The 576,716-nt window shown below is 40.2% G+C and overlaps 6 protein-coding genes across 15 annotated transcripts; 3 read left to right on the top strand and 3 right to left on the bottom strand.

The window, feature by feature from the left end:
- Positions 1 to 80,723: 80,723 nt before the first annotated feature.
- LOC140194591 (fibroblast growth factor 9-like) lies at positions 80,724 to 85,414 on the bottom strand. The gene is made up of 3 exons (XM_072251815.1): positions 85,141 to 85,414; positions 83,661 to 83,764; positions 80,724 to 81,008 (listed from the first exon to the last, which is right to left on the bottom strand). Exons 1-3 carry the CDS (start codon positions 85,412 to 85,414, stop codon positions 80,763 to 80,765), a joined length of 624 nt encoding a protein of 207 aa, XP_072107916.1. The 3' UTR covers positions 80,724 to 80,762.
- A 23,046-nt stretch (positions 85,415 to 108,460) lies between these two features.
- Positions 108,461 to 287,183, top strand: micu3a (mitochondrial calcium uptake family, member 3a). Of its 4 annotated transcripts, XR_011885347.1 has the most exons (15): positions 108,463 to 108,792; positions 160,334 to 160,487; positions 183,642 to 183,673; positions 194,337 to 194,415; positions 213,468 to 213,515; positions 215,496 to 215,578; positions 230,873 to 230,947; positions 237,737 to 237,835; positions 249,020 to 249,114; positions 250,726 to 250,897; positions 258,029 to 258,137; positions 262,777 to 262,934; positions 279,176 to 279,244; positions 284,838 to 284,961; positions 286,465 to 287,183. XR_011885347.1 is itself a non-coding variant. In XM_072252654.1 (14 exons), the coding sequence occupies exons 1-13, from the start codon at positions 108,517 to 108,519 to the stop codon at positions 270,479 to 270,481; spliced, it is 1,494 nt and encodes a 497-aa protein (XP_072108755.1). In that variant the 5' UTR covers positions 108,462 to 108,516; the 3' UTR covers positions 270,482 to 270,489; positions 278,443 to 278,468. The 4 variants fall into 4 exon arrangements, 3 of the variants coding, with proteins under 3 accessions (XP_072108757.1, XP_072108755.1, XP_072108756.1); XM_072252654.1 differs by lacking the exons at positions 279,176 to 279,244; positions 284,838 to 284,961; positions 286,465 to 287,183 and adding exons at positions 270,368 to 270,489; positions 278,443 to 278,468 and having other exon boundaries at positions 108,462 to 108,792; XM_072252655.1 differs by lacking the exon at positions 286,465 to 287,183 and having other exon boundaries at positions 284,838 to 285,998.
- Positions 287,184 to 302,745: 15,562 nt separating this feature from the next.
- zdhhc2 (zinc finger DHHC-type palmitoyltransferase 2) lies at positions 302,746 to 394,388 on the top strand. Its single transcript, XM_072252653.1, has 13 exons — positions 302,746 to 303,001; positions 319,461 to 319,487; positions 320,770 to 320,864; positions 328,502 to 328,622; positions 330,527 to 330,596; positions 334,528 to 334,560; positions 339,494 to 339,614; positions 354,988 to 355,120; positions 367,894 to 368,020; positions 376,742 to 376,834; positions 377,130 to 377,245; positions 379,581 to 379,655; positions 387,620 to 394,388. Exons 1-12 carry the CDS (start codon positions 302,878 to 302,880, stop codon positions 379,619 to 379,621), a joined length of 1,101 nt encoding a protein of 366 aa, XP_072108754.1. The 5' UTR covers positions 302,746 to 302,877; the 3' UTR covers positions 379,622 to 379,655; positions 387,620 to 394,388.
- A 3,362-nt stretch (positions 394,389 to 397,750) lies between these two features.
- Positions 397,751 to 444,766, bottom strand: LOC140195045 (CCR4-NOT transcription complex subunit 7). 3 transcript variants are annotated; one of them, XM_072252650.1, is made up of 8 exons: positions 444,661 to 444,766; positions 430,861 to 431,083; positions 415,228 to 415,421; positions 413,249 to 413,410; positions 405,420 to 405,564; positions 403,864 to 403,974; positions 403,444 to 403,513; positions 399,867 to 399,946 (listed from the first exon to the last, which is right to left on the bottom strand). In XM_072252650.1, the coding sequence occupies exons 2-7, from the start codon at positions 430,975 to 430,977 to the stop codon at positions 403,445 to 403,447; spliced, it is 798 nt and encodes a 265-aa protein (XP_072108751.1). In that variant the 5' UTR covers positions 430,978 to 431,083; positions 444,661 to 444,766; the 3' UTR covers positions 399,867 to 399,946; position 403,444. The 3 variants fall into 3 exon arrangements, with proteins under 3 accessions (XP_072108750.1, XP_072108753.1, XP_072108751.1); XM_072252649.1 differs by lacking the exon at positions 403,444 to 403,513 and having other exon boundaries at positions 397,751 to 399,946; XM_072252652.1 differs by lacking the exons at positions 403,444 to 403,513; positions 444,661 to 444,766 and adding an exon at positions 421,553 to 421,724 and having other exon boundaries at positions 397,751 to 399,946; positions 430,861 to 430,946.
- A 217-nt stretch (positions 444,767 to 444,983) lies between these two features.
- vps37a (VPS37A subunit of ESCRT-I) lies at positions 444,984 to 485,635 on the top strand. Of its 3 annotated transcripts, none has more exons than XM_072252646.1 (12): positions 444,984 to 445,208; positions 449,358 to 449,432; positions 452,534 to 452,651; positions 453,605 to 453,705; positions 461,638 to 461,839; positions 463,628 to 463,698; positions 476,558 to 476,685; positions 476,772 to 476,830; positions 476,911 to 476,979; positions 478,118 to 478,261; positions 483,214 to 483,291; positions 485,443 to 485,635. In XM_072252646.1, exons 1-11 carry the CDS (start codon positions 445,096 to 445,098, stop codon positions 483,289 to 483,291), a joined length of 1,158 nt encoding a protein of 385 aa, XP_072108747.1. In that variant the 5' UTR covers positions 444,984 to 445,095; the 3' UTR covers positions 485,443 to 485,635. The 3 variants fall into 3 exon arrangements, with proteins under 3 accessions (XP_072108747.1, XP_072108749.1, XP_072108748.1); XM_072252647.1 differs by lacking the exon at positions 444,984 to 445,208 and adding an exon at positions 451,903 to 451,939 and having other exon boundaries at positions 449,387 to 449,432; XM_072252648.1 differs by lacking the exons at positions 452,534 to 452,651; positions 453,605 to 453,705.
- A 1,634-nt stretch (positions 485,636 to 487,269) lies between these two features.
- Positions 487,270 to 567,875, bottom strand: mtmr7b (myotubularin related protein 7b). Of its 3 annotated transcripts, XM_072251812.1 has the most exons (14): positions 567,849 to 567,875; positions 562,475 to 562,597; positions 557,565 to 557,727; positions 554,058 to 554,215; positions 552,703 to 552,831; positions 551,652 to 551,786; positions 535,986 to 536,118; positions 531,630 to 531,739; positions 524,068 to 524,193; positions 520,454 to 520,503; positions 499,496 to 499,696; positions 495,084 to 495,218; positions 492,864 to 492,990; positions 487,270 to 488,041 (listed from the first exon to the last, which is right to left on the bottom strand). In XM_072251812.1, the coding sequence occupies exons 1-14, from the start codon at positions 567,873 to 567,875 to the stop codon at positions 487,682 to 487,684; spliced, it is 1,977 nt and encodes a 658-aa protein (XP_072107913.1). In that variant the 3' UTR covers positions 487,270 to 487,681. The 3 variants fall into 3 exon arrangements, with proteins under 3 accessions (XP_072107913.1, XP_072107915.1, XP_072107914.1); XM_072251814.1 differs by lacking the exons at positions 557,565 to 557,727; positions 562,475 to 562,597; positions 567,849 to 567,875 and adding an exon at positions 490,823 to 490,878 and having other exon boundaries at positions 487,270 to 488,003; positions 495,078 to 495,218; positions 554,058 to 554,161; XM_072251813.1 differs by lacking the exons at positions 557,565 to 557,727; positions 562,475 to 562,597; positions 567,849 to 567,875 and having other exon boundaries at positions 495,078 to 495,218; positions 554,058 to 554,160.
- Positions 567,876 to 576,716: the final 8,841 nt, after the last annotated feature.

The raw sequence follows: 576,716 nt of genomic DNA, 5'->3' as shown, positions 1-576,716 counted from the left end.
GGAGGGCTTTACCCACAATGAACTTGGCTGTTACCAGTAATTTTTGTGGGATTTTCCATTCAGGGGCCATCTTTGATTTGGCCAACGACAATGGTGTCGTCAGCAAGCTTAAATATGGCATTGGAGCTGTGCTTAGCCTCACAGTCATAGTATGAAGTGAGTAGAGCTAACTAATATATCTAGAAACGTGTTGAGGAACCCGCCATTGCTTCTATAAATGCTGTGATCAGTTTCTGGATTACTCTGCACCGCACTGATCTAATAGCAAATGATCTTTGTTTACATTGCTGCACTCTGTGACTTCAAAACCCAGCACTGCAAGTTTTAGTGGAAATAATTTGTTTGGTGCTATCATTTCCTTTTTCATAGTTAAATGTTGTAAAGTGTTTATTAATAAACATTAATGTTTTTAGAACATTAAAGGATGTATTTATGTTTGTCTGGGGGACTGAACATGGGAGGGGTTCTTGGTTGTGTACATGATTTTCTACAGAAATTCTAGACTCCTTTTCTTAACACGCAGGGACTTGGTGTATACTAATTATACCCGTTTTGCCACATCACTCACTAGTGCACTGTATTCTGTGTGGAGAAACACAAGACATATCTCTCAACAGCATATAGTCCATGGTCTGAAAATAAACACAGTGCAAGCCATAGATTTAAGTCTTAAACTGTAAGTTTAAGATAAAATTCCGGGAATAACAAGATCAAATGTGGAGCTAGTGATCTATAGAGTAAAATTCCACATCATGTTAAGGAGATGAATGCTGGATTTGCCTCTTTAAAAAACTCTAATCAGCAGTAATTGCATGCATCACAGTTGAGATAGATGCTTGTGATTACCAAACAGTTCTAGTCCTGTTTGAACTGGAAAGATAACACTATCAGGGAATTGTTCAGAAAAATTTTTAAAAACTGATATTCAAGTATTTTGTGAAAGACACAAGTGATGAAGAAAAGCATCAGAGTTGTGAAGGAGGGATTAGCACAGAAAGGACAGAAGGATAGTGAAAGTGAATGTGTGGTTGCAGACTGCGGGAGGAGAGAGAGCAGAGCACCACGTGTGCCCAGCCCTCCGGTGAAAAATGATATTGTGTTCGTTAAATAGGGGCTGTGGACAATTCTGATTTGATGGAGAGGGAAATGAAAGCACAGAGGAACATCTGAAGACATTTCTGAAACGCTCGTTCGCTGCTGTCGTTACTGCGTGGTTGGGAATCTTCCAGAGGGTAGGCCTCAAAATCCCCGGCTTTGCCTGCTGTTGGCGACCGAGATTGAGGTCAAATCTTTCGGACAGAGATGGCGCTCAGTACTCGACGTCGGAGAGCTGGTTCAGGGGGTCGAAGTTTTCGGATGACTCACAGACGGATTGTGGTCAGGCATGGCAGGGAGAGTTTTTCCTCCTTCTCCCGTCTGCGTGAGATGTGGGACATTTGAGAGACTTTGAACTTTTACTGTGCTCATGGACCTCTTCATCAAGTTATGGTATTGTTGCACTGTTGTAACTATATGTTATAATTATGTGGTTTTGTCAGTTTTTTCAGTCTTGGTCTGTCCTGCGTTCTGTGATATCACACTGGAGGAAATATTGTATCATTTCTTAATGCATGCATTACTAAATGACAATAAAAGAGGACTGCGTGTCTTCATAATCTAATAAAGGATGGTACAGGAGGAAGGGCTTTTGATTTCTAGAACCTTGCCAGGTTTGGGACCAATATCCTTGCAGATGGTTTACTAGTTCTAAAGGATGGGTTTGAACTAATTAGGCAAGATGATGGTAACCTCAAGGAAGCAGAAAAGGGAAATTAAAAAATAACAGTAAGTGAAATAAATAAAAAGAGAAGGGTCAAATATAGTCAAAGCATGAAAAAATGTTATGTAGCCAAAATTGAAGGTGTAATATCTAAATGCTCACAGCATTTACAGAAAATTGAGATCAGTGACAGGAATAGAAGAAATCCATTCAAGGAGAATATTTTGCCTATTCCATGCTGTATCTCTAGATAAATAATATAAAATAGTTTGAGGCATGTGTTGAGTTGATTGGTGTAGACATGAAAATATATGGAAATACTGAAGAAATAACAGATGCATCAGTAATGATCTTTTAAGAATCACTTGATTCTGACATGGTCTCAGAGGACTGGAAGATTGCAAACGTCACTCCACTCTTTACAAAGAGAGGAAGGCAAAAGATGGGAAATTATAGGCCAGTTAGCCTAACCTCAGTGGTTGGGAAAATGTTGGAGTCCATATATTAAGGATGAGATTTTGAGGTACTTGGAGTCTAATGATAAAAATAAGTCAAAGTCATCATGGTTTCTGTGAAGGGGAATCTTGCCTGACAAATCTGTTAGAGTTATTCAAGGAAGTAACAAGCAGGATGGACAAAGGAGAGGCAGTGGATGTCATTTACTTGGATTTTCAGAAGGTGTTTGATAAGGTGCCACACATGAGGCTGCTTAACAAGATAAAATCTTATGGCGTTACAGGAAAGATACTGGCATGAATAGCAGAATGGCTGTCAGGCAGGAGGGGGACAGAGAGTGGGAATAAAAGGCACCTTTTCTGGTTGGCTGCTGGTGACTAGTGGTGTTCCTCAGGGGTCAGTATTGGAACTGTTGCTTTTCACATTGTTTGTCAATGATTTAGATAATGGAATTGATGGCTTTGTGGCAAGGATTGCAGATGATATGAAGATTGGTGGAGGGTTATGTGGTGCTGAGGATGCAATGCAATTGCAGCAGGACTTGGACAAATTGGAAGAATGGGAAAAAGTGGCAGATGGAATACAATGTTGGGAAATGTATGACAATGCATTTTGGTCAAGGAAACAATAGTGCGGCCTATTACCTGAATGGAGAGAAATTCAAATATCAGAGGTGCAAAGGGACTTAGGGGTACTCATGCAAGAATCCCAGAAGGCTGAGTCTGTGGTAAATGCAATGTTGGCATTTATTTCAAGGGGGATAGAATATAAAAGTAAAGAGAAAATGTTGAGCCTTTATAAGACACTAGTCAGAATCAGAATCAGAATCAGAACCAGGTTTTATTATCAACGGCATATGTCGTGAAATTTGTTAACTTAGCAGCAGCAGTTCAATGCAGTACATAATCTAGCAGAGAAAGAAAAGAATAATAAATAAGATAAAACATAATAATAAATAAACAAGTAAATCAATTACGTATAATGAATAGATTTTAAAAATGTGCAAAAACAGAAATACTGTACATTAAAAAAGTGAGGTAGTGTCCAAAGATTCAATGTCCATTTAGGAATCAGATGGCAGAGGGGAAGAAGCTGTTCCTGAATTGCTGAGTGTGTGCCTACAGGCTTCTATATCTCCTACCTGATGGCAAAAGTGAGAAAAGGGCATCCCCTGGGTGCTAGAGGTCCTTAATAATGGACGCTGCCTTTCTGAGACACCCCTCCCTAAAGATGTCCGGGATACTTTGTAGGCTAGTGCCCAAGATGGAGCTGACTAGATTTACAACCCTCTGCAGCTTCTTTTGGTCCTTTGCAGTACCACCTCCATACCAGACAGTGATGCAGCCTGTCAGACTGCTCTCCACGGTACAACTATAGAAGTTTTAGAGTGTATTTGTTGACAGACTTCACTTGGAGTATTGTCGACAGTTTTGGGCCCCATATCTCAGAAAGGATGTGTTGTCATTGGAGAGAGCCCAGAGGAAGTTCACGGGGATGATTCCAGGAATGAAGGAGTTAACATATGAGGAGTGTTTGGCAGATTTGGGCCTGTACTCACTGGAATTTAGAAGAATGTGGGGGTATCTCAGCGAAACCTACCGGATGTTGAAAGGACTACTAGATAGAGGGTGGATGTAGAGAGGATGTTTCCTATAGTGGAGGTATCCTGAACTAGAGCACACAGCCTCAAAATTGAGGGGCAACCCTTTGGAACAGAGGTAAGGAGGAGTTTTTTTAGCCAGGGAGTAGTAAATCTGTGGAATGCTTTGCCACAGACTGTGATGGAGGCCAAGTCCGTGCATATATTTAAGGCGGAAGTTGATCATTTCATGATCGGTCAGGGCATCAAAGCATATGACAAGAAAGCAGGTGTATGGGGTTGAGTGGGATCCGGGATCAGCCATGATGGAATGGAGGAGAAGATTCAATGGGCTGAATGGCCTAATTTTGTTCCTATGTCTTATGGTCTTATGGTCCTACTGTCAAGATGCCATATTTAAATACTGGGATAGAGGGAGAGGTGATTGGGAAAGGACCAAAATTCTGGAAAGATCATCTAATTGTTATTGTGGAAATATGGCAACAGGGTTTAAATGCTCAGAATTTAATGTTTAAGTATATTTCGGGACTTAGTCCTGGGTATGACTCTAAACTGCAACCGGTGATGAGGCTCCGATTGGGGACTTTCAGAGCTTTGGGGAAAGTGGAATTACCCCTTAGTCATTCATTGCTCCCAGGGCCGCTCTGACCCAGAACGGTAGCACCTGCAAGGGTTCCTGCTCAGGATATGAGCAAAGGCCAACGGCAGATCCGGCAGGTTCAGTAACTGAACTTATGACGGAGAAGGCGGATGAGCTAGGACCTCAAATGTCAACGGCTATAGTATGAGCAGATGAACATTTGGGAAGAGAAATGGTGATTTCTTTAGTTCGCCCAACGGTAGGTAATAGCAAACCACCGTTACTATTTGCTAAGAAAACCATGGTCAAACTCACAAAATGTATCACACAACAGCACCAAGAGGATCTTCAAGACAACTCTGAAGATGCTTCATTCAGTAGGATTGATTCTGGGCAGCAGGGGATCCCCGACCTTAATCAAGCTACTGCTCATAAAATTCAAGTAACACAAAAGAAAATTATTGCCACTTGGAATGTAAGAACCCTATATCAAACTGGAAGATTGGACAATGTGATAAATGAAATGGAAAGACTAAAGATTAACATCATAGGAATTAGCGAAGTTCGTCTTATAGGTGCTGAAACATGTCAGATTAGAAATAAAACACTAGTTTATTCTTGTGGAACGTCCTATACTAATGGAGTAGGAATTCTTACGGATAAAAACATGGCAAAAAGTGTTTTAGGACATTGGGCAATATCAGAAAGAATGCTCCTTGTTAGATTCAGAGGGCAACCATTTGATTTAGCAATTATACAGGTATATGCACCAACAACAGATGGAACAAATGAGGATATAGATAAATTCTATGAAGAGATGGACAAGTAAAGAATGGATGCAAATCTCAAGATATTGTTATTGTCATGGGAAATCTAAATGCTAAAGTAGGACAATGTGCTGATGGAAATACCATAGGAAAATTTGGACTAGAGGAAAGAAATGAAAGAGATGAGAAATGGGTAGAATGGTGCAAGATGAATAATCAGGTCATTATGAGTACCTACTTTAAAAACCATCCAAGACGCTTGTGGACCTGGAAAAGTCCAGGTGATAACACTAGAAATCAAATTGACTTTATTACCATAAACCAAAGATTTAGAAACTCAGTGACTCAATGCAAAACATATCCAGGTTCAGACTGTAATAGTGGCCATAACCCAGTAGTATGTCATGTAAAAGTAAAACTTAAAAAACTAAAGAAGCAAAAACTTGAACAATCCCTTGACTACTTGCAATTAAATAAAGAAGAAAACTTAAGACAAAAATTTACAATTGAAGTAAAGAATAGATTTCAAAGTCTTGAAATAGAATCTGTTGAAGATGATAGCAATCATGCAGAAATGAAATTTAACTCTCTAAAGGATGCCTTGGTAGAATCAGCAACGTCAGTAATTCCTAAAAAAGAAAAAAAGCACAAAGAATAAATGGATGACAGATGAAATCAAAAATCTAATGGAAGAAAGGAGACAGAAGAAAGCAAATCCTATAGAATATAAGTCCTTAGATAAAAAAGTTAAAAGTTTATGTCAAAAAGCCTAAGAAGAATGGTTAAACATGGAATGTGAGCAAATAGAAAGAATCCCTATTACTGATCCAAAAAGGTTACATCAACAAATCAAGAATATCACTGGTAAAAAGTTCCTCTGTTCTTCAGGTGGATGTTTGAAAACAAAGGACGGTACCATTATCATGGAAAAAGATAAGATTATGAACAAATGGACTGAGTATATTCAGGAATCGTTTGAAGACAATCGAGGCGAAAAGCCAGAAATTAAGAAAAACATTGAAGGTCCAAGTATTTTAAAATCTGAAGTTCGTAATGCAATAAATAAGATGAAGAAAAGAAAGGCAGCAGGTCCTGATGAATTAGTAATAGAACAAATTATTGCACTTGAAGAATATGGAATTGAAAATCTTAACTGATTTAATCAATGACATTTATGAGACTGGAATAATACCAGAAGAGATGAAAAAATCAGTATTCATCACTCTTCCTAAGAAACCTGGAGCAAAAGAATATGAATTACATAGGACTATAAGTTTAATGAGTCATATCACCAAAATACTTCTAAGAATTTTGATGACAAAAGCTGAAAGTAAGATACAAGCTGAAATAGGCAAAGAGCAATGTGGTTTTGAGAAATACAAAGGTACAAGAAACGCAATATTGATGTTAAGGATACTATCAGAATGAGCTATTCAAGTGCAAAAAGATTGTTTGTTTGTTTTATCGACTACACAAAAGCATTTGATAAAGTGAAGCACAATAAGTTATTTGAAATATTACAGAAAACTCTAGATCTAGATTCGAGAGACCTCTGCCTAATCAGAAATCTGTGCTGGGAAGAAACTGCCGCTGTAAGAATAGATGGAGAAGTGAGTCAGTTTATGAAAATCAAGAGAGATGTTAGACAAGGGTGTGTTTTCTCCCCTGATTTGTTTAATGTGTACAGTGAAACAATATTACAAAAAATAAGAAACATCTTAGGAATCAAAGTTGGCAGTGAAATCTATAATTTCAGATATGCAGATGACACTGTGTTAATTGCAAGTACAGAGGAAGAACTACAAAACTTGAAGAAAGTGCAAAAATGGGTCTATCTATCAATTGCAAAAAGACAGAATGTATGGTGATATCCAAAAAGAAGGAGAATCCTATCTGCAGGCTGAGAATAAACGGGGAAGACATAAAACAACTACAGAACTTTTGCTACTTAGGAAGCTGGGTGACATCAGATGGCAGGTGTGACTTGGACATCAAAAGAAGAATAGGGATGGCAAAAGACACCTTTACGAGAATGAAGAGTATACTGACCAATACCAAACTAGGCATGACAACCCACCTCAGATTACTGAAATGTTAAGTTTATCCAGTTATGTTATGTGGCTCAGAATGTTGGACAATATCTAGTAACGTGAGGAAACGAATTGTAGCAGCAGCGATGTGATTTTTGAGGAGGATGCAAAGAAAATCATGGAAGAAACGAATATCTAATGAGGATGTCGTGAACAGAGCAAACATAAAAAGAGAAATGATGTATGAGATCATGAAAAGGCAACATAACTTCATTGGACATGTGATTAGGAAAGAGGAGTTACAATGCACGGTAATTATGGGAAAGATTGAAGGGAAGAAGGCAAGTGGAAGACAAAGACAAATAATGTTGGAGACAGCAGCCAGAGAACTGGAAATGAATACCAATGAATTGATCCACTTGACCCAAAACAGGAGTGTGTGGGTCATGGCAGTCAAAGCTCAAACTGGCCATGGCACCTGATGATCATGATGATGATATTTAGGGACAACAAATAAAAAGGAGAAAAAGTTATAATGATATTAAAAAGAGAGGAGATTGGTGCTGTGATAAGATATGTTTTTTTTTGTTATACACATCGAGATGTAGAATTATAATCTATTTAGTTGACCTAAGAAAGAGAAAAAGGCAGAAATCAATGGTAGGGTTTTTTAAGCCAATTGTAAGCCAATTTTAAGCCAATTGTTACAATATTAGACATGGAATAAATCAGGAAATTAAAGTTTGCATGCAATAGGGTCAATTCCGTAGTCATGGAACACTGTAACCTAGGTATAAACTGGTCAAGCCACATTATCCATAATAAAGTAGAAGACTATTTTTCTAGAAAATACACCAAATGGTTTTCTCAATCAAAATGTTGAAAAAAAATCTGAGTTATTTTCAATCTCATTCTGAGCATGAACTCAGAGAGGAAGAATATCTTCAGCCAGAGGGTGGTGTATCTGTGGAATTATTTGCTATGGAGGGCTGTGGAGGCCAAGTATTGGTGCATTGAAGATAGACATTTAGGGGCTCATAACTGGTAAGAGGGATTTATGTGAAAACAATGGGTGGAAAAAAAAATCAGCCATGATTGAATGGCAGAGATTCAATGGGCTGAATAGCCTGGTTCTGCTCCTATATGTTATGGTCTTATGGATCTGAAGGAAAAGCTTGAAAAGAAACTTCAAAATATGGAGCTGAAGAGGGTAATAGTGAAAGTCACAATATCTACTGTCTGCCTGAATTTTACCATGTAGTGAAAAGCCTCATGTACAAGTAAGAGCAGACTTTGACCCAAAGAACTAAATAAATAATAAAGAAGGACCACTAACTTTATCTCTCTGACCAGCATTGTCAGAGGTCAACATTTTACAGTAAAAGTCAAAGTGAATATATTATTAAAGTGTGTACAATGTCATCATATACTACCTTTTCATTTTCACGTAGGCATTTACAGAAAAATAAAGATAGACAGTAGAAGTTATAGTAAATTATATATAAATAAAGACTGACAAACAACAAACATGCAAAAGAAGAGAAATTTTGCAAGTAAATAAAAAATACTGAGAACATGAGTTGTAGACTCCTTGAAAGACAGTTGAGGTGAATGAAGTTAAACCATACTGGTTCAGAAGCCCCACAGTTGTAGGGTAATAATTGATTCTGAACCTGCTGATACGGTCTTTAAGGTTTCTGTACCTCCAGCGAGAAGAAAGCATGGCCTAGATGGTGGGGATCCTTGATGATGAATGTGGCTTTCTTGTGGCAGAATTCCTTGTAAATGTGCTCAATGGTGGTGAGCTTAGCCGTATCCACTACTCTCAGTAGACTTTTCTGTTCCCAGGCATTGATGCAGTGCAACCGGTTAGGATACATGATGGCAGAAATGGACAGTGAAGTGTGAAACCATATGAGAAACCGTCACTGTCTGTCTTAAAGCAAACAAGGGTGTGCTCCACCAAAAAGTAAGCAAGACTCACTGTGAATGCAAACCAGCAGTATGAATTGCAAATCCATGACGTAGGTGGGAAAGCTCGTGACTATAACATCCACAAAGCAACAGGAAGAAGCAGAAAGGCTGGCTGAAGTTGAAAGCTGACAAATGCTTCACAAAAGAGAAAGGAAGCCAGTTCAAATAGGACAAGGGAAGTCAAGACCATAAAAAGTTACACCTACAGTGGCACGCAAAAGTTTGGGCCCCCGGTCAAAATTTCTGTTACTGTGAATAGTTAAGTGAGTAGAAAATGAACTGATCTCTAAAAATCATAAGGTTAAAGATGAAACATTCTTTTCAACATTTTAAGCAAGATTAGTGTATTATTTTTGTTATGTACAATGTTAGAGTGAAAAAAAGGAAAGGAGTACCATGCAAAAGTTTGGGCACCCCGTGAGATTTGAGCTCTCAGATAACTTTTACCAAGGTCTCAGACCTTATTTGGCTTGTTAGGGCTATGGTTTGTTCACAATCATCGTTAGGAAAGGCCAGGTCATGCAAATTACCCTGACTCCTCAAACCTTGTCCCAACAATCAACAACAATGAGCTCCTCTAAGCAGCTGCCTAGCACTTTGAAAATTAAAATTAATGATGCCCACAAAGCAGGAGAAGGCTATAAGGAGATAGCAAAGCATTTTCAGGTAGCCGTTTCCTCAGTTCATAATGCAATTAAGAAATGGCAGTTAACAGGAACGGTAGAGTTCAAGTTGAGGTCTGTAAGACCAAGAAAACTTTCCAAGAGAACTGCTCATAGGATTGTTAGAAAGGCAAATCAAAACCCCCATTTGAGTACAAAAGACCTTCAGGAAGATTTAGCAGCCTCTGGAGTGGTGGTGCCCGGTTCTACTGTGCAGCGACACCTGCACAAATATGACCTTCGTGGAAGACCCATCAGAAGAAAACCTTTCCTGCGTCCTCACCACAAAATTCAGCATCAGAAGTTTGCAAAGGAACATCTAAACAAGCTTGATGCATTTTGGAAACAAGTACTGTGGACTAATGAAATTAAAATAGAACTTTTTGGCCGCAATGAGCAAATGTATGTTTGGAGAAAAAGGGGTGCAGAATTTCATGAAAAGAACCCCTCTCCAACTGTTAAGCATGGGGATAAATTGATCATGATTTGGGCAAGTGGCAAGGGGGAACATTTACTGGTAGAGAGAAAAATGAATTAAATTAAATACCAGCAAATTCTGGAAGCAAACATCACACTGTCTGTAAAAAAGCTGAAGATGAAAAGAGGATGGCTTATACAACAGAATAATGAACCTAAACACACCTCAAAATCTATAATGGACTACCTCAAAAGGCACAAGCTGAAGGTTTTGCCATGGCCCTCACAGTCCTCTGACCTAAACATCATCAAAAATCTGTGGATAGACCTCAAAAGAGCAGTGCATGCATGATGGCCCTGGAATCTCACAGAACTAGAAGCCTTTTGCAAGGAAGAATGGGCGAAAGTCCCATAAACAAGAATTGAAAGACTCTTACAACAGGAATACTGCAGATGCTGGAAATTCAAGCAACACACATCAAAGTTGCTGGTGAACGCAGCAGGCCAGGCAGCACCTGTAGGAAGGTGTGCAGTCGACGTTTCAGGCCAAGACCCTTCGTCAGGACTAACTGAAGGAAGAGTGAGTAAGGGATTTGAAAGTTGGAGGGGGAGGGGGAGGTCCAAAATGATAGGAGAAGACTGGAGGGGGAGGGATAGAGCCAAGAGCTGGACAGGTGATAGGTAAAAGGGGATACGAGAAGATCATGGGACAGGAGGTCCGGGAAGAAAGACAAGGGGGCGGGGGGACCCAGAGGATGGGCAAGAGGTATATTCAGAGGGACAGAGGGAGAAAAAGGAGAGTGAGAGAAAGAATGTGTGCATAAAAATAAGTAACAGATGGGGTACGAGGGGGAGGTGGGGCATTAGCGGAAGTTAGAGAAGTCGATGTTCATGCCATCAGGTTGAAGGCTACCCAGGCGGAATATAAGGTGTTGTTCCTCCAACCTGAGTGTGGCTTCATCTTTACAGTAGAGGAGGCCGTGGATAGACATGTCAGAATGGGAATGGGATGTGGAATTAAAATGTGTGGCCACTGAGAGATCCTGCTTTCTCTGGTGGACAGAGCGTAGATGTTCAGCAAAGCGGTCTCCCAGTCTCTTAGCTGGCTACAGAAAGTGTTTACAAGCTGTGATACTTGCCAAAGGGGGTGTTACTAAGTACTGACCATGCAGGGTGCCCAAACTTTTGCTTCAGACCCTTCTCCTTTTTTGTTATTTTGAAACTATAAAAGATGGAAATAAAAAAGTAATCTTGCTTGAAATATTAAAGAAATGTGTCACCTTTAACTTTATGTCTTTTGGAAATCAGGTCATCTTTTACTCGCTTATCTATTCACAGTAACAGAAATTTTGACCAAGGGTGCCCAAACTTTTGTATGCTACTGTATCACTTAGGTGAAAGCATCAAACAGGAAGAAAGATCAGAGAGACTTTCTAGGGCTAATCTAACACATAAATTCTTTTATTGCTTACATGTCAGAACATGTGATAAACCTGACAGAACAACTAGAAGAAGATGCTGAATACCAGTGGTCATCATCCCATGAAAAAAGGTCTTAACAAACTCATGAAGATTGTGTACACTGAAACTAGTCTGTTGTAATACAATAGAAAATAAAATTACATGTCATTGTCCCTATAAAAGGAACGGAAGTAGCAACAACGCAACATGAAATCTAATGACATCTACTTGGAAAACAGTCACATTGGCTAAAACAAAATACAGTAACACAGATGTAGCTGCATAAGCAATTGTACATGAAAGTTCCGGACTTAGCTCTAAAGAAGGTAATTTGAAGTAAATAGTAATCACTATCTTACATAGCAAATCTACAAGAAAAACCTCTGCAGAGAAGTGGCAAGAATGGAAAGGTTATTCTTGAGGCTTTAGAGTTACAATTTCCATCTGAAATACAAGGGAGGAAAAGAAATGTTGCCAACAGATAGACTACCTCATCTGTCACCACACGAAAGGTTTAAGATGACAGACCTAGGTGGGAAAATATACCACTTTGTAAACATGATACCAACAAAGGCGAATAAGAACAGCAAAGAGACGAATGAAGATGAGACGTTACAGATGCTTTCTGAACAAGTGATTCAGGAGTGGCCTGAAAAGATGAAACAAACGCAGTCAGTTACGAGGCATTTTTGGTCAATCAACAATAATGTCCCATTGGTAGACAGTGCATTTTACTCATAGAGATGTGAGGAGAATTACCCTATAAAGGACATTTTCAACCTCTCACTGCTATGAGCGAAAGTTCCTACTTACTTCAAAAAGGCAACAATTATACCAGTGCCTAAGAAGAATAATGTGAGCTGCCTTAATGCCTATCGCTCGGTAACACTCACATCGACAGTAATGAAATGCTTTGAGAGGTTGGTCATGACTAGACTGAACTCCTGCCTGAGCAAGGACCTGGATCCATTGTAATTTTCCTATCACCACAATAGGTCAATGGCAGACACCATCTCAATGGCTCTCCACACGGCTTTAGACCACCTGGACAACACAAGCACCTATGTCAGGATGCTGTTCATCGACTATAGCTCAGCATTTAATACCATCATTCCCACAATTCTGATTGAGAAGTTGCAGAAAATGGGCCTCTGTACCTCCCTCTGCAAATGGATCTTCAACTTCCTAACCAGAAGTCCACAATCTGTGCTCATTGGTGATAACATATCCTCCTCGCTGACGGTCAACACTAGCGCACCTCAGGGGTGTGTGCTTAGCCCACTGCTCTACTCTCTGTATACACATGACTGTGTGGCTAGGCATAGCTCAAATACCATCTATAAATTTGCTGACAATACAACCATTATTGGTAGAATCTTAGGTGGTGACAAGAGGGCGTACAGGAGTGAGATATGCCAACTAGTGGAGTGGTGCCACAGCAACAAACAGGCACTCAACATCAGTAAGATGAAAGAGCTGATTGTGGACTTCAGGAAGGGTAAGATGAAGGAACACATATCAATCCTAATAGACAGATCAGAAGTGGAGAGAGTGAGCAGCTTCAAGTTCCTGGCTGTCAAGATCTCTGAGGATCTAACCTTGTCCCAACATATCAATGTAGTTATAAAGAAGGCAAGATAGCGGCTGTACTTGATTAGGTGTTTGAAGAGATTTGGCATGTCAACAAATACACTCAAAAACTTCTATAGGTGTACCGTGAAAAGCATTCTGACAGGCTACATCACTGTCTGGAATGAGGGGTGGGGGGTGGGGGGCTACTGCATAAGACCAAAAGAAGCTACAGAGGGTTGTAAATTTAGTCAGCTCCATCGTGGGTACTAGCCTACAAATGACATCTTCAGGGAGCGGTGTCTCAGAAAGGCAGCATCCATTATTAAGGACCTGCAGCACTCAGGGCATGACCTTTTCTCACTGTTACCATCAGGTAGGAGGTACAGAAGCCTGAAGGCACACACTCAGTGATTCAGGAACAGCTTCTTCCCCTCTGCCATCCGATTCCCAAAACTCTTGGACACTACCTCACTTTTTTTAATATACAGTATTTCTGTTTTTTGCACTTTTTTAATCTACTCAATATACGTATACTGCTTGATTTACTTATTTATTTATTTAATATTATTATTATTTCATTTATTTTTTTCTATATTATGTATTGCATTGAACTGCTGCTGCTAAGTTAACAAATTTCGCGTCACATGCTGGTGATAATAAAGCTGATTCTGATTCTGACATGAATGTGACAGAAGTATGGAAAAAATAAACTGAGAGCTCGGTCAGTTCTACACTAGAGTAACAGAACTATAGAACTCCATACAAACAGAGATAAAAGTTAGGGGGTACACCCTAGCCATACAATATAGTGGTTTACGATTCTCTTCAGACACAACCAAGAATAGTCTCACATATTTGTAGATATTACTCCAAGTTTCCTTTCATCAAAAGAATGGAATAACTGCGAGCCACACCTGGTTATAAAAATTTGGAATCCTGATAAAGTTGTCAGTTCAAGATCATATGGCATCAAGAGCAAGACAGGTCAGAAATGTGACAAAACACATGGTGAAATGTTCTGATCTGCAGCAGAATGTCTAAAGATAAGCGTACCAGCAACAGCACCAGCACCAGCACCAGCACCTGCAGGAACAGTAATATCAGGTGTGCCTTTTACAAAAGAGGGGCAGATGCCATATCAACAAATACAACAATTTGTTGCATAGAGGGACAATTTCATTTAAATCCTGTTGTTCCGGAGCTGCTCCGGCCTATGGTCAGGCCACACTTAGATCCCCTCCAGTTCGCCTACCAGTCCCGACTAGGAGTTGAGGATGCCATTGTCTACCTGCTGAACCGTGTCTACACCCACCTGGACAAGCCAGCGAGCACTGTGAGGGTCATGTTTTTTGACTTCTCCAGTGCGTGCAACACCATCCACCCTGCTCTGCTGGGGGAGAAGCTGACAGCGATGCAGGTGGATGCTTTCCTGGTGTCATGGATTCTTGATTACCTGACTGGCAGACACAGTACGTGTGCTCGCAACACTGTGTGTCCAACAGAATGATCAGCAGCACTGGGGCTCCACAGGGGACTGTCTTGTCTCCCTTTCTCTTCACCATTTACACCTTGGACTTCAACTGCTGCACAGAGTCTTGTCATCTTCAGAAGTTTTCGGATGACTCTGCCATAGTTGGATGCATCAGCAAGGGAGATGAGGCTGAGTACAGGGCTACGGTAGGAAACTTTGTCACATGGTGTGAGCAGAATTATCTGCAGCTTAATGTGAAAAAGGCTAAGGAGCTGGTGGTAGACCTGAGGAGAGCTAAGGTACCCTGTTTCCATCCAGGGGGTCAGTGTGGACATGGTGGAAGATTACAAATACCTGGGGATACGAATTGACAATAAACTGGACTGGTCAAAGAACACTGAGGCTGTCTACAAGAAGGGTCAGAGCCGTCTCTATTTCCTGAGGAGACTGAGGTCCTTTAACATCTGCCAGACGATGCTGAGGATGTTCTACGAGTCTGTGCTGGCCAGTGCTATCATGTTTGCTGTTGTGTGCTGGGGCAGCAGGCTGAGGGTAGCAGACACCAACAGAATCAACAAACTCATTCATAAGGCCAGTGATGTTGTGGGGATGGAACTGGACTCTCTGACGGTGGTGTCTGAAAAGAGGATGCTGTCTAAGTTGCATGTCATCTTGGACAATGTCTCCCATCCACTACATAATGTACTGGTTGAGCACAGGAGTACATTCAACCAGAGACTCATTCCACCGAGATGCAACACAGAGCATCATAGGAAGTCATTCCTGCCTGTGGCCATCAAACTTTACAACTCCTCCCTTGGAGGGTCAGACACCCTGAGCCAATAGGCTGGTCCTGGACTTATTTCATAACTTACTGGCATAATTACATATTACTATTTAACTATTTATGGGTCTATTACTATTTATTATTTATGGAGCAACTGTAACGAAAACTAATTTCCCCCGGGATCAATAAAGTATGACTATGGCTATGACTATGACTAAATCCATGAAATAGAGATGCAACATCTACCATCTGAGCAATTTTGTTAGTGATGCTTATAGAAAAATACGAGTAATAATACAATTTAAGTTAAATTTTAAATTGGATCATCCAAATCAACTGATTGAGAAAATGAATGGGATACTTCTTTAACAAAGGTATGTGGTATTATTGTAAGAATGAATAGTGACATACAGTATATGTACTATGTGTAAGCATACAGTTTGTTCTTATTATGACCTTTCTTCATTAATGCACCATATCTTGTGTGAAAAACATTCCTTTTGAGTGGACCTCATCATGGTATGAAAATGAAACGGATCTGAGTTTTACAAGAAACAGAGATTTGCAGACACAAGGACATTAAACTGCTCCTTCCTGTTGAAAGAGGAAGAGAGGGAAGAATGGCAATGTGCAGCCACAAGGAGAGGAAGCCTACTCTGGATGTGTTCATTTGAGGATCTCATTTCACTAAACACTACACAAACAGGGAGATGTTGTACTTGAATGCTACAAGGATTTGTTCCCACTTGTTGGGTCATATGAACTCCAGACATCCCACCTCTCCCGGTAGTTCCGGGAGTCTCCCACAAATTAATAGTGGCTCCCTGATGCCCGCAAATTATATACAATGTCCCGGAAATTGATTTTTTTGAGAGCAAGCGTGAGAGCAAGAAAGCAAGCACGAGAGAGCAAGCGCGAGTGACAGCGACCACGAGAGAGTGCGCGCGCGAGAGAGAGAGAGAAAGCAAGCACGAGAGAGAGTGAGAGCGAGAGCAAGAGCGAGAAAGCAAGCGCGAGAGAGTGAGAGCAAGAAAGCAAGCGCAAGAGAGAGAGCGAGAGCGAGAAAACAAGAGCAAGAGAGAGAGCGAGAGCGAGAAAGCAAGCTCAAGAGAGAATGAGAGCGAGAAAGCAAGCGCGAGAGAGCGACCACAAGCGAGAGAGCGTGCGCGCGATAGAGAGAGAGCGAGAGCAAGAGCGAGAGAGTTCCAAAAAATGTCAGAGTGGCAGAGTGTTCCAAAAAAATATATAAAACATACGTCACCCCAGACTACACTAAAGTGTACCCCTGCCTAATAGGGGTCAAAAATAATGACAGTGTTGCTCGCTGCACTGTTTGCAACAGTGACTTTTCTATTGCCCATGGTGGGTTAAGACTGTAAAAGACATGTTGAGGTGAGTTTAACAGGTGTCATTCGTTCATTAGCATAGCTAACGTTATTTAAACTAGCTGGCTAGCTGCTAAGGAGCTACTCTATTGCAGACATCCCACCTCTCCCAGAAGTCTCCCACAAATTGATGGTGCTACCTCCCTGAAATGAGTTTTTGCAGGGTGGGATGTCTGAAACTCTTACAAATAAGTTTTCTAAGGAGGCAATAAAATGTCCTTCCCCATTCAAACCATAACATTATTTTCCCCATAAATCTCTCTTTCCTCTCGTTGCAGTCCAATATTGGCAATAGCATTGTATGGGATCTTCCAACTGGTGAGGGATTTCTCCCAATCACAAGGAGAACCCTTGGCCCACCACCATGGAAGAAAAAGGCAGTTTTCACTTGGGTATTTTAGTACTTGCAAGATAGAAGCAAAGTCACAAGACATACTTTCTTCATAATTATATATATGTGTCACCATATACTACCCTGAGATACACTTTCTTGTGACCACTCACGGTAGATAAAAAAACACAACAGAAACCAAGAGAAACTATACATCAAGACGGAGAAACAACCAATGTGCAAAAAATGACTAACTGGGCAAACACGAAAAGAAAAAAAAATACTTTAATGAGTAAATAAATACTAAATAATGTTGTGAACATACTGAGTTGTCAAGTCCTTGAAAGTGAGTCCATAGGTTGTGGAATCAATTCAGTGCTCAGGTGAGTTAAGTTATCTTCTCTGGTTCAGGAGTCGGATGGTTGAAGGGTAATAACTGTTCCTGAACCTGGTGGTGTGGGACCCAAGGTTTCTTTACCTCCTTCCCAATGGCACCAGTGAGAAGAGAGCATGAACTGATGGTGGTGGTCCTTGATAACCGATGCTGCTTTCTTATACCAGTGCTCCTTGTAGATGTGCTCACTCTGGGGTGTGGGGGGGGTGCATTTCCTGTGAAGAACTGGGCTGTGCCCACTACTTTTTGTAGGTCTTTCAGTTCATGGGCATTGGTATTTCCACACCAGACCGTGATACAACCAGTCAGGATACTCTCCACTGTGCATCTATAGAAGTTTGTCAAAGTTTCAGATGACATACCAAATCTACACAAAGTTTTAGCTGACACGTCAAATCTAAGAAAGTGGAAGAGCTGCCATACCTTCTCTGTATTGGTACATATGTGCTGGTCACAAGATAGATCTTCTTAAATGATAAGGCCAAGGACTTTAAAGTTACTGACTCTCTCCACCTCCCGTTCCCTGATGAGACCTGGTTTATGGTTTCATTCTCCTGTAGTTTATAATCAGATCTTTGGTTTTGCTGATGTTCAGTGAGATGTTGTTGTAGCACCATACAGACAGAATTTTAATCTCCCTCCTATATGCTGATTTATCACCTCCTTTGGTTCAACCAACAACAATGGTGTTGTCAACAAAATTAAATATGGCATTGGAGCTGTGCTTAGCTTCACAGTCATAAGTATAAAGTGAGTAGAGCAGGGGCGTAAGCAAATAGCCTTGTGGTGCACCTGTGCTTGTGGAGGAGATGTTATTGCCAATCCAATCTGACTGGGGTCTGCAAGTGAGGAAATTGAGGATCCAGTTGTACAAGGAGGTAGCTAGACCTAATTCTTGGAGCTTATTGATTAATTTTGAGGGAATGGTGGTGTTGAATGCAGAGCTGTAGTCAATGAAGAGCATCATGGGGCATGCACCCTCATGGTCCAGATGTCCCAGGGTTGAGTGAAGAGCCAATAAAATAGTGTCTGCTGTTGACCTGTGTGAAGCTAGGCAAACTGGAACTGATCCAAGTCACAGAAGAGGTAACATGCATTCTCCTAGCACCATTCTTCTGCTGTTGACAATTTTATTTTCTCTAAATCATAGATGCTGGAACCAAGGAAAACAACATGCCAGGTTCAAATCTGACCTCCACTGCAGTCTACTAATAATTGTGTGTGACTCCCCTCCCCCCTCCCTCCGTGTTCTGATTTCAACCCACTTCACAAAGGTATCATGGTTGTTAGATTGATTGACTTTACTCTAAATTGCTCCCAGTGTGGCGTTCCGGTGGGAATTTTTGTTTTTGGGGTTGGGGAGGGGTAGTGTGTGAACAAGCACAAGTGAGATAACAGATCACAGAGGAATAAATGGGAATAGAAATGCTCTAGGATTTGGCATAGCCTTAGTGGGACAATGGGCCTGCTTCTAAATATTAATGGCAGGTATTGTCTTTCCTATTACTTCTGTAACAATGGATAGCCAATTATTCATCCATGAACTATTAGCTCTTCCCCAGAGAAGGGCAGCAGCTCACAGAACACATCCCAGAGCTCAAAATATGTTAGAATAGAGTGTTAACCGGGACGGCAGAGTTTCAGTCCCTCTGGCAGCAACCTTGCAGAAGGTCTGATCTCTGCAACACAAGTCTGTGTGTCTAGGTGTACTGTGTTTAGATGATGCTGGAAATATTCAGCAGGACAAGCAGCATCTGTAAAGAAAGGAAGATAAATATTGAAGAAGTGGGGAAAACAAAGGGGGTGTCTGTGATGGGTCAGATCAAAATAATTAATTAGTGTCGACTGGGGGGGGGGGGCGGTGAAGATTTGTAATTGCAACCAATCTGTCTGGAGCAGGTATCGGTAGAGAGAAAAACAAGAACCTTCTGAAACTGAGATACAGAGCACAACAGCCGCTGGAAATCTGGAATAAAAGAGAATACTGGGAAGCCCAGCAGAACAGGCAGCAATCATCCAGACAGGAAAACTGAGTAACATCAGAAACGACAAGGAACTGAACAGTAGAAAAAAGTGCATATGCTAGAAACATTTTACAAAGACAAGAAATGCTGAGAATACTCAGCAAGCCTTGTTATCACCAGTGGGGAGAAAATGCACCAAATAACAGCAGAAAATAATGCAAGCACTTAGCAGGTCAGGTAGCATTTGCAGAACAAGGGACAGGCTTAATATTTCAAAGACTTTATAAAGACAATCACAGACAAGTGTGTACCTACAGAATCATTCAGTCTTCCTCAACCAGAAGCCTTGGATGAACCAAGAAATCCACAATCTGCTAAGGGATAGGTCAGCTGTGTGAGACCAAGCAAAGCACAATATGTCCAAGCACACCCATACAGAGTGGCAATTCTGGACCAAACTTGAATCACTGAAGGATGCTCAACAACTGTGGCAGGGCTTGGATGCTATCACCTCCTACAAAGTAAAAGTAAGCGACATATGTGGTAACAAAGTTTTGCTCCCAGATTAGCTTAACGCCATTTATGCTCACTTTGACCATAAAAACATGAACTCCCACACCTTGTGATTTCAATCTCTGAGGCTGACATGAGAGCAGCATTCACGCGGGTGAACCCATGAAAGCAAACAGCCCAGACAGGGTACCTTGTTGGCTAAAGGGATCAGGGGGTATGGAGGGAAGGCAGGTACAGGGTTCTGAGTTGGGTGATCAGCCATGATCATTCTGAATGGCGGTGCAGACTCGAAGGGCCAAATGCCCTACTCCTGCACCTATTTTCTATGTTTCTATGTTTCTGACCGAGTGCTGAATACCAGTGCTATTCAACAGACTGGTGTGTTCACTAATATCTTTAACCTCTTGCATCGGTAGTCTGAGGAAAATCATTACTTCAAGCAGTCTTTAATTATACCAGTGTCCAAGAACAAGGTAACCTGCCTCAATGATTATCATTCAGTAGCACTTATATCCATTACGAAGAAGTGCTTTGAGAAACATATCAACTCTTGCCTGATGAACAACTTAGATCTGCTCCAACTCACATACCTTCACAACAGGCCAATGTTAGATGTCATTTCATTGGCTCTCAACTTAGTTGTGGAACATCTGGACAGTGAAGATGCAAACATCAAACTACAACTCTGCATTCAATACTATAATTCCCTCAAAACTAATCAATAAACACCAAGACCTAGGCCTCAATATCTTCTTGTGCAACTAGACTCTTGAATTTCTCACTTGTAGACCCCACTCAATATGGATTGGCAACAAAATCTCCTCCAAAATCTCCCTCAGGTACATCATAAGGCTATGTGCTTAGCCCCCTGCTCTACTCTCTTTATACTTATGGCTGTGAGGCTAAGTACAGCTCCAATGCCATATGTAAGTTTGGGAACAACACCACTGTTGTGGGCCAAATCAAAGGTGGTGATGAATCATACATTAGAGGAAAATAGAGAATCTGGCGAATGGTGCTGTAACAGCCTCTCACTCGATGTTAGTAAAACCAAAGACCTGATTGTTGACTACAGGAGGAGGAAACCAGAGGTCCTTGAGGCAGTCCTCATCAGAGATTCAGATGTGGAGAAAGTCAGCAACTTTATATTCCTCGACTTGATCACTTCAGAGGATCTGTCCTGGGATCCGGTATGTAACTGCCATTACAAAGAAGGCATGGTAGCACCTCTACTTTTTTAGACATTTGTGCAAGTTCTGCATGTCATCTAAAAATTTAGCTATCTTCTATAGATGCACAATAGAGTGTATCTGACAAGTTGCATCATGGCCTGGTATGGAAACATCAATGTCCTTGAATGGAAAAAACACTACAAAAATAGTGAATACAGCCCAGCCCATCATCAGTAAGTCCCTCCCCACCACTGAGCACATTTATAAGGAGCACAATCGCAAGAAAGCAGCATCTGTCATCAAAGACCCACACCATCCAGGCCATGCTCTCTTATCAGTACTGCCATCAGGAAGGAGGCCTCAAGTCTCACACCACAAGTTCAGGAGCAGTTATAAAAGCAAAAGACCATAAGAAATGGGAGCAGAATTAGGCCATTTGGCCCATCGAGTCTGTTCCACCATTCAATCATGGCTGATTTTTAATTTCCTCCTCCTCAACCACATTTCCCAGCCTTCTCCTCATAACCTTTGAAGCCATATCCAATCAAGAATCTATCAATCTCTGCCTTAAATAAACCCAGTGACCTGGCCTCCACAGCTGCACGTGGCAACAATTTCCACAAATTCACCACTCTCTGGCTAAAGAAATTTCACCGCATCTCTGGTTTGAATGGACACCCCTCTATCCTGAGGCTGTGCCCTCTTGTCCAAGACTCTCCCACCATGGGAAACATCCTTTCCACATCTATTCTATCTAGTCCTTTCAACATTGGAAAAGTTTCAATGAGATCCCTCCTCATCCTTCTGAATTCCAGCGAGAACAGACTCAGAACAATCAAACGTTCCTTGTATGATAACCTTTTCATTCCCAGAATCATCCTTGTGAACCTCCTCTGGACCCTCTCCAATGCCAGCACATCTTTCCTAAGATGAGGACCCTAAACCTGTACACAATACTCAAGGTGAGGCCTCGCCCGTACCTTATATATCTTCAGCATCACATCCCTGCTCTTGTATTGTAGACCTCTTGAAATGAATGCTAACATGGCATTTGCCTTCCTCACCACTGACTCAACCAGCAAGTTAACCTTTAGGGTGTTCTGCACAAGGACTCCCAAGTCCCTTTGCATCTCAGATTTTTGGATTTCCTCCCCGTTTAGAACATAGTCTGCTCATTTATTTCTACTACCCAAGTGCATGACCATGTATTTTCCAACCTTGTATTTCATTTGCCATTTTCTTGCCATTCTTCTAATCTGTCTAAGTCCTTCTGCATCCTACCTCTTGCCCATTCTCCGAATTTGTCTAAGTCCTCATGCAGCTTACCTATTTCCCAACACTACCTGCCCCTCCACCGATCTTCATACCATCTGCAATCTCGTATTTCATCATCTAAATCATATATATACAGCATATAAAGAAGTGGTCCCAACACCGGCCCCTGCAGAACACCACTAACCTCTGGCAGCCAACTAGACAAGGATCCTTTTATTCCCACTCGCTGCCTTCTTTCAATCATCCAATGCTCTAACCACCTTAGTAACTTTACTGTAATACCACGGGCTGTTAACTTGGTAAGCAGCCTCATGTGTGGCACCTTGTCAAAGGCCTTCTGGAAGTCTAAATATACATCCACAGTATTCCCTTTATCTATCCTACTTGTAATCTCCTCAAAGAATTCCAACAGGTTCATCAGGCAGGATTTTCCCTTAAGGAAACTAGGCTGATGTTGTCCTATGTTGTCCTGTTTCACCAAGTACTCCATCACCTCATTCTTAACAATTGACTCTAACATCTTCCCAACCACTGAGGTCAGATTAACTGGTCTATAATTTCATTTCTACTGTCATCCTTCTTGCTTAAAGAGTGGAGTGACATTTGTAATTTTCCAGTCCATGCCAGAGTCCAATAATTTTTGAAAGATCATTTCTAATGCTGCCACAATTTCTAACGCTACCTCTTTCAGAGCCCTGGGGTGCTGTTCATCTAGTCCAGATGATTTATGTACTTTTAGGTCTTTCAGCGTTTTGAGCACCTTCTTTGTAATAGTAACTGCACCCAGTTCTCTTCCTTCACACACTACAACATCTGGCACATTGCTAGTGTCTTCCACGGTGAGGACTGATGTAAAATACTCATTTAGTTCATCTTTCATCTCCTTGTCCCCCGTTATTATTTCTCCTGCCTCATTTTCTAGCTGTCCTATATCCACTCTCATCTCTCTTTTATTTTTTTAATTTACTGTCCACTTTGATATTGTTTGCTTGCTTGCTTTCATATTTCATCTTTTCCTTTCTAAAGATTCTTTTAGTTGCTCTCTGTAGGTTTTTAAAAATATCCCAATCCTCTATCTTCCCACTAATTTTTGCTTTGTTGTATGCCCTCTCTTTTGTTTTTACATTAGTTTTGACTTCTCTTGTCAGCCACAATTGTACTATTTTGCCATTTGAGTATTCCTTCACTTTTGGAATACACATGCCCTGCACATTGCTCATCTTTCCCAGAAATATGTGCCATTGCTGTTCTGCTGACATCCCTGCCAGCAGCTCCTTCCAATTTACTTTGGCCAACTCCTCTCTCATACCAATGTAATTTCCCTTACTCCACTGACATATTGGTACATCAGACTTTACTTTCTCCTTATGAAATTTCAAGATGAACTCAATCATAATCTGATCACTCATTCCTAAGTGTTCTTTTACCTTAAGCTCCCTAGTCGCCTCCAGTTCATTACATAACACCCAATCCAGTACAACTGATCCCCTAGTAGGGTCAATGACAAACTGTTCTAAAAAGCATCTCTTAGGCATTCAACAAACTCGCTCTCTTGAGATCCAGTGCCAACCTCATTTTCCCAAACAACCTGCATGTTAAGATCTCCCATGACTATCATAACATTTCCCTTTTGACACACCTTTTCTATTTCCTGTTGCAATCTGTGGTCCACCTCCCAGCCACTGTTGGAGGCCTATATATAACTGCCATCAGCGTCCTTTTACCCTTGCAATTTCTTAACTCAATCCACAAGGATTCAACATCTCCCAATCCTATGTCACACCTTTCTACTGATTTGATGCCATTCATTACCAGTAGAGCCATGCCTCCCCCTCTACCTACCTTCCTAACCCTCCGATACAACCTCAACCATCAGGCTCCTGAATCAGGGTGGCTAACTTCACTCACCTCAAGAGTGAACTGATTGCACAACCTGTGGACTCACTTTCAAGGACTCTATGACTTGTGCTCTTGATATTTATTACATATTTATTTTGTATTTTTTTTATTTTCTTTTAGTTTAGTATTTGCACAGTTTGTTTCTTTTGTACACTGGTTGTTTGTCCGTCTCTGTCGTGTGTGATCTTTAATTGATTCTATTGTGTTTCTTTATATCTACTGTGAACGCTCACAAGAAATTGAATCTCAGGGTAATTTATTCTGACATATATGTACTTTGATAATAAATTCACTTTGAACTTTTTGAACTGTGAAGTTGAAGATCCATGATTAGATCTCTGACCTGAAATATTAATTCACTCTTGAATTACTATAAATGGCAAGATCCAAGGAATTAGTGAGAAACAGAGTCATCTTGGTGTGAAAGCCCAATGGTGCTTGTCAGCGCGTTGAATAACATGGTGAAAAAGGATTACTTCATTAGTCAGGACTGTAGGGAAGTACAGTGGAGGCTAGCAGAGTAGCGAAGGTGATTTAGCGGAGAGCGATAACTTCAATAATAAACTGCAAAATAGCAGGCCATGAAGAGCCACAAAGCAGGAGAGAACAAATACTTAGCTCGACAAGGCAACAAAGTAATTGAAGGCCAGGAGCAACTGGTTGAAGCTGGCTGTTTCAAAGGAGTGATAAAGGACCGCAGAAGGGCTGGGTTTAAATAGGCTGCAGGTGATGAGTTGGAAACAAGTGGAAGGTGACTCCTGTTAGCTGGATGAAGAGCTAAGGGAACCCCTCCCCCCTAAGGTCAGCCTCCAACAGCCTAGGATGATCTGGAAGGGTCCAATGAAATTCCGCGAGGCGTGATGGCTCCAAGGTGTAATTGGACAGTACACCCCAACCTCGACAATATAAATCCATCAACCAGTGACCTATGTACTCTGGAGCACCTTCCACCATCCTAGGTTCCAGATATGAGGCACCAGTGGGTAAAGTGGTCCTTGGACAGCGGGCTTGAGGCAGGACAAGGGGGAGGTACATGTGATCCTGAGAGATGGTAAGTGACTGGATTGATGAAATGGGTAATCTTAATGGGACTAGTGTAACAGGGCGAGAGCTTGTGGAAGTCAGTGCAAGGGGGAGATCTCGGGTGGACAGCCAGTCATGGTCTCCAGGTGAGAGCAGTCTGGCCAGGTGCTGACAGCAGTTGGCCTGGTGATATTAAGCATGGTTGCTGTAGGATAACCCTCTGTGCTCTCTTCCAAACATTCCGTATCAGCGAACCAGGGTGCTGGAAGATGAGAATGAGACCATTTACTCCTGCGAGGGCTACAGTGGGGGTTGGTAGGCATGAGACACTGAAAAGGGTGACATACCTGTGGCAGAGAAGGTGTGTAGATTGTGGGACAGCTCAGCTCAGAGCAGATACTTCTTCCATGTGGAAGGGTTAGAGATGGCAAAGCACTATAGAAACTTCTTCTGACTGGCCATGATAGCTGGAGAACAAACCCACTGAGATGTGAAGGAGGGACGAGAAGGCTCACCAGAATTGGGAGAAAAATTACATCACCTGGTCTGACACAATGTTCTGGGGAAGCCACGGAGGTGAACTACATGTTGGAGAAGCATGTCCGACATCTCAGCGGCTGATGGAAGTTTTGGAAGTGCAATGAAGTGGGCCACCTTGAAGAACCAGTCCACCACTGTCAGTACCATCAATGTGGCCCCATTAGAAGGTGGCACACCCGTGATGAAATCTATGGTGATGTGCGACTTTGTATGTCGAGGGACCCGCAGGGGCTGTAAGAGCCTTGTGGGCCCATTGAGGGCAGACAATGAACTAACGACGCAGATTTTCAACTTTGGTGTGCCACCAGAACTGTGTAGGGCTGAATTGCACAAGAAGAGAGCACAAGGGTACGTATTCTCATCCGGTCCTTGCTAGGAGAGGATGGTCCCTGCACCCACATCGGATGCGTCCACCTCTACCACAAAAGGTCCGGTGGGGTTTGGATGGCAGAGGACGCTAGTGGTGGTGAAGCATCTCTTGAGCTTCTCAAAAGCATGATCTGCTGCAGGAGACCAGGTTATCCGCGAGGTGGGCGATTTGGTGAAGAAGATGAGATAAGCGGCAATTTGGCTGTAGTTTCCGATGAACCAGAGGTGGAAGCTGGAGAAGCACAAGAAGCACTATACCTGTTTGAGGGAGCACAGTCGAAACAGCACGCACTTCAGGTCTATGGTTATGCCTTGGGGTGAAAGAATATAATCCTGGAAGGAAATGACTGGGGTGTGGAAATGGCATTTCTGCAACTTGCAGTACTGTGGTTTTCGAGAAAATACAGCAGAATTGACCAGAAGTGACATTCATGCTCTTGGGGATCCGTGGAGAAGATGAGGATGTCGTCGAAGTCGACAAACATGTACCTCTGTAGCATGTATCGGAGGATCTCATTGATGAAGGCTCGGAAAACAGCTGGGCCCCTGGAGTGTTTCAAATGAGGAGAGAGAAATGTAGAGGAGGCTTGACCAAAACACAGAACGCTGAAGACAGTTTTGAGTTGAGCAATAACTTTAATAATAAACTGTAAAATAATAAGCCAACAGGGGCTACAAAATAAGAGAGAACAGATATATAACTTGACAAGGCAACAAAGTAACTGAAGGCTAGAAGCAACGTTGAGGCTGGCTAGTTTGAATGAGTGAACAAGGGCTGTGGAAGAGAACTGGGTTTAAAGAGGCTGCAGGTGATGAGTTGGACACGAGTGGCAAATGGCTCATGCTGAAAGAGTAAGGAGATTATGCTCTAAATTTATTAGACATCGGTCAGACCTCAGCTGGCGTACTACGTGTAGTTCTAGTCAGTACACTATATGAAGGATGAGAGAATGCTAGAGCAGGTGCATAGGAGATTCACCAGGACATTGGCTCAGATCGGGCATTTCAGTTATGAGGGGAGACCAGAAAGGGTTGGACTGTTCTCTCTGAAGTGGAGAAAGTTAGCATGGAATATTATTGAGGTATACAAGATTATGATGAGTTTAGATAGGGTAGCCTATAGGATATTTCCCCATATCATAGGTGAGGACAGAGAGTTCGCGTAAGTGTCAGGAGATTTAGAGGAGGCTGTCCTTCACCTGGAGAGTGGTGAGTACTTGGAATGCACTGCTTGAGAAAGTGGTGGAAGCAGATCCCAGCATTTGAAATGCCTGGCAAAGGAGATTGATAGTCTAGGCATTGAAGGCAATGAGCCCCGAGCTGGAAGATGAGACTAATACAGGTAGGTGATGATGCTGCCAGTAAAAATTAATTTAGCACACTTATTCATGTTGGAATAAATAGTGGACATGATATTTAAGTTCTGAGAAATTAAATATCATGCGTACTCCTAAGTGAATAGTTAGACTGTGTACATGCACAAGGTCACAAATCTCATAACTTTTGTGCTAAATTGTGCTAAGCTTAGATAGAATACAAGCAGAACAACAAAACCAGACCAATAAAGCTGTCCTCCGTAATCATAGATCAAGAAAGAGACAAAAAGTTGTCAATTTTGGTTGGTATCCAGTGACCACTGTTGGAAAGGATATGTGCTGGGTTGTTGGACATGGTCAGTATGATGGCTAATGTTGTTTTCACATTTTGGTGGTTTGTCAGTACTCATTGCCTTTGCCTCCAATTAGGAAGTGGAATGGTCTCTTGGGCATTGTACCAGGTTATTTTCCTAAGTTGTTACGGTTGTAGCCGGGAGAATCATTCAGAGGAGACAGTCAACTGAGAAAATTTCATTTTGGCATTTCAAAATAATGTGTATTATTTTTAATTTAACATATTAATTGCTAGTTACTGTTTTGAAATGCCTGCTTCACAATTCTGTATTTTTATTTGCACCACTTTCAAAGGTAATATCAAAAAGATTACAAGCTCTGTTGCAACATGCTTATCCAGCCTGTGTTGCTCAGGTCAGTGCCAATATGACTGGAATTTCTAAACACTTTAAGATACCAAATAACATAGAGTATGCCTGATCAAGAACCAAGAGAAATACCCAGAAGTGCTTTCTCAAAATGCTGCTCAGGAAAATTTCCTTGACATGTAACTCAGCAAAATGACTGTCTGTTGTCTCTGTAGAAGTAGAATTGTCTGGTATAATTGGCAGACTTTAAAGGACCAAAACAAAGAGATGAGGGTCAATGAATTCTCCATGGATGAGTTATCTTCCCCTTTCTGAGGCCCATTTCACTGCCTTGTCAGTTGACAACTCCCAGGGGTACCTGTTCTCCATATCACATCTGCTTCTGCCAAATTAGAACAAAAAACATTTGCTTAGTCCCAGGCAAGACTTAATGGGTCATTGTATAATTCATTGAAACTGCAAATCACAAGCAGCAGAATGGATTATATACGACACTGGGACGGTGATTCATTTAAGGAGAAAAGAGGCTTCATTGGCTATGGGTGACATTGTGTATTATATTGAGTTACAGGTGCCTTAAGAAATAGATAAATGGTATTGAATGTGGACTGTGGACAACTGACACTGGAGCTGAATGGAACTAGAATGACTCAATGCTATTATTCAGCCTGTGAAGGTATACAAGGAGCAGGGAGTATATCGAAACACTAAAATAAAAAGACCACCCAAATGCAAAAAGACTTCAAAGGGCAAGTTACTCCATTAAAGGGAACTATTGTCTTTACCAATTTGTAAAATATTTTAAACATTTAATTCATATAATTAAATGCTTAACCAAATAAATATATTATTACATTGAGAAAAGCTAGATTGAGTTTCTGATAGTGATTTAATTGTTTATTTTTATTGGACTTCATAAACATGATGAAGCATCAATGTACTGCTTATAAGAGTAAAAATGAGAACTTCTTTCAAAGTTTGCTTTTGTTGCTATGGTGCCAAGTTTCCAGATACAGTATTAAGGTTATGCTGAAGTACAACAGCAAAAGAAACCGGAATCCCAATGAAGGATTTTAATCCTGTAGACTGCGACGTTAAATCCTTGCATCAGATAAATGGTTAGAATTCAAATACTTAAGCCAAGCTTGAGAAAAAAAAATCAGTGCAATCACGCAGCTATTTGAAAAGCATAGCTACATTAAAGGAGTAAAAGGTAGATATAGAGTCACTCTAGGTTGCTGTGTATTTTACCATGTAAGCGATCTTCTGTTGAGATTATGGTGGGAGAAGGGAAAGTCACCTTTTTCATAATGAAAGTGGAACATTCATGTTGATTCCAGTATTCTGCACATTGATTTCATTTTGGTATCTTCCTCCACTTCCTTTCCCCTCCATCCTGAAGGCATTAATCCTGTTACAGTATGAACCTAAGATATATTTCTTCATACTGCAACCTCAGCAGTGAGTTTCATCAGACCACTTAGCCGTAGACCATCACAACCAAGCTTCTGTTCACCTATCACAAACCAGAGAAAATCTGCAGATGCTGGAAAGCCAAGCAACACACACAAAAATGCTGGAGGAATTCAGCAGACCAGGCAGCATCTATGGAAAAAGAGACAGTCAATATTTTGGGCCGAGACCCTTCTGCAGGACTGTAGAAAAAAAAAGATAATGAGTAGATTTAAAAGGTGGGTGGAGGGGAGGGAGAAACACAAGGTGATAGGTGAAACTGGAAGGGGGATGGATGAAGTAAAGAGCTAGGAAGTTGATTGGTGAAAGAGATATAGTGCTGGAAAAGGGGCAATCTGATAAGAGAGGACAAAAGGCTATGAAAGAAAGAGAAGGGGAGAGGAGCACCAGAGGGAGGCGATGGGCAGGCAAGGAGATAAGATAAGAGAGGGAGAAGGGGATGGGAAATGGTGAATTGGGAGGGGGGAACATTACTGGAAGTTTGAGAAATCAATATTCATGCCATCTGGTTGGAGGCTACCCAGACAGAATATAGGGTGCTGGTTCTCCAACCTAAGTTGGAGGAACTCATCGCGACAGCGACAGTAGAGGAGGCCATGAATTGACATATCAGAATGAGAATGGGAAGTGGAATTAAAATGGGTGGCCCCTGGGAGATCCTGTTTCTTCTGGTGGACGCATGTCTGCTCTTACCCCATCCTCCCGCCACCCTACCAAGGATAAGGTTCCTCTTGTCCTCACCGACCTCCGCGTCCAGCACATAATTCTCCACAACTTCCGCCATCTCCAAAGGGATTCCACACCAAGCACACCTTTCCCTCCCCCCCACACTTTCAGCTTTCAACAGGAATTGCTCCCTATGTGACTCCTTTGTCCATTCGTCCCTCCCCACAGAACAAGTGCTACAGCTGCCCCTACACCTCCTCCCTCACTATCATTCAGAGTCACAAACAGTCCTTCCAGGTGAGGCGACTCTTCACCTGTGAGTCTGTTGGGGTCATATACTGTGTCCACTGGACCTGGTGTGGCCTCCTATATGTCAGTACGTCCCAACATAGATTGGGAGACCACTTTGCCAAGCACCTAAGGCAAAGCACCAAAGCATTGTCTGCCAGAAAATGCTGGAACTTCCAGTAATGCCCCGAACCCCACTTTCCTTCACCATTCCCCATCCCCTCCCTCTCTCACCTTATCTCCTTGTCAGCCTATCACCTCCCGTGGTGTTCCTCCCTCCCACACTTTTCTTTCTTCCATGGCCTTCTGTCCTCTCCTATCAGACACCCCCTTTTCCAGTCCTGTTTCTCTTTCACCAATCAACTTCCCAGCTCTTTACTTCATCCCTCGCCCTTCAGGTTTCACCTATCACCTTGTGTTTCTCCCTCCCCTCCACCCACGTTTTAAATCTACTCTTCAGCTTTTTTCCTCCAGTCCTACCAAAGGGTCTCAGCCCAAAATGTCGACTGTACTTTTTCCATAGACGCCGCCTGGCCTGCTGAGTTCCCCCAGCATGTTGTATGTGTTGCTTCTGTTCACCTGTCACGGTTCAGTAGTAAGCACCCATAGTGAATAGCATATAGAGGCAGGAACCTGAGTTGTTATTTTATTTCCAATCTGAGGGATGCAGAGACCATTTCTAGTGGCATTCGTTTGAAACACCCACCTAATTTGGTAAAAACTATGAATTGCATCAGTGGCCAATGATATGGAACGCAATGAGTTTCCTATCCATTCAATCCGATCTGAGGAATTTTCTCCAGACATTGTCTACAATACAGCTGTTCATTCCATAAATGTATGAAACATTTTAGAATAGATTTTCAAACTATTTTTCTGGTGTAGCCATGCATTAATGAAACATTCACAGCTTACTTATAACACTAAACCTCAATCCCCTCCAGCACTCTATTCCCAAAAGAATACTATCAGAATCAGTTATTTTTTTCATTTTGAGTTATATAACAAGGGGCAAAATGATCCATTTTTTGGCATTGCATGATTCGATATTGCTAGTAACTTGGTTCAAATGTTACATCGGGACCAGAGTAATGTACATATTTTTACGACTGCATACTTCATTGCAATTGTAGTAATAACTAGTGTGCAAAATGAATGTATTTTCCAATTTATTTAAGAACTATAAATAATTGTTCTGTTTACATTGTAATATCATACTGCTAGAAATTAGTGGAATGACAACACAGAGTACAATTAATTTGCAATATAATTTCAGGTATTATTGCCAAAGAAATTAACAATAAAACAAACATTCAAAAGCGGAATGGAATAAAGTTAAAGTGAACACATGGACAACATTTGATCCAGAATTATCAATTCTGCATAATCACTTTTTGAGGACAACTAGAACACTTAAAAGTGCCCACCTATCATTCCATATTGATGACTGTCTGTGATGTGAATTCCCACCAGAATATACAGAATATTTAAATCAATCAATGTCCAACTGTAATTTAACATCAGCTATTTAGAGGTACATTCACCAGCCTACACCCTCCTTTCTGCATATGCAACTAAACATGAATCTAACAGCAAAAGCACCTCCTGAACTCACCTCAAAGAAAGAAATAAACAAATAGTTAGAAATAATTTGATTGTTGACTTCTTCTAATTGATGTTGCAATATTACAAGGGTGTGTGCCAGCTTTGAACTACGCCCTCTCAGTAGCCAGCGAGGCTGGCTGTTTGGCTGACATACAACAACAATGCTGAACCAGTATGTTTAGGAGGATAAATGCTGAAATTACAACAGAACCGTTACTGCTTCTCTGGGGCACGGCTTCAGCACCCTAGCTGATAGATTGCTGGATTCCAGGCACTACATTCAAGTTCTTTAAACAATATAAAACACACCCCTCATGAGAGCATTCTGAGCTTGTTTAGCAAAAGTCTAATTTTTCTCTGCAACTCAGACAAATGTTGTTTGTTTTGCAATGACAGTTACGTCATTGTAAACATTGATAATGATTGGGTCAAGAGTGCAAATGGGGATGGCCACCAGTCTGGCAAAGAACAGGCTTCAAGCTCTATTCTAGCAAGTCATTCATGATGGCTCTCCATCCAGTTACCTCCAACTCCAATTTGGGCTGTAGACTAGAGACACAAAAGACTGCAAGTGCAACAACGAGCAAATGCATAATTTAAACTTCAATGATATATATATATCATTGGCTTTGCGTATCGCCTGTTGCCGGGGCCGGGATCAAAGCGCTCAGCAGAGATGGTGCTCAGTGCTCGGTGTCGGAGAGCTGGTCGGAGGCTCGGAGTTTTTCGGATAGACTCGGAGTCGGACTGTGGTCGGATGCTTCCAGGATGCTGCATCGGCAAGTTTGCGGTGCTGGAGGTTCACCGTCTGCGTGAGATGATGGGACTTTCGAGAAACTTTTAGACTTTTACCGTTCCATGGTCTGTTCTTATCAAATTACGGTATTGCTTTGCACTGTTGTAACTATATGTTATAATTATGTGGTTTTTGTCAGTTTTTCAGTGGGTTTATCATGTGTTTCTGTGATATCATTCTGGAAAAACATTGTATCATTTCTTAAAGCATGCATTACTAAATGACAATAAAAGAGGACTGTGTGTCCTCATGATCTAATAAAATAATCTAATAAACTTCAATTTTATACACACACACACACACACACACACAGTATGTCACCAAATACTACCCTGAGATTCATTTTCTTGCAGGCATTCATGATAGAACAAATAACTATAATAGAATCACTAAAAACTTATACATAAAACGGACAAGCAACTGATGTTTCAAAAGAAGACAAACTGTGCAAATACAAAATAAATAAATACAACTGAGAACATGATTTGTAGAGTCTTGAAAGTGAGTCCATAGGTTGTGTTCAGTGATCAGATCGGTGCTGAGGTGAGTGACGTTGTCCACACTGGTTCAGGAAGCGGATGATTGAAAAGTAGTCAAATCGAGTCATGGTTATTGTCATTTAACTACAGGTGCCCCCTGCTTTTCGAACGTTCGCTTTATGAAACCTCACTATTACGAAAGACCTACATTAGTACTCTATTTTCGCTTTCTTATGAAAGACCTACATTAGTACCCTGTTTTCGCTTTCAGAAGGTGTTTTCACTGTTACGAAAAAAATTCAGCGCACGAAAAAAATCAGCGCACAATAAAAAGCCGCGCGCGCCCCGAGCAGCCGCTCTCCCCGGATTCCCATAAGACCATAAGACCATAAGACAAAGGATCAGAAGTAGGCCATTCAGCCCATCGAGTCTGCTCCGCCATTTTATCATGAGCTGATCCATTCTCCTATTTAGTCCCACTCCCCCATCTTCTCACCATAACCTTTGATGCTCTGGCTACTCAGATACCTATCAATCTCTGCCTTAAATACACCCAATGAGTTGGTCTCCACTGCTGCCCGTGGCAACAAATTCCATAGATTCACCACCCTCTGACTAAAAAAATTTCTTCGCATTTCTGTTCTGAAAAGGCGCCCTTCAATCCTTAAGTCATGCCCTCTCGTACTAGACTCCCCCATCATGGGATTCAGAATGGCATTCTCGCTAGCATTGCTTTAATACGAGCCTGTGAGCAGTCATTTGCAAGATGAGTTCTATGGTGTTGGAAAAGCCTGAAAGAGCTCGTAAGGGTGTTACACTTAGCGTAAAACTAGGCATAATTAAGCGTTTCGATCGTGGTGAACGAAACAAGGACAAAGTGAGTTTGGCTTGTGGAAGCTGACAAAGGTGATGTTGAAGAGGTTTTGGCATCCCATGACCAAGAACTGATAGATGAAGAGCTGATGCAATTGGAAGAGGAAAGGATAACAATCGAAACTGAATGAGTAATGATAAAGTATGACTTTAATTTTGAAAGGGTACATAGGTTTAGGGGACATTTGCAAGATTCTTTGGGTCCTTACAAAGAACTGTATGATAGAAAAATGCGCGAGGCTCAGCAGTCAAGCAAGCCTTCCACATCAGCCACAGCAGACGACAAACCTCAAACTTCGACATCGAGGCAGGCAGTCATAGGAGAAGATGAGCTGCCTGCTCTAATGGAAACAGACGACGAGATGACACCCCAGTGTCCCACCACCCCAACACCCAGACTGCGGACAGATACTGTACTGATTCGCAGAGAATGCAGCAGTAGTCGGGAGGCACACAGCACATCTTTAAGAAAAAAGCCGAAATAAACATGCTAATTAATTAGGTGCCACCCCACATGCAATTGTCGGCCCAGATCAGAGGCGATGCAATCGGCAATCGGCACTGATCTGGGCCGACAATTACTTGTCAGGCAGCACGTAATTAATTAGCATGTTTATTTCGGCTTTTTTCTTAAAGATGTGCTGGGTGCATTCCGGCTACCGCTGGACCCCTGCATGCCTCGCGGCAATGTATCGGTTGGTGGCCCGGAGGGTGGGGCCACTGCACCACCCAGCCTGCGACGACTCAGTCTAACACACCATCATCTGTGTGCTCTGTGCTGTCCCGATTCCGGTAAGTGATACTACACTGTACATACATTATTTCTACTTTATATCGGCTGTGTATTTTTACGTGTTATTTGGTATGATTTGGCAGCTTCAAAGCTTAAAGGTTACTGGAGAGTGCTTGTGCCGTGTTTTTGCCAACAGCGCTTGCGTGAGATTTTCACTACGGAGAACAGTTCAGTAATGATTGTGGAAAAGTATTTCTACTTTATATAGGCTGTGTATTTATCATATCATTCCTGCTTTTACTATATGTTACTGTTATTTTAGGTTTTATGTGTTATTTGGCATGATTTGGTAGGTTATTTTTGTGTCTGCGAACATTCACAAAATTTTCCCATAAAAGTAAATGGTAATTGCTTCTTCGCTTTACGACATTTCGGCTTACGAACCGTTTCATAGGAACGCTCTACCTTCGGATGGCGGGGGAAACCTGTATATAGATGTATACCGTCAAACGAGACAATGCTTCTCCAAACCAGGGTGTAAAGGACAGTAGTCCACATAACATACATAACACACACTAACTTATGAAAGTAAGGATGAAATCTACAGATGAATTACACATAAATAAACAAAACTACAGTGTATAAATTAAGTATTTTAAGGTACAAAACAACTAAGGGTCCTGGGTATGCAGTGTTCCTGGTAAGTCCTCCTGATGGATGCTAGAGAGACCCCAATGATACTCCTAGCTGTTCTCATGGTCCTTCATGGGGACTTCCATTCCAATGCTTGGCTGCGTCCATACCAGATGGAGATGAACTTATCAGGACACTCTCAATGGTGCCCCTATGAAATGCAGTTAAGACAGGTGGGGGGGGGGATCCTCACTTGCCACAATCTCCTAAGGAAGTGGATGCACTGCTGTGCTTTCTTTTTCAGCGAGATGGTATTAAGGGACTAGGTGAAGTCATCCTTGATGAGAACTCTCAGGAGTAATAACTTTTCCTGAACCAGGTGGTAAAGACATTGGGCTCCTGTACCTCCTTCCCGATGGTACAATGAGAAGGGAGCATAGCCAAGATGGTGGGAGTACTTGAAGATCAATGCTACTTTCTGAAGGAATTCAGTGAGTCAAGTAGCATTGGTGAAAGGAATTGAAAGGTTCACACAATTGATTCAGATATTTCATGGGAACTGGAAGATAGCGGGGAGATAAGCCTACATAAAGAGGTGAGGGAGTGGCTGGAGCAAGAGCTGTCAAATCATAGGCAAATCTAAGTGAGGAAAGGGGAGAAGAGGAGAGAAGGATGAGAAAAAGCAAGAGGATTGAGATAATAGTTGTAGACAATAAAGTGCTGCAGATGATGGAATCTGATAGGAAGGAGTCACGGAATCAAATGAATGTACAGTGGTCAGATGGGAACAGTGGAGAGGGGACCCAACAGAAGTGGGTGAATGATGGCTGATATAATGGGTGGTTTTGACTACTTTGTCGAGCATATTAACATCAGATTATGTACAATTGTGTGAATGTGCCATTGTGAGAAGAACTTGTTGGAGAAAAAATAGAAGTTGCAAGTGTGAAATCATGGGACAGAGTGCCTTCACCCCCACTGTCCCGAAGTGTTTTTGTTCACCAAGTTTCCAGCCTTTGCTGTCTGAAACAAAAGACTAACAAAGGCAAAGATGTGGTGCGGGAATAAGGAAAATGTGCTTGCACTGTTTACCTGCAATTCAGAAGAGTTTGCAGATCAAGATAGAGGTGCAACATGAAAAGAAGGATCAGATTTAAGGTTGAGAGTACAATCCCCTGTGCCTTCGGCCACAATTTTAGTAAGAGGTGTTTCATTGATGACTAGCACCATCTTTCCTATAGGAATTAAGAACTGTTTATAGGTCTTCATGCCTCTCACTGCATGTTGCTAAATAGGGTTTATGTGCCTTGCAAAAGGGAGGTAAGTAAGTCCTGTGCTATGTCTTTTGGCAAAATGTCCGATATTATTGTATAGTTCATCCTGAAACAGGCTGCAGTAGTTAATGCAAGAGTATGTTAGGTATGCACACTGATTGACAGAGATTGTTAAAAGATGGTTGATGAGGCACGGTGAATAGAAGTGCTCTGAGGCAGCTAGTAGGCATTGAAGATGAATATACTGACCCCAAGAGAGGTAATTCAACATCTTTTGCATTTGGCCGCTCAGGGTTTGACTCAGACTACTAAATTCTACAGCTCGCTAATCCAATTGCTACTGTGTTAGTGCCTCAAGGAACTTCTGGTCCTCTCCAGATAAGATTCAAGATTCAAGTACATTTATTATGCAACCTTGAGATTTGCTCACTCATAGGTATCCACAAAGCAAGACACCTGAAAGAACCCAATTAAAGAAAGAAAAGGATAAAAAATTAAATAAAAGACCAACACTCGATGCACAAGAGAAAGAAAAAATATCATGCAAAAATTGAAGCGAACAACAGCATTTCAAACCAAAATTGAGTCCTCAGACCCAAACCCCAGAGCAGCCTGGAGTAGGCCCACAGCCTCACTTATCAGTTCATCATATTAATGGGCACGGAGCACACCGGCTGGGGCAGTCTTCATAGCCTCAGTGCCATGAAGATGAACATCGCAGAAGACAAGTGAAATCAGATCTCAACACCTTCTTTTCAGTCTATCTGGGCTGACGTTTAAACTGACCCAACAGCAGAACAGTAAAAGGCTCCAGCGCACTGGAGAGATGAGTGCAGATTGCGGAGAGTGAGAAATCAGCTCTTACCTCCGATCTGGGCTGGCGCTTAAATTGTCTAAACAGCGAATTGTACCTCACACGAGGACCCAGCTATAGCAAAAGGCTAGACCACATTGCCCAGCAACTTGCACCTGGCCTAGATTTTGTTGCCCAGCTGAAGCTGCTGTCAAGCTCTTCAAATCAGTTCGGCACCCAGAGCAATCCAAGCTCACTCCCGAGCCAGCTGTACGGGCATCAGAATTCCATTTGCAACAGTTCTGCAAAACACCATTTCGCCACTGCTTGCCCCTTCACTGTTTGTGGTGATAACTTAACACTATTTACCTCAGAAAAAATATTTTTAGTGATGTTTTAGTTGGATTTCTCAGCTTTTTGACTACCAGAAGTTGTCGCATGCGTTCGATAGCGCATCCTAACCGGAAGTTAGATAATAACCTGAAGATAATAATTCTCCCTTCTCCTTTGTCCAGCACACTATTCAGAAAACCATTGTGATTTTCTGAACATTGTACTTTCTAAACAATTTTACAGGTTAGCTTCAGTAGTAGTACTTCTGTCAACTTTCTCTCCATCCATATTTTACTCCCTTTTAAAAACTGTATGTAATGTATCAGCTACAATATAACTTGGACTAGCCATTCAGTACGTTGCGCTGCTGCTGAAATCTCCCAGGGAGAAATAGGATTTGCACTGACCAATCACTGCCATTAAAGCTGACAGCTAAAATCAGGATGACACATTGCCTGAATTACTTTGCATGAACATAGGTAAATTGGATTTCTTGATCAACATGCTAATTTTTGAAGTATTTTCAAATTGAGTGCTTGTTTGTTTTGAAGCATGTTGTAATAAGTAGTCCATCAAAAATAATAGTTAATTATTTTTATCTGAAAAATAAATCCTTGAGCACATCATCCATTTAAATTGGTGCCTTTCTCATTACCACAAGCAAAGGAATTGTCTAATCCATTTGAACAACTGTATTAGTTATCTTAGGATTTCTAATACATGACCTTTTCCTTTTATCACGATATTTCATTAATATGACATGGTACATTTTAAATGAATGAGACAATATTTTATTAATGATACAAGCACTCTGCCCTCTAAATGTGACCGATTATCTTGAACAAGTCAAGCTACATTCTTCATACATTCATTAAATGAATTGGGATTTAGAAATTAAAGATGCAGCAGATTTGCTAAAATACTTCAAATGGGATAAGTACTTGGCACAGGGCCGTTTTGCTGCACTAGCTTAATATTCCCCTATTCTATTTTAAAATGGTAAGTCTTCCAATGGAATAAAATATATTTCAGCAAGCATTCAATAAAAGAAAAAAAAACATGCACAGAGTCAAGCTTTTGCTAGCCAATGCACATCCACCATATCATGCCTTTGAAGATGACAAATCTTTAAAATATGGCTCAGAACCTCATAATTAAGGACTTTACCCATCAAAGTGTTATTCATCCAAGGGGCAAACATCAAACTTTGACTGCAAAACATAGTCATGTGCTCTGTTCCTAATCAACTAATTGATTAATTCAGTGTCAGTATTTTTATAGTTTTATACACAGTGGCATTTTTAACAAATAAACAACTAAGTAAATATAATTATATTTTAATCAAATGCTATAATCCATCGTCTATGAGACAATGAAAACTTAATAATAGAATAACCAATTTGCAGTATGTTAAGTGAGCTCTGTAAAGCAGTCAGAGGCTATCATTGCAATAAATATTCTCAGCGTTCCCCTCCCCCACATCTCCTCTTCGCATCCTATTTTTGATTAGGACAGAATCCTTATGGGAAGGAAGAATTCTATTTTCCCTGGAAAACCTGAGCAACGTTTAGGCTTCATGGTCATATCTACAGCAATGCAGGTGTACAAATAATTTTTGGAAGGATTAATTTATTTGGAAGTTCTGTTGCACCTTCTGAAGGTTCATGATTTTCTGAACTTACCACATTGACATAAATGCTTCAGTTAAGATTTTGAGCTCTTGTCCCTCATTTGCTATCTTCTGTCTTAATTAGCACTTTAAGGGCTGCTGTTTTATGTAAGTGCCAGTAAAATCATAAAGTCCAGCTGATTATTAAAGGCTCTTTACATGCTCTTAAACTCTTTAATTTGTAGAAGTACTCCTGATGTTTACTTGACAGTTTAAATTAATGATGATGGTAATGTAAGACACAAAATAACAGTAAATTATGCAACCCGAGATGAATCATTATCACATTTAGTATCTACCCTAATAATCAGATGGTGATTTTCAAATTTATTAGGGGCAGAAAAACTGCCATTAACAAATCAGCCAACCATTATACACTTTGCCTAATTTTATATTGAGGTCAATGGAAAGCAAAATTAAATAAGTTGTATGAAGGGAAGCCAATCTGCTACCACTGTCCTCAGACCCCTGCCAGAAAATGATCAGAATCAGTTAATTGGTTAGTTTTTAAATGCTAGTTTCAAAATGCTGGCCATCAGAGTCTAGCATCTGATGCTAAAAGTGCAAGTGTTGAAAACCTCACTCTTGTTCATTTCTGAATCTTACATGAAGTGCCCAATTTGTTTGCAGAGGTAAAAACTGTAAGATGTACTTAATATTTAATATTTGAGAAAGTAAAATTAGTGAGGGGGGAAGCTCATGTCAAAACAGAGTGTGAAGCAGGACACAACTCGTGGCTGTTGCTACATTAGGAATATCAGTCCTTCATCTCCTTCTTAAGAAGTCAACCAAATTTATTAATCAGCATGGACTAATTACCTAACTCTCGTTCATCATTTCCAATGCCAAATAAAGTACTAATGAGATGTCTTCAGTGTTGGTTCCTTTTTATGCATCCAGAACTTTACACATGTTCTACAATTCATTTTCTATCCAGAAATTATGTTTCTATTGTAGAAATAAAACAGGCACATTATTTAAAAGATATACAACTAGTTAAAAAATAAATATATATCTTGAGGGTAATATTGTCTGCAGCTTCTGTTTAAAGGATGCACCTGAAAGGAAGGGAGGAGCTGGCCTTTGCTGAAATCCAGGTGACAGAGTGCAGGATGTTAGAAGTATACAAGATTTCTTTTGAACCAGAATCTATTTAATAAAGGGGCTGCATGCCATCTTTCATTTGTGTACTGCATAATCTTTCATTTTTATTATAAATCTGAACACCAGATTTTAAAATCACGGAGATCACATCTGTTGTGATGATGAGAAAAGCCCTGTAATTTCCAGTGTTCTCTGATCCTATACTAAAAGACTAAAGTTAAATTCGTCCTCCCTAATCCCCATGTTCCAGCTGCAATACCAACCAAAAATATGCAGATTTACTTCTGACTGTTACAATTAATTTGATCTCCTAATTTCTTGTGAACTTAATTAACACATCAGTTTGCTTTAAAGAAACACTCACTGAAATGTGGCCTGGATCCTGCTCGTAAAGGAGAATGAAAGCACCAAGCATTCACTACATGCAATAAGCACAAGAGATTCTGCTGTTGCAGGAAGTCTTGAACAACACATACAAAATGCTGGAAGAACTCAGCAAGACAGGCAACATCTACAGAGGGGAATAAACAATTAAAATGCTGGAGGAGCTCAGCAAGACAGGCAACATCTATGAAGGGCAATATAAACAGTTGATATTTTGGCCCAAAATGTCGACTGTTTATTCCCCTACATAGATGCTGTCTGACTTGCTGAGTTCCTCCAGCATTTTGTCTGTGTTATTTATCACATGTGGTCTTGTCCATGGACTGTCTGTAGGCTTTTGCCCTGGGATTTATTGTATTTTGAAATCCTCAGCAATCTTTACAGAGAATATCAAGAATGTATATGAGGAACAACATCTGTTTGTGTCCTCCAATCAGACTGAAGATTATTTTCTGATATTTGAAATGCTGCATTACGGTCCACGGGAGTGTATGGGTTTGGGTATAGATAAGCATTGAACATGGGAGCTTGTTGAGAACTGGGAAGTTTGCTCTAACCCACCAAACTATTAATTTCGCTAATTGCATATGTGCAACTAATCAGGAAAAAGGGCTGTTTATTATATATTGATTACTAACGCATTTTGAAAATTTACTTTTCAGATGTTCACAAATACTTGTTAACTTGCTGAGAGGTCTCGTTTTACACTTCCCCTATCATGTCCCGAGTGGCTCTGTTAATATTGGCATCGATTGAGCCTGAGATCAGGACCAAAATGACTAATAGTAGTATCAGCAACCAATCACAGAGCTGTAGCTGCACTGCAATGAAGGAAACTGGCAAGCAGCAATATAGGGTCAAGAGGGAAAGGCTTTGTTTGATTAGTATGTCTGAATATCTCCCAAGGTGCAATTTGTTATATCATTTGGTAGTTGATATATGCATCCTCAGAGAAGTTCTGATGGCTGCTGATGTCCCTAATTAGCTGACATTATCAAGGTCACTGGTACTAAACGGCCACTAGCAAATTTTCTGCTTCCACATCCTACTCAAGTATGCTGCAGGAAATCACAAAGTGGTTGAGCCCATGAGAGGATCAGCAGTTATGGATTGGGTGATGTATAATGAACCAGATATGATTAGGGAGCTTAAGGTAAAAGAACCTTTAGGAAACAGTGATCATAATATGATAAAATTAACCCTGTAATTTGAGTCAGATGTATCAGAATTACAGTGGAGTAAAGTAAAATACAGAGGCATGAGAGAGTAGCTGGCCCAAGTTGATTGGAAGGGGACACTGGCAGGTGTTTGTGTATTTAATATTTCAATAATATGAGTAATGTTGTATATATGTATATATATCGGGTAACATGTTGCGTCCTTTTCAGGCAGTTAGTCCACCTTTGGTCCCCACCTGGCACTCAGCTCTCAACTGTGGCTCCCAGTAGCTGTTTGCATGCATCAGCGGCCACACGCCGGGCAATGGCTTCGACAAGCCAGCTAAACCAGGTGAGGGTAGCCGACGGGTCTCAAACCCTCGGTGAGATAGGGAGTTGCTTATCCCAGCATGTGAAGACAGACTCCAGCGGATTGAGCGAACGAGACCAATGGAAGGTCCAACGATCAAGAAGGTGGTCTCTGCCAGCGTCGTGGAATGCGTAGAGCACGACAAGACACAGAAGATGTCATGGTCATCCACTGCAGCTGGTCCCATCCCCAGCTGTCTCGACTCTTATCTTACCACTGGATCCAGATGGGAATTGGGAAGAGAGAGTGAGGCTGACGCTGCGCAACACTCCTTCACTTAAATCCAAATCAAGTGTTAGTCTCGACATCATCATCATCAACATAATGGTGTCAAGGTCTTCATCAACGACGATGGACGAACAACCAATAAATACAGTTGAAGTCAGAAGTTTACATACACTTAGGTTGAAGTCATTAAAACTCATTGTTTAACCACTCCGCAGATTTCATATTAGCAAACTATAGTTTTGGCAAGTCTTTGAGGACATCTACTTTGTGCATGACATGAGTAATTTTTCCAACAATTGTTTACAGGCAGATTATTTCACTTTTAATTGACTATATCACAATTCCAGTGGGTCAGAAGTTTACAAACAAAATTAAAAGAAGTCAGCCAAGACCTCAGAAAAAAAATTGTGGACCTCCACAAGTCTGGTTCATCCTTGGGAACAATTTCCAAATGCCTGAAAGTACCACGTTCATCTGTACAAACAATAGTACGCAAGTATAAACACCATGGGACCACGCAGCCGTCATACCGCTCAGGAAGGAGACGCATTCTGTCTCCTAGAGATGGACGTACTTTGGCACGAAAAGTGCAAATCAATCCCAGAACAACAGCAAAGGACCTTGTGAGGATGCTGGAGGGAACAGGTAGACAAGTATCTATATCCACAGTAAAACGAGTCCTATATCGACATAACCTGAAAGGCTGCTCAGCAAGGAAGAAGCCACTGCTCCAAAACCGCCATAAAAAAGCCAGACTAGAGTTTGCAAGTGCATATGGGGACAAAGATCTTACTTATTGGAGAAATGTCCTCTAGTCTGATGAAACAAAAATTGAACTGTTTGACCATAATGACCATCGCTATGTTTGGAGGAAAAAGGGTGAGGCTTGCAAGCCGAAGAACACCATCCCATCCATGAAGCCTAGGGGTGGCAGCATCATGTTGTAGGGGTGTTTTGCTGCAAGAGGGACTGCTGCACTTCACAAAATAGATGGCATCACGTGGAAGGAAAATTATGTGGATATATTGAAGCAACATCTTAAGACATCAGCCAGGAAGTTAAAGCTCAGTTGCAAATGGGTCTTCCAAATGGACAATGATCCCAAGCATACCTCCTAGGTTGTGGCAAGATTGCTTAAGGACAACAAAGTCAAGGTATTGGAGTGGCCATCACAAAGCCCTGACCTCAATCCGATAGAAAATTTGTGGGTAGAACTGAAAAAGCCTGTGCAAGCAAAGGGGCCTACAAATCTGACTCAGTTACACCAGTTCTGTCTGGAGGAATGGAACAAAATTCCAGCAACTTACTGTGAGAAGCCTGTGGAAGGCTACCCAAAATGTTTGACCCAAGTTGAACAATTTAAAGGAAATGCTACCAAATACTAACAAAGTGTATGTAAACTTCTGACCCACTGGGAAAGTGATGAAAGAAATAAAAGCTGAAATAATCATTCTCTCTACTATTATTCTGACGACTTACATTCTTAAAATAAAATAGTGATCCTAACTGGCCTAAGATAGGGAATGATTTCTAGGATTAAGTGTCAGGAATTGTGAAAAACTGAGTTTAAATGTATCTGGCTAAGATGTATGTAAACTTCCGACTTCAACTGTATATGTGTGTGTATATATGTATGTGTATATATATATATATATATATATATATATATATATATATAGTTTTATTAAGCATTCTTTTTCATTTAAATAAATAATTACAGGCTAGATGTAAAAAATGTTAATTGCAAACATCATCACGTTACCAGGTGACAAGTGCATGCCTCACTTAAAGTAAACTCGAAGCTACACCCATATTTTAGACTCCCCGCATCTTCATTTGAATTAGTTTCATGCTTTGAAGTTACAAGACATAACATTGCTGATGAGGTATTTTTAAAATGAAACCAACACCTCTACCGACGTGATGGTGGAAAACGTTCCTCATGGCAGACATGAGTTCCTCCGAATAGGAGCAAACTTCCAACCTTCGTTCCCAATACACGGTGGCCCAGGCCAGTCGGAACAGAGATAATGAAGGCCTCCTTTCCACACCCTGAAGGGAACTCGGATGATGTGCTAACATTGGGGAGGGTTCAGAGGAGGTTCACGAGGATGATTCTGGGAATGAAAGGGTTATCATGTGAGCAGCAATTGAAAGCTCTGGGCCTGTACTCACTGGAATTTAGAAGAATGAGGAAGGATCTCATTGAAACCTATCAAATATTGAAAGGCTGAGTTAGAGTGGATGTGAAGAGAATGCTTCCCTTGGTGGAGGAGTCTGGGACCAGAGTGGACAAAATAGAGGAACATCCATGTAGAGCAGGGATCAAGAAGAATTTCTTTAGCCAGTTGAGGGGGAATCTGTGGAAAACTTTGCCACAGGTGGAGGTTAAGTTAGATTTAAGATCATCAGACCATAAGGCATAGGAGCTGAATTAGGCAACTTAGACCATTGAGTCTGCTCCGCCATTCAATCATAGCTGATCCATTTTTCTTCTCCTCAGCCCCACTCCCCGGCCTTCTCCCCATAACCTTTGATGCCATGTCCAATAAGGAACCTATCAAGCTCTACCTTAAATACACCCAATGACCTGGCCTCCACAGCTGCCTGGTAATAAATTCCACAAATTCACCACCCTCTGGGTAAAGAAATTTCTCTGCGTCTCTGTTTTAAATGGACACTCCTCTATCTTGGGGCTGTGCCCTCTTGTCCTTGACTCCCCCACCATGGGAAATATCTTTTCCACATCTACTCTGCCCAGGCCTTCCAATATTCAAAAGGTTTCAATGAAATACCCCTCATTCTTCTAAATTCCAGTGAGGACAGACCCAGAGCTATCAAACATTCCAAATATGGCTTTACATTCCAAATGGAGGTGATTTCTTATATAAATGTCAAAATTAAGACAGTTATTCAATTATGATTGCAAGAAACTGTAACTGACAATAATAGAACATGGAAAATTTGTCTCTATCAGTTTTATCAATATTTATTCTCAGAAGAATTCAGCAAGAATATTAAACAAACCTTGTTGGCAAAAACATTGTTGCTGTTCATACAGTCTCAGTTGTTAGCCAAAGAAAGGAATGGGATTCATGATTGTTGAAATAGTGCATAAAGGGAATTTGTATGATCACTTTGTCCTAATAGCATGTTTCTCTACCTGTTCCATAGCCAGAACTTTATTGGATGACAAGATTGTACATCCACGCAACAACCTTTTAAATTTAGACACTTGATATCACACCAGATATATTTTGCTTGACAGAGAAAATTATAGGCATAGAAGAAAGCCAGAATCAGTCTCCGAACTTTTCCTGTAGTTCCATCATCTCCCTCTTCTTTTCAGTTCTGATTCAATTCCTTGTTGGAAGTTATGATTGGCTGTGCCTCAACTGCCCTGTTAGACAGTGTGATCAGGATGCTAATTAAAGTTTCTCTTTATGTCTTCAATCTTTCCCCCAATAAATACGGTGTTTTGAGAGTTCAGACAGCTGCTAAACCCAGGGACTTTGGGGTAGATCCTGTACCTACCAATGAATGGTTTTGCTTCTTCCTCTTCTTCTACTGCCTCTCTCCCTCTCTCTCCACTCCAGCCCACACCTCCCAAAATGATGGGATTTACAGACATTTGTCCTGTTGTAATGCACGAGTTAGATTAGAAAAAGCTTTTTCTGTGCAGCTGTCATTGAAAGATTTGCACAATATAACAGGAGCACTGCCTACACAGGGCCCATAGTATTATTAAGCATCCCACCCATCCATCCAGCATCCTCTTCAACTTTCTACCATCAGACAGGAGACTATGTTGCATAAAAGCAAGCATGGCCAGGATGAGAAACAGTTTCCTCCCGGAGGCCATTAGGCTTCTAAACTCTAGGCCGCATCGTATTCAGCATGTCACTGGTTAATCCATACTTTCCAATATTTAATATTAGTGCACTTTAGTTTGTTATTTATGTTTGATTCATCTGTAGGTTTTATCTCTACCTTCATAAGTTATCATGTGTTATGTGTTTTGCACCCTGGTTTGAAGAAATGTTGTCTCATTTCTATATACATTATATATGTTATATACAGTACACGTATGTAGTTAAATGATAATAAACCTCACTTGTTACTTGTCACTTGTCACACTGGCCAGTAGAAACAGCTCACTACTATTTGCAAAGTCCAGCCCATTGACGCTGTTGATAGATCACCAGCACCTAAAGAATCCAAACCCATGAATTTAAAAGAAGGAGGTGAGGACGTTTCAAAAGCTTTAGTCATAATTTATCCCAAAGTTCTCTTAAATATGAAATTACCCCTACATATTAGAAAATTGCAAATCCAACTTGAGGAAATTACAGACCTCTTAGTCTAACATCTGTCAAGGGGAGATATTGGAATCTATAATTAAGGACAAAGTGAAATAGCGCTTAGAGAAATTGGAACTAGGTTTGTAAATGGTAGTCATATATAACAATCATTTAAATATTCTTGAGATGTAAGTAAAATAGTAGACAAGAAAATGTCTATTGAAGTAGTTAATATGGAATTCAAGAAGGAATTTAAGAGATTTTTTTATATAAGTTTAAGTTTAATAATGAACCCTAACTATGCAAACTTAGTGACAAACTCCAAAGTGATTTTTATGTGGATGAAAACAGACTGAGCAATACATTTTCCTCCTATTACATAACTTTCTTTTAGCATAATGATGAGCCAAAAATCCTGGCAAGCATGGGAAAATCAGCCCATGAAGCATTGGTGGTTTTACTCATTTTCTGCACAGTGAGAAAACTGTTACAAATCTTTCCAGGTTTACAAAATGGTGCAGTTCAATAATAAAATGGCTGAGAAGAAAAATATCATAGTGTATAAAGCCTGTATCATCAGTACCATATGATACAATAGAGATATATTAATGACTAAGATAACACAATAGAGAGAATATATCAAAGTTTGCTAATGACGCAATATTAGTGGATTAGATTGGGTCGTAATGTTCAAGAATAAGGAAAAAGTCATTGCAAACAGATTATCACTGTCCACAAAATCCAGGGTCCGCAGTCCACAAAAACTACTGGCAGAGAACGAGTTTATTGTAGTCTGTGAATATCAATTCTGATTCAGAACAGAATAAATACAACTATTGTTTAAATGGTGAAAAGTAGGGCTGTCAATCAACTTTAAAAAATCAATTGCTATTAACAATACTGTTTAAAATTAATTGTAAGTTAATCACAGCTTTAATTGCATTGTTAATCAATAATGGAGTATCAAGAATTTACACTTTTTAAATTTGGATTAATTGTGTGATTTTTTAAAAATGTTTTAATATTTTTATATTTTAATTTTTAATGATTTAATTCATTTTTATTGTTCTTGATTGGAGAATGTTTATGTCATGGCAGACTTAGACACATGACTGTTTGGTCACTTTCTGAATATCAAAATCATGCTAAACAAGAGGCTTAAAAATGTTTAATCAATGCAAAGGACAATGAAAGTATGAAATTCTGTCCACAAGTAGATGCAAATACAGCACAGAAATATGCCCTTTGACATACCACATCCATACTGACCATTGTACTTTTCCATACAAATCCTATTTATTTTTATTTGTTTCATTGTCTTCTCTGCTTTGGCAATTGATGTACTTGTCTTGATGCTTCCTAAATGATGTGACAGGACCTGTTTTCACCACTTCCTTGGACAGCATATTCCTGATTCTAACTATCCACTGTGTGAAAAATCTCCCCCTCAGATCCCCTTTAAAAATAAGTAACTTTATTTCAGGCAAACAACAGGAATTCTGCAGATGCTGGAAATTCAAGCAACACACATCAAAGTTGCTGCCTGGCCTGCTGCGTTCACCAGCAACTTTGATGTCTGTAACTTTATTTCAGGAATTACTTTCCGAAGTATGGGTTTAAAGGGATATGAAACCAAGCAGGGATGCAGATTCTGGTACAGATCAGCTTTCTCCAAACCCATTCAATTCAGTTGCCCAGACACATAATCTCAAGATTGTGAGTTGAAATCCCACTACACAAATGCCTGTGGCAAAGTTAATAAAATTAGCATTGATGTTTCCAGTGTTTAATGGAGGAAATTGTACAAGATTCAAGATTAACATCAAGGATTGTCAGCAGAGGTCATGCTGGTCATAATTAAGCAATATCAGCATAAATGTAACACTCACAACACGCTGGAGGAACTCAGCAGGTCGGGCAGCATCCGTGGAAAAGATCGGTCGACGTTTCCACGGATGCTGCCCGACCTGCTGAGTTCCTCCAGCGTGTTGCGAGTGTTGCTTTGACCCCAGCATCTGCAGATTATTTTGTGTCAGCATAAATGTGAAAGTTGATGTCTACATTCATCAAATATGCCTTCAGTAGTGTCTTTCATTCTCCAACCATTAAAATGTCACTTGGATGAAACATGTTTCCAATAGTTTCTTATAATCAAGATAGTGTCATGAACTTCAATCTGTTTGGGAGAAATCAGGTGAGTACAAATAAATTGCCTAGGATTACTTAACTGTTAGAAGGCTGCCAAAAACACAGTGTTGCAAAATTTAGCATGTTTGGCATGGACTGCTGCCCAGAACCATAGCTCTTTACATCTGCATGCCTTGTCCCAGTGATATAATTCAGTGATAGTCTGACTGGGCATTTGCTGTAACTCTCCTTCCAGTTAGAAGTAGGATTAGAAGTTATTTCATTTAGGAAAAGAAGCACCAGTATCCTAGAAACTAATTAAATGTTGGCAAATATGATGAACTGTTAATGTGCTCTAGATTCTTTTCCTGCAACACCTAATGAAGGAAAGGAAGCAGTAGGTTTGGATGGTACATTTCCAAGAAACTCATGTTTTCACTTTTCAATTTCAGTGTTTATAAAGAGTTGTAAAATATATATTTTCTGCTAGTAAGTGACATAAAGAAGAGAATGAAGGCAAGTGGTGAGTATATCGAGCACCTACATCACGGTCTGATGTGGAAACACCAATGCCTTTCAACGGAAAATCCTGCAAAATGTAATGGATTCAGCCTAATACATCATGGGTAAAGACCTCCCCACCACTGAGCACATCCACAGTGAACACTGTCATCGTAAAGCAGCATTCAGCATCGGAGATCCTCACCACCCAACTCATACTCCCTTCTTGCTGCTGCCTTCAGGTAGGAGGTACGAGAGCCTCAGGTCTCTAAACACCAGGTTCAGTAGAAGGTGATAACTACACTCACTTGGCTCGACATTGAAATGTTCCTGCAACCAATTATCTCATTTTCAAGGACTCTTTATCTTATTATTTCATGTTCCTGTTATTTATTGCTATTTTCCTGTATGCCCACATGAAAATGAATATGGTGACATGGATGTACTTCGATAATAAACTTACTTTGAAACCTTGAAGTGACAACAGATATTAGAGGAAGCAACTCTATATACTGAAGCAACTCCAGACATAATAGGATCCTTTCAACTTCCTAATATTCACACACTTTGTAACTTCCTTGCTAACACACTTTTACACCATCTGTAACACGCGATACCTGTTCCTCTCTTGCAAAGATGAAAACGATGGCCACCTTTTAAAGATCTGATCAAAGTAGACTCAGATGGACAAAGCCCTTGGTGAATCTTCAAATACCAGCTGTCATTTTTCAAGTGAGATTCAGCTTCCCATCATCTTACCCTATGGTTCACAATGTATGTTTGTTTTCTTTACATTTTATTTGGTGAATTTTATAACTTAAACAAAAACACATAAAACATTGCAATTGTATTATTATACTGTTTTACATGTCTCTTAACAGAATGAATTTGATGTTTCACTATCAGTTTCAAAAGCTTTTAAATGGCTGTAAAATGCTATGGGCTATTCTGAGATTGTGAATGGTGCCATAGAAATGAAAATTTGTCTTTCATTCCTGCTTTAATGTTGTTTTGTTTCTGGTGGTGGCCTGACTTTGTCCACCACAGTTCCCAAGGAGACATTGGAGTGTGCATAATTAGGCACTCGGCAAGGGCCAATAAGAAGAAGTTAGGTTTAAGCAAAGTGGCTATTGTAGGAGTGGGCATTGTGTGAGTGGGTCAGTTTTAGAGTGGGGAGTTGAGGCTTAGGAGAGGTGTAAGCTGTAGGTAGATTTTATTCATTATTTATTCTTTCTTTCTTTCTTTCTTACTACATATTTGGAGCATTGGGTATACCAGGCAGGATAGTGGAATTCTCCTCTTGCAAAATATGGAAAGGCATGAAGACCTCCAGTGTCCTTGACTACTACACCTGCAAAAAGTGCATCTAGCTGCAGCTTCTAACAGACTATGTAAAGGAGTTGGAGCTAAAATTGGATGAACTCTGGACCATTCAGGAGGCTGAGGGGTTGAAAGACAGGACATACAGGGAAGTAATTACACTCAAGGTGCAGGACACAGGTAACTGTCAGGAGGGGGAAAGGGGATAGGCAGCCAGTAGAAAGTGCCACTGTGGCCATTCCCCTCAACAGGTTCACTACTTTGGATACTGTTGGGAGGATGACCTAGCAGAAGAAAGGCACAGCAATCAATTCTCTGGCACGGTCTGGCTCTGTGTCTCAGAAGGGAAGGGTGGAGAAGAGGCAAGTTGTAGTGATAGGGGATTCATTGGTTAGGAGAACAGAAAGGAGGTTCTGTGGACAAGAACGAGATTCCCAGATACAATATTGCCTCCCAGGTCCCAATGTCAGAGGCATCTCAGATCAAAATGTCTCTGACTTTGGGACTGAGAGGCAACATCACATCTGGGAATCTCGTTCTTAAGTGGGAATGTGAGCAGCCAGAGTTTGTGGTCCACACTGGTACCAATGACATCGGTGGCGGGGGGGGGGGGGGGGGGGGCGGAAATGGGTGATGAGGTCCTGCAAAGTGAGTTCAGGGAATTAGGTGCTATGTTAACTGACAGGACCTCCAGTGTTGTGATCTCAGAATTGCAACATATGCCACATATTACTGAGGCCAGAGAGAGGAAGATCATACAGTTTGACACATGGTTAAGGAGATGGTGAGGAGGGAAGCTTCAGATTTTTGAATCATTGGGCTCTTTTCCAAGGAAGGTGGGACCTGTACAGAAGGAATGGTTTGCACCTCTACTGGAGGGTGACTAATATCCTAGCAGGAAAGTTTACTAGTGCTGCATGGAGGGGGTTAAACTACAGTTGCAGGAGGATGGGAACAGATAGTGGTGTGGTTGTGAAGAAAGATTTGTTAAGCCTACTGTATATACAAATTCAAAATCAAAATGGTCAGCATCGTTCTGAGCCGTGTATATTTTAATGCAAGTATTGTAGATAAGCCAATGAGATTGGGGAATGGGTCAGCATGTGGAATTATGGTTTTGTAGCCAATAGTGAGATCTGGTTGGGGCAGGAACGGTAGCTCAGTGTTCTGGGGTTCCATTGTTTTAGACGTGACAGATTAAATAGGGAAGGGTGGCATTGCTGGTCAGGGGAGTTGTCATGGCAGCGTTCAGACAGGACAGACATTGAATTATCGAATGGTGGAGGAGGTTCGATGGGCTAGATGCCTGTCAAATGATGGGCCTGCTCTTATTTCTTATGTTCAGACCGGAGACCTCGTCTAGTGAGGCCTTATGGGTGGAACTGAGGAACAAGAAGGTATGACCATGCAAATGGAATTATATTATCCCAACAGTCTGTGGGACTTAGAGATTGCAGACTCACAAGAAACATATGGTTCAGATAGCAGGTGACTTTATCATTCCACATATTGACTGGGACTCCTATACTCTAATAGGGCTGAATGGGAAAGAGTTTGTCAGACATGTTTAGGAAAGTCTCCTTAAGTTTCCTACTTGGAAGTAGGTGCAGAGGAGATGTCAGGGGTAAGCTTTTTACACAGAGAATGGTGAGTGCTTGGAATGGGCTGCCGGTGGTGGTGGTGTAGGCGAAAACGATAGGGTCTTATATGTACATAGAGCTCAGAAAAATAGGGGGCTATGGGTAAGCCTAGGTAGCTCTAGGATAAGGATATGTTTGGCACAGCTTTGTGAGCCAAAGGGCCTGTATTGTGCTGTAGCTTTTCTATGTTTCCTAATCAGTACATAAAAGTACCAACTGGAGAGAGTGTGATACTAGATCCCCTATTAGGGAATAACACAGGGCAGGTGACAGATGTTTGTGTATGGAAACACTTTGCATTTGGTGGTCATCATGCCATTAGTTTCAAGGTAATTATTAAAAAAGGATAGGCCTTCTCAGGTTAAGATTCTAAATTGCAGAAAGGCCAATTTTGATGGTATCAGAAAGAATCTGGCAAGTGTGAATTGGAGTAGATTGTTTTCTGGCAAAGCTGTACTTGTGAAGTGGGAGATCTTCAAAGGGATATTTTGAGAGTACCGAGTGTATATTCCTGTCAGATTAAAAGGCAAGGATAACAGGTTTAAGGAATCTTAAGGGCTTCTACAGATGCATTAAGAGCAAAAGGATAGCAAAGGACAAAATTGGACCTCTGGAAGATCAGATCTATGCATGGAGCCAAAAGAGATAGGGGAGATCTTAAAAAGATTTTTTAACTCTGTATTTACTCAGTAGAAGGACACAGAGTCTATAGATGTGAGGCAAAGCAGAAGCAAGGTCATGGACCCTATACAAATTACAGAGGAGAAGGTGTTGGCAGTCTTGAGGCAAATTAAGGTGTATAAATCCCCAGAGTCTGACAAGGTGTTCCCTCAGATCCTGTAGCAGGCTGCTGCAGAAATTGCAGGGGCCCTAGCAGAGCTATTTAAAACCCCTTAGTCAAAGGTGAGGTGTCAGAGGATTGGAAGATGGCTAATGTTGTTGTGTTGTTTAAGAAAGGCTCTAAGAATAAGACAGGAAATTTTAAGCCGGTGAGCCTGACATCAATAGTGGGAAAGTTAATGGAAGGTATTCAAAGGGACTGGAAATATAAATGTTTGGATAGACAGGGTCTGATTACTGAGAGTCAACATGGCTTTGTGTGTGTAAGTCATGTCTACCCAATTTTATAGAGTTTTTTGAGGATGTTGCCAGGAAAGATGTTGAATGCAAGATGGTGGATGTTGTCTGCATAGACTTCACGAAGGCCTTTGACTAGGTCACACATGGAAGGTTGGTCAAGGATGTTCAGTTGCTTGGCATTCAAGATGAGGTAGGAAATTGGATTAGACATCAGTTTCGTGGGAGAAGCCAGAGAGTGGTGGTAGATGAGTGTCTCTCTGACTGAAGGCCTGTGAGTAGTGGTATGCCACAGGGATACCACAGGTATGTCCATTGTTGTTTGTCATCTATATCAATGCTCTGGATGATAATTTGGTAAACTAAATCAACAAATTTGTGGATGGCAAGATTGAGGATGTAGTGGACAGCGAGGATAACTCAAATCTTGCAATGTGATCTGAGCTGGATAAGTGGGCTGAAAAATGGCAGATGGAGACAATTTAATGCAGGTAAGTATGAGGTGTTGCACTTTCGGAGGCCCAGCCAAAGTAAGATTTACACGCAGAAGATTAGGGCACTGAGAAGTTCAGTAGAACAGAGGAATCTGGGAATACAAATTCATAATTCCTTGAAAGTAGTGTCACAGGTGGATAGGGTCATACAGAAATCTTTTGGAACATTGGCCTTCATAAATCAATGCATTGAGTCTAGTTTTGGTCACCTACCTGCAGGAAAGATGTAGGTAAGATTGATAGATTGATAGAATGCAGAGAAAATTTACAAGGATTTTGCCAGGACTTGAGGACCTGAGTTATAGGAAAAGTTTGAATAGGTTAGGACTTTACTCCCTAGAACATAGAAGACTGAGGTGAGATTTGATAGAGGTATATAAAACTATTATATTAGGTAAGACTACAACTAATGGTCATGGGTTAAGGGTGAAAGTTGAAATGTTTAAGGGGAGCATGAAGGAAAACTTCTTCACTCAGATAGTGGTGAGAGTGCAGAATGAGCTGCCAGCACAACTGGCGGATGCAGGGTCAATTTCAACACTTAAGAGAAATGTGGTTAGGTACATGGATGGGAGGGATATGATACAGGTGCAGGTCAATAGGCAGATCAGTGGTTTGGTACAGACTAGATGGGCCGAAAGGCCTGTTTCTGAGCTGTAGTGTTCTATGACTCTATAACTCTATTTCTTTTCAAGCACGTGATTGATTTTCAAAGTGCAACAAATATCCAGTCATAGAAGTTAAATGTAATTCAGTTTAAATGGAAGCTTCAGTCTGTGGGTCACTACTTTAGTAATCAACGATACTTCTCTTCAGATTATCAGATAGCTGTCACTAACTGTTTCACACAACAGTGACATATACTGACAAAGGGCAACAAATGCTGAGTTTCCAGATATCATTATTTATAAAATTTAAAACTGAAAGCCTGCTGAGGCATACACTTTCCCTTTAAACAATATTTCCAGTCCATGCAATTAAGAATGAAGATGAGCCCTTCTCTTAGACCACCCAATCTGTTCCCAGCAGGGAGTTTGTCTCAAGATTCTCTTTCCTATATCAGAGTGTGAAACTGCTATTAGAGGCATGGCCTTGGATAAATCATTAGGTCTAGATGGATTGTCCTCATTGTTCTAAGTCATGACAAATGTTACTTAATAACTTTTAACAGCACAACATCATCTGGTATCCTCCCATGTCTATGACCTCAGTTCAATTCACTATACTCCCACAGAAAGAAAAAAAAATCACTTGCACTTACCACCAACAGAACAATATCATTAGTTAATCTGGACTGTAGAATTGTGACAAAACTGTTCTTACATGCCCGATGACCATGCTTCATGCTACAATTCATTTTGATCAATAAAGTTTATGAAGTGTGTCACTGACAGGCACTTGTAAAGGATCCTCAACACCCTTGAATATTGTAGACTGAATATTATAGTAGACATTCAATCTGCTGATGTAGTGAAGCTATTTGTTGTGGTGATATCTTTCCCCATAGAAAATATTTGAGGTTTAACTCTGTCTTATGATGTTAAATGCTTGTCCAACAAAAAGGACTTCAAATAAGTTTTATGAAGTTTACTTCAACTTTGAAAAACCTAGCTGAATGTTGGTCAGTTATTCAAGGAGATTATCATTTAGTGAAAGAATTAGGCTGCCTATCTTTTCCTTCTTTTTCAGTGTGAAAATGGGCAGTGTCAAATATTAGCTTAAGTTTAATGTCTGTTCTTCTTGGGCCAAATATAACAAAATTAATGAGGTATTTTCTTCACAGCCAAGTATCTCTCCTAAAGTAAGACATACCTTAGAAATGAACACTTTGGCATTTATATGCTTAGTGCTTTGGGACTCAAGCTTCCCAGGAGACACATCACTGAAAAGATAAAAGAGTATGTAGTCTATTTCTTGTTAGATTTTATCCATCCAACCTCCCTACAAATAGATAGACCTAGAATATTTGACACCATAATATCTCTAATATGAAGATGAAGTTAAATAATCTAGCACCAAACAGCATGAGGGAAAAGAAATGGACTGAAAACATTCCCCAAATTTGGCGAAATATAAAAATCTGAAAATGCAGTTGCTGTATACATAAAATGCCTGATTTAACCTTGCTTGCTGAGTTCCTGACATATTCAGTCTAACTTGAATTTCAGGAGAAGCTTAGAAATGGTTAAAGACCATGCAGTGATACTGTATGTTATCCAGACCATCAATAACAATTTTAGTTGAATCTGGCCCAGATTTATCAGTAAAAGCAAGTGACAGTTGTTGAAGCTGCATAATAAAATGTTAACAGACAAACGTATGGAAATCAAAGGATCTTTTTAACTGCCTAAAGAGGTTGCAGCTTTGAAGTTTCTTCTTTTACACTGTTTTGAACTAAATATTTTCTGTAAGCATTAGTTGCTCCTTAGGCCTTCTATTTCTATGACTTTATTCTGGATCCAGAAAGACTTCGAAGACATGATACAACATCAGCCTTTGTACCATTATCCACAAGAAAATACCATATTTAAACTGCACAGGGAACATCTACTTGTAGAAGGTGTTTCTCAATACGTAGATTGAAATAGCAAGTATCTATTGAAATCATACAAAGGAACAGAAAAGGTCAGAGGTAAACATTCTTGGGCAGGTACTGCTGACCTCCCAAACCTTGCCTGTTGGACATTGAGCATGTCAAAATGGACAGTGTTAAATGTAAAAGCAACTACTTTAAAATTGGCAGTGAAGTGAAATAAGCTGCAAATTCATAATCTCTGCTATTACAAACATTACATTGCTTTTTATTCATTGTCAAAATCATGGTATCATTTGCAGGACAGTATTTAGTGTCCATTCCTACCTGCCTTTGGGAAGCTGGTAATGAGCCACCTTATTGAACTGCTGTGATCCTTCTGGTGAAGGTAATTCACAATGCTATTGGCAGGGTGTTCCTAGGTTTAGTACACAGAAAATAGAAAGTATAACTGTACTGCACGGTACGTGATGTTGTAACAACCTTTTAACTTACTACAAGATCAATCAGATGCCTCTGTCCCAGATAGCCCCCCCACTTTTCTTTCATCCATATGCATATCCAAGAGTTTCTTACATGTCTCTAATGTATCTGCTTCTGCCACCATCCCTGACAGTGTGTTCCACACACCCATCACTCTCTGTGTAAAACACATACTTCTGACATACCTCTATACTTCCCTCCAATCACCTTAAAATATTAGCCATTTCTAACCCTCTTGTATTTCTGCCCTGCGAAAAGGCACAGGCTATCCATTCTATCAGTGCCTCTAATCATCATATATTTCGCTATCAAGTCTCCTCTCATCCACCTTCGCTCCAGTAATTTAGACTCATCAGTGATGAAGGACATGCAATATCACTCCCAGATCAGAATTGTGTATGACTTCATAGGGAAACTATTGTGGCAAGGTTCCTGTGTGTCTACTGTAACATCTGTGTAGCACCAGCCTTTATGTGTCTGACTAGTCGTCACACTCTTCAGAGAAAATCTAATTACTCTAGGTGCTAATAGACCATCAGAAGAATCCAGGTATCGGAAGGAGGCAGTGAATAGAAACCACATACTTCTGGAAATAAGGTTTCGTTTGTAAGAAAAAAACAATAGGTACAAAGTATTTACATGAGTACAAACAATTCCAAATTCTACATTCTGTTTAGGTTCCAAATCTTAGATATCAAACCACAACAAATAACTTTTTAATTAGAATCAGTGATATTCATTAGAATAACCTTTGTTACTCCAATTTATCTAACAAATTAGATCTAGTGTTATTCCCTATTTAAAAGTCTGCAGACTAAACTTTCCTTTTTACTTATCCCTAGTTGGTTAGAAAACCAAATATAATTTCTATTCTCAAGTACCATAGCTAACTTCAGATTCAGTTCCAGGCAGTATATTTACAAGTTTAAATTCTAACTGAAATATTTATTGGCAGTTGTTTGGTATTCATATCCCTTTAACCATATATAACCATATAACAATTACAGCACAGAAACAGGCCATCTCGGCCCTTCTAGGCCATGACGAACTCTTACTCTCACCTAGTCCCACCGACTTGCACTCAGCCCATAACCCTCCATTCCTTTCCTGTCCGTATAGCTATCCAATTTAACTTTAAATGACAACATCAAACCTGCCTCAACCACTTCTGCTGGAAGCTCGTTCCACACAGCTACCACTCTCTGAGTAAAGAAGTTCCCCCTCATGTTACCCCTAAACTTTTGCCCTTTAATTCTCAACTCATGTCCTCTTCTTTGAATCTCCCCCACTCTCAGTGGAAAAAGCCTATCCACGTCAGCTCTATCTATCCCCCCTCAACCTTCTACAGTCCAAAGAATAAAGACCCAACTTGTTCAACCCTTCTCTGTAACTTAGGTAACATTCTAGTAAATTTTCTCTGTACTCTCTCTATTTTGTTGACATTTTTCCTATAATTCAGTGACCAAAACTGTACACAATACTCCAAATTTGGCCTTACCAATGCCTTGCACAATTTCAACATTACATTCCAACCCCTATACTGAATGCTCTGATTTATAAAGGCCAGAATACCAAAAGCTTTCTTCACCCCCCTATCCACATGAGATTCCACCTTCAGGGAACTATGCACCATTATTCCTAGATCCCTCTGTTCTACTGCATTCTTCAATGCCCTACCATTTACCATGTATGTACTATTTTGATTAGCCCTACCAAAATGTAGCCCCTCACATTTATCAGCATTAAATTCCATCTGCCATCTTTCAGCCCACTCTTCTAACTGGCCTAAATCTCTCTGCAAGCTTTGAAAACCTACTTCATTATCCACAATTCCACCTATCTTAGTATCATCTGCATACTTACTAACTTACATACTTACTGGCCAACTAGGGGGAATGCCATACTAGATCTAGTACTAGGTAATGAACCGGGTCAGGTCACAGATCTCTCAGTGGGTGAGCATCTGGGGGACAGTGACCACCGCTCCCTGGCCTTTAGCATTATCATGGAAAAGGATAGAATCAGAGAGGACAGGAAAATTTTTAATTGGGGAAGGGCAAATTATGAGGCTATAAGGCTAGAACTTGCGGGTGTGAATTGGGATGATGTTTTTGCAGGGAAATGTACTATGAACATGTGGTCGATGCTTAGAGATCTCTTGCAGGATGTTAGGGATAAATTTGTCCTGGTGATGAAGATAAAGAATGGTAGGGTGAAGGAACCATGGGTGACAAGTGAGGTGGAAAATCTAGTCAGGTGGAAGAAGGCAGCATACATGAGGTTTGGGAAGCAGGGATCAGATGGGTCTATTGAGGAATATAGGGAAGCAAGAAAGGAACTTAAGAAGGGGCTGAGAAGAGCAAGAAGGGGGCATGAGAAGGCCTTGGCAAGTAGGGTAAAGGAAAATCCCAAGGCATTCTTCAATTATGTGAAGTGACTACTGGTGTCCCACAAGGATCTGTTCTGGGACCTCTACTTTTCGTGATTTTTATTAATGACCTGGATGTGGGGGTAGAAGGGTGGGTTGGCAAGTTTGCAGACGACACAAAGGTTGGTGGTGTTGTAGATAGTGTAGAGGATTGTCGAAGATTGCAGAGAGACGTTGATAGGATGCAGAAGTGGGCTGAGAAGTGGCAGATGGAGTTCAACCCGGAGAAGTGTGAGGTGGTACACTTTGGAAGGACAAACTCCAAGGCAGAGTACAAAGTAAATGGCAGGATACTTGGTAGTGTGGAGGAGCAGAGGGATCTTGGGGTACATGTCCACAGATCCCTGAAAGTTGCCTCACAGGTGGATAGGGTAGTTAAGAACGCTTATGGGGTGTTAGCTTTCATAAGTCAAGGGATAGAGTTTAAGAGTCGCGATGTAATGATGCAGCTCTATAGAACTCTGGTTAGGCCACACTTGGAGTACTGTGTCCAGTTCTGGTCGCCTCACTATAGGAAGGATGTGGAAGCATTGGAAAGGGTACAGAGGAGACTTACCAGGATGCTGCCTGGTTTAGAGAGTATGCATTATGATCAGAGATTAAGGGAGCTAGGGCTTTACTCTTTGGAGAGAAGGAGGATGAGAGGAGACATGATAGAGGTGTACAAGATTATAAGAGGAATAGATAGAGTGGATAGCCAGCGCCTCTTTCCCAGGGCACCACTGCTCAATACAAGAGGACATGGCTTTAAGGTAAGGGGTGGGAAGTTCAAGGGGGATATTAGAGGAAGGTTTTTTACTCAGAGAGTGGTTGGTGCGTGGAATGCACTGCCTGAGTCAGTGGTGGAGGCAGATACACTAGTGAAGTTTAAGAGACTACTATATGGAGGAATTTAAGGTGGGGGCTTATATGGGAGGCAGGGTTTGAGGCTCAGCACAACATTGTGGGCCAAAGGGCCTGTACTGTGCTGTACTATTCTATGTTCTATGTTCTATTAATCCAATTTACTACCCCATCATCCAGATCATTAATATATATGACAAACAACATTGGACCCAGTACAGATCCCTGAGGCACACCACTAGTCACCGGCCTCCAACCTGATAAACAGTTACCCAGCACTACTCTCTGGCATCTCCCATCCAGCCACTGCTGAATCCATTTTGCTACTTCAATATTAATACCTAATGATTGAACCTTCCTAACTAATCTTCCATGTGGAACCTTGTCAAAGGCCTTACTGAAGTCCATATAGACAACATTCACCGCTTTACCCTCGTCAACTTTCCAACTTTCCTCTTCAAAAAATTCAATAAGATTTGTCAAACATGACCTTCCACACACAAATCCATGTTGACTGTTCCTAGTCAGACCCTGTCTATCCAGGTAATTATATATACCATCTCTAAGAATACTTTCCATCAATTTACCCACCACTGACTTCAAACTCACAGGCCGATAATTGCTAGGTTTACTCTTAGAACCCTTTTTAAACAATGGAACAAAATGAGCAATACACCAATCCTCTGGCACCATCCCCATTTCTAATGTCATTTGGAATATTTCTGTCAGAGTCCCTGCTATTTCCACACTAACTTCCCTCAAGGTCCTAGGGAATATCCTGTCAGGGCCCAGAGACTTATCCACTTTTATATTCCTTAAAAGCGCCAGTACTTCCTCTTCTTTAATCATCATAGTTTCCATAACTACCCTACTTGTTTCCCTTACCTTACACAATTCAATATCCTTCTCTTTAGTGAATACCAAAGAAAAGAAATTGTTCAAAATCTCCCTCATCTCTTTTGGCTCCGCACATAGCCGTCCACTCTGATTCTTTAAAGGACCAATTTTATCCCTTACTATCCTTTTGCTATTAATATAACTGTAGAAACCCTTTGGATTTATTTTCACCCTACTTGCCAAAGCAACCTCATATCTTCTTTTAGCTTTTCTAATTTCTTTCTTAAGATTCTCTTTACATTCTTCATATTCCTCGAATTCAAATTCAAATTCAAAAATTATATATACACAGTTTAACACCTTTCATGACAGTTCTCCGACATCACTTTTAAACAAAGTAAATCTCATTCAGTAACTTATCAAAGTCTTTGCAAAAATATTCAGTTCTTGCAGAAAATCAAATTCAGAATCTTCTAATAAAAATAAACTTATACATCCAACGGTATTAAATCCTTTGCATCGTTACACATTTCATTCCCGCACTGCTGCTTCATCTTCCGTGGCTCACCATCGTGTTTCTTGGATTCATTGGAATGAAATAGTTTATCATCCACAGAAAGTCAATTCACAAACTTGTACAAAACTTGACCAAATGCCTTGGTACGATGTCGCAGAACTAATTCCCGACTACATGGTAGGTATTTTGGACACTCGTTTCTGCCAATATTGTCTCATTAAAACTGCTGCATGTTGTAGCTGTAGCTTCAATAAATCTTTTTTTGCTATTGTCTCTACTCCAGCGGTTTCACCCTGAGGGTTTCAAATTAGTAGGGTAAAGATACTCACTACTAATTCCACTCTTAACAGTTCATGTCTTCAGCTTCTAATAGTTGCTGCATTTCTCTCCCTGTCCATCCTGCATCGGCCCGCCCCTCCCTCCCATAGCGTTTTGCTTTTCCAAATTTTTTTTTAAAATCAGTAAACCTCGTTTTCATCTCTCCGCAGGTAGAACTTTCTAACGTTCCAGTTTTGGGTTTAATTAACCTGAGTTACCCTACAGTTCATGTCCACCTTAATCGTTGAGGTTGGGGGATTAGGAGATGCTGTCAAGTTAGCCTACAGGAGCAACTGCAAAGTATTTTGCAGATGAGCAAGTTGGAGGGGAGGAATTTTAGAGGTGGCAGGTAATGCCAATTAATTCTCCTGGATGATATCAAGTTTTGTGAGAATTGTTGGTACCGAGCTCTTCTAGGCAAGAGGAGAGTATTCTATCATATTTTTTATTTGTGCCCTGTATAAGGTGAAAGAAACTCTGGCATCAGAAGTGCGCAATTGTCTATCATTATTCACAGCTAAATATGATAGGATTGTGGAGCTTTGATCTGATCCATTGGATGGGAATGTTTTGCTCTGAATATTGCACATTGTTGAAAATGCACTGCAACAACTTAGTTAGTATTTGCCATGGAATATACAAATGTCGACTGGGTCTTTTAGGTGTACATATTAAAGTAGCCACTGAATGTATACTTAATGTGGGATATACAATATATAGTAGTGAAACTTCATAAAGGTTTGGTCAGACTACAATAGGAATATTGTGTGCAATTCTGAAGGAACAATATGCCAGCCCTGGAGAGAATATGGAGGAAGTTCCCAAGAATATCCAGAAATAAAAAGCTTAATGTATGAAGAGACTTTAATGGCTCTGGGCCTGTACTCAACAGAGTTCAAAAGGATGAAGTGGGACCTCATTGAAATTTATCAAATATTGAATATCTTGGATAGAGTGGACATTCATTTGTAGGAGAATCTCGGACCTGACAGCATAGCTCAGAATAAAGGGACATCCGTTTAGACCTGAGACGAGGAGGAATTACTTCACCAGAGGGTGGGGAATCTGTGAATTTCATTGCCACAGAGGGCTGTGGATGCCAAGTTATTGCGTATATTTAAGGCAGAGATTGGTAGGTTTATGATTGGTAAGGGCGTTAAGGGTTATGGGAAGAAAGGGGAAGAATAGGGTTGAGAACAAAGCTCATCCATGATTAGATAGCAGAAGAAGCCCGATGGACCGAATGATCTATCTTGCTCTCAAGTCTTACGGTATTATAGTCTATAATACATAGATTTTGAAGACTGCAAAGCTATCCAAAAAATCAGATAACCAAAAATCTGACTGTTTTTCCCTTCTTCCATTTATTTAATATTGTTTAAGAAAGTGTCCACAATTATAGTTTGGCCCAATGTACCCATGCTGCTTGAGAGATCTCCTATTAAATACTGGACATTATGGGCCTGTCCGAAAAATCCCACCTTCTACAAGTCATGCCTACGGCCTGGATGGGGTTTATTTGCTCCTTCTAATAGTTTCTCATACAAAATCCAGAGAGAGACTGATAAGCAGACTTGCTGCCTGCAAGGCATGAAAGCACCAGCTAAGCAGGTACAAGCTGGAATTACGCAATTACAGAATCATTACAAAACAAGAGACGGCTGTTCAACCTATTAACTCTACTGGTTCCTAGTAATGCAATCGCTTCAGTTACATCTCACAATTTTATTCCATAACCCTGCAGGTTATTTTCTCACTTGTGACTCCAATTTACTTATGAAAGTTTCACCATTTATACAAACAGTAAGCTCCTGATCATATTCACCCTCTACTTATGTACTTTTCTTTACATCTCCCTTATATCTTTTCCTAAAATATTAAATCATTGTCCTTGAACCATTCACTACTGAGAAAACCTTCCCTCTACCATCAGGGAGGAGGTACAAGAACCTGAATATCCACACTCAATGCTCCTAGAACAGCTTCTTCCCCTTGGCCATCAGATCTCTGAATGTTCCATGAACCCATGAACATTAACTCACTATCTGTCTTAAGGTAATTTTTATATCAAATACTGTAGTGCTGCTACAGAACAACAAATTGGATGACCTATGTAAGTGATAATAAACTATTCTGGTCCTGTACATGTCTATCAATTCTCCTCTCGTCCTTCTTTCCTTCATGGTGGTCATTAGTGAAGACAAGTCATGCAAAGAGGTGTGCTTATTAGGCCTGGAGGAAATGCTCCTCTACCATATAAACAGTGCTGTAAGCTCATTTACTTCATGAATCTAGTCTTTCTTTCTCCAATTTATTTACAGGAGTTCCCTCCAAGGTCAATTTGGAAGTTTTAAAACATTTTAGTTCTTGGTCCTACTCCTGGACTTTGAGACTTTCAGATTCAGATTCAAATTCATTTATTTATCACAAGTTCATCAAAACATACACTGAAATGTGGTGTTTGTGCTAACAACCAACACAGCCTAAGGATGTGCAACGCACATCAAAGTTGCTGGTGCACAGCCTAAGGATGTGCTGGAGGTAGCCCACAAATGCCATCACATAATCCAGTGCCAACATTGCATGCCCACAATATTCAGCAGAACAACAGTACAAAATAACAACAAGAAAACAAGCCACTTTTCTCCCTCCTAGCCACCCACCACCCACTCACACATACAGAAAGTCCTCTAAACACCAGACAGGGCCCAGGTCTTTGTAGTTAATTTAAAGGATTCCAACACCCACCGTCATCAACTACAGACACCCCCCCACACACACAGATACACACACACACACACACACACACACACACAAACACAACCCTTCTTCCCCCTAACTTTTAATAGATCAAGTATATAAATACTGCATGGAAACCGAGTGTTGACATCAATAATCCTTTGAGACCAATATAGAATGATGGGCTGGAATCATTTGTAGTTCACTGAAGGCAATGAGCAGAGGCCAGGGTCCTGAATGATCTCATGAGTTGAGAACTCCTGAAAACACAGAAATAAAAGAAAGGCTGCTTCATTCTACTTTGGTTTTACAGGAAGCAGAGACTTAAGATATTTGATTGAGCAAACATACTGTCGGTGACATGATTAGTCCATTTGTGTAGGCCAGGTTGACTGAAATTTCTGATGTCCTCTGAGGTGCTTTGAAAGGAGCATGTGACATAAAGCCTGCTCACAGTTGAACAGCTATGGTGGAAGTTGTTGCCAGAGCAGATTCCACAAAAAGACACAACTGCTGGGTCACAACAGCTGAAATGGTATTTGCAGAAGCCATATTTCCCCAAAGCTTTTCAACAATGCGTGCTCAAAGTCGGAATTATCCAAGGTAAGATTATCCATTGTAGGTACTTCCACTCATTCAACAAATTCTCTCTTCAGTTTTTTTCATCCATTTTCCAAATGTAAGCTGTAAGTATATAGGTCAGACAGAATTCTAATAATGAATAACTGTTGTCAAATATCCTTTAGTACAGATGTACCCACTGAAGCAGAATGTTAAAAAGGACTATAATAATTTCTAAGTTCTAGAGAATCTTCAGTTATGAAAAATATTCCATTGCACAAATATTTTTATATTCATTCAAATTATATGGACTTCAGTTACCCTTTGGTTAACCATCCTTAGTCACCCTTGAGAAGTCATGTAGTGAGCTGCGATCTTGAATTGCTTCAGTCGTTGAGGTGTGGTTATAACCACAATGCTGTTAAGGAGAGAGTTAAGGATCTTGACCCACTGATGGAGAGGGAACAGTGACACATTTCCAACTCAGGATAGTGTGTGGCTAGAAGGGCAACTTCCAGGTGGTGATTGAATATAGAACATAGAACAGTACAGCACAGTACAGGGCCTTCAGTCCACAATGTTGGCCAACACCTAAACCCTGCCTCCCATATAACACCCCACCTTAAATATGTTTTTACTACCCTTGTCCTTCTAGCTAGTAGAGGTTATGGGTTTGGAAAATGCTGTCCAATGAATCCTGGTGGGTTCAAAAGTTGAAATTTCAAAGTAAATTTACTATCAAAGTACATATATCTCACCATATATAACCCTGAGATTCATTTTCTTGCAGGTGTACTCAGTAAATCCAATACCATAATAGAATCAATGAAAGACTGCACCAACGGGATGGACAACCAGTAAGCAAAAGACAACAACTATGCAAATAGAAAAAGTAAGTAAAAATAATTAATATTAATGATAATAATAGCAATTAATTCAAATAGTACAACTATTTTCTAAAGATATAAACATGAACTTTGTACTAGTTAAGAGCGGAACATTAATCATAAAGATAGAGATAGTAGAATATAAAACAGAGCAGCAGGGTACAATACAGCTGATGGATGAATATGAAACATATCAGCATCTGGGTATATCAACAAACAAACCAAGTGGATCATAGTGCGAAAAGTTTCAACAGAATTTACTTGAAGGCTTAAGAAAATCTGCCAGACCTCACCAGTAAAAATATAACAAAGGCAATAAACTCTTGTGCTGTACCAAAATTAATGTATTAATTTGGCATAATATCTTGGTTTGAAACCAACCTTGACAACTTACAAAGAAAAATAAGGACTGAAACGATACATCTTAGAAAACACTCAAACGCATTTAGATTAATGCACTAGGACAGAGGGGGAAGAGAAATAACAAACATTAAAAATGTACACAACAATTAGATAAAATTTCTAAGGATATACTTTCATCTACAAAAACACATTCAGCACTCTGTGCAAGCATATACAATTCTGGTAAGAAGTATACCCTACTAAATTAACTGAAAACACAACCCTGAAAAATGAATAAATTATCACTATTGAAGAAAAAGTTAACCAACTGAAGAACATGACGCTCCATGGAAGATAACTTCGTGATCTGAGAGGACTAGATGTCAACAAGGAAGTGTCAAATGCCTGGCTCAGAGTTGGGCCCTCTTCCCAGAAACAGAAGGGTTCCTTTTGGCAATACAGGACCAGGTGGTTAACACAAAAAAATGATCAAAAATACATAATAAAAGACCCACAAATTCATGACAATAAATGCAGAAAATACCAAGAGAAACCAGAAACAATCCAACATATTATAGGATCCTGCAGCAGTTCAACTCAACCTGATTACTTACACAGGCAGAATCAAGTAGCAAACATTGATCACCAAAATCTTGCTTTAAAATGCAAACTCATAAAAGACACCATACCTTACTATAAAAACAAGCCTGGTCTAGCTTTAGAGTCAGAGTCCTACAAGTTGTATTACAATCGATCCATTATTACAGATAGGGCAAACCATATTAACTTTCTGGATATAATATCACAGGATAAACTTGCAAGAACAACTTACTTAATAGATACAGCCATTCCAAACACATATAATAGGCAGAAATCAATGTGAAAAACACCAGAACTTTGCTGAACTAACATCGAATTGAAAGACTATGGAGCATTAACAGGGTATATATTATCCGAATAGTAATAACTATAAGCCACTTTTGAAAGCCAGGAGCTGGACGTGTTTGTCAGAGGCTATTTGAGGTGTATGCCATTGGCGGCACTTAATCGGTATTGGGAGCTTGCCCCCATTACCATCGCCAGCTATAACAACCTTAAGGAACCCTAAAGATACATGGTAATATTTAATTAATTAATAGATACATGAGATGAAGAATCTGAAAAAGTGAGCCTATAGGTTGGGGGAACATTTCAGTGATGGTTCACATGAAGTCGAGCAAGGTTATCCCCTCTGGTTCAAGAGCCTGATGGTTCAGGGGTAATAGTTGTTCCCAAACCTGGTGGTGTGAGTCCTGAGCACCAGTATCTTCTTCCTGATGGCAGTAGCAAGAAGAGAACATGACCTGGGTGGTGGGGGACCCTGACAATGGATGGTGCTTTCCTGCGGCAATGCTCGCTGTAGACGTGCTCAGTGGTGGGGAGGACTTTACCCGAGATGGATTGAGCCATATCCATGATGATTTATCGGATTTTCCATTCAAGGACATTGGTGTTTTCACACCAGGTTTTAGGTGTCATGCCGAATCTTCACAAGTTCCTAAGGAAGTAAAGGCACTGCAGTGCTTTCATCATAATTCCACTTACGTGTTGGGACCAGGACAGGTCCTCTGAAATGATAACACAGAGGAATTTAAAGTTGCTAACCTTCTCCACCTCTGATTCCCCCAATAAGGACTGGCTCATGGACCTCTGGTTTCCTCCTTTTGAAGTCAATAATCAGCTCCTTGGTCCTGCCAACATTGAACGATAGGTTGTTGTGGCACCACTCAGCCAGATTTTCAATCTCCCTTCAATATGCTGATTCATCACCACCTTTGATTCGACCTCTGTCATCAGCAAACTTAAACATGGTATTAGAGCTTACACACGTTTAATATTCAAACCAATCCCACTCACTAGAAAATATACCCTGCAATCCTTACGAAAGGAGGGAAGAAAAATCATGAGAATAAAATATAAAATGTCATATTAGTGATTCAGCAGAAGTATGACATTAGACCACCCATTGTTGCTGCCAAAGTAACTTCTTAGACAAAAAAAACGTATTCTTTTTGGTAAGCCTGATATTGAAATTCGATCCAAGCGGAAAGTAAAGGAAACAATAATTGAACCAATGGTTTAACAATGCTGCAAACTGCTGGAGTTAGTTCAAGTGATTTGCATTGTCATTAGAACCCAAAGGTTCAATTACTCCCTTACATGTGTCAGTCAATTTTTATTCGTAATAATGTATACAAGCTAATATTTATAGCTCGTTGAAGGTAGGGTGGGTTCAAATTACTTGAACTGTGTCTTCAAGGTGATGTGGTGAAGATGAAAGCTGTCCCAAGTGCCATAGGTGAGAGGATAACAAAGATAAGACTGATGTTGGACGTGAAGGAGTACGGAATCACATAACTCATGCTATCTTGTGTGAGGCTCATTCATCCTCAGGCAGAATTTACACTGATGTTGTCAGTCAGTTTTCTTATATTCCAAGTCAAATAAGAGCAATACTGCTGTGATAAAATAATTAAATGATAGTTAAAAAGTATATCCTTCAGTAATTTGTTAACCTAGTGAAGGGTATTCTGATTTTATTTGTCTGATATTATTGAACTTTCTTGTTATTGTCTAATATTATTGAATTTACATCAAAGCTTGGTTTTGCTCTCAAAATAGCGATTACATCTAGTTACATGCATATGTTGCAAAAGCTTCACCAGGAGAAAGATTTGCTGTAAGAGTGGATATCCAGAATTGATGTTTGAGAATCACTGATTCAGCATATTGACATCTCACTGTCTTTAATAACTCATCACTGAAAAGCGTGTTATATATGAACAATAGTCACTGCAGAGCATTATCATTTTAAAACTTAGCTACCCCTTTAACCGAATGATAAGCATTTATTACTGCCATTTTACCCCACTTGTACTGGAAAATAATGAATTCAAGTGTAGAATCGCTTAAAGGAATGAATGGTTGATGAAGTCATTTTAAAAGCATAGCTTTTAAAACTTTTCTTTTCATTTCTCCTTTGCTTGTCTCTGAATGCAATCAATCTTTTTATTCTCTCATTAGTAGCCATTCAGTGTCTGATTTGACATGGAATTACCTTAACTAATTCACAGTTTTTCCTCAATTTTTGTGCTATTTATTTCACTGTCTTTGTATCTGATTGATTCGCTCTGCCCTTCTTTCGCAGATACCACTTCACTATGATGTTTTCATTTTGGAACTTGCCATTTTTTCCATTGATGCCAAAATCAGTTCTGAAGTGTCAGACTGGCATCAAACCATGGATGGCAGAACTTGCTAAAAATTATATTGGAAAAAACAAAACTTTCATTTTCAGCTACTTTTCCCATATCATTCCTGTTGCTAACAGCACAAACTAAGGACTTGCAAAACCACACATCCATCAATCGTCAAGTCTTTTACCTCCGCCACTACTAAACTCTCAGTTCTGCAAAATTGTTGAACTGCCAATGCTCAATAATATTTTGGAGCAACACACACAAAATGCTGGAGGAACTCAAAGGTTTCAAAGGTACATTTAATGTCAGAGAAATGTATACAATATACATCCTGAAATGATTTTTCTTCACAACCATCCACAAAAACAGAGGAGTGCCCCCAAAGAATGAACAACAGTTAAACATTAGGACCCCAAGGTACACCCCCCCAGCTCCCCTCCCTCCCACACGTAAGTGGTAGCAAGCAACAATCACCCTTAACCCCACTGGCAAAAACAAAGCATTGGCACCCACCACCGAGCACTCGTGCGTGAGCAAGGCAACAGCAAAGACACAGACTTGCAGTACTCCAAAGACTACATTGTTCATCCGGCATTCAGCATACCACAGGCTCTCTCTCTCACTAATAAGGGAGAAAGAGATGTATCTGTTTCACAACGAGAGGGGAGACATAACAAACAACTCGCTGGTTTATGATGTTAAAAGTCAATTGCGTTGCTTCTTCTGAGCTCTGTGCCCAAAGATCTCAGCTCTCTGGACACAGCCTTAGATCTTCCATCTCCCATGACACACTTCTGCTCGGACACCGGCCTCCAGTTTCACCCCCCACTCCCCCCACCGTCTCCAGAGTTTTGAAATATTGGTCCTCCGAAGGCAAGTGCAATTGTTAGGCTAAGCCTTTGACATATCCCCAACATGATTCATCTGTTGTTGGCCCCCAACCAACACATATTCCACTCTTCCCTCCTACCCCTCCTCACAGTCCCCCACCCTGCTCTCATAACTAAACCCCTTCCCCACATGAAACCACCACGGTGGGCTTCACAGCTGAACAGGTGAGAAGACGGTTGAAATATCTCAACCCAAGCAAAGCTGCAGGCCCAGGTGGTGTCAGCACCAAGGTGCTCAAAGCCTGTGCCCCTCAGCTATGTGGAGTACTTCACCATGTGTTCAACCTGAGCCTGAGTCTCCGGAGGGTTCCTGTGCTGTGGAAGACGTCCTGCCTCGTCCCTGTGCCGAAGACACCGCGCCCCAGCGGCCTCAATGATTACACACCGGTGGCATTGAGCTCCCACAACATAAAGACCCTGGAGAGACTTGTTCTGGAGCTGCTCCGGCCTATGGTCAAGCCACACTTAGATCCCCTCCAGTTCCCTACCAGCCCCGACTAGGAGTTGAGGATACCATCGCCTACCCGCTGAACTGTGTCTACGCCCACCTGGACAAGCCAGAGAGCACCGCGAGGGTCATGTTTTTTGACTTCTCCAGTGCGTTCAACACCATCCGCCCTGCTCTGCTGGGGGAGAAGCTGACAGCGATGCAGGTGGATGCTTCCCTGGTGTCATGGATTCTTGATTACCTGACTGGCAGACCACAGTACGTGTGCTTGCAACACTGTGTGTCAGACAGAGTGATCAGCAGCACTGGGGCTCCATAGGGGACTGTCTTGTCTCCCTTTCTCTTCACCATTTACACCTCGGACTTCAACTACTGCACAGAGTCTTGCCATCTTCAGAAGTTTTCTGATGACTCTGCCATAGTTGGATGAATCAGCAAGGGAGATGAGGCTGAGTACAGGGCTACGGTAGGAAACTTTGTCACATGGTGTGAGCATAATTATCTGCAGCTTAATGTGAAAAAGACTAAGGAGCTGGTGGTGAACCTGAGGAGGGCTAAGGCACCAGTAACCCCTGTTTCCATCCAGGGGTTCAGTGTGGACATGGTGGAGGATTACAAATACCTGGGAATATGAATTGACAATAAACTGGACTGGTCAAAGAACACTGAGGCTGTCTACAAGAAGGGTCAGAGCTGTCACTATTTCCTGAGGAGACTGAGGTCCATTAACATCTGCGGGACGATGCTGAGGATGTTCTATGAGTCTGTGGTGGCCAGTGCTATCATGTTTGATGTTGTGTGCTGGGGCAGCAGGCTGAGGGTAGCAGACACCAACAGAATCAACAAACTCATTCGTAAGGCCAGTGACGTTGTGGGGATGGAACTGGACTCTCTGACAGCGGTGTCTGAAAAGAGGATGCTGTCCAAGTTGCATGCCATCTTGGACAATGTCTCCCACCCACTACATAATGTATTGGTTGGGCACAGGAGTACATTCAGCCAGAGACTCATTCCACCGAGATGCAACGCTGAGCGTCATAGGAAGTCATTCCTGCCTGTGGCCATCAAACTTTACAACTCCTCCCTTGGAGGGTCAGACACCCTGAGCCAATAGGCTGGTCCTGGACTTATTTCCTGGCATAATTTACATATTATTATTTAATTATTTATAGTTTTATATTGCTATATCTATACTCTATTCTTGGTTGGTGAAACTGTAACGAAACCCAATTTCCCTCGGGATCAATAAAGTATGACTATGACTATGACGTGCTGAACAATGGCCAGCTGTGAAACCCCAAAAGCAGGTCCCATTCCCACAAAGAACTGTAGTCAGAGTGTACCTCCAGGTCAGGGTCTTCAAATGAACCTTGAAAGGGAAAAATAGAGACATTAAAGATGGAAGTAGAACTGTTTCCGAAGATGCAAGCAAAGGGGTTGCCATTAGGCGCTAATAACCCTCCTAGGACCCGCCTTCACAGTCAACGTTTTGGGCCTGAGTCCTGATGAAGGGTCTCAGCCCAAATCATTGACTATTAATTCATTTCCATGGATGCGCTTGACCTGCTGAGTTCATCTAGCATTTTATGTGTGTTGCTCTGGATTTCCAGCATCTACAGGATCTCTTGTGTTTATCATTAATATTTTATCCATGCTTTGTTGCCTCCAAGTTTAACACTTCAGATGAAGTGCCTAGTCACTAAAGCTATATTAATGCTTTATTCATTGGCTATACTGTGCAATACTGCCTTCTAATTTCCTTTCATAATATCAGTAATAATACTGCACTTATGATCTCTAATGCTGATGTTTCCAATCTTTCATTTGCATCTTTTAACAAATTTTGTTCAAATTTTATTCTGTCCTTTAGAAATCAGAATACAACATTTTTTAAATTAATTGTTTGCTGTTGAAATGATTGCTGCAACAATACATCAGCCCTCTTGGCTCTTGAAAATGTCCACCATGTTGAAAATTCCTTTAGGTCAAACAAAGCATTCAGCCTAGGACTGCCTAAAAGAACAGCACATTACAAAAATTAATTAGAAAGATAGAAAGTTTCAAAGCAGCAGTTCAATGGAAAGTCAATATTTATGTGGACTCCAAATTATCCATTGAAATTAAAATGTATAGTTGTTCCTTCAGTTCTTCAAGTGTGTTAGTCAAATTATACAGTAATCTGTATTTAGAACTTTTATTTATTTTGGGTCACTGTAACTAAATTTCTCCACTACTACACAACTAAGTCATGTGACAAGTTTTACCTTGAATACCCCATGAATTGAATTCTTCTTGGTGAAGAAAGGCTTTCAACATAGTGACCAGAGCATATGGATAATATAAAATGATGTAACATGATGTATAATGTCATATCATTCTCCAGATGAAATCAGAATTCAAAACATACACTTGAGGTATAAATCTCATTCAATGCCATCCTTTTTATAACAGTTTTGAATGCAGAATATACAGAGTACTTAGGATCAAATAACTTTTAAAATCTCCTTTGAGACTTCTGTAATTCTGCACAACAATCCTTTGGAATGGGCAAAATCAGTTTTTTTGTTAGCAACTTAAGCTAGAATTAACTAAATGCTTGAATGATGTTATAATCTATTGAGTATCAGAATCATTATAAAGGAATGCATGCCAATGCTGGAGATTCAATGTATTATTACAGTAATCAGCAGGTAAATGCACAGGAGGCTTTATGGATTTGCTTGTGTCAGTTGCGTAGAAACAAATACCGGCTATACATAAAACATTTTTTCTGACCTTCAAATACCTTTATCTAAGTCTCTTATTTCTAAGTAGTGTGGGTACATTTAAAGAACAGCTATTTCATCTGTTCAACAAAAGAATAATAGGTCTGTCAGAAGCATTCAAAAACTTGCAGTTCTGACAAAGATAAATTATGGAGAGTTTTTGCGACTTGAGATGTGCTATTAAGTGCTCATATTTCATTCTCTGCCTTCGTATATGTACAAGAATGATGTTGCATTATGACCTCTGTCATCCTTCAACAAATGTCATGCTAGAATTATTGGATGAAAATAAACAAACATTAGAATGTCAGAACTGGAGATTTTATCTCCAGTTAAACATCCCACAGGCTGTTCACTACAAGGGATTTGATTGCCATGGAATTTACTTTAAACAGAAGGAAATACTGATAAAAAAACACGAAAAAATAAAAAAAGGATGAAACAAACATTAGCGTTTTATGCTGTGGAGCTTATATCTACAAAAATATGGTTTTGTTTATAGAATCCCCACACATTTTGGGAATCATAATCAATAATATTCACAGTATTTGCCAAATGCGTTTTCACTATATTTTAAATAGTACTGAAAAATATTAAGAAAATATTGGTAAATATGTGCTGTGGAAATTTGTTACTAAATCAAGTGCATTTTAATGATTTTTAATAAATATCACATAATGTATTTTCACTGCAAGTTTAACATCAATGCAGATGTGTCACAGCTTCACACTGCGACCTTAAACTTGTGGAGTATAAATCAGGTGTTAAAGCCCAAACTGAGTCCAAAGCAAGGTAGTATTAGACTTTGACCTCTAGAGAGTATAGAGAGTTGCACTGATATTTGCTCTTCTGACAGGCTGTGTTGAATCTTCCAGATTACACTTACAACGCAATCATACTGTTCCAAATGGAAGTGGAAGTTAAATGCCTTTTCTCTGATGTTACCGTTACTGTGTGAAAACATCTTCAACTACCTTTACTGGAAACAAATTCTCCATCATTCTGGTTTGCAATTTATTTTTTTTGTTTGCAAAAAACTAAAATGGAATAATTCTTCAAATCAATCAATACAAATTGTACCAAAATGTAAATGAAGCCAGATTATACAGTCTCCAGTTTTATTTTATTTATAAATAAATAAATAAATCATTGCAATAGAAGGAAGTTACTTTGCCTATCATCTCCATGCCAGCCAGAAAATGACTATTTGGATTAATCCTATTTCCCAGGTGTGGCTCTTCCAGAAATCATCCATGTATTGTATATATGTGGTAGGTGTTTACTGAGGTCTGCTGCTTGACCACCTTCGATGCAGATTTTATGCTTTGATACAGCATTGGCATTAGAAATATTGTACTAAAATCACTGTGCAGCAAAATTATTGAAAATCTTTTCAAAATTAATATGCGCTGTCCAAAAGCAAGATTGCATTTTCTGATAAAACAAATGGAAAATGAATAGCCCTGTATTTATTTAAGGTCCATGAGAGGCTTCTTCTCTGATTTTATATCAGAGAATCTTTATTTGTATTTAAATGTATTTATATTCAATTTAAAAAACCTTATTTTGTTTTTGTTCGTATGATTGTTGTGGATTGTCACGGCAGACAAATAATGGCAGTAAAAGATAAACAATTCAAAGAGCTGGTGTATTTTTTTATAATCTGTTAGATGATCAATTCAAAGTTCTACTTTTATCTTAAGGCGTTAATCTTTACCAAATATCTCATTATAGTAAAATGTCTAGACTACCAGAATATTTTACCACTCATGAGTTGTCAAGTAGGCCAAAATGAATGCAATAAAATATATTTCTAATGTTCTTATTGAATATGCCCTAATTATATTAAATTCAATCGCATTTAAAAATGTTATTGATAATTTTACCATCATAATTCTAACCTATAGAGAACATTTTCTAATCTTAACATATCAGCACTTATTGGAGGAATGTGTTTGAATCCCACCATAATAGTTGAAGAATTCATATTTGATTAATTAAATCTGGAATTCAAGAGTTAGCATCAATAATTGCTGTGAGAACCCATATAGTCCACTGATGTCCTTCAGGAAAGGGAATCTGCAATCTTTACCTGACCTAAAATATGTCTATAGACCTACAAACATCATATCTAGAATAAAAATTTGGATGGACAATAATTTAAGAATGAAAGTGACCACCACATCTTGTGTACAAAGTTATTCTTTTCTCTTAACATAATGTTTTCTCATCCCCCAAGAAAAGTCTGTCAAACCGTACATATATATATCACCAGCATGTTTTAGCAATAATAAAATTATTCTTATTTTAATTTGCAAAAAGACTACCAAGCTAGCTGAGAAATAAAGTTTTTAATAACCTGCCTCATGCTTAACTACAATAGTGTTAAATGAGTCTAGTATTCACGATAAAATCCATCAATAAATGCATTAAATTAGAGGAATATAACTGACAATTTGATTTGTATGTCTTAATGGTATTATCTAAGTGTACAGGTATTTAAAAACTAAAAAAGTAAGCTGAGATAAATTAGCTACAGTGCAACACTGGAAACGTAGTGCAATAAAGAATATAAAGAGAAGTTTAAAATGAACAGAATAATTAGGTATGATATCATCAACTAGAACACCTGAAATGTTTTTTTCTAAAGTTAGTTTTACTGTTAAGCATTTTCTACTAAATTTGATGTGTATACGCTTATCGTTCATAGCAGGATGCAGCATGTAAAATGAATGAAATTATATTTGTTTAAATACCAATACAATAACCAATAACAGTGTCTCATCATATATTTACAGAAAACAATCATAAAGCCTAGAGTACCAACTGTTACAATGGTCTTATAATTCTTAAATGAATTCTTCCAAAGTTGACAAGTCAGATTTTATATTAACAGGATCTTCAGCACAACCACATAAAACAGCAGATTAATAAAATTATATCAAGTACTGTGGCAATAATAGGTGGCTTGGTGAACATCAATTGAATTTATCTAATCCTTGAATGATGATGGGAACTAATTCTTAAACATGTCCTTCAGTGCAGCCACGATGAAAAGAAATTGAGAAAGTCAATGGGAAAACTGAGATTTTGCAACTTTTTGTGCTCAGCTGAAGAGTTTTTCACCAGAAGCTGATTTTGTCCTTAAAACCGGCCATGCTCATTGGTCAAGATATTCACACCACAGATTTCTACCAATTGGGCATATGTATAAACCTTCCAGGAAGAACTTGCAATTTACCTTCTTTTAACGCATGGGGGAACTGCGAAAAATGGTTAAAATCAATAAAGTTTAGAGTATGTCAATGAAGTTAAAAAATGGTTCTGTACATGTTTGTTTTTTTTAAGTCATCTTCCTCATAGCTGCTAAATTAGACGTTCATCTAAAATTCTTATCCTTTGTAATAAGTCCATTTCAGCCATATAAATAAAGATTCATCAGGTCACCATCCTAAAATATATCGAAGAATATTTTTCACTTAAGCAAAAGAAATAAACAATTACATTCTTAAAAAAATCTCAGACTCATTTCATTCATGAAAGGTTATAAATTAACGATTATGCAAACACTTTTAAACATTAACTTAAAGAGTCACTGCTCTTTAAAAAACCAATACAATTTGCTCATAGACTATTAATGACTGCTATTATGACCAAAATAAAAAACGTTTAGGTGAACCATAAATACATAATAAATCAGTTATGCTAGAAGGGATGTTTTATTCTTCTAAATTAATGAAACATTATAGAATAAATGATGTAGTCCTGCAAAGATATCATTGCATGATTTTGTATGGATTTGGTGCTACAACGTTATGTGCAACTATGCAACTATCAATATGTAAAAAAGAAAAATGTTTTATTGTAATGTGTGTTGTGCTGGTCTCATCTCCTAAATCTGCTTTAAGGTGAGGTATTGCATTGTTTCTAAGCTACCCCAAATGTTCCTTTCCCAAAGGTAAATATACACTTATGGTTACCTTTCAATGATCAACATTGGGATGCATTAGTATATGAGGACGAAGATATTTGGGAAAAGATTATTAAATCATTTAAGACTGTTCCTTCGCATATATTAAGAAGTAGGCAGATGATTCATTGGACATAGAGGTTAGCATAGGTATCATATCTTAAAAATTGGTGTATTTTTTGAATAACATGCTCTTTAAGACCTACGATTTTTCCTGTTAAGCGATATTTCATAATATGTTACCGATTCTATTGGCAATTGACAAGACATGATTAATCAATCCCATGAATGTTCACTTGAAACGTTAAAGTGTACTACACCCATGATCAAATGGAGCAGTATGGTACAATAATATTTCCATGGAATACTGCACTTATTGTCATCACCTGAAAGATCTATAATTCAAAGAGACTGTTAATGCAGTTCATTTCTGAAGATAATTCCTAATAGTCACTTGAAGATGGTGGAGACCAACTCTCATCTGATGTACTTTAAAATATATTCTGAAAACATTGAAGAGATGGACCCAAAGCTATTTCTAAATATTAATACTGTTTATGAACATTAACACAGAAAGATAGTGGCTGTATATTTGCTTCAATCCTCACTCAAGCAAAAGTGGCTTTTATGAATAATATAATTATCAGATATTCTATGTATATATTACATGATTTTGACTTAAAACATATGTAGAACTCTCATCAGTAATTAAGCTATATCCACAAAAAATATTCATATTTGCCCTAGATAGTGAATTTGTGCAAATATGTAAAATGGGCAATAGTGAAATTTACATCTCCTCTTATTTCATTAGACTCAAGAGCAACAATTCTATCTTTAAACTAAAAAATGCTTGTCTTAGAGTAAATAAAAAGTCAGGATACCGATTATTCTCTGTTAATTTATCAAAATTATATTATAAAGCACTTTAATCTCAAAGTTTTCAGTTAGTATTAGATTAGGTTACTGCAGTACCCATTAAAACAATGTCAAAATCTTCACTCCGATATTTGTTTTCACAGTGTGGTTGTCTGAATAGTTGTTAATTGGGATATCCTAAAATACAAAAAACAATAATCATCACTGATACCTAATAGTATTGTATCAAAGTGAAGAGTGATGATCTTAGAGTTATTTCGCATAAGCCATTGAATAACAAAAGAAAAACCCTTTTACAGTTCTCATTGGATGAAAGTTCAACAAAATATTACTGCAAAATAAACTCATTCCATTTGCTTCCAATCAGGTAGCAAATATTACTATGACCTTATTGTAGAAATAAAATCTAATCCCCTAATTATGAGAAAGTGTTGTTCTTTCAAGATTTGTTCTTAAATGAAGAAGACTCTGTGCCTATAAATTGTTTTCAATACTTTAATTCCCTTTTGAACATGTGCTGCATTTAGTACAGAAATGGAAACAGTTCCTTATGAAACAAAAAAGAAACTGATGTTGTCTTACAGTACAGTCAAGAGACAGCTACATTTGTGGATTATAAAAAATGCTTCAAGATAGGGAAATCTATGTTTGTAATATTTCATGGTGTATTGAGAAAATCCTCTGAATTAATATTAGCACAGTTCATTTTGTGTTTCTTTAAATCTTACCTGTACAGTTCTGAGTAAAAATAAACTCTGTTTCATAAATAATTATATAAAATAAATATATGCAATTTGGAATTGTATAAATACATCCATCTAAAAAGACCTGTAAAGGCTCTTGTCCAAGGTTGCCCAAGGCAACGTGAGTATAAGTTCTGAGCAACATTTTTGATGGAGGCCACACTATTGTGCTATAAATTACAGTAACTCATTCATTGTCCTGATACTCTGCAGTAAGAGTGAAAAGTCTAGCAGTAGTCTTCATATTGGATAATAGGTTGACCTTTAGCATTTCTCCATCAAGTCCAAGTGGTGCTTATCCACAGTGATACAAAGGAACATTCTTGTAGCACTACTCTGTCAATGTAACTTCTCAGTGAAAAGGCACCTGCAGCATCATATAGCAAAGTCTACAATCGACACATACCAATTCCCTTTGTCTGCTGCTATTTATAGCATTACTGATGTCCATAAGCTGTGAATGCCTAGCAATAAGATGTAAAGATCCTGAACAGGTGATTACACATCAGAAATGCTTTTCATTTGATGACAGTAAGGCCACCTCCTTTCCAAACCATTCTCTCAACCAGATGTAGCCATGGGAAGCTCATGTTTCTGTGATGAAGAGAGTAAATAATTCTTCGTTTTCTGATGTTGGGTTGTTTCAGCTATAACCTAATAAATCTTTATAGAGTTCAGGTACTTTCTCTGGATTCACAGGTCTTGGCAAAAAATGAGTAAACTTCTGGTGCCTTTTGGATCTGCTCCCATCTCTTGGAGATCCGTCTTTATTGAGTGCAACAAAATATCGCCGCCCCGTGTCACTGTGTTTATATAGGTTGGACGAATATGTGTTATACCAATTTTCTTCAAATTGTTCTCTAAAGATGCACTCAGCTGTCAGCTTTTCCTAAAAGGAAAATAACAGATAATAATGTATCACTTACTGCAACAAAATAGTGGGATAATATTTACATTTATAAACATAAAATAAATTTGATGAGTGTAACTTGTTGAATTTAGTGCTTAGCTAATAACATATCTCAAAATGGGAAAACTATATTTAAACCTATATTTGTTTGCAGGTATGAACAGATTATTTCAGTGAAATTCAGTAAATTTAATCACAGGAGCACACGTGGGCATTCTCCAATTGGAATAGGGGCAGATTGGAAGATGTTTCAGTTGAGATAAGCCACTCCAACAACTACACTACCCATACCCCACAAATACCATAACAATAATGATTAGGCATATTGAGGGTGTATATGTCTGTAATGTGCTCCTTCTTAACATGCTCCTACATAAATGGTCAGATTTTGTCAGATTTCTGAATGGACCATGAATCCAAGAACACTACCTCACTATTTCTGCTCTCTCTTCTTTGCTCTACTTATTGATATATTTCTCTCTCTCTCTCTCTCTCTCTCTCTCTCTCTCTCTCTATATATATATATATATATATATATATATATATATATATATATATAAATTCACAGTTTATAGTATATTTTATGTATTGCACTGTGTTGCTCCCAAATGACAAGTTTTACATCATACGTCAATGAGAATAAACATGGTTCTCATTCTGAAATTTCAACTGTTGCACTTTTGCATCTTCCCTGTCAGGAATATTGGATCACAGGGGTCTAGTTCAGAACAAAATAAGGGTATGTTCATAAGGCAGCTAACCCAATTTGTTGTATTTGTATCTGGATGGCATGAGTCCTAAGAAGATGATAGACCTTTGCACTCAAACTACAGCAGTTCTTGTGTTTGAAACACGAACCCTCCAACAACAAAAAAAACTTGCTAATGAATAACTTTACTTCATATTTCCAGCAGTTGCAGTTTTCTTTTTTGATTTTCTAAAAAACTTTCATAGGTTTACTTTATAAATAATGCAATTATTAATGTAATATTGGTTTATCTGTGTTTGTCTGGCTCTTCACAACCTGACTGTTCATGTGTTTGATCTACTACCTAATAATTAAGCCATTCTCCTAACAAATCTAACCATGATGCTGCAACCACATTTAGTCATCTTTGATAACTTTTTCCAATTTTATTCTTAATTTTTGTAAATTAAGTTGGTACTGAATTATTTAAACAAAATGGTCAATACTTCAATACTTCACTTTAAAAAATCCACATCAATATTATTCCTAGTTGTAAATAGTATTACAAGTATTTTGCTATTTAGACACCACCTGCTGGAACTTCATTCTATTGCAGCAAAAAATGTGGAATGTATAATGTGACTGCTGATAAACCAAAATCTCTATAATGATCCCATTAATCAAGCTAATCTCACATATTTCTTGTGTGGTGTTAATATTATATTGTATTAATCAATTGCTATTACAGTTATAAATTTAATAATATTCATCACTACTTTATGCACTGTTTATCAGCAAGTATACTATTTGAATATGACAATTTTTATGTACATTATCTTATCCATTGTACAAGAATACTTGCAAGAAGAAAAGTGTAAATATAAAATTCAAATATCATTATAACAACACACTTCCTGGATTAATATTTGAGCTGGCTATATTCAACTTAAATGTTACAATTACTGGTCATTAATTCAAAGAAACATGCCAATACTTGCCAATAATTTTCTAAATATAGCACAGATTTTTTTACATGCTGGAGCATTGGTCAGTAACATTGTTTAATCGAAGTCCAAGATCCCTCTATAGTATTAGGATAACTTTGTTTCCAACACTATTTGCGTTTACTATCTCACTAAGTGTGATTGCTTAAGTAGCATTACAGTATTTAGCACTGAAATGTAAAATTTGGACATTTGTGTCCCTTGACAACCAAATTGAAATGCATGTAGTAAATACACTATGTGACATATTCTTAAAATGTCAGATAAATTGTTTCTAGGCATTCATGAAATGGCCCATGAACCAGAACCAGTACCTGGAGGCAATTATTCAAATTGTTCATCCTCAGATTTACCTTTTCTGTGAAATATATCACAAATAAGCAATATTTCCATGCCCTGTTACTCTAAGATTGCCTATACTGAGAAATTCTCAGCAAGCCATGACACACTTCAATAGATATTTAGCAAAACTGGCAGAAAACAAACATCTTATTTTAGTGAAAGTATTTCATTTTCATGCTTTTGACATGTTGGGTAAAAGTGGCACAAGTATAAGCTTTGCACAAGTGAAAAATAATGTCAGCACAATATCATGGGACAAAAGGCCTGTATTGTGCTGCAATGTTCCATGTTCTAATAGCTTAAAAATAATGAAAAGAATATAAAACTTCCCCATTATTTCACTAATACAAATTTTAATTCATAATAATGAAGATGTACACTATAGTGTAAAACCATATGCATTTTACCATAGCTCTCAAACCCTTCCTGGTGTATTTGCATAAATATTACAATATTTCACTATTTATAAATATAACTTTATGGAAACAGAGAGCAGTATAGCCCATCTAAAATATTGTAGATATTGTTAATGTCCACACTCCAATATCAACTTCATTTTCTTTTTCTCTGATATAAGCTTTGGAATTTATTACCTACCGAGCCATATAATTCTCCTTTGTCGTTCATTCCCAGGTACAGTCCACTATCCACTCCTCTAATGCTGACCAGCCCTACAGCTATACTGATGAACTCCAGGATCCCTAAGAGAAAGTGGGAAAAAACGTATTGAAAGTTTGCATTTTCAAAGCCATTTTGCATAAGCTACATATTTAAATGTTCGTGTTAGTTCAACTGTCGCACGTTCCGAATTGCGCATATCAAAACCCCTGTGAAAGTATGGAATTTTGAGTCATCAGAATAATGTGATATTTACTTTTAATTAGACGTGCATTTCGAAGATTAAAGTACCATGCAATATCTAGAATTTCCGCAGGTGCATGCCAGAAGCAGAAAGTACTTTAGCTACTGTCCAATGTTATTTTCCTGATAACAAGGAGGATCGTCCTATTTAGATTATAATTTTTGAACGATTTTAATAAGATGACATTTACCGGAAGAGTATTTGAAATTACCGAATGTCAAATTCTGTCTGCGCCGCTTCTCCAACCAACCATGTTGGCGAAGAGCCAACCTGCAATCGTATCTTTGACATTGGGTACCTACGCATTCAGGGTGGGGAAGCGGGGAGAATCACAACCGCGGGGAGCGACTCTCCGGAGAACTTATCGCGGAGAAACGGTTACAATCTAAAGGTTGGACTATAAGAATCTAGGCTCTGGAGATTGCGTTTTGTGAAAGTCTACAGAGGAGCGGGTATGCAGGAAATCTTATGGCTCGGCACACGTTGTGTAGAGAATTTCATTGAATTCCCTACGATGTTGAAAGTTCCGGCGGTCGAGGATTGTATCGCTGCGTTCGCTGCGGGCAGGCGATTTCATACGCTTTAATAGGGGATCTTACAATTCTGAATTATGTCCATATAGTCTCAAGAAAACCAGTAAATTCTCGCGTACGTTGCAGTAAATAAGTTGTTAAACTCGTTAACAGGAACGCGTGTGCCTCAGGTATTGAATGTGACAAGAAGTGTAATTTATCTTCTGTCTTGACCACATCAATAAGAAGGTGTATAAGGGTCCAATGAAAGGTAGATGTTTAAAAGAACGTCTCGAAATGTTTGATGTCTTGCTGAGTGATGTCTGCGGAGTTTCTCTCTACAGTGTGTTAGAGTTCCCAAAACGTGGTTTAAGTGTCTTACAAATATTTTTAAAGGGGTCCATCTACTTCGTAAGTATCAGAAAATAGGTGCCTCTCAAAAGCAGTTATTGCAATCCTGAAGGAAGAAATGATGCACGAAAGAGAGAACCAAAGGGCACTAATAGCTAAACTTGGGGGATATGGTCCAAGAACCGTAAAATCTTACCGATCCGGAACAACCTATTTCTGACTGTCAGCGGAGGAAAATAGTCTTAATGGCTGTAGGATATTATAGCGTATGTTTCTGAATTTTGGCATATAAGAAGAAAAATATCTATGATATTGGATTGCTTGTTTTATTTTTTAAAGAGGCATTGCCTACCGAATCGGCTGTGGTCTCGTCTGGTCCCCTGCACTGCTCCACCTGGAAGGATCTCCAAATGAAAGCCAGTCCTGCAATAAAGCTGCCTCCTTCGCAAAATCCCCTGCAAGTGCGCTAAGTCCGTGGTGGTGCTGCGAGACAGCCTGCTTTCGGTCTGGGCGAGGTGATCGCTAAGAAGGACCGGCGCGTCCACCGCAGGAAGAAAGAAAGGGGCTGCCACATGTCCACCGTCTAGACCGCCCAAGTAGCTCCCGATTTCGGTTAACGGGGCCATGGCGAGCCGCTGTGCACAATCAAGGAAATAGTCCAAATACTGAAATAGAAAATGACAAAAGAAAAAACAAAACAAAAATGAAGAGATAAGCTTCTGATTATATATTTTTATCTCTGCTTCTCACTCGGTCTTCTTGTTCTATCTGTTTCCTAAAGGCGCCTGGAGTAACATATTCTAGTTTGATGCTGTTATGAAAACGGATCAGGTTAGCCGACTGTTTATACCGTATGTAAATAAGCCCTCGGGGCATATGCTAATAAATCCGTCTTCAGATCTCCAAACTTTTTTTCGTTTACTTTCCTATACCGCAACGCGATCTTACGCAATGTTCAACACACCAGCAAGTACAACTAAAAGACCGGCGAATGTGAACATGAGTTGTGCACAAAATCTCTATTCTAAGATTTGGTGCCGAACAGCTGTGGAAAGCTTTCTCTTCTTACCTTTTGCTCAAGGAAGGAGATATATTCGGCTTATTTCCCTAGTTTAAGACATGGATTTTATATAAACACCGGGCAGTTTGATTTAATGGGTACTGCTTGATGTCTGTGCATTACGTGGAACAGGTGCAAGGTAAGGTAGGAGTGGAGGCGTTACCCGAGACTTGTACCTGCCCAGACACATTAAGGCGTAAATGTGTGAACCACCCCTCCCCCTCCCCTCCCCTCCCACAACGGCAACACCGCCACCACCACAAGATTTTTGGAAGCAAACTTCAACTGCAGATGCTGCATTAACGCTGGAAGAGCGATGTAGGGAAATAAACAACGTTAATCAGTCGAATAAAAATAAAAGCTATGCACCTTCCCTTTTTGAATGGGAACTAGTGAATTTGATTTTGAGCCTCTTCTTATAAGAAAGGTCCAATGAGGTTATTATCAAGATTTAACCACTTACTTATCAGAATAAAATATCGAATAAGAATAAGGACGCGCGTATGAAATTCCACAATGCTCATTTACACGTATCTGAATTAAATCCCAGTCTCAGGTGGTATGAAAACAGAATTATTTATAAGAAAGCGTTTAGCGTGTGTTCTAAATCTAATCAATACAATTCACCAAATTAACGTTCTAGTAGGTTTAGTTTTGGAGTCCTTCAAAACTCAGCAGTGTCTTGTATTTTGTTGGAATCGCCAAGGTTTCACACACATATGTGTGTGTGTGTGTGTAATGTAAAGATATATAATTAAATAATTGTGTTGCTTAATTCATTTGTCAAGAATATTCCACACACAAAAAAGGACGGCAGATGAGAAAGGCTACCTATAAATCAAACTGGCGATGTTCCAGCTAAGGACAGATTTCCAATTTAATTTCATTTTTGTATTAAACAATGCTGATCAATTACCCCAAACAAGTATCAACGATCCTGCAGCAGGTGTCTGTTGCATTATTTCCCTTTGTAAACTATGATGTCATGTGGCGCGACCCGCAAACCGCTATAATTGTAATCTCAAAGCATATCCGTGTCAACATAATAACCTAAATGTTAACACTTCTACTGATCAGCTCTTTGAAAATTTTGTTTGATTCTAGAGTGAAATCAAAGGGAACAGATCAAAGTTTCAAAAAATCCTATATTTAAACATTATCTTCTCGAGGCAAATTTTATGACTCTGACAATAAGACGCAACTGTTGAAGATATGGTGTAAACTATTGTAAACCATTGTACTTTACCAGAGATATCGAATGCCTTTTGGTTAGAAATTCACTGTAGTTCATAGATTATTGTAAAACTGTATTGTTAAATCGATGCTGTTTGCCTATACTAGAAAATCAGTCCGCACATTTTTGTTCTAAGTTAAAATGCCTATATGGAAAGTCACCCTCACCCTGGGGCTGAAATACACAACAGTAATTTCACTACCAGTTTAAATTCTTTCAATTCATATTCTGAGTTCTGAAATCATCATGGAGCTTATGGTAGCCCTGATTCAGCAATTATTACGTGACAGTCACAGTTCTATTCTTTTTAATTAATGAAACTATCTGAGCTTCTTGTTCAAATTTGATCAATTCGAACTAAAATTTCACAAATGCTGCAACATTCTGGTGAATTTCCTTTGCATCCTTTCCAGTGTAATCACATTATTCCTTTAGTATGGTGCCCAGAGTACATACAATACTCCAAATGTGGCTTAACCAAGTTTTATGAAGTTGCACCATGGCTTCAGTGCTCTGATAGTCAATGGCTCACCTAATAAAGATAATGTACCTTCATCGTTATCTTAACCTTCTTTATGCTATTGATAAGGGTCTTTGGATTTGTATTCCAAGATTCCTCTGTTTCTCTATACTTCCTTGGGTCCTAACATTCAATGTATGCATCCTACTCAAAGTGTATCACCTTATCAGGATTGAATTCTATCTGCTTTTTCACTGTCCAGTTTACCAGCTAATTAATTTCATCCTGTATTCTAAGTCAATCCTCTTCAATATCAACAACATCACCAATTTTAGTGTCATTAGCAAATGTAGTAACCACTATTCCTACATTTAGTATAACAAATTATTACTATATATGCAAATAGTAAGGATTCCAGCACCAGACACTGTGGTCCACTATTCATCACAGACTTCCAACCACAAAGTGAAATTGATCATTACTTTCTGTCTTCTATTAACCAAGCCAACTTTGAATCCAGTTTACCTTGGATCCCTTTTGGGCCAGTCTTCCTTAATATAATGCCCATGTAAGCTAAATCAACTGAACTGCCTTCATTTTAATACTAGTGTAACATGCTGTAAGGTTTCACTTCTAGGCGCTAGGCGCTCTGCGAAGCAAGTGTTACTCTTAGTTACATCTTCAAATTATTCAAACACAATCTGCCACCAACAAAGCCATGCTAACTATTCTTGATCAATCCTTGTCTTATGAGCATAGATAAATCCTGTTCCTCCATTTTTTCCAATAAATCACTGGCCAACATTCACTTTGAAATGCAAAGGAGGGGAAGGGAAGGTATTCATTCAGATAGTGCAGGCTGGGATATTTGTTTTTCCTATGAAGTCCATCACCAAGCTTCCATACTAAGGGTAATCTGTGGCAGCCAATTCATGTCTTTCGAACAAGAAACATGCTGCTGGGGGATCTCGCCAGGTCAGGCAGCATCTGCGAAAGGAAAGGTATGATTAGCATTTCAGGTCAAGAATCTGCATCAGTTCCTCCAGGAGCTTGCTTATTGCTCCAGATTCTATCAGCTGCAGTCTCTTGTATCTTCAAGTCTTTGGAATGTGGGAGGAAACTGGAACACCCAAAGGGCTTTCCCACAGACACAGGGAGACCTGGTAACCTCCACAAAATCAAAACCAGCTCACTGAAACAGAAATACCCTCTGCATCACCGTGTTACTCTATGATATAATTAGGGAATGATATAGAACATTAGAGAATACTAGCTTATTTTAAATGAAATAATGAACTTAAATTCTCCAAAAGAATATTCCCACACCTAATTTTCATTAAGAATTATATCAAGTATGATAAGTACTCAAGTACTGACAGAAAAAGCATATTAAAAGGCATAAGATAAATATAGATTTGAAAATAGAATGGCATTTTCAGTTACTCAAATGAAATGTATAAATCTAAATGAAAGATTCCAAATTTGGAAAATAAATTATTTTTATAAATCACCAGCTTCTATAAATAAACCAATTTGTACTAAATGTCTATTCTACAATTCACATGGAAATTATTTGGGAGGGGGGAGGTAATTGAAGAAATTAACCACTGAAATCCATTAAATCAGCCACACACTGTAGATTCCAAATGAATCTTCAGTAGGTGGTTCCTTAATTTATCTTCACATTTGCTTACCTATCAGATGGACTTTTAAGTACTTTGTGAATGTTCTTTCTGTGTGAAGGGTTCTCCTAATGTTTTTCAGTTTAGCACTGGGGCCCAGAGTCTGCACAGGAAACTTGTGCCATGAAAATTAGAGTCATGTCTACTGAATGTAATGAAGACACAGAACTAAACAATTAGATCTAAAGTATGCCCAACTATTAAAATCAATCAGGTTTCACACTTGCATGATGTTGAAAACCTTTTGTTTGTCTCAGCCTCCTTTGAACTTTTGCCATTTGCTTAACATCAAAGCCCTTCACCTTATGAATTTGAAGAAACTAATATAAAAGAAAAAGTACTGTTGTGTCTGCAAAAAAATCTTTATATAAAATACTGTCTATTTCTTTTGTGTTCAGATATGGAGAGTGATACAGAAACCCTGGAAAGGGTTCAGAGGTAGACCACTAGATTAATAACAGTTTTAAAATCTTTGATTATTATAATATATCCAGATGGCTGGATCACATTACTCTAAACAAAAATGTAGGCTTCAACATGACCTCACTGAGTTACTTAAAATGATGAAAGAATCCGAGTATGTTCAGAACACATTGACTTGCATTTACTAGGTCAAATAGAGTCGTAGAGAGATATGGCATGGAAACCAGTCCTTCAGCCCAGTGAATCCACACTGACAATCAACCAATGATTTACACTAATTCTACATTAATCATATTTTTATACTGCATATGATTAACTGGATATGATGGAGTTTGTCAAATGGTTCAGGATGGTTTCATTAATCAACATATACAGGTCCCAACCAGAGAAAGTGCCATACTATAACTCCTGTTAGAGAATGAGACAGGGCAGGTGACAGAAAAGTGTGTAGGAGAACACTTTGGATCTAAGGATCATAATTCCATTAGTTTCAATGTAATTGTGGAGAAGGATGGGAATGGCCCTTGCATTGAGATTCTAAATTAAAGAAAGACCAATTTTGATGGCATGAAAAGGATCTGACTGGTGTGGATTGGGACAGGTTGTGTTTTGATAAAGGGATGCATGGTAAGTGGGAGGGCTACATGAATAAAATATTGAGAGTATAGGGTTTGTATGTTTCTGCTAGAACAAAAGGCAAAGCTAGCAGGTTGAGGGAACCTTGGATTTTGAAGGACATTGAAGCCCTGAAGACGAAGAATGAGGTGCATTGCAGGTATAGGCAGCAAGGAACAAGAGTAAAAGGATAGTAAAAGACAAAATTAGTCCACTTGAAGATCTATGCATGGAGCTGAAGGAGATGAGGAAGATCTTAAATGCATTTTTGCATCTGAATATGGATGTGGGTTTGACTGCAATATTTAAGAGAGGTTTGCATAAATACATCAATGGGAGGGGTATGGAGTACTATGGGCCAGGAGCAGGTCCGTGGGACTAGGCAGAATAACGGTTCTGTATGGTCTAGGTAGTCTGAATGACCTGTTTCTGTGCCATAGTGTTCTATGACATAATGATGTGACAGTAGCATAGTGGTTATCTGAAGTCCAGAGTTTAATTTCCCATGCCATTCTGTAAGGCGTCTGTTTGTCCTCCATGTAGAATGTGTCAGTCTGTCCTCGTGCTCCACTTTCCAAAGATGTACTGGGTAGGTTAAATGATCATTGTAAATTGTCCGGTGATTAGGTTAGAGTTAATTGTATTTTTCAGGGTTGCTATGGACAGCATGGCTCAAAGGGCTGGAAGGGACTATTCTGTGCTGTATTTCTAAATAAATAAACTCTCCACAGGTTCTCCTCACTCCTACATGGCTTCTCCATGGAGAGAGTTAGGAGCAGTAAGTTTCTGGGAGTTCACATAACAGACGATCTCTCCTGGTCCCTCAACAGCACCTCTTGCGTTAAAAAAGCACAGCAGCATTTCCACTTCCTGAGGATAGGCAAGTGAGGCTATCCTCTCCTCTCCATTTTAACAAGTTTTACAAGAGCACATCGAGAGTGTCCAGCTGAGCTGCATCACCATCTGGTACAGGAATTGCAAGCTATCTGACTGCAAGTCCTTACAAAGGATTGCAAGGATTATTGAGAGGATCATCGGGGTCTCCCTTCCACCCATTAGAGATGTTTATCAGGAGCGCTGTGTACACAGGGCCCTTAGCATTGTCAGTGATCCCTCCCATCCGTTCAACAAATCTCTTTGACCACCCTACCATCAGGCAAGTGGTAGCGTAGCAATAGGACAAGAACTGTCGGGATTGGAAACAGCTTCTTCCTGCCAGTCAGAAGAATACTGAACTCCCTGCCACCACATATGAATCTCATCATATGGTTTCATTGTGTATGAAGTGCCAGTAGTGTTATACTGTTTACTTTTTAACTTGTACCATATCTAAGTATTATTATTTGTTAATTTATTAGTAGTAATATTACATAACTTATGTGTTATGTGCGTGAGCTATATGTACTATGCTGCACACCTTGGTCCGGATGAATGTTGCTTCATTTAGCGGTATACAAGTTGTCAGTGTGCTCCTGTCCCCGCTCCTGCTCTACTCCGGCCGCTGTATTACTGAGTACTCTGTCTCTCATCTGTTTCTCATTATTACCTGTTTTGCTGCCACCTATGTCTCACTGTGCTCCACCTATCATCTGCCTCTCTGTTTATTGCTCCGTGTATTTCAGTCCTGTGTTTTCAGCTGTTCATTGCCAGATTGTACCAATGAATTTTCCTGAGCCTTTCCAGCATTTATATTTCTACTCTGTCTGCCTGAATATTGACTTTGCCTGGTTCCTGATTCTGGTTTTTGGATTTCTCTGCCTGAACTTTGATGCTGACTTTGTTGCCCCCACCCCGCCCCCACTTCCGTCGGATTTGCTACTCAGTAAATATCACAGTGCGCACAGTACTTGGTCTGTGATTGGGTCCCTGCTTCAGTGCCCTGACATGTGTACAGTTGAATGAAAATAAACTGAACTTGAAATTCAACCACTTAACTACATACTGGTAATAGTGGCCAGTGGGAGGAAACTCAAATGAAACCCTTGCAGTCACAGAACATGCAGACGAGACTGGAGTTCAAGATTAAACCTGGGTCACTGGTAAGTAAAGGGGCTGGATGCACTTCAGATCTGTCCACTCAGTTTATGCCAGCCATAGCTATTGTATTTGAACGGAACCCTGACTGAAAAGGCGAGTGAAAACACATTTTTATTTTTTCTTCATTAATGTTTTAATTCATTTTCTTCAGTCATATCTGTTGAATTTAATGTTTTAATTTTATTAATAATTTTGATTCTTTAAATGTTTTTCTTCTGCTGTTATAAGGTTTTAAGGTCTGTCTATTTCTACCACCTAGTAATCACTCATAGATTGCTCTGCTTATGGGATAAGCACATCAACAATGCATGGCAGTAAAAATACAACGGGAAGGCTAGTGTTGAGTATCTGGGCTGCACTTGAACTTGAAATGGAACTTGATGGGCTTGTGAAAGAAGAGTGCTGCCAGCAACATTTGGACTACTGCATTGGTTGTTATCATGGGTGACTTTAACTTCCCTAATATTGATCGGCACCTGATTAGTTCCAAGGGTTTAGATGGGGCAGAGTTTGTTAAGTGTGTCCAGGACGGATTCCTGTCACAGTATGTGGACAGGCCGACCAGAGGGAATGCCATATTAGATCTAGTACTAGGTAATGAACTGGGTCAGGTCACAGATCTCTCAGTGGGTGAGCATCTGGGGGACAGTGACCACTGCTCCCTGGCCTTTAACATTATCATGGAAAAGGATAGAATCAGAGAGGACAGGAAAATTTTTTAATTGGGGAAGGGCAAATTATGAGGCCATAAGGCTAGAACTTGCGGGTGTGAATTGGGATGATGTTTTTGCAGGGAAATGTACTATGGACATGTAGTTGACGTTTAGAGATCTCTTCCGGGATGTTAGGGATAAATTTGTCCTGGTGAGGAAGATAAAGAATGGTAGGGTGAAGGAACCATGGGTGACAAGTGAGGTGGAAAATCTAGTCAGGTGGAAGAAGGCAGCATATATGAGGTTTAGGAAGCAATGATCAGATGGGTCTATTGAGGAATATAGGGAAGCAAGAAAGGAGCTTAAGAAGGGGCTGAGAAGAGCAAGAAGGGGGCATGAGAAGGCCTTGTTGAGTAGGGTAAAGGAAAACCCCAAGGCATTCTTCAATTACGTGAAGAAAAAAAGGATGACAGGAGCGAAGGTACAACCGATTAGAGATAAAGGTGGGAAGATGTGCCTGGAGGCTGTGGAAGTGAGTGAGGTCCTCAATGAATACTTCTCTTCGGTATTCACCAATGAGAGGGAACTTGATGGTGCTGAGGACAATATGAGTGAGGTTGATGTTCTGGAGCATGTTGATATTAAGGGAGAGGAGGTGTTGGAGTTGTTAAAATACATTAGGACAGATAAGTCCCCGGGGCCTGACAGAATATTCCCCAGGTTGCTCCACGAGGCGAGAGAAGAGGTTGCTGAGCCTCTGGCTAGGATCTTTATGTCCTCGTTGTCCACGGGAATGGTACCGGAGGATTGGAGGGAGGCGAATGTTGTCCCCTTGTTCAAAAAAGGTAGTAGGTATAGTCCGGGTAATTATAGACCAGTGAGCCTTACGTCTGTGGTGGGAAAGCTGTTGGAAAAGATTCTTAGAGATAGGATCTATAGGCATTTAGAGAATCATGGTCTGATCAGGGACAGTCAGCATGGCTTTCTGAAGGGCAGATCGTGTCTAACAAGCCTGATAGAGTTCTTTGAGGAGGTGACCAGGCATATAGATGAGGGTAGTGCAGTGGATGTGATCTATATGGATTTTAGTAAGGCATTTGACAAGGTTCCACATGGTAGGCTTATTCAGAAAGTCAGAAGGCATAGGATCCAGGGAAGTTTGGCCAGGTGGATTCAGAATTGGCTTGCCTGCAGAAGGCGGAGGGTGGTGGTGGAGGGAGTACATTCAGATTGGAGGATTGTGACTAGTGGTGTCCCACAAGAGTCTGTTCTGGGACCTCTTCTTTTCGTGATTTTTATTAACGACCTGGATGTGGGGGTAGAAGGGTGGGTTGGCAAGTTTGCAGATGACACAAAGGTTGGTGGTGTTGTAGATAGTGTAGAGGATTGTCAAAGATTGCAGAGACACATTGATAGGATGCAGGAGTGGGCTGAGAAGTGGCAGATGGAGTTCAACCTGGAGAAGTGTGAGGTGGTACACTTTGGAAGGACAAACACCAAGGCAGAGTACAAAGTAAATGGCAGGATACTTGGTAGTGTGGAGGAGCAGAGGGATCTTGGGGTACATGTCCACAGATCCCTGAAAGTTGCCTCACAGGTGGATAGGGTGGTTAAGAAAGCTTATGGGGTGTTAGCTTTCGAGGGATAGAGTTTAAGAGTCGCGATGTAATGATGCAGCTCTAGAAAACTCTGGTTAGGCCACACTTGGAGTACTGTGTCCAGTTCTGGTCACCTCACTATAGGAAGGATGTGGAAGCATTGGAAAGGGTACAGAGGAGATTTACCAGGAAGCTGCCTGGTTTAGAGCGTATGCATTATGATCAGAGATTAAGGGAGCTTGGGCTTTACTCTTTGGAGAGAAGGAGGATGAGAGGAGACATGATAGAGGTGTACAAGATAATAAGAGGAATAGATAGAGTGGATAGCCAGCTCCTTTTCCCCAGGGCACCACTGCTCAATACAAGAGGACATGGCTTTAAGATAAGGGGTGGGAAGTTCAAGGATATTAGAGGAAGGTTTTTTTACTCAGAGTGGTTGGTGCGTGGAATGCACTGCCTGAGACAGTGGTGGAGGCAGATACACTAGTGAAGTTTAAGAGACTACTAGACAGGTATATGGAGGAATTTAAGGTGGCGGCTTATATGGGAGGCAGGGTTTGAGGGTTGGCACAACATTGTGGGCCGAAGGGCCTGTACTGTGCTGTACTAGTCTATGTTCTATTACAAGACAGAAATACCCCATTCAGTTCCATAGACCTATCAAGGTTAAATATTTTATCCTCTAAGTGTTTTGTCTGGTTTGACAATTATCCTCTTGTTCCATTTTCAATGTCTTTATCTTTTGCTGTACTTTCTGTATGTTATTTTCCTCAGTAAACAAAATTTTAAAAAAGAATTTAATATTTGTGTTATATCCCTGTATTTACCAAAATTGTTATCCTGTATATAAATTTTTAGTTTCATCCTACTTTTACTATAAATGTAACCTTAGAATACTTCGTTAATATTTAATTTTTATTACAATGCACTTTGGAATAGACCCTTCTGGCTCCTCGAGCTAGGCTGCCCAGCAACCCTAGCCTAATCACAGTACAATTTATTACTGAATAATTTAATTCTGTTTCTTATTTGTTCTTTTTTATTATTTGTTATTTGATCTAGTTTCTAGTTCTTGTTGTGGTCGTGCTTTTTTTGGTACTACTTTTAGATGTTTTTTGAATTAGGGTGGCTTGCAGATAATGTTCACCAAGGTGAACCATACCAAAGTATGCCTTTTGATTTGTATTTTATGATCTGTTTTTGCTCTTATTTTTATTGTTGCCATTTGCATTTTTTGTGTGTTGGGGGCAGGGGGTTTTGATGTTTAATGTTTTCTTTTGAACATGTTGGTTCCATGGTTCTTTGTTTCATAGCTGTCTGTGGGGATGACAAATTTCAGGGTTATATACTGCATACATACTCAGTACTTTGAATCTTTGTCCTTTTGTCATACCTTTCACTTTAGTGTTCTCTTTTACTATAGTTTATATTGTTTTTGCTTCATGGGGTGAGGTGACAAGATTACTTTTGTTTTTAATGGCTTGAATTCCTCTCGTATGTTAGTGAACACCATTGCTACTCTACCACTTTGCTAGTGTGTTTTAGAATATAGAACTTAGAATATTGCAGCACAATACAGGCCCTTTGGACAACAATGTCGTGCTAACCTTTTAACCTAGTCTAAGATCAATCTAACCCTTCCCTCTGACATAGACTTCCATTTTTCTATCATCCATATGCCTAAATAAGTTTCTTAAATGTTCTTCATTTACTTTTCTTAGTTCCATTCTGATTCCTTTATATTTAGATAATTTAACCATTCAATTGTTTGTACCGTGTAACTGATATCCTCTAGTTTTTTTCTATCATAAATCTTGTGTTATTATCACCAGTACATAGGGAGTAGACAGGAACCCAGAAAACGGAGAGTTGAAAAACTTATTTGGCACACTGGCCTTTAGCAGTTAGGGCACTGAGTATTGGTGTTAAGATGTTATGTTACAGTTGCATGATGCTGGTGAGGGTGGATCAATAGTACTGTGTACAGTTTTGGTTACCCTGTAATAGGAAAGACATCAGTTGAAAAGGGTGCAAAGAAGATTATATGAATGCTGCCAGGACTCATGAATTTAAGTTGTAGAAAAAAGGTTGAAACTGAGGAATGACGTAGTAGAGATGTATAAAATCAAGAAGGACATAGATAGCATGAATGCACACAGACTTTATTCCAGGGAAAGGGAATCAAAAGTGGAAGAAATAGGTTTAAAAGGATCTCTAGGGTAACTCAAACACAGAAGATTCTGCAGATGCTGGAAATCCAGAGTAACGCACACAAGATACTGAAGAAACTCAGCCCTTCATCAGGACTGAAGCATCCCAGCCCGAAGCACAGCCGTTTATTCATTTCCATAAATACCGCCTGACCTTTTAGAGTTTGTCTAGCATTTTGTGTGTGCTCCTCAGGTGCAACTTCCTCTCAGAGGGTAAGTACATATTATATAAGCTTCCAGAGGAAGTGTTTAAAGTGGACACAATAACAATATTTAAAAGATGTTTGGACAGATACGTGGATAGGAAGTGTTATGGGCCAAAACGTGGGCAATTGGGACCAGCTTAGATGGATATCTTGGCTGGCACAGACAAGTTGGGCCAAAGAGCCTGTTTCCATTCTGTATTACACTAATGCAATGATATTGTCTTGAAATTTTATTTGAATTAGTTCAACTCCAGATAGTAGATCCAATAGTTCTCCTTCTCATGTTAACTTTTTTTATATGGTAGGTAAGAAAGTGATTGTGCACTTGTTTAAAAATACTGTACCATACCTGCAACATTTTCTTACAAATTTATTTTAGGTGGTTACAAGCACCCACAATTACTTTCCCTTGCTCTTACTCATTTCTAGAAAACATACTTCACAGTCTCTATCTCACTTGTTGATTGCTCCTAAAGATATTTCTTTAGAGCTTGAGGACTTTTGATATACTGGCATCGGGGAAATTTAAATCATTATTTTTAATAATTTATGAAATCACAATTTATAACCAGTTGTCAATTAGCAAAATGACCCAGGTACTTTCCCCAAGCCAACAGGCTTATCAATACCTCTGGCCATTAACACACCCCAGAACACCCTGCATCCCAACCAATTTCCTGTCAGTCACCTTAAAGGTTGAGGGGGGATCTTATTGAAACCTTTTGAATGTTGAAAGGCCTGGACAGTAGATACTTGTGTACCTACACTTAGTGGTCAATTTATTAGTACAGGAGTGGAATCCAGTTTGGTCTTCTGCTGCTGTAGCCCATCCACTTCAAGGTTTTACATGTTGTGCATTCAGAAATGCTCTTCTACACACCACTGTTGTAATGCATGATTGTTTAAGTTGCTGTCGCCTTCCTGTCAGCTTGAATCAGTCTGGCCATTCACATTTGACCTGTCTTGGTAACAGTGTTTTTTTTTGCCCAAAAGAGGGTCACTCATGGAATGTTTTTCACATAATTCTCTCAAGACTGTTGTGTGTATAACTCCCAGATCAGCAGTTTCTGAGACACTCAACCCACTCCATCAAGCGGCAACAAATGTTCCACAGTCAAAATTATTAGATCATATTCCTTCCCCATTCTGATGCTTGGTCTGAACATCAGCTAGACCTCTTGACCATGTCTGCATGCTTTTCTGCATTGAGTTGTTGCCGCATGATTGGCTGATTAGATATTTGCATTAACCAGCAGGTGTACCTAATAAAGTAGCCATTCAGTGTATGTATATAAGATTAGTTTATACTGCACACACAGACTGAATTTATGTATATACAGTCTATGTAAATAAGGTAATCTTGTGTATTTATATTTATTGTGCTTTTATTGTGTATTTATGCATATTATATTTTTATGCAGTATTGAATGTGGAATAACAATCATTTCCCTGTCTTTTCACTTGTGTACTGAAGAATGACACACAATTTTGCATACTGAACCTTGAAAGTATAGTGCTTGCTCCACTTTAAATAATCCTTAACAATTTATGTAGCTGGAACAACAATGAATGAGATTTTCAGATTCACAACAGTGATTTGCGTAGATTCATCCATCCTCTTGGCATCTCATCTATCAGGGTAATCAGCAATCCATATCAACCTTTAATTTTAAATCTAGTTTCTTTTTTGTTTTGACATAATTATCTCCTTTATACTCCTTGTGTATTTAAAGACATAGCTACATCTGATCTTGCATGTAACCAAGCCATGGAAATTAATGTTCCCTGTATTCTGTTACTGGCATGGTTAGAGCATTGGCTGACTGGTAGAAGGCAGCGAATGGGAATAAAAGGATCCTTTTCTGGCTGGCTGCCAGTGACTCGTGGTGTTCCACAGGGGTCAATGTGGGAACTGCTTTTTGTGCAGTATATCAATAATTTGGATGATGGAATAGACAGCTTTGTTGCCAAGTTTGTGGATGATACAAAGGTTGGTGGAGGAGAAGTAGTGTTGAGGAAATGGATAGGATGCAGAAGGATTTAGACAGATTAGGAGAATGGGTAATAGAGTGGCAAATGAAATACAATGTTGGAAAATGCATGGTCTGGCACTTTGGTGGAAGAAATAAATGTGCAGACTATTTTCTAAAGGGGAGAAAATCTAAAAATCTGAGATGCAAAGGAACTTGGGAGTCCTTGTGCAGAACACCCTAAAGGTTAACTTGCAGGTAGAGTTGGTGGTGAGGAAGGCAAATGCAATGTTAGCATCATTTCAAGAGGTCTAGCATGTAAGAGCAGGGATGTGATGCTGAGGCTTTATAAGGTACAGTTGAGGTCTCACCTTGAGTATTGTAAACAGTTTTGAGCTCCTCATCTAAGAAAAGATGTGATGGCATTGGAGAGGGCTCAGAGGAGGTTCATAAGATTGATTGTGGGAATGAAAGGGTTATTATACAAGGAATGTCTGATAGCTCTGGGTCTGTACTCACTGGAATTTAGAAGTCATAGTCATACTTTATTGATCCTGGGGGAAATTGGTTTTTGTTACAGTTGCACCATAAATAATAAATAGTAATAAAACCATAAATAGTTAAATAATAATATGTAAATTGTGCCAGGAAATAAGTCCAGGACCAGCCTATTGGCTCAGGGTGTCTGACCCTCCAAGGGAGGAGTTGTAAAGTTTGATGGCCACAGGCAGGAATGACCTCCTATGACGCTCTGTGTTGCATCTCGGTGGAATGAGTCTCTGGCTGAATGTACTCCTGTGCCAAACCAATACATTATGTAGTGGATGGGAGACATTGTCCAAGATGGCATGCAACTTGGACAGCATCCTCTTTTCAGACACCACCATCAGAGAGTCCAGTTCCATCCCTACAACATCACTGGCCTTACGAATGAGTTTATTTATTCTGTTGGTGTCTGTTACCCTCAGCCTGCTGCCCCAGCACACAACAGCAAACATGATAGCACTGGCCACCACAGACTCGTAAAACATCCTCAGCATCGTCCGGCAGATGTTAAAGGACCTCAGTCTCCTCAGGAAATAGAGACGGCTCTGACCCTTCTTGTAGACAGCCTCAGCGTTCTTTGACCGGTCCAGTTTATTGTCAATTTGTATCCCCAGGTATTTGTTATCCTTCATGTCCACACTGACTCCCTGGATGGGAACAGGGGTCACTGGTACCTTAGCTCTCTTCAGGTCTACCACCAGCTCCTTAGTCTTTTTCACATTAAGCTGCAAATAATTATGCTCACACCATGTGACAAAGTTTCCTACCATATCCCTGTACTCAGCCTCATCTCCCTTGCTGATGCATCCAACTATGGCAGAGTCATCAGAAAACTTCTGAAGATGACAAGACTCTGTGCAGTAGTTGAAGTCCAAGGTGTAAATGAAGAGAAAGGGAGACAAGACAGTCCCCTGTGGAGCCCCAGTGCTGCTGATCACTCTGTCGGACAGAGTTTTCAAGCACATGTACTGTGGTCTGCCAGTCAGGTAATCAAGAATCCATGACACCAGGGAAGCATCCACCTGCATCACTGTCAGTTTCTCCCCCAGCAGAGCAGGGTGGATGGTGTTGAACGCACTGGAGAAGTCAAAAAACATGACCCTCACAGTGCTCGCTGGCTTGTCCAGGTGGGCATAGACACGGTTCAGCAGGTAGACAACGGCATCTTCAACTCCTAGTCGGGGCTGGTTGGCGAACTGGAGGGGAATCTAAGTGTGGCCTGACCATAGGCCGGAGCAGCTCCAGAACAAGTCTCTCCAGGTGTGGGAGGTCAATGCCACCGGTCTGTAGTCATTGAGGCTGCTGGGGCGTGGCTGATGTTGAGGGGGGGGATCTCATTGAAATCTTTTGAATGTTGAAAGGCCTGGACAGGAATGTGGAAAGGATGTTTCCTACGGTGGGGGAGTCAAGAACAAGAGGGCACAACCCCAGGATAGAAGGGTGTCCATTTAAAACAGATGCAGAGAAATTTAAACGCAAACAACAGGAATTCTGCAGATGCTGGAAATTCAAGCAACACACATCAAAGTTGCTGGTGAACGCAGCAGGCCAGGCAGCATCTGTAGGAAGAGGTGCAGTCGACGTCAGGACGAAGGGTCTCGGCCTGAAAGGTCGACTGCACCTCTTCCTACAGATGCTGCCTGGCCTGCTGCGTTCACCAGCAACTTTGATGTGTGTTGCGGAGAAATTTCTTTAGCCAGAGGGTGGTAAAATTGTGGGCGTACTTAAGGCAGAGCTTGATAGGTTCTTGATTAGGCATGGCATCAAAGGTTACAGGGAGAAGGCTGGGGTGTGGGGCTGAGGAGAGGAATGAAGGATCAGCCATGATTGAATGGTGGAGCAGACTCCATAGGCCAAATGTTCTAATCCTGCTCCTATGTCTTATGATCTATTCATTCATAAGCGGATTTTGACTGCAAAACTGGACTTGAGCCTGTCAATTCTATTTCACTTTCCATGTCATGTTTTTTTTCACTTTACACTTTATCTTTTTTCCATAATGCTTTTCTCATGGGATCACCCCTGAGCAGAAGTCAAAGAAAATAATATTGAGCAGGTTTGTGGAATTCCCTTTAATTTAGGTCGGGAAACATTGCCTTCGGTCCTAGCTATAAAGAAAACACTGACAGAAAGTTGGCATTCCCCTGCCAAAGTTTCCTGAAGCTGAGAAAGACCAGTTATCATCCTTCTGTTGCATTGGATACAAATGCTGAGTTCACATCTACATATCCAGTCCACTAATTAAGCTGCATACAATGATCAATGGAACAACATCTGACACTTGACCCTGTTCCTGACCCTATATCATTTTGTCAGCTGATGAAGCCTCATCAAAACTTTTGTTACTTCTGGATCTGAATATTCCGATGCTTTCTTGGCCAAATTCCTATCTTCTACCCTCTGTCAACATTAAAGGCATCCATTAGTCTTGCGAGACCATGGATCTGGCCCTGGAAAGTCTTCACTCTCCAGGGCGCCGGTCTGGGCAAGGTTGTATGGAAGACCAGCAGCTGCCCATGCTGCAAGTTTCCCCTCTCCACGACACCGATGTTGTCCAAGGGAAGGGCATTAGGATCCATACAGCTTGGCACCAGTGTCATCGCAGAGCAATGTGTGATTAAGTGCCTTGCTCAAGGACACAACACATTGCCTCGGCTGGGGCTCGAACTCACGACCTTCAGGTCGCTAGTCCAATGTCTTAACCACTTGGCCACGTGCTCACCTTACATCAACAAGTGTTCATTCAAAATTCTGTTGCCGATAATTTAGCTCATTCTTGGTTTTGTTGACTCATATTGACTGTTCATATTGATCTCAATTTTAAGATCCACTTTCCTTGTTTCAAGTCCCTCCTCGGCCTTGCTTTCATTCATCTACTGTATCTCTTAAAACTTGCTGGATGGATATACAAGCTAGGCATTGTTTCAACTTCCTTGACATCCAGACCATTCCTCCTAAAACACCCTGCCTATTTCTTCCACATTTAAGATTCAATTTTACCAGTGTACTTTGACATTCAAGTGCAGTCTTCACGCCTCAGTTAATCTCACTGAAACTCCAGAATGTTTTGTATGTTTGGATTAATATTGTAAAGAAGTGTTAGCAGAACTGAAATTAACTGTGGGGTAAAAGCAAATGCTGCTTGACAATATTCTTCATGATCTATAACCTTAGTCATTCCTAAGAGTAGGTATTAATTGACTGGTTTGGATTTTCCTTTTTGTAGATAAACTAGAACAAGTTTCAATTTGTAATTTTCGATTTATCCTCTACATTTGTTTAATATAGGATATTTTGAGTCATCAGTACTCAACATAGTAATTCATTTTTATCATTGTATTCACTACACTTGTTTGACATAGGATGTTATTACTCAATACAGTACTCAATTATCATAATTCATTTTTATCATTATTGTCAAAGCAGCTTAAAAACAATTATCTGGTGGTTCTTCCAATTGTTATCTTTCAAGTGCTACAAAATACTTTAAAAGCATGAGAGCTGAAAGAAGGCATGAGCCTACAGCAAAGGTGTGAATGTACGATACTGAAAAGCAACTATAAACTTCTCTGTAAACCAATGAGATGTCAGCATTGATTTTTCCTCATTGGATCCATTGATGGGCAGCACTATATGGTGTGTATGTTGGTGGCTCTGAAAGTTCTGCTGCTTGATAACGGCCATAATGATTACCAGTGATCTCATCAGAAGAATCTGGATGACAAAAATCATTATTTTTGTGCTGATAAACATGCAAAATATTAGTCATAGTCATACTTTATTGATCCCAGGGGAAATTGGTTTTTGTTACAGTTGCACCATAAATAATAAATAGTAATAAAACTATAAATAGTTAAATAGTAATATGTAAATTATGCCAGGAAGTAAGTCCAGGACCAGCCTATTGGCTCAGGGTGTCTGACCCTCCAAGGGAGGAGTTGTAAAGTTTGATGGCCACAGGCAGGAATGACTTCCTATGACGCTCTGTGTCGCACCTCGGTGGAATGAGTCTCTGGCTGAATGTACTCCTGTGCCCAACCAGTACATTATGTAGTGGATGGGAGACATTGTCCAAGACGACATGCAACTTAGACAGCATCCTCTTTTCAGACACCACCGTCAGAGTCCAGTTCCATCCCCACAACATCACTGGCCTTACGAATGAGTTTGTTGATTCTGTTGGTGTCTGCCACCCCCAGCCTGCTGCCCCAGCACACAACAGCAAACATGATAGTACTGGCCACCACAGACTCGTAGAACATCCTCAGCATCGTCCGGCAGATGTTAAAGGATCTCAGTCTCCTCAGGAAATAGAGACGGCTCTGACCCTTCTTGTAGATAGCCGCTGTTCTTTGACCAGTCCAGTTTATTGTCAACTCGTATCCCTAGGTATTTGTAATCTTCCACCATGTCCACACTGACCCCCTGGATGGAAACAAGGGTCACTGGTACCTTAGCTCTCCTCGGGTCTACCACCAGCTCCTTAGTCTTTTTCACATTAAGCTGCGGATAATTCTGCTCACACCATGTGACAAAGTTTCCTACTGTAGCCCTGTACTCAACCTCATCTTCCTTGCTGATGCATCCAACTAAGATGACAAGACTCTGTGCAGTAGTTGAAGTCCAAGGCGTAAATGTGAAGAGAAAGGGAGACAAGACAGTCCCCTGTGGAGCCCCAGTGCTGCTGATCACTCTGTCGGACACACAGTGTTACAAGCACACGTACTGTCGTCTGCCAGTCAGGTAATCAAGAATCCATGACACCAGGGAAGCATCCACCTGCATCACTGTCAGCTTCTCCCCCAGCAGAGCAGGGCAGATGGTGTTGAATGCACTGGAGAAGTGTGTTCAACACCATATTGCTCTCATTTCGACATCTCCACAGAGTCCTTGTGTCACAATGTCAGATTGGGCTGATGGAAGGTTTCTGCTTTGTTTCTTCCTTTTAATGACACTACTTCAAATGACGTTTTGTATTGGGAAATTAAATTGATAAACTGGTTTATTATGGCTGTGTACTGACGTAGCGAAAGACTTGTCATGCATACTTTTTGTATAATTAAATTGATTACAACTGTACATTGATGTAGTACAAGGGACAACGATAATAGTCATAGAATTAAGTGTATGATCATAACAAGGTAGAATGCGTAAAACAGTAAAAGGAAAATCCAAGATTAAGGACGTAATTGTCCATAGTGGATAATGTATCTAAAACAATGCAGCCTCCTCTCTGTAGAGACCCATTGTAAATTGGGGACTGCTTCGTTAAGCATCTCCGCTCCATCCACCAAAAGCGGAACTTCCCAGTAGCCAAACATTTGAATTCCCATACCAACATGTTTGTCCATGACTTCCTCCTGTGCCACAATGAGGCCACACTGACGATGGAGGGGCGACACCTTATAGTCTGGGTAGCCTCCAAACTGATGGCATGAATGTCAATTTCTCCTTCCAGTTTAAAAGAAATAATTCCTTCCCCTTCCCCTCTTCTATTCCTCACTCAGGCCTCTTCCATCTGCCTATCACCTCCCCCAGGGTGACCCCTCTTCTTTCTCCAATGGCCCACTCTCCTCTCCTATCCAATTCCTTCCTCTCCAGCCCTTTATCATTCCCACCCACCTGGCTTCACCTATCACCTTCTAGCTATCCTCCTTCCCCTCCCCCCCCCCATCATTTTATTCTGGCATCTTCTCTCTTCCTTTCCAGTCCTGAAATGCCCACCGATAATTAATTTCCATGGATGCTGCATGATCGGCTGAGTTCCTCCAGCATTTTGTGTGCTGCTTTGGATTTCCAACATCTGCAGGTTTTGTGTTTAAAACAAAATATGATTTGTTACCTATTTATCTAATTCTTTGTAATATATAATTGGTGCAGAATGGCGATTTATTACATAATAATGGTTTCTCTTGAAAAGAAATTGAATGCATATAACTATTTCATTAAAAACAAGCATGCAATGCCAGCTTTCTTGTAATGATTCTGTTCATTTTTCAGTCTAATTACCCTTGTATTTCTCATTGTTTTCCTATCTTTTTTTCTTCTGTTTTGTGTATTTTTGCCTTGTGTTTTAGTTTTCATTTCCTTTTCTAACATTTGTGAAGCCAGCCTCCTTATCTCTGAGTTCTTTGATACCGGAGCTAGGAGGTGTTAGGAGTTGATGCAGTGCACAGATTGACAAAGCTGGAGGATGAGAACAAAGGATTTAAGGCAATAAGAAAGGAAAGAGTTGGGTGCTTGATGTTAAAGATAGTCTGGGTGTAACAAATGTGTCTGGGACAAAGTGTGTAACTTAAAAAGTCAAAGTGGTGGTGGGGGTGTGTAGTTCATCACATTAAGGAATAAAGGGCTTGGCAGAACATGCAGGTGCAGATGAATAACCTGGCAACATTTAAGAAGGTGAATTCAAAGAGTATTCAGGGACGGACAGGTAAAGGTCTTAAATTTCCTAGAGAGCATTTTCAGCACCATTCACCTCTTGGGCAGCACTCAATCTTTTAGTATTTGGTCACTGATTTAAATTGAAAACCCTAACAGCACTTAAAACATACAGTGAATTCTGAATACTTGGGCCATTGGTTAATGACGCAGCCACTTATTTGTGGCAACTCTTAAAGAACAAAAACCAATCAAGAAAATAGCCAAGATTCCCTTCATTCATTTGAAACACTATGCAGTTTAATTGGGATAGGAGACTGTTGCTGGACAGTTTTTAACTAGTGTTGCTTGCATGCACGTCTGTGGCTATTAGACACTATGCCATGCTGAGAGCAAACAATTTTTAAGCAGCATTATTTGCACATTTGTGCTCAAGAAGCAGTGATTTTTGTCACTGATAGTTGGCGAATAATGAACATTAAGACAATACAGAACAGTTTGCTCACTGCAGTTTTAAACATTCAGGATTGCAGATGCCAGAAACAGCCGGGAGCGAAAATGAAATGATTTCACTCCTTCAGGTTAGGCACTACGAAGAATTTAAAGGTATCGACAATCATCTTGAAAGTTACAAATAAAATGAAGATTTGGAAGATGCAATCGTTGGAAGTTAAGTTTTAAGGTAGTCCATTGTCTGCACTAGGTGTCTGTGCTGATTTTGTTCATTTACAGTCAATCAAGAGAATACAGCAGCGTACAGATTAATTCCTCTGTCCATAACTATTGGGAACTAATACAGATTTATAGCACTGTAGTGGTTTTGATAGTTTGCTAATTTGCTCTGTATTTCATTTAAATACATAATTTGTTACTCAGTTAAATGGTAGTTTTTTTGAACTTTTTAATTATTTCCATGAAGGTTTGGCTAATTGGGGCAGCCACTTAATCAGGTCAAAATGTACTGGTGATGTGCCCCAGTTAATCGGAATCTGTTGTGCTATGACCTAGCAGAGTTGGGGAGTACAGTCCAGGGTCCTTAGCCCTGTTTCATTTTAAATCTTATTCAGTCTGCAACAAGACTACAGCAAGAAATAATGAATAATGTTGGAAATTTTCACGGCTTGATTTTATTATTGGATTCTGTATTTTTGCTCATAAGTTAGTTATTTCAATTGTGTGACAATTTGTAGAGAGGTGGAAAGGATTTAACAAATGATTTTATATCAGATTCTAACATACCTTTAACTTTTGCAGGATGTTCCAGTCTGCTCTGTGAATTACTTCTGAAATGTAAACACTTTTAAGTTGCATCTGTGTCATTCATTGACACAGTATCCAGACGCTGAAATAAGATTACAGCCAAATGATTTATTTGCATTATGTCTTAAAAGCTCAGAACAAATGTTATTCTGTTTTTAAACATAAAGGCAACTGCAACTTTAATGTCTATTCACAGAGATGTCACTTCTAACATTGAAATATTCCCTGAACATGAAGTAGGACAAACTTAGAGTCTGTTTTAAAGACTCAGAACAGTGTTTGGTGGGAAAAAAATAAGGAGTGTGATGCGGGACAGAGACAAGGAAATTGGCAGGTGTGCAGCTAGCCAGCAAAATGGATGCAGGTGTGACTGGAGCATGAATCTAGACCAAAGGATGGCGTGAGTAATATCCATACAGCAGTGGTCTTCAATCCCCTTGGTTCTACAAAGTGGTTTGCCATTGCCTGCTTCTGGGAACTGCCTTTTACAAGATGGGTGACCCCCAGCCATTATCAATTCTCTTTCAAAAATTGTCTGCTTGGCTTCAGTGGTGGCATAACCAGGTCTTGCGATATGCACCAGCTCTTCATATGACCATCCTAATGTAATAAGACCATTATTACACTAAGATTAAGCATGCACTATATAAGTGACTGTAAATATTGGCGGCTGGAGCAAAGAAACTGCTGGAAGAACCCGGCATGCTGTGACCCGAAATGCTGCTTTGCCTCCACAATTGCTGCCTGATCTGTTGAGTAGTTTTTTTTTCGCAAACAAATGTTTATTAACAGCATACATGCTGTGAAATTTGTAACAGGCATCGTTTTCACCCTTCAGCGCGAAATACTTTATAACCAAACTAATGTGCGTGAACATCAAACCCAACACTTATTTCAAAGTCGCTGGTGAACGCAGCAGGCCAGGCAGCATCTCTAGGAAGAGGTACAGTCGATGTTTCAGGCCGAGACCCTTCGTAGAGATGCTGCCTGGCCGGCGTTCACCAGCAACTTTGATGTGTGTTGCTTGAATTTCCAGCATCCGCAGAATTCCTCGTGTTTGCGTTTTTAAACAACACTTATTTCAATCGGACTTGCTCCTCGTCCGTTCTCGACAGGACAGTCTTTAAAAACCACCGCAGTGCCTAACGGTCCGCGGAGCCAGAGACGTCTGTTCGGGGCTTATGCACTGAATGCTTCAAACGATCTTGTGATCGATGCATACGAGGACACACCTGGTTCACGCGTGCCTTTTCACCTCCAGTCAGTGCGAGCTGCCGGTGAACTTCGGCAACAGCGCCCAGATCGCACACGTCGGGCGGACCGGTCCGCACCGTTCTCGCGAGAGTTGCCGGTGCTGCTCCGCTGGTTGCCGGTTGCCAACGAGACGCAGCAAATGGCCGCGATGCGGAGATTCCTTTCGCTGCAGCGATTGTACCCCGGGCGCTGGCGAACGGCCGCTTTGAGCAAGCCTGCCTCGAACAGAGGGGCGAGCTCGGCTGCATGGCGACCGGGACCGGGTGGAAGCCGCGGGCTGTGCGTGGCGGCGGTGTGCGGTGCGGCAGCTGCCGCCGCCTCCTGGTGCTACTACGACACGGAGTCGGAGGCTGAGAGCAGCAGGAGATGGGCTCTTCCCCACGGGGGTGTGCGAATACCGGCTGTAAAAGCCAAGGTAGGAGCTGGAGCGGTGTGTGCGGGGCCGGAGACCGGGTTTCCGTGGCTTCGTGGTCGCAGATTGAGAGGGCGAATGACTGCTTTGAGCACCCGGGCTGACATTTCTCATCACGCACTGCAAACAAAAATATTAGTAATATTGGTGTCACTAATTTATAATATCACTTATTTAATCTGTCTTCAGAAGGTGGTTCTTTATGTGTAGTGACAAATGCCTGTGGGATGCTGCACTATTTGTTTCAGACTCCCTCCCACCCTTAGTCTAAGGATGCACCATTTTAAGCTGATCTAGCAGCAGCGTGTGTTTATACAACGCCTCTAATTTAACTAAGTAAAATCTTAACAATAAATTTTACAGGAGTGTTATCAGGTTTTTAAAAAAGTTGATCCCAAGCGTCAGATCAGAATCAGAATCCTTTATTATCGCCAAGTATGTGGACACATACAGGGAATTTGATGCCGGTTTCCCTGAGCTCTCGCTGTACAGAATCAAAAAGCAAACAATGGTACAAATAATCGTGAACTATATACAATGAGGTATACCTGTGTATGTACAGGTGGACTTGGTTTATAATAGACTAAAATTCAAGTGTTCATAAGACTGATGTAAATATTAGAACAGATGACGAAAACGTAGATGTTATATGAGGAATATCAAAAAGATAATTCAAAACAAAATTATACAGATTCAGAGTAGGGCACACCAAATGCTAGAGGAACTTAGCAAGTCAGGTAAAACCTCTAGAGAGTGCCTGACCTGCTGATTTCCTCCAGCAATATGTTTCTGTTATTCAAAACACTGGAACTTTGCAACTGAAAATCAAGCTCCAAACACAAGAAAATCTGCAGATGCTGGAAATCAAAACAACACATACAACATGTTGGAGGAACTCAGCAGGCCAGGCAGCATCTATGGAAAAGAGTGAACAGTTGTTGTTTCAGGCCAAGACCCTTCATCAAGACTGTTTATTCTTTTCACAAAATAATCTGCAGATGCTGGGGTCAAAGCAACACTCACAACACGCTGGAGGAACTCAGCAGGTCGGGCAGCATCTGTTGAAAAGATCGGTCGACGTTTCAGGCCAGAACCCTTCGTCAGGACTGTAGGGGGAAGGGGCAGAGGCCCTATAAAGAAGGTGGGGGGAGGGTGGGAAGGAGAAGGCTGGTAGGTTCCAGGTGAAAAACCAGTAAGGGGAAAGATAAAAGGGTGGGGGAAGGGAGGCAGGGAGGTGATAGGCAGGAAAGGTGAAGAAAGAATAGGGGAAAACACATGGGTAGTAGAAGGAGGCAGAACCAAGAGGGAGGTGGTAGGCAGTTGGGGGAGGGGGCAGAGTGACATAGGGGAAGGGAGGGGGAGGGAATTACCAGAAGTTGGAGAATTCTATGTTCATACCAAGACACACCGAGCTAATCTCCCTTGATCTCCACATACTTGAGGTCCCTCAGAGTACGAGTGAAATTGAAACATAACGGGCCCTTGTGGTTAATTGCCTCCAGTTAAGTAATAACTGGATTTTTATGCCTACACACCAGGTTTTCAAATCCACCCTTCCAAGTATGAACATAGAATTCTCCAACTTCTGGTAATTCCCTCCCCCTCCCTTCCCCTATCCCTATGTCACTCTGCCCCCTCCCCCAGTTGCCTACCACCTCCCTCTTGGTTCTGCCTCCTTCCACTACCCATTGTGTTTTCCCCTATTCTTTCTTCACCTTTCCTGCCTATCATCTCCCTGCCTCCCTTCCCCCATCCCTTCATCTTTCCCTTTACTGGTTTTTCACCTGGAACCTACCAGCCTTCTTCTTCCCACCCTCCCCCCACCTTCTTTATAGGTCCTCTGCCCCTTCCCCCTACAGTCCTGACGAAGGGTTCCAGCCCGAAACGTCGACCCATCTTTTCCATGGATGCTGCCCGACCTGCTGAGTTCCTCCAGCGTGTTGTGAGTGTTGTTTATTCTTTTCTATGGATGCTGCCTGGTCTGCTGAGTTCCTCCAACATGTTGTATGTGCTGCTTTGAAGTTCGAGCTGCTTGAAGACGAAAAGTTAGACACAGGTTATTGAAGATATCATGGATGACTTGGAAAATTAAAGGATGGGGACAGATAATAGAACTTGGAAGGGTGGATTTGAAAACCTGGAGTGTAGGCATAAAAATCCAATTATTACTTAACTGGAGGCAATTAACCACAAGGGCCTGTTATGTTTCAATTTCACTAGTACTCTGAGGGACCTCAAGTTTGTGGAGATCAAGGGAGATTAGCTAGGTGTCTCTTGGAATCGTCAGGTTAAAAGGTAACCAGGCATTATTGTGGGCTTTAGCACCAGAGAAACTGAAGTACAGGCTGAATTAAGTAGCTTTACAGAGACTTGGGTAACAGTCAGAAAACAAAGATACGCCGGTGTTTTCGCATGTTGGCAGGCTGTGATAAGTGGAATGCCCATAGCAATTAGTGTTTACTTAAGACAATAATTAAAAATCTATATCAACGATTTGGCCAAGGGGATGAAATATCTTATTTTCATATTTGCTATTGGTACAATGCTAGGCAGAATTGAATAACGAGAATGAAAAGAAGCTTCCTCTAGGTGATTATTAATCCTTCATGATCAGCGTTTCAAAAATCTTTCCTTCCACTGAGGTTAAATTATTTGAGAAAGTAACATTTGCTACTCTCCAGTCATCTGTCACCGGCATTTTCCTCCTAATTCCATCAAAATCCTTGGATGCTTCCCATTCAGACATTAATCGACTTAAATTCAGCCAACCTTTCTCATACCTCCATGTTACCAGTTTTGGATGTACCTTGTGTTTCAGTTATCTACTCCTTCACTTTCTTGGTGAAAACAGGTAGAGGAGATTTGGGAAAAAAATGAGGTAGTGATCTCATGAAACCTACAAAAAATTTTTACAGGACTCAACTTCATCCGAGGTGCATGTGCTGTTCAGCAGTATCATGGTTAGTACTACCAGGTCTCATGCTGGTTTGTGTCATTATTAAGAAAGCAATGTTGCTTTGAAAAGATAGAAATGAGAGTAAACATGTCTTGCTGGGTTTGCATGCGTACCTACTTATTTACTTGTCAGATTCCATGAGTCATTATTGGAAACAATAAAATAACAGTCGAATAATATCATCTAAAGATAGTGGTAAGTCCCAAGTGAACTCCTGTCCTGACGAAGGGTCGTGGGTGGAAATCTATGCTCTCTGTAGATGCCGCCTGACTTGAGTTTCTCCAGTATTTTGTGTATGTTAAGCTGCTCAATTATTAGGGGCTGTAGAGGCATTAAAGGATAGGTTGGTTTGGAAAGTGGTAACACAAGTGCCATGTTCTGAAGAAAAGATCTGTGGCCTTGGGTAGGTTTTGAGAGTGCTGAGGGAGCTATCCCTTGTGTTCTGGGTATTACCGAAAAAGATTAGTGGGCTTTCTCATATTGTGCCTGTGGGACCTTAATGTGTGCAAATCATTTGTATTGCTAATTAATACAATAGACCTATCCATTCCGTCTATATCCCTCAATTACCCCTCTGTTCCCAAAACCCACCCACTTGTCTCCCCAAAATTACTTGTTCTGTTCAGTTAACTTTATCTCATAAGTTTTATTTATGTTCAAACTAGGATGTTTTGAACCAGTTTAAATTTGCGAACATTTTTGTTGCGGGCTGGAGTATTCTGTGCAAAACACTATTTTGCCAGTAGATTTTTCATGTTTGTGGAAATTAATAGAAGGATGGTAATAATACAGTATTAGAACCTCAAGACAGTGTTTCTGAAGCTTTTTGTCACAGTACCAACAAAGTACAATGGATTCTGGTTAACTGGGACACATTGGGGCCAGTATATTTTGGCCCATTTAGCTGAACTTTCATGGAAATTTTTAAAATGTATTAAAAAAAAAGACAAACCACAGTTTAACTGAGTAACAATTTATATATTTGAATTAAATACTCTACAAATAAGAACACTGCCAATACCACTACAGTTCAAAGTGCAATTTATTACCAAAGTATGTACATAATAGAACCTTGAAATTTGTCTCTTTACAGGCAGCCACAAAACAAAACTGAAAAGAGCCTTTTTAAAAAAAAATACCGATAAACCTTCAATGTACAGAGAGGGGGGGAAACCAGATTGAGTAAACAGTACATAGCATTTAGAACAAAAATGAGTCCTCAGACACAAAGCAGGCCACAGCCTTAGCCTCAGATCAGCGTATAGCAGAATAAGCATTGCAGAGCCCAGAGCAGGCCACAGCCTCAACCTTACCCTAGCAGAGAGTGGAATAAACGTCACTGAGCTGCATGCAAAACCGACCCAACCCTCGCCTCTCTTCTCAACACCCTGCCTTTGCAAGCCATCTGGCCTGTTTAAATCGTCCAAACATCAAGTTGTTCCTCACTGTAAGACTTGGGGGCCCTACTGTATCGATATGCTCTGGGCCAGGACCATGCTGCCCCATTTCAGCTTATCCCAACCTTTTCAGATCATCCTGGCATTCAGATCGATCAAACCTCGCCCTCGGTTTAGGTAGATGGGCTTCGAATATACCTCTCCTCCACTCTGCTTGCCTCAAGTACGCCTCAATCTCGCATTTGTTTGCGGTGATTGTTTACCGTAATACTTCTACAGAAAAAGTGTTATTGATAAAAGTATTTAGTTGTATCCTTGTTTTGTTAACCACCACTAAGTAGTCACTCACTTCACAGTACCATCTATAGAACTGTAATATTTCTTAACATTTATCAATGTAGGAATTCATCTACTGCGTCCTTTTGACTGTAGATGAACAAAACCAGCACAGACACCTAGTGCAAATAATGGACTGCCTTTATACAATGCTTTAAACTATTGTATCCTACAAATCTTAATTTTTTTTGCAATATTCAAGATGATTTTGGATACCAACAAATTTTGTTGTAATTTCTAACTTGTTGAATTAGTGAAATTGTTTCATTTTCGTGCCCAGCCTTTTCCAACATTTCCAATCTTGAATGTTTGAAACTGCTGTGAGCAAAACAAGTCCAAATTGTCATTGCTCATTTCTCACCAACTATCAGTGGTAAAAATCTTTGCTTTTTGAACATAAATACGCATAACTGAGGATATTTCAAAACTGATTGCTTTAAGCATGGTGTGGTGTTTAACGGCCAAACAAGTATATGTGACTGATATTAGTTAGGAGCTATTCGGCAACAGTGTCTTGCTCCAATTACACAGCATACTGTCCAAAGTAAATGAAGGGAATCTTGGCTATTTTCTTGATTTAATTATAGTTCTTTAAGAGTTGTCCCAAATAAGTGGCTCCCCTGATTAACCAATGGCCCAATTAATCAGAATCCACTGTACTGATGTAGACCTCTTTTAAGATCTTGACATTATTTTACATTATTGTGAGTTTACAATGAAATGTAAGTGCACACAATGGGATTTCAGTAAGTAACTCTATTTGGTACAGAAAACAAGAAAAATAAACACTTTGAAAGAAAACTTTGCCAAGAAGTGATCATGTTCGTTATTTTAAAATGTAAGCCCTGTCTCCATTCTTGATTTGAGGGAGAGTGCTTTACTTTCTACACATTTTCTATTCCCAAAGTAAACTTCAGGTGCAATTGTATAATTTATACAAGAGCATAATGGAAGGTCTGATAACAAGAGCAAGCCTTCACACTATTGTTCTACATGTACAAATTAAATGATTTAGTTTTTAAAAACAATTCATTTACTATATCCTGGTGGGATTTCTGTTGTTGCTGTGTCAGTGCAAGCTTACTGTTTAATGCATGATTGTTAGGCAAGGGTACTCGCATCTTTCCAAAGAAAGAACCTGTTTTGGCACTTGGTTTTAGTTAGTGCCTTTGCTGAAAATTCAGTATTCACCAAGGTAAGTGGAGTGCGCGGCAGAAAGTTTTGACTGCAGCTTTGATGAGTTCTGGGTATTGTTTATTGACTTAATGAAGCAGGTAAAGTTTGGTCTATAAATTGTAAGTTCAAGTCCTTGACACTTGACAATTTAAGCAGTTAGCATCTGTGAGGTGTTCATGTCTAGATTTGAGAATGGGTCACATATCAATTGCTTTCCTTTCTGTGAATCAGAGTTAAAGGGGCTCCTGAACTTCTGGAAACTTGGTGAGATGATATTATTTTACTTTGAAGTCTGAGATCAGTGTCTTCATTGTCATCAATAGCCATCAATGCAAAAGACGGAATTATGTCAAATCAATTGCTTTTGACTCTTTCTTGCCCAATAGTCCATGAACCAGGACCCCAAATTTGGGCCACCGGTACCATCTGGGGGGAATAATTCTGATAGTGATTTTTGGCAAGGTGCTAGAAAATATGTGATAACATTGTAGTGGTGGTAGCTTTATAGTCTCATTAGCTTCATAGTCCATGAATGGAGGAAGGCGGAGAACAGAGCAAAGCTACAGGAGAAGATTCTGTTTGCAACTGTGAATAACAAATGTTTCAGAATCACATCTCAAGACAGTGAGGAGGTGTCAGCCTACTTCTCCATGCTGCCCATGCCACAAGAGTGGGATACCAATCAGTAGTGATCTGCTCAGAAAACACAGATGTCTTTATCATGTCTTTAGCATTTTGTGACAAGATTGAGGCCCCGTTGTTCCAGAAGTGTGGCACTAGAACCCGTACAAGACTTGTAGACATCAGGAAGGTTGCTGCCACTGTTGGCATAGAGGTTTGTAAGGCTCTCATTGGGTTGCACGCATATGCAGGATGTGACACTGTAAGCACTTTTGCAGGCAAAGGGAAGACAAGTGCCCTAAAACTTCTGACCAGTAACAGGGAAACTCAGGACACATTCTTAGAGTTGGGTCAGGAATGGGACCTCTCCCCAGAACTGATGGACAAACTGGAGGCATTTACATGTCTCCTGTATGCCCCAAAAGCATCAACCACAAAGGTCACTGAGCTCAGGTATCACCTTTTCTGTGCCAAAAAAGGTGAAATCGAAAGTCATCAACTCCCACTGTACCATATAGCCTACTGTATAACATGAGACTATTTTATGTCGGAGGAACACATTGAGCATGTGCTATTAGGCGTGTATTGATCTGTATGTGCGTTCAGTTCGGATTCCGTAAGTAAAAGCCCCTGTTAACTTAACTCCAGTCTCTAGCACTTTTATTAATGATATTGTTGTGTAAATGGTCACATACACAACAAATTGGCGATGAGGTTAATGAACCTGCATCATATCAGAATGCCGTGTTTTAATTGATAACGGCACTCAGAAGAGGCAGAGTGAGGCCGTGAGTCTGAAAAGAAGTGGGAGTTCAGCCAGAGTCGGGAATGTCGGGAGACAAGAAAGACACAGTCGGAGCCGCGGCGCATCCAGGCGAGACCACAGACGGTGCTGAACCCCAGGGCCGGGGTTTAGAGCAAAAATGAAAGCGTTTCTGAATATTGTGCTGAATTGCACAAATTATCAGAACGTTGTCAATCTGGAGCTGGTTTATCAGACGCATTGAGGGATAGGTTAGTGTGTGGCATGCACTGTGAAACCACATAGAAGAAACTCCTGTGTGAAAAAGACCTTACATTCGAGAAAGCGCTAAACATCTCAATCTCATTAGAAATATCCACACGAGGTGCTTCAGAGATGCAACAAAAATCTCTGGAATATGCTACGAATAAAATGTTACTGCGCAGAAATGAAGGAAAGAAATGTTACCGTTGTGGGAACAGGTCGCATGACCCTGATGGTTTTGGTTTAAAGATAAAGAATGCCGAAACTGTGGCAAACAGGGCCACACTGGCAGAGTATGCAAAGCTAGTAAACAGCAGGAAAAGGGCAAAATACAGAGAAACAAGAAACCCGTGAAAGGAAAATACAACAATGTGCACAAAATGAAAGAAAGCAATTCTGATGAAAATAACTCAGACAAAAGTGAATTGTGTTGTCTGCCACTTCACAGCGTGGAAGAGACAGATGATCGAAGAGTAATATGGATCACTCCACAAGTGGCAGGTGTGAGACTGAAAATGGAGTTGGACCTAGGCTCAGCCTTAACAGTGATATCTGTACGCGACTACAAACAACTGTTTTCACACATACCTCTGAAACGAACTAAACTACTGCTAAAGACTTGCTCAGAACAGAAGGTGCATCCTGAAGGCTAATTTAAAGTGACAGTGACCCATGGAGGTAAAACACAGCAACTGAACCTCCATGTACTGAAAAATGGAGGACCACCGTTGCTGGGACGTGAATGGCTCAGGAAAATCCAGTTGGATTGGCACACCATCAAGGCACTGAATGTGTCAGCAAAGGATGATAGCACAAAGGCTATAACAATAGTCCCTTTTCTTAGGAGGTAACAGGTATGACATCGAACACAAGGGGACCAAGCAACACAGCAACGCAGATGGTTTGTCACGTTTACCTCTGCCCAGTTCCGAGATAACTATGCAAATGGTTCAGCAGAGATCTTTCACACAACAATAGTTGAACAATTACCAGTAGCAAACAGCCTCATTGAAAGGGAAACACGCAATGACCCTATGTTGTCAAAAGTGTATGACATCAAGGCAAAGGGATGGCCAGCACAGGGTAACACACAGTTTCCAGCCTTCACAGCGAGGAAGGAGCAGTTGTCAGTGTGTTGGAGAACACTAATGTGTGGTTCATGAGTTGTGATTCCTCCCAAGTTACGCACCAGACTGCTGGAGGAACTGCACGAGGGACACCTGGGTACCATGAAGATGAAAGGTCTTGCCCGTGCCTATGTGTGGTGGCCAGGAATCGATAAACAAATTGAGGACATGACCAAGAACTGCTCTGGATGTCAAAAGATCCAGAACACACCACCATAAACCCCTCTCCATCTGTGGGAGTGGCCCTCATCACCATGGCAGCGAGTGAACATCGACTTTGCTGGACCATTCATGGACTCTATCTTTTTAATCACCATTGATGCACATTCCAAATGGCCAGAGGTCATCAAAATGAAGACAACCACTTTGGAAAAGCCCATTACAGTGCTGAGGACCATGTTCGCCAGGAATGGCATACCAGAACAAATCTGCACAGACAATGGATGACAATTTGTCTCTGAAGAATTCCAAAGTTTTGTGAAGAACAATGGAATCAAGCACTTTACATTGGCTTCTTACCATCCATCCACAAATGGCTTGGCAGAAAAATTTGTACAGACATTCAAGAAAGCCCTCAAGGCAAGGGACAGCGAAAATCGACCACTACAACACAAGATAGACAGCTTCCTCCTTGCCTTTCGTAATGCAGCACATGCAACCACTAACAAGACTCCAGTGATAATGTTTCTGAACAGGAACCTGAGGTCCTGCATGGATCTTCTCAAACCAAATGTACAGCGTGAGGTAGAGAACAGACAGTTCAAGCACTTGAATGCTAATGTGGGACAGTCAGTTCTTGCATGGGATTACCAGACTGAAAAGTGGCAGCCGGGTATAATTTCCGCCATAGACGGGCCACTGATGTATAGGGTACAGGTGGGAGAGAATGTGTGGAGACGTCATGTGAATCAAATCCTGGAAGCTCAGGTGAAAAACTCAACACTTTGCCCGGACTCTCATGACATAGAAGCTCGTCATGTGGATCAAATCCTGAATGCTCAGGTGGAAAACACAACAACATCTTGCCCTGACTCCTCAGACATAGAAGCAAACACTCCTGATGTGACCACATCAGCCTCGCCCACAGTTAAGCCTGTCAGCAGTGCTGAGGACCCACCTGATGTACCTGTGGAGACTAATTCCTCAAATCAAATGTTGCAGGGCAGATTTTACCTGGAGAGGCAGAGAAGGCCCCCCCCCCACCCCCGAGACTTCAGTTATAATAGTAATTATTATTATGTTACTTTGTTATAATTTCATATTAAGTTACTAATTAAACAGTTGGTGGGTGTTTGTATATTAAGGGTACACACAGTATTTAGTGTAGTGCCTCTTTAAAAAAAACAGATGATACACTTTTTTAAAATAAAAGGGGAGGAGTGTACCATGTAACCTACTGTATAATATGGGACTATTTTATGTCATAGTAACACGTTATTGAGCATGCACTAATAGGCACGTATTGATCTGTATATATGTGTTCAGTTCAGGTTCCATAAGTAAAAGCCCATGTTAACTTAGCTCCAATCTCTAGCGTTTTTTATTAACGGTATTGTTGTGTAAATGGCCACACACACAACACCCACCATGCAAGGACTGCTTAACAAAACATGCACAGCGAGCCAACTACCAGGCTGGTATATGGAGAAGATGTTTGGAGAAGGACCCACAAGTGCCAAGCCCTGTTGGCAGAGGATGGAAGATTGAGAAAGAAGAGGAAGCTGAACAGTTGGTGATGTGGTTTGGATGGAAGGCCAGCCAGCACCCGATGCCGTCCTGGATCTACTGGCCTGTAACTGTCCAAAAAAATGTTCACTCCCAAGATGTATGTGTGTTGCAAATGGCTTCAGGTGTACTAACATGTGTAGATTGGCAGACTGTGAGAACCAGGCATCCACCTCAGAGTGTGGAAAGTTCAGATGAAGATGTGGAAGACTTGGAAAATTATTATGATTATAGGTTATGAAAGTATGGAAAACAAAGTATGGAAAGCAGTCTTTGATTAAATATATTCATGTTACAACCAAATGGGGCCTAGGTTGTAGCCATGTGGAACCCTAAGTTTGAATTATTGTACTGTAATTCTATATGCTATGACAAAAGCTTAAGATTGTTTTGATTTGATACAACAATGTGGAAAATATCATGACGTTGATAAAACTCCAGAAATCTCTCCAAATGAGGTTTTATACCTTGTGGGGGGGGGGGGGTAACATTTTCTGCTATACTGATGTTAATGTGGTGTATATAAATAAGTAATCACTTTTTGTGAATTCCTGAATAAATTCTCTACAAATCCATGTGATTATATGTGTCCTAGGGTTTTTATAGATTTTTCCGAAATAAACAGCAGACAAATATTTTTCTAAAAATGAAATGATTCATTCTACTGAAATTTGGCACTGTACTGAGAGTGCCACCAATGACATAGTCTTCAATGTAGAATTTTATAACAACATTTGATGAAAAGTGCTTGAACTCAACTATCATTGTGACAAATTTCAATGTTGAGGGATCACTGATGACAAAATACCACTAGGTTGAATATATATGTTGTACTTTATATTGGCCACTTTTCAGAAATGCTTATTTTAGGGTAGTGTTATAAAATGCATGATAACACACACAAAGCTACCACTTGTGCAATGCTATCACATATTTTCTAACTCTAGACATGTATACCTGGCCAAAAATCACTGAGCATTATTCCCTTCAGATGGTACCAACCAATCCTACTGGCTCACAGACTACAACTGTGATCTTGTCTCCCACTTCAAATACACAGGATACACTCCTATACATGATTGCTAGATAAGCTCAAATTTAAAGTAAATTTATTATCAAAGTATGTATATGTCACCATATACTACTGTGAGATTCGTCTTCTTGCAGGCTTTCACAGTGGAGCAAAGATATACAATACTGTATATGAAAAACTACCCAAAGGCCAGCAAACAACCAATGTGCAAAAAAAGACGAAAAAATACTGAGGATATGAGTTGCAGAGTCCTTGAAAGTGAGTCTATCGATTCTGAAATCAATTCAGAGTTGAGACTTTTCATGCTGGTTTAGAAGCTTGGTGGTTGAAGGTAATAACTATTCCTGAACCTGGTGATGTGGACGCAAGGCTCTTGAACCTACTTACAGATAGCAGCAGCAAGAAGAAGAGCATGTACAGTGGAAGTATGGATACTGCTTTCTTGCGGTAGGACTCTTGTCAATGTGCTCAATCATAGAGAGGACTTTGCCTGTGATGGATTGGGTTGTATCCACCACCTTTTATAGGCTTTTCTATTCTTAGGCATTGTTGTTTCCACACTAAGCCTTTATGCAGCCAGTTAGGATATTCTCCACTGTACATTTATAGAGCTTTGTCAAAGTTTTAGATGCCATGCCTAATAGATAGATATACTTTATTAATCCCGAGGGAAATTTGGTTTTGTTACAGCCGCACCAACCAAGAATAATGCGTAAATATAGCAATACAAAAACCACCAACAATCAAACAACAAAATGTAAACTATGCCAGATGGAAAATAAGTCCAGGACCAGTCTATTGGCTCAGGGTGTCTGACCCTCCACAGGAGGAGCTGCACGTTCGATGGCCACAGGCAGGAACAACCTCCCGTGCCGCCAGGTGTTGTATCACAGTGGAATGTGGCTGAAGTCCAACAGTAAAAAGTTCAATATCCAGCCTGCAAACATGTTCCTCGATCGTAATATGCCCCGGATTGCACCATCCGTTGTTAACCAGATCAGTAAGCACCGAACTCCTTTACGCTTACTGCTCTCAGTGCGCTTCCGGTCAGCCGGAACGGTATTACCCACCGAACTCCTGTTCTCCATAGGTCTCTGTTGTCTCGACCCGGTCCTCTATCCTCGACTTAATGATCCCCCTCTGCATCCTCTGTGTTTTCCTCCGGATTTCAGCAGGGGTGTCCGCCGCTCTGCTTGCTAAACCAGCCAGCATTGGCTGGTTTCTGGAATACACAATGCGACCTTGCTTCTGTCCCGCGTGTCGGGATGTAACCATTTCCAGCGCTAAAAAAGACCCAAATAAAACTCTCTCTACCAGCATGTTAGAGAGGGTGCAGCTTCGATGTGTTACCGTAAGAAAAAAAATACAAAAAATAACGTAAATTAAAAAGAAGGAAGAAGAAAGTAAGAATAGATCGGAACGGCTGTACCAGGCTGCATGCACGACTGGCGCATGCGCACACTTTGAAGGAAGTAGAGACGTTGTCGTGACTTTGTAGTGGCACTTATGTGCTGGTCCCAGGACAAATTTGTTGGTATCATAATGCCACAAGTCTAAAGTTACTGAACCACTCTACCTCGGAACCCCTAATGAGCAGTGGCTCATGGACCTGTGGTTTCTTCCTCTTGTAGTGAATAATCATTGCTTTGATTTTGCGGATGTTGAGTGAGAGGTTGTTGCTGTGGCACTACGCAACTAGATTTTCAATCTACCTCCTATATACAGCCACCTGTATTCTACCAAAGGAGACTTAATAAATGAAATGTCTTTCCATTCATGACAGTTTATGCACTCAAGTCAGCCAAGGAAGCATTGTGGTGCTTGAGTACCCAGTGTACATAATGAATAGGAATGCCACATTTCTGTATGTCAATCTCTATTGTAAAGAATTAATCTTTGTGCTTGTTGAATATCTTCAGCACCATGGCCTTGAGTTTATCATGCAAATGCAATACAACTGTAGGAATACAATGCACTGAACATGAGATTACAGCCGTGAACAATGTTCCTTCTAATTTTAGTTTATAGCTGCATCAACCAGCTATTGCTCTGAGCAGGAAATTTTTACATGGCCTGAAAACAAGGTACTTAATTTTTTTTGTAATATGCATTCTATGAATACTTAGAATGAAAACAGAGAAATCACATATTTGATTTTATTTATTAATTGAAGGTTATAATGAAACACAGTACAACAAAGAAAATATTTCACGTTTTCTCAACTTTCATTTGTCTATCATCTTGTGTTTCTTCCTCCCTTCCCCTACCACCTTATTCTGACTCCAGTCTTTATTTCTCCAGTCCTCACGAAGGGTCTCAGCCTGAAACGTCGACTGTACTGTTTCCCATAGATGCTGTCCGGTCTGCTGATTTTCCTCTAGCATTTTGTGTGTGTTGCTTGGATTTTCAGCATCTGCAGATTTTCTCTCGTCTGTAAACACTCTCCAGATTAATTTTGCATCCGGATGAAAGATGTATCTTAATACTCAGTCGTCGTCATCATCACGTGCCATGCCCAGTTTGAGCTCTGACTGCCGTGGCCCACACACGTTTTGGGTTAAGTGGAACAATTCATTGGTATTCATTTCCAGTTCTCTGGCTGCCGTCTCCATCATTATTTGTCTTTGTCTTCCTTTTACTTTCTTCCCTTTAATTTTTCCCGTAATTACCGTGCGTTCTAACTCCTCTTTCCTAATCACATGTCCAATGAAGTTACGTTGCCTTTTCATGACCTCAAACATTATTTCTCTTTTTGTGCTTGCTTTGTTCATGACATCCTCGTTAGATATTCGTTTTGTCCATGATATTCTTTGTATCCTCCTCAAAAACCACATCTCTGCTGCTTCAATTCATTTCCTCATGTTATTAGATATTGTCCAACATTCTGAGCCATATAACATAACTGGATAAACGTAACATTTTAGTACTCTGAGGCGAGTTGTCATGCCTAGTTTAGTATTGGTCAGTATACTCCTCATTCTCGTAAAGGTGTCTTTTCCCATCCCTATTCTTTTTTTGATGTCCATGTTGCACCTGCCATCTGATGTCACCCAGCTTCCTAAGTAGCAAAAGTTCTTTATTTGTTTTATGTCTTCCCCGTTTATTCTCAGCCTGCAGATAGGATTCTCCTTCTTTTTGGATATCACCATACACTCAGTCTTTTTGCAATTGATAGATAGACCCATTTTTGCAGTTTCTTCAACAATTATATCAATTAATTTTTGTCGTTCTTCCTCCGTACTTGCAATGAACACTGTCATCCACATATCTGGAGTTATTGATATTTTCACTGCCAACTTTGATTCCCAAGATGTCTCTTATTTTTTGTAATATTGTTTCACTGTACACACTAAGCAAATCAGGGGTGAAAACACACCCTTGTTTAACGCCTCTTGATTTTCGTAAATTGACTCACTTCTCCATCTATTCTTGCGGCAGCAGTTGGTTCCCAGTACAGATTTCTGATTGGGCGGAGGTCTTTCAAATCTAAATCTAGAGTTTCCTGTAATATTTCAAATAACTTAATGTGCTTCACTTTATCAAATGCTTTTGTGTGGTCAATAAAACAAACAAACAAACAAATCTTTTTGGACTTGAATAGCTTGTTCTGATAGTATCCTTAACATCAATATCGCATTTCTTGTACCTTTCTCTTACAGAAAACCACATTGTTCTTTACCTATTTCAGCTTGTATCTTACTTTTAGTTCTTGTCATCAAAATTCTTAGAAGTATCTTGGTGATATGACTCATTAAACTTATGGTCCTATGAAATTCACATTCTTTTGCTCCGCAGATCATCCAAATGTTCCGCTTCTAGTCTATTTCAGGATTTACATTTCATTAACTTCAATGGTATAACAAGCAAGGAGAAGATAGCAGTGCGCCGTGCGCGCGCAGCTCTCCAGTGAAAATGATATCGTCTCAGTTAAATAGGAGCCGTGGACAATTCTGATTTGATGGAGACAGACTTGAAAACACAGAGGAACATCTGGAGAAATTTCTGAAACGCCCGTTCGCTGCTGTTGTTACTGCGCGATCGAGAATCTCCGGAGGGTAGGCCCCAAAATCCCCGGCTTTGCCTGCTGCTGGGGACCGAGATTGAGGTTGAATTGTTCGGATGGAGATGGTGCTGGGCACTCAGTGTGGGAGGGCTGATTGGAGGCTCGAAGTTTTCGGATGACTCAGAGTCGGACTGTGGTCGGGCATGGCAGGGAGAGTTTTCTTCCTTCTCTCGTCTGCGTGAGATGTGGGACTTCCGAGAAACTTTGAACTTTTTACTGTGCCACGGTCTGTTCTTCATCAAGTTATGGTATTGTTGCACTGTTGTAACTATATGTTATAATTATGTGGTTTTGTTAGTTTTTTCAGTCTTGGTCTGTCCTGTGTTTTGTGATATCACACCGGAGGAATAATGTATCATTTCTTAATACATGCATTACTAAATGACAATAAAAAGAGGACTGCGTGTCCTCATAATCTAATCTAATCTAATCTATTTGTAGTCATCATGAGAAGATTGAAATGTTCCAACGATATCAACAAGAATTGACTGTCCTTCAAACTCTTCATTTCCAAGCATGTAGTTCAACATGTCAGTGAATATCTCAACTTAACTAGTCTTAGCTTTCTCATAAATGACAAATTTGAAATCACAGTATTCCTGCAATATTTTTGAGGCAACACTTTCATGGTAGACCATAATAGCAGCTGAATTTTTTTTTTGTCAATTGTACAACATTCGCTTTTCCAAATTCAAAATTAGTTGCACTTGCAATAGCAACAAGGTCAAAAACTTGCCATTCATTTTAAGTGTTGTAGCCTAAAACACCATGACAATGTAAATACGTTGAAGCTCTAAAATGTTTCAAAGTAAAGATTGTGGTAAGTATTATTTAGAAAAGTTATAGATTATATTCATTAACACACAATTACAGTGCTTTTCACAATTATATTAACATCATATAAAATGTTATATAATTTGCATAGCAACAAAGTCTGTGTGCACAGGAGCATTTCAGTTGCTGCGCTGTCATGCACTGTGTACCTTAATGTAGGTGAACTTGGGTGGGGCTTATTAACAGTGGTGACAGGTGATGATTGGTTCTGGCTCAATGGTTTGAGCTGGTATTAGTCCACTTACTGCACCATATATCAGTGGAGAAGATATAAAAGAGCGATATTCACAACACACTGGAGGAGCTCAGCAGGTCGGGCAGCATCCGTGGAAAAGATCTGTCGACGTTTCGGGCCGGAACCCTTCGTCGGGACTGTAGGGGGAAGGGGCAGAGGCCCTATAAGGAAGGTGGGGGGAGGGTGGGAAGGAGAAGGCTGGTAGGTTCCAGGTGGAAAAACCAGTAAGGGGAAAGATAAAGGGGTGGGGGAAGGGAGGCAGGAAGGTGATAGGCAGGAAAGGTGAAGAAAGAATAGGGGAAAACACAATGGGTAGTAGAAGGAGGCGGAACCAAGAGAGAGGTGGTAGGCAGCTGGGGGACGGGGCAGAGTGACATAGGGATAGGGGAAGGGAGAGGATGGGAAATACCAGAAGTTGGAGAATTCTATATTCATACCAAGGGGCTGGAGACTACCTGTACGGTATATGAGGTGTTGCTCCTCCGACCTGAGTTTAGCCTCATCATGGCAGTAGAGGAGGCCATGTATGGACATATCTGAATGGGAGTGGGAAGCAGAGTTAAAGTGGGTGGCTACTGGGAGATCCTGTCTGTTTTGGCAGATGGAGCAGAGGTGCTCGACAAAGCGGTCCCCCAATCTGCGTCGGGTTTGCTCCTCCAGCGTGTTGTGAGTATTGCTTTGACCCCAGCATCTGCAGATTATTTTGTGTTTATGAAAGAGCAGTTGGGAGCTTGTAGATCTTTGGGGCCTCACCAATGGGCTGGTCGTGATGGTACTGTGGATCAAGTGGGAGGTGTGCTACGGTGAGAGGGCCCCACGCCAACTTAGATCAGTGTTTTAATGCTTGTTATTCCATCCTAGTAAACAGAGTTTTGTAGTTCTAAGTAGGTAATTGGAGTCTGTGCCTCTCTGCATCACCCAGTTGAATCTATGAACTTTTTGGTGTAATGTAATACAGTCACATCACAAATCACCCTGACAGTTTTTGCTTTCAATCATTGGGGATTTAGTATCTTCTATAATGTTGAATTCAGTGTAAGACAGTAACATCTGATGAAGAATGTTGCTAATTATTAAGGGTATTACAAAATCTCCATGTAATGTAAATAATTTACATTTAGCAATGCCATGGACAGGTGATGAGACATTTTCATCATACCTGTGTTATTATGGCAATGCATTGGGATAGCAGTCTATCTTGCTTCTCTTGGAAAAATTCCAGACTCTTTTATGTTCATGTGTTTATTATCACTGATGTATTATATGTTGTGAAAATAGTTTTGTGCAGCCATACAGTGCAGGCATGACAAATTACTACAAGTTGCAATGAAAGTAAATAAATAATGCAGAAACGCAATCGAGAGGAATAGGAATAATGAATAATGAGTTCATGGGCTATTCAGAAATCTGATGGCGGAGGGAAGCACCTATTCCTAAAGTGAGTATTGTACTTCAGGCTCCTGTACATCCTCCCTGATAGTAGTAATGAGAAGAGGGCATGTCCTGCTGTAGTTGAAGTCCGTAGGGATTGATGCCACCTGCATGTTTTTGGAGATGTGGGAAGAAACCAGAGCACCCAGAGGAAATCCAGGTGTTCACAGAAGTCCGTGCACACTCCACATAGACAGCACTGAAGACAGCAGCTCTATTAACTGCACCACTATGCTACCACAGGTGTCTGGTAGATGATCTGTCTTGACGTCATCTTGAAACCCATAAAACAGATAGCAGTTTTTAGGCAATAAAAATGCCCTGAATGATATTAAGAGTTGACATATTGGATATAGGAAATTCTCTGGGCCCTGTTGATACTGTGACGAGCACTGGACATGTGCCCTAGTGATAAAATGCCATTGTTTATACTGTAAACAAAGATAGGATAAATCCAATGTGTCATATAACAGTACTATTTGCCTTTTCTTAATTATCAGCAAAGTGATTATTTATTGAACAATAATCTGTTTGCTAGTGCTCAGTTTGAGTTTTGTCAGCTTCCCTCAGCTCCTTTCAACCTTGGTTCAAGTATGCTATAAGAGCTGAATTCCAGAGGTGAGTTGGGAGTGACTGTAGTTGAACAATAAACTTGTTGTTAGTATATTAACCATTGAAAGTTACTAGGTTGTATAGCTTCTCGTCAGAATTTTCCCATAACTTCTCAAGATAGTGAACAATATGGATTATAAATTCTTGTCTTGTCGTCTGGGATCAGTTTTTCTAAACATCAGATTTTGGGTCTCGGATATCATTAAATACACTGCTTTTAATTATTACACTTTATCTATCATAATTTAGATAACGAAAGATTTAGAGGTTAAATCACTGTGGGTACTGGATTTTTTTTTTATCTGTTCTTTCAGAAAAACAAAAAGAAAAGCTAAATATGTCTTGTCACTTGTAAATTAGTCACACAGTTAAGTAAGTTACTCTCCCATTCCCTGCTTTGGTGCTTAGGTTGCAGGAAGATCTTATTAAACATTGCAACTGAAGTCCAGTCCCAACATTACACAAAAGCCTATGACTGGTAATGATTTAACTGTCAATATAGACATTGGAAGCCAGGTAGCATCATTCTGTGTTGTAATGTACATGAGCATTAGTATATCAGTGATGCTTTTAGCAAAGACCAAGTTGGTGCCTTTTGTAATGCTGAATGTTATACTTTAAAAACTGACTTCCTAGTGCTAAACTTGAAAGCAAATGTTTCTACTCTTTGTTATATTTATTTAAATGTTAATGCTGGCTCGAAGGGCTGAATGGCCTACTCCTGCACCTATTGTCTATTGCTGTGGAATTGAAGAAATCTGCCCTTAATTTTATGCTTTTTGCTTTTTCAGTTGCAGCAAGATGAGAACTATTCTTTATTGGAAAGGAGAATTATCTTCATAAAAAGAACAAACATACATTATAGAAGTAATTACCATAATTTGCAAAGAATTTAAGAAGCAATGTGTTGCGTGAAATGGACAAAGCATTGATTAAAAGATTTATCAAAATGACGTGTCTTTTTTTCTGAACATGCTGTATGTATTTTTCATGAAAATCACCTTTTGAATAAATGACCTCATTGGTGTTTCAAGGCAGGAGATTGAATCATTCTGTTATTTTCAGAAAGTTGTTTATTTAGGAAGTGCTCTGAAGGTTTAAATGTGTAAGTGTTGTTTGCATGTGAAAAGCATCTTAGAAGGAATTAATATTTCAATATTTTACCTGACTCATGCAGATTATAAGTAGATATCTATGTTGCTGCCATGGCATTCTTTGAAGTACTGCACAGTCTTCCATCTTTTCCTTTGTCTGTGGTTAATACTTTACTGCAGTTCTACTGCTGCTGTGTGAAGCCCAGGGGAAAAAATGGAGGCAGTAGGGCCAAAAGACTAATGCTGCACTATCCTGCACATACTCTTGGGACAGCAGCATTTCCAGGACAATCCCATCAGAACACTTCATCAGCAGAACATATGAGGCAAGCAGCCTAGAACAAGATATTCTGCCATGTTGTGGTCACTCTTTCCTAAGGAATTTTTACTATAGGATTATTAATTACACAGAGATGACCTCTGAAGTCTTTTCTCCTGCTAAAGCATGTCACTTCTTACAGAAAGGAATGTCACTTTATTACAATTCTTATACTGCCTGTACTACTATCAACTACTGAGATTCTAGCCCCCCAGTAGCACAGGGAGCACTAGAATAGGTGATAGGTAGAACAGTGGAAAAGCATTACGGGTTTCCCCCACCATCTGAAGGTAGAGTGTTCCTGTGAAACGGTTCGTAAGCGGAAATGTAAAGCAAAGAAGCAATTACCATCTATTTATATGGGAAAAATTTGTGAGCGTTCGCAGGCCCAAAAATAACCTACCAAATCATGCCAAATAACAAATAAAACCTAAAATAACAATAACATATAGTAAAAGCAGGAATGATATGATAAATACACATCCTATATAAAGTAGAAATACTTTTCCACAATCATTACTACACTGTTCTCCGTAGCGAAAATCTCATGCAAGCGCTGTGGGCAAAAACACGGCGCAAGCGCTGTCCAGTAACCTTTAAGCGATGAAGCTGCCAAATCATACCAAATAACACGTAAAAATACACAGCCTATATAAAGTAGAAATAATGTATGTACAGTGTAGTATCACTTACTGGAATTGGTTCAGTGCCGAGCACACTGACGATGGTATATTAGGCTGATTCGTTGCAGGTTTGGGTGGTGCAGTGGCCCCCACCCTCCAGGCCGCCGACTGATACATTGCCGCGAAGCATGCAGGGGTACAGCGGTAGCCGGGAGGCACACAGCACACCTTTAAGAAAAAAGCCAAAATAAACATGCTAATTAATTAGGTGCCACCCGGTACGTAATTGTCGGCCCAAATCAGTGCCGATTTCCGATTGCATCGTCTCTGATCTGGGCCGACATTTACGTGTCGGGCAGCATCTAATTAATCAGCTTGTTTATTTCGGCTTTTTTCTTAAAGATGTGCTGTGTGCCTCCCGGCTACTGCTGCATTCTCCGCGAATTGCAGGGTAGTGGGACACTGGAGTGTCATCTTGTCTGTTTCTATTAGAGCAGGCAGCTCATCTTCTCCTATGACCGCCTGACTCGATGTCGAAGGTCGAGGTTCGTCGTCTGCTGTGGCTGATGCGGAAGTCTTGCTTGACTGCTGAGCCTCGCGCATTTTTCTATCATACAGTTCCTTGTAAGAACTCAAACCATCCTGCAAATATCCCCTAAACCTAGGTGCCCTTTCAAAATTAAAGTCATACTTTATCATTGCAGCAAAAATCTCACGCAGTTGCTTCACGTTCAGCTCCTGGACGACTTCACTTTCGGTCTGTTCGCTACTGCAGTCAGTTTCAATTGTTATCCTTTCCTCTTCCAATTGCATCAGCTCTGTGCCAAAACCTCTTCAACATCATGTTCGTCAGCTTCCACAAGCCAAACTCGCTTAGTCCTTACTTCGTTCACCACGATCGAAACGCTTAATTATGTCTAGTTTTACGTTAAGTGTAACACCCTTACGAGCTCTTTTAGGCTTTTCCAGTACCTTAGAACTCATCTTGCAAACGGCTGCTCACAGGCACGTGTTTAAGCAATGCCGGCGAGAATGCCATTCCGAATCCGGGGGAGAGCGGCTGCTCGGGGCGTGCGCTGATTTTCCCTGCGCACTGCTTTTTCTTTGTAACAGTGAAAACACCTGAAAGCGAAAACAGGGTACTAATGTAGGTCTTTCGTAACAGTGAGGTTTCGTAAAGCGAACGTTCGAAGAGCGGGGGACACCTGTACCAAAAAAAGCCAAATTCTTCTTATTTTCTCATTAGAAGAACAAAAAACTATATTGATCTGAATGTTTTGCTTCAAGGTAACAGCAAAAATGAATAGTGCTGTCACTTGGTGATGCCTGTCCTGTGTTAGGATTAGAAACCCATTGACATAATACTCTTGTTGGTTTTAGTGGAAGAACCCAATAAAGCGACATGCATTTCTGCAAGAAGTGTCATGCTTTAACAGGAGATCTCTATGTTATTAATGATCTTACAGTAAAAAATCCATAGGAAAGAATGATCACAACATGGCAGAATATCAAATTTAGTTGGAAATTTTTAAAAAAACTGGGTCTGAAATTAGTGTATATAAATTAATGATTTGAGGACTGTATTGTCTAATGTGGATAGGACAAAGTAAAAACAGCAAAATAAATAGTGACAAAGATTTAAGGAGATATTTTATAAATTTCAGGAAAAATATTTCTGATTGAGGGACTTGCAACATATACTGGGGTGCTCTCTTCAGTTACCTGATGAAGTAACTGTAGTTTTTAGCTAGGCGCAGATGTTGTCAGGGTGTGCCCAACCTTCATGGAGTGTTTGGATCTTTAACCACTATGCTGTCCAGTTGGCAGCTCAGCAGTGGTGGCCAAATCACTGCCTATTTGCTCCTGACTTCCAGCTCAACCCCTCTCATATCCTTCCATATCCAGCAAGAGGCTCTTTCTGCTTCCTCCCCCCTCCTCTGAGCTGCTTGATTTGGGCTCTTTTCATCAAGGTCCAGCACAGACAGCAACCTCCACACCAACCTTGCCGGGAACCCTCTACAGCCAATCTGCATGGGGAATAGCTACGTCTGCCATACTTTGTTCCTGCACGCCTGGATTAAGGGCTGGTATTTCAGGGGCTTCTTCTCATGAGCCTCCTCACATCCTTCCTCCCATGGTACTGTGAACTCCACCAGGATGATTTTCTTGTCTTTGATGGACCCCAGTACGATGTCTAGTCGAAGTGTGGTTTGAACCACCTCCAGGAACTGCAGCTTCCTCCCCACATTGACTCTCTTCTCCCATGATTTGGCAGTTTGCAGCAGATCGGATTTAGGCCTCTTTGGTATGACTGGCGTGGCTCTTTCTTTAATGAAAATAACTGCCCTGTTTGCCTCTCTGCCAACTGGTCTCTTTTCATGCCTCTTTCGCTCCAATGTGTCAGCAAGGGACAGCAGGACCTTGACATAGCAGCACCTATACCGTCCTTGTGTTAAAGCTGGTTTGCACCCTGTCAGTATGTGTGCCAGTGAACCCCGCTGACCACAAAGCTTGCAGTTAGTGTGCTCTCTCAGCCCCCAAGTGTGCAGCTGTGATGGTGTAGGGAGAGTGCCATGCATGGACCGCAGGATGAAAGAAATACAGAAAAGCTCCAGTGTCCAAAGCTCTCCCCAAGTGGTCTTGTGCTTGGGAAGATCCCATTTCATCCAGGTACCCTGTGACTCCAACACCACTGTCTTTGATACCTACCTTTTGTCCTTGCAGTTCCAAACCTCTGCCTGGACTGTGTCACACCTATCCCTTGCACTTGCACTTGCACTCCCCCATCTTTGGAAGTGTGAAGACCTGAGGCCTTGCCGTCCCAGGCAAGGGTTGCTGATGATGTCTCTTAGTTGCAGGGAGCTCACTGCCTGGCACATGGCTGAGTTGCTGGCCCACTTTCAGTCTAATCTTCTTGTGACTCCTGCTTGGTTTATTAGCTTGTCATCGGAGCGTCTCAGTGTTAACACAACTCTATACTTTGCCATCTTGAACTCCTCCACTACCAGTGTCAATGGTAGCTGTTGCTGGCCTGATATTACGTAGAGCCCCACTGAAGAAAAACGTGGTGGGATCCCCAGTCACCTCCGCAGGTGCTTGTTGACTTTCCTCTTGATGCCTTCTGGAGTGGTCATGAGGAACTCGTACACTGTGAAAAGCCAGAGCAGCCTTAGTAGAAGACCATGTTGGTACAGCCATGTCGTAAATTTGGCAGGGAGTCTGGTTTTGTCTATCTTCAGCCATTCTGCAGTCAGCTTTACAGTGTTAGTGATGTTGGCACTGTCTGCCATTGCTGCATTAAACCACTTTCCAAGACACTTTACTGGGTTGTCCTCTATGGATGGAATGGTTTCCTCCATATTTGAAGACTGAACTTGCTAGTAACCTTACCCTTTTTGATTACCATGCATCTGGACTTCTTGGCCTTGAGGTTGTCCAGGTAGCTACATTGTCCAGGGTTTCCAATACCCATCTTGCTTGGACATGGGTTACAGTGGTTACTTTGATGTCATCCCTGAACCCCCTTATAGCAGGCCTTCGGATGCTGGGCTTCATCACTGGACCTCGGATTACATCTGCTGCTGCTGATATGAGGAGGTTCATGCACATGACGAACAAGATGGGGGAGATGGTACAGCCAGTTCGAATCCCTTTTTGGAGGTCTTGCCACCTGGTTGTAAAGTGGGCTGAAGTGAAGCGTAGCTTGAATCTTCCTAGGTAGCTGGTAATTCTGTCCCGTGTTACTGCCAGAATACAGTAGTAGTCCAGGCCAACTTGGGGAGGATGTGGAATTGATTTGTAGGCATTGGCTAGGCCTGATCAGATGACTGTTAGGTCACCTTTCTTCTGCCTAGCCTCGTTGATCATTGGCTGATTATTGAAGTATGTTCAAAGCACCCAGAAAAACTTGGGGGGGGGGGGTGCCACCTTCTGGATGGATGTGTTGAAAGTGATTCTCCATTAAGTAAGAGGTCAGCCTTCTCGCAAGCACTGAGAAGAATATATTGCACTCCACGCTAAGGAGGGACATTGTCTTAAACTGGGTGATTGAAGAGGAATCTTCTTCGTTGGGAACAAAGCAACCATTTTTCTAGCTTGGTGGGGTAGAGCCTTTGATCCAAATCTTCCTCATTATTTCTGGAGGAGTTTTGGGCATTTCATATATGCTTTGCAGGGTATGCCACTTGATCCTGGGGCAGCAGACGACTTTGCTCTGTTGTTGGATGGCCTGGACCTCCTGCCACATTCAGCTCAGTTGCTGGGATTCTTGGTTGGGGGCCTTTTGGATTGAATTCTAGTCCTTGATTCCTACAGAATCCGCTGTGTGCTTCCCACAGAAATTCTTCCATCTCTTGCTTTGAGCTGTTTAGGGTGCCAGATTTTTGCTGACTGAGAAGAGCCCTGGTGAACCTGAATGGGTTTTTAACAAACACTGCTCTCCTCCCTTTCTCCCTTCTTCGCTTTCACAGCTGCTCCACCCTTCTGAGCTTGTGCAGCTGTTCCCACAGTTTTCTGGTTAGATCTTTCACACCTTTTTTTGTCAGATGAACTGTTTTTGAATTGTTTGTTCAGTGTCTTTATCTCGCATCTCAGATGGTGAATCTCCCTTTCGCCCCGTTTGGTTGCCTGTTTGGTTTACGATCCTCTTTCTTCTCCGTTGAACCGAATTGCTCTTTAGCAAATTTTAAAACTATGGTTGTAGACAAGTCCTGCCAATGTAGCTTCCAAGATGCAATCTAGGTTGTCATTGAACTGCTTGCAATATGCATTGTCTGATGATTGAGGCCATCTAATCTTCTCTTTTCTTGATGAATACATTAGGGTGTCAGGGGGGCACTCAGTTTGTCTCTTCTTTGGCTCTGGGGCAGCTCAGGTGTGGAGATATTATTACTTCTACAAATGTGCTACACCATCAATTGAAGTGACTTTATTACTTACATCCTTCATATACATGAGTAAAAATCTTTACATTACATCTCCGTTTAAATGTGCAATGTGCAATTTATAGTAATTTATAATAGTATGTACAACAGGACGGTCAATATAACATAGAAATATGGTTGTGTCAGCATGAATTAAGCAGTCTGTTGGCGTGGTGGAAGAAGCTGTCCTGGAGCTTGTTGGTCCTGGCTTTTATGCTGCGGTTCCATTTCCCAGATGGTAGCAGCTGGAACAGTTTGTGGTTGGGATGGCTGGAGTCCCCAATGATCCTTCGTGCCCTTCTTACACACCTGTCTTTGTAAATCTCCTGATTAGTGGGAAGTTCACATCAACAGATGCGCTCGGCTGTCCACACCACTCTCTACAAAGTCCTATGATTGAGGAAGTACAGTTCCCATACCAGGCAATGATGCAGCCAGTCAGGATGCTCTCAATTGTGCCCCTTTAGAAAGTTCTTAGAATTTGGGGGCCCATACCAAACTTCCTCAACCATCTGAGGTGTAGAAGATGCTGTTGTGCAGTTTTCACCACACAGCTGGTGTATGCAGACCACGTGAGGTCCTTGGTGATGTGGATGCCGAGGAACTTAAAGCTTCTCAACCCCAGATCCATTAATGTCAATAGGGGAAAGCCCGTCTCCATTCCTCCTGTAATCCACAACCAGCTCCTTTGTTTTTGCAATATAGAGGGAGAGGTTATTTTCTTGACACCACTGTGTCAATATGATGACTTCCTCTCTCTAGGCTGCCTCATTATTATTTGAGATTAGGCCAATCAGTGTAGTGTCCTCTGCAAATTTAAAAAGCAGATTGGAGCTGTGGGTCGTGACACTGTCATGGGTATACAGAGAGTAAACGAGGGGACTTAGTACACAGCCCTGAGAGGCACCTGTATTGAGAGTCAGAGGGGCAGAGGTGAAGGAGCCCACTCTTACCACCTGCTATTGATCTGACAGGAAGTCCAGGATCCAGCTACACAGGGCAGGGTCAAGACCGCGGTCACTGAGCTTGTCGAGCCTTGAGGGAATTATGGTGTTGAAGGCTGAACTGTAGTCCAAGAACAGCATTCTCACATAAGCATTCTTCTCCAGATGTGTGAGGACGGTGTGTAGAACTGTGGCTGTCATCTGTCATCTGTCAATCGGTTGTGTCGGTAGGCAAATTGTAAGGGGTCTAATGTGGGTGGCGGCATGCTGCAGATGTAGTCCTTGACCAGCCTCTCAAAACAATTGCTTATTATTAAGGTGAGTGCAACAGGATGCCAGTCATTCAGACATGTTGCCTTGGTCTTTTTGTGTACAGGGACAATGGTGGATGTTTTGAAGCAGGAGGGCACTCTACACTGGGAGAGGGAGAGATTAAAAATGCCTGTAAACATACCTGCCAGTTGTGCTGCGCACACTCGGTGAGTACCCGCCCTGGGATGCCATCCAGTACCGCAGCTTTGCGACTGTCCACTCATTGGAAACACCTGCGTGCATCGGCCTCAGAGATGACCAAGCTGCTGGTCACATCAGCGGCTCTCTTCAGGGGCTCAGTATTGGCGACATCGAATCAAGCATAAAAAAGATTTAGCTTGTCTAGGAGAGAGACAGTGATGGTGTGCAGACCTTGCCATAAGCTGTGTGTATTGTTGGTGACTAATTAAGGGATGATGTCAAATTAAAAGAAAAGTTGGATCATGGTGCAGCTATTAGTAGTAGGCAGCAGAGATTGTGGAGGCAGTGGTTGTAATCTGCCAAAATTCCCTGGATTTGGAAGAGATCCCAGAAGATTGAAATGAAACTATTCAAGAAAGAAGGGAGACAAGAAGCAGGAAATTATAGGCCAGTTCGCCCATGCCTGTCTTCTGAGAATACTGGATTCCATTATTGATTTGTAATATGACATTTAGAAAACTATAAGAACACTGGACCACAAAGATTTTGCTTCCTGAATACTTTTGGGAGCATCTTATAGATTTTGAGCTCTTGATAATGAAAATCACCATGAAATTTGCCTATCGCTCCATTTTTTTTGAAATTGCCCATATTTGTTATTTTGATTTCAATTGACCTGAATTATAAATGATGCCCACAATGTAAGCTGAAAAGTTTTCTATCTTGTCAAGACATGCTTAGGCAGGGCAGATGCTGCATAGCAGGACAGGTTTTAGAAAGGCTATAAAAGCATCACACGCACACTGTACTGTGCATGGCGCTTAGATGTACAGGTTTCCTCTGCCATCCGAAGGTGGAGCATTCCTATGAAACGGTTCGTAAGCCATAATGTCCTAAAGTGAAGAAGCAATTACCATTTATTTATATGGGAAAAATTTGTGAGCGTTCACAGACCCAAAAAAAACCTACCAAATCATGCCAAATAACACATAAAACCTAAAATAACAGTAACATATAGTAAAAGCAGGAATGATATGATAAATACACAGCCTATATAAAGTAGAAATACTTTTCTACAATCATTGCCACACTGTCCAGCGTAGCGAAAATCTCACACAAGCGCTCTCGGCAGAAACACTCTCTCCAGTAACCTTTAAGCTATGAAGCTTCCAAATCATACCAAATAACACAAAAATACACAGCCTATATAAAGTAGAAATAATGTATGTACAGTGTAGTGTCACTTACGGGAATTGGGAAAACAGGGCCGAGCACACTGATGATGGTGTGTTAGGCTGAGTCGTCAGAGTTTGGGATGATGCAGTGGTCTCTAACCTCCTGGCCGCCGACCGATACTGATCCACGAAGCATGCAGTGGTACAGCGGTGGCCGGGACGCACCCAGCACATCTTTAAGAAAAACGCCGAAATGAACAAGCTAATTGATTAGGTGCTGCCCAGCACGTAAACGTCGGCCCAGATCAGAGGCAACGCAATCGGCAATTGCCACTGATCTGGGCCGACATTTACGTGCCGAGCAGCACCTAATTAATTAGCTTGTTTATTTCGGCTTTTTTCTTAAAGATGTGCTAGGTGCGTACTGGCTACCGCTGCATGCTTCATGGCAACGTATCGGTCCGCGGCCCGGAGGTTGGGACCACTGGGGTGGGTGGGACACTGAGGTGTCACCTCATCGTTGTCTGTTTCCATCTGGGCAGGCAGGTCATCTTCTTTTACGTCTGCCTGCCTCGATGTCGAAGGTCGAGGTTTGTCGTCTGCTGTGACTGATGTGGAAGGCTTGAAAAACAACAGTATGCTTGACTGCGTAGCCTCGCGTATTTTTTAATCATACAGTTCTTTGTAAGCACTCAAACCATCCTGCAAATATGCCCTAAACCTAGGTACCCTTTCAAAATTAAAGTCGTACTTTTCTGTAATCATTGCAGCGAAAATCTCACGCAGTTGCTTCACGTTCAGTTCCTGGAGGACTTCACTTTTGGTCCGTTCGCTACTGCATTGGGTTTCGATTGTTATCCTTTCCTCTTCCAATTGCTTCAGCTCTTCATCTATCAGTTCTTGGTCATGGGATGCCAAACCTCTTCAATGTCATCTTCGTCATCTTCCACAAGCCAAACTCACTTTGTCCTTACTTCGTTCACCACGATCAAAACACTTAATTATGTCTAGTTTTACGCTAAGTGTAACACCATTACGAGCTCTTTTAGGCTTTTCTGATACCTTAGAATTCATCTTGCTAACGGCTGTTCACAGGCACATGTTTAAGCAATGCCGGCTAGAATGCAGTTCTGGCGGAGGAGCTTGGCTGCTCGGGGTGCACACTGCCTTTTATCGCGCACTGCCTTGTTTCGTAACAGTGAAAACACCTTCTGTTAGCAAAAACAGGTAACTAATGTAGGTCTTTTGTAACAGCGTGGTTTCGTAAAGCGAACGTTTGAAAAGCAGGGGTCACCTGTATACATGTCCCATTTGCAATAGAGCTTTTGGGTCCAGGATAGGACTGTATAGTCATCAAGGATCTCACCGTTAAAGGAGTGGACGTCGTCATCGGATTTCGATGGACAACCGAAGAAGACACGTATATAATATGTATGTATATACGCATATATGTACATGTGTGTGCATACATATATACGTGTGTATATGGAAACAGCAATGAAGAATCTTTCTACAACTGAGTGCAATGGTATTCCTGAGTCTCTACCTGGAACTTGAATGATTGACAGGAGCAAAAACTGAACTACTGACATGGTGAAAGAAGCCCTGAACACCACCAGAGATGGAGGGCCTTCACTGTTGCCCTAAACACCAGTAGTGTAATGGGTAGTAGAGATTATAAACTTAAGGGAAAAGGATCTGGGATCCTAGTACATGAAAAATGGAAAGTTAGTATGCAGGTACTGCAATTAATTGGGAAAATAAATGAAATGTTGGTCTTGCAAAGTATATGGAGTATGAAAGTAAGGAAGTTTTGATGCAACTTTACAAGGCATGTGTGATTTCCATCAAGACCACAGTGCACAACACTGGTTGTTTCAGAAAGGTTGTGTTTACATTAAGGGCAGCACAGAGAAGGTTTGCTCGTATTAGAGGGATGAAGGACTTGACATTCTGAGAAAGGATGAGCAAATTGGATCTCTATTCATTGGAATTTAGAAGAATGAGAGAAAATGTTGAAGCAAATGAGATTCTAATAGAGATTGACAGTGTGAATGCTGAAATGATGTCTTCTTTATTCAGGTTGTCTAGAACCAAGTTTATCTATAAGGTGATGCCCAGTTTGGACAGATGAAGAGAAAATTGTTTTAGACAGTTGCAAATCTTTGGAATTCTTTGCTACAGAGTCTTGTAGGCAGTATAAGTGAATATGTTCAAGTGGAATTTGAGGTCCTTGGGGAAAGAGTTGGTAAGTGAGATAGATTAGACTCTTCCTTCAGGAGCTGAAACATACCTAGTAGGCCAGATGGCTTCCCCTCGTGTCATGACAATTCTGTGATTCAGATCTAGCACAATTAAACTCTGAAGGAATGTGTTTTCACACTGGCAATTGTTAATTTTCAGTGCCAAAGAAGTTACTTAACATTAATTACAGCACTAAAATTTCAACTGGATATAACAAATATCCTTTTATCCTTGGATATTCAATAACTTCCTCTCTCATAAGTGCCATAGACTTTAGCCATTGCATGTGCTTCTCTGGAAAATGTCTCAGTGAGATGCTAATATTAGCAAAGCTTCTGGAGGAAGACAGCAGAAGTAATAAGTTAACTTAAAGAAAGATGTTTTCTAGTTACACACATAAAAATTGCTGGTGAATGCAGCAGGCCAGGCAGCATCTATAGGAAGAGATACAGTTGATGTTTCGGGCCAAGACCCTTCGTCAGGACTAACTGAAAGAAGAGCTAGTAAGAGATTTGAGAGGGGGAGGGGGAGGGGGAGATCCAAAATGATAGGAGAAGACATAAGGGGAAGGGATGGAGCTAAGAGCTGGACAGTTGATTGGCAAAAGGGATATGAGAGGATCATGGGACAGGAGGTCTAGGGAAAAAAAATGGGGGGGGGGAGAACTCAAAATTTGAAAAATCTGCTGAAAGCAAGATTTTTAAAAAAATTGTTAAATGTCAAACAAACCTTTTATTTGTACCTAAAGCTCTTTTCCTTCTATTCTTCTTAATTTAATTGGAAGTGGCAACTTTTAAAGCAACCAAGTGTATTGATCAGTGTTGCTTAGAATCATTTATGTCATCCTTTTAGCCTTTGCTATATTTGAAGATGCTCAAAACCATGTATAGTTGCAATGTAATTCCTCTCATTTAATAGATTGAGAAAGGAATAAGATTTTGCAATAGTAGTAAGTTAATGGATTTGTTGAATATGCCCACAAGAAAGTGAATCTCAGGATTGTATATGATGAGAAATCTAATATTTTGATATTAAATTTACTTTGAACTTTGAAGTGTGAACATGAGGCAGAAACTTAATTGATTATTATCATGCTTACTTGCCAATGCAAATTTTAAATTCTATGTTCCATTGCTTTGTGTTGTATTCTAATAAATAGATAAAATTATTTATTGGGCATTTCTGGCCTGATTTAACACTTACCCTAAGTGGCAAATGTTATCACTTGATGGACTTGTCCATAGGTGATGAAAGCCTTGTGTTGTATTAAGTAAGATGAAAGATTAAATTGTCTGTTTACTTCCTTGAGGCCCCATACAATTGTTTGACACCTGCTTTCCTTGAGTGGTTGTGAATTCTTTATCTGGAAGCCAATCGTGTTGTCATGGGAAAACAAAATGTAAAAGATCTGAGTAAAAATTTAATGATGTTAGTTCAAGGTAATATGAGACAACATATTGGCAGTGAACCTTGATTTTAGTTAGTACTTAAGATAATGATAGAGAGTACAACCTACTTATAAAGAACATCTATTGCTATGTTTCATTGGAAATCAGTTAAGAATTTGACAGAAGGGAATTGGGGGCGAGGACAGAACACCTTCAAGAACTTGAATTAAAATAAACTTCAAATTCTGAAAGTGTTTTACATTATTTAGTTATAAAATGTAATTCTGTTCTTGTGTGGCCACTTATTTGAGTTTACGATCAGTATGGCTCTGATGGTCATTCGATGCAGATTGTCAGTAGAATGAAATGTTTAAATAATCCCATTGTGATATACATTTCTACTGCTTAAACTAGTGGAGGGAAAAAAAAGTTGGGCTATTTTATACTAATAGAAAGCAATGGGTGTCATGGGTGACTACACTATTCTGTTGAATAAGATGTTAAATCAAGCTCCTGCCTTTTCTACTTGATTCAGGTGGATATTAAAAATTATTCTTCCCACTGATCAAAGATGATGAGCAAATTCACACAATATTTTCATCCTTAATGTCACTAAAATAAAGCATTTAACTTGCTAGTCTTAAAGATATTGAGTCAAAAGGCACCCTTTGTTTTTGTAGCAAATACTGCATTGCAAAGAACTTTAATGCATGTGATTTATTCAGAGATATTTGTGAAGGTTTTATAATTTGTAGCTGCAGAGGGTTTGAATTGATGACCTTTTAGGTGAGATCCTTAATTGCAATATCTTTATGTTGATGCATCAAATATGATACTAAACCACAATATTATTACTAGAATAACTTTAAGGTACATCTGTAGGGAGGAGTGAAAAAGATAGAGAGATGTTGAACTTTGGGAATTGCAGAGCAATGTTGATGAAGTTTCAGGTTGCCAATGACCAAGAATGCAAATGTTGAAAAATCCAAGACTGAAGGAGGTTACCAAAATTGGAAGCAAAGCTAAAAGTATATCAGAATCAGGTTTATTATCACCGGCATGAGTCATGAAATTTGTTAACTTAGCAACAGCAGTTCAATGCAATACATAATATAGAGAAAATGTTAAAAAAATCTATTACAGTATATGTATATTGAATAGATTAAATCGGAAAAAATATATATTTAAAAACTAAGATAGTGTTCATGGGTTCAGTGTCCATTTAGTAGGAATCGGATGGCAAAGGGGAAGAAGCTGTTCCTGAATCACTGAATGTGTGCCTTCAGGCTTCAGTAACTCCTATCTAATGGTAACAATGAGAAAAGAGCATGCCTTGGGTGTTGGAGGCCCTTAATGGACGCTGCCTTTCTGAGACACTGCACCTTGAAGATGTTCAGGGTTTGTTATGTTTTGTAACTTAAGAATGTTAAACTAATTTGTAGAAAGACATGGGAGTCCAAAAAGAGTCTTAACTTCTTGTTTACTTTAAGTGAGGTGTGTGCGTATCAGGGGGTAGTGTGATGACATATGTAATTCGTGTATTTATGCATGTAACCTGTAATGAATTAATTAAACAAACGAGTTTAATCAAAAGTTATAAGATTAATAAAATATTGATGAAATAATAAACACACAACACTCCTCCCTGCTAAGCTGTGAGCTCCAGAGTATATTATATAATACAACCACTGTATACAGACATCCACAGCATAGCAAATTTTAAATTGTCCCAATCAGGCCTAAAGATTTAATCGCTGTGGAAGATTTCTTACTCTAGTGGGATAACATCTTTGCTGACAAAGGGGATCACGCTGTTTGGCAGGTGAGACTTGTGTCTGTGAAACAACCTGAAGTTTTGGGTCTTCTTAGTGGTGGTAGTAGGAGTTGACTCTTTGAGACAGTAGGAAATGGTTCTGACAGCTTTGGACACCTTTCTTCTTCCGCCTTCTTATTCTAGTTTGTGCATCTTGATCATTTAGATGCATTTAGTTCACTGGAGCATTCTTTAATTAATCCTTCTGTTGTTTCCTTTACAGTCTGATCTCTCCTTTTGGTTTCCTCATCCACAACATCCTCTGACAAATCCTGCTATACCTCCATCAACTCTTTTCTTTTTGGCCTTCTATTCATCCAGCTGGGATTTAGTCTTTACATCTAGTGTTACAAGCAGCTTTTTGTCTCTCACTTGAAATTCATGTAATAACTTTAATGCACACAGAGTAGATTCTGGTTCTTTATACTCACAAAAGCCAAATGCTGGCAACTTTCCTGAAGCTTCTTGAATTCTCTTCCAGCTTAAAACCAAGCCACATTTTTCAAGTAACTGTCAGATAAACATATCAGAAGCTTTCTCAAATATGTTGTAGTTGGACCACTGCTTTTGTCACTTTCACGCTTCCTCTGAGCTGCATGGTCCTTCCTTGATCTAATATGCTTTTCAACCAAAGGCAAAAAAATTATTTGTCCTCTGTCTGGCAATGGTTCATGGTGCTTGGCATTGATTTATGGCATCATCCAGTACCTGTCTTAATTCATTTTGTTGGCTTTATTGCGGGTATGTAGCATGCAAATGGTGGATGGATCTCCAATCAAATTGTAGATGTAACAACCAATCACATTCCCATTATGCCGGTCTTCCTACATTTACCATATAAAAGCTCAATGTGACTTGCTGGTTGTTGTACTTCACTATGAATATCATTCCCACAGGAGTTACCTTTTCTCCAGTATAAGTTCTTAGTTGGATATCTGCAGACTTCAGTGTAGTATTTTGGAAATGTTTTTCTAATCATTTTGTGGAATGACTGAAACAGCCAAGCCAGTGTCCAATTCCATTTTAATTAATTTGCCATTCAAGTGTAAGCCATATTGTTTGTCTGTTGTTAGTTTTCACATTGAAAATCTCAAGGCTTTTCAGTTCTGTGTTACTCTAATCTAGCGGTCGCCAACCTTTTTAAGCCCAAGATCCCCTACCTCGGCCTTAGTGAAAGGCAAGATCGACCTACTAAATCGTTTAGTCACAGGCATGCGCACCAGGCAGAAAAGACTGGAAGTAAAACCTCGCAACCCGGAAACAACCTCTCTTTACAAACAGTTTTCCATAGCGGGAGTATTGCTATATTACCATTATCTTAATTAGTATCACTTATTTTTATAATACTCACTTTACAACACCTTTAATTCTGTGTTTCATTATTTAATTTTATTTCAATAAGAAAAATACATGAATAAAAATAGACTGCTGCACTCAGTGTGATGACTGGGGCTGAACACTTCCTGCTGGTTCCCTGAAATTTGGCTCATAACTACAGACAGCCTGCCTGAGACGGTCTGTGAGGTGTCTGTCAGTAAGACAGCTCCTGTACTTAGATTTCATAATTTTTATCTGTTGCAGCAGAGTGCCCTCGCAAACCTCCTGACAGACTGAATATTTGAATGGACAGTTTCCTTTGTTAGACTGAATGTTGAATCTGCCACGTTTTTCAGGTGTTTTGTATTGGTAAGCTGTTACTGAGACACGAGTATAAGTTTCAGAGGTACACAAGATAATGACACCACTGTTTTTTGTTTCCCAGTTATTTACATTTGGGGAATGTTGGAATTTAAAGGGGGAGAAGCGTTGTAATCTGAGCATTATAAAGATAAGTTAATACAAATTAGGATAATGGTAATATAGCAATACTCCAGCTACGGAAAGCTGTTTGTAAAGAGAAGTTGCTTCTAGGTTGCGGGGTTTTACTTCCAGTCTTTTCTACCGCGGTGCATGCGCACTGGGCAGAAAGAACAACCCTGCAACCCGGAAACAATCTCTCTTTACAAACAGCTTTCAATAGCGGGAGTATTGTTATATTACTATTGTCCTAATTAGTATTACTTATTTTTATAATGCTCACATTACAACAGTATTTGTGTATTTATTTTTCATTTTTTTCGGGATCTACTGGGAAAGTCTCAAAGATCGACCGGTTGGCAACCACTACTCTAATCAATCAGATTTTTCATCAACAGCATGCAGATTAGTGCTCTTATTGAAACTGCAATTTGACTTTTCAATCCTTTTCTCTTTCTTGCACATTTCATTTATTTTTTGTCTACCTGATATGCTCTTTGCATATGTCCTGCTTTGTTACATTTTCTGCAAGTTTCTCCTTTGAATCTGCATTGGTCTGGTGTCTTCCACAACTATAACTCAATTTGTTCACCTGGGCTGGTTTCTGTTTAGACGTTGCAATTTTGTTCATGCTCACTTTCATTCCTGATTGCAACTCAATTGCGTCTCTCTCTGCTGTTTCTATTGATACAGCAATTTAAACTGTTCTTTTACATTTAAGCTGTGCTTCAGTTAAGAGCCATTTTTAATGCTTTTTTTGTAAAATTCCACATACTTAACAATCTCTGCATCATCAAGCCCATTGCTGAACTGACAATGCTCAGACAATTTCTTTAATTCAGCCACATATGCTGAAATGGATTCCACTTATGAAACCTAAAGTGTTGGTTGTAAATGTTCCTACATCACTTTCACACTGTTAGCAAAGTTCATTTTGGATGGTTTGGTTGAAGCCATTAAACTTCAAAGCAAACTGTTTATCTTTAAACCCAATGCACTCAGCATTGTTTCTCATTGGCTATTTCATTTGCTTCAAAATACTGTTCAACTGCACAGTATATAAAATCCAGTTATTTGTTGTGTAATCAAACATGTCTTATCTTTCCAATGTAGCCAATCATTTCTGCTCTTTTTTTAAAATAATTGTTATCACCCAGTACTTCCTCTATATGAACCCATGAACTCTTCTGTTTACTAATTTTTTTTAACTCAAGTGTCAGCACATGCTGGGCTGCATTTTTTTAACTCACCATTCCTCGCTGCATTTTTTTTAGTTCGGACATCTCACTGTTCTTCAACGGGTCAATAGCCATCCCAAGCTCATTTTATAAATACATTGTCACTAATGTTATGTTTTGTAACTTCAAAGGAAAACACGGGAGTCCGAAATGTGAGTCAAACTACTCTAGTGAGGTGTGGGCGTATATCGTGATAATGCAATTTGCATATTTATACATATAACCCATAATGATATTTAAATGAACAAGAATGCTTAGCCAAACAGTATATAATAAGATTGTTCAAAAATTATTGAAATACTAAATATACAACACTATTGAAATAGTTTATAATATTTTAATACTCTAGGAAGGAACTGTTTTTATTCATTTTTAACAGCATTTTTAAAGGTTAAGTTTACAATAGGGAAATCAGACATTCCAAGTTGATGTATGGTGATTAATTGAGAAGTCTCAGATTTTAAATTTGATTTTACATTTTATAGGGTAATGCTGTTAACCACAGGTGTGTGACATGATAGCCAAAATGAAATTGCTGCTTCTATTTATATTTAAGCTTTTGAGCTAGTAGATGATTATCAAGTTAGATAATGTCCTGGAAAAAATTGTTCACTATTTGTATGCCAAAATTCTGAAGTTCCCATGATTTTAACAGGAAATTTCTGGACTATTTCAGTGCCAGTTGAATGGTTTAAATCATTTGAGGAGTATATTTTGACATATTCCCTGAATTTGCTTTTAATAGTCTGTTTTTAAGCTGCCTTGAATTGAATTGACTTTATTTCTTATATCCTTAGCATGCATGAGGAGTAGAAATTTTTACGTTACATCTGTCTAAATGTGCAATGTACAATCATAGTAATTTATAATAAATAGAACAGTCAATGAAACATAGAAATACACTCAAATCAGCATGAGTTAATCAGTCTGATGGCCTGGTGGTAGAAGCTGTCCCGGAGCCTGTTGGTCCTGGCTTTTATGCTGCAGTACCGTTTCCTGGATGATAGCAGCTGGAATAGATTGTGGTTGGGGTGACTCGGGGGCCCCCAACGACCCTTCAGGCCCTTTTTTCCACACCTGTCTTTGTAAATGTCCTGAATTGTGAGAAGTTCACAACTACAGATGCACTGGGCTGTCCGCACCACACTCTGCAGAATCCTGCGATTGTGAGGTATAGTTCCCATACCAGGCAATGCTGCAGCCAGTTAGGATGCTGTCAATTGCGCCCCTGTAGAAAGTTCTTAGGACTTGGGGACCCATATCAAACTTCCTGAACCATCTGAGGTATAAGAGGTGCTGTTGTGCCATTTTCACCACACAGCTGGTGTATGCAGACCACATGAGGTCCTCAATGATGTGGATGCTGAGGAACTTAAAGCTGTTTACCCTTGCAGCCCCAGATCCATGCAGTCAATAGGGACTAGCCCGTCTCCATTCCTCCTGTAAACCACAACCAGATCCTTTGTTTTTGCGACAGTGAGGGAGAGATTGTTTTTTTGGCACCTCTGTGTCAGGGAGATGACTTCTTCCCTGTAGGCCACAAATTAGGCCAATCAATGTAGTGTTATCAGCAAATTTAATTAGCAGATTGGAGCTGTGGGTGGTGACACATTTGTGGCTATACAGGGAGTAAAGGAGGGGACTTAGTACACAGCCCTGAGGGGCTCCTGTATTGAGAGTCAGAGGGTTGGAGGTGAGGGAGCCCACACTTACCACCTGCCAGTGATCTGACAGGAAGTCCAGGATGCAGCTGGACAAAGCAAGGTCAATAGACAATAGACATTAGACAGTAGGTGCAGGAGTAGGCCATTTGGCCATTCGAACCAGCACCGCCATTCACTGTGATCATGGCTGATCATCCACTATCAGTATCCAGTTCCTGCCCTATCCCGATAACCTTTGATTCCGCTATCTTTAAGAGCTCTATCCATCTCTTTTTTGAAAGCATCCAGAGACTTGGCCTCCACAGCCTTCTGGGGCAGAGCATTCCATATATCCACCACTCTCTGGGTGAAAAAGTTTTTCCTCAACTCCGTTCTAAATGGCCTACCCCTAATTCTTAAACTGTGGCCTCTGGTTCTGGACTCACCCATCAGCGGGAACATGCTTCCAGCCTGCAGCGTGTCCAATCCCTTAATAATCTTATATGTTTCAATAAGATCCCCTCTCAGCCTTCTAAATTCCAGAGTATATAAGCCCAGTCGCTCCAATCTTTCGACATATGACAGTCCCGCCATCCCGGGAATTAACCTTCTGAACCTGTCAAGGCTGAGGTGTCTGTGCTGCCTGTCTAGCCTGGATGGAATTATGGCGTTGAATGCTAAACTATAGTCCAAGGACAGCATTCTCACAGAAGCACCCTTCTCCAGATGTGTAAGGACGGCAGACAATAGGTGCAGGAGTAGGCCATTTGGCCCTTCGAGCCAGCACCGCCATTCACTGTGATCATGGCTGATCATCCACAATCAGTATCTAGTTCCTGCCTTATCCCCATAACCTTTGATTCCGCTATCTTTAAGAGCTCTATTCATCTCTTTCTTCAAAACATCCAGAGACTTGGCCTCCACTGCTCTCTGGGGCAAAGCATTCCACATATCCACCACTCTCTGGGTGAAAACGTTTTTCCTCAACTCCGTTGTAAGTGGCCTACCCCTTATTCTTAAACTGTGGCCTCTGGTTCTGGACTCACCCATCAACGGGAACATGCTTCCTGCCTCCAGCGTGTCCAATCCCTTAATAATCTTATATGTTTCAATAAGATCCCCTCTCATCCTTCTAAATTCCAGTGTATACAAGCCCGGTCGCTCCAATCTTTCAACATATGACAGTCCCGCCATCCCAGGAATTAACCTTGTAAACCTACGCTGCACTCCCTCGATAGCAAGGATGTCCTTCCTTAAATTTGGAGACCAAAACTGCACACAATACTCCAGGTGTGGTCTCACCAGGGCCTGTACAGCTGCAGAAGGACCTCTTTGTTTCTATACTCAATTCCCCTTGTTATGAAGGCCAGCATGCCATTAGCTTTCTTCACTGCCTGCTGTACCTGCATGCTTGCTTTCAGTGACCGATGTACAAGAACACCTAGATCTCATTGTATTTCCCCTTTTCCTAACTTGATTCCATTTAGATAATAACCTCCCTTCCTGTTCTTGCCACCAAAGTGGATAAACTCACATTTATCCACATTAAACTGCATCTGCCATGCATCCGCCCACTCACCCAGCCTGTCCAAGTCACCCTGCATTCTCATAACATCCTCCTCACATTTCACACTGCCACCCAGCTTTGTGTCATCTGCAAATTTGCTAATGTTACTTTTAATCCCTTCATCTAAATCATTAATGTATATTGTAAACAGCTGCGGTTCCAGCACTGAACCCTGTGGTACCCCACTGGTCACAGCCTGTCATTCCGAAAGGGACCTGTTAATCACTACTCTTTGTTTCCTGTCAGCCTGCCAATTTTCAATCCATGTCAGTACTCTGCCCCCAATACCATGTGCCCTAATTTTGCCCACTAATCTCCTATGTGGGACTTTATCAAAGGCTTTCTGAAAGTCCAGGTACACTACATCCACTGGCTCTCCCCTGTCCATTTTCATAGTTACATCCTCAAAAAATTCCAGAAGGTTAGTCAAGCACGATTTCCTCTTCGTAAATCCATGCTGACTCGGACCTATCCTGTTACTGTTATCCAAATGTGTCATAATTTCATCTTTTATAATTGACTCCAGCATCTTCCCCACCACTGACGTCAGGCTAACTGGTCTATAATTCCCTGTTTTCTCTCTCACTCCTTTCTTGAAAAGTGGGACAACATTAGCCACCCTCCAATCTACAGGAACTGATCCTGAATCTATAGAACATTGGAAAATAATTACCAATGCATCCACGATGTCTAGAACCACCTCCTTAAGTACCCTGGGATGCAGACCATCAGGTCCTGGGGACTTATCAGCCTTCAGACCCATAGAACCATAGAACCATAGAAACTACAGCACAGAAGCAGGCCCTTTGGCCCTTCTTGGCTGTGCCGAACCATTTTCTGCCTAGTCCCACTGACCTGCACACAGACCATATCCCTTCATACACCTCCCATCCATGTATCTGTCCAATTTATTCTTAAATGTTAAAAAAGAACCCGCATTTACCACCTTGCCTGGTAGCTCATTCCATACTCTCACCACTCTCTGTGAAGAAACCCCCCCTAATGTTCCCTTTAAACTTTTCCCCCCTCACCCTTAACCCATGTCCTCTGTTTTTTTTTCTCCCCTTGCCTCAGTGGAAAAAGTCTGCTTGCATTCACTCTATCTATACCCATCATAATTTTATATACCTCTATCAAATCTCCCCTCATTCTTCTACGCTCCAGGGAATAAAGTCCTAACCTATTCAACCTTTCTCTGTAACTGAGTTTCTCAAGTCCCGGCAACATCCTTGTAAACCTTCTCTGCACTCTTTCAGCCTTATTTATATCCTTCCTGTAATTTGGTGACCAAACCTGAACACAATACTCCAGATTCGGCCTCCCCAATCCCTTATACAACCTCATCATAACATTCCAGCTCTTATACTCAATACTTCGATTAATAAAGGCCAATGTACCAAAAGCTCTCTTTGCGACCCTATCTACCTGTGACGACACTTTTAGGGAAGTTTGTATCTGTATTCCCAGATCCCTCTGTTCCACTGCACTCCTCAGTGCCTTAACATTAACCCTGTATGTTCTACGTTGGTTTGTCCTTCCAATGTGCAATACCTCACACTTGTCAGTATTAAACTCCATCTGCCATTTTTCAGCCCATTTTTCCAGCTGGTCCAAGTCCCTCTGCAGGCTCTGAAAACCTTCCTCACTGTCTACTACACCTCCAATCTTTGTATCATCAGCAAACTTGCTGATCCAATTTACCACATTATCATCCAGATCATTGATATAGATGACAAATAACAATGGACCCAGCACTGATCCCTGTGGCACACCACTAGTCACAGGCCTCCACTCAGAGAAGCAATTCTCTACCACCACTCTCTGGTTTCTTCCATCGAGCCAATGTCTAATCCAATTTACCACCTCTCCATGTATACCTAGCGACTGAATTTTCCTAACTAACCTCCCATGTGGGACCTTGTCAAAGGCCTTACTGAAGTCCATGTAGACAATATCCACTGCCTTCCCTTCATCCACTTTCCTGGTAACCTCCTCGAAAAACTCCAACATATTGGTCAAACTTGACCTACCACGCACAAAGCCATGTTGATTCTCCCTAATAAGCCACTGTCTATCCAAATGCTTGTAGATTCTGTCTCTTAGTGCTCCCTCCAATAACTTACCTACTACTGATGTTAAACTCACCGGCCTATAATTTCCCGGATTACTTTTCGATCCTTTTTTAAACAATGGAAGAATATGAGCCACTCTCCAATCCTCCAGCACTTCACCCGTAGACAGCGACATTTTAAATATTTCTGCCAGGGCCCCTGCAATTTCAACACTAGTTTCCTTCAAGGTCCGAGGGAACACTCTGTCAGGTCCTGGGGATTATCCACTTTAATTTTCCTTAAGACAGCAAGCACCTCCTCCTTTTCAATCTGTACAGTTTCCATGGTCTCACTACTTGATTCTCTCAATTCCATAGATTTCATGCCAGCTTCCTTAGTAAATACAGACGCAAAAAACCTATTTAAGATCTTCCCCGTTTCCTTTGGTTCCACACAAAGCCGACCACTCTGATCTTCAAGAGGACCAATTTTATCCCTTACAATCCTTTTGCTCTTAATATACTTGTAAAAGCTCTTTGGATTATCCTTCACTTCGACTACCAAGGCAACCTCATGTCTTCTTTTAGCCCTCCTGATTTCTTTCTTAAGTATTTTCTTGCACTTCTTATACTCCTCAAGCACCTGATTTACCCCCTGTTTCCTATACATTTCATACAACTCCCTCTTCTTCTTTATCAGAGTTGCAATATCCCTTGAGAACCAAGGTTCCTTATTCCTATTCAATTTGCCTTTAATCCTGACAGGAACATACAAACTCTGCATTCTCAAAATTTCCCCTTTGAAGGCTTCCCACCTACCAATCACATCTTTGCCAGAGAACAACCTGTCCCAATCCACGCTTTTTAGATCCTTTCTTATTTCTTCAAATTTGGCCTTCTTCCAGTTCAGAACCTCAATCCTAGGACCAGATCTATCCTTGTCCATGATCAAATTGAAACTAATGGTGTTATGATCACTGGAACCAAAGTGCTCCCCTACACAGACTTCCGTCATTTGCCCTAATTCGTTTCCTAACAGGAGATCCAATATTGCATCCCCTCTAATTGGTCCCTCTATATACTGATTTAGAAAACTTTCCTGAACACATTTTACAAACCCTAAACCATCTAGACCCCTAACAGTATGGGAGTCCCAATCAATGTATGGAAAATTAAAATCCCCTACCACCACAACTTTATGTTTCCTGCAGTTGCCTGCTATCTCTCTGCAGATTTGCTCTTCCAAGTCTCGTTGACTATTGGGTGGTCTGTAATACAATCCCACTAATGTGGCCATACCTTTCCTGTTTCTCAGCTCCACCCATAAGGACTCAGTAGACAAGCCCTCTAATCTGTCCTGCCTGAGCACTGCTGTAATATTTTCCCTAACAAGCAATGCTACTCCCCCACCTTTCATTCCTCTGCCTCGATCACATCTGAAACATCGGAACCCCGGAATATTAAGCTGCCAGTCCTGCCCCTCCTGTAGCCAAGTTTCACTAATTGCTACAACATCATAATTCCATGTGTCAATCCACGCCCTCAACTCATCCCCCTTCCCCGCAATACTCCTAGCATTGAAATATATACACTTCAGAAGATTTTTACCACCACTCACAACCTTTCTATCAGCGGATTTGCTTAAACTTTCAATATCATTTATTTTCACCCCAGCCACACTGTCAGCTCTGGCACTCTGGTTCCCATCCCCCTGCAAATCTAGTTTAAAGCCTCCCCAATAGCACTAACAAACCTCCCTGAAAGGATATTGGTCCCCCAACAGTCTATCCAACACCATTTCCTGCCTAATATAAATTTCCTTCAGTTCATCCATTACCCTAGGACCTTTGGCCACTATTATATCTGGGAGATTGTTTGTGTCTTCCCTAGTGAAGACAGATCTAAAGTACCTGTTCAACTCGTCTGCCATTTCCTTGTTCCCCATAATAAATTTACCCTTTTCTGTCTTCAAGGGCCCAATTTTGGTCTTAACTATTTTTTTCCTTTTCACATACCTAAAGAAGCTTTTACTATACACCTTTATATTCTTGGCTACTTTACCTTCGTACCTCAGTTTTTCTCTGTGTATTGCCTTTTTAGTTATCTTCTGTTGCTCTTTAAAAGTTTCCCAATCCTCCGGCTTCCCATTCATCTATAAAAACGCAAACACGAGGAATTCTGCAGATGCTGGAAATTCAAGCAACACACATCAAAGTTGCTGGTGAATGCAGCAGGCCAGGCAGCATCCCTAGGAAGAGGTACAGTCGACATTTCGGGCTGAGACCCTTCGTCAGGACTGACTGAAAGAAGAGCTAGTAAGAGATTTGGAAGTGGGAGGGGGAGGGGAAGATCCAAAACGATAGGAGAAGACAGGAGGGGGAGAGATGGAGCCAAGAGCTGGACAGTTGATTGGCAAAGGGAATATGAGAGGATCATGGGACAGGAGGCCCAGGGAGAAAGAAAAGGGGGAAGGGGGGGGGAAACCCAGAGGATGGGCAAGGGATATAGTGTGAGGGACAGAGGGAGAAAAAGGAGTGAGAGAGAGAGAGAAAGGAATGTTTGTATATAAATAAATAACAGATGGGGTAGGAGGGGGAGGTGGGGCATTAGCGATAGTTTGAGAAGTCAGTGTTCATGCCATCAGGTTAGAGGCTACCCAGATGGAATATAAGGTGTTGTTCCTCCAACCTGAGTGTGGCTTCATCTTTACAGTAGAGGAGGGCCGTGGATAAACATATCAGAATGGGAATGGGACATGGAATTAAAATGCGTGGCCACTGGGAGATCCTGCTTTCTCTGGCGGACAGAGCATAGGTGTTCAGCGAAACGATCTCCCAGTCTGCGTCGGGTCTTGCCAATATATAGAAGGCCACATCGGGAGCACTGGACGCAGTATATCACCCCAGTCGACTCACAGGTGAAGTGTCACCTCACCTGCAAGGGCTGTCTGGGGCCCTGAATGGTGGTAAGGGAGGAAGTGTAAGGGCATGTGTAGCACTTGTTCCGCTTACAAGGATAAGTGCCAGGAGGGAGATCGGTGGGGAGGGATGGGAGGGGACGAATGGACAAGGGAGTGTCATAGGGAGCGATCCCTGTGGAAAGCAGAGAGAGAGGGGGGGAGGGAAAAATGTGCTTAGTGGTGGGATCCCGTTGGAGGTGGCGGAAGTTATGGAGAATAATATATTGGATCCGGAGGCTGGTGGGGTGGTCGGTGAGGACAAGGGGAATCCTATTCCTAGTGGGGTGGCGGGAGCATGGAGTGAGAGCAGATGTGCATGAAATGGGGGAGATGCGTTTGAAAGCAGAGTTGATGATGGAGGAAGGGAAGCCCCTTTCTTTAAAAAAGGACATCTCCCTCTTCCTGGAATGAAAAGCCTCATCCTGAGAGCAGATGCAGCGGAGACGGAGGAATTGCGAGAAGGGGATGGCATTTTTGCAAGAGACAGGGTGAGAAGAAGAATAGTCCAGATAGCTGTGAGAGTCAGTAGGCTTATAGTAGACATCAGTAGATAAGCTGTCTCCAGAGATAGAGACAGAAAGATCTAGAAAGGGGAGGGAGATGTCGGAAATGGACCAGGTAAACTTGAGGGCAGGGTGAAAGTTGGAGGCAAAGTTGATGAAATCAACGAGCTCAGCATGCGTGCAGGAAGCAGCGCCAATGCAGTCGTCGATGTAGCGAAGGAAAAGTGGGGGACAGATCCCAGAATAGGTTTGGAACATAGATTGTTCCACAAAGCCAACAAAAAGGCAGGCATAGCTAGGACCCATACGGGTGCCCATAGCTACACCTTTAGTTTGGAGGAAGTGGGAGGAACCAAAGGAGAAATTATTAAGAGTAAGGACTAATTCCGCTAGACGAAGCAGAGTCATGGTAGTGGGGAACTGGTTAGGTCTGGAATCCAAAAAGAAGCGGAGAGCTTTAGTCGTAGTCATAGTCATAGTCATACTTTATTGATCCCGGGGGAAATTGGTTTTCGTTACAGTTGCACCATAAGTAATTAGATAGTAATAAAACCATAAACATATAAATAGTAATATGTAAATTATGCCAGGAAATAAGTCCAGGACCAGCCTATTGGCTCAGGGTGTCTGTCCCTCCAAGGGAGGAGTTGTAAAGTTTGATGGTCACAGGCAGGAATGACTTCCTATGACGCTATGTGTTGCATCTCGGTGGAATGAGTCTCTGGCTGAATGTACTCCTGTGCCCAACCAGTACATTATGTAGTGGATGGGAGACATTGTCCAGGATGGCATGTAACTTGGACAGCATCCTCTTTTCAGACACCACCGTCAGAGAGTGCAGTTCCATCCCCACGACATCACTAGCCTTACGAATGAGTTGTTGATTCTGTTGGTGTCTGCTACCCTCAGCCTGCTGCCCCAGCACACAACAGCAAACATGATCGCACTGGCCACCGCAGACTCATAGCACATCCTCAGCATCGTCCGGCAGCTTTGAGACCTTCCTGATGGGGGATGGAAGTATATAGGGACTGGACATCCATGGTGAAAATAGAGCGGTGGGGGCCAGGGAACTTAAAATCATTGAAAAGTTTAAGAGCGTGAGAAGTGTCACGAACATAGGTAGGAAGGGATTGAACAAGGGGGAATAAAACCATGTCGAGGTATGCAGAAATGAGTTCGGTGGGGCAGGAGTAAGCTGAGACAATAGGTCTGCCAGGACAGGCAGGTTTGTGGATCTTGGGCAGCAGGTAGAAACGGGAAGTGCGGAGTGTGGGAACTATAAGGTTGGTAGCAGTGGATGGGAGATCCCCTGAGCGGATAAAGTCAGTGATGGTGTGGGAGACAATGGCCTGGTCCTCCTTTGTGGGGTCACGATCGACGGGTAAATAAGAGGAGGTATCCGTGAGTTGTTGCTGTGCCTCGGCAAGGTAGAGGTCAGTGCGCCAGACTACAACAGCACCCCCGTTATCGGCGGGTTTTACAGTAAGGTTAGGATTAGTGCAGAGAGAGTGGAGAGCAGAGCGTTTGGAAGGAGTAAGGTTGGAATGGGAACAAGGTGCGGTGAAGTCGAAACAGTTGATGTCCTATCGGCAGTTAGCAATAAAGAGATCCAGAGCAGGCAGAAGACCAGAGCTGGGTGCCCATGAAGAGGAGGAGGGTTGAAGATGGGAGAAGGGGTCATCGGTGGGGGTGGGAGAGTCCTTGCCGAAGAAGTAGGCTCGGAGACGGAGTCGGCGGAAGAAGAGTTCCAGGTCATGGCGTACGCGGAACTTGCTGAGATGTGGGCGAAGGGGGACAAAGATGAGGCCCTTACTCAGTCATGGCGTTCTGCCCCAGACAGTTGAAGGTCAGAGGAGATGGTAAAGACCCAGCACAGATGAGAGCTGGGATCAGAGGGGGGAGGGGGAGGCTGGGGGTGTCAGTGGAGAGGGGAGGGTTGGGGTGAGAGGAAGATGGAGCCTCTGAGGGCCCAGGAGCTGACGGTGGGATCTGAGGGAGACGGGATTGCAGAGTGGTGGTGGGGGAAGGGGAGACGGGAGTCACAATAGCAGCACATAAAGACCCGGCCTGGAGTTCAAGGCTGGAGTCGAGTCTCCGTAACTTCCGCCACCTCCAACGGGATATCTTTCCCTCCCCCCCCTGCTTTCTGCAGAGATTGCTCCCTACGCGACTGCCTTGTCATTCGTTCCCCCCCCACCCCCCATCCCTCCCCACCGATCTCTCTCCCGGCACTTATCCTTGTAAGCGGAACAAGTGCTACACATGTCCTTACACTTCCTCCCTCACCACCATTCAGGGCCCCAGACAGTCCTTCCAGGTGAGGCGACACTTCCCCTGTGAGCAGGCTGGGGTGATATACTGCGTCCGGTGCTCCCGATGTGGCCTTTTATATATTGGCAAGACCCGATGCAGACTGGGAGATCATTTCGCTGAACACCTACACTCTGTCCGCCAGAGAAAGCAGGATCTCCCAGTGGCCCCACATTTTAATTCCATGTCCCATTCTCATTCTGATATGTCTATCCACGGCCTCCTCTACTGTAAAGATGAAGCCACACTCAGGTTGGAGGAACAACACCTAATATTCCGTCTGGGTAGCCTCCAACCTGCTGGTATGAACATTGACTTCTCAAGCTTCCGCTAATGCCCCACCTCCCCCTTGTACCCCATCCGTTATTTATTTATATACACACATTCTTTTCCTTCTCTCTCTCTCTCTCCCTCCCTCTGCTTTTTCTCCCTCTGTCCCTCTCACTATACCCCTTGCCCATCCTCTGAGTTTTTCCCCCCTTCTGCTTTTCTTTCCCCCTGGGCCTCCTGTCCCATGATCCTCTCATATCCCTTTCGCCAATCAACTGTGCAGCTCTTAGCTTCATCCCTCCCCCTCCTGTCTTCTCCTATCATTTTGGATCTCCCCCTCTCTCTCCCACTTTCAAATCTCTTACTAGCTCTTCTTTCAGTTAGTCCTGACGAAGGGTCTCGGCCCGAAACGTCGACTGTACCTCTTCCTAGAGATGCTGCCTGGCCTGCTGCATTCACCAGCAACTTTGATGTGTGTTCCCACTCATCTTTGCTATGTTATACTTCTCTTTTATCTTTATACTGTTCTTTACTTCTCTTGTCAGTTACGGCCTCCCCTTACTCCCCTTAGGATCTTTCTTCTTCTTTGGGATGAACTGATCCTGCACCTTCCGCATTATTCCCAGAAATACCTGCCATTGTTGTTCCACTGTCATCCCTGCTAGGGTATTGTTCCATTGAACTTTGGCCAGCTCCTCCCTCATAGCTCCATAGTTCCCTTTGTTCAACTGTAATACTGACACTTATGATTTTCCCTTCTCCCTCTCAATTTGTAGATTAAAGCTTATCATATTATGGTCACTATCTCCTAATGGTTCCTTTACCTCGAGGTCCCTGATCAAATCCGGTTCATTGCACAACACTAAATCTAGAACTGCCTTTTCTCTGGTAGGCTCCAGTACAAGCTGTTCTAAGAATCCATCTCGGAGGGACTCCACAAACTCCCTTTCTTGGGGTCCAGTACCAACGGTATGTAGAGCAGTGGCTATTGCGTCGTTTGTTGATCGGTTGTGTTGGTAGGTGAATTGTAAGGGGTCCAGTTTGGGTGGTAGCACGCTGCAGATGTAGTCCTCGACCAGCCTGTCAAAGCATTTGCTTATTATTGAGGTGAGTGTGACAGGACGCCAGTTGTTTAGGCATGTTACCTTGTACTTTGGACAATGGTGGATGATGTGAAGCAGGAGGGCACTCTACACTGGGAGAGGAAGAGATTAAAAATGTCTGCAAACACACCTGCCATGTGTGCTGTGCACATCCTGAGTACTTGCCCTGGGATGCCGTCTGGTCCCGCAGCCTTGCGACTATCCATTTGTTGGAAACATCTGCATACCTCAGCTTCAAAGATGACCAGGTTGCAGGTTGTAGCAGTGGCTTTCCTTGGAGGCTCAGAGTTAGCAACATCGAACCAAGCGTAAAAGCGATTGAGCTCATCTGGGAGAGAGGCCGCGATGTTGGTGGCACCAGTACATTTGGCTTTGAAGTCTGCAATGGTATGCAACCCTCGCCACAAGTCACATGTGCTATTCGTTGTGAATCTTGACTCAATTTTGTCTCTGTATTGTTGTTTTGCAGCCTTGATAGCTTTGTGCAGATCATAACTGCTTTTCTTGAGCTCCTGCAGATTGCCGGCAGCATAAGTTCTGGGTTGTGTGGTAAGTGCTGCTCGCACGGAACTATTGGTCCAGGGTTTCAGGTTCCGGAAGACCCTGACCGACTTCTGGGGGACAACATCATCAATGCACTTCTGGATGAAGCACGTGACTCCATCCATGAACTCGGAGACATCCTCATCATGGAAGACATTCCAGTTGACGTCATTGAAGCAGTCCTGCAGCATGGAGACCGATTGGTCGGACCAACAGTGGACAGTTTTAACTATGTCCGCCTCTTGTTTCAGCTTCTGCCTGTACGTCGGCAAAAGCAGGATCAATGAGTGATCTGATTTTCCAGTAGCTGGGCAAAGGAGAGCTTTGTAAGCGTTGGAGGGCTGTTGCATGCCATACTCGCATATTACTCTTGATGTTCCTCTTTCCTTCAGGGTCTCCACCACTCTCTGCCACGCCCCTTGTCCCTTCCCCCCACCCCCCACCACACCCGCTCTCTGAATATATTTAATGTGATTGATAGGTCCTTGATCAGTAAGGGCGTTAAAGTTATGGGGAGAATGCAGGGTTGAGAGGGATAATAAATCAGCTATAATAAAATGGTGGAACATACTCTATGAACCAAATAGCTTAATTCTGCTCCTGTGTCTTATGGTGCTCTTATGGTCTTATTCAAGACTTTGGAGAAAACAGTAGAATAGAGATAAAGTAATTGAGTTTTGTTTATGAGACGGGCAATAATATGAGATCTGAATGCAAAAAAATGACAAAGCCTGTCAACAAGCAGGGAAAGGTCATTCAGTTGTTCTGTAGAAACAATTAAAAATTAGAGGTGAATCTATACATGTAAGATGAGACCAGTGGCCCCCCTCACCTATTTAAGATGTCCATAACTTTGCATGACAATTATCTTAATTAAAAAAAAAACAAAATTAATGTGGGAGTAGTCAGGTTAGGCCATACTGGAGAGAGACAAGTAATTAATATTAGGGTTTATTGCCTTAGTTTAGTTGTTTATTTTGATTATGAATGTCATTTACACCAATTATCATTACTAATGCTGCATAGTTGCCTGTTAAAATTGCAGCTACTGGATATCATGCAATGTGATACCATTAACATGAGAAAGGTTAATTGTTCTCCAATATGTGAGCTATTGTTACTGTACAACTTGCAATAAGTTTAAATTAAATGAATGCATCTTAAAAAAAACTTGATATGTAGTCCTCTTTTCAAACACTAATTCTCAGTAATAGTAAATCACTGTAGTTCTTTTATACTCATTGTCTTGAAAGAGCAACCAAGTGATTCATTAATTTTTTATCTGATGACATACGTATGTGAGATGTACTTAAGATGAAAAATATTGATTCTAATATTAGTTTTTTGATAAAATTTGTGTAGTGCATTTCTTAAAAAGCATAAAAAATTAAACTAGGATGGCAAATACAGACATGCAAAAATAATGCATGCTTAGATATTGTATGTTTTGGTAATCAATATGAAAGTCATAAGTGTCATTGTCTTTTTCCAACTTGTAAAATAAATAGATAATTATTCAGTCTTTTAATTGTCAAGTCCTATTTATGTGGTGTGTACAGCAGCAGAGCCAGATGCAGTGGTAATAGACATCCAGCTCATCTCAGACTTTGGTATTTCAGTTGGAAATTGCTGGTCATTGGCACTGTGACTAAAAATGGACAGGGAAAAGAGTTCACTCCTCCCAGATCAACTAGCTAAATCCTTTGAAATTAGGCCACAACACTGGATTAACACTCTCTACATGGTGAATGGTGCAAAGTGAAATCACGTTTGTTTTATTAAACTTCAACTGTTTTCTATTAATCATAAGTTGTTACACAACATTGAGGATTATGTGGGTTTTGAAATGACAGTGTGCTTTTAAATTTTTTCTGTTTCATTTATTAAGAAACATTATGATCAAATTGAATTGAATAGAGTGCCATGAAATTTCACATCTAAGTGACTTAATACATTATGAGTTGCTACTACATAAATATAAATGTCAGTATTCAAAAACATAAGACCAGCATTTAATTTTGTATCTTTCAGAATACAATAGAAGAAATTGACTTTGAAGATGTAGAACTATATGTTTCTTCCCAGGAACAAAGATTTAGACTCTTTACATCGCTGGAATATGAAGGGCAGCTCTTTATGACTCCACAGGACTTCATTGAATCTGTCACAACAGATAAACCAAGAAGTAAGTATATCTGTTCTCTCCAAATGATTTCATATGTAACCATTTTTAAAGCATAGAAAAAGAGCTGCTACTTTGGGAGATGTTAAATGCAGATTTTGAAGAAATGTGAAAACAATGGAACTTAGGAAAGGGGCACTTAATTTGTCCAAATACATATAGACTGGAGGCAGAAATGGTCTTGAGTTAAGAATTTGTAGTTGGAGCTGGAGAAGATGATAAAAGGTAAAGGAAAATAAAGTGTTTCCAGGGAATTTCAATGCTCATTTCTAGAACAGAGCAATACTGGATCTAGTTTTTGAAGATTAAGGTGTAGGACAAAGTGGTCCATTTTAATGCAATAACATATGATGAAAATGATCAGATCAGTCTTTAAACGTTATGTTATAGACCCATGACAATGAAAAACCAAAGATAAAAATATCCAACTAGAAAACTGAAGTGGAGAATGCATTTAGATGATTTTAAGAGAAATTTTGTAATGTTTGACTTGAAACATTGCCTAAGAACACTCCCTATGAAGTTGAATTAAGAGACATCCAAATTTGATGCTCCCAAGATAATGAAAAAATTTAACTTTAAATTAAAATAGGAAAAGAATGTTGGAAGAGCTATCAGGAGTAGAATTCTTATGAAAATCAAGTCAAATGCAGAGTACATAAGAAAATTGAAGAGGGTTTCATGAAGGATTAAAAGCTAGGTAATTTCAAAGGAAACACAAAAATATTTTATAAACTTAGAAAATGATAGATCCAGAATGTAAATTCCATGGACAATGGGTAGGGTCTGTTTCTAGAAATGATGTAGAGATGCCTGGGTGTGTCTGTTTCCGTATTGCAGTTTATGACTACAGCTGTTGACTGTATTAAATCCTCATGCAGATAGCAGTATGGTGCTTGCGTCTACAAATTGGGCTTTTCAAGAGCACAGAATTTGAGTCAATATAGAGAAGCACCTTGCAAAATAAGCAGAACCTACTGAGTATATTCACAAAACCGCAATCTATTTCCAGGGGAATTGAACTGTTGAGATTGCAGTCCTGTGAGTTGGAATAATTATTTTTGGCGTGAATGGCCACCCACTGTGTTGTAATCAGTATGTGTAGTGTATTCAATCTTTCTGTAATATTTGAGTATTATGGAAATATATTGTTAGATTAAGCATTATTTGTTCACATAATTCATTATGGGTAATATATAAGAAGTACGTGAATGATGTACGTCGTTTGCCACCACCGCATGTGTGAGCGTCTCACTAGTAGAAAAAAGAAAGAAAAACTAAGTAGATAAGTATCCCGGCTCCTATGTTTTTCTTTCAATTAGTTTCTTGAGTTACAAAACTTAACAGTGTTAACAAGGAAGTTTTGAAACAAACCCAAGGTAACTACCTACCTGTTGATGTGCAGCACATTTTTCTTCGGAAGGGGAAATAAGCATTCAGGTTATAGTCTAAAAAGACAAAATAATGAATGAAATTAGCAAGCAATGAGTATGGGCATAGGTTCATAAACAGTAAGTACTGGGTGATAATAAAACAAAAACTAGAACTGTCTGGCTACATCGGAAAGATAGGCTCATTCAATTGCACAAGAAATAACTGGATGATGTCTGCTGAACGAATTTGGTATTTTTAAGCAGATGAAATAGCTGATGAAAACAAGTGTTAGTGTTGCTGAGTGCAATGAGTGGAAGAGCTCACATGCACTAGACCAAAGCAGGTTTAAAGTGAAAACTTGCAGAAAATGCAACAAAGTAGGAAATATAAAAAGAGTATGTCGGGTGTACAAAAATAAATGACTGCACAGGGAAGAGAAAAAGATTTAAAAAGTCAAGTTGGAGTTTCAAAAAGAGCATTAATCTGCAAGTTGTTGATGAAAAATCTGGTAATGATGAGATTGACACCGAACTGGGTAGCTTTGAGATTTAAATTGTGAAAGCTAGCAGGAGATGATCAATATGGCTTACACCAGAAGTAAATTGCAAATTAATTAAAATGGAATTGGACACTGACTCAGCTGTTTCAGTCATTTCACAAAATGAGTTTGAACGGTATTTCAAAGATACTGAACTGAAGCCTGCAGATATCCAACTAGGAACATAAGCTGGAGAAAAGATCTTTGCTGTAGAAATGACATTTGTAACAGTGAAATACAACAACCAACAAGCCACATTAGACTTGTAGGTGGTAAAAACAGCAGGACCAGCATTGTGGAGCTGCACTTGGCTGAGGGAACTACAACCTGAATGGAGATTTATCCAACATTTGCCACATCCCCTGAAAACAGTCAATTGAAAGCAAATGAACAATGGTACTGAGTGATGCCACAGCAATGTTCAAAGATGACATTGGAAAACTCAAACATACCAAGAGTAAAATGGAGTTAAATTAAAATGCCACACCCACGTTTAACAAAGCCTCTTCCTATTCCTTATACAATCTATGATAAAGTAGCCAGTAAGCTAGATTTTATGGAGGTCGAAGGAATTCTTTCCAAGGTTGAGTGGAGCCCATAGGCAACATTAGTGGTGCTAGTAGCCAGGAAAAAAATGGGTCTGTCAGGATTTGTGGTGATTTTAAGGTTGCCATTAACCCAGTACTGGAAGTACTGTAGATCACTGCCCTTTGGCCAGGATAGAGGATATCTTTGCAAACCTTTCTGGAGGGATGCACTTCACCAAAGCGGACTTGGATGAGATGTACCTTCAGCTGGAGATGGAAGAAGAGTCCAGTGATTCTCACCATAAGCACTCACAAAGGGCATGATCGCTATAATAGGCTTATTTTTGGAGTAGCATATGCACCTGCACTCTGGCAAAAAGCTACGGACCAGGTGGTACAAAGCTTTTTTCCAAGTACTCAGTGTTACCTGGGTGACATCATTGTTACTAGTAAAGATGACAAGGAACATCTCTAAGATCTTGGGACAGTGTTAAAAACATTAGAAGATTATGGGCTTAGAGCAAGACATAACATGTGAATTCTTTAAACCAAGCATTACTTACTGGGGTTCACACCATTGACACACAAAAATTACACGAGTGTGCTAAGAAAATTCAAGCAGAGGTGAATTCCCTTGGGCAGGGGTCCCCAACCTTTTTCGTACTGCGGACCGGTATCATATTGACAATATTCTTGCGGACCGGCCGACCGGAGGGGCGGGAGGGTTGCCAACGTACCAGAGTAGCAGTCAAATACGTTGCGTTTACCCCGAGAAAGACTACAATGACCATGAAGCCTTGCGCGGGCACCAGTGCGCATGCATAACTTGTGCATGCGTTTACGTGCCGATTTCTTAAAAATTGCTTTTGCCGATTCTGTTGGCGGCGGCGGCGGGGTGTGTTAATCACGACTGGAATATAGGTGATAAGTGGCTAATACACTCAATTTTGTTTCTAAAAGGGTTTAACGAATTTAATATTAAACACACAGCGCATATTTTCCTCGCATGAATATAGCGATAAGACAAATATCAGGGGAGGACAGGGGAGCTTGAAGTGTTGAACGAACTTCCAGTAGAAGTGGTAGAGGCAAGTTCGATATTATCATTTAAAGAAAAATTGGATGGGCATATGGACAGGAAAGGAATGGAGGGTTATGGGCTGAGTGCAGGTCGGTGGGACTAGGTGAAAGTAGCGTTCGGCACAGACTAGAAGGGGCGAGATCACCTGTTTCCATGCCGTAATTGTTACATGGTTATATAAGTCACTTATAATAGCATCATAACATTTTAAGTAACGTTTGGATATCAAACACACAGCGCATATTTTCCTCGTGTGAACATATAAGATCATTGCAATGCACCAATATCGCTGAATCAGTGAGAGCCCTGGGCTTATTTTCCTGCAACAAGTCGTTCCCATCGAGGGGTGATGGGAGACAGCGATACTCGAAGGGAGTTCCTTATGTCCAGTCTATTCCGCAATTTAGTTTTCATTGCATTCATTGCAGATATATGTTGGAAATGGAAGCAACGTTTTCAGTGCTTTCCTGACCATCTCAGGATATTTAGCCTTGACTTTGATCTAGAATGCCGGCAGAGATGTTATGTCAAACATACTTTTCAGCCCGCCGTCATTTGCAAGCTCAAGGAGTTAATCTCCTTCCCGCGCTGACATGGATGACGCGCGGGTAATGACCTCGCGTGCGTTCAAGCTCAACAGTGGGCGTGACAGGGAATGAGGAAGGGTGCAGCTGACTCCTATCGCCAAATCATATCGTTTCCTTGCGGACCGGTAGCGCATGCCTTGCGGCCCAGTGGTTGGGGACCGCTGCCCTCAGGCCAAAGATGTGTCATAGTTGTGGTTCTTTTTAGGATTTGTCAATTCTATAACAGGTTCCTGTCAAACCTGGCTACCGTGCTCCACCCCTTGAACTCATTACTACAGATCAGGAAGAAATAGCAATGGAGATGGCTTTCCAAAAAGGAAAGGAAATGGTGACAACAGACACTGTACATTAACATTAGGATCCATATCATCCAGTGAAGTTTGTCTGTGATGCCTTGCCTTGTGGTACAAGTGCAGTCATGTCGCATGTTATGTGATGTAAATGAATGCCCATAGTCTTTGCATCACTTTCCTTTCCACTGCAGAGAAAAATTACACACAGATTGACAGCGAGGCCTTAAGTCTGCTTTGCAGTGTAAAACATTTCAATCAGTACCTTTATGAGAAAGAGTTTACCCTCATGACTGCTCATCAGCCACTAGTGTCCATTTTGAATCCACAGAAGGGTGTTCCATTGACAGCATCAGCACAAATGTCTTGGAGAACACAATTACAAGATTGAATTCATGAGGATAACTAATCATGGAAATGCTAATAGATTGTCCTGCTTACCCTTGCAAAAGGAAGTACCTACAAAATTTACAAAAGAAGACACTTCTCTTGACATATTCTTCCTAATGCAAATCGAAGATCTCTGTGTTACAGCAGAGATGATCCAAAGGGAAACCAGAAAAGACCCCACACTGTCTCAGATTTACATAGCAACCCAAAATGGCTAGAATGTGCAGCCGAAATTCCATTTTCTCCCTATGTGTACCAACGCTGGGATGAACTTGCCCTTGATGGGAGTTCCTTTATGTGGGGTTTGAGAGTTTCTGTATGATCAAAACTGAGAGCAAAAACGTTGGACGAGCTACATGCCAGTCATCTAGGTGTGGTCAAAATGAAAGTGTTGGCTCCAAGGTTTGTCTGGTGGCCTGGGATAGATTTGGGTATTGAGCAGTTTGCCATGCACTGATCGGGATGCCAGCATGTTCAGAAGATGCTAAAAGCAACATCTCTCCTTCCCTGGGATTGCATTCTTCTGGCAGGGGATTCATGTGGATTTTGCCAAACTATTCATGGGCACAAATTTCTTCGTAGTGGAAAGTGGCCAGAAGCGTTCCCAATATCCTCCAGTACAGCCTCGCACGCTTGATGTGTTGCAAAGGCTCTTCTCAGGGACTTGTGTTCCAGAGCACTTTGTCAGTGACAGTGGACCACAGTTTGTTGCAAAATAATTTCAGTCATTTCTGAAAGTGAATTGAATAGGACATATTTGAGCACCTCCCTAAAGGGGGGAGGAAGGTAAGAGATACTAAGTAGACAAGCATTCAGGCTCCTGTGTTTTTCTTTTGATTAGTTTCTGGAGTTACAAAACATAACAGTAAAAAGAGAAGGAAATACATAGAAACTAGAAGTGATTTGTGATGGTATCTAGTTAACCAAAGAAGAATGATTAGGGAAGGGCAGTCTCAAGGATTGAATGGAGACAAAGAATAGTAAGGAGATCCTTTACAAATTAAAAAAACATGGAGGGAATCAGAATCAGGTTTATAATCACCGGCATGTGACGTGAAATTTGTTAACTTAGCAGCAGCAGTTCAATGCAATACATAATCTAGCACGAGAGAAAAAAATAATAATAAATAAAATAAAACATAATAAATGAACAAGTAAATCAATTACATATATTGAATAGATTTTTAAAAAGTATGCAAAAACAGAAACACTGTATATTAGAAAAAATGTGAGGTAGTGTCCAAAGCTTCAATGTCCATTTAGGAACCAGATGGCAGAGGCGAAGAAGCTGTTCCTGTATCGCTGAGTGTGGGCCTTCAGGCTTCTGTATTTTGGTCCTGTGCAGTAGCCCTACCCCCCCCCCCCCGCCCCACCCCACCCATACCAGACAGTGATGCAGCCTGTCAGAATCCTCTCCACAGTACAACTATAGAAGTTTTTGAGTGTATTTGTTGACATGCCAAAACTCTTCAAACTCTTAATAAAGTATAGCCGCCATGTTGCCTTCTTTATGTTGGGACCAGGTTGGATCCTCAGAGATCTTGACATCCAGGAACTTGAAGCTGCTCACTGTCTCCACTTCTGATTCCTCTGAGGATTTGTATGTGTTCTTTCGTCTTACCCTTCCTGAAGTCCACAATCAGCTATGTATGTGATTTTGACTGGGCCAGAGGAAATAAGGACCTAAGTTGTTAATCACCATCTATACATAATCATAAGGAGAAAGCCAAATTTAGTGGTTGTTTGCAGAAGACCATCAGCATGAGGTATTTTTTAGGTTGGATCCACTGCATCCTTCATATGACTATTTTTGGGATTCATTAGATAATCTGTTATTAATAATTAGATATTATGCAAACTGCATCAAATGAAAGAGTTGCATTTAGTGCTTTTCTTATAAAATTAATCAGTGGGACTCTACAATCTTGAACAAATTTGAGCAGTAAGCATTCAAATATCAAAAGCTTTTCATCTCTGTACATGACAATATGATACCAATACCAATAGTTTAGGATTTAGTACAGAATTTGCAGTTGAAGTTCACTATAATTACTGTAAACCTGACAGCTACTTCTGATAGGTGCATATTTACAACTAAATGCAAACATCCAGAATTGTCCTGCTCCTCTCACAGGTTGTCTTCAGGTTAACACAACACCAAGTCTGTGTCATAGCTTAAATATCAACATTTTCATACTATGTTTATATACTTAATTTATACTATGTTTATATGGGTAGTGGGTAGTGGCTCAATATGTTACTACTACAGGGCGTGACGACCCTGCCTTACACGAATCCTGGGCTCAGCTGGCTCCGGCTGCCAGTACCCGGTATGGGCCCCTATCCAGGGTTACGGATCCCACTACCTTGTGGGTATCTTCGGGAAAAGAGAAGGCTAAGGGTAAACCCTACACAAATCTGGAGTGGAGCCCCTAAGGTGGTTGGATGACATATCATGTCACCTCCCGGCAGCTCCTGCAGCCAAGCTGATGCCAAATGTACTGATTTGCATTCCTTTGGACCACATCCGCGAGGCCAAGAGGGGGATCTTGATGTCTGGGCAGCCCAGGATCTCCATATTCATCGCCCAGATCTACGCCCCGGAACCGGGCTACTTAGACAAATGGAGCCATGAACTTATATACTTAACCATCAGCTGTTTCTATGTTACTTTCCAGAAGGTGTTCAGTAAGAGGCCTCAAAAAAGATATGTCCATAAAATAAGAATGCATGGAATTGGGGGTTAGGTGTTAGTTATTAGTTAGTCAGTAGAAGACAGGGAGCTGAGATAAATGGATGTTTCTTTGGTTAGCAATCAGTGGAGAGCGGAGCGCAGTAGGGGTTGGTGCTGTGCTTGTAACTTTTCACAGTATACGTTAATGATTTGGAAGAGGGGACCAAGTATAACATATCTAAGTTTGTTGATGATACTAAATTGAGAAGAAAAGCAATTTGCAGATATGTGGAGAGTCTGCAGAGAGATAGAGATCGTTTAAGTGAGTGGGCAAAGGTCTAGCACATGGAGTACAATGTTGCTAAACAGATAGATAGATAGATATATTTTATTGATCCCGAGGGAAATTGGGTTGCGAGATTGAAAATGCGAGATCATCTACTTTGGAAGAAAAAGCAGAAGATCAGATTATTATTTAAATGGTGAAATATTGCACATATGGTACAGAGGGAATTGGGAATTTTTCTGTATGAGTCACAAAAGGTTGGTTTCCAGGTGCAGCAGGTTGTCAAGAAGTTAAATAGAATGTTGGCCTTTATTGCAAGAGTGATTCAATTTAAAAACAGGGAGGTTATGCTGCAACTGTACATGGTACCAGTGAGACTGCACCTGGTGTACTAAATGCAACTTTACTTGGTACCAGTGAGACTGCATCTGGCGTACTAAATGCAACTGTACTTCGTACCAATGAGACTGCACCTGGTGTACTGAATGCATTTCTGGTGTTATCACCTGAGGAAAGATATACTTGTTGGCCTTGGAGGCCGTACAGAGGAAGTTCACCAAGTTGATTGCAGAGATGAGGGGTGAGCCTATGAGGACAAATTGAGTTGGCTTGACTATACTCACTGGATGGAATTCAGAAGGTAGACTAAGGAATACTTGTTTTGGAATTCCATAGTCTTGAAAAATTTAATGTCTGATTTTTTTTTTACCATTTTATTGCTTCACACACACACACACACACACACACACACACACACACACACACACACACACACACACACACATATCTCCATCCTAATGTCTGTTTTAATTTTCTGTAAAATGTTTTTGGTAAAATTAGTGTTTTTTGTTTCTTTGTTGTCCATGTGAATTCTTCATTCAGATTTTCCATTCAGTCTTTAACATTTGGACTCTTTCTGGGAGTTCACGTATCTCTTGCAGAACCCACCTCATTGCAAATTGGCTTATAGTAGGGAAAAGCATACCACATAACCTGCTTAACCTATTTTGGGAGGTTTCAACAATGTCATTAGTGAGCAGCATCACCGTGCTACTGATTAAAGATTTAGGTCAGTGTATCCAGGGACCAAGTAATTGCTCAAGCTTTGGTTCTGAGAGTGTTTTTGCAAGAACGAAGGTTATTTTATTATCTTTATTGTGAGTCCACAGAGCATATGTAATAAGCTGGTCTTTTCATTGTCGCACGAAGTCTGTATCTATTGCACTTGCATGTATGTCTATTCCTATTGGACACTAATCTCAGTTTGTTTAGGTTCTTGCAAGGTCCTGACTCTGAAGGTGTGATGCAAGTCTAATGAAATTTATGGCTTTATGTCCTAGTCATAAAAACTGCATATATGTACATAGTAAATCTAATTGTGTGAAGTGCATTGATGATAGGCAATTATAGTCAATGGGTGTATTACTAGTTTATTATCTTGATCCATAAAGAAAGCAATACTTCGGATATGTTACTAATGCAAACACTTTTTGTATTTTTAGTCAAAACCATATGCATAAAATATCCATTTCAATATTGTAATTTCCAGTAAAATCAGGTCCTGAATTTTTAATTTTGTTTTCACTAAGTTCTCTTTATAAAGAGAACTCACACTTGAAAGCATATGTTTAAACAATAAATCTTGGCTCTGGATCATTTTGAATCCTTTTAGATCTTGGCAACGAAGAATCATCTGGACAGATATTATTTGATATGCATTCTTGTTTATTTCTGATTGGTGTATTTTCAATATATTTTTCAAGTCAGATATATAAAGGGAGTCTGACTATTTTTGCATAATTTACTATTTTTTTTGTACTAAACTATGGAATAATTAAGTGATTTCAATTAAATAAAATGTGTAACCTTCAAATTGAGAGTTTAAATAGAATTATTTAAGTAGAAATATTGTTTTCGACAACAATGTTCTGTTGCACACAAGATCATACATCTTTCTGGAGCCTTACACTTCTGGATAGACAAAAAAAATTATCAAATGGAACAGGAGAGGATTTGAAGAAACACTGTAGGATTGCACTTACTAGGCTTGAATTCCCTTGAGTTCAGAGAATTAAGTGATGATGTAATTGAAGCATTCTAGCATTTGTAAATATTTTGATAGGATAAAAAACAATCTGAATCAGGTTTATTCAAAAAATATATATATATGACACCATATAGTACCCTGTGATTCATTTTCTTGCAGGCATTCACAGTGAGTACAAAGAAACACAGTAGATTCAATGAAAACATACATGACAGAAACAGACAAACAACCAATAGGCAAAAGACAACAAGCTGTGCAAATGTAAAAATAATAATAATAATAATATATAAATAAGCAATAAATATGAAGAACACACAAGTTGTGGAGTCCTTAAGAGTGAGTCCATAGATTATGAAATTAGTTCAGTGCTGGGGTGAGTGATATTATTCCTTCTGGTTCAGGAGACTTATGGTTGAGGGATAATAACTGTTCCTGAACTTGGTAAAGTGGAACTTGAGGCTCCTGTACCTCCTTCCTGATGACAGCAGTGAGAAGAGAGCATGGATTGGATGGTGGGGTCCATGATGATTGATTATCACTGACATATGTCATGAAACTTTTTGTTCTGTGGCAGCAGTACAACAGTGCATGATTTAAAAAATTACTATAAATTGCAATTAGAAATACAGTGCCTATAAAGGTATTTCTCTTCTTCCCCCCACCCCATTCTTCCTCACTCTCAAGGCCAAGCACCAGTGGAAACATTTCAAGATGCTTGTGCAACATGATATTTTTAAAAGAATCAGTTTACTTTTAAATACAAGAATCTTGTCACTTAACATCAAAACATTTACTCCAGGGCATTGCAGAGACTTGTTCAACTAGTTCATATGATGAAAATGTGTATTAGGTAGGCTAGTTTCTGCAGCCATTCTTCACCTCCATCTTTAAAGTACTCCTGCAATTCACCTTTCAGCTCAAACACTTATCTGCTAAGCCACCGGTTATCTCGATGTAGTAGGAGATTGGTGTGCTCTGTCCAGGTTTTCACAGTTTCTTTTTAACATTCTTGAGTGAACTGGTCTTAAAGGTACTAAATAACTTGCTTCCCGAATCTTTTTAGTGACTGTGACTTTATTTTCAAGAGCTTTAATCTGTTTATTTTGAGATTCCAATGGCCGTTTAAAATAATCAGCACTTTTACATAGCATATGGTTGTGATTTGTAGTTTAGTGTCTTTTCAATTTTGCTGGAGCCATTGCTACATTTTTAATTTGTTTGCCACAGACTAGGCACAATGGAAAAGGACAACTTGGATCACCAGTTCATGTAAAACCCATTGATAAATAGCTTTCGTTATAAAAATTGGCTTTTTTTGTGTCCATTGTTGGACTAGTGCAGTGAAATGACTCTGAAGATTGTAATTCTTCATCATTAACCTATCATTAACCTTCATCATCGTCCGTAGGTCTAGACCTGGAATCCTCCTCTTCAAAAATTGCTACACTGTACAGTTTTTAGAATGAAAATTTCCCTCCAATTTTCTGCAACACTGGAAGCATGTTCATTCCCATCAGTCAGTTGGCGACGTTTAAGGAGAAGTTGGGGGAGGTAATTCAGGAGGGACTAGCTTGTGTCACACCCCATGTTGGGCGAGTCCATTTAATGCTCGGATAGCCCACTTCATGCTCATCAGCCCACAGTCCTCCCCTCCGTGCAGTACAGCACTCACCAATTATCAATGGCCTCCCCTATCTTGTGTCAAAAACTGAGAACAGACTCAACCAAATAAGCATGGTCCAACTGCGCACTCCCATTACGGGCTGAAAGTGATAGCTCTGTCACTGCCCACCTCTGCAAGTGCTAGCATTGTGCATTGCACGAGGTTGAAAAGACAATGTTTTTTATTAATCACAGTCTTATGGAATCCCAGTTGAGAAATTCTGCCATTGAACCTTCTTCCAGCTGACTTCAGAGTCTCCCACATGCTTTATGGCAAACTCTAGTCGAGATTTCATGTAAGTTTGTTTTCAACAGTGGCTTTCTCTTTGCCACTCTCCCATTGTAAAAAAAAGGACTTTTTTTGTGTCCATTGATGCACTAGTGCAGTGTAATGACTCAGGAGATTGTAATTCTTCATCATTAACCTATCATTAACCTTCATCATTGTCTGTAGGCCTAGACCTAGAATCCTCCTCTTCCATCTTACTCTTCTGCAACTGGTGAGTTATATGCGCAGTTTCTTCCATCTCAGCCACGGAAGCTTGTAACTCCTCCAGAGTTGTCATAGGTCTCTTGGTGGCCTCCCTCACTAGTCACCTTCTTGCAGTCAGTCAGTTTTTGAGGACAGCCTGTTCTAGGCAGTTTTACAACTGTGCCATATTCTTTCCATTTCTTGATGATTGACATAACTGTACTCCAAGGGAGAGTCAGTAACTTGGAAAATTTCTTGTATTCATCTCCTGACTTGTGCTTTTCACAATTATCACTTTATGGATATCTGTTTCCACTTTGAACTTTACACGGGGTCGTTTGGAGTGGTCTTTTGTCTTCATGGTGTAGTTTTTACCAGGATACTGACTCACCAGCAGTTGGACCTTCCAGATACAGTTGTATTTTTACTACAATCAATTGAAACACCTTGACTACACATAGGTCTCCAAAAACAGATCTCTATTTAACTAATAATATGACTTCTAAAACCAATTGGCTGCACCAGTGATGATTTAGTGTATCATACTAAAAGCGATGAATACTTGTGTAATCAATTATTTTGTGTTTTATATTTGTAAATAATTTAGATCACCTTGTGGAGATCTGTTTTCATTTTGACATGAAAGACTCTTTTTCTGTTAATCAGTGTCAAAAAAGCCAAATTAAATCCACTGTGATTCAATGTTGTAAAACAAGAGAACACGAAAATTTCCAATATTTTTAGAGGCAATGTGTATATAAAAATTAAATAAGTGGTTCAAAAAGAGAGCAAAAATAGTAAAAATCTGCAAATGCTGGAAATCCAAGCAGCATACACAAAATGCCAGAGGAATTCAGCAGACAGTCAGCATCTGTGGAAACGAGTATAGTGAGGGAATGCTCGTGTGTACTATTCTGATGGCAGAGGTGAAGAAACTTTGAGTGTGTCTCTTCAAGCTCCTTTACCTCCCTTCTGAAGATAGTAATGAGAAGAGAGCATGTACTGGGTGATGAGTGTTGTTAGTGATGGATGCCACCTTTTTGAGGCATCATCTTTTAAAGATGTCTTCGATGGTGGGGAAACTAGTGCCCATACAAGTGCCCCTGAGTCAACAACCCTCTGCAACTTCTTGATCCTGTGCTATAGATCATCCATGCAAGACGATGATCCAACCAGTTAGAATGCTTTGGTGGTGTCTTCAGCGGCATACCAAATTTCCTTAAATTCTCAATGAAGTATATCCACTGCCTTATTTGTAATCACATCAATATGTTGGGCCCAGGATAGATCTTCAGAGATGTTGACTCCCAAGAATTTGAAGCTGCTCACCCTTTCCATTGCTGACCTCTTGATGAGGACTGGTGTGTGTCCCCACATCTTCCCCTTACTGGTCCAAAATCAGGTTGTTATTCTGACAGGCATTGAGTGCAAGGTTGATGTTGTGACATCATTCAACCAGCTGATCTTTCTCACTCCTGTACGCCTCCTCTTCATTGCCTTTAGATTCTCTCAAAAATAGTTGTGTCATTGTCAAATTTATAGATGGCGTTTGTGCTGTGCTTAGCCACACAGTCATGGGTGTAGACAGAGTAGAGCAGTGGACTAAGTGTGCATTCTTGAGGTGCACTAGTATTGATTGTCAGCAAGAAAGAGATGTTATTTTTGATCCACACTGACTAGTCTCCCAGTAAGGAAGTCAAGGGTACAGTTGCATGGGAAGATACAGAATCCCAGGTTTTGAAGCTTGTTGATTAGTTCTGGGGGAAATATGGTGTTTAAAACAGAGGTGAAATCAATGAACAGCAGCCTGAAATAAGTCTTGCTGATGTCCAAGTCGTCCAAGGTCGAGTGGAAAGCCAGTGAGATTGCTCCACTGTAGACCTATTGTGATGGTAGGCAATTTGAGGTGGCTCCAGGTCCTTGCTTGGGCTGGAGTTAATTTTTGCCATGATCAACTTCAAAGCATTTCATCACAGTAGGTGTGAGTGCAACTGGTGTTAGTCGTTGAGGCAGCACACCCTGCTCTACTTGGGCACCAATAAGATTGATACCCTTTTGAAGTAGGTGGAAACCTTGGACTGCAGCAGTTAGGGATTGAAGATGTGCTGTAGGTTTTCTATGTAACTCCACGCAAATGTCCCTAGACACTTGCCACATTATATAGTGACAGACACTTCCCCACCTGTACTGTGCCCAGTGTTATGCAGTGACAGACCCTTCCCCACCTGTACTGTACCCAGTGTTATACAGTGACAGACCCTGCCCCACCTGTACTGTGCCCAGTATTATACAGTGACAGACCCTTCCCCACCTGTACTGTACCCAGTGTTATACAGTGACAGACCCTGCCCCACCTGTACTGTGCCGTTATACAGTGACAGACCTTTCCTCACCTGTACTGTGCCCAGTGTTATACAGTGACAGACCCTTCCCCACCTGTACTGTACGATAATGTTGTAGAGTCATAGACGTGTGCTCACCAGTAATGTACCCCATAAACACGTCAATGTTCCCTTTCAGTTCACTGCTACAGTGCACCAACGAGCAGAAAAACAATCTTTTGAGGCATTGTACTCCCTCATCAAGCAATTAACTCCTGCCTCTATAACTTAAATGTATTTTCACAGCACCTCTCTATTTCCTGAAGGATAGCACATCGGTTAAAGCAAGCAGAACATGCACATAATCCATTCTCCTTAGAGGTTTTCGATGTTCCTCCAAGGAGCTTTGATGAAAGTTTTAATACTACAGCCGTCATATTGATATCCATGGTGAACACTCACCAGTATAACCAATGCAGCTGAGCTAATGAATGTCACAGTGCTTCAGGCACTTTGGCATGTAGAGGTTTGGGAGTTGAGAGCTAGTGTGAGGTTATTCATTTTGGCAGGAAGAATAGAAAAGCTGAATCTTTTCTGCACTGTCTAGCCAACCATATCCTTCCTAAAGTGTGGCAACCAGAAGTACATACAATACTCCAAATGCACTTCACCAGTAAAGTTTCAACATTATGTCCTAACTTTATAGTCCATGCCCCAACCTATGACAATGATTTTATTTCTTTATTTGAGATATAGCATGGTAACAAGCCCTTCCGGCCCACAAGCCTATGTCGCCCAATTGCATCCATGTGACCCCTTCTCTTTGTGATTTTTATAAGTGACCTGGATGAGGAAGTGGAGGGATGGGTTAGTAAAAGGTTGGCGGTGTTATGGCTAGTGTGGAGGGCTGTCAGAGGTTACAGCAGGACATTGATTGGATGCAAAACTGGGCTGAGAAGTGGTAGATGGAGTTCAACCCAGATAAGTAGGTCAAATATAATGGAAGAATATGATATTAATGGTAAGACTCTTGGCACTGTGAAGGATCAGAGGGATCTTAGGCTCCGAGTCCATAGGACACTCAAAGCTGCTGCGCAGGTTGACTGTGTGGTTAAGAAGGCATACAATGTATTAGCCCTCATCAACCGTGGGATTGAGTTCAAGAGCTGAGAGGTATTGTTACAGCTATATAGTACCCTGGTCAGACCCCATTGGAGTACTGTGCTCAGTTCTGGTCACCTCACTACAGGAGGGATGTGGAAACCATAGAAAGGGTGCAGAGGAGATTTACAAGGATGTTGCCTGGATTGGGGAGCATGCCTTATGAGAATAGGTTGAGTGAACTTGGCCTTTTCTCTTTGGAGTGACATAGGATGAGAGGTGACCTGATAAAGGTGTATAAGATGACGAGAGGCATTGATCATGTGGATAATCAGAGGCTGAAATAGCTAACACGAGAGGGCACAGTTTTAAGGTGATTGGAAGTAGGTACAGAAGAGATGTCAGGGGTAAGTTTTTTTTACACAGTGGTGAGTGCATGGAATGGGCTGCCAGCGACGGTGGTGGAGGCGGATACGATAAGAGTCTTTTAAAAGTCTCTTGGATAGGTACATGGAGCTTAGAAAAATAGAGGGCTATGGGTAACCCTAGGTAATTTCTAAAGTAAATACATGTTCGACACAGCATTGTGGGCCAAAGGGCCTGTATTGTGCTGTAGGCTTTCTATGTTTCTGTGTCCTTGAACACTCACCCCAGTTGATTGCATAGATTTTCAGTGCCCTACGGTTATGTTTTGTAACTCCAAAACATAAAAACTAATTAAAAGGGAAAAAACAGAGAACTGGGAATAACGTGCTGAATTTTACCTTTATTTTAAGTATGGCATGGTGACGTGTTGACGTATGCTATTCACATACTTCATTCATGGAGCCATAATTATTTAAATGAACAAGAATGCTTAATGAAACAATACATTATTGTGCACAAGCCTTAGGCACATATATGTAGGTAGGGCGCCTGAGACCTTTGCACAGTGCTGTAATAGTTTGATGTATTGCACTGTACTACCACAAAAAAATTTCATGGCATATATGAGTGATGATAAACCTGATTCTGATATGGGTCTCTATTGTGGACTGAGAGTGGGAAGGAGGCAGGGAGAAGGGAATCATGGTGGGGAAAAGGGAAAAGGGGAGGGAGCAGGAAGCACCAAGGAGACATTCTGTAATCAAAAACTAAACCAATTGTTTGGAATCAAATGACCTTGACTAGTGTCCGTGCCACACTCCACCCCTGGTCTCCCTTTTCTGCCACCTGTCCCACAATGTGCCACTCCACCCTCTCCATTCCCAACATCCTTTGCTCCTGCCAGATTTACACACTTGCTGTCTGCTCCATATTGACAAATACAGTACTATGCAGAAGTCTTGGGTATTTTGAGAGACTCTTCGATAGGTACATGGAGCTTAGAATAGTAGAGGGCTATGCAGTAGGGTAACTCTAAGCAGTTTCTAGAGTAGGTTACATGGTTGGCGCAACATTGTAGGCCGAAGGGCCTGTAATATGCTGTAGATTTCTATGTTCTATGCTTTGGAGGTTTTCTTACTCTTGTGAGATAATCACTTTCCTGATGATGGGGATCACTCTGCTTTACAGGTGAGACTTATGGATGTGAAACAACATCAAATTTTTTGGCCTCCTCTGTGGTTGTTGTAGGAAGTGGTTCTGACAGCTCTGGATACCTTCATGCGTTGCTCTAAAGAGTGCTATATGAGGTCATTGTTACCCTCAGTCATTAGGCTCTATAATGAGTTAATCTATAGCCGGGGAAGTGAGTACCCCCTCCTGTTAGACTGTTTGAGGTAACTTGTTTTTTATTACTTCCTACTTCTAATATTTGTATATTTGTGCACTTGTAATGCTACTGTGACACAGTAATTTCCTTTGGGATCAATATAGTATCTATCTATCTATTTCTTCTGGACACATTGGCATCCTTAACTGGGATGCCAAGCTTCACTGGGATGATGTGGATCAATATGTGTGAGTACATATTGAGTGTGACGCTAACATTTCATTTACTTTTTGGAAAGCCACCCCTACTTTGTCCATTGCCACTTCTTCCCGATTTGTAGTAATGAGTTCAAGGGATGGAGCACAGTAGTCAGGTTTGGCAGGAACCTGTTATAGTAATTGACAAATCCTAAGAAGTGCTGCAAATCTGATACATCCTTTGGCGCTAGGACATCTAGCACTGCTTGAATTTTCTCAGCACACTTGTGTAATGTTTGTGTGTCAGTGGTGTGACCACAGTAAGTGATACTGGTTTAAAGAGTTAAGATTTGTCACATCATGCTCTGAGTCCATAATCTTCTAATCTTTTAACATTGCCTTGAGATCTTGGAGAGGTTCCTTACCAGTCACAATGATGCCATTCAGGTAATACAGAGTGTCTGGACAGCCTTGCTGCACCTAGTCTATAGCTTTCTGGCAGAGTGCAAATGCAGATGCTACTCCAAAAATAAGAATTATAATGATAAAGCCTTTTGAGTGTTTATGGTGAGAAACAGTCTGGACCCTTCTTCCAATTCCATCTGTAGGCAGGCTTCAACTAAGTCCAGAAAGATTTGCAAAGATATCAGTACCTTCAGTAGTGGGTTGATGGTGACCTTAAAATCATCATACATCCTGAGAGAACCAACCTTCTTGGCTACTGGGACCACTGGTGTTGGCCATGGGCTCCTAGGAAAGAATTCCTTCAGCCTCCAAGTGATGCAGCTCACTGGCTACTTTATCAGAGATGGTGTAAGAAATTGGAACAGGCTTTCTAAGACTTGGTGTGGCATTTTCATTTAATACTATTTTGCCCTTGATATGTTTGAGTTTTCTGATGCCATCCTTGAACACTGCTGTAGCATCATCCATTATCTTCCTTAATTCACTTTTGGTTGACTCTATTACAGGTGATTTGGCATGTAAATGGTGGATGGTTCTCCAATCAAGTTGGAGTTGTCTCATCAAGCACATCCCCACAGTGCTGGCCCTCCTGTTTTTTTTTTTACTGCATACAGGCCCAATATGGCTAGTTGATTACTGTATTTCACTGTAAGAAATATCATTCCCACAGGAATGATCTTTTCTCCAATATATGTTCTTAGCTGGATATCTGCTGGTTGCAGTTCAGTATCTTTGAAATGCCATTCAGACTCATTGCTTGGAATGACTGAAACAGGCAAGCCAGTGTCCAATTAGATTTTATTTAATTGGCTATTCATTTCTGGTTTAAGCCATATTGCTTGTTTATTGTTTGTTTTTCACATTGTAAATCTTAAGGCTACTCAGTCCTGTGTCACTGTAATCATTATCAGATGGTTCATCAACAGAATGTAGATTAGTGCTTTTTGAAACAGCAACTTGACTTTTTATATTTTTCTCTTCCTGTCATGGTCCGGTCCATGAAGTCCGCAGTCCGGTTCATGGTCCGGTCTGTGGACTCAGGACTCCAGGTCTTCCAGCTGTCCCTTGTTTGAGTTAATTATAGTCACCTGATTCCCATCTTTGGGCTTGCAATGTAAGTAGCCTTGGGGTTGAGTGTGGGCTGCTGGTTTGTCTTGTCAGTCCCCCTTGGAGCAACCTACTGATGGAAGTCTAGTGAAACCATTTGTGATCTCTAGGCCTGATTGGAGGACCATCGCTTCATGGAGACTTGTTGCCACTTGTTGGAGTTCTCTTTGCGGTATCGATTTGGCTGTTTCCTGGGCCAGCTGAGTGGCCGTCAGCCACTCTGAGCTAGGTAGGGATCCGGCTGTTTCCATAGCCAGCTGAGGTTGCTGGCTGAACTGAGACTCGAAGCTTCCCCGGAGCAGAGATGGAACTGTCTGTTGTCCTGTGGTGTTTGTCTCTTCTTGTCCTCGCCTCCGTGGGGTAAGTCAGGTTGTTTTGCCATTGCCCTGCGGGGGGACATGCCTTGTCTTTGCCTCTGTTGGGTAAGTCTGGCTGTCCAGCAGGTGGACCTGTCCCACCTTGGTGTGGAGATGAAGTTGAGTCCCGGCTTGTTGTAGGATAAGTCCCGGCTCTATGTCTATGTTCTGTCCTGTCTCATGTTAGTGTTGTGTTAAAGATGAGTCCCGGCCTGTCGAAGGATAAGTCCCGGCTCTATGTTGATGTTCAGTTCCCAGTCTGTCTCTCAGCTCTAGCCTCTGAGTTATCAGCCTCTGCATTTCAAAATGAAGATCATGCAGCCAAGCTCCAAGAACCCAAGCCTTGAAGATCCCGCAGCCAAGCTCCAAGAACCCTAGCCTCGAGGATCCCGCAGCCAAGCTCCAAGAACCCTAGCCTCGAGGATCCCGCAGCCAAGCTCCAAGAACCCTAGCCTCGAGGATCCCGCAGCCAAGCTCCAAGAACCCTAGCCTCGAGGATCCCGCAGCCAAGCTCCAAGAACCCTAGCCTCGAGGATCCCGCAGCCAAGCTCCAAGAACCCTAGCCTCGAGGATCCCGCAGCCAAGCTCCAAGAACCCTAGCCTCGAGGATCCCGCAGCCAAGCTCCAAGAACCCTAGCCTCGAGGATCCCGCAGCCAAGCTCCAAGAACCCTAGCCTCGAGGATCCCGCAGCCAAGCTCCAAGAACCCTAGCCTCGAGGATCCCGCAGCCAAGCTCCAAGAACCCTAGCCTCGAGGATCCCGCAGCCAAGCTCCAAGAACCCTAGCCTCGAGGATCCCGCAGCCAAGCTCCAAGAACCCTAGCCTCGAGGATCCCGCAGCCAAGCTCCAAGAACCCTAGCCTCGAGGATCCCGCAGCCAAGCTCCAAGAACCCTAGCCTCGAGGATCCCGCAGCCAAGCTCCAAGAACCCTAGCCTCGAGGATCTCGCAGCCAAGCTCCAAGAACCCTAGCCTCGAGGATCCCGCAGCCAAGCTCCAAGAACCCTAGCCTCGAGGATCCCGCAGCCAAGCTCCAAGAACCCTAGCCTCGAGGATCCCGCAGCCAAGCTCCAAGAACCCTAGCCTCGAGGATCCCGCAGCCGAGCTCCAAGAACCCTAGCCTCGAGGATCCCGCAGCCAAGCTCCAAGAACCCTAGCCTCGAGGATCCCGCAGCCGAGCTCCAAGAACCCTAGCCTCGAGGATCCCGCAGCCAAGCTCCAAGAACCCTAGCCTCGAGGATCCCGCAGCCAAGCTCCAAGAACCCTAGCCTCGAGGATCCCGCAGCCAAGCTCCAAGAACCCTAGCCTCGAGGATCCCGCAGCCAAGCTCCAAGAACCCTAGCCTCGAGGATCCCGCAGCCAAGCTCCAAGAACCCTAGCCTCGAGGATCCCGCAGCCAAGCTCCAAGAACCCTAGCCTCGAGGATCCCGCAGCCAAGCTCCAAGAACCCTAGCCTCGAGGATCCCACAGCCTCAAGTCCCAAGACCCCAGCCTCAAGTCAAGCTCAAAAACCAAGACCCCAGCCAGCAGCCAAGTCACGTCCTTGCCTGGTTCTGGGGTCTGAGTCCGAGGCAAGACCCAGGTTCTGGGTCCTTGTCCAGTCTTGATCTCGGAGTCCAAGCCTTGTCTCCTAGTCCATGGCTCCTAGTCCTGGTCCTGCTTTCCCTAGCCCAAGTTTGCGTTCTTGTCCCTGCTCCTTGCCTGAATCCTGTCATGTCCTTACTCCAGTCAAGTCTTGTTCCTTGTACTTCAGTGTTCCTAGCACCCCAATGTGACACTTCCCTGTGCAGTCCATTTATTTTAGTTTGCTTGACATGCTATTTGTATGTGTACTTTGTTGCATTTTGTGCAAGTTCCACTTTTAAATCTGAATTGGTTTGGTGTGCGTGAGCCCCTCCCACAGCAGTAGCGCAATTTGTTTGGCCAGGCTGGTTTCTGTTTAGATTTTGCAATTTTATTCAGGATTACTTTCATTCCTGACTGCAACTCAATTTTGAATTTCTCTCTGGTTTCCATTGATCGAACGATTTCAATTGTTCTTTTAACTATTCGTTATGCTTCCATTAGTATCCATTTTTTGAAAGATTCCTTATAAGATTCCACAAATTAAACAATCTCTCATGCATCATTAAGCCCAAGACTGAGCAGACATTGCTCAGACAGTCTCTTCAATTTAACCATGTACATTGAAATAGACTCCTCTTTGTTTTTGATTCTGCTTATGAAACCGAAAGCTTTCAGCAATGAACAATGGTTTTGGCTCTAAATGTTCCTGCATTACATTTACGATATCAGCAGAGCTCATTTTGGTTAGTTTGGCAGAAGCAGTTAGCCTCTTGTGCATCAGTAAGTTTGGAACTTCCACATGAACGTGAAAATTTGAAATATGCTGATCACATTGGGAAAGAGTATTCCTCACTAGACTTTAAGAGCACCTATCTAACAAACTTTTCATATTTTGAAGGTCACTTTTGATACCCATCCCTAACCCAGTCCAATTCACAAATCTCATTTACTTTGCAGAACCTACTCTAAAACCATGTCCAATTGATTTAGTGGTATTTTGCTCGATGTGTTGATGACTGCGGCCTATTTTCCATTAATTTTACATTGTCTAGTTTGTTTTGTTTGTATATATGTTTCATTATCCAAACAAATTTTGTATCTGGTTACATAGGAAATGTTTGGCCTAGGTGCAAATGGGGATTGCATAAGGAGCTCTGACTGTGGGGGTAATGGAAATTACTTAGAACACTTAGGCTGACAACAATGAGCATCCATTTGTGAGAAATAATCCATATTTTTATTTAAAAATGTCTGGAATTTGTTATTGTCAATAGCACAAAATGAAAAGGTGTTTCAATGCACTAGTGTTATGGAATGCTCAGATGCAGATTTGTCCCTTATTCCTGTAAAAACAACACTTTCTCTGCTAACTTCTATCATTCCTCTGTTAAGTCACCCTGCAGTTTTGGAATTCTCTTTCTTGTTTTCAAGACTATAATTTTCATCTTTCTGTCACTGTAATTTATTCTAACTCTACAAATCTGTGACATATCTGCCTTTCCCCAGTTCTAACAATCTCTTCTTTAATCTCAATATTGGTGGCAGCATCTTCTGCTGCGAGACCTCAACTTTTGAGAAATCCTTTCATAAGCTTCTCAGTTTTTTTTAAAATCAAGTTCTTGCGCTCCAGAGTTTTTCAGATAACTTTATTTTTCATAAAGGCCTGCATGGAATAGATCTTTTGGGGAAAGCAAATAGCCTGTATTTTTTTCCCATATTCTTTGTAATGTTAGCCCATAAACAAAAGCTAATATTCTGATTTCTACAAATAGTAAAGAACAGTACTTTCTGGTGTGCTCTTTTGCATGAACAATTTTATTATTTTCTTTAGCTTTTTTTTTCATTTTAACCCGATGTTGCTACTAGAAGAGAGCTCTTTAGCTACAACTGCATGCACCTTAGGAAACCCATACAGTCACAAGGTATTTATGTAAATTCCAAACAGATGACACCCAAGATATTAGCCCAGAACCTGGGTTGAACTCATCTAGTTCCACAATTGTAGAAGATTCCATCTGTCTTCATCCTCCTGTTCTGCTGCACACTTGATATTGATCAATCTACCAGGGTGACCATTCCTTTAATTATAGGTGTGAAATCTGTCTATCAATTACTATAGCCCTTTTACTAATCTAGTTATTTTTACATTCCAATCTTTTATTTTAAAAGATTTTCTACACTCTTCAACAAGTCTCTTAAATATATCCAATTGCTATCTAACTACTGAAAATAAACTATCACATTGTATCTTATAATTCAATATAGTCAAAAAAAAACACTAAATTACCATATGATCTTTTCTGCACAGGTGCTAAAAATAGAATTAATAAACACTGAATTTGTTTTGGATTTTAATATGTGGATATGGTATTACTTCTACAGTTAACAAAAAGTCAAAAAATGACATAGCTGTTTTCTTTTGCAGGTTTTAAGCTGAGAAAATCACTCTCAAGGCAGGTGAGTGCTTATGAAACAATGGGACATATTTTTACTTTGGGCTGAAAATCTCAGGATTAGTGCATAGTGTATTTCACTCCACAACAAAAACTGATCAGGTTCTTTGATTATACAGGATCAGTTTTGTTTTCTAATTCCTTCATCTACTGCTCACCAAATATATGATACTGTTTTGCTTTGCACTGATTCCAGACACAAAAACAGTGAAACTACAAATGTTTTGATCAAAGATACAAAGAACTGTATAACTCTAATTTTTACGAAATAAATCAACTAATTGAATATATCTGCCTATATAATGCATCAAGCTAAAATCCGATTGCCTTTGTCAAAAGATAGGAAAGGGCAAAATACTGTATATCTAAAGTTCTTCTATGCCTATTCAGAAACAGCTATTTACTATATAAATTTAACTGATTTTATAGCATATTTGTGGACATAATTGTGTTGTCACAGAAGCAATAATTGCCAGAAGTTAAGATGAAAATATTTAGTATTTTTGCTTATAATAATAGAATTAATGTTGTATCAGTAGCTCAGTAGAGGGAGGGAACATAATAAAATGTTTTTAAAAAATACATTCACCGCATATGTAAGATGCATACAGATCCTCTTGTGGGATAATAATAGAACTAGGGATCGGACTCTCCAGGAGGCGCTCATGGTGTGAGGTACACTTTGGCTTCGCTCCATTCCCTTTACTTGTTTTAGCTGTAACCACCATTATTTACTTTATCTATACCCACACTAAAGGGTTTATACTACAAAGATATCTTTGAACTTTGATTTTAACTTACTGAAAATACTGACCAGAGGACAAGAAGTTAAAAACGGGAAGGACTCCGGCGGGAACGGGGAAAAAAGATGGCGATCCCAAAGCATCTAAACAAACTCAATTAACTTTTGAAACAATGTCGAAACTTTTAGAGGATTCACTTAACCAAAGATTTGCCGTGTTTGAAGAAGTTTTTGAAGATGATTCAAGATGACGTTAAATCGTTCAGATGCGAAGTTGATCAACAACACATTAGAATTTCAGAGCTAGATGAAGCTGGTTGAAATAGGAACCAAAAAATTGAATCTTTCGAGAAAAACCTAGCTTCGACATCTCAGCAGTTGGAACATTATAAATCAGAGATTATCGATCTTGAAAATCGTTCTCGGCAACAGAATCTGCGAATAATCGGGCTTCCCGAAGATGTTGAGACGGGCGATCCTACTAAATACTTTTCTAAATTGTTAATGAATGTGTTTGGTCCAGGAGTTTTGGGATGCCCCTCCATTGTTAGATCGCGCCCATCGTACATTACACCACAAACTTTCCAAAGAATTTAAACCGAGATCTGTCATTGTCTGATTTCACTATGTTCATATTAAGGAACAAGTAATACGAGTTGCTCGCCGGAAAGGTATGATCGATTTTCAAAGTTTCAGGTTTCACATCGTTGAAGATTTCAGCCCGGAAGTATTGAAGGAATGGATGGCTTTTAAACCACAGGTGTCAGAACTCTATCGTAAGGGCTTCAACTTAGTGTTGCTGTTCCCAGCGTGTCTGAGAATTATTCTGGCAGATAAATCTCATCGTTTCTTTAAAACTCCGGACGAAGCTCAAAGCTTTCTTGACAATCTGTCTCCCTCTGCTAAGAACTAATTAACGCACTGTTCTTTTTAAAAAAAAAACAAAGCTATTATTCAGCTTACAGATTTAGATTTTTATAATTTGAGAGTTTCTGATTTGGTTTTGTAGTGTAGGTATCTTTTGTATTTTTGAATAAAGATATTCTTTTTTTGTTAGTATTTTTCACTTTTAATCTTTTTGCTTTTGAGAGTAATTAAGTAGTAGATTTAGTGTTTGATTTTTCTTTGAAACTTAACTGAAGAAGTATTACGTCTTAAGATGGCGGATTGCTCTCCTTCTCAGAATTTATTTTTTCTTGCTGCGTCATTTCCGATCATTTATATATGAAAATTTAATAATATGAATTGGCGCTAGGTGTCTTTTTTTTGAAATATGAGTAAGAAGAAACTATTTTACGTTTGTACTTGTAATCTTTTCTTTATATTTATAGTAATTGCTGTTTTACTTTTTTGACCACGGGTGGTGTTTTTTAAGAAAAACATATTTCTTTTGGGTTGCCTTCTGGAGAGATGGGGTTAGATTTAGCAGTGGCCACTTTCTGGCTTTTTTCTGAGTTTTTGTGAAAGGGAGTGGTATTTTTGTTCTTATTTTTAACTTAGATTTTTTCTTTAAACAGGCTGACTTGAAACTACCAAAATGTCCGAAATGTTGTGATTTCCGGTTCCTCTGTGATCCTTTCTTCCTCTTCCGGGGTCATGAGTCTATATTCTGGTTAACCCTTTACATACCTTATGCTCAATTTCAGTACTATGGATAAGATTACTAATTTGGTTCTTTGGAATACAGATGGTTTAAACCACCCGATTAAGTGGTAGAAAATTTTTAGAGTATTCCATAGGACGAATGCTTATATTTATACTTTATACTTTATTGTCGCCAGACAATTGGTACTAGAACGTACAGTTATCACAGCGATATTTGATTCTGCGCTTCCCACTCCCTGGATTACAACTATTAAATATTAAAAATAGTTAAAATTAGTAAATATTAAAAATTTAAATTATAAATCATAAATAGAAAACTGGGAAGTAAGGTAGTGCAAAAAAACTGAGAGGCTGGTCCAGATATCTGGAGGGTACGGCCCAGATCCGGGTCAGGATCTGTTCAGCAGTCTTATCACAGTTGGAAAGAAACTGTTCCCAAATCTGGCTGTACAAGTCTTCAAGCTCCTGAGCCTTCTCCCAGAGGGAAGAGGGACGAAAAGTGTGTTGGCTGGGTGGATCGTGTCCTTGATTATCCTGGCAGCACTGGATAATCCACGGACGGAAGATTGGTTTGTGTGATGTGCTGCGCTGTGTTCACGATCTTATGCAGCTTCTTTTGGTCTTGGACAGGGCAACTTCCATACCAGGTTGTGATGCACCCTAGAAGAATGCTTTCTGTGGTGCATCTATAAAAACTAGTGAGGGTTTTAGGGGACAGGCCAAATTTCTTCAATTTTCTCAGGAAGTAAAGGCGCTGGTGGGCCTTCTTGGCAGTGAACTCTGCATGGTTGAACCAAGTCAGGTCATTTGTGATGTCGACCCCGAGGAACATAAAGCATTTGACCTGTTCCATTTGCGCACCACCGATGTAAATTGGGTCGTGCGGTCCGCTACTCCTTCTGAAGTCAACAACAATTCCTTCGTCTTGCTGACGTTGAGGGATAGGTTATTGTCTTCGCACCATGCCACCAGGTTCTTAATTTCACCTCTGTACTCAATCTCATCATTACCCGAGATACGGCCTACAATTGTTGTGGCATCATCAAACTTGTATATTGAGTATGACGGAAACTTGGCTACACAATCATGGGTGTACAGTAATTACAGCAGGGGGCTGAGTACACAGCCTTGTGGGGCACCGGTGCTCAGAGTGATTGTAGAGGAGAGCTTGTCCCCTATTTTTACAGCCTGGATCCTGTCTGTGAGGAAGTTGAAGATCCAGCTGCAGATCTGAGTGCTAAGGCCCAGGTTCCGGAGCTTAGGAATCAGTTTATTTGGAATGATGGTATTAAAGGCAGAGCTGTAGTCAATAAAAAGGAGCCTTACATATGCATCTTTATTCTCCAGGTGTTCTAAGGAGGAATGTAGGGCCAGAGAGATGGCATCTGCTGTTGACCTGTTGCTCTGCTAGGCGAATTGCAAAGTGTCAAGGTTGACCGGTAGGCTGTGGTTGATGCGTGCCATAACCAATCTCTCGAAGCACCTCATAGTAATTGATGTCAGAGCCACAGGTCGATAGTCATTCAGGCATGCCACCTTGCTGTTCCTCAGCACTGGGATTATCGTTGCCTTCTTAAAACACGAGAGGACCTTAGGCTGAAGCAAGGAGCAGTTGAAGATGTCAGCAAATACTCCAGCTAGCTCGCTTGCACAGGCCCGGAGAACCCGTCCCGGGACGCCATTTTTGTATTTTCATACAAGAAACTCGTGTGGAAAAAGGATAATCAGCGTTTTTTAAGGCTTTGGAAGGACCAACAGTACCATTTGAATTCACAGGCCAAAGTAAAAGGCGTTTCTATGTTTATAGACCCTTCAATTTTGTTTGTGTATTATGAGACTACTTCAGATTCAAATGGTAGATTTTTGTTAATTACTAGTTGTTATTTAACAGAAAAGTTGCTATGGTTAATGTTTACGCTCCAAATGTTGATTGTCCTGAATTTTTAAAATATCTCTTTACATCCCTTCCTAATTTAAACGATTATATGCTGATTATGAGTGGAGATTTTAACTGTTGTTTAAATCCCTTGATGGATAGATCTATGTCTAATCAGGCATTCCCAAACAAATCGGCTACTCTTATTAACTCTTTTATGGTTGACTCTGGAATTTCAGAAATTTGGAGATTTCCACATCTCAACGATAAAGAGTTTTCATTCTTTTCACGTGCATATCATTGTTATTCTAAACTTTATTACTTTCTTATTGACTCTCGATTAATTCCACTTGTTACTGACTGCAAATATGACTCCATTGTTGTCTCCGATCATGTGCCATTGAAACTATCTATTAAGTCAATGGATATATCTTCTAGTACTAGACAATGGCGATTTAATACCACTCTGCTCCAGAACTCGGACTTCGTTAATTTCATTGAGAAACAGAGTAATTTTTTCTTCACAACGAATTTTACAGAGGGTATTTCCAGCAGGGTTCTATGGGACACTTTTAAAGCATATATTCGTGGACATATTATTTCATATTATGCTGGACTGAAAAAGTGAACTAATGAGGAAATACTTAAGCTGGTTGACAAGATCAAAGAAATTGACAAGAAATACCCTATCACTCCTAATCAGGAGCCTTTTAAATAGAGAGTCGAACTTCAAATGGGACATAGTCTATTGCTATCATCTTCGATTGAAAATCAATTAATTAAAACTAGGGGTCAATTCTATATACATGGTGATAAAACTGGCAAACTACTGGCTAATCAACTGAAATCGGCTTTGGTTAAACACCAGGTTGTTAAGATTCGTAAAAATGACGGTACTCTGATGGTTGATCATGATGAGATAAACAAATCCTTTCAAGAATTTTATATTTCCTTATACCAATCAGAATTTTCTGATGACTCCACTTTAATGCATGAAGTTTTAAAGAAATTGAATATTGCAAAATTACCGCTTCGTGAACATTTAAAACTGGGTGTACCTATTATGGTAGAAGAAATAAAAAATGCCATTTCTTCGATGAATTCAGGTAAAGCACTTGGTCCAGAGGGTTATACAGTAGAATTTTTAAAATCCTTCTCTACTATACTTTCTCCGTGGTTATGTAGAACCTTTAGGGATGCAGTGTCTATAGGTAAATTACTTCAATCTTTTTATCGAGCTTCTATTTCCCTAATTCTTAAAAAAGATAAGGGTCCTACTGCATGTGCATCTTATAGGCCTATATCTTTGCTGAATGTGGATTCTAAGATTTTTTCTGAAATATTGGCAACGAGATTGGAGAATGTATTACCTCAAATTATTTCTGTTGATCAGACTGGATTTATTAAAAATTGTTACTCCTTCTTTAATATTAGATTAATGAATATTGTTTATACTTCTTTACCTAGAACTCCAGAATGTCATCTTATTGGACACTGAAAAAGCTTTTCATAGAGTCGAATGGACGTATTTGTTTAATACACTTGAGAAATTTAATTTTAGTGCGATATTTTTATCTTGGATTAAATTGACATACCTTACTCCTTTGGCTTTGGTATTTACCAATAATCAAAGATCTCCCTTTTTTTCAGTTATTTCGTGGTACTAGGCAGGGTTGCCCTCTTAGTCCATTATTATTCAATATTGCCCTGGAACCGTTAGCTATTGCTATTCGTGACTCTTCTAATATATTTGGTATTACCCGTGGGAATGAGATACATAAATTATCACTATATGCAGATGATTTACTATTATATATTTCTAACCCTGAGAAATCCATTCTGGCAGTATTATCCTTGCTTGCTCAGTTTAGTAGATTTTCTGGTTACAAATTGAATCTTGGTAAGAGCGAACTTTTTCCATTAAACATGCAGGTTCCCATTTATAGATGTTCACCAGTCAGATTGATTACTAACTATTTTACTTATTTGGGGGTTAAAATTGCTAAGAGACATAAGGACCTATTCAAGCTCAATTTCTTACTGTTAATTAGTCAGGTGAAACAATTGCTTACTAAATGGTCCCCATTGTCTCTATTGTTGATTGGCCGAATCAATGCTATTAAAATTATTATTTTACCTAAATTTTTATATTTATTTCAAGTGGTACCAATTTTTATTCCTAAATCTGCTTTTGATACTATTGATTCTAAGATCTCCTCTTATATATGGCAGAATAAAAAATCCCAGGTTAAGTAAAAAATATTTATAGAAGTCCAAGAAAGATGGTGATTTAGCATTGCTGAATTTAAGATTTTATTACTGGGCAATTAATGTTCGATATTTAATATTTTGGATACAAAATTGGGATATAACTCCAAGTCTACAATGGGTAAACCTTGAAGAATACCCTGTACAAGGGTTTTCATTGGTTTCTATTTTAGGAACTTCACTTCCCTTTGTATTTTCTAAATTGAATAAACAATTGGTTAATCCAATAATTAAACATACATTACGAATATGGTTCCAATTTCGTATATTTTTTGGTTTGAACAAATTCATATTATCAAGCCGTATTATATCTAAATTTTTTTTTTTCCAACCCTTGGTTATGGATCAAGCCTTTTTGATATGGAAAATGAAGGGTATAACATGTTTCCGTGATTTATTTCTGGATAACTGTTTCCTGTCTTTTGAACAGTTATCTAATAAATATAATTTGCCCAGATTCCATTTTTTTAGGTATTTACAAATAAGAAACTTTTTAAATACCATGCTGCCTATGTTTCTGATTTCACACTCTACTGATAACTTGGACAAAATTTTAGGTTTAAATCCTTATCAGAAGGGATTAATAGCAATTATTTATGATACAATTATGAAAATACAGCCAGGTACATTTGATAAATTTAAAATGAATGGGAAAGGGAACTTCAACTTCGCCTACCTACAGAGAAATGGGAAAAAATCTTTCAATTAGCTAGCTCTTCCTCTATATGTGCTAAACATACGCTGATACAATTTAAGGTACTGCATAGGGCTCACGTGTCTAAAGATGAACTAGCTTGTTTTTACTCCCATATAAATCCTATTTGTGACAGATGTCACTCTGAGCTGGCTTCTTTGTCTCATATGTTTTGGTCCTGCCCTCACTTGGAAAAATTTTGGAAAGATATTTTTGATATAATTCAACAGTTTTGCGTTTTGATTTACAACCCCATCCTATTACGTCAATTTTTGGTTTGCCAATGACAGAGCATAGATCTCTATCCTCTTCAGCCTGTCGGATGATCGCATTTGTTACACTAATGGCCAGAAGATCCATTTTATTGAATTGGAAAGAGCCCAACCCCCCCCCCCACTACATTTCAATGGTTTTCCCAAACTATATCACGTTTAAATTTAGAAAAAATCAGAAGTGCCATTTTTGATCCTTTGGTTAAATTTGAAGAGACTTGGAAACAATTTATTCAATGTTTTTGTATGATGTAGTTTGACCTTTTTCGAATCCTTTTTATTAACTTAGAATATATGAATAGAGGAACGGAGCTGATGACATTAATGAATGTATTCGATCTAAAATATTGGTTCAGACTTGTTTTGTTCTGTTTGCCTTTTTTTGGGTTTAGTCATTAGTTTTTTGGGGGGGGGTTCTGTTTTTTTGGGGGGGGCTTCTTTGTAATATCCTTTTCTTTTTATTTTTTTTCCCCATGATTAACTATATCAAGAGTTTGGAAATCTATTACTCTTGTACTATTTGTAGTCTTATTTTTGTATATGTTTAATAACAAAAAGGTAATTCCATTCTCTTTGTATCACTTGTTATTATGTTTATGAACGTGAAAATTAATAAAAAAATTAAAAAAGGAAAAGAAAGAACTAGGGATCACTGTTTAAGAGGAGTTTAACACTGAAGGTAGATAATGTAATTTTTTTTGTGTCAGAAAGTCATGAGTCCTCTGAACTGTTCTTAAAAGGGAGGTGTAACCAAGAGTATTTCATATTTTTATGACAGTTGTGTAGATTCTTAGAAAGCAAGGATATTAAAAATTACTGAAGGCTGTGATGTGGAATTGAGGCTAAAATCAGATTTGCTGCAAATTATGGAAATTACTTAAATGTGAATGTTGTATATCTGCTCCCTATTCATTTATTCATATGTTTGTATATTAAATAACATAACTTAAACCCTTCATATAATTTTGATAAGTGTAAGGTAAAGCGTTTTGGGAAATCAAACAGTGGTGAGACCCATGCAGTAAATAGCACGATGATCAGGAATGTTGGTGAACAGCGGAACCTTTGGGTGCGTGTCTATAGTTCACTGAAAGGAGCAAAATCAGGGAGATAAGACAATACAAAATGTCATAAGGCATGCTCATCTTCATAGGCTATGGTATAGACTAAAGTTACAAAGCACTGGTTCAGCTACTAAGTGTTGTGTCAGTTTTGGCTGTCACATTACAGAAAGGATGTGATTGCGTTGGAGAGTGTGCAGATGGGATTCAACAGAATGTTGTCTGGATTGAAGAACTTATGGGAAAAGATCATATAGACTGGGTCTGTTTTCTCTGGAGTGAAGGAGACTGAGAGGTGACCTGATGGAGACATATAAAATTATAACAGGTATAAGGTAGATCTTTTCCCATGATAAGGGTATCAGAAACAAGAGGGCAAAGATTTAAGGTGAGAAGAAGATATTTTAAAGGGGATTAGAGAGTTTGTTTTACACAGTTGATATTTGAAACTTGCTGCCAGACGAGATGGTGGAGTCAAATGCCGTCACTACATTTAAAAAAACATTTGGACAGGCACTGACATAGAAGAACATTGGGCAAATGGAATGTTGATGGGTATGAAGGTTAGTATGGATGTGGTGAACCAAAGAGTCCATTTTTGTGCTGTGCAAATGTATGACTCTATAGCTCTGTGACTCTATGTTTGTTTACATCTAATACCGTTCAAGATTCCTTCAAAACTACTACAGAAAAATTGCCTGGATAATTAGTGTGCAGCTGCAAAATAAACTTTTGTAATGTAATTTCTCTATTAATGTAACAGCTAGTGGGTCGAATAATTTACTTAAAAAGTATTAATTATATGTACATATTTGGCTTCCTGAGTTCATTTATACCTCTGTTTTTGTCACCTTCAGTTTCAATCACAGTGGATTCCAGTTAACTGGGACAGGCACTTATTTGGGATAACTAAACGAACAAAAACTAATTGAGAAAATAAACCATTTATTTATTTGGAACAAAATACCACTTAGCTGAGACAGGAGACTTGCTGAACAGTTTCTAACTAGCGTTAGATGTGTGCACTTGTGTATCCGTTAGACACTACACCATGCTTAGAGCGAACAGTTTTCAGTAGCGTCAGTTGCATGTGTTTGTCTTCAAAAAGCAGTGATATTTGGCGAGGAATAACCAGTAAGACAATTCAGAACTGTTTTGTTCACCGCAGCTTAAAGCTTTCAGGCTTGGAGATGGCGGAAATGCTGACAGTGAAAATGAAATGATTTCACTACTTCAAGTTAGGAACTACAAAGCATTTGAAGGTATCAGCAATCATCTTGAATGTTACAGTGAAAATGAAGATTTGAAGGATGCAATCAGGGAAAAGATTGTATGAAGTCAGTCCATTATCTGCACTGACTTTGTTCATTTACAGTCAATCAAAAGGTCACAGCAGTATACACTGGATGAATTCCTCCGTTGATAACTATTAGTAACTAATACATAGTTTTATAGTGCTGTCATATTATTGGCAGTGTTCTAATTTGTTCTGCGTTTCATTTAAATACTTAACTTGTTACTCAAATGATAGTTTGTCTTTTTTTATATACCTTTTTAATTTCCTGTGAAACTTTGGCTAATTGGGAGAGCCACTTAATTGGAACAAAATGTACTGGTCCTGATGTATCCCAATTAACTGGATTCCACAGTATTTCAATTATTTCTTGGCTAGTCTGCTTCAGCCATATAACTTCAGCTCATTCAAATTAATGCTGCACGTGTGTAACTCTCATCAGTATGTTTTAATGATCACTTACTCCCCTCTGTGTGTAATTCACCCACCAACATTACACATTACTTATCTCTCCAGTATGCTCTTCCATTGCCCACTTTTGATGCCCTTGCCACCTAAACTCCAACTTCAGTTCCATTTCTCATTCTCCTTCGCTACCTTTAAGACACACCTTAATACTGAAATAAAAATAGAAATGCTCAACAGGTCAGGCCACTTCTATGGGAAAAAAAGTCCTGAACCTAATAGCATACCTCTAACATTCACAAAACTTTATTGATCAATGTTGGATCAGAAAATTGTGATTCAACACCTTCACTAAAATATTTAAGGAGCTATTTGAACTTGCAAATAAATAACTATGAAAAGAGAAATGTTTGAATAATTTTTTCACAAGGAATCACATGTAACTTACAGGATTTAGAAAATATGCTTGCAGAAACTCCTCCAGTATGGAAAGGCTCTTCAAGACTCTTTCGAACTCTGCGTGATAGGGGTGAGTAAAATTCTCTTGATAACTTGTTACCACTTTGTTATTCATTGTGAATGTATGATAATTGAGGTCATAAAGAAGGGATATTTGTGATCAAAAACAAAGAAAAACTGCAAATGCTGGAAAACTGACATTAAAATACAAAATTAATTCCTCTGAAGAAAAATCATTGAACTTAAATGCTAATTGTTCACTCTCCTCACCTTACCAGATGATTATTTCTGGAATTCTATGATTTTATTTATGTGTATGCTCAACAATGTTTAATTGGCTTTGCTCTTTGGGTACCACCAGCCTTTTTATAATTCCATTGAAAATGCATACATTTAAATTAAGCTCCATTTATAATAACAACAACAGTAGGTGCATCAACAGGAGCCTGAAGCAAAGGATTTTTAAGTGGAATACTTGCATTGAGAACTGCTTATACTAGGGAAGTTCATTGTAGCTGAAAGTTTTTTTTTCTTACCTTTTTTTTTCATTTTAATAGTTGGGAGAAAATCTCTGTCACATTTCTAGATTGCATTCCATCAACCAGAATCTTAAGCTGTAAAAGTTTTAAAGTTACTCACACAGTTAGTTTTGCTGAACTTCGAAACTTGATATCACGTTGTCCAACAAAATCACAATTATGTTTATACTTATGTAAAATTATTCCAAGGCTCTGTGAAGACACAACTTGGGAATTGAATACTAAGCCCAGGAAAAATCTAAAAGATAAAACTGAATATTTAGAGGAAGTTTTTAAAGGAGAAGTGAAAGGAAGAAAGGCAGTGGGTCGAGAATGGTGTATCCAGAATTGTGGATACAATGTAAGAAGACTCTGGAAATGATGAAGTGAAAGGGAAGTGGACAAGATGTACTATGTGTAGAGTTTGTTCAGGATGTGGCGAGCCCATGAAGTGTTAGAAGATATGAAAGGTAGAATAGTTGCTTTGGAATAAGGCCATAATAAGATTTGGAGCTTAATGCCCGTAGTGAATCCAAACAGCATCAGTGACCAGGCTTTTGGTGAGTAAATGCCATTTCATAACACTTTCACCAACTTTTTTCATCACTTTTTGATAACTGAAAGTTCGCTAATGGGACAGTAATTAACTGAATTGTATTTGTCATGCTTTTCCTGTGGGCAAGGTATATTTTAGACAATTTTTCCATTTTGCTGAGAAGAGGTCAATATCGTCATTGTGTTGGAGAATCTTGACTGGAGATGAGGTTTGTGCTGGACCTGGAGCATAAGTCTTCAACACCCCAGCTGCAATGTTGTTAAGCTCCATATCCTTTGTAGCCAGTGCGTTTAGATATTATTGCTAACTTGTGAAGTGTTGAAACAATTCAATTTAGTTAAAACCTGGCTTCTGTGAGAGGAATCTCAGGAGACAGAGCTAGATCATCCCATTCAGCACTTCTTACTGATGTTTACAAACTCATCAGTCACTCTTGCTTTTTGTTCTCAGTGTGGATCCTGCATCATTAAGAATAAATATCTCCATGGGGTCTTCTCTCCATGGACATCACCATTCTCTGCTGGATGTTGCAGGTATCCAGAATCTGGATCTGTTCTGTTGTTTATGAAACTAATTAACTTTACCTCTTGCATGTTGTTTATGCTGTCTAATATCAAAACAATCCTGGGCTGTAACTAATAGGTTGGGATTGAACATAGAACAGAACAATAACAAGCACTTAAGCCCTCAATGTTGTGCCAAGCTAATTAAACTAGTAACTAAAAGCCTAACTAAACTAGTCCTTCCTGCCCGTACAAGTTCATATCCCTCCATTCTATGCATATTCATATGACTCTTTAAAAGTTTCTTAAACTTTTGTGGTTGTCGTGGTCGTGTCTCTGGCACTGAGACTGGACCCTCAGCTCAGAAAGGAAGGAGGGAAAAGAGGAGAGCAGTAGTGATAGGGGATTCGATAGTTGGGGGATAGATAAGAGGTTCTTTGGGAGAGAGCAAGAGTCCCGGATGGTCTGTTGCCTCCATGGTGCCAAGGTCCGCAATATCTCGGATCGAGTTCTCGGTATTTGTAGGAGAGGCGATGAGCAGCCAGATGTCGTCCACGTGGGGACCAATGACATAGATTGGAGTAGGGATGAGGTCCTGAAGAAGGAATATAGGGAGTTAGGATAGGAGTTAAAAAGCAGGACCTCAAGGGTGGTAATCTCAGGATTGCTGCCTGTGCCACGAGACAGAGAGGGTAGGACCAGGAAGTTATGGCAGATGAATGCATGGCTGAAGAGTTGGTGCAGGGGGCAGGGGTTCAGATTTCTGGATCACTGAGATCTCTTCTGGGGAAGGTCTGACTTGTACAAAAAGGACGGACTGCACCTGAACTGGAAAGGGACCAACATCCTGGCGGGCAGGTTTGCTAGAGCTGTTGGGGAGGGTTTAACCTAGTTTGGCAGGGGAGTGGAATGAGAATGTGAGTGCAGAGTTTAGGGTAGAAGGACAAGGCCATGATGCTATGTGTTCTGAGTTGGTGAAGAAGGACAGGCTGGGGACAAAGCATAAATGTAGCCAGTTAGAGGGGTTGAAATGTGTCTATTTCGACGCTAGGAGTATTAGGAATAAGGGGGGTGAACTTCAGTACGTGGTACTACGATGTTGTGGCCGTTACTGAACCTTGGCTGGAGGAAGGGCAGGATTGGCTGATGCAGGTATCGGGGTTTAGGGTTTTTAAAAGGAATAGGGTGGGAGGTAGAAAGGTGGGGGGAGTAGCATTACTGGTCAGGGATAGTATCACGGCTATAGAAAGGGAGGACGCTGCAGAGGGAGTGTCCACTGAGTCGGTGTGGGTGGAAGTCAGAAATAGGAAGGGATCAATCACTGTGCTGGGAGTAGTCTGTAGGCCCCCAAATAGCCCTCGGGACACCGAGAAGCAGATAAGCAGGCAGATTTTAGAATGGTGCAGGAAATACAGGGTTGTAGTTATGGGTGATTTCAACTTCCCTCATATTGACTGGCGTCGCCTGACTGCAAGGGGGACAGATGGGGCTGAATTTGTCAAGTGTGTTCAAGAGGGATTCCTGACACAGTATGTGGACCGACCAATGAGAGGAGAGGCCATACTGGATCTAGTTCTGAATAATGAACCTAGTCAGGTGGCAGACCTCTTGGTGGGGGAGCATTTTGGTGAGAGTGACCCCAACTCCCTTAGCTTCAGCATAGCTATGGAAAAGAATAAAAACAGACAAAATGGGAAAGTGCTTAACTGGGGAAGGTCTAACCATGAAGGGATGAGGCAGGAACTAGTGAGAGTGAATTGGAAACAGATGTTCAAGGGTGAAAGCACAGAAGTAATGTGGAGGAAATTTAGGGACCACTTGTGCTGGGTTCAGGATAGGTTTGTCCCACTGAGACAAGGAAAAAAATGGTAGGAAAAGGGGACCGTGGCTGACAAAACACGTGAGGCAACTCGTCAAGAGGAAGAAGGAAGCATATGTTAGATATAAGAAGCAGGAAGCAGGAGGGGCTCATGAGAAATATAGGGTAGCCAGGAAGGATCTTAAGAAAGGACTTAGGAGAGCTCGAAGGGGGCATGAGATTAAGGCCTTGGCATGTAGAATTAAGGAGAACCGCAAGGCGTTCTATGCGTATGTGACGAACAGAAAGATGACAAGAATGAAGGTGGGGCCGCTAAAGGATAAAGAAGGCAACATGTGCCTGGAGGCGGATGAGGTTGGGGAGGTCCTAAATGAATACTTTGCTTCAGTATTCACAAGTGAAAAGGACCTTGATCAGGGTGAGGTCGAAATAGAACAGGCCTGTGTGCAGGACGATGTGGAGATTAAGGAAGAAGTGTTGGATCTCCTTAAAAACATCAAGATCGATAAGTCCCCAGGGTTGGATGTGATGTACCCCAGGTTGCTGTGGGAAGTGAGAAAAGAGATCACTGGAGCAGTCACTATGATCTTTGAATCCTCTTTGGCTGCAGGGGAGGTGCTGGAGGATTGGAGAATGGCAAATGTAGTTCCCTTGTTTAAAAAGGTAATAGGGAGAAACCTGGGAACTATAGACCAGTGAGTCTTACGTCAGTGGTCAGCAAACTATTGGAAAGGATTCTTAAGGATAGGATCTATGAGCATTTGGAGAAGTACAGTCTACTCAAGGATAGTCAACATGGCTTTGTGAAGGGAAGGTCGTGCCTCACGAGCCTAATTGAGTTTCTTGAAGAGGTAACAAAAGAAATTGATGAGGGTAGGACGGTAGATGTGGTCTACATGGATTTTAGCAAGGAATTTGACACGGTCCTCCACGAGAGGCTCATCCATAAGTCATGAGGCATGAGATCCGTGGAACCTTGGCTGTTTGGATAAAAAATTGGCTTACAAGAAGAAAGCAGAGGGTAATAGTGGAAGGAAAGTATTCTGCCTAGAGGTTGGTGACTAGTGGAGTGCCGCAAGGATCTGTCCTGGGACCCCTGCTCTTTGTGATTTTATAAATGACTTGGATGAAGAGGCGGAAGGATGGGTGAGTAAGTTTGCGGATGACACGAAGATTGGAGGAGTTGTGGATGGAGCTGTAGATTCTCGAAGGTTACAAGAGGATATAGACAGGATGCTGAGTTGGGCAGAAAAGTGGCAGATGGAGTTCAATCTGGATAAGTGTGAGGTGATGCATTTTGGAAGGACAAACCAGAAGGCTGAGTACAGGTTTAATGGTCGGTTACTTAAGAGTGTGGATGAACAGAGGGACCTTGGAGTTCAAATCCATACATCCCTCAAGGTCACTGCACAAGTTGATAGGATAGTTATGAAGGTCTGTGGGATGCTAGGCTTCATTAATAGGGGGATTGAGTTCAAGAGTAGAGAGGTCATGTTGCAACTCTACAAATCTCTGGTGAGACCACACTTAAGAGTATTGTGTTCAGTTCTGGTCACCTCATTATAGGAAGGATGTGGAAGCTATGGAGAGGGTGCAGAGGAGATTTACCAGTATGTTGCCTGGATTGGAAAACAAGTCTTATGAGGCAGGGTTAGCAGAGCTGAGACTTTCCTCTTTGGAGTGTAGAAGGATGAGAGGGGACTTGATAGAGGTCTACAAGATTATGAGAGGCATAGATAGGGTGGATAGCCAGTACCTGTTTCCCAGGGCACAAATAGCAAACACCAGAGGGCATATGTACCAAGTTAAGGGAGGGAAGTTTAGGGGAGACATCAGGGTTAAGTTTTATACACAGAGGGTTGTGGGTGCCTAGAATGACTTGCCTGGGATGGTGATGGAGGCTAAAACATTAGGGGTATTTAAGAGCCTCTTGGACGGGCACATGGGTGAAAGAAAAATAGAGGGTTACAGGGTAGTGTGGGTTTAATACTTTAAGGAATATATGGGTCGGCAGAACATCGAGGGCTGAAGGGCCTGTACTGAGCTGCAGTATTCTAGTGTCTAGTGTCTAAACACCCGTATTATATTTGCCTCATTCCAGGCAGCCACCACTCTCTGTTTTTAAAAAAAACTGAAGTGCCATGTACATCTCCTTTGAATTCAACCCCTCTCACCTTAAATATGTACCCTCTCATATTAGACATTTTGATGCTGAGTAAAAGATATTGTCTGTCTATTTATACCTTTCATAATCTTATACCTTCTAATCTAGGAACGTCCTGGTAAAGCACCTCTACATGCTGACATCCTGCACAAAGTTTCCACGTATTCTCTCTTATGTTGTAACCAGAACTGAATGCAACACTCAGGTTCACAAAAATGATTCCAGGATTGAATGCCCTGTCATATGAAAAGCGTTTGATGGCTCTGGGCCTGTTTCAGGAATTCAGAAGAATGAGGAGTGACCTCATTGAACTCTTATCAAATAGGGAACGGTCTTGATAGAGTGGATGTGGAGAGGATGTTTCCTACGGTGGGAGAGTCTAGGACCAGAGGACACAGCCTCAGAATAGAGGAGCGTTATTTTAGAATGGAGATGAGGAGGAATTTCTTTAGCCAGAGAGTGGAATTCTATGCCACAGGTAGCTGTAGAGGCAAAGTCTTTATGTATATTTAAGGCAGAGGTTGATAGATTATTGATTAGACATGGTATGAAGGGATATTGGGAAAAGGCAGGAGGTTGGGGCTGAGAAGAAAATTAGATCAGCCATGATGAAATGGAGCAGATTGGATGGGCTAAATGGCCTAATTCTGCTCCTATATCTTTAGTGTAGATGCTGCCTGACTTGCTGAGTTCTTCCAGCATTTTGTGTGTGTTGCTTTGGATTTCTAGCATCTGCAGACTTTCTTGTTTTCATACTTCGTTAGTGTATTTAATAAGTTATGATTGGTCCCTGGATCACTAGTCTGTTTCTTGATTCCAGAACCAGCATGGGGTATTAGGTCCTTTGGGAGGCTACTGCAGCCTCAACAGCACTTCTCTTGGTTAACACATGCATCTAATATATCGGTGATATCATTGTCCATATCTTGAAATTTTCAACAAATCAAGGAATTATTCTAGATTAGATGTCATAGAAATTGTTTAAAATCTGCGAAGGGTAAAAGTGTTTGAAAAATATTGCTTTTATATGGAGGAAAATTTATCGAATATAAAACATCTTCAGTCTTTATCAAAAGTTCTGTCGTAGCTGGAGACAAATATCTAAAAGTTTTAAATCATTATTTCTACTGAAAAATGGCGTAACCTTCAGGAAATACAACAATAAATTTTGAAAGAATCATAGGATGTATTTTTCCACTTTTACGCAGTTGAGTTTTGCATTAAAGTAGCTTATGGTGTTTTCTATTTTTTTAAGATAAAGTAATACTTGATCCTCAAAAAAGAGTTTTGTGATTTGACATCAGTATTTTGAATTATTGGAACATTTGGAAATGCTTATATTTACTGTACAAGTTTTATCTAAATTTGTAAAAGTAAATTTTTCCAAACAAAAGTGTAGTCTATTGTAATTTCAGGAACATAATCCATCAAGGTAATTGGAAAAATGGTAAAATTACTGTGATTTTCATACCTTTGGTTGGAGTTTGTGATTTTAAAAACCTTAGATTTCCAGAATGTTGCTCATTGTTGAGGGATAAAGCTGCCATTAGAGCTTTGAGGAGTTATTCCAACACTGTGAATACCTGTGATGTAGGTACTTTTCCACACCAAGACCGAATTGCTGTGTTGGAACTGAAACTGAGCACCAGAACTAGGTTGAAACCTGTTAATCCTGGTGTTGAGTTTCAAACCAAAGCAAAATCACTCACAAAGGTATTATGTTGGCCGTCAAACAAACATCATTTTTACGTAGATGGCCTTGTGAAGGCACTCGAGAATGCCTAAGTCTATTTGAGGTCCCTGACTAGCAAGACTTTTTTTATGTTCTTAATTCTATTCACAGTAATCAGTATTAACTGTTAGAATAGCATTGAGTTACAATGTATGTAAGAAAGCTTTTTGTGAGGTGTTGCTGTGGAATTTTTCAACTTAACGACATCTATTTAACCTTCTGTCTTGTCAGTGTCAATTATTTGAACAAGAATTTAAAGGCATTCACAAAGAAACACAACAACACTTTGTAATTCAGTAGGCATTAAGTATTTTCATTTATATAAACATTGATTATACTTGGAGGGAATATAGTCAAAGAGTAGTAATATCACACTCATGACTGGAGGAAAAAAATTTTACATTTGAATCTGCAGGTTCATATATAATCATACAAGACCAAATTTATTGAGAATGTATCTATTACCCAATCTATTTCAAGCTCTTGCATGAATGAATTTTGCACGATTTTAAGGTGTGGTGTCACATGCCATTTGATACCACCCTGCTAGCTCACAGCTTTCATGTTTATGCACATCATATTTCACGAAGACCTATGTGCAAATATTCAGAACTGTGTGACCTCTGCATAAGCAATAAAGTTAGGTTTTAGATTAAATTCCTTCCCATTGTGAGTTATAGAGAAACTCATTAACTTCAACATCTATTTTTTAAAAATTTGTTCAAAAAGTTGATATGTGTTTAATCAATCTTGTGTTCTATCTAGTGATATTAATACAGCTTTGTTACCCATTCTCTACTACTACTACTGCAAAAGGTATAGTTGTACAGTGTTTTAATCTTGAGCAAAAATGTATATTTCAAACAATAATTATCAGTTAATCAACTTGCATTTAGGTCACACAATTATTTACAAAAGGGCAAATAGCACAAAATATTTTTCATTATTGCTTACCAAGTTTTGCTGCACAGGTCAGCTGTTCAACAAATATCAGGTGTTCAATGAGCAATTTACAGTCTATTGAGTTTCAATTGTATAATGCACTCAAACATCCAAGTAATATAAGATACCTTTGCAGTATGATCTTTGTACGTTGATTAATAAACAATGAGTTGCCTGATACCAGCACTTCCAATGGCCTATTTTTTAGAACTATAGACAAGGATAACATTCTTTTCTAAGGTACTCAAAAGGCACTTCACTGGAATGTAATGAAACAAAAATTGACACCAAGCCAAAGGAGACTTCAGAAAGGGTGACCAGAAACTTGGTTGAGGACAAGAGTTTGAGGAATGCTTCAGGGAGTGGTAAAATGAAAAATATGGGGAGGGATTTCAGGAACTTTAAGTCTAGGCAGCTGCATGTTTGGATGACAGTGATGAAGGTGTGAAAGAAATTCTGAGTAGGAGGCACAGAGTCAATGGAGATACTTTTGAGGAGATTATCATAGTAAAACCATAAGACATATGAGCAGAATTAGGCCATTTGTTCCGTCGAGTATGCTCTACCATTCCATCACGGCTGACTTATTATCCCTCTACACTCCATTCTCCTGCCTTCTCCCTGTAAACTTTGATACCAGGCTAATCAAGGGCCTATCAACCTCCGATAACTTGGCCTCCACAGATGTCTGTGGCAATGAATTCCATTGATTTGCCACCCTCTGGCTAGAGAAATTCCCTCTCATTTCTGTTCTAGATGGGCATCCCTCTATTCTAGACACCCCCCCCCCCCAAAAACTATAGGAAAAATTCCTCTCCACATCCACTCTATTTAGGCCTTTCAGTATTCAGTAAGTTGCAATGAGGCATTAAGACTTGTATTAAACATTGCTCATGATTCCAAGTTTACATAATTTATCTCTAAATCTATGTCACATTTACTGTCTCTTATTACCTATTCACATTGCATAGCATCATCAGCTAATTACAAAAAATAGCCATTTCATATTAATACACCCATGAGTATGTGGCTAGGTACAACTCAACAGCATCTATAAATTAACTAATGACGCAAATATTTGACAGAATTTCAGATGTGAACAAGGAGGTTACAAGAGTGAGATAGATCAGCTGGTTGAGTGGTGTTGCAGCAACCTTGTGTTCAATGTCAGTATAACCAAGGAATTGATAGTGGACTTCAGGAAGGGGAAGTGAGGGAACACACACCAGTGCTCATGGAGGGATCAGAAGTGGAAAGGGTGAGCAATTTCAAGTTCCTGGGTGTCAGCATCTTTTGACGATCTATCCTCTTTCCAGTGTATTGATACAATTACAAAAAAGGCACACCTGTGGGTATGTTTCATTAGGAACTTAAGGAAATTTGGTATATCACCAAAGATACTACCAAATTTCTACAGATGTAGCGTAGAGAACATTCCAAATGGTTCTATCACCAGAGGGGCCATTGCTCAGGACTGGAAAAAGCTGCAGAAAATTGTAAACTCATTCAGCTCCATCATGAGCACTAGCCTCCCCTGCATTCAGGACACATTCAGAAGATAATGTCTGAAAAAAGCAGCATTCATCATTGAATTAAATTGACTTCATTTCTTACTTCCTTCTTATACATGAGTAAAAATCTTTACGTTTCTATCTAAATGTGCAATGTGCGATTTATAGTAATTCATAATAAATAGTATGTACAATAGGACGGTCAATATAACATAGAACAGTTGTGTCAGCATGAATTAATCAGTCTGATGGCCTGGTGGAAGAAGCTGTCCCGGAACCTGTTGGTCCTGGCTTTTATACTGCGGTACCGTTTCCCAGATGGTAGCAGCTGTAACAGTTTGTGATTGGTGTGACTTGGGACCCCAATGATCCTTTGGGCCCTTTTCGCACACCTGTCTTTCTAAATGTCCTGAATATTGGGAAGTTCACATCTACAGATGCACTGGGTGGTCCGCATCACTCTGCAGAGTCCTGTGATTAGGGGAAGTACAGTTCCCATACCAGGCAGTGATTAAGAACTCCCATCACCCAGGATATGACTTGTTCTCTTTTCTACCATCAAGGAAGAGGTACAGGAGCCTGAAGAGACAAATGTTTCAAGTACAGCTTCCTCCCCTCCACTGTCAGATTTCTGAATGGACAATGAACCCATTAACACTACCTCAGAATTTTCCTTTTTTCTCTTTTTGCCCCACTTATTTAATTTTGTGTGTGTGTGTGTGTGTGTGTGTGTGTGTGTGTGGAGTAATACATCATCATCATCATTATGTACCATGTCGTATGATGTAGGTGATCATGATCCCATCCATAACCATGACTGTTCTTGGCAAATTTTCTTACAGAAGTGGTTTGCCATTACTTTCTTCTAGGCAGTGTCTTTACAAGATGAATACAATAGAGTATTTTAAGACAGGGGTCTCCAACCATTTTTGCACCACGGTTTAATATTGACAATATTCTTGCGGACCGGCCGACGGGCGGGGGGGGGGGGGGAGGGGGGGGGTGTTCAAGTAGGATTGCCAACTTTCTCACTCCCAAATGAGGGACAAAAGTAGCAGTCAAATACGGGACACTTGTGTTTACCCCAAGAAAGACTACTATGACCATGAAGCCTTGCACGGGCACCTGTGTGCGCATGCGTGTACGTGCTGATTTTTTTTCTACAAATCGGTTTTGGCTTGATTTTCCCGATTCTGTTAAGTGAAACTGCACTGTACATACATTATTTCTACTTTATATAGGCTGTGTATTTATCATATCATTCCTGCTTTTACTATATGTTAGTGTTATTTTAGGTTTTCTGTGTTATTTGGTATGATTTGGTTAGGTTATTTCAAGTTCAACAGTGCGTGACAGGGAATGAGGAAAAGTGCAGCTGACTGATATCGTTTCATATCGCCAAATCATATCATTTCCTCGCAGCCCGGTAGCACATGCTTTGTGGCCCGGTGGTTGGGGACCACTATTTTAAGAGACTCTTATATAGGTACATAGAGCTTAGAAAAATCGGGGACTATGCGTTAAGACAATCCTAGATAGTTTCTAGAGTGGTTACATGGTCAGCACAACATTGTGGGCCAAAGGGCCTGTAATGTGCTGTAGGTTTCTCTGTTTCTAAGATGGATGACCCCGGCTATTATCAATGCTCTTTAGAGATGGTAAGTCAGTGGTTGCATAACCAGTACTTGTGATATGCATCAACTGCTCCCATGGCTTCATGTGACCCTGATTGGGGGGCTAAGCAGGTGCTACATCTTGCCTAAGGGTGACCTACAGGCTAGCAGAGGAAAGGGGTGCCTTACACCTCCTTTGGTAGGAACATAGCTCCACCCCACCACCCATGGAGTAATACAGCTAAATACTCAACTTTGTAGCACAGTATGTGAATCAGAATCGGTTTATTATCACTGTCTTACATGATATGAACTTTGATGTTTTCTGGTCACAGTCCAGTGAAAAGACATAAGATTTACTACAAACTACAAAATAAATAATGTAACGAAATAGGAATAACAAGCTATTGTGTTCATGGATTATTCAGAAATCTGCATTTCATAAATTCTGTGTAATCCAAACAGTAATAATATTGTTATTAGAATGGTTCCATATGGTCATTTACCATGCACTATTCTCTCTATATTGTACTGTAATTTTAATATTGTTTAGAGAAAATAATGTCCTAGATTTTGCATGTCAGGCATTCATTGCTGGATCTCCCTTGCCTCCACATCCTTGAATTTCACCAATAAAAGTCAAACTTTCAGGCTGAAGACATTCTTGATTTGCCCATAAGACCTGCATGGCACTAGGATAAGTGAGGTGGATAGAATAAAAATACAGGTTTCCCCCACTGTCCGAAGGTAGAACGTAACTATGAAATGGTTTGTAAGCTGGAATGTCGTAAAGTGAATAAGCAATTGCCATTTATTAATATGGGAAAAAATTTTGAGCCTTCCCAGACCCAAAAAATAACCTACAAAATCATGCCAAATAACACATAAAACCTAAAATAACAGTAACATATAGTAAAAGCAGAAATGATATGATAAATACACAGCCTATATAAAGTAGAAATACTTTTCTGCAGCACTGTTTAGCGCAGCGAAAATCTCACGGCGGCACTCTTGACGGAAACGCTCTCGGCAGAAACACTCTCTCCAGTAACCTTTAAGCTATGAAGCTGCCAAATCATACAAGATAACACATAAAAATACACAGCCTATATAAAGTAGAAATAATGTATGTACAATGTAGTATCACTTACCGGAATCGGGAAGACTCCAATAAATTGCAGTTTCGTCACAGTTAAACATTTGCTTATACGAATAACCACCTTCTGTAATTATTTTCTTCAGTTCTGCTGGGAACTTTTCGGCAGCTTCAGTATCAGCCAAAGCACTCTCTCCAGTAAACGTTAAACTATGAAGCTGCCTTCGCCTCAGAAACTGATCAAACCACCCATGACTACCTTTAAATTTGACTTTCGCAACACTTTCATCATCATCGTCCAGTGCTATCTGTTTCAGCTTATTAAACAGACTGACTGATTTCTCCTTAAGTATAAGAAAACTTAACAGAACACCACGCTTTGTACACCCATCAATCCACTCAAGCAACAGACTTTCCATTTTATCCATTATTGGATGCCGATTAAGAGAGACCACTTTGCTACGAGCAGAACCAACAGTAACATCGGCAGCTTTCAAAATTCTTTCTCTCTGTGTATAAATAATGCGAATGGTGGACGCAGACAATTTCAACGTGCAGACAATGTCCTTACTTCATTCACCGCGATTGAAATGCTTAATTATGTCTAGTTTTATGCTAAGTGTAACACCCTTACGAGCTCTTTTCGGCTTTTCCGATACCTTCGAATTCATCTTGCTAACAGACGCACAAAATAAATCGAGGTAAAGCACGTGTTTAAGCAATGACTGCTAGAACGCAGTTCCGGGGGAGGAGCTTGGCTGTTCGGGCGTGCACTGCCTTTTTTCGTAACAGTGTTAGTGAAAACAGGTAACCAATATAGGTCTTTCATAACAGCAAGGTGTCGTAAAGCGAACGTTTGGAAAATGGGGGCCACCTGTAAGTCAAATTCACAAATCCAATGATAGTCATAGTCATACTTTATTGATCCCAGGGGAAATTGGTTTTCGTTACAGTTGCACCATAAATAATAAATAGTAATAGAACCATAAATAGTTAAATAGTAATATGTAAATTATGCCAGTAAATTATGAAATAAGTCCAGGACCAGCCTATTGGCTCAGGGTATCTGACCCTCCAAGGGAGGAGTTGTAAAGTTTGATGGCCACAGGCAGGAATGACTTCCTGTGGCGCTCTGTGCTGCATCTCGGTGGAATGAGTCTCTGGCTGAATGTACTCCTGTGCCCACCCAGTACATTATGTAGTGGATGGGAGACATTGACCAAGATGGCATGCAACTTAGACAGCATCCTCTTTTCAGACACCACTGTGAGAGAGTCCAGTTCCATCCCCACAACGTCACTGGCCTTATGAATGAACTTGTTGATTCTGTTGGTGTCTGCTACCCTCAGCCTGCTGCCCCAGCACAAAACAGCAAATATGATAGCACTGGCCACCACAGACTCGTAGAGCATCCTCAGCATCGTACGGCAGATGTTAAAGGACCTCAGTCTCCTCAGGAAATAGAGATGGCTCTGACCCTTCGTCAGCTGCAATGGCTGTATGCTGCCAGACATCAAACCCTCTCCTGGTTTAAACCTGAGCTATTTCTAACATTCAGAAGAATTCCAACAGACATGAAATGACCGTTGAAAGTTTGCATCAAAAAAAACTTAAGATAAATTCGGCATTGCTCTAGCAGCATATAATGAAGGGAAATGTAGCTGTTTTCTTTGTACCTGTAAAATCTCCACTGAAATGCATGGGCTTACAGATCTTGTTATGATGTATTCTGGCATAGAATATCAAACTATTTTTGTAACTTAGAGTAATTTTAAGTGTTTGCACTGTAAGTCAGCAATAATAATCAGAATCAGATTTATTATTGCTGACTTATATGACTTACAGTGCAAAGGCTTAAATTATAAATTACAAAAATTAATAGGAATAATGCGTTAGTCTTCACATGTTAGTGGACAGTTTAGAAATGTGATAGTGGAGGGGATGAAGTTGTTTCTGAATAAATGAGTATGAGTCTTAAGGTTTCTGTAGCTCCCTATGGTGGTAACAAATCCGGATAGCATGGGTCCTTAGTGCTGATTACAGTGTTCGGGAGGAACCAGCTCTTGAAGATGCCCTCAACAATCGGAAGGACTATGTCTAGGTGATCCAATACAATTTCAATAGTTACAATGATGTTGTTTACTAAATACTTTGTGTTGACAGATAGTTCCTTTGAGATACATAGTGTAAGCACACGGTAATTGATAAGACACCTCTGAAGATTCAAATGCCTTTGGGAAAAACTAATTAGCACCAATATTCTTTCTTTCTTTTTCAATATTTTTATTGATTTCTTACATAAAAGAATACAGAGTACAGTAGGATATATAATATATATCGATTACAATATACTGGAATCACAAATATAGTCTCATTACCCCATATCTGTATACATTAAATTTAAACATAATATTGAAAAGAGATACTTTTATTATACAGAAAAATCTAAACCCACTACCAGAAAAAAACAGCTGTTTGGTTAAAAAAAAGAAAAGGAAAGAATCCTTATCATATAATAAAACATATTGTTAGCCAACATCTGTGCTTAATAGCAAATCAAAGATTTTGAAAATAATTCAAAAGAAGTCCCTGCAATGTTAAAAAATCTTGTCTAGGTTCAGAAATTGAACAGCTAATCTTCTCTAAATTTAAACAAGACATAACATCATGTAACCAATGAGTATGAGTAGGCAGAGTGGCATCGTTCCACTTAAGCAACAATGCCCTCCTGGCTATAAGAGAAATAAAGGCCAAACTATGCAAATCATGTGATTTCAAAATAATATCATTTCCTCCAACAATACCAAATAAGGTAGTGAAAGGATTAAGTTTAAAATTTACTTTAAAAAGCACCGAGAAAGTTTGGAATACTTCCTTCCAATATTTTTCAAGACTCGGACAAGTCCAAAACATATGAATTAGTGAAGCTTCTCCATTGTTACATCTAACACAATAAGGAGATATATCTGAATAAAGGCACCAAATATTCTAAAACCTTTTGATGACAGAGAGTCAGAGACCCAAAATTCATGTTTTCAGGGCTGTCTCTGAGTACACAACTATGAAAAGTACTCAAAAACTATGTGACCATGTTTGATATGCTAAGTGACAACATCCATCTGGTCTGCCAATTTGCACTCAAGTCACAATGGTGCCAATAAGCTTAGCCATGTTGCCCGGTTTGATGCAGACCAGTTAACACTATCCCATTGTTTTAACATTTGGCTTTGCTTCTGCAATCCCTTAGTCTGTGCAGCAGTCTGTGCTTCAATTTACTAACTTCAATTTACTGCATGCAACCTACAAAAAAAACTGAAGGCTAATTGTAAGCTTCAACTTACTTACATTTACAGAACTGAAGCCTGGCTCTTGTTTGAATTAATATCTGCTATATTCATAAAACTCCGGAATACTCCCTAACATACTTTCCTTTTGGCCTCTTGACAGAAATCTGCTCCAGGAAGGCTAAGCTTTAAGGACAATCTGATTAAGGGAGGCAGTGAAAATGCCCTTCACTTAATTCCCTCCCCTAATCTATAAGTATGTACATCCGCACTCTTTAACATCCCTAATTGGCTATCTACAAGACACTGCAGAGAAGCCAATAAAACGTTCTGGAAATTTGATCCTCTTCACCCCTTCAATCTCGAATAGCTAAAACTATCAGTAGTGGCTGTCAGTAGTTACTCTTTGGGCAGGTAAGGTAACTTTGGTTCAGGTTCTCAGACAACATTTCACATTCCATGCCGTGACAGAAGATTATCAGAATGATCTTGACAACCAGTCTTTTTGCAGTCAATCTACAGAAGGGTTTGGAATGGTCTCTAATCAAATAGCTGCAAGGAGCGGTGGCACCCCTTCCCAGTCTGTCCTTTTGATCGCTTGGCCAACCACTGAAAGGGTTCAGCTTAATTGTGTTCACTCACCATTCAGCTGGAGCAGCTGCTTTATAACATTGTGTGTAATTTCTTCTCTCTTTCTCCGTTTGCCAAGCCATTGAGGTTGGGGATCTTGATGTCTCTGCCTTAACTTGGATCCCTGCTATTTTGATCTATGTAACTACTCATCTACCTCCAAGAGCCAGCCTTCATTTCAAAGTATAGTTACCGTTATACTTCAAAACGTTATTCCTAATTTGATGATGCTCTCTCTCCTTTATCTTCTACATTTGCATTTCTGTTCTCTTTCATCTGTGGGACTGCTTCCATCAGGTGTGGTCAGATGTGATGCAGCAGGCTAGTGTTCTTCACTTAGATTCTCTGTAATGACACTGTTGTTGCCCTGTGAACAAAGTCACTGGAGAGAAGTATTGCTAGGTATGACATGTCTCTATTGGACAAAATGAGTCACAGCAGGTGTCATACAGAGACACTGCATGACATTTTATATGCTAAAGCACAAAGGACAATTCAGGACAATTCCATACTTGTGATGCTTCCTTTGAACTACACACCACCTTCACACCTTCCTCTTCACATCCACACTACAGCCAACCAAATGACATCCAAATAACAAAGTTAGATCAGCATTGTTTGGTCGTTCAATCCACAGTTCATATTCAAATCTGAAGACTGGTGGCTGAAGTCAGTTGCTGAAGTTATTAGCTCTATGAGTTAACCCCCAAAAACACTCTTAACACTGTTAATGGATGGACTTGATCTCTTGCTCTGTCGGTGAGGACAACAGGAAGGTCAGTCATATTGTGTAACCTGTGTCCAGTCTTTCCACTGGCTGCTTCATCAGGACTGCACACAAATACAGGTGTTTTTTGTCTGGAGTATCCCCTGTGGTCATATCTATCCCCGCATCCAACCTCAAGGGCTCACCCAAACATTGAACAGCACAACCTATGGACCCACTTTTAAGGACTCTTCATCTTGTGTTCTCAATATTTATTTCTTATTTCTTCTTCTCATTATTCTTTTTTGTATTTGTTAATTTGTTGTCTATTGCACATTGGTAGTTTGTCAACCTTGTGTGCATTTTTTTACCGATTTTATTGTGTTTTTTGCATTTACTGTGACTGTCCACAAGATAAAATGAATCCCAGGGTAGTATTAAAAACGCAAACACGAGGAAATCTGCAGATGCTGGAATTTCAAGCAACACACGTAAAAGTTGCTGGTGAACGCAGCAGGCCAGGCAGCATCTATAGGAAGAGGTACGAGATGTTTCAGGCCGAAATGTCGACTGTACCTCTTCCTATAGATGCTGCCTGGCCTGCTGCGTTCACCAACAACTTTTATGTGTGTTGTTCAGGGTATTATATTGTGACATATACTTACTTTGATAACAAATTTACTTTGAACTTTGAACATTACTGAAACTGGATTTTTATTCAAATTCCCTAGTTGCCATGGAGTGATTCAAATTTGTGCCTCCAGATGGGTTACTACATCATTAATTTAAACATTATTCCAGGATACTTTACATGCTGTTAATTGCATAGGATTTTGTGACAGTATACTTTTTACTCTTTTAGCTCACTTCTTGATATTTTTTTCGATCTGGATCTCCACACTGTGCAGCATACATTCCCCCCAGAGACCATGATGTAAGAAAGATATTGACACTTTTTTTTTACATATTTTGGTAAGAATTTGGGAGGTCTACAACCTCTATTGTAATTCAATGAGTGCGCCCTCCAATGAGACTATCCTTTCAAAGAGCTATAAACAATATGGAGAAGGAACCAATTTTCTTTATAAATATTTTCAGCGATTATTAAAACTTTTCCTGCAGTCTATCAAGTATGGCTAGCTCCTCCACTGAAGTATTGTTCATTTGCCTTGCCACATTAATTTCTGCATGCCATTTTGGAACAGAATTGAGAAGCTGCAGCATTTTTAGCTAGTGATTTTCTTTTACCAATACAGCAGTGAAGCAGGATCTGAAAATTTACAGGCCTTTTTAACAGGTATTGTACATCAATCCTGGTATTTAAACAGTAATGGTGGCACTAATGTAAAATTATCAGGTCTTCTTTGTGTTATCTTTGTGGTCTATTTTGTGGTGACTGTTCCAAAATCCTTCTCCCATAGCCTAATTTCAGTCAACCATAGCTAGCTGACAGTTGGTTACAATCTACTATAATAGACAAAAGACCAAATAGTTTCAGGGGCTAGCAATTTGCTTCATGTTTAGTTATTTGTTGCCCATTAGATGCTGTTCTCTTTGTTAGAAGGAAATCTCTTTGTTGTAAAACAAATAAAAACAAAAAAACTGTTCACACTAATTGAGTGATTACATAAGGATGTTTTACACCCTGTTATCAAAACCCAAGGAGCATCTTATCAGCAGTTGAATGTCATTATAGGTATCTCCATTTTATTTGAATTTGTAGCCACTTAGAAGGTCAATTATACTGTTTGTTCTCTATTTTTATATGTTTTAGGGAACAAAAGCAATAGGTTGTAAAGTTAGAAGACTACCTCAACATGTGCACTTTAACATTCAGGTTTAGTGTAAACAGGAAATTTTGTTCTAAAAGTTGATTGTAGTTGTTTCACTTACGATACTAGATGGTTTTGACATATTAGAAAACCATTTGAGTATGCACTGCAGTTCGTACATTCCATGTTTTGTTTTCAAATGTGCTTCTGAATGCTGAAAATCTACAGCTAATTTTTTTGTATATAATAATCAGTTATACCACTGATTTTCTCTAGGTCTGATTGCCTACACTGAATATTTGTTTCTTCTGTGCATATTAACAAGTAAGTACAGAAAATGGCATATTTAATCATTTCAAATGCTAAGCATATTTTAGAACTCTCACATACCAGTAAATTGCATTCCTCAAGATGTTTTGAAACCTTTGAGTCTGAATCACAGCTATTTCAAATCTTGATATAGCTGCATTCATCTTTTTTCTTCTGTTTCAAATTCATTTATTTTCTTTTGTTCTTCTGTTTTGGCCAGTTCTTTTTTTCCTTTGTTCTGGGAAATATTAACATGACTTTGGCTACGTCCACACTACGCCGGATAATTTTGAAAACAAAGCTTTTTCTCTTCGTTTTGACCCTCTGTCCACACTAAAGCGGCGTTTTCCTCCCCCGAAAACGGAGACTTTCAGAAACGATCTCCAGAGTGAATAAATCTGAAAACGCCTAATATCCGTTGTAGTGTGTACGGGGTAAACAGAGAGATTTAAAAACGCTGTCATGACAACACCACAACAACAATGCTTTTTCTGCTTCTGCTTGGTACTGCACAAGCACTGCCATACGGTTGTTATAAAGCACAGTTGGTGTGAATGGCGTGAGAGTTAAATTGTAAAGTGAGCTTTTTTGACTATTTAAAAACGCTGTCATGATGTGCCGGAACAGATTGACGCAGCGCAGCATTTCATTGTTTTCTTAAACGCAACCCCCCACATAACCTAACAATTTCAGAACAGACGGCAACGAGACTGAAGCCAGAAGAGTTAGAAATGTACTCACCAAATACTTTGACCCATAGCTTACTGAATAAATAAGTATACTCACTTTGCCCTGTTTTCTGTCCTTGCTTGTATGGAGGTGGTTTACCTATTTATGCAAGTACTTCTCTGACAATAGATGTGTATCAGCCTAATGTAACATTGTATGGAAATACAAGATAACACTGATGCAGACATGTTTTATACATTTAACAAGGTGCTTTATTAATGCAACAGAGGTAGTCAGTTTTTCAGTGTTCGTTGTCAGCCGGGTCATACTGTCCGTGAACTCCCTGTGGGTTGCCTCCATACGCTCCAGTATTTGTTTTTTTTTTAGTTTTAAGTCCTGCTGCGTGAGAGCCAAGAGCAATTCCTTTTAACTTTTTCTACTCTGTAACTGGACAAACGCGCACGAAGTATACCATTTCCTCTTCGCTTGTTTTCTGTGTGTCCTGCACATGTCCAGTAGAGGAGATTTGCCCAAGTAGCCGTGTTAGTGTGGACAGAGATATTTTGAAAAACGCTTAGTGTGTACACCTGTCATTTTTACTGAAAACCGGCGTTTTCAAAATTATCTGGCGTAGTGTAGACGTACCCTTCGTTCCAGATGAAAAAAGATTAGTTTTTAAATTCAATTTTTGCAATTATTTGATCAAGTTGTTACTAATTATATTCTCATCTGTGTAGTCCCAATTAGCAATAATGAAAATATTCTCAGAAGTGATTAATATAATTTGCATTGCAGCATAGGGTTTGTTTTCAAATTAAAGGTATTAGTAAATTCTGCAGCTTGTTCTTCATGCAATTGAAAACTACTTGAAACTATGCAGCGTGTCTTCTAATAAAACCTTAATGACAGGTGAAATCATTAATAAATCAGGAAATTAGTGTAAACCAAATAACATGCAGCAGAAAGCTGTTTTTCCAAAAACTTGTTTGTAACTTGAGAAAAATTATGTGTCCTTTTACATTTACTTATAGCGAAATATAAACATGTATACTTGCAAGTTTTTTTGAATCAATTTTAAAATCATAAGCAAAGGTGTATTTATTTTAAATTAGTGGTCTATCACACTATTTGAATTTTAAATAATGTGATTGTCTCTTGCATGTTGATAATGTACATATCTTAAATGTTTATTTAGTATTTTAAGTTCTGTATCTATTAAAGTTTTATACTTTGGTTAATCGATGCATCAAAACCAGAAATGAATATTTTGCATTAATTTGTTATTACTATTTTATAACTAATTTATCTTTTTCATGCATGTTGCAGAGCCTCATGCAGGTTTTAAAATAGCTTTCAACATGTTTGATACTGATGGCAATGAAATGGTAGACAAGAAAGAGTTCTTGGTGGTATGTACTTTAAGATGCCTTAATTTTAGTTTATTGTGACTTGTTAAAGAAAATTAATTTAATTTGATGTAATTAAAATCTGCTTTGAAGATAATGTAAGAATCCTTCTGTAACAGCCCTGTACCATGTAAAATGCTATGGTAAATTAATTTAAAGTATCCTGATGCATGAAGAAATAGTCATGTACATATTTTTTTCTTCAGTATCTTTTTTATACTGTGCATATTTGTAAATCGGAGTGAGCACTTATAACACAAAATTGTAGCACTGAATTGAAGTATAATTTGTCACTGTAAGCTTAGATCACAGTTCAAAGTAAAACTTATTATCAAAGTATGTGTACGTCACCGTGTACTACCTTGAGATCCACTTTCTTGTACGCATTCACAATAGAACAGAGAAATACAATGGAGTCAATGAAAAACTAAACAGACTGACAAATAACCAATATGCAAAAGAAGACAAGCTGTGCAAATAATAAATCAACAGGAAAATTAGTAAATAGATAAATGATAGAGAAATAAATATTAAATAAATAAATAAAATCCGGAGAACATGAGTTGTACAGTCAGAGAGTGAAGTTATCCATGTTGATTCAGCAGCCTGATGACTGTAGGGTAATAACTGTTCCTGAACCTGATGATGTGGGACTTAAGCTTTTTATATTTCCTGTCCTATTGTAGCAGTGAGAAGGGAGCTTGGCCTGGATGGTGGGAATTCTTAATGTTATGCTGCTTTCTTATGACATTGATCTTTGTGCAGTAGATGTGTTCAATAGTGGGTGTAGGAGCCAGGCATCTGTTCTCTATATTTGCTAGTATTTTGTGTTGTGCATTTATTATGTTTATTATGGTAACTAGTCACATGAGTATGGACATGGTCAAAGCGAAATTACTATATTATTAGTAAAAGTGAAATTATTATAAATTGTACATTGTACATTTAGATGGAGACGTAACATAAAGATTTTTGCCGCTTATGTATATGAAGGATGTAAGTGATAAAGTCAATTCAATTCAATTCAAAAGGGAATAAGTTACATATCTGTGCCTTGTTTGGAGTAGTTTGTATCTAGAGGCCAACGGAGGTTGCATCTTTTGCTGACTGCTAAATAACACTCAGTTACAATTATCTTACACTTGGGTTTGCTTAATTTTCATTGCTTCAGGACTGTGTTTGCTAATTGCTAATAAAGAATTGAATAATTTTGGAGGCAGCATTATTGGAGTGAGGATATGTCATGTTGGTATAACAAATCTGTAGGGTCACCAGCAGTGGCAAATGTTTTGGTTTTAGTTTGGTTTGGCCAGGACCAACAGGCTCCAGGACAGCTTCTTCCACCAGGTCATCAGACTGATTAATTTATGCTGATACAGTTGTATTTCTATGTTATATTGACTGTCCTGTTGTACATACTATTTATTACAAGTTACTATAAATTGCACATTGCACATTTAGACGAGACATAATGTAAAGATTTTTACTCCTCGTATATGTGAAAGCCGTAAGGAATAAAGTCTATTCAATACAGTGGGGAGTGCTTTCCTTGTGATGTTTTCCTATGTATTCAGTGAACTCTCCCCTCCATCACAAGTTGTATTTTCATACTTATTAAACATGAAGATTATAGAATAGATCTTATTTGTGACATATTTGTTCAGGATTTAAAATTTAAATAGTAATAATAATAATTGTAGGAAATTGAAAATCACCAAATACAAATTTTGGAAGTGCAAGTTTAAGAACAGAAAATTATTTTTAAAAATCTCCAGATTAAGCAACTGTTAATGTTTCAGGTCAAAGCTTTTTAAGGATTCCTTAGCTTTTTCTTTCAAATGAAATACAAATTTTTAGGCCTTTCTTCAGCACTGTAACTGCTCCTGATCCGAATAGGCAGTACTTGATTAGAAAAATGAGAAATGTTCTCATTTCAATGTGCTTCAGCACAAGATTCTGAGAGAGCTTGACAGTGTCGATACTGAAAGGATGTTTCTGTTGGTGAGAAAGCCTAGGGCAGAAGGCATGAGTTGACCACTTTTGTTCTCACTTTTCTTATGCTGTCATTTCTTTTTATGATTCCATTTCATTTGCTTTCTTCAAAATCATAGACTATTCCTTGAACTCTCTCCAACCCTTTTTTGTATTTGAGTTTATCTCTTTCTCCGGTTCCTTTGACAGGCATATACTGTACCTCAGAAATTAATTTTGTGTTTTCACAGATGCAACCTAACCTACTATCCAGTTCTAGTATTTTTGTTCACTTCAGAAATACTCCACCCATTTTGCTTTAATAATATAGTTAATACAGAAAAAAAGGGTACCTTAGTTCATAACAAATAGAAACATCCTGTACTCTGTTGATCAATATTGATTTAACTTTTCAAAAATCATTTAAATGAAAACGCCTAGTGCAGACTGATGAGTCAGAATTTTTAACATCTAACTTAACATTCTGGTCAAATATTCCCTAATAATTGAAATTATTGTATTTTTACCTGAACTATACATAAAAAGGACAAACATTTATTAACGCAACACACATCAAAGTTGCTGGTGAACGCAGCAGGCCAGGCAGCATCTCTAGGAAGAGGTACAGTCGACGTTTCAGGCTGAGACCCTTCATCAGGACTAACTGAAGGAAGAGTTAGTAAGAGATTTGAAAGTGGGAGGGGGAGGAGGAGATCCAAAATGATAGGAGAAGACAGGAGGGGGAGGGATGGAGCGAAGAGCTGGAGAGGTGATTGGCAAAGGGGATATGAGAAGATCATGGGACAGGAGGCCCAGGGAGAAAGACAGGGAAGGGGGAACCCAGAGGATGGGCAAGGGGTATAGTCAGAGGGACAGAGGGAGAAAAAGGAGAGTGAGAGAAAGAATGTGTGTATAAAAATAAATAACGGATGGGGTATGAGGAGGAGGTGGGGCATTAGCGGAAGTTAGAGAAGTCGATGTCATGCCATCAGGTTGGAGGCTACCCAGACGGAATATAAGGTGGTGTTCCTCCAACCTGAGTGTGGCTTCATCTTTACAGTAGACAAGGCCGTGGATAGACATGTCAGAATGGGAATGGGATGTGGAACTCCTCCCACTTCCTCCAAACTAAAGGTGTAGCTATGGGCACCCGCATGGGTCCTAGCTATGCCTGCCTTTTTGTTGGCTTTGTGGAACAATCTATGTTCCGTACCTGTTCTGGTATCTGTCCCCCACTTTTCCTTCGCTACATTGCCGACTGCATTGGCGCTGCTTCCTGCACGCATGCTGAGCTTGTTGACTTTATTAACTTTGCCTCCAACTTTCACCCTGCCCTCAAGTTTACCTGGTCCATTTCCGACACCTCCCTCCCCTTTCTAGATCTTTCTGTCTCTATCTCCGGAGCCAGCTTATCCACTGATGTCTACTATAAGCCTACTGACTCTCACAGCTATCTGGACTATTCCACTTCTCACCCTGCCTCTTGCAAAAATGCCATCCCCTTCTCGCAATTCCTCCGTCTCCGCCACATCTGCTCTCAGGATGAGGCTTTTCATCCCAAGATGAGGGAGATGTCCTCCTTTTTTAAAGAAAGGAGCTTCCTTTCATCCACCATCAACTCTGCTCTCAAACGCATCTCCCCCATTGCACACACATCTGCTCTCACTCCATCCTCCCGCCACCCCACTAGGAATAGGGTTCCCCTGGTCCTCACCTACCACCCCACCAGCCTCCGGGTCCAACATATTATTCTCCGTAACTTCCGCCACCTCCAATGGGATCCCACCACTAAACACATCTTTCCCTCCCCCCCCCTCTGCTTTCCGCAGGGATCGCTCCCTACGCGACTCCCTTGTCCATTCGTCCCCCCCATCCCTCCCCACTGATCTCCCTCCTGGCACTTATCCTTGTAAACGGACCAAGTGTTATACATGCCCTTACACTTCCTCCCTTACCACCATTCAGGGCCCCAGACAGTTCTTCCAGGTGAGGCGACACTTCACCTGTGAGTCGGCTGGGGTGATATACTGCGTCCAGTGCTCCCGATGTGGCCTTCTGTATATTGGCGAGACCCAACGCAGACTGGGAGACCGCTTTGCTGAACACCTACGCTCTGTCTGCCAGAGAAAGCAGGATCTCCCAGTGGCCACACATTTTAATTCCACATCCCATTCCCATTCTGATATGTCTATCCACGGCCTCCTCTATTGTAAAGATGAAGCCACACTCAGGTTGGAGGAACACCACCTTACATTCTGTCTGGGTAGCCTCCAACCTGATAGCATGAACATTGACTTCTCTAACTTCTGCTAATGCCCCACCTCCCCCTCGTATCCCATCCGTTATTTATTTAAATACACACATTCTTTCTCTCTCTCTCTCTCTCTCTCCTTTTTCTCCCTCTGTCCCTCTGACTATACCCCTTGCCCATCGTCTGGGTTCCCCCCTCCCTTGTCTTTCTCCCTGGGCCTCCTGTTCCATGATCCTCTCATATCCCCTTTGCAAATCACCTGTCCAGCTCTTGGCTCCATCCCTCCCCCTCCTGTCTTCTCCTATCGTTTTGGATCTCCTCCTCCACCTTCCACTTTCAGATCTCTTACTAGCTCTTCTTTCAGTTAGTCCTGACGAAGGGTCTCGACCCGAAACATGGACTGTACCTCTTCCTAGAGATGCTGCGTTCACCAGCAACTTTGATGAATGCAATTACATGTTGGTTTGAAAATGAAATACCCTGAATATGTTGCGGAACTATTCCAAATAGAACAGTCAATGTATTAGGTTGTAAATTAATCTTCAAAGCTTTAGAAATTGTAGAAAATAAAGCTTTCCAAAAAGATTTCAATGAGGGACATGATCAGAAAATATGTGACAGAGTAGCTACTTCATTTTTACATCTATCACAATAATTGTCTATATTAGGAAATATTTTGGATAGCCTCTCCTTTGTTAAATAATAACGGTGAACAATTTTAAATTGAATTAAACAATGATTGGCACATATCGAAGAAGAATAACCATTTTCAGAACTCGCAACCAATCTTTGTTAACAAAAGTCATATTAAGTTCTCTCTCCCAATCTTGTTTAATCTTTAGTGAGAGGTTATCTTTCTGTAGTAAAAATAAATTATAAATTCTACCAATGAAACCTCTCACTAAAGGATTCATATTCAAAATAGTATCCAACAAATCAGATTCTTGCATGTATGGAAACGTAGAAAGATGTTTTTGTAGATTGGTCACCAATTATTTTACTTACTTAGGGGTTAAAATTACAAAAAAGCACAAGGATTTATTTAAGGCTAATTTTTTACCTTTAATTTAGGGGTCGCCAACCCGTCGATCGCGATCGACTGGTCAATCTTTGAGACTTTCCCAGTAGATCCCGAAGAAGAATCAAAAATAAATACACAAATACTGTTGTAATGTGAGCATTATGAAAGTAAGTAATACTAATTAGGATAATGGTAATATAGCAATATTTTCACTAAAAAGCTGTTTGTAAAGAGAGATTATTTCCGGGTTGTGGTGGTTTAGTTCCGTTCTTTCTGCCCAGTGCGCATGTGTGTATAGCTCCCCCGCCATGCACCGCGTTTTCAGCATAGCCTGTGCTGCATCAAAGTGACCAATCAGATTAGGTAACAGTACAGACTGTCGCAAACATCAATATACGGCAGTGTCCCCAACCTCCGGGCCGCGAAGCATGCAGGGGTGCAGCGGTAGTCGGGATGAACACAGCACATCTTTAAGAAAAAAAGCCAAAATAAACAAGCTAATTAATTAGGTGGATGTCCGCTCAGATCAGAGGCAACGCAATCGGCACTCACTCTTGATACCCTGATAGCATGGCGGAGCCTCCACGGAAGAAGGCAAAAACATACAAATTCCATCCAGAATAGGAAGAGGAATTTCTGTTTACGTTGGTGAAAGACAAGTGTGTATGCATGTTGTGCCACCAAACACAAGCACTGACTAAAAGAGGGAATCTGGAGTGGCACCGCAACACCAAAAACCAGGAACTTAAAGACACCTGCCCACCAAAGAGCGCAATTCGTGCCTGGAAAGTTGAGGAGCTGAAATCGGGGTTGAAGGCCCAACAATCAAAAATCATGCTGCTCAAAATAAGGCTGCTATTGAAGCATCATTTCGTGTAAGTCACCTTTTGGCTAAACATAAGAAGCCTTTTACAGATGGCGATTTCTTCAAGGAAGCAATGGCCATTACCGCAGAGACTGTTTTTAATGACTTTAAAAACAAAAACGGCATCACAACCGCAATACATAATGTACTGCCTGGCCCTGCAACAGTGACAAGGAGGGTAGAATCACTGTCAGAGGACGTGGATCAACTTGTCACTCTGTGAATATTTTTTCACTACAGTTCGATGAATCCCTGGATGTTATGCAAACAGCTCAGCTTGTTGTACTTGTCAGAATGGCTTTCCAGGATTTTACAACAAAGGAGGACTTGCTCATTCTTTTGCAATTAAAGGAAGGAACGAGAGGTGATGATATTTAGAATGAGTTTAAAAAATGTCCATGAAAATGACATCCCCATTCATAAACTGGTGGCAATTACTACTGATGGGGCCGAGCAATGCGCGGTGTGCACGTTGATTTTATAGCAATAAAAGTCAGTGCCTACTTCGGGTTAACTTATCTATGTGACATTGCATTTTCAGAGATGAAATTTATTAAATCTAAGTACAGGAGCTAACTTACTGACAGACACCTCACTAGGGTTGCCAACTTTCTCACTCGCAAATAACAGACAAAAGTAGCAGTCGAATCCCGGGACATTTGTGTTTACCCCGAGAAAGACTACCATGACCATGAAACCTTGCGCGGGCACCTATGTGCGCATGCGTGATGTGCCGATTTTTTTACCCCACGAATCGGTTTTAGCTTAATTTTCATTATTTCTACTTTATATAGGCTGTGTATTTATCATATCATTCCTGCTTTTACTATATGTTACTGTTATTTTAGGTTTTATGTGTTATTTGGTATGATTTGGTAGGTTATTTTTTTGGGTCTGGGAACACTCAAAATTTTTTTCCATATAAATTAATGAAAATTGCTTCTTCGGCGTAAAGCATTTCAGCACGAAAGGTTTCATAGGAACGTTCTACCTTAGCGGGGGAAATATGGGACAGTTGGCAACCCTACACCTCACAGACTGTCTCAGACTGGCTGTCTGTAGTTATGAGCAAAATTTCAGGGAACTAACAGAAAGTATTCAGCCCCAGTCATCACACTGAGTGCAACCGTCAATTTTTATTCATTTATTTTTCGTGTTGAAATAAAATTAAATAATGAAACTTAGAATTAAAGGTGTTGTAATATTCTTAAAGAAAGACAGCTATAGCCTGTTTGATATGCTAGTTACAGTGTTTTCTTGTTTGAGTTAATTTGAAAGTTTGACAAAAGTATTTTGTGTAATTCAAATACAATTCGCCCAAATAAAAAGCCTCAAATTGGAAGTACAATCTGAGCTGTTTTTTCTCTAAACCATTTAGTAGGTAGATCTTGCCTTTCACTGAGGTCGAGGTAGGGGATCTTGGGCTTAAAAAGGTTGGTGACCACTACTTTAATTGATCAGATTAAGCATCTGTTTACTAAATGGTCACCAATGTCTCTATTATTGATAGGTTGGATCAATGCTATCAGGATGATTATTTTACCTAAATTCTTATATTTATTTCAAGCGGTGCCAATTTTTATTCCTAAATCCTTTTTTGATAATGTTGATTCTAAAATTTCTTCATATATATGGCAGAATAAAAATCCTAGGTTAGGTAATAGATATTTACAGAAGTCTAAAAAGGAGGGTGGTCTGGCATTGCCGAACTTCAGATTTTACTATTGGGCAATTAATATTCGATATTTAAAATTTTAGTCATGGGACTTGAACATAATTTCAAGTCCACATTGGGTAAATCTTGAATGTAAATCTGTACAAGGGTTTTCACTGGGTTCTATCTTAGGGACTTCGCTTCCCTTTGCTCTTTCTAGATTGCATAAACAAATGGATAATCCAATAGTTAAATACACTTTACAAATATGGTTTCAATTTCGAAAATTTTTTGGGTTGAATCAATTTATTCTAGCAAGTCCTATTATATCTTTTTTTTTCAACCCTCTATTATGGATCAAGCCAATTTGGCTTGGAAAACCAAAGGTATATTATGATTTTGTGATATATTTTTGGATAATTGTTTCATGTCCTTTGAACAATTATCTAATAAATATGATTTGCCTAGATCACATTTCTTTAGATATTTAAGGATTAGAAATTTTTAAAATACTGTTCTCCCTACTTTCCCAAATCTATATCCAACAGATATTTTGGAAAAAAATTTAGATTTAAATCCTTTTCAGAAAGGTAGAATAGCAACTATTTATAATATAATTATGAAAATACGTCCAGATGTATCTAATAAAATTAAGAATGATTGGGAAAGGGAACTTAAGCTTACTTTACCTATTGAAAAATGGGAAAAAATTCTTCAATTAGTTAACTCATCCTCTATATGTGCTAAACATGAGTTGATACAGTTCAAAGTAGTACATAGGGCCCACATGTCTAAGGATAAATTAGCTCGTTATTACTCCCATATAAATCCTGTTTGTGATAGATGTCACTCTAAGATAAGTTCTTTAACTCATATGTTTTGGTCATGTCCTTTTTTGAAAAAATACTGGAAAGATATCTTTGATATTATTTCATCTGTTCTGAGTATTGATTTACAACCTCACCCTATTATCGCAATTTTTGGTTTACCAATGATAGAACCAGATCATTTAACCTCTTCAGCTCGTGGGATGATTGCATTTCGTACATTCATGGCTAGAAGATCCATTTTGCTGAATTGGAAAGAGATCAATCCTCCCACCAAATTTCATTAGTTCTCTCAAACTATGTTGTGTTTAAATTTAGAAAAAATTAGAAGTGTCATTTATAATTCTATTAAATTGGAAAAGACTTGTAGGCCATTTATTCAGCACTTCCATATGATGTAATTTGACCTTTTCCAAACCTATTCTATTTCTTTTAAAAATATGCAGAGAGGAGTGGCATCAATGACACTAATGGTTCTTTTTGACGTTATACAACAGCTCGTGTCTTTTTCTTTTCCTTAGTTTAGTTGGATAGCATTGTTAGATTAGTTTTTTGGGTTTTTTTTTCCTTTTTCATGCTATTTCTGGGTTTTTTTGTATATTATATTTGTATTTTGTACAATTTTGGGAGGTTTAATACCTGTGTGCCAAACTGAGTTTATATTTATATATGTTAATTATTAACAATGTAATGCCAATAGCTTTGTATTAATACTATCTTATGTTTAACATTTTGATATTAATAAAAAGTTTGAAAAAGAAAAGAACAAAATGCACAATTTAAAGATAGGTGTAGGTATGTCTGGTTTCGGATTCAGGGTTTTGTTCCATAAGGGAATCAAGAAATGATGTATCTAAAGTAATCTTCAGCATTTAACACTTACCCTTTATCATAGAGTCATACATTAAAAAATGCCAATTCAGTTTTCAGCACTTGCCCCATAAACTTTTAGGCTTTGGCCATTCAAGTGCTCAACTGTATACTTTCTTTGATGTTGTTAGATGCCTGGTTCATTATCCCCTCAAGAAGTGCTTTCCAAATTGTAGTTACCATCTCAATCTAAAAAAAATCTCTTCCTCCAAAATCCATTCAAACGTTTATTCTTTGCCCTCTGGTTTTATAGTTCAATGGGGAAAAGATCTTCTTTTATTATCTGCTTTAGCTATGCCCCTCATAATTTTGTATGCCTCAATTATTCTTAAGGTTAGAAAACTGTGAAGTTTCTCTTCATTGTACCTGTACGTCAACATACTTGTGCACATGACAGTAAATTTGACTGGACTGGACCTGATTCAGTGTCCTCTGCTCCAAGCAAAACAAACCCAAACTTTCCAGGCTCTCTTAAGTGATGCACTCCATCCCAGATATCATTCTTGTGCATCTCATCTGTGCTTTCTTCTGTGCAATTGCAACCTTCCTATAGTGTGTTGACCAGACCTACACATAGTGCTGTAGTTGTGCCTTAACCTTTCAGCTCTTATATTTTGTGCCCCAGCTTGTGAAAATAAGTAACCTGTATGCCTTCTTGACTATACTGCACATTAAATATCCTTGGACTTGTAGACCAAGGTCCCTCACAGATGAACTGTAGTTCCACTAGCCAACATTCAAACTTCAAAGTCCAGTGCATAAACAGGCCAGCTAGAGAAACATCTTGTAGATGAGGTCACCCAGATCGTATAGAACATCTCACAATTCCCTCATGTTACAAGCGATTAAAGTAGTTAATCAACGATTAACATTTTTGTTCAGTGGATGGCAAAATGCATAAAACTTGATGAGGTTGATGTGCTATTTCATATAAGTTAAATCTACAATAGCTCTAAGTAATTGATCACTGAATTTTCTCTACTTTTGCTTGTATTTGAAACATGATTTTTACCAACAGCAGTAATGTTTTCAAATTGTCTTGGTTTTTCTTGCTTTTATTAGTCATTTTGAAACTTGTAAAGGATTTTAATTATTAATTGCAAATAGTTCAGTCATTTTAACATTTAATATTACTGGATACTACTGTAAGTGACAGGGAAGATAAGATGGCATTGCAGAGAAGGAAAACGTGTGAAATGATGGGGGAAGTGGTAGGATTCGACCTTATTAATGTGACTTTACCTATCAAGTACCCATGTCAAGAGTTTGGATGGTGGGGTGGGGGACGAGGGACCATCAGGACATTTTGGGATGAATGGGACCTTGGTTGGCCTATGTTGTCATTCAAGTCTATTTACAAGCTGTTCAGATTGTGAGCAGTTCTCAGGAACAGAATCCTATCATAACCCAAAGGAGAACCTGTATTTGATTCTTGTATTTGTTTTTCTTTAAGCAAATTAACTGTTCTAAGTTGTATTTACAAGTTTAGACTTTGCCTACCACAGTAAGGATTCTTTGTTCTACTTAGTTAAAGAAAAGTTGGCCTAAAAATCCAATCAGTTAACTCTATTTAAGACGTCATTTTTGGAAATAACAAACACAGAAAATTCTGCAAATGTGGAAAATCCAAAGTAACACACACAAAATGCTGGAGGAACTCAACAGGTCAGGCAGCATCTATGGAAATGAATGTCGATATTTCTGGCCAAGGCTCTTCTTCAGAAGTGGAAAGGGAAGGAGAAGATGCCAGAATAAAAAGATGGGGGCAGAGTAAGCAGCATAGCTAAAAAGTGATACATGAAGCCAGGTGTGTAGGAAAGGTAATGGGCTGGAGATGAAGGAATCAGATAGGAGAGGAGAGTGGACCATAGGAGAAAGGGAAAGAGGATGGGACCCAGGGGTAGGTATTAGGCAGATAAGTAGAGATAACGAGACCAGATTGGGGAATAGCAGAGGGGAGGGAGATGGTATTGATATCAACCAAAAGGAGAAATTGATATTCATGCCATCAGGTTGGAATAATAGACATAATATAAGGGATTGTCCTCCACCCAGAGGGTGGCCTCTTTGTGGCTCAGGAGGAGGCCATATACCGACATGTCAGAACGGGAACAGGAATCTGAATTAAAATGTTTGACCACTGGGAAGTTCCACTTTAGGCAGCTGGAATGACAAAGACGTCGTCCAATTTATGACACGTCTTACCAGTATAGAGAAGGCTGCAATGGGAGCACTGGACATAATAGACGACCCTAGCAGATTCACAGATGAAATGTTGCCTCACCTAAAAGGACTGCTCAGGGCCCTGAATGGAGGTGAGGGAGGAGGTGAATGGGCAGGTGTAGCACTTTGGTGGCTTGCAGGGATAAGCGCCAGGAGGCAAGAATGGACAATAGTTGTTTTCCAGAGTACAGAACATCAGTAGTTTCTGGATTATTTTGCCTCACTCTGAAAAGTTAGACCATCTGGACAACACAAACACCTACGTCAGGATGCCATTCATTGACTATAGCTCAGCATTTAATACCAACATTCCCACAATTCTGATTGAGAGGTTGCAGAACCTGGGCCTCTATACCTCCCTCGTAATTGGATCCTCGACTTCCTAACCAGAAGACCACAATCTCTGCAGATTGGTGATAATCCTCGCTGATGGTGAACACTGGCGCACCTCAGGGGTGTATGCTTAGCCCACTGCTCTACTCTCTGTATACCCATGTCTGTGTGGCTAGGTATAGCTCAAATATCATCTATAAATTTGCTGATGATACAACCATTGTTGGTAGAATCTCAGGTGGTGATGAGAGGGTGTACAGGATCAGCCAACTAGTGGAGTGGTGCTGCAGCAACAACCTGGCACTCAACATCATTAATACAGAAGAGCTGATTGTGGACTTGAGGAAGGGTAAGATGAAGGAACACATAACAATCCTCACAGAGGGATCAGAAGTGGAGAGAGTGAGCAGTTTCAAGTTCCTGGGTGTCAAGATCTCTGAGGACCTAACTTGGTCCCAACACATCGATGTAGTTATAAAGAAGGCAAGACTGCAGCTATACTTTATTAGGAGTTTGACGAGACTTGGCATGTCAACAAATACACTCAAAAACTTCTATAGTTGTACGGTGGAGAGCATTCTGACAATCCGCATCACTGTCTGGTATGGAGGGGCTACTGCACAGGACCGAAAGAAGCTGCAGAAGATTGTAAATCTGGTCAGCTCCATTTTGGGCACTAGCCTACAAAGTACCCAGGACATCTTTATTATTATTAAGGACGTCCAGCATCCAGGGCATGCCCTTTTCTTACTGTTACCATCAGGTAGGAGGTACGGAAGCTTGAAGGCACAAACTCAGCAATTCAGGAACAGCTTCCACTCTGTTACCCAATTCCTAAATGGACATTGAATCTTTGGACACTACCTCACTTTTTTCTAATATACAGTGTTTCTGTTTTTGCATACTTTTTAGAAATCTATTCAGTATACGTAATTGATTTACTTGTTCATTTATTATGTTTTATTTATTTATTATTAATTTTTTTCTCTCTGTGCTAGATTATGTATTGCATTGAACTGCTGCTGCTAAGTTAACAAATTTCATGTCACATGCCAGTGATAATAAACCTGATTCTGATTCTGAATTTCTCTAGACACTTTCTATTACAAACTTGCACTCACCAATGAAGTATTTTGTACATCAGACACATGGGGATTGAACAGTATATAATGGTAATTGTAGGAAACTTGAAATTAAAAAAAATTTGTAGAAGTACCCAACAGGTCAGGCAGCATCTGATCCCTTATTTAGAAAAGGATGTACTAGCTTTGGAAGCAGTTTAGACTTGAGAGATGAGAAGGTTCAAGCACGAACAGCCAGAAGAATTAGACTTTTTTTGCATGTTAGAAGAATGATGAATGATCTTATTGAAATATGCTAGATCCTAAAGGAGACATGATACAATAGAAGTTGAGATGTTTCCATATATGAGACAGAGTTACAAGATAAGGTACATTAGGGGTCATTAAAAACCTATAGTTCTTTAGCCCAAGGTTTTGTGACAGTTAGAACATTGGGCATTTTTAAAGAGGAAGTAGATGAATATTTAAATGATTGGGAAAATGAGGGCAGCGGGGATCTGTCACAGGAGGAGTTCAACCCTGGCCAGATCAAGCATGATCATGTTGAAAGGCAGGGCAGGTTTAAGGAGCCAGATGGCCAAATCCCACTACTATTGTGCTCTTGAGTAGAGAGAGAACAAACTTAATGTTTCAGGTTGATGATTTTTATTAGAATGAGGAAAATTTAGGAATCCATGAAGTTCTAAGTTGCAGAGAAGGGGCGGGGTGGAAAGAACAAAAAGAGAGGCTAGTTAATGCTATTAGTGTTGGTACCAGCGAGAGAAGGTGATGAAAGCTTGATCTGTCTACAGGAGAAGAATGGCAGAGGAATGATAAAAAAACAACACAGGAACTGCAGTTGCTGGAAATATGAAGGCAAAACTGGACAATTTTTCTCCTCCCTTTTAGAATTCCAAATGGACATGGGTGACACAGTGGAATTGTTCGTAGAGCTTGCTGCTTTGCAACTCCGGCAGTTCAGGTTGAGTTGCTGATATTTGGTGTGGTCTTTGTGGAGTTTGCTTCGGTTTAACCTGGGTGTTCCAGTTTCCTCCAATATACCAAAGATGTGCACGTTAGTAGTTTAATTGACCATTGTGAAATGCTGCTGATATAGGTTAAGGAGGAGTTGTTGTGAATGTGGGTAGAATTAAAAAAAAGGGATTGGTATAATAGATGCTTAGCCTTGAGTACATACTGTGTGGCCAAAGTTCCATCTCCATGCTTAATGACTCTACCTTAAGGTGAATTCCTGTCTTGGAAGGGCAGATTTCTGATTTACAATTCTGCACTTCTGACTACAGGACTAATGCAGGGTCTCATCCTTCTGCAGGGTCTCATCCTTCTGTCTCCACAGATACTACCTGACCTGTTGAGTTCCTCTAGCAGCTTGTTTTTTTTTTGCTCAAGATTGGAGCATCTGCAGTGTTTTGTATCTCTACTGCAGCTATATTCAAGGATAACTAGCTGTAAGGTACAGACAATGCCTGAAAACCAGTGGTCATAAGAAAGAACGTTCAAGCTCCACACTGCCACAAGAATTCAGCTGACAAGGTTCTCTGCCACAACCTGTATTGTACAATGGAGACTTATCTATTCGTGCACCAACCAAGAGGAGGGAGTATTTCAAGCATTTTCTATTTTCATTATTGGCCATAATGTTACTTGTAAGATTCAAGATCTCCTGTCAAAACCAGAATGTCAGTTTACCTAACTGTTAATGGCTATACCAATTCTTACACACAGTGAGCAAATGCTTTTGTACAAGTATAAATCTAAGGTTGTACAAGTTTTTTAACTCAATATGTGGGTGTATCATCTCTTTTTTTATATATAAAATTAAGTTAAATAATTTACCTGATGCACCCTGACTGGTATTTTACACCCTTTCTTAATCTACCAATCACCTCAGACTTCTCTTTTTACTGGCCATTTTGCCTCTCCACTGTTAAGTCTTGAGTAGGTTTTCCACCCAAAATGTTAATAATTTTTTTCTCCCGCAGATGCTGCTTAACCCACTCAATTCCTCCAACAGATTGTTTACTACTCCAGATACCAGCATCTGCAGTCAATTGCGTCTCCAATTTACTTTCCACCTTGCTTCATTGTGGACAGTTCAGGGTTAAAGGAAGGTTTCACGATGGTGCTTTAAACTTACTGTAAACTTAGTATTGCATGTAAATGTAGATTTAAATGTGAGCTATAAAATATTTTATTTCAGTTACAGGAAATTTTCAGAAAGAAAAATGAGAAAAGAGGAAGAAGAGGTATCGATGAGGAGAAGTCGGCGCAAGTGGTGAGCATGTACTTCTTTCCTAGTTTTGATTGTAATGAAGTTGGCTATATAAAATGACATGAACAGCAGTTTAGTCTTAATAGTATCACTTGTGATGTCAATTACAAACCTTCAAAAATCCTAGCCATGATTGATAATTTGAGTCTTGTATATCAATGATTTTCAGAGATCAGGGCTCCAGAGTAAACGGGGAAATATTAATATTAGACCCAAGACGTCAGTTCTATTCTGCCTGTGTGTTTTAATCTGAGAATATGTTTGTATGACTGACTGCACTTTCTAATTGCTTTATCTTTTCCTTTCCTTTTCTAATTTGCTGACCACAATCTGTAATTTGACACCACACCACATGCCATGTAAGAATCTGCAACTTTTTGGTTATCAATATGCTCCTAATTACAGTGTATGTATTGCTCTTCAATTATATCTGCATGTGAATTTATGCAGGATACCCTTTATGAGTGTAATACTTGAGTATCAAAATATAGCATGCTTCTCGATTAGCAACATCCTGCATCCCAAAGCAGACTTCAAAGTATAGAAAATCTATCTTATAATTATCAAATGTATATGTACATTTTTGAAAATTAAACCTTCAGAGGCTGTGGTAACATGATCAAGCAAAGTCTTCTTTAAAAGATTAATCCAGATTGAATTAGGTAATTGTTGAATTCTAACCATTTCAATTAATTGTTTACCAAAAGGTGTTGTGGTATGTATATACTTCCTTCCTGAGGGCATGTTTAGAATTTAATAATATAAAAATCAATAAAATCATCAGATAACACTGCTAATAGACTAAGTAAATGCTACCGTATTTGTATTAGAAAATGAAAAGAGTATCTGTTGAAGAAGACTAAATTGATCATATAATAGGAAGGTTAAAGAGTTCTCTAATTTCTGGTGCCTGCAAAAAATAATCTGAACTGGGTATTTAATATGTCATTGCATTGATTAGGTAAGAAAGGAAATAGTTTTATATAAGTTTAATGAAAGTAAAAAATTGTATTTTTATTTTTATATATATATATATATATATATATATATATAAATAAAAATACAATTTATATATATATCACTATAAGCATTTTCTGCACATTTTCATTCTCATTTGTCTGTGTACATTGCAGCTGAGCTGATTTTCTTACCCAGATAGTTTTTTGGATGCTTCTGTCATTCTAATTGTTTCTTTTTGGTATTAACCCATATCAAGGCCCTGGTACTTCCATTCCCTACTTCCAGCAGCAATCTGTCTCTGGACTCCAGCCACAGGCCAGCTTATTTTTCTTTCATTCATACAGGACAATCTCAGAAAGAAATTATAGTTACACCCTTATGGTCATCAGATCCTGAGTATGTCATTAAACATTCAGATCACTTAATTCTATTTGAATTTACAAAAGTACATTACTTCAAATTTTTTTCCCATTAGACTTGGTAGATTTAGAGCTTTAGAAACCTGTTCTTAGAGTTATTACCACGTTAATGAAAAATCAGGACCTGTTATTATCTACATTTTACGGCATATGATATTTTATGTGAACAGTGCTTTATACCATGGAGCCCTCAAAATTCTATACGGTACATTCTTTACTACAGAGGCAAAAAGCTTAGAGCAAAGCTTAAAAGCATGGTATGACACTTGGCTGAAAACTAGTCTGTCTGTCATAAGCTGTGTCTCAGTCTTGAATTTTTAGAGATTAAAAACAGTGTTCTCCTCACTTTTCTGGTCTGAGGGCTCTGTTTCCACTGCCCCCTCCCCTTCATCTCAGTGTTTCAGTAGTTAGACTGGTTGGTGACAAACCTTCACTGCAAGCCAACATAAATTCTACTTGCTTTGTGTCATGTGAGATTTCTGTACCTAGCTGTGTAAGGGAAAATAAATGAATATGGCATATATGGCATACAGGTAAAAATGTGCCTAATCAGAGTAAGATGAGTAAGAACTTGCAAGTTCTGTCCAGGGCAAAGAACACAGAGAATACAAAAAATATAGCAGATACCTGGAAAGAGATCACGAAAGAAAATTGAAGAAATGGGGAAAACAGAGGAAAAACTCAGGACAAATAAAGAATTAAAGACAATCCAAAATGACAAAATTAGAATAGAGAATTAATAAAATCCTGTGCATACATGAAATAGAGGATCAAAGAATTAATGAAACAGGTATTATCAGTAACTTCACAACAACCATTTTCCCTCATTTCTAGATTGTTCTTTTTCAAGATTTTACTAAGATACTAAATTTCAATTATTTACTTCCTAAATTTAGTGAACTTTTTGTTGTATGGGGGAAAATGTCTTTACATGACTGCTATTAATAGTGCTACAAGAGTTAGAAGATAAAATTAAAACTCAAGAATATATATTTCCATACTTTTATTTCCTTGGTCTTGTCTCGTACAATTCTGTTCCTTAAATAATAATATTTAGAATACATAATAATAGCGCTGTATTTGAACAGTTCATTTACAGTATTTGTGCAGGAAGAAGAGTGTCTATTTTTAAACAAAATAGAAAGTAACAGTACCAGATTAATTTTGATATAATCTGGTCAATAAAATGTTGAAGTTTGACGAGTTTTATTCTTTGTGTTCTTGAACTTACTTACTCATATATATTGTTGCAATAAATCAATATAGGTAGAACATTACAACATGTTTACAGATCATACCTAGGTTGTGAAAGCATGGCATAAAGTCAACATGTTAGCGTAGTGGTTAACACATTGCTTTACAGTGCCAGCGACCTGGTCCAATTTCCACCACTGGCTGTAAGGAGTTTGTGCATTCTTCCCCATGACTGTGTGGTTTTCCTCTGGGTGCTCCAGTTTCCTTCCATACGTATGGGTTAGTGGGTTAAGTGGTCACATGTGTAATTAGGCAGCACAGGCTTGTTGGGCCGGAAGGGCTTGTCACAGTGCTGTATCTCTTTTAAAAAAAATATACAGCCTATACTTATAACTGAGCATTTAGGAGACAAAGTAGAATTTATTTGCTAGCTGCTGCAAGTCTGCAGGCATTTTCTGCCATGCAGGAACTCAGTTCATGACCACGTTTCTCACTTGCGAACTGTTTCGGTTATAAACGAATCCCAGGAATGGAACCCTTCTGTAAGCTGGGAATGACCTGTAAAGTTATATAAAGAATGCAGACTCCCCTATTCACTACCGTGCAGTATTTCTGGGCTAGTAGACTGTGTCAAGAGGAAGTCCACAGAAATGAGCAAGTTCTTGCACCTCACTACTTAAAGACTGGCTGATCCCTTTTGTAATCCTGCAGAAATGTAGAATCCGACACTTCGAGAAAAATAATATCCTACCACTTAAGTACAATAGACTTGAAATGCAAAAGATTGAATTAAATCCATAAACTTACCTGGGAAAGTATCATTTTTATGAATAATTGCATTTTGCCCTACAATTCATTTTTAAGAACTTGAGAGCATCAGAAATAGCAGCTGCATTAGTCTGTTCTGCTCTTTGGGCTTTTTCTGCCAATCAGATCTTAACTGATCTTGACTTTGACTCCAATTTTCCACTGATGCTCAATTTCTTTGATAACCTTGTCTCAAGTCTATAGTTCTCAGTCTTGTATATATTCAGTGATTGACTGCCCAAAGTTCCCTATGACAGAACATTCCAGAATTCACTACACTAAATAAATATATCTTTGCATGCATCTTGAATAGCATACCTCTTATTCTTGGGTCATGCTACCTAATTTTGGCACAACCAATTTTTAAAGCCATCTTAGATTAGGAAAAGGACAAGGTCATAGAGTCATAGAAAGGTACAGCACAGAAACAGGCCCCAAGGCCCATCTAGTCCATGCCGAACCATTTAAACTGTCTATTCCCATCGACCTGTACTGGGACCATAGCCCTCCATATCACTACCATCCATGTACCTATCCAAACTGCTCTTAAACATTGAAATTAGGTCACATGCACCAATTGTGCTGGCAGCTCATTCCACACTCTCACAACCCTCTGAATGAAGAAGTTTCCCTTCATATTCCCTATAAACTATTCACCTTTCACCCTTAACCCATAACCTCCAGTTGTAGTCCCACCCAACTTCAGTGGAAAAAACCTGCTTGCTTTTTACCTTATCTATACCCTTCTTAATTTTGCATACCTCAATCAAATCTTCACTCAGTTTTCTACGATCCAAGGAATAAAGTCCTAACCTATTTAATCTTTCCTTGTAACTCAGGTCCTCCAGACCGGCAACATCTTTGTAAATTTTCTCTGTAGTCTTTTAACTTTTTTTTACATTTTTCCTGAAGTAAGGTGACCAAAACTGTGCACAATACTCCAAATTAGGGCTCACCAATGTCTCATACAACTTCAGTATAAAATCTCATCTCCTTCAATAGTTTGACTTATGAAGATCAATGTGTCGAAAGCTTTCTTTACAGTTCTATCAACCTGTGATGCTACTTTCAATGAATTATTGACCTGTATTCCCAGATCCCTTTGTTCTACTGTACTCTGTGCCCTACCATTCATTATGTAAGACCTACCCTGTTTGTCCTTCCAAAGCGCAAAGCCCCACACTTATCTGCATTAAATTCCATCTGCCATTTTTCAGCCCATTTTTCCAGTTGGTCCAGATCCTACTGCAAGCCATGATAGTCTTCCTCACTGTTCACTACACCCTTAGTCTTGGTATCATCGCAGATTTGCTGATTCAGTTAACCACTTTATCATCCAGAACATTGATACAGATGACAAACAACAAAGGACCCAACACCACCTCCACTGTAATCTGTATAGAGTCCATGAAGTTGATGATGTTTTGCCTTACTTTGATAGACTATGTAAATACAGATGCAAAAAAAAACATTTTGGATCTCCCCCCATCTCTCTTGGTTCCACACATGGATTACTATTCTGATCTTCCAGAGGACCAATTTTGTCCCTAGCAATCCTTTTGTTCTTAACATATCTGTAGAAACCCTTAGGATTTTCCTTCACCTTGTCTACTAAGGCAACATTGTGTACTCTTTTAGCCCTCGTGATGGCTTTCTTAAGTGTTCTCTTGCATTTCTTCTACTTCATAAGCACCTCATTTGTTCCAACCTGCCCCTACCTGCAATTCACCTCCCTTTTTTTAACCAAGGCCTCAGTATCTCTTGAATACTAAAGTTTCCTACAACTGTTATCATTACCTTTTATTCTAACAGCCTCATACAAGCTTCGTACTCTCAAAATTTTACTTTTGGATGCTTTCTATTGTTGCCAGAAAACAGCCTGTCCCAATCCATACTTGCCAGATCATTCATGACACCATCAAAATTGGCCTTTCTCCAATTTAGAATCTGAACCCAAGGACCAGACCTATCTTTTTGCATGTTTACTTTGAAACTAGATGCGAAGTGTTCCCCTGCACAAATTTGTCACCTGCCCTGTCTCATTCCCTAATAGGAAGTCAAGTACTGCACACTTTCTCTCATTGGGGCTTCTATGTACTGATTAAGAAGACTTTGCTGAACACGTTTGATAAATTCGATCCTATCTATTCCTTATACAGTATGGAAGTCCCAGTCAATACATGGAAAGTAAAAATCACCTACTATAACAACCTTATGTTTCTTGCAACAGTCTACGATCTGTCGACAAATTTGTTCCTCTAAATCCCTTGGACTGTTGGGTGGTCTGTAATATAGCGCTATTAACATGGTCATAGTAATTTAATTCTCTGTTCCACCCAATGCACCTCACTAGATAAGTTCTCCAGTCTGTCCTGACTGAACGCTGCTGTGACATTTTTCTTGACTAGTAGTGCCACCCCTCCTCCTTTAATCCCTCCCACTCTGTCATGTCTAAACCCTGGAGTATTCAGCTGCCACTCCCGTCCCTCCTGAACCAAGTCTCACAATGGCTACAATACCCTTCAAGCTCGTACTCCTCCCTGATGGTAGTAATGAGAATAGGGCATGTCCTGGGTGTTATGGGTCTTTAATGATGGATGCCACCTTTGTCAGGCATCGCCTTTTGAAGATGTCCTTGATGGTGGGGAGGATAGTGCCCATGATGGAACTAGCTGAGCTTACAACCCTCTGTACCTTTTTCCAGTCTTGTGCTTTGGTGCCTGCATACCAGGTGGTGATGTAACCAGTTTGAATGCTCTCCATTGTACATCATTAAACACCTTCTAGAGTCTTTGGTGACATACCAAATCTCCTCAAACTCATAAAAGATGTATAATCACTGGCATGCTTTCTTTGTAATTACACAAATATGTTGGGCCCAGGATAAATCTTCAGAGATGTTGACACCCAGGAATTTGAAACTGCTCACCTTTTCCACTGCTTGACCCATCAATAAGGACTGGTGTGTGTTCTCCCGACTTCACATCCTGAAGTCCACAATTAATACTTTGAGTGAAAGATTGTTGCTGCAACACCACTCAACCAGCTGATTTATCTTTCATTGCTTTACACTTCCCATGAGGCTAGTATAATTATTTTTAGGTCCAGGAAGCAAAACTATACACAGTGTCACACACAAAATGCTGGAGGAACTCAGCAGGCCAGGCAGCATCTATGGAAAAGAGTACAGTCGACATTTCAGGATGAAACCCTTCAGCTGTACACAGTACTCCAGGTTACAAAGAAACAATGTATTTAAATTTTAGGATATGCACTCCTAAAATTCCTTGTTCAATCAAACTGAAGGGAGCAGAATTGCTTAATTTTTTTTAGTGTCTTGTATGGAACTTTCACTATATCTCCTCAGCAATGTTGAACGTTACAACAATTATACCTTTTCATAACTCCGCAGGTGTTAAAAAAAGATTGCCCAGATCATACCACAGATCGAAGTTACTGGGATACATTGAGACGTAACACCAGCCAAGCACTCTTTTCAGATCTTGCTGAGGTACAAAAATAACTGAAAGAGTCCTGAGAGATTTTAGTAATTTATTTGTGTTAATGCATTTTATTTGCAATGTACTTACACTGTCATTTCTGTGGTTTGCAAAACACAAAGGACAGTGTGGTTCTGAAGTTAAGTTCCAAAACTTGAGACTGTGTAGTATAATGGTGATTTTACCAGACTATTAACAAAAATCAAATTCCCACATTAGCAGTTTTGGGATCTGATTTCTTTTAAATCGGGGAATAAATTGTTAGCTTATGTAAAAGATACTTAAATAAAATGATCTTTGAAGAATCACTGGAGTCAGGGAGGGGTCCAGAGAGCTGTAAAATCGTAAATAGAATGCCTCTTTGTTAAGAAGTGATCATGTCTAACAAATCTAGAACTCTCTCTGAAGGTATCAAGGAAGTTAGACAGAAGAATCTGGGTGTATTTACTTGGATTTTCAGAAGGCCTTCAATAAGGTGCCACACACAAGACTGCTAAACAAGATATTGGCATGGAAAGAATAGCTGATTGGCAGAAGGCAAAGTGGATATAAAGGAGTCTTTTTTCAGGATGGCTGCTGGTGACCAGTGGAGTTCCACAGGGGTCAGTGTTGGGACCACAATTTTTCACTTTGTATGTTAATGATCTGCAAGAAGGAAATCATGACATTTTGACCATATTTTTAGATGATTCCATGATACAGTGGCATGCACACCCCTGGTCAAAATTTCTGTTACTGTGAATAGTTAAGTGAGTAGAAGGTGAACTGATCTCCAAAAGTCATAAAGTTAAAGATGAAACTTTCTTTTCAACATCTTAAGCAAGGTTAGTGTATTATTTTTGTTTTGTACAATTTTAGAGTGAAAAAAAGGAAAGGAGCACCATGCAAAAGTTTGGGCACCACAAGAGCGCTCAGATAACTTTTACCAAGGTCTCAGACCTTAATTAGCTTGTTAGGGCTAAGGCTTGTTCACAGTCATCTTTAGGAAAGGCCAGGTGATGTAAATTTCAAAGCTTTATAAATACTCTGACTCCTCAAACCTTGTACCAACAATCAGCAGCAATGGGCTCCTCTAAGCAGCTGATTAGTGCTCTGAAAATTAAAATAAATGATGCCCACAAAGCAGGAGAAGGCTATAAGAAGATAGCAAAGCGTTTTCAGGTAGCCATTTCCTCAGTTCATAATGTAATTAAGAAATGGCAGTTAACGGGAATGGTGGAGGTCAAGTTGAGGTCTGGAAGACCAAGAAAACTTTCGGAGAGAACTGCTCGTAGGATTGCTAGAAAGGCAAATCAAAACCCCCGTTTGACTGCAAAGGACCTTCAGGAAGATTTAGCAGACTCTGGAGTGGTGGTGCACTCTTCTACTATGCAGCAACACCTGCACAAATATGACCTTCATGGAAGAATCATCAAAAGAAAACCTTTCCTGCATCCTCACCACAAAATTCAGCATCAGAAGTTTGCAAAGGAACATCTAAACAAGCCTGATGCATTTTGGAAACAAGTTCTATGGACTGATGAAGTTGAAATAGAACTTCTTGGCCGCAATGAGCAAAGGTATGTTTGGAGAAAAAAGAGTGCAGAATTTCATGAAAAGAACACCTCTCCAACTGTTAAGCACGGGGGTGGATCGATCATGCTTTGGGCTTGTGTTGCAGCCAGTGGCATGGGGAACATTTCACTGGTAGAGGGAAGAATGAATTCAATTAGGTACCAGCAAATTCTGGAAGTAAACATCACACCATCTTGTAAAAAAGCTGAAGATGAAAAGAGGATGGCTTCTACAACAGGATAATGATCCTAAACACACCTCAAAATCCACAGTGGACTACCTGAAGAGGCGCAAGCTGAAGGTTTTGCCATGGCCCTCACAGTCCCCCAACCTAAACATCATAGAAAATCTGTGGATAGACCTCAAAAGAGCAGTGCATGCAAGACGGCCCAAGAACCTCACAGAACTAGAAGCCTTCTGCAAGGAAGAATGGGCGAAAATCCCCCAAACAAGAATTGAAAGACTCTTAGCTGGCTACAGAAAGCGTTTACAAGCTGTGATACTTGCCAAAGGGGGTGTTACTAAGTACTGACCATGCAGGGTACCCAAACTTTTGCTTCAGGCACTTTTCCATTTTTGTTATTTTGTAACTGTAAAAGACGGAAATAAAAAAGTAATCCTGCTTAAAATATTAAAGAAATGTGTCATCTTTAACTTTATGCCTTTGGAAATCAGGTCATCTTTTACTCGCTTAGCTATTCACAGTAACAGAAATTTTGACCGGGGTGCCCAAACTTTTGCATGCCACTGTAGGTAGAGGGACAGTTAGGGATGCAGAGGCAGAGAGTCTGTTGAAGAACATGGGTTAGGAAACCAGGCAGAGAAGTGGCAAATGGAATACACCAGAGGGTAGCGTGAGGTTATGCACTTACTAGGAAGAATAAAGGTGTGGATTATTTTATAAACAGACAGAAAATTCAGAAATTGAAGGTGCAAAGGCATAGGAGTCCTAATTCAAGATACCCAAAAGTTAACTTGCAGGTTGAGTTGGTAGTAAAGAAGGCAAATGTAATATTAGCATTCATTTCAAGAGGACTAGAATACAAAAGTAATGAAGTACTACTGAGGTTTTATATGGCATTGGTCAGATTAAATTTAAAAGATTTTGAGCAATGTTGAAAGATTTGACCGAGAACCTAAGGAAAGGTGTACTCACCCTGGAGAGGGTCCAGAGGAGGTTCACACAAATGATCCTGCGAAAGAAAGGCTTAATGTACAAGGAGAATTTGATGGCCCTGGGCCAGTACTCACTGGAGTTTAGAAGAATGCAGTGTGGAGAGGATCTTATTGAAAACTACCAAATATGAAAGGCCTGGTTAGAGTGGATATGGATAAGATGTTTCCACTAATAGCAGTGTCTAGGATGTAAGGTACAGCCTTAGCAAAAAGATGCCCCTTTCTGAAGGAGTAAGTTCCTTAGACAGAAGATAGTGAATCTGAACCTGCAATTGGAATTTGTTTACGACCGTCACACATACCTAGATCCAGTGAAAACTTGCCCTGCATATCGTCATACAGATCAAATTGTTCTACATCAATGCACAAAGTGCAACTGAGGTAGAACAAGGTTAAGCTATAACAATACAAAATATAGTGTAATAGCTACAGAGAAACCACAGTGCAGGTAAACTATAAGTTATACTATCCTAATGAGGTGGCTTGTGAAATCACAATTCCATTTTATTGCACTAGGGAACCATTTAATATTCTTACAACAGTAGGGTAGAAGCTGTCCCTGAGCCTAGAGGTATGTGCATTCAGGCTTTTGTATTTTCTGTATGATGGAAGAGGAGAGAAAGAGAATGTCTGGGGTGGGTGAGGTTTTTGATTGTGCAGGCTGCTTTATTCAGGCAACAATAAGTTTAGACAGAGTCCACGGAGGGGAGTCTGGTTTACCTGATGTGCTGAGCTGTATTCACAACTCTGCACTTTCTGCAGTGACCTGCAGAGCAGTTGCCAAACCAAGCCCATTATGCATTCAGAGAGGATCGATGGGGAAATGCCAAATTTTTTGAGCCTTCTGAGAAAGTAGAGATATTGGTGTGCTTTCTTAGTCATGACATTCAGGACAAGCTATTGGTGATGTTCACTGCTAGGAATTTGAAGCTCTCAACCTCAACACTGTCGACGTAGACAGGAACGTGCACTGTCCCCCTTCCTGAAGTCAATGACAGTTCTTTTGTTTTGCTGACGTAGACGGAAAGGTTGTTGTCATGTTACCAAGTAGTCCTTCCTGTATTCTGATGCATCATGATTTGAGAAATGGCGCACTACAGTGATATCTGAAAACTTGTAGATGGAATTAGAGCAGAATCTGGCCACATAATTGTGAGCGTAAAGGGAGCAGAGTAAGGGGCAAAGGATGCAACCATATGGAGTAGCAGTGTTTAGAATAGTCATGGTGTAGGTGTTGCTGTCTGTTAGTCAGGAAGTCAAGGATTCAGTTGCAATAGGGGTTGTTGCCATGGAATTTGATAGTCATAGTCATACTTTATTGATCCCGAAGGAAATTGGGTTTAGTTACAGTTGCACCAACCAAGAATAGAGTATAAGTATAGCAATATAAAACCATAAATAATTAAATAATAATATGTAAATTATGCCAGATGGAAATAAGTCCAGGACCAGCCTATTGGCTCAGGGTGTCTGACCCTCCAAGGGAGGAGTTGTAAAGTTTGATGGCCACAGGCAGGAATGACTTCCTGTGACACTCAGTGTTGCATCTCGGTGGAATGAGTCTCTGGCTGAATGTACTCCTGTGCCCAACCAGTACATTATGTAGTGGATGGGAGACATTGTCCAAGATGGCATGCAACTTGGACAATGATCAAGTCATTGGGTGTATTTAAGACCACGGGTGATTAGTTTTTGGTTGGTAAGGGAGTTGAGGGTTATGGGGAGAAAGCAGGAGAATGGGGTTAAGGAAATAAATCAGTCACAAATGCAGAGAGGAGCAGACTCAATGGGCCGAATAGCCTAATTTTGCTCACATATTTTATGGTCTTGTAACAATAGCATTAAAGTCCATTAACTTCCTTCCGGTACAAAACTATTCACTAAAATGACTGATTCTTTCTGAGTTTCCTGTGACGTAGAAACCAGTTTAAACTGCTCAATAGTTCAAGAATGTGGCTCACCACCTCTTTCTCAACTCAGCTAGGAATAACCAATAAATGCAGACTTGTAAGTTGTACCCATATTCACTTTTAAAATAGTGACTTATAAATTGTTAAATTTATGGAGCTTTTTTGGTATGGAGTCAAAATTTTAAAATACTCAAGTATTTGGCTTAAGTATATCAATGTTTAGTAAAATACAGGAAATGAAATTCTATCATTGGATAATGTTTAATGCAATGCATTTAATCTAAAAGTGATCAATGGATACTTTTAGTACTTTGTATCCACAGAACGGTCTTTAGAATGTTGGATCTAGCTGCTTTGGTGGATAGTGAGTAAAACACTCCATCTGCCCATAAAACACTAGAATTCGCATGGTCTGTACTCAATTTGGACTTGGGTTAAAAATGTTCACCTAGTATACAAAACTGTTGTAGTAGACAGATTTCAAAGCAAGTGATTTATATTTAGAGGAACTTGTTAATTAAATTTAGTTATAAATTTATTCATTTATTATTTCCACGGCCTTCCCCATTAGTGTTACATTGGTAATACTCATTCATGAGCTCACTTACATCTCCCTCCGTACCTTATGCATTCCAATTTTTCAGCTACTATCTTACTATTAATATGCTCATAAAGGACAATTGACAGCAGTAATTTAGCCTCAATTTCAATAAACTCGCTTAATTACTCACTCCCTCAGTCAGTATTCAGTAGGTGTACGTGTGGCAGCAATTACAGCCTTGAGTCTGTGTGAATTGAATTAAGTTGACTTTATTACTTACATCTTTCATATACATGAGGAATAAAAATCTTTACATTATGTCTCCATCTAAGTATGCAATTTATAGTAATTTATAATAAATAGTATGCACAACAGGATAGTCAATATAACATAGAAATACAGTTGTGTCAGCATGATGGCCTGGTGGAAGAAGCTGTCCTGGAGCCTGTTGGTCCTGGCTTTTATGCTGCGGGACCGTTTCCCGGATAGTAGCAGCTGGAACAGTTTGTGGTTGGTGTGACTCAGGTCCCCAATGATCCTTTGGGCCCTTTTTACACACCTGCCTTTGTAAGTGTCCTGAATAGTGGGAAGTTCACATCTATAAATGCGCTGGGCTCTCCGCACCACTCTCTGCAGAGTCCTGCGATTGAGGGAAATACAGTTCCCATACCAGGCAGTGATGCAGCCAGTCAGGATGCTCTCAATTGTGCCCCAATAGAAAATTCTTAGGATTTGGGGCCCATATCAAACTTCTTCAACTGTCTGAGATAAAAGAGGCGATAGGTCTCTATATCAGATTTGCACATCTGGATATTGTAATTACAGTTTCCTATTCTTCTTTACAAAACTGCTCAAGTTCTATCAAATTCCATGGGAATTGTGAGTGAACAGCCCTTTTCAAGTCCAGCCACAATTTTTCAATTAGATTGAGGTCTGGACTCTGACTTGGTCAACTTTGTTGTTTTTAAGCCATTCCTGTGTAGCTTTGACTTTATGCTTGGGGTCATTATCTTGTTGGAAAACAAATCTTTTCCCAAGTTGCAGTTCTCTTGCAGACTGCTGCATCAGGTTTTCCTCCGGGATTTCCCTGTATTTTGCTGCATTAATTTTACCTTCTACCTTCACAAGCATTCCAGGGCCAGCTGCATTGAAGCATCCTCACAGCACGATGCAGCCACCACCATGCTTCACAGTAGGGATGGTGTGTTTTTGAAGAAGTGAGGTGCTTAGCTTATGTCAAATTTAGCAGTTAGTCTGTTAGCCAAAAAGCTCAATTTTGGTTTCATCAGACTATAGAACCTTCTTCCAGCTGACTTCAGACTCTCCCACATGCCTTCTGGCAAACTCTGACTGAGGTTTCATGAGAGTTTTTTTCAACTTTATTGCTTTCTTTTTGCCACTCTCCCATAAAGCTGCAACTAGTGATGCACTGGGGAACAGTTGCTATATGTGTAGTCTCTCCCATCTCAGCCACTGAAGTTTTGAACTCCTCCTGAGTTGTTATAGGTCTTTTGGCTCCCTCACTAGTCCCCTTGTTGCACGGTCACTCAGTTTTTGAGGATGGCCTGCTCCAAGCAGATTTTCAGCTGTGCCATATTCTTTCTATTTCTTGATGATTGACTTTTGTACTCAAAGGGATATTCAGTGACTTGGAAATTGTTTTCTATCTATCTCCTGACTTGTGCTTTTCAATAACTTTTTTGTGGCATTGTTTGAAGTGTTCTTTTGTCTTCATGGTGTAATTTTTGCCTGGATACTGACGCACCAGCAGTTGGACCTTCCAGATACAGGTGTGTTCTTACTACAATCAATTGAAATATTTTGACTGCACACAGATCTCCAAAAGCAGATTTCCATTTAACTAATTATGTGACTTCTAAAATCAATTGGCTGCGCCAGTGATGATTTGATATGTCATATTGGCGGGGCGGGGGGGGTAATACTTATGCAATATTTTGTGTTGCATTTTGTGTTAAATATTACAAAAATATTTTGTATTTTATATTTGTAATTAATTTAGATCATTTTGTAGAGATCTGTTTTCAGTTTGACACGAAAGGGTCTTTTTCTGTTGATCAGTGTCAAAAAAGCCAAATTAAATCCACTGTCATTCAATGTTGTAAAACAATAAAACATAAAAACTTCCAAGGGGGTGAATACTTTTTGTAGGCACTGTGTAGAAGGAAATGGTTGAATTAACTGCTGAAGAATTTCGAGAGAAACCAAGGTTTAGCTATCCAAAACATATTCAACTTTTCTTGTACTGTTTCTTCTGGTATCACTAGATGTAGCAATAAGTTTATGGAAATGCAGAAACCTGCATATTTGAAAGAATGTAAAACAGTATTAATTTTATTGTAATGAAGATATAAATGGAATAACACCTAAACAAATAGCAAAAGCTAGAGAGGAGGAGTCAGAATTGTAATACCCTTATCACTAAAAGCAGGAAGATAGTATAATACAATGGATGCTGGAGATGTAAAGACAGTTGCTGGTGAGGCAAACTATACATTAGCATAGAAGAGTTGCTACAGAGAAACCACAAATATGAGAACAATACTTTACAACATGTTATTTGCTTTTTATGTTTAAGATTTCATGGAGAAGTGTTTCCTTCACAAGAAATTATTTTAGGAGGAGATTTTGCTTCTAAGTTTGCAAGATCAGAAAATCAGAAAACTTTGAAATGAAACCATTTCAGAGACAGAATCAGAATCAGGTTTATTATCACCGGCATGTGACATGAAATTTGTTAACTTAGTAGCAGCAGTTCAATGCAATACATAATATAGAAGAAAAAAAATAATAATAAATAAATAAATCTTATTCAGTATACTTTATACAGTATACTTATATTGAATAGATTAAAAATCATGCAAAAATCAGAAATACTATATATTAAAAAAAAGTGAAGTAGTGTCCAAGGGTTCAATGTCCATTTTGGAATCGGATGGCAGAGGGGAAGAAGGTGTTTCTGAATCACTGAGTGTGTGCCTTCAGGCTTCTGTACTTCCTACCTGATGGTAACAGTGAGAAAAGGGCATGCCCTGGGTGCTGGACGTCCTTAATAATGGACTGCCTTTCTGAGACACCGCTCCCTGAAGATGTCCTGGGTACTTTGTACCAAGATGGACTTCGTACAAGATGGAGCTGACTAAATTTACAACCCTCTGCAGCTTCTTTTGGTCCTGTGCAGTAGCCCTCTCCCCCGCACCCCAATACCAGACAGTGATGCAGACTGTCAGAATGCTCTCCACTGTACATCTATAGAAGTTTTTGAGTGTATTTGTTGACATACGAAATCTCTTCAAACTCCTAGTAAAGTATAGCAGCTGTCTTACTTTCTTTATAACTGCATCTATATGTTGGGACCAGGTTAGATCCTCAGAGATCTTGACACCCAGGAACTTGAAACTGCTGGCTCTCTCCACTTCTGATCCCTCTATGAGGATCGTTATGTGTTCCTTCGTCTTACTCTTCCAGAAGCCACAATCAGTTCTTTCGTCTTACTGATGTTGAGTGCCAGGTTGTTGCCGAGGGCACTACTCCACTAGAGACATAGAAAAGCTACAGCACAATACAGGCCCTTCAGCCCACAATGCTGTGCAGAACATATACTTACTTTAGAAATTACCTAGGGTTACCCATGGCCCTCTATTTTTCTAAGCACCATAGACCTGACCAGGAGTCTTTTAAAAGACACAATCGTGTCCGCCTCCACCACCATCGTCGGCAGCCTATTCCACACACTCACCACTCTCTGCATAAAGAACTTACTCCTGACATCTCATCTGTACCTACTTTCAAGCACCTTAAAACTGTGCCCTCTCGTGATAGCCATTTCAGCCTGGGAAAAAGCCTCTGACTATCCACACGATCATTGCCTCTCATCATCTTATACATTAGTTGGCATATCTCACTCCTGTATGCCCTCTCGTCACCACCTGAGATTCTACCAACAATGGTTGTATCATCTGCAAATTTATAGATGGTATTTGAGATACACCTAGCCACGCAGTCATAGGTATATAGAGAGTAGAGCAGTAGGCAAAGCACACACCCCTGAAGCACACCAGTGTTGATTGTCAGCGAGGAGGAGATGTTATCACCAATCCACACAGATTGTGCTCTTCCGGTTAGGAAGTCAAGGATCCAATTACAGAGGAAGATACGGAGGCTCAGGTTCTGCAACTTCTCATTCAGGATTGTGGAAATGATGGTATTAAATGCAGAGCTATAGTCAATGAACAGCACCCTGACATGGGGGTTTGTGTTGTCCAGGTGGTCTAAAGCCGCTTAGAGAGCCATTGAGATTGCATCTGCCGTTAACCTATTGTGGCAATAGGCAAATTGCAACATGACCAACCTCTCAACGCATTTCATCACTGTAGATGTGCGTGCTACCAGGCAACAGTCATTAAGGCAGCTCATGTTATTCTTCTTAGGCACTGGTATAGTTATTGCCTTTTTGAAGCAAGTGGGAACTTCCACCCGTAGCAGTGAGAGGCTGAAAAGGTCCTTGAGTACTCCACCAGTTGGTTGCCACAGGTTTTCAGAACCTTACCAGGTACTCCATCAGGACCTTTTGCCTTCTGAGGGTTCATTCTCTGTAAAGACAGCCTAACATCAGCCTCTGAGACAGAGATCACAGGGTCATCAGATACAGCAGGGATCTTCACAGTCGTAGTTGTGTTCTCCCTTTCAAAGCAGGCATAGAAGGCATTGAGTTCATTTGGTAGTGAAGCATCACTGCCATTCATGCTATTGGGTTTCGCTTTGGGGGAAGTAATGTCTTGCAGACCCCGCTAGAGTTGTCGTGCATCCGATATCGCCTCCAATCTCGTTTGAAATTGTCTCTTCACCCTTAAAATAGCCCTCCGCAGATCATACCTGTGGCATTCAAGTCTGGATTGCCAGACCTGAATGCCACAGATCTAGCCTTCAGCAGACAACGTACCTCCTAGTTCATCCACGGCTTTTGCTTTGTAAATGTGTTGTAGTTTTTGTAGGCACACACTCATCCACACAGGTTCTAATGAAGTCGGTAACAACTGCAACATACTCTTCCAGGTTCGAAGATGAATCCCTGAATACCGTGCAGTCCACCAATTCAAAGCAGTCCTGTAGATGTTCTTGTGCTTCCCTTGTCCATACCTCTTGGTCCTCACTGCTGGTGCTGCAGTCTTCAGTCTCTGTCTATACTCAGGGAGTAGAAGTACAGCTAGGTGATCAGAATTCCCAAAGTGAGGGTGTTAAATAGCACGGCAGGTGTTCTTGATGGTGGTGTGGCAATGGTCCAGTGTGTTGTTTCCTCTGGTATTGCAAGTCATCTGTTGATTGTAATTGTTTAGTGATTTTTTCAGACCAGCCTGGTTTAAATCTCCCAAAACAATGATGAAGTGTTGGGATGCACTGTTTCATGCATGTTGATCCCATTACTCAGATCATCTAAAGCCTGATTGACATTGGCCTGAGGTGGAATATATACTGCCTTCAAAATGACCCCAGAGAACTCCCATGGTAGGTAAAAAGGATGACACTTTACTGCGAGATATTCCAGGTCTGGTGAGCAGAATTGTGACAGCACTAATATATTTGTGCACGAAAAAGAGTTGATCATGAGGCATACTCCTCCATCTGTGCTTTTGAGAGACTCTATAGATCTATCGTGAAGGTGTACAGTAAACCCATCGATCTGATTCACTGCATCCGGTATGGAAGGAGTTAACCAGGATTCTGTGAAACAAAGGACACATGTGGTCCTAATGTCCCAGCACCCTAACTCTGAGATCATCGATTTTATTCACCAGAGACTGCACATTTGCCAGCAAGATAGTCGGTATTTGGAGTTTAAAGTCCCGTTTCCTTAAATGCACTTGAAACCCCAATCTGCAGCCATGCTTCTTCTGTGGGCGCTTCTATCCACAGTCAGAGTTATTTCCGTCAGTTTTAAGCAGCGATAGTTCGTTATTGAAATAGGTATTTCAATATTAATGTTTATTTTATTACAGCGTGTGGAGGAAAGTTTTCTTGTAGATACTACACTACTTGTGCATTTTTTTGGAAGAAAAGGAAAGGCTGAGCTGAATTTTGATGACTTTTACAAGTAAGTCACTAATTAAAATTTGTATTAACTTGATTAAATTGGTGTGTGTTATAAAATACCGATTAGCCAACTTCTATTTTCGAAATTTCCCCTTATTGGGGTAGTCTTTTGCTGAATTTTATATATTTTTAAGAGATTCATTTGTGGGAATTAGTTAAAATATACTCAATTTAAAGTGATACATAAACACCATTAAGTACTTTGAAAATGTTGAGAGTTATTTTGGATAAACTTTTCTATTGCTAAGATCATTGGGGTTTGAGGACAGGAAAGTGAACAAAATGAATCAGTCTTCCAGTTAGAAAAAGTTAGAAATTGCCAGAATAACAGCAGATGCATATGATTGGCTATTAGACAGATGAAGTGATAATATTTGCAGTAGCCACTAATAGAAAATTTATAGAAGATCCAACCAGATATAAATTTGAATTGCGTTTCTTGTGTTGATTAAGAAAAAGGAGTATAGCAGGCAGAATTTTTAAATGCAGCGTCATAGCAACCAATGACAGAATTTGTGAAATCTTCCAGTCCATTAAGAAAATGATTACGTTTTCCCATAGACCAGTCAAAAACTATAATTTTATTAAAGAAACCAAATTAATATTTTAGAAATTTAGAATGGATCTTAAGTCATTCAGTCCATGTACCCTTAGCTATCCAAAATTAATTGCTAATGTACTGTATCTAGGTATTCCTAGATTTTATGATATAAATGAATACATTTATATTAATGTTTTCCTCAACACTTCCAATAAAATCCTATTCTGTAGTATAACAGTATACAGAATGGCTAGGTTTCTCCTATTTCCCAGTTCACCATTTAATATATTACATCCTTTCCCATCTAGAACTTATTCCATCAAAATCCTACATAATTTACAACAACTTTTTTCTTATTCCAGACTACTCCAGTAAAAATAATTTAAGCCTTGCCTCCAAACTGTGGGTATGCATTCTAAGTGAATTTTAAGCAAATCGAATTTGCTTGCAGGTTACTTTGGGCAATCTGAAATGAAACAATATTCAGCATTCCTTCCCATTTGTGCAATTCCATTGCTGGTCAGAAATTTGTTACAGGAAGATAAAACAGAATGTTACAGTTTTAGATTGCTGACAATGAAGAAATTTATGGCAGAGTAGTTTATCATCAACCGCAAAATAAATTATCTGAACTAAATTCCTACAATATTTCTGATCAAAATCATTGCTGTTTTGGGTTTTATCTCTTTATCATAAAAATTAAAATAATGTTTTCATGAATTACATGGGTCCTGTTTGCTAGCCTGTGTTTAAAGGAGAAGTTGTAATCTATTATTTTATGTTACTGTTAATTAGAATAAGGTTGAAGTATAACCTTGTTTTATATTGAAGTTGCATTTTATATTTCCAGTTAATAGATTTGCAAATTGTACATCTAGTGTAGACTATAACTTCATTGCTCTTTAAGTTGCTTGCAATTTATGAGAAAACTATTGTGTTAATTGAAAGAAAATATAGCATGTACAAAATTATGCTGATTTCAGTAATTCTCACTATTGTGTCACATCAGAAAAATCTTTGATTAGACAACACTGTTTTTTCTCATAATCTGTTCTTGTAATACTATTTTAGATTCATGGATAATATACAAACTGAAATTTTGGAAACTGAATTCCTTTCATACTCCAAAGGAATGACCACAATTAGTGAAGAAGATTTTGCTCGTACTTTGCTGCGCTACACAAATGTTGATAACACTAGCAATTATCTGGAATCTGTTCGTCAAAGTATTCCTGATGAAAAGGTAATTTGTCTTTCTCAAGTGATCTGTAGTATTTTCTCTCAAAATAGTATGGAATAACTGATTTTTAATATAACATTTATATTTAGTTACTTTGTGATTGTAAGAAACAAATTATAATACTGCTTTAATTAGATTTTCTTTCAGATCCAAGTCAAAAACACTTTGTATTAAATCACACTTTTGACATATAGTTACAAAATACACGTGGTCTAAGATGTTAACTGTCCTGTGCTATCACCAGCGGGATCATCAGTTGATCTGCCACCTGTCTTCAGGAGTTTCGGCCCACTTATGATCAAGACTCCCTCGAGGTGGTGGGCCAGCAGTGCTAAAGCACCACCTCCTACTGGTGAGCTTAAGAACTTGGCATCTGCCTCTATCAGAGTTGTTGGTCACTTCCATCCAACAGATGGTCTGCTCTTCAGGTGTCTATGCAACTACTGAAGGGTTTGCAACATATGTATACACTGTCCGACTACCTGCCCCTCTGGACATACTTGGTCCACACCCATGCTGATCCTTTCTCTGCTGCCTCAGCTACAGCCCTGCTGGTTGGTAATATATTTCATTGAGGCAAAGCGTAACTTTAACAGTTCAGAGAAGAGCTGAACACAAGAAATTAATGGCAAAAGGTTTGGTTGAACTATTTCGGAGAAAAGAACTAATGCAGTTTTAGTTACCACACTTCATGGTATAGCAAAAGATAGGATAGAATCATAGCATAAGTTATCTGATAAGTCATTTGGCATTGTTAACTTCTGGAGCCACAGAAGGTTATGAAATTTGTTTTGAAAATGACAAGGTATTTTCAAATTCAAATGAAAATCTTAAGTGTAATGAGAAAGGGTTAATTAATAACTTGGTTAAGTAGCCTTTAATGAAGAGGAATCTTATAATAGAATTTTAAATAAAGATTGAAAATAATTTAGCTCAGTTTGAAATTAGGATCTTTAATGTTTAAAAGAAGGCAAAATCAAAGGTGTTAGATATGAGATCATTCTTGTAGATTGAGAAACTACGTAAGATATGAACATAAAGAAACAATGACCATTAATTAAATAATGCAGAGTTTAATTATTATTTAAATACCAAAAAAATTACAAAGAATATCCCCTTCAAGGCATAGAAACTCAAAAGGTGGTCTAGCTATAATTAGAATAAGGTAAGGAAAGGGCTTTTAATTTGCCAAAAGAGGACAAAGCTTGGGGATTGGGAAAATTTCAGAATTTAGTGAAGGAGAATAAACTGATAAACTAGAAGGAAGAATTAGTGAATGACGAACCAAGAAGAACAAGAACAAACTATAGCTGTTTCATTGGAATTTTATATAAAAAAAAGTAAATGTTAACATGGTCCTTTGCAGATTAATGCATGAGATATATTTATGAAACAGGAAATGGCAGAAAAATTACACAATTTGCGTATTTTTTCAAGGAAAATAACAGTATATGTTCTGGAAATAGTAGATGACAACAAAACTGCAGGTTGTCCCCAGGTTATAAATGTCTGACTCTATGTATAGTTGTTTGTATAGGCAGGCATTTAGGAGACTGGCAAGATGGATTTGTCAGCTGCTGCAGGCAACTTCTGCTGTGTGTGCACTCAGTTTGTGGCATATCATTGCATCTAACAGAGAAATCTGAATGGTTAAGTACCCTGGTTTAACTATATGCCACTCTTGGTTATCATATATTTAAATATACTGCTGGATAGGTGCATTTCCAGCTTCGATATAGTTTGGGTTGCAAATAGTTCCAGAAATGAAACTATTGTAACTTGGGGAGGACCTGTAGAATGGATGAAGATCTGAAAGAAATTACCTATTCATGGCACAATCAAATTGTAGAATTTAATAACTCTAAAAGCTGATAACCACCCAATATCTGATTTCCTGTATTTCAAGTTTTTAAAGGAGGTGGCAACAAAGATGGTGAAAGCACTGGTTGTAATTTTCCACCATTCCTACATATTGGAATGTATCAAATGGACCCCCCACAATATGACAAAGGAGGGAGTGAGAAAATGAGGAATTACAGATCAATTAGACATGTCAGCCGAAGGGAAAATTCTAGAATCTGTTCTTTAAAAAATGGTAACATGGCACTTAGATTATGAGAACACTCAGTCCTCTTTTATTGTCATTTATAAATGCATGCATGCATTAAGAAATGATACAATGTTTCTCTGGAGTGATATCACAGAAAACAGGACAAACCAAAGACTAACACTGACAGAACGACATAATTATAACATATAGTTACAGCAGTGCAAAACAATACCATAATTTGATGAAGAACAAACCATGGGTACGGTAAAAATAGTCTCAAAGTCCCCGAGTCGATTGACTCCCAAGTCCCCGATGGCGGTGGCAAAAGGGAGAAACTCCCTACCATAAACCTCCAGGCACCGTCAACTTGCCGTTACCTTGGAAGCAGCCAACCACAGCCGACAGTGAGTCCATCCATCTGAAAACTTCGAGCCTCCGACCAGCCCCTCCGATACAGCCTCCCGAGCGCCAACCTCTGCAGAGCACCTTCAACCTCGCCCCGGCCACTGAAACAAACAAAGCCAAGGATTTCGGGGCCTTCTGCTCCGGAGATTCTGGTTACCACACAGTAGCAGCAGCAGCGAAGCAGGCATTATTTAGAAATAATGGTTGGATTGGACAAAGCCAATATAAACTTATAGTGTAGTGGTTTTTTTTTAATCTATTTTAAATTTAAAGTTTTTTTTCCCTCTTTATGAATTGATAAGAGGAGAATTAGCTGTCCTTTTATTATATATTGCATATTTGCTTATTACTATGTATGATTATGATAATATCTATTTAATCTTCTGTTTATATTGTTGCTGATATATATTTGAGATAATTCTCCCCTTGTCTGTATATATGTTTTCTCAAAATCAATAAAAAGATTAATAAAGAAAAGAAAGAAAAGGGAAATAATGTTTCACAAATCTGTCACTACTTTGATGTAGTTAGCAGAATAGTAAAGTTATCCAGAAAGGTGCTGCTGGAATCAGTAATGGATTCCAGTTCACTATCTGTATGGATTTGGATGAGCAAGTTGGAGGTTGAAATGTGAAAAGGAGGCAGGTGGGTTCTGGAAGATATGGACTGCTAATTGAATGGGCAAAAGATACGGTAAATGGAATAAAATGCTGTAAAGTAGATTTTAATTGTAGAGAAGTGAAGAGACCACTCATTTGAATATCTGGTCATTTCTATGACTATAAAAATTAAAAGAAGCGGTTAAAGGGACCTGGGTATAATGTACAGAAATCATGGTAAGTTGCGCTGCATCAAGCAATTAGGAAGGTAAATGAAATGTTAGCTTTCATTTGAAGAGGATTTGAGTAAATATGCTTTGCTCTCATTATATAAGGCCCTGGTGAGATGGCATCAGGTTTCCCTATCTATGAAAAATATTCTTATGGAAGAGCAAAGTTCACCAGATTGCCCTATAACTGCCCATGAGCACACTGTTGGATCATATCGGTTGGGGGAGGGGCATGGTGGAGGTCCCTTATTGCAGTCCTTAAAGTACGTAAAACTAAGCTGTGAAAGGAGTTTCAGGATTTTGTCCCAAAAACAGGAATAACAAGGTGCCCTTGCCTTGGAAAGGGAATTAAAGTGATATTCCCATACACCTGCTGTGATTTTCTCAGTAGGTGCATATTTGTGAGTTACTATTGGAGGAATCTTGCTAAGTTGCTTGCATGAAAGTAGCCACCTTCTTGGTGGTATTATGCTATACATAGGTATTAGAGAAATGGGCCACATTTTGGAATGCCAGAGATTGAACCCAAAACAAACATTGACCACTGTAAATTTCAGTGTTTTTAAGGGCAGGGCTTGTTCTGCCTTCTTCACTGATCTAACACTGTCATGAAGGGTGAGTGTTAGATCATATAAGCCCTTGATGCCACACATTTCCTTGCCATTGAGGCTAGCGCTGACATTTTGCAATAAATTGACAAGTCCACAAAATGTACATATATTCTTACTGCAGAAGTCGATGGAGAGTGAAAGAATGATACTGACAAAATTGTGCCTGTGAGTTTGAAATGTGCCTGAATCTTGAGGTAAAGTGAAATTAGAGAGAATGAGTACAGACATACTGTGACGAAGTGGAAAGTGAGTCTAGTAATGCTACTGGGACATTATATATCAAATCAAAATGTGTTGATGTTACTGTTTCATGATACTAATTTTAATGATCCAATTATCAATCAGTAGAAGCAAAACCTAGAACATTATATCATTTTAATGCATTTCATACATTATCTATATATTTTGTTTAAAGCCTTTAATTTAAAAATTATCTATATCTGTATAAATAGTCTGTAAACTCCCTTATCACTAAGTAAAGATTCATTTTAAAAGATTCCTGAAGTATAGTGAAGTATATTGCTCATCACCTCATTTGTTGACAACCAATGTCTGTTATCAATTGAGTATCCCAGCAATGAAAAAATCCTGTAGTAAGTAAATACATCTTTGCAAATCAATGCTCCTGGTGTAACAAGTAATCTTTCAGGTTTAAGATGTTTTGAGTTATCCAATAGGTTTTGTTTATAATAGGATTAAGTTAACCTATCACGGATGAACGTGAAAGCAGTTGTATTTGCTTTAAATTGCTACGTGTTAGTAGTGTTTGCAGTTAAATGTAAAACCTGCAATAATCTGTTTATTTTGTACAGGAAACTATCTCATAATGGTTTAGAAATATGTATAAGTTCATGGTCTGATACGTTGACTGTTCATCTAGCACTTATGATTTAAGCAAAATTTTAATTTAAACTAATTTGTAATTTTGAGTGTCTAAGGTGTCACACTAAATATTAAATAGTTCTCTCTATCCCTTCTTCAGAAGGAGGCAGCACTATAAGACCATAAGATAAGGAGCAGAATTAGGCCATTTGGCCCATTGAGTGTTCTGCCATTTCATCATGGCTGATCCTCCCCCCCCCCCCCACCCCCCGGTAACCTTTCATGCCCTGAGCAATCAAGAATCTATCAACCTCTGCCTTAAATATACATAAAGACTTGGCCTTCACAGAAGATGAATTAGATTCATATTTATTATGGAATTATATAGCAATAAACTGTCATCCTCCTATTCCTTAAACCAGTCAGTTGCTTCAAACTCAACAGGATTTTCTCTTCTCTTCTGTCTTCTCATCTTTGTCCACAGCAGGTTACTACCCCCTTACTTTCCTCTTCCTTTCCAGTCCTGACGAAGGGTCTCAGCCCAGAACGACAACTGTTTGCTCTTTTCCATTGATGCTGCCTGGCCAGCTGAGTTCGTCCAGCATTTTGGGTGCATTGCTTTGGATCTCCAGAATCAGCAGATTTTTTTCCTGTTTGAGGTTACTACTTCCTTTTCATTTTTTGCTGTCCTTTCTATTGCAGGTTTTACATTTAACTGCAAACACTACTAACACATAGCAATTTAAAGCAAATACAACTGCTTTCACGTTCATTCGTGATAGGTTAACTTGTCTTTCTATTCCTGCTCGTCCTATCTCTTTAGAAAGATATTGCTCATTCTCGTATCTGGGCTGATACCAATATGGTATTCCATATGTAAAGGAAAAGGAAGATTAATAATAGAAGCTGATCCCAAGAGGATTTTATATCTCCACCCACTCCTTCTTAAATTGTTCCCTTTAACACACCTCCCAGGGTTATTATTTTACTTTTCCTATCCAAAATTACAAAGATCACAAGATTGTTAACAGAGGAAAAGGCAACTGTTCATCATCTTTATAGTTCAATAATTGTAGTTAATGTAGCCCAATTCTGTTCAAGGCCAAAATGTTATTTGCAATAATTTAAAAAAAGGGAGCAGAATTAGGCCATTGAGCTGACTTATGGAAGGAATGTAATTTCTTACTAACTTCATTAAATAGCAAGAAATGGGTTTTGCACTTTGGTTACTGTATTACCTCCCTTTTTAATATTCTCTAGTGCAGGGGTTCCCAACCTTTTAAATGCCATGGGACCCCTAACATTACTTGAAGGGTCCATGGACCCCAAGTTGGGAACCCCTGTTCTAGTGTTTGCTGTCACTCTCACTATTTTTCAATAACTGCTTTATTTTTCTTAATTAAATTTAAATATCTGAAGTTGCCCTCAAGTGCACCATTTTGCACCATTTGGACATCTGATTGTCTTCTCTCAGTGACATTCATGAATCAAAAGGTTTTCATGTCTATAAGTCTATTTTATGGTCACCATTACTGATATAATGTTTTGTTTGAGCTATATTAAAATAGTTAATATTTCATCTGTTATGGTAGAATTTGGACTTGTGGTTCTGGATGTGGGTTATTAATTTAGTAGTAGAAATTATAAATGATTTTCAAGTGACTCAGATATGATCCGTATCTAATATATAATGTAGCATTTTGGAAATAATTTTTAATATCTAGGTCATTAATCCATCTGTAACAATGTACATTCTTTCTTGCCTTGTTCCCTTTTGCTGTGTTAGTTAGGCACACTAAAAAGCTGAAGGTAGATTTAATTGGGAGACTTATCTCTTGTAGTTCCTTTTATAATAATTTCATATCTTTATTTTTATCTACCTTGTAAGTTACAATTTAGAACTCTCAATTACCTTTCTTGACCTGAAACCATATAAATAAAGTGAATGGTGTTGTGCAATGTTCTGAAGGTTGGTATGTGTTGTCTGACATGAAAAAATTCTAATGCATGGTATCAAAAACCAAAAGGTCGGCCTAATTGGGCGATGTTTGTTGACACTAGAAGTTCCCAAATGCTGTAAGCAAATAATTAGTACATGGCACTCATTAAAAAGTAATTTTTCTAAGTGCTATTTTAGCTGAATTATGTCAAAAAGGTCAGCTGAAAAGAACCTTTGACCTAATCGGAAGAAAGTTTACTGACCTTCAAAATTTTTTCACTCTGTGTGTGATCATCAAGTCTAGTATTAACCTTCTATTGCTGGGTCATATCACACATGAAGTGTTAGATTATGGAATCCATAACAATAAATCAAATATAGTACCCATTCAGTTACAATTAAAAGCCTCTTAATTGACATCAAAAACTATTTGAGTCTTGTAATGGTTCACTTGATATTTAAGTTATTTGCATTTTAGGGGATCACTTTTGATGAATTCAGATCATTTTTTCAATTCTTGAATAACTTGGAGGATTTTGCCATTGCAATGCAAATGTATAATTTTGCAAATCGATCAATTGGGCAAGGTAAGTAAAACTATTATTCTATTGTATTCATTTCAAATAGCAACAAAATATGGGAACAATTAATTTAGGTTATGTTTTTTCAACTTATGTGCTTAAGAGTTAAAAAGATTATGCTGAATGAACAAAGACCACTTTGTGTAATTATTTAGAAGTTTAGGCTACTGGCATTATTTAAATAATGGATAGTGAAGCATTTTTAATGGCTTTTAGCCCCGGTTTACTGTTTTACTACTATGTCTATAAGGAATTGTTTAACTTGACCCCCTCTCCTTTTAAAACATAGTTAAATGCTTGTTGGCTAGGCTTAGCATTTATTTTCAAAGCATAGGTATTATAGATTTTAAATTGCGTGCGTTTCTCGATAATAAGAATTAATTAGCATCTGTTGTCATTTTTGGAGATAGAGGATGAAATTGTCATGAAGTTGTTGATAATGTCACCTGAAAATATTAACACCTCTTCACTGAAACTGCATAAAACCAACTCTTGGCAGGAAGAGACTTTGAATGGTCTCTTTGTGAATGTAATATTTAAGTAATATTCTAAATATATTAATTTGATTCCTTGTTTACATAAGGCATCTGTAAAAGTATCTAATTCGCATACGTCACCCTGCCTCCATCAGATATTTGTGCACCTCACTTAAAGTAAAAACAAACTAAGAAACGCATCACTGGGATCTCTTGCTTTCCTTTCAATTAGTTTAATGCTTTGGAGTTACAAAACATAACCGTGGCAGTGGGCTTTAGATACTGGTGGATTGAGCAGAATTTTAAATCAAATGGAATGGCTAATGAGAAACAAATACCAGTTTTTCTGAGTGCATTGGCTGGAAAATCATTTGGAGATTGACTGCTCCAACCAAACCATCTGAAATGAGCTTTAATGATATTGTGAAAGTAATGCAGGAAAATTTAGAATTTGTTGATTGCAAAATGCTTTAGGTTTCATAAGCAGAATCAAAAGGAAGGACGGGAAGTCCATTTCAGCATACATGGCTGAATTGAAGAGATTGTTTGACCACTGTCAGTTCAGTGATGGCCTAATGACGCACTGAAAAATCATTTAGTTTGTGGAATATTACAATAAAGCATTCAAAAACAGCTTCTAACTGAAGCACAACTTACACTTAAACATGCATTTGTAATTGCTGTATCAATGGAAACAGCAGAGTGAGACGCAATTGAATTTCGGTGAGGAATGAAAGCGAGAATGAATAAAATTGCAATGTCTAAACAGAAAACGGCCTGGCTGAACAAATAGTGTTACCATTGTGGCAGATACTCATGTACACCAGATTAATGCAGGTTTAAAGGCGAAACTTACAAACATGCAACAAAGGAGGACATATATGAAGAGCTTGTTGAGCAGACAAAAATAAATGGACTGCACAGGGAAGAGAAAAAGATAAAAAGTCAATTTGCAGTTTCAAAAGGAGCACTAAACTGCACACTTTGATGAATAATCTGATAATGAAGAGAGTGACACAAGACTGAGTAGCCTTGAGATTTACAATGTGACAATTAACAGGAGACAAGCAATATAACTTACACCGGAAGTGAACAGCAAATTAATTAAAATGGAATTGGACACTGGATCAGCTGTTACAGTCATTCCACAAAATGAGTCTGAACAGCTTTTCAAAGATACTAAACTGAAGCCTGCAGATATCCAACTAAGATAGTGAAGAAAGGTAACTCCCGTAGGAATGACATTAATAACAGTGAAATACAACAACCAACAAGTGACATTGGGCTTGTATGTATTAAAACAACTTGATTACAACTTGATTGGAGATCCTTCCAGCATTTGAGTACCACATCCCCTGTAATAGAGTCAACTGAAAGCAAATTAAGAAAGGTGCTAAATGATACCACATCCTGTACATCATGAATCATTGTCGAACAGAGGGCAAACAAGTGTTGATGCCAACTTCTCTGCCTCTGGTTGGAAAGCATATTGGACCAAGAAAGGACAATGCTGCTGAGAAATCATGGAAGTGAGGGAAGCAGTGGTCTGACTACAACAGTTTTTGTAGGCAACAAATCTGAAAAATCTTCTGATATGTTAATCAGGAAGTTAGAAATGTGATTTGGTTTTAAACTGGAAGAGAGTTCAAGGAGCTTCAGGAATGCTACAAGCATTCAGCTTTTGTGAGTATAATACTCTGCGTGCAATAAGGTTATGGCATGAACTTCAAGTGAGAGCCAAAAAGCTGCTTGTAAAAGCAGGTGCAAAGACCAAATCCCAGCTGAATGAATGGATGGCCTGAAAGGAAGGAGTCAATGAGATATGGAAACATGATTTGTCAGATGATGATGTGAATGAGGAAACCAAGAGGAGAGATCAGATCATAAAGGGAGCAATAGAGGGATTATTAAGAGAATATTCCAGTGAACTAAATACACCCTCCCAAGAAGAAAAAGGAAAAGAAAGAGGGTGATGATGTAGTGCTATGGAAATGGAAGAGGATAAGCAGGACAAAATTAGCAAATTCAGCGATACTCACAAGAGACAGCAGGAATTAAAAGGAAGGTGGGAAAAAAGAATGAACAGAAGTTGAAAAGTAGAGAGATAGAAAGAAAGAATGTGAGCAAGAATGAGAGAAGGGCTGTGAGAAAGAAAAGGAGCAGGATAGAGAAAAAGGAGCCAGAAGAGAAGCAAGGATCGAAGTCGGGGGAAAAGGAGAAGAAAGATGCCCAGAACTGTTAGAACCACTTCTGGCAGTTTCAAAGTCAACTCTTACAACCACCATGGAGGAAGGCCCAGAACCTGAGATCGTTTTCACAGCTTCCCTTGTCAGGAAAGGAGTTAACCCACAAGAGTAAGAAATCCTCCACAGTGATTAAATCTTTAGGCCTGACTGGGAAAATTTAAAATTTACTATGCTGTGGATGTTTGTATAGTAGTTGTATTATATGATATACTGTGTATATAGTTGAAATGCATTCTATATTGAGTTAGAGTTTGTAGCTAAACAGGGAGGATGTTGTGTATTTAATATTACAGTAACATTTATGTAATATTGTGAATAGATTGTATGATTAAGCAGTTTTTGTTATTTATAACAAGACTGTCCTGATGAAGAGTCTCAGCTCAAAATGTCGACCGTGTACTGTTTTCTATAGATGCTAAAAAGGCCTGAGTTCCTCTAGCATTTTGTGTGTATTATTTTGATTTCCAGCATCTGCAGATTTTCTGTTGTTTGTTGTTTATATAGTGCATTGTGGATTATCTGTAAAAGTACATAAATGGCATATGTCAACACGCATCCATGTGATACCTACGTGTCTCGCTTAAAGTAAAATCAGATTTGCATCTCTCGGCCCTCTTGTTTTCCTTTCAATTAGTTTAATGTTTTGGACTTACAAAACTTAACACTGGTGCAGTTTTTATTATTTTTATTTCTTATTATTACTTACATCCTCAGTGGCTGTGCAAGGGCACTTGGTGAGGGACGGTACAGGTGGAGGCATGATCAGGTGAAGACCATCCTGAAGCCGTCAGCGCAGGAGTTGAGTGGGCAAAGCGGTCCCGACCCTCCAAGCGGACCATTGCCTTTGTCAGAGCTGGGGAGCAGCCAATATCTGCCAAAAGAACATCTGCAGGCATTCTGAGCTCTGCAAGGGACTGGCAGCTGTTGGTGGACCTCGAAGGGCAGCTGAAGTTCCCCAACCATATCGCAGCCACCACCCTGCGACCAGACATTGTCCTAGTGTCTGAGTCAACTAAGCAAGTGGCGCTGCTGGAGCTAACAGTCCCATGGGAAGATAGCTTAAAAGAGGCCTTCGAAAGGAAGCTCTCCAAGTATGCAGGACTGGTCAGCAACTGTCAGCAGGCTGGATGGAGAGCAAGGTGTCTCCCAGTGGAGGTTGGTTGTAGGGGATTCGTAGCCCATTCTTTAGTTAGAGCCTTCAGCATTTTGGGCATCGAGGGAGAGAGGAAGAGGAGAGCCATCCACAGTAGCACCGATGCGGCAGAGAGGGCCTCAAGATGGCTATGGCTCAAAAGAGGGGAGCCATGGAGTCATAAGTAGCTAGCCATCTGGACACAAGCTGGGGTCTGATCAGCCCCGGCTGGGTCACCTGGAGGAGGTTGTAAGATGTTGAAAGACCTGAAACACCCAATGATTCCAGGAACATCACTGAAGATGTGTCCAGAAGCGTCAATAGATGTATGTACACAGCTAGTCAGCACTACTGCTGACACAAAACAAATTTCATGACATATGTCAATGACGATAAATCTGATTCCGAAGAATGCAGGCGATAGATGATAAATTTATTTTGTTTGTATATGTAACAAGAATGGACTATTAAATTATATTGCTTTTTGAACCTAATTTTCATTTACCATGCTTGGAGTTACTGTCTTCACAGACTCTTGAAATACTTTTTGACAAACATTTGCTCATTAAATTATTCTCTTCGACAGAGTAATATACTTTTTTAAGTGAAGTATTAACACCTGTAAAACACATACAACATGAGTTAATCTTCCTTGTGTTTTTTTTTAGAATTGCTTTAGAGTAGAGAAATCAATTTTATAATTTTTAATTTTATCAATTAAACACCTTAAATCTTGGCATCATCAAAAAGTTGGTTCATATTTTAATTTGTTCTGTGGCTTGATTATGCAGATGAGTTTAAGCGTGCTGTATATGTGGCAACAGGCCTCAAGCTTTCTTCACATTTGGTGAACACAGTCTTCAAAATCTTTGATGTAGACAAAGATGACCAACTAAGTTACAAGGAGTTCATTGGTGTTATGAAAGATCGGCTGCACAGAGGATTTAGGGTGAGCATATATAGTTTTACAAAAGATTATTGCTAAATTGCTTTAAAAGTATATTTACTTATCTTTACAGCTTAATAGGTGATAATTACCTTGGTATCATCCAATCAGAAAAAAATATATTACATCTTTAATGCAATTGAAAACAATTGGAATGCTAAGCACGTGTAACTGAAGTAAACAGTAGCACTTCTGGATTATCCCTGTGTTATCTCAAACCTCTATTTAATGTTTAAACTTTCAAGGATACTTTTATAAGATCTTGTCATAGTGAGTAACTATTTTTTTAAATCCTTCATCCATTGAAAATGTGGTCAATTTAAGTAAGTGCACCATCTGTTGTTTACATACTTATGCATACAAGGATTCAAAATTGCTCTTGAATTTTTTTTATTACCCAGTCTGATAAAGTCACATTATTACGAAACTATGATTTATAGCTTCATCTAACTCCTGTTTCTCAATTTTTAAAGAGTAAACTACATATTAACACATCTGCATAACACTTTTTAAAGGAATACAAAGGTGTGGTTTTTCATCAGTTGAAGTATATTTAAAACAGACTCTATTTCTTAACAGCTTAAAAAATAAATTACTCCCTAATTTTGACAATTGTATCCAATTAGTCCTTTGAATCATAAATCCAAAGTAGCATCAGTTTTAATTTAGACCTTTTCAAAGGATCAACTAGTCCTCTGATAATACAATTGTTTTCACGTCTGTGTTCCATGTTTTTTCCCTCATTACCAATTTCTTTAATTCTCTTTATCTTTCTTTGTGCTTGAGTCCGAACTGATTGCAGTATGTGTTCTGCAATAGTTTGCAATTATAATGTGACTTTCAAGTAGAAATGGCAATGATACTATACAAAGAGGGAGAAAACAAATAAGGAACAAGATGATTAACAATAGAAAGAATGATAATCTGATGATTAGTCAATTGTTTTTGAAAGTGGAGGAGAGCACTTGTTCCAAAGTACTTTTTAAAAGCGATGCTGTCATGCTATCAGAAATGAGCAAAAGAGAGCAGCTGCACAAAAGAAGAGGAATAAATGCTTGCTGTGTTTTTAGAAGCAACAATAGGTTTGTGGCAGACACGATCTGAATGGCTCTTCACACAGCCTTCGATCATCTGGACAATACAAACACCTAAGTCAGAATGCTGTTTGTTGACTATAGCTCAGCATTTATAACACCATCATTCCCACAATCCTGATCGATAAGTTACTGAACCTGGGTCTCTATACCTCCCTCTGCAATTGGATCCTTGACTTCCAACTGGAAGTCCACAATCTGTGTGGATTGGTGATAATATCTCCTCCTCTCTGACGAACAACACTAGCACATGTCAGGGATGTATGCTTAGCCTTCTGCTCTACTCTGTCTATACCCATGACTGTATGGCTAGGTATAGCTCAAGTACCATCTATAAATTTGCTGATGATACAACTTTTGTTGGTAGAATCTCAGATGGAGATGAGAGGGTATACAGGATCAAGATATGCCAGCTAGTTGAGTGGTGTCACAGCAACAACCTTGCACTCAACATCAGTAAGACGAAAGAGCCAAATGTGGACTTCAGGAAGATTAAGACAGGGGAACACAAACCAACCTCTGGCTAAAGAAATTTCTCCACATCTCTGTTTGAATGAACATCCCTCTATCCTGGGGCTTTGGCCTCTTGTCCTAGACTCCCCCACCATGGAAAACATCCTTTCCACATGTACCATGTCTAGGCCTTACAACATTTGGATGGTTTCAATGAGATCCCCCTATCCTTCCAAATTCCAACAAGTAGACCCAGGGCTTTCACATGTTCCTTCTACGATGACCTTTTCATTCCTGGAATCGTCGATGTAAACCTCCTCTGAACCCTCTCCAATGCCAGCACATCTTTCCTTAGATAGGGAGCCCAAAGCTGTTCACAATACTCAAGGTGAGGACTCACCACTGCCTTATAAAACTTCAGGATCACATCCCTGCTCTTGTATTCTAGACCCCTTAAAATGAATGCTAACATTGCATTTGCCTTCCTCACCACTGACTCTACCGGCAAGTTAACCTTCAGGTTGTTCCGCACAAGGATTCCCAAGTCCCTTTGCATTTCAGATTTTTGGATTTTCTCCCCATTTAAGAAATAGTCCGCCATTTATTTCTGTGCATGACCATGCATTTTCCAACATTGTATTTCATTTGCCACTTTCTTGTTGATTCTCCTAATCTGTCCAAGTCCTTCGGCAGCTTACCTGTTTCCTCAACACTTCCTACCCCTCCACCAATCTTTGTATCATCTACAAACTTGGTAACAAAGCCATATATTCCATCATCTAAATCATTGATATACAGCGTAAAAAAAAGCAGTCCCAACATCGACCCCTGCGAAACACCACCAGTCACTGGCAGCCAACTAGAAAAAGATCTTTTTAATCCCACTCCCTGCCTCCTACTAATCAGCCGATACTCTAACCATGCCATTAACTTTCCTGTAATATCATTGGCTCTTATCTTGGTAAGTAGCCTCATGTGACTTGTCAGAATCCTTCTGAAAGTCCAAATATACAACATCCACTGCATTCCTTTATCTATCGTACTTGATGTTGTTAAGACCGCGGACAAAGGAAGCAAAAGATGGAGCATGGTAGAACTAATGAGTTGTGTATTCTTTAGTGCAACATGTATGAAAGACAGATTGGCTCAGGGCCAAGGATCAACACATAGAATTATGATATTGTAGTCATTAGTGAGATTTGGTTTCAGGAGGGGCAGGACTGACAGCTCAATATTCCAGGGTTCCGTTGTTTTAGACGTAATAGGGTGGGAGAGATTAAGAGGGGGAATGGTATTACTGATCAGGGAAAACGTCATGGCAGTGTTCAATCAGGAGGACAGACTGGGGAACTCGTTTAGTGAGAAGTTATGGGTAAAACTGAGGAATAAGAAAGGTATGACTATGTTAATGGGGCCATATTATACACTACCCAACAGTCTGCGGAATTTAGAGAAACAAATTCTGACTGCTACAAGAGACATAAGTTTGTTATTGCAAGTGCTTTTCACTTTACACATATTGACTGGACGTCCCATACTGTAAAAAGGACTAGTTGGGATAGAGTTTGTCAGATGTGTTCAGGAAAGCTTCCTTAATCAGTACATAGAAGTTCCAATGAGAGAATGTACAATACTAGATCTCCTATTAGGGACTGAGACAGGGCAGGTAACAGAAGTTTGTGCAGGGGAACACTTTGCAACTAGTGATGATAATGCCATTAGTTTCAAAAGGATAGATCTGGTTCTCAAGTTGAGATTCTAAATTGGAGAAATGCCAATTTTGATGGTATCAGAAAGATCTGGCAAGTGTGGATTGGGACAAGCTGTTTTCTGGCAAAGATGTAAGTGGGAGGTCTTCAAAAGTGAAATTTTGAGAGTAAAAAAAATGTATATGCCTGTCAGAATAAATTGCCATGACAACAGGTTTAGAGAATCTTAGTTTTCAAGTGATATTGAGGCCCTGGTTAAGAAAAAAAATGAGGTGCATAGCAGGCACAGTCAGGTAGGAACAAATGAGGTACTTGAAGAGTGTAAGAAATGCAAGAGAACACTTAAGAAAGACGTCAGGAGGGCTGAAAGAAGGCATGAGGTGCTTGAGCAGACATGGTGAAGGAGAATTCTAAGGGCTTCTACAGATATATTGAGAGCAAAAGGATGCAAGGGACAAAATTGGTCCTCTGAACGATCAGAATGCTAATCTATGCATGGAGCTATAAGAGATGGGGACATCCTAAATAGATTTTTTGCATCTGTACTTAAGAGATGGACCGAGTCCATAGGAGTGAGGCAAAACAACAGCGAGGTCATGGGTCTTATACAGATTACAGAGAAGGAGGTGTTTGCTGTCTTGAGAGAAATCAAGGTGGCAAATCCCTAAGGCCTGACAAAGTGTTCCTTTGAACCCTGTGGCAGGCAAGTTCAGAAACTGCAGGTGTCAGAGTAGGGATATTTAAATCATCCTTAGTGACAGGTAAGGTACTGGAGGATAGTTAATGTTGTTCAGCTGTTTAAAAAAGGCTGTAAGAATAAACCAGGAAATTATAGGCTGGTGAGCCTTACATCAATTCTGGGAAAGTTACTGGAAGGTTTTCTAAAAGAGTAGATATATGAGTATTTGGATAGGCAGGGATTGATTGGGGATAGTCAGCATGACTTTGTGCATGGTAGGTCATTGCTAACCACTCTTAGAGCTTTTCAAGGATGTTACCAGGAAAGTTGATGAAGGCAAGGCAGTGGACATAGTCTCCATGAACTTCAGCAAGGTATTTGACAAGGTCCCGCATGGGAGGTTAGCAAAGAAGGTTCAGTCGCTTGGCATTCAGGACGAGATAGTAACTTGGATTAGACATAGGCTTTGTGGGAAAAGCCAGAGAGTGATAGTAGTTGGTTGCCTCTGACTGGAGGCCTGTGACTAGTGGAATGCCATAGGGATCAGTGCTGGATCTGTTGTTTGTCATCCATCTCAATGATCTGAAGGATAATATGGTTAACTAGATCCAGGACAGGTCCTCTGAAATGATAACACTGAGGAATTTAAAGTTGATGCCCCTGTCCACCTCTGATCCCTCAATGTGGACTGGCTGATAGACCTCTGGTTTCCTCCTCTTGAAGTCAAAATCAACTCCTTGGTCTTGCTGACATTGAGTGAGAGGGGTTTGTTGTGGCAGCACTTAGCCAGATTTTCAGTCTATCTCCTTTATGCTGATTTGTCACCACCTTTGATTGGGCAATGACTGTGTTGTCATCAGCAAACTTAAATATGGCATTGGAGCTGTGTTTAGCCTCACAGTCAAAAGTATAGGGCAAGTAAGCACATTGCTTCTGGTGCACTTATGCTGATGGAGATTGTGGAGATGTTGCCAATCCAAACTGACTGAGACTTCAAAGTGAGGAAATTGGGGATCCAGTTGCACGAAGAGATTGAGGTCTAGAAGCTTATCAATTAGTTTTGAAGGGCTTATAGAATTGAATGCCAAACTGTAGTCAGTGAAGAGCATCCTGATGTAGGTATCTCCGTTGTCCAGATGTTCCAAGGTTAAGTGAAGAGCCAATGCAATAGCATCTGCTGTTGACCTGTTGTGATGATAGGCAAATAGGAGTAGATTTAATTCTCCTCAGGCTGGGGTTGATGTGTTTCATGCCCAACCTCAAACCACTTCATCACAGTGGTTGTAAATGCTACTGGACCATAATCATTGAAGCAGACTACCATGTTCCTCTTAAGTGCAGGTATAATTGAAGCCTGCTTGAAGCAGGTGGGTATCTCACACTGCCAAAGTGAGAGGGTTAGGATATTGGTGAACACTCTAGCCACTTGATCAGTGCAGGTTTTTAGTACTTGACCATCTGGGCCAGATGCTTTCTGTGGGTTCACCCTCCGGAAGGATGCTCTCAGGTTGGCCTCAGAGGATCAGAGACTGAAATCACAGGGTCATCGGGGGCCTGTGGGAATTTGTGAAGGTTCCTCCATGTTTTGACAGTCAAAGGAAGCATAAAAGACATTGATCTCATTTGGGAGCGAAACCTTATTGTCAGCTATGTCGGTTCCTTTCACTTTGTAGGCCCTTCCACAACTGTTGAGCATCATTCAGTGATTCAAGTTTAGTCCTGATTTGCCTCTGTATGTGAGATGGCTTTCCGGAGATTGAACTTGGACCACTGATATGGCTCTCAGCAGATTGCAGATCTCATCCGGGGCTTCTGGTTCTGAAAGTCTGAATGATTTACTGCCCTACCTTAATCTATCACCTTAATTACCCCATCAAAATATTCAAAAATATTTGTCAGACACACCCCTCACACACAAAATCATGCCAATTAGTCCTGATGACGTTTTGACTGCTGAATTGATGATAGATCTAGTCACTCAAAATTCCCTCTAAAAACACTCCTACAACTTATAGTTCCCTGGCCAGTCTTTGCTAACAATTTTAGCCACCCTTCAGTCTTCTGAAATTTCACCAGTGATTAATGATGAAACAAATTAATCACTACGAGGGCCTCTGTAATTTCTTCACTGGCCTTCCATGAGGTTTGACATGCACTTTGTCTGGCCCTGGGGATTTGCTAACACATGACTGTGCAGCCAGATTCAAGGAGATCCTGATCATTAAATTTGCAAATGATACCACAGTGGTGTGGCTCATCAGCAAAAGTGATGTAACTGTGTACTGGGAGAAGGTCAAACACCTAGAGAGCTGGTGCAGGGATAACAACTTGATGCTTAATGTCACCAAAACCAAGGAGATGATCGTCAATTTCAGACGGTCTCAGCCTGAGCACACACCCCTCAGCATCAGCGGCTCCACAGTGGAGACAGTGGAAAACATCAAGTTCCTTGGGGTGCAGATCTCAGACAATCTCACCTGGTCCAGGAACACCACTGGGATTGTGAAACGGGCCCAGCAGAGATTGCACTTCCTGAGCTTAAACAAGCATCACTCCCCACTAACATCTTAACTACGTTCTACAGAGGCATGGTTGAGAGTGTGCTGACCTTTTGCATCACAACCTGGTACTCCAGCTGCAGTGCTGTCGACAAAAAAGCCTTGCAGAGGGTGGTTAGGGGAGCAGAGAAGGTTATTGGGGTCTCCCTACCTTCTGTCCAAGACCTCTTTCAGAGTCGATGCCTCCAGAAGACACGGTACATCATTAAAGACCCCTCACACCCTCTCCATGAACTGTTTGTTCTTCTGCCATCAGGCAAACGTTACAGGAGCATCAAAACTAAAACCACAAGGCTACTAAACAGCTTCCTCCCACAGGCAGTCAGACTGCTAAATAGCTGCTCTACCTGACTCTGCTTTGGACACTTTTAACTTGCACTGGACACTTATAACTGATTTTAACTGACATGTGGCTGTTATGTTTTACTATTTATTGCTATGTTTATCATTTAGTGTTGTGGTTGTTATGTTATGATTGCACTGCCCCTGAGAAACACTGTCTCATTCTGCTCTGCAGAGCTGATGTATGGTTAGAATGACAATAAAGTTTTTTGAATCTTTGAATCTTACTTCCTTACTTGTAATATGTTTCAAGATGTTATTATTTATTGCCGTCATTTCTTTGGCATCCCATGATATTTTTCTCTAAACATGAGAAGTAGACATAAAAAATCTTCTTGGATATCTCCTGCAGCTCGAAATATTGGTGGACCTGATAGTCTTTAAGACTACCTTGTCTCTCTTTGTCACCCTTTTACTGTTAATGTAACTGGAAAACGTTTTGGGATTATCATTAACTCTGCTGGCCAAATCTCTGGAAACCATCTTTTTGCCCTCCTGCTTTCCCTCTTAAGCCTACTCTGAAATTTTTATACCTGCCAAGTGATTCATTTGTACTCAGTTGCCTAAAAGCAATGTATGCTTCCTTCTTTTTCCTAACCAGGGCCTCGATATTTCCCAACAGCCAGTGTTCCCGGAACTTGTTATGTCTACCCTTCCCCATAATAAGAACATGCCAAACATTGTGGGTATGCTGTGTTGGCGCAGGAATGTATAGCGCTTGAGGTATGCGCACAGCACACTGTCAGGTCTGTTGGTTTGTTAATGCAAACAATGTTTTTCACTGTATGTTTCATTGTACATGTGATAAGTAATCATTTACCTTGTGTGTTTTAGTTTCATTCATTCAGGTAATTGGGTATTATTCTATGCCCCTGGCATGCATATTGTAAAGGATACAAAGGCTTCAGAGAGAATTGGGGGGTAAATTGATAGCTGCAGGATATCCAACCTCTTACCACCTCTTGTAACTTGATGTTTATGCTGGTCCAGTTAAGATTCTGCATATTGTTAATGCCCAGGATATTGATGGTGGGAACTTAGTTAAATATCAAGAATAAATTGTTAAATTCTGTCTTATTGATGATGGTCAATATCTGCCATTTGTGTGACATAAATGTAATTACCATTAGTGAGCCCAGAATATTGTCTAGATCTTCTTCAATGTGAAGATAGCACTCTGGTGTCAGTCATGCCTGGTGTCTTGGAAAGGAAAGAGGTAATTGGTGATATTGAGGTCAGATGAGCTTTTTCCTTCCTATTCTTCCATCCTCTGCTGCACACCCAAATAGTAGCTAAGTCAAGAATCAGTCAGTGAATCATCCAGATCAGTTTTTGCATCCTTCCTACTTATGTACTTCATCCAAAGTGGTTTTCAACACAGAGCTGAAGGATGGCAAGGGGCAGTGATCATTTCTAACCGTGTTATGGGACTGCATGAAATCTAGGGACATTGTGATAGTTCTCAGGCAATGTGACTGGTGAAATCTGTCCTCCTAATAGAACATAACACTGGCAGGGATGACGCCTGAGCAGAGATGGCTGAAGTTTATGGGAATAATTCACAAGGCGCAAGATAGATATGTCTCACAGAAGAAGTTGTTCTCAAATGACAGGGGTGGACAACCATGGCTGCAAGGAAAGTTAAGGACTGCATAAAAGCCAAGGAAAGAGCATATAAGATAGCATAAGTGAGTGGGGTTGGATGATTGGAAACTTTTAAAATCCAACAAAAGGCAACTAAAAAGCTATAAGAAGGGAAAAGTTGAAATATGAGGGCAACTGGCCAATAGTATAAAGCAGGATAATAAAAGCTAAGCAACACACATCGAAGTTGCTGGTGAATGCAGCAGGCCAGGCAGCATCTCTGGGAGGAGGTACGGTCGACGTTTCAGGCCGAGACGCTTCATCAGGACTAACTGAAGGAAGAGCTAGTAAGAGATTTGAAAGTGGGAGGGGGAGGGGGAAATCCAAAATGATGGAGAGGACAGGAGGGGGAGGGATGGAGCCAAGAGCTGGACAGTTGATTGGCAAAAGGGATATAAGAGGATCATAGGACAGGAGGCCCAGGAAGAAGGAAAAGGGGGGGGGGAACCCAGAGGATGGGCAAGGGGTATAGTCAGAGGGACAGAGGGAGAAAAAGCAGAGAGAGAGAAAGAATGTGTGTATATAAATAAATAACGGATGGGGTACGAGGGGGAGGTGGGGCATTAGCGGAAATTAGAGAAGTCAATGTTCATGCCATCAGGTTGGAGGCTACCCAGGTGGAATATAAGGCATTGTTCCTCCATCCTGAGTGTGGCTTCATCCTTACATTAGAGGAGGCCTATGTGGATAGACATGTCAGAATGGGATGTGGAATTAAAATGTATGGCCACTGGGAGATCCTGCTTTCTCTGGCGGACAGAGCGTAGGTGTTCAGCAAACGATCTCCCAGTCTGCGTCGGGTCTCGCCAGTATATAGAAGGCCACATCGGGAGCTCTGGACGCAGTATATCACCCCAGCCAACTCACAAGTGAAGTGTCAACTCACCTGGAAGGACTGTCTGGGGCCCTGAATGGTGGTAAGGGAGGAAGTGTAAGGGCATGTGTAAAAGCTAATTTCAGTTATATAAAGAGTAAAAGGGAGATGAGAGTTGATATTGGACCACTGGAACATGATACTATTGAGGTAGTAATGGGGAACAAAGAAATGGCAGATGAACTTAATAGGTACTTTGCATTATTCTTCACTGTGGAAGACACTAGCAGTGTGCCAGAGGTCTGTGAGTGTCAGAGAGCTATTGCAAAGGATAAAGTGCTGGGTGAACTCAAAGGTCTTAAGGTGAGTAAGGCACCTGGACCAAATGGACTACATTCCAGAGTCCTGAGAGAGGTTGCTGAAGAGATAATGGATATATTGGTCATGATCTTTCAAAATCACTTGATTCTAGCATGGACCCGGAGGAATGGAAAATTGCAAATGTCACTCCACTCTTTAAGAAGGGAGGAAGGCAAAAGAAATTATAGGCCAGTTAGCCTAACCTCAGTGGTTGGGAAAGTGTTGGAGTCGATTATTAAGGATGAGGTTTCAGGGTACTTGGAGACTAATGTTAAAATAAGTAAAAGTCAGCATGATTTCTATAAAGGGAAATGTTGCCTGACAAGTCTGTTAAGAGTCCCTCGAGGAAGTAACAAGCAGGTTGGACAAAGGAGAGGTAGTGGATGTCATTTACTTGGATTTTCAGAAGGCATTTGATAAGGTGCCACACATGAGGCTGCTTAACAAGATAAAATCCTATGGCCTTACAAGAAAGATACTGGCATGGATAGAGGAATGGCTGATAGGCAGGAATCAGCGAGTGGAATAAATGGGGCCCTTTGGCTGCCTGTGCTAGTGGTGTTCCTCCGGGGTCAGTATCGGGACTGCTACTTTTCACATTTTCAATGATTTAGATAATGGAATTTAAAAACGCAAACACGAGGAATTCTGCAGATGCTGGAAATTCAAGCAACACACATCAAAGTTTCTGGTGAACGCAGCAGGCCAGGCAGCATCTAGTGTTAGTCCTGACGAAGGGTCTCAGCCCAAAACGTCGACTGTACCTCCTCCTAGAGATGCTGCCTGGCCTGCTGCGTTCACCAGCAACTTTGATGTGTGTTGCTAGATAATAGAATTGACGGCTTCGTGGCAAAGTTTGCAGATGAAACGAAGATACGTGGAGGGGTAGGTAGTGCTGAGGAAGCAATGCAATTGCATCAGGACTTAAAAAAATTGGAAGAATGGGCAAAAAAGTGGCAGATGGACTACAGTGAATGATAACGCATTTTAATAAAAGGAACAAAATAGTGCAGACTATTATCTATATTGGGAGAAGGTTCAAACATCAAAGGTGCAGAGGGACTTAGGCATCCTCGTGCAAGACTCCCAGAAGGTTAATTTACAGGTTGAGTCTGTGGTAAAGAAGGCAAATGCAATGTTGCTATTTATTTCAAGGGAAATAGAATATAAAAGCAAGGAGATAATGCTGAGCATTTATAAGACACTAGTCAGGCCACACTTGGAGTATTGTCAACAGTTTTGGGCCCCGTATCTCAGAAAGGGTGTGTTGTCATTGGAGAGAGTCCAGAGGAGTTTCACAAGGATGATTCCAGAAATGAAGGGGTTATCATATGAGAAGCATTTAGCAGCTTTGGGGAATGTGGGGGGATCTCATTGAAACCTACTGAACATTGAAAGCAACACACATCAAAGTTGCTGGTGAACGCAGCAGGCCAGGCAGCATCTCTAGGAAGAGGTACAGTCGATGTTTCAGGCCGAGACCCTTCGTCAGGACTAACTGAAGGAGGAGTTAGTAAGAGATTTGAAAGTGGGAAGGGGAGGGGGAGATCCAAAATGATAGGAGAAGACAGGAGGGGGAGGGATGGAGCCAAGAGCTGGACAGGTGATTGGCAAAGAGGATATGAAAGGATCATGGGACAGGAGGTCCGGGGAGAAAGACAAGGGGGGGGAACCAGAGGATGGGCAAGGGGTATAGTCAGAGGGACAGAGGGAGAAAAAGGAGAGTGAGAGAAAGAATGTGTGTATAAAAATAAATAATGGATGGGGTACGAGGGGGAGGTGGGGCATTAGCGGAAGTTAGAGAAGTCGATGTTCATGCCATCAGGTTGGAGGCTACCCAGACGGAATATAAGGTGTTCCTCCAACCTGAGTGTGGCTTCATCTTTACAGTAGAGGAGGCCGTGGATAGACATGTCAGAATGGGAATGGGTTGTGGAATTAAAATGTGTGGCCACTGGGAGATCCTGCTTTCTCTGGTGGACAGAGCATAGGTGTTCAGCAAAGCAGTCTCCCAGTCTGCGTCAGGTCTTGCCAATATATAGAAGGCCACATCGGGAGCACCGGACGCAGTATATCACCCCAGCCGACTCACAGGTGAAGTGTTGCCTCACCTGGAAGGACTGTCTGGGGATATCCAGAACTAGAGAGCACAGCCTCAGTATTGAGGGGCTACCTTTTAGCACAGAGGTAAGGAGGAATTTTTTTAGCCAGAGAGTAGAGGATCCATGGAATGCTCTGTCACAGACCATGGTGGAGGCCAAGCCTGTAGGTATATTTAAGGCGGTAATTGTTAGTTTCCTGATCGGTCAGGGTATCAAAGGATTAGGTGAGAAGGCAGGTGTATTGGGTTGAGTGGGTTCCAGGATCAGCCATTGTGGAATAGTGGTGAAGACTCGATGGGCTGAAGGGCCTAATTCTGTTCCTATGTCTTATGGTCTTATAATATACTTAAGAACAGTAATTCATGAACCTGGAACACTGGTTGGAAGGCATGATTTTGTGACTATAGCTATTTAAGACATTTGCTTGTCTAAATTTTGGGAGATCTCTTCCAATTTATATTCCAGTTTCCATTGGGGAACATTGCATGCTTCACTGCGCTGAGAACAGCTTTGCTATTTTGGAATTCAGTGCCTCGCTCCACACTTGATGATCTGTTATTTTCCTTCTTATTTGAATGCAATAGTTAGTCTCAGCTGAATAGTTTGGGAAATTCTATGTTGTTAGAAATCTATTATGTTCATTGGGGAATTTGGATTTGTGGTTTTGGATCATTTTAATTAAGTATTTATTCTAGATGTTGAGATATTCAGGGCTAGAAATTAACATCATAAGTACTCCTGTAACTTTAATATCAAATCCACAGCACTGAGAATTAATATCAAAGTAATAGTACAGTTTTAATACTCACCATTAGTAATAAAAATGTGATAATATCTTCAAATATGGGCAGTTTTTATATACAAAACTAAATATTTCTGTTAAAAATGTGTTGCTCCCTATCATGCATGTAACTTGCAGCAGAAAATATTACGCATATGAAATAGGCAGTAAGTTCTAACTAATAGTATCATTTGTTGATGAGTTACATGAAGTTGTAGACCATTTTATCTGTAGGCATGAATAAAAATGGGTTCCAGAAACAAGTGGAGCAGGAATATGATGGATCCTTGAAATGTGGAGATGGTAGAGACAACTATACAGAAATATCCCAAAGCCAGATGTCATGTGGATTCAGAATCAGGTTTATTATCACCAGCATGTGACGTGAAATTTGTTAACTTAGCAGTAGCAGTTCAATGCAATACATAATATAGAACGAATAAATAAATAAATAACAGTATACGTATATTGGATAGATTAAAAATCATGCAAAACAGAAATAATATATTATTTAAAAAAGTGAGGTAGTGTTCACAGGTTCAATGTCCAGTTAGGAATCAGATGGCAGAGGGGAAGAATCTGTTGCCGAATCACTGAGTGTGTGCCTTTAGACTTCTGTACCTCCTACCTGATAGCAACAATGAGAAACTAGCATGCCCTGGGTGCTGGTGGTCCTTAATAATGGACGATGCCTTTCTGATACACCGCTCCTTCAAGATGTCTTGAGTACTTTGTAGGCAAGTACCCAAGATGGAGCCTGTACTCGGCACAATGACAATAAAGTTGAATCTAATCTAATCTAAATTTATGCAGCTTCTTTTGATCCTGTGCAGTAGACCCTCCCCCAATACCAGACAGTGATGCAGCCTGTCAGTCTGCTCTCCACAGTACATCTATAGAAGTTTTTGAGTATTTTTGTTGACATACCAAATCTCTTCAAGTTCCAAATGAAGTATAGTCGCTGTCTTGCCTTATTTATAGTTGCATCAATATGTTGGGACTACGTTAGGTCCTCAGAGATCTTGACACCCAATACAAACTGCTTGATGATCTCAGTGCACTAGCAAGCAACATACATGGAATTAGGGATGTTGAGTGATTCAGGTCAAGATTCTGTATCAGGACTTAAGAGTGTAGAGAGAAGATAACCAATATACAGAAGTGAGAGAGAGGAGTGAGACAGAAGCAAAAAGAAATGAGAATCATCTCCTACCATTTGCATTTTTGACTGGATCTATTTAAATGTGATACTTTACCCTGTCAAGCTATAAATTCTGGAAACATTCTTTATTTTTGTGATATGTGATAATGATCCGAACAATGATGGCAATAATTTGTCAATAGTTGGACTTATTCAATCATGATACAGTATGTGCATAAGGCTGGCATTTATTCACTTGAGCAGTGGAAGTTCAGTTAAAACCAATACAAAATAAGGATTTTATTTTGAAGTTAATTTAGAGTCATATATCTAAATTCACTATGGTGTCTTGTTTCTGTTCATTGGTATAGTCAAAACATGAAGTACAGAAAATGTACAATCCTGGGGAACTTTGCTGCCATCTACTGGGGTTCATTAGTATTATTGTTTCTGTAACAACCTTAAGTTTTAAAAAAATATATATATGAACAGTGGATTTAAGAGCATGTCAATTGCTTTCCTGGAAGTTATAGTTTTAAATCTTACTAGTGCTGTTCTGTAGATGTTGAGAAAATATCAGCCTCCAAGTGGACTTTCTACTCTAGAGCACTGTGGAATTGCTTTATACTCCACTCTCTCTTAACATCTTTGCCAACTTTGATGTAATTCAGCACATCTAAATTATTTTTAAGTTTTTTTAGCTAAATTAATCTTCACTATCTAAGACGTGATGGTGCAAGACATTAAGGGTCATGGTGTCCTTTCTTTTGAGGAGGCGAAAATAGCACCAATCTCCTCAATTCCATAAAATTTGACCATTTTTCCTCAGCGAATTGTGATGATTTTACATCCACTAAGTCCTCTGAAAGAATTTCCATTGCCAAGGGATTTCTAGAGATCCACTGCATAGATCCACTATTGATGCACTGCAGTAGGAGTGAGGAATATAGATTAGCCAGAAACAACCTGAAGATGGAAAAGTATCCACCTTTATAAAATTGAAGCCAAATTGGAGTAATGGGGATCACCATATAGGCTTGTCACACATCTACAAAATTGGGGCTTCCCAATACTATAAAAATGTGCTCCAAATATACATTTATATAGATCCTTTCACAATTATAAGTAATTGCAAACACTTACAGCAAATGAGCTACTTTTATTTTTGCTGCTAATTTCAGTTTGACAAGAGTGCTGCAGAAAGCAGTAATACAAATGATAAATATTGACCAGGATGGTGGCCCAGCTCTTCTATGAATAGTATCCTGTGATATATAACATCCTGCTTAGCCAGTCTCTGAGGATCAAGGATGTCATACATCCTCTCAGGTTTTGTGAGTTCTTTGGTGACTGAGGAGGCCAATATGGGAACAGAATATCTACAAGCTATTTATTTAATATTTTGCATTTGGTACTTTATTTAGCAGTTAAAAATTCTTAATGATATAAACAATATGCATATGGAAGGCTGAAATGGAAAATACACAAGATAGAAAAATGAAAAAGAATTTGCAATCTCTAAGCACTTTTGGAAATTCAATAAAAATGCTCAACGTTCTTAAAATTTGCTTAGTTAACTATTGCATATGCAATTAAAAAATTGTAAGAATTAACCAAATTATTTGGGGTATAAAATTAGACATTTTGTAATAATTTTGAGAACTTTTCCTTGAATAAGCAGATCTATTTGTTTAGTTTTGCCCTGTCTTATTCACTGAAAAATCATACAAATTATGTCATACACAATTTGATGTAAAAATAAGAAAGCAGCTGACCAAGATGTTATGGCTGGACATGTACCGTTTGTATTTCTGTCAATTTATTTCCCTCCCAGACTTTGCATTCAGAATTATAAAAGAGAAATAGAAGAACCACTAGATAGACTGATTTACTTGCCCTGTACTCAGTCTCTGCAGCAGACAATACTCCTTTATAGTTTCTTAACCATGAATATCAATATAAAGGACAACAGAAATCCTGAGAAGGACTGAATGATAACTGTTGCTGATTGTGAGTAAATACATAAGATATTAATGTCTCTGTTCTAAAATCCAGTATTCTGTATTGCACTTTAATGGATAATTATCGGCAATGCAAATGACTTGAAATTCTACAGTTACAGTTATCTAATTGATACTGTTACATTTATTAATGTTAATATATTGCCATATCTACAGTGCAAAAACAAAATTCATTTGTTCTAGGAAATCTGGAAGAAAAATGGAAAATACTGTACATATCCAAAAGAGACAACGTTGTAGAAAGAGAAACATTTACTTTAGACTAATTTTATGAAAGCTTAATAGATAATGTAAATAGTGATTTAAACTTTGATTCGAAATAATTAATAAAATACTCATTTCTGTAAGTGATCTGCAAACTAAAATTATAAAATGCTACATTAATTTTCAAAAATGCATATCAGTACTACACTATTATTTACTGTTAAGATAATGCCTTAGCTAAAAGGCATTCAATATTTCAAATATTTAAATTTCATTAAAACTAAAACCTACAAATTATTTAATATTACTGTCTCTTCTGGTTCCCTACCTTTCATCCTGCAGGGCTACAAATCTACACACGGATATCCCAATTTTAAAGTCTGCTTAAAAAAGGAGTTTGTCCGCAGATAAGTATGTAGAATTTGTTTTTGTTTTTTCTATAAGAGATATCCATGGCTTATCAAAATACTGTTATTGTTTATACATTATTGTTTAAAATGTAATTCTATTATATTTTTCTCATCAAACTTTATTACCACAATTGTCTTCAGTAATCTTCCAATGGGAGAAGCTCTTTGATGGAATATACAATCAGTGATCCATTGAATGTACTTCTTATGTTCGTGGTCTACCACTGTTATACCATAGAAATACCATAGCAACTACAGCACAGAAACAGGCCTTTTGGCCCTTCTTGGCTGTGCCGAACCATTTTCTGCCTAGTCCCACTTACCTGCAAACAGACCATATCCCTCCATACACCTCCCATCCATGTATCTGTCCAATTTATTCTTAAATGTTAAAAAAGAACCCGCATTTACCACCTCGTCTGGCAGCTCATTCCATACTCCCACCACTCTCTGTGTGAAGAAGCCCCCCCAATGTTCCCGTTAAACTTTTTCCCCCTCACCCTTAACCCATGTCCTCTGTTTTTTTTCTCCCCTTGCCTCAGTGGAAAAAGTCTGCTTGCATTCACTCTATCTATACCCATCATAATTTTATATACCTCTATCAAATCTCCCCTCATTCTTCTACGCTCCAGGGAATAAAGTCCTAACCTATTCAACCTTTCTCTGTAACTGAGTTTCTCAAGTCCCGGCAACATCCTTGTAAACCTTCTCTGCACTCTTTCAACCTTATTTATATCCTTCCTGTAATTTGGTGACCAAAACTGAACACAATACTCCAGATTCGGCCTCACCAATGCCTTATACAACCTCATCATAACATTCCAGCTCTTATACTCAATACTTTGATTAATAAAGGCCAATGTACCAAAAGCTCTCTTTACGACCCTATCTACCTGTGACGACACTTTTAGGGAATTGTATTCCCAGATCCCTCTGTTCCACTGAACTCCTCAGTGCCTTACCATTAACCCTGTATGTTCTACCTTGGTTTGTCCTTCCAACGTGCAATACCTCACACTTGTCTGTATTAAACTCCATCTGCCATTTTTCAGCCCATTTTTCCAGCTGGTCCAAGTCCCTCTGCAGGCTCTGAAAACCCTCCTCACTGTCTACTACACCTCCAATCTTTGTATCATCAGCAAATTTGCTGTTCCAATTTACCACATTATCATCCAGATCATTGATATAGATGACAAATAACAATGGACCCAGCACTGATCCCTGTGGCACACCTTTAGTCACAGGCCTCCACTTGGAGAAGCAATTCTCTACTGCCACTCTTTGGCTTCTTCCATTGAGCCAATGTCTAATCCAATTTACCACCTCTCCATGTATACCTAGCGACTGAATATTCCTAACTAACCTCCCATGCAGGACCTTGTCAAAGGCATTACTGAAGTCCATGTAGACAATATCGACTGCCTTCCCTTCATCCATTTTCCTGGTAACCTCCTCGAAAAACTCCAATAGATTGGTCAAACATGACCTACCACGCACAAAGCCATGTTGACTCTCCCTAATAAGTCCCTGTCTATCCAAATGCTTGTAGATTCTGTCTCTTAGTACTCCCTCCAATAACTTACCTACTACCAACGTTAAACTTACCGACCTATAATTTCCCGGATTACTTTTCGATCCTTTTTTAAACAACGGGACAACATGAGCCACTCTCCAATCCTCCGGCACCTCACCTGTAGACAGCAACATTTTAAATATTTCTGCCAGGGCCCCTGCAATTTCAACACTAGTCTCCTTCAAGGTCCGAGGGAACACCCTGTCAGGTCCCGGGGATTTATCCACTTTAATTTTCCTCAAGACAGCAAGGATCTCCTCCTTTTCGATCTGTACAGTTTCCATGATCTCACTACTTGTTTCCCTTAATTCCGTAGACTTCATGCCAGTTTCCTTAGTAAATACAGACTCAAAAAACCTATTTAAGATCTCCCCCATTTCCTTTGGTTCCGCACATAGCTGACCACTCTGATCTTCAAGAGGACCAATTTTATCCCTTACAATCCTTTTGCTCTTAATATACCTGTAAAAGCTCTTTGGATTATCCTTCCCTTTGACTGCCAAGGCAACCTCATGTCTTCTTTTAGCCCTCCTGATTTCTTTCTTAAGTATTTTCTTGCACTTCTTATACTCCTCAAGCACCTTATTTACTCCCTGCTTCCTATACATGTCATACAACTCCCTCTTCTTTATCAGAGTTGCAATATCCCTTGAGAACCAAGGTTCCTTATTCCTATTCACTTTGCCTTTAATCCTGACAGGAACATACAAATTCTGCACTCTCAAAATTTCTCCTTTGAAGGCTTCCCACCTACCAATCACATCCTTGCCAGAGAACAACCTGTCCCAATCCACGCTTTTTAGATCCTTTCTCATTTCTTCAAATTTGGCCTTCTTCCAGTTCAGAACCTCAACCCTAGGACCAGATCTATCCTTGTCCATGATCAAGTTGAAACTAATGGTGTTATGATCACTGGAACCATAGTGCTCCCCTACAGAGACTTCTATCACTTGTCCTAACTCGTTTCCTAACAGGAGATCCAATATTGTATCCCCTCTAGTTGGTCCCTCTATATATTGATTTAGAAAACTTTTCTGAACACATTTTACAAACCCTAAACCATCTAGACCCCTAACAGTATGGGAGTCCCAATCATATATATGGAAAATTAAAATCCCCTACCACCACAACTTTATGTTTCCTGCAGTTGCCTGCTATCTCTCTGCAGATTTGCTCTTCCAATTCTCGTTGACTACTGGGTGGTCTGTAATACAATCCCACTAATGTGGCCATACCTTTCCTGTTTCTCAGCTCCACCCATAAGGACTCAGTAGACAAGCCCTCTAATCTGTCCTGCCTGAGCACTGCTGTAATATTTTCCCCAACAAGCAATGCTACTCCTCCACTTTTCATTCCTCTGCCTCGATCACATCTGAAACATCGGAACCCTGGAATATTAAGCTGCCAGTCCTGCCCCTTCTGTAGCCAAGTTTCACTAATTGCTATAAGGTCATAATTCCACGTGTCAATCCACACCCTCAACTCATCTGCCTTCCCCGCAATACTCCTAGCATTGAAATATATACACCTCAGAAGATTTTTACCACCATTCACAACCTTTCTATTAGTGGATTTGCTTGAACTTTTAACATCATTTATTTTCACCCCAGCCACACTGTCAGCTCTGGCACCCTGGTTCCCATCCCCCTGCAAATCTAGTTTGAAGCCTCCCCAATAGCACTAACAAACCTCCCTGAAAGGATATTGGTCCCCCTGTAGTTCAAGTGTAACCTGTCTCTCTTGTACAGGTCCCACCTGCCCCAGAAGAGGTCCCAATGATCCTGAAATCTGAAACCCTGCCCCCTACACCAGTTCCTCAGCCATTTGTTCATCCTCCAGAGCATCCTATTCCTACCCTCACTGGCACGTAGCACAGGTAGCAATCCTGAGATTACCACCCTTGAGGTCCTGCTTTTCAACTTCCTACCAAGCTCTCTAAACTCACTCTCCAGGACCTTCTCACTCTTCCTTGCTATGTCATTGGTACCGATGTGCACCACGACATCTGGCTGATCACCCTCCCACTTCAGAATGTCATGCAATCGATCAGAGACATCCTTGACCCTGGCACCCAGGAGGCAACAAACCATCCTGGATTCTCTGTCATGACCACAGAACCTCCTATCTGTACCTCTAACTATCGAGGCCCCTATCACTACCGCTCTCCTCTTTTTCCACCCTCCCTTGTTGTGCCCTATCCACTTCAAGGTTTGACATTTTGTGTATTCAGAGATGCTCTTCTGCACACTGTAATTGTAATACATGGTTATTTGAGTTGTTGTTGCCTTCCTGTCACTTTGAACTAGTCTGGCCATCCTCCTCTAACTCTCTCATCAACAAGGCATTTTTGCCCTCAAAGTTGCCGTTCATTGGATGATTTTTTTTTTTGTTTTTCCACTGCGTTCTCTGTAAGCTCTAGAGACTGTTGTACACCCCAGGAGTTCAGCAGTTTCTGAGATACTCAAACCATCTCGTCTGGCACCAACAATCATTCCATGATCACTTAGATCACATTTCTTCCCCATTCTGATGTTGGGACTGAACAACAATTGAACCTCTTGACTGTGCCTGCATGCTTTTATGTATTGAGTTGCTGCCACTTGATTGGCTGATTAGATATTAAGAAGCAGGTGTACCTAATAAAGTGGCCACTGAGTATGTTGGTTTTGGCAAGATTTTTCAAATGGTGCAGGTACTATATTTAGGAACTTCAAGGACAATCTGAGATATTTTCCTGTTCTGAATTACATAATCAATATTTTCATTACATTTCTGATATTTAGGTTTCCAAAACACTTAATAATTATGAATAAACTAATTGTAAGATGTCTGTGTGATATCAGTCATTGGACTTCAACCAAGATTTCCTGTTTTAATCCGCTTACAAACTTTTAATTTTCTACATATTTTGAGTATACTAGCAATTCGCATAGATTTCCAAGTTATTTTTCTTGACTTTTTGCTCAAATGTCAAGAAAAATTCTCTGATTGTGTTTGATTTTATAATGCTGCTGGGACAGAATATACACAGTGATATGATAGATTGTCTGGAACATTAGCTGAAAGATAGAACTGTGTAAAGTTGTTGCTTGATGTGAAGGCTCACCCAATTTTTCAAGAAATTCTGAGTTGCTAGTGAGGAGGACTCTGCAGGGATTAAGATATTTTATATCTTTGACTTCTAAAGGTCAGTCTAATTTAGAAACCAGTTAGCAGTAACCATGAAAAAAAAATCATTTTTTGTCAAAATGTAGATTAGGCAAATGTGAATAACCTTTTTGCAAATTACTAAAAACAAAATTTTCTGGTCATTTAGGAAAAGCTTCTGAAATATGCCCATTAATCTCATCACTATGATATTCATGAAGCATAGGTTATGCAGACATCTTCAGTCAGTATCTTTACTAAAGCGGCTTTAATATCCAATAATGTATTGGTTAATATAAAATTGATTTTAAAGTGACTGACTTTTCATATTTCTTAGACAGCATCATGAACTTATGTAACACCTGCAATGTAAAACCATTGAAGGGCTTTGTTGGTCATTATTATACAGAATTTGACAGAAGCTAAGACATTAGAACAGTGTCAAGATTGGTCTCAAGAACTAAATATGAAGGAAACTCTTAAAAGGCATAGGGAAGAAATGAAGGAAATCATTGTGTAGAACTTAAGCAGCCAGAGGAACATTGGTGGAGTAATTAAAATTAGGAATAAAGATAGAATTGGTGGAATGCTGAGATCTCAAAGTGCTGAAGGGTGGGCAGAGATAATAGATAGGGTTGGGCAAGACATGTTGAAAATGGATGGGAATTTAAAAATTGTAATTGCCAGGTTGGGAAACAGTTCAGACCATTACCAGAGAAGTGATGGGCAAAGAAGATTTTCTGCATTATGGGATATGGGGCATGCTGTTCTAACTTATGGAGGGTGGAATATGAAAGGCTGCCTAAAAGAGGATTAGGATAGTTAAACCTAAAAGTTAGCAAATGCTTATTAATTTTCTTTGCTTATTCCACAGGTGTTCAAAAGGCCTGATATTGAAGGTTACTACAGTTATATGCATAAAAATGGGCAAATACTTGAAGCAACTGAAGCCTGTTTCTTTTGATAGTCATAAATATCCTGGAAAATCCATAGTCAAGGTGGAATACTACTTAGTTATCTTTGCAAGAAATACAATTACCCTTGTACTGCCATTTAACTGTACGATTATTAGGAAAGTTTGACTACATTGTGACCAAATACTCAATGCACTGCTCAAATAGTTCAACCCTTTTAGTTTAAATGAGTAAACTAAAAATAGAAGTAAAAAGCATGTGTGATCATAATTCTATATATTCTGCTAGTGCTTCACTATCACTTGATGTATAAAATATAAGCTGAGAAGTCGAAGATAGAAATACAGGAGCAAATTAATATGAACAAGCAAGATATCACAATCACTGATTTTATAAAATCATAGGAGTGTAAAATCATTAAAAGTATAAGGACAAAGCAGACTGAACATCAATCTCAAGATGCATTTTGTTTGTGTTAATGAAAAAACTCAGACCTACAACCTTTTGGGGGGAAATAAAGTTAATTTCTAGGGCTTGAAATGAATTCAAAATGTATAGTATTTGGAATTTAATTTGTAAGGGCAAAGGCAATGAGTGTATTCATGAGGAATGTGGAGAAGAACGTGAAGGTTAAGGTTAGATGAAGTGAGCTAGAAAAATTGTTATATGGAACACAATTGGCCTGCAATATTGTAGTCAATTCTTTGTAATTTGTATAAACAAATCAGGCAAAGATGTGAGTTTTCATATTAGTTTAAATGACAACATTGCTCTTGTGAGGGAAACGTGTTATTATATCATTGCACCCAAGTTAAGCAAACTTTTTACTTTTTATCTTGAAAATAACCTCCATTTTCATCTTATTTATTATATCATAGTTTGTGCATGACAATTTATTGGTATGATAAAACCACAGTATAATTTCTATCAGTTTGTAATACTATATAATTAAACACTACAATATACATTTTCAAATTTAGACTGCGTTGCTACAGTTATCAGTTACAATTAGCATTCAAAAGCAGTTCAAACTTGAAGACTGATGTCTACATTGTTTTATAGTTACAATTCCATAGTACACTTTTTCAAAAAAAAGTTAGCCCTAGCTTTGGTAATTTGTGAAATGCATATTGCAATTATAAATAAAGTTAGAGATTAAATGTTTTATTGGATTTCCAAGTGTTATTTTTGACTTGGCAGTTATTAAGCACAAATGAGAAATTTCAGATGTTCTGCCATGCTGAAATTTACCAAGTAATAGAAATCACTAATCACAGCAATATCCACTAAAGTATTCTACTTTTTTGAGAGTGAATAAACTGACCTACTATTAGGAAAACCAATGGAGAAACATGCCAAACCACAGAAAACTTGTGATAGTTTATAATCTCTTAACAATAACAATGTGCATAATTTTAAAATTACAAAAGTGACACAGAATGCTAGAAATCTACAATGGTAAAATACTGCAGCTTTCCCTCAATTATGAGGAAAGAGAAAATACCATCTTTTAACCCATTTATTTGATCTAATCAATGTGCATTTATCAAATCGACTAAAATGTTACTTATAACATTTTTTCTGAAGAAAATTGTGGTGAACTATTGCCACAGACAGAAAAGAGGCAGGCGGAGGCGAAGCTGATTTGGAGGATGAGCTATGCTGAGGCATTACGAGGTGCAATGTGTTTGAGCTGGAGTCACAGACAGAACTCGTATCACTGTTGGAGATGGAGTGAGCGATTTGGAGAGGAGTCGATGCGGAAGAATTTCAATGCCCGTCCACCCAACCTGGTGTAAGGTTGGATTGCTCCAAGAGCCGAGCCAGTTTGCTGAGATTGAGAATGCTTCAGATGAGGTGCAAGGATCCAGGTTCTAGAATGTGGCAGTACTCGGTGTTTGGACAATTTAAACGGTGGCCCAGATAGACTTGAAGCCCGAGTGTCAGACACAGAGGTGAGGATCAAGCTGATTTTGCTTGCGGTCCTGTGAGAGCAAGCAAATTCCTTTCACTGTGGCACCGTGGCTGTGAACTGACTCAGCTGCTGTACGTTTCTGCCCTGCTGGTGTGATGAACTGGAACCAAGTCTTTGGGCCTACTCTGGCTGCTCTGGCAGAAGATCTGGGACTCAGTCTGGTTCGGGATGCCGTTGGCTTGCTTCTGTTGTTTGCACGATGTGTATATTTCTCTCTCTCTCTCTTTCTCTGTGCAATGGCTTTTGGTCTTTTTTTATTGGGTTTTTCGGGTCGCTTGCTTTGTGGCTGCCTATAAGCAGACAAATTTCAGGGTGTATAATTTATACATTCTTTGATAATAAATGTGCTTTGAATCTTGAATATTTGAATCAGATCAAATAAGCACCACCATTTCCTTTATATATTGCTTATTAAAAATGGTTTAAGTTATTTGCCTGGTAAAATACAAATCAGAACTGATGAAGAGTCTCGGCCTGAAACATCAACTGTTTACTCTTTTCTGTAGATGGTGTCTGGCCTCCTGAGTTCCTCCAGCATTTTATGTGTGTTACTTGTAAATTAAGTACAGTACTGTGCAAAAGTGTTAAGCATATGTAAAGAAAAATACTATAAAGCAAAGATGCTTTCAAAACAATGAAAAGTTTCTGAAAATCAAAAATACTATAAAGAGCAGTAAACAGTAAAAAAATAAATAAAATCAATATTAGGTGTGACCGCTCTTTGCCTTTAAAACTGCATCAATTTAAAAATGTACACTGCTGTGCAGTTTTGTAAGAAAATCAGTAGTTAGTTTGTCTGAGCATCTTGGAGAAATTGCCACATTTTTTTTTAGCAGACTTTGGCTGTCTTGCTTGCTTCTTTCTCTCCAGGTAATCCCAGACAGCCTCAATGGTGTTCAGATCAGGGTTCTGTGGAGGCCATACCATCTGGAACCATTTTTAAAAATCTAGGGTACCTAAGATTTTGCACAGTACTTACTGTACTTCATGTACAAAACTTGGTTATGATGCAAGTAACGTTTTTTCCTTTGTAATAGCTTTGATTTGCAGTTTTTACATGTTGTTAAATTTTCAGTATTTAAAAACATTTTGTTTTTCTTGTCCAACATCATTTATTACTCAGTTCAAAGATTATTTTCTTACTTAAAATGCCTTTATAGTTGATGCTGAAACATTTGTTTGTCCAGACACCTTCATGTGTATATGCATGCCATTATAAGAATGCAGAAGCAACTTGGCAATTTTAACAGGATTAGATTTTTATCAGGCAATGCATAAGTATGATACATCACACAATTTCTAGGCCAGAAATATTATTTGGTAATGTGAGGAAATCTCATAATTTAGACAAGTTGGGGTTTTACAAAATAATAATTTAAATTGAATGAACAACTTCCCAAAAAATCCATTTGACAAGACAGTGCCATGAATATCTGAACACAAATCTAACAAAGCAGATAAAAAGTTAGTGTAAATTGTGGAGATGAGTGGAACTTCAAAAGTGCTGCAAAGGATAACAAAATATATGGAATGGGCTTTGGAAAAAAAAGTATAAAATTTTAGGCAACACACATCAAAGTCACTGGTGAACGCAGCAGACCAGGCAGCATCTCTAGGAAGAGGTACAGTTGACGTTTCAGGCCGAGACCCTTCATCAGGGCAAGCTAATTTTTATTTAGCTTTCAAATTACACCTAAATGTGTATATTTAGGAAAATATACTGGTTAAAGCAATGTTAACCATATCTACATAAAGCTGGACAGCAAAATTGTAACTACAAGTAATTGATGAATGATTATGTCAATATATACATCCTAAGTAACAGAATCTATCTAATTTGGATAGACAAGGACTGGTAGATAGTGATTGCAGCTTTATGCATAGGAGAATACAGAGTTCAAGAAAAAAGAAATATATCAAATATATTATACTGAATCGCACATACAAACTCCTTAATCTATTTACATAACTGGCAACAATGAATATCAATCGAGACAGGTTATATAAAAACAACCAAACATTTATTAAACACGGATAAACAATTTTAAAAAAAACAAACGAAAACCTTAACCTGAAGTTAACCGCTATGCAGCCATTCAACAAATCATCACTCGGCACTGTTTCTTAAAGCGTTAAATGCGAAAACAGTTCTTAAAGCGGTAAAGTCAGGTATAGTTCTTAAAATGGTAAATTTGAAAGTCCAACAGATTTATACGTTCAATTGGGAGAGACTTCTCTGGAGAAGGATTTCTTCATAGACGCGACTTTCCTGTTGGTTCTGTCCAAAGGATTCACAATGCAGGAAATAAACAGTTTAAAACAACTGACCTTAATTTCTTCTAGAGAGCAAATCCCGCATGAGCTCCTTGCTCTTTTGGCAAGAGTTATCTTTGATGCAGGTCACTACTTCTTCAACGAAGACTCAATAAGGTCGATCCTTTGTTAAACTGCTGAACGATACCAACTCCTCTCAATCCTTCGGGTCCTGTACTCCAATAAAGTCTTCATTCTCCCGTACTACTGCTGGAATAAGGTACATCAACACGTCTAGCAAAAATTTCCAGTCCAGCACTATTGTACCTTGCAACAGAACGTAACAACCGTTTTAAAAATGAAACTGCATCATAAAAACATACGCAACAGAAACGAGGAGACAGTACGTTCTAGCTGGAAATATAAAAACTAAACTGCGTCATCTGAGGTCTTCCCTTATATACCCGTGGTGCACATGTCATCACGTGACCTCACCTCAGCGGGAAAATTACATCAGGTGACCTCCAAAAGACCATCACATCATCCTCACAAGAAAAATCACAGATCTGCTTGAGGCATGTAACAATACAAATTGATTAATTCATAATATTGAAATATAGTAAATTGATTAAATGGAAAAAAAAATCTAACCCACTACCAAGACCGAAGCTGTTTAGTAAAGAAGAAAAATGAAAAAAAAGTATATTATTAGTCATCGTCTGTGTTTTAAAGGCAAATTAAAGGTTTGGAAAAATAGTTCAAAAAAGGCCCCCACAATATTTGAAAGTCTTGATTAGATTCAGAAATTGAACACCAAATCTTCTCTAAATTTAAACATGACATCACATCACACAGCCATTGAACGTGAGTGGGCGGGATGGCATCTTTCCATTTAAGCAAGAGCGCCCTCCTAGCCATAAGAGAACTAAAAGCCAAAATGTGTAAATCAGATTTCTCCAAAATAATATCCTTTCCTCCAACAATACCAAATAAAGCGGTCAAAGGATTAGGCTTAAAATTTACTTTAAAAAGTACTGAGAAGGTTTGAAATACTTCTTTCCAATAGTTTTCACTGGACAGTTGATTGTCCAAAACATATGAATGAGCGAAGCTTCTCCATTATTATATTTATCACAATAAGGAGATATATCCAAATAAAAGCGAGACAACTTGTCCTCGATCATGTGGGCCCTATGGACCACTTTAAACTGTAGGAGAGAGTGGTGAGCGCATAATGATGAAGTGTTAACCAATTTAAAAATTTCATTCCAAGTTTCCTCAGAAATTGAAGTCTGTAAGTCTTGTTCCCAAAGATACTTAATTTTGTCTGAAGGAACACTTCTCATCTCCAGCAACATGTTATAAATATTAGATATAGATCCATTATAAAAAGGTTTCAAATTAAAAATTACATCTAGTAGATTCTTATCAGGACTTTTAGGAAATGTACATATTTGAGTCCGTAAAAAGTCTCTTATTTGTAGGTATCGAAAAAAGTGAGTTTTGGGTAAGCTATATTTAGCTGACAGTTGCTCAAACGAAAGGAGACTTTCCTCCACAAACAAGTCCTGGAAACATTTAATACCTAATCTATCCCATTCTTTAAAAGCCACAGAGATCATAGAAGATTTTTAAAAATAATTAAGAAAAAATGGGACTTGAAAGAGAAAATCTCAATAAGCCAAAGTATTTTCGGAATTGTACCCAAATTCTCATTGTTTGTTTAACTACCAAATTGTTAGTTAACTTACTCAGGGATAAAGGAAATGAGGATGCAAGAAGAGAAATACTATAAAATTTATTAACAGAGTTAACTTCTAAAGAAACCCACATCGGACAATCCTCGTGATTAATATAATATAACCAAAATGTAAGATTACGTATATTAACTGCCCAATAATAAAACCTAAAGTTTGGTAAAGCTAGCCCTCCATTCTTTTTACCTTTCCGAAGATGAATTTTGTTTAGTCTAGAACACTTATTTTTCCATATATAGGATGATATAATAGAATCAAGAGAATCAAAAAAAGATTTTGGGATAAAACAGGTATACTTGAGTTAGTAAATTGGTTTCTTACAATTTTAAAAGGAAGGTTAGAATTGGTTGATATCCAATTATTCAAAGGAAAAAATTCACTCTTATGTAAATTCAGTTTATAACCTGAGAACTGGCTAAACAGGAGAGTAAAGAAAGTGCATGGTATAACAAAGTCTCGACATTAGAAATAAAGAGCAATAGATCATCAGCATAAAGCGAAATCTTGCAGATAGTGCCTCTCCTTAAAATACCAGTGATATCATTAGATTCTCAAAAGGCTATGGCTCAGGGTTCTAAAGCCAGATCAAAAAGCAAAGGACTCAACAGACAGCCTTGTCTGGTGCCACGTTGAAGCTTAAATGGTTTGGAGTCCTGAGAATTAGTAATGACCCTAGTGGAGGGAGCTAAATAAAGTAATTTAATCCATTGAATGAAATCAGGTCCAAAATTGAATTTTTTAAAATTTTAAATAAATAATTCATTCAACTCTGTCAAAAGCCTTCTCAGCGTCTAGGGATACCACACATTCCAATATCTCCTTAGAAGAAGAATAGATAACATTTAATAAACGATGGATATTAAAATGAGAATATCGATTTTTGATAAGTCCAGTCTGATTATCAGGAATGACAGATGGTAAAATATTTTCAATCCTACAGGCCAAAACTTTAGATAGAATCTTAGTATCAACATTAAGTAAAGAAATTGGTCCATAGGAAGAGCATTCAATTGGATCCTTATTCTTTTTGAGGATAAGCGAGACATTTTTTTAAAGAAGTAGCCATAAGGATTGATCAGGGCAGAATAGTGAATGTTATCCATATGGATTTTAGCAAGTCCTTAACAAGGCCCCTCATGAAATACTAGTCTGGCAGTTTAGATCAGTTGGGATCCAGGGAAAGCTAGCTAATAAGATACAAGCAACACACATCAAAGTTGCTGGTGGACGCAGCAGGCCAGGCGGCATCTCTAGGAAGAGGTACAGTCGACGTATCGGGCCGAGACCCTTCGTCAGGACGAACTGAAAGAAGAGCTAGTAAGAGATTTAAGAGGGGGAGGGGAGATCCAAAATGATAGGAGAAGACAGGAGGGGGAGGGATGGAGCCAAGAACTGGACAGTTGATTGTCAAAAGGGATATGAGAGGATCATGGGACAGGAGGCCCAGAGAGAAAGAAAAGGGGGAGGGGGGAAAAAACCCAGAGGATGGGCAAGGGGTATAGTGAGAGGGACAGAGGGAGAAAAAGGAGAGAGAGAGAAAGAATGTGTGTATATAAATAAATAACAGATGGGGTACGAGGGGGAGGTGGGGCATTAGCGGAAGTTTGAGAAGTCAATGTTCATGCCATCAGGTTGGAGGCTACCCAGACGGAATATAAGGCGTTGTTCCTCCAACTTGAGTGTGGCTTCATCTTTACAGTAGAGGAGGCTATGGATGGACATATCAGAATGGGAATGGGACATGGAATTAAAATGTGTGGCCACTGAGAGATCCTGCTTTCTCTGGCAGACAGAGCATAGGTGTTCAGCGAAATGATCTCCCAGTCTGCGTCGGGTCTCGCCAATATATAGAAGGCCACATCGGGAGCACTGGACGTAGTATATCACAATAGATACAAAGTTGTCTTGATGATAGGAAGCAGAAGGTGATGGAATGTTGTTTCTCAGACTGGAGGTCTCTGATTAGTGGTGTACCACATGGACGAGTGTATGGCCCATTGCTTATCATTTCTGAAAACAACTTGGATAAGGCTGTACAAGGCAAGGTTAGTAAGTTTACAGATTACATTAAAATAGTGGTATAGTAGGCAGCCAAGATTATAAAAAATTAGAGGGATTTTGATCAGCTGGGTTTGGAAATGGTGCTCAATCTAGCTAGGTGTAAGTGTTGCATTTTGTGAGGTCACACCAGGATATAATTTCCATAGTTAGGACTCTAAGATCAAAGTTCAGTAAATTTATTATCAAAGTACATATATGCCACCATACACAACCCTGAGGTTCATTTTGTTGCAGGATTTCACAGTAAATATAAGAAACAATAGAATCATTGAAACACTGCCCCTAACAGGACGGAGAAATAATCAATATGCAAAAGACAACAACTGTGCAAATACAAAAAGAAAGAAAAAGAACAAGTAAATAGCAAGAAATTTTGAGAACATGAGATGAAGAGACCTTGAGAGTAAGTCCATAGGTTGTGGGAACAGTTCAGTGACGGACCTAGTGAAGTTCAGTGAAGTTATCCCCTCTGGTTCAAGAACCCGATGGTTGATGTGTAATAACTGTTTCTGAACCTGGTGGTGTGGGTCCTGAGGCTCCTGAACCTTCTTCCTGATGGCAGCAGCAAAAAGAGAGCACGGCCTGGATGGTGATTTCTTACGACATCACCCCGTGTAGATGTGTTCAATGATGGGGAGGGCTTTACCTGTGATGGACTAGGCTATATCCACTCCTTTGTCTAGGTTTTTCTGTTTCAGGGCATTGGTGTTTCCATATCAGGCAATGATACAATCAGTCAATATACTTTCCATGGCATATCTATAAAGTTTGTCAAAGTTTTAGATGACATGAATCTTCACAAACTTCTAAGAAAGTAGAGGTGCTGCTATGCTTTTTAATGGCACTTAAGAGCTGGACTCAGGACAGATCCTCTGAAACGAAGTATTCAAAATAGTTGACCCTCTCCACCTCTGATCCCCCAATGAGAACTAACTCTTGGACCTCTAGTTTCCTCCTTCAGAAGTTAATAATCAGCTCTTTGGCGTTGATAATGAGTGAGAGGTTGTTGTTGTGGCACCACTCAACCACATTTTCAGTCTACCTCCCATAAATTGACTTGTTACCACCTTTAATTCAGCCAGTGACTGATGTTGTTAGCAAAAATAAATATGGCATTGGAGCTGTGTTTAGCCTCACAATCATAAGTAAAGGGTTTAAGGACACAGCCTTGTGGTGCACCTGTGTTGATGGTGATTGTGGAGGAGATGCTGTTACCAATCTGAACTGACCCTGTGTCTGCAAGTAAGGAAATTAAATATATACGTAGTTGCACCAGGAGGTATTAGGGCTAAGGACTTAAAACATATTGATTAGTTTTGAGGGGATGATAGTATTGAATTCTGAGCTGTAGTCAATGTAGAGCATCCTGGTGTATGTATCTTTGCTGTCCAGATGTTCCAGGTTAAGCAAGGAGCCAATAACATGACATCTGCTGTTGACCTGTTGTGATATTTGGCAAATTGGAGCAGATATAAGTTGCATCTCAGGTAGGAGGTGATGTGTTTCATCTCAAACCTTTTAAAGCACTTCATCACAATGGCTGTAAATGCTATTGGACGATAGTCATTGAGGCAAGTTTTCACATTCCTCTTTGGTACCAGTCTAACTGAAGCCTACCTCAGACTGCCAAAATGAGATGTTAAAGATGTTGATGAACACTCCAGCCAGTTGATCAACACAGGTGTTTAGTATTTGGCCAGGTACCCTGTCTGGGCCCAATGCTTTCCATTAGATCACCATCATGAAGGATGCTCTCATGTCGGCCTAGGTCCTTCTATCATCCAACACATTGCACAGGTAGGGCACTGGAGAATGTAGAAAAGCAGAATCCAGTTCATAGTTCCTTGTAGGTGACATCACAAATAGACAAGGTGATGAAAGCAGTGTTTGGCATGCTGTCAATCATCATTCAGGGCATTGATTACGGGAGTCGATACATAATGAAGCAGTTATACAAGATACTGGGGAGGCTGCATCTGGAATACCGTGCAATACACACAAAATACTGGAAGAACTCAAAAAGTCAAGCAACATCCAGGGAGGATAATAAACAGTCGACATTTTGAGCTGAGATCCTTCATGACTGGAAAGTTAGACAGAATAAAGTGGCAGAAGGGGAAGGAATACAAGCCGATGATAGATGAGACCAGGTGAGGATGAAGGTAGGGACGCTGGGAAAGGATAAGTGGGAGAGGTAAAGGGCTGAAGAAGAAATCTAACAGGAGGGGACAGTGGACCATAAGGAAAAAAGAGAAGTTGGAGGGGAACAAGAAGGAGGTGATGGGCAGCTGAGCAGAGAAGGGTTAGGATGGTAACTAGAATGAGGTCTGAAGAAACAAAGGAGGGATGGGGGGAGAAATTACCAGAAATACTTTTTTTTTACTCTATTATAACAGAGATGCTATTAACCCTGAAAGAGTGCAAACAAGATTTACAATAATGTTGCCAGGACTGGATATTTTCTTGGAAAATAGTCAATTTCGTATTCTCTTCAATTACACTCTACTTGACAAATCTTTGCCCACTTACATTCCTCTGTAGCATCCTACTATCCTTTACTTTCCTGCTTTCATTTATGTCAGTAAATTGTCTAAACTTCTTTGGTTCCTTCATCCCAGTCATGTGAAAATTGTAAATTGAGGCCCACCACCAACCCCTGTGGCAAATTACTTGTTACATTCTGCCAGCAAGAACATATTTCTATCTTCTGTCCCAGGCCAAGACCGTCAGATTTTATTTTTCACAATAACCTTTGTGGTATTTGATAAAATGCCTTTTGAAGATACTCCATCCAGTTCTTTATTCACATCATGCTATTTGCCCCCCAGATAACATCAGTAAATTGACCAAATAAATTTTCCTTTCCATTTAGTGTCCTACTATAATTCAGTATCTTCTAATATTCTGCCAAGGTGACTTAAGTGAACTAGTCTATTCTGGTTTATGTCTCCTTTTTCTGAAAAAGCGAGTTACATTTGCTATTTTTCAATTTATTGGAACTTTACAGAAACCTAAGTAATTTTGTACAATTAAATGCAACCCTTCAGCGTTTACTTACATTTTCCTTCAGGACCCTATGAAGAAATCCTTCTGGACTTGTCTGCACTCCAACATTTGCTAAAAGTATACAGGTTGTGTACCCCTTATCTGAATGCTTGGGGCCAAAGGGCTTTAGGTTTTGGATTTTTCAAATTTGGAATACATAATGAAATAGCTTTGGATCATCATCATTTCCATCTCTGAATTTATATGCTACCAATAAGCAGTCTTTGTCTTACACTTGTTCATCACACTTAATAGTAAAAATTATGACATATAATTAATATAATGAAGATATAATATGTGCAGGGTAACAAAAGCAGCTCAGTAACATCAGAAGAACACCTGAATAAGCTGTTAAACAACAACAAACAGCGTCCAGTCTCCACCTAAGATGCCGTGTTTTGATTAAAAGATTACAGTACACTGTATTTGTATTTTACTTATTTGGGTTTTAAGTAAGATTTAAAAACAGAGCATTCTAGATTTGTTCTAGTGTTAGATTTTCATCAGCGATACTTTAAAATTTTATATGTAAGGTATAACAATGATCAGCATCGTAGATTTGTTCTGGTGCTAGATTTTCGTGATCTGCAGACATTTTAAAAACTTAATAACCTTGAAACTAATTGGAGCGATCACCAGGTTTTTTTTTGGGGGGGGGGTTGTCAGTAGTTTGTAGATGCCGACTTTATATTGGTCGGTTTTCCTTCTTTGGAAGGTGGGCGGGGTTATGGTTTTTTCCCTAAAAGCTGTTTTTGAATTTTTAGCCAACTTGTTGCTTGGTTACCATTTCTCAAGGTTTATGGCTTGGTTTTTAACCATCATTTTAACTCTTCCTTTAAATAATATTAAAAATGGACCAAACTATTAATTTCAAAGTTGCTGGTGAACGCAGCAGGCCAGGCAGCACCTCTAGGAAGAGGAACAGTCGACGTTTCAGGCCGAGACCCTTCGTCAGGACTAACTGAAGGAAGAGTTAGTAAGAGATTTGGAAGTGGGAGGGGGAGGGGGAGATCCAAAATGATAGGAGAAGACAGGAGGGGGAGAGATGGAGCCAAGAGCTGGACAGGTGATTGGCAAAAGGGATATGAGAGGATCATGGGACAGGAGGTCTGGGGAGAAAGACAAGGTGGGGAGGGGAACCAGAGGATGGGCAAGGGGTATAGTCAGAAGGACAGAGAGAGAAAAAGGAGAGTGAGAGAAAGAATGTGTGTATAAAAAATGCCCCACCTCCCCCTCGTACCCCATCTGTTATTTATTTTTATACACACATTCTTTCTCTCACTCTCCTTTTTCTCCCTCTGTCCCTCTGACTATACCCCTTGCCCATCCTCTGGTTCCCCCCCCTCCGTCTTTCTCCCCAGACCTCCTGTCCCATGATCCTCTCATATCCCTTTTGCCAATCACCTGTACAGCTCTTGGCTCCATCCCTCCCCCTCCTGTCTTCTCCTATCATTTTGGATCTCCCCCTCCCCCTCTCAAATCTCTTACTAGCTCTTCCTTTAGTTAGTCCTGACGAAGGGTCTCGGCCTGAAACGTCAACTGTACCTCTTCCTAGAGATGCTGCCTGGCCTGCTGCGTTCACCAGCAACTTTGATGTGTGTTGCTTGAATTTCCAGCATCTGCAGAATTCCTGTTGTTGCAAACTATTAATTTACTCAGTTTTAACGTGAAAAGGTTAAACCACCCTGTTAAATGTAATAATTCTTTTGCTTATATTACGCAATTTAAGGTCCCTATTTTTTTCTACAGAAAACTCACATACGCAAATGTGATCATCTATGGTTTTTTAGCCATTGGAATGGACTTTGTTTTCACTCTTCTTTTCAGGCCAAATCCAGAGGAGTTTTGATCCTTATAGATAATACACTTTTCTTTGTCCAACATAAAGTACTGTCTGATACTAATTGACGTTTTGTTATAGTCTCAGCAAAACTAGATGATAAGTTAGTAGTACTTGGCAATGTGTGCACCCCAAATGTAGATGACCCAGGATTCTTTGAACGCTTTTTTTCATTTTTATCAGATATGAATTTTTATTCTTTGGTGATGGCAGGAGATTTTAACTGTTGGCTAGACCCAATCTTAGACCAATCATCTTCTAAACCAGCGTCTCTTAATAAATCAGCTTTGTTTATTCAATCCTTTTTATTGAAGTGTGGTATAGTTGATGTTTAGCATTTCCTACATCCCTTAGATAGGAAATATTCGTTCTTTTCCCATGTTCATCACACATATTCCAGGATTAATTATTTTTTTTAATCGATAGTCAAATGATTTCATCAGTTTGTTCCTGTGAATATAAAGAGATTGCTGTTTCACACCATGCTCCTATATTTTTATCTTTAAAACTCCCTGGTCTTCTTCAAACCAACAGATTCTGGCATTTTAATACAACTTTGTTATCTGATAAGGAATTTTTAAAATTTCTAGAGAAGCATATTATTTTGTTTTTTGAAGAGAACAAAAAGGAAGAGACTTCTGATCTTATTGTATGGGATACTTTCAAGGCCTGTATTAGAGGACAAATTATTTCTTATACTGCGAGTGTTAATAATAAAGCTAATAAAGAAGGAATTGAATTAGTCAATCAATTAAAACAATTAAATCAAAAATATGCTATAGCTCCAGATCTTGTTTTATATAAAAGACGTGTTGAAGTTAAAACTAAATATGATCTTCTGTTAACATATCCAATTGAAACTCAACTTCTTAAAGATAAAACTCAATTTTACATTCACGGAGATAAATCAGGCAAAGTATTGGCCAACCAATTAAAAACTTCTGTAGTTAAACGACAAATTAAAGAAATTTGCAAAAAAAGACAAATGATTACTCTGAAATAAATGATACCTTTAGAGAATTCTATTCTAAACTTTATAGTTCTGACTCCCCGAAAGATAATACTGTCATGAACAATTTTTTAGATCAATTAAATATCCCTGCACTTTCTGCAGATAATTGCAAATAGATGGATCAACCCATTTCTTATGAGGAAATAGCCGAGGCTATACGTTCATTACACTTGGGGAAGGCTCTGGGTCCAGACGGATTTTCTGGAGAATTTTATAAGGCCTTTTCTTCATTAATTATACTGCAGTTACACTTAGTTTTTTTTGGATTCTTTCAAATTGGGTAGTTTGCCTCAATCTTTTTATGAAGCTTCTGTCTTGCTTATCCTAAAAAACAAGGATCCAACTGAATGCTCTTCCAATAGGGCAATTTTATTATTTTATGTAGATACTAAAATTCTTTCTAAAGTTCTGGCCCGTAGGATTGAAAATATTTTCCTTCTTTTATTTCTGACAATCAGACTGGATTTATTAAAAACCGACATTCCCATTTGAATATACACCGTGTATTAAATGTTACTTACTCTCCTTCTCAGGAGATATCAGAATGTGTGATATCCTTAGATGCTGAGAAGGCCTTTGATTGGGTTGAATGGAATTATTTATATAAAACCTTAAAAAATTTTAATTTTGGACCAGATTTTATTCAATGGATTAAATTACTTTATTTATCTCTTTCTGCTCGAGTTCTTCCTAATTTTCAAAATTCCAAACCATTTAAACTTCACTGCGGAACTAGACAAGGCTGTTCGTTGAGTCCTTTGCTTTTTGATTTAGCTTTAGAACCCCTTGCTATTGCTTTTTGAGAATCTAATGATATCTGTGGTATTTTAAGAAAAGGTATCACCCAAAAAATCTTGCTTTACGCTGATGATATATTGCTTTTTATCTCCAATGTTGAGATTTTGTTACCTTGTGTATTTTCTTTACTCTCCCGTTTTAGCCAGTTTTCAGGATATAAATTGAACCTACATAAGAGTGAATTATTTCCTTTAAATAATTTTGTACCAATTAATACTAATCTTCCTTTTAAAATTGTAAGGAATCAACTTATTTGGGTGTAACAATCACTAAGAATTACAAATACCTGTTTAAAGAAAACTTTCTTACTTTATTGAACCATGTAAAAAAGATATTATTAAGTTGGTCACCTCTTTCAATATCATTGATTGGATGAATTAATTCTATTAAAATGAATATTCTGCCTAAGTTTATATTATCTTTTTCAGGCTTTACCCATTTTTATTCCTAAATCCTTTTTTGACTCTCTTGAATCTATTTTATCCTCCTATATAAAGAACTTTTACTACTTAGGAAACTGGGTGACATCAGATGGCAGGTGCAACTTGGACATCAAAAGAAGAATAGGGATGGCAAAAGACACCTTTACGAGAATGTAGAGTATACTGACCAATACTAAACTAGGCATGACAACCTGCCTCAAAGTACTGAAATGTTACATTTATCCAGTTATGTTATATGGCTCAGAATGTTGGACAATATCTAGTAACATGAGGAAATGAATTGTAACAGCAGAGATGTGGTTTTTGAGGAGGATGTAAAGAATATCATGGACAAAATGAATATCTAACGTGGATGTCATGAACAGAGCAAACAGAAAAAGAAATAATGTATGAGAACATGAAAAAGCAATGTAACTTCATTGGATATGTGATTAGGAAAGAAGAGTTAGAATGCACGGTAATTATGGGAAAGATTGAAGGGAAGAAAGCAAGAGGAAGACAAAGACAAATGATGATGGAGGCAGCAGCCAGAGAACTGGAAATGAATACCAATGAATTGATCCACTTGACCCGAAACAGGAATGTGTGGGCCATGGCAGTCCAAGCTCAAACTGGGCATGGCATCTGATGATGATGATGATATAAGGAAAAATAAATGTCCTCGTTTAAATAAAGCTCATCTTCAAAAACCTAAAAAGTCTGGAGGTTTGGCCTTAACTAATTTTAGGTTTTATTACTGGGCAGTTAATATACAATATCTTACATTTTGGATATATTATATTAATCGTGTAGACTGTCCAGTATGGGTTTCTTTAGAAGCTAATTCTGTTAATAAATCTTCTCTATTATTTCTCTTCTTGGATCCTCACTTCCTTTATTTGTAAGTAAACTAACTGATAATTTAATAGTTAAACATACTCTGAGGATCTGGATACAATTTGGAAAATATATTGGTTTATTGAGATTTTCCCTTTCTAGTCCCATTTATTTTAATTTTTTTAAAACTCTGCATGACTGATTCAGTTTTTAAAAAATTTAAATGATTGTTGTATTTTCCTAGTTCTGACAAAACACAAACAACTAGGAATGTTAACTGCCTGTGTGCACAGATATTGAGAATTTACAGCACATTTTTTTTTCTTCTAGTCAGCACTGTACAGCACGGAAACAAGACATTTAGCTCACCTTCTCAATGCTGACCATTCATCAACATTAGCCAGCCTTTGTCCTGTCCTTTTTATGTCTTGCCAATTTAGGTGGATATTTTTTCAAATATAGAGTACATGCCACCCAGGCTACATGTTCCAGATTCCAACCACCAAGTGGAGGAAAAAAATCTTCCTAAAAGATCATTCAGAAAGAAGAATTTTCCCCTTACCTTAAACCCATGTTCTCTATTTTTTTTTTCCAAACACCTCCATTACAGGAAAAGATTTCCTATTACCTGTTTGTCTGTACACCACTTGTCATTTTGGGTATCACTATGAGGTCATTATCTGGCCAAAACATAACTCCTGCAGGCGGCTTTCACATTGATGTGAGGTTTACATACCTGAATGTTGTTTCCGAGAGTACTTAAAAAAGCTACTGTGCTCTGACAGTTCAAATGTTGTTTCAGAATGGCAGGAGGTCTGTATTTAGATACCCGTCTGGGATGGTTTATCCTCAATGTGTCTGTATACTCATTTTAATAATAAACTAGCTGCAAGAAGATAGTCATCTAAAAATTGCAGTGTGATAATTAAATCATCAGGCGACCCATGTCCGAATCCAGACAGCACGGCAGCAAGAACAGTTTGCTTTGATGAACAACACTCAATAATGCATTCACGCTGGGATAGCAAAACTATCCATTGTTGCATCCTGGAATTGCTAAGTACTAATTTGTGATCCATAAAAAAGGGGTCGTCCCAGTAGTCTTTCTTCACATAATTATTGCACATACAAGTTCCACAAAGCTATACACTAAGAATATAAAGAACAAATGCATTAGAGGTTCTTCTTGCCCATCACTATATAGCTCCAAGGTCTATTACAGTTTTTCAGCAGAAATTCATAACTCAACCCCTACGCACTTTCAGATTAAAAGGTCAACCACGATCTCACAGAATGGTGGAGTATACAGAGGAACAAATTGCCTCCACGTGGTTAAATATTCAAACACTAATATATACGTTATACATTGAATTATTATGATACTATTTATAATCTTGGTAAATGATTAATAAGTGCTGTAAATTCCAACACCTGCGGATTTTCTCTGTGAAGCGCTATAAATATTCTTCATCCATTTGCAAAAAGCCATTATGGACATACTATTTCTCACAATTTCTTACAAAGTAAAACGAGGCATTCGAGCCCAAGCCAGTTCTCAATGCAATTCCATCGATTCTACTCCCTCTCGCATGCCTTATCAACTACACCAGTAAACTTAAGCAGGAAAAAAATAGTGGCTAATTAACTTATCAACCATGATTTTGTTTCTAATAATCAGAAATGTGTCCGTATTGTTGCCAATTTTTAAGAGAATATGCTCTTACTTTAATCATTTATTTGCAGTGTTCACTGCTGAAGCTTCCACAACTTGAAAAAGGGAGAGACTTGTTAAATTAATGTATTTTGTGTCTGCCCTGGCCATGTGATGTCCGGTGCACCCGAGTTTACGGTCCCAGCTGACAGCGCTAAGCCCCGCTTGCGCTTTGCGGTGTGAAGCACGCGTCACGGTGCCGGGCCCGGCGCTCAGTCTCACGGAATCGGAGCACACAGCGGACGCCACCACCGAATTGGCGAGAAACTGCGCTCCCTCTTGCGAGAAGATGGCGCCGTCGCGGTCCCGCACCCTGAGGAGGTGCCAGCGAGTCTTGTACTGGGTGCCTGTCCTCTTCATTGGGCTCATCGCCTGCTGGTCCTATTACGCCTATGTCATCCAGCTGTGTGTAGGTAAGCTGTACCAGACGGAGCCCCTCTTGTCTCGCTGGTATACCGAGAGCAGCCTCGACCAGCGGTGCTACACCCTCTCAACTCCAGCCAGACAGCTGCGCCCGACCCATTCTCAGGTGTCGCCCACCCCTAATCCTAGTCCGTCCCCACACCTTGCACTCCCACCCGCTCTCCCCTTATCTCACTTCATCCCCTCATCTAGCGCTCTCCTCAAATGCTCGAGATTTTCTTCCAAGATTCTCTTGCCCGCTCTCCCAGTGTGTCTCCGAACCTCACCTCCTGCTTTCCCCGACTCTCCTACTCTGCGCCCCAGACGCCGCTCTGCTCGCATTCCTACCACTCCCCCGTTCTGTTCTAATTCCCCCGAGCCTCTCTCACCCCCTCTGTCTTCTCCCCAGCCTCTCCCTTTCCGCGATGTTTTGTTTGTAAACAGGCGGTGGCACATCACCATTTTGAGTGGTTGTGACCAGAGATCCCAGAACCGATCACGAATGTGTGCCATTTGCATTCGGTGTCTGTGCAGAGTAAAACAAAGTCCCAATTAACGATGCAAAAGCGAGATACAAAGAACGTTCTTTTAACTGTGTTACTGTTATTCACACATGAAAGAAATCAACGAACAAAATCGGTTATTTTTTTCTGATTTTCATTAATCACGTTTTAATACAGTATAGCTATCATGACAGTTTGGGCGGGGTAACGATGCAATTCTGGATACTGTAAAATCCCATATAGACATTTGTTTCGAATTAAACTAAATTGGAGATGATACCAACGCAATATGTAGAGCTTCAATCTAAAGAAAAGAATACTGTCACTTGAAAGAAAACTCGGTGATAGTTGAGTGGCTGCTAATACCGTATAAGTATATGTTTCTAAGACAAAACGTAAACATGATTTTTACTTGGAAAACTGCATCTTAAAATAGTCAGGTTGGAATGGTGAATAAAATCGATGCCTGTCTCATGATCAATTAGGCTACATTTAGAGTGTCTTAGATACTAAGCTTCTCATCCAGAGTGAGAACCAGATGCCAAACCAATAATCTTGCATTGTCTGCCAAGTTATATACGAATACATCTTTGTAGCAAATGCATATTTTGTGACATGCAAGTTACATACATACGTCATATTATTATAGAAAATATATATACTCATTGTAAAATAACTTCTGAAATTAAATAGTTAATTTGGTATTCTCTATTTGTGGTAGATATTGTTTCACAATAATGGCTGAGGTACAATGTTCATTTAATGTATCATAAAACGAGATGTTTATTAACTGAGAGTACTGTTGGTATGTGATTTGTTCTAAGTTTTAGAATGCTGGATGAAATTAAACAAACTGTTGCCAATCCATAAGGGCTCAACAGCACTTAAGGAAGAGATGTATTAGTTTAAGAATGGTGCGATATTATGAAGCTGGTAATTTTATTGTTTATTTTCAGCATTTACGTTTTAAGTTTTTGTTTCTGAAGTGGCATGCTTGGCAGTTTTATTAGCAAATAAAACTAGGCAGTTTGCAGATTCAGATTTACTCTAGCTAGTCTATTGTTCAGAAACTGCAAATACTCAATTTAGGAATAAATAATGTATCAGAAAAAATGGATTTTTATGTGTATATATTGAGTTTTGAACAAGGATCCAGAAACTTTTGTTCTGGATAATTTTGTTTTGTATAAAGGCTAGCACCCAAGGAGGAGTTGATAAAAATGCACTGTTGCATTACATTGTGACGTGCAGTTGTAGCAGCATCTTGTGGCTGAACTGATCACTGCAAAAATGCAGTACTAGGCAAAGTAGTACATGCAGCTACCCACTGCAGTCGGGTATTCTTCTAGCTTATTTCAAAATACATTAGTCTTGAAATTGAACAAATAGCTCTATAACACGGTTTTTTTCATCAAAAAGCTACAAATAGCATATGTAGTCTGTGATTTTTATGGCCTCAGGACATCGCATAATGTTTCATGGTAAGTCTAGTCACTGCTACTGTGTTGTAAACATTACAACCAGTTTGTATACGGCAAGGTTTAATATTCAGCACTATGTTGTACAACAGTTGGTGTTGGTTGTCAGGTAAATGTTGACCAGGATGTCAGGAAGGCTCCTGAGCTCACCTTTCATCACTACCACAGGATATTAAACGTCTATCGGAGAGGGCATACATAATCTGAAAAAGTGGCACTTTTCCAAGGAGCACCAGACCCTTCAGTGCTGTACTGAAATGTCAGCTTAGGTTTGGCAATAACCAAGCAATACGTTAAACTTCTGCTTGAGGCACAACAATGTCATTTATGATTTTGAGGAGATATGTTTTGTGCAAGGAGCACTGAAGGTGAATATATTTTTATTGTAGTGTCATAAGCTTTGAGGAAAAAATGTGGTATTGAAAGCAGAAAAAGAATCAGTGAATTATGTCTGCAACTTTAATAAAGCTTAAAATGGTTTGTTACATATATTAAAGTCCTGGATGAAAATTAATAACTATTTGGGACATTGCATGCTTGACCTTTTCCTAATAGTTACAGTAGATGGGGTCCATTACTTTTGGGTCAAACCTGCAATTGATTTCTTGCAGATTACAGGCACGTAGAATGAGTTTCATCAAAATCAGATGATAAAAAGAACTTCACAAATTGCATTCTCCACAAACCGCAGGAGACCCTAGAGAAGAATCAGGATGCTGTTAGTACCAGCTGGTATCAAAACATTACAAATTTACAAGTGTGTGTTACATCTTGGTAGTGTACAAGCAAATCTTTAACTCATACCCTTGTCTTTGGTAGATCATCAATGACATACAAGTGTGAGGTATGGCACTTTGGAAGGACAAACCAAGGTAGAACATACACGGTTAATGGTAAGGCACTGAGGAGTCCAGTAGAACAGAGGGATCTGGGAATACGGATACAAAATTCCCTAAAAGTGGTGTCATAGGTAGATAGGGTTGTAAAGAGAGCTTTTGGTACACTGACCTTTATAAATCAAAGTATTGAATGTAAGAGTTGGAATGTTATGCTGTGGTTGTATAAGGCATTGGTGAGGCCGAATCTGGAGTACTGTGTACAGTTTTGGTCACCAAATTACAGGAAGGATATTAATACGGTTGAAAGAGTGCAGAGAAGGATTACAAGGATGTTACCGGGGCTTGAGAAACTGAGTTACAGAGAAAGGTTGAATAGGTTAGGACTTTGTTCCCTGGAGCGTAGAAGAATGAGGGGAGATTTGATGAGGTATATAAATTATGATGGGTATAGATAGAGTGAATGCAAGCAGGCTTTTTCCACTGAGGCTAGGGGAGAAAAAAAAAAACCAGAGGACATTGGTTAAGGGTGAAGGGGGAAAAGTTTAAAGGGAATATTGGGGGGGGGCTTCACACAGAGAGTGGTGGGAGTGTGGAATAAGCTGCCAGATGAAGTGGCAAATGCGGACTCACTTTTAACATTTAAGAAAAACTTGGACAAGTACATGGATGAGAGGTGTATGGAGGGATATGGTCCGGGTGCAGGTCAGTGGGACTAGGCAGAAAAATGTTACGGCATAGCCAAGAAGGGCCAAAAGGCCTGTTTCTGTGCTGTAATGTTCTATGGTTCTATGGACACTGCTTGGAATATTTTGGGACTTGGTATTAGAGTCAGAGTATTACAGTACGGAAATGAGCTGAAGTTCAAGTACATTTTTTATCAAAGGATGTATAAATTATACAGCTTTGAGATTTGCTTGCTCACAGGTTGCCACAAAGCAAGAAACCCAAAGGAACCTAATTAAAGAAAAAAACACAAATCATGAAAATAATTAAGCGAACAGCAGCATTCCGAACCAAAATTGAGATTTCAGATCTGAACCCCAGATTAGGCCCAAAGCCTCGCTTATCAGTTCATCATATTAGCAGACATAGAGCACAGCAGCCAGGGCACTCTTCATAGCCTCAGTGCCATAGAGATAACCATCGTGGAGAAAGAGCAAAATCAGCTCTTGTCCTGACTGATGCCTATCTTTTCTGGCTATCTGGGCTGGTGTTTAAATTGTCCAAACAACATATTGTACCTCACACTAGGACCCAGACACTGCTGCAGTGAAAGGCTCCAGGCCTAGACCACACTGCCCAGTGACTCGCTCTGGGCCCAGATTTTGGCGCCCAGTCTGAAGCCACTCTCAGGCTCTTCAAATCAGCTCAGCGCCCATGGCGATCCGACCTCGCTCTCAGGCCAGCTGCACAGGCATTGGAACTCCATTTGCAATGATTCTGCAACAAACCATCTCAGCTCATTCCCCAAACTCACCTCGCCCTTTCACTGTTTGCGGCGATAATTTAACATAACTTACCTCAGCAAAGGTATTTTTAGTTGGATTTCTTAAGCTTTTTGACAAGCAGGAAGCTGTCGCACACGTTTGGCCGTGCCATCTTAACCGGAACTCTGGCCCAACCTACCACAGCATCCTCCCTGCTAGTCCTGGTTGCCCACATTCAGCCCGAAACCCTGTCCCCTCCATGTTCCTATGTAAATGCCTCTTAAATGTTGCAATTGTACACACTTCGAACACTCTCTCTGGCAGCTCATCTCAGGCACTCGCTATTCTCTGTAAAGAAGCTAATTTTAAGTTCTCTTTTATATCTCTCCCTTCCTCTCTTGTATCTGTGCCCTTTCATATTGAACTCGCTGACCCTGAGGGAATAAAATAATGCCGTCCACTCTATCCATACCACTTTTTATATTTATTGAGGGATTCATTTATACTTAGCTCCTTAAGTACAATGTACTTTTCCTTACCAAAGCCTCAATATTTCTTGTCAGCCAAGGTATCCTGAACTTGGTATGCCTACTCTTCACTCTTACAGGAACATGCTCCCGCTAGACTCTTGATAATAACCCTTTTAAAATCCTTCCACTTGCCAGCTGTTCCTTTGCTTTTAAATAGTCATCCAGTCAACCCCAGCTAGATCCTGTCTAATGCCGAAATGTTGGCCCTGCTCCAGTTCAGGACTTTAACCTCTGGACCTGTTCTATTTTTTTTGCATAACTATTTAAAAACTGAAATAAACTGTTGTGACACATAGATGCTGCTTTATTTAAACAACTCCTGAAGACTGTACGTATTTTAGAAGAAAAGGATCAGCCATGATTGAATAGCAGAGCAGACTCAATGGGCCTAATGGCTTAATTCTGCTCCTCTGCCTTATGTGTGAAAACAGAAAACTGGAAGAGCTTAGGTCAATTGGCATTTGTGATGGCAAATAGTAAAAGTCGACATTTCAGGTTGAGGTCCTGCATCACAAGTGAAACAGGAAAGATTGGCAGTGTATAACAATATGGTGATGGAGGGGAGGGGAGGGGAGGGGAAGAAGGCTGGTAGGTGAAAGGTGGAAAGGTGGAGACCGGTGAGGTGGGAATGATGGGCAGATGGAACTGGGAGGAGTGAACAAAAGAAAAATAAAAGTGGGTTGGCAGGGGGTGTCGGAGGAGAGCACTGGGTGTTGGTTACCTGAAACGGGAAAATTCAATATTCATTCAATTTGTAAGCTACCCAAACTGAATAGGAAGTGTAGTTCTATTTTTGTTTGGCCTCTCTACAGTGTCAGCATTATACTGGCAATCTTTTGTTCCTTCTCATGTCTGATACAGGGCCTCTGCCCAAAATGTTGATCTGCATCTTTTGCCTCCAGTTGCTGATTGACCTGCCAAATTCTTTCAGCATTCTGTGTTTGTTCCAGATTTCAGCATCTTTTCTTTCTCTCTCTCTCTCTCTCGTCTTCAAGTGCATGCACTTTTAAGTTACTAAAGAACTATCAATTTATTTTGTGGATCAGATTGGTGATTGTTTTACTTTTTTTGTAACAAGATGAATGTGTAACAAATAAAAACCGAAAATACTGCAGACGCTCAGTGGGTTGGGCAGCATCTCCATGAAGAGACACAGTTAATGTTTTAACTGATGGAGGGTTGTGGATCAAGAATGTTAACTCTTCTTTCCACAGATACTGCCTGAGCAGCTGAATGTTGGCAACATTTTCTGTTTACATTTCAGATTTTCAACTTGTGTATTTTTGGATTTTTCATTACCTGCAGCAAACTATGATGTTTGCCATGCAAGAGATTTGCATGGTAAACATTGGATTCAGTGTACCATAAATGTGCTGTGTACCAGTGCAGTTCCTCACTTCAGCTGCTTTATGGGGGTGGGGGTGGGGGTGGAACTCAAAGGTGAATAGCTACTCAACTGTAGAGCAGTAAATGATTTAAAATACAAGCTTTCTGACCATCTTGACAGAAAAGTGAATAAACATTTCCTTTCGCTCATATCATCGAACAATTTTATTCCAAGATTCTCCCTGTTCAGGACTTGCAGGTCCATCCCATACATTGTTCAATGTGAAGATTTTGCCTTTCACTGTGAACTTTTCTGATGATAGCTCTTGGAATATCCTGGTTTTTCAATCTTGGAAGAAACTAATTTACCTGGACTGGCTCTACTAGTATTTTTTTTCCCATCTGACTGCTCAGCTGTAAATCATTTGAAAGATTATTTAATAATTTAAGTCTTAGTACCTGAATTTTAATTTCATGATGAATCATCATGCACAGGAAACTTACTTGTTAGCATAAGAGAAAACATTCTGTAGTTTTCCTGGATATTAGTCCAATTTCAATGTCTATTTCTTTTTATTTTCTAAATTAAGCTTGCTTTACAGTAATGGAGATTTGATCTGGCATGGACCTCGCGATCATTCATTGCTGTGAAATGGAGCATTTACTTGTTGCCATGGTTACAACTAATTCTGAATTCAACTGTATCGCTGAGATTTTTTAAACAAGCTCGATCAGTGGGGAAGCAATGCTCATTAATTTTGCATGAAGTAAACTCTATATCATACTCTTACCCTTATCTTTGCTTCAGTAAATCCTCATTCTCATTGTCAGAAAAAAACAAAAGAGCTGGTTATTGACTTCAGGAAAGGGGTGATGATGCATATGCTCCTGCCCATATCAGTGGTGTGGAGATTGAGAAGGTTGATTACGCTGGCTGCCCCAGGAAAGCTGTTGGTATTATCAGAGACCCCACCCGACCCAGACAGTCTCTCTTTTCCCCTCTTCTGTTGGTCAGAAGATACAAAAGCATGAAAGCATGCCCCACTAGAGTCAAGGACAGCTTCTATCCCACTGTCTACCTTGTTATAATCTTTTACTGCACTGCACTTTCTCTGCAGCTGTAACACTTTATTCTGCGTTGTTACTGTTTTACAATGCACTGAATGCACTGAGTAATGATTTGATCTTTATGGACAGTATGCAAGTCAAGCTTTTCACTGTATCTCGTGCATGTGACAATAGTGAATGTACACTTCTAATAAACTAATTTTAGTCCATTACAGACCTCACCTTCAGCCTCTGAATTATAATTTGAAGTGTGTGTATTACAACAAGTATAATCATTCATGTCTAGATATGGCTGAATCGTATTCAGCACTCACAATAGTGAAGTTCCTTTGTCAGAATGTTTACTATTCTGTGAACGTTGTAGAATGCAATGAGTGTTGCTTTCCCCCATCATCAGGCATCAACTTGAATTCATGTTCATGGAAGACCAACTTGTGAGGAACTCTGATTTCATTTTCACTGGGATCTAGCCTTTCATCCTTGATTCTGTATGTCTATCTGTCCTTTGCTGCTCTTCTGAAACCCATCTTTTTGGCAAAGCTCTGTAATATGCACACATCAATTTCTGGTACTTACCTACTGCATATGCCTTTTAGTTTTTGTTTGATTCTGTTTCTTTGAGGTGCCTTGGAAAATAATACATTCAATTTGCATAAAAATAAAATTGTTATGATATATGGAAAAAGTGTTTTGTTATTTTTGGATTGCTGTGGAATAGTTTGAAGTATACCAGTACTTTTAATCCATCTGAGTATCAGTTTAGATTTAAGTAAATCAGTTTGTTCCTTTACACAACAATTTAGTTACACTAAGCTAGTCCAAGAACAAATGAACAGAATTAAATAAAAGTAAAAAGCTATTATTTTTGTTTGGCTGTAGAGATTCAACAGTGATATGGTCTGAAAGTAGCTGTAGCCTAAATTTTCATTTCCAACATCACTTTGTGCTTAACTATTTTGATTATTATATGAAACAGCAACCTTTAATCAATAATATTACTATTTCTTGGACTAGATTTTAAGCAAAACTTAAGGCAAGCTGTTTATTGATTACACCTCGGTTTTTAATATGATCATTCCCTCAGTGTTAATCACCAAGCTTCTGGGCATCTGTACTTCCCTCTGCAACTGGATCTTTGACTTCCTCATTGAAAGACCACAGTCCGTACAGATCGATAATAATATCTCCTCCTGTCAGTGTAGGCACACCTGAAGGATGCATGCTTAGCCTACTGCCCTAATCATGACAGTGGATAAACACAGCTTAATGCCATCTATAAATTTGCAAATGATACCAAAGCTGTTAAAATCTCAGATGGTAATGAGGAGATATGGAGGAGAGAGATAGACCAGGTGGCTGAATGGTATTGCACTTAACATCAGCAAGACCAGGGAATTGATTGTGAACTTCAGGAAAACACACCAGTCTTCAGAGTTGGAAAGGGTGAGCAGCTTCAAGTTCCTGGGTTCCAACATCTCGCAGGATCTATCCTGGACCTAGTACATTGATGCAGTCCTAAAGAAGGCTGCCAGTGGCTCCACTTTGTTAGAAATTTGATACGTTACTAGAGACTTCCAAATTCCATACAGATGTACAATAGAGAGTATTTTGACGTTTCATATCATATTCTGGTATGGACGCTTGAATGTACAGGATCGCAAGGGACTACATAAGGTTGTAGACTCAACCACTCTGTGAGTACAACCCTTCCCACCATAGAGGACACCTTCAAGAGGCGAAAGCTCAAGAAAGTGGCATCCATTGTTAAGGACCCTTACCATCTGGAACATGCTCTCTTCTTATTACTACCATCAGTGAGGTGGCACAGGAGCCTGAAGACCCTCACACAACAATTCTGAAACAGCTTCTTCCCCTCTACCTTCAGATTTCTGAATGATCCATGAATTCCATCTTATTGTTTGTGTTTTTTAAATTTATTTTATAACTAATAGTAACATTGTAACTGCACTGTACTGCTGCCATAAAGCAACTAATTTCACATTATATAAGACTGTAATAATAAACCTGGTCTGATTCTGATTTGGAAAATTTCTGGTAAATAAGCAAATCCTAAAGTGTTTCTCTTTAAACGTTGTATGTCCTCAGTGTTGGCAGTTGCCATGGAGATCCAGGTCATGTTATTCCAGCTAATGGGAGCGTAAAGAGATGAGTTGCGTAGAAACTGAAGGGTTCAGTCACATGTCTATAAATCATTGTCAACTTTGTATTTAAAAGAAATGTCTGAAATTGAAGTCCAGTAAATATACATGTGATTAACAGTAAAGCTTTGTAAGAAATTTGGAACAGTATCTAATTACTTAAAATGTGCTGTTTTAAACATGGTTTTCTCAGGTATTCACAACTTGTAGTAAGTGCCTCTATTACTCTGTGTGTGTGTGTGTGTGTGTGTGTGTGTGTGTGTCATCATGCATGACAAATGACATTTTCTGCCCTTTTATCGCCGAGTTTAGAAAGGGAAGAATTTTCACAGTTGTACTGTTTCTGAGGCCACACATGGGGTATCCTGCACAGTTCTAACCTCCTGATCTAGGAAAGGATATACTAACGTTGGAGGCAGTCTAGAAAAGATTCACTAAGCTCATTGCTTGGATGAGAAGCTTTTTTAAAAAAAAAGGATCTTTATTCTTCACTCACAGGGTTCAATTGCAATGTTTAAGAGAAGTTTGGATAAGTACATGGATGTGAGGGTGTGAAGGTTATCGGCCGGCTGCAGGTCAATGGGACTAAACAGCATAACAGATTGGCATAGACTAGATGGGATGATGGGCCTGTTTCTATGCTGAAGTGCTCTGTGATTCCCCAATTTTGGAATTCAGGAGGATGAGGAGTGATCTTACCGAACCACACAAGATGCTAAGGGGGCATGACAAAATAGATGTAATGGGAGAGTTTTGAACAAGTGGACATGGTTACAAGTTGAGGGGGTAGTTGTCTAACACGGAGGTGCATAGGTATTTCCTCTTGCATATGTTCGTGGATCTCTGCATTTCTCCCTCCAGAGGGTTTTGAACATGGAAGAGACTTAAAGAGGAGTTAGATACTGAATTGAGAACCATGGAGAGAAGGGAAGTTAAGCCCTGGGGCAGATCATCCATGATCATTTCAAGCATTGGGTAGGCTAGAGCGACCAAGTGGTTGACTTCTTTTACTTTCTGGTGCTCATACCATCCCGTGGTACCTACAGAACCAGGAAGTGAGGCTAGATTGAAAGAATCTTACCATAAAATGTACTTGTGACATCTAATGACATCTAATTTTGGGCACAATATTCATGCACCTCATTCTACATTATTATGATCCCTGCAGCACATGATAAAGTGAATCACTTGGTTGAATGCATACAGAAAGACAGGTAGCTTGCAATAAGCAGGTGAGTGTCATGGAATGCTAATGTAACACCAGACCTCCCAAACTAGGAACTTAAATGCGCAAATTACATAGTACAAGTCACACACAGGAAACCCCCAAGTTTGATCAGTAGGTCAAACAATTTCCCGCACCCTTCCCCACCCCAACCCACCTATATTATATAATGGATTCTACAAATGTGTGTGAAGCAGGGAAGAGTGGGTTATATTTTGTGTGACTCAGGAATGGAGTCACATGGTCTCCTGTAAGGTGACAGTGACGAAGGTTTCCTTTTTCCAAATATTGGTTCTGTGTAGTGGTCCCACTAAACCTCTAGCACAACTTGGAGGAGAGCATTTGAATGCAAAGCTTCTGTCTCCATGGAGCAGGGTGCACAGTACAGGTTTGTAAGACCCATCTCCAAGACTTTTTATGATGCAGTGATTCTCTGACTGTTGAAGGTGTAATGTAACCAGCTGCTAGGAGTTTGGAAATTTTAAAAAAATCACTGTAGTTATATTACACCAGCCACAAGCCCGTGTGTAGGCTCCTATGACTATGTGTATGAAGGTCACAGTGCCCTTCAATAGGGCCTCCAAATTATTGTGCATGGCATTATAGATGGTTTGCATCTTTCTTCTGTGTTCTTGATTTGTTGGAGCCCTTCTTCTCAAGAATGAAGAAATTCGGATCTGCCCCAGGTATAAAAAAGTATTGGGTGATGTGGATTTGCTGTGACACAGCTAGTGACCCAGGTGCAACCATGGCCTCTGGTACTTTGACATTCTCCATGTGATCACCGGCTGTGCCAGCCTCTCACGCCTAAACCATGGCTTAGTTAGTTATTATCCTCTTTACATTGCCTTATGGTGGAAATGAGTGGTAGAATCTGAGGGAAATTGATAAGAATGTGGGGAGGATAAATATGAATTAATGTGGGATTAGTATAAATGAGAAGTCATTTTAAATTGGGATGAAGATAGGATGAACGGCCCTGCTTCTGTGGTGTATGACTTCCATGGCGTTGTGTGACTTCCATAAAGGCTACTTGGATATAGTGACTCCTGAAAAAACTTACCATTTTTGTGCACAGAAAAATATTTTGACATAGTTTCACAAGAGAAAATCTGCAGATGCTAGAAATCCAAACAACACACATAAAATGCCGGAGGAGCTCAGCAGGCCAGGCAGCATCTATGGAAAACAGTACAGTCGACATTTCGGGCTGAGACCCTTTGGCAGGACTGTCACAAGTTGGTCTTCCATGACCATGAACGTGAATTCAAGTTGTTAGATCAATGTTCAAGTTGGACAGTAAAATGTAATATTACCCGATCTTGCATTTTAATTTAATTTGAGAAATTAAAAGTACGTATGTGCTGTAGCTTGTATTTCTTGTTAACTGGATCTTAGATTGACTTTGGGAGTTTTAATGGATGTTTAGGTTTATTGATTAATGGACTTTAAAGTAAGCTGCCGAGTGTTGAAATGATGATGCATTGTGATAAATAATCTAAGGAAATTCGAGCAACAATATATCAAAATGCTGGAGGAACTCAGCAGGCCAGGCAACATCTAAGAAAAGAGTACAGTCGATGTTTCAGGCCGAAACCCTTCGGCAGTTTGTGTGCGTTGCTCAGATTTCCAGCACTTGGAGATTTTCTCGTTTGTCTAAGGAAATTCGAAAAGTTTTTAGACTTTTTCTACATGCAGTAAATTTTAAATGCAGGTTAGTTAAATGGAACACTTTGAAGGTTGTTTTACTATGCATTGAAACATCAATAAGGGGCTTATCATGTTACATTGTGATTGTTTAAATAGCAACTGGTCAGTCAAATTCCGGTTATTTGGGCCATCGGTTAATCAGTGCAGCCACGTAGTTGGACAAATCTTAAAGAACAAAAACTGATTGCGAAAATTGCCGGTTCCCTTTGTTTATTTAGGACACTATGCTGCTTAATTGGGAGACTTGCTGAACAAGTTTGAACTAGCATCAGTTGCAAGGACTTGTGTAGCTGATAGAATCTACTCCATGCTTAGAGCAACAGTTTTTAAATAGTGTCAGTTGCATGTGCTTGTGTTCAAAATGCAGTGATATTTGTCACTGATATTTGGCAAAGAATAAGCAGTAAGACAATTCAGAACTGTTTTGCTCACTGCGGTTTCAAGCAATGCAGGAACAGCCAGGAGCGAAAATGAAAATATTTCAGTATATCTGCCCATTATATACACTAGGTATCTATGTTGATTTTCTTCATTGCATATCCTGGATGAATTCTTCTGTTGATAACCATTAGGAACTAATACACAGTTTTATAGTACTGTAGTACTGTTGGTTCTTCTCATTTAAATACATAATTTGTTAGTTTGCCTTTTTATACCTTTTTAACTATTTCCACAAAACTTAACGCTTATCGAGGAAGCCACTTGATTGGGCTAAAATGCACTAGTCCCGATGTGTCCCAATTAACCAAATTCAGTGTGTACGTATATATGTGTGAAATTGATTAAATGTTGTTGATTCATTACATTCAACAACATAAACCCTTATTGTTCAGATTTGTTTTAAGTTAGTTGTTCAGTGATGGAAAGGCAATTTTGAGGTTGTATTGCAAGAGGTTATTTGGCAATGCATATTGGAAATTTGGGTCTAGGTTGTGCACAACTTTCTTTCTCTTCCAATATTTTTATTAATTTACATATAAGAATACAGAGCACAGAAAAAAAAATGTATAGATATATAAATATATATACATTATACTAAATCGCATATAAAGACTCCTTACTATATATTCATACAGGTTAGTTAATTCGTAGCATTGAAATATAGTAATTTTATTATATAAAAAAAAATCTCACCCACTACCAAGACCGAAGCTGATTAGTAAAGAAAAGAAGGAAAAAAAAATTAGTCATCATCTGTGCTTTAACAACAAATATCAGAGGTTTTGATAATAATTCAGAAAAGGTCCCCACAATGTTTGAAAGTCTTGACTAGATTCAGAGATTGAACATCGAATCTTCTCTAAGTTTAAACACGACGTCACATCACGTAACCATTGAGCGTGAATAGGAATGGGAGGGGCTGAATCTTTCCATTAAAGCAAGAGCGTCCTTCTGGCTACAAGAGAAATAAAAGGCAAAATGTGCAAGTCAGATGACTCCAAAATAATATCCTTTCCTCCAACAATACCAAATAAAGCGGTCAAAGGATTAGGCTTAAAGTCTACTTTGAAAAGTATCGAGTAAGTTTGAAATACTTCTTTCCAATATTCTCCAAGACTCGGGCATGTCCAAAACATATGAGTGAGTGAAGCTTCTCTATTATTACATTCTTCACAATACGGAGATATATCTAAATAAAAATGAGACAACTTATCGTTGGTCACATGGCCCCATGGACCACTTTAAATTGTAGGAGAGAGTGGCGGGCACATAACGATGAAGTGTTAACCAATTTTAAAATTTGATTCCAAGTTTTCTCAGAAATTGAAGTCTATAAATCTTGTTCCCAAAGATTTTTAATTTTATCTAAAGGAACACTTCTCATTCCAAGTAACATATTATAAATATTAGATATAGATTCATTATAAAAAGGTTTCAAATTAAAAATTACATCTAATAGATTCTTATCGGACGTTTAGGAAATGTACTTATTTGAGACCGTAAAAAATCTCTTATTTGTAGGTATCGAAAAGTTGGGTTTTGGGTAAACTATATTTAGTTGACAGTTGTTCAAATGAAAAGAGACTTCCCTCTACAAACAAGTCTTGAAAGCATTTAATACCTAATCTATCCTATTTTTTAAAAGCCGCATCAATCATAGAGGGTTTAAAAAAATAATTAGAAAAAATGGGACTCTAAAGAGAAAATCTCAATAAGCCAAAGTATTTTCAGAATTGTATCCACATTTTCATAGTGTGTTTAACTACCAGATTATCAGTAAACTTACTAGAAACAAAGGGAGTGAGGATCCAAGAAGAGAAATAATAGAAAATTTATTAACAGCTTCTAAAGAAACTCACATCGGGCAATCCTCACGATTTATGTAATATAGTCAGAATGTAAGATTTCTTATGTTAACTGCCCAGTAATAAAATCTAAAGTTTGGTAAGGCTAATCCTCCATTCTTTTTATCTTTCTGAAGATGAATTTTATTTAATCTAGAATGCTTATTCTTCCATATATAAGAAGATATAATAGAGTCAAGAGAATCAAAAAAAGATTTAGGAATAAAAACTGGGAATGCCTGAAAAAGTTATATAAATTTAGATAATATATTCATTTTGATAGATTTAATTCGACCAATCAGTGATAACAAAAGAGGCAACCAACTTAATAGTGTCCTTTTCATGTGATTCAATAGGGTAAGAAAATTTTCTTTAAGTAGACACTTATAGTTTTTAGTGATTATTACACCTAAGTAGGTAAATTGGTTTCTTACAATTTTAAAAGGAAGGTTAGAATTTGTTGGTATCAAGTTGTTCAAAGGGAAAAGTTCACTTTTATATAGGTTTAATTTATAACCTGAGAACTGGCTAAAAGAGGAGAGTAAAGAAATATGAATCTGAATATTTATTATGTTGAAATCAATAAAATAGATAAGGTCTTAGAGATATAAGACCCTAGAAATTGAATAATGCTAGGAAAATCTCTGCCTTTTATTCAAATTTTGAGGCGCAGAATTCTCATTAAAAGACCTTCACCAAAACTAAAATAATTATTTTCAGATCTTTACTAGTTACTATACAAAGTAAAACTGATAAAGAAGATCTCTGTGACATCAGTTGTTTTTAGTTGTAAGTGGAAGCTGTCAGCAATATCTTGCATCTTCATGTCCTTCAAGCTTCTAGCATCAGTGGTTGAACAGCCCTGGTCAAAGGACTGTATGTGTGTACTAAAGCAGCTGTGTTCCAAATAAAATGTGCAGGAAATGAAAAGCAGCAGATGCTCTAAGTCTTAAATAAAGCAGAACATTCTGAAAATATACACCATTATTTGTGTTTATTATGCTATTAGGGTAAAGACAGCCATAGAATCATTAAGACCTGTCACCTGATTGAGATCATGCAGAGCTGTACAGTCATCTGCCTGTACTCTACAGAAATTACTCACCCTAGGCTACTCAGGCAGTGCCTTCCAAACAAATGACCTCTGACGATAAGAAGGACAAAGTTAGGAGGTGTAGAGTTCGGTTCCGTTTGCAACTCCTCAGCAAATGAAATTAGTCTATGCTCATCAGCAAGACCTCAAAAACATTCAGGCATGGGCTGGTAAGTGGCAAATACCATACATGCCACAAATGTATCAGACAGTGATTATCTCCAAATAAAATTCTATCTACCTGATGTACCATCAATGAATGGCTGCAGAATGTCATATTTACAAAGAGAAAGTTCAAACTGTGGAATAAAAGCTGAAAGTCAGGCAGCAGCTATCAAAATAGAACAAGTCAATATTTTAGTTCAATAACCTTTCTTCAGAATGGTTGTGTATTCCTAACGCTTTCTGTTTTCTTGTTAGGTTCTTAGTATGCCCTACGTTGCCTTCAGATGGTTTTATATTTTTCATTTTAAATTTTAATATTATTCTCTCTTCACAGTTTCTTAATCCATTATCACTTTTCTGTGTTTAACTTGACTATTTTTGTCATTTCTTCTCTGCCTTTTCTTTGATTCTTCCTGAGTCCAAAATTCTCCTCAGTTAAGTACATAGAATGTGGTCCCTTGACACTCCATGTGCTGTCAGCAGCTTGTCCTTCCAGCAACTTGCAACGTAAATAATCTTTGAGGTAAAGGAAAAGCTTCTAATGATGGGTGATGCATTGTCCCAGCAATCTCAAGATCAAATATGCAAGAATTAGGTTATGGTATATACATTTCATGCTGTTTTGGCTTTTCCTAATTTATCTCTTTTATTTTTCTTTTTAGTATCGATGAAAAATATTGGAGAAAAAGGTGAGAAATTCATACACAATTGCACATCAAAAAGGATTCAATGACTATCATAAAGTAATTCCAGAATTTACATAAAACCCTCAATGGAATGGGACAAGTTCACGTCACAGATTTATTAAGCATTTATTGATTATACGATCCTTTTAAGGAAATAGAAGGCATTTATTGATGATACAGTCCTTTTAAGGAAATGGAAGGTACATTGAAATCCCATGCAAACTCACTCCGGTTCCACAAGGCTGCATTTACATTCAACTCAATAGCTCCTCTCTGCCTTTGTCACAACCCCACCTTCACCCCACCGCCCTCTCCCCTGCCCCCTTCTCTGCTTTTTTCCTAAAGATTTATGTAGGTAATTATATCCGTGAATTAATAAATGCATTTTCTTGCATAGATAAACCTCGCTACAAAATAGGAAAGCCTTGCTCGTAATATTCTACGGGCACATTTCCAGTTTCTTGGCATTTATATTTGGTTTTGCTTTAACTATTGAACCAGTTGCAAGCCCAACAGATCACACCTTTACTGGTTTTATTCTAATGAACTGCACCGTATGTCAGTAGATATTTTATAGCTCTCAAAACAACCTTTTAATGGATTTAACGTAAGTTTCCTCAAAAAATTATGATCTGTCTTGCATGATGTGCTTGACGTGTGAATAGGTACTGTGGGGCTTACATATATTGCAAGAATGCTCCTGCTATAACACAGAACAGAACAACAGGCAGAAGAATGGGGCAGTTCGCCCCTCAAGCCTGCTCGACTGTTCAGTCAGACTATGGCTGATCCACTCTTGCCCTGAACACCACTTCTTCACCATTTCTTTTGGCTTCCTTGTACTTCCATGCCTGTCTGCCTGAATCTAGTTATCAATTAGAGAGAAGGCATGTAAATAGAAGAAGTGTGGATGAAATAAGTCCTAATATTGCTGGGAAATCTCCTAATTATTGAAAGTTTTAACAGGTAAAGTTGACTAATCAGAAATGAAAATTTGGAGGCAGGTTTAGAAGTACCATTAATTCATAAGCTTGTGGGTATCAGGTAATACTTAATGGTTTGTAGCACAATTAAAGTTTGCCTAGAATGTAAAGATGTATTTATTTAATTTATAGTTGAAAAGATTTTATTTTCACTGGGTATTTTGGGGAAAAAAACTATTATTTGTGCTTGACAATGGTTTTAAACTTCATCTCCAGATAATGTCATAATAATACAGAAATAAAGTGTAATGTTTAACATCAGGTGGATAACACAGCATTTTTTGTGATCTTCTTTCTTCTAGTTGTCTGTTTGGTATTTTACCATTTACTTTTCATCATGTTTGTTTGGTCGTACTGGAAAACTATCTTTACAAAGCCAATGAATCCGACTAAAGAGGTAAGCATGAATAGGGAGTGTTGTTCATCTGACGAATCTTATGCTTTGGTTCTGCAAATCTGTCATGCTATTGCTGTACTTGCAGAACATAGAACAGTATAACACAATATGGGACCTTCGGCCCACAATGTTTTACCATTTTTTTAACCTAGTCCTCAATCAATTTATTCCTTTCCTTCTACAAAGCTCATAACCCTCTATTTTTCTTTTATCTATGTGCCTATCTTAGAGTCTTTTAAATGTTCCTAATGTATCGGCCTCTACCATCAGCCCTGGCAGTGCATTCAAGGCACTTTCAACACTGTGTATAAAACAAAAGGTACCTCTGACATCTCCCATACACTTTACTCCACTCACCTTAAAAGGATATCCTCTGCTATTAGCCATTGCTGCCCAGGGGAAAAGGCACTAGCTGTCTACTTTGTCTGAGCCTTTTATAATTTTATACATCTGTATCAAGTCACCTCTCATCCTTATTTGCTCCAAAGGGAAATACTCTAGCTTACTCAACTGTTCATCCTAAGACATGCTCTCTTATCCATGCAGCAGCATGGTAAATCTCCTCTGCACCCTTCCTATTATGAGGCCACCAGAACTGAACACAATACTCCATGTGTGGTCTAACCAGTTTCATTGACTGCAACTTTACCGAGAAACTCTTCAACTCCAATCCCCGACTAATGAAGGCCAACACACCATACACCTTCTTAACCACCTAATCGACTTGTGCGGCAACTTTGAAGGATCTGTGGCTACGAACTCTGAAATCCCTCTGTTCTTTTATGCTGCCAAGAATTCTACCATTCTGTATTCTGCCTTCAAGATCGACCTTCTGAAGTGCTTCACTTCACACTTCTTCAGATTGAACTCCATCTGCCATTGCTCAGCCCAGTTCTGCATCTGTTTCATTGTAACCTTTGATAATCCTCTACACTATTCACAAAGCCACCAACATTTGTGTCATTTGCAAACTTACTAATACACCCTTCCACTTCCTCATCCAAATCATTTATAAAAATCACAAAGAGCAGGGGTCCCAGAACAGATCCCTATGGAACACTGCTGGTCACTGATCTCCAGGTTGAATATCACCCTCTGCCTTCTATAGGCAAGCCAGTTCTGAATCCACACTGCCAAGTTTCCATGGATCCCATGTCTTTTGATTTCCTGAATGACCCTACCATGGTGAACCTTTTCAACTGCTTTAGTAAAATCCATTTACACCACATTCACTGCTGTTGCTACATCAGTTTTTTTTTGTCACTTCAAATAGTTCAATCAGGCTGATAAGGCATGGCCTGCCCTTCACAAAGCCATGCTCATCCTTAATCAAACAATGCTTCTCTAAATGTTTATAAAATGTTCTCCAAATGTCCCTAAAATTCTTCTCCTTTAGTTTGCCCACCACTCTCTATAACTCCCAGAATTATCTCTGTTTGCCTTCTTGAAGAAGGAGACAATATTTTTCATCCTCCTGTGGGCAGCGATGACACTAAGATTATCTTTAATGCTCCAGCAATCACTTCCCTCGCTTTTGTTGTAACCTGGGGTATATTCCATTCAGCTCCAGGGACTTAGCCACCTTAGTATTTTTCAAAAGCTCCAACATTGCCTCTTTCTTAACCTCGACATGTTCCAGCATATTAGCCTGTTCTACTCTGCCCTCACATTTGTCAAGATCCCTCTCACTGGTGTACACTGAAACAAAGTATTCATTAAGCATCTCCCCTCCCTCTTCCCACTACAGACACGTTTCCCCCTTTACCCCTCAATGGGTCCTGCCTTCACTCTAGTCATCCTTCGTTTTTCACATACTTGTAAAACCCTATGAGGTTTTCCTTAATCCTCCTTGCCAATAGCTTCTCATGTCCCCTTCTAGCTCTCCTAAGTCACATCTTAAGCTCCTGCCTGACTACCTCATAACTCTCAAGAGCCTTCTTTGCTTCATAAACATTAAGGATGCATCCTCCTTCCTCTTGACTAAAAGCTCCTCCTTTCTTGTCAATTGTAGTTCCTTCACCCTGCCATCATTCCCCAGTCTCAATTGGACAAATCTGTTCAGAACCCCATGCAAGTGTTCCCACATTTTACTGTGCATTTTCCAGAAAATATCTGCTCCCAATTTATGCTCTATAGTTCCTGCCTTATACCCTCATAATTAGCCCACCCCTTTCCCATACTGCCTGCTCCTTGTCCATGGCTATGCTAAAGGTCAGGGAGTTCACAGAGTTATGGTCACTGTTTACATAATGAAAAGACACACATTTTGGTCTTTTGTGCATAATCTTTTTGCTGGATCCATTCTCTAATTTCAACCATATTATACCCATCATTGCAATTTTTCCATGAATCAACTCTACTCTATTAATTTATAATACAGCTAATTAGCATACACTAGGAATTGCTCTGGTATATTCCAGGGAGAACCATAGGGGAACGTTTCTGTGTGATGGTGTCAGGGATTCTGTGAGTCTGGTGAAGGGTCGAATCTCAAATTTCATTTGACAGAATGTGGCTTGGCCAATGAAGGAAAATCCCAAACCTGGGGATTCACATCCAATGGACGTTATCAGCAGATAAAATTAAATGTTCTTCCTTACAAAGAGGGTCGGAACGAGGAAGGGTCTGGATGACAATGGGATACTTTGTTTTAGGACTGAAAACCTGGTGACTCACATGGTCATGTAACAATTTAGACTCTAGTCTCAGGTTGCCGACATGCCCTCATGTCGGCTACCCCGCAGAGTGTTATACGGCCAGCTCCATCATGGTCGACGCTCAGCTGGAAGGCCAAAGAAGCGCTATAAGGATCAGATGAAGAATGCTTTAAGGAAGTGCAAGATCAGACCCGAGGACCTGGAGGATGTTTCTGCTGACCGTACCACTTGGCGACAGCTGTGTAGGGACGGGGTTCGTATTCTGGAGATGGAAAGAACAACCAGAAGACAGCAGAAGAGAGCCAGAAGAAATGCAGCCATGGTTGCCACCACTACTACATATACATGTCCCACCTGCAATAAAGCTTGTGGGTCCAGGATAAGTCTGCATAGTCATCAAAGATCTCACCGTTAAAGGAGTGGACGTCGTCATTGGATTTCGACGGACAACCAAAGAAGAAGAGTCTCAGGTTACTAAAAATGTATAGTGGTTGTACTCAAATTAAAGGATCTATTTCTGATCTCTCAAAACTCCAGTGGCTTAAGTGGCAGAGTTCTTCAGGGAAGGTCCAAACTCCATGATGCAGCCCTCTAGGTTTCTACTTCTGTATTTAAAGGCAACAAGAGATACCACCAGCATAAAATGTAGTCGTTCTCAGTGTGCAAACTGCTGATGAGGCAGCAAATGCTTTAAGACTTCAGATAATAATGGGTAGGTGTACAGAGGGGAGATAGAAAGCTTCGTGACGTGGTGCCATGCCAAAAACCAAAACAAAAGAGCTGGTCATGGACTTCAGGAAGAGGGGCAGTGTAAATGCTCCTGGTTCCACCAACAGCGCTGAGGTCAAGAGAGTTGAGAGCTACAAGTTCCTCAGAGTGAACATCACCATTAGTGTGTCCTGGTCCAACTATGTTGACGCCACAACCAAGAAAGCTCACCGATGCCTCAATTTCCTTCGAAGCCCAGATAAATTTACCATGTTTGCTTTCATCATTACCAATTTTTATTAATGTACCATAGAAAATATCATGTCCAGATACATCATAGTTTAGTATGGCACCTACTCTGCCCATGACTGCAAGAAACTTCAGGGAGGGTGGACACTACTCAGCAAATCAGGGAAAGTAGCCTCCTCTCCATGGGCTCTGTCTACGCTTCTCACTGCGACAGTAAATAAGCCAGCATCATCTCTCTTCTCCCTCCTCCAGTTCAGGAGAAGATACAGAAGCCTGAAAGTACGTGCCACCAAGATCAAGGGCAGCTTCTTTCCCATTGATATAAGACTATTGAATGCTTCCCTAGTACGATAAGGTGGATTCTTGACCTCACAGTCAATCTCATTGTGACCTGGTACCTTACTGTATACTTCATCTGTACCTTGAACTTTATTCTGCACTCTTGTTACTGTTCTACCTCCTTGCACTATTGTAATTAATTTATCTGTATGGATGATGAAAATGGCAAATTTTCACTGTACCTCGGTACATGTGACAATTAAAAAAACAACTTACCAGAGCAACTCCAGGTCAGGTTTAGTTTATTTGACAGAGAAAAAAATGTGAAAAATTTGTCAAGTTGTTTACTGAGAATGCTTTTCTTAAATGTTGCAGGAGATCTTAATTTGTTTTTCATGTTTATAGGTTTAAAGCTCTTTTCTACAGCAAAAGAGGAGAATCGGACCATTGGCCTTTGTAAATCTTTAGAAAAATATGCAACTTATTTCATTAAAGGATGACTGTAAGCTTGATCAACCATGTTGGTTTTAGGACAGTCTTAAAAGGAAACAGAGGAATTGAGATTTCCAAAACTTCGGACCATAGCATCTGAAGTCACAACAATAGATGGAGGAGCAATTCTAGTCATTTAATTTTCACTCAATTAACTGCATTCCATCTCACTTTTCTATTCATTCTATATAACTCTGCCAATGTTTAACCAATTCTTTTTCCCTTTATCTTTTGGTTGTTGCTGGGCTAGTATTTGTGTTAGAAATAGTAATGGTTGCACTTTGTTAATGTGGAACTTGTACTGTAGCTTTTACTCACCACCCATGCAATTCAGTGAGCAAGTCAGCAGACTTGGTATTGAATTCCCACAGAACATGTGAATTATAGGAATCAATCTTAGTTGTTCCATTGCTTTGCTTAAAATCATGATTCCTAACATTTTTATCTTTCATTATGTGTATAAATGTATTACTATTTTACAGTTTTCCTATTACAATAACTTGTATATATTGCAGTTTAATATACTTTGTATACTTTTTATGTTTGGTATGCTCTGTTTTTAATTTTATCCCCTTAGATTAATTGAAACACGGAACAATACAGCACAAAACTGTCCTTTGGCCCACAATGTCTGTGCCAAACAATGATGCCAATTTTATCTGACTCACTTGCCTGCATATTGTACATACCCCTTCATTCCATACCTGTTTATTTGTCCATCTGATTGCCTCTTAAGCATTGCCGTTATATCTGCTTGCACCACCTCTCCTAACAACACATTCTAGGTACCTACACTCTCTGTGTAGGGGTAAAGAAAATCTTGCCTTGTAGATTTTCTTCAAGCTTTCCCCTTCTCTTCTTAAAGCAATGCTTACTAGTTCTATTTTTTATCAAATGTTGTCCTTATTTTAGGATTATATTTCACATTTTACACTCTTACTAAATCTCCTCTTCTCTGGTGCACCTCAAGAATGCGTGCTTAGCTCATTGCTCTACACCCACAGCTGTGTGGCTGGGCATAGCTCAAACAGCATCTATAAATTTGCCAATGACACTATTGTTGGCATAATTTCAGATGGTGACGAGTTGGTGTACAGGAGTGAAAGAGAGCAGCTGGTTGGGTGGTGTCGAAACAATAACCTTCCACTCAGCAGCAGTAAGACCAAGGAATTGATTATTTACTTCAGGAAGGGGAAGTGGAGGGAACACACATCAGTCCTCATCGAGGGATCAGCAGTGGAAAGGGTGAGCAGTTTCGAGTTCTTGGGTACCAACATCTCTCCTGGGCCCAACATAATTGTTGCAATTACAAAGAAGGCACGACAGCAGCTATATTTCATTAGGACTTTGAGGAGACTTGTTATATTACCAAAGACTCTTGCAAATTTCTACATATGTACTGTGGAGAGCATTCTAACTGCCTACATCACTATCTTGTCTGGAGGGGCCACTGCACAGGATCAGAAAAAGCTGCAGAAAAGTTGCAACTCAACCAGCTCCAGTATGATCACTAGCGGCGACGACATCTTCAAAAAGCGATGACTCAAAGAGGCAGCATCCGTCATTAAGGATCCCTTTTACCCAGGACATGTTCTCTTCTCTTTGCTGTCATCAAGGAGCAGGTACAGGAGCCTAAAGACACACACTCAACATTTGAGGAAGAGTTTCCTCCCCACTGCATCAGATTTCTGAATGGACAATTAACCTATGTACACTACCTCACTATTTCTTTCCCTTTTTTTTTGCACTACAGGTCCACAATCCCTTATTTGAAATCCTTGGGGCCAGTTGCATTTTGGAATTCAGAATTTTTCGGATTTCAGACCCCCCCCCCCCCCCCAACCCGATACCAAAAAACACATATGCTCAAGTCTCTTATTTAACTTGTCGCAGTGCAGTGGACCTTAAGACCCAGCAGCGCACCAAACTTACACACATCCTCCCGTATACTTTAAATCATCTCTAGATTACTTATAACACCTAATACAATGTAAATGCTATGTAAATGTTATACTGTATTGTTTAGGGAATAATGACAAGAAGAAATTTTATTTCCAACAAAAACATTCAATAAAACATAAAAATATACATCTTCAAATGAACCGAATCAAACACATGGTAAATGACTTATTGGAATAAATGTAGAACGTCACTGTCACTATAAAACTTCAGTAAGACGCCGCACAGGCACACCACTATCAAGCTTCTGCAGTAACTGCACTTTCTGCGTTATTGATAGAGAAGATTCCTTTTCTTTTTCTCTTTGTTACCCATAGGGGTGTCTGCAGCTCTTTTTGACATTTTCACAGTGAAATTAAACACAAAGTCAACAGTGAACACAAAATATCAGCGAACAGCAAATGCATGTGTAACCAGTACGAGCACTGAGCCACAACTGATGTCTGGCGGCCTCTGCTAGTGCTGCCACGTCACACCTGAGTGACGTCAGCTGTTGGCGAAAAAGACTTCGGTTTCGGAGCTTTTTGGATTTCAGAATTTCGGATAAAGGACTGTGCACCTCTACTTATTTATAAACTTAATTAGTTATTGTAATTTGTAGTTTCTTAATTATGTATTGCAATGTACTGCTGCCACAAAACAACATATTTCACAACATATGCTAGTGATATTAAGCCTAATTCTGATTCTGAATATCCATTCGCACTAAATACCCAGAGACACTTCCTGTACGGTTTCATCCACTGTGCTTCTGATCAAATCCTGACCCATCAGTGCCATTAAGCTGTATTTCCATTTGTTGCAGTCAGTGACTCAGCTGCAGAATTTTTCTGTTCTCAACCATCTTTGAGCTGAAGAAAATAATTGTATTTATTTTTAAACACTTGGATTTCCCTTTGCCATGATCAAATTAGCTTGTAATGCTTGAATTGAATCCAGCCCCACTGTTTTGCATTGTTTATAATTGAATGCCCTGTCCCATTCCAATTCCTGCTAGACTTTGTGATAATCTGAGGTACTTTGTTTTTCCTCGAGGGTTTATTGCCTATCCTCTGGATGTAATGGTGAGGTGCCTGGTAAAGCTACCCCTAATGTAAACAATATCTGAGGCAGCAATATTGAAGGATCTATAGGCATAGCCCAATTTAGAATGAGGTCTGCAAATGATGGTGTACCCAAGCGTTCATAGCTTTGAGAGGCAGTATTCAAGAATTCTTTGCATTTGTCCATGTGATCTCCAAATGCATATAATTTACTATTCTTAAATGCATATTATTTTATTATTATCCATAGTTCCACCTTTCATACACAGACCGGGAACAAATAGAACGTGGGGATCGGGGTGAGGGTCAGCAGGAAGTCCTCAGACGAATGGCCAAGGAATTGCCCATCTATACAAGAACCTTATCTGGAGGTAAATAGTAAATTTGGATGAGCAGTTTCACTAAACGTACTTGGGTCTTACGCACATTGATATCTGAAATGCTGTCTGCTTTTGGCCGGAAAGTATTCAGCTGTAAATAAGTAAATCCAGAAAAGCCTGGAAATTCTGCAGATCAAGCAAACTCAAGGAGTGGGACTCGGTTAATGCTTCAAGTCAATAATCTTTAATCAGAACTGGAAAAAAATGGATGTGAAAATTAAAAACATGCTGGAAACCTGAATTATAACAGAAGGTGCTCTAAGTGCGTAGCAGGTCAGGCAGCATCTATGTATAGAGACAGTTAACGTTTCAGGTCTTTCAAAGGTAAGAGAGATACTGATGTACAGTAGAGCAAGAGGATGACCCTCCAGGATAGGGTGACACTGAGGAAATAATAAAATGAAAAGACTGAACAAAGGAGTTAGCTACTTAAGCAGTAGTGAGTAGTTCATGGTAATCGATAGGTCTAGATGCAGGGTAAATGGCAATAGCAGATCATCCCTTACCCTTGTTTTCTGAAAAGTGGGATCAGTGGGTGATTTGTTCAATGCACTATTGTGTCCCATAGGTTATAAAGTGAAATGTTTATCAGCTTCTGTATATAATTGATGGAGTAGACTTCATGCTGAGAAGAGAGGATTAGTGTTGGAGTAGGGAAAAAATGAAAATGGAGTGCAGCCTTTAATTCAGCGGTTATACCTGTCGCCTCCACATTCAAACTATGTCAAATGCAGTAAACTGAAATAGTACTATAAATCACTATTTCATTATAACTATTTAGCCATAAGACAGTAAGAACACAAAGCACAGGATTGACAATCGCATTCCTTTCCCCACCCCACCTCCACACTGCCCAAGACCTTCAACCAGATTATGGTTGATCCAGTCCTGACCTGAACATCACCCTCCTGTTGTCTTGCCATACCCCTTGACTCCCTCGTAATCTAAATATCCGTCAATCACAACCTTTAATGTATTCGGTGACTCTGCCCCACAGTATCTGGAGGAGAAAATTCCAGAATGCATTCCTCTTCCCCCCGCATAAATGGGCAACTCGTTATTGTGAAAACACGCCCCCCCCCAATTCCATATGCCCCCTGAAGGAGAAACAGCCCTTAAGTGTCCATCTTGTCAGTCCACCTGAGAATCCTACATGTTTCAGTACTTTGTCATACCCTGGGTGAGCCTTATCTACTCGGCTTCTGATGTAAGTCTATAATTATTGAACAATGGAGGCCAAAATTGTACACTGTTCTGCAGAGGTGGACTCATTATCCCACCTCCCATATGGGCAGGAGATGTTTGAGGATGGAAAGGGGCTGGGATGACGGGATAATAAGAGTTAGTTATGGTAGAGATTATGATTTTTATGTTTAATTTGATTGACATTGCAGCTGGTAAGATTTAAAATCTAGCATTTAAAGAAATACAAAATGCAATTATTTTGAATATTATGATATTACTTTACTTGCTGGATATTCGAGAGATGGTGGTGGGAATGGAAGAAATCAGCCATTATACAAGTGTAAAGATAATTATCAACTCAAGATATATTCACACTTGATACAAATCCTACTGCATAGATCACAATAACTTATTGTTTTGTAGCCACCATGTGTTTCTATATGCACTCATGAAATTCCTTCATCCTATTTTAATAGAGACTAATTTATTTAGTGAAGCTTTAATCCATTTGATCAATGCAAAAAATTTTCTTAAGTGAAAAATAAAATTAGTTTAATAAGTATCCACGTGCTTTTATCAAACAGTGTAATTTAATGCCTTTTTCATAAGGGTGATATAAGGAAATGGAATAATATGACTGAACATACCTACAGTATTGTCTTTGCCCAGATATTTGTTCCATATTTTTATATATAGCATTGTTTCCAAAGCAATTCGATACTGTGACAGATGTCAACTTGTGAAGCCAGATCGCTGTCACCACTGCTCAGTCTGTGACAAGTAAGCATTTATTCATTCTTCATAACTCTATTGATGGTTCAGTACTACGCAAAAGTCTTAGGCACATTTTACTGCTGTAATTTCAAGATATTAAAATTCTGCTCATTGTTACTGCTGCAACAAAAAACAAATTTCATGAGATATGTGAATGATGATAAACCTGACTCGGATATGGCTCTTTATCGTGGACTGAGTGAGCAGGGGGGAGGGAGAGGGAAATCCTGGTTATGCAAATTGGACGAATGGGCAAAAAGGTGGCAGATATAATACAGTGTTGGGGAATGTATGATAATGCATTTGGTAAAAGGAACAGTAGTGCAGACTATTATCTAAATGGGGAGAAGGTTCAAACATCAGACATGCAAGACTCCCAGAAAGTTAATTTACAGGTTGAGTCTGTGGTAAAGAAGGCAAATGCAGTGTTGGCATTTAGTTCAAGGGGAATAGAGTATAAAAGCAAGGAGATAATGCTGAGCCTTTATAAGACACTGGTCAGGCCGCACATAGAGTGTTGTCAACAGTCTTGGGCCCCATATCTTAGAAAGGGTGTGTTGTCATTGGAGAGAGTCCAGAGAAGGTTCACGAGGATGATTCTGGGAATGAAGGGGTTAACCTGTGAGGAGCATTTAGCAGCTTTCAGCCGGTACTCACTGGAATTTAGAAGAATTTGGGGGTGGGGGGGTGGATCTCATTGAAACTTACCAAATGTTGAAAGGACTGGATAGCGTCGATGTGGAGAGAATGTTTCCTGTGGTGAGGATATCCAGAACTAGAGGGCACAGCCTCATAATTGAACGGCGACCCTTTAGAACAGAGATAAAGAGGAATTTTTTTAGCCAAACAGTAGTAAATTTGGGGAATGCTGTGTCACAGACTGCAGTGGAGGCCAAGTCCATGCGTGTATTTAAAGCATAAGTTAATTGTTTCCTGATCGGGCATCAAAGGATATGGTGAGAAGGCATGTGTGTGGGGTTGAGTGGGATCCAGGATTAGCCATGAGGGAATGGCAGAGAATATTCGATGGGCTGAATGGCCTAATTCTTCTCCTAGGTCTTATGGTCTTACGGTCTTATAGTTGGGAAAAGGAGGAGGGTGAGGGGAGGGAATAGGAAGCACCAGAGAGATACACATTCTGTGATGATCAGTAAACGAATTGTTTGGAATCAAATGACCTTGCCTGCTGTCTTAGGACCGGGTGTGTCTACGCCGTGCCAACCGCCGGCCCTGGCACTCCTTCTATGCCACTTGTCCCACGTCCTCCTGCGGTGCTCCGCCCTCACCGTTCCCAACATCCTTTGCTCCCACCAGATTTACAAACTCGCTCTCCACACCACATTGACAAATACTGCAAGTACTATGCAGAAGTCTTGGGCAACCTAACTACATACTGAATATGTGCCTGTCATTTTTGCACAGTACTGTACCCCAGCTCTGTTATCCGTGGCATATTATGTTGTTGTCAAATCTATTCATGTGAATACAACTTTTTAAAGCAATGTTGAGCCACATAATCATTATTATAACTTGTAACTTTTTGTGATGCATAATACCAAAATGACTCAGGCCAGTGTAGTTATATTTTAATGTTTAGAGCCTTTTCCACTCATCACTGTTCAAGTTGGCTGATGTTTTTTTGGGAAAGAGATCTGCCCATGTTAACCATTCCAGACAGTGGCGGCGCCAGAGATTTTTTCTTGCTGGTGCTACAGTGGGGCTGAATTATTCAGTGATGGTGCTGAGGGATGTACGCTATGGTAATATATATTCGCAAGGCCAGACGCGTGGCGTTCAAAAGTCAGTTTCAAGCATTATGTGCCTACTATAAATGCCTCTGTTGATTCATAAGCAACGGCAATTGACGGATATAATATAGAAGTGAACTGTGACAGTGTCAACAGCATGGAAGACAACCCGGGCTACACAGAGCATCCGACCCACAGCGCACAACGTGAATCACACACCAATCCCACAATCAGCGTCAAATACGTGCCTTTCAACTGAAAAACACAACACTAACCCACAATGTCCACTGCTATTCGCATTACATAGACAGTCAATGCCAAAAGATACACCGTTATTAAAGTCAAATAAGGCAAACAACAGATGCAAGGCTTTACCAGGAGTTGGACAAATCATACTCTGACCATGCAATACCTCAATTAATTCGGATACTGAATTTAAAACAAAAATCAACAGAATCACCGCTTGGAAGTCTAAGCAAAACCAGTAGGCTTAATCGCAGTAAATGTAATAGTTTATGATTTGCAGGAAACATAACGACTATGGGGTATCCACCACAAAATAATAATAATCAGCATTAATCTTAGCCCAAATTTTTTTAAAAAATCAACTGCACTCATCATTGATGTTTTCAGAGAAGCACAATCCATCTGTTGCTGTGATTGGTGGTGAAAGCATCAATGATTTTCTGGATGTCAAGTGCTTTGGTCCTCCGGCTGTTTATGGCCAAGTCGCTGTTCCGAGCATCGCCGATACTATTCCTTAGGTAGTTTATCAGGCGTCTGAGGCAAGAGAAACTCCGTTTGCATGAGGCAGATGTCACGGGTAGAGTCAGTGATATGCAGATTAATTTGTATAAATCTATAAATGCATCCCGGTAGGGTCTCATTGGAGCTAGAAATACAACTGTGTCATTCACTGTCTGTCCTTGATAGTGATTCAACCACTGCTCTCAGATATACACGATTTTCTTGGACAATCTTTGCATGTCCTTTGTCAAACATATTTCCCAATCTTGAACCATCTTGTTTTCTCAATCTGAATTCGGCCTATGCCTCCATGGCAAACTTATGAGCTGCACTTACATGGTGGGTTATGAAAGCTGTTGTAGCTTTCCGCCAGTTGCGGTAACCTGTGTCAGTGAAGGTAGACTCAGAATGGAACCCGTGTCCCCCACACAGGAAATGCCTACATGCGAAGCAGAACGTAGTATCTTTCGTGATCGAATATTCCAGTCAGTCAAAACCAGCCACGAATAAAACTCCTTTGCTGATTGCCAAACTGTTGCGAGCAGCGAAGGGTACTTTTTCAATGCTGGCCGACGGGGTCCTTCCTCAGGCTGCTGGCTAACATCACTAACAGTATTCCCGCTAGCACTAAGAGCAGCTTCATCCACGTTCTCTTCCAAATCCCGCCCCATTTCTTGTTCCTCTACTTCGCCCTCACACTCCTTCGATGAACTGCTGTTGTCCTCATCCCCACTTCTTTCTGCATGTCACTTTCAATTAAGACAGGCTCAGGCTGAGACACCAAGGTGGTTCCTCTGGATGAGGTCGTTACTAAAAATCAATCCATTTTTCACGCCGCCAAAATAATGCACGTGCCAGGCCCACGCATTGTAAAAGCACAATGTGTGTGTATGGGGGGGCATCCGTTAGTTTCGTGAGGCCACGGATCTGCACCTGGATGTATACTATCAATCTCTCACATGAGTGAGAGTGAGTGACATCACCTCCTTAAGTGATCTCAGATCAGCTTAACTGATCTGAGAACAGCAACGGCAAGACATTGACAATGAACGAATAAGTAGAAGTGCAGAGTGGATCTGACAGAGTTTATAACTTTATTGCTGTGTGGGTGCTATGGTAATTGGGGGCGCTGTTTCACTAGATCAACTGGAGAAACAAGTTGTACTCAAAACTATACAGAGATAGCAAAGCAGCTGTAATTTGTATGTGAAATTTCAGTTAATTTCTTGGTGGTGCTACACTGGTGCTATTGTAATTTCTGCTGGGGCTATAGCACCAGCTAGCACCACCTTAGCACTGCCCTTGATTCCAGACTTTGGGTGACTATAGTCACAACAATATGTTAGCTCCTAATTATCCTCTGCAAAGATGCAGTGTAATAATCCCTGATTTTAGTGGGGTTTTTATCAAATCTTGCATTTTACTATATTCTGTATTTACAGGTGCATTTTGAAGATGGACCATCATTGTCCTTGGTATGTAAAATTTTACTATTTTCTTCTGTCAACTCACATTTGTTGCTTCATCAAACATCAAAGATTTTAGTGTGAATTATTATAAATGATTCCCTGAGTGGTCTCCCTCCCTTTCTAAGCATCCATCAGAACATTCCACAATAAACCCTTCAATTCTTGCAAACCACCTTCCAATCTCCTGTGTCCAAACTCCTTGATCATGTTATTCCTTTCCTAATCTAGGCCTACTTTTCTGAATGAATCTATCCATCCAGTTTTCTGAGCTTGCTGCAGCACAGAATTGGCTCGAGTCAAGGTTACAGTCTCTCATTTCACTGTAGTGTTTGTGTACAATGCCTGTCTCCATTGTTACAGCAGATGAGGCTGCACTTGCCTGTTTCCTGTGTTACGTACCCCATAACTGGGTTGCCAAACCAGCAGAAATGGAATGCTCGTTGGAGTCTGGATTACTAGGAACTAATAAAGTTTTATTAAAGAAATAAGTAACACAGTACTCTAATCGTAAGGATATAAATGTAACAGGTTAGCACTGATAATACACACATATACACAGAACTAGAGTAATAGGAATCAACCAAGCTCTATTGCAGTCTAGGGGTAAAATGATCAGTCTTAAGTGAAGCAGAGTTCAGTTCAGTTTAGTGCAGTTCGCAGTAATCGCTGTTGTTGTACCGTTGGGGGGAGAGAGAGAGATGCAATTTGGTTTCAGGCAGACCTTTTGATGTCTTCGCAGTTGGTTTCGGGCAGACCTTTTGATGTCTTCTAATCCCGCTGTGGTCACCGACTGTGACCCCTCCGTTCCGGATACGATCGCTCTTCCGCGGTGAACCCGGCACCCAGGCAAGGGCGGACACACACCCCAGGTTCCCACCAATCGTACCTTTACACCCTGTGAGCCTCTGATCGGTTCCCGCGAACCGGTCCTCCAAACTCCCACCACTTGTGGGGGCACATTGCTCTTTCCAGGGTCTCGTGGCATGTCCTGTGCCTTAGCAAACCTGTGCCTTTTATCCCCCTGCTGGGGTATCACCTGTCCATCAAAACTTCAAACAGTTCAGGTTCAAAGCAACCGGTCTGTCAATATCTGAATTGTGTTTCTTTCCCGTTAATCTCTCCCTTCTCTCTCATTATCATTTTGAATGTTTCTCCATTGTCTTCCGTTATCTCTCTCATTAGCATCATCCGTCCAGTAACTCTGCTTGGCGTTACACATGACACCTGACACAATTATTAGATTAGATTAGATTATGAGGACACGCAGTCCTCTTTTATTGTCATTTAGTAATGCATGCATTAAGAAATGATACAATATTCCTCCGGTGTGATATAAACTAACAAAAACTACATAATTATAACATATAGTTACAACAGTGCAACAATACCATAACTTGATGAAAAACAGGCCATGGCACAGTAAAAAAGTTCAAAGACTCTCAAAAGTCCCACATCTCACGCAGACGGGAGTAGGAAGAAAACTCTCCCTGCCATGCATGACCACAGTCCAACTCTGAGTCGTCCGAAAACTTCAAGCTCTGATCAGCCCTCCAACACAGAGTACCGAGCACCATCTCTATCCGAACGCTTCAACCTCGGCCTCGGTCGCCAGCAGCAGGCAAAGCTGGGGATTTTGGCGCCTTCCCTCCGGAGATTCTCGATTGCACAGTAGCAGCGGCAGCGAACTGTGCATTTCAGAAATTTCTCCAGATATTCCTCTGCTTCTCACGTCTGTCTTCATCACATCAGAATTGTGCACGGCATCCTACTTACAAATACGATATCATTTCACCGGAGAGGCTACGCGTGCTGCGTCACACTGCCATCTTCTCCTCCCTCCAGTTGTAAACAAAAATTGGACTTCAAAGATTTCATCATGACTGGATAGTGATTCCTGTAGCTCCCCTGGTTGTTCACCTACTTTTATTTTTATGCTTTATCTGAATGTCATCTTTGAGACACAATACTAAATTACACACCTACATGTACTGTACACAGATGAAATTCAGATTGTTACCTTTCTCTATCCTTGTTGCTCTGTGTCTAATGCTGAGAAATTTTACCCGCTTGTTCCATGTTGTAAATTCCATTCACCTGTACTGATTCTTACTCCCTGGAGACTCTGACTCCTTTTTGACTGAACAAGGTTGCTCAAACTTGTCAACCTGTTTATACACTGTGCTGAGCCTAAGATTTTGCAAGAGCAACAACAGGACCCATAGCAGTTGGTAACATGTAAGTGATTTAGTGGGGTTTGCTTTGCAGATGCACTTAGTTCCCTGTTAAGGATTTCGATGATGGTGGGCTTGAAATTTGTGGGGGAATGTTGCAGGGGGATTTGAGTTTGCAATGTGGTTTAAAGAATCTTTGGTGGAGTCAACCATAGATTCCTTAGAGTGGAGCTCAGGGACGGGGATTGAAAGACCTGCATTCGAGAGAATCGCTGGTACTACAAGATTGTGGGGAAAGTGGCAATGGCCAATTGCAGGAGAATTGCAGTGCAGGTGGTCAAGATTGGGAGGTTGGTGGGAGGGCTTGCCATCTCATTGCCGCAGGGAAGACTGGTCAATGTCAGCAAAAGGCTTGCATGAAGGACCAGCAAAATATTCCTGATTATTCTAGCTTATGTTTGTGTTCGCATATCATTTGTGAAAGAAGGCTTCAAGTCAAGGGTATACAGCGCAGGCCCACAATCAAGCATACTTTCTTCAGCCAGTGATTGGTGTGTCAAGGCCGACCTGGATGGGAAAGGCAGTTTCCCAGAGCAAATAGCTTTCACAACGTTGCGTCCAGATATAATCATATGGTCTGGCACCAGTAGAGAAGTGGTTATTGGTGAACTGTCAGTCCCCTGGGAAGACAACATCGATGAAGCCCATAGGCGCACGTTAACCAAGTATGCAGAATTAAGATCAGAATGCAGAGGCAGAAGGTGGAAGGTTCCATTGAATGCTATCCATTGAAAGTAGGCTGCCGTGGGTTTATTGCGTTCACTTTCCAGAAGTGGCTGCATGACCATGGCTTCACTAGAAGAGAGATCAAGTCAACCAGCAGGGCTGTAGCTGAGGCAGCAAAGACAGGATCAGCATGGCTGTGGACCAAGTATGTCCAGAGGGGCAGATAGTCGGACAGTGTATTCATCTTTTGCAAACCCTTCAGTAGTTGCATAGACATCTGTTGGATGGAAGTAACCAACAACTCTGATAGAGACAGATGCCAAGTTTTTAAGCTCACCAGTGGGAGGTGGTGCTTTAGCACTGCTGGCCCACCACCTCAAGGTCTTGATCATAAGCGGGCTGAAACTCCTGAAGACAGGTGGCAGATCAACTGATGATCCCAGTGGTGATAGCACAGGACAGTTAACATCTTAGTCCACGTGTATTTTCAATTCTTGTTAATCTAAATGTCACCTCTTGCATGTTGACAAATTTCCATTTCATTATCAGGTTTCCCATTACCATTAAATCATTTTCAGTAGTACTTTGGGAATCTGGATTAAATATTGTCATGAATTTCTCACTCTCTCACTACCGGAATAATCTCAAACAATAGAAAACCTGAAGATGCTGGAATTTCGAGCAATACACACAAAATATTGGAGGAACTCAGCAGGCCAGGCAGCATCTATGGAAAAGAATACAGATTTCTAGCATCTGCAGATTTTCTCTTGTTTGTGAGTCCTGATGAAGGGTCTTGGCTGGAAACAGCGACTGTTTACTCTTTTCCATAAATGTTGCCTGGCCTGCTGAGTTCCTCCAGCATTTTCTGTGTGTTACTAGAATAATCTCACAAGTTCAAAGTAAAATTATTACTAAAGTACATAGATGTTACCATATATTACCTTGGGATTCGTTTTCTTTTAGGTATTTGCAGCAAAATAAATATAATAGAATTTATGAAAAACTGTGCATAAAGATCAACAAACAAGCAATGTGCTAAAGAAGACAAATTGTGCAAAAAATATTGAGAACATGAGTTGTAAAGGGTGTTTGAAAGTGAGTCTCTAGTTATAAAATTAGTTCACAGTTGTGGTGAGGTCCACACTGGTTCAGGAGACTGATGGTTGAAGGGTAATAATTGTTCTTGAAATTTGTGGTGTGGGGCTTCTGTACTTCTTGCCCAATGATAGTAGTGAGAAGAGAGTATGGCCTAGATGATGGGGTCCTTGATGATGGATGCTGCTTTCTTATGGCAGTGCTCCTTCTAGATGTGTTCAATGGTGGGGAGGGCTTTACCCATGATGGACTGGCATTGTCTCTACCATTTTCTGTAGTTTATTCCATTCCATTTCAGGCCATGATGCAGCCAGTTCGGATATTGTCTGTAGTAGTTTGTCACAATTTTCCTACATGGCAGCTGAGGTTGCCTTCTACAATTTTTAATTTTTAACCTAACCCTAGCCTTTATCCATATGTTATGAAGAAATGTGATATCCACCTTCTCTCCTCCTCCTGAGATACTGCTGTGACTGACATATCAGAGTTCCATATGCAAATATTTATTTTTGGGCACATATCACCTGTCCAGTAAAAGATATGCTGGTATTGTAACTAGAGCATACTGCTGAAATTTTACTTTGATGTCCTTGAACTACTATCCTATTTCATTGGAAAATAGGAAAAACTGATGCTTTACAAATGTCTAATGAAACCTTGCTTCTTTAGCGTATCCTAAATATGATGTTTTCAGTAATTCTAAGACATTGGTTTAGGGTAATTCAATGTGGTTGAGGACTTTCCAAAATCTTTGCTGAAGTTGTCGTGACCACAAAAATAGGAATAATAGATTTTTGATGACATTAAATGCATGTTAGCCAATCAATAATCTGCCTCTCGCCTGTTTTTTCTTTTCTTGCATTTCAGTCAGTAACTCAATCTTAAGTAACTTCAACATTCTGATTTTTTAACATCAAAAATGATGCTATTTTACTTGTTTCCAGGGTGAACAATTGCGTTGGTTTCTCCAACTACAAGTTTTTCTTCCTTTTTTTGGCTTACTCACTGCTTTATTGTGTATTTATCGCTGCTACTGATCTTCAGTACTTTATCAAGTTTTGGCTGGTAAGTTTAACATACCTGTCTGTATAGTTGTTGTAGTTCTTGAGATAATGAAAATTTTTTTATGAGAATTAGCTGCTAGTACCATCTAAATGATAATCCAATTAAGTTTCAAGAGATAAAACTCAGGACATTTTGAATGTTATTTAATTGTCAAAGCTAATGATGAATTGAATGTAACAATCAATTACTGAACCGTGTTTAATTTTGAATAGAAATGTGTGTCTTTCTATCTATGTAAATTAAAACTAAGTTAGAGATTAAAGTTCTATTAAAATGTTGTGAGAATTTGGAGCTATATAGATATCTGCTAATCATTTGCAAAATAATTATAGGTAAATTAGAGTCCAAAAGTAAAGTTTTTTTAAGATAACAACACTAAGATAGCATCAGATAAAATCAGCAGTATTTTATAACGTTTGATGGATTATTTTGCTATGCAGTAAATTGAAAATTCTCACACAGCCAACTTCCAGAAATAGCAATGAAAATGAAGGTCATTTTTATTTGATGACCTTCTGGGAGTTTTAAATCACTCTTTTATTTGTATATAACAAATAAGTGTGTGTGTATATACATACATATACACACACACACACACTAATTGAGGTATTCAATCAAATATGTCCTATGAGACCATAGTTTGCAGATAAATGATCCAAAAAGGCAAAAATATTTAAGACTCCTATTCTAAAGCTATGCTACTTTCCTTTCAATGGGTAAGTGGTAGGACAGGATTTAGTGCTGCAGGCCTGACACTGGTTTTCAGTCCAACCTCTATTCTTAAATTGGTCATCAATTGGCATGCAGTTCACACCCACATTGGGATTTCCACTGTCAGAAAGAGTCATTCCCATAAAGGGTAAGATGATGGTACTACAGAACCCAGGAAGAGGAAGTTAATATTAATGAGTGTTATGCAAAACTGAGGCCTGCGATATTGCTACCAGTTGTGCCTTTATGCAATTTTTGGTTGTAATGTTCTTCACTTCCCTGACAGGTCCTTATGCCTTACAGAAGGAACACCTCCTACCACAATCACCATCAACTTTTAAGTTTCAAGAATCAAATGTTTTCCTCATTGTCAATAATATGTAGTATTGAATATACTATGGACCTCAGGTCTACAACAGAGTTATCCTTGCATCTAAAACTGGAAAAATTCAATTGCCTCCTCTTGAAATCCCATACTCTAGGAACAGCCTCTGTTATCCACCTCAGTTTTAACTGAAAAAGAGTCACCGTGTACCATCGCAGATGATCAGTTCAGTTTCAGGGTTGCTTTCTGAATATCTGGCACTAGTGAGCAAGATAAAATTAGAAATGTTTTTCAATGGCTTTTGAAAGAATGAAAATTTTCCTGTTGGTAAATCTGAAGGAGTGTTCATATGCTACTTTCAGTACAGCAAACTCCTTTAACTCGTGGTGTCTCTGCCAATAGACAGAACTAGATATCTCGTACTCTTTTTTTTAAACTCTCTTTCTTTTGCCTTTTTGCATTGAGAATGACAAGCCTTGTTACTGCCCACTTAATTAGAATTGAAAATAGAACAGTACAGCACAGTAAAGGCAGCTTCAACCCATGATGGTGATCTTTTAACCTAATCTAACCCTTCCCTTCCATATAGCCCTCCATTTTTCATTCATCTATGTGCCCATCTATGTGTCTGTTAAATGGCCCACCACCCCAGCAGCATGTTTACACACCTGCCAGTCTCTGTGCAATGAAAGTCTAACTCTGACATCCTCCCTACACTTTCCTCCAATCATTTTAAACTTATGCACTTTTCTGTTAGGCATTCCTCCCTGGGGAAAAAGTCTCTGACTGCCTACAGCATCTGCAGAATTCCTCGTGTTTGCGTATTCTATCAAGACCTCTTATCATCTTGCATACCTTTATCAAGTCACTTCTTTCACTCCAAAGGGAAAAAATCCAGCAACTCAACCTGTCCTCATAACACATGCTCATTATACTCCATGACCTCCACGTTCTTCCTGTAATAAGGCAAACAGAACTGATCACAGAATTTTATAAAGCTGCAATATTACCTTGGGCTCTTCAACTCAATCACCCAACTAATGAACACCAACATCACATTCACCTTCTTAACCACCCTATCAATTTGCAAGGTCACTTCGAGGGATCTATGGACAAGGACCCCAAAACTCACCTGTTCCTCCACATTGCTAAAAATCCTACCATTAGCTCTGGGCTTTGCCTTCAAGTTCAATGTTTCAAAGTGCATCACTTCACACTTTTCGGGATTGAACTCCATCTACCACTTCTCAGCCCAGCTCTGCATCCTATCAGATTATTTCTTAATTTGCTTATTTTATTAATTCTACATTTTTCTATTTTTATTGATTTCCTCCACCTACTTTCACTACTTTTGATGCCATCCTTTTGGGTTATGCTTTTGGGCTTTAGCCTTACGTTCATACTTGCTGGTTAATTCATAAATGCATAATATTGATGCAATAATAGAAATATTAAGTAACACCATTTTAGCCAAAGTACAGAATATTAAGGAAGCTTGACTAACAGGATTCAAAATGGTGAAACATAAAACTTTCTGATTTTCTAAAATAAGCTAACTTGTTTCCTTCATGCAGTCTAATATTTCATTGTCCCCATTTAGGTCATGTGAAAAGTAATTGAACTAAACATGAATATATTAGGTAATTCTGTTTGTATTTGTAGCTTATTGTATTGAGCTTTTGGGGGTCACATACAAATATAATTGCACATTGGTATTGGCAGAGCACCTCACAAGAAAATAGATATATGATTTAACAAATAAAATTATATTCCTTTTAATATCTTGTTTCGTTAAGGAGAGACATTAGACTAAAATAAACTTCATGTACTTTAAACTTTGTGAAAACTGTTAAATATACTTTATGATTTCAGTTATATACTTTCTGTATACATTGCTGTGTAGAAAACAACAGTGAATCCAATTATTCTATCCCATCTCAGTTCAATACATTTTAAAATCAATATATGATAAGTAACTTTTGTTTATCATCTGTATAATTAATAATGGAATTCTGTTCTTTTTAACAGTACAACTCAAATTGGCTTATGTTCTGAATCACAGTATGGCGTATGGTTTAAAATGCCTTTATGGCTACAAAACAGATTTTGTACTTGTGATTTTGCCTTGATCTATTTCCACCTCTCCTCTCATCTCTCACCTTCCACCTTACCCCTTTAGACAGAAAAGAGCCAATGACATTATTTGGAAGATTGGGGATTTGTTTCCAGTGCCCTGTCCAATGGTTTTGCAGTCAACCAACAACTACAAAAAAGTCATTGTAAATCGTTGTCACATTGCTGTTGTGGAAGCTTGCTGTGCACAAATTGGCTGCTAATTTTCCTGCAGTATGACAATAACCACACTTGAAACACTATTTCTGTGACTGAAAAGCATGTTAAGGCAGCCTGAGGTTGCAAAATGTGCTCTATAAACACAAGATTTTAAAAATATCAACATAAGACACTTTCTTTGGTTATTTCTTGATTTGTTTATTTCATTAATTCTAACTTGTTCTATTTTTATTGATTTCCTTCATCCACTTTCACCTCTTTTGATGACGTCCCACTTTTCAAGGATGGAGTTCTAATTAAGCGCCTGAAGGAATATTGGGTAGGAATCCAAACTCTTGATCGGCCCATTTCCCTGATGAAAGTTGATTAGTCATTTTACAACATTTTAATACCCTCCTCTTTTGATTTATAATGCGGCAGCATTCTTATTAGGGAGAAAAATCTTCTGCTTCTTTAGTAGTGTTTAATTACTGTGATGTGGTAGTCATATTGTCACAGCATCTTTAACTGTAAGCTGTTCTAACCCAAAGCTATTTTTTAGTTTCTGCTGGCTTTAGTGTCACCTGCATGTGGTAGTGTCATTAACAAACACTTCACAGTTGGAGAACATGTGGGACTTATTAAAGAAGGTTATGCCACCTAGTGCTTCAGTTATGCTGAGGACCTCATTAACAATGTAAGCAAGCAATAAATCAGGTTGATTTGCAGTCTAAACATAACTATGCAACAACCTATATTTGTAATGCCTTTAGCATATCCTAAGCATAACACAGTTCAAATCCTGATACCATATACAATTTCTACACCTCAATCTGAAATTGAACAAAACTACTCAAAAACTTGATGTCATTGTAATTCTGTACTGAGCTTTACATCACCCATCTTCACCATTATTAGGAACTTGTGGCAAAGAATGGGCAAACCCAAACGTAGGACACTGGCACGGAGATAGAGTTAGGATGTAAACGAGGGCATGAGTGTGGCGGGAGCTGAACGGCAAACAGGAGGGTGAACGGAAAAGCAGGAGGCAGGCAAAACTTATCTTGACACGGTGTTGCTGGAGCTGAACGGCAAACAGGAGACAGGTAGCAGGAAACCCTTATCTTGACACGGAGCATTGCTGGAGCTGAACGGCAAAGGGAAAAGCAAATGGCAGGCAATACTTATCTTGACACGGAGAGACAGAGTCACACAGGTAAACCTCGGAACTGAAGTAGAATTTAGAATACACAATCCTAAACGGCTGGGAACGTGGATTACCACACTGGCTGAAACAACGATCTGGCGATGAGTGGATGCAAAGCCAGGATATTTATGCTGCAGCTCTAGATGAGAAACAGGTGTGCTGCATTCAAAGGGAATTGGGAGAATAAGGGAAATTAACAGTCGGGACTGTGACTATATCCCGCTCTCAGTGGGAGTCTCCAGGTGAACCACCAGGCTTGCCCGGATTGTCATGATGGAAATCTCAGATGAGGGAAGGGTCTAAGATGAAGGAGTGGGGAATCCAGGTGCGCTTCTCAGGACCATCTCCCTCCCAATCGACCAGGTACTGGAGACCCCTGCCTGGACGGCGCACATCCAGTATTCACTGGACGGTGTAAGCTGGGTAATCGTCAATGACCTGGGCGGGTGGAGGAGGTTCAGCAGGAGGGCAGAAGGGGCTGACAGACACAGGTTTCAGTTGGGAGACGTGGAATGTGGGATGAATGCGCATGGATCTGGGTAGTTTGAGTTTGACCGCCGAGGGGTTGATGATGCTCTGGATTTCAAATGGTCCGATGTAACGAGGGGTGAGTTTCTTGGATTCAGTTTTGGGGGGGATGTCACTTGAAGAGAGCCAAACCTTCTGACCAGGCTGATAGTTGGGTGCTGGAATCCGGTGGCGATCGGCAAGCCTCTGGTTGCGGTCAGCGGAGCGGAGCAGGGCCAAGCGTGCATCCTTCCAGGCTTTGTGGCACTGGCGGAGATGAGCCTGAACTGAAGGCACAGCAATATCGTTCTTCATGGGCAGGAAACAGAGGGGCTTGATAGCCTAGGGAACATTCAAAAGGGGACATACCGGTGGCGGCACTGACCAGGGAGTTGTGGGTATACTCAACCCAAGTGAGATGGGTGCTCCAGGATGACGGGTTACTGGCGGAAATGCAGCGCAGTGCTGCTTCCAAATCCTGATTTGCTCACTCCATTTGTCCGTTAGTCTGTGGATGGAAACCGGAAGACTGACTTACTGAAGCCCTGAGGGCTTGACAGAAGGCTTTCCAGACTTGGGAGATGAATTGGGGGCCTCGGTCGGAAACGATGTCAGAGGGAATTCCGTGAAGGCGGAAGACGTGATGAACAAGGAGGTCAGCTGTCTCATAGGCTGTAAGGAGTTAGGGAACGGCTATGAAGTGCACGACTTTGGAAAAATGGTCCACCACGGTGACTTCAGCTCTGTTACCCTGTGAAGGGAATAGTCCAGTGACGAAACCTAGAGCAATGTGGGACCAAGGGTGGCCAGGGACAGGTAGGGGACGAAGCAACCCAGCATGGTGGCCAATGGGAGGCTTTTCCACGGGCACATACCGAACAGGCAGAGACGAAGGAGCGAGTGTCAGTATCCATGGTGGGCCACCAGAAATGTCACTTCAAAAGGGACAGAGTTCAACCGGTTCCAGGGTGGCAGGTGAACCGGAAAGTATGGCCCCACTGGAGAACTTGAGAATGGACAGAGTCAGGCATAAAGAGACGTTTGGGGGGGGGAGGGTCCATCGCCTGGGTCAGGTTGAGTCCGTTGGGCCACTTTAACTATGGATTCGATCTCCCAGGTGAGGGCAGCCAATACACAGGATGAATGAAGGATGGTATCAGGAGTGGAAGGGTCTTCCTCGGAGACATATTGATGAGAGAGAGCATCTGGCTTCACGTTCTTGGAACCAGGACGGTAGGTGAGGGTGAAATTGAAGCAGCTAAAAAACAGTGCCCAACAGGCTAGGCAGGAGTTAAGGCATTTAGCTGTCTGGATGTATGCCAGGTTCTTACGGTCTGTCCAGATGATGAATGGGTGTTCTGCTCCCTCTAGCCAGTGCCTCCACTCCTCCAAGACGAGCTTGACGGCCAGCAACTCCCGGTTCCCAACGTAGTAGTTCCATTCAGCGGGGGGGGGGATAGGCGGCGAGAGAAGAAGGCACAAGGATGGAGCTTTTGGTCTGGGATGGAGTGTTGAGAGAGGACCGCTCCCACCCCAGAGTCGGAGGTGTCTACTTCCACAATGAACTGGCGAGATGGGTCAGGCTGGACCAGGATGGGAGCGGAGGTGAAACGCCTCTTCAGCTCTGAGAAGGCTGAGTCCGCTTCGGGGGTCCAGTGGAAGGGGGTCGCAGGAGAGGTGAGCTGAGTAAGGGGTGCTGCCACCCGGCTGTAGTCCCTAATGAAGTGACGGTAGAAGTTTGCGAACCCTAGAAATCGCTGGAGTTGTTTAAGCGTAGTGGGTTTGGGCCACTCTGCCACAGCCCGGATCTTTTCGGCATCCGCCCTCACCTGCCTGCTTTCAGTGATGTACCCCAGGAAACTGACAGCATGGATGGAACTCGCACTTCTCTGCCTTAACAAATAGCTTGTTCTCCAAAAGCCTCTGAAGAACCTGGCGGACATGGTGGGTGTGCTCCTGGAGATTACAGGAGAAAATTAGGGTATCATCCAGATAAACGAAAACAAATCAGTTAATAAAGTCCCTAAGGACAACATTGACCAGAGCCTGGAAAACCGCGGGAGCGTTGGTCAGGCCAAAAGGCATCATCAGGTATTCAAAATGACCGCGGGGGGTGTTAAATGCTGTCTTCTATTCATCTGTCTCCCTTACCCTGACCAGGTGATAGGCATTCCGCAAGTCTAATTTAGAGAATACTGTGGCTCTGTGAAGGGGCTTGAATGCAGAGTTGATAAGGGGCAGGGGATACTATTCTTCATGGCAATGTTGTGCAGGCCACGGTAGTCGATGCACAGGTGTAGTGAGCCGTCTTTCTTCCCCACAAAGAAGAAACCAGCGCCTACAGGGGAAGATGAGGGTCAGATAATGCCAACCACAAGGGAGTCATTTACGTACGTCTCCATAGCTTCTATTTCTGGTGGGGACAGGTTGTACAGCCAGCTGGTGGGTAGTGAGGCTCCAGGGAGAAGGTCAATCACACAATCGTAAGGGCGATGTGGAGGCAGAGAAAGAGCCCGTTGCTTGCTAAACACTTCTCCCAGATCGTGATTTTCTACGGGAACCTTGGACTAGTCAGGGGGCTCAGAGGCAGATGGGGTCGCAGTGACCTCCGCTGGGGGAAGGGCTGATTGCAGGCAAGAGAAATGGCAGAACGAGCTCCAGCTGACTGTCTTCCCGGTGGACCAGTCGATGTGGGCGTTATGACGGCTTAACCAGAGGTGGCCAAGAAATATAGGGGCTTGAGGAGAGGAGAGTAAATTGAATCGTACCTGTTCCTGATGGTTTCCAGAGAGAAGGAGAGGCAGGGGTTCTGTGCAGTGTGTGACTCAGGCTAGTAGTCTACCGTCCAGTGGCCAGGCGTCCGGGGGGGGTGTTGGGGGGGGGGTTGTACACAAAGGCTCAGGAGGAATTCCGGCTTGGAAGGCTAAGTTTGCATCCATGAAGTTTCCCTCTGCGCCGGAGTCCACTGGTGCTAACAGAGGCAAGGACTGTTGGTTGTAACACAAAGTGGCTTGAAGCTGCATCCAGGGTCAGGGGACAGACGAAGGGGAATGTTGTCTGGCTCACCAGGGACTCCCCCTGCTACTGGGGAGCCTTCCCTTTTTGGAGGAAAGGGGCAGGTGGCAAAGAAGTGACTGCACTGGCCACAATATATACACTCACCCGCTCTCATTTTCCGGAGTCGCTCTGTGGGAGAAAAGCGGGTCCGTCCCTGCTGCATGGGTTCCTCTCCTGGGGCGGTAGAAACGGCAGGGCTGGGAGCTACTTGGGGTGCAGAAGGAGGAGAGAGGCTTGTTCTGGCAGGAGGCGGTAATGAGTGCCAAGAAGTGGCCAAGGGTGGTACATGACCAGTTCTTTCTCTATGGCGTTCTCAGAGGCGATTGTCCAACCTGGTGGCTAGGGAGATCAGGGAGTCCAGACTGTCGGTGTTATCTCTTGCCACCAACTCGTCCTTCACCAGGTTGCTGAGTCCATTGTGAGAAACCCCCTGGAGTGACTCATCATTCCATCCTGAGTCGGCCGCTAATGTCCGGAACTCCACTGAGTATTCGGCAACACTACGGGAGCCCTGGTGAAGAATGAGTAGACGCTCGGCAGCGTCTTTTCCACAAGCTGGAGCTGAACGGCAAATGGATAGGCAAGCAGCAGGCAATACTTACCTTGACACAGAGAGAACGAGTTGCACAGGTAAACCTCGGTACTGAAGTAAATCTTAGAGTACACAATACTACATAAAAATGCTGGTGAATGCAGCAGGTCAGGCGGCATCTCTAGGAAGAGGTACAATCGACGTTTTGGGCCGAGACCCTTCGTCAGGACTAACTGAAAGAAGAGATGGAAAGAGATTTGAAAGTGGGAGGGGGAAGGGGAGATTCGAAATGATAGGAGAAGACAGGAGGGGGAGGGATGGAGCCAAGAGCTGGAAAGTTGATTGACAAAAGGGATACAAGGCTGGAGAAGGGAGAGGATCATGGCATGGGAGGCCTAGGGAGAAAGAAAGGGGAGGGGAGCCCAGACGATGGGCAAGGAGTTATAGTGAGAGGGACAGAGGGAGAAAAAAGAGAGGAAAAAATTAATAATAGATAAATAAGGGATGGGGTATGAAGAGGAGGTGGGGCATTAAAATTCCCATTCTGTTACACATTTTAATTCCACGTCCCATTCCCATTCTGATATGTCACACATTTTAATTCCACGTCCCATTCCCATTCTGATATGTCGCACATTTTAATTCCACGTCCCATTCCCATTCTGATATGTCTGTCCACGGCCTCCTCGACTGTCAAGATGAAGCCACACTCAGGTTGGAGGAACAACACCTTATATTCCGTCTGGGTAGCCTCCAACCTGATGGCATGAACATTGACTTCTCTAACTTCCGTTAATGCCCCACCTCCCCTTCGTACCCCATCCCTTATTATTATTTATTAAATTTTTCCTCTCTTTTTTCTCCCTCTGTCCCTCTCACAATAACTCCTTGCCCATCCTCTGGGCTCCCCTCCCCTTTCTTTCTCCCTAGGCCTCCCGTCCCATGATCCTCTCCCTTCTCCAGCCTCATATCCCTTTTGCCAATCAACTTTCCAGCTCTTAGCTCCATCCCTCCCCCTCCTGTCTTCTCCTATCATTTTGGATCTCCCCCTCCCCCAGCCACTTTCAAATCTCTTTCCATCTCTTTCAGTTAGTCCTGATGAAGGGTCTCGGCCTGAAACATCAACTGTACCTCTTCCTATAGATGCTGCCTGGCCTGCTGTGTTTACCAGCATTTTTTTTTTTATGTGTGTTGCTTGAATTTCCAGCATCTGCAGATTTCCTCATGTTTGTATATTTAAATACACAATCCTAAGTGGCCGGGAACGTGGATTACCACACTGGCTGAAACAACAATCTGGCCATGAGTGGATGCAAATCCGAGATATTTATCCTGCAGGTCTAGATGAGAAACAGGTGTGCCGCAATCAAAGGAAGTTAGGAGAATAAGGGGAATTAGTAGTCGGAACCGTGACAGAAATGGATATTTTTACTTTGGTAATACCGTATTATTGACCAACTCTGCCTTTGCCTTAATTCAACATGAAACCATGCCTCTGCAACCTCTGTACTCTAGGCCCTCAATAAATATGAGTCTGTCTACATCTAATTTCCATCTCCACTGTGCTTGGGGACTTAAACAACACTTGGATTGAAATTCTTCCCCTTGTTTTCAGATCTTTCCATAGCCTTTACCTTCCCTACTTCTGTACCTTCTAACAGATCTAACAACCTTTCGAAATAGCTTTACTCCTCCAATTTTGGCACTGAGCATCCGTGAATTGAAATGTTCCAATATAAACTTGCACAAAGTATTAAAAGAAAAGAGCAGGTTTAGGGCCTGAAGACCCTTATAAAAACATAAGAAACAGGAGCAAGAGTAGGCCATCTGGATTGTTGAATCTGCTCCACCATTCAATAAGAGCATAGCTGACCTGGTCATGACTCATCTCCATTTACCTACCTTTCCTTCATAGCCCCTAATTCCCCTACTATGCAAAAATCTAAATGTGCCATAAATATATTTGATGAGATAGCCTCTGCTGCTTCTTTGTCAGAGAATTCCACAGACTCACTACTCACTAGGTAAACCATCTCTATCCTAAACTTACTCCTCTGAATTTTGTCTCCTAGTTTTAGTCTCACTTACCAGTGGAAACAAAATTCCTGCTTGTACCTTATCTATCCCTTTCATAATTTTATATCTTTCTATAAGATCCCCTCTCATTCTCCTGAATTTCGATGAGTATAGACCCAAGCAACTTAATGTCTCCATATAGCTAATCTCTCTTCACTGGAATCAACCCAATAAACCTTCCACACATGGACTCTAAAGCCAGTATAACCTCCCCACTCATAAATTGAATCCTTCTAGCAATGAAGGCCTTCTTGATAACCTCTTGCACCTGCAAACCAACCTTTTGTGATTCATGCACAAGTACTCCCAGTTCCCTCTGCACAACAGCATGCTACAATTTTTAACCATTTAAATAATAATCTTATCTTCTATTTTTTTTCTTTCAAAATGGATAATCATGTATATACCAATATTGTGCTCCCTCTGCCAGACCCCTGCCCATTAACTTAACCAATCAATATCTCTTTGCAGACTCTCCGCAACCACTGCTCAGTTGGCTTTTCCACTCAATTTAGTGTCATCAGCAAACTTACATATGCTATACACGGTTTCCTCTTCCAGATCTTTAATGCTTATCGTGAACAGTTGTGACCCAGCACTGACTGCTGCAATATTCTGCTCTCCACTGATTGCCAACCAGAGCAACATCCATTTATTGCAGCTTTCTGTCTTCTACTGGTTAACCAATCCATGCCAGTACATTACACTCAACTCCACGGCTCCTTGTCTTATGGATAAATCTTTTATGTGACACCTTATTGAACAACACCTGGAAATCCAAGTATACATCATCCACCCTTTGAGTATATTCCCCTGTTCGATCAGCTTATTTAATATCAGCCATTTTCCAACCCTACCTCCAGTTGCCTTAATAATTCTATAGACTCCAGAGATCTATCCATCTGTTAGACTTGAATATACTCATCAACCAAACAATCACAGGCATCTGGGGTAGGGAATTCCAAAGATTGTAACATTGTGAAGAAGTCTCTTCTCAACCCAGAACACACTGACTGAACCCTTGTCCTGAGATCTTGATCAAGATGCTCTAACCAAGAGAAACTCTAGCTAAGGATCCTACTGTACAATCCTCAAGAATTTTCAGTGGTTCAATGTCATCCCCACTCCATCTGAACTACCAACAATATGAACCTGTACCACTTCCTGTCTTGATAGGAAAGTCCTCACATCTCAACATTCAGTCTGGTCAACCTGCACAGAAGCCCATAAACAAGTATACATTGTGGTGTCATAATCATAGTTTCCTTGGATAGCATTACCAAAACAATACATGTATGGTCTCATGAAGCCAACGAGGTCTGATTTAGGGTTTCACGTTCAATCTGTACCATATTAGAACATAGAAAAGTACAGCACAGGGAACAAGCCTTTTGGTCCACCATGTCTGGACCATCTGTTATTGCCAATCTAAGCTAATCCAATCTATGTGCATATGATCCATACCCCCCTCTTCCATGCCTGTTCATGTATGTGACTGAATGTTTTTTAAACATTGCTTTTGTATCTGCTACTACCACCTCTCATCAGCACTCTCTAGGCATGCACCATTCTCTATATTTAAAAAATCTTGCCCCACTAGTCTTTAAACATTTCCCATCTCACCTTAAACCTATGCTTTGTCATATTTGATATCCCCATTTGGAGAAAAAGGCTTACTGTCTATGACTTTCATAATGTTATATACAACTACCACCTTGGCCTCTGACTCTCCATAAAGAACATTCCAAGTTTGTCTAACTAATAGCTAATGCAGTCCAATCAAGACAACATCCTGGTGAAACACTTCTGCAACCTCTACAAAGTCTCCCCATCCTCGTAGTTAGCCAACCAGAACTCAAATAATAGTCCAAATGGAGTCAAATCAAAGTTTAATAGAGCTGAAACATGACTTTCCAATTTTAATACTCAATGCCCTGACCAATGAAGACATGCATGCCATGTCTTCCTAACACACTACCTATTTACGTTGCACTTCTTGCACCCCAAGGTTCCAGCAAATATCAATGTACTTAAAAGTCTTGCCTTTTATTGTATTCTTTTCCCTTGCATTTGATCTTGCAAAATGCCCCGCACTTGTCCGGATTAAGCTCTCGTCTGCCATTTCTCCACCCATATTTCCAGCTAACCTATATCCTGCTGTATCCTTTGACAACCTTGCTCACTATCCACAACTTCACCAAATGTCATTTCACCTGCAAACTTACTAATCACCTACATTATAATTCAAATCATTAAAATATATTACAAGCAACTGAGACCCCAGCATAGATCCATGAGGAACACCACTGGTCACAGACCTCCAGTCGGAAAAACATCTCTCAACTACTACTGTCTGTCTTCATTGATTAAGCCAATTTTGTATCCAGTTTACCAACTCACCGTGGATTCCACGTGACTTAATCTTCTGGACCTTGTAAAATGCCTTAGTAAAGTCCACATCAACATTCATAGCCCTACCCTCATCAATCATCTTTGTCACTTCCTCAATGAACTCAATTCTCATTTGTGAGACAACCTCCCTCTAATATCCATGCTTTGATTTGCTAAAGTCAGCTGTCATTCTCTTGGATAAGAGACCCAATTCCTATTGTAGGTCCTTAATGTAAAGTGTAAAAATAGACTTGATTCTAGATTACAGATGCAGATTGACTGACCGCATTGTTCAAATGTTGATACTAATCCTTCTCCCTCAATAATTCTTCTCAACTGCTGCCCTTTCCCCAGGAGGCTAGGATATCTCCATAAGGCAAATTTTTCTAAAAACATATGGTTAAGTACATGGACAGGAGGGTTGGGAAGGGGGTATGTGCTAAGTGCAGGGAAATGGAACTAACTTAGTGGGAACCATGGTCAACATAAGATAAGTTGGGTGAAGAACTATTTCTGTGACTTTATAAGAAATGAGGCCCATATTGGTCAAGCTGTGAATATAGTAGATATTATTAACAGTTATAAACCCTCTTTGGTATAAACAACTCATTGGCTATGTTACTGTGAGTTTTCCTACATTAGACCTAACAGAATGCGAATTTAATGCATACATTCTTCTAGACCAGGGGATCCCATCCGTTTTTTATGCCATAGACCCCTACCATTAACCAAGGGTTCCATAGACCCCAGGTTGTGAACCCCTATCTTAGACCAAGTTCTATTATATTTGCATACATTTCCTTGACCTATGTTTCTGAATAGATAGAAAATTCAACACTGGTGGATGTAGCTCATCTGTACCTGGCCCTGTAGCAAGACAACAAAAATATAATACCTTAAAAATAATAAAACACTCTCTTCCAAAACAAATTGGCATTAATCAAGAAAAATGATACTGGGACAGATAACAAAACTGTGGCATAATAGTTTATGTCTGGAAACTTAGAAATGTAGCACTGGTATTTTTCAGCAACACGTGTCTGTAAATTATTTATTTTTTTTAACATTTGAAATAATTCCTTGATCAAATAGTGCCAATCCAGAAATTTGACCGAGCTTATCTGGTCATGAATCACCTAAGCATATCTGGCACAATTTCCGTAACTCACTTCAGATGATACCATTTACCATCCAATGCCTGTTGGGATGCCAGGAAGGTCATCATTCATCAATATTTTGGAGATGTATCAAATTCCACTATAGAATACTGAGGCAATTCTCACATAACATGACAAAAAAAAGCTTCAGAGAAGTTGTTCCATCTTTCTTTGTTATATTTATATTAGCACAGTGACAGTCTTGGGTAAGCCACTGAACCCAATGATGTGGGAAGAGGAAAGTAAAGGAAATGGATACATTAAGATTCCTTAAAAAGTGAATAATTTCAGTGCTGTATAGTCATTAACTAACTTAACACAACCAACTTACTAATTTCATTAACTGTGGAAAGAAAGAAATTAAATCAAACTAATTTGTAACTTTTTAAAAGAACATTGGCAATATGTTTCACCTTAGAATTGTGGAAAGACAAACATGCTGTCATCATAGCAGTACATAGTGAGAATTGGGTTTGACCCCACGAGTTGCAGAGGTTCTGATTTTAGGCTTTTAAAGATGCATTCCCCATTTAAAAGGTGCTAGGAATGGACAGCCTAGGGCTGCTCGAAGATTTACAACATTAGTCATGAACAAGATAATGTTGAGGAATAATCTAATTAAGCTGTCCCATTTTTGAAGGTTATTTGCATGTGATCTATTGATGGAGAAATCAGAATTGGATTGGAAGTTATTCATACATGAAGGGAGGAGGCAGTTTTCAGAAACATGGAAAACCTACAGCACAGTACAGGCCCTTCGGCCCACAATGCTGTGCCAAACATGCACTTTTTCTATGGGGAATAATAAAGGAAATTTGGAACCTTTTCATACTCATCTTAAGAATACATCTACTTGGTTAATTTAAATTTTCAAGAGCTTCAGTAAGTATTTTAAGTGTAGGTAATTTATGCTTATAGATCAAAGGCCAGATGATTGTGGTTGAGGTACAGATAACCATGATACAGTAGAATGGCCAGCTCCTCTTCCTATATTCCTGTGGCCTAGAAAAGATGGGCAAAAGTTAAAACAGATCAGTTTCTGCAATGTATAGTTGCAAAATTACATATAGAAAGTACAAACTCGTTTTCTGTGTTTCCGGCATATTGTTACCTTTTTCTTTCTTTCTCCCCTTCCCCAGAATGGCCTACCAGACACCCAAGCTAAGTTCCACATCATGTTCCTGTTCTTTGCAGCTGCCATGTTCTCCGTCAGCCTGTCCTCTCTGTTTGGCTACCATTGCTGGTTAGTCAGTAAGAACAGGTCTACATTAGGTAAGATGGAATTTCTGTACTAAATATTTGTTGATGTTAAATTTTTAAATAATTAGGTTTGAGCAAGATTGGATAATCTACAACAAAGAAAAATAAGAAAATCTCAGTGTTTTTGGTGGTATTTTTGGGCTTAAAATTTAATGGGTTGCAGAAATATTCTGCACAATAACATATATCAGAGGTTTAGGCTGAGTGTGTCAAATCCACAGAGGAGACTGAATACATCAAAACTCCAGTTCCTGACCTGGTGTTTATCTCCTATTCTCTCCAGCCAGATTGCTAGTTCAACAAGCTCCTGTAGGTATCTGCAATGAAATTAAAACAGGTCAATAAGGATGGGACATCATGAAGACCAGACATTCTCTATGCTACTGCACCTGCAAAATTCAAACAGGTACAGCACAGAGCCCAATAGAACTATCTCTATTCCTGACCTTAGATTGGCCGTTATCCCAATATTCAGCCACTGTGAGAATGATAAAGTTTTTTTAAAAAAAGTACTGAATGTGTACCCCTCCCCCGGTAAGCCTCAGGGTCGCTCAACTGGCTGTCGTCTAGGGGAAATAGCCCTCGGCCCCGCCAAACTGGGTAATTAAGTTTGTGTGGATGCTGTGTGATGTACACCACCCCGCCAAATAACAGACAATACACCATATACGATTAAATGATTACACTTTATAGATCTTACTGGAACTATGAGATTAATAGAGATAAACTATAAGAGGAAAATAAAAGGCGCCAAACTTAACAAAGTTCAATCTCTTCATGCACAAACAGTTGGAGCTCTAGTAACGATCCTCTTTTCACCATTCGATCCCCTCTGGCCACCTCGACCCGCCGCCTGTGACCAACCACGGTGGTCGACCAGATGCTCCACACGAGTCTGTCTTCGTCTCCTCTCTTCGCTGAAGACCCTGGACCTCGGACTCCGACTCGGGGTCCAACCCGTTGGCCAGCTCACAGCATCATGTCCACTCTCTCTCCCCTTCGTGCCTTCTGCCCCAAAACTCGCGCATCACAATAGCTTACAGACATACAAAAAAGAATAACATCTATCCCAATTGGTTAGCAACTGAATACAACTCCCTCTATAACCCAAACAAGCTGCTAGTGAGAGAACTTTCTCAGCAGTTCACATAACAAAGAAGCCATTTTGATTAGCCTACGCAGTAACATAAAAGAAGAAACCTCTTACACTCGCCCCCCACCAAATAAAGTCATGTCCTCATGACTTCTAAATAACTCGCCCACCAGTCCTGCAGACACAAAAACCCAATCAAAGTACACACAATGACATTGCTCCCCAAACAGTGTACTTTGCATCTGGTCCTACGGGCGCTACATAGGCCAACCTATCTGGGAGTTTCCTAATCCTCCAAGACCTCTGTACCCCCTCATCTAAACCCTTAAGGCTCTGACACTACTGGGGATACCTCAGGTCTGCTTGCCGACTCCTCTCTCAATCTCTCACTCATGCTCCCACTGCAACTCGGAGCCCCCTGTCCCGTGTCCAGGGCCCGGCTTCTTTTCCTTCAGGGTCCTACAGTAACCCAGGCTGCCCACAGCTAGCCCTCCCCACTACACCTGACTCAGTGGGGGAGGGACCAAAAGTCTCTTCCTCAATCAAGGGGAAGTTAGCGAAAGGCAGCATGTACCACACATCTAGCACATCATCCTTCGAATCCGTATTCTTCCTCATTCCCTCGACCGGTAGCTGCTGTTTGATTTTCTCCAAACTGAAACACTTAGCCTGGGCAGCCTCTTCAGCCTCCTGCATTCGAGACGTCAGCTTCTCCTCTGACTCCTCCAACCCTCACCCCAGTCTCAGCAGTTCTGACCCACGCTTCATGTCCATTTCCATCTGGGACGCAATTACACCACTAGCTTTTTCCAATCTGTTCTGGATCAATGTCTTGTGTTTCTGCTGATCCTTTCGAAGGTTGGTCATGGTTTTGTCTCTCTGGATTAATTATCAGTACATGACCGCAGTTTTAGCATAGAATTCCATTTCTCCATCTCCACTTTGACGAGCGAGAACTCCAAGTCTTCAATGGTTGTCCTGGGCTCCAGCACTCGCCTCACATCATCATCCCCCAAGGCGAATCCAAACCCTAGGCCATCATCCACATATGCCAAAACTACAAACACCTCCACATCCCCCAAGGTCTTCCTCATGCCCTGCGGAAAGGTTGCAGAGGCTTTGGATATGCACTGTGGCATCTTATCGGACCGGAAGAATCCTAGGGAACCAGTAACGGCCATCTTCTCCTCATCAGCCTCACTCATCAGGATCTGGCAACATCCACTCCTCAGATCCAGCACATTAAACCACATCGCACCATACAAACAGACCATAGTGTCTTGGGCCCTCAGGGCCGTATTCTGGTCAGTGACAGTGCGCTTGTTCAGAGTCCTATAATCCACACACACGCTGCCCACATCTTGCACGGCTACAGGGTCCAGTCGCCATGACCTCTCTCTCACCAAGGTGTCTTCAGCGGTCAACTCCCCTCCCTTCGTGGTATTTCGGAGTGTCTACTAAGAGAGTCTCACCCTCAGATACTTCCCCCAGGCCGTACCACAATTGAGTCTCGGTTAAATTCATTACCGGCCCAAGGCTACTACATACGTCCTCAGAAGCAGCTCGAAACGCTGAGTGCCCAGACAATGCCCCCATGAACTCCAGGGTCACTAACCAATCATCATCTTCTGAATATAATTACTGGCACTGGTACCCCAAATCTCCAGTGCCCTTAATGTTGTCAAGGGTAAATGCTTCAGACACCGGTCGTAAAACGAACTGTACAACAACTTGACCTGTGCCCCGGTGTCGAGGATGGCTTTAGCATTGCTTCCCTCTATCCGTAACGACACACTGGGGTGTGGTCCCTCTAAGCTTCAGGAATAGGGTATTTTCCTTTCAGAAGTTCCTTGGTACATTGCTGGGAACGTGCTCCCCCGGCGATCCCAAGCTGTTCCCCCACTGGGCCTCCACTAAGTTTCCCGACACCTCTCTGATCAGCTGAACGTGAGGGAGGGGCTGATCCCCTGAAATGATCCCTCTGGCACTGCAAGCAATTTAGCTGCCCTCCTAGCCAGAGAAGGCGCACTGAAAACTCTTCCCCCCTCTTTCAAAAAACTGGCAGCTGTCACTACGGTGTGATTGAACCTGACACCGTCAACAGCCCGCCTACTCAAACTTTCAACCAATCCCTGTCACTCTCCCTCAACCGAGCATTGCCACCCATCTAGCAACTGAGAGATCCACTCCACCAACGTCTCACATGCCTCCGCCCCTTTAGGGGTGGACAATATCCCAAAAGACAGGTGGAGCCTGCCATAGCTGGAACATTTGTTCGCAGACACTACCTCCAAATCAGACCACTCATTCCTCTCTCTCCTAACAGTATGGATAGCACCTAGTCCCACCACCAACTCGTCAGCGCTAGTCTGAACTCGAACAAAGACCTCACCCAACACGCATGCAGTAATAACCAGCAAATAACCCCCAGAGACACAAATTACTAACCGCAATCCCACAGAGACACAGCAGCACCGATTTAAAGAGCACACAGCACACCACTGAATCAAATCCCGGACAAGCCCCCAAATGTAGCCCCCTGGTAAGCCTCAGGGTCGCTCAACTCACTATCGTCTAGGGGAAACAGCCCTCGACCCCGCCAAACTGGGTAATTAAGTTTGTGTGGATGCTGTGTGATGTACCTCACTCCGCCAAATAATAAACAATACACCATAAATGATTAAATGAATTACAATTTATAGATATTACTGGAACTATGTAATTAATAGAGATAAAATATAAAAGGAAAATAAAAGGTGCCAAACTTATCAAAGTTCAATCTCTTCGTGCACAAACAGTTGGAGCTCTAGTAACGGCCTTCTTTTCACCATTCGATCCCCTCTGACCACCTCGACCCGCCGCCTGGGACCAACCACAGTGGTTGACCAGACGCTCCACACAAGTCTGTCTTCGTCTCCTCTCCTCGCCGAAGACTCTGGACCTCGGGGTCCGACCCATCGGCCAGCTCACAGCATCGCGTCCACTCTCTCTCTCCCCATCGCACCTTCTGCCCCAAAACTCGCGCATTCCAATAGCTTACAGACGCACAGAAAGGAATAACATCTATCCCAAATGGTTAGCAACTGAATACACTCCCTCTATAACCCAAACAAGCTGCTAGTGACAGAACTTTCTCAGCAGTTAACATAACAAAGAAGCCATTTTGATTAGCCTACACAGTAACATGAAAGAAGAAACCCCTTACAGAAGAAAATGTGAGATGGTACATGTACCTGGGCAGGTGCAATTCAGGCAGTCCTGGTAGATGTCTTCTGCACCCTCTCCAAAGCCTTGAAATCCTTTCTGTAATGGGGAATGCTTTCCGTAATGGGGTGACCAGAACTGAATGGAATACTCCAGATGCGGTCTAATAAATAGTCAACTAAGACAGGCAAACGTACCATATAGCACCTTCACCATGCTATCAACTGGTACAAAGCCATTTGGCTAAATTAAACTCCATCTGCTATTTTCCACCCTTTGTCTGAAACTGATCTATATCCCACTTTATTCTTTGCCGGTCAGTCACCTGTGTTATCCACAACACCACCTATCTTCATATCATCACAGACTTACTAACCTACCTATCTACATTTTCATCCAGGTCATTTATATCACAAACAGCAGAGGTCCCAGTACTGATCCCTGCAGAACACCACTAGTTAAGACGCACTTGGTCTTCCAGCAAGAATAAATCCCTTCACCTACCACCCTCTGTCTGCTATGGACAAGCCATTTCTAAATCCAAATGGCCAAATCATCATTGACCGAATACATCTTAATCTTCTGGATGATCCTCCTATGAGGGACCTTGTCAAACACCTGACTAAAATCCATGTAGACAACATCTACAGCTCTACATTCATCAGTCACCCTCATCACCTTGTCAAAAAACTTAGTCAAGTTAGTAAACATGACGTGCCCAGCACAAAGCTATGCTAGCTCTCCTTAATTAGACCATGGTTTTCCAAATGCTCATAAATCTTATCTCTAAAAATTTCATCCAGTAACTTCCTCACTGACGTGAAACTCACTGGTCTGTAGTTTCCAGGATTATCCCTGGTTCCTCTCTTGAATGATGGAAAAGTATTAGCTACTTGCCAGTCCTCTGGGACCTCGCCTGTGGCTAGAGAGGACATGAGGATGGTGGTTAAGGCCCCAGCAATCTCTTCACTTGCCTCTTATAACCTAGGGTATATCCCATCAGACCCTGGGGACTTATTCACCTTTAAAGCTCTTTAAGAGATCCAACACAACTTCCTCCTTTACATTGAAATGCCCTAGCATGTTAAGACTCTTGACACTGATCTGCCTATCTTCCACTTCCTTCTACCTGATAAATGCATATGTAGAGTACTCAACCACATCCAAGCAAATCTCCCCCCCCCCCCCCCACCTTTAGCCTTAAGTGGTCCCACTCTTTCCCTAGTTATCCTCTTGCTGCTGATGTATGTATAGAATACCTTTGGACTGTCTTAAGTCCTATTTGACAAGGACTTTTCAAGCCCCCTCCTGGCTTTCCTAATTCCCTCCTCGAGTTCTTTTCTGGCTTGTTTATAATCCCCAGGGCTCTGTTTGATCCTAGCTTCCTAAGTTTTACATGCTTTTCCTTTCTCTTCTTGACTAAATTCATCACCTCCCTCAACATCCAGGTTCTCTTATCTTGCCTTCCTTGTCCTTCCTTCTGAGTAGAATTTACCTGTCCTGTACTCTGTGCAATTGGTCTTTAAACACCCTCCACATGTTGAATGTGGACTTGCCCAAAAACAGCAGTTCCCAATTAAATCTCTCTAGTTCTACCCTAATACTCCTGTCATTTGCCCTGGTTCAGTTTAATACTCTCTCGCTAGGTCCATCCATACTTATCTATAGCTGTCCTGAAAGTTAAGCATATGTGGTCACTGTTCCCTAACTGCTCACCCACTGAAAGGTCGGACACCTGGCCAGGTTCATCACCCAACACCGGACTCAGTACAACCCTTCCTCTTGTTGGACTCTCTATGTATTGATTTAAGAAAGCCTCTTGGATGCACCTAGCAAATTCTGCCCCATCTAAACCACTTGCACTAAGAAGGTCCCAGTTTATATAAGGGAAGTTGAAGCCCCACACATCAACAACCCTGTTGTTTTTATACCTTTTCTTAATTTGTCTGCATATCTGTGCATCAGTGTATCAGTGTCTCAGTGGCTACTGGGGCTGAGGTCTGTAGTACAATACCATCAGACTGATTACACCCTTATGATTTTGGAGTTCTACCCATATAGACTCAGTGGACGAGCCTTCCATTCTGTCCCCTCTGAGTGCAGTAGCGATATTGTCCCTGATTAGTAATACAACTCTCCCTTCCCTCTTTACCTCCCTCTCAATTTTTCCTAAAACATGAAAAACCCTGAGACATTAAGCACCCATTTCTGTCCATCTCTCAACAAAGTCTCTGTATTGGCCACAACCTCACGGTTCCATGTACTGATCCATGCTCCAACTTCATCACATTTACCCATAATGCTCCTAGCATTAAAATACACTATTCATCCTATGGTATCTATTACTTTGCTCTTACCTGATTTTACTGGCCCTGGCATCTTCCATCCTCTGCGTCCCTCCACTGTGTAACCTGTTGCTCTGGTTCCCATCCTCTGCTAAACTAGTTTAAACTCTCCTGAGTAGCACTAGCGAACCTTCCGGCTAGGATATTGGTTCCCTTCCAGTTTAGGTGCAACTTGTCCATCTTGTACAGGTCACCCCTGCCCCAGAAGATGTTCCAATGATCCAAGAACCTGAAACCCTGACCCCTGAACCAATTCCTCACCATTCATTCATCTGTACCATCAGCCTATTCCTGCCCTGACTAGCATGTGACATGGAGAGAAATCCAGAGATTACTACTTTGGAGGCCCTGCTCTTCAGCTTCTTTCCCAGCTTCTATACTCTGCGCAGGACCTGCTCCACCTTTCTACATATGTCATTAGTGCCAGTGTGCACTATGACCTCGGGCTGCTCAGCCTGTCCCTTGACAGTATCTGCAGCCGCTCTGAGATGTCCTGGACCCTAGCGCCTGGGCGGCACCATCATCCTGCTATTTCTTTCTCGGCCACTGAATTTGCTGTCTGTCCCCCTAACCACTGAGTCTCCTATCACTACTCCTCTGCCTGACGTTACCCTTCCCTGTTGAGCCTCAGAGCTGGACACAGTGCCACTGGCTTTGCTTTGGTGCTATGCCCTAATAGGTCAACCCCGCTCCCACCCACAACAGTATCCAAGGGATACTTGTTGCTCTGTGGAATGGCCACAGGGGAACCCAGCACTGACTGCTTACTCCCCATACTTCTGGTGGTCACCCATCTACTATCTGAAACCTGCACTCGGGGTGTGACCACCTCAGTAAGAGCTACCATATCATAATGAATCTAACTTTTTACCCTTGTGCAATCCTTAGCTGAACTTTCAGCACATGCCTCCTACTTACCTGGAAAGATCTCCTTCCATCTTGGTGAAGTTGGCTGATTTGACCCAGTAATATAGACCTATTAGATGAAAATAAAAAGAGAAACAATATGTTTTTTCAGCACTATCTGATGTACACCTTTAGGACAACCATTTGTAAAAAGCATATGCTGTCATCCATACCCTTGTCATGTCAAAATCGGATGGATTTTTTTTTTGGGGTTGATTTAAATTTTCCACCCTCAATGAATTTCAATTCATCTGAAACATTGTTGCCTACATCCTGTTGCACATTCCTACTCTCACTGTTCTTACCGATATTTCCTCTTCTTTGAATTTAGATGTATTTGTGATTTAAATCCTTTCTTATCTCACCAATCATTAACTACTTTAATTTTCTCCAACTTTAAAATTAATCTTCAGACTCCCTTTTCCTCTGTCTCTAATCTCTTGCACTTCTGCCTTTACTTGGCGAGTTACATTAATGAAATTTTCCCTCCTTTTCCCTTCTTAAAATCCCTTTGATCAGGTTTCCAATCTTTCACATAATACATTCCTGGGTACAATGTCTAATTTTTGATTGCCCTTCTGAAACGTGTTCGACATTAAGGGTGCTGTATAAGTGCATATATAGAAATATTCTGATCTTTTGATATTAGTGTTATTTTTTAGTGTATTTCAACAATACTGATCACACTGGTGTAGCATCTTCAATGGTTCCAGCATTTACATATTTCCCAACTTCCTACTTCTATTCCTTTTCCTGTTACTTTTAAACTGTCAGTGAATAAAAGGTTCTGGACTAAATACATCTTTTCACACTTGAAATGCGAGTGTATCTTTTTTGTCACATTGAAACAGAACTTCCCCTGGCCGCTCCATATAACGTTGCATTCTGATGGAACACCCAAATCTAAGACAACTAGATAGTGTTAATTGTGATGAATAATTAATGAAAAATGCTTCATTTATTGACTTTGGCCAGAGTTGGCAGAGTTATTCTGTCAATTGAAAATAGACCTTGTGGCAATAATTGCATTTTGCTATGAAGCATCAGTTGTCGATGACACCTCACAGGCTAATTCATGATCATGTTGCATATATTTCATTCCTGAAGCATTTGAGTAAAATAGGAATAGTACGATGTGCAAGTGATCCATGTTCGAAGTATGCCCACAGAATACAAAAATACTTCTGTGTTTTGATGCGCAGAGGAGAACAAAAGATCTGCTATTTTCTAACTCAAGGAAAAAAATGCAATGCCTTTGATTTTAATCTGTGGAGTGATTGTAGCCAAAGTAGTAAGCTGTATGAGGCAACAGTAACATAGTGTGTCATAACATTGCAGTTCAGTTACGGAGACCTAGATTATTGATCTGGAGACACCAGTACAAACCTTAGCATGGCAACTGGCAATTTAAAATTAAGTAATTGAATAAATCTGGAATTAAAAGCATAGTATCAGTAATCAGATTTCTTTAAAAACTCTGGTTCCCAAATACTAGAGAAAGGCATCTGCCAACCTCACTTAAAATAGTAGCAGAAAATGCAAGAAGCACCAGTCAACAGTCATGGAAAGAGAAATTGTAGTTAATATTTCTTGTCCAATACCTTTCATCGTCCTCTCCAGGTCTGATCCAGGCCCACAGCAATGTGGCTTTAATCAGAGGGTGGTTATGAAATAGCCGAAAGAGCTGGTCATTGCAGGCTCAGATAAGGGCTGACGCAACCACCAACAATTATAATTTGGTGACGACCTTTTAATACCCTGGAGTTCCCTCCTCATCCCTTCTCCTTTGCTTTACCTGAGATGCCCAAACCCATTTAAAATCTACCTTGCCACCTGTGCATTCATTTTTCTTTAATTCTTCAACAGCTACTCAGGTTTGACATGAGACTATAACATTAAAACACTGAACAAAGTAAAATTGTGTCTGATCTTACAAAGATTGGAGGACTAGATAATAAACTCTGTACTACTTTACACATCACTGATGACTGTAGCGATGAATTAAAATTTTGCCACACACCAGTAAGAGTAAGATGAGAATGATACGGCAGATGATTGTGTAGCTGAAGAATGGCACAGGGGACAAGGTTTCAGATTTGTGGATATTGGGATCTCTTCTGGGGAAGATGTGACCTGTACAAAAGGGATGGGTTACACCTGATTTTGACGGGACCACTATCCTTGCGGGCTGGTTTGCTAGAGCTATTGGGAAGGGTTAAAACTTGGTTGGTAGGGGAATTGTAACCAGAGTGATAGGTCAGAGGATGAAGCATTTGGTGTAAAGTAGGTACAAGGTGTAGAGATACTGTGGGGAAGGAGGCTATGCAGTGAATACAGCGTAAATACAGTCAGCTGGATGGATTGAAACATGTCTAATTTAATTCAAGAATTATCAGGAACTAGGGGGATGAACTTGGAGCACTAATCAATACATGAATCTACGGTGTTGTGGCTATTACAGAGACTTGGCTATCACAAGAGCAAGAATGATTGTGGATTTAGATGTTTCAGAAGGAAGGTAACAGAGGTGGAGGCATGGCATTGCTAATCAAGGATTGTACCATAGCTGTCAAAGGGAGGATGTCGTGGAGGGATCATCCACTGAGTCAGTGTGGGTAGAAGTCAGAAACAGGAAGGAAGCAGTCTTTCTCTTGGGAATATTCTATATAACCCCCATAGCATCAGAAACATTGAGGAACAGACCAAGTGGCAGATTTTGGAATGATGTAAAACTAACAGAATTGTTATAGTGACTTCAACTTCCCTAATATTGATTGGTACTTCAATAGTGTAAGAGATTTAAATCGGGAAAAGTTGGTTAGGTGTGTCCAGAAAGGATTCCTGACACAATATGTAGACAGGGCGACTAGAGGAGAGGCCATACTGGATCCAGTACTAGGGAATAAACCTGATCAGCTGATAGATCCCTGAGTGGGCGAGCATTTTGGAGACAATGACCACAACTAGCCGACCTTTACTATAGTTTCGCACAGGGATAGGTGCAGAAGGTATTGAGAAGTATTTAATTGGAGGAGATTGTATTATGATGCTATGAGGCAGGAAGTTGGGAGCATAAATTGGGAACAATTGTACTCTGGAAATGCACAATGGAAATTTGGAAGTTGTTAAGGAAGTACTTGTATGGAGTTCTGGATAGGTTTGTCCCATTGAGGCAGGGAAAGGATGGTAGGATTAATGGAAACATGGTTGACAGCAGATGCAGAACACCTAGTCAAGAGGAAGGAGGAAGCATACTTAAGGTTTAGGAAGCAAGGATCAGACAGGATTCTAGAGAGTTATAAGGTAACTAGGGAGGAGCTTAAGAAGGAACTTAAGAGAGCTAGAAGGGGGCATAAGAAGTCAGATTAGGGAAAGCCCCAAGACATTCTACATGTACGTGAAGAACAGGAGGATGACTAGAGTGAGGGTAGGACAATCAGGGATAAGAGAGGAAATGTGCCTGGCATCAGAGGAAGTAGGGGAGATCCTTAATGAATACTTTGCTTCACTATTCACCAGTGAGAGAGATCTTGATAAATGTGAAGACAGGGTAATATGCTGGAACTTTGAGAGAGGGATTTACCTCAGGTTACTTTGGGAACTGAGGGAAAGATTGCTGCACCTTTGGCAATGATTTCTGCATCCTCACTGGCCACAGGAGTAATGCCAGAAGATTGGAGAGTGGCAAATGTTATTCCTTTGTTCAAGGAAGGTAACAGATAATACTGGGAATCGTTGACCAGTGAGTCTTGCATCAGTAATGAACAAACTATTGCAGAGGATTCTTAGGGACGGGATTTACAAGCATTTGAAGAAGAATAGTCTGATTTTGTCAGCATGGTTTTCTGAGGAGCAGGCTATGCCTCACACACCTGATTGAATTATTTGAGGAAGTGACAAAAATAGATGAAGTTAGAACAGTGGATGTGGTGTATATGGACTTTAGTAAGAGGTTCATCAATGTTCCCTATGGTAGGCTCATTCAGAAAGTCAGGTGGCACGGAGTCCAGTGAAACGTGGCTACACGGATTCAGAATGGGTTTGTGTATAAAAAGCAGAGTATGGTAGCGGATAGAGTATATTCTACATGGAGTCAAATGATAAGTGGTGTCCCACAGTGATTTATTCTAAGAGCACTGCTCTGTGATTTTTATAAATGACTTGGGTTAGGAAGTGAAAGGGTGGGTTAGTGTGCTTGCAGATAACACAAGGGTTTCTGGTGTTGTGGAAAGTGTATAAGGTTGTTGTAGGTAATATTGGGGCATTGGTAAGCTGCAGAGCTCGACTGAAAAGTGGCAAATGGAGTTTAATTCAGTAACCCATGAAGGTATACCTTTGAATGTCAAACTGAAGGCAGAGTATAGGGTGAATGGCAGGTTTCCTATCAGTGTGGCGGAACAGAAGGATCTTCAGGTCCACTTTTATAGATCCTTCAAAACTACCACGCAGTTGAAAGGGTAGTTAAGAGGTTGTACGGTGTCTTGGTCAGTCAGGGCATTGAGTTCAACAACCACGAGGTAGTGTTGCAGCTCTATAAAATTCTGGTTAGACCACACTTGCAATATTGTGTTCATTTCTTGTGTCATCATAGGAAAGATGAGACAGCTTTAGTGAGAGAGTGCAGAGGAGATTTACCAGTACACTGCCCGGATTAGAGAGCAGGAATTGTGAGGATGAGTTGAGTGAGCTAGGGCTTTTCTCTTTGGGGCGAAGGAGGATGAGAAGTGACTTGATAGAAGTATGTAAGATGATGATGCATAGAGTGGACAGTCATCTCCTTTTTCCAAGTGCATAAATGGCTAATATGAGGGGGCATGACTTTAAAGTGATAGAAGCAATGTATAGGGATGATGTTAAAGGTAGGTTTTTTTTTACAGAGACTGGCGGGTGCATGGAACATGCTACCAGGGGTGGTGGTAGAGGCAGATACAGTAGGGACATTTAAGAGTCTCTTAGGCACATAGATGAAATAAATATGGAGGGCTATCTGGGAAGGAAGCGTTAGATTAATTTTGAAGGAGGTTAAAAAATTAGCACAACATCGTGGCCTGAAGGGCTGTACTGTGCTGTATTGTCCTTTGTAAGATGGATAATATACCCTTTCCTAACTACATTTCATTCATGATTTTCTTCAGCTTATTGACTCATTCTGCAGTTAAATATTTAGATGTAAGTTTGCAAATATTCAGGTGAGAGTTTCAAGTAATAAAGTTAAAATAATGGCTTATTTGTTTCAGAGGCATTCAGAGCACCTGTATTCCGACATGGACCAGACAAGAATGGATTTAGCTTAGGCTGCAGCAAGAATATGAAACAGGTATTTGGAGATGAGAAGAGATACTGGTTGCTGCCTGTCTTTACAAGGTAACTACTCATTATCCTGACTTCTCAAATCCTCAATACAATCTTGATTCTATAAAATTGAGTCTAGAATACTATGCCAATAGCACTGGTATTTGTTTACTATTGTCATGTGTACAGGGATACAGTGAAAAGCTTATCTTGCATACTATTTATACAGATCAAATCGTTACACAGTGCACTGAGCAAGAATAAGGTTAGATTAGATTAGATTATGAGGACACACAGTCCTCTTTTTATTGTCATTTAATAATGCATGCATTAAGAAATGATACAATGTTTTTCCAGAATGATATCACGAAAACACATGACAAACCAACGTAAAAACTAACAAAACCACATAATTATAACATATAGTTACAACAGTGCAAAGCAATACCGTAATTTGATAAGAACAGACCATGGCACTGTAAAGTCTCAAAGTCTCTCGAAAGTCCCATGATCTCACGCAGACGGTAAACCTCCAGCGCCGCCAACTTGCTGATGCAGCATCCTGGAAGCATCTGACTCCGAGTCCGTCCAAAAGCTCCGAGCCTCCGACCACCTCTCCGACACCGAGCACCATCTCTGCCGAGTGTTCCAACCCCGGCCCTGGCAATAAGCAATAGGCAAAGCCAAGGATTTGGGGCCTTCGTCTCCAGAGATTCTCGATCGCACAGTAGCAGCAGCAGTGAAGCAGGCATTTCAGAAGTTTCTCCATGTGTTCCTCCGTACTCTCACGGCTGTCTCCATCAAATCCGGATTGTGCACGGCCCCCCCTAGTTACACATAGGATATTCATTCGGAACAGCTGCACGTGCCACCATCATCTTCTCCTCCCTCTTCCTAAGGTAAAACAATAACAACATAGAATAAAGTATAAAAGCTACCAATAAAAGAAGAGTGCAGGTTAAAGATTAATGAGGTAGATTGTGAGGCCAAGAAACCATCATATTGTAGAAAAGGTCTATTCAGGTGTCTGATGGGAGTGGAATAGAAGCTGTTCTTGTGCCGGATGGTACGTGCTTTCAAGCTTTTTTATCTTCTGCCCAATGGAACAGAGAAGAGAGAATGTCTGTAGTGGGTGGAGTCTTTTTTTGTGCTGGCTGCTTTACTGGAGCAGTGAGAAGTATAGACAGAGTCCATAGTGGGGTGGGTAGTTCTTGTATTGTGTCCACAACTCCCTGCAGTTTCTTGTGGTCATGTGCAGAGCAGTCGCCATACCAAGCTGTTATGTACCCAGGCAAGATGCTTTCTGTGGTGCATCAATAAAAATTGGAAGAATAACGGGGACATGCTGAATTTTTTTTAGATCCGAAGGAAGGAGAGGTGTTGGTGAGCTCTCTTGGCCTTGTGGTTGAATCAGGCTAGGCTGTTGGTGATGTTCACACCTAGGAACTTGAAACTCTCAGCTCTCTCCACCTCAACACTGTTGATGTAGACAGGAGAATTTGCATCGCCTACTTTTCTGAAGTCCCTGACCTGCTCTTTTTTTTTTTTGTCATGACACCATGTCACTAAGCTCTCTATCTCCTTCCTTATTGTTAGTAATGCAGCGCACTACAGTGTTCTCACCTGCAAACTTGTATACCAGAATCTGGCCATACGGTCATGAGCGTATGGGGAGTAGAGTAGGGGGCTGAGGATGCAATCTTGTGGAACACTAGATTTTAGAATAATTATGGCGGAGGTGTTGCTGCCTATCCTTACTGATTGCAGCCATGGTCAGGAAGTCAAGGATCCAGTTGCATATAGAGGCATTAACTGCCAGGGTCTGACGTATGTGACTTTATTGTCTAGATGCTCCAGATATGAGTGTGGGGCCAGGGTGGTGGCACCAGCTGTAGACCTGTTGCAGAGTAAGCAAATTGTAGTAGGTCGAACTTGTCTGGAAAGATGGAGTTGAATCATGCCATGACTCATCTCTTGAAGCACTTCATGATAGTAGATGTTAGAGCACCGGACAGTTGTTATTAAGTCACATTATATTGTTATTTTTGGGTACTGGGATGATAGTGGTTTTCTCAAAGTTGGAGGGAACCACAGCTTGATGCAGTAAAACTCAATGTATCTTAGTTTTTCCTAAGAAGCTGAAAATGTCTTTGCACCTATTAATTGATTTGGTTTTGGTTCAGTACTTACTATATGCTTCCATTAAACAATGACACAGATGATAGGCAAACATGACCCTGTATCGGAAAAACTGAACGAAGGATGCGTTGAAGTAAAAGGATTGTAAAAGAAGTTTTTAATTATGCTCTTGATAAATTAAGAGCAAGAGATGTTTGAGGAGAATTCCACAGAGTAGTAGGGAAGGCGGCTGACAGCAGTACTTAAAACTTGGAGAAGGGTTATGTAAGATCACAGAGACTAAAGGCTGAAGTTGCATGATTATAATAGTTTTGCACAGAACTGATAATAATGATTAGAAACACAAAGAGATTCTGCGGAAACCTGGTTATGATTTTGGTCCTGAGGAAGGATCTCTGTCTGAAACATCAGCTGTTTATTTCCCTTCATAGGTGCTCCCTGACTCACTGAGTTCCTCCAGCATTTTGTATGCTGATCATAAGCTTTGTTTAATGGAAAACAAAGAGCTGATGCAAGCTGGTGAGAATAGGAATACTGGTGATTGAATTTGTTGCAGTAATTTGTCACATTGCTTTGTATTTGAATCAGCTGATATTTGTAGAAGGGTGTAGACACCTGAGAGACCGCTTTGTATTTCTGCATTTGGAAATGTCTTAGTCCTGAAGGTGGGCACAAATTTAATGTCTCTGAGCTCCCTTGAAATGTCTTTTTCCCAAATGTGGGAGATGGGGTCATTGCCTTAGCCATGCACTACCAGCACCACCCAGAGAACTGCTTCCTGAATTGTGGTGTAGATTCCCTTCATCTATAGACAGAATGGACATGATTTCATCTTGTGTCACAGATCAAGCAAGTGGAGGATACTGTGGGGAGATGTGAAACTGTCAGTTTTTATAGGAAAAATAACACATCTGATCTAAATAATACATATCGGATTCACTGTTTTCAAGGTAAGTCTCATTTAAGGAAGGGTTTAAAATGAGCAGATTGTCTGAGAAAACCTCAAACAGGCTTGGCTTGTGTCAACTGAGGTTTAGAATATAGGTTCTGGATTTGATTGCATCTGAGTGGTCTTTTAACTGGTTGAATGTGAGGAGAATCCAAAACCAGGGGTCACTCTTTAAGAATAAGTGGTCACCCATTTAAGGCAGAAATTAGGCTGTTTTGTTCATTTGTTGTATTGAGTCTTTGCAACTCTCAAAGTGCAGTGGAAACAGAGTCTCTGAATGCTTTAAAGGTACAGGTGGTGGTGGCGGCGGCATCATCCATTAGTCTCGCGAGACCATGGATCTGCACCTGGAAGTTTTCAGGGCGCAGGCCTGGGCAAGGTTGTATGGAAGACTGGCAGTTACCCATGCAGCAAGTCTCCCCTCTCCACGACACCGATGTTGTCCAAGGGAAGGGCAAGGGCTGATACAGCTTGGCACCAGTGTCGTCACAGGAGTTGCTGGAACGAGGTTGAAGACAATGTCGGACTGCCTCAGGGACTCCAGCTCCGGACTTGTCCTCGGGGTTTACTCCCGAAGCCTTTCCCATGAGTGGGTATGGCCACAAGACAGCAGAGGTTTGAAATCAGAGTTTTCCCTCTCTTAGATGGACTGCCATCCCAGGCTGACGAGCTCTATCTACCCGAAGCACTGGTTTTAAGGCGCCAGGACCCGCCTTTGCCCCTTCTCCTGTCAGTGGAAACAGTTCCGCCAGGCTTAGGGGCTAAGTCACACAAGAAGGACAGGAGTTGGACTTGGTTGTCAGAGGCTATTTGAGGCGCATGCCGTGAGGACCACTTTTAGATAGTGGGAGCTTGTCCCCACTACCACTCCTCGGCTTGACAACCTTGGAACCAAAGGTACAGGTGCATGGGCTCTTATTAAGCAAATGGTTGAAAGTTTCCTGTGGATAGACGGGAATTGGGGAATTAAGGTCAGATCAGCTGCTGTGCATTTATTAAGTGGCAGAACACATTTCGGGAGCTGGGTGACTAGCTGCTGCTCCTAATTTGTATGTTCAAGAGAAATGCAGGGTGCAGAATCAACATGGCTCTTTGAAATTTCATCAAAACCTTAGACTCCCACACTGGAGGTGAACTTCCAAGCATTCTTCTCAAATTTGCCTGCACAAAGAAATCTTGTGTGTGTGATATGACCAAAGCCCAAACTCTGTGTTGTCTGGAGTTGTTGAAAGATTCAAAGTACATTTATTATCAAAGTATGTAGACTTCATACAACCTTGAGATTCAAATCCTTAACACGAGGAATTCTGCAGGTGCTGGAGATTCAAGCAACACACATCAAAGTGGCTGGTGAACGCAGTAGGCCAGGCAGCATCTCTAGGAAGAGGTACAGTCGACGTTTCGGGCCGAGACCCTTCGTCAGGACTAACTGAAGGAAGAGCTCGTCTGGGTAGCCTCCAACCTGATGGCATGAACATTGACTTCTCAAACTTCCGCTAATGCCCCACCTCCCCCTCGTACCCCATCCGTTATTTATTTATATACACACATTCTTTCTGTCTCTCTCCTTTTTCTCCCTCTCACTATACCCCTTGCCCATCCTCTGGGTTTTTTCCCCCCTCCCCCTTTGCCTTCTCCCTGGGCCTCCTGTCCCATGATCCTCTCATATCCCTTTTGCCAATCAACTGTCCAGCTCTTGGCTCCATCCCTCTCCCTCCTGTCTTCTCCTATCATTTTGGATCTCTCCCCCCCCCCTCAAATCTCTTACTAGCTCTTCTTTCAGTTAGTCCTGACGAAGGGTGTTGGCCCGAAACGTTGACCGTACCTCTTTCTAGAGATGCTGCCTGGCCTGCTGCGTTCACTAGCAACTTTGATGTGTGTTGATTCAAATCCTTGGACAGCCACAGAACAAGAAAACCCATTAAAACAAAAGAAGACCGTCGAACACCCAATGTGCAAAGAGAAAAATACCAATGCAAGTAATGAATTAAAGTTCATGCAAGTGAGGCCACAGAAGCCTGTTAATTGCAGGCCACACCCTCAATTCAGTGCAGAATTGAGTAACCTTGCAGAGCAGCGAGCTGAACCAGCCTGTCCCTTGCCTGTGGGCCAAATACCCTGACCTTTTCAATCTAGTCCGGCGCTTAAATCATCCAAACCTCGGGTTCTTCCTTGCTGTCGGACCTGGGCCCTGCCACCCTCTCTTCAGATTTAGATTATGAAGACACTAGTCATTCATTAAACAGTAAGTAACAATGCACCTGAGGTTATAAAGTAGTACAGCATGGAAACAGGCCTTTCGGCCCAACTGGTCCATGCCATCCACAGCATCCTCCCAGTTGTCTGCATTCAACTCAAAACCCTCCATGTACCTATCCGAATGCTTCTTCAATGGTGCTCAGTTCCTCTGGCAACTCATACTAAATACTCACTACTGTCTCTGTAAAGAAGTTTCCTCTCAGGTATCTTTGGAATCTCTCCCCTTTTATATCTATGCCCTCCAGTTTTGGACACCCTAGCCCTAGAGAAAAGACTATATACATACTCTTCATGACTGTATAAACTTCTACAAGATCACCTTTCAATTTTCTATGCACCAAGGAATAAAGATCCACTGCGGCCAACCTGTTCCTGGAACTCAGGCCCTGTGGTCCAGCTAGCATCCTCATAAATGTCTTCTGCACTCTCCCCAGCTAGACAGTGTCCTTCCAATAACAAGGTGACCAAAACTGTATGCAATGATGTACAGATACATAAATGCAGATGAAAAGTACTATACCTCATTTACATTCAAGGTAAGGTTTGCCGCATTACAACATTAAAGAGTTGGATTTTAGCAAAGAATTTGTATCTCAAGTAGGAGTGATACACATCGGGTCCTGCCGAAGGGTCTCAGCCTGAAACGTTAATAGTACTTTTTCTCCATAGATGCTGCTTGGCCTGCTGAGCTCTCCAGAATAACACCAATTCTGTTAAGCTAGAGTGCAAACCAAGAGAAATTGAAATTGTCCATTTCCGAAATAGTCCCTTTGTAAATTTTAGACACAAATTCCCTTGTGCAAAATTGCACACCTATTGTGCAAATTCTGATAATTCAGGCCAATAAGTTTTAAGCTCACAATTTAAATCCAGTTTGGAAACATTGTACTTTCCGAGGGAAACAGCAAGATGATTTCAAACAGATTTCCAGCATGCACAGTCACAGTGTAAAATGTATTTGGAAATTAGAGTGTAGCCTGTGATATTCTGCATATTGATTTGAATGGTCCCCAGAATTGCACTTACCATTTCACCTGTGTGTTCTGAAGCTTGAAGCTCCACACTGAGTGTGTGAAAGCAGAAGAAAATGTAGGTTTTGCTCATTGAAATGAAAGACCAATCAACATCCACTTGAAGAGAAAGTCTGAGCTAACTGGTTCAGAGTTCAAAGTAAATTTATTATCAAAGTATGTATATGTCACCTTATAGTACCCTGAGATTTATTTTCTTGCAGGCATTCACCATAGAACAGAAATACAATAGATTCAATGGAAAACTGCACACAAAGACTGATAAACAACCAATGTGCAAAGAACACAAACTGTGCACATAGAGAAAAAACAATAATAATAATGTTCAACAAATAGTAAATGAATTATACTGAGAAAATGAGTTGTAGAATCCTTGAAAGAGTGTCCATAGGTTATTTAAGCATGCTGGTTCGGGAGCCCGATGGTTGAAGGGTAATTAATAACTGTTCCTGAACTTTTCCTGCTTGCCCATAGCAGCAGTGAGTCAGGAGCATGGCCTTGGTGGTGGGTTTCCTTGATGATATATGCTACTTTCCTGTGATGGCGTTCCTTGTAAATGTGCTTATTGTGTGGGGGCGGGGGCTTTACTAGTAATGTATTAGTCTGTATCCACTATTTGTAGGTTTTTTCATTCTTGGACATTGGTGTTCCCATACCAGGTTGTGATGTAACCAGTCAGGATACTCGTGTATCTGTAGAAGTTTGTCATAGTTTTACATAACATGCCAACTCTGCAAAACTTCTAAGGGGGTAGTCGTGCTGCCGTGCCTTCTTTGTAAAAGCACTTACGTGCGGGTCCCAGGACAGATCCTTTAAAATGTTAACACCGGGGAATTTTAAGTTACTGACACTCTTCTCCTCTGATTTTCTAATGAGGACTGCTTCATGGACCTCTGGTTCCCTCCTCTTGTAGTCAATAATCAGCTCTTTGGTTTTGCTGACGTTGAGTGAGAGGTGGTGGTTGTGACACCATTCAGCCACATTTTTAATATGCATCCTATATGCCAATTTGTTACCACCTTTGATTCGGCCAATAACAGTGTTGTCAGCAAACTTAAATGTTGCATTAGAGCGGTATCAGTGGAACAGTCCTAAGTATGAAGCGAGTAAAGCAGGGTTTTAGCACACAGCCTTGTGGTACACCTGTGCTGATGACGATTGTGGAGGAGATGTTGTTGCCAGTCCATGACTGGAGTCTGCAAATGAGGAAATCAAGGATTGTTGCTTGAGGTATTGCGGCCTAGGTCCTGGAGCTTATTATTAGTTTTTTGGGGATAATAATGTTGAATGCTGAGCTGTAGTCAATGAAGAGCATCCTGATATATACATCTTCACTGTCCAGATGTTCCAGGGCTGAGTGAAGAGCCAATAAAATGACATTGGCTGTTGACCTATTGTGATGGTAGACATATTGAAGCAGATCCAATTCACTCCTCAGATAGGAATGGTTATGTTTCACGACCAACCTCTCCAAGCCCTTCATCACAGTGGATATAAATGCTATTAGATGATAGTCATTGAGGCAAGCTGCCTGACTTGCTTGAGCACTAGTATGATTAAAGCTTGTTTGAAGCAGATGGGTATCTCAGACTGTCAAAGCAAAAGGTTAAAGATGTCAGTGAACATTCCAGCCAGTTGATTAGCACTTATCTTCAGTACTTAGCTGGGTATACCATCTGGGACAGATGCATTCTGTGGGTACAATCTCCTGAGTGGTACTCTCGTGTCTGCCTCCAAGCCTGAATTCATAGGGTCATCGGAGGTTGTTGGAGTTCTTGAAGGTACCTCAGTGGTTCTCTAGAACTCTGCAGCAGAGCAATTATATCAGAAGCAAAGAGATTCTGTAGATACTGGAAATCTTGAGCAACACACACAAAACGCTGGAGCAGCACAGCAAGGATCTTTTGAGGGAAATAAATGGTTGGCATTTCAAGCAGATTCCTGATGTCCCAACGAAAGGTCTTGGTCCAAAATGTTGACTGTTTATTCCCCTCAACAGATGCTTCCTGACTTGCTGAGTTCCTCCACCATTTTGTGTGTTGGAGCAATTATGTATGATGGCTCTCAGTAAAATGCCTCACATACCAAAACATTGAAAAATTATATGCAGAAATTGGCTTTCCCATCTTCACTGCTTTTCTGGTTGAACAGGATCAAGCACCTTATCACATAGTGCTTAAACATAAGATCCTTTTTGTTGGTTGCAATTGGTGACAGGTAGGCTAACCTGCATTAAATATACTCACTACAGGAAAAGCAAATGTTTATTTATATATTAAAGGATCAGTTAATTACATCAAAATATCAAATTATTGTAGTTTAGCCAATCCTAAAACTAATTGAAATTACTGCAGGTCCTTTGTGAATAAATGATAATTCATTTTGAAGTATGTAATTTTTTTAATGTAATTCCAGTTTGGGTGATGGCTGTTCCTTCCCAACATGTTTAGTGAATCAGGACCCAGAGCAACCCTCCACTCCATCTGGGCATAACTCAAATACTAAAAGGTATTTACTTAATTATTATTTGATTGTATGCATGAAGTTTTCCAAAATTGAATTTTTTTTTGGATGACTTCATTTGTAAGCATAAATAATGATTGATCATTGCAGTTTTCAATTTTGATTGTAAGAACTATTCTTAAATATTTTATGCAGTTGCACTTTGATTGAAGCAGACAGGGATGTGTATTCTCTGTAAGATACAGTTCATGGCATGGTAATTGCAGTCGTGAGTGAGGTTTGCTGAGTGATTCAAGTTACCCACACAATGAACTAATCATTTAATCACTCATCTTGACAGTGTCACTGAAGGCCATCCATTTCCTGCCAAACCTTTACGAGAATCCCAGAATCATCTATTGGGTAGCAGCCAAACATGGTCAGAAGGAACTTCTGATGATGAGAAAGGCAAGCATGGTGAGTACTTAAAACATCTTAAAATTTAGATAACTTGACAGTGTAAATGAATTGAAATACTGTTTTGAAACAGAAACAAATCTGAGACAATTGCAACCATTGTTAGTAGGAATTCAAATGATTTAATATGTACAGTCAGTTACTTTTGTAATACAGTGGATTTTGATTAATTGGGATACATCAGGACCAGTCATTTTGACCCAATTAAGCAGCAGTCCAATAAGCTGAAGTTTCATGGAAATAGTCAAAGTATAAAAAAGACACTGAGTAACAAATTATGTATTTAAATGAAATGGAGAACAAATCAGAACACTATCAGGGAGACTATAAAACTGAGTATTAGTTCCTAATAGTTATCGAAGGAGGAATTCAACAATGCCGTGTTCTTTTGATTGACTATAAATGAACAAATAAGCACACAACACCTAATGCAAATAATGGACTGCCTTCATACAATTCTATCGACGATTGCATCCTCCAAATCTTCATTTTCATTGTAACATTCAAGATGATTGTCAATATCTTCAAATTCTTCATAGTTCCTAACTTGTTTCATTTTCACTGCTGGCTGTTTCTGGCATCTCCAAGCTTGAATACTTGAAACCACCAGTGAACAAACAGTTCTGAATTGTCTTACTGATTATTTCTCACCAACTATCAGTGACAAAAATCACTGCTTTTTGAAGACAAACACACACAACTGATGCTACTTAAAAACTGTTCACGCTAAGCACGGTGTAGCATCCATCAGCCACACAAGTACACACAACTGACACTAGTTAGAACCTGTTCAGCAACAATCTCCTGCCACAATTAAATGGAACACTGAGTTCCAAATAAACAAAGGGAATCCCAGCAATTTTATTGATTAGTTTTTGTTCCTTTGAGTAGTCCCAAATAAGCAGCTGCCCCGATTAACTGATTGCCCAAATATCCAGAATCCACTGTACAAGTTAATTATGGCAATTTATATCAGTACATAGGACAGTAACTTCTGCAATTATAGGAATTTAAAAATTACAAATTAACACATTTATATTTAAAATTTTAGATAGGGTGTCGTAACATTGGAAGCTTTGAGAGAATTTTGCCTTATTGAACTTACTAGTGAGTTATGATAGTATGTTGTGAACATTTTGTTTCAGATATAAACAAATAAAGAAACTTACTTGCTACGTGAAGTCTGCAATTCTAGATTTGCAAAATGTTACTCTTGCCATATGTGATCTTGAGCTGTCTGAAACACCGGAGAGAAATAAAATCAAGTAATGTTAAATATCTCACTCTATCTCACTTCCTGGCTAATATCAGTTCAGCTCTATATTAATGGTGTAGATTGATGCTGCATTAATTATAATCCAAAGCAGTTTATTTTAAAAATCCACTATGGAGAGAGAAAGGGTTAGCAGTTTATTTTAAAAATTCACTATGGAGAGAGAAAGGGTTTTTTTTTCCCCTAATGCCATCATACTTGACTTATGACTAGTATAATGTATCCTTGTGTTTGCAACCTGAATGAAATTGATTGCATTTTTCCCATTTCCCTTCTACTTTTTATTGATTTAAAAACCTTCAGAGGAACCCGATTAAACGGTCCTTCCCTTAATTTTTCTCCTCTCCAGAATAACTAAGATTATTTGTTGACTATTCCTTTCTAACTTTCCAAGGTCAGAAATCATCTTTGTCAAGTTTGCTTTCATCAGCCTAATGAATTTATCCTGCAGTGTTGACTTAGTTTCAAACTTCAGACACCTGTCTCAACCAAGTACACCTTCTGAATTCTGAGGAAGAGACTACCAGATAGGCAGACAAGGAATGAGCTCAGAACTTCCTATGAAAAGTGTGAAACATCCACAGTGATTTCAGAATCCCTGGCCCTTGATTGTTCAACATGAACAAAGAATATTTGGAATGGCATTAAGAGCCTGAGACCCTTTGTTGGATACCTGTCTTAAAAGGCAAGAGCAGCATCCAAAAGGCATCTCCTGCTGAACCTATGTAAGAGTCTACAAACTGACATGGGCCTCATCATCCCACAGATATGAAATAGTACCCATTTCTGGGAAACACGTAAGAATAATGTTGAGTACCAGACAACTGACAGATGAGGGATAAAGGGTCACCAAGCCAATCTGTGCAAAAACCACTGTATGATTTTGAGACCAAAGTTGGTTAATTATTTAATAATTTCGTTGGGCTTCAAACTGCTTCACGTATTTGTATTACAGGCTAAGGAATCACAGAAAATAATATCTATCTGTAAATACAAATTGCATGACTAGCATGAAGATCGCTGTTAATGGCACTAACAATTTAGTTGTTTGTTAATTCATAGGTATGAGCAATCCTGTCATGGTCATGGAAAATGAGACCTAGCTGTGTGTCAAGCAGCCTTTAACAGCTGGCAATTGTAAGTAGACAAACACCTCATTCAAGATTCAGTGTCATTTTTTGTTATTCTTTAGTGCATGAGTGTAAAGGAGAACAAATTGATTATTGTTACTCCGGATCCACACAAAAAAAACACAAGCATAAACAACAATCAAAAAAACAAAAAAATCTACAAAGAATATAAATATAAAAGCAATCCTATAAAACAATGTACAGGTGACTGTTACATACATAGACTGATCGTATGTATATAATTTGACACTAGGAAATATGTATGGAGTGGTGGTGGGATGGGTTAATGGGTGGAGGTGTTGATCAGTCTGACAGACAGTAATTGTTTTTGAGTCTAGTGGCCCTGGCATGAATGCTGTGTAGCCTCTTCCCCGATGGGTGTGGGACAAAGAGTCCACAAGCACTTCCAATTTATGGTCTATATCTGTTGCAATATGAGGGGTATCAGCATCTTAAGCTTCATTTTACTATATCAGTTTGTTTCGTGATCGGCAACAATGAATTATCAATTGAGGCAGGTTTCATAAAAACAAGCAAACATTTATTAAACTCTACTCAACAATAGCAAAAAGTATTCAACGACGAACTTAGCCGGAAGTTAACTGCTATACGGCAACTCTGGAACAGTTCTTAACAGGGTAAATGCGAAAACAGTTCTTAAAGTGGTAAATTCGAAAGTCCAAATGATTTACACAGTCAATAAGGAGAGACTTCTCAGGAAACTGATTTCTTCGAAGACGTGACGTTACTGCTGATTCTCCAAAGGATTCACGACGAAGGAAATAATACGGCTTAAAGGAACTAACCTTTTCCTGGCAAGTGAACACTGCACAACTTCCCTACTCTTGCAGGAGTTATCTCAGACACAGGTCACTATATTATGAACGAATCCTTAATAAGGTCGATCCTTCATAAAGCTGCCGGACGACTCCAACTTTATTCCGATTCTTCAGGTTCCCACCCTTTAATAAAGTTTTCACTCTCCAATACTACTGAAAAGGGAAAATTATAGATGCAATACACAAACCTAGCAGCAATTGGCAAAGCTGCCAGCACTGATCTTTGCACCTTAAAATAGAAAGGAAAAATCCATTTTAAAACGAAACTACATCATGACAAATACACAGCATTACGGAGTAACTAACGAAGCAAACAACATCTTAACTGAAAACTAAACTGCATCACTGGGGTTTCCCTTTATATACCTGTTGAGAACAGGTCATCATGTGACCTCACACTGGCGGGAAGATTACATCACGTGACCTCCGCAAGACCATTACATCATGCTTATAAGACAGTCACAAAATTCCCACGGGATATGTAACACCTCCCTCCAAAAAAGAAAATTTTGGTCTTTTAGGAACAAAATTTTAGCAACTATTTACAAAAAAAATACAAATGTATAAAATCTACAACATACATGATATAGACAGTATTATCATACAGCATCTTGCAAACTAATATACAGTAGGTGTTACAAATGTTAAAATACCACTCCTTAAAAAAAAATTACATTGTACATTTAACATCTAGATAGACAGTCAGCGATCACATTATCTTTACCATTAATATGAGTTATCAAAATATTATACTCCTGTATACTTTGTTGCTGAATTGGAGTTTGATTTATTTCCTTAACTATTTTCTTTAACCAAGACCAGACCTACAGCATAACCAAGGTAGGTCACCATGGCATGACCAAATTCACATTTAGCTAAGTTAATAGTTAGCTTTTGAAAGTCTTTCAGATAGTTTCTCCACCGCAGTAATATGTGCTTTCCAAGTATCATTTCCTGTAACTAAATCATCAATATAGGCATCTGTATCTTTAAACCCATGAATCACAGTATTTATCATCTGCTGGAAAGTACCTAGTGCATTCTTCATCCCAAAGGGAAGAACATTATATTCTTACAACCCCGATGGGGTTAGAAATGCAGAAATCTCTCTACCTCTATCTGTAAATGGAACACACCTTTTATCAAATCAATCTTTGTAAGGAACTTTGCTTGTCCAACTTTGTCCATACAATCATCTACCCTAGGGATTGGAATCACATCAGTTTTTGTCACAGCGTTCACCTTCCTGTCATCTGTACAAAACCAAATACTATTGTCTGGCTTAGGCACCATAACACACGGTGAACTCCAATTCGAATTAGAAGGTCTAATAATATTATTCTCTAATATATACTTAATTTCTTGTTCAGCAAGTTCACATTTTTCCCCGTTCATTCAATACAGATGTTGTTTTATGGGTTTGGCATCTCAACATCTACATCATGTGAAGCTACTGTGGTTCTTTTAGGAACTTCTGGAAATAAATCTCTATATTTAAAAATTAACTGTTTCATCTGCTCTCTCTGCACTGGCTGTAAATGAGCTAATTTCTCATCAATATTTTCCAGAATTGTTGAGTTTAGTAATCTGGCAGAAATAATGTTGGGTTTAAAATGAGTGTCAGATGAATCATCCATTAAGTTCCCAGTGGGATCAGACTCATTATTATTGACCACAACAGTCATAGTAACAGACTGTTTCTCATAATACAGTTTTATCATATTTATATGACACAGCTGTTGGCTTTCTTCGATCTGGGGTTTTTAATCACATTAGCCACATCATTAACTTTAGATTTAACCTCATAAGGACCACAAAATTTAGCTTGTAAAAGGTTTGTTTGCACCGGAAAAAGAACCAACACCATATCTCCAGGCTTAAATGACCTCATTCTAGCTTCCTTATCATACCAATTCTTCATTTTCTTCTGAGTCAATTTTAAATATTCCTTGGCTGAGCTACAAGCTTTATGAAATCTTTCTTTAAATTTCAAAATATAATCCAACAAATTAGTGTGTACCTCTTTATTAATCCACTGTTCTTTCAACAAAGCCAAAGGTCCTCAAACTCTATGCCTAAACACGTTCAAAAGGACTAAAACCTAATGATTCCTACACTGCCACCCGTACTGCAAAAAGTGGTAAATGTACACCCTCATCCCAGTCATTTTCATTTTCCACACAATATGTCCTAATCATAGTTTTAAAGGTAGAATGGAACCTCTCCAAGGCTCCTTGCGATTCTGGATGATATGCAGATGAGGTAATCTGTTTTGCTGTCAGTTTATAAACTACCTGCTGAAACAATCCAGACGTAAAATTACTACCTTGATTTCCTTAGGTAAGTCAAAATAAGTAAAGAATTTTGTTACAGTTTTAGCTGTTATATTCCTGAGTGGTATGGCCTCTGGAAACCTAGACGCTGTGCACATGATGGTCAGCAAATATTGATGTCCAGCTTTAGTTTTTGGCAATGGGCCTACACAATCTATAATAATTTTGGAAAATGGTTCACCAAATGCTGGAATCAGTTGCAGTGGGGGCACTGGAGTAACTTGATTAGGTTTACCCACAATTTGACAAGTATGACACATTCTGCAAAATGTCGCTACATCTTTTCTTAAACTGGGCCAGTAAAAATGTTTAAAAACCTTGTTCATAGTTTTCTTTACACCTTGATGGCCCCCCCAAAGGCATACTATGAGCCATAGTTAAAATCTAATTTTGACAAACTTTAGGAACAACTATCTGGTAATTAACTTCCCATTCCTCACTTACAGGAATTATAGGTGATCTGCACTTCCTCATTAATACTCTCTTTTCAAAATAATATTCTACTGGTACCTTCTCAATTTCACTATCTGGAAGAGCTTGGTCCTTTAATTTAACCATCTCAGGGTCTCTACTCCGCTCTGCTATCACCTCCTTCCGAGATAAAGACAAATCTTCATGGTCAGACTTACTACAATAATGTTGTTCAAACAATGAAGGCAAGAGTAACAGACCCATCCTGCACATCGATCTTTTTAGCCGTAGCTCGGGTTACAACACAGGAAGAATCCGTGTTAGAATCTATCTTTGGTTCTTCAAAAATAGGCTTTATTGTCAAATGCACTTCAGGGAAAACTTGTCCACCTGCTGAGTCATTCCCTAACAACAGAGAAACACCATTCACAGGTAAACTGGGTTGTCGTCCTACTTTAACAGGCCCTGTAACTAACCCTGACCTTAAATTTACTTTATGCAAATATATCGGCATAAGGGCACTCCCAACTCCTCGTATATGTCAGACTCATCACTAAACTTTAGAACACTGTCTAATATAAGTGATTGAGAAGCTCCAGTATCCCTGAGTATTTTTATTGGCATAGGAGTGGATCCCTCTTGCAAGGATACAAATCCCTGCGTTATAAGATGTTCATATCCCCTCTTAAATTGGTCAGACTCTAATAAAACTTCATTGGTATTTATCGAACTCTGGATTTACAGGTGTTTCAATATGCTGCACACAAGCATCTGGGACTGCTTCCTTCTCTTTCTTTTTCAATCAAAAACAGTTAGCTATTACATGTCTAGGTTTCTTACAATAATTACAAATAGGACTAAAATGTTTTTCCTTCATGTCTCCCTTCATCCTTACCTTTCTCACTTACTTCAGATTTAATTTCTGGTTTACCTTGATTCCCTGTGCTATTTTTCCTTTTAAAAGTTCTACCTGGAGAAAATTTACTCTTATGAATTAAAGCATACTCATCAGCTAATTTAGCAGACTCCTGCAATGTAGCAGGGTCCCTCACATATAAGTAAGTCCTTACTTCAACAGGAATGCTTTTAAATTCCTCCAATAAAATCAACTCTTCTAATTTATTATACTCCCCATTCACATTTTTAGAGGAAACCCACCTCTCAAAACACACAGATTTATCGTAGGCAAATTCCACGTAAATTTTGTCCATGGATTTCTTCAAATTTCTGAATCTTTCTCTAAGCTTCTGGAACCAGTTCATACACTTTCAGTATTTGCTGCTTCACAATATCATAAGCAAGTGCTTGTTCAGCAGTTAAAGCAGTATAAACTTGTTGTGCCTTAACTCTAATAACACTTTGAAACATCACTGGCCATTTATCTTTCGGCCACTCTGAAATCAGAGCAACAATTTCAAAATGTTGGAAATATTTGTCTACCTCTGTCTCATTAAATGGAGGAGCTAATATAATTTCTCGACTAGCAACAAACTGTTTCCTAGAACCAGAAGCCTGATTCTCAGATTTTAATTTCTCCATCGCTAGCTCAAACTCCCTCTGTTTATCTTTTTCTTTAGCTGCTGCTTCCAGTTTAAATTGCTGTAACTTTATCTGTTCGATATGTAACTGCATCTCCAGTTTACTCATTGGAAACATATCTAACACATCTTCATCAAAATGTCCCAAATTTATATAGTGATCCGCGGTTTTTCTCTGAATTACAGGCTTTGTTGTAACCTTCGTAATTTCTTTAAGATCCAACCTTCTAGCAATCTTGGATACATCACTCTTTTTGACCTTCGCTAATAACTCCAGGTCTGGTGATTCCATAAAGTTGTCAATATTCATTGCTGTCGAATACCACCCACAGTCCAATCAAACAAAAGAATCGGGTATTTCCCTTTTCCAAATTAGATTGTTATTAAACAAGCACTTAAGCTCAAAATCCAAACAATCCCATGAGCACCCAGTTTATGTCACGTGATCGGTAACAATGAATTAACAAATGAGGCAGGTTTCATAAAAACAAACATTTATTAAACTCTACTCAACAATAGCAAAAAGTATTCAACGACTTAACTGGAAGTTAACTGCTATACGGCAACTCTGGAACAGTTCTTAAGAGGATAAATGCGAAAACAGTTCTTAAAGTGGTAAATTCGAAAGTCCAAATGATTTACACAGTCAATAAGGAGAGACTTCTCTGGAAACGGATTTCTTCAAAGATGTGACGTTACTGCTGATTCTCCAAAGGATTCACGACGAAGGAAATAATACGGCTTAAAGGAACTAACCTTTTCCTGGCAAGTGAACACTGTACAACTTGCCCACTCCTGCAGGAGTTATCTCAGTCACAGGCCACTATATTATGAACGAATCCTCAATAAGGTCGATCCTTCATAAAGCTGCCGAACGACTCCAACTTTATTCCGATCCTTCAGGTTCCCACCCTTTAATAAAGTCTTCACTCTCCAATACTACTGAAAAGGGAAAATTATAGATGCAATACACAAACCTGGCAGCAATTGGCGAAACTGCCAGCACTGATCTTTGCACCTTAAAATAGAAAGGAAAAATCTGTTTTAAAACAAAACTGCGTCATGACAAATACGCAGTATTATGGAGTAACTAACGAAGCAAACAACATCTCAACTGAAAACTAAACTGCATCACCTTTATATACCTGTCGAGAACAGGTCATCATCATGTGACCTCCACAAGACCATTACATCATGCTCATAAGACAGTCACAGGATACCCACGGGGTATGTAACAAGTTCCATTGAATTATGAAGTTCTAGTCCAACATAACTAAAAACTCTGGGTCTGCATATTGCAGGATCTGGAATTTAAATAGCTGACTGAAATCTTGTTTACTTACAGATTCTACCTTCTCATAGAATCATCTTCCATTACAATTTATTAAGCTTGTAAGCCTTAATTTTGTCATAAACAAGAACCATTTAAAAATGCTTTATTAATCTGAGGGTAAATCCATTAAAATATTCTCCCAATTACCTGCATTAGTTTTGTCATAAGCAAGAGTCAGTTAAAAATTATTTATTAATCATGGGTGTAAATCTATTAAAATATTATGTCTTAATTTTAATTAATGAATGGTCTGGGACTAGGAATATTATATACGTTCTTTGGTTTTGGGACCAGAAAAATGATTTCTCACCCAACACAGCAAGATCTTCATTTTCATTCTTTCTCTCAGTGTTAATTCGGAGTAATATTTTTGGAGTTTAGAATATTGATTTCAAGTTCATGTTAGAGTAGGGTAAAGAATGAATTGTTTCTTTTGTATTTAACTTTATGGACTTTAGAGGGGGCAGGAAAGAGTGAGTTCGAAAGGCAGGCAAGTAGCGTGGGCCAGGAGTTCAGAAGCAAGTCTCACAATCCATGAAAAACCTGCTTCTGGACAAGGTAAAGTGTAGCAGGCTTACCTGGTCTGTTGCTATGCCATGGATATTGACACTTGGATGCTCTTCCAGGTCGTGAATCCATTTAGCTCTCACTGCAATTCTTAATCAGGTCTACTCTCCTTCCATCTGTGGTTCCTTATTGCATCCCACCCAAACCTTTTGTATCTTAATGTGAGATTATTGTAATAGTGTCCCCAAGAGCAAACCATATTGAAGCACAACATGAGGCCACAAGTGTGAATTAGAACTTTCTGTATTTCCCTACTTTAGCAATCACTGCTTCTGGAATTAACAGATATACCAGGACTATTTAATAGGGAGTTGCCATAGCACTTTCACTAATGTGTAATGACAATCATCAGGTGTAACATCCCTTTTTTCGATAAGCTTGCATCGGGTAAGAACGAGAAAACAACAGATGTCCCAAATTTCTGTTTGACATTTATAAATTCCTAATAGTATAATAACTTACATGGACTGATTTCGCAGTTTACATATACTGTACAAGATTTGCATCTGTTCGATGGGTTGGATTTTGAGAGAGAGAATTGAAAATGTAGCCACTTACCACCCTTAAAGGATTATTGAAGATTAGTACTAGACTTGATTTGCAAAGTTATTACATAAGGATTATTAAGGGGAAAATACTGTGGCCAAAACACCAAGCTCTTCCTATCACTTGGAAATAAACAGCACTTTAATGAAACGTCCTTGGCTTGGGTGAAAATAGTTACGAGATCATGCTGCATTCCTTGATTTAGAAGAAGCTGAGCACAACAGATTCAGCACCAAATTTTCTGTGATTTCACTACTTGAACTGGGTGATCTGTCTGAGAATGCATTGAATTCATAATAAGCAGCAGATCCACTCGGCTGAATTATTGCTGAGCAATAAAGACAAGAAATTAACTCACTGTGATTATATGGAAATCTTAAGTCTGTTTTATCTTTTTTATTTAGTTCTAGATGCAGCTGCTTATGGATGAAATCTAGGAAGAAATATTTTCCAAGATCCCAACCTTCACCTGCCTGTCCATCCCTGTTTGATGTCTGTGCCTCTGTGGGATGTCCAAAGGAAATCTTCCTATGATTGACTGGATTTCCTGTTATCACAGCTTAACAAACAACTTAGTGATTCAACCACCCGTAAATGTACACTGAGGAAATATAATTCTATTCTGAATGCATATGCTTAACGAAACACGCTAAATCTTAATAGCAGCTTGGCATTGCAGTAATTATGAGATTATTGAGGAAAACAGTCTCTTGCCCTTTGAAACAATGCTAAAGCAATTCTGGTTTGACCACTGTTCATGCTATGGTATTGCCTGGATTTCCATATCAAATCATATGATATGTGCAAGGGCTCACTCATCCCTTGGTGGTAGTAGTACATGTGAAGACATTTTGTGTTTAATGGGAATGACCTGTTTCCTTTAACTGTTAGTGTTAAAGGAGTTCATAGGAAGTATAGACTTCTAACAAAATTTTAGCAGGTGTCATACAAGGCAGAAATAGATGACATATCGTGAATATGCCTTTCATTAATGCATTTTGATTTTTTTTTTTGCTAAGATAAGGGGTGAGGTATATAATATGGTTCCCAAAATATCTGAGTCAGGTATTTTACTATCTTACTGAAAATAACTTACAGGAGTTGTGGATTATCTGGCCAAGAAAGTGCTGAACGAATATATTTTAATAGTAATTTAGACCTGCAGTATTCTGTACTGTGATCTGTTTCCAGTGATAAATGCTGCATGCCCCAACTGTGGCATTTAATCCATGAAACTTTGTTTATTTAGTAGGCAGAAGAAATTATCTTGTGGCCATTTGTTGTGGTCACAGTTTCCCCTTACAAATGTTGTGTCAGCATGACAATTTCAGTGTGTATTGTTTTCAAATGGAATACGTGTACCAAATAGAATTTCTAAATATTCACACATCATAATGGTAAAGTGCCATGAGCACAATCAATACAAAGGGACGCAAAATACAGAAAATGCTTTGGTAAAGACCGATGAGAAAAAGCACAAATTGGTCCCCTTGTAGTGTACAGTGCCTTTGTTGAAAATTTGATCCACTGTCGTAATGTATTTGGAATCTAATTTTCAAGACCCCCTTTTTAAACCAAATTTCAGTATGATTTAAACTGATGAAATTAAACATTTTTTTATTTCTGTTATTAATCATACAGGAAAAAATATTCTAATAACTGGAGTGAGAAGTTTTCCCTGTGCAGTGAAAAGAGAAGAAAACTTAGTAAATTGGTTATTACAAACAGTTAAGTGAATGTTTTTCTGGGGCTGCTTTTAAACATAAGTAAATCAACTTGGACTGTTTAAATAATGAATATTTAGTTAGTCAACAATCCTACTGCAACATGTTGGGATAATTAAAAAAAAATAGGAACAATTTTAAGGCCAGCAAGGTTTCAGAGTTGCAACTTTTCAAAATTCAAATTAATATTTCTGTTGAAAAGGGGAGTGCTGTTGATACATTGCCCCTAGAACAAATACAGTAGCCAATTTAGTTTTCTAGCTGTAATTTATACCAAGGCATTTAAAAGAACATAGTTAGTTCTGTGGGATATGCTTTGGGGTACTTTGATTAAATTTCTGGCACTAAAGCTCAAAAACAATTGGGAAGGATAAGCAGGGAGTGAAATTTCTGTTAAGAAAGCCCGTGGCTCAGATGAACATAGAACACTACAGTATAGTACATGTTCTTCAGCCCAATGTTGTGCCAATCTTATAAGCTATTCTAAGATCAATCTAACCCTTCTCTCCTACATAGCCCTCTATTTTTCTATCACCCATGTGCCATGATGTAAAGCAAAATCAAACTAGTAGATTTTGGAAATCTGAAATAAAAGCAGAAAATAAGGGAAAAAGCTGCTGGTCAGACATTTGTTCTACTGCTGTTCTGATAAAAGGTCAAACCCTGACCACTTTTAATACTGTATGCTGCCTTTTATAAGGCATTTAAAAATATTCAAATTAATTCTTCCTTCAACATTTGGTTTGTCAATCTTGTTATATTCTTTGAAGATTTATGCAGTAAAGGAACATACAAATCCAAAGAAAATTCAGTATTAGTAACCAGATGATACAAGAGTGAAGTAAAGTAACTTGAGGTTTAAACAAAGCTGAGGAAAATCAGGTTTCTAAAGGTTGCATGCAAATCAAAACCCTAATGTCTACTTCATGCTGTTCTCCAAATTATTTACAAACTGGATGCAAATCTATAGTGACATAACTATTAAAAGGAATAAATGAAGTTTCCTACAAAATGAGACAAGAAATTTTGTATTTTTGTTTCCATGGAATCAAAAACAATTATCACTGGCCTGTACTCTAAATGTGCAGTTTATGTCACCTCTCCCTAGTAATTTATTACAGGTAAGGCGGGTAACAAAGATAAGTTAGTTGTCCTTAACTACTGAGCTGTAATGAAACAGTTTTGTATACAATAGAGTGACCACTAGTCATCATAGCTACTTTGCATCTGTTTATGGTCTGCATTACGCTTATCTTAACTACTGTAGAGCTGCACAATCCCAAACACTCCACAACATGGAAATATCTAAGACAAGAGGAGATGATTCATCAATTTCCAAATTTATATACAGCCAGATCCTACAATATGGCAATAAAAAAAAACAGAAATTCTGGTTTTGTTTTAGTGATGTTTCAGGGAGAAATATTGGCCAAGGTACAAAGAAAAACTTCACCTCCTTAATTTAATGCTATGTTCTATAACTGCCTTATTCTGTCCCATCCAATGACTACTGTACATCTGCTGGTATGGAAATCTGTCAACTGCATTGATGTGATCAAATCACTAAAGTAGACCCTCTATGTAGGTCAGGGGTTTCCTTTATTTTTATACCATGACAATTCATTGCTACTAACTTAGTAATTATTATTACTAATTCAAAATTTAAAAATAATTGAGGCAACTATCTAATGGTAGGATTAAGACAAATCCATATGCCTTTAGATCCCCAGAGAACATGTCGATATAAACCAATACCATTAAGCAAGGAGACCATGGACCCCAGGTTAGGAACTGCTGCTGTGGGTGAAAGTCTGCCTAAAAGCTGTGTTTTAAACTGGATCTCTTTAAAGAATAAACTTAATAATTTGATTGTCTTAAGTTGTTTGAATTTGCTCCTATGCTGAGGTTTTTGATTTGTGGATCAACAAATATAGCAGCAGGAAGGATAATTGTACAAATTTATGCATTACATTTGTGGCCACAGCGGGAGTGTTGTATGTACCACTATAGGAATGAGTGCACCGGAGAGGGTGCAGAGGAGATTCACCATATTGTAGGGATGGAACAATTCAGTTTTGAGAGGAGAACTTGTTTGCCTTGGAGCAGAAGCTGAGTGAGGAAATGTGTCAAAAGTGTGCACAGTTTTGAGGGGCATAGATAGGGTAAATAGTAGGAAAATTCTCCATTGTACAGGTTTTTGAAATTACAGGGCATAGGTTTAGTTAGGAGTAAGAGATTTAGAGGGGATCTAAGGAAAAGCATGCTGGATGGCAGTAGTAAAGATTCTTACAATCAAGTATCTAGATGAGCACGCAAAACACCAAGGCCAGCAGGCTTAGACCAGGGCAGGTAATTGGAATAGTATAGATGGATCCTTACTGGTCAGTATAGGTGTGGTAGGTTGATGGGCTTGTTTCTGTGCTGTCTCGACTCTGACGCTTTTGTGCTGTCTTGTCACTAACCTTAGTTGAGGTGTGGCTGACACTGATGGTCCTTTGAAGGGCAGCAATAAGAAAATACATCTGTTTCTTGACTGGCTAAAATTAGGAATTGAACAATATTCGTTTAACTGCAATCATAAATAAACCTGCAAAACAGTGGCATTTAAAACAACACATCAAAGTTGCTGGTGAAGTGGCATTTAAAATTTCCTAATGAAATTGGAGTTTGGCTTCCAAAATAATGGGTCTTAAAATGCAGTCATGTTAAAAATCAACTTGTATCAATATAAGTTATTTACTCATGATAGTAGTATTTTCTAAAACTTCAAGACAACAACTCCACAAAGGCTTGAATTACTGGAAACCTAACGAGGGCTTCTGTTTGGGCACTTCAGTTGTGAGCAAATTTAATGAGATAGAGAAATATGTAGAAGTTGCAATTTTTTTTTCACTTTGCTTGTGTCCATTAGCCAAAGAACACCATCACAATCAACATCAGTTTTTTAAAAAGATCCAATACAAAGGGGAGGGGAAGAATCAAAAAGATATAGCTTTACTTCGCTGTCTTGTTATGTCATTGGCTTGATCTTTTACATATTGCAGGAAAAATCATTTTGTCATGAGGGTCTTTTGAGTTAAGCCCAATCCAGGAAAATTGACCATCTGGACAAGTTCCTGGTCATTGTACTTGCCCTATGTTATGCTGCATGTTCAGTAAAAACTAAAACATTACTTCAATAATAGTTAAATAATTGAGGTTGACAATTTATTTTAAATAACTGGGAATAAAAAGGGTTTGGGAAGCAAAGCACAAAAGTTGTTCCTTGTATTTTAGGCAAGTTTTGAAGTTGATGGATGGTATTACAAATATTTCATCCATGAAGTATGCATCAAATGGGTTGCAATAAGTTAGTCTGAGTAATGTCACAAGAAACTTAGCAATAGTGAAATAAGAACATTTCATCACAGTAGGCTTTGAGATTTTTACTTCACCAATATAATGAGAAGCTGGTTTGTGCTTTAACCCGGCTTGGGATGAGTAGGACCCTGGTTATCAGTTTTAAAAAATATGATGATTGGAAGTGATATCTTTGTATACAAAGGACAAGAATAGAAAAATTACAAATGTCTTACTTTGGTTTCTTATAGAACTAATACATCTTACTTTGCAAAATATTGCTTAAATTAAACAGTATCAAATTACATTCTCTTTCATGGCAATCAGATAACTTTACCCTGTCAAAGAATGCCATTCAAGATAACAATGGTGGTAATGTAATAGTGATTATGATACAAAATGATTTTGTATGTATAATTTCAGAGGTCTTTTACATAGTTTCTAATGAACAAATTCATATCACGTAACGTGAATTGCATTATTCCTTAACAAAGCTGTAATATTTTAAATGCCTTGGTTTCTCCAAAAGACCATTTGCAAGTTTGTAATGTTTTAAATGGTAAAAATGCAGACATTTTAACACATTAACTTTGGGTGATAGATTCTAATGCATGAAATCAGGCATACATGTACAAGATGTTCTTGCAAAACTCAATGTAATAATATATAGTAAAAATTAAATCTTCTAAATAATCACCATTGATCACATCCCACAGAGCTACTGAAATACAATGAATAGCACTACTTTGCACTCTTTACTGGCAACCTCTCATTGCTAGGCCAGCCACAGTAGAATGAGATGCACAGCCGATAGTAGGAGCAACTCGAGCTTCACTATTTAAATACCATATAAGGTTTGCACTAAGTGCCCAAAGGTAGATGTAGTTTAAATTCTGTGTCATGTTTCCTAACTGATGGATAGCATATTCTGCTGATTTGAAGAGCAATGATTAAATGTGATGTCATTACCCTCAACTTTCAAACAGAAATATTATTAAGTAACCTGTGTCCATTCATTTAAAGGTTTTCTACGGACAAGTTAAACAATTTATCCTAAACTCCTGCTACCTAATTGTTGTTCTACTTAAAGATATCTTATAAAACATTTTTTTCTTAAACAATATTTGATCAGATAATTAAAACAAAATTCCAAGACCATTAATATATAATCACTGCCTTAATGTGATCCTCAAACATACCAATGTTTTACTCCTATTTTAAGCTGTCATAATTTAAGTAGAGTAACTATTAAACTATTTTAACACTTAAACAAACCTATTGATTTTAACAGTTACAAATTTATTTTGCTGGTTGTAATACATATATATTATTAAATAATTCAGTAATAAAAGTGTTGCATTTTCACATGATGGTGATAGCCAAAGAGATTTTTTTTGGGTACAAGCTAAAATCAACACTTCAAAACATAGAAAATCTAAGTTTCTGAAAATGTCTTATATTTTTAAATAAATGTTATCAAGTAAGGACTGCAATCACAGTAAATTGAACTGATCGATCCTAACCGCAAGAGTGATCTGCTTAAGTCTGAGAATAGGAAAATGGCCAGATTAGATAGATAATATTTGAATTTCCCTCCTTCAACTAGTATGGTACCTAGATAATACTGAAAAAACACGATTGATGTTAAAGAATTCTTATTTTAATACCTGCATTTTTCTGGTAATTTAATTTGTACAAGAGCTCTCTACTGGAAAGGGGAATAAAACGGAGCAGTGAAGACAAAATGAGCATGTTGGCATCCATTATTTTAGTCTTTTCTCTTATTTAGGGGGATGCAAACAGCCTTGTTATTGTCAGGAATTTTGTACGTAAATGAAGTGTTGCTCTGTTTTGATTGTTTTATGCAATCAGTGTAAGCTGTGGCATTTTGTTGTTAAAATGCATTTTAATGAAGTATTTTGTGTATGCATTTGTATCATTACAAGACGTATCATAGATGGGAGTTGATTTGCTGTCTGCCATGCTCTGTAATACTGGAAACTACCCAACTAACATAAAGTTTGATTTGTTTGTGACCAAAGGGGTACATATTTATTTATTTCTGTACTTAAGACAACTTAATATCCTTTCTTTAAAGCAAGCTGCATTTTGCATTCTGTTAGAAATATCTCAGTACTTTCGCTGCAAGATAAGAAATAATAAGAGACCCTTGTAATTACCACTTGTAGCAAATAACCTGAAAGTCATTTCAAAATGATCACCCCCTAAATCCCACCTGCTATTGTCCATTAAATACTGAATGTGATATTTCAGACTGCAAACCAAAGGTTTGAATCACCTCACAATCTTGACCCACTCTCTCACCCCTTGCCTCCATGTCCTCAACACAAGTAATATTAACGGAAATTTACCTCCTATTATTAAAGTATCCACGAAATTGTTAGTCAAGTATGTTGGCGTACAGAATGCCTCCTTGAAGACATTTGTAATGGTCTTTTCAAATAAGCAATAATGTCACTGAATAAAAATTCAGTTCAATTTAGATAATGGAGTTTGGTTCATGAAACTTTGAACTATGACTTATATCCTCACATTCAATTGGCTAATTAATTCAGTATTGTGAAGGTCATTGGGGTAGGTTAAATATGCATGCTGCACTTTAAGAATACAAGCATCATGAGATGGTGATATTGGAAACAATTACACATTAACAATATGTACAGGAGGCCCTCAGCAGAGGCCAGACTTCTCAGAGGATGCATTGATTTCATAAATCTACAAGAGAAACCCTTTCTTTGGGATGGCAAGTTTACCTGCAGTATTTTCCAGACAGCAGCACTGGGAAGCAAGTACCTATGATTATAACATAACCAAGAGTAGTGACTCATCAATGCACATCATTTACCAAGTTAACCACAACACTTAATAAAATACTTAACCCTTGCAACCATCTTCCTTTAACTATACAGCATTACTGTTTTCCAATGGCATCCAAATAATTTAGGAGTAGGCTGCTCTACTGAGACTGTTCTGCTTTCTTTTTGGAACATTTAATTATTTTGTAGCACAGAACAAGAAAGAAGCTATGAGAACTGATAAGTGCAGAGAAGTAGCTGTAGTCAGAACAGGCAGAATACAATGGAAGGAAAGGATAAAGGCATGAGAAAATTATAGAATGGTTAGGATGCAGGATGAGGCCATTTACCTCTCATCTGCACTAATCACAACCAGAGCTATTTTTTGATTCCATCTGACACTTTATACATAACCCCAAATTTTCTCCATGTATTTACCCAATTCCCAGTAGAACCTCCCTCCACCACTACAGCAGGCAGTACACTCCAGATTCCAGCCACAGACTGCATATTTGTTCTCATATCATTCTTCTCCCTTTATATTGATCTGTGACCTCCAGTTCACAAGTCCTCAATCAAAGGAAGCAATCCCAAACTATCCGACACCATTGTTAATTTAAATACTTGCATCAAATTTGCCCCTCAGCCGTCTCTTTTTCAAAACTTGTAATTTCTCTGATCTACCTTGTAACTGATGCCCCTCAACACCTGGAACCATTTAAAATTACATTGCATAGGAACAACTTCTTACAAGTGTCGAATTTTCTGGAATTCTCTACCTACAGTTGTGGAGATAAAATCACCCTGGTCATTTAAAGAGGAAATAGATGTTTTGAAAGATCATGGAATTGAGAGCTGAGGAATTGAGATAGATTAGCCATGATCATATTGAATGCAGGGCAGGCTTGAGGGGCTGAATGGCTCCTGCTACTTCTTACATATTTTGTGACCATCGTTGAAATCTTCCCCAAACTCCCTCAAATACCTTCAAATCCTTCCTGAATACAGTAATCAGAAAATTCAGCCTAACTTCCATGCTTTTCACTCATTGCTTCTATTGATAAAGTCCAGAATTATGTATGTTTAACTGTTTTAACAATCTGCTCAGTCACCTCTAATAATTCATATACGTAGACTTGGGTCTTTCTGTTCCTGAAACAATCTTAGAACAGTACCCTCTAGGTGTTCCTATTTCCTCCCAGTAATTAGTAAAACAGAATTTGTCCTTAATGTTGTCTTAATTAATCCATTTTCTTCCAGGTGATCATTAACTGCCTTTCCTATTTTAGGGAAAGTAAGCTTTCTCACTTCTGTGGATAATCTAACTTGCCTGTAGTTGTTAGTCCTACACTTAAACCTTTTCTAAACATTGGTCATCTTCAGTCATTCAGCATAAATGCTGCAACTAATATTGGGATATCAGATGATTACAGTCAGTGCTCCTGCAATTTCATCTTCTACTTCCCCTGAAATCCCATCTTGTCCTGATGACATAAAGAAGCAAAATTTAACCTATTTGTCAAATACCACCATGCCATCAATTTATAAAAAATTAGTGCCTTAATTTATTCCCTCCTCTACATTACTTTGGAAACACCCTCTTCCTCAGTGAAAAGGCATGAGAAGTACTCAACTGTACTTTAACAATCCCCTTAGCCTTCTGTCCTTACTTCTCCAAGTACAAGTCTTTTACTACTACTAATATGCATATCGTATTTGTTAGTTGTCTTTTCTCATACGGCTTTTACCTTTACTTATCAGTGCCCCTCTTTTGAAATCAGCCTAATTCTACTGACTCTTGTCATATGCCCTTTTCTGCTTCATCTTCCTCCATTTCTTACATCATCCATGGAGCTCAAAGTAATCTTACTTTGACCCTCATAGAATATTTTGCAGAATGGTACACTTCAAAACATTTTCCACCAAAGTTTGCTCACAGCTTTTTAAGCACTTTAGAAAAAGGGATTGATATTTCATTGGAAGAAGGCACACAGATTATAGAGACAACTATTCTTGGAAATACATTTTCAATTTTGAAGCAGACGTATACATCTGATGCAGACATGATAGACAATACTATAGTTTGAACTGAAAGTAACATGCAAATTATCTATCAGATTAGGCTACAATGCAGCAGTTTCTCTAAGTGTATAAAATTTTCTTGCGAATCACCCGAGTAGCAGTAACAATGACAGAAAGAATAAAATACCCCAAACAGAAATTTCATAATAAGGTTTATCAGAAGCATAATTTTAAAAAATCTGTCCCACAGTAATCTCTTGAATGTTATACCTTAAACATTTGATACATTACATGTAGGGAGATTCGACCCAAAAAGTCGACTATCCTTTTGCCTCCACAGATGCTGTTAAACCTCCAGCAGTTTCTTTTTTGCTTAAATTATTACATTTATTACTAGTTCTTATATAATTTCACTTTTGATTGCAGTTTACTGTGCTTTACACTCAAGAGGAGGAGAAAGTGGAAGATAAAGAACAAGCAACTGTTTTGCCAAACTTTTAGACACACGAAGTACATTTTGCACTACAGATTTGTTGGTTAAAATGGAAACAGGATTTTTAAAATTCTAATTAACAATATGAAAGTTAATCAAAATCTTGCACGATTAAAATCAAGCAACCATACCTTAAGTAAGTAAGAAACAAATCTGAAGCCTTTATTTACAAAAAGGTTTAAAAACAAATAATACCTTGTTTTTCCACATAATTGCTTTTAAAAAAGATCCATTAAGTTACAGTTCTGTAACATAATGAAAGAACAGAACACAATTACATTGTAGTCACACTCGTTGGGAGATTTTGACCTTTTCCCAAGCTCTGAAATCTAATAATTTGAATTTTGAAATATGCAATTGATGGGTCCAGGCAAGTACCAACTATTCAGTAAAGGTCTTCCTCCACAGTTGCTCTAGAGGCATGCAGATACAATGCATAAGACTGAATAATATATTACATGGCATTTACAGCTCTTATATAATGTACTAAAGGTGTTGCATAGCAAGTCATGCTGCATCAAAACCAGCATCACTCTCAACTGATATACCTATGCAATGCTACTTATGGAATTGCAATACTGCAAAAAGACAGTATGCCCTTTCAAAGTTTTTTTTTTTAAAAAAAAACAGCCTTTTCGTATAAAAGTAAAATGGTAAATAAAACAAATACTGAAGTGTTGAATTGTTATTAATTCCGGTTGAGTGGTAACATGCTTTGAAAGCCCTAACGTAGAATGACTATCAATGTTTTACAATTGTGTCTTTCCTTGCACCATACTGGTAGAGAAACAACTCTCTCTCTTTCTCTCTCCCCATTGAGGCTTGAACCCCTGTAGTCTAGCAACCCAAATTACAAAAAAGGTTTATACCATTTCTCAACTACACCACTAGGTATGGTAATCATTCTGGGATAACCCTGTCTTCTTAATAACGTATGTTTCCTGCCACCAACTGATTCACAGAAATAATGCAACCATTAGCAAAGTGAGCAGATGAAGCCAAGTTTTCCACTTGGTTGGAAGAAAGGCCATCTGAACATAAAAACACTGGCTAAAATTGCTGTACTGTTACAAAATAGGAACTGGTCAGAGAAAGCCTTGAAGTTAAAAAATTTCATGCATGCTTGATAGTGCTTTTTTTCTGCAATAACTTTGGAGGAAGCCTAGCTTTGGTGTAACTGAAATGTTTCTGCACTGTGTAATTATGGCTGCCACTGAGGAAGAAAATATTTTTTGTAATAAAGTAGATCTTGAAAAAATTCTCAAAACTTTCTTCTGTTGGAAAAAGGCAGTTCAGCCATAAACAACATCACATCATGTACATAATCTGACACAAATAACAGTGCCAAGTTGTGATACGTATAAATCTTGTTTTTTTTTTTAGAAACTAAAATTAAACTGATTCAAGTTTTATTTTATTACAACAATGCAATCAGAATGTACAAACAGATGTAGTAGTTTTAGCACAATGGGTGTAAGATGCTGGTTTTGTTTCAGCTAGCTGCACTTCTGATATGCCAGACTGTGTATAGGTAACAGTCCCAGAAGAAAAAAAGATGTTAAAAGGAAAAAATGTAAGGCAACACTTACAGATTTTTTCTGATTGCAGCAAATACAAGAGCTTCAGTAAAATTCTTTGTTACCACAAACCAGTAGTGGAGACGCTGTCACACTAAGCCAGCAGGCACAGAAAATCCACAAACAGTAACTTAATGGTGTGAATTAGTTCAAGTTTCTGAGCTTTATCTCATTTGTGAGAACAAGCAGCAAAATTCCCATAAAATAGAGGAACCAGTCACTCTCTAAAGTGCAAATTTGATGGTCCACAATCCTGAATAGCTAAAATTCCTGTTACCTTTTATTTTAAGTGCCACATATTAGATTGGAGCAACAAATAATCAGATGATACATTTTATATGCTTTCAGAAAGAAGAGAGGAAAATAACTTTGAAAATTCATTCAAGTGGTTATTTTCCCACTTTTTCAAGCAATTTGTGAAAAAAAAATCCATACTACAAACAGCTGGGTGAATTATACTTACAATGAGTTCCTTTACCAAGGCCAAAATGCCCAAGATGTTGGCACAAAATTAGTGAACTGAAAGAACAGGGAAAGGAAGAAAACCTGCAAGTCTGAGAAACTCAGACACAAGATAAAAATCAGATCCAGTATATGTGGCCCAAAAAATTAATCTCCCCATTTCAGGTCAAGGCTGCTGTTTATTAGCTTCTTCTTCATATGCATTCCCCGTGCCATTCTGAACATATGATGAGCCGGAGCCAAGACCATACAGATGGCCACAGTATTTGGCATCATCAATGTGATCCTCAAAGAACATCTGAAGGGAAAAGAGATAAGAAAGCTAATCAAAAATATGAAAGTTCTCTGCAGGAGTAAAAGGTTCATCCAGATACAATACATTATTTAATATATTTTCACCTGGATGGTACTATGAATTAAAATTTGCTTTGAAAATGCTTCTTCCAACATTATAACATGCAGAATCTATTACTAAAAAAAAACCTACTGTGCAATTCCAACATGATTTAGGAATTTAAAATGGAATTGGTTTATTATTGGTTTATATTGTCACATGTACCAAGATACAGTGAAGAGCTTGTCTTGCATACTGTTCATTACATAATGCACTGAGGTAGAAAATGGTAAAACAATAACAATGTAGAGTAAAGGGTAACATCTACAGAGAAAATGGTGTGCAGGTAAACAACAAGGTGCAAGATCATAATGAAGGAGTTTAACTTAATTGTACTAGGAAACAATTCAATTGTTTTGTAACAGCAGAGTAGAAGCTGTTCTTGAGCCTGGTGCAAGTGTTTCAGGTTTTTGTAATCTCTTCCCAATGAAAGAGGATAGAAGAGAGAATGTCCAGGGTGAGTGAAGTCTTTGATCATGGTCGTTGCTTTATTAAAGCAACAAGAAGTATACAGAGTTCATGGAGGGGAGGTTGATTTCTGTTACCTACTGAGCTGTGCCTACAACTCTGTGCAGTTTCTCGTGAACGCAGCAGGCCGGGCAGCATCTCTAGGAAGAGGTACAGTTGACGTTTCAGGCCGAGACCTTCGTCAGGACTAACTGAAGGAAGAGTTAGTAAGAGATTTGAAAATGGGAGGGGGAGGGGGAGATCCAAAATGATAGGAGAAGACAGGAGGGGGAGGGATGGAGCCAAGAGCTGGACAGCAGATAGGCAAAAGGGATATGAGAGGATCATGGGACAGGAGGCCCAGGGAGAAAGAAAAGGGGGAGGGGGGAAAAACCCAGAGGATGGGCAAGAGATATAGTCAGAGGGACAGAGGGAGAAAAAAGAGAGAGAAAGAATGTGTGTATATAAATAAATAATGGATGGGGTACGAGGGGAAGGTTGGGCATCAGCAGAAGTTAGAGAAGTCAATGTTCAAATGTAGTGAAGGAAAAGTGGGGGACAGATACCAGAATAGGTTTGGAACATAGATCGTTCCACAAAGCCAACAAAAAGACAGGCATAGCTAGGACCCATACGGGTGCCCATAGCTACACCTTTAGTTTGGAGGAAGTGGGAGGAGCCAAAGGAGAAACTATTAAGAGTAAGGACTAATTCTGCTAGACGGAGCAGAGTGGTGGTAGAGGGGAACTGATTAGGTCTGGAATCCAAAGAGAAGCGGAGAGCTTTGAGACTTTCCTGATGGGGGATGGAAGTATATAGGGACTGGACATCCATGGTGAAAATAAAGCGATGGGGGCCAGGGAACTTAAAATCATCGAAAAGTTTAAGAGCGTGAGAAGTGTCACGAACATAGGTAGGAAGGGATTGAACGGGGGGGGTAAAACCGTGTCGAGGTATGCAGAAATGAGTTCGGTGGGGCAGGAGCAAGCTGAGACAATAGGTCTGCCAGGACAGGCAGGTTTGTGGATCTTGGGTAGGAGGTAGAAATGGGAAGTGCGGGGTGTGGGAACTATAAGGTTGGTAGCAGTGGATGGGAGATCCCCTGAGCGGATCAAGTCGGTGATGGTGTGGGAGACAATGGCCTGGTGCTCCTTAGTGGGGTCACAATCGAGGGGTAAGTAAGAGGAGGTATCCGCGAGTTGTCGCTGTGCCTCAGCAAGGTAGAGGTCAGTGCGCCAGACTACAACAGCACTCCCCTTATCGGCGGGTTTAATAGTAAGGTTAGGATTAGTGCGGAGGGAGTGGAGAGCAGAGCGTTCGGAAGGCAAAGGTTGGAATGGGAACAAGGTACAGTGAAGTCGAGACGGTTGATGTCCCATCGGCAGTTAGCAATAGAGATCCAGAGCAGGCAGAAGACCAGAGCGGGGTGTCCATGAAGAGGAGGAGGGTTGAAGACGGGAAAAGGGGTCATCGGTGGGGGTGGAAGAGTCCTTGCCGAAGAAGTAGGCACGGAGACGGCAGAAGAAGAGTTCCGCATCATGGCGAACGCGGAACTCACTGAGGTGTGGGCGAAGGGGGACAAAGGTGAGGCCCTTACTGAGGACAGCGCGTTCCGCCTCAGACAGTTGAAGGTCAGAGGGGATGGTAAGGATCCGGCATGGATGAGAGCTGGGATCAGAGGGGGGAGGGGGGGAGGCTGGGGGTGTCAGTGGAGAGGGGAGGGTGGGGGTGAGAGGACGATGGAGCCTCTGAGGGCCCAGGAGCTGACGGTGGGATCTGAGGGAGACAGGGTTGCAGAATGGTGGTGGGGGAAGGGCAGACGGGAGTCACAATAGCAGCACATAAAGACCCGGCTTGGAGTTCAAGGCTGGAGTCGCAGTTGGTGGTCACGCAATCGCTTTGAAGGTGTCCATGGTTGTTGCTGGAGTCCGGGTTTTGAATATGCCCTGAGGTGTTGGAGCCGGCGAGATCAATTTCAGCGGCCGCAATCTGAAGTTCATGCCTGCTAGCATCAGGGCCAGCAGGCTCTGGGGTCTGCAGATGTAAGATCTTGCGATCTTTGCCTAACATGACAAGGTCAAAAAAACGGCAATTGCAGGCATGGATCCAACGGAGGATGAAATAACGAGTAGGACCATTACAGACGGCGAAGAAAGTGTCCCGAAGGTGTGGAAGGGTCTGGGATAGGGACACCAAATACCTCCTCATGGCAGAAAGGGTCGCCTTCAGAGTTTGACGGGAGAAGCACCAAATACCTCCTCATAGTCTCGGCCCGAAACATCGACTGTACCTCTTCCTAGAGATGCTGCCTGGTCTGCTGTGTTCACCAGCAACTTTGATGTGTGTTGCTTGAATTTCCAGCATCTGCAGAATTCCTCGTGTTTACCTGTGCAGTTTCTTGTGATCACACGTACAGTGAGCCAAACTATTATGTATTCAGATAGGATACTTTCTATGGCATTGATAAAAATTGGTAAGAGTTGACAAGGACATGACAATTTTTTTAGCCTCTTGAAGTAGATGGGTTGGTGAGCTTTCTTGGCTATGACATCGAAGTGATTGGACCCCAGCAGACTATCGGTGATGTTCTCTCCTAGTTACTTGCAGCTTTCAACCTCAGCACTGTCGATGTAACCCCTTTCATAAGTCAAAGATGAGTCCTTTTGTTTAGCTGGCATTGAGGGAAACATTGTAGTCATAACACAGTGCACTAATAAAACTACAATAATCCTGAAAATTAGTCACCAAGAACAGATTTTTGTTTTAAGAACCCAGGAGATATCGCAAATTTTAACTTCAAGACCGCAGAGCACTACAACATTAACAATTTATATATTTTTATAAATATCTATCTCTCACACTCATCTAAAACAGAAATTTGTGGCAAATTGTTGACATCTTTACTTAGGGCTCCTGCCACAAGGACTTGGTTGAAGATATGACAGGTACCTTACCTTAAAGATCATGATCATCGTCTTGAGGAAAAAACAAACTGCTGGAGGAACTTGGTGGGTCAAGCAGCATCTGTGGAAGCAAAGCGATGGTTGACTTTTCAGGTCAAAAGTTTCTCCAGCAGTTTGATTTTTGCTCCAGACTACAGCAACTACAGTATCATCTGTCAGCACAGTCTTGAGATCAACTACGGCTTATATTCTGTGGTGATATTCATGCTCACTTATTAAAGTAAAATTAGACCAGCTTACAATGTCAGAAAAGTGGTTAAACCTGTAAAATTTGTAAACTTTTCCACTGATTTCCACAAGTTTCACTCCAAAGATAGCTTAGGGACTCAGCATTCACATAAGGGAGGTCATAAACTTCTAGAATCCACTAGTCAGCTACTACAAATACTAGAATGTTTTCAATATGCATACCTCTCGCATTTTGAAGAAGGCCATTCCTGTTAAGAGTGAATCTGAACCTGCTTGATGCTGTGGCCCAATTCGCTCCAACTCCAATTGTTCAGCTACTTCCTGTAAACCACCCTGTACAAACAAATCTCATTTAGACATATTATACAATGCATGCACTGTTTAAAATTACAAATGGGAACTGAAGTTATGGGGAAAAACAAATAGCATGGAAATATTCTACCCAAAGCAAGATCAGTAATGGTTCACAAAGAATAACTCAATAGCAATGAAGCCGTCATCTACCTGAACGTTAACTCCTCATTTCTCTCCATCAGTGTTGCCTAACCCGATGAGATTTTACTGAGCATTTTTAATTGCATATTAGTAATATAAAATTCTTATAATTGCACCATGAATAGTTCACTTACTCCAGGCCATTTGAATCACATTGCATATTTTTAGAAAAATTTATTAAGCAAATAAAGAATTTGAGATCAAATTCCCTACACAAAATGCATAAAAATTCTTTTATAAAGTGTGATTGTCCTAAAAGTATGAGAATATAATTGATATTATTTGTGTGATCTGTTGTACAACAAAATGCCCTGCTATATTAGTGATTTACTACAATAGCCACCATTATTGTTGTATCGGGTAACTGTGTTTCAGGAACACATTGTCTTCTAAAGTAGGAGATGTGGAGTTTCAATTTAATGATGCAGCTAAAACTTTGACACCAGCAGAAAAGCCAATTCCAAAATGTGCCAACCTTCCCTTGGTTGTAGGTTAATATTCCATTTGGAAGCACGTTTTCTGACTGATAATAGGGCCTTTATACTCTAGCTTTTCAGAACCAGCTCAATATTTATCAGCAAAGGCTTTGTGATTGAAACAAAATAATATCAAAGAATCACGCAGGTGCTTCAGACCAATCCATCCGTGTCAACTAAGGTGTTTACCTGAGCAAACCACTTAAATGTGTTTGACCCATATTCCTCTTACACATTTTTATCCATGTAAATAAACAGAGGAAATAAACAAGGCTGTTAGCTTAAAAAAAAGGTTAATATTGACTGTTGCCTACTTCCCTTCAAGATGTTATTAGATATGGTTATATTTAGAATTTTTCTGGAATACATCAGCTATTAATTTTATCTCACTTTATAACGTTCCCCAAGTGTTCAAACTTGTTAGAACATAGAACACGTCTTTAAGTATTGTGTTATAATTGCTGAAGCATTCTATGATGTGGCAAATCCAAACTTGCATTACTGTGATTAACCCTTCTTAATATGCACTGTAAGTGTTTAATATCACTTAAATGCAGGGAAAAACACATTAACAGTCAAGGTCTTTGCGATAAATACAAACACAAAAGAACTTAACAAAGATTGGCCGCATATACTTCAAGGTATATATTTCTAAACATATTCTTCATTAACCGGATTCTTCAAGCACACTTCCCAACGCATCAACTTTTCATAAACATGCAGGGATTATATTTTGTTTTACACCAAAAAAATCTCTACATGCAACAAAATTTTATGATTCACATTTTGGCTAAATTACAGAAATACCTTGAGATTTTTGCAGCTTTTCATGAGGTATTTCACATCATAAATTACAGGGAAGAACAACCTTAAGATCTCAAAGAAGTCTGGTTCTTCTTCAGGTAGGTTCGAATTGGTGAGTATTTTGATCAAGTAGCCAAAGTCATACCCACTGCAATGAAACCACATTTCAATTAGAAAACCTTGTCTAAAACATTTGACAATGCGTTAAGAGTACTGTACTCCACAAATATTTAGCTTCCTGATCTATGATGTCTAGGTATATTTCATGCATCACTTGATGCTGATTTCAGTCTTACTGGCACAGGTTGCCCTCCCACAAACAGCAATTATAGATATGGAAAGTAAGTGGATGTTTTCCTCTTAGAATGATTCTTAAGTACCATCAAAATTTTAGGAGAGTCATCAGAAAACATTTCTTCACATCAGAGAGAAGTGTGGAATTCTCCTCCATATAAAACATTAAATGCTACTTCAATCCAATCTTTCAAATTAGTGATTGACATGAAACAAAATTAGATCAGTGACATTGAATGTCGCAACAGATTTGAAGGACTGGATGACCCATCCTTATTCCTATGTTTCTTAATACATCCAAAATAACCAACTAAGATATTTTAAACATACATTCCCCCCAAGGAGAAGACCCCCTCCCACCACAAAGAATACTGAGTGTACCGATAACTCTGTGGAGTTTGGCTGCTTGGCCTATTTGATGGTGGACTATGACCACTGGACAAGCTGGATCCCTGAGTGTTAGAGATGGGACACCATCTCGTGTCTGTAGTAAAGTGGTCAGGGTTCCTATGCAAGAGTGGGAGCCAGAGAGGGCCATTTTGGCTGTTAAGAGGCCATCATAAAACAGTACACAGACAAATAAGGAATCTTAAACACAAGGTGGAGGTACTGAATCAGCTATGCACAACCATGGCTACCTCACTGGTGCAGTCCCAGGCTGAGGAGATGAAGGAACAGAATGTTGACATCGCCTGCCACCTAGCCAAGGTTCAGTAGTAGGAAGCATCACAAAGAGTTTATTAGCAACCAGACCCAGTGAAGTACTGGGCTCCTATTTTACAGGGCGATGACCCAGATGCCTGGGGTGTGGATTATTTGGTTTGATGATGGGAATCGGGAGGAGAGAGTAGAAAGTTGTCTTTCTCCCTATGCCACCCCTGCCCCCAGCCTCCAAAAACACGGCCAGTTAAGGTTTTGACATCCACAGAAATATGGTCTGACCCATCTCCCTTTCCAAGCATCATTCAGCCTGCAGGGCCTCCCAGCACCTTGGGACAATCCCACACCGCAGGAGAATGTGTCATCCAGCTAGAGGAAGAAAGTGAGTGGAGGCCCAAAATGGTGACCACTTGACCCGTAACCAGGAATTACTCCAAAGAATTGGTGGAGCTGGGGGACTGGTACAGACAGAAATCAGGGGAATCATTAACGATGTGGTTGTTAAGGATGTACAACATGGGGGAGGTGGAGTGATCTCATCCGACTAAGAAATGGGTGCCTGGGAGGACAGACATCAAACCATGGGGTAAACAATGCCCTACAATGGTTGCAGAGGAAAAAGTCTTTGTTAGACAGTGTAATGGCCATGGCTAAGGTTAAGCATCCTACGCTGTTGGACTGGGGTTTAAAATCTCAAAAAGAATGGAACACAATGGAGAAAGGGACTAAGGCTCTCCTTTAGTGAGCCCTGATCACTGGGATTTATGAGGGTGGGGATGGCCCTCCAGATGATCGAGAGTTTACCTCGTCCATGGTAGGGTTACTGGCAAAAATGGCAGCCCACATCCGAAGAGAATAACACTGCTATCTATAGGGCCAGCAGAAAGAAGGACAGTAGGACTGGCCATTGGGTGCTTGGGAGGTTGGAACATGTAGGCGAGGAAGACAGAAAAGCAGAATGGAGCTGGGTCCTGCCTGACCTGTACAGAGATGTTTTTGGCCCTGTTTAAGACAGGCATTGTGAAGGAAAGGGTGGACGAGATGCCCACTGCTGCCTTGAATACTTTATTGAAAGACCACTGCCAAAATAAAAAGGGAGAGCTGTAGGGGAGCAAGGAGACCCCTGTGATTTTCCATCCAACATGGAGAAGGATCACTCCTTATATCCCTCCCTTGAGGCACTGCAGGAAGCTCTCAGAGACCTGCAGCAGGTGGTGCCCTCTCACGTTGCTCCCATAGGAGTGTGGCCAAGTCTCCCAGCACTGCTCAGTGACTCCTGCTCAGTTGGAAGACCCAAGGCTTTACATAACTATTGCGGTACATTGGGAAAAGGGAAATATTCGATGATGGACGGCACTAGTCCCAGGCGACCCCGATAGGTTGAGAGCTCCCAGGGTGATGATAGAAGGACCGAGAGGGTCACTCACCCCAGCCCAGGCGGTTACCGCAAGGCCAGCTACCAGAACAAGCAGGACCTACTGTATGTCAGTGCTGGTCATGGCATCACCACCACCACCCCCCCCCCCCCGACCACTTTTTAGGTATGAATGTACTGAAAGGGAGGTCACTGCAGACCAATAGGGCCTTTTTGCTTCTGGGGTGGCTCAAGTGACCGTACTGACCAAGTGGGAGCCCCTTCTATTTCTGCCTTCCACCAAGGTGGTGAGTAAAATGCAGTACTGCATCCCAGACGGCACCAAAGAGGTCGGGAACATAGTATAAGCGCTGTTGAAGGAAGGGGGCTATTCGGCCAGCAAAATTCCCTACAATGGCCTGATGTGGCTGGTGCAGAAAGGGGATGGAACATTGCAAATAACATAAGACTTTAGGCAATTGAATAGGCATGCCCCACACCTCACAGCAGCTCTCCCAGATGTAGTGACATCTGTAGAGGCAATAGGGGGTAGGGAGGGGAAGTATTGGTATGCTGTGTTGGATTTGACCAATGCTTTCTGTTCCATTCCCGAGTCTTGGATCCCAAGACCAGTTTGCCTTTATGTGGGAAGGCAGAGTATACCTTTTGTTGTCTTCCACAGGGAAATGCACACAATCAAACCTTGTGTCATGGTATTATACCTTGAGACCTACACAAGGGATCCAAACATTTCTGTGTCCCATTTAATAGATGATATCCTATTGCAGCAGACCTTGGAGAAGTGATGGGGAGGGACCAGACAAGGTGGTTACCTTCCTGAGAGAAAGGAAATGGGTGGTAGGCCCCTGGGGACGAATCCGGAGTGGTACAGGGGCAAGCCAGATTTAGCAAGTGGACTACATTTGGACCCTTATCTATCCATAATAAGAAGTGATACGTGTTGACTATGGTGGATACTTAAGCCTGGGTACAGCCATGCCGATCAGAAATGTACAATTAAGGGTCTACAACATTTATACTTCACGTATGGAATCACTGAAAAAAACAGTCAGACAATGGCTCGCATTTTGTAGGAACCAAGGTCCAAGAATAAGCTGCAGAGTCCAGGATACTGTGGATATTCCACAAACCTATTTTCCACAGGCTGCAGAACTGATCAAGCAGATGAATGGGCTGCCCAAACAGATTGAAGTTCAAAGTAAATTATCAAAGTCTGTATATATGTCACCATATGGGACCAACTAGAGGGGATGCAATATTGGATCTCCTGTTAGGTAACGAATTAGGGCAAGTGACAGAAGTCTGTGTAGGGAAGCACTTTGGTTCCAGTGATCATAACACCATTAGTTTCAATTTGATCATGGACAAGGATAGATCTGGTCCTAGGGTTGAGGTTCTGAACTGGAAGAAGGCCAAATTTGAAGAAATGAGAAAGGATCTAAAAAGCGTGGATTGGGACAGGTTGTTCTCTGGCAAAGATGTGATTGGTAGGTGGGAAGCCTTCAAACGGGAAATTTTGAGAGTGCAGAGTTTGTATGTTCCTGTCAGGATTAAAGGCAAATTGAATAGGAATAAGGAACCTTGGTTCTCAAGGGATATTGCAACTCTGATAAAGAAGAAGAGGGAGTTGTATGAAATGTATAGGAAACAGGGGATAAATCAGGTGCTTGAGGAGTGTAAGAAGTGCAAGAAAATACTTAAGAAAGAAATCAGGAGGGCTAAAAGAAGACATGAGGTTGCCTTGGCAGTCAAAGTGAAGGATAATCCAAAGAGCTTTTACAAGTATATTAAGAGCAAAAGGATTGTAAGGGATAAAATTGGTCCTCTTGAAGATCAGAGTGGTCGGCTTTGTGCGGAACCAAAGGAAATGGGGGAGATCTTAAATAGGTTTTTTGCGTCTGTATTTACTAAGGAAGCTGGCATGAAATCTATGGAATTGAGGGAATCAAGTAGTGAGACCATGGAAACTGTACAGATTGAAAAGGAGGTGGTGCTTGCTGTCTTGAGGAAAATTAGAGTGGATAAATCCCTGGGACCTGACAGAGTGTTCCCTCGGACCTTGAAGGAGACTAGTGTTGAAATTGCGGGGGCCCTGGCAGAAATATTTAAAATGTCGCTGTCTACGGGTGAAGTGCCAGAGGATTGGAGAGTGGCTCATGTTGTTCCGTTGTTCAAAAAAGGATCGAAAAGTAATCCGGGAAATTATAGGCCGGTGAGTTTAACGTCAGTAGTAGGTAAGTTATTGGAGGGAGTACTAAGACACAGAATCTACAAGCATTTGGATGGACAGGGGCTTATTAGGGAGAGTCAACATGGCTTTGTGCGTGGTAGGTCATGTTTGACCAATCTATTGGAGTTTTTCGAGGAGGTTACCAGGAAAGTGGATGAAGGGAAGGCAGTGGATATTGTCTACATGGACTTCAGTAAGGCCTTTGACAAGGTCCCGCATGGGAGGTTAGTTAGGAAAATTCAGTCGCTAGGTATACATGGAGAGGTGGTAAATTGGATTAGACATTGGCTCGATGGAAGAAGCCAGAGAGTGGTGGTAGAGAATTGCTTCTCTGAGTGGAGGCCTGTGACTAGTGGTGTGCCACAGGGATCAGTGCTGGGTCCATTGTTATTTGTCATCTATATCAATGATCTGGATGATAATGTGGTAAATTGAATCAGCAAGTTTGCTAATGATACAAAGATTGGAGGTGTAGTAGACAGCGAGGAAGGTTTTCAGAGCCTGCAGAGGGACTTGGACCAGCTGGAAAAATGGGCTGAAAAATGGCAGATGGAGTTTAATACTAACAAGTGTGAGGTATTGCACGTTGGAAGGACAAACCAACGTAGAACATACAGGGTTAATGGTAAGGCACTGAGGAGTGCAGTGGAACAGAGGGATCTGGGAATACAGATACAAAATTCCCTAAAAGTGTCATCACAGGTAGATAGGGTCGTAAAGAGAGCTTTTGGTACATTGGCCTTTATTAATCGAAGTATTGAGTATAAGAGCTGGAATGTTATGATGAGGTTGTATAAGGCATTGGTGAGGCCGAATCTGGAGTACTGTGTTCAGTTTTGGTCACCAAATTACAGGAAGGATATAAATAAGGTTGAAAGAGTACAGAGAGGGTTTACAAGGATGTTGCCGGGACTTGAGAAACTCAGTTACAGAGAAAGGTTGAATAGGTTAGGACTTTATTCCCTGGAGCGTAGAAGAATGAGGGGAGATTTGATAGAGGTATATAAAATTATGATGGGTATAGATAGAGTGAATGCAAGCAGGCTTTTTCCACTGAGGCAAGGGGAGAAAAAAAACAGAGGACATGGGTTAAGGGTGAGGGGGAAAATTACGGGAACATTAGGGGGGGCTTCTTCACACAGAGAGTGGTGGGAGTATGGAATGAGCTGCCAGATGAGGTGGTAGATGGGGGTTCTTTTTTAACATTTAAGAACAAATTGGACAGATACATGGATGGGAGGTGTATGGAGGGATATGGTCCGTATGCAGGTCAGTGGGACTAGGCAGAAAATGGTTCGGCACAGCCAAGAAGGGCCAAAAGGCCTGTTTCTGTGCTGTAGTTTCTATGGTTTCTATATACAACCTTGAGATTCATTTTCTTGTAGGCATACTCAATAAATCCATAATAGAATGAAAGAAGTTGTTAATACCAACATGCAGAGGTGGATGGGTTTCCTACAAAAGGCAGTGGACAACTTGAACTCCAGACCTGCAAGACAGGGAGGAGCCCTATGTCCCGATACTTGGCAGTGTCTGACCTCCTAGAAGTAGAGCAGGTGGAAGGGGAAGAGAAGTCAGCGAAGGCAAGGGTACAACGACCAACTGGGCCGCCAGAGAGGAGAGAGATTGTGGCAAAGGGGCCAGGTAATATGTGGTGGATGGTGCTATCAGAAGTGGAATGGTGTGACTGAACACCCAACAATTAACCAGAAGGGAGTGATAGTACACTTTCCTACATTGCAGAAATGAGTACAACATTGTTGCTGCTCCTCACCACAACAGCAACAGTGATCTCAGCTAACACATTTCTCAGACTGTCTTACGAATATGCTTAGCATCTGAACATAATCGAAATGCTGGTGTGCTCCCAGATTCCAATGCAATCAGGCACGGGAGTGCTGTTCCCCGTCCCTCTGATTAACACCAAATACTAGGCAAGGAATTAATCCATCATGTAAGCTTGTCAGCTAAGACTGTTGAAGGGACTGTAAAAGGGGAGCAATTTCAGAGATGTTATGTACCAGCATATGATCAGAGTAAGATGAATGTATCAAAGCTGAGTGTAATACCATGATCTGGGAATAGTTGCTATTGCCATTACGACCACAGGTTCTGATGGGGAATAGCTCATGTACCTCTATAGTACAGAGCAGTCCAGCACAATGGTGGGAATATACTGTCTTAGGTCAGGTTTGTTTTCCTCACTGAATGGCACATACGCGGTGTGCAGCTCCCAGGCTCTCACAGGCTGCTCTGGCTGCTGCTGCCTAGGGTATGTTGTGTCATATGTATATCACATTGGTGATCTGGCCAATCATCAACCCACAATTTGAAACGCCAGAAATGGGGTGTCACACAGGCTGACTGGTTCTGGATGATAGCTTTTCCCCCATATGCTACTGTTGAGTTATCAAGGAAGGTCATCCTGATAGCATCAGACAGAATAGAATGCCATTGGATTATATCTGGGCAAAGGAAGGAGATGCCTGTGCCATAATAGCTCAGTAGTGTTGTATGTACATCCCTGATGAGTCTGAGAATATAACAGATTTCGTTCACTATATCCAATGGCCAGTAAATAAGATACATAATATAGGATACCTGTTCCATAACTATTATACCCCGGGAGTGAGATGATTGCCCTCTGGAGCGCCAATTCGATGAGCAAACCAATATCAGCAAACTCTCTTCAGGCCATATTCCTAATCCCAAGGCTCCGATCAGACTCAGACATCTCTGAATAACAACCACATCGACTGTGTGTCTGATACAATATTCCTAGAACAGAAATTCTACTCCAAGCTACATTGTGGCAAGTGATTTCCAAGAGAAAAAAAATGCTTCACACTTGTCCTGTAGATTAAATCTGCTCCGGCTGAGAGTTTGTTAAAGATGAAGCAAAGAATTAGAACAAGATTAAGAGGGATGCGGCAATGATACACCACTGTTCACACAAGGATTGAATGTCTTCAAGCCTTCTAGGAAAAAATCCAACATCCTCAGTAAATAGCAGATAAAGTACCAAGGATGGGAAGACCAAATCCAAGCAACAAGAGCTTAAAACAGTCCAACCAGCCAACCTATCCATCCTATCAAGTTCATTCTACAGCAGGTCTATGGATCCTGCATTGGACTCATTTACCACCTCAGGATGTAGAGAAAACAAATAACCTTTAATTCTCTAGTGTATTCAGTATCATCTGCCTAATATTTAATCAAATTTATGCTTTTCTGAATAGAAATCTTTGTAAACCTAGATGAATTTGAACTCACCTGTGGAATGAAAGCCATTTGACACCTTCACATAATACTACACCAGATGTCATGAGAACTTCTGCAAAATACATTGTATCAATTCCTTCCTCCTCATGTTTTTTAAACTGGATACCAGAAGTTGTAAGAAGCTCTATTGAGTCTTGAGCATACATGTCCTCCCTAAAATAAACAAAGCTTTTAAGCAGTGTCATATAATAAATAGTATGATAAATTATCGAAGTCATCCTTTTTTAAGCAAAGTTCACAGTTAAAAATGTCGCTATATACAACCCTGAGATTCGTTTTTTTGCATGCATACTCAATTAAATCCAATAACCAAAATAAGATCAATGAAAGACCGCACCAGCAGGGCAGACAGCTAGTGTGCAAAAAAAACTACAAACTGCAAATACAAAAGAAAAGAAATAATAATAAGAAATAAATATCGAGAACATGAGATGAAGAGTCCTTGAAAGCAAGTCCATTGGTTGTGTAAACAGTTCAATGATTGGGCAATTAAAGTTGAGTGAAGTTATCCCCTCTGACTCAAGAGTTTTGGTTAAGAGGTAATATCTGTTCCGGAACCTAGTGGTGCGCGTCCTGAGGCTCCTGTACTTTCTTCCTGATGGCAGCAGTGAAAAGAGAGCATGTCCTTGGTAGTGGGGGTCTCTGTTGATGTTTAATGATGGGGAGGGCTTTACTCATGATGGACTAGGCCATATTCACTACTTTTTGTAGGATTTTCTGTTCAAGGGCATTGGTGTTTCCATACCAGGCAATGATGCAGCCAGTCAATATACTCTCCACCACACCTCTATGGAAGTTTGTCAAAGTACTAGATGTAATGCCACGTCATCATAAACCTTGATAAAAATCCAAGGTACTTCAACATACTTAGCTTTTAATTACTTTTAATTTATACAACTTTTATCTAATCATTTATTTTTCTAGTAATTTATGCAAATTTAATGTAACTTGACACTAGTCAAAATCTTAGCTTATGGTAGAATCATCTCATACCCAAATAGCCCCAGGCACACTAACTACGGTCAATTATTTACTAATCTTAATGAAGTGAGACATGAGGCACTGGTTACCATTTTCTTCACCACTGTCTAGTAAGCTACTCCATGATACTCCATTCAGTAACATTTCCAACACAACATTTAGCAGCAAACACTGAGAAAGCAGATCTTTCCCCAATTTTAATATATTTACTGAAAGACCTTACAAATGTAATGATCCTCAGAAATGGATTTTTGCATAAGGTCTTTAATGCATTTATCAAAGTAATTCACTTAATTCTTTATAAAATACAACAAAACATACATTCATTTTTCCTCACTATAACAGTAGACTATTTGCATTCCTTGATAAAACAAACATGCTGGTATGATTTATTTGTGTGCCTGAGAAGTAAGTGTAAACCAAAGAATTGCAATCTACCTGCACTCATGGATGTATAATTACACACATATGAATGATCATATGCAAGCTCCCTTCAAGTTTGCATCAACAAGGTAACAGTGCATAACCATTATCTCCACAATGACCACAGTCCTACTGTTTTTCTCCAGTTTCTTCAATTCCTAATGCATAACATTTCAATTTCCATTTTTACAATAGGCACAAACTGATTCTATGATTTCTGCCCCATGATAAGTTTCCATCCAAGTTTGAATCTCCCATCTATTTCTTGTTCATGACCTGACTACCAAATGTGGCAGTGGCAAGAATTAAACTAAACTTCATCCAAAATTGACATCTTTCTGCCTACCCCAAAACCTCCCCTTCAGTCTTTGGTCAGTGAGTGACCAATGACAAGTGTTTAGAAATCTATATTCTGTTATGTCATATTCTACTCAGTGATATGTTGTCTTTAAAAATGTTAATAACCATTCACAAGCAATAAACAATATTGTGCTTTAATCAAAAAGTAATTCTTTTTTGTATGTAAACTGGTCAACATACAAAGTAATAGATCCTTTATTACTCACGTTAGATTAAATTTGAAGTTAAATTGCCATGTGGAGGTGCCTGGAGGGTACTCGCCCTGTTCATTTACAAATGTCAAACCCAACTGTATAATCTTCAGCAAGTCCACATTGCAGCGCAACAGTTGGTACTGATAATCTGCATTGCTTCTGAATTCTCCAATCGGCCGTGCGACAACACCTGGAAATTCTGTGTCCTGGAAATAATTATTTAAAGATAAAAATTGAAGTTAAAGAGTCTAAATGGTTGTTAAAGTTTCAAAATCAAGAAATAATCCTCCACCTAGAACCAAACACTGTATTTAAAAGTAGTGTACATTAAACCTGAAGTTCTCTAAAGATACAAGTCAGTGCATTATATTTGATTGATCAAAAGAAGGAATGTACAAGCTTCTTCTTTCCAATATAGTATACATGGTTTAAAATTCTATAAATATATTCTGTATCGATTCATTTGTATATCTTTAGAAAGACTGCTTATTGAGATAAATGCCATAAAACTTTACAAGTCCAAAATAATTTTTTACTTGAGCAAAATTTTAATTTCATTCTTGACATCAACCAGAATTACTGGTTGGTAATTACAAACTGTCTCAGCAGCTCGACTTCTGGTAGTGAAAAATTGTTTCAATTTTGATGAGTTACCAATAGAACTAGCTGGTAGATACAGTTGAAAATGTATAAACGTGAGAAATTCTGCAGATGCTGGAAATCCACAGCAACACACACAAAATGCTGGAGAAACTCAGCAGGTCAAGCAGCATCTGCGGAAATGAATAAACAGTTGACGTTTCAGGCCGAGCCCCTTCTTCAGGACTGGAAAGGAAGAGAGAAGTCTCCAGGATAAAAAGATAGGGGGTGGGGTAATAGGACTAGGTAGAAGTTGACAGGTGAGGCCAGGTGGGAAGGAAAGGTAAAGGGTTAGAGGGGAAGAAATCTGATACGAGAGAATGAACCATAGGAGAAACGGGAGGAGGAGACCCAGGGGTAAGTGATAGGCAAGTGAAAAGAGGAAAGGGACAAGAGTACAGAACAGATCAGGAGGGAAGGTGGGTAGGAATTTATATTTTTTTTAAACAGAAAGAGAAGTCAAACTTCATCCCATCAGGTTGGAGGCTATCCAGACGAATACAAGGTCTTGCTCCTCCTCCCTGAGGGTGGCCACATCTTGGCACAAGAGGAGGCCATGGACCAAGGTGTCAGAGTGGGAATGAGAATTAAAATATTTGGCTACTGGGAAGTTATGCTTTTGGTGGATGGAGCAGAGGTGCTCAACAAAGCAATACCCCAATTTATGACAGGTCTCACCAATGTAGAGGAGGCTGCACTGGGAGCACTGGACTCAATAGATGATCCCAGCAGATTCGCAGGTGAAGTGCTGCCTCACCTGGACTGTTCGGGGCTCTGAATGGAGGTGATGGAGGAGGTGAATGGGCAAGTGCAGCACTTCAGCTACTCGCAGGAATAAGTGCTGAGGGACGAATAAACAACGGATTCATGGGGGGATCGATCCCTGCAAAAAGCCGGGGTGGGAGTAGGGGGAGAGATAAAGATATGTTTTATACTTTACTTGGTGGTAGAATCCCTTTGGACATGGTGGAAGTTGCAGAGTATGATGTGTTGGATGTGGAGGCTGATGGGGTGGTAAGGACAAGAGGCAACGGGAAAATAGGGTGAGTGCAGGAGTTCAGGAAATGGAAAAGATGCGGTTGGGGGCAGCATCAATGATAAAGGAAGGGAAACCCCATTCTTTGAGGAAGGAGGATCTCTCTCATGTCCTGAAAAGAAAAGCTGCACCCTGGGAACAGATGCAGTAGAGACGAAGGAACTGAGAAAAGGGAACAGAATTTTTACAGATAACCGTGGGAATCAGTAGGTTTATCAAAGATTTTAGTCGACAGTTTGTCTCTAGAGATGGAGACAGAGAGATTGAGAAAGGGGAGGGAGGGAGGTATCAGAAATGGATGAAGTGAATTTAAGGTTGGAAGATGAGGCAAGGTTGATGATATTGACAAGTGCAGCATGGGTGCATGAAGCAGCAAGAATGTAGTTGTCAACGTAGTGGAGGAGGATTTGGGGAACACTACCAGGGGAGACTTGGAACACAGATTGTTCTATGTAGAGAATGAAAAGTCAAGCATAGCTGGGACCCATGCAAGTACCCATGGTTGTCCCTCAAGTCTGGAGAAAGTGAGAAGAACCAAAGAAAAAATTGTTGAGGGCGAGGACCAGTTCTGCCATTCTGAGGAGGATAGTAGAGGAGGGGAACTGGTTGGTTCTTTTATTGAGAAGGAAACTGAGAGCTTTAAGACCTTCTTGATGGGGGACAGAATACAGTATATAGGGACTGGAGATCCATGGTGAAAATGAGGCAGTCAGTGCCAGCGAATTGAAAGTTAGTGAGGAAATCAAGAGCAGAGAAGTGTTGTGGATGTAGGTAGAAAGGGACTGAATCATGGGGAATAGAAAAAATGATTTGTTTTCTGTCCTTCTATTTATTCCTCTTAAGAGTTGCTTTATAAAAAGGTGATTTGACCACTATATCTGCACTGCTCACCACCCACAATTTAAAAAGTATAAAAGAGTATTCTAAAGGGAGGAAGATACAACTATGGCTGACAAGGGAAGTCAAAGGCAGCATAAATGCTCTCTGTATTATGAAGAGAGAGCATTATAATACAGCAAAAATTAATGGGAAGTTAGTAGATTGGGAAGCTTTTAAAAACCAACAAAATGCAACTAAAAAAATATAAAGAGAGAAATTATGAAATATGGAGGTAAGCTAGCCAATAACATTAGAGGATACCGAAGGTTTCTTTTCAGATAGATAAAGAGTAAAAGAGAGGCGAGAGTGGATATTGGACTGCTGGGAAATGAGACAGGAGAAGTAGCAATTGTGGATGAGAAAGTGGCAGACAAACTAAATAAGTATTTTGCTTCTGTCTTCACTGTAGAAGACAATTGCAGTATGACAGAAATACGACAGTGTAAGGGGGCAGAAGTGACTGTAGTTATTGCTACTTAGGAGAACGTGCTTAAGAAGCTAGAAGGTCTGAAGGCAGATAAATCACTTGGACCAGATGGTGTATACCCCAGGGTTCTAAAAGAGGTAGCTAAAGAGATTGTGAAAGCATTAGTAATGATCATACAAGAACTACTGGATCCTGGAATGTTTCTGGAGGACTAGAAAACTGCAAATGTCACTCTCCTCTTTAAGGGAGGGATGCAGAAGAAAGAACATTATAGGCCAGTTAGTCTGACTTCAGTGGTTGGGAAGATGTTGGAGTCCATCCTTAAGGATGAGCTTTCAGCTTAGAGTTCTTGGAGGCACATAATAAAATAGGCCAAAGTCAGTATGCTTTCCTTTAGGGTCACCTTGCCTGAAAAATTTGTTGGAATCCCTTGAGGAAATAGCAAGTAACGTAGACCAAGGAGAGTCAGTGGATGATGTTTACTTGGATGTTCGGAAGGCCTTTGACAAGGTGCCACACATGAGGTTACCTAACAAGATAAGTGCCCACATATTACAGGAAAGATATTAGCATGGATAGGCTGGGCATACTTAAAGTGGAGGTTGATAAGTTCTTGATTAGTCAGGGCATCAAAGGTTACATGTGAAATTTTTTAAAAATACGGTTGAGAGAGATAATAAATCAGACAAGAATGGCGGAGAACTCGATGGGCACAATGGCCTAATTCTGCTTTATGTCTTATGGTCTTGTAAATTACTTCGTATAACTAATACTTGAATCTATCAGTATAATAAGGCTAACCCAGAACACTATTTTCTTCAAAATCAGAGAAATAGACAATCAACCTTCCCTACCCTCACTTTAGGTGAACATGTGGAGCTGCCTATTTCCCTTCATGTAGTTTCACTCAAAAGTGAAATTCTCAAAAATAAATATACATGCTAAAATGACAAACAGCATACATAAGCTGGTAAACCGCAATAATGTCATTTGATGTTAATGAATTTTAAACTCTATGCAGCAAGAGTGGCAAATCTTGTTGCCCAACAGATTTTAAGCAAACTTTTAAACTTGTGAAAGCCTCAAGGAACTGACTGGGATAAAATCAAGTTATAACAATAGGGAATAAGATGAGTCATGTGGCAATTACCACAAGGTCATGCACAAATGTGATTGCTTCAATCCAGTTTACACAATCTGCTTAACTATCTGCTGACAACTGCTCAAAAATGATTATCCAACAACTGTTGTCACATGGCCATTCTTCATCCAATTTCACAGCAAATACCAGCTATTTTTAGATGTTTCATTAGCTGATGATCAACTGTTGTAAGAGTCCTGATAAATAAATCTAATTGGCTTGTTGTCACCAGAGATAAAGGCTGAATGTGAAGTATTTAGTGACTTCACATTCCATTTTTCATTTCAGATTTACAAGTAATGGTAATAGTTTATTCTTTCTTAAAATCAGTCACTGACTGGGCAGAAAAAGATAACATTATTTATATTAAATAAAATCACAAATTAGAAAACTAAAACTCTATCAAATGGGAAAATAAAAACTATAAATGAGTTCTGATCAATAACAATCCTGCCATTTAGATCATATCAGGCATTGTCAGTCCCCTATCAAACTATTTCTTTTACTTAGTAAACCAAAGTCACTCCCCAATCCCCCAGGAGCTCTGAATGCCTACAAATTTTACTTGGTTCGCAACTACTTCCACCACTGTTTTCTCCAAACTCAGTGAGGTTCACTGTTTATTCCCTGATGTATTCATCACTGTCACATCACTTTGTTTCCAGATACCAAATGGCATTTTCCAGAATTATTTCTCCTAAGGTATTTTCTCTCTTTTTCAAAGTTAGCAATGGTCATCAACCTTCCTCAGAAACCGAACTGAAATGTTTCTATCTGTGCAAGCTATCCAAGCTTTGCAAGTTCTGGGCCCATTTCTGGTCAGTGTCCATCTCTCTTTTAGCTCCCTACTTAAGTTACTATGATGTTGAGGTACATCCTTAGATGCGCCGGAATACACATCATCAGTGATTTAACCTGGGGGCCATTGGGTGTTCTGGGTCTTTCAACATCAGACACGCTCTCCCAGGTGACCCAATCAGCATTGATCAGGATCTGGCTTGTGTCGCAGTAACATTGGTCCACGGGTCACACTTCTCAATCCATAGCCATCTGGAGGCCAGCTCAGCAGCCTCTGTGACAGCCCTTTTCTTTGCAGCCCCCATAATGCCAAGGAGAGAGTAGGTTCTGCACAGTGACCAGCCAGCAAAAACTCTACAATCACTTTTCTATTCCTTTCAAACTTATGAGTTATCTCTAATCAATATGAAAAGAACTCTTTGTTTGATAGCATCATGCTATGTTATGCCAGTTATCCACAGTCTTCCACAAGATAGACCAAATGAGGATTTAAAAGGGCAGTAATAGAGAGACTTAGATAAACAAGCATATAATTCTATGTTAAATTTGAAAATACGCTAAAAAAACTTGCCTTTATTAATGGAGCAAAAAAGTGCAGAAGCAGGGATATTAGGCTAAACTTTTATAAAAGCACTGACTTTGCATTATAAGAATATTGTGTTCCTATCATTGCACCAAAAATGAGCAGCATAACGAATTATAGAAACATAGAAACGTAGAAAATAGGTGCAGGAGTAGGCCATTCAGCCCTTCGAGCCTGCACCGCCATTTATTATAATCATGTCTGATCATCCAACTCAGAACCCTGCCCCAGCCTTCCCTCCATACCCCCTGATCCCCGTAGCCACAAGGGCCATATCTAACTCCCTCTTAAATATAGCCAATGAACTGGCCTCAACTCTTTCCTGTGGCAGAGAATTCCACAGATTCACCACTCTCTGTGTGAAGAAGTTTTTCCTAATCTCGGTCCTAAAAGGCTTCCCCTTTATCCTCAAACTGTGACCCCTCATTCTGGACTTCCCCAACATCGGGAACAATCTTCCTGCATCTAGCCTGTCCATTCTTGGAATTTTTTTGGACAGACTATCAAAACAGAGCCACTTATACAAAGTACTTTCGTCTTGAATTCCTTCATCTTTGTCATTCCAATTGCATTGATTTACACTGCAAAATTTAGTTGCTGAACCCATACCAGATTAGATCTGATGCCGGTTCAACTGAGAGGAAATAGGTCCAGGACAGAAAGGCACATTTCAGGTAATTTACATGCTTTGAGTTGATGAGTTAACTTAAATATGTATAATTGATAACTTAAAAACAAATAATTTGAATACACTGGAGAATGTTAACTTTGATAAATGACATTTAAAATGTATTGCTTTTTAATAGCTTTTAATTTTTAAATATTTGTAAATACCATAAAGATTCAATGTCCTTTTTACAATTTTGACAGCTACTAAGTGGGTGGTGTCGTTTAACAAGCTGCAGAGCATTTCTAGGTGTTGGACAATTGATTGACAGGAAGGTCATGTTCTGCACAGGGCTTCAGTGATCAAGAGTGGTTTTGGAGTCCAGTTGTTACAAATAACCTGGGAAGCAAAGGAAGATGATAAATAATATACAGGTATTCCTTGATTTACGAATTTTTCCCTTTACACCATCAAGATCTTGGGATATGTGAGTGGGCAGCATGGTGGCCTAGTTGATTATTATCACAATGCTTTACAGTACCAGTGACCGGGGTTCAATTCCTGCCACTGCTTGTAATGAGTTTGTCCGTTCTGTCTGTGACCGCATGAGTTTTTCCGGGTGCTCTGGTTTCCTCCCACAGTCCAAAGACATACCTGTTGATAGGTTAATTAGTCATTGTAAATTGTCCTGTGATTAGGCTACGATTAGACTGGGGACTGCCGGGCAGTCCAATGCTCCAATGGAGTCCAACGGCTCCAGGACCCGAAAGGGCCTACTGCACGCTGTATGTCAATAAATAAATAAATAATCAATAAATTTGATCTGAGTTGATTTTTTAAAGATGCAAGTATTTAGATATTACAGTATGATCGACACATGGACTTTAGTAAGGCATTTAACATGATATCACTTGGAAGACTGGTCCAAAAGGTTACAGCTCATGGGATTCCTAGTAAATCTAGTTTGGCAATAAGAGATAGAGGGTGATGATAGAGAGTTGCTTTTGTGATTAGAACCAGTGGTGTACCACAAGGATTAGTGCTGGGACCCTTGCTGTTTGTTATATAGAGGGCCCAACTCAACAATGGAGTTCCTCTTAGGAAACAGATAACTGAAGTGGCATTCAATGAGCACTTTGGCTCTAGTGACCATAACTTTATTAGCTTTAAGACAATGACAGAAAAGGATAGGTCAGGTCCACATGTTAGGGTCCTGTACTGGAGCAGGGTTAATTTTGGGAAAATTATGCAGGATCTAGCACAGGTCAATTGGGTAAGCCTGTTTGAAGAGAAAGGAACAAACGACAAGCAAGAGAATTTTAAGATTGTGATACAAATGTCCAGGAGTAGCATGTTCCTATTAAAAGTGAAAGATAAATCTGGTAAGTTTAGGGAACCTTGGCTGCCGAGAGATATTCAGCAATGACAAGATTAAGAATCCACAAAAGAAGGAAATCTGGACGCAAAGCGAGAGTATGAGGTGGATCTGGCAGGTAAAGTTAAAGAAAATACCAAGAGTTTCTATAGCTATATTAACAGTAGAAAGGTGGATAGAGAGAAGGTAGGTCTTCTGAGTGATCAGTAGGGCTATCTATCTCAGGCCTGAGGAGATGGTTGGAAGTTTTAATAAATATTTCTACTCTATGCTTACTGAGTATTAAATCACGGTTGCTCAAGAAATAAGGAATACAAGTGGAAATGTTTTGCAGAAAGTTCCTATTACCAGGGAGAAGATATTTGCAGTCTTACACCACATTAAGGTCGATAAATCCCCATAGCCTGACAAAATGCCATGAACTTCGTGGGAGGCTACAAAGGAAACCAGAGGCCCTTACAAAGATATTTGATTCATCTGTAAGGGGGTTTTGTCTTTTATGTTACTGCGTAGGCTAATTAAAATGGCTTCTTTGTTATGTTATACTTGGGAATGCTTCCTTGTTATGTTAAACACTGAGAAAGTTCTTGCGCTAGCAGCTTGTTTTGGGTTAGACTGTGATAAGAAGATGTTATGAACCAATTGGGATAGTTGTTATGTTTTTGGTGTATCTGAAGATATTGTATGTGCGGGGTTTTGGGGCAGAAGGCGGGACAGAGTCAGACAGAGGATGGACCAGGTGCTGTGAGTCCGCTAACGGGGTCGGACTCCGAGCGGGGCGTTCGGCGAGGAGAGGAGATGGAGACAGTCTCGTGTGGAGCATCTGGTCGACCACCGTTGTTGGTCCCAGGCAGCCAGTCGAGGTGGTCCGAGGGGTCGCAGGGTAAAGAAGGGTCCTGAGCTCCAACTGTTTGTGCACGAAGAGATTGAACTTTGATAAGTGTGGCGCCTTTTATTTTCCTTTTATATTTTATTCTCTATTAATTATATAGTTCCAGTAATATCTATAAACTGCAAATCATTTAATCGTATCTGATGTATTGTCTGTTATTTGGGCAGGGTGGGGTACATCACACAGCATCCACACAAACTATTACCCAGTTTGGCGGGGCCGAGGGCTGTTTCCCTAGATGACAGCGAGCCAAGCGACCCTGAGGCTGGCCAGGGGGGCTACACATCATTAGCCACTGGTGGAATTTCCGAGGCTAGTAGATGGCTATTGTTGTTATTTAAAAAGGATAGCAAGGACAAGCCAGGAAACTGTAGTTAACCTGACATCAGTGGTGAGGAAGTTACTGGAGGGGATTTTGGGGGACAGAATCGACCAGCATTTGAATTAACACAGTGCAATTAGCCGGAGCATGGCTTTCCACGTGGGATTAATCCTTTAGTTTATTTGAAGAAGTAACCAAAAAGGTGGATGAGGATAGAACAGAGGATAGCATCTATTTGAACTTTACCATAGCTTTCATCAAAACCTCACGAAGGGAGGCTGGTCTGGAAGATTAGGTCCCATGGAAATAAGGGAGCTAAGCTGGATTCAAAATTGGTTTGGAGGTAGGAAGAAGAGGGTGGCCGAAAGTTGTTTCTCAGAATGGAGGCTGGTGATTAGCACAGGGGTTACTGTTGGAACCCTTGTTATTCATTACTTATGTGAATGATTTGGATGCAAATGCACAACGCCTGATCAGTAACTTCACAGATGACACAAAATTAGAAATTATTATCAACAGTAAAGAAAGTTATCATAGATTAAAAGAGATCCTGATCAATCAGGGAAGTAGAACAGTCCCAAATGGATTTCGATAAACACGAGTGAGCTGATGCATTTTTATAAAGTTAAACCAGTGTAGGAATTACATAATGAATGGTAGTGCACTAGGTAAGTGTAATAGAACAGAGGGACTCAGTAGGACTAGGAGTACAAGTGCATGGTTCATTGAAAGCAGTGTCACAGGTAAAATAGGGTGGTGAACAAGATGTTTAGCATGCTGGCCTTTATCAGTTAGGGCACTGAGTTTACAAACTGGGGCATTATACTGCAGCTGTTTAAGTCATCTGTGAGGCCACATTTGGGATACAGTTAACTTATGATAGGAAAGATGTGGTTCATCTAGAAAGTGAGCAGAAAAGATCTAAGTTGATGTCAGAACTAAGGGCCTGGCCACACTGGTCTTTATTCTTTATAACACAGAAGAATGAGGAGCAACCTTATAGAAATATTTAAAATGATGAGAGGCAAAGGCAAGGTGGATGGTTCAATCCATCCCAGCTAACCCCAGGGTAGATGATTCCAAAAACAATTTAGGGTAAGAGGGAAAGATTTGTAAAGGGCCAAGAGGGCAACTTTTTTCCTGCAGAGGGTGGAGACTACATGGAAAAAGCTGCCAGAAGAAGTGGTTCAGGCAGGTACAATACTATCACTTAAGAAGCACTTGGATAGATATATGAAGGGATGTGGACGAAATGGATATGGGCCAAATGCAGGAAACAGGGTCTAGCGGAATGGGCGCAGTGGTTGGCATGGATTCATTGAACCAAACCCTATGCATCCGTGTTGAATTGCCCAATGTCTCTCTATAAATTAACAGCTTTGATACATAAGGTATAAAGAGAGGCAAGAGTGGATATCAGACTGCTGGAAAACAGTGCTGAAGTGGTAGAAATAGAGGACAACGAAATGGCAGACGAACTGAATAAGTATTTTCATCTGTCTTCACTGTGGAAGACACTAGCCATATGGTGAAAGTTCCAGGTGTCAGGGGCATGACGTGTGTGAAGTTACCAAAACTAGAGAGAAGACTCTTAGGAACTTAAAAGGTCAGAAGGTAGACAAATCACCTGGACCAAATGGTGTACACCCCAGAGTTCTGAAAGAGGTGGCTAAAGAGATTGTGTATGCATTAGTAATGATCTTTCAAGAATCAATAGATCTGGAATGGTTCCAGAAGACCAAAAAATTGCAAATGTCACTACACTCTTCAAGAAGGGGGAGTGGAACAAGAAACTATTGGCCAGTTAGTCTGACCTCAGCAGTTAGGAAGATGTTGGAGTCCATTATTAAGGATGAGATCTCCGGGTACTTCGAGGTACATGATAAAATAGGCCACAGCCAGCATGGTTTACTCAAGGGAAAATCGTGCCCAACAAATCTGTTGGAATTCTTTTAAAAAGTACTAAGCAGAATAGATAAAGGAGAATTGCTCGACGTTGCCTACTTGGATTTTCAGAAGGCCTTTGACAAGGTATCACACATGAGGCTGCTTCACAGGCTATGAGCCCATGGTATTACAGGAAAGATTCTGGAGTGAATAAAGCAGTGGCTGATTGGCAGGAACAAAGAGGGCGCATAAAGGAAGCCTTTTCTGGCTGGCTGCTAGTGACTAGTGGCGTTCCATGGTGCTCTGTGTTGGAACTGATTCTTTTTATGACATATGATTTGGATGATGGAATTGATAGCTTTCTTGCAAAGTCTACAGATGAAATGAAGATAGGTGGAGGGGCAAGTACTTTTGAGGAAGTAGAGACGCAGCAGAAGGACTTAGACAGATTAGGAGAATGGGCAAAGAAATGGAAGATGGAATACAGTGTTGGGAAGTGTATGGTCATGTACTTTGGTAGAAGAAAAAAAAAGGGGGTGATTATTTTCTAAATGGAGGGAAAATACAAAAAACTGAGGCGCAAAGCAACTTGGGAGTCATTGTACAGGATTCCCTAAAGATTAACTTGCAGGTTGAGACTGTGGTGAGGAAAGCAAATGCAATGTTAACATTCATTTCAAGAAGACTAGAATATAAATATAAGGATGTAATGTTGAAACTCTATAAAGCACTGGTGAGACCTCACTTGGAGTACTGTGAGCAGGTTTGCCCCCCCCCCCACTTATCTTAAAAAGAATGTACTGAAACTGAAGAGGGGTCCAAGGACGATCACGAAAATTATTCCAGGATTGAATGGCTTGTCATATGAAGAGCATCTAACAACATTGGGCCTGTATTGACTAGAATTCAGAACAATGAGGAGTGACCTCATTGAAACTTATTGAAATGGTGAAAGGCTTTCATCAGAGTGGATGTGGAGAGGATGCTTCCTATGGTAGGAGAGTCTAAGACCAGAAGGCACAGCCTCAGAATAGAGGGGTGTCCTTTTAGAACAGAGATGAGGAGGAATTTCTTTAGCCAGAGTGGTGAATTTGTTGGAATTCTTTGCCACAGGCAGCTGTGGAGAGCAAGTCTTTATGTATATTTGATAGATTGATAGATTCTTAAATGGCCAGGGAATGAAGGGATATGGGGAGAAGGTAGGAGATTGGGGCTAAGGGGCAAGTTGGATCAGCCACAATGAAATAGCAGAGCATATGTGACAGGCCAAATGGCCTAATTCTGCTCCTATATCTGACGGTCTTATATATGGTGATGAAGAAGGTATGCAGATGGCAGAAGCATCAGTAGGGCTGTTGATAGTGAAGTAGTCTCAGTGTACAGAGATATTAATTAGCTGAAAAGGAACAGACCAATGGCACATGAAATTTACTGGGGCTGAACCTGAAGTGATACATTTTGGGAGAACAAATAACACAGTAAATTGCTGGGCATTACTAAGTATTGAGGAACATAAGGATTTGGTGATACAACAATCCCTGAAGTTTGGAGCACAGTGGAATGGTAAAGACATATGGGATGTTAGCCCTCTTTAGCTGCAGCACAGAATATACCAACAGGAAATTTGTGGAAAGTTTGATAAAAACACTGATGAAACCACATCTGGAATATTATGTACATCTTTGGTCACCATGTTATCAAAAGGATGTGACCGCTCTGGAAATGGTATGTAGAGCAGACTCATCATGATATTGACTGGAATGGAGTGCCATAATTATGATGAAAGATTGGATAGATTATATTTTCCTTGGAGCAGAGACTAAGGGGGGACCAAAGAGAGGCATGCAAAATTGCGAGAAACCTAAACGGAGTGAACAAAAGTAAACTTTTTTTTCCTATTGCAAAGGTGTTTATAACCAGGCATAGGTTTAAGATAAAGGACAAAAAAACACTGAGGGAAAATTTTTCCCCCACTCAGGTGGGTGGAGTTTTGAATGCACTCATGAGAGGGATGGAGATTAAAATTTCACAACTTTCAACAAGCATCTAGATGAGCACTTGAAGCACCAAGACACAGACGACTACGGACCACACGCTGGCAAATGGATTAGTATAGATAAACACTGAACAGAACAGCACAAAAACAGGCACTTCAGCTCACCACGTCTGTGTCAACTATGACAGCAATATAACTAACACGTGTGCTGCATGTGATCCATATCTCTCTGTTTTATGGCTGCTTATATGTCTAGCTAAATGTATCTTAAACTTTGCTATCATACCTGCTTCTACCACCTCAATTGTGTAATTCATTTTAGGCTGCAAATTGACAGAGAAACTCCTCACAATTATAGATTGTCTAATGCTGCAGTTAATTTATGGTTAGTTAGTTTTTATTTAGTGATTCCATTCTATATTTATCTATGTGCTTAGATCAAATTACAACTTGTCAATCCTCACTCACCAGTCCTTACAATCAAATCAATGTAGAAATAGAAATTATCGCACCAGGGAGTTTAAATACCTTTGGTTTAAACAAGAGTTCACATAAATACCTCCTAAAATTACATTTACAAGGTACACAATCTGATTTAGCCAAACTCACATTGACAGTGCAAAGCATTTTGAAACAACACTGAAAAAAATTAAAGCAGACTTACTTTTTCAAAAGAACCACCCCCAAATATAAATTGCAATTCAACAGAACTTCAAATCAAAGATTTTTTTAGAATGCACCAGAAAATTACCTAAGGCCATTAATTCCATGATTTACTATAACGATAGCCTGAGTTGTGTGGTAGCAAGACCATAAGATATGTACAGGAGCAGATTTAAGCCATTCTGTCCATCGTGTCTGCTCTGCCACGGATTTATTATCCTTCTCAACCACATTCTTCCAGCCTTCTCCCCATAACCTTTGATGCCCTAACTAATCAAGAGCCTATCAACATCTGCAGAATTCCTGTTGTTAAGAGCCTATCAACCCCTTCTTTAAACATACCTAATGAACTGGCCTCCACAGCTATTGGTGGCAATTAATTCCACTGATTCACATTTTCGAGTGCGCATGCGCCAGTCGTGCATGCAGCCTGTTATAGCCGTTCCAGACCAGTATTCTTACTTTTTCTTCTTACTTTTTAACTTAACGTTATTTTTTGTATTTTTTTTCTCATGGTAACACGTCGAAGCTGCACCCTCTCTAACATGCTGGTAGAGAGAGTTTTATTTGGGTTTTTAGCGCTGGAAATAGTTACATTCCGACACATCTCATTAGCGGGACAGAAGCATGGTAGCATTGTGTATTCCTGGGACCAGCTGCTTGGGCTAATGCCGGCCGTTTTAGCCAGCAGAGCGGTGGACACCCCTGCTGAAATCTGGAGGAAAACACACAGAGGATGCAGAGGGGGATCACAAAGTCGAGGAAAGAGGACCGGGCCGAGACAACAGAGACTTATGGAGAAGAGGAGTTCGGTGGGTAATAAAATGGATGAGTTCACGGCGCTAGCCAGGCGTCAGAGAACATTTCGGGAGAGCAGTGTTATGTGTTTCACTGATACGGCACTGCACGAGGACATACCCAATCAAAACTTCTCCATGGACGGCTTCCAGACGGTTCGGGCTGACCGGAAGTGCACTGAGAGCGGTAAGCGTAAAGGAATTGGGTGCTTACTGTTCTGGTTAACAACAGATAGTGCAATCCGGATCATATTACGATCGAGGAATGTGTTTGTAGACTGGATATTGAACTTTTTGCTGTTGGACTTCGGCCATATTCCACCATGATACAACACTGGGCGGCACGGGAGGTCGTTCCTGCCTGTGGCCATCGAACTTGCAGCTCGTCCTGTGGAGGGTCAGACACCCTGAGCCAATAGGCTGGTCCTGGACTTATTTTCCATCTGGCATAGTTTGCATTTTGTTGTTTGATTGTTTGTGGTTTTTGTATTGTTATATTTATGCTCTACTGGGTTGGAGTGGCTGTAACGAAACCCAATTTCCCTCGGGATCAATAAAATATATCTATCTATCTATCTATCCTGGCTAAAGAAATTCCTCATCTTGTTCTAATCTGAGGCTGTTCCTTCTGGTCCTCAACAACTCTACAGTAGGAAACATCCTCTCCATATCCACTCTATAGAGGCCTTTCAATTTATGCCTAATAATAGTAAAATTATTCATGTTTGCAGCACTACTCCAAGAAATTAACAATAACTTCAATATTTCTGCACAAGGTTTTTTATATAAAAATCCAGAAATAACTTAATAATTCAACCCTCAATCATAAAAGTTTATGTTGACATCCGCAACAAAAACAAGAAAAAAATCAACTGAACTAATGGCAGTTCTAGGTAATTATAAACTTTAGAAGTAACATATTTTCTTGTTGCACAAGGTGCATGTTTAAAAATCAGTATCTTCCCAAGCTATAATAATGGCTTAGTGCCACGAGGCCTTAAGCTAACTACACAAGTTATAGGAGGGTTCCACCCCTATGAACTGTTCATAACCCTAACAGTCTGCATGTTAGAAATGCTGCCCTGAACTGAGTTCCAACAAGGCAAACGAGCCCCACAGACATGCAGCAGCTAGCAAGTACAGTCTGTTGGTCTCCTAAACACTCACTCAGTACAGGGTTCACATACATCCAGCATTCATAAACTGGGAAAAATCCTGTACTAAAATTCCCTCAGGTGAATTTTATTTTATAAAATTATATTTGAATCATATATGCCATGACATACATAAAACAGAAATATGCCATTATTTAGGAAATATTAAGAACTGCATTTTTTGCTACCTGGCACGTTTGTGAAACATTGAAGTGAACAAACTCTCAATTAACTCTACAGAGCTGATAGACACTATGGATTCTTTTGAACTGACTGCAAAAGGCGACAGGTGCAGAAAAGAGGAAATTCTTGTTACAAAGTTGTTCAACGTATATGGGAGTGATCCATAATAGTCTTTACCTTTGCAGGAAATTGTGGATCTAAATGCTACATAATCTAAATTTAAACCTTAAATTAAAATCTGAAACAAAACCAAGTATCTGATTTACCATTGCAACATAGTTGAATTTCCGAATTACTTGTCGTATTCTCTTCATCTCTTCATCCAGGTTACAAGCCCAGACCTCACAGATTCTTTGGCTGTGATCCACTGTTGCTGCTGGCATGTTGCCAAGTTCAACTAGCCTTCATTAAAGCACTATTCTTTCAGGTCAGATAGCTGTACGTCAGGATGCCCAAATTTATTCTGTAACCTCCAGTCACAAAAACCCCCTAGAAAACAAAAAGGAAACCAATCTGAATGCATTAAAATGAAATAGGACTTCAGTAGCACAAAATTTGAAGTAATAACTTTAAATTTCTGTAATTCTTTGTTTAGCACCGGGAAATAAATTTTAAAACATTGCAAGTAAATACTTGTTCTTTTATAAAGCAAAACAACATTTCCAAAGAAGGATCATGGATCAACTTTATTCACCACATGTATTTAATGTATTAAGAATTTGCTGTGGTGTGTTGGTCAGGGCATGACATGAAGCAAAAAACAACAATCAACAATTATAAAGAATTACATAAATATAAAGTTTGAGGTTAAGTACGGCAGGTTGCCACAATCTTTTTATGAAGCTTCCATTTTGCTTATTCTTAAAAAGAATAAGAACCCAACCGAATGCTCTTCATACAGACCAATCTCTTTACTTAATGTTGATACTAAAATCCTATCTAAAGTTCTGGCCCGTAGAATTGAAAATATTTTACCATCTATCATTTCTGATGATCAGACAGGATTTATTACAAATCGATATTCCCACTTTAATATTCATCGTTTATTAAACGTTGTTTATTCCTATTCTAAGGAGATAATGGAATATGTGATTTCTTTGGACGCTGAGAAGGCTTTTGATCAGGTTGAATGGAATTATTTATTTAAAACTTCACAAAAATTTAATTTTGGGCCTAATTTTATTCAATGGATTAAATTACTTTATCTTTCTCCTTCTGCTAGGGTCCTTACTAATTTTCAGTATTCCAAACCTTTTAAACTTCAACGTGGAACTAGACAAGGCTGTCCCTTGAGCCCTTTGCTCTTTGACATGGCTTTAGGACCCTTAAGGCTGATTTATACTTGTGCGTCAAATGGACGCCGTAACCTACGCAAGTGGCCTATGCGCGTTGTGAGCACTTATACTTCTACGTTGGTGTGTCTGCATCGCTCTGCAATTCAGGCATGTCACGCATGCGCACACACCTGCCCGTGCAAGGCTTCATGGTCATGGTAGTCTTTCTCGGGATAAACAAGTTTAAAGTGAGCGTATTTTTTTGTAAAAGCGAAATGTGTCCTCCATAATCTCAGAGGTCTGTAAAGCTTTATGGAAAGCATAGCAGCCAGAGTTCCTTCCCTGCCCTTCAGTCGCCCAATGGGAAGCTACTGCAGCGTAGGAGGAAATGCGATGCTACCAAGCAGACCAATCACAGTGTAGCCGCGACACGCAGTTACATTTTGGGAGAGGTGCGCGTCAGGCTACGGCGTAGGGATCGGTGTAGGGATCCGCGTAGGGTTCGCGGCGACGCTGTACCGATTTGACGCAGAAGTATAGATCAGCCTTTAGCCATTGCTTTTCAAGAATCTAACGATATTACTGGTATTCTAAGGAGAAGGACTGTTCATAAAGTTTTGCTTTATTCTGATGACCTATTGCTTTTTATTTCTAATGTCGAGACTTCATTACCTCCTGTGCTTTCTCTACTTTGTTGTTTTAGCCAGTTTTCAGGTTACAAACTGAATTTCCATAAAAGTGAACTTTTTCCTCTGAATAACTTGTTATCAATTAATACTAACCTTCCTTTTAAAATTGTAAGAAATCAATTTACCTATTTGGGTGTAACAATTACCAAGAATTATAAATACCTATTTAATGAAAATTTTCTTACCTTACTGAATTTTGTATAAAGGACACTATCAAACTGGTCGCCTTTATCGTTACCCTTGATTGGCCGAATTAACTCTATTAAAATGAATATTTTACCTAAATTTATATACCTTTTTCAGGCATTACCCGTTTTTATTCCTAAATCTTTTTTTGATTCTCTCGATTCTATTATATCTTCTTATATATGGAAAAACAAACATTCTCAAAAGTTCATCTTCAGAAATCTAAGAAGAATGGAGGTTTAGCTTAACAAATTTTAGGTTTCATTATTGGGCAGTCAATATACGAAATCTCACGTTTTGAACATATTATAGTAACCGTGAGGACTGTCTGATATGGGTTTCTTTAGAAGCTAACTCTGTTAATAAATTTTCTATTATTTCTCTTTTCGGATCTTCACGCCCTTTATCCTTTAGTAAACTAACTGAAAATTTGAGGATCTGGGTACAAGTTAGGAAATTCTTTGATCTATTGAGATTTTCTTTCTCTAGTCCCATTTGTTCGAACTACTTTTTTTTTTAAAACCTTTGATGACCAATTCAGTTTTTAAAGAATGGGATAGGTTGGGTATTAAATGCTTCCAGGATTTGTTTGTTGGAGGAAGTCTTCTTTCGTTTGAGCAAATGTCCGCTAAATATAATTTACCCAAAACTCATTTTTTCGTTATTTACAAATTAGAGACTTTCTGGGTTCTCAACTATATGCATTTCCTATAAGTTCCGATAAGAACTTACTAGATGTAACTTTTAATTTGAAACCTTTTTATAATGGTGTAATATCCAATATTTATGGTATGTTGCTAGGAATGAGAAATGTTCCTATAGACAAAATTAAAAATCTTTGGGAACAAGATGTACAGACTTCAATTTCTGCGGAAACTTGGAATGGAATTTTTAAATTGGTTAACACTTCATCGTTATGTGCCTGTCATTCCCTCTTACAATTTAAAGTGGTTCATAGGGCTCACATGTCTAAAGATAAACTATTTTGTGTTTATTCGGATATTTCTCCTTTCTGTGATAGATGTAATAATGGACAAGCTTCATTAATTCACATGTTTTGAACATGTCTGAGCCTTGAAAGATACTGGAAGTATTCCAAACTTTCTCAGTACGTTTCAAGGTAAATTTTAAGCCTAACCCTTTGAACACATTACTTGGTATTGTTGGAGGAAAAGACTTTATTTTGGAGATACCTGACTTGCATATTTTGGCTATTATCTCTCTTATAGCTAAGAGGGCACTCTTGCTTAAATGGAAGGATGCTGTTCCGCCTACTGATATTCAATGGCTACGTGATGTTATGCCATGCTTAAATTTAGAAAAGATCCGTTGTTCAGTTTTTGAATCTAGCCAAGACTTTTATACATTATGGGGACCATCTTTGAGTCATTTTCAAAATATTTGATTTGTTGTAAAAGTACAGATGGTAGCTAATAATATTTTATTATATGATAAGGGTTTTTTCCCCATTTTTCTTGCTTTTCCTAATAGCTCTGACTTGGGTAATGGGTTTAGATTTTTTTTTCTGTATAACAAAATTATTACAGGTTTCCCCCGCCATCCGAAGGTAGAGCATTCCTATGAAATGGTTCGTAAGCCGAAATGTCGTAAAGCGAAGAAGCAATTACCATTTATTTATATGGGAAAATTTTGTGAGCGTTCGCAGACCCAAAAATAACCTACCGAATCATGCCAAATAACACATAAAAGCTAAAATAACAGTAACATATAATAAAAGCAGGAATGATATGATAAATACACAGCCTATATAAAGTAGAAATACTTTTCCACAATCTTTACTGAACTGTTCTCTGTAGCGAAAATCTCACGTAAGCGCCGTCGGCAGAAAATCTCACGCAAGTGCTGTTGGCAAAAACACGGCACAAGCGCTCTCCGGTAACCTTTATACTATGAAGCTGCCAAATCATACCAAATAACACGTAAAAATACACAGCCTATATAAAGTAGAAATAATGTATGTACAGTGTAGTATCACTTACTGGAATTGGGAAGAAACCGAGTACACGGATGATGGTGTGTTATGAATGAGTCGTCGCAGGTTGGGTGGTGCAGTGGCCCCACTCTCCGGGCCGCCGACCCGATACATTGCCGTGAAGTACGCAGGGGTTCAGCAGTAGCCGGAAAGCACACAGCACATCTTTAGGAAAAAAGCCGAAAAAAAACAAACTAATTAATTAGGTGCTGCCCGACACGTAATTGTCGGCCCAGATCAGTGCCGATTGCATCGCCTTTGATCTGGGCCGACATTTACGTGTGGGGCAGCACCTAATTAATTAGCATGTTTATTTCGGCTTTTTTCTTAAAGATGTGCTGTGTACCTCCCGGCTACCGTTGCATTCTCCGCGAATCGGTATCTGTCCGTGGCCTGGAGGTTGGGGTGGTGGGACACTGGGGTGTCATCTCGTCGTCTGTTTCCATTAGAGCAGGCAGCTCATCTTCTCCTATGACTGTTCGCCTCGATGTTGAAGGTCAAGGTTCGTCATCTGCTGTGGCTGATATGGAAGGCTTGCTTGACTGCTGAGCCTTGCGCATTTTTCTATCACACAGTTCTTTGTAAGGACTCAAACCATCCTGCAAATATCCCCTAAATCGACATACCCTTTCAAAATTAAAGTCCTACTTTATCATTACTCATTTGGTTTCGATTGTTATTCTTTTTTCTTCCAACTGCATCAGCTCTTCATCTGTCAGTTCTTGGTCATGGAATGCCAAAACCTCTTCAACATCATGTTCGTCAACTTCCACAAGCCAAAACTCACTTTGTCCTTACTTCGTTCACCACGATCGAAACGCTTAATTATGTATAGTTTTATGCTAAGTGTAACACCCTTACGAGCTCTTTTAGGCTTTTCCGATACCATAGAACTCATCTTGCAAACAACTGCTCACAGGCACGTGTTAAAGCAATGCTGTTCCGAATCCGGGGAGAGCGGATGCTCAGTGCGCGCGCTGCCTTTTATCACGCACTGCTTTTTTTTTTTCCGTAACAGTGAAAACACCTTCTGAAAGCGAAAACAGGGTACAAATGTAGGTCTTTCGTAACAGTGAGGTTTCGTAAAGTGAACGTTCGAAAAGCGGGGGACACCTGTATATTTCAATATTACGATTTAATTTAATTTTATGAATAGAGGGTTTTGTGATTGTAATTGTATTTTAAATACAATGTATTTGGTAGGGTTTTATTTTTTCTTTTGACTTATATATCTTCTTGTACTCTGTATTCTTCTATGCAGAAACTAAAAAAAATATTGAAATTAGCTAAGTACAGATATGAAATAAAATGTGGGGAAATACCAGCATGTACAGTGGATTCCAGTTAATTGGACCATGGGTTATCAGGGGTAGCCACTTATTTGGGGCAACTCTTAAAGAACAAAAACAATTTGAGAAAATAACCAGGATTCCCTTCATTTATATGAACATTATGCCGTTTAATTCGAGCAGGAGACCGTTGTCAAACATTTTCTAACTAGTGTCAATCACATGCAAGTCGCATGGCCATTAGACACTACATTGTGCTTACAGCAAACAGTTTTTAAAATAGCATCACTTGCGTGTTTGCATTCAAAATGCGGTGATTTTTGTTACTGATAGCTGGCGAGTAGAAAACATTAAGACAATTCAGAATTGTTTTGCTCACTGATTTCAAGCATTCAGACTTCGAGATATCAGAGACAGCTGAGAGTGAAAATGAGACAATTTCACTACTTCAAGTTAGGAATTATTAAGAATTTGAAGGTATTGACAACCATCTTAAATATTACAATGAAAAGGAAGATCTGGAGGATACAATCATAGAAAGCACTATTTGAAGGACATCCATGATCTGCACTAAATGTCTGTGTTGACTTTGCTCATTAACAGTCAATCAAAAGAATACATCAGCTTACACCGAATGCATTCCTCCATCAATAACTATTCAGAACTAATACATAGTTTTTATAGTACTGTAACAGTTTTGGTAGTATTCTAATTTATTTGGTATTTCATAATCATAGTAGTCATACTTTATTGATCCCAGGGGAAATTGGTTTTCGTTACAGTTGCACCATAAATAATAAATAGTAGTAGAACCATAAATAGTTAAATCGTAATATGTAAATTATGCCAGTAAATTATGAAATAAGTCCAGGACCAGCCTATTGGCTCAGGGTGTCTGACTCTCCAAGGGAGGAGTTGTAAAGTTTGATGGCCATAGGCAGGAATGACTTCCTATGACGCTCTGTGCTGCATCTCGGTGGAATGAGTCTCTGGCTGAATGTACTCCTGTGCCCACCCAGTACATTATGTAGTGGATGGGAGACATTGACCAAGATGGCATACAACTTAGACAGCATCCTCTTTTCAGACACCACCATGAGAGAGTCCAGTTCCATCCCCACAACATCACTGGCCTTACGAATGAGTTTGTTGATTCTGTTGGTGTCTGCTACCCTCAGCCTGCTGCCCCAGCACACAACAGCAAACATGATAGCACTGGCCACCACAGACTTGTAGAACATCCTCAGCATCGTCCGGCAGATGTTAAAGGACCTCAGTCTCCTCGGGAAATAGAGACGGCTCTGACCCTTCTTGTAGACAGCCTCAGTGTTCTTTGACCAGTCCAGTTTATTGTCACTTCGTATCCCCAGGTATTTGTAATCCTCCACCATGTCCACACTGACCCCCTGGATGGAAACAGGGGTCACCGGTACCTGAGCTGTCCTCAAGTCTACCACCAGCTCCCGAGTCTTTTTCACATTAAGCTGCAGATAATTCTGCTCACACCATGTGACAAAGTTTCCTACCGTAGCCCTGTACTCAGCCTCATCTCCCTTGCTGATGGATCCAACTTAAATACATAATTTGTTACTCAGTTTATCTATTCTATACCTTTTTAACTATTTCCATGAAACTCTGGCTAATTGGGGCTGCTTAATTGGGCCAAAATGTACTGGCCCAAAGTGTCCCAATTGGCAGAATCCACAGTATTACCATGTAACCAGCATTATAAAAAGTGGTTTAAAGTGCTTACAGTGCAGTTCAGAGACAGGGTTAATAGATAGATGGGGTGGGGTGGCTAACTAACTACTTGGAGGAAGAAAATTTTAAGATAGTGCGAAGTTTAGCACTTCAATAAGGAAGCTTTTGGAAAAGGCGAATTGCAGGGTAGGTAGTAACTGCAAATAAAGCGGAGCAGCAACTTTCTGAAGACGTTCCTGGTATGGAAACAACAATGCCCTTGAAAGGAAAATCCTATAAAAAGTAGTGGATATGACACAGTCCATCACAGGTAAAGCCCTCCCCATCATTGAACACATCCACATGGAGTGCTGGCGCAGGAAAGCAGCATCCACCACCAGGGACCCTCACCAGCCTGGTCATGCTTTCTTCATGCTGCTGCCATCAGGAAGGTGGTACAAGAGCTTCAGGACCCACATCACCATGTTCAGGAACCCTTCAACCATCAGGCTCTTGAACCAGAGGGAATAACTTCACTCAACTCCACACACTGCATCAGTGAGCTGTCCCACAACCCAAGGACTCATCTTCAAGGAATCTCCAGCTCATATTTTCAATATCTGTTGCTTATTTATTTATTATTATTTCTTTTTTTTCTCCTTTGTATTTTGCGCATCGGTTATCTGTCGCGCTGGGTACAGTCTTTCATTGATTCTATTACGTTTCTTGGATTTACTGAGTATACCTGGAAGAAAACAAATCTCAGGATGGTATATATGGTGGCAAATATGTACTTTGATAATAAATTTACTTTAACTCTAGTAATGTATGATTCCATTGCTAGTTGTTAACTATATCAAGGCCAGATAAAATTTTGCCATACAGCAAAACCTCCAGTTAAGATGGCGCAACTGAAAGTGTGCGACAGCTTCCTGATAGTCAAAAAGCTAAGAAATTCCACTAAAAAATCAGTAAAAATAACTTCAAAATACCTTTAAAAATACCTTTTTTGAGGTAAATCTGTGTTAAATTATCATCGCAAACTGTGAAGGGGCAAGCAGTGGCGAGGCGAGTTCAGGGAATGAGCCGAGAGGGTGTGTTGCAGATGGAGTAGCAATGTCCACACAGCTTGCCCAGGAGCAAGGTTGGATCACTGTGGGCACCGTAAAGAGAAGTCAGGGCCCAGGCACAGGAGATTTGATTTCCATGCTCATACAGCTGGCCTGGGTACAAAGTTGAATCGCTCCAGGTGCCAAGCTGATTCGAAGAGCTTGAGAGCAGCTTTGGACTGGGAGACAAAATCTAGGCCTGGAGCGAGTCACTGGGCAGCATGGCCTAGGCCCGGGGCCTTTCACAGCCTGTGTCCAAGTGTGAGGTACAATGTGCTGTTTGGACAATTTACACACCGGCCCAGACTGAGAAGACAGGGTGTCAGTCAGGATGAGAACCAATTTCGCTCATTCTGCACAACATTCATCTTCATGGTGCTGAGGCTATGAAGACTACTCAATCTGATGTGCTGCATACATACACATATATATTACCCTATCTATACCATACATAATTTTGGCTGTATTCATATATGGTTAAATGACAATTAAATGAATTGAATTGAATACTCCAGATTAAGCCTCACCAATATCTTATACAAATTCAATGTCACATCCAAACTCCTATAATCAGTACATTGACTTATGAAGGGAAATGGGTCAAAAGTTCGCTTTACAAACCTATCTACCTGTGACATCACTTTCAAGGAATTATGAATCTGCAGTTGCAGATCCCTCTGTTCTACCACACTCTTCAGTGCCCTAACACTCACCATGTAAGGCCTACCCGATTGATCTCCCTAAAGTGCAACACTTCACACTTGTCTGCATTAAGTTCCATCTAACAACACACATCAAAGTTGCTGGTGAACGCAGCAGGCCAGGCAGCATCTCTAGGAAGAGGTACAGTCGACGTTTCAGGCCGAGACCCTTCGTCAGGACTAACTGAAGGAAGAGTTAGTAAGAGATTTGAAAGTGGGAGGGGGAGGGGGAGATCCAAAATGATAGGAGAAGACAGGAGGGAGAGGGATGGAGCCAAGAGCTAGACAGGTGATAGGCAAAGGGGATATGAGAGGATCATAGGACAGGAGGCCCAGGGAGAAAGACGGGGGGGGGGGGGGGGGAGACCCAGAGGATGGGCAAGGGGTATAGTCAGAGGGACAGAGGGAGAAAAAGGACAGTGAGAGAAAGAATGTGCGTATAAAAATAAATAACGGATGGGGTACGAGGGGGAGGTGGGGTATTAGCGGAAGTTAGAGAAGTCGATGTTCATGCCATCAGGTTGGAGGCTACCCAGATGGAATATAAGGTGTTGTTCCTCCAACCTGAGTGTGGCTTCATCTTTACAGTAGAGGAGGCCGTGGATAGACATGTCAGAATGGGAATGGGATGTGGAATTAAAATGTGTGGCCACTGGGAGATCCTGCTTTCTCTGGCGGACAGAGCGTTAAGTGTTCAGCAAAGCGGTCTCCCAGTCCGCGTCGGGTGTCGCCAATATATAGAAGGCCACATCGGGAGCACCGGACGCAGTATATCACCCCAGCCGACTCACAGGTGAAGTGTCGCCTCACCTGGAAGGACTGTCTGGGGCCCGACGCAGACTGGGAGACCACTTTGCTGAAGAGACCAGACGCAGACTGGGAGACCGTTTTGCTGAAGAGACCAGACGCAGACTGGGAGACCGCTTTGCTGAACACCTGCGCTCTGTCCGCCAGAGAAAGCAGGATCTCCCAGTGGCCACACATTTTAATTCCACATCCCATTCCCAAGAGCTAAAGGCCAAAATATGTAAATTGGATGTCTTCAACTTGATATCTTGTCCTGCAACAATACCAAGTAGGGCCGTCAGAGGACTAGGCTTAAAATTGACTTTGAAAAGTAAAGAAAAAGTTTGAAAAACTTCCTTCCAATATTTTTCAAGACATGGACAAGTCCGAAACATAGGAATTAATGAAGCTTCTCCATTATTGCATCTGTCACAGTAGGGAGATATATCTGAATAAAAATGAGATAGCTTATCTTTAGCATATGGACTCTATGTATCACCTTAAATTGTATTGAAGGAATGGCGAGCACATAGCGATGAAGTATCAACCAGTTTAAAAATTTCATTTCAAGTTTCCTCAGATATTGATGTCTGTAAATCTTGTTCCCAGAGATTCTTAATTTTGTCTAAAGGAACATTCCTCGTCTCCAGTAACATACCATAAATATTAGATATTGAACCATTATAAAAAAGTGTCAAATTAAAAATTACATCTAGTCAGTTCTTATCTGAGCTTATAGGAAATGTGCATAATTGAGATCTTAGAAAGTCTCTGATTTGTAGATATCTAAAAAAGTGAGTTCTGGGTAAGCTATATTCAGCTGACAATTGCTCAAATGAAAAAAGATTTCCTCTAACAAACAGGTCTCAAAACATTTAATACCCAACCTGTCCCATTCTTTAAAAACTAAATCAGTCATGGAGGGTTTAAAAAAAATTAGAATAAATGGGACTAAAAGGGGAAAATCTCAATAAACCAAAATGTTTTCTAGATTGTATCCAGAACCCAGTATGTTTAACTATTAAATTATGAGTTAGTTTACTTACAAATAAAGGAAGTGAGGATCCAAGAAGAGAAATAATAGAAAATTTATTAAGAGAATTAGCTTCTAAAGAAACCCATACCGGACAGTCTACACGATTAATATAATATAGGCAACTATTTTAAACCACTCCCGCCCCCTCCCAGTACAGCAATAGCAAACCTTCCTGCGAGGCTATTAGCCCCCCCTCCAGTTCTGGTGCAAACCATCCCTTCTGTACATTTCCCACTTACCCTGCAAGCAGGGGTTCCCAACCGGGGGAACATGGTCTCCTTGGTTAACGATATGGGTCCTTGGCATAAAAAGTTTGGGAACCCCTGCCTACAAGAGAGCCCAATGATCCAAAAGTCTGAAGCCTTCCATCCTGCACCATCTCCTTAGCCATGTGTTAAACTGTATGATCTTCCTACTTCTGGCCTCACTGGCACGTGGCACGGGTAACAATCCTGAAACCACAACCCTGGAGGTTGCCCTTTAACTTAGAACCTGACATCCTGAACTCACTTTGTTGTACCTCATCACCCCTCCTACCCACATAATTGGTAATGACAAAAACCACGACCTCTGGCTGCACACCCTCCCACAAGAATGCTGTGGACTTGATCTGAGATGTCCCTGCCCCCAGCACCTGGAAGGTAATATAGCATCTGGGAATCTCATTCTCGTCCATAGAACCTCCTGTCTGTTCCCCAACCAATGAATCCCCTATGACTACAGTTCACCTCTTCTCCCCTTTCTGAGTCATTGCGCCAGACTCGGAGTCAGAGACCTGACCACTGTGGCTTTCCTCTGCTACGTCATTTCTCCCCGCCCTCCCCCCACTTTTCCCCAAACAGTATCCAATGCTGTATACCCATTTTTGAGAAGAATGGCCACTGGGGTATTCTATACAGGGGGGCTTATCTATCCCCTTTTCACCTTCCTGACAGTCCCTCATTTACCTGTGTCCTGCACCTTTGCACCTTGGGTGTAACTACCCCCCAGAATGTCCTGTCTAATAACCCAGATCACTCGAGAAGCTGAGGGAATTCGTCCAACTCCAACTCCTTAACCACTGACCACAGCTGGAGCAACACAGTGGATTGTAGAGAGTAAAAGGTCAGGGGTGGCAAAGTTTCCCAGTGGAAGAGTTACGCAAGAGAAGAATTTTACATCAATGAACAGTTTTGGATGGGATGAATTAATGAAGAGTGAACATTCTAAGGACAAGAAACAGTACAATTTGTGATCTATCGCTGAGCAGCAGTGAACCATCTGATTAGCCTATCAGAGTTCTCTTTGGGAACTAGTTGACTTGATCAGCATTTCTGATCTGGCTATTGTTCACGATTGCATTTAATAAAAAACATACAAGTCAAACATGATAAAGGATTGAGATGGGATCAGCTGCAAGTAGGCTTAAGAAAGATGAATGCAATCATTTTGTAGAGATTGAAGGAAGTCATTTTTGCAATGGATCCCCAACACTGAAAGTCCCTTCAGCACACTGACTAAAAGTATCACAGAATTATCAAACCATCAAAGCAGGCATCCAGCAAGTCACACTCCATAACGCCCTGCAAATTATTTCCTTTCAATCCATCAAATCCAAGCAAGAACAATCAGAGCTGTTCAATAAGTGATGAGCAAGCAGGCATTATCAATAGTTTAGGAACAAAACTGCAGAAAACAAATTTTAAAAGTGATATCAGGTTCACCCAGAACAAATATCTGAAGAAAAATATTTTTAAAAATATGTGCAACTCAGTGAGTAACCCTATCCACAAACTATCCAAATGGAATGGTAAAGTTTTAGCATGAAGTTCATTTGAAACTTGATTTAATATTCAGGTGTTGCAAAACAACCGGCTTGAAACAAAAACTTTGTATTTTAAGCATGGATGAATGAAATATACAATAAAGCTTTAAAATATAATCAACTTTCTATAGGGGCACAATTGAGAGTATCCTGACTGGTTGTGTCACTGCCTGGTATGGGAACTGTACTTCCCTCAATCACAGGACTCTTCAGAGAGTTGTGCAGACAGCCCAGCGCATCTGTAGATGTGAACTTCCCACTATTCAGGACATCTACAAAGTCAGATGTGTAAAAAGAGCCTGCAGGATCATTGGGGACCCAAATCACACCAACCCCAAACTGTTCCAGCTACTACAATCCAGGAAACAGTACTGCAGCATAAAAGCCAGACCAACAGGCTCCGGAACAGCTTCATCCACTAGGCCATCAGACCGATTAATTCATGCTGATACAATTGTATTTTTATGTTATATTGACTGCCCTGTTGTACATACTATTTATTATAAATTACCATAAATTGTGCAATGCATATTTAGCGGACACATAACGTAAAGATTTTTACTCATGTATATGAAGGATGTAAGTAATAAATTCAATTCAAAACAAAAATGTTTTTCTTGTATGGACACATCCCCAGAAATGTATAAGAAAAACATTTCAGAAAACAAATATTACATATAGATTGCTAATTACTTTGTACAGCGCCAAAAACTGTAAAAAAAAAAGTTTCTATACATGAGGAGTCATGTCATTTGAAATCATTTCTATACAATTAGTTTGCAGTTTTACAAAGTTCTTGGAAGTACCAATAGAATATAAACAAGTTTAACCTCTTGATACAATAGTCAAAGAGCTAAACAACTTCCAAATTAGGTGAGAAATCTATAAATAAAACAAACAAGTCTCAATAGTCATACATGCACTTTACCTAATGCTACTCAATAGCGCAAGGAAAGCATTGCCATACACTTCTGGACGTGTTGCACACAAAATCTTCATTACAGAGCATTCTTCATTACAGAGCTGAATTTTATCCTTATCGTCATCAAACTGACTCGTGTATATGAACTTTATTTAGTTAACTGATCAATCCTCATCCACGCAAATTCTGTTTTTTTTTGCTTTACGTGTTGACAGTGGGTGCGCGATGTTTGAAAACTCAATCGGTGTAGCTTATTTAAAAAGTACCTCGCACCCATTCTGCCTCGCTAAGTAAACTGTTAACTTTGTTGTACAATTCGTACCCAGTAAACAGGAGTCATGAGTGTACCTGCGGAAACCCACAGCATTTTTGATCCACTTGATTATATTTAATAACAGACTAAGGTAAAAAACCAAGCTTTTAAAAGAGAAATTGCTTGTTAAAAATTCAGAGATCCACTGACTGGTGGAGGGGAAAATCGGTGCTTCTACTCGAACGGAACATCACAAACAAAAAAACATACCAGAAACTCTACTGGTTGTGAACGCAAATTTACAATTTTTAAAAAAGTTGTCATCTGTAGGTCGTTGGCTTTACCTGTGTCAGACGGGAGCGGGCTCTAAGACCTCTTGAACCATTAAAATACGAGCCCGTCTCCTCACTGTCTCAGTACCTCGCTCGCATCCTCCATTACAGCCGCCGCGCAACCCTGACGTCACCGAATCGTGCGCACTAACCTTTCAACTTAGCAGGTTATTTTATTTAAAAGCACATAATTTCTAAAAGTTACCGTCTAAACAAGTATAGATTAGATTTTTAAAATGCTGATAGATCTCGGAGGGTTTGGGGGACGTGGTATGAGTTGGCCGGGAGAGGGGTTGAAACGTAATGCCGGGCGGGTTGACGTAGTGCACATCTCTTCCCGTGTCGGGCTCGGTCTCGGTTCCTGGCGCTGCTGGCTAATGACCGGCTGTTGGGATTAATGTCCTGGGCCGGCTGCTGAGCCTCGACCCCCCTCAACTCTCTATAGCCATGAGCTGGATTTTCCCGATGTCAAAGGGCGGCGGCGGTCACCTGCCGCCCCTCACTAACTTACAGCAACAGCGCCAGCGGCAGATAGAATCGGTGAAGAGCTCGCACAGTGGGTGAGTATGCAGAACCCTACGGCGCCGCCGTCCACCTCGGCTCATACAGCTGACGTCGAAAATATCTCTGCGAGTTTTCCCGAACCTGCTTTCTGCGTGTCTTAATATTTCAAATGTTACAAGATGGTAATATACGGATGTGTTAATAAAGCGATCGAGCCAGGTATGCCGTATCCCTGTGGATTATTTGGCTATGTATGATAAGAAAGGAATTCACCCTGGCTCTGCTGGCCCATTTATTTTTTATCGGGATAGAGTGTTAATTCTAGGAAAGCTATCTTATGTGTATTTCGTAAGTATCGCTTCCATATTGGTATTAGTTTATGAATGTTATATGTACCAAGATACTAGCGTACTGGTTATTCAGATTAAATCATCACACGGGGCATTGAGCTAGGAATAGGTAAAACGATAACAATGCAGGAGAAAGTGTAAACGCTACCAATAAAAAGTGCAGTGTAGGTAAACGGTAAAATGCACGACCATAACAAGGTGGATTATGAGGCCAAATGTCTGTTATCGTACGAGAGAGAGAGTGAGAAGTTTCAATTTCCTGGGTGTCAAGATCTCTAGGGACCTAACCTGAGTCCAACATATCGATGCAGCTGTAAAGAAGACAAAATGCGACTATACTTCATTAGGAGTTTGAAGAGATTTGGTATGTCAACAAATACACTCAGAAACTTCTATAGATGTACCGTGGAGAGCATTCTGACAGGCTGCATCACTGTCTGGTGTGGGGAATGGGCTACTGCACAGGACCGAAAGAAGCTGCAGAGGTTAGTAGATTTAGTCGGCTCTATCTTGAGTACTAGCCTACAAAGTACCCAGGACATCGTCAGGGAACAGTGTCTCAGAAAGGCAGCGTCCATTATTAATGACCCCCAGCAACCAGGGTATGTCCTTTTCTCACTGATCGATCAGGTAGGAAGTACAGAAGCCTGGGGGCACACACTCAGCGACTCAGGAACAGCTTCTTCCCCTCTGCCGTACGGTTCCAAAATGGGCATTGAACCCACAAAACACGACCTCACTTTTTAAATATATATTGCTCTGTTTTTGCATGATTTTTAATCTATTCAATATACATATACTGTAATTGATTTACTTATTATTTTTCTTCTATATTATTTTTTGCATTCAACTGCTGCTGCAAAGTTTAAAAAAATTCACAGCACATGCCGTGATAATAAACCTGATTCTGATTCTGAAGAGGTCCATTCAATGGACTAATAACAGTGGAATAGAAGTTGCACTTAAGCCTGGTGGAATGTGCCTTCATGTTTTTTTTTGTCTTCTGTTGGATGGGAGAGGGAAGAAGATACTGAAAACATCATCGGGGTCTTTCTTCATCTCTCCCCCCCCCCCCCCCCACCCTGCTATTAGACTTTAGGACATCTATCGGAAGCGCTGCATATGCAGTGTCCCCAAAATTGTCAAGACCCCTCCCATTATTCCCATAATCTCATTAACCACCTGCTGTCTGGCATAAGAACCAGAACTGTCAGACTGGGTAACTATCCACTGCCCCACCCCCCCAGCTATTAGACCCTGCTGTCATCCAGCGCACCTGTACACCCTGCCTGAATGTCCTGTCGCACCCCCTTCACCCCCGCCACTTCCAAATTCATAGACACACTCTCATTCCTACACTGGTTACTTTTCATCTCTTATTGCTGCTGTCACATATTTAAGCTATTTCTTGTTTTATTATAATAGTGCCTGTAGCATTATACTTGCATACATGTGCACCTCACGCATCGTATCAACCTGTCAGTCTGCTGGCCGTGCCATCGTAACGAGATATGCGGTGTGTACCTTGATCACAGAGGAACGATGTTTCATTTAGCTGCATACATGTGTATGGTTAAATGACAATAAACTTGAACTTGAAGTGAGATTGTCTGGAATGGGTAGGGTCTTTGATTATGCTGGCTGCTTTACTGAGGCAACGAGAAGTATAGACAGATTCCTTAGACTGGTTTCTGTGATGTGCTGAGCTGTGTCCACAATTCTCTGCAGTTTCCTGTGGTAATGTGCAGAGCAGTTACCACAGCAAACAGTGATACAAAATGTATAGTATAACTTGTATCAATATAGTACAGAGTGTATCAGTAAAACACAAATTGTGATAGCACATTGGCACAGTTACTAGAATTCATGTCCACTGATTTGGATTCAGTCCTGACCTCCTGTGCTACTTAGAATTGGGGGAAGGAGAATATCATGGAGGGAATAGAGATAGAAATAGTGCTGATGGGTCAAAGGTCTGCTTCCATGCTGTATTTGGCAAACTTTCTTGTGAATTACAGCAGGAAATCTAACATAAAAGAAGTAATTGCTCAATAATGTCAGATTTGCAGAATAGTTACAGTATAATAATGAACAGCAATATGACACTATGTTGTTATTCATAGTAATTTTTATATGTCTTTGCACTGCTGCTACTAAACAAGTTTCACTTCATAAAAGTCAGTGAGAGTAAACCTGATTCTGATAAGGACTTTACATATGAGCAATCCAGCTCCCTTCTCAGTTCAGGTACAGGGTCTTGACCCAAAGCATCTACTGTAATGTCCATCTGCAGATGCTGCCTGACCCACTGAGTTCTTCCAACATTTTGTTTTCTGCTGGCTTCTTCCTGTAGTTATTTTCTGTTACACTGCAAATTCTTCCGTCAGCTTCTTATCCAGTTCCCATTTAAATGTTACAGTTGAATATGGCACTTCTGCAAGTTGAACCGAAGGCTGTGCTCTCCTTTGATATTGACAACACAGGAGCGGAGTGAGGCCATTGGGTTTGCTCCACCATTCCATTGTGGCTGATTCATTATTCCTCTCAAACTCATTCTCCTGCCTTCTCCCTGTAACCTTTGATGCCCTTACAAATCAAGAACCTATCAACTTTCACTTTAAATGTACCCAGTGATTTCGCCTTCATAGCCATCTGTGGTAATGAATTCCACAAATTGCCCCTCATCTCTGTTCTAAAGGTTGATCCTTCCATTGAGAGGCTATCCCTTCCAGTCCTAGACTCCCTCAGTAACGTGTCTGTAATTTACTTTTTAAAGTGTGAGTGCCCTAATTATTCAATTTATTGGTTAACGAATCACAAGGGTGATTGGCCACAAGAACATAATTTTTTCTCAGTTGAAGGAGAGGATTATACTTGTTGGCTGGAATGGAGACTTTAAGTTTGGTGGTGGTGATCTATCTCAGTCCAGAAAATTCAAAATAAGAAAAATCATGGAGAACTGTGCTGAACAATGTTTTTTTTTAGAAAACTTGTGTATGTTTACATAATTATTTGAAATAAAGGACTAAGTTGCCCTGTAATTAAGACAGTTAATTTTTTGTTCATATGAAATATGGCTGATGAGCATTTCCCATTCCACTTTCTACCTATCTCTTCCTAACTCTTGCTTGATCCCTCCTGACCTCTCTATACCGCCCATTTAATTCTCAATATTAAATTTCAATGACCCACTATTGACATCATTTGCACTGATAGTATGACAATGATTCAAATGCATTAATTTGAAATTCATACATACCACTTAAAATCTGTAGGTTGTTTTTCTTTATAGTTCCAAATCATATATATTTTTAAAATTATTTATTAAGATACAGTGTGAAATAGGCCCTTCCAGCCCTTTAAGCCACACTGCCTAGCAACCCCCAATTTAACCTTAGCCTAAACATGGAGCAATTTTCAATGACCAATTATCGTATGAACTGCTACATCTTTGGAATATGGGAGGAAACTGAAGCACCCAACAAAAACCCATGCAGTCACGGGGAGAACGTACAAACTCCTTGCATACAGCAGCAGGAATTAAACCTGGGTCACCGGTACTGTAAAGCATTGTGCTAACCACTACACTACTGCACTGCTCTTAACTTGGGTCAGAAACTTTGTACATTTTATTGTTGACAAGGTGTGGACAGTTTTTTTGTTTTTCAGTGATTTATCTTAGAATGGAAAAACAAACACCAATTGTATTTAAACCCAGTCAAGTGGACCACTTATTAAAAGTTAAAAATAATGAAGTGGAAAGTTATACTAAAATTTGATGTTAAGATTGGAATAAAAGTCACAACAATAGCAAGTATAATAAATCATATTGATTATCTTCATTGTTTTGTGTAGTGTAGTGGAAATACAGAAGGATGTGGAATACAGGCTACCTTTTACAGTAAATAATAAAACCATCAATTTAAACATGTAAGTATGAAATGTTGAGATATTTTACATGAATTGTATTTGTCCACAGTTTTTTACTTTTAGTTAAGTACGGTAAAGAGAAATTTTACAAGAATTTAAGTAGAGTTTTTTTGCATTATCTTCCTCTACCATATCAACAGCCTGCTATTATTTTAAATGTCCATAAATGCCGCAGCTTAGGGCCATGTATTGGATTCCAGCATTCTGGCTTTTTCTGACACAGCAGGATTGAATGCAGATTGGTCAGTTACAAAATAATAATTTTTTTTGTTTTAATCACATCTAATGTGCAATAAAATTGACTAGGTCTTTCAGGCTATTTTCCACCCTTTAGCTGATCATATGAATGGCATGTTTAAAGGACGTATGACGTGTTATTTGGGAAATTGGAAGAGGTACAGTCGATGTTTCGGGCCGAGACCCTTCATCAGGACTAACTGAAAGAAGAGCTAGTAAGAGTGAATAAGAATCCGGGGAAGGTTTCAGGCAGGGGGTTCTTGAAAACTAGGGAAAATGAAAAGTTGTATTTGAGGGATTAAAATGGAGCAGGAAGCATCATATAGAAACTCAAAATACAGAAGTAAAAGTTAAAAGCCTTCTATAATTTTTAAATTAGGATTATACTGTGCACTTCAAGATCAAGAAAAGAAATTAAGGTAGATGAACAAAAGCAGTACTGGAATAACTCAACAGATCAGTCAGCATTTGTAGAGGGAAGGGGTTGATCAATGTTTCAGGTCGAGACCCTGAATCAGGTTTGAGAATGTAAAGTGAAGTATGTAAGAGACGGAGGGAGGTTGGTAGATGATAGGTAGAATCAGATAAGGGAGAGATGATGGGCAGGCAGAATCAGGATGATGGAGGCGATAGGAAAAGTGAATCAAAGGAGTAGCAACTCAGCTACGTGGGTGATGGTCAAATGAAACCACTTGGGGGAGGATAATGAGTCCTGAGTAACAAGTGGGGGGAAAAGATGTAAAAAGTGAACAAAGGGAGAGAGAACCCAAATGGACCAGTTGGACTGGGTTACCAAAAGTTAGAAAATTCAGTGTTCATATCATTGGGCTGTAGGCTTCTCAAGTTGGCCTTATCCTAGCAATGGAGAAGGCTGAAAACAGCCAGTGTGGGAATGGGAAGGGAAGTTAAAATAACATCTAATCAGAAACTCAAGATGGCATTACATATGGAGTTTAGGTGCTCTGCAACAGTGACCTAGTCTTGCTGTGTGGAGGATGCTACATCCTGAGCATGGAATACAATTGACCAAGTTAGATGAAATGTGTGTTCATCTCCATCTCACTTTTAAGGGCTATTTAGGTCGCTGGTGGTGGTGAAGGAGTTGTTGGACTTCATGCTATTGCAGGGGTGGGAAGTGTCAAGAGAGGGGTGGGTGGAAAGGAATGAATGGACAGTCATTGAGAGAGTGGTCCCTGCAGAAAGTAGAAAGTTGGGGAGAGGGAAAGTTGTGGCTAGTGTGGGATATTATTGAAACTGGCAGATATTTTGAAGAATTGTGTGCTGGGTATGGAGGCTGATAGGGTGAAAGGTGAGGATCAGTGGATCTCTATTTCTGTATTATCAGGGGAGAGGGGTGGCGAGAGCAGACATGTGGGAAATGGAGGAAGTACATGAGAAGGCTCCATCAACTGCAGAGAGCGGTGGTCATATTTCCTGAAGAAAGAGAGCATTTCAGAACCCCAAGGGTGGAAAGCCTGGTATTGAGAGCAGATGTGGCAGTGATTGAGAAACAGAAAGAAAAGGATGGTACCCTACCAGGAGACTAGGTGGCAAGAGGTATATTTGAGGTAGTTGTGGGGATCTGTAGGTTTAAAGAAGATATCCATGGATAGTTTGTTTCTTGAGAAGGATGCAGAAAAGGAAGAGAAATATCAGAAAAACTCTTGGTGAATTTAACAGCAAAGTTGGTGCCGAAGGTGATAAATTTGGCAAGTTCTGCATGAGTGCTGGAAGAGACAACAATACTGTGAACAGTGTAGTGAAGAAAGAGTTTGAGATGGTTGCCAGAGTAGGTTTGGAACACAAACTGTTCCACATAACAAACAAAAAGAAGAACATCACCTTGTATTCTGATTGGGTAGTCTACTGCCCAATCATGTAACCATTGAATGCTCCAATTTCAGGTAACCCTCAACCCCTGTGTACCTTTCCTACACTATTGCTTCCCTTCTGGTTCCAGCTATCACCTACCAGCTTCCGTCTCAAAACTTCCCCTGACCCTCCACTCCGCTCTCCCACCTGGCCTTTAAACCATTTCATCTAGTTTCACAGGTCACCTACCAGTTTCTGCCTCATTCCTCCCTCTCACTTCCATATAAGGATTGTCATTCCACTAAACTTTCAGTCCTGATGCAGGATCTCAACCAGAAATGTGGACCATACTCTTGTCTCCACAGATGCTGCTTGACTCTCTAAGTTGTTCCAGCTCTGCAATATCTTTTGTCTCTTTCAGATAAAATGAATACTAAGGACATGAGAGATCACCCAAGGTATATGAAAACCAGTAGTACAAAAGAACTATTTAAATCAAAGATGCATTGTACATTTTTGATGAAAGTAAAAAAAGGAGCTGTTTGTAAACATATTTCTGAGGAGCGGCAAGTCTAAAAGAAATGCAGGGAAGGGCATATGTTACTGTTTTTGGAAGTTGTAGGTCATGTGCCCTGTCAATTTGAGCAAGCTGTTTTTCTTTCAACAATATTTTAGGCACTTTTTAAAATGCCTGCTTATTTTTTAATATTTGATTCTCAGAAAGCCATTGAGTTCACTTCCCTCCATAAATACTGAATAGCTTTAGTGTGTTTAATAACTTCAAAAACCTTTTCAAGTACTTGTACCTAATTAGAAAATGAACAGCTGGTTTATTCAAAGTTGCAAAAGGATAATGTAGCCCTTGTAAAAATCAGTTTGTTCAACTAGTCTTCCTTTCTTTAAAAAAAGTGAATATCTACATAATACTCTTCAGTATTACATTTGTTTAAATCACTGAGGTGCATAAATAGAACCATGTTATTTGCTTAAGTGAATAAAGATCGAGAAAAAAATTATCCTGCTTTACGTTTCTTTTTTCTTCTGCAAATTAGCTTGCTTCCTCCTCAGTTTCCACAAGAAAAGCCTGTGATTTCTGTCTTCCCTCCAGTGCGGCATCATTTGGTGGACAAGCAAATGGGCACAATGGTGACAAGCCCAATGATCACAAATGTATGTGGCAAACCTCACTCTTTTATAGCTTGTATTTTTCTCAAGTATGTAATCATAGTATCTTACATTTGATTCTATAATATAAATTCAAAAGACTTATGACTATCAGATAAATAATGTCACATTACAAATGGTCCTATCATGGTATTGCATGTTGGATTCTGAGGTTACTTTGCATTGGAGCTTTTACCATTTGGCATGAAAATGTAGTATATAGCAGAAATAGTACACTGGAAAGGGGAAGATTACAAGGAGGTCAGTAACTTCCAAAGAAGTTTTTTTTTTTCTTTCCTATAACTGTTACATTTAAAAATTGAGATAGAAATGATAAGAATGGAACAGAATGAAAAAATGTAGATCAAAGCAAACTGCAAAGGGATAGAAAATATTGAATAATTCATACACGTTTACAAATAGTGCTTCATTAACTTTTTTTAAGTGGTTGAACTGAGTCGACTGACAGTCAGTGGTTTCCAGAAGGAATTGCTAGATGTCAGCCATTTCCAGCTCAACTTGTCTTGGACATTCGCACATGCTCTGTCAATACAGAAGTCAGGCGCTAGCTGCAGGTTAACAGCTGGTGTGTTTAATCTTCCACCCCACCAATGGGCTTGGTGTTGTGAGAGGAGCAGGGGCACTTTTATATCTAGTCCATCAAACTTACCACAGGGCTGGCTGCATTCATTTGAATACAGTTGATAATTCTGTGGAAAAAGACAAGTATTTTAGTTCAAATATTTTAAATTTAAATGCTGTTTTATCTGCCATTTCTTTTCCAATATTTCCACCTCAATTCATTCTCCTTTTGTTCCAACAAAATTGTCTTGGCTTCTAGAACTACATCATTACCTTAACTACAGCATTTTATTTCATGGTGTAGATCACTTGTCCTATTAATAAATATATGTATTATTCATTTATAATAACATAGATCTTTTTATTTAATATTGAAGTTCACAATGCATTCAGACCTTGGAAAAATTATTCAGACAATCCTTGATGAATTTTGGAAGAAGCCTCCAGTGTTGGCCTCCAGTTCATCATCCTTTCCCTAGTAAGTATGATAATCTGTCTCACTTTGAATGTGCTGAATGGTCAGCTTCTTTCACTTGAGCTAAAAGATTGTGATTTTGAATCCCAAACTAGTTCTACTTTATAGAATTTAAGCTACCATTTCAATGTGATAACAGAGCATTGTCAGAATGCGCACCTGGTAGTTTATTTAGCTGAATGTAAAATATCCATGGCATTGTTATGAAAAGAGCAGGATTTTCTTGTTGTGGCCTTACAATTGCTATCGATCAAAATATACTTTATGGTCATTATCACATTGCTTTTGTGGGAGCTTAATGTGTGGAAATTACTTATCATACGTCCTGTTTATAAGTACTTCATTGGCTGCAAAGTGTGCAAGACAGCCTGGCCCAAGAGCAACACTAGATTAATGAAAGCCTTTTCATTCTTGGATTATCAAAAGCAAAATAACTGATTATTTACATCATTGCTGTTTACGCAACCCCGTTGCAGAAAATTTGGTGTAATGTTTGTCAATAGCCAGAGGGTGGTGAATTTGTGGAATTTATTACCACAGGCAGCTGTGGAGGTTAGATCATTGGGTGTATTTAAGGCAGAGCTTGATAGTTTCTTGATTGGACATAGCATCATACGTTACGGGGAGAGGCCTGGGAGTGGGGCTGAGGAGGGGGGAGAAAAAGGATCAGCCATGATTGAATGGCAGAGCAGTGTCAATGGGCCAAATGGCCTAATTCTACTCCTATGTCTTTTGGTCTTGTATAATGTCTGGACTACACTTATGAACTCAATGGTTGCAAATTGCTTTGGGCCTTGAAGAAGGGGAAGCTGCCATGCAAATACAAATTAGTTTTTTAATGATACACATTATATTGTTAATACAATAATCAAACTTGCAAGCTGTTTTCACTTTTGCCAGTTTGCACAATAAGTGATTCAATAGATCATCAAATCAAAAATATTTAAAACTAACATTTTACTAGGTGAATATTATTTGCACAATACAAATGCACATATATTACTAATTAAAAATTCCATCCATTTTTAGAAAAAAAAGCTAGATGTAATGATACATATTGCCAGTTAATTTGAGATTTTGTCAGCTCCCTTTCATTGCCTGTGGAATTTCAATAGTTATCTTAATTCTAATTCCCAAGAGTTTAATAAGCTTTTAATGTTGCATACTAAATATTTTAAAGTGCTGTTCTCTGTCACGTGTTCTACACTTGGGGCCTGTAGAGGAATTTATTCCATACTGCTGTAAAACCACAACAATCATTATTATTTAGAGACAGCTAGGTGATTCTTGGTTACTTTTTAAGTGAAATTTGAGATTTATTAATATGTGCAGAAGTAAGTATAGGATATAATTTTTACAATTGTCACACTTACAATGAAATGAATGATCTGCATAGAGTAGTAAACTATCCTCATTTTAGAAAACTTGGAACACTAAAGCAAGTGAAATGAATATTAATTATTAAAAAAGATCAGGATTACTAAGCGTGTTTTCTAATTCACTGTCTGGGCAGCAAAAAGTTTCCTCTTGCTAATGTTTGAGAATCAGGTGCCATTACTATAAGAAGTCACCTACTGTTTATGTGTGTGTTCTGATAATGGGGGTCAAAGGGATGGCAGATGAACTTAATAAGTACTTTGCATCAGTCTTCACAGTGGAAGACACCAACAGAATCCCAGAGGTCTGTAAGTGTCAGGGAGCAGGAGTGAGTACTGTTGCTGTTATAAAGGAAAAATTGCTAGGCAAACGGAAAGGTCTTAAGGTGGATAAGTCACCTGGACCAGATGGACTACAGCCCAGAGTTCTAAAAGAGATTGCTGAAGAGGTAGCAGATGCATTGGTCATGATCTTTCAAGAATCACTTGACTTTCTCATGGTTCTGGAGGACTGGAAAATTGCAAATGTCACTCCACTGTTGAAGAAGGAGGAAGGGAAAAGAAAGGAAATTATAGGCCAGTTGGCCTAACCTTAGTGGTTGGGAAAGTGTTGGAATCTATTATTAAGGATGTTATTATTATTAGTTTTAGGGTACTTGGAGACTAATGATAAAATAAGTCAAAGTCAGGAAGATTTCTGTAAAGGGAAATCTTGCCTGACAAATCTTGGAGGAAGTAACAAGCAAGGTAGACAAAGGAGAGGTAGTGGCTGTCATTTACTTGGATTTTCAGAAGGCATTTGATAAGGTGCCACACGTGTGGCTGCTTAACAAGATAAAATCCCATGGCATCAATGGAATGATACTGGCATAGATAGAGGAATGACTGACAGGCTGGAGGCAGCGAGTGTGAATAAAGGGGGTCTTCTTTGGTTGGCTGCCAGTGGCTACTGTTGTTCCTCAGGTGTCAGTATTGGGACTGCTACTTTTCACATTTTTTGTCACTTATTTAGATAATGGAATTGATAGCTTTGTGGCAAAGTTTGCAGGTGATATGAAGATAGGTGGAGGGGTAGGTAGTGCTAAGGAAGCAATATGATTACAGAAGGACTTAGATAAATTAGAAGAATAGGCAAAAAGATGGCAGATGGAATACAGCGTTGCAGACATCCCACCTTGCAAAAACTCATTTCAGGTAGCACCCCCCCCCCCGCCCCACCGGTCGACCTCCAAGGGTGTATATAATACTTTGTTTAGTGATATTGTCTAATCTGTAAACCAAGTTGGATATATCCAAAAAATGTGACATTAGAATATGCACTTATATTGTGTTATCATGGACTCATTTTTTTACTTCTATTACAACTTTAAGCAAGTCTACAGGGAGTTTGGCTTCATCACGTAGGACATCAATAGAGTAGCTCCTTAGCAGGAGGGATGTCTGGTGTTGGGAAATGCATTTTGGTAAAAGAAAAATAGTGCAACAATTATCTAAATGGAGAGAAAATTCAAACATCAGAGGTGCGAAGGGACTTGGGATTCCCCATGAAAGACTCCCAGAAGGTTAGTTTACAGGTTGAGCCTGTGGTTAAAAAGGCAAATGCAACGTTGGCATTCACTTCAAGGGGAATACCATACAAAAGCAAGGAGGTAATGCTGAGACTTTATAGGACATTGGCCAGGCCACACTTGAAGTATTGCCAATAGTTCTGGACCCATATCTCAGAAAGGATATGTTGTCATTGGAGAGAGTTCAGAGGAGGTTCACAAGGATGATTCTGGGAATGAAGGGGTTAACATATGCGTTTGGCAGCCTTGGGTCTGTACTCACTGGAATTTGGAAGAATGGAGAGGATCTCACTGAAACCTACCGAATGTTGAAAGGACTAGATAGGGTGGATGTGGAGAGGATGTTTCCTATGGTGGGGTATCCAGAACTAGAGGGCACAGCCTCAAAATTAAGGGGCAACCTTTCAGAACAAGGGTAAGGGGGATTTTTTTTTTGACCAGAGAGCAGTGAATATGTTGAATCTCTGCCACAGACTGTGGTGGAGGCCAAGTCCATGGGTACATTTAAGGCAGAAGTTGATATTTTCCTGATCGGTCAAGGCGTCAAATGATGTGGCGAGAAGGCAGGTGTATGGTGTTGAGTGGAATCTGAGATCAGCCTTGATGGAATGGCAGAGCAGACTCAATGGGCTGAATGGCCTAATTCTGCTCCTATGTCTTATGGTCTAGAGATTTCTGCTTCAGTGTTTTGGTTTGTGTCAAAAACATTTCTGTGAATATTTTGATACAATGAGGGGCTGGGATAGTTACAAACCAAGCATCTACCTGTAGGAGGAAAATTGAAATTTTGGTTAAATGGTATCACAACAAAAACGTATCACTCAATGTCAGCAAAACCAAAGAGCTGATTATTGATTACAGGAGGAAGAAACCAGAGGTACATGAGGCAGTCCTCATTAGGGGATCAGAGGTGGATAGGGTCAGTAACTTTAAATTCCTTGGCATTATAGGATCAGGATATTTCTTGGTACCGACACATAAGTGCCTAATCAATATCCATTTGGATCCTGGAGGAGTACATAAGCTGGCATTCTGCGGAGACAACATCCTCAACTGTGCACTGATGATGGCTTCTCGATTGGAGCTGAAATGTCTGCAAATATTTTGCCAAGATCGGTGCCCAAGAAAGGAAAAGGCTACTAAAAGTGCTGGAGACAGCCCAGTACATCACTAGAAAAGCCCTTGATGCCATTGAGCACATGTATAAGGAATGCTGACACAAGAAAGCGGTATCCATCAAGGACCCCATCCATCCAGGATGTGCTCTTTTCTCACTACTACCATTGGGAAGAAGGTACAGGAGCCTTAGATCCCGCACTACCAGTTTCAAGAACAGTTATTACCCGTAAACTATCAAGCTCCTGAACCAGTTTGGATAACTTCACTCACCTCATCGCTGAACTGATTCCACAACCTATGGACTCACTTTCAAGGACTCTACAATTCATGTTCTCAGTATTATTTGTCTGTCTGCCCATCTTTTTGTATTTGCACAGTTTGACTTTATTTTTGCACATTGATTGTCTGTCAGTCTTTTTGTGTAGTTTTTCATTGATTCTATTGTATTTCTTTGTTCTACTATGAACTGTTAAGTACCCCGTAACGGGTTTAAGAACCAGCAGAAATGGAAAACAGCTAGAGTCTGGTATTGGGGTTAACATAAGCTATTTTTATTAGTAACTACGTCAAACAGTAATATATAACCAGAAGAATCAAACAGGTTAGCAAAGTTTATGCTTATACAGGTGTGGAAATATAAAAGCCAAGCTTCTTCAAGCTTAGGAGGTAATTGGATACAGTCTTACAATGGTAGGTAAGATAGTTCAGTTCTGGATATTGAATTGAGTAGAGTAGAGAGAGAGAGAGAGAGCAATGTTTTGTCTTCCCAGTGCCGATGCCGTGGAATCTTCCACGTCGCCCTCCTGCTCCCGAAACTTATTAAAGTCACCGACTGTGACCACACAAAAGAGAATGCCGTTTTCACGTGGTAAAGCTATCAACCCAGGTGAGGGTTAAACACACCGATGGCTTTCCACTGGTCACCCCTTTGTCCACACTGTGAGCAAAAACACCACCTTTGTCATGGGCACACAAAGCTCAGCCAGTGTCAGTGTCTTCCATGTCTCTAGTGTGTCTAATTACAAAGGCAGTTGACCTTGTATATATTCCACAACTGCTGAACACCGGCTGTCCATCATATAGCTCCGCCTTGCAGTTTCCAAGGCAACTCACAGGCTTTCTGTTGCTCTCTCACTCACACACACACATGCTCTCCGCTCTCTCTCCCTTTTTAAAGGAACAGTCCATATTTAATAATCCTTCAGATCTCGTCACACCTCCCTCCTTTTAGGAAAAGTTTTGATCGCAGAGCAAAATTTTTGTCTTAACTATCGATTATACAGCTTAAAGCAATACGTGTGTAAGTATCAGGTAACATGGAAGGTAGAGGTCTGTGACAAATCATCATGATTTGAACCCCTGGTTTTGCTCTCATGGGCCTCAGAATCCCCCTGCCGTGAACGATCTGCATCAGCAGACTTTTTAGACGTGCTTCGGGTTACTGCGCATGCGGGGTAAACATCAGTATCCCAGTGTGGGTCGTTAGCCACAGGTTTGCTCGTTAGCTGCACTGCTGAGTAAACATCACCCTGGATAGGTGTCAACCTACCCGCAATGTTTACTAAACTCAACACTGTCACCGGACTTACGAAAACCATATATACGTTGTGAAAAATTCCAAACAATCCATTTATTCTATTTCTACAACCTTCAGCTCAATCTGTCTCCATAGTAACCTCTACAGATAGCCTCTCAAAACCAAAACAATCCTTTTCCTCCACATCACAATCGTGAAAAGTAACTCCATAACCTTGAAGGTGTTTACATCCAAATGTCAAAACAAAATTCAACAGAGTGGCACATACCTCTTTAGCAGGCCGTTGTCCTGAAAGCAGGGTCAAAGGTTGTGAAACAAATCCAAACTTCACAAGTACTTTATTCAAAAGTCCAGAAACAACACTTTCCTCAATATTCAGTAACATTTACATCACCAATTTTCATCTCATCACTAACTTTTAGAACATTGCCTAATACAAGTGACTGAGAATCCTCAATTTTCACTGGTACCTGACTGAGGTCCTTTAACATCAGCCGGACGATGCTGAGGATGTTCTACGAGTCTGTGGTGGCCAGTGCGATCATGTTTGCTGTTGTGTGCTGGGGCAGCAGCCTGAGGGTAGCAGACACCAATAGAATCAACAAACTCATTTGTAAGGCCAGTGATGTTGTGGGGATGGAACTGGACTCTCTGACAGTGGTGTCTGAAAAGAGGATGCTGTCCAAGTTGCATGCCATCTTGGTCAATGTCTCCCATCCAGTACATAATGTACTGGGTGGGCACAGGAGCACATTCAGCCAGAGACTCATTCCTCCGAGATGCAGCACAGAGCGTCATAGGAAGTCATTCCTGCCTGTGGCCATCAAACTTTACAACTCCTCCCTTGGAGGGTCAGACACCCTAAGCTGATAGGCTGATTTCATAATTTACTGGCATAATTTAAATATTACTATTTAACTATTTATTACTATTTTCTATTACTATTCTATTACTATTTATTATTTCTATGACTATTAACTGATAGTAATATTACTATTACTATTTCTATTAATATTTATTATTTATGGTGCAACTGTAATGAAAACTCGGGATCAATAAAGTATGACTATGACTATGGTACCAAGGTTAACCCCTTATTCACTGGACCAGGACCATCTGACACAAAAGGACTGCATTCCTTTTCAACAGAGTCAGACACCTCAGACCTTAACTGAGCTTCAACACAAGGTTCAGTATCCTGTGAATCCACAGGTACTTCAACAACCTGAACACAGGCAATCAGGACAACAGTCTCGTCTAGGCTGTCATCACTAGTCCCAGTTTCAAATTCCAGGTTAGCCTGATCTTCCCAGTTACCCTCTGGGAAACTCTGATCCGGAGTAAACTCAATGTGGGTTAAAACAATCTCGTCTGCTGTCTTAGCTGACTCCCGCCAGGTAGCAGCACCCTTTTCATCTAGGGATGCCCTTACATCATCGGGAACACTCTTCAATCAACACAAGCTCTTTCCAACTGTAACAATCAGCAGGGTCCAACACTGGACCTCCCAGCTGCCACATCTCCCTCTCGAGCTGTCTCTGTTTTTCTGCCTCTCTAGCCTCATGTACCCTCTGCTTTTCTGCTTCATCAGCCTCGAGCTGTTTTAACTGCAACTCATACTCATACTTCATTTTTGCTGCCTGAAGCTGAGCCTCAGCCTCAGTAAGTACTTTACCTTCTGCAAACAATTCCAACACTTCCTCCTCAAATGTTCCTTTGGATACATAACGCTGTGCTATTAGCGTCTGCATCTGAGCCCTCTTTATTCTAGTAGTCACCTTGACTTTTAATTTATGAACAATTCCCAACAACACATCCCTCTTAGCATCATCCAACGCCTCAGGGGTTGGTTCTGTCACAGACTTATTAACCTCAAACTCCATTTCTGCTGATATTCCACTCATGCAAAGCGGAAGGGATTTTCCCCAATCAGATCAACTATCCAATCAAGCCCCCAACAATTTTTAAAATGGCTCCCACCAATTTGTTCATATCCTGGACGCAGGCCCCAATTTTGTTATGTACCCCGTAATGGTTTTAAGAACCAGCAGAAATGGAAAACACTGGAGTCTGAGTCTTCCATTATAAACATTATTTTATTAGTAACTATGTGATAAGGTAATATAAAACAAGATAAATCTCAGTAGTATATGGTGACATATTATGTAGTTTGATAATAAGTTTGTTTTGAACTTAAAGCTTAAGTGACTTGTTCCTGTTTATTACACTGCTATCATTTATCTTTTTTTTAGTTAAAATTGGAAGTAAATGTAGAATTTAACATTGTGTTCATTTGTCCTATTATGTCTTGTAATTTTTTGTATATTTAATTTAGCTGTTTCAGTAGCCCTCCTGGAATGACTCCTTACTCTCCCCAAGGATTTTCATATATTAGTCGCTATCCTACTCAGGAGTCGACTGTGCCTTGTATTGCGGATTCAGGCCCTGGTTTTAATAGTCCCAAACCTGCTGCTCCTGCATATGGATTGATTACAGATTTGCCTTTACCTGTTCCCACTACTGACACGTCAGAACAGGTATGTTTGAAAACCAGCTTGATATTTATAACACTAAGCTGTATCATGTGCTTTTGCAATTTTTAGTTTCACATCCAGTGGAAAATGGTTCATTACTGTTTTATTTTACTGCCAAGGAAAATGTTAGAGCATTAATTTTAAAATGTTTACTTTTTCCTGCTAAATCTGAAAATGTAATAATTGTAAAATGTAGTAGGTAACAGATCTATTTAAAATCCAAGAAAATCATTCTCTCTGCACCTCTGGATGCTCTGCTTCCATCCAGATTACACTGCTGACACCTAAGATACTTTTGGTTAACAGGATGGGCCTTCTGCATCAAAAGCAGTTAACTACAAGCGAAAGCTTCTAAGCTTAAGGTACTGGAGCAGCTAGACCTAGCCCATTTTTGTGAAGTTGTCACACAAGGCAATATCATCTGGTCAAACATTTTAATGCACCAATGGTGCTAAGATGGAGGTTGTTGAGCGTTGAAGTTCCTAGGTGTAAATATCACCAATAACTTGTCCTGGTCCAACCATGTGGACATTATGGTTGAGAAAACACACTAATGTTTCAAGCTTCCTTTGGGTAAGAGAGTTTGGTGTGGCAAGTGCTCTGCCCAAGACAGCAAGAAATTGCAGAAAGTTGTGAATGAGCTCAGTCTATCATAAAAACCAGTCTGTCTTCCATTGATCATTCCACACTACCTACTGCCTCAAGAAAGCAGACAACTTAATGAAAAATCCTTTCACCCTGGTCATTCTCTCTTCTCACTTCCATCAGGCAGGGCACATACTGCCAGGGTCAAAGACAGCTTCTGTCTCTCTGCTGTAAGACTCTTGAAACAACTCTTGATCTCTCAGTATTCCTTGTCATAGTCCTTGCAGGTCATTTGATTCCCTGCCCTCCACCCTCACATAACTGTAACACTATGTTTTCCAACATAAGCACAAGAGATCCTGCAGATGCTGGAAATCCAGAGCAATACACACAAAATGCTGGAGGGTCTCGGTTCGAAATATCAACTGTTTATTCATTTCCATGGATGCTGTCTGACCTTCAGAGTTCCTCCAGCACTTTGTGTGTTTTACTAAGTTCTACATCGGTTACTGTTTTCCATATAGTACCTCAATATTCTTTGATATGGAATCATCTGTCTGGATGACATACAGACAAACAATTTCCTGATGAAGAGTCTTGCCCAAAACATCAACTGTTTATTCAGTTCCATCAGTGCTGCCTGACCTGCCAAGTTCCTCCATCATTTTGTGTGTGTTGCTCTGGATTTCCAACATCTGTGGAATTTCTTGGGGTTATACAAGAAAAGTTTATCATTGTGTCTCAGTACAAGTGACAATAATAAATTATCCATTAATGCCGTAAAACATTGAGGAAAATAACATATTAAACAATTTAAACTTTTAAGTGCATGCTACAGTATTAATTATCAATTATTTTCTTTTCCTTCCCCCTAATGGAATATTTGATCTACCACTAAAGAAAACAAATTCTCACTTGAGAATCACACACAAAATGCTAGAGGAATTCAGCAGGTCAAGCAGTAAGTATCTATGGAGAGGAATCAACAGTCGATGTTTCGGGCTGAGACCCTTCATCAGGACTGGAAAGGAAGGGGGTAGAGACCAGAATAATCAGATGAAAATGAGAAAGAAGCCAATCAAGGATTTTAGTCCATTTGCAGGAACATTGTTGCTCGGTTTGTACTGTTCAAATTGCCAAAGCACAATGCTTGCAGTTAAGATGTGAAAATGGTTTTGTTGCAAAAATTTTTTGTTTCTATTTCAGTTAGGTTTGAATGGTCATAGTTACAAGATGCCAGATCTGCCTGACCACTTCTCAGAGCTCCACGAACTTAGGTACAGTAAATACTACTTAAATTCCTAGAGTTGTACAACGCAGAAACCACCTCTTTGGCTCACCTCATCCATGGCAATCAAAGTGCCTGGTCCAGACAGTCCCACTTGCCCATATCCTTTCAAAGCTTTTCTATCTGCATACCTCTTCAAATATTTTAAAAGATGTAATTGTACCTGCCTCTAACACTACCTCTAGCAGCTTGTTCCATATACCCACCACTCTCTGTGTGGTACGACTTAAGTCTCACTTCTCACCTTAAACCTGTGCCCTATAGTTTTAGACTCGCCTAAGCCGAGAAAACGAATGTGGCTGTCCACCCTCTTTCAACCTTCATAGTTTTACAAACTTCAATTCGGCCATAAGACATAGGTGCAGAATTAGGCCATTTGGCCCATTGAGTCTGCTCTGCATCCCATCATGGCTGATTTATTATCCTTTTCAGCCCCATTCTACTGCCTTCTCCCCATAACATTCGATGCCCTTACTAATCAAGAATCTATCAACCTCTGTTTTAAATAGATAAAATGACTTGGCCTCCACAGCCATCTGTCCAATGAATTCCACAGATTAACAATCCACTAGCTAAAGAAATTCTTCCTCGCCTCTATTCTGAGGTTGTGCCTTCTGGTCCTACTCTCGCCCCACTGTACGAAACATCCTGTCACATGCACTCTACTTAGGCCTTTTAATATTGGATAGATTTCACTGAGATCCCCCCCCCATTCTTCTAAACTACAGTGAGTACAAGTCCAGCGCCATGAAATACTTCTCAAATACTAACCACTTCATTCCAGGGATTATTCTCGTGAACCTGCTCTAGACCCTCTCCAATGCTAGCACATGTTTTCTTAGATTAGGGACCCTAAACTGCTGGCCACTGCTTTTTAAAGCTTCAACATTGCATCTTTCTAGTCCTCTCAAGATGAATGCTAACATTGAACTTGACCTCCTTACCACCGACTCAACCCGTAAGTTAACCTTTAGGGAATCCTGCATGAGGACTTCCAAGTCTTTTTCCATCTCTGATTTCCGAATTTTCTCCCTGTTTAAAAAATAGCCCGTGTCTTTATTCCTTTACCAAAATGCATGACCATACACTTCCCTACTATATATTCCATCTGTCACTTTACCCATTCTCCTAATATGTCTGAATCCTTTCTGTGGACTCCCTGTTTCCTCAACACTACCTATCCCTTCACCAGTCTTCATATTGTGTGTAAACTTAGCCACAAAGCCATGAATTACATCCAAATCATTGACGTATAACGTGAAAGAGGCAGTTCCAAAACCAAACCTTGCAGAACACCACTAGTCACCATCAGCCAATCAGAAAAGGCCCCCTTTATTCTCACTCTTTGCTTTCTGTCAGTCAGCCACTCTTTTATCCACATTAGTATCTTTCCTGTAACCACATGGGCTCTTATCTTGTTTAGCAGCCTCATGTTTGGCACCTTGTTGAAGATCTTCTCAAAATCCAAGTAAACAACATCCACTGACTTCTTATTTGTCTATCCTACCTGTTATTTCCTCAAAGAATTCCAACAGATTTGGCAGGCAAGATTTCCCCTTAAGCAAACCATGCTGACTTGATCACTCTGCTTTTTTATAAGGAATCCACTCCATTCTCCCAGTTTTTCTGGCTCAGTTGAATCTGGATAATTTTATGTGACTGCTGCCTTCAGCATTTTTTTATAGTTGTGGTCGCAAGATTGACAAGAAAGAATAACAGCAAAACATTCTAAAGTTTATACTGTAACCAATGTGCACAGTGGTGAAGAGAAACAATGTTTAGGGTGGTTTATTGTGTACCATTCAAGTAAGCTGCTTTATCCTGGATGGTATTTGGCTTCTTGACAGCTCTGACAAATGAAAATTTTCCACCACAGTCCTGTCTGGTGCCTTCTAGAAATGTTGTGAAATGTCAGAAGATGAGTCACTTGCTGCAGTCACCAAGCCTCTGACTGCTGTTATTGCCATGGAATTTGTGTGGTTGATTCTGTGAAGATTTTGGCCGTTGGTGACTCTCCAGGATACTGATGGTGAGGGACTTGGTAAAGGGTCAGTATTAGATTCTCTTGTTAAATTTGATCATTGCCTGGCAATGTCATAGAGCTGTAGAATAATACAGCATGGAAACAAGCCAACTCTTGCATGCCCACCAAACCCCATTTGTCCAACTACTTATCTAAATGTCTTTTGAATGTTCTAATTGTACCTGCCTCAGCTACCTCTTCTAGCAGCTCATTCCATATGTGCATCACTCTGTGTGAAGAAGGTGCCCCTCAGTTCTCTTTTAAATCTTTCACCTTCTCGCCTTAAACCTATACCCTCCAGTTTTTAATTCCCTTTTCCTTGGAGAAATAGTGTGTTCATGCTCTCTCTGTCTCTCATGATTTTATTAGGTCACCTCCCAATCTCATATTCTCCAAGGAATAAAGTCCTAGCATGGCAGCCGACCACAGTGGAGTACCTGGAAAGGCTTGAAAACGTGTGCCAACCAGCTGGCATGTGTATTCAAGGACATTTTCACCCTCTCACTGCTACGGTCAGAAGTTCCCATCTGCTTCAAAAGGGCAACAATTATACCAGTGCCCAAGAAGAGTGATGTGAGCTGCCTTTAATGACTATCATCCAGTAGCACTCACATCTATGGTGATGAAATGCCTTGAGATGTTGGTCATAGCCAGAGTCAACTCCTGCCTCAGCAAGGACCAGGACCCACTGCAATTTGCCTATTGCTACAATAGGTATACGACAGATGCAATCTCAACGGCTCTTCACGTGGCTTCAGACCACGTGGACAGCACAAACACCTATGTCAGGATGCTGTTTACCAACTAAAGCTCATCATTTAATACCATCATTCCTGCAATCCGGATTGAGAAGTTGCAGAACCTGGGTCTCTGCAATTGAATCCTCAACTTCCTGACCAGAAAACCACAATCTGTGCAGATTGGTAATAAAATCTCCTCGCTGACAATCAACACTGGTGCACCTCAGGGATGTGTGCTAAACCCATTGCTCGACTCTCTCTGTACCCATGACTGTGTAGTTCAAATGCCATCTTTCACATGTCTGAACGATTGGCATCCTGTTGCACTCACCTCCATTGTAAGCAAATGCTTTGAGAGGCAGGTCAGGGACTACACCTGCAGCATGCTACCGCCCACACTGGACCCCCTATAATTCACCTACCGATATAACTGATCAACAGACGATGCCATAGCCACAGCAGTACACAACATCCTCACTCACCCGGAGAAGAGGAATGGTTATGTTAGAATGTTGTTCTTGGACTACAGTTCAGCATTCAACACCATAATTCCTCCCAGGCTCAACAAGAAGCTCAGAGACCTCGGCCTACACCCCACCTTGTGCAGATGGATCATGGACTTCCTGTCGGATCGCTGGCAGGTGGTAAGGATGGGCACCCTCACCTCTGCCCCTCTGACCCTCAACACAGGAGCCCCTCAGGGCTGTTTCCTGAGCCACCTCCTGTACTCCCGTACTCCCTATATACCAGTGACTGTGTTACCACGCACAGCTCGAATCTGCTGATCAAATTTGCAGATGACGTGACATTGATAGGCCTATTTCCAACAATGATGAGACAGCCTACAGAGGAAAAGTCAACGCCCCGACACAGTGGTGCTAAGGAAACAACCTCTCCCTCAATGTTGAAAAAACAAAGGAGTTGATCATGGAGACAGGCTAGCCCATATTGACATCAATAAGATGTTGAGAGGGTGAGACAGTTGAAGTCCCTCGGTTATCACATCACCGAGGATCTCACATGGACTATACATACTGGCTGTGTGGTGAAAAAAGCACAACAGTTCCTCTTTCACCTTAAAAGTAGTTTCAGTCTTCAGCAGCTGAAGAAGTTTGGCATAAGTCCCCAAATCCTCAGGACTTTCTACAAGGGCACCATTGAGAACATCCTGACTGACTGTGTCATCGCCGGTATGGAAACTGAATTACCCTCAGTCACAGGGTACTGCAGAGAGTGGTATGGACAGCCCAATGCACCTGTGGATGTAAACTTCCCTCTATTCAGGACGTTTACAGTAGCAGGTGCATAAAAAGTGCCCAGAGGATCATCAGGGACTCCAACCACCCCAACCACAAACTGTTTAAGCTGCTACCATCTGGCAAATGGTACCGCAGCATTACAGTCAGAACCAACAGTATCTGGGACAGCTCCTTTCACCAGGCCATCAGGTTTATCAACACACATTGATCTGTTTGGATATCTGACTGTACATATTATGTATACAAAACAATTATCTATACAACTTGCTGTTTGGGCAATATCCTCCCACATTTACCCTCTTTATTGCTTGTGCATTGCGACAGAGATCTGAAAAAAAGATTTTTACTGCCCTGGATGTAAGGAATAAAGTAAATACAAATACAGAGCCATAAATTTGCTGATGATATGAGAGGGCAGACTGGAGCGAGATTACCAGCTAGTTGAGTGATGTCACAGCAACAACCTTGCACTCGACATCAGTAGGACTAAAGAGCTGATTGGGGACCTCAGAAAGGGTAAGACGACGGAACACAAACCAATCATAGAGAGATCAGAAGTGGAGAGAGCGAGCAATTTCAAGTTCCTAGTTGTCCACATCTCTGAGGACCTAATGTGGACACAACATATTGATGCAGCTATAAAGAAGGCAAAACAGCGGCTATATTTCATTAGGAGTTTGAGGAGATTTGGTTTGTCACCTGAAACACTCAAACTTCTACAGATGTACCATGGAGAGCATTCTGGCAGGCTGCGTCACTGTCTGGTATGGGGGTAGGGAGGTTTCTGCACAAGATCAAAAGAAACTACGGAATGTAAAACTAGTCAGTTCCATCTTGGGTACTAACCTCCATAGTATCCAAGATATCCTCAAGGAGCAGTGCCTCAGAAAGGCAGCGTCCATTATTAAGGACCCCGATCACACAGGACATGCCCTCTTCTCGCTCTTACCATCAGGAAGGAGGTACTGAAGCCTGAAGGCACACACTCAGCAATTCAGCAACAGCTTCTTCCCCTCTGACATCCAATTTCTAAGTAGACATTGAACACATGAACACTACTTCACTAATTCATTATTTTTGTTCTTGCACTATTTTAAATTTAATTATTTACTATACGTGTATATACTTTTTTCTTTATATTATCATGTATTACATTGTACTGCTGCCGCTAAGTTAACAAATTTCACTTCATGTGCTGGTGATAGTAAAACTGATTCTGATCCTAAATGTTATCTAGGTTTTGCTGCATGCAAACATGGAATGCTGCATTTTGTGAGCAGTTGCAAATGGAACTGAATGTTATGCAGTCATCAGCAAACAATCTAATTTCTGACCTTATAATAGAATGAAGGTCATTGAAGAATCAACTGGCATTAATTAAGCCTAAGACACTCCTTTGAAAAGCTCCAGTAGTAATGATTGACCTCTGACAATTGATCCATGGCTATGATGAGGTCTGAAGTTAAAGCCCAAACTGGACATGGGTTAATAGGTTATTGATGATAATGTCTCATCTGATAGCACTGTGGACAACACCTTATATAGTTTGAAAGCAGTCTGATTGGGCAGTCATTAGTTGGACTGGATTTGTCCTGATATTTGTGAATATTTTTCTCCTGGAGTAGATTGGCTAGAGGGACAGCTGGTAGTGGAACACTGATCCCCAGCAGTGTTGCTGCAATGTTGTCACTTCCCTCGGCTTTTGCTGTACCCAGCTGTCAACCATTTCATGATATCTGCTCACGGATTAGGAGAATTGGCAAAGAAGTGGAGGGAAGTGTATGGTTGTGCACTTTGGTAGAAGGAATAAACATATTAGACTATTTGCTGATTGGGGAGGAATTCAGAAATCAGAGGTGGAAGGGGACTTGGGAGTCCTCATGCAAGATTCCTTAAAAGTTAACTCGTAGGTTGAGTTAGTGATAAGGAAGGCAAATGCAATGTTGGCATTCATTTCAAGAGGACTAGTATATAAAAGCAAGGATGTAATGTTGAGACTTTATGATGCATTGGTCAGACAGCACTTGGAGTACTGTGAGCAGTTTTGGGCCCTTATCTAAGAAAGCATGTGCTGGCATTGGCAATGCCTGGGAAAAAATTCTGGCATCCATCATTAAGAACCTCCATCACCCAGGGAATGCCTTCTTCACATTGCTGCCATCAAGGAGGTGGTAGAGGAGCCTGAAGACACACAATCAACATTTTAAGAACAGCTTCTTCCCCTCTGTCATTAGGTTTCTAAATAGATAATAAACCCATGTACGCTCCCTCACTTTTTTTTTGCTCTTTTTGCACTACTTATTTAATTAGGGGTGTGTGTGTGTGTGATTACAATTTATAGTTCTTTGTTATGTATTACAAGTGCTGCTGCCACAAAACAACATAGTTCATGACATTTGCCAATGATATTAAACCTGATTCTGATTGTGAGGAGGTTCATGACAATGATTCCAGCAATGAAGGAGATTACATACGAGGAGTATTTGATGGTTCAGAGAATGACGGGGGATCTCATTGAAACGTATTGAATATTGAAAGGCGTAGATGGAGTGGATATGGAGAGAATACTTCCTATAATGAGGAAGTCTAGGACCAGAGGGTGCAGCCTCAGAAGAGACAGATGCAATATCGTGGGAAACGCATGGTCATGCACTTTGGTAGAAGGAATAACAATGAGACTATTTTCTGAACAGAGAGAAAATTCAGACATCAGAGGTACAAAAGAAGGCAAATGCAATACTAGCATTCTTTTCGAGAGGCTGTCCAAGTTGCATGCCATCTTGGACAATGTCTCCCATCCACTATATAATGTACTGGTTGGGCACAGGAGTACATTCAGCCAGAGACTCATTCCACCGAGATGCAACACTGAGTGTCATAGGAGGTCATTCCTGCCTGTGGCCATCAAACTTTACAACTCCTCCCTTGGAAGGTCAGACTCCCTGAGCCAATAGGCTGGTCCTGGACTTATTTCCTGGCATAATTTACATATTACTATTTAACTATTTATGGTTTTATTACTATTTAATTATTGATGGTGCAACTGTAACGAAAACCAATTTCCCCCAGGATCAATAAAGTATGACTATTTGATACTATACTATACTATAAAAGCAAGGATGTGATGCTGTGGCTTTGTAAGGGCACAGCATCACGACAAGATGTGCTGGCACTGGAGAGGGTCTAGAGGACATTCATGAGTATAATTCCAGGAATAAAAGAATTAATGAATGAAGAGTGTCTGATGGCCTGTACTCACTGGAGTTTAGAAGAATGAAAGTGGGATCTCATTGAAACCTATCAAACAGTGAAAGGGTTAGATAGAGTGGATGTGGAGAGGATGTTTACTGTAGTAGGGGAAATCTAGGATTAGAGTGTACAGCCTCAAAATAGAGGGATATCCATTTAGAACAGAGATGAGAAGGAATTTCATTAGCCAGATGGTGGTGAATCTCTGGAATTCATTGTCAGAGACGGCGGTGGAGGCCAAGTCATTAGGTATATTTAAAGCGGAGGTTGATAGGTTCTTGATTAGTAAGGGCATCAAAAATTACAGGGAGAAGGCAGGATTACTGACATGCTGAACTCTACTGTTGTTAGAGGATGGAAGTGTCCTTGGATCTGGTTTCTCCTATTGTCTATGACTGTTCAGTGCAGTGCTTTGATCTGGCCCTTTGGTGATGTGAATACTTAGCTCTATTGCATGCTGTAATGCAAGAGGTTCTAGGTAGTCCTGTATTGCAGCTTTACTAGACTGGTACCTCAGCACTTTCATCTGTACCTTGTAGAGCTCCCACCTTGCTCTTCTGCATTTCTCATTTAATCAGGAGTTTATTCCCTGGTTTGATACTAATCGTAGTGTGGGGGATTTGTTGGGCCATAAGGGCTATAGATTGTGATGGTCCAGAATGCCTCATGGCTGCCCAGATTATTCTATTCACTAAATTCTTCAGTTGCCCCTTTGTGATGATGGGATCTCATTTCCATGAAGACTGTGTGGTTATTACTTCTACCAATGTTATTGTGTATTGGTGAGAACATTGTGTTATCCCTTACGTTTACTCATCATATGCCATAGACCCAATCAGGCAGCTACACTCTGTCCTACAGGACATGACTAGCTCAGTTTGTGGCGATGATTCCAAGCCATTTGTCGTGATGTATTTCAAGGTCCCCTAGCCAGCATCTGTTGTGTGCCTTTGCTCCTTTCTTCTTCCAAGATTTGCTCCAGGTAACGTGGAGGAGCAGTTTTTTGAACAGAGGAATAGATAGAATAGTACAGCACAGTACAGGCCCTTCGGCCCACAATGTTGTGCCGACCCTTAAACCCTGCCTCCCATATAACCCCCCACCTTAAATTCCTCCATATACCTGTCTAGTAGTCTCTTAAACTTCACGAGTGTATCTGCCTCCACCACTGACTCAGGCAGTGCATTCCACGCACCAACCACTCTCTGATTAAAAAACCTTCCTCTAATATCCCCCTTGAACTTCCCACCCCTTACCTTAAAGCCATATCCTCTTCTATTGAGCAGTGGTGCCCTGGGGAAGAGGCGCTGGCTATCCACTCTATCTATTCCTCTTATTATCTTGTACACCTCTATCATGTCTCCTCTCATCCTCCTTCTCTCCAAAAGGTAAAGCCCAAGCTCCCTTAATCTCTGATCATAATGCATACTCTCTAAACCAGGCAGCATCCTGGTAAATCTCCTCTGTACCCCTTCCAGTGCTTCCACATTCTTCCTATAGTGAGGCGACCAGAACTGGACACAGTACTCCAAGTGTGGCCTAACCAGAGTTTTCTAGAGCTGCATCATTACATCGCGACTCTTAAACTCTATCCCTCGACTTATGAAAGCTAACACCCCATAACCTTTCTTAACTACCCTATCCACCTGTGAGGCAACTTTCAGGGATCTGTGGACAGATCCCTCTGCTCCTCCACACTACCTAGTATCCTGCCATTTACTTTGTACTCTGCCTTGGAGTTTGTCCTTCCAAAGTGTACCACCTCATACTTCTCTGGGTTGAACTCCATCTGCCACTTCTCAGCCCACTTCTGCATCCTATCAATGTCTCTCTGCAATCTTTGACAATCCTCTACACTATCTACAACACCACCAACCTTTGTGTTGTCTGCAAACTTGCCAACGCACCCTTCTACTCCATCATCCAGGTCGTTAATAAAAATCACGAAAAGTAGAGGTCCCAGAATAGATCCTTGTGGGACACCACTAGTCACAATCCTCCAATCTGAATGTACTCCCTCCACCACAACCCTCTGCCTTCTGCTGGCAAGCCAATTTTGAATCCACCTGGCCAAACTTCCCTGGATCCCATGCCTTCTGACTTTCTGAATAAGCCTACCATGTGGAGCCTTGTCAAATGCCTTACCAAAATCCATATAGATCACATCCACTGCACTACCCTCATCTATATACCTGGTCACCTCCTCAAAGAACTCTATCAGGCTTGTTAAACACGATCTGCTCTTCACAAAGTCATGCTGACTGTCCCTGATTAGACCATGATTCTCTAAATGCCCATAGATCCTATCTCTAAGAATCTTTTCCAGCAGCTTTCCCACCACAGACGTAAGGCTCACTGGTCTATAATTACCCAGACTATCCCTACTACGTTTTTTGAACAAGGGGACAACATTCGCCTCCCTCCAATCCTCCAGTACCATTCCCGTGGTCAACGAGGACATAAAGATCCTAGCCAAAGGCTCAGCAATCTCTTCCCTTGCCTTGTGGAGCAGCCTGGGGAATATTCCATCAGGCCCCAGGGACTTATCTGTCCTAATGTATTTTAACAACTCCAACACTTCCTCTCCCTTAATATCAACATGCTCCAGAACATCAACCTCACTCATATTGTCCTCACCATCATCAAGTTCCCTCTCATTGGTGAATACTGAAGAGAAGTATTCATTGAGGACCTCACTCACTTCCACAGCCTCCAGGCACATCTTCCCCCCTTTATCTCAAATCGGTCCTACCTTCACTCCTGTCATCCTTTTTTTCTTCACATAATTGAAGAATGCCTTGGGGTTTTCCTTTACCCTACTCGACAAGGCCTTCTCATGCCCCCTTCTTGCTCTTCTCAGCCCCTTCTTAAGCTCCTTTCTTGCTTCCCTATGTTCCTCAATAGACCCATCTGATCGTTGCTTCCTAAACCTCATGTATGCTGCCTTCTTCCACCTGACTAGATTTTCCACCTCACTTTTCACCCATGGTTCCTTCACCCTACCACTCTTTATCTTCCTCACCAGGATAAATTTATCCCTAACATCCTGCAAGAGATCCCTAAACATCGACCACATGTCCATAGTACATTACCCTGCAAAAACATCATCCCAATTCACACCCGTAAGTTCTAGCCTTATAGCCTCATAATTTACCCTTCCCCAATTAAAAATTTTCCTATCCTCTCTGATTCTGTCCTTTTCCATGATAATGCTAAAGGCCAGGGAGCGGTGGTCACTGTCCCCCAGATGCTCACCCACTGAGAGATCTGTGACCTGACCCAGTTCATTACCTAGTACTAGATCTAGTATGGCATTCCCCCTAGTTGGCCTGTCCACATACTGTGACAGGAATCCGTCCTGGACACACTTAACAAACTCTGCCCCATCTAAACCCTTGGATCTAATCAGGTGCCAATCAATATTAGGGAAGTTAGTCAACCATGATAACAACCCTGTTATTTTTGCACCTTTCCAAAATCTGCCTCCCAATCTGCTCCTCTGTATCTCTGCTGCTACCAGGGGGCCTATAGAATACCCCCAACAGAGTAACTGCTCCCTTCCTGTTCCTGACTTCCACCCATATTGACTCAAAAGAGGATCCTGCTACATTACCCACCCCTTCTGTAGCTGTAATAGTATCCCTGACCAGTAATGCCACCCCTCTTCCCCTTTTTCCGCCCTCTCTATCCCTTTTAAAGCACTGAAATCCAGGAATATTGAGAATCCATTCCTGCCCTGGTGCCAGCCAAGACTCTGTAATGACCACTACATCATAATTCCATGTATGTATCCAAGCTCTCAGTTCATCACCATTGTTCCTGATGCTTTTTGCATTGAGGTACACACATTTCAGCCCATCTACCTTACTGTCTTTACACCGTTTATTCTGCTTCTCTTTCCTCAAAGCCTCTCTATATGTTAGATCTGGCTTTACTCCATGCACTTTCACTGCTGTATCGCTCTGGGTCCCATCCCCTTTGCAAATTAGTTTAAACCCTCCCGAATGAAGGGTGTTAATAAGGGAGAAGTTTTCTTGCCCATATTTGACATGGTATAATGGCAATTTATTACCACTCTGCTGTCACTTTTTGCCTGTTAGTGGGACAAAACATACCAAAGGGCTAAGATGAAGAAGCTTAGCACGTTGTCTTGTTCTGTGAGTTTGACTCTACCAGGCAGTTATTTGATTCAACTGCTGTTTGATTTATATTTTCTAGTTCTGAGGAAAGGAAGAAACTTCTGACAATGTAATGACTGCAGCAAACCTTGCTGTCCATTAACATAGAACACAACAGCACAGTAATGCTCTTTGTCCCATGATGTTGTACCGATCTCACAAGATCGGAACGACATCATGGGACAAAGAGCATTTCTCTAAGATCGATCTAACCCTTCCTTCCTACGTAGCTCTCCATTTTACTATCATCCATGTGCCTATCTAAGTTTCTTAAAAGTCTCTAATGTATCTGCCTCCACCACCACCCCTGGCAAGGCATTTCATGCTCCCAACACTGCTTGTATAAAACAAAACCTTATCGCTGACATTCCCCGACCCCCCATACTTCCGTCCAGTCACCTTAAAATTATGCCCCCTGGTATTAGCCATTTCCACCCTGAGGAAAAGTCCCTGGCTATCTTCATATCACCTTGTATACCTCAAGACACCTGTCATCTTCCTTCGCTCCAAACAGAAGCCCTAGCTTTTATTTTATTTCAGGATTTCAGCATTTGCAGTTTTTTTTCCTCAATAGATGCCTATATTAATCTTGTTGAAATGCCTGGAATCCATGTATCCATCAAAAATATACTTCATCTGACAAATATCTCTCTGCATTCAGTAACCAATAAGGAATTGTTCATTATTATTAAAATAATGAATCTGCTTTTCATCTACTTTTCACTTTTATCAACAAGCACACAAGGTTTAAATATTCATACAGTACATACACATTAAAAAGTAAATATTAGAGTTTATTTAAAAAGGCATTTAGTATATCTGGATTCTCTATTAATTTCTTTAGGAAGATTGGATTAACCAAATATGAATCAAATACAGTAGATGCTTTCCATCTTGGATATTTATATCCTTAAACATCTGAGTTTGATGAGACAATTGTCTAAGAAATATTTACAAAGTTAACAACAAATTCAATAAGAGCTTCATTTTATATTTACGAATAAATAATATTACAAATAATACTTAAAAACCACATTGGGTACCAAATGCTCCACTACTGGCAATATCATTTCCTGTCATTGAAATTTATATGTAATCCAAATATTGCTCAGATGGTGGACTGGAATCTATTTTTGATCAGATGAAATCAATTAATGCCTGTCTCTGTTGCTCAGAGAATTAAGAGTGTGGGATTAATTGAAGGGGCAAATGTGTACACTAATTCCGCAACTGAAAATTTAGCTAAACTTGTGTTCTAATGAACACCTTGAGAACAAAGTTGTTAAAATGCTTGTAATTCTTACATAACGTATCTCTGTACCGGGAGAAAAATACTTATCTTCATATAATTAGTTTTAATTTTATTCATTAATATTTGTCAACTGATTTTGTTTTGTAGTAATTCACAGTTGACTGATTTAAATGAAAATGAGGATCTGCTCCTAGGGCACTTCATGGGTTTGCCACAACTGAAGCAGATATGCACTGACAAAGATGATCTGGTTAACAACATTGAAGAGCTGGCAAGTATGTATGTTCAGTTCTGGCTGTCCGTCTCAATCTCTCTTTGTTTTTTTTCCCCTAATCCTTTTTGTTTTGTGATTCTCTGAAAGAAAGAAATCTTCAACTTGAACCTCGTTTGGAAACAGAAAGACAAGATCTATTAATTAAAGTAAGGCACTTGCATTTTTTTACTTACACATTTTAAAATTTTTAAATGCTTGTTACTTTTAATATTTATTTTATTTTCAGTGTGATCAACTAACTCAACTCAAAAGCACCTTTGAAAAAAAGATGCAAAGACAGCATGAACTGAGTGAGGTGAGTAATACAAGTTGTGTAACTTGATTTATACAGTATATGAGCTTTTTAAGAAAAAATTCCTATAGGTTAAATTAATACTATGGCAATTTGTTTGGATGAAAGAATTCAATTTCAATTCCGATGTAGAGATATTTGTTGAACAGTAATTGTTTTGCTAGATATTTATTGTTGTCAAATGTGTATGCACAGATATATAATTAAAGTTTTTATGCTTGCAGCAGATTCATTGGATAGTGTTATAGTTTTGACTAGTTTTTAGAACAATCATATACCATGCTCATGTTTCACAGTGTGAGAGATATAACCAATCTTTTACTGCTAGGCATGCCCTGGTGAAACAGTTAAAGCAGTCCACACAGGGTTGACCCAGCTGTTCAGTCTCTCCGTTGGCCAGGGCACTCCTTCAGCAGCATCAGTCTGACCTGTTCCCCCACCCTCTCCAAACTGTTACTGTTCTGCAACTAATTGTACTGAAGTTACAAGTCTAGTATTTTCAATATCAAAATAAAGATGTTGAAGGAGTCTAGTATTTTATATCAGTCTTCAAAGTTTGGTACTTAAAGACAATGTAAGTGAGTAATCAGTGATTTTAGGGGGAAGGTGGAAGATGGAGAAACGGTGGTTTAATGAAGTGGTGGAGGAGTTGTACTACTGGCCAAACAACAGCTGATAAAGGCAACACCTACAGCTCCAACAGCACAATGACTGTTTCCTCAGACTTTAATAAGGTGTCTCACCTGTGAACAAAGAGAACATGCAGTTGGAACTGTGTTTACTGCAGTAAAAAAAGTGTTGTGAGCATGTGTATGCAGTGAATGGGACATATAGGTTAAATTAATACTATGGCAATTTATTTGGATGAAAGAATTCATTTGTCATTTATTTTAATACTATGGCAATTTATTTGGATGAAAAAATTCATTTGTCATTTGTTCCCTGTTTGGATGAAATAATTCATTTGTCATTTATTCCCTCCTCCCACCCCGTTGGCTGAGGACTGATTTTTACCAAGGGCATTCAGTTATAGCAGTAGCTCTGAATTTGAAATATCAAAGAATTTTATAAAGCTCATACTGATCAACTAGCAGCTTTGGAGTAAATGTATGTTTTTAATTGCCATTTTATATTGCTGTAGAGTTGCAGTTTAAGTGCTCTGCAAGCCAGGTTGAAAGTTGCAGCTCATCAGGCGGAAGAGGAATCGGAAGTGATTGCTGAGGAATTCCTTGAGGGCAAGATTGAAATAGATGATTTTCTCAGCAGCTTCATGGACAAAAGAACAGTATGTAGCAAAATATGTTCTCTATGACTTCTTGATCAGATTTTAGTAAATCTTTGATTTGAAAAGCATTTTTTTTACTGTTTGGTAAACATGTGTTCTTTATCTCCAGTGTTCTCCCATTTCATAAGGAAATAAATGACAAACTCTTTGGCATGTGACTGAAAATTGCATGCTTTTACTGTCCCTCACATCTGATGCCATAAATGCGAAGTAAGGTTTCTAACAGAGTCATGTTTGCAAATTTGTATTAAAGCTGTTAAGGTTCACACAATTTTGGAAAGCCTTGCTCATCACAGCTTAACAATATGGAGAAGCTTCTAAATATAACAATGAAATAATTCTGTCTAGAGTAGCATGCATGTACTAGTAATGTGTGTATAGAATCAAAATCACAACTAAATTGTATTTTATAAAGTAGACACAAGTGGAAAGAACACTAGTCATTTATTGTGAAGATGCCAACAGCAAGAGTGGAGCCAAAACAGATGGGGGAGATCTTAAATAAATTCTTTGCATCTATATTTACTCGGGAGATGGACACAAGAGTCTATAGAAGTGAGGCAAAGCAGCATCAACTTAATGGACCCTGTACAGATTACAGAGGAGGAGGAGTTTGCTATCCTGATGCAAATCAGGGTAGATAAATCCCCAGGCCTAACAAGGTGTTCCCTTGGACCCTATGGGAGGAAAATGCAGAAATTACCGGGGCCCTAGCAGAGATTTGAAAAGGTCCCACATGGGAGATTGGTCAAGAAGGTTCAGTTGTTCGACATTCAAGATGAGGTAGTAAATTTAACTCGACATCAGCTTTGTGGAAGAAGCCAGAGAGTGGTAGTGGATGGTTTGCCTCTCTGACTGGAGGCTTGTGACTGGTGGTATGCTGTAGGTATGCCGCAATGGTGCTAGGTCCATTGTTGTTGGTCATCTGTATCAGTGATCTGGATGATAATGTAGTTAACTGGATCAGCATATTTGTGGATGACACCAAGATTGGAAGTGTTGTGGACAGCAAGGAATGCTATCATGGCTTCCAGAGGGATTTGGATCAGCTGGGGAAATGGGCTGAAAAATGGCAGAAGGAATTTAATGCAGACAAGTGCAAGGTGTTGCACTTCAGTAGAATCAACCAGGGTAGGTCTTACATAGTGAACAGTAAGACGCACAGTAGAACAGGGGGATCTAAATACACAGGTTCATAATTCATTGGAAGTCGTGTCATAGGTAGATAGGGTCGCAAAGAGAGCTTTTTGCACGTTGACCTTCATAAATCAATGTATTGAGTAGAAGAGATGTGATGTTGAAGTTGTATAAGACATTGCTGAGGTGTAATTTGGAGTATTGTGTGCAGTTTTGGTCACCTATCTACAGGAAAGATGTAAACAAGGTTGAAAGAGTACAGTGAAAATGTACAAGGATGTTGCCTGGTCTGGTGGATCTGAGTTATAAGGAAAGATTGAATAGGTTAGGATTTTATTCCTTAGAACATAGAACATTGAGAGGAGGTTTGATAGAAGTATGCAAAATTGAGGGGTATAGATAGGGTAAAGGCAGACAGGCTCTTTTCACTGAGGTTGGGTGGGACTGCGACTAGAGGTCATGGGTTAAGGGTGAAAAGTTTAAGGAGAACATGAGGGGAAACTTCTTCACTCAAAGGGTCATGGGAGTGTGGAATGAGCTACCAGCACAAGTGATGCATGCAGGTCAATTTCAATATTTAAGAGAAGTTTGGATAATTGCATGGATGGCAGGGCTGTGGTCCTGGTGCAGGTCGATGGAAGTAGGCAGTTTAAATGTTTTTGGCATGGACTAGATGGGCCAATGGGCCCATTTCATTGCTGTACTCCTCGATGACTCTATAAGAGTAATTAGTTTGTGTTTGAGCCCCAATATTACCTATTTAGTTTACTTACCAAGCAGTATTCTTAAATGAATGTGTTTGCAGCAATTGTTACATTCGTAATTCAAATCACAAGCTTCTAATAGAAAAATGACTAGTTGCCTTTAAAATAGGAACCTGTTTTGAATATGGAGTACTCATCCCAGATCATTCTTTTTAAGAGTTTGCATACGATCAGCCGGTAGCACTCACACCTACTGTGATGAAGTGCTTTGAGAGGTTGTCATGGCTAGAATTAACTGCTGCTGCCTGAGAAGGAAGCTAGACCTCTGACCACAGTAGGATTGCAACAGCTGAAATCTCCCTGGCTCTCCATTCAGCCTTGGGCCGCCTGGAAAACAGTAATACTTCAGGTTGCTGTTTATTGATTACGGTTCAGCATTCCACATCATCACCCCCTCAATAATATTAAACAAGCTTTCAAAGTCAGGCCTCTGTACCTCCCTCTGTGACTGGATCCATGACTTCCTCGACAGGAGACCACAGTCAGTGTGGATCGGAGATAACATCTCTTTACCGACAGTCAACAGAGGCGCACCTCGAGGATGTATACTGAGCCCACTGCTCTAATCCCTCTACACTCCTGATTGTGAGTAGGCACAGCTCAAATAGCATCTATAAATGTGCTGATAGCATGACTGCTGTTGGCAAAATCTCAGATAGTGACAAGGTGGCATACAGGGGTGAGATAGATCAACTGGTTAAGTGGTGTTGTGATAACATCAATATCAGTATGATTGTGTACGTTCGGAAGGAGAAATTGGGAAATCACACAGCAGTTCTCATCGAGAGGTCAGCAGTGAAAAGGGTGAACAGCTTCGAGTTTCCGTGTATCAACATCTCTGAAGATAAAATCTATCCTGGGCCAAACATATTGATGAGATTACAAAGGCATGTCAGAGGCTATATTTTATGAGGAATTTGAGGAGATTTGGTTTGTCACCAAAGATTAGCAAATTTGTACAGATGTAGTGTGGACAGCATTCTGGCTGGTTGTATCATTGTCTGGTAAGGAGGCACCAATACACAGGATCAGTAAAAACTGAAAGGGTTTGAAAACTCAGCCAGCTCCATCATGAAGGACTCTCACCATCCAGGATGTGCCCTTTTCTCCTTGCTGCCATCAATGTGCAGGTACAGGAGCCTGAAGATGCACAATCAATGGTTTAGGATCAGCTCTTTCTCCTGTGGCATCCAGGTTTCTAAATGGTCCATTAACCCATGAACATTACCTCACTATTGTGCTCTCTTTTAACTGTTTATTTCTATTATATACAGTATATTGTAATTGTAATTATAGCATTTTTAATGTATTGCACTGTACTGTGACGTTCCAAAGCAGAGGAGCAGGAAAGACAGATCCTGTGGGATTATTCATTTTACACTTAAACTAGCAAGTTTTTGAATTGGAACCAGTAACACATACTGGGTGTTGGAAGTGGGTGTGGAATGAGAAAGGCAACATGACAACTATGAGAAGTTTCAAACATTTTACAAAGTGTGATCATTTAACACAGAGATCATCAATCATGTTTCTTGTAAGAAAGAATCATAGAATTTTCCCTGTACCCAAAATCTGCTTTTAGGATCATAGAAACTAGAGGCACAGGAAGAGTCCTGAAAATGTGCATAGGTTTAGTTCTGAAATCCAGTTTGCAGACAATAGCCCTGTGGGTTCCAGCCTTTCAGTTCTCATTTTGAATATGGTGAAGAATTCTGTCATCATCACCCTGTCCACCATGCATTTCAGACTCCATCCATCTGTTGAATGAAATAACTTTCCTCCAGGAATTCCTTCTCATCTACTTACTGATTAATTTAAATACCTGCATACCAGTTATTTATTTCTCTGCTATGCGAAACGGGTACTTCATGTTTTTCATTTCCTACGCCTCAATTAAATCAAACTGAAGCAACCCTAACCTGGCTCATCTGTCCTTCTAATGAATTCTTCAGCCTGAACACCTTTGTCTCTTGTGCTCTTTCAGAAAAACCTAGTAGCTATTTTAATGTTACAATATTTTCTCTAAAATGAAGTGTTCCCTATTGTTTCTTTCATTATAATGAAAGCATGTTAAATTGTTTCAGAGGGTATATGGATTGCTTTATCACTTGGATATGTTGTTTTGAAATGCAAATTAATTCACATGAAAATTAAAAATCCTGCGGGCTTTCATCCTAGCATTTTTCTGATCAGCTTGGTATCATTTTGCTAGCCAAAATTTTTGTATCACGATGATCAGTTCTGCAGCAGCTGATTTAATTAAGTAGTGATGTCCTAAGACTTGCTTTTTTTTTTTTAATTTAAAAGCACTTCTGTTATATAACAGGAAACATGCCAAGATGTTTCACAGGAGCTTTATTCAACAAAATTTGATACTCAGCCACATAAGGATGGTTTAAAAGAAACGAGGGAAGAAGTTTAAGAATAAAATTCTCAGGATCAAGGCCTACAGAGCTGAAGGGGTAGAGGCATGGAGAGTTCTACAAGGTTTTCAGATCTAGAAGACAGATGTGCAACACCATGGTGGTATGAAAGTATCCCACTCTATCCAGTAGTATCAACCATTTGCCCATACTTGGCCACAGTCTTGTATAAATTGTGTCTCTAAAGGCATCAGGAAATTAGCTGCATTGGAAGAAAGTGGCTGGAGAGAAGGAATCATTTATATTTTAAACTGGCAGAAAGGACATTAGATAGTTAGCAGTTTAGTAGGGTGGGTGTGGAAGGACGTCAATAGAAGATCTGACATATACGGTGAAAGGATTCCATCTAATGTAATAATCCAGCACAGCTAAGAAGGGAGTGTGGAAACTGGGGCCCCAGTGTGTGTAAGATAACAGAGAAACATTAATGGTAAGCCAAATGCCAAACCATTGGGATTTGCATTTTTACAGTATTTGAATATTGCAATGTAGAATTGTATCCTGGTCCCAGTTTAATATACCAATTCTCGCATAAGATTAGTTTATTCTGAGAATGCCTAGCATGAATGTGGTTGCTTATATAAATTAACCATTTTCATATATTATAAAATTGTTTTTGTTGCTTCAGCTTTGTCATTGTAGGCGAGCTAAGGAAGAGAAGCTTCAGCATTTGATGACACAACGTGGGCAATTTCACACACTATAGGTGAGGATCTTAAATGGAAAAAATATATTACAAGTTCATTAAGATAATTCGGACTGTCTTTTTGAATGGAGAACTGTTGCTGTATTTGATAATATCACATGCTACTTGATGTATTCAAACTGTTAATATAAATCAATATACAGCATAAAGGAAAAACAACAGTAAGTGATGCCTCTACTAAAATACCAATCAAAACCAAAGTTTAGCCTAAGGTTATTCTGTATATTAAACATCATAGTATGGCACTACATAATGCCTCACTAGTCTGTATTGTACAGAATTGAGTTAAATGGATATAGCCCATAAGACTTCAAATTATTTAATTCCCTGCCCCCTGCAATAGCATTTACCTGCCTGTGCAGCCCTCAACCTTCAGAACTAGACTCCTGTGAAACTCTGCCCTGAGTTTATCGGTTGCCAAAGCTGTTATGAACGTTTGTGAATAGCTTTGATATTCATAAGCATTCAGAAAATACACAACCTAGCTAACATTTTTAAAATAAAATTATTAATAGTATGACATACGAACTCTTTAGTTAACTCATTAAAATCTTCAGTTGCCCAAGTACCCCTCTGAATTTGCACTAGGTAGTCTAATGTAAGTTTAGCAGTTTTAGCCAGATTGAAAATGCAAACTGCTACAGATTTCCCATTTATTAGACTTTGTGAAGAGTTCACAAGCACAGGTATCTGGCATCCAGCACTAAGATTCAGATTTATCACGTCATCAAAACATACAGTGAAATGCGTTGTTTGCATTAACAATCAACACAACCCAAGGATGTGCTAGGGACAGGCCACATGTTCCAGTGCCAACACAGCATGCACACAACATTCAGCAAAGCAACCTCTAGACCTCACTAACCACTGAGTTAGCAAATACCAGACTCGCACAAACCTCACATGCTAACCTGGGGCATCGTCAGCCCTCATGCGTCCTTTCTGCACAGCATAATGCTGATGGCCGTTTTGAACTGCAGAATATACTCGTATTCCTGAATTGGCTCTAGTAAAATCTCATTAGGCCAAATACATACTGATCTAGATCGGCAAGAGGAATATGCCACATGGAGTCATCCACTTCTGTGAAGGGTGGTCTCCAGAGCACTCTGAGAGGCTGTAGTATGCCCTCTGTTTAGGAAGAGCACATTAGCAGATACCTGCTGGTAAATTTCAGCAAGGGATTATTCCAAATATATTTTGGCACATCCTCCTATGACATTTAAAAGCATTTATTCAATTATTTTGTTCCACTTGGATAATAAAAGCCATTTTTTTTAAATATCTAGACCTCTTTGTAGGACAAAGAATGAAAACAAGCTAAGAGAGTACAAGGGAGTGCACAACTACACCTTCCAACTAGTTTCTTCAAGCATCGTCCAGCATCCTACACACACCCTTGGGCTATGTGATGGTTAAAGCAAACAAGGCATTTCACTGTATATCTGCACTTCAATAAGTTTCACTCACCGTAAACTGACTATTCCAAAAATAATATGAAATGAGATGTATAAATAATGAACCCAGAGGCTGTCTAGAATCCTGTTCTATTTAGATATTAATTTCTTTACAACTAAATAATTAAACTCTCACACAAAAGTTGCTGGTGAACGCAGCAGGCCAGGCAGCACCTCTAGGAAGACGTGCAGTCGAAGTTTCAGGCCGAGACCCTTTGTGAGGACTAACTGAAAGAAGAGCTAGTAAGAGATTTGAAAGTTGGAGGGGGAGGGGGGAGAACCAAAATGATAGGAGAAGACAGGAGGGGGAGGGATGGAGCCAAGAGCTGGACAGTTGATTGGCAAAAGGGATATGAGAGGATCATGGGACAGGAGGCCTAGGGAGAAAGAAAAGGGGGAGGGGGGAAAGCCCAGAGGATGGGCAAGGGGTATAATGAGAGGGACAGAGGGAGAAAAAGAATGTGTATATAAATAAATAATGGATGGGGCACAAGGGGGAGGTGGGGCATTAGCGTAACTATTTGATTGCTACATTATGTAGCTTCTGGTCCAGTGTTCTTTACATATTTTCTCCCTTCCCTATTAGGAACAATATCTTCAAAATTATGTATGTTTGTGATCTTTAAAGAATTAGATTTGTACCTCTTGGACAGTGCTGCCATTGTCAATGGGTTTTATTCCTCTCTCTCTACAGCTTTATAATTGACATACTGATTCCTGCGCTGGACAAGATGGTAAAATTAATCGCATGAAAATGTATTTAACAATCTTTTGAAATTATTTGTAAATTTACAATTTCCAGTATTAAATTGTGCTTCTAAATTACCTAAATTTGTTCATATTTTCAGTTTCAATATTCTATTCCTGTTAAATTTGTATATGTAGATTGAGATTTTGAATTAAATATTTAATATTGTATATAATAACTGAATGGCTGCTTTATTAATGAAATATTTGCACAGTTTTCACTGGTGAAGTTTATTAAGGTGAAGTTTTCAATTTGGAAATTCAATATTGATGTGGCATTCCATACCTACACATAAATTCAGTCATATCCTTGAAACAGTTGTAATCTATAGAATTTAGTTAAGAATTTCTGAAGCGGAATCTCTCGTATCAGAATGGAAACAAAGTAAGACTGCCTACATAAGGATTTATTTTTACATTAAGGATAGAAATGCCATAATTTATTATATACTTCACTTTTGTATTACTCAGTACATTAAGCATATCATAGTTTTTTACAATAACATTGAACATTCTATTTACAGGAAAGCAAATGCAGCAGGATTGTCTGAAATCATAAATATTTGATATTTTAAGGAATAAGATCCCAACACTATACCAAATCTTAACTCATGCGGAGATTTCTTTGTGGGTCCATGATTCAAGATTCAAAAGTAGCAGATAGAAAAAGTAGACAAACGGCTTGACACTGAAAGTGAGTGTACTCGTATGCTCGGCACTTTTGGGGAAAAAAAATCTGCTTTGAGCAATACTAAAATATACTAATTTGATTCAATAAGTTAATAATTAATGTTTCAATTTGATTGTGAAACTTGCTGGAAAGTAACTTTATTCATGAAAAAGTGGTAGCTATTTTGCATCCATAATGGATTAGTCTTTTTAACCCTATCTTTTGTCCAAAGGTGGCTACAAGAGAGTAAGAGGCTGGAGATGGTAGGGTCAAAATGACAGACATCAACTAAATATTGAAACAGGGAAAGAAGATACCAGACTTTCTTCACTAGACTATGCCTTTCAATTGTGACATATCTACTAAATCAACCCAGTCATTGTTTTCCTGGCAAGGAGGACTTAAATGACCTTAGATTTTGGGTCATTTAGCATTGGCTACATTTTGTAAATTTACCTAAATCTTTAAAATGTTACTTTGCAATTTCTAATAAATCCAGTTTTATGGAAAAAATAAAATGTGCAATAAAGAAACAAAGATTTTAATTAAGTACACAAACAATACCTAAAAAATTATAGCTCTATGATTACAATAAATTAATTCTTTCATTTGATTCCTTCTGTGACTATAGTTACACAAAATCTAGAAAAATATTCAATTGATTATGTTGGTTCTGTTATAATTGGAGAATTTCTATCTAATTACTTTTAAAGTAAAAACATAAGTTATTTGGTTTTAAGTTTTTATTTCCTTGCCAGCAAGGGGACGGTTCAATAAAATTTGTCAGCTACCAGTTCTCTATGGTGACTTCATTTACAGCTTTAGAACTGTTGAGATCCAAAACAAATTAGTCATATGCTGAACACGTTCTATGGTTTATGAATTTGGTTGAACAGGTAGGTCATACCTTCTGCTGCTTGCAATTGACCTCACCAGAACAATTTGGCAAAAGAAATACGAAGAATCGTAACATATTACTGGATTAACTCCATGAACAGAGCAGTAGCGGGGATAGGGGAGGGATTATTGACATTTCAGGTTGAAACCCTGCATCACAGTACATTTCCCACCCCCCCCCCCCCCCCCAACCACAGATGCCACTCCATTCATTGAGTTCCTCCAGCACGTTATTTCGGGCTCCATAGTCCAGCATCTGCAGACTCATGTCTTCACTGAGAATCCTGGCAGAAGTTTTTTAAAATGATCATAACTTTACAGTTTGCATAGGCCTTGGCCATGAAGTAAATTTAACAATTTCCTCTCTTTATAAAATAGAAGCTGGAAGAATAAGTAAATTTGGAGAGAGAAAAATAAAATCAGCCTGGGCTCTCTGTTCCTTCCAACCAAAAATAACTGGTTTGTTTACGACTTGCTTTGAGACAAGATGGGATTAGAAGCTATAAATCGTAATGATACTAAAAATCTACAAGTGCCTTACACTATATAGTGGCACATGATATATTACACCTTCTCTTTGCAAACTGTCTTTTTTTAAAAATCGAATTGTACTAGGATCTCAAGCAACAGCAAAGGCAACATCCTCAGGGTACTCTGACAGGTTTTTGCTGTTTTCTTCACTCGATAGGAAGTCTCCCCCACTTGGTGATCTGCAGTTCAAGTCAGCGACACCTGATTCCTGGTCACTATTAGCAGAAAGATCAGTGTCTGAATGCTTCATGCTATGTGTTAGGATCATAGATTCTGAATCTTCATGTCCTTGTGAAGGGCTACAGGAAATGAATGGTCTGCCATTGTCAATATAATCCTGAGGGGTGTTGGCTATAGGTTGATCAGAGACTGAAATTTCCATCTTCTGTGATCGCTTGGTTTTCTCACTTCTTTTCTTCAGATGGGATTTATCTTGAAGTTGTAATTTCTGTTAAAATAATCAGTTTCATGTCAAAAAAAGATGGTATTTAATACTAAGCAGCTATTCAAATTGAAGCACAGGAATTACAATAGTAATAAGAACAATTTTACAGCATGTTAAGTAAACATTGTAGGAGCATAGCAACGCACATCAAAGTTGCTGGTGAACGCAGCAGGCCAGGCAGCATCTCTAGGAAGAGGTACAGTCGACGTTTCAGGCCGAGACCCTTCGTCAGGACCCTTCGTGTAGGAGCATACCCCATTTTTCCATTGGTTTTATGAGTGCCAGATAACTATGTTTGGTAATAATCCATACTTTTTAAATCTTTCTCTACTTTTGCCCGTGAACCTATCCTACTAAGATGTTTACCCTAATTTTCAATATAAAAAGCATTATCCTTCCATTTAATGCACTCTTTGTCAAGATTGAGCACATATATCCTATTCTATTTGAGCAGCTGTGGACATCCTTCCTGGTTCCATGGTACCCTCTGTCATTTACTTTCTACTTGTGCTGTAGTTTGGGAGTCTTACCTACATTAAAAGTACTAAATCGTTGCTTTCTTGATATTATTCAATAGAGGTAAATTTTTCAAAGATGTTACAGTTAGATGGCACAGCCCATTGCAAGCTGTACTTGGGAAGGGAAGGCCAACGACTATTCCCATTCAGGGATTTGAAAAGTACAACACCGATATGGCATTGTATTTCCCCATCAGAAGACGAAGGTAGTGGAATTTGATAAAGGTACAGTGGGACATAAGCACAAGGGAGTGGAAATCCAAAGCAAACACACACAAAATGCTGGAGGAACTCAGCAGGTCAGGCAGCGTCTATGGAAATGAATAAACAGTCGATGTTTCAGAACAAGACCCTTCTTCAGGGCTGAAAAGTAAGGGGGACAACGCCAGAATCAATAAGTGAGGGGAGGGGAGGGGAGGGGAAGGGAAGGAGGCTTGTTAGAAGATGATAAGTGAAGCCAAGTCAGTGGGAAAAGTAACAGCTGGAGAAGAAGGATTCTGATAGGAAGGGAGAGTGAACCATGGGAGAAAGGGAAGGAGGAGGGGACCTAGGGAGAAGTGATAGGCAGGTGAGAAGAGGTAAAAGGCCAGATTGGGGAATAGAAGAGGGGAGGGAATTTTAACTAAAGGCAAAATCAAAATTCATGCAATCTGGTTAGAGGCAACCCAGAGGGAATATAAGGTGTTGTTCCTCTGCCCTGAGGGTGGCCTTATCTTGGTACAAGAGAAGGCCATGTCAGAATGGGAATGGGAATCGGATTTAAAATGTTTGACCACCGGACCCCCATCTTGGCACAAGAGAAAGCCATGTCAGAATGGGAATGGGAATCGGATTTAAAATGTTTGGCCACCGGACTGTTCCACTTTTGGCAGCTGGAGCAGAGATGCTCGACGAAGCAGTCCCCCAATTTATGACGTCTCACCAATGTAGAGGAGGCCATATCGGGAGCACCGGACACAGTAAACAACCCCAGCAGATTTGCAGGATAAGTGCTGCCACACCTGGAAGGACTGTTTGGGGCCCTGATGGAGGTGAGGGAGGAGGTGAACGGGCAGCTTGCAGGGCTAAGTGCGAAGAGGGAGAGTAGTGAGGAGGGACAAATAGACAAGTGGGTCATGGAGGGAGCGATCACTGTGAAGAGCAAAGGAGATGAGGGGACAGAGAGAGAGCAAAGATGTGTTTAGTGGTACGATCCCTTTGGAAATGGTGGAAGTCATGGAGGATGATGTGTTAGATGCGGAGCCTCAGAGGATGGTAGGTAAGGACAACAGGAACCATCACTGTTAATGAAGCAAGAAGATGGGGTTAGCACAGATGTTCGGGAAATGGAGATGTGGGTGACAGCAGCATCAATAGTGAAGGAAAGGAAACTCCGTTCTTTAGAGGAAGAAGGCATCTCTGATGCCCTAGAAAGGAAAACCACATCCTGGGATCAGGTGCTGCAGTGATGAAGAAACTGAGTAAAGGGACTAGCATGTTTACAGGAGACAGACTTTTACGGGAATGGTGGGATATGTTTGGCAAAGGATAAAGGAACTGGCATCTGTTTTAAACTCACATTTTTGGACGTGGGCCTTGCAGGGGATGGTTCGTCTCCAGCTGTCATAAAGGTGGTGTTAGTGAGCCACCTAGTCCTGCTGGTGTAATTATTCCCACAATGCTTTGGTAAGAAGGGAATGGTGATACTACAGCATAGCAGGATGACATCTAACTTTGAAGAAAAACCTGCAAGTGGTGATCTCCTATCCCTGCTTCCCTTGTCATTGAGGATGGCCAATATTTGACCTTCCCTTGTTGCCACTGTGTGAATGTGTCCAACTGAGATCCTGATCAATAGTGGGTAGAACAAAATAGTACGGCACTGTAACAGCCCCTTCAGCCCACAAGGTTGTGCCTATCCAATTAAATTAGTCATGAAATGGGCAACCTAACTAATCCCCTCTGCCTACACAATGTCTATATCCTTAAATATTCCTCACATATCTAAATGAAGTTTAAAAGTCTCTAATATTTCTGTGTCTACCACCAATCCAGGAAGTGTATTCCAGGCAACCACCGCTCTGTGTTTAAAAAATCATCCTCCACATCTCTGAAATTACCTCTCTCACCTTAAAGGCATGCTGTCTGATATTAGACATTTTAAACCCAAGAAGAAAAAAGATACTGTCTACTCTATCAATGCCTCCCGGAATCTTATAAACCTCTATCAGATCTCCCCTCTGCCTCCGCCACTCCAGAGAAAACACCTGGTTTATCCAACTAACACTTGGCCTCAAGTCCATGCAGCATCCTGATAAGCCTCTTCTGCATCCTCTCCAATGCCTCAATATCCTTCCTGTTATGGGGCAACCACAACTGTATACAATCATCCACATGTATTATAAAACTAATTTTTATAACTTGCTAACTTTTGAATTCAGTGCCCCAACTAATAAAGGCAAAGCATGCCATGCAGCCTCGAACCACCCTACCAACCTGTGTAGCCACATTCAGGGGGCTATGAACTGGGACTTGGACTCCAAGATCCCTCTGCTCATCAACACTGTCAAGGGTCTTGCCCTTAGCAGTCTACTGTCTCTTTACACCTAACCTGCCAAGGTGCATCCCTATTATATGCTGCACCCACAGCTGACCTTCAGTACCTTGTGTAAGACTACTGTTTAAATGAGTATGTATTTAAATGAAATACAGAACAAATTGGAACACTACCAATACTTCTACAATACTGTAAAATAGTGTAATAGTTCATAATGGTTATCAGAGGAACTTATCGGCCCTGTTCTTTTGATTGACTGTAAATGAACAAAATCAGCGCAGACATCTAGTGCAGATAATGGACTGCCTTCATACAATGCTTTAGACTATTGCATCCTCCAAATCTTCATTTTTATTGTAAATTCAAGATGATTATCAATTCCTTTGTAATTTCTAATTTGTTAAAGTAGTGAAATTATTTCATTTTCTCTCTTGGCCTTTTCTGGCATCTCCAAGCCTGAATGTTTGAAACGACAATGAACAAAAACAGTAGCGAATTCCCTTACTGCTTACTTCTCGTCAACTATCAGTGGCAAAAATCACTGCTTTGTGAACACAAGCACACACAACTAACGCTATTTAAAACAGATCGCTCTAAGTGTTTAATGGTCACACAAATGCACGTAACTGATGCTAATTAGAAACTGTTTGGTAACAGTCTCTTGCCCCAATTAAGCTACATAGTGTCCCAAATAAATGAAGGGAATCCCGGCTACTTTCTTGATCTAGTTTTTGTTTTTTAAGAGTTCTCCCAAATAAGCGGCTGCCCCGATTAACCGATAGCACAATTAACCGGAATCCACCATGTACACACATGGTTCTGGAGTGATGGTGTGTTGCATCATCAGCACAATGGTTAAAAGGGGCTCCCAACCTTTTTTATGCCATTATCCTATCCGAGGGGTCCATGGACCCTGGGTTCAGACTCCTGGGTTAAACTATCAGTAAAGGCTGCCTGGGTTTTAACTGCATTCCTGTGAGTATATAACACTATAATCTAATCAAACTCTTATAATAATGAATAGAATAGACCTGAGAAAAAAAGCTGTTACAAAATTAGGGCTGGGCTGTTCATGGGCACTTCCAGAATGCAAAGGATATCAGAAGTTAAGATCAACTCACCCTATGACTAATGAAGCTCGACCAATGGAAAATACCAGTGCTGTGATTAGTAGATTTTTATTGGTCAAGATCATTGACAGTTATAGAATCAAGTTAAGCAGAGTGTGTTAAATTATTGACCAGCGGCTACCTAAATGATTCCTGGAAAGTTTGAGGGACTAGGTGACTTGTTTCATTTTTACACCATCATTTAAGGTGTATTTCTAATTTTTATGAAGCTCCAGCAATTGCCCAGATATGGAGATCTACACATGAATAATATCTATTTAACTGAATTCCCAAAGAGTGACTAGCTCCTTTTAACCAGCAAGAACTGTATTTACATTAAAAGAGGCAAACATAGATACCGATATTGCCTTTTTTTAGGATTAAATACCTTTTGGATTATATTGAAAACCTCCTGCTCATCTATCACAATCCCCCAGCAATATTTCAATATCATTGGCACTTACATGGTGCCATCAGTAATTTCCACTATTGTTCATTTCATAACTGCTGATCATACACTTACTTAAGAACAAATCCAACCCTGACTTTCATGGAACATTTCTGACCTGCTGACCAACTCCGTAGTTACATTCTCTTTATTTTTTTTATTTCACTATCTTAACCACAAACTCCCATGGTCATTTATTAATTTAAAAAAGTACCTCCTCCAACATTTCAAGTTCCTCCTCCAGCTGCTGGGTTTCCTCTTTCACAGCCATCAAAAACTCTGTAACGGACTGTCGAGGATGCATCCCCTTTTCAAACCGGTTGTACATACTCCTCCAAAATCTGAGTGAAACAGAGCTTTGTAATTAGTATTTCCAAATGCAAAAAAATTAATTGAGACAAAGTTTACCATTTGACTTAGGAAATGATGAAGAAAGTGTTCTAAAATGAGATTTTTTTTAAAAAAATCCCCAGCAAATGCTGAAATTTTGAAGTAAAAACAGATCATTTTGGAAGCATCTGGGGGGGGGGGGGTCACACAGCATCGGTGGAAGGAGAAGAATTACATTCCAGTTCTGGTGAAGGGTCTCAAAGCTGAAATGTTAATCTTGGTTCCTTCTTTCCACAGACACTATTTGACCTCCTGAGAGTTTCTAGTATTTTCAGTTTTTTTTAGGATTCTAAAGCAATTTTTTGCAGAAGTCTGTAGATAAGAAATTGAGTTGGAGCAATTATTTGTTAAAAAAAAAGTATGATTATACTAAATTGCACTAAATCTTCCATACATAGGTAGTACCTATACAAAGTGCAGCCTGAGGAAGGCAATATCTATCATCCAAGTTCTCTACCTTCCATGCCATGCCATCTTTTCACAGTTGTCACTGGGCAGGAGGTACAGAAGCCTGAATTCCCACACCACCAGATTCAAGAACAGCTACTTCCCTTCAGCTATCTGGTTCTTGAACCAAACCTCACAACCAAACAAAAGTGTGGAATGAGCTGCCAGTGGATGTGGTGCATGCAAGCTCAATTTCAACATTTAAGAGAAGTTTGGATAGGCCCATGGATGGTAGAGATATGCAGGGGTATGGTCCCAGTGCAGGTCGGAGGGAGTAGGCAGTTTAAATGGTTCGGCACAGATTAGAACTGCTGAAGGGCCTGTTTCTATGCTGTACTTTTCTATGTCTCTGTAACTCTAACAATCATCTCAGTGTAGCAGTACTATGACTACTTTGCATTATAAGTGGCTCTTTTTTGTTCTAATGTTCTTTCTTGCATATGTTTAATTTATGCTTTTGTTGTGAATGCTATGTATCTGATGCAATGTGCTTGTGCTGCTACCGAAAGTAAGTTTTTCATTACACCCATGCACGTACTTGTGCATAATAAATTCATCTTTGACATATTTCCTATCCTTACTTCATATTCTTACTTCCATACTTCATGCTTGCCTTTTCCAATATTCTATTAATGCCTGTTTTATCCAGGATAGCTAACTGATGAATCCAAATATAATCATGTTCGGTTTTCCTAAATTCAGTGATAACATTAAGACGAAATGGGGAAATTTGTGGTCATGAAACCATCTACAAATATCAAACTTGGTCTCAGTACCAGGAATACCAGGATAAATTCCCTACAAGGCCGTTTTATGTGTGAATGAAAAGATGTATGGTGATTTTTTATTTTGTATTTGTATTTTTTGGATTATATTGACAATGAAATATTCATTTGTGAAACTATCAGTTCACTGAGGAATGAATGAAAATTATCTCTAAAGTCCTACAATTTCACAACATTTATTGACAATATCAAGAGGAGTCACTTGGTAAAAAGGGCTAAAAAATGACGTTAATAATGTGGTCATCCATGTCTTATTACTAATGAGCAATTTGGGCAGAATCTTCCAGGAGCAAAAAAATTAGAAAATGCAATAAATTAGAAAATGTACCCAGTTACCAAAAAAAGTGTTAGTGTTACAGAAACTATGATAGAGATGACTATAAACACGAGGAATTCTGCAGATGCTGGAAATTCAAATAGAGATGACTAAGCATTATTAACCATACCATGTGAAAAACTTGACTCACAGTTCAGAATTTAAACAAGCAATCTAGACTGCAACTTTAGTTTGGTGCTTCTTAGGTGACTGTTCTAATTAGAAATGAAACACGAGACACATCTGAATGGATACAATAAATCTCATTATGAATACTTGCATTTCTGACTGTTTCTAGGACATCGTTGTGCACATATCATCTGGAGCATTTTCTTTCAAAACACAAGTAATTCAACAACAATTCATTATCTATCAAGTGTTTTGAAGCAGTTTAAAGATATTACAACACAATATCAATGCAAGGGTTCCCCTTTCTAATCTGTCCTCGAAGATGCTGAGGCAAGATAATAATGAAATGTAACACCAATGCACCAACCTGAAATTAGATGGAGCTGTTTGTGGCCTCAGAACTCCTTGAGTTTGACTGTGATTTTGTCTATACAAGGGATTTTTGTAATCCGCACAACTCTTCCACAGATGAGCCCAGAGTGAATGAGTTTTCTCCTGAATCCTGTTGAAAAAGCAAAAAATTACAACATAACTAAATACATGTCCCTTCAGAAAGAGCAAGTTGTTACAGTGATTCTACCTGTAAATACAAATTTTATTAAATTACCACATGATGATCTGCAGCAAGTTTGTATTAGGTGTGTCTGCACAAATTCATTGGTGTCTCACCGGAGTAAAAATTAAAATATCCAGAGATCAGTTTGCGAGTTTACCATCTCAGCTATGGTCATCATGGGCAAAAAAAAAAATTCTAGTCAAAGTGAGAAATTTGAGATGAAAACCATCCAGAGGTAAACTAGAAGGGGTTCTTGTCATTCTTTCACCCCCTCAGGTCTAACCCCAAAATAATGAAAGGTAAAATTTTATCCCCATCTCATGAATCCTTATTTGTACTAGAAACTACTGCCACTAGAGGGAGCTAGAATTTTAAAAAAAAACACAATCTGGTTGATAATGAATATTGATAGGCATAATTTCTCTCAATGCAGATGAGAGAAGAATTAGCTGGAACCAACTGTAGGTTGATTCCACAGTTAAAAATATAGACAGTATGTTAAAAGCCATTTGATACCAACAACTCAACTTCTGTCACCTTACTATTACAAAATTAAAAAGGTGGTTGGAGTTAGCTCATTTGTATAGTTTGCCAAACTCAGGGATAAAGTTTCCAATTTTGCATATTTTATGAAGTGGACCAACATGCATTTTCAGATTTGTCTGGGGATCCAAGATGGAGCGGGTGAGACGGACCATCATGCACAAGTCCCTGGACAACAGCGGCAAGAACGTCCCCAATGTCGCCCTCACCCTGATGGCCGGCTTCGTATGTGGCTGCATCAGGTTATGTGTAAAACCCAGGTATGTGGGCACCAAGTACCACTATGTGCCCAGGTTCTACCTGTCGCCCTGGCTACGAAGGATGGGTCTGGCCCCACTCCCGCGCAACACCCCAGTCAGCTGGTTGTTGCCGGCATACCTGTCCTACGTAGCAAAGTTCTTCCAGGAGAACGCCTTTGACCACAGGGCCATCAGGCAGTGGTCAGCACGTAGTGTCCTGCAGGCACTGCAGGAGAAGGACGTGATGGACACAGTGGGGTGGTTCCCTGAGCAGACTGTCCAGTTCATCTGGCAAAATGCCTTATTGCCAGATCTCACCAACAGGCACCAAGACCTCGCCTGGCTGGCGGTGAGAGGGGTCCTCCCAGTCAGAGCCCTCCTGTACGCCCGGAACGTCGTCTCCGCACCCCACTGCCCAAGGGAGGACTGCAGTGAGGAGGAGTCTGTGACCCACCTCTTTGCACACTGCCAGTTCGCAAAGAGGGTGTGGAGGAAGATGGACGGGCTAGTGTCACGTTTTATCCCCAGCAGCTGCGTAACAGAGGACTCTCTGATCTACGAGCTGTTCCTGGGGACGCACATGGAGACAAACATCCGGTGCTGCTGGCAGATCATCAACTCGGTGAAAGACGCTCTATGGTCGGCCCGAAACTTGATGATCTACCAGCACATGGAGATGTCGGTGGGAGAATGCTGCCGACTGGCACATTCTCGGCTGCAGGAGTACGTGCTGAGGGACGCACTGAAACTTGGTGCAGCCACCTCAAGGGCTCGGTGGGGAAGGACCACAGTATAGGTTTCTCCACCCGTGGGAGTGGGAGGGGTCGGTGGGCGGGGAGTATACCCCTCAACAATGATATAGTAAGCTGAACTACTGGAGTGCCACGTGGGTGGCTATAAATACGGATATGTACTGACTATAATGGAAACGTATGTAAAGGATGAAAAGTTATTGAATGGTTTATTGTATATATTTATATTTGAATAAAGTATATTTTGAAATAAAAAAACATGCATTTGCAATTGCACTGATTAGGTTAGGCTTTAAATTTCACACAAATTCAATTGCCTAATCACAAATCTGCAAATGAAAAGCAAAAATGTGACAAAGCTACTGAATTGTAGGGTAACATAACACGGCCTTATTATCGCAGTTGAAAGTCAGCTTTTTAACAAAATTTTGGATTTTCAATGTGTTCCATTCTCCACTTTAAAGCAACCAAACCTTTTTTTAAAAAATGTATTTGGTCACAGGATGTGACATAACTAAAGAGGCTGACAATTAATACTGCCAGGTATGTCTAATTCCCTCTTAATGAGAGTGGCTTAGTTGGCCATTTCAGTGGAGTTAATTGCACAGGTCTGTATGGAGTCATATACTGGTCACACTGGGTAATGATGGTAGATTTCTTCCCTTTCCAGACTTCAGTGAAAACAACAAAATAATCTATAGCAAACCACTTGTTTTATTAATGCACATTAATCAATTTCTTAGTAATTTAACTAATGGTACAATGTTTTATGTCCTTGTTAGATTAGTGAAGTGCACAAAGAGTGTACTTCAAAAATCTTTGCAAACTAGCGTGCTCATTTAAAATTCAAAGAACATAAAAATTTTGCAGAACTTACATTTAAAAGTTTTTCATTAATTTCATCCTAGATAAGCCAAGAGAACTAAGAACAAGTGGGAATTTGACTTCCATTTCTGCAGTGCTCATTGCCCAGAAAGACAACTTAATTTGTTTGCCAGTCTCCAGCAGCCCAACTCCTTTAAATAATCTCTCTATTCTAATTTAATTATTAAAATCCTTCACCAACTACCAGAGAGATGATAACATTTTCCAACTACAAAATTATGAATTGCCTATCTAAAATTCCAATCACCATTGGAAAATGTGATCAAAGAAAAATGTTCTATTTCACACCATTTGCCTACCAATGCAAAACTCAGTATAGGACTACGCTGGTTTTAATAATTCCTTTTAATGTAATTAATTGCTTTATGGAAAAATTTGTATTATTTTTATGGAAAAATAATATTCATCCAACTATTTTCTGCATTTGTTTTGCTGATTTAGTAAAACGATTGCTTTTACGTCAGGAGTTTAAACCATAATGTCAAGAGTTAAACACATAATCTAAGCTGGAATTTAATGTTGTATCCATAAACATTGCATTGAAAGAGGATGACACCTTTCAAAAGCTGTCAGCCTCTTCAACATTTTGTATTGCATGTAAACATCATGGGCAGATGGAATACATTGTTGGGAAGTGTATGGTCATGTACATTGATCATGGGCAGATGGAATACACTGTTAGGAAGCGTATAGTCATGCACATTGGTAGAAGGAATAAAAGCATTGACACATTTCTAAATAGGGAATGAATTCAGAAATAGGAGGTGCAAGTGATTTGGGAGTCCTTGTGCAGGATTCCCTAAAGGGTAACTTGCAGGTCAGTCAGTAGTAAGGAAGTCAAATGCATTTCATTTCCAAAAGACTAGAACATAAAAGCCAAGGTTGTAATGTTCAGGCTTAATAAGGCAATAGACAGACCATATTTGGAGTATTGTGAGCAGTTTTCAGTCCCATATCTATGAAAGGTGGTGCTGGCATTGGAGAGTGTCCAAAGGAGGTTTATGAGAATGATCCTAAGAATAAATGGATCTGGGCCCGTACTCACTGGAGTTTAGAAGAATGGGGGGGGGGGTGCCTTATTGAAATCAACTGAATATTGAAAGTGCTAGATAGAGTGGACATGGAGAGGATGTTTCCAATAGTGACACAGTCCAGGATCAAAGGCCGAAGGGCACAGCCCTTTAGTACAGAGATGAGGAGGAATTTCTTTCACCAGAGGGTGGTGAATCTGTGAAATTCATTGCCACAGAAAGCTGTGGAGGCCACGTCACTAGGTAAACTTAAAACAGAGGTTAATAAGTTCTTGATCAATTGGACGTCAAAGTATCAGGCACATGCCAAAACCTACTGAGAAAAGTACACAGCTATACATCCCACAGTTACCTGGCTACACTGCTGTACCTTTGTGGATTCAGACTGGTGAATTCAACTACAAGCCCCACTCACCTAATTCATATTAGCATCCCAATGGAGAATCACCCTTGGTATCTCAACAATCATACATTTGTTCTACACAGCTATAGTGACCATAGTGTTATAGTGCTGTTATATACAAGCCCTCACCATCTGAAGACCAGCAGGACAAGTGCGTGGCGTAATAAGGAATGTGTAAGCTGCATGATTCTCGTCTTTCCTGATCTGACAATGGGTCATTGACCTGAAACATTGTCTTTCTCTCTGCACAGATGAAGCCTGGCCCAATTCCTGTTGAGTATTCCCAGCAGTATCTGTTTTTTAAAAAACTGTCAGATATTCAACATATGCAAGCTTTCTTTTCCTTTTCAAGTTTTAAAATTCATCTTACCTCTGCTCTTTGCTCTCTTTACTGTTGTTGCAAATAAAGTTGCCAAACTGGCAGGAATAGACATGATGATGAATGTGCACCAGAAATCTCTCATTGAACTCAAAGGCACACGGAAATTGTTCCATCAGCTGCCACACACAGTCAAAAAACTGATCAATGACTGGTGAAACCTCCCGGGGGTCACCATCCAGGTGGCTGCATCTGGAAAGGGCAAGGTGAAGTCAGGTTATTGGAAAACAAAATATTTTTTAAAAATTAGAAATATAGAAAACCTACAGCACAATACAGGCCCTTCAGCCCACAATGCTGTGTCGAACATGTACTTATTTTAGAAGTTACCTAGGGTTACCCATAGCACTCTATTTTTCTAAGCTCCATGTACCTATCCAGGAGTCTCTTAAAAGACCCTATTGTATCCACCTCCACCACTGCTGCCGGCAGCCCATTCCACGCACTCACCACTCTCTGCATAAAAAACATACCCCTGACATCTCCTCTGTACCTACTCCCAAGCACCTTAAAACTGTGCCCTCTCGTGTTAGCCATTTCAGCCCTAAGGGAAAGACTCTGACTATCCACAAAATCAATGCCTGTCATTATCTTGTACACCTCTGTCAGGTCACCTCTCATCCTCCGCCACTCCAAGGAGAAAAAGCAGAGATCAGTCAACCTATCCTCATAAGGCATGCTCCCCAATCCAGGCAAATTGCTCCATTACGATAGCTTATACCTGAACTCTCCATCAGGATTCGCTGATTAGCCACTTTCTATATGTTCAAAGTAAATTTATTATCAAAGTACATTTACGTCCTGATATACAATACTGAGATTCATTTTCTTGCCCGCATACTCAATAAATCCAACAAACATACTCGGGTCCATGAAAGACAGAACCCTAAAGAGCAGACAAACAACCAATGTGCAAAAGAAAGCAAACTCTACAAATACAAAAGAAAAAAATGAAATAATAATAATAATAAATAAATATGCAATAAATATCAAAAACATGAGATGAAGAGCCCTTGTAAGTGAGTCCATAGGTTGTAGGAACAGTTCAGTGATGGGGCGAGTGAAGTAGAGTGAAGCTGAAGTTGAACCCTATGGTTCAAGAGCCTGATGTTGAGGGGAAATAACTTCCTGAACTTGGTCAAACAACAGGAATTCTGCAGATGCTGGAAATTCAAGCAACACACATCAAAGTTGCTGGTGAACGCAGCAGGCCAGGCAGCATCTCTAGGAAGAGGTGCAGTCGACGTTTCAGGCCGAGACCCTTCGTCAGGACTAACTGAAGGAAGAGTGAGTAAGGGATTTGAAAGTTGGAGGGGGAGAGGGAGATCCAAAATGATAGGAGAAGACAGGATGGGGAGGGATGGAGCCAAGAGCTGGACAGGTGATTGGCAAAGGGGATACGAGAGGATCATGGGACAGGAGGTCCGGGGAGAAAGACAAGGGGGGGGACCCAGAGGATGGGCAAGGGGTATAGTCAGAGGGACAGAGGGAGAAAAAGGAGAGAGAGAAAGAATGTGTGTATAAAAATAAGTAACAGATGGGGTACGAGGGGGAGGTGGGGCATTAGCGGAAGTTAGAGAAGTCGATGTTCATGCCATCAGGTTGGAGGCTACCTAGACGGAATATAAGGTGTTGTTCTTCCAACTTGAGTGTGGCTTCATCTTTACAGTAGAGGAGGCCATGGATAGACATGTCAGAATGGGAATGGGATGTGGAATTAAAATGTGTGGCCACTGAGAGATCCTGCTTTCTCTGGCGGACAGAGCGTAGGTGTTCAGCAAAGCGGTCTCCCAGTCTGCGTCGGGTCTCGCCAATATATAGAAGGCCACATCGGGAGCACCGGACGCAGTATATCACCCCAGCCGACTCACAGGTGAAGTGTTGCCTCACCTGGAAGGACTCTCTGGGGCCCTGAATGGTGGTAAGTGAGGAAGTGTAAGGGCATGTGTAGCACTTGTTCCGCTTACAAGGATAAGTGCCAGAAGGGAGATCAGTGGGGAGGGATGGGGGGGACGAATGGACAAGGGAGTCGCGTAGGGAGCGATCCCTGCGGAAAGCAGGGGCAGTGGGGGGGAGGGAAAGATGTGCTTAGTGGTGGGATCCCGTTGGAGGTGGCGGAAGTTACGCAGAATAATATGTTGGACCCGGAAGCTGGTGGGGTGGTAGGTGAGGACCAGGGGAACCCTATTCCTAGTGGGGTGGCAGGAGGATGGAGTGAGAGCAGATGTGCGTGAAATGGGGGAGATGCGTTTGAGAGCAGAGTTGATGGTGGAGGAAGGGAAAAAGGAGGACATCTCCCTCGTCCTGGAATGAAAAGCCTCATCTTGAGAGCAGATGCGGCGGAGACGGAAGAATTGCGTGAAGGGGATGGCGTTTTTGCAAGAGACAGGGTGAGAAGAGGAATAGTCCAGATAGCTGTGAGAGTCAGTAGGCTTATAGTAGATATCAGTGGATGAGCTGTCTCCAGAGACAGAGATAGAAAGATCTAGAAAGGGGATGGAGGTGTCGGAAATGGACCAGGTAAACTTGAGGGCAGGGTGAAAGTTGGAAGCAAAGTTAATAAAGTCAACGAGCTCAGCATGCGTGCAGGAAGCAGTGCCAATGCAGTCATCAATGTAGCAAAGGACAGATACCAGAATAGGCACGGAACATAGATTGTTCCACAAAGCCAACAAAAAGGCAGGCATGGCTAGAACCCATACGGTATCAACTCTGCTCTCAAACGCATCTCCCCCACTTCATGCACATCTGCTCTCACTCCATCCTCCCGCCACCGCACTAGAAATAGGGTTCCCCTGGTCCTCACCCACCACCCCACCAGCCTCCGGGTCCAACATATTATTCTGCGTAACTTCCGCCACCTCCAACGGGATCCCACCACTAAGCACATCTTTCCCTCCCCCCCTCTCTGCATTCCGCAGGGAGCGCTCCCTATACGAATCCCTTGTCCATTCGTCCCCCCCATCCCTCCCCATTGATCTCCCTCCTGGCCCTTATCCTTGTAAGTGGAACAAGTGCTACACATGCCCTTACACTTCCTCTCTTACCACCATTCAGGGCCCCAGACAGTCCTTCCAGGTGAGACAACACTTCACCTGTGAGTCGGCTGGGGTGATATACTGCGTCCGGTGCTCCCGATGTGGCCTTCTATATATTGGCAAGACCCGATGCAGACTGGGAGACCGCTTTGCTGAACACCTACGCTCTGTCCGCCAGAGAAAGCAGGATCTCCCAGTGGCCACACATTTTAATTCCACAACCCATTCCCATTCTGACATGTCTATCCACAGCCTCCTCTACTGTAAAGATGAAGCCACACTCAGGTTGGAGGAACAACACCTTATATTCCATCTAGGTAGCCTCCAACCTGATGACATGAACATCAACTTCTCTAACTTCCGCTAATGCCCCACCTCCCCCTCGTACCCATCCGTTATTTATTTCTATACACACATTCTTTCTCTCACTCTCCTTTTTCTCCCTCTGACCCTCTGAATATACCCCTTGCTCATCCTCTGGGTTCCTCCCCCCTTTGTCTTTCTCCCCAGACCTCCTGTCCCATGATCCTCTCATATCCCCTTTGCCAATCACCTGTCCAGCTCTTGGCTCCATCCCTCCCCCTCCTGTCTTCTCCTATCATTTTGGATCTCCCCCTCCCCCTCCCACTTTCAAATCTCTTACTTACTCTTCCTTCAGTTAGTCCTGACGAAGGGTCTCAGCCTGAAACGTCGACTGTACCTCTTCCTAGAGACACTGCCTGGCCTGCTGCGTTCACCAGCAACTTTGATGTGTGTTTCCTGAACTTGGTGTAGGTCCTGAAGCTGCTCTACCACCTTCCTGATGGCGGCAGCGAGAAGAGAGCGTGGCCTGGGTGGTGGGTCACCGTTGATGGAAGCGACTTTCCTGTGGCAATACTCCATGTAGCTATGCTCAATGGTGGGGAGGACTTTAGCCACACCCACTACTTTTTGTAGGATCTTCTCTTCAAGTGCGTTGATGTTTCTATAGCACGCTATGATGCAGCCAGTCAATATATTCTCCACCATACTTCTATAGAAGTTTATCAAAGTTTTAGATGTCATGCCAAATCCTTGCAAACTTCGAAGGAAGTAAGGATACTGCCGTGCTTTCTTTATAATCGCACTTACATGCTGGGCCCAGGACAGATCCTCTGAAACGATAACACCAAGGAATTTAAAGTTTCTGACCCTCTCCACTCTGATGCTCCAATGAGAAACTCATGGACCTCCGGTTTCTTCCTCCAGAAGTCAATAATCAGCTCCTTGGTCTTGCTAACATTGAGTGAGACATTGTTGTTGTGGCACCACTCTGCCAGATTTTTAATTACTCTCCTACGTGCTGATTCAGCAGTATGCAAAGTTCAAAGTCAGTTTATTATCAACATACTACTCCAGGATTCAATTTATCACAGGAATTCACAGTAGAACAAAGAATTACAAAAGAATCAAAGCCTCAGCAAGGACCTGGACCCATTGCAATTTGCCTATCGCCACAATAGGTCAATGGCAGACGCAATCTCAATGGCTCTCCACATGGCTTTAGACCACCTGGACAACACAAATACCCACATCAGGATGCTGTTCATCGACTATAACTCAGCATTTAATACCATCATTCACATATCCTGATTGAGAAGTTGCAGAACCTGGGCCTTTGTACCTCCCTCTGCAATTGGATCCTTGACTTCCTAATCGGAAGACCACAATCTGTGCGGATTGCTGACAACATATTCTCCTCACTGACGATCAGCACTGGCGCACCTCAGGGGTGTGTGCTTAGCCCACTGCTCTACTCTCTGTATACACATGACTGTGTGGGTAGGCATAGCTCAAGTGCCATCTATAAATTTGCTTACGATATAACCATTGTTGGTAGAATCTCAGGTGGTGACGAGAGGGCGCACAGGAGTGAGATATGCCAACTAGTGGAGTGGTGTTGCAGCAACAACGTGGCACTCAAAGTCAGTAAGATGAAAGAGCTGATTGTGGACTTCAGGAAGGGTAAGATGAAGGAACACATACCAATCCTCATAGAGGGATCAGAAGTGGAGAGAGCCAGCAGTTTCAAGTTCCTGGGTGTCAAGATCTCTGTGGATCTAACCTGGTCCCAACATATCGATGCAGTTATGAAGAAGGTAAGACAGCCGCTATACTTCATTAGGAGTTTGAAGAGATTTGGTATGTCAACAAATACACTCAAAAACTTCTATAGTTGTACCATGGAGAGCATTCTGACAGGCTGCGTCACTGTCTGGTATGGAGGGGCTACTGCACAGGACTGAATGAAGCTGCAGAAGTTTGTAAATCTAGTCAGCTCTATCTGGGTACTAACCTACAAAGTACCCAGGACATCTTCAGGGAGCGGTGTCGCAGAAAGGCAGTGTCCATTATTAAGGACTTCCAGCACCCAGGACATGCTCTTTTCTCACTGTTACCAGTGAAGGTACACACTCAATGATTCAGGAACAGCTTCTTCCCCTCTGCCATCCAATTCCTAAATGGACATTGAACCCTTGGACACTACCTCACTTTTTTTTAAATATACAGTATTTCTGTTTTTGCACATTTTTAATCTATTCAATATACATATACTGTAATTGATTTACATTATTTTTATTTTATTTATTATCTTTTTCCTCTGCTAGATTATGTATTGCATTGAACTGCTGCTGCTAAGCTAACAAATTTCACGTCACATGCCTGTGATAATAAACCTGATTCTGAAAAACTACACACAAAGACTGACCAACAACCAGTGTGAAAAAGAAAAACTGCAAATACAAAAAAAAAGCAAATAATAATAAATAAATACTCAGAACATGAGTTGTCGACTCCTTGAAAGTAAGTCCATGGGTTGTGGAATCAGTTCAGTGTTAAGGTGAGCAAAGTTATTCACGCTGTTCAGGAGCCTGATGGCTGAAGGGTAATAACTGTTCTTGAACCTGGTAGTGCAGGATCTAAGGCTCCCGTACCTCCTTCCCGATGGGAGAAGCAAGAAGAGAGCATGCCCTGGATGCGGGTGTCCTTGATGATGGATGCAAGGCACATCAAGCAGAGGGAGAGCTTTATAAAAGCAGACAAGGGCACTATTTCATTAACGTGGCAAGTGAAGCATGGGATGCAGCTGCCTGTGACAAACAAGGAAACATTTCTAAAATAATATAGCTTACCAAGGTCAAATTGTGAACTTCAACAAATATGCTCAAAAACACGCAGTCCTGACTGCTGACACCAGTAAATGAACAGGAAATGCTTAAAAACTGCTCAGGAAAAAAAAAAACATCTGGGAGGCAGATAGAGACGTTGATTTCACTACAGCTGTTCCACCAGTGGAAGAGAGCAACCAAATTATTATAAAATTGGAAAGCTCCTGGAAAAATCAACTTGAATGCAGTCAAAAAAAAGTCCTGAGTTTGCAGCACCCATCCCAGACCCACTATTCACATTAGATAGATTAGAAAATAGAAAAGAAAATAGAAAATAAAATAGTACTACAGAAGTGAGTCAATAGGGTTATAGTAAAGGTAACCCCAAAAACACACACACAATGAACATAATGACTGGAATGGCACCACAGTTTTATCTGTGCCACGTAAGGCAAAGTGCAAGTTCACAGTCCAGTATATATCAAAGACTATTGATAGCATTTGCAGAAATAAGCTAGTTCAGTTTTGGAAATAGAGGATGCTGTTACCAGATAAACAACAGAACAAAGTGCTTTTTGACAATGATAAATCTACTTAGACCTACAGACTCTTAAGAAAGCTTTAGACTGTATTCATAAATTCAGAGCAACACACACAAAATGCTGGAGGAACTCAGCAGGCCAGGCAGCACCTATGGAAATGAATAAACAGTTGATGTTTTGGGCCAAGACTCTTCATCAGGACAGGGAAGGAAGGGGGAAAGACGTCAGAATGAGAATGGGAGGCAGGAGGAATGGACGACAAGCCAGAAGGAAACAGGTGAAGCCATGTGGGTGGGAGAGGGGGGAAATGAAGTAAGAAGCTGGGAATTGATAGGCGGAAAAGGTAAAGGGCTGCAGAAGAAGGTATTAGATAGGAGAAGAGAGTGAACTATGGGAGAAAGGGAGGGAAAAGGTGCACCAGAATGAGGGGATAAGCAGGTGAGGAGAAGTAGTAAGAGGCAAGTGTGGGGAGTTGAAGAGGGAAGAGGAAGGGGGAAAAATTAATGGAAGTTGGAGAAAATGATGTTCATGCTATCAGGTTGGAGGCTACCTAGACAACTATGAGGTGTTGTTGAACCAGAGAGAGGCCTCATCTGGCAAAAGAGGAGGCATGGACCATCATGGGAATGAGGAGAGGAATTAAAATGGTTGACCACTGGGAAATCCTGCTTTTTGCAACAAAGCAGTCCCCCAATCTACCTCGGGTGTCAGTAATATATAAGAGGCTCCATTGAAAGCACTGGATACAACAGATGACCTAAACAGATTCACAGGTGAAGAGTTGCCTCACCTGGAAGGACTGTTTGGACCCTGAATGGAGGTGAGAGAAGAGGTGACTGGGCAGGTGTAGCATTTCTGCCACTTACAGAGATACATGCCAATAGGGAGATGAATAGAGAGGGACGAATAGATAAGGGAATCGCAAAAGGAGTGATCCCTGCAGAAAGTGGAGAGTGAGGGTGGGGGTGGGGGTGTGGGTTAAGTCATGTTTGGTGCTGGGTCCCTTTGAAGATGCAGAAGTTGTGGAGAATGACATGTTGGATGTGGAAGTTCATGATAGGTGAGGACAAGAGGAATTCTGTCCCTACTAAGCCAGTGAGAAGATGGAGTGAGCATGAATGAACAGAAAACGGAGGAGGTGTGGGTGTGAGCAGCATAAGTGGAGGAGGAAGGGAAACGCCATTCTTTGAAAAACGAGGACATCTCTGATTCTCATTTTTACAAGAGACAGCATGAGAATGTACATAGTCAAGATAGCCATGGGAATCAGTAGGTTTATAAAAGATATCAGTTGACTGGTTGACTCCAGAGATGGAGACTGCAAGATCAAGACAGGGGAGAGAGGTATCAGAAATGGACCAAGTGAATTTAAGAGCAACGTTGGACTTGGAGGCCAAGTTGGTCAAATTGTCGAGCTCACCAATGCAGTTGTAAACGTAGAGCAGGAACAGTTGGGAGCATTACCAGGGAAGGCTTGGAACATGGACTGTTCCACGTAGCCAATGAAAAGGCAGACATAGCTGGGGCCCATGCGGGTAGCGATGGCTACACCTTCAGTTTCAGGAAAATTGGTGGAGCTGAAAGGGAAATTGTTGAGGTTGAGGGGTGGGGACCATTCTGCCAAGTTGGGCAGAGTGGTCATGGAAGAGAAGGTTATATTTTGTAACTCCAAAGCATAAAACTAATCAAAAGAAAACCACAGGGTGACAGGGACAAACATGTACTCCTTGTTTTCACTTTCAGTGAGGCATGCACTTATGACGTGGTGGCATAATAACATAAGACATTCTTTTACATAAAACCCACAGTGAATTATGTAAACAAAGAATGCTTAATCAAACAATACATCTACAGTGTTACTCAAATATTACTGAAACATTAAATACACAACACTCCTCCCTGCTCAGCTATAAACTATATAGTCTTGTATATCTATTCAGTATATGATATACTATAGTTACTACATAGACATCCACAGTAGAGTGAATTTTAAATTGTCCTATTCAGACCTAAAGATTTAATCACTATGGAGGATTTCTTACTCTTGTGGGATAATGTTTTCCAGACTGGGGGGGGTCACTCTACTAGGCAGGGGAGACTAGTGACTGTGAAATAATCTCAGAGTCTGGGGTGTCCTCCATGATGGTTGTAGATGTTGGCTCTGGGACTGCAGGAAGTGGTTCTGATAGCTCTGACTGCCTTTCTTCTCCAACAATTGATTCTGCTCTCCTCAACTGATCAAGGTGTTGTCTCCAGATAACATCAGATGCAATCTCCACTGAGCAATGGAGTGGTCCAGTTCGGCTCCTAATCTTTCCAAGTACCCATTTTTGATCACCTCTGTAGTCCCTCACCAGGATTGTTTCACTCCTGGATGAGCATCAAACCTCCTAGTCTGAGGAGCCCTCAAACTGTCTCAGCCGTTATGTCCCGCATACACCTTCTGAGACTGTTTGAGGAGATCCAAGCGTGAGCATAAGGGATGATACAGGAACAGCACAGCTGGTGAGTAGTTGGTTGTGGAGTGTGCCGCATTGAGATTTGCAAGGAGGAAATTGGTGAGCTTCTGATTCAGTGTCAGTGTAGTGTGTTCTGCTGATTTTGTCCTTTAGGCTCGTTTGTAGCTGTGTGGTGCGGTGCAGATGTGTCTTATTCCATTCATTTTCAGGGCTGACCGAAATGGTTCCAGAGCAAATAACCAAATAACCATATAACAATTACAGCACGGAAACAGGCCATCTCGGCCCTTCTAGTCCGTGCCGAACTCTTACTCTCACCTAGTCCCACCGACCTGCACTCAGACCATCACCGTCCATTCCTTTCTTGTCCATATATCTATCCAATTTAACTTTAAACAACAACATTGAACCTGCCACAACCACTTCTGCTGGAAGCTCGTTCCACACAGCTACCGCTCTCTGAGTAAAGAAGTTCCCCCTCATGTTACCCCTAAACTTTTGCCCCCTAACTCTCAACTCATGTCCTCTTGTTTGAATCTCTCCCATTCTCAATGGAAAAAGCCTATCCACGTCAACTCTACCAATCCCCCTCATAATTTTAAACACCTCTATCAAGTCCCCCCTCAACCTTCTACACCCCAAAGAATAAAGACCTAACTTGTTCAACCTTTCTCTGTAACTTAGGAGATGAAACCCAGGCAACATTTTAGTAAATCTCCTCTGTACTCTCTCAATTTTATTGACATCTTTCCTATAATTCGGTGACCAGAACTGTACACAATACTCCAAATTTGGCCTTACCAATGCCTTGTACAATTTCAACATTATATTCCAACTCCTATACTCAATGCTCTGATTAATAAAGGCCAGCATACCAAAAGCTTTCTTCACCACCCTGTCCACATGAGATTCCACCTTCAGGGAACTATGCACCTTTATTCCTAGATCCCTCTGTTCCACAGCATTCTTCAATGCCCTACCATTTCCATGTATGTCCTATTTTGATTAGTCCAACCAAAATGTAGCACCTCACATCTTTCAGCATTAAACTCCATCTGCCATCTTTCAGCCCACTCTTCTAACTGGCCTAAACCTCGCTGCAAGCTTTGAAAACCTACTTTATTACCCACATTGCCACCTATCTTAGTATCATCTGCATACTTACTAATCCAATTTAGCACCCCATCATCCAGATCATTAATATATATGACAAACAATATTGGACCCAGTACAGATCCCTGAGGCACACCACTAGACACCGGTCTCCAATCTGACACACAGTTATCCACCACTACTCTCTGGTGTCTCCCATCCAGCCACTGCTGAATCCATTTTACTACTTCCATATTAATGCCTAACGATTGAACCTTCCTAACTAACCTACCGTGTGGAACCTTATCAAAGGTCTTACTGAAGTCCATATAGATAACATCCACCGCTTTACCCTCGTCAACTTTCCTAGTAACCTCTTCAAAAAATTCAATAAGATTTGTCAAACATGACCTTCCACGCACAAATCCATGTTGACTGTTCCTAATCAAACCCTGTCTATCCAGATAATTATATATACCATCTCTAAGAATACTTTCCATCAATTTACCCACCACTGACGTCAAACTCACAGGCCGATAATTGCTAGGTTTACTCTTAGAGCCCTTTTTAAACAATGAAACCACATGAGCAATATGCCAATCCTCCGGCACCATCCCAGTCTCCAATGACATTTGAAATATTTCTGTCAGAGTCCCTGCTATTTCCACACTAACTTCCCTCAAGGTCCTAGGGAATATCTTGCTCGGACCCGGAGACTTATCCACTTTTATATTTCTTAAAAGTGCCAGTACTTCCTTTTCTTTAATCGTCATACTTTCCATAACTATCCTTCTTGTTTCCTTTACCTTACACAATTCAATATCCTTCTCCTTGGTGAATACCAAAGAAAAGAAATTGTTCAAAATCTCCCCCATCTCTTTTGGCTCTGCACATAGCCGTCCACTCTGATTCTCTAAGAGACCAATTTTATCCCTCACTATCCTTTTGCTATTTATATAACTGTAGAATCCCTTTGGATTTATTTTCACCTTACTTGTCAAAACAGCCATGTATCTTCTTTTGCTTTTCTAATTTCTTTCTTAAGATTCTTTTCACATTCTTTATATTCCTCGAGCATCTCATTAACTCCAAGCTGCCTATATTTATTGTAGATCCCTCTCTTTTTCCGAACCAAGTTTCCTATATCCTTTGAAAACCATGGCTCTCTCAAACTTTTAACCTTTCCTTTCAACCTAACAGGAACATAAAGATCCTGTACCCTCAAAATTTCACCTTTAAATGACCTCCATTCCTCTACTACATCCTTCCCATAAAACAAATTGTCCCAATCCACTCCTTCTAAATCCTTTCACATCTCCTCAAGGTTAGCCTTTCTCCAATCAAAAATCTCAACCCTGGGTCCAGTCCTATCCTTCTCCCTAATTATATTGAAACTAATGGTATTGTGATCACTGGACCCGAAGTGCTCCCCAACACATACCTCCGTCACCTGCTCTATCTCATTCCCTAACAGGAGATCCAACACTGCCCCTTCTCTAGTTGGTACCTCTATGTATTGCTGCAAAAAACTATCCTGCACACATTTTACAAACTCCAAACCTTCCAGCCCTTTTACAGAATGGGCTTCCCACTCTATGTGTGGAAAATTAAAATCTCCCACAATCACAACCTTGTGCTTACTACAAATATCTGCTATCTCCTTACAAATTTGCTCCTCCAGTTCTCGGTCCCCAGTAGATGGTCTATAATACACCCCTATAGGCATCAATACACCTTTCCTATTCTTCAATTCCACCCAAATAGCCTCCCTAGACGAGTCCACTAATCTATCCTGCCAGAGCACCACTGTTATATTTTCTCTGACAAGCAATGCAACACTTCCCCCTCTTGCCCCTCCTATTCTATCACACCTGAAGCAATGAAATCCTGGAATATTTAGTTGCCAATCACACCCCTCCTGCAACCACGTTTCACTAATACCTACAACATCATATTTCCAGGTGTCAATCCATGCTCTAAGCTCATCCACCTTTCTTACAATGCTTCTAGCATTAAAATAGATGCATTTAAGAAACTCTCCACCTCTTACTCTCTGTTTATCCTTAATGGAGCAAACAACCTTGTTATCTTTTTCTTCCTTGTCCCCTACATCTTTGGTCTGAGTGCTCCTGATCTCTGTCCCCTGCCTATCCTCCCTCACACACTGTCTACCTGCTTTCTCTATTTGTGAACTAAGCTCCTCTCTCTTAGTCTCTTTAATTTGATTTCCACCCCCCAACCATTCTAGTTTAAAGTCACTCAGTAGCCCTCGTAAATCTCCCCGCCAGGATATTAGTCCCCCTAGGATTCAAGTGTAACCCGTCCTTTTTCTACAAGTCACACTTGCGCCAAAAGAGGTCCCAATGATCCAAAAACTTGAATCCCTGCCCCCTGCTCCAATCCCTCAGCCACGCATTTATCCTCCACCTCATCGCATTCCTACTCTCACTGTCACGTAGCACAGGCAGTAATCCCGAGATTACTACCTTTGCGGTCCTTTTTCTCAACTCCCTTCCTAACTCGCTATATTCTCCTTTCAGGACCTCTTCCCTTTTCCTACCTATGTGTACCACGAGCTCTGGCTCCTCTCCCTCCCACTTCAGGATGGTCCAATGGTGGTCCATTGTCACTAACTGAGTGTTCTGGAACATCAGTCCTTGAGAAGAGACTTCAACAGTGTGCAAGGCTGCAGTGGAGGCTATTGGGAACACTTCTGGCCACTTTGTAGCAGCATCCACTACTACCAAGAAACTTGTGCCCATGAACGGCCTGGAAAAATCCACGTGAATCCTCTGCCAGAGCAATGCAGTCTATTCTCAGGGATTTCTTAACATCTTCCCTTCTCTGGTTTGAAAATGGACACCAGTGTTTGATGTATTGGGTAAAATGTTTTACAGCCCAGGCCAGACTCTAGGCTTCATTGTCAATCTGTGCATAATTTTTCTCTGTAGAGTTAAGAGAACATGATGCAAGGCAATGGGGTGTTCACTTCCATTACTCAAAAAATGTAACATGACTGCACCTATACCATAAGGCGAGACATCACAGGCAAGCTTCACTAGATGATGTGGATCATAATGTGTCAACACAGTGTCTGATGTCACCATTATCTTTATCGTTTGAAAGCTATCTACACTGCTTTGTCCATTGACATTTCTTCTTGAACTTCCTATGTGTGCAGGTCAGTGGGACTAGGCAGAAAATGGTTCAGCACAGCCAAGAAGGGCCAAAAGGCCTGCTTCTGTGCTGTAGTTTCTATGGTTTCTATGCAGTAATAAGTTCAAGGGCTGGAGCACATTAGCCAGGCTTGACAGGAACCTGTTATAGTAGTTGACAAATCCAGGGCTTCTGGCCGGGGAAAAACCCAAACGATTTCATGGGGGGGGCGGGGGTACACTCATCCACGGCTGTTTTAATGAAGTCTGTAATGACCCTGATGTACTCATTCAGGTCCTTGGATGAGTTCTTGAACATGCCCCAGTCCACTGACTCAAGGCAATCCTGTCACAGTTCCTCATCCTACTTCAACCACCTCTTCATTGTCTTGATCTCTGGAGTCCCGCTCTTTAGGCTCTGTCTGTATGCAGGTAGCAGGAGTACAGACAAATGATCCAACTTGCCAAAATGCAGTCTCAGGAAGGAATGATAGGCATTCCTTATTGTAGTGTAGCAGTGGCCTAGTGTTTTGGGATTGCTAGTGCAATAGGTTATGTGCTTGTCATAATAGCGCAGGGCTTTCTTCAAACAAGCCTGATCAAAGTTGCAAACTATAATTTGAAATGCATTGGGACAGGCCGTTTCTCGAGATATACCTCATGTGCCTCTGATACAGCAGCCAATATTACTCAGATATTACTGAAGTATCATATATAGGAAGCGGTCAGGTCTGTTGTCGAGAAGCAAGTGGAGAGCTTTAATGCTGTTTTGATGGTGAATAGAAGTGTATAGCAACAAGACATCCCTGGTGAAAATGAGGTGATCAGGGCCAGGGAATTGAAGGTTGTTGAGGAGATCAAGAGCATGTGAAGTATTGCAAATGTAGGTGGGAAGGGACTAAACCTCAAGGGATAAAATGGAGTCAATGTGTTCATATCTTTATGAGCATTCTATGGTCAGTGGAATTCCTCTGCACATAATGTGCACCATCAAAAGCTTTGATCCTAACTTTACGTGCACTGTTGTTCAAAGTGGAGTCAGGTTTGAAGAAAAAAAAAATTGGGATACATCAGAGGTGGCACCTTTGCACTTGTCTTTGACGTCACCATGAATCAGAGCATAAAAAGGACACCATAGGCCATTTGGCCCAACGCGTCTGCTCCACTATTCCATCATGGTTGTTTTATTGTCCCTCTCAACCTCATTCAGCTGCCTTCTTCCCGTAACCTTTGACACTTCTTATCTATTGCAGATCTTGATTTTGCATGTGACCTTTCACACCAATATTGAGTAATTGCATTAAATATACCCCATAGAAAACCAGTACTGATAAAGAATAATGTTCTCGTATACATGAAAATATTCATATAATTGGGCAGCATCACCAGTCCGGATGACTGGAACATGTGGGACATCAAGAATAGAAATAATAAAGCTAGGAACATCCTCAGCACATTAAACATATGCTGATATAATGAAATGCTAAAACCAAGTAGTATCCAATGATAAAGATGCACTGGGAGAGCTGTACAGTATCATCAGCTCCCGACAAACTAAACATCCAGACGGTCTCTTCCTAATCACAGGAGACTTCAATCATGTTAACCTGCAGGATATTTTACACAAACTCCACCAACATGTCAGCATGACCACTAGGTGGCAGGAACAAACAGACTGGCCCACATTTATACAGACAGATACAGAATTTACAAAGCCACCCCATACCCTCAATTTGGCTTCTTTGATCACTTTCTCATAATGTTAATCCCAGCATACCGACTACTGCTGAAAATGGAGAACTCCAGTCAAGAGGACCATCACTGTATGGCCTAATAAGGCAATCTCTACGCTTCAGGACTGTATCGAACCAGCATATATTCAAGAAGGCTGCCACAAACAAGGATGATACAGACCTCAAGGAATATGCCTCATCTGTTACTGGCTACATCAGTAAGTGTGTCAACAACGATGGTACACCAAGACGGTCAACTCACTGTCCAACCAGGATCCCTGGCTGAATCAGAGGTTCGCTCCCTACTGAAAGCCCAGAACGACGGCTTCAAGTCTAGTGACAGAACAGCTCTCAGAGCAGTCACCTCACCTTGGGCGCCAAGAGGGAAAAGACTGCCTACGCACAAAAATTTCAGGAACACCTGTCCAATATGCATGCTTCGAGGAATGTCCTTCCAAGTGAGAATCCACTATTTATAACAGCAGCAGATATGAGAAGGACTCTGTAGAGAGTCAACCACCATAAGGCTCACTGATGTCTTCTCAGACATCTTCAAGACATCATTCCTCCAGGCCCCACATACTTCAAATCAGCCGCCATCATCCCAGTACCAAAGAACCCTACAGCTTCAGAACTGAAGCTACTGCCCAGTAGCACTGATGCTAATCATGAACTGCTTTGAATGGCTGGCAATGGCACACATCAAAACTCCATTCCTACCACACTGGACACTCACCAATATGCTTATCAACAGAACCACACTACAATAGATGCCATAGTATTCGTCATGCACCTGGCCCTGACACACCTAGAAAACAAGGACACTTATGTCAGAAAACACACAAAATGCTGGTAGAACACAGCAGGCCAGGCAGCATCTATAGGAAGAGGTACAGTCAACATTTCGGGCCGAGACCCCTTATCAGGATTAACCGAAAGAAGAGATAGTAAGAGGACTTCTTTCAGTTAATCCTGACGAAGGGTCTCAGCCCAAAATGTCGACTGTACCTCTTTCTATAGATGCTGCCTGGCCTGCTGTGTTCTACCAGCATTTCGTGTGTGTTGCTTGAATCTCCAGCATCTGCAGATTTTCTCGTGTTTGCACTTACGTCAGAATGCTGTTTCTGGATTTCAGTTCAGCATTCAACACTATTGCCCCACAGGCTTTGGAGAACAAACTCCAACTCCTTGGTCTAGATATACCCCTGTGCAACTGGGTGTTGGACTTCTTAACCAACAGACTTCAGAAAGTCAGAATGCACAACCGCTCCTCCCCCCCCCCCATCATGGATGCCTCCAAGATTTTTGTGCTGAGCTCATTGCCATACACTGTGCTCACACATGACTGCATGGCCAAACACCCAAGACTTCACGTTGTCAAGTTCGCCAATGACATGACAGCGGTGGGCCTCATCACCAACAATTGACTACAGAGAGGAGGTGGAAGAGTTTAGAGACTAGTGGCAAGAAAATAACCTCTTCCTCAGTGTCAACAAGACAAATGAGATGGTTATCAACTTCAGGAGAACTCACAACCCTCCTAACATCTGCGGCACAGCGTGGAAACTGTGCACAGTTTCAAAGTCCTGGGAGTGCACATCTCACACATGGCCCTAGAACACAATGCCTCTACTTTCTGACAGGGCTTAAGTGAGCTGGACTATGCACATCAATATTCTTGAACTTCTACAGTTGCAATGTAGAGAGCATGCTGCTTCACTGCATGGTACGGATAGTGCACTCCAGCGGAGAGGAAAGCTTTACAACTAGTAGTCAGAACTGCCCAACACAACATTGGCACCAGCCTTTGCACCATCAAGGACATATATACGGTAAGGTCCCAGAAAATGGCCAGCAATATCATGAAGCATCCCACTATCCAGTTTGTGCACTTTGTCCCCAATCGCACCAGGGAGGTGGCTATGTAGCATCGCACTAGAACCACTAGACTCAAAAGAAGTTACTTTCCCCAAGCAGTAAGGCTGAATAACACCTCCACTCACTAAACCACCACTCTACACCCTCCACCATCACTACTTTATGATTTCCTGTCAGTTCCTTTATGTACAGACAACTCCTTCCTGTACCTAGTGCCACTTTACGTAAGTACTTATAATTAATATATGTACGTGTTACTTTAATAATTTATATTTATTGTCTTTTATTATCTTGTTCTGCTTCACACTTGTGTGCCGGAAATGACATTAAACAATCTTGAATCAGAACTGCTTACTTCCCACAGTCCCCTGTAGTGCAAAATACTGGGGAATCAATACTTATTTAAGTATTGCATTACCTTTAAGCCTTAATAATAATCATGAACATTTTTTTAAAGTTGTACATGCTGGAAATCTGATGTACACTCAGTGCCCACTTTATTAGTTACACATGTACGCCTGTTCGTTAATGCAAATATTCAAACAGCCAATCATGTGGCAGCAACTCAATGTATAAAAGCATGCAGACATGGTCAAGAGGTTCAGTTGTTTTTCAAAATAGGGAAGAAATGTGATCTAAGTGGCTTTGTCCGTGGGATGTTTATTGGTGCCAGACAGGGTGATTTGAGTATTTCAAAAACTGTTGATCTCTTGGGATTTTCATGCACAACAGTTGTTAGACTATACAGAGCATGGTGTAAAAAAACAAAAAGAAAAAAATCCATTGAGCGGTACAAGGGCGAAAATGCCTCAGTAATGAGAGAAGTCAGAGGAGAATGCTCAGACTGGTTCAAGCTGACAGGAAGGCAACAGTAGCTCAGATAACCAAGCATTACAAAAATGGCGGGCAGAAGAGCATCCCTGAATACACAACACATCGAATCTTGAAGTGAATGGGCTACAGTGGCAGGAGACCACAGGCATACACTCAGTGACCATTATATTAGATACAGGTGCTACCTAATAAAGTTGCAACTGACTGTAGTTTGCAGAAAATTAATTAATCTTTAAAACTATTCTTTAAGGTAATGAAATCTTGTTTTAAAATATGACGTATGAGTGAAGCATGTTTTCCTGTCTTTCTAGATTTCCTTTTCCCTGGCAAAAAAAAATTGAAAAAAATTGTTTATGATGCAATAGTACAAGGTCAGTCAAAACTAGAATCAAAGATAAACACGGTATGCACTGTTTGCTCAGTGAGCAAGGTTGACCTGACGAGTGAACATAGAGCATTCAACTAATCATACAAACCTTGTAACCAATAATAATGCTCCAGGAATTTTCCATTTCTCCATCGGAAAAATACGTTAAACCTTTTTAACTATTTCTATAAACCATTCAGTGTGTCAGCCCAATACTGATGCAGAGATATGAAGCCTCGAAAAAAAACCCACTCAACTATCAGTAAACTGCAATCTGTTCTCAGTTGCAAAGCTTAATTTCAGAAATTTCCCATTAATATTCCTCAAAATATGTTAGCTGTATCAAGTTAATAAGCAGACGTAAACCATGCTTATCAAATCTAGGAAACATTTAGCAGGACAACGAACACATATACGGAACAAAATATTTAACCTCAGTCTGTAAACACCAAATGTTTACATTATCACATCCTAATGCTTCACTTAAATATATCTTTTTATATTTACCAAGATTTCAAAAGTTGCTGGGAACTGAATATTGACGGCTGTTAGATGTTTCACAGATAAACCTCTGAACAGATAATAGCAATTGATTGCTTTGCATTTTAAGAAATACTTTTCTTTCAAGGATTGTTTTATTGCTTTTCATCATCTACCATCTCTTCCCCTCCACTGCTAAGCTTAAGCTTTTTCTAAATGGCTCACTAGTCAACAACACTACCGATGACTCATCCCAGCGAAGGAAATGAAAACTGACAAGCCTACTCTTGCTTAACATTTTAAGATTTTCTAAAAATATCTATACTTCATTAGTGATTAGCTCTGACTATAACCAAATAGTTTGTCTCTCTACACTCACAAGGTTTTAAAAAAAACCCTCAATTTGCTGAAGTTCAGAATCTTTGACTAAGCTTTCAGATCAACAATTCTGTCTGACTACATTGTAGTTGCTTTAGTTTCAAAATCTGCTTTAGTGCATCCTATTGCTGGCACACAATGATGACACAGAATGCCAGCTGTAGAGATATGTCCTTTCATTTCAGTAGTAGGGGGCCAACTGGCTTTGTCCTAAGCTCTATTAATACGATCCACTCATTTCAATCGACTTGTGTTTCTTTCCTGCACTGGCAGCCACAATAATGATTTAGCTGTTCTGTTAATGTTCTACTTAAACGTATCCCCTTCCCCACCACCCCCAACCCCCAGACACTGATGGTGAGAAGCAGGTTGACGGTGTCTGGAAGATATCTAGGTGTTTAGACTTTGAAAGTGGTCATCAATGATACTTTAGTGGTACAAATACTACATGTCGCTTGCTAAGATTTCACTGATGTTGTCCTGTTAACAAAAGTAGGTATTCAGTGGAAAGGACATGAATAAAGCAGAAAGATGCAACGACTGAACTAAATAATTACTTGGAAGTGTGAGGTGGTTTAATGAAGGTATAAAATTAATTGCTCTTTTCAATCATGCTTTGTAGATCTACTGGAAATATCTGAATGAACAAACTCAGATCCTAGCAGAGAATCATTCACCTAAAGCTTTTTCTTAAGATAGATTTTTAAAAGGCAAGTAACAAAATTCTTCATGAGGTCAGAGTGTAAGCTCATGAAATAGTTGGTAAATTTACTCAAAGGTTTGACAACAGCTTTGGCAAAAGAGGACTGAGTGTTGCAATAACTGAATGAGACTTCCCTGGGAAAAACAAATTCATGATGTTCCACTGGAAATGGTTCTGATATCCCAATAATTTACAATATTGGCAAACTGATTGTTCATAACAATATCTATTTTTTCTTCAAGGATCGACTTTATTCACCATATACAGTGAAGATGCAAAGCACCGTAGACAGGTAATGAGCAAATAGGACATTGTTTATTTTCAAGCTTGGACTAACAAAGAGTAGGTACCTATATACTAACATGAATAAATTTAGGAACAAGTAGCAGCTGAATTATTCTGGTGTTTTGAACAGAGAAACAAGCTGCAAGAGTAAAGGCTGATTTATACTTGTGTGTAAACTCGACGCCGTAGGTACAACATAGCCGCAAACCCTATGCTGAGCCTACGCAGATCCCTACGCCATAGCCCGACGCGCACCTCTCCCAAAATGTAACTACTCGTCATAGCAACGCAGACACCAACAACTGTGATTGGTCCGCCTGGTAGCATCACATTTCCTCCTGCGCTGCATTAGCTTCCCATTGGCTGACTGAAGGGCAGGGAAGGAACTCTGGCTGCAATGCTTTCCATAAAGCTTTACAGACCTCCAAAATTATGGAGGACACATTTCGCTTTTATGAAACAAGACGCTCGCTTCAAACTTGTTTACACTGAGGAAGACTACCATGACCATGAAGCCTTGCACAGGCAGGTATGTGCGCATGCGCAACATGCCCGAATTGCAGAGCGACACAGACATACCAACGCACAAGTATAAATGCTCAAAAACACACGTAGGCCACTTGAGTAGGTTACGGTGTCGAGTTGACGCACAAGTATAAATCAGCCTTAGGTCCATCCCATTTGTGATTTAAAAATGAGTGTGGAATGCAATGAATAGAAACCATAACAGATATCTTCTGGCCACCTTTATATAAGTACCAGTACAACAAATATTTCTATACAAAACATACATCAGTTTCCATTTGATTTGCTAATACACTGAATATTTCCCAATCTGAAAACTAGAATATAAATATGTGAAACGTAAAATTCTTACCTGTGGTTAAACTTGTGTCCAAAAGAAACCCAGTCTTTTTCAATCAAAATCTACATAAAACAAATTTTAATATCTGGTAGCACAACTGCAGAAACAGATAATCAGATTAATTATGTCAAGACAAAACTTGCATATGTATACTTATTCATGAATACCATACCTCTTATAGGACTTTCTGTTGGTAACACTATCAAATGGTGCAATGGAATCTATCTTGCCAAGGTGAGGTATTTGTTGATCACAATAAAATATTTCTCTTTGGGGCCATTCTGATGGGCAGAGTGACATCATCAGAAAGGCCACAGCTTCAGAACAAATTATCTCCCTCTGCACCACATCCTTTCAGGCTGAAACATCGACTGTACTTTTTTTTCCCCCATAGATGCTGCCTGGCCTGCTGAGTTCCTCCAGCATTTTGTGTGTCAACCCGCAGTTCTCTGTTGTGGAGTCATAGAAAGCTACCACACGAAAACAGGCCCTTTGACCCATCTAGTCCATGCTGAACCATTTAAACTGCAGAGTCCCATCGACCCACACTGGGACCATAGCCCTCCATACCCCTACCATCCATGTACCTATCCAAATTTTTCTTAAGTGGTGAAATCAAAAATCACATGACCCACTTGGGCTGGCAGCTCATTCCACACTCTCACCAATCTCTGAATAAAGTAGTTACCTCTTAAACATTTCACTTTTGATGGTCACTCAATGTTCACTACACCCCCAACGTGTTGGTGTCATCTACAAATTTGCTGATCCAGTTAAACACATTATTATCCAGATTTTGATACAGATGACAAACAACGAACCCAGCACTGATCCCTACAGCACATCACTAGTCACAGGCCTCCAGTCAGAGAGGCAACCATCTACTACCATTCCGTGGCTTCTCCCACAGAGCCAATGTCAAATCCAATTTACCAACTCACCTTCAATGCCAAGCAACTGACTAACCTCCCATGCAGGACCTTGACAAATTCCTTACTAATGTCCACGTGGTCTTCATCATCTTTCCTGGTAATATCCTCGAAAATCTGTACAAGATTGGTGAGATGCAACCTACCACGCACAAAGCCATGCTGATTATCCCTAAGCAGTCCACATCTATCCAAATAATCATATCCAGTCTCTTAGAATACCTTCCAATAACATTCTCACTACTGATGTCAGGCTTACCGGCCTATAATTTCCTGGGATATTCTTACAGCCTTTCTTAAACAGCGGAACAACATTAGTTATCCTCCAGTCCTCTGGTACCTCACCTGTTGTGAAGGACGATTTAAATATCTCTGCTAGGGCCCTGCAATTTCTGCATTTCCCCCACCCCCAGGTTCTTGTAAACACCTTGCCATGCCCTGGGGATTTGTCCACCAATTTGCCTCAAGACAGCAAAGGCCTCCTCATCTGTGATCTCTGTAGAGTTCATGACCTCCCCACTGCTTTGCTTCACTTCTATAGACTCTTGTGTCCATCTCCCTAGTAAAGATAGATGAAAAATATCTATTTAAGATCTCCTCCATCTCTTTCATCGTCACACACAAATCACCATTCTGATCTCCCAAAGGACCAATTTTGTCCCTTGCAATCCTTTCGCTCTTAACAGACCTGTGGGACAGACATCGAAAAGTGATGCTGGAGAGGTAGTAATGGGGAATAACGAAATGGTGGATGAACTGAATAAGAATATTGCATCAGCCTTCACTGTGGAAGACATTAGCAGTACGGTGGAAGTTCCAGGTGTCAGGGGTTATGAAGTGTGTGAAGTTACCATAACTGGAGAGAAAGTTCTTGGGAAATTGAAAGGTCTGAAAATAGAAAAGTCACCTGGATCAGTTGGTTCTGATAGAGGTGACTGAAGAGATTGTGGGGGCATTAGTAATGATCTTTCAAGAACCACCAGATTCTGGAATGGTTCCGGAAGACTGGAAAATTGCAAGTGTCACTCCACTCTTCAAGAAGGTAGATAGGCAGAAGAAAGGAAACTATTGGCCAGCTAGTCTGACTTAGTGATTGGGAAGATGTTGGAGTCGATTATTAAGGATGAGGTCTCAGGGTACCTGGGAGGCACATGATAAAATAGGCCACAGTCAGCATGGTTAAAGGAAAATCTTGCCTGTCAAAACTGTTGGAATTCTTTGAAGAAATGACAAGCAGGATAGACAAAGGAGAATTGGTTGATGTTGTGTACTTGGATTTTCAGAAGGCCTTTGACAAGGTGCCACAACCGAGACTGCTTAAAAAGCTATGAAATACAAAGGGACTTGGGAGTCCTTTTGCAGGATTCCCTAATGGTTAACTTGCAGGTTGAGTAAAGAAAGCAACTGCAATGTTAGCATTCATTTCAAGAGGACTAGAATATAAAAGCAAGGATGTAATGTTGAAACTTTATAACGCATTGGTGAGGCCTCATTTGGAGTACTGTGAGTAGTTTGGGCCCTTTATCTTAGAAACTGGAGAGGGTTCAAAGGAGGTTCATGAAAGTTATTCCAGGATTGAACAGCTTGCCATACGAAGAGCGTTTGATGGTTCTTGGTCTGTATTCACTAGAATTCAGAAGAATGAGGGGTGACCTCATTGAAACCTATCAAATGGTGAAAGGCCTTGATAGGGTGGATGTGGAGAGGATGTTTCCTATGGCGGATAGCCTATGGACAGCCTCAGAATAGTTGGGCATCCTTCTGGAATGGAGATGAGGAGGAATCCCTTTGGCCAGAGTGTGGTGAATCCTTCGCCACAGGCAGCTGTGAAGGCAAAGACTTTATGCATATTTAAGGCAGAGGTTGACAGATCCTTGAATGGTCAGGGCATGAAGGGATACAGGGAGAAGGCAGGAGATTGGGGCTAAAATATACATTTTACTCTTACAATGGACCTTTGCATGATGGTATGCTTGTAAAAGTTTATCATATTGCTCCACAAATTCAGGATTCTGTTCTTCCTACAAAACATTGCTTATTGATCCAATTTTGCACACAACTGAACTGGACCACAGAGCCTGAAGTGAAGACCATCAAGAAAAGTCAAAAGAGAGAATCCGAAAACCAGAAAAGACAATTTTGGATATAAATACAATTGATCAAACCGGTGATACAATTGCTAAGAATTAAGTACCTAATGATTTAACCATGCAACCACCACAACAAAATTGCTGCTCTTACTGAATGCATCCCATAAATGTTTACAAAGATTAAATAAGCTTCACAGAGCGGGGGAGGGGTAAATTTTGATGTTGTTATATTGTTCTTTAGCGAATAGTAGGGGCTCCATTGTTGATCTCAGTGTGCTTAGAACAGGAAAGGAAAATAAGTTTCCCATTCCTGAACAATCCCGAAAAATATCAATGTTAGATAAATGTGCAGGCTTGAATATTGAATCAATCTTGTACAACCAACAGCAAAATTAATGGCCAATTATCACAAATTAAAAATGGTCATTAACCAAAGTACCAGATAGCTATCAGTGACAGCAGAATCACACCTCCACAAAATTAGGGCATTTGATGTTTGGCATCATAAGCAGAGAATATATTAGCAAGAACATCAACATTAATAACTATTTCTGAATACTCAACATGCTTGTGTCACCTTTATCTTTTTTTAATATTATATTCTTACCATGAATCCCTTTAAGGTCCGGTAAAATGGATCAAGTAGTACACTTGCTACAGAGCAGACTTGGGCAGTTCTGTCCCAACCATCCGAACAGTGGACCAATACACTGGCGGCTTCCTCTGCAACAGCCTGAAACAACAGTATTTCTATCTTATTTACAGCCAATAATCTGCTTGGTCATATACCTCCGTAAAGCTGCCAAAGCTGCCACAACATTCCAAAGCTAAAGATGAGAATAAAGTGAGAACATTTCTTCATGTGATTTGCCTGCCTTTCATTGTTTATGCAAACTGACTGGACTTCACAGAAAGAAGCAAATCACAAGTCCCAAGAAAACTTGTTTGGACTGTTAATTAATGCATTGCATTAATAGTTGCCCAAATAACAATCAATCTGATGTATTTTTACGGACTTCATGGACTTAATGGAACAGAATTGTAATGCCTGGCATTAAATGGATGCTGAAGTCTGTTATAATTGTCTCCTAACAGTCAAGTCAATGGTGTTGTATATTTACTATTTCAGTTATATTTGAGTAATATTGTAAAGTAAAAACAAATATTGTTTGATAAGGCATTTTTGTTCATTTAAACAAATTAAATAAGGGCCGTATGTAAAAGTACATGAATGGCACACATCATGATGCCACCATGTCATACTTACATGTGTTGCTTGAAGTTAAAACAAAACTAAGATAAGTTCAACTGGGTTCCTATCCCTTTCTTGCAATTAGTTTTATGCTTTGGAGTTAAAAACCATAACAGTGTGACGTGGAAGTTTTAAAAGAACCTGAAATAACTACATACCCGTTGAAGCAGAATGAGATGTCAGAGTTTTTTTTTAAAAAAAGAGCTGCAAGAAATAGGTGAGTAAAAAAACAAGCGGCGCAGTACTTTTTTTCCCCTTCACAAGGGGAGGAAGTAGGACAAACTAAAACAAAAGCCAGGAAACAGACAAATTCACGGGTTCATAAACAGCGAGTACTGAGTCTTCATAAACGTTATTTTTTTAAAGCAGAAATACTGGCTACACTGGAACAATAGAGGTGTTCGATTTCACAAGAGATAACTGGAATATGTGCGTTGAGCAAATTGAGTGTCATTTTAAAGCAAATGAAATAGCCAATGAAAATAAATGACAATTTTGTTGAGTGCATTGGATTTAAAGGCAGACAGTTTGCTTAGAAGTTTGACTGCTTCAACTAAACCAGCCAAAATGAACTTTGCTAATATCATGAAAGTAATGCAAGAACATTTAGAACTGAAGCCATTATGGATTGCAGAATGCTTCAGCTTTCATAAGCGGAATCATAAGGGGAGTCCATTTCAGGATATGTAGCTTAACTGAAGATATTGTCTGAGCATTGTCAGTTCACTGATGGCCTGAATCATGCACCAAGAGATCAGTTAAGTTTGTTGAATCTTACAAGAAAGCATTCATAAATGGCTCCTAACTGAAGCTCAACTTACATTTAAAACAGCAACTGAAATAGCTGTATCAATAGAAACAGCAGAGTCTCAACTGAGTTTCAGTCAGGAATGAATATAAGCGCGAACAAAATTGCAGCATCTAGCCAGAGGCTGCCTGGCTTAACGAGTTGTGTTACCATGGTGGTGGGGGCTCACATACACCAGACCAATGCAGATTTAAAGGCAAAACCCGCAGAAAATGCAACAAACTACGACACATAAAAAGAACATGTTGGGCAGACAGACAAAAATAAATGGAAGAAAAAAAGATTAAAAAGTCAAGCTGCAGTTTCAAAATGACCACTAATCTGCATGCTGTTGATGAAAAATCTGATAATGACAATGACTGAGGACAGGGTAGCCTTAAGATCTACAATGTGAAAACTAATAAGAGACAAGTAATACTGCTTCACCAGAAGTGAAAGGCAAATTAATTAAAATGGAATTGGACACTGGCTTGGCTGTTTCAATCATTCCACGAGATGAGTTTGAACAGCATTTCAAAGGTACTGAACTGAAGCCTGAAGATATCCAACTAAGAACATATACTGGAGAAAAGTTAACTCCTGTGAGAGTAACATTTGTAAAAGTGAAATACAACAACCAACAAGTCACGTTGGGTTTGGATGCGGTAAGAAGAGGCAGAGCAGAGTAATGATGGCACTTAATGGTGACTCTTTTGCTTGCATCTTCTGAAACAGCTCTATTTCCATCTTTAATATCTTTATTTTTCCCTTTCAGAGTTCTTTGGAAGACCCTGCCCTGGAGTTACACACTGACTTCAGTTCTTTGCCGGAATAGGACCATCTCTCGGGGTTTCATAACTGACCATTGTTGTTCAGCATGCCAAGGGCTCGGCCTAAGAGTCCAGCTTGGATTTGGAAGCCTAGGATCTTGGGGCTCTGGAGGCGGGTTGATTGAGGGTCGGTGTCATGGCAGGAGACTCGTGTGTCATCGGGGGAGCCGGGATATCTGCTGTGTGTCCGAAGACCCGAGATCTTTGAGATCTACTGGTACAGGCTGGAAAAAAAGTGACGTAACGGACTTTTAACATTGTAAACCAGCGAGTTGTTTGTTATGTCTCTCCACTCGCTGGGAAAATGGAGACACCTCCTTCTCCCTTATTCGGGAGAGAGAGAGAGAGCTTGTGGTATGTCGTATACCGGGTGAAACGCGAAGACTTTGAAGGACTGCAAGTCTGTGTCTTTGTTATTGCTTTGCTCACGCTTGAGTGCTCGGTGGTGGGTGCCGTTGCTTTTTTTTTGCCGGTGGGGTGAGGGGTGATTGTTGCTTGCTGCCGCTTACGTGCGGGAGGGAGAGGAGTTGGGGGGGTGGTACTTTGGGATTCTAACATTTAACTGTCATTCATTCTTTGGGACACTTCTCTGTTTTCATGGACGTTTGTGAAGAAAAAGCATTTCAGGATGTATACTGTATACACTTCTCTGACATTAAGTTGGACCTTTGAAGAAAAACAGGAGGGCCAGCATTGTGGGGACGTGATTGGCTAAGACAACTACAACTTGATTCGAGATCCATCTAGCATTTGCATGTCACATTCCCTTAAATGAAAGTGAATTAAGAAATATACTGGATAATGCCACATCAGTGTTCAGGGATGGCCTTGGAAAACTCAAATATATCAAACGTAAAATAATGTTAAATGAAAATACCACACCCACATTTTACAACGTTCCTTATACCAACCATGATAAAGTACCCAGTGAACTAGATCACAAGGAGGCTGCAGGAATTCTTTCCAATGTAGAGTGGAGCCTATGGGCGATACCCATGGTCCCAGTAGCTAGGAATAACAGATCTGTCAGGAACTTTGATGATTTTAAGGTCACCATCAACCCAGTACTGAAAGTAGATCAATACCCTCTGCCCAGGAAAGAGGATATCTTTTCAAACCTTCTTGGAGGAAAACACTTCAGCGAAGTGGACTTGGTTGAAGTCAACTACAAATGAAGATGGAAGAAGGGTCCAAAGTGTTCCTCACCAGAAACAGTCACAATGGCTTTATCACTATAATTGGCTTATTTTTGGAGTAGCCTCTGCAGCTACACTCTCGCAGAAGGCTATGGACCAGCTGCTGCAAGGTTGCCCAGGCACTCAGTGTTACCTTATTGACATCATTGTTACCAGTGAGGATGACGAGGAACATCCCCAGCATCTTAAGACAGTGGTAAAAAGATTAGAAGATTATGAGCTCAGAGCATGACGCAACTAATACAAATTCTTTATACCAAGCATCACTTACTGTGGTCACACCACTGACGTACAAGCATTACACAAGTGTGCTGAGAAAATTCAAGCAGAGGTGGATCCCCCAAGGCCAAAGGATCATGGTCCTTTTTAGGATTTGTCAATTACTATAACAGGTTCCTGCCAAATCTGGCTACTGTGCTGAAGCACCTTCAATAATTCCAAAAGACTAAAGTAGGGTAAATACTGAAAGGCTTTTATTCGCAGTACGACGTGACCTCCATGCTGAGTGTCTGCCCCTGGTCTGACGGGGAGGAGCAGGGCAAAATTGCCTTTATTCAGGGATCTGTGGGAGGAGCCACAGGGGCAGTCAGCAGAGGGGCGTGTCCAGACAGTTAACCTAGTTCCACCCTTGAACTCATTACTACAGATTGGGAAGAAGTAGCAATTGGCAAAGCAGTGTGAGGTGGCTTTCCAAAAGGTAAAGGAAATGGTGACATCAGACACTATACTCACACATTATAATCTATATTGTCCAGTGAGGCTTGATATGCATTGTTCAGGATGCCAATACATCGAGAAGAAAAGTACCCAGAGTCGTCAGAACCACTTCCTGCAGTCCCAGAGTCAATGCCTCCAACCACAATGGGGGAGGCCCCAGACCTGAAATTGACTCACTGCGTCAAGCAGAGCAGAGTGAACCCTTTGTCAAGAAAGATGTTATCTCACATGAGTAATAAATCCTCCACAGCGATTAAAACCTTAGGCCTGAGTGTGAGAATTTAAGATTTACTATGCTGTGGATGTCTGTATATAGCAGTCGGATTATATAGTATACTGTATAGATATGCATGTATACAACTTGAGATGCATTCTATATTGAGTTAGAGTTCATAGCTAAGCAGAAAGAGTTTTATGCATTTACGATTTCAGTAATATTTGAGTAATGCTGTCTTTATATTGTTTAAGCATTCTAGTTCATTAAAATAATTAGTTATGGGTTATATGTAAAAGGGAATGGCATACTTTGTCATATGTACTTGCATCGCTTACAGTAAAAGGAAAACTGAGACGTATTCTCCTGGGTTCCCATCTTTTTCTAGCAATTAGTTTTATGCCTTGAAGTTACAAAAACATAACAAATGGGTCTGTCTGGGAAATCTTGTTTAGTGCCAGGCATCAAAGTCAAATTTCAACCTTAATTTAACCTGGCACTCAACATCAGTAAGACGAAAGAGCTGATTATGGACTTCAGGAATGGTAAGACAAAGGAACACATACCAATCCTCAGAGGGATCAGAAGTGGAGAGAGTGAGCAGTTTCAAGTTCCTGGGTGTCAAGATCTCTGAGGATCTAACCTCCCAACATATCGTACCGATATATATCGGCAGGAGGAGAAGATGCATGTGCGCAGCTCTCCGGTGAAAAATGATATCGTATCTGTTAAATAGGGGCCATGGACAATTCTGATTTGATGGAGAATGGACGTGAAAGCACAGAGGAACATCTGGAGAAATTTCTGAAACGCCCATTCGCTGCTGTCATTACTGTGTGGTCAGGAATCTTTCGGAGGGTAGGCCTCAAAATCCCTGGCCTTGCCTGCTTTTGGCGATCGAGAAGGAGGTCGAATCGTTCAGACAGAGATGGCGCTCAGTACTCAGTGTCGGAGAGCTGATCAGAGCTCTAAGTTTTCGGATGACTCAGAGTCGGATTGTGGTCGGCATGGCAGGGAGAGTTTTCCTTCCTTCTCCTGTCTGCGTGAGATGTGGGACATTTAAGAAACCTTGAACTTTACTGTGCTCATGGACTTCTTCATCAAGTTATGGTATTGTTACACTGTTGTAACTATATGTTATAATTATGTGGTTCTGTCAGTTTTTTTCAGCCTTGGTCTGTCCTGTGTTTTGTGATATCACACCGGAGGAAATAATGTATCATTTCTTAATGCATGCATTACTAAATGAGAATAAAAGAGGACTACGTGTCTTCATAATCTAGTTATAAAGAAGGCAAGACAGCGGCTATACTTCATTAGGAGTTTGAAAAAGTTTGGTATGTCAACAAATACACTCAAAAACTTCTATAGTTGTACCATGGAGAGCATTCTGACAGGCTACATCACTGTCTGGTATGGAGGGGCTACTGCACAGGACCAAAAGAAGCTGCAGAAGTTTGTAAATCTAGTCAGCTCCATTTTGGGTACTAGCCTACAAAGTATCCAGGACATCTTCAGGGAGCGGCGTCTCAAAAAGTCAGCATACATTATTAAGGACCTCCAGCACCCAGGGCATGCCCTTTTCTCACTGTTACCATCAGGTAGGAGGTACAGAAGCACACACTCAGCAATTCAGCAACAGCTTCTTCCTCTCTGCCATCCGATTCCTAAATGAATGTTGAACCCTTGGACACTACCTCACTTTTTTAAAAATATACAATATTTGTTTTTTGCACACATGTTTTTAATCTATTCAATATACATATACTGTAATTGATTTATGTATTTTTTTTCTTCTATATTATGCATTGCGTTGAACAGCTGTTGCTAAGTTAACAAATTTCACATCACATGCCAGTGATAATAAACCTGATTCTGATTCTGCAAAACTAAGGTTAAATTGATAGACTTTATATAAAACAAAATATTATTCATTATTGTTATTGTCATTTTAATAAAATAAGAATGTGGCCCATTTCAAACAGCACCTTTCTCTTCTTCTCATCTTCTCTTTTGCCACAATGAGACCACTGTCAGGTTGGAGGAGCAACCTCTCATATTCTGTCTCAGTAGCCTCCAACCTGATGGCATGAACATCGATTTCTCTTACCAGTATTTTTCCCCTCCCCCTTTCCTGTTCTTCTATTCCCAAACACTGTCCTCTTACCTCTTCTCCTCACCTGCCTATCACCTCCCTTTGGTGCCCCTCCTCCATCCCTTCTCCCATGGTCCACTCTTGTCTCGTATCAGGTTCCTTCTTCTCCAGCTCTTTACCTTTCCCACCTATCAACTTGTAGCTTCTAAATTCATCTCCCTTCCTCTGCCTACCTGGCTTCACCTATCACCTTCTAGCTTGTCCTCCTTCCCCTCCCCTGACCTTTTAATTCTGGCATTGTCCTCCTTCCTTTCCAGTGTTAATGAAGGGTCTTGGCCCAAAATATTGACTGTTTATTCATTTCCTGACTGACCTGCTGAGTTCCTCCAGCCTTGCGTGTGTGTGTGACACCATCGCTTTCATCTGCATTCCTCAGAGTGAACGAATAGCTTGTGCTCAAAAACAATCTGGAGGAAGGCGGGGTAGCAATGCAATTAAAAAAGCCTTCTGTGTCCTAACAGTTCATACTCCCAATCCCACGCTATCTCCACAAGAGAACTAGTATCTGAGCACAGACAGTTGCCCGACAGCAAATTCCAGAGCTCTGCAATGTGAAATGCAGAGGCTACTGATGATAATCTCAGTGGTTTCAGACAGGTTCACCAACATTTCCCTTAGGCTGGCACAATCCTCAGTCATATGGCTGCTTTCTTAGCTTCAGCATTTCAGAGTACAAGAGTTCCAAAAATCAAAACATAGTGAAATGTTCATTTTGTTTGTATCTTCAGCAATCAAGAAGTCTTTGCTGGTGACAACTTTCTGGATAATTTTTGTCAATGAAACTTTAGTCAACTTTCATACTGAAAAAAAATTGAGTATTCTTTGGACTCCTTAAAGTATGAACATTTCCTGTGTTTCTAACAGCACTGAAGTTTAGGAATTTCAGCTTTGTGAAGCATTCCAATTCTTTGTGAGATATTTGACAGGCCGACCTCAAGACTGATGATAATGCCGACGTAATATGAAGTGAAATCCATAATACCAGCTTGGAACAGTGGTACTGAATTAATTTACTTACTTTTGCAATAAATATACCCGCATCCATGATGGCTTTAATGTGCTTCAACCAACCAGAACTCTCTAAACCCCATAGGAAATCACTCATTGAAGGAGATCGAAGTTCACAGACTGAAAAAGATTTCAGAGATGTTACATAATATTTAATTGTATGGCATGCACATCAGCAAATCACCATGTTGCACATTAGAATTATTCCAAATTTTTTTAAAAGTATCCTGCAATACAAGCAACCCAGAAACATCATGCATGCTTGCCTGTCTCCATTTAAAAAGTCTTCCTTAGGTGAACATCATGACCTTCATCTCTCTTATTACATCCAATCAAGTGTGATGATACAGAATGAGTTAACGATCTCAAACTACATAAATAGGGGACTGGTGCAGAAATCAGAGTAGAATTGCATAAACTGGTTAAGCATGAGAAACCTACATCTGTCACTAATATCTTAAAACCAATTTCAACTATTTGAAAGTAGAACTGGCATTGAGAACTGAAGAAAATAGATCAAAATTATACAAAAGTTAAGCAGTGGCAGATATTTTAAAACATATTTCATAATTTTCAAGATATACTCCATTGACTATAAGACTGTGTATGTCTAGGCAAGAGTGTTAGGGTGATACCAAATTAAAAGAAAAACCTATTCTGTTGTGAAGATTAATGGCTGGCCTGAAGACTGGATAAATTTTAGAAATACATAGAATGACTAGAAAAGAGGGAAAATATACTAGGAAAGCAGTGATACAAAATAAAAAAAAAGGTTAAGAATCAAAAATACAGAAAGAGGAAGAAATCAGCTAAAATGTACGTTGGTCCCTTAAGGGACAAGATACAAGAATTAATAATTGCCTATAATCAGAGTTTAGAAAGAAGTTCAGAAGATTCCAAAGAAGCTTGACAAGGTAGATACTGAGAGAATGCTTTGTTTTGTACTGGAATCTAGAACAAGAGAACATTCTTTCAGAATATAGTGTTGTCCATTTAAAAATGGGATGAAAAGTAATTTCTTCCCTCAGAAGATCTTGAATCATTGTAACTATCTGCTTATTATACTTTTAAAGGTACATTGTGGAACAGGCCCTTCAGGCCCAATGAGCTGCACTCCACAGCAACACACCAATTTAATCCTATCATAATCAAGGGACAACTTACAATGATCAATTAACCAGCCAACCAGTATGCCTTTGGACTGTGGGAGGAAACCAAAGCATCTGAAGAAACCCATGTTATCATGGGGAGAATGTAGAAACTCCTTACAAACAGCGACGGAATTGAACTCCAAACTCCAGAACGCCCTGAGTTGTAATAGCGTCACACTAGCTGCCACACTATCGTCGCACCCCAGTATATCTTAAGGTGTCATGGAGAGAAGGCCAAGGAAGGTGGATTTGTATGCTACAGGAAAATGAAGCTGCAGCCATGATCAGATGGGCCACAGTCAATTTGACAGGATCAGGATCAAGGGGCCGAATGGCCTACTCCTGATCCTTTCACTTGTATCCTCATTGACAATCTTTTGCAATTTTCTTTTCCTCATTGGTTCAACACGAATTTGTCAGTAGGAAGCTGTTCTAGAGCTTTTTTCTGCAAACATGGTTCACTACAAATACCCTTTTTATCACATTTCAACAAAACTAATTTTATATAAGAGAAATCCATATACAAGCTTTTGCACATCCCCTTTCACACAGAAATACAGGTAAAAAGGATGGAACCAACCCAAAGCACTTTTTGTTTTTTATGAAGAGTCTTATCAGTTGCACATGATCATGAAATCAAGCAAACATAATACTTTGATCATTAAAATGAAGGAACAGAATCAAATGGGATGTGCACCAACAGTTGAAATTATAAGAATTTTGCCACATATGCTGTTCTACACATTGATACAAAGTGAGAAAATCTATCTTAAGAGTCTCTAACATGACATCTCTAATTCATACATTGCCCCTCATTTCACAAGTTGCATGTAAATGATCTCCACACTGCCCATATTAATACCATGTTCCTCCATCAAATGAGCAAGTGGTGGTCTGATGTCTTCTCCCACTTGGTCAAAAGGTTAGAGACCAGTCACAATGTTCATTTCACCATTCTCAAGCATCGTTAACTCAGCTGTACTACCAAGGGGTGCTCCACAGAATCTCCTTGTCAAGCACCATTGTGAATAACTCTACAGCTCACACTACTTCTATGTAAAATGAGCCAAAATAAAAATTTGTTAAATATTACTGCAGTACTTGGAAGACCCTCCATCTCATTTCTTCTCTGCTATCCACTTCCTCCTTCTTCCTTCCCAAATGCTACATTTATTCAAGTTGACTTTAGGCTACAATGACATACATCTGAAAATTCTGGATTTTTAAATTCTGAGTTATTTACTCATAACTGTGTTTTTAAAAAAAGCAATAGTTGTCTCTCCTTTACAAAAACTTTAATCAGCCAGGCCCTATTTAAAATGAATTAATAATTAAGTAAAATAAATCCTTGGGAACAAGATTTACAGACCTCAATTTCAGAAGAAACTTGGAATGAGATTTTTAAATTAGTTAATACTTCATCGCTATGTGCTCGTCATTCCCTCCTACAATTTAAGGTGGTTCACAGGGCTTATATGACCAAGGATAAATTATTTCATTTTTATAGAGATATCTCTCCCTATTGTGATAGGTGTAACAATGGAGAAGCTTCACTTATTCATATGTTTTGGACTTGCCCAAGTCTTGGAAAATATTAGAAGGAAATATTTCAAACTTTTTCTGTACTCTTTAAAGTAAGTTTTAAGCCTAATCCTTTGACTGCCCTATTTGGTATTGTTGGAAGTAAAGATATCATTTTGAAGACATCTGATCTACACATTCTAGCTCTTATGGCTAGAAGGGTGCTTTTGTTTAAATGGAAGGATGCTGTTCCGCCTAATCATGCTCAGTGGTTACAGGATGTTATGGCATGCCTAAATTTAGAAAAGATTCATTGTTCAATTTCTGAATCTAACCAAAATTTTCAAAGTTTGTGGGGGCCATTTTTAAATTATTTTCATAATCTTTGACTTCTTGTTAAAGTACAGAAGTTGGTTAATAGTATATTTTATTATCTGACAAGTTTCTTTTTTCTTTTTTTCCCCCCCAAACAGCTTTGGCTTTGGTAGTGAGTGTAGATCTTTTTTTTTCCTTAAGAAAATGTTTATATTCTAATAAACGAACTAATCTAATCCATATGAATATAGAGTAAGGAGTTCATTAATGTGATTCAATATACTATATCTGGTGTTATATTTTGTCTTCTCTTGAACACTGTATTCTATATATAGAAATCAAAATAAAAATATTGAAAAAGAAATAAAGTAAATAAAATTGAACTTTACTTCAATTTTCATAATCTGCTTTCTTTGAAATGAAATAACTGAAAAAGTATCAGCATAAAGCACACATAATGCACTCGGTAGGGTCTGGCAGTCTACTGCCTTGCAGCTTCCGATGATTCAGCCAGACAAGTCATTCTCCCTGGTGCTCCTGTAGAAAGTTGTTAGAATGGGGTAGGGCAGTCTTACACACCTCAGCCTCCTCAGAAACTGTAGATGTAGCTGTGCTTTCAGGGCTAATGAGGTGGTGTTGCGAGTCCAGGTTAGACCGTCTGTTAGGAGCACCAAGGAACTTTGTGCTCTTCACTCTCTCCACAGCAGAGCCATTGTTGTGCAATGGACAGTGGTTGACATGTGCCCTCCTGAAGTCCACAATAATCTCTTTTGTCTTGTCCATGCTGAGACCCAGGCTCTTGTTCTCACACCATTTGATGAGCCTCTCTATCTGCTCTCTGTATGACAACTTATCAATGTTGCTGATGAGGCCTACCACTGTTGTATTATCAATGAACTTGATGATGTTGTTTGAGCTGAATCTGGCAGTGCAGTCGTGAGTCAACAGCGTGAATAGCAGTGAGCTGAGCACACAGGCCTGGGGGGCACCAGTGCTCAGCAGAATGGAGCATGAGATGTTACTGCCAACTCAAGACTGACTGGGGTCTTTCTGACAAGTAGTCCAAGATTCAGTTACAGAGAGGGGCATTGAGTCCCAGCGAAGACAGTTAACCCACCACCCTCTGAAGGATGATCACCATCCAGAGCCTAGGGCGCCATGTCTAGATTCCTTCTCACCAATCCTCTCTGCTGAGCTTAACTACACTGGACATAGACCATTAATTACATTTGGGACATCAAGAAAGATGGCTAAATTCATAGTAATTAAACCACTTACCCATTGAAAATTAGATTCAACATTAAGACAGAAAATGTCACAATCACGTCAACAGAACTTTATAAATCGAATGTGCATTCATGCCTCGAACAATGACTTACCATCCAGTAGTTTTTGTAGACTGCTTCTCATCACGTGAATGTTTTCTATTCCTATGAAATGGAACTTGATGTTGGAATAGTTGTCTTCATTTTCATACCCTTTTCCTGCTGCTCGGTTTGCCATTGCATTTAACTAGGGAAAAAGTGAGTGAGAATGTTAAGACAGCCTCAAGACAAATCACTGAGAATCGTATTTTGCACTTGCTACTTGTTAATCCTCACATCAAAAGTAGCATCCTACAATTTTTTTCTCAATAGTCTTATTGCTCTCATGATTCTGTTATTTGAGTTCAATTCCATTCCTAATTACATTCAACTAATCAAATTAACTCAATTGTAAGTAGATATATTTTAAGATTACTTTATTTTTAAATCAAAAGGATAACCATGTCAGAAAATTCAAGGCTAATTCAGAGAACGGGACAAGACAATGTTCAGGTAACCCTTCTCTAAGGTCACAGATGACTTGCTTCATCCGAGTTCTGTGGGTCGGCCAGTGATCGAACACTTCTAATGCAGAATCTGGACATTCTGCCAAGGGTGAGGTAGGTGGTTATGAAGGGATGTTAGGGTAGTTGGAGACACCCTGTATGTCGTTCACCACGTGCACTCATCTTCCACATGCTTCAGTCATAAAGGTTCAGCAGCATAGGATCATAAAGTACTACTGCCCATTAAGAGGCCCTTCAGCCCATCTAGTCCATGACAACTCAGACTTGTCCCATCTATCCCTCCAAACACTTCCCATCAATATACCTATTCAAACTTCTCCCAAGTGTTATAACTGAACCTATATCTACCTTTTCCAATGGTAGCTCATTCCACATTCCATGAGTGAAGAAAATTCACTTAAATATTTCACCTTTCACCCTAAACCAATGACTTCTGGTTCTAGTCTCACTCAATCTTGGGGGGGGGGGGCAGGTGATCCTGCATGCATCCCAGATAACACACACAAAATGCTGGACGATCCCCACCGGCCAGGTAGCATCTATGGAAAAAAGGACAGTCGGTGTTTTGGGCCAAGACCCTTCGGCAGGACTGGAGAAAAAATGATGAAGAGTAGAAGGAGGAAAAAAAAGTGAGTAGTTTTGCTGCTTGGATTTCCAGCATCTGCAGACTTTCTCTTGTTTGTGAATGCATCCCTGATGATCCTTCTTCAGTTGACAATCATGACTATAGATACCGACAAGGTGGTGAAAATGTTACACTTCCTCCAGGAAACTTTAAGAATGTTCTTGAGCATCTTCACTGCTTTTCGTGAAATCTCCTGTGATGACAGGTCTCAGTGCATTATTTGTATCGAAATCTGATGTCAAACAATATGTCCCTTCCACCAGAGCTGGTTGAGTCCAATCAAAGCCTTGGTACTGATGCCACTGATCCGTGGATAGGTCAGCACTGCAAATTGATGGTCGACATTTTGGGTCAAGATCCTGTATAAAAGAGTGTAGCAGGGAAACAGACAATAGAAAGAGGTAAGGTGGAGGGGTGAGACAGGGGCTGGCAGGTAATAGTTGGAACCAGGTGAGACAGGTAAAGAAACCTGATGTAAAAGGTGGGGGATACAAGAGGCAGAGTAGGAAGACAGCGTCTGGTGTGTGATAGGTAGAGACAGGAAAAGACAGAGGAAGAAAAAGGAGCAGTAGAGCCAGATAGTGGGATAAGGTGGTGGAGGAAGAAACCGCCACCTAGACACTGATAAGTGAAGAACATCACCTCTACAACATCCCTCTTGATCCTAAAGACGGTTACAACTAAGGAACCCAAGATTTCATTTGGTATGTATTTAATACTTCAGTAATATTTGACTCGATGGCACGCAACAATATTTGAGTAATCCTGTAAACATGGTGTTGATTAAGCTTTCTTGTTCGTTTAAATAATTCACTGCAGGTTATATATAAAAATACCTGAATTGCATATGTCATCATCCTTCCATATGATATGTTCGTGAGAAAACACAAATTTTGACTCACATTTCAGACTTCCTTTGAATTCCTTCAATGTTTTTATGTTACAAAACATAACAGTGGCAATGAGGTGTTTTTGAAACTAACCCAAGGTGGCTACCAACCTTTTGAAGCACAGTGAGAAATGTGATTTTAAAAAAGTGCAACAAGGAATGTCCAGTAAAAATAAAAAAGTGCATCCCATCACATGCACAGACTGTCAAGTTTTTTTAAAAAAAGGTGGAAAACAAAAGAATTCACGGATACATAAAGAGTGAGTACTGAGTGATATTAATCATAAATTAAAAGCAGAAATGACTGGCTACATCAGAAATATTAGTAATTTTAATTACATGACGTGGCTGACAAGGGAAATTAGGGATAGTATCAATTCCAAAGAAGAAGCATACAAATTAGCCAGAAAAAGTGGCTCACCTGAGGGCTGGGAGAAGTTCAGAGTTCAGCAGAGGAGGACAAAGGGCTTAATTAGGAAGGGGAAAAAAGATTATGAGAGAAAACTGGCAGGGAACATAAAAACTGACTGTAAAAGCTTTTATAGATATGTGAAAAGAAAAAGATTGGTTAAGACAAATGTAGGTCCCCTACAGACAGAAACAGGTGAATTGATTATGGGGAGCAAGGACATGGCAGACCAATTGAATAATTACTTTGGTTCTGTCTTCACTAAGGAGGACATAAATAATCTTCCAGAAATAGTAGGGGACAGAGGGTCCAGTGAGATGGAGGAACTGAGGGAAATACATGTTAGTAGGGAAGTGGTGTTAGGTAAATTGAAGGGATTAAAGGCAGATAAATCCCCAGGACCAGATGGTCTGCATCCCAGAGTGCTTAAGGAAGTAGCCCAAGAAATAGTGGATGCATTAGTGATAATTTTTCAAGTAGATTCTGGACTAGTTCCTGAGGATTGGAGGGTGGCTAATGTAAACCCACTTTTTAAAAAAGGAGGGAGAGAGAAACCAGGGAATTATAGACCGGTTAGCCTAACATCGGTGGTGGGTAAACTGCTAGAGTCAGTTATCAAAGATGTGATAACAGCTCATTTGGAAAGCAGTGAAATCATCGGACAAAGTCAGCATGGATTTGTGAAAGGAAAATCATGTCTGACGAATCTCATAGAATTTTTTGAGGATGTAACTAGTAGAGTGGATAGGCGAGAACCAGTGGATGTGGTATATTTGGATTTTCAGAAGGCTTTTGACAAGGTCCCACACAGGAGATTAGTGTGCAAACTTAAAGCACACGGTATTGGGGGTAAGGTATTGATGTGGATAGAGAATTGGTTGGCAGACAGGAAGCAAAGAGTGGGAATAAACGGGACCTTTTCAGAATGGCAGGCAGTGACTAGTGGGGTATCGCAAGGCTCAGTGCTGGGGCCCCAGTTGTTTACAATATATATTAATGACTTAGATGAGGAAATTAAATGCAGCATCTCCAAGTTTGCGGATGACACGAAGCTGGGCGGCAGTGTTAGCTGTGAGGAGGATGCTATGAGGATGCAGGGTGACTTGGATAGGTTAGGTGAGTGGGCAAATTCATGGCAGATGCAATTTAATGTGGATAAATGTGAAGTTATCCACTTTGGTGGCAAAAACAGGAAAACAGATTATTATCTGAATGGTGGCAGATTAGGAAAAGAGGAGGTGCAACGAGACCTGGGTGTCATTATACACCAGTCATTGAAAGTGGGCATGCAGGTACAGCAGGCGGTGAAAAAGGCGAATGGTATGCTGGCATTTATAGCGAGAGGATTCGAGTACAGGAGCAGGGAGGTACTACTGCAGTTGTACAAGGCCTTGGTGAGACCACACCTGGAGTATTGTGTGTAGTTTTGGTCCCCTAATCTGAGGAAAGACACCCTTGCCATAGACGGAGTACAAAGAAGGTTCACCAGATTGATTCCTGGGATGGCAGGACTTTCATATGATGAAAGACTGGATGAACTAGGCTTATACTCGTTGGAATTTAGAAGATTGAGGAGGGAATCTGATTGAAACGTATAAAATCCTAAAGGGATTGGACAGGCTAGATGCAGGAAGATTGTTCCCGATGTTGGGGAAGTCCAGAACGAGGGGTCACAGTTTGAGGATAAAGGAGAAGCCTTTTAGGACCGAGATTAGGAAGAACTTCTTCACACAGAGAGTGCTGAATCTGTGGATTTCTCTGCCACAGGAAACAGTTGAGGCCAGTTCATTGGCTATATTTAAGAGGGAGTTAGATATGGCCCTTGTAGCTAAAGGGATCAGCGGGTATGGAGGGAAGGCTGGTACAGGGTTCTGAGTTGGATGATCAGCCATGATCATACTGAATGGCGGTGCAGGCTCGAAGGGCCGAATAGCCTACTCCTGCACCTATTTTCTATGTTTCTATGTTTCTATGAATAACTAGATTTTATATACTAAGAAAATTGAACAGTATTTTGAAGCAAATGAAATAACCAAAGAGAAACAACTACTAATTTTGCTGAGCGCATTCATTTAAATACATACAGTTTGCTTCAAAGTTTGACTGTTTCAACCAAACCAACAGGAATGAGCTGTGCTGATATTGTCAAAGTAATGCAGGAACATTTAGAACCAAAACTATTGTTGATTGCAGAACACTTTACGTTTCAAAAGCAGAATCTAAAAGGGGAGTCCATTTCAGCATACATGGCTGAATTGAAGAGGTTGTCTGAATATTGTCAGTTCAGTGATAGGCTTAATGAACACTCTGAGATCATTTAGTTTGCAGAATCTTATAGGAAAGCTTTCAAAAATGGCCCCTGTCTGAAGCACAACTTATATTTAAGAGCAGTTAAACTAGCTGTATCAATGGAAACAGCAGACAGTGACGCAATTGAGTTGTAGTCAGGAATGAAAATGAGCATAAACAAAATTGCAACATCCGAACAAAAACCGGCCTACGGAAACAATATGTGTTATCGTTGTGGCAGGGGCTCACATACACCAGACCAATGCAGATTTAAAGGTGAAATTATAGAAAATGCAGCAAATTAGAACCCATACAAAGAGTATGTTGGGCAGACAAAAATAAATGAACTGCACAGTGAAGAGAAAAAGATTAAAAAGTCAAGTTGAAGTTTTAAAAAGAGCACGAATCTACATGCTGTTGATGAAAAATCTGATAATGTTGAGAGTGACACAGGACAATGTATCTTTGAGATTTACAATGTGAAAACTAGCAATAGATAAGCAATGTGGCTTATACCAGAAGTTAACGGCAAATTAATTAAAATGAAATTAGACACTGGTTCGGCTGTTTCATTCATTCCACAAAATGAGTTTGAGTGGCATTTCAAAGATACTAAACTGAAGCCTGCAGATATCCAACTAAGAACTTACAGTGGAAAGAAGATGCCTCCTGTGGGAATGACATTCGTAACAGTGAAATACAACAACCAACACGCCACATTGAGCTTGTATAAGGTTAAAACAGAAGACCAGCAATGTGGGGACATGATTGGCTGAGACAACTTCAACTTGACTGAAAATCCAGCCAAAACTTGCATGCCACATCCCTTCAAAGGAGCCACCTGAAAGTGAATTAAGAAGGTGATGGATGTTGCCAAAACTATTTCCATGCTGTACACCATAACCACGGCAAAACAGAGGGCAAACAGGTGTTACTGCCAGCCTCTGTGTCTCTGGTTGGAAAGCACATTGGACCAAGGAAGGACCATGTTGTTCAGAGGAAACATGAAAGTAACAAACCAGTGGTCAACTACAGCAGTTTTTGTAGGCAACATACTCTATCTGAGAAAGCTTTTGATATGTTAATCAGAAAGTTATTTGCAAAATATGGCTAGAAGAGAGTTCAAGAAACTTCAGAAAAGTTGCTAGCATTTGGCTTTGTGAGTATAAAGAACCAGAATCTGCTCTGCGTGCAATATTGATTATTGCATGAAATTCAAGTGGGAGACAAAAAGCCGCTTATAAAAGTAGATACAAAGAGCAAAGCCCAGCTGGATCAAAGGAGTCGATGAAGGTATGAAAACAGAGGATTCAACAGATGATGTTGTGGATGAGGAAACCAAGAGGAGAGATCAGATTGTAAAGGGATCAATAGAAAGATTAATAAGCAAATACTCCAGTGAACTAAATACTCCTTTCTAAGGTCAAGATGCACAAACTGGAAGAAAAAGAAAGATGGCTACTGCTATCAGAACCACTTCCTGCAGTCTCAGAATCAACTCCTACAATCATCATGGAGGAGGCCCCAGAACCGGAGATTGTTTCACTGCCACAAGTCTAACCCACAGTTCTGTCAGAAAATAAGTTATCCTACAAGAGTAAGAAATCCTCCATAGTGATTGAATCTTTAGGACTGAATGAGGCAATTTACTATGCTGTAGATGTCTGTATACTAGTTGTATTATATAATATACAGTGTATACAGTTGAGGTGTATTCTGTACAGAGTTGTTTACAGCTAAGCAGGGAGGAGTGTTGCGCATTTATTATTTCAGTAATATTTAAGTATTCTTGTAAATGTGTTGTTGATTAAGCATTCTTGTTCGTTTAAATACTTCACTTTGTAAAAACACATGAATTGCAGTTGTCATCACGCTACCACATGATATATGCACGCCTCTCTTATAGAAAACACAAACAGACTCATATTTCAGACTTGTGTTTTCCTTTGAATTAGCTTAATGGTTTGAAGTTAGAAAACATAACACCATTCGTCATCTTCTGCAGATGAGGAAGATGAGGTCATTGTTCAACCTGAGTAAATAACTTAACAGCCAATATACAGGTAAACCAATTGTCTCAATTGCATCAAGTAGTTAAAGCATGTGAGAGCAGCTGGGATAATGCCAGACTTACATACCAAAGCTTGGGGCAATTTTGCGAAGGAAATAGATCTTCGATGTGAGCTATTGAACTGGTTTCCTGCTACAGTCCCCCGCTTAGCAATTAGTTCCAATGCATTCAGTTGGACAGAATGTGCAGAAGGCATATAATATAGAGCTTTGACAGAGCGCAATCTGGACATCGGAAGTCTGCAGAGTAGGGGATTTCAATCAGGTCCACTGCCCAAGGATAGAAGGCAGCAGAGGGTCGCAGCAGCATAACAGAGCTCTCATCAGTGACCAATCAGCGTTTGGGATTGATTAGTAACAGCCAATTAAAGGAAGGCGGGGCAAGCACCATGGCCGTCATCACAGCAGCCATCATCTGAGTGGACAGAGTCAGAGTGGTGATCTTAAGGCTTTAGCTCTTCAAGGCTTCAGAGAAGAGAGGCTTCACTCAGAGAAAACAAAGGAAAGAAAAGTTTTTTCCTTTTCTTTTTATATCTGCTCAGCGAAGACAGTAGAGATTCCAGGCAGGATAGTGAAATACTCCTCGTGAGATGTGGGAAGGCAGGGAGACCTCCAGTATCCCAGACGACTACAACTGTAATAAGTGCATCCAGCTGCAGCGTCTAACAAACCACATTAAGTAGTTGGAGCTGGAACTGGATGAACTCTGGATCACCCAGGAAGCTAAAGGGTGACAGATAGGACATGCAGAGAGATAGTTACACCCAAGGGGTAGAACACAGGGAATGGGGACAAGAATCCAGTGCAAAGTACTCCTGTGGTCATCCTCCACAACAACAGGTATTATCACTTTGGATACTGGGATACTGTTGGGGGGGGGGGTTTGACCCAACAGAGGAAAGTCACAGTGGTCACGTCTCTGGCACTGGGTCTGCCTCTGTGACTCAGAAGGGAAGGGGCGGAGGGGAGAAGAGGCACACTGTGGCGATAGGGGATTCATTAGTTAGGGGAACAGACAGGAGGTTCTGAGGGTGAGAACGAGATTCCCAGATGATATGTTGCCTCCTCGGTGCCAGGGTCCAGGATATCTCAGATTGAGTCCTCAGCATTCTGAGGTGGTAAGGTGAACAGTCAGAAGTCATGGTCCATGTAGGTACCAGTGACATGGGTAGGATGAGGGAGTTCAGGGAGTGATTTCAGGGTTGCTACTGTGCCATGTGCGAGTGAAGCCGAAATTAGAAAGGTTATAGCTAAGGAGTTGGTGTAGGAGGGAGGGCCCAAGATTTTTGGATCATATTCCAGAGAATATGAGACCTGTACAGAAGGGATGGTTTGCACCTGAACTGGACGAGGACGAATATCCTAGCAGGAAAGTTTGTTAATGCTGAACGGTGGGGTTTAAACTAGTTACAGGGGATGAGAACCAGGGTGCCTGAACAGTTAGTGGAGAGTCTGTGGAGGCAGATGTTGTTAAGACCTCAGACAAAGTTAGGAATCCTCTAACTCGTGTCCAGAGCTGCATGTATTTCAATACAAGAACAATCGTAGAAAAGGAGGGTGATAGTGCTGAAGGTGAGGTAGCTGGTTTACAAATGGAGGCACTGTAGTGAGGAGAGGCTGTTGATAGGGCAAAATTGTGATCAACAGGATGAGTTGCAATGTAAAATACAGAAAACAATCGAAAAGGATGAACACAGGACTGAAGGTGTTGTATCTGAATGTGCGCAGTATACGGAATAAGGTAGATGAACTTGCAGCACAGTTGCAGATTGGCAGGTATGATGTTGTAGTAAACACTGAACCATGGCTGATGGAAGATTATAGCTCGGAGCTTAATGTCTTAAGATAGATTTTGTATTGAAAGGATAGGCGGGAAGGCAGAGGGGGCAGCGTTACTCTTTTTGTTAAAAAAAAAAGAAATCAAACCATTGGAAAGAGGTGCCATAGGTTCAGAAGGTGTTGAATCACTGTGGATAGAGCTAAGGAACTGCAAAGGTAAAAAGACCCAAAGGGAAGTTGTATACAAACAGTAGTAAGGATGTGGCCTACAAATTACAACAGGAGATAGAAAATGCATGCCAAAAGGGCAAAGTTATAATAGTCAAAATGGGCTTCAATATGCAGGTAGATTGGGAAAATCAGGTTGGAGCTAGATTACAGGAGATGGAATTTCTAGAATGCCTATGAGATGGCTTTTTAGAGCAGCTCGTGGCTGAGCCCACTTGGGGATTAGCTATTCTGGATCGGGTGTTGTGCAATGAACCAGAATTGATTAACCTTAAGCTCCCTAAAGAACCCTTAGGAACAGGTGATCATAATATGATCAAATTCACCCTGAAATTTGAGATGGAGAAATTAAAGTCAGATATATCAGTATTACAGTGGAATAAAGGGAATGACAGAGGCATGAGAGAGGAGTTGGCCAGAACTGATTGGAAAAGAACACTGGCAGGGATGACAGCAGAGCAGCAATGGCTGGAATTTCTAGAAGCAGTTCGGAAGGCACAGGTTATAAACATCACAAAAAGGAATAAGTATTCTAAAGGAAAGGTGACACAATCTTGGCTAACAAGAGAGGTCAAAACCAAAGAGGGCATATAATGGAGCAAAAATTAGTGGGAAGTTAGAGGATTGGGAAGCTTTTAAAAACCAAAAGCGGCAACTAAAAAAGTCATTAAGTTAAAGATGGAATCACACCGCTGGAAAACGATGCTGGAAAGGTAGTAATGGGGGACAAGGAGATGGCAGATGAACTTAATATGCATTTTGCATCAGTCTTCACTGTGGAAGACACTAGCAGAAGGTGGAAGTGCCAAGTGTCAGGGGTGACGGGTCATGAAATGTGTGAAGGTACTATTACTAGAGAAAAGGCCCTTTGGAAACTGAAAGGTCTGAAAGTAGATAAGTCACCTGGACCAGATGGTTCTGAAAGAGGTGGTTGAAGAGATTGCAGAGGCATTAGTAATGATCGTTCAACAATCACTTGATTCTGGAATGGTTCCAGAAGACTGGAAAATTGCAAATGTCACTTCATTCTTCAAGGAGGGGGAGATGCAGCAGGAAGGAAACTATAGGCCAGTTAGTCTGACCTCAGTGGTTGGGAAGATGTTGGAGTTGATTATTAAGGATGAGGTCTCAGGGTATTTGGAGACACATGATAAAATAGGCCGTAGTCAGAATGGTTTCCTCAAGGGGAAATCTTGCCGGACAAATCTGTTGGAATTCTTTGAAGAAATAACAAGCAGGATAGACAAAGGAGAATTGGTTGATGTTGTGGACTTGGATTTTCACAAGGCCTTCAACAAGGTGTCACATGGCTGCTTTACAAGCTATGAGTCCATGGTATAACAGGAAAGACACCAGCATGGATAAAGCAGTGGCTGATTGGCAGGAGGCCAAGAGTGGGAATAAAAGCAACCTTTTCTGGTTGACTGCCAGTAACTAGCGGTGTTCCACAGGGGTCTGTGTTGGACCGATTCCTTTAACATTGCACTTCTTCATTCAGAGGGCCATGAGAACCAGCTGCCAGCACAAGTGGTGCAAGCCAGTTCGATTTCAAAGTTTAAGAGAAATTTGGAAAGGAACATGGATGGTTGAGGTATGGAGGGCTATGGTCCCAGTGCAGGTCAATGGGAGTAGGTGGTTTAAATGGTTTGGCACAGACTAGATAGGCCAAAGGGCCTATTTTGTTCTGTATTTTTCTATGACTCTGAAGTCTTGTATTTGGACTCTTGCTTGAACCTGCCTGAAATTAATGTCTCTCTGTTGGGCAAGACAAAGAATTATCTGAAACTGCAGTCAGGAACATGTATGAATTATTTAATAACAACAGCATTTGAAAAATTCCAAAGGAATGCATAAAAATATTTACTCAAAATTTATCTGGTGCAAATAAGCACACAGTTAATCCCAAAGCAACTCTTACCTTTCTGCTTCAACTAACAACAAAAATATCTCTATTGCCATTGCTGTCTGAACTACTTATCACATTGTGCATTACTCTGAACTGTTCACGTGTCAGCATTGGTTCATTCATAGCAGCTCTTAGGTCACAAAATTGTTAGTTCAAGCCCTATTCCAAGCTCAAAAATAATACATTAATAGAAAAATAGTGGCCACCATGTCAAAGGTGTTGTATTTCAGATATAAACCAAACTTAGTGTACAGTCACCTTCTCACATGGACATGAAGGATCCTACTAGTATCTTCACAGCACTGTCAGATCATTCATTTCTTCATGCTTTGCAAGAACTTCAATCATTTTAATTTCCTACATAAAAACAGTAACCACTTTCAAGTGTATTTTGTTGGCTGTGAAGTGCTTAGTTAAAACACCGGAATGTCAAACAAGCCACATGAATGCAGGTTGTTTAGTTGCAACAATGCACTAAGATGCAGTTAGTCACAAATTATTTCAGCTGACACACTTACATTGGCATAAATAATTCACTATCAGTAGATCACATATGGGAATATGGATTCAATCCAAGTATCCAGTGTGGCAACAGCCAACCAGCTGAATAAATTTCCTCAACTTTATATCAGGTTTAGAAAGCTATGGCAGATTTCCCATGTGAAGGTAGGGGTAAGTTTCAGACAGAAGTTGAACTTGGATGTGAGCTGTTGTACTGGCTAATAAATTCCAAATTACAATTTAGTTATCAGTGAATATGGGCCATGGTTTTCCATTCACATGCAGATTAATTAAATAATAATACTTAGAGCCCTGCTGCCTAATTTTAAACTTTCAGATTGCTCAAAAGCAGCTTGAAAATATATATCTTCCATGTGCATATACTGAAACAATTTAGCAGAACCAAAGCAATCTTAGTTTTGAAACAAAAAAACTCGATCTAGCATGTTCTTAATTGACGACGATTGACACGTGGAAGGTTTAAATTAACTCAGGAGGTTGGAAATCTGTCAGCTGCTTCAGCAGGGAGAAAAGCAACATTAAATGAAGGTGCTCATTAGTCAATTAATCCACAAGACAGAGAGAAAATGAAGGCTGGGGAATGTTTGTTAGTGCTTAATTTTGACACCTTTAATGAAGTCTTGAAACTTCATTACTGAGGACACAAAGAGGCAAATGAGAGCACAACACTGAAATCTATTAAACGGCATATTATAAAGGATGGAGGAATAGCAACTGAATATTCTAGGTTATGGAAGGTGATTTTAAAAGCTGCGTGTATAACTATATTGGTTAAAGGAATAATTATAGCTCCAAGGAGGCATGATACATTGGAGATGTCCACAAATCCACAGAGCAGGAGGAGCTAGGAAAGATGGCACCCACAGTTTTTGCAGACCCAGGCGACTTCTTCCAGTTTGTCCACAAAACAGTTTATTTTTCTTCTCTTATGTCTTTTCTTTCTTTTCAAGGAGGCTGGGTTTCTGTCTAAGCCTGTGATCTACATATCAAATGACATTTCTTTGCAAGCGGTGGATTTTCACACAGTCTGGGTGGCCTAGCACTTTGCTATTTTCAGCAACGGCCGGGAAGACATGTGCCTTCAGGAAGCAGCCCCGCGGATGACCTTCCTCATCAATTTTACCGACTGAAACATCGGGACAGGAGGCGTTCCATGCCGCTGTCAGAAGGCGGCCCCTGTACTTGAGTGATCCCTCGCTCTGTCTCTTTTGATAGTGAGTGAGAGCCTGTCAGCCCTCAAGACAGGGGCCTTGGAGAAGCGACATGGAGGACTGTAACATCAGAACAGCAAGTTGCTGGTCTCCACTCCCAATGTTGCAGGAGCGACCTCTCTCTCCCGCGATGGAACGTGTGGTTATATGAGTTACTGTCATCATCCCGTCAGTTTGAACCAATCTGGCCATTCTGTGACTTTTCTCATTTACACTCAGTTTTCACTCACAGAACTGCCACTCATTGGATTTTTTTTTTTTGCTTTTTTGTACTAATCTCAGTAAATTCTGGAGAATGTTGTGTATCAAAATGACACAAAGGTTGGGGGTGTTGTGGATAGTGTGGAGAGCTGCCAGAATTTACAGTGGGACATAACAGAATGCAAAACTAGGCTGAGAAATGGCAGATGGAGTTCAACCTAGGTAAGTGCGAGGTGGTTCATTTTGGTAGGTCAAATATGATGGCAGAGTATAGTATTAAAGACTCTTTGCAGTGTGGAGAATCAGAGGGATCTTTGGGTCCAAGTCAACCTGCTGTGCAGGTTGACTCTGTGGTTAAGAAAGCATACAATGTATTGGCCTTCATCAACCATGGGATTGAGTCCATGAGCCAAGAGGTAACGTTAACAACTATATAGGACCCTGGTCAGACCCCACTTGGAGTACTAGGCTCAGTTCTGTTCACCTCACTACAGGAAGGATGTGGAAACTATAGAAAGGGTGCAGAGGAGATTTACAAGGATATTGCCTGGATTGGGGAGCATGCCTTATGAGAATAGGTTGAGTGAACTTGGCCTTTTCTCCCTGGGGCAACAGAGGATGAGAGGTGACCTGATAGAGGTGTATAAGATGATGAGAGGCATTGATCGTGTGGATAGTCAGAGGCTTTTCCCCAGGACTGAAATAGCTAACACGAGAGGGCACATTTTTAAGGTGCTTGGAAGAAGGTACAAAGGAGATGTCAGGGGTCAGTTTTATTTTACACAGAGAGTGTTGAGTGCGTGGAATGGGCTGCCGACGATAATGGTAGAGTCTTTTAAGAGACTCCTGGATAGGTACATGGAGCTTAGAAAAATAGAGGGCTATGGGTAACCCTAAGTATTTTCTAAAGTAAGTACATGTTCGGCACAGCATTGTGGGCCAAAGGGCCTATATTATGCTATAGGTTCTCTATGTTTCTAAACTCCCAGGAGATGGGCAGTTTATGAGATACTCAAACCACCCTGTCTGGCACCAACAATCATTCCACAGTCAAAGTCATTCAGATCACATTTCTTCCTCATTCTGATGCTTGGCTTGAATAATAACTGAACCTCCTGACCACATCTGTGTGCTTTTATGCATTGAGCTGCTGCCACATGATTGGCTTAGATATTTGCATTAACAAGAAGCTGTACAGGTCGGCCTAATAAAGTGGCCACTGAGGGTATATCTTAACTCATTCTAAAGATGTGCAATATCATTTTAGTATAATTTCCTGTGGATTGGAGGGTGGCTAATGTTGTCCCTCTCTTCAAGAAGGGAGGAAGAGAGAAAACAGGGAACTATAGACTGGTTAGCTTGACGTTGGTGGTGGGAAAGATGCTGGAGTCAATTATAAAAGATGAAATTACGACACACCTGGATAGCAGTAACAGGATTGGTCCGAGTCAGCATGGATTTACGAAGGGGAAATCGTGCTTGACTAATCTTCTGGAATTTTTTGAGGATGTAACTATGAAAATGGACAAGGGAGAGCCAGTGGATGTAGTGTACCTGGACTTTCAGAAAGCCTTTGATAAAGTCCCACATAGAAGATTAGTGGGCAAAATTAGGGCACATGGTATTGGGGGCAGAGTACTGACATGGATTGAAAATTGGCTGGCTGACAGAAAACAAAGAGTAGCGATTAATGGGTCCCTTTCAGAATGGCAGGCTGTGACCAGTGGGTACCGCAGGCTTCAGTGCTGGGACCGCAGCTGTTTACAATATATATTTATGATTTAGATGAGGGAATTAAAAGTAACATTAGCAAATTTGCAGATGACACAAAGCTGGGTGGCAGTTTGAAATGTGAGGAGGATGTTATGAGAATGCAGGGTGACTTGGACAGGCTGGGTGAGTGGGCAGATGCAGTTTAATGTGGATAAATGCGAGGTTATCCACTTTGGTGGTAAGAACAGGAAGGCAGATTATTATCTAAATGGAGTCAAGTTAGGAAAAGGGGAAGTAAAATGAGATCTAGGTGTTCTTGTACATCAGTCACTGAAAGCAAGCATGCAAGTATAGCAGGCAGTGAAGAAAGCTAATGGCATGCTGGCCTTCATAACAAGGGGAATTGAGTATAAGAACAAAGAGGTCCTTCTGCAGCTGTACAGGGCCCTGGTGAGACCACACCTGCAGTACTGTGTGCAGTTTTGGTCTCCAAATTTGAGGAAGGATATTCTTGCTATTGAGGGAGTGCAGCGTAGGTTCACAAGGTTAATTCCTGGGATGGCGGGACTGTCATATGTCGAAAGATTGGAGCGACTGGGCTTGTATACTCTGGAATTTAGAAGGCTGAGAGGGGATCTTATTGAAACATATAAGATTATTAAGGGATTGGACACGCTGCAGACAGGAAGCATGTTCCCGCTGATGGGGGAGTCCAGAACCAGAGGCCACAGTTTAAGAATTAGGGGTAGGCCATTTAGAACGGAATTGAGGAAAAACTTTTTCACCCAGAGAGTGGTGGATATATGGAGTGCTCTGCCCCAGAAGGCTGTGGAGGCCAAGTCTCTGGATGCTTTCAATAAGGAGATGGATAGAACCCTTAAAGATAGTGGAATCAAAGGTTATGGGGATGAGGCAGGAACTGGATACTGATAGTGGATGATCAGCCATGATCACAGTGGTGCTGGCTCGAAGGGCCGAATGGCCTACTCCTGCACCTATTGTCTATTGTCTATTAAATGGTCTCTCCTAGTTTTCCACAGACTTGGTAATTAATTGCACCATCCATAGTGAATCTGAACCATATTTTCTTAGACAATTGTGGAAAGGAGCATGTAACAATGATCCACGTCTCCACACTCCTCCCCAACCCCGCCCCCGCCAGCCATTTGACCTTTTTTCCTTCACTTAGAAAACTCAATGCTGGCTGCAATCATCAATTCATTTTCAGTCAGAACTTCACAAGGGCCAAGGATCACATTTAAGTCTTCTGCGGTACGCAACCTCCTTACTCCACTAACCAGAAAAATAATAACAGGAAAATATTACACTGAACAGTTTATCTGAGTTTGCTACTAATGTAATAGCCGCTTACCTTTGGCCGGGTATCAACAACATACAAGAAATCACTCCCTGGGTTTGATTTTCTGATGGCCTGAAGCATCTGTTCATCCTCAAGGCACCGAGCACTAAAACCTGATAAAGGCTGGCTGCTTCTACAAATAGCAGCCTAGACAAAGAAAAGAGCAGGAGCTTAAAGAAAGTATTTCATAAAATTCAAGATCCTTCATCTTCTCCCAAGTTTCTACACAAATTTCTTTTTCTATACATCTCATCTGGACTGGCCAATTTAATTCTACTCTCCTGTTCTATCCCAGTACATACTTAGCACACAATAAATGAATAAATAATATTCCTTCTCAGAAAACAAATACCACAGCAGTGACCACTGCAAGTCTTTTGTTGGGTCCACCTCATTAATGGCTGAAGGCCTGTTTCCACGCTCTGTCCCTCCGTGTCTCTGATTTACTGTTAAATCGCAAAATGAAGACATTTCTCCTATTGTCTCCGGTATCTCATGCATAACAATAACTAAGGTGATAAATCCTATTCCCTATCTTCCCAATTTGGGAAATAATTTTAATTATTAAATCTACAAAATTCAATATTCTATACCTACAGCTTTCCATCCTTTAAGTAATGCTCAGTAGCTCCTTGCATCTGCACTGAATAGCCTCCTTCTATGCTATAAATCAATATAGAAACTGAAGTTTCGTGCCTATCAATTTGATCTTAACTATATCGCTTATGCGTCTTTAATCTCCTTTCTGTAATGAGATACCCAAAGTTTTCACTGTGGCCTTAACATTACCTTGAAAGCCTTAAAAGGCTCTTTGCTTCTGCACTCTGCATTAATTTATAATATTCATAACTAAAGTATTAGCTTTCATTTTTGAAGCCCTAAATGTTTATGTTCAGCAATCACTTTAGCAGCCTGCACTGAATCTTATCAACGCCCATGAACCCCAAAAGTATTACTTTAAAACTACACTCATGTTTTACAGCACAATTCAGAAATGCTTTCTAATGGTGAGAACAATTTATTATTTGGACATTTTTTTTAGACATTAAGAAACTATACATACATTGTTATCCTGGCAGAAGTAACAGAGAACAGGCAAGCGCCCTCTACTCCTGAATTTAGAGCTGCCAACTATGACTGGTGTAGAGGCCGATTTTGGCACATACAATTCAGCAGGATATGTATCACAAACCTGTTATGAGAAAACAGTTTCACAATGACCAGAAATAAAGTAGATGCTAGATATATTACGACCTCTATACAAACGTATGAGAATTTAAAAAGACTGAAGATTAACTACCAGCTGTCCTCAATATTATTTTTTAAATTTAAGCAAAATCCAATAAATAAGTTGCATTAACATTGAAATCATATCACTATATAAAATGCAAAACCCTCAGATTATAGTACAGTATAGTAAAGTATAGTACAGTTCATATTCAGAATATGGAAATACTTCCTGCACTTGAATCTTAGAAGCAATTTATACAATGTTCTGGAATCAATTGTTGGCAATTTATTTATTTTTTTTAAAATATTTATAACCATAAAACATTGAACGTGTATTCCCAGTACCACTGACAGAATCATTACCATTATTCTTCAGGCAGAAATATTTCTTTCAACATGAAATAGTGATTCTTCTGTTGCGCAGTATTAGCTGCCTCAGTCCACTGAGAATAGGGCTAAAAACTGCAGTTATCATTTCTCACCCAATCCCTCCATTTTTACTCCCCAAGGAACTTTACCTTAAAAAAAACTCCTACCAGGCCACCAATTCAAATTCATTTACAGAAGTTCAAATACCAATGAACAAGAATTTTAGAACCACTGGTGAAAGCACTAAACAGCCAGTTGGTAAACGATAATCTCCCCAGAAAGGTACACTTTTGTGTGGCTTGTTTCATGGATCTCCCCAAGAAGGTACACTTTTGTCTGGGTTGTTTCATGGAAGGTTTTTGTGAGGTAGGAACATTTTTGTCCTCTTCTCCAAAAATTCTAACCTATTACTAGTTCACTTGATATCAAATTCCAGGTTCAATGCCATACTGGAAGCCCCAGAAATTGGTTCTTCACCTCTGGCAAACTTCCTCGTGTGATATGACTGGAAATGAGACAGTGCCCGCTTTCTAGCAATATTGAAATCAGAGTAGATCCTTTGAGTAGACTGGATTTCTCAGCAAGGAGTTCAATTGATCCCTTCATCTCTATCATCTCCAGGAAATTCCTGTTTTCATGGAAATGAAATTATTGATCTTCTACTAAACCTGCTAACAGGACCAATGCTGTAATTAAAATGTAATTAAACCTGCTAACAGGACCAATGCAGTTATTAAAATGTTTATCAGATCCAACTTGTGAAGAATCAACAAATTTCCTTATAAATTCAGGCACATAACTATTCAATTGGTAACTTACCTCATAATCTCTGTTAACATGAGAAACTTGCCATAAGTTATTAGGAAGTCCCATGCGATTATATTCAGCTTTGAGATCTGTCAGTTTCCACCCTCTTGCTCTCTCATCTTTTTCTTGCTTTGGATTAAATGAGAAGCAATATAGTTCTTCATACTTCACTGAAAATTGTGCAAAATAAAAGAAAATTATTTTTTAAAAACTTATCTGGACTCCTTCACTTGTACTTTTCCAATTCAATCACAAGCATTAATAAATCAAGACTGTAACTAAAAATGTAAGCACACCCAAACATAATTGCAACAAATGGTGAACAAGTAGACAATATTTCTTCCCTTACTCAAAAGATCATCATATTTAAGACAAATTGTATTTATAAAAACATAAATTTACAGGGATAATCTATCAAACTCTGATTTATATTTCTGGATTTATTTTCTTACAATGTAGAAGACAACCCTTCAGCCCATCAATTCAACACTGACTCTCAAAGTGATAACATTAATCCCATTTTCCCACCTAAATTCCTGTAATCTATTCTTTCACAAATATCGACAGCTGTTCAAAACAAAAATGTAAAGGCTTCCAAAGGAATTTTGTGATTCAGTTATATAAACCACAATGAAAAATATGCAGAACCAATAAGCCACATTCAATGCTTTTGTTATGAGACTTCATGATACATCACAAGAAATACTTTCAGTTTAAAGCAATTTTGTCTTTAAAATAAAAAATCCTCTGGGCAAAAATGATACAATATACTGTGCTGTATAGCATTAAATTAACTTACTACAGCAAAAATGTTAAAAGAAAAACAAGAATCTTCGATATCAGTCAGAATATAGATTAAGAACTGTGATAAACCATTGCAGAAAATGACTTCTGTTTTTGAGAGCACATTTAGATAACAATTACACAGACATATAATCAAAACAACTGATAAGTAAACATGTAGCAATACTTCACATTTACCGTGAATTTTGTTCTATATTCACTGCTCCTCCAGTAACAGTGCAGTTTTTCCTATTATTATATAAATAAACCCTTTGATACTAAATTTAGTGCAAGGAGGATTGCAATATAATCAAATGAGTTACAAATACTGAATTCGTGGGATGGGGATGTGAAGATATCCAATATTTTAGACATTGGAATTGTTGTGTAACAGCCAATTTATCTATTGAGATAAAAATAAAGGTCACATTCTGGGACAATAATAACAAAGGTTTCAACTGCATCGTTAGCTTTTTCGTGGAATTACCTTTGGATTGTTCCTTGCAATGCAAAACACCACTTGCTCCCAAAGCATGTGACAACAATTTAAAGCAAGCACAAAATGCTTCTGGAACACACAGGAGTATCTCACAATGGTTAAAGCAATAACCCATTACTTCAATGCAGATTGATCAGTTAAAGGTTATATATCAATAAGCTGTATATTCCAGAAATAAAAATGCTAAATCTGGATGTACATGGGAGATCACAAAGACGAAAATGGATCTTAACATTTTTAGTGGACCATTAATTGAATTGACTTTATTTCCTACATCCTTCACATACATAAGGAGTAAAAATCTTTGTTACGTCTCCATCTGAATGCACAATATGCAATTTATAGTAATTTGTAATAAATAGCACGAACAACAGGACAGTCAATATAACATAGAAATACAGTTGTGGCAGCATGAATTAATCAGTCTGATGGCCTGATGGAAGAAGCTGTCCTGGAGCCTGTTGGTCCTGGCTTTTAGGCTGCAGTACCGTTTCCTGGATGGTAGTAGCTGGAACAGTTTGTGGTTGAAGTGACTTGGGTCCCCAATGATCCTTTGGGCCCTTTTTTCACACCTGTCTTTGTAAATGTCTGGAATCATGGGAAGTTCATAACTACAGATGCGCTGGGTTGTCCGCACCACCCTCTGCAGAATCCTGCAATTAAGGGAGGTACAGTTCCCATACCAGGCAGTGATGCAGCCAGTCAGGATGCTCTCAATTGTGCCCTTTAGAAAGTTCTTAGGATTTGGGAGACCATACCAAACTTCCTCAACCTTCTGAGATGAAGGAGGCGCTGTTATGCCTTTTTCACCACACAGCTGGTGTGTACAGGCCACATGAGGTCCTCGGTGGTGAGGATGCCAAGGAACTTAAAGCTGTCCACCTTCTCAACCCCAGATCGATCGATGTCAATAGGGGTTAGCCTGTCTCCATTCCTTCTGTAATCCACAACCAGCTCCTTTGTTTTTGTACCACTGAGGGAGAGGTTGTTTTCTTGACACCACTGTGTCAGAAAGATAACTTCGTCCCTGTAGGCCACCTCGTTATTGTTTGAGATTAGGCACCCCCTATGTATTTACATTGGAATTCTGGAAAAAGTCTCTCTTGGCTACACCATTTGAGAGAAAGGTCCTGACTCTTTTTAACCCAAATTAACTCACATTTTCCAATTTTCAAATGCTTGTCAACCCTGGATCAGAAAGACCAAGGAATCTATCCATTTCTGCAAGATTTCAAAGTATTCCACTTCGAGCACGCATCCTTCTGCTGAAATCTGCAGCTGTGGTGGGATTCCTGGAAAATGATGTCATCCTCCCAGCCCCAGCTACTGTAGTCCTAGTGACCGATCATCAGTGGGGGAGATGCAAAAAGAAAGCATACAATTCGAACACTGGAATTTCATAAGAAACCAATAAAGCAGCTGATAGCTGTGGAATGAGCACTATATAATTTACCCCTCTGCCAAATCAGATCATTATAACTTTATACATTCACCTGTAATTTTCACTCAGTAAAGTCCGAGATAATTTTTGTGAATATATCCCAAACTATGCTCAGTCCCATATCCTTGATAACACCACCAAATAATGCTCAAATTGGTAAAATGGAAAACAAAACACAAGTGAAAAGAACAAACAGGAGACAAGAGTGCTGAAAACATACCAGATATTTCTTCATCAGATATTAAAGCCAAAATTAAAACTCATTTAATCATTATCTCTTTACATTATTCAAAACCTCTAATGGGAAGCTCTTCAGTTTTTAAATACAGTATTTACTCATGCATTCAAAGGCATCCAAAAACCTTTCGGTGAAAATAGATTCTATTAAAAATATTCAAATATTACTCCTGAAAAAAAAACATTGTTTCACACCGGTTCACTTTCAATTTAAAGAGAACCATTATGTACATTGAGGTTAAGATCAATTTATGAGCACAGTAATATGATCCATGATCCGATTAAAAGATCAAAGTGTACTGTAAAGCTTAACTACTATCCTGTGTTTTTTTTGTAAACTGTGCATTAGATTTTCACCTTAATTACATCTCTACTTACAAGTATGCAGAACATTCCAGGTTAAAGTTTTATTTCCTTCACAGATGTTTTTCTAGGGTTTTAAGTTCTCCAGAATAAGTTCATTCACTATCTAAATTCAGGTCTTGATTAAATGCAAGAAAGCTTTGTTTTCGTTATCACTGGTCCTACTCAAAATATACTAATCAAGTAGAAAAATTACCTGGACGTGATAAACGAATTAATGAAATGTAAATATCATGGCAGTCTCTTTCTTGTGAAATGATAAACTGGATGACCTGGAAATTCTTGCAGTGAATAAGGAGTGGACACCCAGTTGCCGTTGTTGCTTGCTTTTCCACAGCACATATTTGACTATGAAGTACCTGGTGGAAAATTCAAAAAGGAACACATAAGAGCTAAGTACAGCTTGAGTTTGCCATGACAAAAATAAAGTTACATTTTCACGTACTTTTATTACTGAGTGACTATTCCGTCCAACTTGGTGCAATGCAAAAACTTAAATTATTCTTGGTTCCATCATACATGTAGTGAAATCCAAAGAACAGACTGTTGCACATCAATATCCTCATCAATAAAAGAACGCTGGCAAATGGAATTAGCTAGGATGGAGCATCTTGTTTGTCATGAACCAGTTAAGCTGCCTGTTTCCGTCCTCTATAACCCTGAATAATTTGAGTCATCTACCTCTGAACAGTTGCATCAATTACACCAGCGCATTTGATAAAGTGAGACACAGAGTTTATAAAAATTCCTTCAGCACTTGGACATTGATGGGAAAGATAACAGAATCATCAGAAATTTGTCTTGGGAACAAAGAGCAGGAATAAGAGTTGAAAAACGCAAACACGAGGAAAGCTACAGGTGCTGGAATTTCAAGCAACACTCATAAAAGTTGCAGGTGAACGCAGCAGGCCAGGTAGCATCTATAGGAAGAGGTACAGTCGACATTTCGGGCTGAGACCCTTCGTAAAGACTAACGAGCTAGTAAGATTTGAAAGTGGGAGGGGGAGGGGGAGATCAGAAAGCCTCCGGGTCCAACATACAATTCGCTGTAACTTCCGCCACCTTCAACGGGATCCCACCACTAAGCACATCTTTCCCTCCCCCCTCTCTCTGCTTTCCATAGGGATCGCTCCCTACGCAACTCCCTTGTCCATTCATCCACCCCATCCCTCCCAACCAATCTCCCTCCTGGCACTTATCCTTGTAAGCGGAACAAGTGCTACACATGCCCTTACACTTCCTCCCTTACCACCATACAGGGCCCCAGACAGTCCTTCCAGGTGAGGCGACACTTCACCTGTGAGTCGGCTGGGGTGATATACTGCGTCTGGTGCTCCCGATGCGGCCTTCTATATACTGGCAAGACCCGACGCAGACTGGGAGATGGTTTCGCTGAACACCTACGCTCTGTCTGCCAGAGAAAGCAGGATCTCCCAGTGGCAACACATTTTAATTCCACATCCCATTCCCATTCTGATATGTCTATCCACAGCCTCCCCTACTGTAAAGATGAAGCCACACTCAGGTTGGAGGAACAACACCTTATATTCCATCTGGGTAGCCTCCAACCTGATGGCATGAACATTGACTTCTCAAACTTCCACTAATGCCCCACCTCCCCCTCGTACCCCATCTGTTATTTATTTATTTATATACACACACATTCTTTTTTTCTCTCTCTCCTTTTTCTCCCTCTGTCCCTCTCACTAAACCCCTTGCCCATCTTTTGGGCTTCCCCCCCTTGTCTTTCTCCCCAGACCTCCTGTCCCATGATCCTCTCATATCCCTTTTGCCAATCAACTGTCCAGCTCTTGGCTCCATGCCTCCCCCTCCTATCTTCTCCTATCATTTCGGATCTCCCCCCTCCCCCTCTCAAATCTCTTACTATCTCTCCTTTCAGTTAGTCCTGACGAAGGGTCTCGGCCCGAAACGTCGACTGTACCTCTTCCTAGAGATGCTGCCTGGCCTGCTGCGTTCACCAGCAACTTATATGAAAATGAGCCAAGAAATTTTGTCCATTGGGGGGGGGGTGGAGTCAGAGTGTTGTTGTCTCTCACGACCTATTCAACCTTTATAGCGAAAGGTTCAAAGAGAAATTAGCAGCATTCCAGGCATAGTGATTGGTGGATGCAATTTGAACAACCTACAATGCACAGACGACACTGTGCTGAGAGCTACTTCAAAAGAGAAGCTCCAGAAAATACTGGATAAAGTGCCAAAGTGCAGAGAGGATTGACCATCAACTGCAAGGCGGCCAAATATACAGTTAACACAAAGAAGAAAGAAATATGAACTGAAAGTGGGCAACAAAACAATTAAACAAACATAGAAGTTCAATTACTTAGGGAGCATGATAATATCTGATGGTAGGGTTGATATTGAAATTAGGAGGACTGGGATTACTAAATGCACGTTCAAGCGTTTGAGCAAAGTACTAAAGAATAACATAATTTCTATGGATACCAAAGTTAGAATGTTGCAGTCCTACATGCATTCCACCTGAACATATGGAAGGGGATTTTGGACAAAATCAAAGCAAAGTGAGGGAGGACTCAAAGTTACAGCCATGTGGTTTCTGAGAAGAATGATGAAAATATCAGGGACAGACTAACAAATGAAAAACCTGAATAAGAGAGCTGATATCATCAATCAGGAAATGGCAGCTTGAATTTCTGGAACATGTACTGAGAAAAGAGAAGCACAAACGCCTGGCAGTGATGGGAAAATCTGATGGAAGAATAAGTCGTGGTTGACAGCGCATGACATTCATGAGTTACATCAAGGGATGGACAGGCAAAAGCTTGAAGAGCTTATCAGAACTTCTCAGATTAAAGACAGATGGAAGACCATAATCACCCATGTCATATGACACAGCACATAATGAAAGAATGACCTCTGAAGAAATTATCAACCCATATCACAAGGTTATTCTCTGCTTTTATTTTTGTGAATCATCTTTTGAAGAAAATCTTGTGAAAGTTTACATACGTGGACAGAATGTATGTCAAGGCTCCCCCATCCAGTCCTCACTGAGGGGCCAGTAGTGGAAAGGGTGAGCAGCTTCAAATTCTTGGTGTCAAAACTCTCAGAGGATCTGTCCGAGCCCAACACTCTGATGCAATCACAAAGACACACTTCATGAGGAGGGGTAGTAAATTTGGTATGTCACTAAAGATGTACATCTCTAGAAATTTGCAAGAGTCTTTAGTGATCGCAAGATGCTGCAGTGGGTTGTAGATTCAGCCAATGCCATCACAGTCACAACACTCCCTACCATCAAGGGCATTGCATTGGGGCAGTGTCTCAAAAGAAAGCACCATCACTAAGTATCTTCACCATCTGGGAAATGGCCTCTTCTCATTACTATCAGGGAGAAGGTGCAGGAGCCTGAAGACTCACACTCAACAAGGTAGGAACAGCTTCCTCCCCTCTGTCATCAAATTTCTGAACAGTCCATGAACCGATGAACACCACCTCATTATTCCTTCCTTTTTGCACTTTGTAATGCTTTATTTTAGGTCCTTGCACAATACTGCTGCCGTAATACAACAAATTCCACGACATGTATCAGTGACAATAAACCTGATTCTATATGATGAGCAGTGCAAGGTAAAACAGTCATCTTTCTGCAGAATATCATTTTGAGTGAACTGAGATTTGCCTGCTCCGATACAAGTGAAGTAAAGTTGAGAAATGCAGCTACCTTGAAGAACTAAAGGAATGCAAGAGATTACAGAGTAAAGAGGTCAACGATGGAAGGATTTGAAAGCAAGCATAATTTTTAAATCAAGGCAACGATTAACCAGGAATCAATAATCATTAAGCTTTAAGGCGAGGGGCGAATTGAACTGGCATGCCAGCACACCGGCAGCTGAAATGCAGAAGATACTGCTTCCAAGAGTAAAATGAGGAAGGATGGCCAGGTTTGTATTTGAATAGTTCAGGTCTTATGATAACAAGGGCATGGAAAAGAGTCTTAACAACAGATAAGGCAAATCTAAGGCAAAGGCTTAGCTAAATAACATTGTTCAAAGATTCAAAAAACTTTGTCATTCTAACCGTACATCAGCTCTGCAGGGCAGAATGAGACAGCGTTTCCCAGGAGCAGTGCAATCATAACATAACAAACGCAACACTAAATAATAAACATAACAATAAATAGTAAAACAAACAGCCACATGTCAGTTAAAATCAAGTTATAAGTGTCCAGTGCAAGTTAAAAGTGTCCAAAGCAGAGTCAGGTAGAGCAGCTATTTAGCAGTCTGACTGCCTGTGGGAGGAAGCTGTTTAGTAGCCTTGTGGTTTTAGTTTTGATGCTCCTGTAACGTTTGCCTGATGGCAGAAGAACAAACAGTTCATGGAGAAGGTGTGAGGGGTCTTTAATGATGTACCGTGTCTTCTGGAGGCATCGACTCTGAAAGAGGTCTTGGACAGAAGGTAGGGAGACCCCAATAACCTTCTCTGCTCCCCTAACCACCGATGAAAGCAGTTTTGCATCAAATACCATATTAACACTGTAAAATGTATAGTCATTTTCAGTGTGTACATTTTGTTGTGTTTAGACTGCTGTTACCAAAAGACAACGCGCAAAGTTAGCACAATGCTTTACAGCAATCAGCTGTAAGATTTGGATTCAATTCCCCCTGCTGTAAGATCGGGATTTGATTCCCACTGCTGTCTGTGAGAAGATTGTACATCCTTCCCCCACCCATGTGGGTTTCCTTTGGGTGCTCTGGTTTCCTACACACTCCAAAAACAGGCAGTTGGGTTAGTGAATCGTGGGCATGCTTGTTGGCACTGGAAACATGGCAACAACTGCACGCTGCCCCGTACAATCTTCGCTGATTTGATTTGACACAAAACAGTTTGATGTACACGTAACAAATAAAGCTAATAGTTTAAACAAAACTAGAAGGGAGTCAATGATGGATCCTCAAGGGACAAAGATAATGGACAAAGTAAGGAACGAGAAGCCAATATCGTTGATTCTCTACCTAAGACTGGATATACCAACACGAAAGCAGGTGAATACAATTTCATCCAGCTGGTGATAAATATCCAAATGAGTATAATACAGAAAACATTAAATAACTGAACATAACCTACCCAGGTTTCCTTCTGTGATTCAGACACATTTTCCACAAAAATTAAGTGTGTTGCTGTTAAATACAGGGAACCAACTGATGCCTTCTTCAATAAGACTCCATCCAGCAAACGGACATTTTCAACCTACAAGCATGAACAGTTCAGTGTGTGAAAATTCAAATTAAATTCTATAAATGTAAAGTCATAACTGAATGGTTTAATGACATAGCAAGTAAGATATGTCTTTCAGCAGGACGATACAATATTCTGCAAACTTAAATCTCAGTTATACATCTTGCATCAGTCATCTTATCTGTAGAACACAAAGACACCAAGAATTATTTCTTAACACAGGATAGTAATTAATGCTGTCTATCTACTTAAGGGAAAGAAATTATAACATGCAGAGGTAGCTCTTCGCAGTAGTTAACTACAAATTATTTGTCAGTAGACTACTCCAACCGTGTGAACAATCTGTTACATGACGAGTACAAGACCTTAAAAATCTGTAAAGATAATCAATGCCAGGACAAAAACACAAAAGTAAGCAATTTGACACACCAAAATGAGAAGAATATACATTCGACATAAAACACCAATGTTCACATCATTCTAATTTAAAATGCATGGATATGCTTTTGCTTCACTTGGAGACACAAGGGACTGGACAGACAAAATTTAAGAAAAAACAAATTGCTGGAGGAACTCGTTAAGTCAAGTGGCATCTGTGGAGGGAAAGGGACAATAACTTAACAACCATAAGGTTATACAATATTTTATTTTGAATTTAACAATTTAGCTGATAATGGTTCAGAGCGACAATAAAACAAAAGCATCTATGTAGAATTAATGACAAATGACCAGAAAAATCAAATCACTCATTAAGTATCTTGTCTTTGTGTTCATTTGGTTTCCCAAAGCTGTGGAAGGCCACAAATTAATTTAATTTGAAACTATAATCTAGGGCACAATGAAACTTTTACAAACATAGTCAACCATCTAGCAACGATCTTACTTCCACAAAAAGTGCTAAGCAAACTTCTACATGGAGAGGTAATGAAAAAGTGATAAAACATAATAAGGTACAAATTCAGGGCCAACCATCTCACAATAGAACTCCTGGCAGCAGATCACTCACAAATTATACATGGTTGTCCAGGGAAACTATGGAGTAAAAACAAGCTAGATCCAAGAAATGTTGCCTTCCTGAGTTGCTACAATTCTTGAAGCGACTTTTTCCCCACAGTGGTGTAAGAATAGGAAATGGAAAACTGGAAAACTATTTTAAAAATAAAAATCAGGACATAAATTTTGAAAATACCTCAAATCCACAGAGCCAACTATTAAAATGGGTATATTCTAAATAACTTGGTACAAGCTCAGAGTTGCGGAGTAAGGGGACAGTATCCTTGGTGACTCAACACGAGATAGACTCTCAACCTGTAGAATAACAAAGTGGTTTGCTCATAAAAGTGTTAAATCAATCCCGCATAACATCCACGGCAGAAGAAAAGATTTTTTTTTTAAGGAACAGAACCCCTAAAATCAATGTCATTTTTGTTGAAAAACTGAACTTCTCAGTTGGTGCACCCTTAAATGCAAATATTAAAATGTAAGTACATATCATCAGTATTCAATATTTCAATAAGTAGACCATTTTAGATAACTAAATGAAAACATGCTTTTCATACAAACACCTAATGGCTCTCTAGTATTAAACAAAAAGGTACTTAATGGCTTGCAGAAACAAGGGAAATAAATATAACTAGAAACTCTGTAACTGACCGAGTGTTAATGCTGCACTTTGCCGTGCTAATCATTTTGACGTATAAAAGCACTACATACCAACCACCCTTTTTGAACAAGAATCAGAAGCATTTGAGGTCCAATTCAGCTTTTCATTGTGAGGAAAATTCAGGATAAAGCTCTTCTTGTACTGTTCCAACAGAATGTCAAGCCAGCAACCCCTTCCTGCATCAGTGTAACTGTTTTGTTTCCCAGACCAACCACTGTTGTGCTGTATCAGGATCAGACTTCCAATTCCGTGCTATGAATTTATGCCCTTTAGAAACTAGGTCAAACTGCATTCGTATTTCACTTTGGTCCTTCACAAGCAAAGTTGCCGAACAAGGGGACACAAACATAAGCTTTATTCAAACTCTTTTGGTCAGTATATAATTGAGCCATATTTACCGTGCCTACAGAAAGTATTCACCCGCCCCCTGCCCACCCCCCACAAAGAAGTTTTTATGTTTTCTTGACTTACAACACTGAATCACAGTGGATTTAATTTGGCCTTTTTTTGACACTGGTGAACAGTGATCAATAGAAAAATGTTACAACACCTGCCCATTCACCTCCAAATCAGGCCCCAAACAGTCCCTCCAGGTGAGGCAACACTTTTGCAATTGCCTACTCTATCCATTGCCCTCTATGTGGCCTCCTCTACATTGGTGAGAACTGACAGAAACTGGGAGACCGCTTCGTTGAGCACCTCTGCTCCATCAGCAAAAAGCGGAATTTCCAGGCGGTCAACCATTAAATTCTTATCCCCATTCCCAGCTGGTTCATGGCCTCCTCTTCTGTGACAATGAGGCCACCCTCTGGGTGGATGAGCAACATCTTATATCCTGTCTGTGTAGCCTCCAACCTGATGGCATGAACTTCAATTTCTCCTTTCGTTATCCTTCCCCGCCCCCCCCCCTGCTTCTTCTACTCCCCACTCTGGCCTCTAACATCTCCTCTCCTGCTATTACCTCCCCCAGTGCTCCTCCTTCTTCCCTTTCATTCATGGTCTATTCTCCTCTCCTACAAGATTCCTTCCTCTCCAGCCTTTTGCCTTTTCCACATCACTTCCCAGCTTCTTACTTCATCCCTCCACCCCCACCCACCTGGCTTCACCTAACAGCTTGTAACTTGTCCTTCCTGCCAGTTTTTTTTATTCTCACTTCTTCCACCTTTCTGATGCAGGTTTTCAGCCCAAAACGGCGACTGTTTATTCATTTTCAAAGATGCTGCCTGACCTGCTGATTCCTTCCTGAGTTTTGTGTGTGTTCTACATTTTAATGTTCAGCAGGAACTAGAGGAAATCTGGCGATGTCTGGAACTTAGCATTTAGATTTAGCATTTCTGCAAGGAAGTAACAATAACATGCCTGGAGGCGCATCAGGCAGCAACCTTGCTATTCCTTTAGCATTTTGTCTGTTGTTGTTGTGTTTTTTTTTTACGAAGCCATTTGCTAGCTCGTTGCTCATTGATGGCAAGTGTGCAAGGAACCGGCCGGATTTGAACCCTCAAAGTCCGGTGTGGATACCACAATGCCACCGGCCAGCTGACAATAACATATGCCCCAAAACAAATCCATTGATTTTGGCAAAACTATAAAGCGGAAATGGACAAAATAATGCAATCCCGTACACTGTGCACATACTGCACATTCAGTGCCTATAAAAAGTATTCACTCCCCCTCGGAAGTTTTCATGTCTTACTGTTTTACAACATTGAATCACATTAATTTGGATTTTTTTTTTTGACTCTGATCAACAGAAAAAGGCTCGTTCATGCCAAAGTGAAAACAGATCTCTACAAAGTGACCAAAACTAATTACAAATATAAAACACAAATTAAGTATTTACCTCCTTTAACATGACACACCAAATCATCGCTGGTGCAGCCAGTTGGTTTTAGAGGTCACATAATTAGTTAAATGCAGATCACCCGTGTGCAGTCAAGGTGTTTCAATTAATTGTAGAAAAAAAACATTTGTATCTGGAAGGTCCAACTGCCGACCTTGGATTTTTCCAATTCCTTTAGCTGATTTTAGGTTGCATGATTCAATGAAGTCCAAGGATTCTGATATGTCTGAGAGTCTGTTGGTTCATCAGTATGTTAAGGAAAATTACTGTGATATTTTAACCATTTTTACTGATGGATCAAAAGATAATTTAACTGGGAATGTTGGTATGGCTGTTTTTGTGCCCAAGTTACAAGCACAATAAAGAAATGTCTTACTAACCATCTATTAGTATATACAGCAGAATTGGTCGCCATCATTTTGGGCTTAAAGTGGGTGGAGGAAACTTGTCCTTGCAAATTTGTTAGCTGTTCAGATTCTTTTTCAGTTTTGATTAATCTTAAAGCAGGTCAGATTTACTGCTGGAACCTATTGAAACTTTATTTCATAGTCAAAGTATTGGTTTGCATATCCTCTTATTAAGGGTCCCTGCACAGCAGTGTTGAGGGGTATGTGCGGGTTAATTGTTTGGCTAAAAAAAACTGTTAAAGGTTCATCTGTGGATATAGACCTTCCATATAGTAAATCAGAAGCTAGGTTGGCGAGGCTAGGAATGAGGGAATTATGGTGAGACCTGTGGGAAACTAGGCACAAGGGAGACACCTTTACAGAATACATAAGACTGTTGGATTGACGGGAGAAGGGGTAAAACAAGAAGGGAAGGAATTATATTGACTGGACTTAGAATTGGGCTTAATTATTCCTTTTATCTTGTTGGAAAACATCACTCTGGGTTTTGTAGATTTTGTCATCATTATGAAACAGTTGAACCTATTATTTCACAATGTGAAGCATATTAGGTTGAAAGAAAGCAAATGTAAGCTGCACTGCTGTCTTTAGAGCTTGGAAGTTTTCATTTAAACACTAAGTTATGGAAGTAATTTTAATTTAATTCAAAATGTTGTCTTTCATCATTTACAATCTATAGGGCTTTTGGGGGTAATTTGGTTTTCATTTGCTAAAGTAGTAGTCAGGGTTTTATTTTCCCAACTCTCTCCACCACACTCCAGCCCAGTCGGTGATGGTAATGCACCTGATGGTGATGGACTGCTAACCACCGTTAAAAGGCAGAAGAAGGTGGTCCATCTGCTCGAGAGTCAGTGTCCCGGCAAAAGCTACACCATGAAGACAAAAGAACATTCGAAGCAACTCTGAGAAAAGGTTATAGAAAAGCACAAGTCAGGAGATGGTTGAAGAAAATTTCACTAAATATCCCTTGGAGTCATCATCATCATCATGGCTTGGCTTTGCGAATGAAGATTTAGGAAGGGGACTGCCCATGTCTGCTGCAGGCTCGCAGGTGGCTGACAAGGCCAATACATGACAGGCAGGTCTGATCACAGCAGCTGCAGGGGAAATTCTGTTCTGGGTTTGGTGCTGCTGTGTCACGGTTCTTCCTCCTTCTCCTTTTATCCTCCATGCCAGCCCTGTGTGCGTTCTCGAAGGAGGAGACAGACTGGTGAATAGTGTGTCACCAGGCCTCACAATCGGAGGCTAGATTAGACCATTGGCAATGGTCAATGTGACAGGCACCAAGGGATTTCTTCAGAGAGTCCTTGTACCTCTTCTTCGGTGCCCAGTGGAGAGTTCGCCATTTAGCACAATCTTGGGAAGGCGATGATCTTCCATCCTGGAGACATGCCCTGCCCAGCACAGCTGCGTCTTCAACAGCATGGCCTCGATGTTGGTGACCTCCGCCTGTTCGAGGACGTGGATGTTGGTGATGAAGTCACTCCAGTGGATGTTGAGGATGGTGCGGAGGCAGCGCTGGTGGAAATGCTCAAGGAGTCGTAGGTGGTGACGGTAGGTGACCCACGACTTGTAGCCGCACAGGAGGGTGGTCAGTACAACGGCTCTGTACACGCCGATCTTTGTGCCTTTCTTCAAATGCTTGTTGTTCCAGACTCTGTTGTACAGCCTGCCGAATGTGCTGTTTGCCTTTGCCAGTCTGTTGTCAATCTATTTGTCGATCTTGGCATCTGACCCGATGGTGCACCCCAGGTAGCTGAACTGGTGGACTGTCTTCAGCTCTACCTCACCGATGGTGATGCGGGGAGGGTGGTAATCTTCCTGAGATGCAGACTGATGGAGAACTTGTCTCCTTCAAGCTGACTTCCAGTCCGAAGAGCTTGGCAGCCTCTGCGAAGCAAGATGTTATACACTGCAGGGCTGTGTCTGTGTGGGCAACAAGGGCAGCATCATTGGTGAAGAATAGCTCTCAGATGAGTTACTCCAATGTCTTGGTGTGGGATTGTAGTCACCTCAGGTTGAACAGGCTGCCATTGGTGCGGTATTGGATGTAGACACCATCCTCATCTTCAAGGTCGTCTGTGGCCCTTTCGAGCATCATGCTGAAGATGCTGAAGAGAATCAGCACAAGGACACAGCCTTGCTTTACTCCATCGCCTATTGGGCAGGGTTCTGAGAGGTCGTTGTTGTGTCTGACTTGGCCATTCTGATCTTCATGTAGCTGGATGACCACGCTGAGGAACTTTGGGGGGCATCCGTGATTTGCCACAGACCTTCCCTGCTCATGGTGTTGAACGCTTTGGTAAGGTTGACAAACATCACGTACAATCCCTTGTTCTGTTCCCTACATTTCTCTTGGAGCTGCCGGAGAACAAATACCATGTCGGTGGTGCTCCTGTTGGCTCTGAAGCCACACTGGCTCTCTGGGAGGTGTTCTTCTGCAATGATGGGCACCAGTCTGTTCAGGAGTACTCTTGCGAGGATTTTTCCTGTGATAGAGAGAAGAGTTATCCCCTGGTAGTTGGAGCAGTCGGACTTTTCCCCCTTGTTCTTATGCAGGGCAATGATGACTACATCACAGAGGTCCTGTGGTAGTTTACTTTGTTCCCAGCAGCAGACAAAGAACTCGTGGAGTTTGGTATGTAACGCTGGGCCCCCATGCTTCCAAATCTCGGGTGGAACTTGGATTACAGTTAAGTCAATCAACAAGAAATGGAAAGAATATGGCACAGCTGTAAATCTGCTTAGAGCAGGCAGTCTTCAAAAACTGAGTGATTGTGCAAGAAGGGGAATAGTGAGGGAGGCCGCCAAGAGACCTGGAGGAGTTACAAGCTTCAGTGGCTGAGATGGGAAAGACTGCGCATACAACAAATGTTGCCCGGGTACTTCACCAGTCACAGTTTTATGGGATAGTGGCAAAGAGAAAGACACTGCTGAAAAAAACAAAATCACATGAAATCTTGTTTAGAGTTTGCCAGAAGGCATGTGGTAGACTCTGAAATCAGCTGGAAGGTGCTATGGCCTCTTTCACCTCAGACAGTTGAGGAAGTTTGGTACGGGCCCCCAAATCCTAAGAGCTTTCTACAGAGGCACAATTGAGAGCATCCTGACTGGCTGCATCACTGCCTGCTATGGGAAATGTACCTCCCTTAATCGCAGGATTCTGCAGGGAGTGGTGTGGACAGCCCAGCGCATCTGTAGTTGTGAACTTCCCATGATTCAGGACATTTACAAGGACAGGTGTGTAAAAAGGGCCCTTAGGATCATTGGAGACCCGAGTCATCCCAACCACAATCTATTCCAGCTGCTACCATCCAGAAAACGGTACCGCAGCATAAAGGACAGAACCAACAGGCTCCAGGACAGCTTCTTCCACCAGGCCATCAGACTGATTAACTCACACTCATTTGAGTGCATTTCTATGTTACATTGACTGTTCTATTTATTATAAATTAATATGATTGCACATTGCACATTTAGACAGAGATGTAATGTAAAGATTTTTACTCCTCATGTATGTGAAGGATGCAAGAAATAAAGTCAATTCAATTCTTGATGAAACAAAAATTGAGCTTTTTTGCCATCAGACCAAACCCCATGTTTGGCTTAAGCCAAATGCCACTTATCATCAAAAACATACCATTCCTACCATGAAGCATGGTGGTGGCTGCATCATGCTGTGGGGATGCTTCACTGCAGCAGGCCCTGGAAGGCTTGTGAAGGTGGGGGGTAAAACGAATGCGGCAAAATACAGTAAAATCCTAGAGGAAACCCTGATGTGGTCTGCAAAAGGATTGTGACTTGGAAGAAGATTTGTTTTCCAGTGAGACAATGACCCCAAGCATATAGCCAAAGCTACACAGCAATGGCTTAAAAACAAGAAGGTTAATGTCCTGTAGTGGCCAAGTCAGAGTCCAGACCTCAATCCAATTGAGAATTTGTGGCTGAACTTGAAAGAGGCTGTTCACTCATGATCCCCATGCAATCTGACAGAGCTTGAGCAGTTTGGTAAAAAAGAATGAGGAAAAATTGCAGTGTCCAGATGTGCAAAGCTGATAGAGACCTATCCACACAAATTCAAGGCTGTAATTGCTGCCAAAGGTGTATCTGCTAAATACTGACCTGAAAGGAGTGAGTAATTATGCTATCAGTTATGTCTTTAATAACTGTAATAAATTTATAAAAATTTGTTTTCAATTGTCATGAGTCTTTTCTGTTGATCAGTGTCAAAAAAGCCAAATTAAATCCACTTTGATTCAATGTTGTAAAACAATAAAACATGAAATTTTCCAAGGAGGCGGGAGGGGAGGGGCTGAATACTTCTTAGGCACTGTATCTCTTTTAAATAATTACAAATGAAAGAGATTTGTGCTGTCATAATAGAACAGGAAGGATGTCTGAAAAAATTGTGAAGAATGGAAAACCATTTAAACAGTGAATAGTGAAAATTAATTAAAGAGACAGTGATATTGTAGGAAATGACCTAGACTGGTCATAATCTTACTCAGTCCTGTAGTCCATTCACAAGCGACACTGTGTAAAATATAAGCTTCCTGTCTAACTCCCATCTCAACCTGCCTAAACGTTCCATTTATATTTATGGCAATGCATCACCACACAGCCTGTGTGCTCACCACACAACTGTTTCAATTTGAATAACTTGAATGCCAATAGATTCTGAATTATGATACAAATGGTAACCAATACTTGATGTCCAAATGTACATGTATGAATCCTCCAATATATATATATGTAGTCATGGAGAAATAAGAATGTTGTGACAGAAGGATGAAGGTTCTATACTTGTCACAATCTTTGAACAGCCAAATCAATAGTAATTTCATAGCCCTACATGTGCTATGGGTTCCATTTATTAAATAAATCCAAGCATTCTAATGTGTTGCTCAGTATAAATCTAAAATTAAATGGCTGATGCAAGTGAAACAGCATTGCATAATACCCCTCATTGTCATAAATATTTTGGAATATCATTAATAATACAAGCAGTGGAGAAATTCATCTTTCTAATCATGTGTATTTTAGTGCTAGGAGCATTATAAATAAGGGTGATGAAATTAAGAGTACGGAGCAATACATGGAACTATGATGTTGTGGCCATAACAGAGAGTTGGTTGAGAGAAGGAGAGAGGGACAGGAATGGATGCTTAATGTCCCAGGGTTGCACTGTTTTAGAAAAGACAGAAAAGATAAAAAGTTGGTGATCAGGGACGATATCTCAGGTCCCCTCAGAGACGACATATGGAGGGCTCGTTCACTGAGTCTATTTGGGTAGAACTCAAAGTTAAGAAAAATGCAACCACTCTGATGAGATGATACAACAAACCCCCCAACAGACACTGGGGAATTGAGGAATAGATATGAAGGCCAATTACAGAAAGGTGCTTTTAAGAAAAGGACTGTTATCATCTATGACTTCAACTTTCCTAATATTTATAGGACCTTCTTAGTGCAAGTTTAGACACGGCAGAATTTGTATGTGCATCGAGGAGGGTTTCTTAAATTAATATGTAGATAGTCCAACAATGGGAAGAGGCATACTGGACCTGATTTTGAGTAATGAGCCAGATGACTGACACTTCAGTAAGAGAACAGTTAAGGAACAATGATGAGAACTCTTTAAAATTTAAGATAGTTATTGATAAGAATAAGTATGGACCTTGCTGTGGAGCATTAAATTGGAGCAGGATAAATTATGAGTATTAGATAGGAACTAGGGAGGGCAATGGGGAACAGTTGTTTGTGGACAATTCCATATCTAACATGTGGAGAGGATTTAATGACCAACTGCATAGAGTACAGTCAGGTATGTTCCAGGAAGAAGGAAGGACAAGGATGGTGAGATCAAGGAACTTTGAATGTCAAGAGATGGTGAATTTAGTCAAGGAGGAAAAGGAAATGTATGCAAAGTTTAGGAAGCTAAAATAAAAGAGTCCTTAATGACCATAAAAGAAGCCAGATAAAGTAGGGAACATGTGTTTGGATGTGGAGGACATGGGTAAGGTCCTAAACGGGTACATTGTATCCAAGGAGGAGGACATGAAGAATAAAGAGATAAGCTGGAGTATGCTAACATGCAGCACATTTTTAAGGAAAAGAACAAAGTGGTGTTAGGTCTCTTAAAGAACATTGATATAGAGAAGACCTGAGGGATAGGATTTATGTGCATTTGGAAAGCTATAACCTTATTAGGAACACTGCATGTCTTTATGTGGAGCAAAGCATGTCTCACTAATTTGATTGAGATTTTTGTGGAGGTAATGAAGGTGATTAGATGACGTAGACCTGTGCTTGGTGTCTGTGTGGATTTTAGCAAGATTTTGACAAGGTTCATCATGAGAATCTCATCCAGAAGATTAAGATGCATGAAATCCATGATGAATTGGCTGATTGGATTCAGAACTGGTTTGCCCAAAATCAGCACTGATGCTGATTAATATGGATAAAAGTAAGGTGTCTCTCCCTCCCCAGATTAAGGTTACAAATGAGGTCCTCTACTTGGGTATTAAAGTTAATACTTCCCTATCATCTGTGGCTAAAACAAATTACTCTTTAATTTTGAAAAAAAAATAGAAGACATTAATAGATGGAGACACCTGCCAGCATCAGTCCCAGCCTATATGTTGGCCGTTAAAATGAACATCTTACCCCGCATTAATTTTATCAGCTCAATGATCCCACTTGCGCCTCCAGCAGGATATTGGCAAAAACTGGACTCCTTACTACGATGCTATGTTTGGAACAGTAAACGATCCAATATAAAGTGGTCAGCTCTACAATTCAAAAAGTCAGACGGGGGATTGGCATGTCCAAATTTCAAATTGTATCACTGGGCATTTCTATTAAAAAGTCTCAGTTACTGAATGGAGGAGGACAAAGTTTCATCACGGAAAAATATAGAACAAGAGCTAATAGCAGCAATAAGGTTGAAGGACTTTCTCCTTATAGTTATGTCTACCAAAAGATGTGATTTGTATTACAGTCCAATTTTAACCCATATGCTACAAGTGTTTAAAGCAGCAGAAAAATTCCTAAAATTATAAAAGAGTATGGTGCAAATCATCTCCATTATGGAACAATAATCATCTTCTATCTGAGGGGAAACCATTCACTAACAGAACTTGGGAGGATAAAAGTATTACTACTCTACAAGATATTAATGGGGCAAGTACTATCCTTAGTTTTCAAGAACTGGTATCTCAATATAATATTGATAAACACTCTCTTTCCTTCTACTTTAGAGTAAGATCAGCTTGTAAAGCCTATGGCGTTCCCTGGGGGTCAGATTTAAAGGACCATCCCATTTTAAATTGGATACAGAGTGCTCCAGGACAGATAGTGTCATATATCTATGATAAATTAAACTCCCAAAAATATATGCCCACATCAGGAATGAAAGCCTGGGATAGGGACAAATCTGAATTGGGACAAGACTTAGACTGGGATGCGATTTGGGATAACGCTGCCGGTGCTTCGAAAAACCCAAATCATCGGAATATACACTTGAAATTTTGTCACAGAGCATATTTAACAATGAGAATTAGACATCAAATGGGATTGGTTCCTGACCCATATTGCTCATTTTGCCCCTACGGAACCGTCAGCTCTTTTATAAATGTTGTATGGGAATGTCCAGGGGTTTTTAGTTTGTGGGGGAAGGTTATCAGTACTCTTACAGAACTAACGGGGGTACAATTACCAATGGACCCCGCTGTACACCTTCTAAATGATGACTCCCACCTTTCCCTTACGGGAAAAACACGCAAAGTCTGGCTGGCAGGCCTCACTGCAGCTAAGAAGATTGTAGTCCAGCGTTGGAAACCTCCCCATGATATTTCAAATACTCACTGGCTTCAGAGCTTTTTGGATATTTCTTACCTGGAACTTTCATCAGCAAGAGTAAATGATGCACGACCAAACACAATCTTAATGTGGACAAATTTGATATCTAACTTGAAAGATCTTTTGTTAAAATAGGAATGCTTTGTCTGTGTATGCACTGCACAGTTGGTTGGTGGAGGAGAAAGGTTGGGCAGGGATAGAGGGGTGGAGGGGGGATAGTGATGAAGGTTCGGGGGGTGGCTGGGTTAAACAGTCAAAATGTAATTGGCAACTGTTGTATTGAATGTAATTTGTTGCTGTTGCAATAAAAAATTAGTAATAAATAATTGGTTTGCCCATAGAAAAGAAAGGGTAGCAGTCAATGGGATTTATTCTAGCTGACAGTCTATGACTAGTGATGTTCTGCACGGATCTACACTGGGACTTCTGCTGTTTGTAACATATGTAAATGACATAGATGTAAATATAGATGGGTGGGTTCTAAGTTTGGTAGTATTCTGGATCGCATTGAAAACTGCCGATAGATACAGCAAGATATAGTTTAGTTGCATAAATGGATGGAGAAGTGGCAGATGGAGTTTATACCAGTAAAATGTAAAGTGGGAGATCAAGTGTAAAAGGCCCATACACTGTTAACAGCTGAACCCCTATAAGTGCTGATGTGTAAAGGGATCTTAGGGTGCAAGTCACTGCTTCCAGAAAGTGACTACACAAGTTGATAAAGTGGCAAGAAGGCATATAGCATGGTTGCCTTCATTAGTCATAGCTATAGAGAAGTACTACACAGAAGCAGGCCCTTCAGCCCATCTAGTCCATGCCAAAACCATTTAAACTACCTACTCCCAACAACCTGCTCCATATCCCTACCATCTATGTACCTATCCAAACTTCTCTTAAATGATGAAATCAAGCTTGGCTGCACCACTTGTGCTGGCAGCTCATTCCACACTCGCACAGCTCTCTGGGTGAAGAGGTTTCCTTTCATGTTCCCCTTAAACCCTTCAGTTTTCACCCTTAACCCATGACCTCTGGTTGAAGTTCAACCCAACGTCAGTGGAAAAAGTCTGCTTGCATTTACCCTATCTATACCCCTCAATTTTGCATACCCCTACCAAATCTCCTCTCAATCATCCTAACCTATTCAATCTTTCCTTCTAATTCAGGTCCTCCAGACCCAGCAACATCTTTGTAAATTTTCTTTGTTCTCTTTCAACCTTGTTTACATCTTTCATGTAAGTAGATGACCAAAACTGTACACAATAGTCCAAGTTAGGCCTCACCAAAGTCTTATACAACTTCAACACAACATCCCATCTCCTGTGCTCAACACATTGATTTATGAAGCCCAATGTGCCAAAAGCTTTCTTTACAATCCTATCTACATGTGACACCACATTCAACAAATTATGGACCTGTATTCCCCACTCCCTTTGTTCTAACACATTCCTCAGTCCCCTACTGTTCACTGTGTAAGACCTACCCTGGTTGGTCCTACTAAAGTACAAAATCTCGCATTAAATTTCATTGGCTATTTTTCAGCCCATTTTTCCAGCTGATCCAGATTCCTCTGCAAGTCACGACAGCCTTCCTAAATCCACTACACCCTCAATCTTGATGCCATCTGCAAATTTGCTGATCCAGTTAACCACATTATTATCCAGATTGTTGATTACAGATAATAAACAAAGGACCCAACACCGATCCCTATGGCACACCACGAGTCACAAGTCCCCAGTCGGAGAGGTAACTCTCTCCTACCTCTCTCTAGCTTCTCCCACAAAGGCAATCCAAGTTACTACTTCATCCTAAATGCCCAGAGACCGAACCTTCTTGACCAGCCTCACATGCGGGCCCTTGTCACACACCTTGCTAAATTCCATGTTGGCAACATCCACTGCCTTGCCTTCGTCCACTTTCCTGGTAACTTCCTCGTAAAACTCTATAAGTTTGGTTAGACATAACCTACAATGCATGAAGCCATGCTGACTGTACCTCCATGTCTATCTAAATATTTATATATCTGGTTCCTTAGAACACCTTCCAATAACTTTCCCACTGATGTCAGACTCACTGGCCTATAACTTCCTGGTTTCTGTTTAGAGCATTTTTTTTAAACAGCAGAACAACATTGGCTATCCTCCAGTCATCCAGTACCTCTCCTGTGCTTGTTCCTACTTGCCTATACTTGTTACACATTTGTATTTTTTCTCTTAACCAATGCTTCAATATTTCTTGAAAACCAAGGTTCCCTACACTTGTTATCTTTTCCTTTTATTCTGACAGGCACATACATGGTTTGTACCTTAGAACTTCACTTTTGAAGGCCTCTCACTTTGCAAGTACACCGTTGCAAGGAACCAG

This window comes from Mobula birostris, chromosome 3, assembly GCF_030028105.1.
Source record: "Mobula birostris isolate sMobBir1 chromosome 3, sMobBir1.hap1, whole genome shotgun sequence".
In the NCBI taxonomy this organism is placed as follows: domain Eukaryota; kingdom Metazoa; phylum Chordata; class Chondrichthyes; order Myliobatiformes; family Myliobatidae; genus Mobula; species Mobula birostris.
This window is presented reverse-complemented; position numbering and strand designations above follow the sequence as displayed.

Bases quoted from the DNA above. Each gene is read 5' to 3' on its own strand.
- LOC140194591 (XM_072251815.1), bottom strand. From the start codon at position 85,414: ATGGCCCCGTTAACCGAAATCGGGAGCTACTTGGGCGGTCTAGACGGT. The intron at 83,765-85,140 runs GTAGGCAATGCC...ACTTTCTCTTAG, and splicing joins ACGAGACCACAGCCGATTCG to GGATCCTGGAGTTCATCAGT. The intron at 81,009-83,660 runs GTAGGTAATAAA...TTTTCCTTTTAG, and splicing joins AAGGAGAATTATATGGCTCG to GAAAAGCTGACAGCTGAGTG.
- micu3a (XM_072252654.1), top strand. From the start codon at position 108,517: ATGGCCGCGATGCGGAGATTCCTTTCGCTGCAGCGATTGTACCCCGGG. The intron at 215,579-230,872 runs GTATGTACTTTA...ATTTTATTTCAG, and splicing joins ACAAGAAAGAGTTCTTGGTG to TTACAGGAAATTTTCAGAAA. The intron at 258,138-262,776 runs GTAAGTAAAACT...TTGATTATGCAG, and splicing joins AAATCGATCAATTGGGCAAG to ATGAGTTTAAGCGTGCTGTA.
- zdhhc2 (XM_072252653.1), top strand. From the start codon at position 302,878: ATGGCGCCGTCGCGGTCCCGCACCCTGAGGAGGTGCCAGCGAGTCTTG. The intron at 339,615-354,987 runs GTAAGTTTAACA...CCCCTTCCCCAG, and splicing joins ACTTTATCAAGTTTTGGCTG to AATGGCCTACCAGACACCCA. The intron at 376,835-377,129 runs GTATTTACTTAA...TCATCTTGACAG, and splicing joins CATAACTCAAATACTAAAAG to TGTCACTGAAGGCCATCCAT.
- LOC140195045 (XM_072252649.1), bottom strand. From the start codon at position 430,977: ATGCCAGCAGCAACAGTGGATCACAGCCAAAGAATCTGTGAGGTCTGG. The intron at 405,565-413,248 runs GTGAGTTCAAAT...GTTTCATTGCAG, and splicing joins AAATGGCTTTCATTCCACAG to TGGGTATGACTTTGGCTACT. The intron at 403,975-405,419 runs GTATTTCTGTAA...TTGTTTGTACAG, and splicing joins AAAGCTGCAAAAATCTCAAG to GGTGGTTTACAGGAAGTAGC.
- vps37a (XM_072252646.1), top strand. From the start codon at position 445,096: ATGAGCTGGATTTTCCCGATGTCAAAGGGCGGCGGCGGTCACCTGCCG. The intron at 453,706-461,637 runs GTAAGTATGATA...TATTTAATTTAG, and splicing joins AGTTCATCATCCTTTCCCTA to CTGTTTCAGTAGCCCTCCTG. The intron at 478,262-483,213 runs GTATGTAGCAAA...TTGTTGCTTCAG, and splicing joins GCTTCATGGACAAAAGAACA to CTTTGTCATTGTAGGCGAGC.
- mtmr7b (XM_072251812.1), bottom strand. From the start codon at position 567,875: ATGGAAGATCATCGCCTTCCCAAGATT. The intron at 551,787-552,702 runs GTATGTATAGTT...TTCTTTGTCTAG, and splicing joins ACTTCTGCCAGGATAACAAT to GCTGCTATTTGTAGAAGCAG. The intron at 488,042-492,863 runs GTACTTTTTTAA...TTATTTTAACAG, and splicing joins AACTTGAAATGTTGGAGGAG to AAATTACAACTTCAAGATAA.